Source organism: Mytilus trossulus, chromosome 3 (assembly GCF_036588685.1).
Source record: "Mytilus trossulus isolate FHL-02 chromosome 3, PNRI_Mtr1.1.1.hap1, whole genome shotgun sequence".
NCBI lineage: Eukaryota > Metazoa > Mollusca > Bivalvia > Mytilida > Mytilidae > Mytilus > Mytilus trossulus.
In genome coordinates this window covers 49,452,549-50,029,264 of record NC_086375.1, presented here as the reverse complement: position 1 = coordinate 50,029,264, position 576,716 = coordinate 49,452,549, and the positions used below count along the sequence as shown (strand labels likewise).

The window sequence follows — 576,716 nt, the reverse complement described above, 5'->3', positions numbered from 1 at the left end:
TTGGCCAGAATTTTAATAAATGGCAGATTTGACATAAATTGTAAAAATTCTAATGACGAATCTTTGTTAATAACGTTATGTCGAACAAGTACCAATGAAAATGAAGAAAAGTTGTGTTTTGTGCGATTTCTCTTAAAAGAAGGAGCGTATGTGCACCAAAAAGACAATTTTGGAAGAACAGCTCTATATTATGCTAAAAGAAATGGACTTCGGAAAATATCACAAGAACTTGTGTAGCTTATATGACATATCTAAAAAAGGCACGTAGGACCTATTCCTTGATATTTTGATTATAAAGACTAATTAATGCAACATTGAACTAATCGTTTACATGGAAATTGAAATTATCTAATACGTTTGAATGTGTTTCTATTGATTGAAAAAAATGCGCATAGAACTAAATGAACTGATCAAACGACCAAAAGAAAACAACCTTGTCTGCTGTAACATGATTATATCGTTTATTTTTAATTATTTTATATGTAAATGATTACATAAATTACATATGAAAACAATGAATTATCTATGAGTTCTATCAAAACTTATTGCGTTTATCTACTTCGAAGGGAGGACAGTTGTATTTGTTAGCCCAGTTTTCACAACATCCTGTTTATTGAAACTTTCATCTTGGATATCATTTGTGACCAATCACTTTCAGTTATTGGTTTCAGTTAAATGTATAAGGCAATTATATTGATTTTAAATGCCGTTTATCTTATAACTTGTTTAATGCTCCTTTCTGTATACCCAATAAGGCAGATAGAACTTTGGTTTGCTGTAACTTGTTTATAAGTAGATCGATTTGACCGAGTCTACGAGCTTTGAGAGTAAAATATACCACGAGAGTAGCACTAATTAAGTTGCTATTTAATAGGGAAATTCCTTATAATATCTCTTATTAATTTGCCGTTTCCTATAATAAGATTTAAAATGAAGTGCATAAAGAGTAAGCATCAATAATAAAAACTGAGGAGCACATATATCAAAAGATGCAACGTTATGTTCTAATTCGCCAGACTTAAACGAACATAAATTATTTATACAATAAAATCTCAACACATGTATCAGAAATGAGCTCTCCTTGTGAGGGTAGCATACTAATTTTATTAACGAATGTATAATAAATTTATCAAATCAAACAGCTCGCTTCAAAAGCCATTCAAGCACACTACTGCTTATTCTCATTATTGAGACACTACAAAACAGTCATACTGGCTCAGTCACAGTCAGCCATCCATAATAAATGCAAAATATATACACCTATACACCAATCTACAAAACAAGAAATACAAGTTAAATAAATCATAGAAACTAAATTACTACTTTCAACATGAAAAATAATATATAGTCTTGTTGATAGTTGTAGGGGGGGGGAGGTAATACAGGCAATGCAGTAGTACGGCGTATGCTATCCAGCGTAAGGCAGAACTTCGAATAATGACATTATAAATTCCATTTAATTTATATCAAACAACAAGCACGAGAGACACGGGCCAAAATCATACGATACCTAGAATACCTGTTTTAAGTCGCAATGCGACAAAATATTGTCCAATGGAATATATTGTAAACATTACAGGTATTCTAAAAACACGTGTTGATGTAAACAATAAACAAACACACGTGTTTTACCAAAACAAATACATGTGCTCCCGTACTATTAATAAATATATTTATGTTCTAATTCGCCAGACTTAAACGAACATAAATTATTTATACAATAAAAACTCAACACATGTATCAGAAATGAGCTCGCCTTGTGAGGGTAGCATACTTTCGAAAGTGACAAAGAAAGAAAAAAGGGGGGTCATATGCCAAGGTTTTTAGAAACTGTTTAATAATGTTTTCCTGAACATACCAATCTTTTGCAGTTTAGAAGCCCATCTTCCATGTTTCTTGAATAACCTGTCATTTATACCAGCAGATGCTGCAGCCGTCGCACCACCTGCTCTCAAACTGTGTAGACCAAAATTAGATTTTTCTAGACCTAATGACCCAAGAGCGTCTAACAACAACTCTCTCGCCCTTGTATAAGATAGAGGAGCATTTCCCCTTAAAGCATAAGTGTTGGTTTTCTTACGAAAAGATACTGCTCTAAAAATGAATTCATTAGAATCGATTGCTATGTTAGCTTGTAATAAATATGTGTGTAACATAGATACCGGACATGTTATAGAACTAGTCTTCGCAATCAGTACTCTACTACATTCTCTGTGTTGATCAGTCTTACTTTTTTCGATAAATAAAGACACATAAGTAGAATAAAACTGTATATCTGATCTTTTCAAATTAACAAGTTCGGAAAATCTTAAAAATCCTGCATAACTTGTAAGACACATACAAGCGATTCTTCTATGATTTAAAGTGCTGAATTTGTTACCGTATTTTTGTACAATCTGGTACAGAATTTCAGGTGTAATAGGCTCCTTCTGTTTAACAATGTAGTGCCCGATTGACCTATGAACTCCCTCTTTAATAGAGGTGCATAAAAAAGAATTACAAGGATCGGCAAAACCGGCTAGTTTATGTGACCAACTAATTGCATAGAAAGCTCCTTCAACAATAGATGCAGATTTATGTTTTTTACATAAATGAATCAGGTATAACGAAACATCGTAGTCTGATGCTGGTAAAGAGTTAATATTAAACGAATTACACCATCTACAGAAATTATTAAAGGCGTACCTGTACTTCTTTCGCGTATTTTCAGCTCTGGATTGTAGACAAAACTCAGGAAGACACTTTGCTAAATTTTGTTAGTGCTGGTGTTGTGTAAGAGTGTCCGATGACCACCTACCAACGCTGAAAATATCTGAAAAATGTAAAAATTCAAACAAATAGTAAATAAAAAAGTCTATACATGGCAAATGCATTTCATAAATAATCATTTCTGACCTTGCTCTGTACTATAGCCTTGTCAGCTTTCTTAAAAAGACCTCGCTATCTTTCTATAGCCTTGTCAACGTGTTTCATGTGTATATCACAGAAAAACAAAAACAGTTATTTACATATTGTCCTTAGCCTAACTGCTAAAACATCAGAATTAAATTTCTTTGAGCCAAAAATGGAATTCTTGTTGTTCCCTTGAAGGAATATGCATTGCTCACTTGAAAATTCAATGACTTCCAATACATAATGACGAAATTCCATGTTTTTTCTAAATAATAAAGTCCAAAACGATGAGGACGGCCATTTTGGTACTATCAGGGTACCTTCTACTTTACAGAGTATTAAATGGTTTATACTTTTAAAAACTAAATCAATTGGAGGTACTATCCAATTATTTTCATTTTTCCAAATTTGTGTAAAAGCATCAATAGCTTCACTCCCGGGATTCCAAAATTTTGAATTAAATCGCTTCAATTTTGTATTAGCAAAATTTGCAAATCTATCAACGGTATAAGGACCCCATAGATTATCCATGAATTCGAAAAACTCTGGCGATGTTTGCCAGTCATCTATATCGATCATTTTAGACAAAAAATCAGCTCTACTATTTTCTGATCTAGGTACCCATATTGGTTGTACAGTGACTCGTTCATTCGAACAAAATTTAAAAATGTCATATGCGAAACACTGTAAATGCATTTTTGTGCTACCTCTATTGATTATTTTTACACAGTTTTGATTATCTGTGTGCCATTTAACAGTACTATTTTTTAAAACAGATTTAAATGAATACAAAGCTAATTGAATAGCCCTTAGTTCTCGCCAAGTTGAACTCATGGTTTTCTCATATTCGCTCCATGTGGAATGAAAAACTTTTTCATTCACTTCTACAGTAAAAGCACCTGCGGCTACATTACTAGCATCTGAATACACCACTATGTTCGGTAAGGTGTCATTTACAAATTTCTTCTGATTAAGATTTGTCAAACTGTCTGACCAAAATCTCAACTCTGCTAATACACACTCAGTATAAGCAATATCTAAAATACTATCCCATGACTTTCTGTTCTCAATTGCAAAATATAAATGCCTCTTCATCAGGCTCGTGACATTTCCGATAACTGGGGACATAGAAATAATTCTGCCTGTGAACTGTGCTAACTGACGAGCACTTATAATGGGAATTTTTTTCAAAATATCGTCAAGCGATTCTTTTGCATCATTTAATCTACGTTCGGACACTGCTAAACTAAAGTTTACCGAATCCCAAATTAATTCGAGCCATTCCAAGCGTTGAACTGGATCAAAGATAGATTTTTGTTCATTTATCAAAAACCCAGCTAATTCTAATGAGGACTTTATGAATTCAGATATATTTTGACATTCTGAATAACCTTCTGACATACCTAAACCATCATCTAGATAAAGCACTATTTCTACACCATTTTCACGCCAGTATTTAACCATAGGTCGTAAAATTTTGTAAAAATGTAAGGCGCTGAACTTAAACCAAAAGCTAAAACTGAAAAACAATAAAACTTTCCGTTCCAAGAGAAACCTAAATATGTTTGTTGCTCTTTGCAGATATCCAAATGAAAATATCCAGATCTTAAATCAAATTTTATCAGGTATATATCTTTCTTAAAAAATTGCTGAGCGACTTTCCAATCTTCGAATTTTATTTTATTTTTCAAGATGTATACATTTAATTCAGATAGATCCAATATCAATCTCTTTTTCCCTGACTTTTGAATGGCAACACTCAATGGACTTACTACAAAAGGCTGTAATGGTACTTCGTGTACGCATCCGTTATTCGAAAGTTCGAGAACAGCTTCGTTTACAAAATCAGTATTATCAACTGCAGATTTATTATTGCGGAATTTCATAGGGGGTGGTAAACTCACAAAAGGAATCATATACCCTGATTTTATAGTATCAATAATAAATTTGCTTGCTCCAATGTGCTCCAAAAATGCTACATTTTTTGATAAACTACTTTTGACGCCTTTGGCCAATTTTGAAAAATCAACTTTATCAAAATACTTAACGTGTTCTAAAAGTATATTCATGTGCCATGCAACAAATACTCATCTACTAAATTAAGATACTTATCTTTTATCTTATGTGGCTGGGTTGTTTCTTGTAAATTGCTTGTTGCTTCTATTGGGACAGTTTGTCCTCCAGTGACCAAACTGGTGGCATTCATAGCACATGTCATAGGAAGTCGCCTCACGGCGACTGTTCCTCCGAAAGGGCTGGTTGTATACTGTTGATGAGACATATCTGTAGAATTAGTAGGAGGTCTGGAAACAGTAGCTAAAGGCTTAGTGTAAGGTTTTGTACGACTCTTCTTCTCCTTGATGGCTTTGAGTGCTCTGCTTTCAGCTTGACGTTGTCTTTTCTCATCATCGGAATCTGATGCTATTTCGTCACTCTCGTACTCACGAACTGTGGTCCAACCAGCGGGAGATTTATCGGCTATTCTGATGAGCTTATTACGTTTGTTTAACTTTAAGATAAGTCCGGAAATTAAATTGATAGAAACGAAATCTTCCTGCGAAAGACGTTTTTGCAGCTTGTGTAGGTCAGAAAGGACTTCAGAATTGAAAGTAAACTGGATTTGGTTACCTTCACTCTTTAGTTTCACCGAAGCTTCCTTCTTCAACTTGGTGGCTAGGGAGTCGTTGCCCGTCACTAACTCGTTCTTCAGTGCTGAAATTTTGGAATCAAAGTACGACGTAAACAGTTGAAATGTGCCGTCACTTATCTGCGGCTGTTGTGCTCTTTGTTGGTTTGCTGTCGACGGTACTTGTATTGGCAAACTAGAAGGTGCAGCTTCTCTGTTAAGAACGGAAGGAGTTGAGGACTCGTGTAGTAACAATTCGTCTTCGTCTTCGGAACGGTGGTCTGTCATAGTGTTAATACAGGCAATGCAGTAGTACGGCGTATGCTATCCAGCGTAAAGCAGAACTTCGAATAATGACATTATAAATTCCATTTAATTTATATCAAACAACAAGCACGAGAGACACGGGCCAAAATCATACGATACCTAGAATACCTGTTTTTAAGTCGCAATGCGACAAAACATTGTCCAATGGAATATATTGTAAACATTACAGGTATTCTAAAAACACGTGTTGATTGGACAATAAACAAACACACGTGTTTTACCAAAACAAATACATGTGCTCCCGTACTATTAATAAATATATTTATTACGTACTTGGCACACTTATTTGGAATTTTGGGTCCTCAATGCTCTTCAACTTTGTACTTGTTTGGCTTTTTAACTCTTTTGATATGAGCGTCATTGATGAGACTTATGAAGAAAAAACGCGCGTCTAGCGTATAAATTATAATCCTGGTACCTTTGATAACTTTTTTATAACAGATTTGCAGGATTGTTAAGACCAGAAATAATCGGAGACCTTAATCCAAATGCAATTTTCGAAACAACTCTCCGTTGTGAATATAAATCCACTGATAGAGTATGTTTGTTTAACGTAAACAGAACAATGACGGGTCTGGACCTGCTTTGCAAGATGTTATTAATTGAGTTAATATTGACACAGAAGCATAATTAATCATTTTCCTTCATTGATACCAAGAGAAGAGTTTGACAAAAAAAATGCCTTTGCGCATTAATGTTGTAAACTATCGACAACAGGAAGTGACACATTGTAGATGTATAAAGCGATTTCTTACTATAACTCAAAATCATCACGCTACAGACTAAATATCACAACGTTCCCTGCAATAGGAACCAAAACAAATTTCCGTAACAAATAAGTGTTGACAAATTAAAATTATTGACATACATGAAGTGGGTCCCTAAATACCCACGTTTTACGGTCTCAGCAAGTAAAAAATCATTTTATATTCATTTCTTTACAAAATTTCTGCTCTTAAAAAGAACACAAATGATTAAGGTTCATCATAACAAATGGACAAATATGGCCGTATTTTCACCTCCAAAACTACTCTGTGTACAGAATTACCTGTGCTGTTTGGAAAGTTTTAATGCCTAGCATCCAAATGTTTGGCTTTGAGCGTTCAAATGTTTGGCTTTGAGCGTTCCTGATGAAGGTAAATCCAGAAAAGCGCTTCGGACGCAAGAAATTAATAACGTGTTGTTTTCAATATTTTACATCACTGGGTCGATACCTCTGCTGGAGGACTATCAGTCCCCGAGGGTATCATCAGCTCAGTAGTCAGTATTTCGGTACTGACATGATTAAACAAACTTTACTAAAATTGTCCGTTTTTAAATTTATAAATTAAGAAACTAAGGTTTCATCTCCCTCAGGCAAAGTTGGCTTTAGATGAATTTGGCTATTTATTTTAGGTATTTTTGACATACAGCTCTTCAATGGTTTCGGTACTTATACATCTTCGGATTTCAAATGTTTGGCTTTGAGCGTTCCTGATTAAGGTAAATCCAGAAAGGCGCTTCGGACGCAAGAAATTAATAACGTGTTGTTTTCAATATCCACTAGATATGTAAAAGTTAAATGCATTTTGTGTTTAAGAATGATAAAATCTTTCTTAGTTTTTGATTGGCATTTTTTTTCCTTTCTTCACAAGATGCAAAAATAAACAAACACCTGCATTACTTTGATACTGTCTACTCACGGACTCAGATAAACTCTTTAACTCACCTATACACTGTGTCTAAACCACACCGGCAGAATTTGATCGGACTCGATGGTATCTAACGTCTGGCACAATGACGGAACATCAATAGACAGAAGAAAGATAGGTTTCTCCTTATTTTCTTATTTTTTTTTATGATATCGAAGAATATATATACATTTACAACTATTTTCTATTGTGAGATGCAATATTTTCTACAACCGTTCTATATTAACAGAGAAATAAGTCAAAATGCATGTCAAAATGACGAATTGAGTGAACCTTGCCTCGAAATTGTTTAATTTCTCTTTAAATTGTTCACATTGTACGGAAAGAAAGGTACGGGAAGATAGATATTGACACGGAGATTGCAAATTTAGTTATTATGAGCATCTCAATAATTGTAACTCTGTGTATGGAACGAAAAAAATGGGTCATGTCAAAATGGAACTGGCCGGTTTCGTCAATGTATACAACCCGGTTTCGTCATAGATTTCAAAATGCATAACCCGGTTTGGTCAAATAAAAAAAATCATAATCGCATTACATTATAATTGATTATTTAATTGCAGAGTTCAAAAGGAGTTTTGTGGGTTGTTCGAAAACAAGTTCGTTCACCGGACAGCGGCTTATTATTTATATGAGTCTCAGATTCAAATAAATAATAAGCAAATTCCTACTCTTATAGAACTCAAATATTTTAATTTTACTTTGAATTCCGAACTTTTTTAACAGCACATTGAGATTAAAGCTCTTTAAATATGCGTTTTCTATATGAGTTATGGGAAAATATGTTGAACATGTTTAAACTTGAAATTAAAGTTTACGGTCTTAAAAATCGAAACACACAATTGATATTTGATTTTCTCGCACAAAAGAATGGACACCTTTATAAGTAATCTAATCATTCCATGTATGTAATCTTTTCTACCATCGTTAAAAATAAATCTTCTTAAGGATAAACGTTGATGATAAGACAAATGTATATGCATGCATAATCGACATAGAATGTAGGATTACAACTACCATGCATTAAAATAAAATTTATTTATCACTAATTGTAACTATACTGCTATGTATAAATTAGTATAATAGTCTCAGGTCATCGATAAAATTCAATAATAATTATTTTGTTAACATTATTAAAAAAAACGAGTCTGTACTGTCGCCATTGTGTTATGATGATCGTACACTGACGTTGGTCAATATATTTTGACAATATATACGGACAGACGGATTCAGTTTATTTCAAAGTGGGCGTATTTCGAACAACTTGTACATACCGCCGAGCGTAGCGAGTCGGACAATATTTTGATTATTTTTTGCTTTACAAAATCGTTAAATACAGGAATCAATATAGTTTTGGCAACCGAAGGTGGGGTCGGGGTGTGCAACCTATACGTCATCGAGATTCGCCACTTATCTTATAAAGTGTATAACGAATTAAAATATTGTAAGAAATGAGAAAACAGGGACACCCGGGAAATCGGATTGTGTGAGTTGGATTATGTTTATTATAATAAATGCCGAATATCAAGTTCTTTTTATCGATTTCTATACATTTTTCTTAAATATATATAAAACTTATATAGGAAAATGATAAGGCAGACAAATATACAAATAAATCAACTTGACCGATATTCTAATAAAACTTATTGACCTTTAATAACGATTTTTTTTTCATTTCTTTGCGTTTTTACACGCCCATCCCAATTTTGACAGGACGTATTATTGTATACACCCGTCTGTCGTATCGTCCTTCCATCCGTCCGTTCCTTCATCTATCAGTCATTCGGTCGTACCGTCCGTCCGTCTAGCTCTGTATGGGTACGTCGTAGTTACCAATTCTGGCTTTTTAACAACGGGAGTGAAGGCGCCGTCGATTTATTGACGTTTCGCGAGAGCAGATTTAAAGCTCTCTACACTAGTTGCGCGTACAATAGTGTCTTCTAGGTGTAATACCACCATTGATTTTTCCCTATTAGTCTTTGTTAAATTGACACTTTTAAAAAAATTGTACAGTATTTACCTTTATTTCAACCAAAGAAATACTTTGCATGTGTAAAGTTTAATCCTTTCCAGTGATACAGTGAAAATTTCACACTACATTTCATTGATTGCATATAAGAAAATAATCATCACCGGAAGTTAACAACCCAATTTTTACACTTGTATTTACTGGTTACTTGCTTTGGTAACTATGTAACCTTAACGTTCCAGAATATTTTATAAGATGGTCAAATAAAAAAAGAATGATGCATTCAGACATCCAACATACATATTTACGACTCAGAAAAATTTAAGTGCATTGAAATGCAGGGTTAATTTTCTACAACTGTCAAATTCAAGGGAATATTTTTTTAGGCCTACTTTCGTATGCAACCGGATGTGGCGTACCATGATTTGGTGGTATTACACCTTCTAGATGGTTCCAATTTACTATTGTGGACACAAAGAATGAATTTGAATGTTGCGGTGTTTTACTAGTAGGAATGTCAAAACACCTGGTATTGTTCCTCACTTGTTTTTCAACAATGTTTGTGGCTTGATAGCTGTCAAACTTTTTAGCTGTGATGTTTCGTCTTGGTCTTGCTGATTTGAGGAAGTCGTCTGGATCAATAGCAGGTACCAGCCCCTCAACCACCTTGTACATAAATATAAGCTTTTGGCTCGTGCGTCTCAATTGTAATTCCTGTAGTTTTAATTTTGTAAGCATGTTTGTTATGCAGCCATCTTCTCTAGTTCTATAATCGCCTGTTATAAAGCGTGCTGCTTGTCTTTGTATTCTTTCTAGCTTGTTTGAGTCTGCAATACTGTAGGGGGCCCATACTGTTGCTGCATATTCCATTGTGGATCTTTCTAAGGAAATGTAAGCAGTTTTATTACATTCCTGTGGGCAGTATCGTAAATTTCTTCTGAGGAAGCCTAGTGTTGAGTTAGCCTTTTTGGCAACGTTAGTTATATGCGTGCTCCACTTCAGGTCTTCTGATATCTGCACTCCTAGGTATGGGTTGCTCTGAACTTGTTGGAGTATGTGGCCGTTGGGTGTATAGAATCTCTGGCTTTTGTTCTTTATGCTTAGTATGTAGCATTTCTTTGCGTTAAATCGCATACCCCATTTATTTGCCCAATCTTCTAGGCTAGCTAGGACTTCTTGTAGCAGTTTGTGATCTTTCTCTGTTTTGATGGTTCTGTATAATAGACAGTCATCGGCGAACAGCCGTACTGATGCTATCCGTCTATCTTTCTGTCCAGCGTAAACATGTCGCACCGTAACTTGAGAACAGCTTATCTAGTCTTCATGAAACTTAACAAAGTTATTTCTTGAAATGGTCAAACGATTTGTAAACCTTTTAGTGAAAATCAAATTAAATCTTTTTGAGTTACAGAACTTTGTAAGTAAAACAGGAGTGTGTTTTTTTTAACATGTCGCGCCATATCTCAAAATGGTTAATCATTATTGCATCAAACTTTACACACTTCTTAGTAATATAAATCTTAACTTCTGCATACTTTAAGGTGATGTTTTAAATTTTGTTTTTTAAGCGTTAATTAGGTTTTCTTTGTAAAAAAAAAAAGGGGGGGGGTCACATACTGCGATGTATCTCAAAACCTATATAAAAAAAATATTATAATGTTAATGTTAAAAGAATAATTAGATATCAGTGTTTGCTATTGAGTATTTATTATCCATTTAAAATTAGTTTGAAGATCAGTGAAATAACGGATACGACTTTCATTAGGAAAATGTGTAGTACTATAATTACCTATGTAAATAAATGTAAACACGCCAAGTTTACTTTATAATACATATATATTTAAATTCTTTCGAAAGACAATGTTCAGATCCGTGTTAACGTTGCTTTTCATAAATTGTTGGTTTTAAAAAAATATAAAAAACCGGGTGATATATATAGACGAAACCTGGGTGTTGTGTAGTAAACAACAATGACGAAACCGGTGTATTTTTATTTGACATGACCCATTTCTTTCGTTCCATACACATAAATACAAGTATTGAGATGCTCATAATGACTAGTTTTGCAATCTCTGTGTCAGTATCTATCTTCCCGTACCTTTCTTTCCGTACAATGTGAACAATTTAAAGAGAAATTAAACAATTTCGAGTCAAGGTTCACTCAATTCGTCATTTTGACATGCATTTTGACTTATTTCTCCGTTAATATAGAACGGTTGTAGATAATATTGCATCTCACAATAGAAAATAGTTGTATATGTATATATATTCTTCGATCTCATTAAAAAAATAAGAAAATAAGGAGAAACCTATCTTTCTTCTGTCTATTGATGTTCCGTCATTGTGCCGGACGTTAGATACCATCGAGTCCGATCAAATTCTGCCGGTGTGGTTTAGACACAGTGCTATAGTTGTGAAGATACCTGGTGTCCATGTCAATTAAGGACAATGAAAACAATACAAACCGGTTTTTTACCTATGGGAGCATTTCATAGTTGTACCACAACTTAGTCGATTTTTACACCTTTTGCATGAAGGAAAAAAATGCCAATCAAAATCCAAAAGAGATTTTATCTTTCTGAAACACAAAATTCATTTAACTTTATTATACATGTATCTAGTGGATGCTAGGCATTATAACATTTCCAACTTTACAGGTAAGTCGGTACTCAGAGCAATTTTTGGTATGTAAATACAGCCATATTTGTCCGTTTGTTATGATGAACCTTAAGCACAGCCAATTTCTAAAAATAGAACATCATGCCAAAAAAGCGTTGCACTCAGGTATTTTGATATTTCAATTTATTTTTTAAATAGTAAAAAGCATTATTGATATTGACCTGAAATGATTTCGAGGTAAGGAACTATATTAGTTCATCTTATTGCCTTTAAAAGTGAATGAAATCTATACTATTTATTCAGGTATAAAAGGACTCAACATGACAAAATGTGAAACAATTCTATCGAGAAAAACAACTACCTGATTTATAAAATATTTAACGAAAACAATTATGACAAACAACAACTAACGTCAACTATTCAATCACAAGCCCCTAACATGGGAAGCTTACCAAGCAAAATGGGGGTGAGGGAATTTCAACATATACTATAAAATCCGAAAAAAGTATCCTGTCATGCTGTGTATTAGCTAAATCTAAATAATTTTTGAACTCATAGGATCATTATTTCAAATAGATCGAACCTGAAATGTGTGGTTCTTTGAATAAAATCCTCGTGCTAATGAGAATATCTCGGTTTTTTATAAGAATTCTTCAGATGCAGCCCAACTTTCAAACATATTTTTTTCTATGATATGATTTTAGTTAATTTGTAAGTATTATGTGGCACGAAATCAATCATCGAAAAATTTACTTCTCTTGTATAGATTACGTTCAATGTAATATTTAACGTTACTATAGAAACGGGCATACATTGTAGAGAAAGAGTGAAAATACATCATAAGAAGGAGTGTAATAAACTTTTTAAAACGCTCCTCTAAGAAAAGACTTATATAATACAACACTAATGAAGCATTAAACGTTTTTTCACACAAGAGATATACAAGCCATTGAGAGTTGTAAATGACGTGTGTAGGTTATTGCCTCATAAGTGGGAGTAAACGGTTTTACATAACTAATTCAGAAAGCTTATTTGCACACAAGACACAAACTAAAATACAAAAAAAATTATAGTTTGCACTTGTCGTTGATATGTTATTGCCACATAGGTGGGAGTAAATATTTTTGCATAACTAATTCAAAAAGTTCATTACCACACAAGACACACACATACAAAGATACAAAAATAAATTTAAGTCCTGAAATGTCGTAAATAGGTCATTGCCTCATTATAAAGAGTAAATATTGTTTCAAAAGGAAAATATCATTGCAATCAGAGTTGATGGACACACACAAATATATAACCCAGGAAATCAGCAATTGTAATTTGATAGACATGAAGTAAAATATTATAAAACTTAAGAGTTTGACTGTACCTTCGGTATCTTTCGCCCCTCATTTGAATGCAAAACTGGCGTTGAAATGTGACAGATGCGGGTTGTTTGAGATTAAGATTATGTCATTTGATAGAGGAGTGTCCGTTATGAATTTTCCTTAGAGTTCGGTTTATTGTTAGTTTACTTTGGTACAAAACATGCTATCTGTCCTTTTACAAATGTTCAAGTTAAACATTAGTTAATTACTATTTCCTTAAAAAAAAACTATTTGTTATAGAATTTAAAACACCTTGTGGGCATATTGCAGTAAGTTATATGCAATTCCTGTGCTTTTTTGTTTGAGACAGAAATCCTACTGTTACCTATCTTTAATACTGAACACGAAGTTCTAACAAGAAATTAAATGAAAGTTGATGACTCATGACTTGGTTGCTCATATTTATCCCTTTGATTCTACTCAATTTACTTCTAGTGTAAATTGGTAAAAAATGTTAACTAAACATAACTATACCAAGAGAACATATTTTTTATTTCAAAAGGTCATATGGTCTAAACAACTCAAACTACTTACCAATGTGTTATAAAAACATATTACATATTTATCCACTGCAATTTAGTCAGGACGGTTCAGCCAGTTCGCTTTCAATCATTTCATTAACATTATACTAAGTTGGCAAAAGTGCTGAATTGACTGCAAGCGAACAATCTTAAGCACAAAAGCCTAAAAGGATCATTCAAAATTCAAAATTCAAAATATATAATTCTTAATTCTTATTTCAAAAAGGAAAATAGTAAGGGCGTTTCTATATCCTTATGAGACGGGCTTTAAATATATTCTTCTCAATTGAAATGAAAATAATTGGGATTTATCTAAATAAACGTTACCTCTAATTCGCTACATAGATGAGTCACTTAGCAATTGTCGACTTAAGTTATCCAAATCTATACCAATGAGTCTAAGATAAAGATACTCTAGGGAACAGTGAAGTCAGAACATTCAGAAACTGACATCAAAGTTCGGTCGACATCAAACACTTTATGAAAATGTGATGGTTTCAGTTTGTTCCACAGTGAAAGTTCCTTTTGAGTGGAACAACTTTCAAATTTGATTGCACATTGAATATATATATATATACGATACGATAGTATATAGGGCTTGTGTTTCCTTAAAGAGGGTTGCTACTTGCAAGGACGCTGTGTTACCAAGGTATCAAATGGTCAGATTGATTGTATTCTTGTGAAGTTTTTACGGACCCTTTGCCTTGTTTAAATGGGTTCGTGTTGTTTACAAACTTTATAACATAGCTTTAAGTAGTATATTAAACTGCAATACTTATTGACTTTCATAAGAACGGGGGAGGCTAAATGAATAATGTAAGATTTTTGAATTTTGAATAATGAATTATGAATTTTGAATAATGAATTATGAATTTAGAATTTTGAATGATTCTTCTCGGCTTTTTTTATAAAAGAGTGTTGAGATCACCGCAGTGGATAAGTCAGCAAATTTACTGAAAAACTAAAAATGACTGAATGATTCATTAACATGACTTTTCAAATGAGTTCACCATCAAAACGACCGTTTCATTGACTGGAATATAAAAACAGAATGAAATGATTTATATTTTACAATTGCGATAATGTCAATTAAACTTAAAACATTCTAAGCCAAGCAGCATTTAAAAATATTCAAGTCCAGATTAAGAAAAAAATTTAAGACGCGTTTTCTTACCTGATTTCATTTCTAGCTCAGATTTAACCAATCAAACCAAGGTTTCATTGTAAATTTGAAATGGTCTATTCGAAATGAAACATGTTCCCTAGAATAACCTTAAAAGATAGCAAGACAACGACTTATGTAAAATTTCGAATTCTTACTTTACTTCAATATCAACGAACATGTTATAAATTCCATATTCTGTTCATTTTTCCGACATAGAAGATTTCAGATATTTCCCGCATTGTTTTGTTTTTAAGTTTTATAGAAAAAAACTGTAAAGGTTTTGATTTTTTGTGATTTTTATCTATTACTTAACTTGACCATCACATGTTGGATTACATTTAGTCACGAGGATCTAAATTATACTTTTTCTTATATTGTGTATGGTATTGAATGAAACACGAGACAAACTGTTATAAAGAACTTATTATATCCGGTTTGTTGTTAATGAAATTGAGAACAAAATATGTCTCTGTTTACATTATCATCAGCCTGAATAATCTATTGCGTCAGTCCATGAAATGTAGGATTTTCTAGTTTAAAATATCATTATAGAAGTGATCCTATAATAATCTTGCACAGAGAAGATGTTTGGATTATTGAATTTGAAACAGCTTCCTCTTACAGGTGCAACGACAACATTGGTGATGTAGGTATTTTATCACGCCCGAGTTTCACGAGTTATGTAGTGTTATCAAGAAATTTTGGTCTTTTAAAAACTCATCAATTTAGCTATACAATTTTGTTACTTCAATGATCTCTTATAACAAGTAAGTATGCAAGCAGTGATGTATTGATGACACGTGAAAAAAATTAAAATAAGCAAATTGTCAAAACAGTTAAATTAAAGTTGAACAAAAAAAGAGCTGTTCAGAAATATGTGTTAACAAGTATTGATCTTTTATCTTATAAAAGAACAGGAAAGAAGTAAACAAAAACAGAAAGCTATTTGTCTTAAAAGTCATGTAGAAAGTGTTAATAAACAGCATGCTATATATCACAGTCATTCCTATAAAAGGGATGACGGGAACTAAGAATTTGTTATTGTAATATTGTGCTAGCAAAGACAATGTCGCTTTTCAAATATCTTCAAGGGAAAATAAAGAACTCTACATGGCGCCACGCGGCCCGAAAGCGAAAAGAGAGCAGAAATCAAATCGAAGTGTTTAATGCTATTGCAGAAGGATATATTATGCTGGCCAGAATTTTAATAAACGAAAACTTTGACATTAATTGTAAAAATTCTTCTTGTGAATCTTTGTTGATAACCTTATGTCGAACAAATACTAATGAAAATGAAGAAAAGTTGTGTTTCGTACAATTTCTCTTAAAAGAAGGAGCGTCTGTGCACCCAAAGGACAAGTTTGGCAGAACAGCTCTATATTATGCTAAAAGAAATGGACTTCGGAAGATATCACAAGAACTTGTGTCATGATATATCACAAATAGACACGTATGACCGTGCATGCATATTGATTCAGGGATATGGTGTGTCTGCAGACTACTAAAGGCAACTTTAAGATATGGTTGACCATGAATAAGTCGGGAAGCTTAGACACTGTAGTGCGTCTGTTGTAGGGAACAATGCGTTTAGAAAAAGTTGAAATGTTCAATGAAGAAAACTTTTTCTACTGCTATATCATTACAAATATGTTGTTAATCATTTTGCTTTTAAGTAAATAATTGCATAAATAAAATGTAAAAACAATGAATTGTCTTCATATTCTATAATACCTCTTTCCAAACGACCCACTTTAAAAGGACCATAGTTAACTAGTAAGCTCTTTTAGTAATTTCTTTTAGAAGAACCAATCATAGATGCATGAAATGCACGCATGCATCGATGGCGTACTTACTGTGTACTGATCACACAAAGTTGGGACACCAATGGTCAACTATAGCATGTTTCATATAGCAGAAATAATGGTTATAAACTGTCCGGTGTCCAAAAACTGTGATCTGTTTATTTTATTTACTTTTTAACAAATATATATAGATTGAACGGATGGAAAATTTGTTTGTTGTAATTTTCTATGATTTGGTAGATTGACTTATGTCAATCATTTGTGTTGCTCCACTCCTGTAAATATATTTGATAAAGTTTTGAATACATAGGGAAACACCTTAAAATTTGTCTTACTTTTAGTTTTGTGTTTTTCTGAGCTCTTTCATAAAAAAAAACCACGAAGTATTGACACAAATAGATCAAATAAGTCGACTCGAACGCTATTAACTATATATCAAGTTGTATTTTGCAAACCAAACACATCAAAAATGAAAACACTGAGGAGCAAATTAATATTTAAATTCACGTGTATTACACATACACAGTACTGTTTAGGTTGAACATACAAAAATGCATTATATTGAAAAGAAACCAGATTAATGAGTTTATTAGATTGATTTCAGAATAAGGAGTTGTAAAAACATTTTGGTGAGAAAACTTTTCACAAAAGTTCCACTGACGTAGATTAAACAAATACAGATCACATTTCTGAAGTTCCGGAAAAAAACATTTAAGAAAAAAAATTATTGTGGTTATTAACATTGATTTAAAGCAACACCGGAACACACCCCCAATTAAAGGTGCACACGTGTTGTACGTAGGAAAAATGTATAGCTTTAAATGTAATAACCTCATCATGAGAACGGTGTGAGTACTAGAGTTATGAGTACCTCTAGTTATTTGAAGAAAAAACAAACACACAGCAATACGCACAGTCAAATGTGGTTTAAAAGGAGTCCGAGTCATATGTCAGAATAGGTAACAAAAGCAACTAAAAATATGACTATGATACATACATTGACAAAGGACTGACTACTGGCAGTAACTGACATGTCAGCTCAAGACCTCAATTTAACTGAAAAAAGTAACGTCTTCCACATCTACATATGAATATCAGGCACAATCCCTCATAAAAAGAACATAACCCGTATTGGTATTAATTAAAGCTTTTTCCAAATACTTCAATGAAATGCAAATGGCTTGATTTTTCATTGAAACAATAAACAGTGAAATTTTGTTCATTTAGGATATTATTGATGAAATTCGGTAGTTTGAATGTCCTGAATTCCGTCACCGTCTATAGCAATTTTATTGCAGAATAAGCTTAATAAAATTGTATTGCCTATACCGATTTGGAAATGCACATTTGTAAGTTCGTTATCAGTCAAATATTAGTTTAAAATAAATATATAACAATTAATGTATTATTCAATTTGCAGAAAACTGTTCTCAGGTTCACCGGTTTGGATTTGTATATGTGCTAATCCTGTTCTTGTCCCTAGTTGATGAAATTTGATACGCAATTTGGGCATTTGGACAACATTATAAATCTTGTGTAGGAACTATTTGAATTTTGTTCCACATAAAAGTGTCAGCATATGTTTTAAGTGAAGGTGAGGAACATAAGAAATATTACATCGGTAAAAAACAGTTTATAATCCATATTTTACCCCAATAGCATCATGACGAAGTCGGAACACGTGGTCGACAGAACTAATGCTTGGCAAACGCAATGATTAAAACACACTTACACTTAAACATATTACACAAGGAATGGTAAATTAATATAGTGACTATATATTATTTCTTTCTAACATTATTCATATTATCTGTATATTTGTTTTTTTTCAATTCCTTGCAAACATGGTCTTCATGTTTTTGAGTTGTCTTTATACATAATATTTAGCTCATTTTTACCTACGACTTTGTTATTTGTACTATGAAGCCGAGTGTCCTTAGTTAAACAAACATATTTCATTGTTTGTTAACACCTTGCACACCAAACTGACAGAATGATTAAGAACGAGAAAAACACTCGATAAAATGTAGTGATCATGTCACGTATTCTCACATATGAAGTACACAAGCTAAAATACGAAAACAACTTACGACATTCCAAGGAAAGGTTATTGCAATATCAGTAACATTACTATTAAATGAGGGGGAAAAACTTGACAACCAGATAATATGATTAGTCATTAAATTCTGGGGATATAAATCAGGCCTAAATTTCGAGACAGATTGGACAAAATAAACACACAAAAAGCAAATATGTTTAATTGTTAATAAGTGCATGTTAGATTACAGTACATAACTAGAAATGCCCTATTGGTGTTATAAGTGTCCTCGTTTTACCAGAATAATTGATTGTAATACGGCGTACTTATTTCTTAATTGATGTTTTGAAAAATCGTGTATGTGTTTTTATTATCATTTTGTGGGAGCAATTCTGTAACCTGTTTATTATCAACCTGTTCTTAGTTCTTATTGCATGTGGTACTTGGGAAATCTGAATTCAAAGTTCTGAAAAAGCTCTGTGTTATACAAATTTTCTTCTCTTTGAATAAGGTATGGTTACTCTGTGGATCGCATCTAAAACCTTTGAATTTCCTATGTACACATGCGTAAATCTCGTTAATGGGATGACCACCTGATTGTCTGGGTGTGGGATGACAATTTTGAAAATTTATTATCTGGTCTAGAAAGAATTCAACATGATAACTTTGACCGGATAAAAAAGATGTACATAGGTAATACTAGTTATCAAAGGTACCAGGATTATAATTTAGTACGCCAGACGCGCGTTTCGTCTACATAAGACTCATCAGTGACGCTCATATCAAAATATTTTTAAAGCCAAACAATCACAAAGTTACAGAACATTGAGGATCAAAATTCCAAAAATGTGTGCCATATACGTCTAAGGTAATATATGCCTGGGATAAGAAAATCCTTAGTTTTTCGTAATAAAGTTTTAAATCATATTCCTGACACTACCTCTCCCACATGATTACTCAGAGATTATGCTTACAAACAATGGAATGAACTTAAAGTTTCTTATTAAAGTTTAAGTTAAGTTTTGTGAACGCCATCCTCACCCTTTAGACATATCAGTATTAAATACTTTATATGTGATAATGTTGGTTTAGAAATCATAATCACGTCCTTTTTTTTCGATTGTGACTTCCTTGAATTTTTCTTTTTCTATTGTACTTTTTATTTGATAAAAAGAGGTACAAGTTACATTGACTTTAATTTTAAAGTATTGAGTGATTTGCTTCTATCGGTAATTGTCTTTTTGATCTCTTCTCCTTGCAATCTGTTGCAATCATGATGTTTCATAATGTGTTGTTTGGTATGATTAATAAAGATACAATTACCACGCTACTATTATGTAACGCCAAAACTAGGAATACCACTCAAAAAATTGATTTAAGCAAGTGTAACACACAGGTTGTTACTAGTGCAGGACTGGTTGCGGAACACTCGATATCATTCTGATTGTATACAAATCTTTATTGTTCTATGTAGTGTTTTTGCTACCGTCTTACTTCGGCCATTCAGTTTGTTTTGTTTTGTCGGTTTTCTGTTTCCCTTAATATATTCCCATCTTTTCCAGAGCTATTATAAATAAACACAAAGCAGACACACATTTACATTCCAAGTAAATTAAATAAAACCATATATATACAGAGTATTTCTCAGCTACTTTGCACAATGTTTCGTTTCATTAGCGTAATTCAAATCTTTCAATTACTCAAATATGGATTTTCCAGATTTGGATATATGTTGACTTTTAATGTATTATTTATATTCAAGAAGCAGTAATGTAGAAAATTATTTTTTATAGATATAGGAAGATATGGTATGAGTGACAATGTTTTTATAAAAGTTAACCATTATAGGTCAATGTACAGTCTTAAACACGGAGCCTTGGCTCACACCGAACAACAAGCTATAAAGGGCCCCAAAATTACTGGTGTAAAACCATTCAAACGGGGTAACTCAACGTCGAATCTATTTAAAAAAAAACTAGAAACGAGAAACACGTATTAATTACATAAACAAACGACAACTACTGTACATCAGGTGCAAATTGAATGTTGAATAGTGCATAAAACACAAATGCGTGTATATAACATGCACTTACCAAGATTAAAATGTAAGAGTGTGTTGTTTAATACGACTGTTGCCGTTCTGTTTCAGACATTTTTTTTCTGATTCTCGTGATAACTTGAAATGTTGTTCAATATTGACTTCACTCATTTCGGATTTAGTAAATCAATAATGTGACTCTTTGTATAAAATACTTAATTAATATTACATTAAAATATAAAAGACTGGATTGCACTTGTTTCTCAAAATATTTCCCTGAGACATTCAATACTTAAGTTTTAAGCTCTAACCACTTTATATGTATAACAGTAAATAGACGGATTTAGGAATTACATTTACTAAATAAAAAGGAATTAAATAGCATTTACTTCCTGATACATTCAGATAATACAAGTAATTCCTCAAACTGCCCAGTTATTACTAGTAATGATTGATTTTAAAATAAAATTTTACACCTATTAACTAACTGCTAAAACAATGTTATAACATGGTCAGCTGATCAAAAGTTAGAATAATACTGATCGGAGGATCAATGAGTACTATTAACAAGTGATCATCCTAAATATAACTTTTTGTTATAGGGTCGTTTGCTACGATATATACAAAATCTGAGTTATGATATTGTTGAATCTTTAATGAAAATGATAAAGTGAATTGTATTTCGCTTTTTGCATCCAATATGGTGTTTAAAATTGGGTAAACAAAAGAAACATGACTGATGAGTTATTAACTTACAAGTGAGTAATGGGACCTCATCGAATCCGTATTCATGTCACCTTCAATTTAACTCCTAAGTTGGACATGGTTTACGTATGCATTCAGCTTTTAAAGAAGTATAACGTCAATATTAAAAGAAAAGCAAAAGGGATGAACTAATTGGTTTACTGCAGCTGGTTCCATCCACAAAAAAAAGAAAAAAAGATCCTTCTTATAATGGTAAAAACGACGAAAAGCATAGTTTGTAACCTACAAATAGAAAAATCCAATTGCACGTGGTATCTATCTATTTATGTTAATATTTATGTTTATATCTGTTTATGTGACTGTCGGCAGTCTTTGGAGGGCATCTCGATGGTTGAGTGTCAGTCTGCCTAAGAATCAGGCAGTGGTGAAAACATTACCAAAAAAAACCACCCGATTAGACATTGATTTGAGTTCATAATATGTAGTAATGCACAAAAATAATATTCATTTCCATTTTCTGTTTTGGTAATAGAAGATACAATTTTGTTGAAATGCACTAACAAAATCAACGAATAAGGGGAGATAACTCTGTAATTTGCAATCACTCTAACCAATTGTCTAACCAATTTATTTGATATTACCAGACACACACATACGAAAGACTAATAATTTCCTCTTTAAACTGTATTAAACATGATTGTGGAAAACGGGTGACGAGAAAGACAAAAGTTTTTCAAATTGTTCAATGTAAATTGTATTGACGTCTAAACACTACAAAAATACAACAGAAATGTCATAAAAACACTTGCTAACTTTGGAAAAGATTGTAATCATCTCATGTTTTTTGTTTCTTTCTTCATTTTCAAAAAAAATCTTGTAATCAGCTAATCATAGTGATTAGCTGTTCCATTTGCACTACACTGCACACTGCTGAGAGTTTGAATTAACCAGTTTTTGTGCTCGACCAGTAAAGTTGAGCACACATTGTACGCCACTAGTCTCGACAGTACTTCACTGAACTTAACTGTACTCGACAAGGTATTGACTTTACCTAAGGTGTAGTCTGAAATTGTCTCGACCTGCCTCTACTTTTCTCGACTAAGTCTCAACAAGTCTGGACCTGTCTGAATTAGTCTGGACCTTTAAATTTAGTCTTCACTGGTGTAAATTAGCCAATTTTACTAAATTGCAAAATTTCAGTTCATTTGGTAGTGTTTGGTTTATTGCTGTGAAATAAAAGAATTTTATTAATATGTATTTGTTTTTTTATTAAATTCAGATGGGCATCTTTAATTATTTTTTATAACTTTTTCAAATCAACTGGGATTTTCATCAAACTTCCCAGTAACCTTACTAATATATTGATCTTACTGAACCACAGGTCGTTATGTAGTTTATTGTATTGATGTCAAATCTAAGGATTAAATTAATCTTGTTAAAAAAAAGCAAGAATTTGCAGTTCGGACTATATACAGATAGTACACTTTATTTATTTTGTAACTTTTTCAAATCAACTTGGATTTTCATCAAACTATACAGTAACCTTGGTAATACATCGATCTTACTGAATCTCAGGTTGTTAAGTTGTTTGGTGTATTGCTGTCATATTTTAGAATCAAATTAATCTAGGTAAAAAAGCTAGGATTTGCTGTTCGTACAAAATTCAGATAGTCGAACACTTTAGTTTTTTTCATAATTTTTTCAAATCAACTTCAATTTTTATCTAGCTATACATTAAAAGAGGAACGAAAGATACCAGAAGGACAGTCAAACTCATAAATCGAAAAAAAAATGACAACGCCATGGCGAAATATGGAAAGGACAAACAGACAAACAATAGTAAAAATGACACAGCATTTAAAACCAAAGAAAAACCAATACGAACCCCACCAAAAACTAGGGGTGAACAAACTATACATTAAACTTGCAGTTCGGACAAAATTAAGAAAGTACATTTTAAATTTTTTAATAAATTTTTCAAATCAACTTGGATTTTTACAAACTATACAGTAACCTTGGTAATATACTGATCTTACTGAATCACAGGTTGTTAAGTTGTTTGGTGTATTGCTGTCAAATTTAAGGATTGAATAAATCTTGGTAAAAAAGCTAGAATTTGCAGTTCGTACAAAATTTCAGATAGTACACTTTATAGTTTGTACTAAATTCAGAAAAATGTTTAACCCAACAAGCCACACCTATACTTAAATCTTAATAAGGTTCTTCTTGTTTGACAATTTTTTATTTTTTTTAACTAATTCTCCTAAATTCCTTGAAAAAAAGTAAAAACTACACAAGGTTATGGTTACATACAATTTTTTTAATGAGGTGATACTGGTCAACACTATCACTGTGCAATTAACCTCATATTAGAAATATCTCTTTTATTATAATTTAGAAATGTATCAAAAAGGGATCAAACATTAAAGAAATTATCAAAATAGTTGTTGATAAGTGGTGATGTATAAAGCAATACCTCCAGCTTGGGACACAATTATTTAAGAGAGCACACCCACTAGAGCGTTTTAAATTCCAAATAACATTCATTAAAAATTGCAGCATCCTGTTAAACTGAAATCGCAATTAAAATTAACTTTTACTTTAACTTTGGAACACATTTCCCTTTTTAAAAGGTTATCAAGGATTGTTATGAAAGTTCATGATATTAAATTCTTTTTTTAATAAAAAGATTTTTAAGATTTCATAACTTTTTCAAATCAGCTTTGATTTTCATTAACCTTTCAGCTATCTTTATTATATATTAATAAGACACACAAAAACAGGTTGTTTTGTATATTGATGTATTGCTGTCAAATTTAATGACCTAGTAAAAAGGTAAAAAAAAGGCTAAAATTTTCAGTTTTGACAAGTTCAGATAGATACCTGATAATTTAGATATTTAAATTTTACAGCAATAAATCAAATAACCAAATAACTTGTTTTGTAAGATAAATATATAATAAAGATAGCTGTAGATTTGGATGAAAATCCAATTTGATTTGGATGAAAATCCAAGTTGATTTGAAATAATTTAAAGTACTACCTGAATTTTGTTTGAACTTCAAATTTTAGCCTTTGTTTCCTAGATTACTTTAATCCTTAAATTTGACAGCAATACCCCAGACAACATAACAATCTGGTATTCAGTAAGATCAATATTTTACCAAGGTTACTGTATTGTTTGATGACAATCCAAGTTGATTTGAAACAGTTATAGAAAAAAATAAAGTGTACTATCTGAATTTGTCCGAACTGCAAATCTTAGAATTGTTTACCTTGATCAATTTATTTCTTCAATTCAACAGCAACACACCAAACTAAATAACGATCTGTGATTCAGTAAGATCAATATATTAAGCTGATTTGAAAAAATGATGAAAAAAACTAAAAGTGTACTATCTGAATTTTGTCCGAACTGAAAATCCTCTCTTTTTTTACGTAGATTAATTTAATTCTTCAATTTGATAGCAATACACTCAACTACATAACAACCTGATATTCTATAAGATCGTTATTAACTGAGATAGCTACATAATGTGATGAAAATCTGCTAATTATAGTGATTAGCTGTTCCATTTGCATTACACTACAAACTGATGAGAGTCTGAATTGACCAGTTTTAGTGCTCGACCAGTAAAGTCGAGCACACACTTTACTCGACTAGTCTCGACATTGTCTCGACAGTACTTAACTGTACTTCACTGTACTCGACCAGGTCTCAACTTTACTTAATACGTCTGATTCAGTACTTAATGATCTTGGTGTAGTTTAAAATGGTCTCGACCAAGACTAGACTGAGTCTCGACATGCCTCGACTAGTCTCGACCTGTCTATATCAGTCTGGACCTTCACATTTAGTCTTCACTGATGTAAATCAGCCTATCTAACAAAATTGAATTAAGATCTTTCAAGATTCCAATTTATTAAATATTTATAGCAGATTAAAAGTTTTGTTTGAAAATGAAGCAACAAAATAAAAACATGAGATGTTTACAATCTTTTTCAAAGTAAGCAAGTGTTTCCTTGACATTTCTGTTGTATTTCAAATAATCTATACAAGCTATTTCGTTGTATTAAATCAGTCTGTTTTAAAAGCTGTAGTTAAAGGGGGATGGCATGTGCACCTTTGGCGTTGTTAAACCTAAGCTCCTACCATGTCCCTTTCTTGAATCCAGACTACTGCAGTATTAGGTGAGGTAATCAAGTTGTGTCGTATACACACCTCTCCATTTATCTATGTGATTAATGATGTAAATAAATACAGTAGAATAGTTATCAAAGGTACCAGGATTATAATTTAGTACGCCAGACGCGCGTTTCGTCTACATAAGACTCATCAGTGACGCTCATATCAGAATATTTATAAAGCCAAACAAGTACAAAGTTGAAGAGCACTGAGAAAACACACGTTAAATTTCAACCCAGAAATCACGAAACCTACCAAAAAATAACAATATCTGTCTGTTTCTGTCTGTTTACAAATCAGACAGGGTGCTTAGTAAAGATAAATGTTCTCGGCTTCTTATGCGACACTATAACTATGTCAATAACCACTTCACATCATTAAAAATGTACATTTATTTTATACTGTATTGGTATTAATTTTTTTACAGGAAAGATGTGGTAACTTCTATATGACATGTAAAGTACAATTTAGTTGTAGTTATAAGCTCAAGTTCGGAGTATTTGAAATCTCTTAAAAAATTAATATGAAAATGTGATCAAAATCAATTTGTATAAGTTTAACGTTATATTCATGAAGAATGTCAGCTTTATCGCAAAAGTCTGGCAAAAGAAGTCGTGGTTAAACTTGTCAAAGAAATTTAACTCATGTCATAAGTCAACTTGATCTCTTTGATATGCAAACTATGACTGAGGTTCCAATTTTATTATGAATTGTCAACATTATTTAACCAAATCTGGCATAATCGAATGTCTTTCGTAAAAATAGAATGGCGAAGTTGCGTTTAAAATTCTAATAAACCAAGAAAAACATTCTTATTATTATTTGTGAAATGCTACAAAATTCGACACCATTTTCAGTAGTTCTTGTAATGACTTTGTTCACATATTACATATGTATACCCAATAAAATATTTCAAAAAGTGTAGGGGTGATTGTCTCCCCTAAACTCACTGCAACAACGTGTGATCTATGAATTTATCAAAAAATTACATAGTATCAAGTTATTCAAACCGTCTTGTATGAGAAAGGATTTGTATAGGCACTGTCTATTCCCTTTGTTTAAAAGTACATTTGAAATTTGAACAATAAAATATTTTGAGTTGATTTGGATTGAATTGAATTGAATTCAATTAATCTTCTCTCAATGGTTTTCTCATATGTTGATTTATATCATTGTCCTTCATGTTGCATAAGATTTTTTGCGAGTTATTAAAAATTATAAAACAAACATTTTCTAGTTTCAATTCTCAAACAATTCTCAACCAAAAGAGTGTGCAGTTTGTAGGTCCTCGAGTAATCCATACAATTAATACACCTTTACTTTCGTATTCGGTTTAAAACAAACAAAAATCCATATATTAATTAGCTCTTAAGATTAACAACAAAATCAGTGAATACATTTAATCGCTGCAACAATCAGCAAATCTATGTAATTACCAAATTAATAAGTAATTTCAGGTATTTATTTAATTGTTTAGTAATTTTGTTCAATTTTATATTTCACCTTCTTATTGTTACATATATACAAAATGACAAATGCAGTTTATGTTTTTCTGTGTAAATTTTGAGTGATCAGTCGGTTCGGTTCAGTACAATTTTCCTGATGAGATTTAGCTAAGGTATGTAATCCACAAATTAAAGTTTGGACTGGTCGTCGTTGACTTATTGCCTTACGTTACTAGTTTACTGTTCCCAAGATTTCAAATCTATATTATTACCTCGGTTATATAAATGACTTTTTTTCTGTTTTATATAATTGGCTGATCTTAATCTTAGCAAATATTTGAAAATATCTGCCTGAGTAGTGTATTTCAATGCCTTCTCAAACTTTGAAACTGGAAACCCGTTTGTTTTTAATTAATTTTGGGTTGTTTTTCTTTGTGTGATCTGTGTTCTTTAGAAGATTAGAGTAACTAGTTTTTTCGCCATATTGTTGTTTACATCATTTCCTTAATTCTTTATAGGATAGTTGATAATTAAGAATCACACCACATTTCTTTTTTATCTATATAAAACATTCCAGGTAAAGATCAAACTTTCAAGAACCGAAATACATGTAGCACATGAAGTCTTTATTAAAATCATATGAGGTGGTTTTAAGCTAACATTTAATCTAAATTAAAAGTTACAGAAATAAATATTGAATAGTATGTTATGTTCACTGCTTGAAAACTTGGTTCAATCCAGCATTTAATACATAACAAAATGCTTGTACTAAGTCAGAAATACGACAGTTGTTATCCATTCGTTTGATGTTTGAGCTTTCGATTTTGCCATTTGACTTTCCGTTTTGAATTATCTTCGAAGTTCAGTATTTTGTGATTTTACTTTTAAACATTTTTCATTAATTTTTGGATTTTTCATTCAAGTTTCCTTCATGTTTGCTAGATTTTATCCGTGCATGTTTTCATAACACGAAGAAATAATTAAATGAAGACATATCATTGTTTGATAATCACACATGACAGTAATGTTCGAATTGTATCCTTAGCGTTAGTTGTTAAATAATGAGAATGCAGGGAACCAAAGTTTTTTTTTGATGTGGTGCGAATGTGAACTTTGGCCAACTATAATGATAGGTAATGAATCTGCCTCCTAGTCGATTTTTCCCGTTTCCGTTTATACGAAATACTCAAATTATACAAAGTCAATGATAATGTAAATACATAACAGTGTGAATGATCAGTGTCTTAAACTTAAATCTTGACCTTTTTAACATTCTATCGAAAGCTTTATTCGCACTACGGGTCTCACTAATATTTTATTTCCTTTACACATAAAAGGTTTTACATTCTTGGATGGAGAGTTGTCTCATTGGCACTCACACTACATCTTCCTTTATCTATTTGTAGTTTCGCTTTGCTCTCAAACGCAATGTTCATAATGAATATTTGGATTTTGGTCTTCTGATTTAAACTCAACATTTTTTTTAATTTCTTAAACTTATAAAAGACAACACAGAGCGCTGGCTAGACTAAATTGTTTTCGATTAACCTTGCTTCAATTGACAAAATATATATGTATCTACTTTTTTACAAAGTCTTGAGTATTTTTTCTTGTCACTTCCTGTTACAATGTTTTACAACATTATAAGTACAAATGTGAAACAGAAGTAGCTTTTAACATGAAAATCGTTATGACGTACAACTTTACGTTTAGTACAAACAATATATTAGGTAATGAAAATGCTGGCACAAAGACACAAATTTGTTTAGAGTTGTAGATCAATATTTCAATAAAAAGTAGAAAAATATTTGAACTCTTATGAGGAGAAAAGATATACACCCTTCTGAAAGACAAAGCATCTTGTACGTATCTTTAATTCCCCGTTGATAAATTGATAATATCCTGTCAATCAATAACCCAAGGTTTCAGTGACATTTATCCCAGGATTCTTGTTATTCGAGATACCCATGCAATTGGTTAGTCTGCTTCATGTCTTAATCTTCTCTCGATATAAACAAACAAGGACGATTTCAATCTAGATTCTATGACAAATGTGATGAATTCAAATTCCAATCATTTGCATTTAATTTTTTAATAGAGACATAGAGGCATAGTTCTTATTACGTTTAATATAATTGATACATATTTACTCTTGAATTACTTCTTCAACTATATCAATCATTAGAACGAATAAAAAACGACTGTCACATCCCTTATTAAAATTGACACTCCATACTTTTGTTGGTTACCATCACGAATTGGTAGACGATATAATTTGAATGTGCACAACTCACTTGCGACATGTTTTCGAAGTCTTAAATCTTTACATACTAGAATACACGTGTTATGTAATCTTACATATTAAGCCAGGAATAGACCCATTCTACGATTACCAAAGGAAAGAAAAGTATGATCAAAATAGAAAGGAATCAGTAATTTATAAAGGAACTATAAAAAGATAGTTTAACATAGAGAGAAATACACACAAACAGACGAAGTTAATTTCAGACTGAATTGGTGATAATTGATAAATGATTTGTCGTAAACATTTTATCCTCAGTTAGCAAGGTCGTATTTCACAGGTTTTTTTTCACGTTGACGTCAATACTATTTTCACAACAAGTATCTTCATGAACGCTTGCTGTTTCTTATATATATATTTTATGTATTGTCCTTCAACTTAGGTATTTTTGAAAATGATAGCGATTTTTCAAACATTATGAAGAAAAGTGCAAAATGAAAATGTCCAGTACGAGGGCATGATATCCACTGCCAATTGGTCAGCACAAACACTTTTTACATTAATATCCACAGCTAGATTGCTTAACACCAACAATACCATTGATAGCTACAGCTAGATTGTTAAACACATTTCAATAAAATGATATCCATAGCAAGATTGTTCAACACCTACCAATTTATTGATATCCACAGCTAGAGTTATCAACACACACAACTACATTGATATCTTCAGATAAATGGTTCAACGCCAATTTTAACATGTAATTACACTGCTAGACTGTTCACCATATACCACGTTATTGATATCACAAATATATTGTTCAAACCCAATTGTTACATTGATATATAAATCTAGATTGTTCAACACCAACAAATACCTGTTTATCCGCAGCTAGATTTTTCAACATCAATTTATACATGGATATTTACAATTGATTGTTTAATATACTCCAGAATATTGATATCGTGGCTAGATTATTAAACAACCATTAATACATTTATATCCACAACTAGAGTGTTCAATATTCACCACTATTGAGAAAATTCTTGATTATTGAACGAAAACGTATCATCAAGATAACGGTAAGTGTTGTTGAATTTATCAATTAAATGCAATTTCGACGGGTCTTTACTGAGTTTATTCATAAACTGTGATTCGTAACAGTACAAAAACAAGTCTGCTATTAAAGGAGCACAATTAGTGTCCATGGGGATACCTACAACCTGTCGATAAACTTTGTTGCCGAAACGTACGTTAATATTATCAAGGAGAAAATTAACAGCTTCAATCATCTCATCACACCTCCAGTAAGTATATCTAGCATATTTACCTTTCTCATTGGAGAAGAAGGCTTTGAATGAGTTGCAGCAAATATATCTATTTAATCAAACAGGAAAACTTTTGTTTAATAAGATAGTGTGGAAGTGTAGTGTAAAGAGTAGAAAAATCAAAATTATTAACATAATCAAAAGGACCATCAAAAGCCCGTAATTTATCTAAAACATCCAAAGAATTTTTTACACTCCAAAAATGGTTTATACCACAATGTTCATATATTTTATTACAATAGTTTATGATAAGCTCTTTAGTAGTAGTTAATGAACTAGTTAAGAGCACTGACAGATTAGTTATAGAACACTTACTAGAAGCCGAGATGAAACGATATTTAAATGTTTTTTTGTGTAGTATAGGTAGCCAATACATAGTAGGGACCTTCAAATGATCAGAAGAAGCCTCAAGTGGTTGTAATATGCTTGTTTACTATATTACTCTCTGTGAAGCGGATGGACTTAAATGTAGATAAATTTAAAATTTCATTCTTAAGAACGTTCGTGTAGTATTTTCGTCATACTTCAACCACATTGTTGGCTGCTTTGTCGGCCGGTACAAACACAAACCGCTTTATAAGTATTTGAAGTTTATTTCTTATTCTGGAAATAGGTGTTTAATGTACTCTATTATATACTTCTAAATTATTTTCAAAATGTGATATTCTCTAATCTACCACATTCATACATTTATTTAAATAGAGATTTTTTTATCAGATTTTTCCTGTTTACACCATTTTTTACAAAATGAAGATAGAGCATCTTTGGTGACTTTACGACACTCTTTCCAAATCTATTTTAGATGGAGGACGATATTTTGGTCCTTTTTTCAAAAAGTGTTTAACCTCTCTGTCCTGGACGATATTGAGGTTCCTTGTAATAACATGGCCATAGGGAACATATCTAAACTTCGACGATTCACAGTTTCAAGTTAAGGGAGTATTACTATCTATATTCACGTTTGATGTAACCGACGTATAATTAAGAATTAAACTTCTGCTGGTTTTTTTGTAGGTGTATGAAATTATAGGTGGTTCTATATTATCAAAATAGGGAAGTATAAAGTTTTGAACGGTAGAGTCATTAAATATACTAGATAAGTTGATAAAATCTATACCTCTGCTAATATATTTAATTTCAAAAAATGACGTTTATGATCTTCGGGTTTGTCGATATGTGGGAACAGCCTATGGTGGCAAAATACTGTAATTATACAAGATATTCATACGGTGGGCTGAAGAATGAAATGGTGTCACACTCTTTGAAATATCGTGTAATTTACTTATGGTATTTGATTCAGGTTACATAATAATTGATGCCTATCATTATTTTTAAAAATAGATAGGAGATTACCAAGTGTATATATATTTATACGATGTTTAACTCGTTGATTTCGATTGATACGTTTCCCATGAGACCTATTATTTCGTTGTTTGTATCAATAATGTTCATGATATCAATAAAGGAAGTAGTAGATATGTTCCCTTGTCCAAGTATATTGTCATTTAGACCCAGGGGATAAGCTGTTTGAAGTTGTTTAATTCTAGACAGTTCGATAATATTACGGAAATCTTCAAATTGTTTATGCGACTCCCCTTGTTTCTGGACCGATTCGAGCGGTTGAAATCTAATAAATTTAATATTGTGGTTGTGTTTACCTAAATGTTGATAAATTATGCTTTTGAATTTCTTAGGTTTTCGGAAGCGGTATAGATGTTCCTGTGTTCGTTTAACAAACTCCCGTCCTGTTTGTCCTACATATTGTATACCACACTTGGGCTTAGTTCATGTAACCAGATAAATGAGGCTTTTGGTTTTTCATGTAATGTCACAGGAAAAGGAAAGCGAAAAAGATCTCCCGTTCACTGTTGACATTATAGTATTATCAGAAGATAATCTAGAACAGGTTTATCATTTTCTGGCATTGCATGGTAATATTTGTGGATATCCACGTGCATTTTTATTTGATAATCTGGCTGCAGCAGCATTGCCACATTTAACACAATTATAAAAACTGCTGAATTTAGATTGGGTATTTCGATTGACGGCGGTTGAATTTATATTTGGGATAAGGTTTTTATAGCACGTGAATATCCTTGAGGGATTTGAGTTGAGTGTTTTCTTACCATTTCGTAAAATCATGATTATTTAAAGGGTTATCAGAAGATAAAATGAAGCCGAAAGTCATAACATTGAATTCAGAGTTACAGTAACGGAATATATATAAACAATTTATAAAACAGTCGAAGAATTCTTATAAAAACTATATTGAACAGCCCGACAAACAATGTTGTATATAACAAGACAGACATGAAACGCATATAGGTCCGAGAAAACAGTTATGATGTAGTGAATTTATCTATAACAGAAAACAACAGAATTTTTTTTAACAAAAATAAGCACGTGCTCGATTAAAAAAATATTTTTAAAGTGTAGTGTATCTATTTAGGGACACAACATCCTAATTTATGACCTTTTCAAACTGGACCAGATTACTAATTTATCTTAACATAAAGTTACTGTAAACTGTTTAGGCATGTAATTTCCATTCCATATGACTATACTATGCATAAAATATAAGGAAATAAAATTGAAAGGTGTATGAATCAAATGTAAAACACTGTCCACATTAGGGACTATATTCGAAAGAAGGACGATAACTGTGTCCCGGACCTATTAAAAGGCTAATACAAGAAAATATAAGAACACTTAGTAAAGCCATAGAAGGGGGCAGGAAAAAAATACAGTATAAGAAATAGAAAATTAATTATGATAATTGAAAAAGCTCTCTCACAAGCAAAAAACCCTTAACTGTAAAAATATAAGGGCATACACTACAGGCACGGTTTAAATGTTTTTGTTTTCTTTCAAAATACAAATTCCCATTATATAGGATGTTCTGACTGTATGAAGCAATAAATATTTCTTTATTTATTAATGGGTCATCCGATAAACTGAAATTTTCTAATTTTTACCATAATGTTTCCTTTTTCAACAAGACAAACGATTGTGACTAATTAACTTTTCAAGATACCAGGATTAAAATTTTGAATGAGAACAGTTCTATCATAGTTTCACACAATTCTTTATGTTGATAACATGACTTTAACCTGCATGAATATGTTATAGTGATTTGATTTTTTTTCTGCAAAAAAATATTTAGGGTTGGGGCGACAAAATGAATAAGCCGCCTTGACGTCGTTCTGCTGAGTATGGACTAACTCGGGACACCCTGTTTTTAGATGGTGAATGATAAAATCTTCATTTAAAGAATATTTACAAACAACATTGTAGATTGATATGCATGAGATATCAAAGCAAGTGAATGCGTTTTTCAGTGAAACGGGGTCGTGGTACAAAGATACGACTTCATTAAAATTAGAGGTAAAAAAGATGTGTTGATACTTTTTATGCAACTTTCGTTTGAATGATGAAAAAAAAAGGTTTCGGTAGATATAACTCCTCGACATACTCATATTTTAACAACAATCAATAGGTCAAACGATAAGATATCATCAAGTACGGGTCACTGAAGGATCTTCAGCAATGAGTGAAACCAATATCGTTAATAGCTATATAAAGTCGAACCTGATATACTGTGGATTTATTTATTTTCGTAGGCATCAATTTTTGTTGATTGCTGAAAAATTACCTTTTCGTTGATAATAGATTTCTTGGTTTTGCCAATCTCTGTAGACTAAGCCTATTGAAAGTATGTTATTCGTTCAACATTTTAAATCGTAGTTTACCGTCACCCACGAAACCGACGAAACTTGGTATCCGACCAATAATAATGAATCCACAGTAGTAAAAATGTAAAAAAAATCTAACCACAGACATAATACTTGACCATATGGAAAACGAAAAACAAATTACAAACAACTGGCGAAAAATATTTGATTGCACGCCACTTACAAGAGTCATATATATACTGCGACTTGGTTGAACGTGTTTGTTAGCAACCAACTCTCAAACTTACCGGGTGGAGTCAAGGCCCATTAAAATATCGGTTAATTCAGTTAAAAAAAGCTTTGGTAATCAAAAAGGTGTATACTTCTTCCTCACTCCCCATACGCACACTTTAAACCAAATTAAAATTCAAAAGTGGGTTAAGTGCTTTATTTACCGAAATGTAAAGGGTAAACCATGTATCATATGGATAAATCACCATCACTGTACATCTCAATATAAACCAACACAACAGCTTTTGGTTTGAATTGAATGATTGTGCTTTAACAATCAAATACCTTACACACCAGAAAGTACCAAATGGTGTTTCCATATGGAATGATTGAATGGACATTTAGTAATAATATAATATCTATAACAAATCAGTCAAACAACTCGTGTTCATACTAGGAATTACACTAGTAGATTCGTTTGTTGTTGTTATTGACAATGAGTTGTGTATCCTTAATATTACATACCAGTCATTTCTATTGAAACGGAAGTGGTTTTACATGATAATTCATTAACCCTCAGCAAGAAAACTATGAACCCCTGTTTATTAAGGTCCGATAAGAAATCACTGACACGAGCGTGTTTAGAAATCACAATGTTAGAGCAAATGACCACTTTAGATGAACTATTGAGCCTACTCAGCCTCCGAGGTCTAATGCATTAGTCAGAATGCATAATGTTATGTATTAAATTGATTATTATTGTTAAAATCTTAGCTTAGCTAATATTTTTCAAGGTCGTGTTTCGAATGTTTTATTACACATCGATATTAATGTCATTTTATAAAAAGTTATCATTATAATAAAAAAAAAGGTGTCACATTTATTATTTTGTTCATAGATGGTTAAAATTACTTTCCATTTACCTATACGTGAATTGGTAAAAATCAAATAAATACCAGTAGTTATAAATTATAAACTAGAGCTGAAAAGCATTGCACCATCATTTACATTAAGTGCATACGATACAAAAAATATCTCTTGTTGAATTTTCCTTCATATATAAACACGTAAAGAGATATTTTGACACTGTTTTTTTTTGTTTTGGAAAAGTGTGTTTTTATAGAACTTTAAAATGCAATCTCTACGCAATAAAGAACACTATGAATCATAAAATCAACGAAAATCAGATAAAAACCGCTTTCTTACCGATACATATACATATAGAAAAGACGTAGGCGAATGATACCAGATGAACGTCTGAATTATAAAAGAGAGCTGAAAATGTTATGGCACAAAATGGCGAACAATAACAAAAATACAAACAATAGTATAGAAAACACAACACAGAAAACCAAATATGTTTTTTTCTTCAATTTTGTGAAATATTCTCAAGTACGTAGTCGATAGCAAAAGACAAATAGTTCTATTGTTTAAACAGAAACAGAAAAACCCTGATTTGGTAATGATTTAATGATATAATATCAAATACAAATTTACTGATGATAGAAGGTAAACAGTCTTCGTTTGTCAAAATTGCATACCCCTCAGTAGATTGTATACCAAAAAATGTAAAATCACAAAACAACTGAACTCTGAGAAATACAAAACTTAAAGTTCCTATTCCAATGGAAAAATAAAATGATAAAACACATCAAACGAATGGAAAACAACTGTCATATTCCTGACTTGGTACAGGCATTTCAAATGTAGAAAACATGATAGATTGAACCTGGTTTTTAAGTGCTTTTAAAACATCTTTATTGTATGACATTCGTGCCACATTCATTCGTTCGTTTTTCTTATCAAAATCTTAAAAATATTCGAGCGTCACTGATAAGATGTTTGTACTCGAAACACGAGTATGACACAAATACAAAATGTCCATCCTAGTAAATTGTGATGAGTTTATCTACTACTACTCAAATGTATGTGTACACTCGATCTGTGTAAACCCCATTCGTACCTTCCGAATGTTTTCTTTTGTATATTTTATTTGTATTGTTTATTTTTGGAACTAACAATTAAGCAAAACGGAAAACAGCTTAAATGCTTATTCTAATCATATAACAACTACTCTCTTGATTAAAGATCCTTATATTTCATGAAATTGTTATCAGCCAAATATTATTATTTTTTTTTTTCAAAAATTATAAACATCGTCATTAAAGGGGCACTAGCTGTCAAATTCATGGTCACCAATTTGACTCAAATTCTCACATTTGATTAATAACAATGTAAAACATTTATCCAATCTATCAAACGTTTAAAATAAACAGTTTACGGAGCATGGGGTAGATAATATGTACGTTCGTTTCGTGTGTATTAAAATCCAGATGCCATCTAATTAACTATCGATTTGACCTCAGATGACCATATAAGCGATTTAAACACAAATAAAGATATGAATGGGTTAAACCAGCACGTGCAATTGGATTTTTATAGGTCTGTTTGATTTGAATCTATAGATTAAAAATATAAGTTTCTTATTGTTTTTAACCGTAAAAGAATGATTTATGTGGATCGAATTAGTAATCAAATGATTTACCGTAGTTTCACTTTCATTGTTGACATTTTGTTTCTTTAAATAACCAGTTCACGTACAATGCATGCGTTGTCAGTCTCTAGCTAGGGGTTAAATTGAAGTTCACATGAATACCGGTTAGAATGATGATGACGTATTCACTTGCAAGTGAATCAGTAAAAAATTATGTATAATCGCTTATTTCAACAAAGTTAAAGCAAATTGATTGCTAAAAGCAAATTATTATTTCATTATTCCAATTCAATTAATGATTAATCTAAAAAAATCATACTTTATTTTTTTTATATATATCGTAGCTAGTGCTCCTTTAACATCATAAAACGAATTTGAAATGGCTGTTTCATGTTACGAGATTACTGTAACTATACACAGAGGAGAATTTGACACCATTGCGATTGTTGCTTGTCGGTAGTAAATGTCACTGTCAGCACCACTGGTTGTTACATGGTGACCACATTTATTTAGATCGTGGTGGCTAAAAATCGATGACCTTTGATAGAAAACTAACAATCCTTAAGATCGGATAAGAACACCCCTCACTATCAGAGCTAGTATTCCATATGGATGGACTAGTTAATCCACTCAGCCGCCGAAACCTTTTTCTCAAACTCAAACATTCGAATATGCGGCCATGTTAAAATAACGGAGAAAAATCAAACAAACCTTACACCTCAGTGCAGCATGTTTTTAGAAGCAATTATTTAGATGGAAGAACAAGAATAATCACTAGTTGTTGTTCCATTTACATATAACATATAACTCATAGTTGGCTAAAATCACTTTCCATCCAAGGAACGATACACCTTCATGGCGTAATATTCATTATTTTTTTTATTATTTTATATTTATAATTGAATTTTTTAAACGTTTTATGTTTCAAAACTTTTAATATGTTTTCGAAATAAAACAAGACTTTCAATAAAGAAGGCAATATTTTCAACCTGCTTTTGTGAAATTTTCCAAATGTAAAGATCAAACACATTTAAATTCTATTAAATGATACTATTGATAGTAAAACATCTTTAAATAGACAAAATAACTTGCCAATATAATACACACAGCAACCATTCTACCGCTGTTTTTTCGTACAATTTCGAAAGCATCATTAAAAATGTACATAGTAAACTGCAAAAAAAAACGGAAATAAAGGATCATGTACTAATTATTTAGCTATAAATAGAAAACCTTTTTTGCAAACGCTTAAAATAAAAATTCATCAAAATAATCTAGTTACATTATCAATAATTTTGAGCCTCACGAAATACCATAGTAGTCAGTTTCTCGTGAGGATGATATATAATGTTTTAATTTACAAACTGTTAAGAAATTGTTTGGAATTTTGGGTCATCAATACATTTTATCTTTTTTTATTTTTATTTCTTTGCTATGTTGGCAAAAGAGTCACTGATGAGTCTTATGTAGACGATACACGCATTTGGCGTATCACACTATAAGCTTGGTACCTTTAATAACTATTAGCTTGTCGTAATGTTCTATTGTATTGTTTATTTGTGTGTTCGTCCATTTATTTGTGTTGTAGTCCTGTCATGTAATGATGTAGTTTTATTGTTATGTTTAACATTGCCTTTTAAGCGGGAGGTTTGACTAGTCACAAAACCAGGTTCAACCCACAATTTTTTTTTCTTAAGATATCCTGTACTAAGTCAGGAGAAAGGCAGTTGTTATCTTATAGTACGTTTCCGTGTTGTTATCGTATAGTTCCTTGTATATTGCAATTTAGTGTTTCTGTTGTGTCGTTGTTCTCCTTTTATATTTGATGTATTTCCCTCAATTCTAGTTTGTAATACGGTTTTTTTTTCAATCGATTCATGAATTTCGATTAGCGGTATACTACTGTTGCCTTTATTTATATATTTTCAAATCAGCTTTGAATAGGGTAACAACACAGTAACTGATGCATTGTAAAATTTAGATGGATGCCTTGCAGATGTTTTTCGTCTATAGTAAAGGATAATGAACTCTGCGTGGACAAAACACTATGAATTACATATACTAAAAAGTTGCCTAAACATAATGCTAGATCTGAAAATCATAATTAGTAGTCCGTGCTATGCAAGTATGACAACGTTTCTATCAGACAATCCCAGTCTCAACACGACTTCAATGATGACTTATAAATACTTCATCTAAAATTTAGCCCATAAATATTGGAACTGCAAATTTGCAGAAACATACATTGTATTTCTATCCTCATGGCAGGTATATATTTATATATTGAGCAATGACATATTTTATATCTAGGAACCTGCATAGTTCTGCAGTCTTTAAAAGAAGGATGTGATGTGCTAATAAGCTTGTCATTACCAGCCTTAATAAGTCTAGACTGACTTTAAATATTTTCTAATCAACAAGTCCATATTTTTCGTCTATAGTTATATCACCATTTTAACATTTCAATTACTTACTTAATCTATCAGATAGGGAAGGGATATTGTAAGTGTAATTTTTCATTTTCGAGGGAAAATGTTTTTCCAATCAAAACACTAACTGATGATAATCTATCAGCATAGTTCTTTATAAAGTTTGGACATACATTCAAACGTGGTCAATGACATTTTTTTTTTGGGCGATAGGAATGATGACTTTTAATGAATAATAAAACCAAATATTTAAAATAATTCCTGAGTAACATTTACATTATTTTCACAGCAAAGTATATGAGGAAAATAAAGAACTGTAGCATATTAAAGAAACATTTAAAACTCATATGGTGTATTTTCGTAAACACAAATTTGACATTACTCAAGAAGCAGAAATACATGTATATGTTACGTGTCTCGTTTTAATTATTGAAAGCGCATTTATAGAACTGCCTTCTAATATCTTAATTTGTAAAACTATTTATTCTTTTCACACAAAAGTTGTTTATTACATGTAGCAATCTTAGCTTATAACCACTGACTATTTTGCACTGCCTGTTGCCCGAAGTTAAAAGCTCCATAACTAATTTGTGTTATGCAGATATAAACTATACTTAAAGTTTCACGCATATTTAAGGTAGCACAGTACAAAGATTTGTGTACTTCCAATCACCAACCTTTAAAAAGCTGTACCTTTCTTATGAATGCATAGAAAATAATAAAAGAGGTATATATAGATAGATGAAAGATTAATCTATTAAATGGTTGCAATACTTTTTTTATGCAATCATTATGTAATCAATTATTATGCAATTAGTGGCAAAATCTTGGTCAGATCACTTGAATGAATTTAGCTCTATCATCTCTTTAACTATACAGAAAACTTTAACGAAATCTTAATCAACATATCATGGGTTTCAAAAGGGTGTCTCAAATTGTCCTAATGATATTCCACTCTCTCATAAATCTCTGATTAGTGTAAACATCATAACCACATACAGAAGATAGTGTTTGATTACGTGTAAAATTTGTTCTATATATTTTATCTGAAATCTGAGACACTCTTTTGTAGATAATGGCCATAGGAAAAACATATAATAAAATCAACCCTCTAGGGATACCTATGCAGAAGCTAATTTCATTTGAAAGTGGAAATTTGGTGAAAAATATTTTAAACACGGTTAACATTATATACGGTTACATAATTATTGCATAATACTAACATTGCATTTATTTGAAAGAATAATCTGTTAGCTATTCAAAACCACCACTTTTATAAATTTTCAAGCATTATTAAAAAAGTTACAGCATTTTAAAACTTGGGTGTTGGAGTTATAAAATCTTTGTATTGTGCTACATTAAACGTATTTATCGTTCATAGCTACTGGTGATTTATAAAATTTCGTGGGTACCAATTTTCGTGAATTGCAGAAAACTGTCCTAGTCGTGGATATGTGATTTCTTGGTTTTGCCAAAGTCTGCATACAACCTAATAGAAAAAAGTTTATTCGTTGTACATTTAAATTCGTTGTTCACCTCTACCAATGAAAACCACGAAAATTGGTATCAAACAAATTATAATGAATTCACAGTATTCTAAAGAGAAAATAGGAAGACAAATTGAGGCGCAATTAAAGGATTGTTAATGTAAATATCCATATAACTTCTTGTGTTTTCTCGTAAAGTTCAATTGTAGATTTTTTTTCCGAAATGTGTTAACATATTAAATTAATGAACAAATAAACTGAAGGTCGGCAATGAAGCTTTGACCACTGTATATATTCACCTTGAAACATGAAGGATGTGTTAATTGTAATTCATTACTACTTAGTATAAAAGGAAGACTCTCAAATTGTTTCATTTTGAAAAAAAGATCTACTGACAAAATGCCTTTATTAAAGTATTTCCGCAAAAAAATGAGATCTTCAAAAAAGAATAATGGATCGAGGAATCGGGCGGAAAGTTTGCAGCATCAAGACATCTTTAATGCAATTGCAGAGGGATGTTTCATGCTGGCAAAAATATTGATAAATCATGGATATGATATTAATTCGATAAGTTGTTATGGAGAATCATTACTTACTACATTGTGTCGAACATCAACTTGTGAAAATGAAGAAAACCTGGTTTTTGCGCGTTTTCTGTTGAATGAAGGAGCCTGTGTTCTTTATAAAGACAAATTTGGAAGAACTGCATTGTATTATGCTGAACGAAATGGATTACAGAAGATTACAAAAGAAATAAAGTATGCTTTACAAAACAGTTGTATCAATAAAAATATTATACTTAATATTGAAAAAAAGGAGCGTAGGTTTTCAAAAGATGTTTTAAAAGAAAATTATGCTATTGGAGAAACATCGTGCAAAAAATAAAACAATTTGATCAGAAACCAGTAACGTTGAACATAAATGAATTTAAAAATTGTACAAACTATTATTTCGTATTAAATTATTAATATTCAAAACTGTATATGTTCTTCTTACAAACAAATAATAAGGTAAATTTGAAATGTAGGCTATGGGCTTTAGTATATTTCATATTCATTGGCACTGACTTAACTCATTATAGGCATCACTCATAGCGATGATAGTTTTTGAAATATAAAGATAGAGTGACGTGATGTGATTGCCAATTAGACAAATATCCACTTTTAAGCATGTTTTACTAAAAGTATAAACAACAATCAGGATCAAAATTCTTAAATCCGAATGGAATGTGACAACAAACGTATTTATACATCCTGGAATTTTTAGTATTTAGGTTTTCGCTCATCAAATATATCTTCACATAAGCAGTAGTCAATCGTAGCTGTAAATGACAGTTTTTGTTTATGATCAATGTGTGTTATACTTCAATTAATTCATTTATGTAACTGATTTTATTTATTCTGAAATGTAAAAAGATACAAGAAGATGTGTTATGAGTGACAATGAGACAACTCTCCATCCAAGTCACAAATTTATAAAAGCAAACCTTTATAGGTAAGAGTACAATCTTCATCACGGATCCTTGGCTCACATAGAAAAATATAAAATCACAAAAATACTGAACTCCGAGGAAATAAAACGGAAAGTCCCTAATCAAATGGCAAAATATAATGATAAAACACATCAAACGAATGGCACGACAGTCGCATCAAATTCCATTATATTGACAAATATACGTGAACAAAATGTCACAAATAGGGGCACAGCAACAACACAAACCCAACCAAACACTGGAATGATTCCAAGAGCTGCTCCACATGTGACACAGCCTGAAATGCGAAAATGTAAAATGAATTAGTCTTTAACTGGATAAATATCGTTACCTTCACATTTGAATACGTGTCCATTTCAGAATAACAGACACGAATAGTATTTTTCTAATCTTTCCCTTTAGGGCAGCATATATTTAGTAGTAATTGTTTAGAAAGAAGAACAAGAAAGTATTTTTGTTAATCACAAGTTGCTTTCCATTTATATAATTCACATATAACATTGAATTCATGTTTGCCTAAAATTACTTTCCGTTTCACTTTTCCATTCCAAAGCAACTAATCAAAAGGAAAAGTTACCAATCACAGCGAGGTTGACGTATGATGGTGTAAACAATATTCTATGATCAATTACCTAGAGCTTATGATATAGAAAAGACCTTTCTATCAATTTTATATAATATTTGACACAAAGCCAATTTTGATATGCATTATCAAACTATAAATGGAACAATACACGTGCACTTTCGTGGCGTACTGAAGGGATGTTTTTGTTTGAAATATGTTTGCTTCAATCGTTTTTCAACTGATTTTTATAGCTCTTATGTTGTACTGGTATACCAATGTCCCAGATTAGGGGGAGGGTTGGGACCTCGCTAACTTGACAGTCTCATGAAATTCCGTTATATTTACAATGATGCGTGAACTAAACAGACATAATAAATAAAATAGTCAAAATATTGGTACAGCAGTCATCATCTTTTAACAATTTGAAAAGGAACAATTTAACAGAACACCAAAAAACATCTATCTACAAACACATTAATTGATTCGCGTGTCTGACGTCAGAAAATGATATACGTCACATAAATTTGTCATTTAATGTATATACAAACAATTTAAGTATGTAAGAATTAATTTAAGAAATAGAGCCGAGATTTAAAATAGTCAAAAAGTTATATAGAATTTACAAGAATTCAAAAAATAGTTCATTCTACGCGATTGAATAATTTTGACGTTTGTGGTTCAACGTATTTTCTAATTCATTATAGAAATATATCATAATGACATATAATAGAACAACATCATATTGACGGGATCTTTTAAAGTACAGAGTCATGTTATAAGAACCAAAGAAACACAAACAATGGCATAAACAAAACACCTCAGCAAAAAATAAAAGATAATAAAAACACATTGACGGGATGTTTAAGTACCGAGCCACGTTAAATGGATATCACATAAAACAATCCAATATTATATGTCAGGATTCAGTGTATAATACAATGGAAAGCAATATTGCAATACAATAACAACACATTTTTGTTCGCATAAAGTTAGGGTGCCAGCATGTCATCCTTTTATTCAAAATAGAAATACGTAACAAAAATTTCAGTAGTTTTGATACCTTATGCTGACTTGTACAACAAATTATTTAACCGCTTTAACCAAAACTGACCATATGTGCACTTTAATTTGTAAATCTATATGGCTGCATTATAAGTTTTTTTTAATGTTGCAATGGATTTAAATATCCATGCATGTCTTCTTCTTCTTTAGTGTGTACACTCCACATATTAAAGAAGAAGAAGACATGCATGGATATTTTATTGTAATTGAACGTGTTTGCATTGGATTAACTATGTTACTTCCGGAGAATATTCTAACGAAAATTGTATAGTGTCCGGATACGTACGGTATGGTAAAACTATCAACATGTATGAATGAATAAAATGAAAATTAAGGAAGAGACAGGTAAAAAACAGGGAACGAAGCAACGTCGACAATGATATTGATATCCTATGATATAAGAATATTGTTCCGATGCGTTGGATGACCTTTCTATCCGCCTTCTAATAAAAAAAATCCCTTCTTTTCCTTTGTGATAGCTCTAAGTGATTGATTGTATTACCATTGTTTTGTGTTTATAAGAATATATAAAATAAAAAAAGGAATTTTGTATAATAACTTGTAGAATCTAGCGAGTAAAGAAATTTGGTATCCGGGAAAAAACAATGCGGATGTTGTTTACGTATTTTAATTAAAGCTCAAGCCTGAAAAACTCTTAAACACGAATATCTTTCATAAGCAGACCTGTCATCAGGTCTGGTCAATTGCAGACTTGTCCACAGGTCTGGTCAGGAGCAGACCTGTCCACAGGTCTGGTCTGGGACAGACCTGTCCTCAGGACTGGTCAAACGCAGACTTGTCCACAGGTCTGGTCTGCAGCAGTCTTAAAATAGCAGACCGTAGCTCTGGTCCACCAACGACGAACTTAACTTGCTTGTCTGCCTGAAAATTATCAAGTTATCTTAGAAAGCAATCAACAAATTAACATTTTGTCAAGGTTATGACCGCACCCATCTGTATGTAGTGACTTTGAATTATTCTCATCATGACAAAAAAAAATGTTGTCTTTTGAGCAAATTATTAATCCTTCTTAATAAAACTTCGAATACCTCGAATATTTTGTAAATATCATTTTTATTGTCAAGGCTGCACCATTTCTAATCAAAATCCTAGTATTTCCGAAATCTACCATCAATATTGATAATGTAACTAGATTATATCGAGTATAAGCCAACACAGCAAGAAACATTTGAAGCAACGCAAGAGAAATGTTTAAAACAGAAGTACATCAAAAAATAAGATACCAAATAAACAATTTAACTAAATGTAACTTTAAATGCTTGAGACTAAAATGCAGGCAAAAGTAAAAATCAAGTCTATTATTTTTGTCACATACCTCCTTCATAATAACATGATATTACCCAGTTGCATTTCTATAAATAATGTAATGACTGTATAATTTGGAAGTACACGAAATGCCATAGTAGTCAATTACTCATGAGTTTCATATTATGTTTTAATTCTCTAACTGTTAATAAACTGGGTTTTTTGGAATTTTAGGTCATCAATGATCTTCATCTTCACCTCAATGTCACGGATTAGTCTTGTGTAGACGATACACGTGTCTGGCGTATCAAAACTATAATCTTGGTACCTTTAATCACTATAAGCTTGTCGTAATATTATATTGTATTGTTTATTTGTGTATTTCTCTGTTTAGTGTTATATATAACATTGCCTTTAAAGCGAGGGGTTAGGCTAGCCACAAAAATAGGTTCAACCCACCATTTCTTTCTTAAAATGTCCTGTACCATGTCAGAAAAATGGCAATTGTTATCTTATAATTTATAGTCCATTTATTTGTATTGTAGTCCTGTCATGTAATGATGTAATTGTATTGTTATATTTAACATTGCCATTAAAGCGGGAGGTTTGACTAGCCACAACACCAGGCTCAACGCACAATTGTTGTTCTTAAGATGTCCTGTACTAAGTCAGAAGAATTGCAACTGATATCTTTTAGTACGTTTCCTTGTTGTTAGCGTATCGTTCCTTGTTTATTGCAATTTAGTGTTTCTGTTGTGTCGTTGTTCTCCTCTAATATTTTTTCTAAGTAAACCATAACTAAATTGGCATAGGTAGGCGCAACTTTTGTTCCCATTGCAGTTCCTTTAATTTGTTTGTAGTATTCACCATCGAAATAAAAAATATTTCCCTCAAGGATGATTTTCAGAGCTTTTACAATGAATTCCGTATCGAATCTGCCGTCGACAATTTGTTGGTTTATTTCAACCGCACACGTATAAAAATTACGGTTTTTATCCAACGCAATCATATGTTTGAACGTTGTTTTCAGTTTAGACATGTTTATATATCTATATTGAGCAATGACTTCATTTTTCTAGGAACTTTCGTAGTTCTGCAGTCTTTACAGAAGCATATGATGTGCTAATAAGCTTGTCATTGCCAGCCTAAATAAGTCTAGACTCACTATAAATATTTTCTAATCAACAAGTCAAATCTTTTTTCATCGCTAGTTTTATCACCATTTTAACATTATAATCACTCACTCACTTAATCTTTTGGTGAGGTAATGAACTTTTTCAGTGAAATTTGTCTTTCTCCACTGATAATGATTATTAAATACAAAACACTAACTGATGATAAACCTCTATGAAGAGGTTGGACTTAAAGTTCAAACGTGGTCAATATCTTTTTTTTTGTGGGCAATAGGAATAATGACTTTTTAATGAAAAATAAAACCAAATATTTCAAATATTCCTGTGTAACATTTACATTATTTTTCACAGCAAAGTATATGAGGAAAAAGAAAGAACCGGACGATATCAAGGAATCGCTTCAAATTCATATTGTGTATTATCGTGTAACAAAATATGACATTAGAAGTCGAAATACATTTATATATGTTACATGTCTCGTTTGTATTTTTGAAGGCACATTGAACGAACTGCATTCTAATATTTCCTTTTAAAATATTTTTTTTCTTCATACAAAAGTTGTTTTATTACATGTATCATCTTCATAACAACTGACTATATTGCACTGCCTATTGCCCAAGGAAAAAAGCTCCATAACTCATTTTTGTTATGAAGATATAAACTGTTTTTAAAGTTTAACGCCTACTAGTATTTAAATGTATGTCTAGTTCAAAGCTACTGGGGATTCATTTATTTTCGTGGTTACCATTTTCGTGGATTGTAGCAAATTTTCCTTTTCGGGAATATTTGAGATTCTGGTATTGCCAAAGTCTGCATACAACCTAATAAAAAAGATATTCATTCGTTGCACATTTAAATTTGTTGTTCACCCCTTACAATGAAAACCACGAAAATTAGTATAATGAATGCACAATAGTCTAAACAGAAAAAAGGAAAACAAACTGAGGAGAAAATTTAAGGATTGTTGAAGTATTTATCCATATAACTTCTTGTGTTGTCTCGTTGATTAAGTTCAACTGTAGATTTTTTTTCCGAAGTGTGTTAACATATTAATTAATGAACAAATAAACTGAAGGTCGGCAATGAAGCTTTGACCACTGTATATATTCACCTTGAAACATGTAGGATGTGTTAATTGTAATTCATTACTACTTAGTATAAAAGGAAGACTCTCAAATTGTTTCATTTTGAAAAAAAAACTACTGACAAAATGCCTTTACTAAAGTATTTTCGCAAGAAAATGAGAGCTTCAAAAAAGAATAAAGGATCGAGGAATCGGGCGGAAAGTTTGCAGCATCAAGACATATTTAATGCAATTGCGGAGGGATGTTTCATGCTGGCAAAAATATTGATAAATCATGGATTTGATATTAATTCGATAAGTTGTTATGGAGAATCATTACTTACTACATTGTGTCGAACATCTACTTGTGAAAATGAAGAAAACCTTGCATTTGCGCGTTTTCTGCTGTATGAAGGAGCTTGTGTTCTTTATAAAGACAAATTTGGAAGAACTGCATTATATTATGCTGAGCGAAATGGATTACAAAAGATTACAAAGGAAATAAAGCATTCTTTCCAAAACAGTTGTGTAAGGAAAAATATTATACTAAATAATGAAACAAAAAAGCGTTCATTTCCTACAAAGAGTGATTCGAAAGAACTGTCCTAATTTAGGCTGTAGAAAAAAAAATCGTGCAAAGAAATTAAACAATTTAATTAGAAACTAGTGATGTCGGTCACAAATGTACTTGATAATTGTAAGATGAATAGTAAACAATGATAGCATATAAGATGAATAAAATATTACTGAACTGAAGATGTACTGCTTTCAATCAATCAAAGAGATAAATTTGATATACAAGCTTAATTTTCAAAAGGCATTGAGCACTCATAACGATAATAATTTTAAGAATATAAAATATAGTGATTGCCAATGAGACATATATCCTATTGTAGGCATGTTATACTATAAATATCACGACAATTAGGAGTATAAGTATTAAAGTTGCGGGGTATCTAATATTCTCTGAATTAAGTATTGAGGTTTTCGACCATCGAATATATGATATCAGCCAATAGACTTTTTTTATATTACCGGCTTTTGACTCCGGATTATATAGTTTTTCGTCAGGTAACATTTTCTTTAGTAGGTCATCTTGCTTGTACATGGTCAAAGAAGAGCCAAGTACAGAAGTAAAATGAAGCTTTTAATCAGTACAATATTTTGGGGAAATTCACTGCTTCACATTTTCTTTACACGACAAAATAATCGGAAAACAGTAAACTCTCCCCACAAATTATACCGATTATATGTTTGAAATTTACATATTTTGATTGCTCTTGCTTGACCGAGTACTAGGGTGTCTTACCCCCCCCCCCCTCCCCCCCCCCCCCCCCCCCCAAAAAAAAGGATAACATGTCGAATAATAATGTCAATCGCCGGAGTCAAAAGTCGGTAATACGAAAATAGCATATTAGAAATAGTTAATTCAAGTCGAGTTTGTAACTGTATATATGTATATCTAACTATAAATTTATGATATGGTAATAAGTTGGCCATGAAAACTCTAATCGAAGACACGACATGCAATAAAGTCAAAAATAAGGCTACAGCCGTCAACATTGTTCTAGGATGATAACACTATTATACCGATAACACTATTATACCGATAACACTATAGATTACATATCATGAAATGTTAAACGACCATACTGCTATATCAGCAAATTAAAATAAGTGGTTGTGTTATGGTAGGGTAAAGGCGTGAAAACTTAAAGACGGAGACCCAATCAAACCATCCCGATCTATGCAGGGTTAAAATGACAACTTCTACATATTTCGCCTGAAAATTTGTTCATACACAGTTTGATGCTGTTGATCAAACATCTTTTTTATTGTGTTGTACAGTGTGTTCTAGTGCTGTGCTGTTGTGCAAATGTTCCATGTCAGTGGAATGTTAGGCGCCCGCTAACATAATAAGCCCGGTCACATTGTGTGCGTCTATTTCAAGTCATGAATTTCTGTCCAAAGTAAGTAATTGATAAGTTGGTTCGTTATTTGTTGCATACATGTATCATATAGTTTTTTTCCATTTAGTGCTTAATACAATAATCATACCGTTCGTTTTCTCATTTAAATTGTTTTCATTTGTCTTTTTCGATCTTCAGTTTGGGTTTTGGTCATTGTTGAAGGTTTAAGTCGTTCTGAGACTTATAGTTGCCTACTTCTACATTCTGTGACATTTTGTTCAGAGTTGTCTCATTTTAAATAATACCGCATCTTTTTTCTTTTTATGCCTTTATCATAAGCGTATTAAAGTCAATTTAATTTTGATTTCGAACGCTTTAATATTCGATTACCTCCTATTTGTTTGTTCAAGCCTTCATCTTCATCTTCATTTATACTGTTTTTCAATAATGTTATTCATTGCTGTAATCAACAAACTTATTGTGAATATCAGAATTACGATCCATATGTCACCTCTATCAAACAACATAAGTTCCTTCACCTTTCTGGTATACGCGGGGAAAGTGATAAATTGAAACCAACGCATTTAATTAAAAGAGTGAAGGTAAAAATATCTTCATTTGAGATATGTAACTTTAAAAATATTAATTGCATTTGCATTATTGTTGAACTGCATTTTTTGATACACGGAAATTTTAACACAATACTTTAAATCAGCTGTTCAGATAGATTTTTATACCTCTAAATAAACTCATCGTAGATACAAGGACTAAAATTTGTATATACGCCAGACGCGCGTTTCGTCTACAAAAAGACTCATCAGTGACGCTCGAATCCAAAAAAGTTGAAAAGGCCAAATAAAGTACGAAGTTGAAGAGCTTTAAGGACCAAAATTCCTAAAAGTGTTGCCTAATACAGCTAAGGTAATCTATGGGTGTGGTAAAAAAAGCCTTAGTATGTCAAGAAATTCAAAATTTTGTAAACAGTAAATTTATAAATATAACCATATCAATGACAATTCATGTCAGCACAAAGAGTGCAGACTACTGGACTTGTGATACACTCGGGGAAAGAAATCTCCACCAGCAGTGACATCGACCCAGTGATTGTAAATAAATTCATCACAGATATCAGGACTAAAATTTGTATATACGCCAGACTTGCGTTTCGTCTACAAAAGACTCATCAGTGACGCTCGAATCCAAAAAAGTTGAAAAGGCCAAATAAAGTGCAAAGTTGAAGAGCTTTAAGGACCAAAATTCCTAAAAGTGACTTTCCGTATAAATTTTCCTGAGATATTTCAAATTTTGAAACATTTTAAACTGTATGTATCCCCAGTGCTTCATTGTATGTTATTATAGGCATTTGTTTGTTCAACATAGGTTATTCCAACACATAATTAATTATTGATTGCTTAATGTCTAGTGGCAAATGTGTCATGCGTATTTAAAAAGAAAAAATCGACATAAACATTGCATTTAAAAAGATTTGTAAAGTTTAAATCATCGTTTAATAGTAAGTACATTCTATTGTTCTTATATTATCCGGTGATGCCTATATGTCTTTGTAAAAAATGTATGTCTATGAGGGTATTGCACGACCGGCTTCCCTTCTATAATTGTGCATTCTTTTTATTTTTTACATAACACAGAAATAAGGAAACATAAGAAAGTTTATAATAGCCTTTATAAAGTCATTTCATTTTCTTTCATCAGAATGATTAACAGCAATGGAGACAGGAGCAGACATGCGGGAATGTACGATTTGAAATTTGAAGACCTATATACATAATATGGCATTCATCAGAGAGAGAAAAAAAACTACATTTAATAAAGAACCATTTAACCATTAGTTTCGTACAAGTACCAAAACATTAAAGATGGATGCTTATAATGAGCTCATGTTAGAACTAGAGTGTCCTCTTGAATTACCACTGTATATGTAGCAAGACTCATCATATGCGAGACTGAATTGAGGAAAGAGCCAGGAAACTGACATTCAACGAAGCATTCCAAAGAAAAGATTTTTTTTATTTAAACTTTAATGGGCCATAAAATAATCAAGGGGCATGAAAATGATCGAGATTTTTGTCACAAACTTCAAATGTTTGTATGATTTTTTATTTTTTTTTATTATATACTAGTATATATTAAAACAATGGTTATGATAAATAAAAGAAATTCCAGTTATGATTAAAAATTAGGTATACGAGACATTGTTTTGTGTGCATTGTCTAACATAGTAACATATTAATTACACCATGTTTTAAGCATTACCAAATTACCAAATATTAACAGTATTGAAGATTCTAATCTTGTTTGATATATGTATAAATTGTGCGGTAAAATATCAGCCTCGAACCACAGTGTGAATCTCTCTGATATCGAGTGCGTATTCTTTGTTTTAGACAAAAAGACAGTCACAATCAAAATCCAGAAGTAAACAAAGAATTACAAAACAAAAGAGCATTTACAACAACACTTTGGAAAATACATAAAAAGAACCAACATGAACTCCATTAAAAACCGGGAGTGAATTCGGGAGCTTCTAAAGGGTAAAATCCGATAAACGGCGTGTCTTGCTTCATTTCTGTGGTTTTAGACTTATACCTCGAATTCGACATAAGTGGTTATCTAAGTACCATAATCTATATCTCGAGACAATTTTAATTATGAAAATATCGATTTCCCCACATTTGTAGCAATATATCAACTTTACCTGCATATGGGATATGCATTTCTCAATTCATTCGGAATTCAATAACAGCTTGTAGCTGCTACTCAGAATTTGTAAAAGGCCATCCGTGTCTAAGTAGACAGTTGATTAATCAGTATATATCAAGGAATGTTTCGTCTTTTTTCTCACAAAGGTTCATCGGAAGATATATACCAAGACCTAGTTGATAGATATTACTTATCGATTTCACTTTTAATACAAGATGGTCTTGAAGTATACATTTTATGTACTCACATTGTTTATCATCTTAATAACGAGTTATAGTCTTGGTTTATTTGTCTTTGTGTATTATTTCTTTTATTTTACTATCTAGTTCATTGAACGTGGCTCGGAACTTATATATCACGTTTCGTCCCCGAGGGTATCACCAGCCCAGTAGTCAGCACTTCGGTGTTGACATGAATATCAATTATGTGGTCATTTTTATGAATTTCCTGTTTACAAAACTTAGAATTTTTTGAAAAACTAAGGATTTTCTTGTCCCAGGAATAGATTACCTTAGCTGTATTTTGCACAACTGTTTGAAATTTTGGATCATCAATGCTGTTCAACTTTGTACTTGTTTGGCTTTATAACTATTTTGATATGAGCGTCACTGATGAGTCTTATGTAGACGAAACGCGCGTCTGGCATACTAAATTATAATCCTGGTACTTTTGATAACTATATATATCCCGTCATTGTAGTTTTGTGCTGTGGTAAAGTTTTGTATTCCTGTATTTCGTTTTTACTAAAACGCTCTGTCTATATTCCTTTTTATTTTTTGTTGTTGATATTTTTGTTTGTTTTTATAGTGATAAGGATTATAACACAATGTTGACTGCTGTATTCTTGTTTTTGAAATTTTTGCCTATTATATATGTCTGTTTGTTTTGTACACACATAGTAATCAGTATAATGGAATTCAAAGCAACTATCATACAAGAGAGAGGTTTAGCCATCTATAAAACCAGGTTTAATTTCCCATGTTCAAAAGAAGGAAAGTACCAAGTCAGGAATATGAAAGTGACTTTTTATTCTTTTAAGTGGTTGAGTTTTTGATTTCGCCATTTGATTATGATCTTTCCGTTTAGAAATTTCTTTGGATGTCAAGTATTTTTTACTTTCTGCTACTTGGGCTTTGTAAAACGTCACCAGTGGATGGGCAGAAGGGTTGTGTCAAAGCACGTATCGTTTGTTTAAAAAAAAAAAAAAAAAAAGAAGATACATATACCTTCTAGATAGATATTCTGTATCAACTTCACAAATAACACATGGTGGTATTGAGGTAGTGTGATTTATTTTTATTCTATGTTAATTAATAACCGTTCCATGTTAAGTCAATTTTTGGTAACACCATTTTGATGGAGTATGGAACTTATGCATCACGCCAATGATTTCTTGTGATGTGGTCATTTTTGATTCTGTGTCTTGTCTATATTCCATTTTGTTTTTCTTTGTTGACATATTTGTCACAAGTTTGTTTTTATAGTGATTATAACACAATTTTGACTGCTGTTCCCATATTTGTTGAAATTTTATATATAATGTCTGGGTTTTTTTGTTCGCGCGTCATTGTCAATATAATGGTATTTGATGCGACTGTTATACAAGTGAGAGATTAAGCTAGCTTTAAAATCAGGTGTAATCCGCCATTTTCTACATAAGCAAAATGCATGTAGGAAGTCAGAATATTGACTATTGTTTTTCTTTCGTATCGTTTGTTTGAGCTTTTCATTTTTGCCATTATTAAGGGAATTCCGATTCAAATTTTCTTTGGAGTTCGGTCATTTTTTTTATTTCACTTTTTTTTTTAACAATGTTCTGATTACAAGTAACGACTTCACTAGTCGGTTTATATATGAACGTTAAACAAGCACAGAACCAATCAGATATTTTCAACGTGATTTTAAATAAGATACGGCCATTTTGATAGATAGGCTAAAAGAAATATTGAGACTGTTAGAAGTTATATATGCATATCCCAATAACGTCGTGATAATGTTACGACAAGCCTCATATAAAGAAAAACATCATTGCACGATTATATACAAATAAAATTGTAATATTGTAATTTAAATGGTTGTAAACGCGTTGATCGTGAGCACATTTAAACATTTAGCGCGGGCTCGTACATAATGTGCTTCAGTCAACACTTTTGGATACAAAAAAATAAGCTTCTAAATCCATAATATACACATAGCATTGGTTACATTGGTTTCAATTATCATAAAATTTGTATAGGTTGATGTCTAGTATTGTCTATATTAATGAAGTATGTGACGGGAGGGTTTTTATTAGGCTCCTAGTTTTCCTCCCGTTTCCTGAAAGTCCTATGAATACAAGACATAGCATTTCGTACCTGCATGTTAACAAATTAAGATATAATGTTAACTGTAATTGCAACGAAATTTATAAAAGCAACACACTACTCCGTAAAGTTGTATAAAAGTGTTAAGACTTAACCGCTCTTTTTGTTTCAATTATCAGAAACACGCCAGCTGTTATTTCCAAAACAAGGGCGACAATCGATAAAGCAAACCCGTATTCCAACGCATAGTCAGTGATTGGTGTATCTTTATAATATTTGTCCCACTGTGTACCAAATACTATGCATCCTATGAGATATAAAATACCTAAAAGAGAAAAGAGAAATGATGCACATCTTTATTCAAAACCAATTTTATTAAAATAAAGAACTAGATTTCTAATTATGAGATCATGTGGAGTATAAACAACACCAGAGTTCTATATTTGAATTAGATAGGTTTATCTTATATTGTCTATCTGAAACTAGCTAAACTGACATTTCGTGTCAATATAGAATCATTTTCATAGCAACGTAGACAACCGAAATTGTTGTTTTTAAGAAATTTACGCAGGATAACCAAAATATTCAAATTGATATGGTTTGCATGGTTAAGCGATTGACATGGTTCAGTAAAGAGTCTCGCAATTCGCCATGGTTTTGGTGGCATTTGTCATGGTTTAGATCCATAAATTATGAAATTAATCAAATTATTATTAAAATACATATTTGTGGCACCTGAATATTGATAGTTTGTTTGAAGGCGATTGTAAAAAATTTAAATGGCACAATTAACTAATTGACCAAAGAGGGGAAAAGTTCGTTGACCACATTTGGTGGGCGTAAACGGCAAATCGTACATTCATATATTTCTGTACCCCGCGTAACGCATTGTGGGGTCGATGGAAATGTCGGGCGTCCATCCGTCTATAAGTTCATCCGTCCGGTCTCACGTTTACAATTCTTGCCGGATTTTTTTTATCAAACTAATATTTTAATATCAATTTGTTTTAGTAATATATAGTTGGCGTTACTTCGTAAAACAGTGCCAATCATTGATTTGTATTGTCTATTTATTTCGGTTAGCGAAGCCATTAGAAGGAAATTTCAAACGATTCCACCAAAGCAATATGTAGTGCTGAATATCAATTTGAAAATATGAAAAATTATAAAACATTTTTTTAAAGTTTGAAAATAAATGATTTACTATTCATTTTGAGGTAAGGTTTGGTAACTTTTATATTTTGACCCCGTGAGTGAAATTATTCTTTTATGTAGTCGTTTTTCTGTTAATATTTCTTTTTTTTTGTTTGTTTAATTCTTATGAAATCTATAAATTTCATTTATGAAAGCTGTGTAATGAACATAAAGTCGATTATTATGAAAAGGAGATAATAGATAAATAAAATAGAAAAACAGAGGATATGGGGTATCCATGATCTATGACACAAAATCAGTTCATGCACAGCAAATTAAAAACACAAAAAGTAAAGAAACGATGATTTTTTATCTTTTTTTTGCTGTTTTCCATTTCAAAACCACATTGAGGCCTTCAACAACAAAGGAGCTCTCATCTCAACATAAGTATAAGACACCTCCCCTCTAGCACTTACATTCAGATAATAAAATAATAATCAACTTTATGTTTAGAGTATTTTTTAGCGTTTTTGTTCTTGGTGTTCAAGTGTGTGTGTTTGTTTGGTTTTTGTGTGTGCTTAGTTCATTATACGTACCAGTTACAATACTGACGATTCCAGCAGCAAGTCCTATCTGTCCATTAGTTTTGCAACTATTTATAAACAAGAAAAGAATCAAGAGGAAAAATGATATCAGTATACCAGAGAAGCCGAATGATACCATTGCTTGAGTAGCTGCATACCAGTCTGGAAACAAAATTATTATTTATATCAAGAATTTCATTACGAAAAAGGTATCATTCTTTTCTTTTTGATCAATAATTATGTTTTGCTTGGGCACAACTCTCTACAAGTTCGTTGCTAAATACCGACAACATAACAAATGATTTTATTCTACAATTTAGTTTTCTCGTTTTTTTCAGCGTAAAGAGATTTCATGTATGCATCTTTAGTGTGACATATTTCTATATTAAAGATCCATAGAGGATTCATAAATATGTATTATAGATCTGCGTGCGTGGTTTGTACTCTTTGTTTTCTATCATACTTACGAAAATCAGTAAATATTTTGAGAAAAAAAATGTCTACTAGTATTTACATATAGTATATCAACTTCCATTTTCAATAAACAAGATCTCAGTTTTTACCATTTTTTTCTATATTAATGACTAGAACTGGTTATTGGTCTTACCTGTTGCTGTTCCATCAAGCTGTTGACATGCTGTAATTTGATCAGCATCGCTACATATCCGCCATAATCCATAATATTGCGCAGAGGAAGTTGCAATGTTGGTAGCGCTACCCCATCCTGTTGTTGTAAAGGAGACGCAGGCAAAAACTAAGGCAACCGCAAGAAAACACAAAGCCAACTTCATCCATAATGACGCCGATTTAAAATCCTCAATAACTGTCATTTCTTACAGACCTTTTCTACTTATTCGGAGTTTGTAAAGCCAACAGTATTTAATAACGGTTACCACAACAAACTTTTAAGAAACATCATAAAATGACAAGGAGTATGTAAAAGAAACTGATAAGATTTACTACATACAATATTTTAATTCTCCTAAACCATAATAGTAAATATCTGAGTAAACAAGGTATGTCTTTATTGGTTATATATAAGTAAATGTAAATATCTTTAAGATACAGTTTATCTATTATAAACGACAGGATCTTTTTCAAAGGGCGCAACGTGCTCTTTTTAAATCCTTATAAAAATAAAGTTTATTAAAATGAGAAAGAAAACACAGGATTCAAATTTGCCATGCTACCGATATGCAAAGATAAACATTTCGTGTATAGTGAGGATTTAGGAATTATTGTCTATACCTACCTCTTGCAACGAAAACCCAATTGAACAAAAACAAATTTGAAAACGAATCCTGTGTTTAGTCGATTTTAAGCATGGGTAAGGTTCAATTTAAGTCCATGGGCATTTTTTTCACATACTTGTCAACTGTTATACTTGCCGTCAAATAAAAAACTGATGAAAATGAAATACTTCAGTATGAATGTATTACATCGCTTTCATTACGTTTCGATCGTTTTAGCTTTGCATGGCATCAACAAATAAACTACAGATTGGGTACAAACTGGAAAGGATTATATGATATTATTTGATTATATGATATTATTTGAATTTATGACAAGAAAAAACAAAGAACGTCAATTATTGCATACTTTTATAGGAGTGTATTTTCATTTGAGACTTTCAAAATTATACATTGGTAAATTGTAATGTTGTAGGTATAATGATGGAAAATTGTATGTTGGAAATGAAAAATAAAATAAAGTAAACTTAGATAAATAAATTAAAAATAAATAAAATTGAATTATATTGCATTGCTAAAGCTCCAAGACAATGTAGGTGATGTAAGATTAAGTTATAAATAGTTCCGTCTTTTTGTAAATATTATAGTTAATCTAATTTCTAGAGTTCTTTTGATCATAGCTATTAATATGACGTTGAGATATAAATTAAATAAACTGTCATCTTTTAAAAGAATAAAAATGTTTGTAATTTGCCGTAGGAAAATAACCCTTAAAGTGTTTCCATTAGCACATACTTACAGCTTCTCGTCCAATCAAATTACTTGAATTTGCCTTCTAATTTTCATATTACATACTTTTCCCGTGTACTAAGTAACTACGCATGAATTACCACAAGGGTAAGATTTCATTGTATTGTAATCAATATATAAGAACAAAAATTGCTACTGGCTATTTTGAAATAAATTCTGTGTTCCAAATTTAACTAATTATGTTCTAATTCGTAACCTCAACCGTACATAAAACATTTATCAATATAATACAAAACTCGCACTCTAATTTTTATAGTATATACCTTTCTATACAATAACCGAGACTTGTTCACTTAATAATTCTGTAAAGTAAGTAAATATTTTGATAATCCTTTAATTGCTTTTACGTAACTAAATAAAATACATGTCAATCATATAAATATAACATAAACAGAGAATAGTTGACCAATAAAAAGTAACTTCATAATTGACGCTTAAATTTCATTGGTGAATAAAATAATTCCAATCAGCACGTGATGTTGGGGTTAAAAAGGGAACACCGCAAACTCCCAACATCACAGATCACATATCACACTTTAATGTAGATTGCTGTTTGGAATAAATAATTGAAACATCATTGTATTTTATTCACCAGGTATGTAAATTGTTAAGGTATATTATTTTCAAATGAATTTTAAAGTAAGAAATTATCTTCTGATTTAATAACTTAGATATTTAAAACTTAACTTAAATTTATAAAAGATTTTCATTAACAGAAATAAGTTAAAACAAAGTTTACTATTTAGATCACAGATCACATATTACACTTCAATGTAGATAGCTGTTTGGAATAAATAATTGAAACATCATTGTATTTTATTCACCAGCGCCAGGCCTCGAAAGTGCAAGTGTCCGAGATAAGGGACACGACAGAAGAAGGTATAACCTAGACCAGACTGAGCTAGAGTATCCCCCAGATTCTCCGAAAGAGGCGAGAATCCCCGTATACACAAGCGAGTCACAGTAGTCCACAGTGAAAGACGGCAGTCCCCCGACATTCAAGTGTTATGAACGTTTTGGAGGGAAAGGGGAGACAACCCGACAGTGCAGCGATTCTTCTCCCTTTTCCTGCATTACATAGGTCTCAAAGTAAACAGATTGTCCATTGTAATTGGATAACCAGTGGCGGATTCAGAGGGGGGCGGATATTTTTGTAAAATAATTAGTCAGACTAGATTTCGTGAACTTTGCCATTTCACGTGTATTTAATTTTTATACGACAATTCTTTACTTATAAAGATAATTCGCTGGTTTTTACTGATTGTCAAAGTCATGAGATTTGCTATTGTGGAGTTGACCAGTGCGTTGAAAAAACGTCACTCAGTCATTTTGAAATTCAAATATCAGTAACACATTGCTTAGGCTGAAGATATCATGACAATTATGAAACCTTCAAAGCGACACAGGATTGAGCAAGAACATACTTACTTCTATTTCACTATTCCACCAAACAGAAAGTAAAAAAAAATGTTCTACCATATTATTCACCTACGAAAACATGTTTAACCCCAAATGCACCAGCCCATTTTATAAAATATCAAAGTTGAATAATGATCCCCAGTCATTATTTATATTCTCTAGAAAGATTTCTAGTCTCGGGTAAGAACCATTTGATTTGAGGTGTAGTCTGAGATATTTGAGAGGGAAAAAAATTGACTCTGATTCTTGCCTTAAACAAAACTCAGGCCGTATCTGGATTGAAAACAATAGTCTTGTGCAATTTTTGGCTTTTAGAAACTAAAATTTCCCAAAAAAATATTTAGCATTAAACGAACATGATGAATTACAAGAGTGCACACACTGAAATGTCTCGCCTTCTTTACTAATCCTTGATACTATCTTGATAGACCTAAATATAAAGATTTATTACAACTGTCACATAAACTCAACATTAACCAAGAAAAGGAAACATTGATCAATCAACCATGAAAATGAGGTCAAGGTCAGATGAACCATGCCAGGCAGACATGTACAGCTAACAATTCTTCAATACAACAAATATAGTTGACTTATTGCTTATTAATAAAGAAAAACCGACCAAAACACACAAACACTTAAAACTTAGCAATGGACCGTGAAAATGAGGTCAAAGTCAAATAAAACCAGCGTAACCGAATAAAGATCATAAAATATGTCCATACACCAAATATAGTTGACCTAATGCATAAAGTATTAGAAAAATAGACCAAAACTAAAAAACTTAACTTTGACCACTGAACCATAAAAAATGAGGTCAAGGTCAGATGACACCTGTCAGCTAGACATGTACACCTTACAATTATTCCATACAACAATTATAGTAGACCTATTGCATATAGTATAAGAAAAACAGACCAAAACACAAAAACTTAACTATAACCACTGAACCATGAAAATGAGGTCAAGGTCAAATGACACCTGTCAGCTAGACATGTACACCTTACAATGATTCCATACACCAATTATAGTAGACCTATTGCATATAGTATAAGAAAAACAGACCAAAACACAAAAACTAAACTATAACCACTGAACCATGAAAATGAGGTCAAGGTCAAATGACACCTGCCAGTTGGACATGTACACCTTACAGTCCTTCCATACACCGAATATACAAGACCTATTGCTTATAGTATCTGAGATATGGACTTGACCACGAAACATTAACCTTGTTCACTGATCCATAAAATGAGGTCGAGGTCAAGTGAAAACTGTCTGACAGGCATAAGGACCTTGCAAGGTACGCACATACCAAATATAGTTATCCAATTACTTATAATAAGAGAGAATTTAACATTACAAAAAATCTTTACTTTTTTTTCAAGTGGTCACTGAACCATGAAAATGAGGTCAAGGAAATTGGACATGTGACTGATTGAAAGTTCGTAACATGAGGCATCTTTATACAAAGTATGAAGCATCCAGGTCTTCTACCTTCTAAAATATAAAGCTTTTAAGAAGTGAGCTAACACCGCCGCAGCCGCCGCCGCATCACTATCTCTATATCGAGCTTTCTACAACAACAGTTGCAGGCTCGACAAAAACGGGCGTAATTTTTTTTTTTGTGGCCGGGGTTTGCATGTCTGACCGGAATATCTGTTTCGCCGGACTTATATATTGAATACTTTTTTCAAGACCAGACTGTAACCTGCCTGCTGGGTGCGGCCTTTATGTCTCCATTTGTCGACCGTCATTCATAAATTCGTTGTCATTTCAGACTCTTTCGTAGCCTTTGAATGATTTGGAACCCCTTACTTCCCTTAGTTTTGTTGGGTGAAACATATCAACAAAACATTTGTATAAAAACTGTTTGTTGGTCTTTTTAACTCGTAACGGTCGTATTGTAAATTTCATCGAATAGTCCGGCGTATATCTTGTTTACAACAAGAAATCTGTGAGGTTTGATAACTTAACTTGCAACAAACCGGCGAGAATTTCCATGTCTATTTTTTACTGACAAGTCCCACATCAAATATATCAGTACATAGCTTGGGATCCATACTATCATTACATGATAGACAATTAATAGGGAGAAATACAGCATCAAAATTGTCCAACCCTTACACTTTACAGCAACTTAAAAATATACATGCCCCACGCCAGGAACCGTTTAAATAGTACATATTACACCTATTTTATGGTTATTAAGCCCCAAAAATGTCCAAATTTTTTTTAGCCTCGCTCCGATCGGCAAAAATTAAAAACTTCGCCCCCTTCCAAAATCCGCCCCTGATAACCAAATTTATACTACAATAAATATTGCTAGGACAATTTAAGGAAATTAAAAAAAGTAGTGTTTTATTTTGCTGGCATTAGTTTGGCCTTTTATAAACCTACTGAGACGTAGAGAGTCAACTTAGGTGTGCTATGATTCTATAAACGAGTTTCACATATTTATGCTGTATGTATATGCTCCAGACCATATAAGTATGGTCATGACCATATGTATGGAACGCGCAAAGCACATTAATAGATAATCACAGTTTATCGGCGACAATGATAGATTATCGGTCGACCATTATAGATGTACGGCGTAAAGTATACTTTACGGTCGACCATCATAGATGGTCTAATTAATGCGACTCGCGCGCAGACAATGATAGTTACTAATTTGATAATGCATTTACAGACGACAAGGTGAATTGTTTCGACAATGATAGTTAACCTCGACCAAGTGAATAAAAAATTAATACAAGTTGTGAATTCGATAATTTTAGATAAAACCGGAAATGCTAGCCAATTGTATTATCGATTTTGATTGGTGGTCAACTATTTTCTTTGTATTAACTATGATGGTAAAGTGTATCGGACTATTCATGCAACAGAATGGACACAAGAGGAACATATTTTCCAATTTTCAATCCACGAATATTGAAGCTTCTTGAAGAATAAATTGTAAAATTTAAAAGTTCCACACATAAATATATGGGTATATACTCATATGGTCGGGGTAATTGACACTCTGTTACAGTTTACTTTTGATACTTCTAAACTCTTCATGTGGTATGACCGTTCATCAAAAAGACGCTATCATATAGGTAATTTTATTATTATATTATTATATAAAGATAAGCTAAATAACGCATAGGTCCATATAAAAGGCCTCGAAATGGCAACCGAAAACATTCGAACTAGAAAAATTAAAGTCCTTGGTTATGTTCAAAATAATGAACGAAAAAGAAATATGATATACAGCAACATACGGCAATCCCTGGACTGCTGACTCGATCCTGACTTTGGGGGACGACCAATTGATAATCCCGGGGGGGGGGGGGAATTTTCTCAAGTTTTCCTTCAGACATAGCCCTTTTTGGGGGGATCAATGTTTATTATTTTTTTGTTTTTTTCTTTATTGATTTCCCTTCTGTATTCTGTTCAATAAGTGTTGCTTTCATATTGTAATCTAGTAATTTTGTAATGAACTTGATCATGAATAAATAAAAAAAAACAGCAGCCAAAGACTTAACTATGTGAATTCCATTTTTGCTTTATGATGCACATTGGTCTTTTGATGTTTTCCCTCAAAACTTAGCTTGCACTCAATATTTACATTTTACTTTGAGACCAAAATATTGTAATAAAATTATTAAAACAAACCTTGTATTTTCAGATTGTGAAAGGGTCTTGGGAACACTCAGAAGGCATTATTTTGCGTCATTTGTTCTATAGCTTCTTGGGGCTTCAGTGGCTCCAAAAACTTTCAAAAATGATTTTTACTCGCTCCACTCGGTCAAAAATGTCTGCCAATACTTTTGAAAGAGGCTAGTTACAACCAAACTTTAATACTATGTATGCATGCAATGCAGTTGGGAATATTATATAAAAGATTCATTTCTGTAGAGGAGGGGGATTAATTCTGATTAAATGGTACATATTGACTTGACTATTATTATACAAGTATTATTTATAATAAACAAATCATTTCAAAATTGTAAGTTTTCGAATATCATAAATACAGTTGTGAAAATGAATAACTTCTTGCTTTAATGAAAATGAAAAATATTGCTTCAATAGTGCAGAAAATGAATAATCTGTCCTCTTAGATTACAAAAATAAATAACCGATCAAAATCAAATCCTCCTGCCCCCCTCCCCCTCGAATATCAAATGGTCGTCCCCTTGCGGATAGCAAATTATAAATAGAATAACGTAATAATTTACAAAATTATAAAATTATAAACATAAAAAAGTTATGTAAAAATATGCGTATACTGCGTTGGTTAAATCTCATGTAGATGTAGATGTACATTGCCATTTAATATTAGCTTTGGGGAAGGTATGTTCCTATATCTGTTCATCAGTTCTGCTGCTGCTGCTATCATAACGATGTTGAGATGTGTTTGTTGCCTTTATTTCTATGAGTGTAAACACCCCACCTGCTATTTCGAAGAGTATCGCAATTATTGCGAGATAAAATCCATATTCTAAAGGAAATTTAATCCATTCTGTGTCTTCATAGTACTTGTTCTTTTTAGTGGCAAATACTATGCATCCAATAAGATACATTATCCCTGAAAGAAAAACAAATATTAAAATACAAAAAATACAAAAAAAACATTATTTTTTTGCACGTAAAGTCTATTTCTAACGACGGAAGTAGACGCCAAAACACACATTCGGCTAAATACGATGTAGACGCCGAATGCAATGCACGAAATGATGAAGTCCTATCAGTTTGAAATGTTTCACAGTTGTAAACAAGCGTCAAAATTGTTAAAAGAATAAACACTTGAAATCTGTCAGTGTATATTTGCGTCCATTCATTTTTCGTTTTGAAATATTCAAAGCAAAAAACAAGAAAACGAAAGTGTTTTTCATTTAATATTTCTTAAAAACAAAAATGAAAAACAAAAATGTTTTTGTTTTTCATTTTTGATTTCTCGAAAACCAAAAACGGAAAAAGGAAGTGTTTTCATTTTTCGTTTTTGATTTTTCAAAAACCAAAATGACCGAACTTATTAAGCTTTACGAGTTTGTTCATTGCACTTTGACCATAATCAGTTAAGGACTTGCGTGTAGTGCGAACTTCCGTCAGTAGAAATAATATTAAACTAAATGTAAGCTTTGAATTAAGTTGAGCGATAAGTGATTCAGAAACAAGAGGTTAGGTTTTTTTTAGAAGACACATGTTGTTATAGAGTAGATAGACCAAATAATCAAATTTTCAATATATTATGCCTTGTCGATAAGAATTAATAAAGGAGAAGAACGTAAAAACTACTCTGGTATTACAAGATTTTATGGATAAGATCAAGTACACATAAAATAAGTGAAATTTCAAAAAAAAGTTGAAATATTAAAGAAAATGTTTATAAAAGCTTGAACTCAAACATGCCAAGCTTACAGTAATATATTTTAGGTGATAACTTTTTTTGTAATCCGTTAGGTACCAATAAATCTTATATGTGAGCTAGTTGCATGTTTAACTGTTACATGTAAAACAACGAAATCACACCCTTGCAAACTTATTTCTTATTTCAGAGCTGAATTATTAAGTTTTTATTACTGTTCTAATTCCTGTGTTACGTGGCCATTAACTTGTTTTCTCTATACTTACCAGTAATAATACAAATGATTCCGGCTATAGTCCCAATTTCGGAATTCTTCTTATATTTTTCGAAGAACAAGTACAGTATAAACAGGAACATGGAAACTAGTATACCAGAAGATCCAAATACCGCCATTGCTTGAACAACAGCAAACCATTCTGTAAATATATTGTGAAAACAAAATCTAATAAAACAGAAACAATTTAAAGGAGTAGGTCCAGTAAGACCCTTTTTTTGCCCCAAAATCTAGCAGATTTACAAGACTGTTAAAATGTGAACTTATAGGTTTTTTTTATTTGAAAGTTGAATGCTTCTGCTGCATAAATATGGGCTATTTACGCGCGTCTGGCGTACTAAATTATAATCCTGGTATCTTTGAATACAATGCACATATTTCGGGTACTAGCATCATTAAGTCATGCTTAATTACTGAAATCTCGACAATTTTAGCATTTTAGTAAAATTTTAGACCCAACGTGCCCCTTTTTTATCAGAATAAATGTTATCCTTTATCTTACTGATTAGATATTGTATTCTAATCAACCAATGTTATGTAATATTCATCAAAATTGAAATGTGTTACTGATAACAGGTTAGAAATAGTATTTTTTGCGTCAAAATAAGCAATTTTGAGCCAAAATCCAAAGAGACCCATCACTGTGGCAACGGAACATTTGAAAACACATTTCTTTTATCACACTCCTTGCAGTGTGTAACGGAAAAAAATATCTCTTCATGCAAGAAATAGATATAAACAGGTCATTTAACTTTAAGAGAATACAAATCTCATTAAACATTAACACTGTAAAATATATTGCTACACCTTACTGAGAGCAACTTGCAATACTAACCATTGGCTGTCCCATCGAGTATGAAGCATGCTTGTACTCTATCATCGCTTTTAATTTCACATCTTCGCCACAAGCCAAAGTACACTCCACCCTTAGTTCCCTTGATGTTCATACTGGCCCATCTTGTTGTGGTAAATGATATTCCGCCTGTAATTAAGGCAGTCAGAAAACAGCAAAATGCAAGTTTGGCCCATATAGAAGACGATGCAAAATCTTCCTTCAAAGTCATTTTTGGAGACGGGATTATGTAGTGGAATTGAGACTGAAAGTATATAATAATCTAATAACGTTATAATAAAATCACAATATAAAAATAAGGAGATTTGTGGAATAATTGTCAATGAGACAGGTATCCACCTGAGTTCAAATGACGAGGATTTACGCAATTGAAGGTTACCGTACGGCCTTCAACAATGCGAAAAAAAACTATATTGTATTGTCTGTTATAAAAGGCATCGACATTATAAAATGTGAAACAATTTAAACGAGTAAAAAAAACTAATTTATAACAATACAATTTACAAAAAAACATGAACCAACAACAACCACTGACTTGCAGACTCCTGATTTCGGACAGGCACAACAATTGTGTGGCTAACATAGGACAGTGTAGTATCAAATTAAACACCATAAGAACAAACTGTAAAAATCGGTAGAAAATCCCTAACTTTATAGGTTAGTATGAATTAAAAAAAAAATTACAGTCTGCTCTTGTCCATATGAAGAAACATCAAAGTTCGTGTTTATCGTATTATAGTAAACTTTAAAAGTCTATATGTAATGTTTCCTTAGTATATGGTATTAACGTTTTTGTATGTCAAGATACTTTTACCTGTAACTTGATAACTGGACCCAAACTATACCAAAACGTGTGGCTCAATGTTTCTATTGCATTTCACATTTTATTTCAACAATCAACACCAATAAGGTTATTGCCTATAGAGATTTCATCTATATATATATAACTCTTATGAAAAAAGTCAAAACTCCCAACTCACATTATAATTTACAGTTTATAACAAAAAAATGAAAACGTAAATTGTCTTAATGTACTTACATTTTGTAGCGATATATGAAGAACAAAATTTAAAACTGTTCCTCTCTTTCTTTTAAAAACGAGTTATCTGAACTATTTATTTCATAAACACAGGCTTCCTCCCTGCAGAACGGAAGAGGAACTGACACAGGAAAGCTCCTTAATTTGCAGTGTTGGAATCATCTTAAATTTATATTACATTCTATAACTACTTTCCTTTACGTTACATTTTAAGGAAGCGATAACAAACAAGGGAGAGGTTGCAATCCAATCTTAAGTTACTTCGTCTTAAAACCTTTATCTTGAAAAACCAATTTCCGATACAATAAAAATAATATATTGAGACTTATACTTGTTGGGATATACAAGTACCCGACCACTTTCACTCTGTGTCGTATTGTATTGTATATTTGTATCCATCTTATTAGTTAATCCATTTTCAACTGATTTTCATAGTTCTTTCTTATGTTGTACAGTTACAACACTGTCCCAGGTTTGGGATGGGTTGTGATCCCGCTAACATGTTAAACCCCGCAACATTCTGTATGTATATGCCTGTCTCAAGTTGTGGTCTAGAGAGTTGATTCATTGGCAATCATACCACATCTTCCTTTTTTTTATATTTTTGTATTGTAAAAGGAATATTATAGACTAGCACATCAGGCTATATTCAGGTTTAAAAAAATATTCTCTTTTTTTTATTCTTATTTTAAAGAGAAAACTAGTATTTAAATCATCAGCATGGTCGATCAACGTTAAGTTTGTTTCCGATTAAATTTATTTTTAGGCCCACGGTAATAATAAAGGTAATATCTATTTTTAAATAAAAATAAATTTAGATTGTGAAATGTGTACAATTTCAAAAGAACACAGGTAAGGTATATTAACGACTAAAAGACAAAATAAGAAAGAACACAGAGGAAGGTAACTATTATAGCGTTATTCTAATGTTGTTAATTTCCTGGCACTAAATGACAATTCCCCTTCAAACGACTCGTAATATCGATTTTTGAATATGATTTATTTGTTATGATCAACAAACATTTATATTTGTAAATAATAACGATTTTAATGATATCAGAGCACAGAAACAGTGCAGTGTATGTCACAGGTAAGAAAGCTTAGAAGTAGAGCTGCTGTAGAATTAACACCAATGAGACAACAACTCAACAAACTACAAAGTTATGCATGGTCCAGTTCATCTTCGCTAGGCTAGGGTTACGCTAGTCCTGCATACGGAGTTTATATATCTTCCAATTCTTATGATATTCCCGTGCTTGTATTTCCTATTATTACTTCCTTGAAAGAGGACTGCTACTCACAAGGAAACCAAAGTTCCAAATGGTGCAGTTGAAATCATCCCTTTGTAAATTCTACGGACGCCATCACGAGTTGGTTGACCGTTATGGAATAACCGTTTCATAGATGATATCGGATATGTTCAAGGCCTTATGTGACTTATGTCGTAAGTGCAATCGTATACCCTTTCCCTTTTCACGAATGTGACCTACCAAAGTAGACTATTTACCGGATTTGTAATAACATAAGCAACACGACGGGTGCCACATGAGAAGCAGGATCTGCTTACCCTTCCGGAGCATCTGATATCACCCCCAGTTGATGGTGGGGTTTGTGTTGCTTAGTTGCTTAGTCTTTGGATTTCTATGTTGTGTCTTCTGTACTATTTTTTGTCTGTTTGTCTTTTTATTTTTAGCCATGGCATTGTCAGTTTATTTTCTATCTATGAGATTGACTCTTCCGCTGGTATCTTTCGTCCCTCTTTAACGAGGAAGGGAATGCATCGTAACCTTGACTAGCGAAGATGGGTCCGGTCGGTCAGTATTTATAAAATGTATAAATCTAACAGCAATTAGACAAAATTCACGATGAAAGTATATTGATTGGCGCTTGCTTACTGTCCAGTGGCATCTATAATCTGCATTTTCAGAACGAAAACAAATCAAAGAATAATACAACATTAAGGCTTTTAGAAATAAGTCGACCTGGGTGAAGGTTTTGAAATTTGAAATGCCATTGAAAAAAAGGGGTATGTTAGAAAGAGAAAAAAATATACCTTGCAACATAATATATAAAAAAAATTCACGTATTTTATCTCGCCAATGACGTGAATGGCTATGTCATCATCGATATACACAAAAGGACTTTGCAGAAAGTTGTTGTAATAGTTTACACATAGAGCGTGAGACTTTACCAACACGGACCGCGTTTATAGAGCGCGATGCTCTGTCTACACGGACCGTACAAAGAGCGAAAGGCTCTACATTCATGGACCGTAAAAAGAGCGCAAGACTCTACCTACATGTACCACACAGAGAGCGCGAGACTATACCTACATGTACCGCACAGAGAGTGCAAGACTCTACCTACATGGACCGTTTAAAGAGCACGCGACTATACATACATGGACCGCACAGAGAGCGCGAGACTCTACCTACACGGACCGTACAAAAAACACGAGACTCTATCTACACGGACCTTTATTGAAAGAAAGTGTATAAAGATAACTATGTTTAATCACAATATGTGCTTTATCTCTTAATCTAATTATTGTATGTGTCATTATAATCAGCTCCATATGATATTAATTAAGTTGTTCAAAGAAATCGAATAGCAATTATACTAAATGTTTTAAAACTAAAAAAAAGATAAATATTTTATGTAATTGCTCTATCAAACATTTTAATCCAATTTGCTTTACACGTGCATCTATTTATAGTGCCTCCTTTTATATAAAAAGAGTATCTTGGAGAATTCTCACAATTTTTATAAGCATGTATTAGTAATAACTAATTTAAGAGGTAGAATATTCTTTTCAAAATTACTACAGATTTATGTGTTTGGGGTTGGGCTTAAAGGGTAACCGTTTAGGTAAAAGGAATTCGCGTCCACTTTCAAGGGTGTGACGTCACTAATAGTGTCTACCTCGGAAGGAAGCCTGGTCCAGTGTTTAAGCCCGAATATGGCGTCGGCGTCCGAGTCACATGGTCCAACTAAAATTCGCGAAAAGACCGAATTAAGGGTCGACTATGGCGTCCGCGTTTAATCCCAGATATGGCGTCGGTGTCCGCGCCCAGGTCCAAATTTGTCTTTGGCGTCCATCGTCCGAGTTTAGGGCTCGTAGAACGCATAAAACACTACGGACCCCTGTATTTGAAGAGCTGTTCTGTGCGCATCTGGATTTACTTCGGTTGATTGTTCTCGTAGTTGTAAAGATAAATTAACTGTCAAGTGCAGTGCTGGTTTTACTGTCGACCTGCAGCGATGTTTGTCTGAACAATATTAAACATGTTTGGTTAATGTGAAACGAGATCTGCTTCGTTGTATATATATATCATGTCTCAGTGAGACTGCAATAGTAGTCTCACGGTCAAAAATCAACGTAACGATCATTCCTTATAAAACGGCCCTAGCACTTTTTTTATACGACCGCAAAAAAAAAAAATTGGGATCTATAATTGTATGATGTTGTCGTCGTTGTCTGCGTCGTCGTCCGAAGACACATTGGTTTCGGGACAATAACTTTAGTTTTATACTAAGTGCGTTGATTTCTAAGATTTTTTTTAGAAGGTTTACTACCGCAAAAGGAAGCCGGTTGGGAATACCCGGATTGTTTTTAGGGGATTTATCAAATTTCGAAGAAAATTAATCTTCCCTGAATTGCACAGTATTGCGCAATAGTTTTTTAATATCTTTGACCTCATTTGTTTTGTGTCAGAAACCTATAGAATGTCAAAAATTTGATCACAATCCAAATTCAGACAGTATCAAGCTTAAATAGTGTGTCCATAAATCTCATTACATCTATGATGAGTCCAAATTTTCCCCAACGGTTCAGGGTGCGACCTCTGCGGTAGTGTCAAGCTGTGCTCAGCGAAGCATTTTATTTTCATTTGTTTCAGAAACTGACTCAGTAAAAAGCATTTCTCAAGTACACGTCTTTTGTCTGCATAGAAACAATTTAAAATGACAGAAAAGCCGGGCTTCATCTAAAAAATGACCAACTGAGTTTCACATTCAGTAGAATCCAAATATCCAGTAAAGAACATATGTTATCACATAGATCACAAAAAGTGGTGGTTGACAGTCACACATCAAATAGTTGTCCTGTATTATCAGGCGTTCCCCAAGGCTCTGTTCTCGGGCCATGTCTGTTCTTAATCTACATTAATGACATGCCAGACAACCTCAAAAGTAATGTTCGCCTCTTTGCAGATGACACTATTGTGTATCTAACAATCTCATCATTAGATGACTGTCACACCCTTCAATCAGACCTACATAAATTGGAACAATGGGAGCAAGAATGGCTTATGTCCTTTAACCCAGACAAATGTGAAATCATCCACATAACAAGAAAACATAAACCAATCATCTATAAATACACACTACATAATCATATTTTAAAATCAACAAACAAAGCAAAATATCTTGGCGTTTCCATCACAAACGATCTGACATGGAATTCTCATATAAATGACATCACGAACAAAGCAAATGCATCACTGAGATTTATTAAAAGAAACGTCAAAACTAACAGCATAAAAACAAAAGAACTGGCTTACAAAACATACGTAAGACCAAAAATTGAATACTGTAGTGTCGTCTGGGACCCCTGGCAGAAACAACAAATACATAAAATTGAAATGGTACAGAGAAGAGCTGCCAGGTATACACTCAACCAATACAGCTATCAAAGCAGTGTAACAGCCATGCTTGAACATCTAAGATGGCCAACATTACAACAAAGAAGAAATCTTGCATCCGTCACCATGCTATATAAAATTCAACACCAATTAGTCTCCATCCCAGTAAATACATACCTAATACCATCCAAAGAACATAAATTTATACAGCCATTCTCTCCCACAAACTATCATTTATATTCATTTTTTCCTAGAACAATAACTGTTGTGGAATTCCCTAACATACCAAGTAGCCTATAGCCCAGACTCAGAAGCTTTTAAGTCTGGTGCAAAACCACATATGTATTGCTAAATCAAACCATGTTTTTACTATAATCTATATACAAAAATTTAAAAAAAAAAAAAAGTTTTTTCTTGAAATTATTGTAAATATGTTTAGTTTTAATTTGTTTCCCTAGTATGTGCCTTCTTGTAATCTTCAACGTATTGAAGTTAAGAAGTATTATGTAGATGTAGATGAACATCGTACATATAGTGATCTATAGTCAGTAATTTGTAACGGTAGACATTTCTCTGCAGTTTCTACTTTCAATTTTTGCTTTTAAATAAATCAAAGAAAATTATCGAAAAAGTCAATTTTTCGGGTTGTTCATACCCGCGTTTAGCTTGTAGGTCTTTAGCAAAACCATTGAATTTCAAAATACCCGCCAAAATGTCACCCTAGAAAAATACCGTATGTGAACAGCAACAAATGGAAGTTTTTAACAACCTTCACTGGCTAAACAGACCTTGCATGGTCGGCCAAATGTGTGAACAGGTAATCATTATGTATAATATATATTCATTTTTGACATTGCCTGTATGAGTTGTATGTCCCGTTCACGATAAGCCGACCCTCGTAGGTGTCGTAATAGTCCGAGATTACTCTGACGTCCGACAGCTGTTTAGCCAGACAAGCTGGGCCCCCCAGCTTGTCTGGCTAAACAGCCGTCGGACGTGAGAGTCATCTCGGACTAGTGTCGTAATAAAGCTCATTTCACCCCTAGCAGTATGTCAGGAATCGATCGTAAACCACTAAAGGTGCACATAATATCTGAGGGAGGTATCATCTTGTGACACAGTCGGAGATTACTCTGACGTCCAACGTCTGTTTTGCCAGTCCCCTGCAGCTTGTGTGGCAAAACAGCCGTTGGACGTCAGAGTAATCTCTAGTCCAAATAATTATCACGTTTGGCAAGGCTATTTTAATTTTTTTTCTGGGACGCCTGCGTCCCAGAAAAAAAGTAAAATAGCCTTGCCAGACGTCATAATTATTTGGACTAAGTAATCTCTGACTACTTGTGACACAGGCACTTATTTTAAAATATATAGCAAAAGTAGATCTGGCCATGGATAGAAAACAAGTGCATGTGTTGTGTGATGCATTTTCTTACTACAGGGGCAGATCCAGCCATTTTACAAAGGGGGGGGGGGGTTCCAACTATGTGTCCCAATTCAAAGGCATTGATCGGGGAAAAAAAGAGGGGTCCCAACAAACAAATTGAATTTAAACATCTGTCCTATAATGTTCTTCTCATAATCTTCATGTTTTGATATTTCCCTTGACATGTATGCATGTTTTTAACAACACAGAAAATAAGAATTAACAGTATTTATATTTAGTGTTTTTATAAATTTAGAAACACGTCAGAGGGAATTCTCCAGTTTTGATAACAAACAAGAGTTGTCTGAACTCCGATCGATAAATCTGTGTCTGTTAATATAAAATAGTTGAAGTGGAGTTTTCTTATATGTCGATCACCGTTATGAAACTGATATTTGATATTGTACTTCCATAAAGAAACGGAAGTCATTTAATTAACATTTAATATACGTCCTTGCTACAAATCACAGGTCTAGGGTTGTTTTTAGGTAATCATGCGCATGCATATAGTTTTCCTGACTTCAAGAGGTATCAGATTGAATGGTTGCTCTAGATTCCCAACTCCATTGATTATTTTAAAACTCACGAGATCCTTTATGTCTGTATGCTATTGAGGGTTACTGTTGTTGCATGATTTAAAATCATATGCATTATTGAAAATAAAATGAATGTAGTCCACAATGAAAAGGTGTAACTAGAAAACCCCTTCAGCCAAAATGGAGTATTTGCACCTGTCCTAAGTCAGGAATCTGATGTACAGTAATTGTCGTTTGTTTATGTAATATATATGTGTTTCTCGTTTCTCCTTTTGTTTATATAGATTAGACCGTTGGTTTTCCCGTTTGAATGGTTTTACACTAGTAATTTTGGGGCCCTTTATAGCTTGTTGTTCGGTGGGAGCCAAGGCTCTGTGTTGAAGGCCGTACTTTAACCTATAATGGTTTACTTTTTAAATTGTTACTTGGATGGAGGTTTGTCTCATTGGCACTCACACCACATCTTCCTATATCTACCGGTATCTTCCATATTAAAAATTTATCGCTTCGAGTTGTCTCCCTTCCGTAAATAACTTCCGTCAATCGACATTACCTAGAGAAAAAATAACTTGTTCTGTCCATAGACGTTGTATTATATTAAAACCGATCACAATTTAAACAGAGGAATGTGTATGGAAAGGAGTCTGACATGCCCACTGACTCAAAGAAAATTAAATATTTAAAGAGATCGGAATGGGGTTCCACCTAGAATTAACGTCGGAAAATAGTTGATAAGGGACAAAGTCACCTTCTCTCACTCTCAGTGACTGCTGGAATTGATAGTACAAAAGTAAAACATAATAAGTACATTGTTCATACTCTTGTATTGAGGATTGGCTATTTTTAAAGTTGAATAACTATTCAGATTATGTTAATTACATTTTACACGTGCAGTTGAATTTTTTTGGAAAAAAATAAATACATGTATCAATGAAAACTATCGCATTCGTATCCCTCAGAGCAATCTGCTCTTTGATTATATTGTTTTTGTGACTCCTTCTTTATGTTCTTTGTCGTGGGAATGTGTCAGATTTTAAAAAAAATAGCCTATGAAGAGTCGGTCATCTGCAAGAGGAATAACGGTGAAAAATCTTGACAAATATCCTTAATGTTAATTTTTTGTAGACTCCCTTTAAATGGAGATGAGTCACCAAATATAACTTTTTTTTGTAATTATCAAGATATTTCTGCAATACTGTCTCCTTGTCATTCACTTACCTAAGAATTTAGTATTACGATCGAGCAACTGACAATCTCTTAATCTAAATATGATCAATAATACTGGAAGTGACTTATGTTGGGTCATCAAATGTTATGAATCTATACACAATGCTTATAACCTCAAAATAAGATCAAGCGTGAATTTTGGTGGCGTCACTTTAACCATTCTAGAGTTGTGTTCCTTTACAAATGGAAAAATTCAGCTATTTTGTTTCTGTTCTTTAGTTAGCCTCAAACAAATGTTATGAAACTTATACACAATGCTATTACCAAAAAATACATATCAAATTTTAATTATGGTGGAGTCACTTTTACTTTATAAATGGAAAAATTACTTTAATAATTTTTCATTTCCATTCTCAAACTATACTAAGCTTGGCTCAAACAAATGTTATAAAACTGATACACAATATGTATTGCCACAAAACTCAGATCAGTATATATATGGACCATCATTTGCTATTGGGCTCCGTTTCCTATAACTATAGAAAAGTGATAAAATGTGAATTACTGTAAGAAAAGTTGTAACTACATCTAAAGATGCCATTATTTTTATCAACATACAAGTGTATGCTACTCCTCCCTAGAAAAAAAATTGAAATATACGAATTTCAAAGATTCTACAACCGTATTTTTGTGTCGTTTCTCGAGTTACTTTTTGCTTCCGAAGAGCATAACGCTGACTGATTTATAGATAATCGTCACCGGCAAATTCGTAACTTTTGCTTTCAAATAACAAAGAACATCGACCAATAAGAATAGTGAGAAGAAAATGCCGAGAACTATAAGTATTTATGTAGCAGATGTTAGAACAGTGGCGTGATTTTTGTGTCCGATTTCGTAACGCAATTTTTAGATGATGTAATCTGCTTTGTTGTAATAGAATTCTTAAAAACAATATGCAAATATGAACTCTCGCGAGATGTTCGAACAGGTAAATCCGAGATGATTTACATTCTTGTTTTGATCTTCGTAATAATTAAGTAAGAACATGACGTTGTCGTTATGCGTTACATTTCACACGAAACAGAAGTCCAGTTATTTATTAAAATTGTTTTTGTCCTTAAGTTCTAATCATTTCCGGTCACACGTGAAACATGTGACTAACATGTGATCACACCATTACAGCCGGACATACGATATACAAGTTCTAAACATTGTTTTTGTTTCCAATGGGAAGTTAGCAAACATAATCTGTAGACTTGTTTCGACTTGTTTAAAAAAGGAAAATACAATTTTCAAAGAGATTGTGCCGGGGGTCTATTATTTGTCCTATGTGCATAATGTTACATACGATCTTGTGTGAAAATAAATGCCCAATGACTTGACAAAATCGATTTCAGATTTGACCGACGTTTAAACACACTTCGTTTCCCAATAACGATGTAAAGGGTCCTTGGAAAATTCAATCGAAATTACGTCTCTTATCATGGTGCGGATGTTCGTTGGATTGATTTTGCTTCAGCAGTAAATATTACTGGATATTTTAGGTGAATAAAGATAATTAAATGAAAAATGCATGTTAATATACCGTTACACTTGGAATGTACAAAGTTGGTATCTTGTCAAAAATTTTTTTTTTTTTTTTTTATTCATGTTCTGCAAACACTTATCAGAAACGCAATAAACTTGTCAAAGGAGACTTTTACCATGCATGACTTGAAAGGAATTACTTTATTGATTTTAGCCCACTAAAGTAGGTTAAAATGTGGAAACCATGTAGATGGTGTACAGGTCACAAATATCACATGGTGCCTATTTTAAAGATTTTAATTCCAAGTTAAAAGTTTTGTTCTTTACTGGATTTAAAGAATTTTACATTGCCAATGATTTGGAATAAATTGTATATAACTGGAATTTCAAAACCAAATATAAATACATTTTTTGGCTTAAACATCAAGATACAACGATTGTGGTATCCTGTATCAATGAAGAAAAAGTGGAAATTTCTGAATAAATTGTACTGATTGTTTTCAAAACAAGCACATATTTAGGAGTTTTATAATACTGTTACATTAAAGATAGATTTTAAGAAAAAGTATACTGTTCAGATTATTTTAAGCAGATTTTGCAATAAAATAAAACTTAAAAAATGCTTTTGGTTTCTTATGGTTTCCTGTCGTGTTAAAAAAAACCTTTAATTTAACATTGAAAATACATTTTTTAGTATTAACATGAAGCAAGTAACACTAGTAATAGTGTTCATTTATGTCTTTTGAAATATATTGTGCCAAATAAAGAAAATAAAGATTGGTTTCCTGTGTGGTTTCCTGTCACGTAAACGGTGAATCAAAATGTATTAATTTTTTCTTGAAAAACTCAATTGATCCATTTATACTATTCTAACACCAACACAACCCACAGAATAAAAGTTAAAGTTTTAGAATTTATAAAAAAGGATACCAAAAGAAACCAAAGGCCGAATACCAAATTATGGTCCATATACTTGGATAGGCATGATAGGATCGATCACTTTAACCTTCTTCAGTTATGTCCCTTTATAACTTTATATGATATACAATCAGTGGCATTATCTATGTCCCATGGACTAATTCCCCATTTATTTTATCAAAATTTTAGGCAACTCCTGCACAATGCTAAGACAAAAACTAGCAGACAGAGTTTGAAATTTGGGTAGTAAGTCACATGCCTGGCTAGAGTTGTGCCCTTTTATAACTTAAAAACTGCAATTTTTTGTTTCAACCCACTTGAGCTTAAGTTTTCCTCATCCAAATTTTATGAAACTCATACAAAATGGCAAGAGCCACATTAAAGACAAATCCTTCTATTCAGATCTACCAATAATATCTTCTTTATATTTTATTTTTACTTTAGGTTAGGTAAAAGCTTCAAAATAAGCAAATAAAAAAATGGGGTCACCGACCTCGTTTTCGATTTAGAACGCCGTCTTTTTCATGGAATTTGGAAATCGAGACCTCTAGTCAATAGCAGTGTAATATTTTTTTTAAAAGTTAGTTTCCTATAAAACTTGTTTGATCTGTTAACCAAGTTGTTAATACAAACTATTTTAATAATATTACCAATTTCTGAGGGGAAAATAATAGCGAAAAGTTGCTATAATAATTTTCCCGCCTTTATTTATTGTGAAATAACTATAAAAGAATGATGTTTAAAAAAAATTGACCAATAATTTCTCGATGAGTATTTAACAGAATATGCGTTGTTTATTCCTAAATAAAATCATGAAATAAAAAGATGGGGTCACCGGAATGGAAAAAAAGATATTTCTACAAAAGGGTTAACAATTTGAAATGGCGGGAATACATTGCGCCAATTCTAAAATAACGTCGAAAGCCGTTCTGCCGGTTTTGGGCGTTATTCCTATACAAATTACGGACAACACAGTTCTCTTTATTTGCTGTTATGTTGTTTGTTTGTTTTCAACTACTATTAATGCATATTAATTTACACGTGATAGTACTTAGTTTTCAGTCAGTTTCACAGACATGCAAAGAATTGGAAACGGATTAATATAAGTTGCAAAACTTGTTTCCCAATCCAATATAAATAAATATGTTTAACAGACGCGTAATATAAATGCGGTGGTTGGAAAAAAATGCGTTGAACAAATGTACACGTGAATGGATTATGCTTCTATGAACAACATTTCTATTCAGGTTATTTATAGTGCTGATGGGTTGAACAGAGAATTCTTCTTAAAATAGTGAATACATTTGTTATATAATTTCATAGTTCAGTCAAAATATATCTGAAAGACAAGACAGACCTTTGCTTTCGATATCATGAATTCTAAATTCGCGGTTAAGAATGTTGTTCCTTTTTATTTTGATGATAATAACTTAAAATCAATAGAAATCTAAAACCCCTAACAATAAAGATCGACGAGCCGATATTGCAAATATGAGGAAGATCGGACTTAAAAATACCACTTCCAAATGTAGTTTTAAAAAGATCGATTTTTTATGAACCGGGGGCCTGGTTTTCGAAAGTATCATAAGATATGTCTGTCCTAAGACATATTTTATGATCATCTTATGACTATCATATGATATATGTCATAGGATGTAAATCAAAGCTGTCTTAAGAGAGTCATAGCTATGATGCTCTTATGACTGTCATAAGTGACCATTATTTTCTATTATTGCGCACCCCATTGAACCTTTCCATAGATTCACCTGCAAGTTACCTGTCCATTTAAACTTTTGTAAGTTCTATTGTCCCATCTAACAAATACAACAGGTATTGTTCTCTGTATAGTTTATTCACTCAGACCTTTAAATTTCTTCTAACTGAAATCTATCACTCATTGATTAATCTACCTGAGTAAAAAGTTTATCTGCTTAATTGATGGAAATAACATGTTGACTATTAATATTAAAACTGTATATGAGTTTGAATGTTTTATATTCAAACTGTTGAATGTAAACACTGATTCAAACATTTAATAAAAGTTGATTTCTGAAAAAAATCAACATTATTCCTATTTCCAAAAAAAACTTGATAAAAAAACCCTGAAAATGCAATGAAATGGTGATTTTTATATATGAAGGCCTTCTTAAAAGTATTCTATATCTAAACATAAACTTAAAAATGCAAATTTCCATACGAACAATTTTTTTTTTTTTTAAACAAACTTTTTATGGTTAAATTGTTATCTATTTTGAACAAATTGAAAAAAATATAATAAATGTTTAATAAACACGAAATCACAGGCATTTTTTTTTTATGTGAAACATGTAATTTCTATCAGTTTAGCAGATAAACTTTTTACTCTGGTAGATTAATCAATGAGTGATAGATTTCTCTTAGAATAAATTTAAAGGTCCTGGTGAATAAACTATACAGAGAACAATACCTGTTGTATTTGTTAGATGGGACAATAGAACTTACAAAAGTTTAAATGGACAGGTAACTTGCAGGTGAATCTATGGGAAGGTTCAATAGGGTGTGCAATAATTTCAATAATGTTTAAAAAGTATTAAATGTAAGAATGAAAATGAAAAGTATGAACATATCAGTTATTACTATTCTAATATTTACGAATATTTCATTTTTTTCATTATAATGAACATGAAATTTTATACAAAAAGGAATTGAAGTTGATAATTTGTTTGAATTGAGTTTGTTACATATAATTAATCTATAACTTCGCTGTTGTGTATCATCATACTTGCATTGCTAATTAACTGTGAATACTTTTTAGACTCGATACATCTAGTACCCGCTTAACGAAATTCCCGTGCACATACTTAAATATATATACTATTAAATATACTAGGGACGAAATAATATGTATATCAAATTAATCAATTGTACAAAACCATAAGTTAGAAAAGATTTCCAAATTGTATGTCACAGGAGATTCAAATTTTAATTCATGTAGTAATAAAACCTTTACTATTAAGCTAACCGAGAAACACAACAAATATTTTTATTGCAATCAAAATTAAATTATGCCAAAAAAGTCATGAAAAGTAATTAAATTTTTAGTTGACAATCATAAGACCATCATAAGTCATGTCGAGAGGGGTCTTAAGTTTACGACAACAGTTATGACAAATCGTAACTTAGAACACTTTCGAAAACATATCTTACGACTATGACATGTCATAAGATCATCATAAGACATGTTTTAGTCATAAGATACTTTCGAAAACCAGGCCTCGGGTTCTGTTCAATATCCTAGTGGCTACGTAGTGCTACATATATTTTGATCTTATGAACGAGTAGCTAGGCTAGCTGCAATTAATATCTATGCTGCTACATATCAAAAGTCATAAATCTACGTAGCCCTATGTAGCCGCTACGATATTGAACGCAACCCTGATCTTTGTTTAAGTTTAAACGCTAAGATAAATCGATCTACAATTCAAAATATTTTATGTATATAAATAAATATGCGCATCATCCATGGTCAGTTTAATATATTCTTATAAATAAGTCAGTGATTTCAGAGGTTCATCCGTATACTAGTACTCAAATGATTTGACAGAAAATGAAGATAAAAAAAATGTACACGTCGAATTATACGACGTTTTTTTGCGTCATTTTTCTGAAATATAAAGATATGATAGCAAATAATACAAATTTCCACAAGAGACCAATTGACACAGACACTATTTATAATAGGTCACCGTACGGTCTTCAACAATGAGCAAATCTCATAATGCATATAAAGCTATAAAAGGTCCAGAAATGACAAATGAAAAACAATTCAAACGAGAAAATAACGGCTTAATTTATGAAAAAAATAAAATAAATGAAAAACAAATATGTAACACTTTAACGGCAACTACTTTTAAAATTACAAGCTCCTGACCTTAGTCAGGACCCGTTTCAGTGCTCGACTGATACCGTTACTTATTCGTTCCGTATCCGCTTAATATACGTGTGTTAATCGGTGCACATTTTAAAAACTATCTTTTCGATTGTATTTATTCATTATTATTATTTTTATTATTTTCTGTAAATTCCTCATCTTCAAACAAAATGACCGTTATAAGTAAAATTATTCTGACATTTCTTTGTTTTTTAAAGGACTTATGACATATTAATCAAAAAGAATTATTAATAAAAGCAGAAGCACATCTAATGAACCAATGTATACTAAATTTAAACGCACAAGTTCTACAAAAGATCGTAAATGAGAGATGCTCTTAAAAGATCAATTCAATTTCGTGCAAGTGTTAACGGGGTCTATTTAACATACTATTGTTTTGATCATTCATCCATAGGCATCTATCATATCGAAATATTCGGTCATGTTGCTAGAAACTAAGTCTAAGTATACTCATACAGTTGTCATACCGTGATTATGAATGGAACCTAGTCCGACCTCTTTTTCTCAAATCAACTATTGATTTTTTATGCCCCACCTACGATAGTAGAGGGGCATTATGTTTTTGGTCTGTGTGTCCGTTCGTCCGTCCCTCTGTCCCGCTTCTGGTTAAAGTTTTTGGTCAAGATAGTTTTTGATGAAGCTGATGTCCAATCAACTTGTAACTTAGTACACTTGTTGCTTATGATATGATCTTTCTAATTTTATGACCAAATTTGACTTTTGGCCCCAATTTCAAAGTCCACTGAATATAGAAAATGAAAGTGCAAGTTTCGGGTTAAAGTTTTTGGTCAAGGTAGTTTTGTGATGAAGCTGAAGTCCAATCAACTTGAAACTTAGTACATATGTTGCTTATGACATGATATTTCTAATTTTTATGCCAAATTAGATTATTTACCCATTGAACATGTAAAATGATAGTGTTAGTTGGACATCCGTGACACATTCTTGTTTCATATGCATTCCTCTTTGATTCTTCATTCCGACAAGTTTTAAACACAGGCAGGATTATGTTGTTTTTTATATAAAAATTGCGCACCTAGTACATAGATATAAAATTTGGCAAATCGGATCATACTCGGGAGTGGTCAAATACAAAAACCTACAATGTTAGAAGCGTAAATGTTAACTTCTCCAAATGGACTTTATTTTACACGTATGCATCGTTGGGTTACTGATTATCAGAAATCTAAATTCATGTAAAAATGTTATCGCCTTACACATTCAAAATACGTATGTGCATTTTGCCATATCAATATAGGTACGTAAGGTTTCTAATTCTATAGATACATTGAATTTTGATGACATGATTGATGATTTTCGTACTTTCTTAATGATTTGTGGAAATATAAATACAATTCAAAACCTAGACTACCAAAGAGATTGTCACTATAGATAAGTCCATACACGTAGCAAATTATGGAAATTAGTTTTATATTATAATATGATTGGCCCATCCCGAAATCCTGGACTTGAAAAAAACGAAATTGAAATAAAGTAAAGTTCAAAAAGATTTCCGGATACTGAAATCCCGAGCTTAAAAACACCCGATCCCGGAGGTCTGATAAAGGTCCTATCCCCCCCCATCTTGTTGTCGAGTATCCAGATTTTTGTTTCGTTTCTTGACAGTTGGTAGTTTGCTGTATAGTTGACTCTCTTTTTATTCATATATTTCATCATTTGCTGTTTTGTTGTTTGTTTCAGATACATTTAATTCACATAATTAATTTAAATATATCCAATTCTAGAACATGTCTATTATATAAAAACAATTTTCATTTTCTTCTCGGAAAATCTACTTATCAAAACGTTTGTCACTCTCTCCGTCGGCTCAAAGAGGAATAACTCTCATTAACGTTTCGAGTTCGCGGAAACCACGACGTCATAAAACACTGACGGCATAGTACTGTTGCGCTTGTATATGCGCATAAACAATAGAGGGATTTGTCTTTAAGCAACCAGTAAGAATTTGGGTTGTGATTTTTTACCTTTCTAGAGATATGCCCTTTTAAACTTGGAAAATTGCAAAGCTTGATTAAGGACAGTCATGTTCATAGACACATTCTGTCTATTATTTTGTTCAATTGTTTTGAAATCCTGCATGTGCAGTTCCTTGGTGGAGAGACTGCAGTTTTTAAAATTGGATGACAACCCCTTATGTGTTTAAAGAGAAGACTGAGGACATAATTTGTTGTTCTGTTATAAAAAATGAACCATATAAAAAAGAAGATGTGGTATGATTGCCAACGAGACAACTATCCACAAAAGACCAAAATGACACAAACATTAACAACTATAGGTCACCGTACAGTCTTCAACATTGAGCAAATCCCATACCGCATAGTCATGTTGGTTTTTCTGCATTGAAAAAAGATACAATTTTGCTTTATAGCCCTTTTTTTTTAACTTCACCAAACAAATGCCAACATCTTGACAATTTATTTTACCATTTGTATAATCCAAATTTTCATTTACTTCTGTAAGTGTAAATCAAATCATTTAAGCATTATGGTCAACTGCCATTATACATTTTATATGATCCTTCTATTACAACTTCAGAAGAAAATCTTTTATTCCCTAAAACATGTGCTATTGATCTTTTAAACATGGTCATAAGCTTTTTCGTCTTTCCTTAAAAGGCTATTTTAAATAAAAAAAAATTTTTAGGATAGAAGATTTTTTCTGACCTTGCATACAGTTCATCAGTATATTAGAATTAAGTATGGCCAGTCGCATCAAAACAGACACTGGAAAGAAGTATGGGCTGCTGTCAGGACAAAAACCTGGTTTGTATTTCATTTAAACTTTGGCTAAAAATATGAAGTTCTTATTGCAGAGGCATAATCTTTGGTTTCTGTTTAAATACAAGAAAGCTATTACCGGTAAACCAAAAGTTCTTATGGGTGAAGTTTAAGTTATTTTTTTCTAAATAAGAAATGACGCAAGTTTGTTGACAGAAAGTTCTGTTTTACAGATAATGATCGATATATTCCAATTCTCTCCTAGCTGGCCTCTTTTCATATAGAATGTGTCTACCAAAATCAACCTAAATCATCAATGCAGGTGCTACGACGTACATGCAGTTCAAAACAATATAACTTTTTCTCAATTTAAGGTCATGCACCTCTCTTATTTTACTCTGGTTAATAAGTAACATTTTCAAAAGAGGTTTGACTTAAAACTTTAATTACTAAAAACAAAAAATATGTCATTCATTGATCAAAACATATGGAAGGTTACTTAGACTCTTTTACCTCAGGAATAGATAACCTTAGCTGTATTTGGCACTACTTTTAGGAATTTTTGGTTCTCAATGCTCTTCAACATGTTCAACTTCGTATTTTATTTGGCATTTTAAACATCTTTTGATTCAAGCACCACTGATGAATCTTTTGTAGACGAAATTAAAGGGAATCAAGCAAGTCACATTCATTACACATATAAAACAGGAGACGCTGAACATGTGCAGCAGGTCTCTTCTTTTTCCCTCGATTTGTGTATATAACCTTGATTTGTCCATTCAAATTTTCGAGATTTAACGATAGGTGAACTACTTTCGACTTGATTTTGTGTCCTTGAAAGTCAGATTTGTCTGATGGAATGATTGTATAATGCGTTCATTGTGTGTGTTGTGGTGTTTGTGCTTGTCTCTTTTGCTCCCAACCTCGCCACTGAAAAGCAGCTTGCTGTGAAAACAAGACTGAGTGCGCGAGTGTTTCCCGCCAATTAAAGCCTATCATGTAATAAGACCAATGTGACCAGATATATCCCTCTCGAGGGGGTATATGTAAACTGGTCCAAACAATTCAATCCTGATGCCTGGTAACATAGCCCCCGCTATGGGATAAACAGCTGTAATGCATTATTGATGACCTATTAAAATTTAAAGACTATAGGGAAGTCAATCCTAACAGAATATTTGGGTAGATGTAACTCGTAAGCTCAGTTACAGCAATCGTCTAAGGAATGGGACATCCTGACAGAAAACCCCTATCAGTCACGTAAGAGAAAGAGCTTAGGTTTTATGTTTCAGAAACAGAAACGAAGAATTTGAAAATATTCGTTACTGCCCAACATGCCAGTAGCGTACACAGCAGAAGGTGAATAAGTTACAGACGTAAACAGAGAAGATGCGCGTCTGGCGTAAATATAAAATTTTATCCTGGTATCTATGATGAGTTTATTTACAGGGAATTTAATTAAAAACAGTTTTTATGACCCCACTGAACAGGAGGGGTCTATTAGTTTTATCCTTGTCTGTCTATCCCAAAGTTGGTTTCCGTTCTCTAACATTAGTTTGCCTCAACCAAATACTATGAAAGTTGTACCCAATGCTTATCACCACATAACACATAAAACAGATCAAGTTTGAATTTTAATGATGACACTATTGTACCCTTCTAGAGTTGTGCTCCTTAACAAATGGAAATTGCTCAGTTTTTCCTATCCTTTGTCCAACTTAAGTATGCCTCAACCATATGTTCTGAAACTGATACACAATGCTATATATAAAGCTAAGTACTGCAAAATACAGATAAATTTTGAATTTTGATGGCTTAGCTTTTACTGTCTAGAGTTATGCATCAATCTTTACAAATTGAAAAATTGCTGAATTTTGTTGTTTCCATTCTCTAACCAAAGTTGCCTCAACAGTCATGACAGTATGTTATGAAACTTGCACACAATACTTAGCACAAATATTTTATGAAATAGTATCACTCAAAGTCATAGCCTCTGATAAGCTGTGAATTTGCATGATTACACAATGAAACCAATCAAAAGTCTTAATTCATATTTCATTTTAAGCATTCTAAAATCCTATTCATGCATAGAGAACCATATATACATGTCAGAACTACATGTTCTCCACCCTTCTATTAATGAGTAATTAACTCTAGGTTGTAAGTTATTGTTTCGTTAATTTCATGTGTCTGACACGTTTTTTTAATTACCTTCATCAGGGATGCTTTATTTGAAAGCCAATGATGTAGAACTGAAACATTTGAAGAGCCATATGACCTCACATGTTAAAAAAGTTTATGCATTTTCAGGTAAAATTTGTAAAGTCACTTGTTAACTGTATCCCTCTACTGACATGGAATCTTGAATTATATCGTGTAAGTACTGACAAATTGATTCATTAATTAATAAGAGTCAACATCTTCCTAGGTTTATACCTTTAAATTTAGGATGACTGATACCTGAAATATATATATACACAGTACATTAGTAACTGATCAGTTAATTAGATTGTAGATTCAGTTTGTCTTTGTAGTGTCATTAACAGAATCAAAGACTCATGTGACAATTCAAGGATTCATTGCCAATGTTGAATCTAAATTGACATATGTTAACAACAGCAAAGAATCTATAGAGACCCGTTATGTATTCCCTATTGATGACATGTCAGCTGTGTATAAGTTTGAAGCAGATATTAATGGCAGACACATTGTAGCAGAATGTCAGGAAAAGCAACAGGTAAGATTAAAAAAATGTGAATGTTTAATCGAGTACTCTCTGACAGGGGAGTGTCAAATAATCACCTAATCGCAACTTCTTTTACCAATATAATCACATAATTGATAATCATGAATTATTTTTTTACAAAATAATCAAATAATCAAAAATACAGTCCTAGACTATATAATTATCATAAATAACTTGCTCTAGTAATCACATGATCACTTTAAAAAGTGCAAGGTCTGTATTGAATTTGATGATGTCAAAAGGGTTCAAAGAAGTCTTTTATTAAATTTAAGTAAGTATGACAGTACTAGTGTCATAATATTTCATGACCACCATTGAATTCAATCTAATAATGATATTAGGTTTAAAGGGAAAAGACAAAAAGACAGACAACAGCATGGCCAAAGAAAAAAAAGAACATAGACAAACCACACATATTAATTTGGGAACAGACTTCTGGCTTTTTAAAAACCACCCCTATTCCTGTATGTTTTGGGGCAAAAATCCCTACCATTCATAAATATTTCATAGGATAAAATATATAACATATTGAAATATTTTCCCAGCTATCAGAAATACAATCTATGTAATTGAATTATTCTTATTATTTATAAACAAAAATATTACACAGTTTTACAAACATCTTAACAGAAAATTTATATTTAAACCAAATTGATATAGATCTATAGAGATTTCTACTCATTTCTCTTAATTTTACCTCTGCAAACTTATACACAATGTTCTTACCACAAACCATAGATCAAGTTTGAATTTGGATGGTGTCACTTTTACATTTCTAGAGTTATGCCCCTTTTTAAATGGAAGAATTCTTCGTTTCTGTTCTCTAACTTTAGTTTGCCTTTAATACTGTGTGTAGAATTTTGAATTTGGGTGGCCTCACTTTTATTGTTCTGGAGTTATGTTCCTTTATAATGATATAAGCAAGTGGGCCATATATGCAAATCAAATGAGATGTGTTCATGTAATGAGTTTTGATATTTTATACTATTATGCTGCTGAAAATAAAAAAAAATAGCTCATATTGCGTATTGTATTAAATGTAAAAAGAAACTGCCACAGAAAAATCATGAGGTATTGTATAATTAAAATTGTTATCAGCTTATGAAATGTTATGATTAATTAAGACATTACATACAATATTTTTTTTTTTAGGCTAAGATAACCTTTGAAGAAGCTACATCTACTGGTCAAGCTGCGTTCTTCCTATCGGAGAGTAAATATGCTGGAGATATTTTTGTGTGTAAGCTTGGTAACTTGGATGCAGGGGAAACTGCTGTATTGACCATGGCATATGTTGTAGAGTTAACTGTTCAACCAAATGGGAATCTGAATTTTGTCTTGTCATATGTTTTGAATACTAGATATTCATCAGGTCAGTCTATACCAACTCAAAATAATTTATATACTATTTTTCTTAACCAATGTAAATAAGATGATGGCGATAATAACACTGACGTTAACAAAATTAATTTTCACTGCACATTAATCGTTACACTTAATAATACACAAAAAAATTCATTTGAATGATAAAAGAGTTTTTGCAGTTTATTATACCCCCGCTTTACCCCCCGCGGTATACTGTTTTACCTCTGTCTGTCCGTCAGTCAGTCCGTCTGTCCCATGAATATTTTTTGTAGCATTTTTCTCAGGAACTACAATACAAGGATTTCTGAAATTTGGATTCAGGGTTTATCCAAGTCAGCTATACCGTGTGATGCATTTTTAGATTGATTACTTGACAACTTCCTGTTTACCGAACACTTGTATCATTTTACACATGATAGCCAAGTTGAAAATTTTCGTCACATTTTTCTCAGGAACTACAATACAAGGATTTCTGAAATTTGGTATCAGGATTTATATAAGTCAGCTATACCGTGTGATGCGTTTTCAGATTCATCACTCGACAACTTCCTGTTTACCGAACACTTGCATATTTCTACACTGTTAATATTATCCACTTGCAGTTGGGGTATCATCAGTGAGCAGTAGCTCGCAGTTTCACTTGTTTTTTTTAAAATAGCAAATTTCATTGAGTACATATTTTTGCGTTAACTAACAAATATATTCATGTACCAGGCCTATTCAAAGACACAATTATACAATTAATGTGTGATAGAGGTAATGAGTGTGGAAAAATATAAATTCCCTATCTTCAATTCTAAAGAACTATATGGATTAAACAACTAATGGAATTTATTGGTGTATAAATTGGACCAATTAAGTCAATCACAAACATTTGTTTGAGAGTGTATTGGTCGAGTTTATACACCAATAAGTTCCTTTAAAAAGACATTTAATTCTATAACATCTTTTAGGCATAAGGGAACAAAAGGAAAATTCACAGGTCTGCAATTTCAGTGTAATAATATTCTTGTATTCTTGTAAAGTATTGTTCCCTCATCCTTATCAAAAATTATCAGTTTAAAGACACATATAAATGGTACTGAGTATTTGTCTGAAAAGAATGGTATCAACTTGTGTTAAAACTTAGTGACCCAGTATTTAATTATTATAAATGATGTTTAGCTCACCTGGCTTAGTTACAGCAACAATTAAAAGACTGAAGTTTAGACAATGAAGTTAAGACTTAAGCTACATATCTATAAAGATTGCAAAATAGCATGTGCCACCATTTTGCACTTCTGTATTGTTTAAGTTTGAATTTACTTCCACAAATTTCAAATAATGCATTTAACAAATAGCTTTTATTATTTTCTTTTAATAGCTGGAGATGCAGGAGATACACGGAACTCAATAAAACCTGTTAAGTTAGGATTCACTGCATCAGTAAAGGGTCATCACAAGATCAAATCTGTTAGCACTTATAGAGATGATTTACAGTTACAGATATCTGATGATAAACATTCAGCAGAGGTAGGCATACACAGATATCTGATGATAAACATTCAGCAGAGGTAGGCATATACAGATATCTGATGATAAACATTCAGCAGAGGTAGACATACACAGATATATGATGATAAACATTCAGCAGAGGTAGACATACACAGATATCTGATGATAAACATTCAGCAGAGGTAGGCATATACAGATATCTGATGATAAACATTCCGCAGAGGTAGGCATAGACAGATATCTGATGATAAACATTCGGCAGAGGTAGGCATATACAGATATCGGATGATAAACATTCAGCAGAGGTAGGCATAGATTTGATATCTGATAATAAACATTCAGCAGAGGTAGGCATTATACAGATATATGATGATAAACATTCAGCAGAGGTAGGCATACAAAGATATCTGATGATAAACATTCAGCAGAGGTAGGATTATACAGATATCTGATGATAAACATTCAGCAGAGGTAGGCATATACAGATATCTGATGATAAACATTCAGCAGAGGTAGACATAGACAGATATCTGATGATAAACATTCAGCAGAGGTAGGCATATACAGATATCTGATGATAAACATTCAGCAGAGGTAGGCATACACAGATATCTGATAGACATTCCACAGAGGTAGGCATACACAGATATCTGATGATAGACATTCAACAAAGAGGTAGGCATATATGGATATCTGATGATAAACATTCAGCAGAGGTAGGCATAGACTTGTGAGATGTTGCTTTTTGTTTAGCTTTGAGTGAAGTTGTTACCACAAAACACAGATCAATTTTAAATTTTTAGGGGCATCACTATTACCATTCTAGAGTTATGCCCCTTTACAAATGAAAAAAAAATGCTGGATTTATCTTTCTCAGTGATGCTCCTAACTCCACTCTGAAGTAACTGTATTATACTTGAAGCCCCCTCTGACACATGCATAGCGTTATTTTGAAATGCATAAGTTCAGCATGGCAGCACGGTCCTCTTATGCAAGTAAATACTCCAATAAAAGACAAAGGTCAATTATCTACCAAAAGAGCAAATATTTACAAATAACAAACCCTGACCCTATGAACATTATAATCATATCGACACCTCAAAAGCTTACAAAACCTGTAAACAGACTTATTAAGAAGGGATATAGTTACGATACTGTTGTCAGGTCATTAAAGACTGATTCACTTATAAGGTCTTTGCACATTACACATTACATATTTTTTTTTTTTTAAACAGTAACTGTTGTTAGCATGACATGGGCTATGTTCTTCTCACATATTTTATGAAAGTATGATACTAAACCCCTACTATGAGTACAGACAAACTGGTACATCCAGGAAAGTTTTAAGGCATGGCAGGAACAAGATATATAAAAGTTATACGAGGTCTACGTTTCAGAAAATTAAAAACTTACCTGGATTTTTATGTCCATTTTTTTTTCAGTCTGCAGAAGATAGCAAAATAAACAAACACCCGAGTTTCATTTGATACGGTCAACTCAGTTACACAGTTTAAACCTGTTAAATCACCTATTGTTTACAGGTGTCTATTGTCCATCTATTGTCCATTTAAATCAATACTACTCATAACATTGATTATATGAGGGGAGCTTCTCAATCGTTTTCACTACTTAGTTAATTTTTGCACCTTCTGCAGGAACAAAAAAAAATGGATAGCAAAATCTAGCAAAATTTATAATTATCTGAAACATAAAATGCATTTAAAATTTATATATCTAGTTCCTGCCATCCCTTAAAACTGTTGCAGGTGTATCATAAGGTTAGTCTGTACTCAGAGTAAAATTTGGGGTGTAAATACGGCCATCTTAGCCAAAAGGTTATGATGAACCTTAATAATGAGCAAAGTCCATACTAATTAATGTACAAAAAATAAACGAAAAACAAATATGTAACACAGCAATCATTGACTCATGATGTCATTATCTTAAAGATTCTTAATTGATAAACAACTTGGTTAAAATGCATGTATTAAATATTTCAGATAAAGTTAAAAGACATAGTTAGTCAATACAGAGATTTGGAGTTTTCTGTGTCATATGATGATGTTTCTAAGCCAGAAGCAATATTAGAAGTTGGTGATCGTAATAAAGGTAAGAAAATAATCACAACTTTGGAATTAATGTTATTGTATGCAAAAAATAATTATACAGATATTTCTGGAATTGTGAATATCACTGATGTCCAAGGAAGGTATACAATTTTTTGTGACAACCCATTTTTGTCGAGCCTTCGACTTTTGTCGAAAAAGTGAGACTAAGCGATCCTACATTCCGTCGTCGGCGGCGGCGTACACAAATATTCACTCTGTGGTTAAAGTTTTTGAAATTTTAATAACTTTCTTAAACTATACTGGATTACTTCCAAACGTGGACAGAAGCTTGTTTATGATCATAAGATAGTATCCAGAAGTAAATTTTGTAAAAATAAAATTCCATTTTTTCCGTATTTTACTTATAGATGGACTTAGTTTTTCTGCAGGGAAACATTATATTCACTCTGTGGTTAAAGTTTTTGAAATTTTAATAACTTTCTTAAACTATACTGGATTACTTCCAAACCTGGACAGAAGCTTGTTTATGATCACAAGATAGTATCCAAATGTTAATTTTGTAAATATAAAATTCCATTTTTTCCCTATTTTACTTATAAATGGACTTAGTTTTTCTGAGGGGAAACATTACATTCACTCTGTGGTTCAAGTTTTTAAAATTTTGATAACTTTCTTAAACTATCCTGGTTTGTACCAAACTTAGACAGAAGCTAATTTATGATCAAAAGATAATATGCATAAGGAAAAATAAATCCATTTTTTCCGTATTTTACTTTTAAATGGACTTAGATTTTCTGCCAGGAAATAACATGTTCACTCTGTGGTTAAATTTAAAAAAAAACAAACTTTCTTTTGCTACTTTTAATTTGTACCAAACTTAGACAGAAGCTTGTTTAAGATCATAAGCTAGTATTTAGAAGGAAATTTTTATAATATTTTGTACCTGTGTATCTGTATTTTACTTATAAATGGACTAAGTTTTCTTCCAGTTAACATTACATACAGTCTGCAGTTAAAGTTTTTAAACATTTATTAGATTCATAAACTATCCTGGATTTTGACTAAACTTGGACAGAAGCTACTTAAAATCAAAAGATAGTATCAAGAGGAATATTTTTATTGATTTTTTCCTCATTTTGTTGAGCCTGTGAATTTCAGAAAAAGTAGGCGAGACACTGGGTTCCGCGGAACCCTTACACATTTTATGTTGAGTCTATTATGGAATGTGTATGTTATGCACAAAGTTTGAGTTTGAAGCTGTAGAAAACTGAAAAAAATACACATCAATTTAACTCTTAGATTGATACCAATAGTCCTGCTTTTTACTGCATCAAGCAAAATACATTGTGTAGAATTCCTGTTCTGACCTGTTGCTGTGTCTAGTGTTCAGTAAAGCTCAAGTTTAAAATTGTACTAAGTAAATAAGAGATTAAAGGCCTTCTATTACCATCAGTTCTGAACAATATTTTACTTGTACAAGTGAAGGTATGATAAGGTCATTTTAGGCCACAGGAAAATCCAAAAGTATTGCATATACCTTCAATAGGAAAACTAACTATTATAGTCAATTAGAATTAGAGTCTAGTGCAACTGCACAAGCAGGGTTGAACTCACAGCTTCAGTGTTGACTGACTAGTGATTACAGAAGTAGAACTTCTGTAAGACCACTTGGTCACTGAGGCGTAGAAAAACAATACAAAAAAGTACTATATAGCATCAAGGTCAAAAATACAAGACACAATAACAATGTGGTATAATAACAACTATCAATTAAGCCTATGATTAGAAAGAAAACTTAATTGACAACTCTTGCATCGTCTTTTTTGTAGTCTTGTTTCTCTGCAAATTACAAAAACAAGTACAAAGGTGTCTCAGATGAAGGATTCTATTATTTTGTACTATGAAACATAATCCTAGAGTTAAACCCTCATTGCACTGTAAACACACACATACACACATTGTATTGAGGCAGAATAATAATTATAACTTTAAGGATTGTTTTCTAGTTATGTCATTGTTTTTCAGATGGATTATTAAAAGAAGATGTTTTGGTGCTGAATTTTATACCTGATTTGAAGAATCATTGTAGAAATGTTAAAAGGGAATTTATTTTTGTTATGGACAGATCAGGTAATACTGCTGCAACCAATATTTTGGTGGTATAATGATATAACATTGTCAGTGCTGTTGTCAACCTTAGACATTTGGTTTCCAGACAATAACCTGAGTATAAGAGTTATGAATCTCCATCAAATTTTACTACAAGATTAAATACAACAAAAGAAAGTTTGGGTTTGGTTTTTGGGGTTATAGTCCTAATTCTGTTTAAGAATCAGAGGCAAAGAAACTCTGATTTTCATGTTTCAACAGCAAGCATTTTTCTTTTTTCAGGGAGAATAACTTGTCTTTAATTGTAGAGATCCACAAGATTACATACCTCATAAGGAAAGTTTAGGATTGATTTTGGATGTTGTAGCCCAATTCATTTCAGTATTATAGGCAAAAAGTTGTGGATTTTTATGTTTCTGAATTATAACTTGAGTATAAGTCTATTGATTTGTATGACATTGTACCACAAGGTTCCATACCATGAACGGAAAGTTGGGATTGATTTTAAGGGTATTGGCCCCAACCATTTTGGAAACAGGGTGCCAAAACAGTAGTTTGCAAATACTTTCTATTAGATTGTCTATTGACATTTTTCTATATGTTTAATTCAAAGTCTTAAATACTTTGGATTCTTTAGTATGCTGAATCTAAACATGTATTCAAATTTTGGATTTGGTCTAATTTTTTTAAATCAGGGCCACATTGAAGTCCAAAAAGTCCACAATTAAACTTGAGTTTGATTTCATCATTGTTGATATTGTTATAATTTCTACATTTACATATACAGGTAGTATGGATGGAGATAGAATGGAGAAATCTAAAGCAGCTTTACTCCTTTTCTTGAAGAGTTTACCTGTTGGATGTCTTTTCAATATTGTGTCATTTGGAAGTAGTTACAGTTTCTTATTTGACAAGTAGGTATTGAACTACCTGTATTATGTATGATGTTAAATCGTTCATAGAACATTACAAATTAATTTGAGATAGGGTATTGCCTTCTCCACCTAAACACCTATCATACCTGCCAACTTTTCAAAATGCCCATGGGGGTTTTACATGGGCAATAACTCTCATAGTCCTAAAAAACCTTGAAGAGGCCTTCAAATGTATTTTAATGTTTTTGGTTTTTTTTGGCTTCTTCATACTTTTACAAGCCTTAAACCATTGTTAATCAGTTGTTTTGTTTAAAATTGTGGACACAATTGCTCTTTCAAAATTTCCATTTGGGAGCCTTCAAGGGGGAAATCCCCCGCAAATAGTGACAGTTGGAAGGTATGACCTATAAGAGTGAAATCTGCTTCAAAGGTTTGTATCAGCTATAAATGATAAGTTGTAAAATATGTGCACATTCAATATTTTCTGGAGTAGTTTAGCAAATTATGCATTTTTGAAATGATGGATTCATTAATATTTGTTGGATACAAATTTTCAGCAGTATATATGTCATTAGATGGAATGGCGACATGATCAACATTGTAAGCTATTGACATACAAATTTCTCCTTATATCTATTGAGATTCTTTTTAGCAATACTTAAAAACAAATTTGGAAAATCAGCATATATTTAATCCATGGCAATTTTTATGCCCCACCTATGATAGAAGAGGGGCGTTATGTTTACTGGTCTGTCCGTCTGTTCGTCCGTCTGTCCCGCTTCAGGTTAAAGTTTTTGGTCAAGGTAGTTTTTGATGAAGTTGAAGTCCAATCAACTTCAAACTTAGTACACATGTTCCCTATGATATGATCTTTCTAATTTTAATGCCAAATTAGAGTTTTTATCCCCATGTCATGGTCTACTGAACATAGAAAATGGTAGTGTGAGTGGGGCATTCGTGTACTGAGGACACATTCTTGTTTTAATAATTGATGAGTCACCAAAATGTTCATTTTATGTTTTTCAGAAGTCAACAATATAATGAGGAAAGTCTTGGTGCTGCAAAACATCATCAAAATGAAATGATGGCCAACATGGGTGGAACAGATATTCTATCTCCATTATCAGCAATCTATAGCATGGAGAATAATAAAGACTATCCAAGACAGGTATTTTGAAAGAAATAGGAACAATTAAAAAAAAATAAAAAAAATGCCTCAATTTTTACAGTTCTAGATTGCTAGTTATTTCTATACCATCTTAATAATTCTTCAAAGAATACATATGTTGTCAAGACAAAAACTAATGCATAAGTTAATATAAATTAATTACTGTGGACTCATTTATTTTCTGGAGTATCAATTTTTGTGGATTGAGGCAAAAAACAAATTGCATCTTCGTGAATATTTTCGATTTCAAGTTAAATAATTTCTGTTTCAGATTTTCCTGTTGACAGATGGTGAAGTTGGTAATACTGAAGCTGTTGTAAATTTAGTTGGACAAAATTCTCATAATTCAAGGTGGGATATAGTCAGACAACTTAATAAAAATTTTGTGACAAGTGGTATGCTTTATATTGCTTCATATTTATATGATTAGTTATGATTTCACAACACAAAGTATGTTTGCTTGTTATTCTATGAACTAGCAATCCTTGAAAGCAATTACAATATTCAAAATTAATAGAAAAAAAATTGTGACATTTGCCTAACAAATTGTAATAGTTTTAAAATTTAGTTTTAAGTATTCTCATGCAGAAGTTTATTTCACAGCTTAATGAAAAGCAAGAATTCAGATATCAGAGAGATTTCATGAAATGTTTTAGTGGGACTTATAATCTTTTCAAATGTAAGTGAAGTAGATCAATAATAGTTGATGTGATATTATACCTACAGTTACTGATCGTTACTGTTTGAGTAGGACATAGGCTCATCAGTTGCAATGTTGTTTACTTAATAAAATACCAATGTAGGTAGTTTTTAGTTGTTTATAATAGTTACAATTATGAACAATGGAAAATAACTTCAATTTTAAATATTACCTTAAATGTGTTCACATTGCAGAAGTAAATCAATCTTTACCGACAGTGCTAGCAAGCACTTTGATTTTTGTGAGGATTCAGGCTTTGGTAATAGAACTGTGCATAATATTTTAAATTCCTGTCATCCCTTTTAATGGAAATTCTACTTCTATATTTGTATAACCATAAACAAGGTATTGTACTTGTATTAATAGATGAGTTTATTCCATTTATTACAGAGTATTTACATTTGGAGTTGGCCATGGAGCTTCTACAAGTCTGATAAAAAATGTAGCTAAAGCTGGTGCTGGAAGAGCAACATTTATCAAAGACGAAAAAGACAACATGAAAGCCAAGGTTTGAATATTGTCAAAATCTTGTCTTGAGTCTGTACTGAAACAGAGATCAGAAAGATAGTCCAGTCAATCTAGCATAAATTTTACCCTAACCTGAAAGTAATTGCAACAGAAGATTTTTAAGTGTGAATCTTAAGCATTATACACAAAATATACACAAAAAAAGTCCCATAAAATTTTACTTGAGGAAGACTAAAAAATCAACACCATTTAAAATTCCTACGGAGATTTGCATTGAAAATGGAGTTAAATCTTGCAATAAAGGCAGAAATATCAATAAAAATTGATAAAAAATTATAACTTTACCCATTCTATTCATCAGAATGTATTGATTCTTTTTTTCTGGTCTGTGCGTCCGTTCATCTGTTAGTCTGTTCATCTGTTTGTCCGTTCGTCCGTCCGTCTGTCCCACTTCAGGTTAAAGTTTTTGGTCAAGGTAGTTTTTGATGAAGTTGAAGTCCAATCGACTTCAAACTTGGTACACATGTTCCCTATGATATGATCTTTCTAATAGTAATGCCAAATTAGAGTTTTTACCCCAATGTCACGGTCCACTGAACATGCAAAATGATAGTGTGAGTGGGGCATTCGTGTACTGGGGACACATTCTTGTTTTAGCAGCCTTTAGGGCATAACAATCAACTCTAAAGATGTTTAATATCTGTTATCAAGCTATAATCTAGATTTCATAATTCATTACATGTAGTTGACAATTTATTGAATTTTTCAACATGTCAAGGTAATGAATCTCAAATTTAATCATGCTGAAAAAAATAAAATATACAAAAACCAGATTTTCACATTATTTTTTGAAAATGGTCACAAAGCTTCAAATTTGTAATTTCTTAAAAGAAATGCTCAAAAAAAATTAAAACTACCCATAACACTTAGGTTTTGTACATTTCATGGGCAGAAGATTATATAACTTAGTGTAATGAAAATTGATAGGGTATGTTAACTTGGTGTTTTAGGACCCTCATATTCATGGCCGACCATCTATGACTTAGTATTACATGGTGCTTTATGGTCCTAAATTATGGAGCCTGTAAGCCCTAATTATACACGGTACACGGTAGCCCTAATATGTATGGAGTCCATAAGCCCTGGTGCATATAAGCCTGATTGCCCATAAGCCCAGTTGCCCATAAGCCCGGTTGCCCATAAGCCCAGAAACTCTGGTGCCCATAAGCCTGGTTGCCCAGTTGCCCATAAACTCTGTATCCATAAGCCCAGAAACTCTGGTGCCCATAAGCCCACAAGCCCATACTGCAAGAGAAGGTATATAAGGGAGTGATAATTGTGAAACAGCAGAGCTGACGAGAGAACGAGATTAGAATATTGCCAATGTTACTTAGTGTGCTATATCTGTATATACTGTATATTCTGTTATTACATTATTACTGTGTATTGTGTTTTTACGATACTTGAATACACTGTTGAACTTTACACAACGACTTCGTGTTTATTTTAGTAAGTTAGAGAAAAGGTCCAAGCAACACAAGAATCCCTCATTTATATACGCAAAAGGATCTTCTCGGGTCACGAACTACCCGTCGACAACACCACCGGGAAGGTCCCCCGAATTTTTGCGTTACATTGGTGGCAGCGGTGGGATTTATTTATTTTTGTGTTGAATAAGGATAATTCTTTATTGGATTTAAATCAGGATTTTCACGTTGTGCTAGGATGGAAACCCCTAGAAATAGGATATACACTCGGGCACATATGCCTTCTGAGGTAAGACAGACACACTTTTATACCGATAATGGAGTCTATGATAGTCGCTCTCCATATGACTCCGGAATTGAAAATTCCACGGTATGTGGGACTCCTCAGCCAAAGCACCTAGGAAAATATACAGGCTTCCAAACGAATGCCGGATTATTTTCACAAGAGGAGCAATTTGGTCTGAGTACTGAGGTTCCGGGATACGAGGAGGAAAATATAGAAGAGAATAAACAAAATTGGGGAAAATTTTGGTTAATTTGGTTAACTTTACTCTCTGTCTGTACTGGCTTAGTAGCAATAGCCTGGAAATATTTTCCGTGTAACAAAGTAGTTAAAAAGTCACAGGAGTATGTGATGACCGGATTACTAGGAATCATAGCTTTTGTGCTAGTAACGACCGTATTGAAAATTTTAATACATTTTTGTAAGACCCCGCGTGAACAGGATGTTATAGTGTCGCCAGGGCGTGAACAGGGAGGAAAACGATCTAAACAGTCAACGTTTCTCAGTAACAATAATATACGGAGCATGACAAACCCTAATCAAGAATGTGGGTATGTCGATGCACCGAATAGCCCTTACTATGCACCGAATAATTCTATGTCCAGTTACTCAGGAAAAATGCCAGTTAGCCAAAAGTCCACGTTGAATAGCCCAGTTAATATGGGACATGAAAACCAGGACAAATTGGAACACAGGCAAATTCCAGAACGCAATGGACACGATAATAATATGAATGTAGCTAGCTTTGATGCTTTTAGTGGATCAGATAATGCTAGAGATTTTGTTTCTGTTGAACCAAACAATAGACCGGGAACCGAGTTCACGAATGTAGGGGCACAAAGTAAAGAGATGGGAAGATTTTCAGCACGTCCCTCCGAATATCCGGTACGGCGTACGTTCTTGGGGTCAAATTCAGACGTATGGTCGGAATTTCTCCAATATTTTGAAAATATTCGGGAGTTAAATTTGTGGGACGATGAGAAAGCAAGACGAGTATTGCTTAGTACGTTAAGGGGCCAAGCGGAAACCTACGCTTACGGGCTGCCTTTGATAATTCAGAGAAATTATCAACGTTTAGCTGAGAAACTGAACGATAGATTCGGGCATGCTGCAATAAAAGAGAGATATATTGCTGATGCTAAACTACGGAGGAGGCAACCAGGAGAATCCCTCCGAGATTTTGGTCAAGCTATTGAAGACTTGTATAGGCGGGCTTATCCAAACAATCCTGACATAGTTGAAGAAAACGCTATGAAGTCATTTTTAGACAGATGCGGCCAAAACGAAGAATTTTGTTTAAATATAAAACGCACTAGACCTAGAACTTTACAAGATGCTGTTTTATCGGCTGTGCAAGAAGAATGTTTACGGTTAGGTGAACAAGATTTATTTCAAGATGCCAAACCCGCAAATCGTTTAATCTTTGGAATAGACGGCGAAAATGATGGTGGCGAAATAAATGACGAGAACGATTTTGAAATTCCCTTTTCGTCAGGGGAGAGTTATCAACCTCAAAATGATTATAGGAGTGAAACCTATAGAGGGAGAGGATCCAAGTCGAAAAATAATTCTCGACGAAATAATCGCGGGAGAGGAAATTCTAATTATTCTAACCCAGCACGATCAAGAGGAGGCCGGGGTTTTAACCGGTCAAATGACTCCTCTGATCCGTTAAACTAAAACGGACCGGTACCTTTGGCCAGGTACCGGTCACACCAACGCGGCCTCACGCGAAAAATTATGCAAGGAAATTTGGAATTAAAAATCAGAAAGACGGAAGAAAAAGAAATGATAAAACTAAACAAAATTCAAAAATTCAAGTATCTAAAGAAACTAATCCTTGCAACTTAAAGCAGACGCCTCAAGAGGCGAAAAATTTTGACGATGTCACAACGGCCAAGAATCTAGAGCACCCTAATTCTCATGGAGCTCTAGTTCGTGTTTACGGTGTTGCTAACATGATGGTTAAAGGTCATATAGAGAGTGTTCCTATCAATTGGAAAATTGACACTGGAGCTAAACGGACTTTCATTACGGAACATGTTTTTAATTCAATTATTGAAAAACCGCAACTAAGTCCAGTTGACGCTAACTATATAGCCGCTGATGGACATAGTTTGAAATGTAAAGGAGAAGCTGTCATGTTGGTAATTTTCAATGATCATGTTTTTGAACACAAGATCATTGTAGGAGGAGTAAAATATAACTTACTCGGGGAGGACTTCATTCTTAAAAACCGGTGTACGTGGGACCCGGATGAATCAAGTTTTATTATTAAAGGAAGAAGATTTCCATTAGACGGAAATGATGGTAAAAGTGGATCCGGCAGAGTGGTGGCCTTACAAACGATACTGGTACCTGCAGGACACGAGGCTATTGTAAAATCCAGCGTTGTAAATAAGTTAGATTCACCCTGTAAGCAAAATTTCCTTGGGATATTGACACCGGAAAAATTGTTTATGGAAAAGTTTGGTTTAGCTATCGCTAGGACACTAGTAGATTCTAACCAATCTGTAATATTTACACGAGTTTTTAACCCCGGATCGTCTGATGTTACAATTTATCAAAATACGCACATGGCACTGTTTACGCCTATAGATAAGGTAGGACCAGTCTTGGACCTAAATGTTGATGTTCCGATTTGCAGAGTGTCCGAAATAAGCAAAGACACTTATTTATTACCTGAATACCTTACTGATGTTTACGAACGTGGTTGTGTTGGCCTCACGGAGGAACAGCAACAGAAATTTAAAGTATTTCTTTGTAAAATGCAGGAGTGTTTTGCTAAACCTGGGGAGGTAGGACGAACTAATTTAGGCTCACATTCTATCAAGCTGAACGATGAAAAGCCGGTGAGAGAGCCTCCCAGACGGATTCCTCTCTATAAAAGACAAGCAGTTGAGGATGAAATCAACAAACTAGAGGCACAAGGACTTATTGAAAAATCAATTAGCCCTTGGTCATCGCAAATTGTAATGGTTCAAAAGAAAGACCAGTCCTGGAGAATGTGTGTGGACTTCAGAAAATTGAATGAAAAGACCGTAAAAGACGCCTACCCCTTAACTAGAATTGATGAAAACCTCGACACCTTAAGTGGAGCCGAATGGTTTACATCCTTAGATTTAAATATGGCGTATCACCAGGTTCCATTAGAAGATGGGGATAAAGAGAAAACCGCGTTTGCAACACCAAGAGGGGGTCTATATCAATTTGTGACTATGCCGTTCGGTCTTTGTAATGCGGCCGGAACGTTCGAGCGAATTATTGAGAAAGCGTTGAGTGGACTACAATGGCATATTGCTGTTTTGTACCTAGACGACATTGTAGTTTTTGGAAAAACGTTTGACGAGCATTTTGATAATTTAGAAAAAGTACTCGACAAACTAATGTTAGCCGGATTAAAATTGAAACCCAAAAAGTGCACTTTTCTTCAGAAAGAAATCACATTTTTAGGTCACGTGGTATCAAAATCCGGGGTGAGCACAGATCCGGCCAAATTAGATGCGGTAAATAAAATACCGGCTCCAACAACAATTACAGAGGTACGAAGTTTCCTCGGCCTGACCTCGTACTACCGTAAGTTTGTAAGAAGTTATTCGAAAATTGCAAAACCTCTGTTTGATCTCACTAAGAAGGGACATTGCTGGAAGTGGACAACGGATTGTGAATCAGCGTTTTAAGAGCTTAAAAAACGGTTGACTTCAGCACCTATATTAGCATACCCGCAAGTAAATGGAGCTGAATTCATACTGGATACTGACGCCAGTAATTTTGCTATTGGCGCGGTATTGTCACAAGTACAAGACGGAATGGAGAGAGTTATTGCCTACGGAAGTAGATCGTTAGATAAACCGGAACGCAATTATTGTGTGACCAGGAGAGAAATGCTAGCCGTAGTATTTTTTACCCGACATTTTAAACATTACTTATTGGGTAGACGTTTTACTTTGCGCACCGATCATGGATCGCTTACATGGTTACAAAATTTCAAAGAACCAGATGGGCAGATTCATCGTTGGATCCAACAGTTGAGTCAATTCCACATGAAGATTGTCCATAGACCTGGTGTCCGTCATGGTAATGCTGACGCTTTATCTCGCATTATCACGTCGACATCCGATATTTGCAAACAATGCAAAATGCCCTGGGATTATGAATACCAGGGACCTGAAGAAGTGGAAATAATTGATATGCAGGAAGGAAAAGGAGTAAAATTGATGAATAAAACTTTGGAAGGTCAGTCTGTAGGTGGAGTTACTAATAAAAGTCCAGAAAGACCCACAATGTCATTAAATAATTTTGGAGACATAGATGGGCAACTAGATTGTAGTATTCCGGGAGAAATACCTATTGTAAGAAGGGGGAGAAGGCCCAATCGGCCTCCGCCAGCTAGACGAAAACCAACCCCAAAAATAGCATTGGACATAACATCTATGAGACAGCAACAAGAAGAGGATGATATAATGGGGGAAATTTTAAAACTTAAAATTGAAAATGCGGAAAAACCTTCAACAACGGAAATAAGTAGTAAGAGCAAAGAATTTAAATTTTGGATATCAAGATGGGAGTTGTTGGAAGTTAAAAATGATGTCCTGTGTTTGTATTGGGTTGAAAAGAACAACTGTGCAAAATGGCGTGTGTGCGCACCAAAGTCCGCGATTAGTGGTATACTTTGGTACTTACATGACGCTAGAACCTCGGGTCATTTAGGGATAAAGAAAACAGTTGAGCGAGCCCATATATGTCCGTTTTATTGGTGGATTATGCAAAGATCGGTGAAAGAATATGTTCATAACTGTGAAATATGCGAAGAGCGGAAAAATCCAGCGCACAAAAAGAGGCATGCTCTAAAAACACACTTAGTCGGTGCTCCATTCGAGAGAATAGCTACGGATATCGCTGGCCCGTTTCCATTGTCTGACAACAAAAACCGTTATGTGCTCGTAGTAGGGGACTATTTTACTAAGCTTACAGAAGCATACCCGATGCCAGATATGCAGGCGGAAACAGTTGCTGACATTATTTTTAGAGCATGGGTTAAAAGATACGGCTGTCCTATTGAATTACACTCTGACCAAGGCAGACAATACGAAAGTACCCTTTTTCAAAACATGTGCGAATTACTTGAAATAAAGAAAACCAGAACAACTCCATTGCATCCTCGTTCTGTTTGGATGATAGAACGTATGAACCGAACGATTCAGGACATATTATCAAAGTACATCAAGTCCCACCAGAGAGATTGGGATCAACACTTAGATTTTCTGACCATGGCCTATAATTCAACACCTCATGAAAGTACAGGTTTAACACCACACCGTTTGGTATACGGACAGGAAATGAAATTTCCCTTGGATATTATTTCTGAAAGAATTGAGCAAGACGAACCCCAGTCTGAGTTTGCATCTAATTACGCCAATAAATTAGAAGAAAGGCTGCGGGAGGCACATGAAATAGCGAGAGAGCATTTAAAAGTGTCATCCGAACGACAAAAATTTCAATACGACGGGAATGTTAAAGAAAAAATATATTCTGACGGACAGTTAGTGTGGAGAAATCAAAAACAAAATATTCCAGGAAAGAAAGCCAAGATTTGTAGGAATTGGACCGGGCCGTGGGTGGTTATAAAAAAATTAAGCGACGTTTTGTACAGAATTCAACATGCTAAAAATTCACCCCCTGTTGTGGTTCATGGAGACAATTTAAAACCGTATCGGGGATCAAAGAAACTTAAATGGTTTAAACAAGGAGTAATTAATGAAAATGTGACAGTAAGTTTTCCAGATCTCGATAATTTCCTGTAATCGGAAGATTCTGAAAAGGACAGTGAAAATGCGGAAGAATTTGCCAATGACCTACCTACAGAGTTGGATGAAAGTATTATTCCGAACCACCAAAAAAAAAGATAAACGCATTGACAATTTACCAGCTGTTTCAAAGAGTCCACAAAAGCCCGAAAAAGAAGCCCAGAGGAAAAGCCCGGAGGCCCGAAAAACAGAAGCCCAGTTTCCACATCTGAAATTTATTAGCATCTCACCAGATGTCGCGCCTGCGCAAGAAAATCAAAACAGTCGGGAAGATAAACAGTACACCACGAGAAAAGGACGCCAAATTAAAGTACCAGAAAAGTTTAAAGATTTTATTGCTACAACGTCAAGTGCAAAAACATTTCAAATTTAACTTTTGTAAACTATGAACATTTGTGATTTTTCTTTTGATTTTTGTTGTCTCTAAATTTGTTATAAATATTTTTTATTATGCTTTCACAATTGATACATGTATTTCTTTGTTAAGTAGGTGAGTGAGAGTTAGTTGTGCTAAACCTGGTGCGTATTGTTGAATTTCTGTCCATAATGTGCTTGTTAAATTTAAAGGGTGCTAAAGAACTTTATCATTCAAGACCAATCAGTCAATTCATGTTATCATGGTCATTACTATCCATTCACTCGTTTGAATTTTTTTTTGTTTAATCATGTATGTTGATATTTTGTTTTTGCAGTCTAGTACATTTTTGGTATTATGACTTTGTTTTATAAGTATTTACATGTATGCCTGAATTATTTTTTTTAACATGTTTTTGTTATTATAATTATACTGAACAGTGGAAGTTCAGTTTTTCAAAAGGGGAGGGCTATGTAATGAAAATTGATAGGGTATGTTAACTTGGTGTTTTAGGACCCTCATATTCAGGGCCGACCATCTATGACTTAGTATTACATGGTGCTTTATGGTCCTAAATTATGGAGCCTGTAAGCCCTAATTATACACGGTACACGGTAGCCCTAATATGTATGGAGTCCATAAGCCCTGGTGCATATAAGCCTGATTGCCCATAAGCCCAGTTGCCCATAAGCCCGGTTGCCCATAAGCCCAGAAACTCTGGTGCCCATAAGCCTGGTTGCCCAGTTGCCCATAAACTCTGTATCCATAAGCCCAGAAACTCTGGTGCCCATAAGCCCACAAGCCCATACTGCAAGAGAAGGTATATAAGGGAGTGATAATTGTGAAACAGCAGAGCTGACGAGAGAACGAGATTAGAATATTGCCAATGTTACTTAGTGTGCTATATCTGTATATACTGTATATTCTGTTATTACATTATTACTGTGTATTGTGTTTTTACGATACTTGAATACACTGTTGAACTTTACACAACGACTTCGTGTTTATTTTAGTAAGTTAGAGAAAAGGTCCAAGCAACACAAGAATCCCTCATTTATATACGCAAAAGGATCTTCTCGGGTCACGAACTACCCGTCGACAACACCACCGGGAAGGTCCCCCGAGTTTTTGCGTTACATTAGTCAAATACAAACTTATAACCCCATCATAGTATCATACTTAACATAAATTTCAAGATAATCAACCAACAACTGACCAAAAAGACTATTTTTTGAGGAGTTATCTCCCCTTCCAATGTTAATTTCCATAGGATATTTATAATGCTGATTTTGAGTTTTCCTGAATTTATTTAGGGCATTATGCTATAGGAAAGAACTAAAACAATTTCTGTAGCAATTAGTTTGAGGTTAAATCTTAGTTCGACTGGACTAAGAGTAGATGATTTTGATTTTTATAATTTCCTGTTGATTTATAGTGTTCACTTTAAAAAAAAAAACAAGAATTTTATTTCATTGAAAATGTGACTTTCATTATATTGTAAATTCAGAAATTATTGTAATGGGAATAATCCAACTGGATTAGTATCACAATAATAACATTCTGATGTCCAATACTCACACAATTGTATGCAGATTTTCCTAAAATCACAAAAATTAATCTTGCATTTTTGTTTTTTCTCAAAAAATCAGAAGTAATAAATGCACACAATAACTTCTGAATTTACAATATTGTATATTATCAATAATGAGGGTTAATTCAGAATAGCACTTCTGACCCTAAGAAATTTATATAGTGTTGCTTTCATTTTATAGGTGATAAGAGCTTTAGAGTTTTCAATGGAAGACAGTTTGGCAGATATTATTTTGGAATGGAATCTTCCTAAAGGATGCACAGCTACAAACATCCCTTCACAACAACCTAATGTATTTAATGGAGATAGACTTTCCATTTTTGCTCTTCTTCAGAATACAAATAAAGCGGTAATTATCATTGACTAATCAGTAAAAAAATATTTTAACATTTGTTGTTTGTTTAAAAGTATTTAACAAGACAAGACAAACTAAACTTCTGTAATATTCTATCAAATATAATTATCCCCTCTTTGTTCTTTTGTTTCAAATCAGTTTTTGTTGAGCCTTTGACTTTAGTAAAAAAAGAGAGACATAGCGATCCTACATTCTGTCGACATCTTTGTCGGCGGTGTCCACAAATATTCCCTCTGTGGTTGAAGTTTTTGAAATTTTAATTACTTTCTTTAACTATCCTATATTTGTACCAAACTTGAACAGAAGCTTTTTTCTAATCATAAGATAGTATCAAGTTTTTTAACATTTATTAGATTCATAAACTATCCTGGATTTTTACCAAACTTAAACAGAATCAAATAATAGTATTGAGAGAAATATTTTTCCTCTATTCTTCCTTTTTATTGTTGAGTTTGCAATAACAGCAAAAGTAGGCGAGACACTGGGTTCTGCGGAACCATTTGAAATTTTTGTATTGAACCACTGGGTAATGTGAACTTTCGCCTAAATCAATGTTCATTTGTGATTTTGTCCAGTGATTTCAACTTCATCAGTGGTTTTCTTTAGTATATTTTAGTGTAAGCAAAGTCTATTATGTATTTCTTTAAATTATTTATGAAATGTTTGTGCATTTAGAACTATTCCAATTGAATATCAAAAGTATGTGACATTTATTCTGCTAATGATACAACTAGCTTAACTATAAATGAGAAGCTAGCAGGTGAAAATATTTTCTGTTTTAAAAGAGAAATACCAAGTTCAATCTTAGTTCATGATTGTTTTTAACTTATATAGCAATCAACTTCTGATAATATATCAGTAATGTTTTATTTTGGAATTTCTGTTTTGCTGCTTACTTGTATTACTTTGAAGACTTATATAAAAAATGTTTTTTACCTTTAAGGATGTTTGCTTGTCATGTTTTGGAGTTTTTGTCAGATTTTCTAAATCCTCTGTTTTTATCCATTTCAATGTCTTAAAAAAATTTGCCCATGAACCCCCATATTTTTTTTTATAAATCTTTTCAATGTATAATTATAAGCAATTTGTAAAAGTTTTATAAATTTTTATTTATTTTTTGAAAGTTTTTGAGAACTTTAACTGGTCAATGATAAAGCTATGAAAATTTAAGAGAGCACATTTTCCCGCCAAAATTTCAATGGCTAATATCTCAAAAACAAGCACATTGACCCCTATTTTTTTTTGCTTTTTTGATTCTTCATTTAATCCCCTATCAATATATACTAGTTTTATGGAAAGTTATTTATTATGAAACTGAGCAGCAGACATCCTTAATATCCATATTTATGTAAAACATAATGGTCCTAATTTTGCAATTTAATTACCATTAATTACCAGTACCAGTATCACATATGATAGCTAATTTTGTATCAACTTTCTGCATTTCTTTTAAGAAATCTGTTGAAGGGTCAGTAACTCTGAAAGGTTTTATTTCGGGAAAACTACTTGCTCATACTATGGATATCAAAGCATCATCTTATATACATCCAGATTTGCCTATTCATCGTGTGGCTGCGAAACACCAAATTAAAGAACTAGAAAACGGTCCATTATCAGGTAATAATCTACAGAAATATTTCAATTCTTTTTAACTGACTTTTGTCATTGTTTTTTGCAGATATCGAAATTGTGTGTTTTCTGGATCATAAATAAAAGATAACGTTTCTTGGACCTGTTTTCTGTCCTTCGGTTGGGTTGTTGTCTCTTTGACATTCTCCATTTTCATTCTCAATTTTTGTGTAAAATAGAGAATGGAAATGGGGAATGTGTCAAAGAGACAACAACCTGACCATAGAAAAAAAATGTTTGAAGTTTAATGGTTTTAGGGTAAAATATTTGGAAAATAATTTGATTGGATTTTTGTCTTTGATTATTGGGGAAAAATATTAAATGTGTGTTATTGAAAGATTTTATTATTTTTATAGACGACACTAAAGAGAAGATCATCATGATAAGTACAGCAGCCAAAATTATATCCAGATTCACAGCCTTTGTGGGAGTTGATGTGCAAACGAAACTACCAGTTACTAATGTAAGTAAATTCAAAACTTCATTTGATTACATTGAACAAAATATTGTGTTATCTCAATGACAAATTATTTGTATATTATGTTTGGTTTGTATGCCCCTACCACTTAATGTCCTTGTACATGTTGTATATCATTCCAACATTCTGTCCTGCTGAAAGCTTATACTTGTCATACTTTTTAATTTTTTTCCAAAACATTTCCTCCACTACTGAGCCAACTATCATGGCTGTTATGGCCTCAAAAATTAACACAGGTCTCAAAGCAAGCTGTGTTATCTTTAAAACTGTTCCAGAAAGCTAAAATCTGATAGTTGCAAAAATGTTCACAATTTTAAGATCATTAGGAACACATCGGCTATCATCTTTGAAATGGAAATTTTGTACATCTGTGAGGGGGATAGGACCTTTATCAGAACTCCAGGATCTGAGATTTTTAAGCTCGGGATTTCGGATACCTTTTCAGAATTTTGGAATTCTTTTTTTCGAATTTCGGGACCTCACGATTTGGGTGTGTTTAAACCCGGGATTTCGGGATTAGGACCCCACATACCCCTCATCAGTGTATATGAAGGCTTGCAGATAGTCTAAGTTTTGTAAAGAAAAAATCCAGCCATAACCCAGAAGCCCATTTCATGTTTTTAAAATTCCAGTTGAATCATGTGTGCAAGATATGTCCGTATAAAGGCTATCTTTCTTTCCTTATTGATGATGATGATGAACAAAACAAAAATTTTGTCTATAGTTTCATATAACGGGTATGTTAGCATAAGATATAAATCTGAACTTTTGTTTTTTTCTTTTTTTTTAGAAAAAGAGTCAAATAGGTAAGTTTTTACTTGGATATATTTTTTATTGTTGTTAGTAGAAAAAACAAAATACTACGTTCTTTTTAGAAATCAATTATGATTTTGATGTCAAAAGCTTTTCATAAAATATATATATATTTTGTATTCTAGTTATCCATTAGTTGTGTGTACCTACAGACAATTTAGTCATCATCAAGATTGTAATATTAAGTAGTTTGAAATATACATTTGCATGGTTTGATTATCATTAAAAAAATACAATATATAAAAATACCTGAAATTTGTTTATGAGTTTACAAATGTCTGCATTAGAAAAAATTGCACTTGTAAACTTTAGTACTTTTGCTGCATGTTGATTATAAGAAATAAAGACATTTATTTAAAAAAAAAATTACCCACTAGATCTACTTAAAAAAAAAAAAATACTGAACTTAGAGAAAAATCAATTCGGAAAGTCCATAATCACATGGCAAAATCAAATAACAAAACGCATCAAAAACGAATGGATAAGAACTGTCATATTCCTGACTTGGAACAGGCATTTTCAAATGTAGAAAATGGTGGATTAAACCTGGTTTTATAGCTCTAACCCTCTCACTTTAATGACAGTCATATCAAATTCCGTTATATTTACATTGATGCGTTAAATAAACAATAAAATAGTCAAAATATGAGTACATCAGTCATCATCGTATAACAATTTTAAAAGAAACAATTTAACAGAACACAAAAACATCTACTATCTACGAATACATTGATCGATTTGATTGTCTGACGTCAGAAATATTTTATACGTCACATTCTAACATGATGTCCTTCAAACGCTTTGAGTACACACCCGTGGTAAAATTTGAATATATTGCATGGGCTGTTCCGATCGTACTCCCACGTCATATGCTTTTTTATGAATGAGTTTCGCGACGTCATAAAACGATGACGTTAGAATATGAGCATTTTCACGGGAAAATACATGCTTTTAAATCCGAAAATCATCACAACATGTAAACGTAAACAAACGATGCTAAAATGTGTAATAAGCCACATTTGTTGAAACATTTAAGACATATAAGTAAATTGTCATTTAAATTAATTAAAAACTATCTTTACACGTTATTTTAAATAGTTTAAGCATGTCGCTAATTCAGTTTGCTCCTTTCTTTTACGTCAATTTAATAGTGCGTTAATTTATTGGAATGGAAAATATTTGCCTCCACCTAGAGCGCTTCGATCCAGAAGAATTGCCGTATTTGACCTATTAGAATCGAAATAATTCATGGGGGCTTGAATATATCTAGATTTTACCACGGGTTGTCCCTGTATGTCGATATTTTACCCCTCGCTATCGCTCAGGGTAAAATATTTGTCATAAAGGGCCAACCCGTGTTAAAATCATGATATATTCAAGCCCCCATGAATTATTTCTGAATTAATTTGTCGTTCAATGTGCATACAAATAATTTTAAAATTTACATAGGCAATGTTAGCATACAGGGTTAAAAAATCAAAATTGTGTCAAAAATAACTGTTTTCTCAGTTGTCACTTACAAGAAACATTTCTCTATTGTAACTACATGTAGGTGTTATACCATTTATATGTATATTAATTTTTCTTATAGTTCCTACAAAATTATTCATCAAGACCTTAACAGGAAAGGTAATCACTGTACACATTGACAGTAGTAGCACAATTTTGGATTTAAAGCATGCCATTCAGAACAAAGAAGGTATCCCACCTATTCAACAAAATCTCATACAAGGTGGCACTGGACGACAATTGGCAAATGATTGCACTATGGATGATTATGGTAAGTAAGTTTGTGCATGTAGCAAATGGCACTTTCAATGAATATGGTAAGTTTGTGCATGCAACAAATGACACTTTCAATGAATATGGTAAGTAAGTGTGTGTAGCAAATGGCACTTTCAATGAATATGGTAAGTAAGTGTGTGCAACAAATGACACTTTCAATGAATATGGTAAGTTTGTGCATGCAACAAATGACACTTTCAATGAATATGGTAAGTTTGTGCATGCAACAAATGACACTTTCAATGAATATGGTAAGTTTGTGCATGCAACAAATGACACTTTCAATGAATATGGTAAGTTTGTGCATGTAAATGGCACTTTCAATTAATATGGTAAGTTTGTGCATGTAGCAAATGGCACTTTCAATGATTATGGTAAGTAAGTTTATGCATGTAGCAAATGGCACTTTTAATGAATATGGTAAGTTTGTGCATGACAATAGCAAATGGCACTTTCAATGAATATGGTAAGTTTGTGCATGTAGCAAATGGCACTTTCAATGATTATGGTAAGTAAGTTTATGCATGTAGCAAATGGCACTTTCAATGAATATGGTAAGTTTGTGCATGTAGCAAACGGCACTTTTAATGAATATGGTAAGTTTGTGCATGTAGCAAATGGCACTTTCAATGAATATGGTAAGTTTGTGCATGACAATAGCAAATGGCACTTTCAATGAATATGGTAAGTTTGTGCATGTAGCAAATGGCACTTTCAATGATTATGGTAAGTAAGTTTATGCATGTAGCAAATGGCACTTTTAATGAATATGGTAAGTTTGTGCATGACAATAGCAAATGGCACTTTCAATGAATATGGTAAGTTTGTGCATGTAGCAAATGGCACTTTCAATGAATATGGTAAGTTTGTGCATGTAGCAAATGGCACTTTCAATGATTATGGTAAGTTTGTGCATGTAGCAAATGGCACTTTTAATGAATATGGTAAGTTTGTGCATGTAGCAAATGGCACTTTCAATGAATATGGTAAGTTTGTGCATGTAGCAAATGGCACTTTCAATGAATATGGTAAGTTTGTGCATGACAATAGCAAATGGCACTTTCAATGAATATGGTAAGTTTGTGCATGTAGCAAATGGCACTTTCAATGAATATGGTAAGTTTATGCATGTAGCAAATGGCACTTTCAATTAATATGGTAAGTTTGTGCATGTAGCAAACGGCACTTTTAATGAATATGGTAAGTTTGTGCATGTAGCAAATGGCACTTTCAATGAATATGGTAAGTTTGTGCATGACAATAGCAAATGGCACTTTCAATGAATATGGTAAGTTTGTGCATGTAGCAAATGGCACTTTCAATGAATATGGTAAGTTTATGCATGTAGCAAATGGCACTTTCAATGAATATGGTAAGTTTGTGCATGTAGCAAACGGCACTTTTAATGAATATGGTAAGTTTGTGCATGTAGCAAATGGCACTTTCAATGAATATGGTAAGTTTGTGCATGTAGCAAATGGCACTTTCAATGAATATGGTAAGTAAGTGTGTGCAGCAAATGGCACTTTCAATGAATATGGTAAGTTTGTGTGTGCAGCAAATGGCACTTTCAATGAATATGGTAAGTAAGTTTGTGCATGTAGCAAATGGCACTTTCAATGAATATGGTAAGTTTGTGCATGTAGCAAATGGCACTTTCAATGAATATGGTAAGTAAGTGTGTGCAGCAAATGGCACTTTCAATGAATATGGTAAGTAAGTGTGTGCAGCAAATGGCACTTTCAATGAATATGGTAAGTTAGTGTGTGCAGCAAATGACACTTTTAATGAATATGGTAAGTTAGTGTGTGCAGCAAATGGCACTTTTGATTATTGTTTATCAGTGTGCATATGTGTGTATCAAATTTGAGGTGTGCTTGAAAGTATTTGTGCAGATTAACTATATATATACATAATAGAACAGAATAGAATATTTTTATTTACCAAATTAGGGCCCCAGGAGGGCATATCATACAGACAATATTATTATAAACAATAACATATGCAATACACACACAATAAAAGATATGTAACAAGTGTTATAAAAATAATAAAATAAAATAATATAACACAGAAAATACACTCAACAAAATAGTAGCAATGTATTATTATTGAATGAATACTATGTTGAAATTGACTCAAGTGCACCCGGTAAGTGTATTTTCACTTTGAAAAGACAAACATGAGGCATTAGTAGTTTGTGCGGAGAAATGTCAATATAAAAAATACAAAAAGAACCCAATAAAAAAAAACAATTAGGCACTCCCACATTTGACTATGAGGTATACTGCAAATAACAAAGTATATTTAATAAAGGATATTTAATATGACTTATCTGCAGAAAGCACAAAGAGTTGGTGCTTGAAGGGGAGTCCCTACTTGTACTTATAATGCAGATGAGTCAAGCTCCTAAATTACTACAATACATGCAGCAAACTACCTACCTATGATTAAAATCACTTTAGCTGGTAGAATAAGTTTTCCTCATTACCAGATAATGTAAGCTTACAAATTTTTAACAAAATGAAAATTATGGCTGAAACTATTGTCATTTAAAAGCTCTTTGTAGAGTTGGAATTTGAACCAAATGCCTTAAAATTGATATTGTTAAGAACTTCATGAATGAGATTCATCAAGTAAATGGTTTTGAATTCATATATGTAGATATCTCATCTTAAAAAATAAGGATTGGCAAAGACAGAAATTTGAAATAATATTGAATGTATGTTTATGGAAATATTCTTTATAATGCACAAAGGTGTCAGTATTCACCTCAGAAACTAACAAAACCTTTGAATAGACTTATTAAGAAGGGATATAGTTACAATACTGTTGTCAGGTCATTAAAGATTGCATATTTTGGCGTTAATATTGATTCACTTATAGGGTCTTTGCATCGGAACTAAACACATTTATTCAAAAACCAGTTGTTGGCATGACACGGGTTATGTTCTTCTCATATTTGTTATGATGGTATGATACTAAACCCCTAACAAGAAGGATTGTGTCTGATGTTCATATGATGAAATCATAATCTTTCAGTCAGTTTTATTGAAGTCTGGAGCTGGCATGTTTGTTAACTGCTAGTAGTCTGTTGTTATTTATGTATTATTGTCATTTTGTTTATTTTCTTTGGTTGCATCTTCTGACATCAGACTCAGACTTCTCTTGAACTGAATTTTAATGTGCGTATTGTTATGCGTTTACTTTTCTACATTGGCTAGAGGTATAGGGGGAGGGTTGAGATCTCACAAACATGTTTAACCCCGCCGCATTTTTGTGCCTGTCCCAAGTCCGAGTCCTCTGGCCTTTGTTAGTCTTGTATTATTTTAATTTTGGTTTCTTGTGTACAATTTGGAAATTAGTATGGCGTTCATTATTACTCAACTAGTATATATTTGTTTAGGGGCCAGCTGAAGGACGCCTCTGGGTGCGGGAATTTCTCGCTACATTGAAGACCTGTTGGTGACCTTCTGCTGTTGTTTTTTCTTTGGTTGGGTTGTTAATTGTCTCTTTGACACATTCCCAATTTCCATTCTCAATTTTATTTGTAGGTATTACAGATGATGATACACTTCACTTGGTACTAAGACTCAGAGGAGGGGGATGTAGTCCAGAACAATGGATACAGATGGGTTCAGAAAAATATGGTATGACATTTTAGCTTACCTGGCCTTAAAGTCCATGTGAGCTTTTGTCATCACTTGGTGTCCGTAGAAATAGAAATGCTAAACTGACTGTATATATTATTTGTATAAAGCTTTATATTTCAGAAGTAACAAGTATGGACACAGACGCAAATTGTCAGTGGGGTTAAAGGTCGTTACAAATGTATTGAAAGCTAGACTGGAAATGTGTATTAACAAATTGAGTTGATGTGTACATGTCTTCATTCAAATGCATTGACTGATAAAAAAGGTGGCTTCAACTTCCACCCCTCTCTATGAATTAGTTGTTTGAGTGTTTGAATATGGAGTTTGTTAATAAATAAATAGCTGCACTCTAAGCGCATGATATGTCTTGATTCCTTTAAAGGTTGAACTATTTTGTTTTGTACAATTATTAGTCTATTTGTTTTCTCATTTCATTTGTTTTTAAATGTCATTTTAAGGTCTTTTATAGCTGACTGTGCTGTATGAGCTTTTGTCATTGTTGAAGGCTATTTGGGAACCTGTAGTGGTTAATCGTGTTTTAAATTTTGGAATGTAGCTGAAGTCAACAGACATAGACAATTCACCCAAGTTTTATAAAATGATGTGGAAGTGTTTGTGTGAATAATTAAGATGGGAAATAAGGAAAGTGTCAAAGTGACAACAACCCAACCATAGAGTAGACAACAGCTGAAGACCTGCAATGGGTTTTCAATGTAGCCAGAAACTCCTGCACTTATAGGTGTCCAAAAACTATAAAATCACTTATTTTTATTTAGCATATATAAAAATTCATAACACAGAAATGTATAATCTGAAATTTATTACAATCAAAAGGGACCTTAGGTCAATAGTGTAAACAATTCCCCAAAGTTTAATTTAAGGTGATGGATGCATTTTTGTGTTATTGTTCAAAATTGGAAAATTCTCTCTTTTTTAAGGATAAAATCTCTCTTCATAACATGGAAATGAAAATTCTAAAATTTATAAAATCGATGTGGATCTAATGTCAATAGATATAAACATTTCAACAAAGTTTCTTGAGAGTAGGGGGAAGTGTTTTCTAGTTATTGTCTGAAGTGTGGATGATGGACTGATAGACAACAGTATACTATAATATGTTGTGTGTGAGGCATTGGTATAATAAAATGGTTTTGAATGAATAATGATTAGAAACTGTTTAATGCAGTTATTGAGGGAACGACAGTGAAGAAATTGCTGAGATCAATGCGTTTGAATCCCAAGAATTCAATTTTTGTTGAAATGAAACAAAGTTCAATTTTTGGCCCTTTGGATCTTAATGTAGACCAATTTGAAAACAGCACAATCCTGTGCAATTGAATATTCCTGGCTATTGGCAATACTGTGCAATTGAAAATTTCTTGCTATTGCGCAATATTGTGCAATTAAGATATTTCTTGCTATTGTGCAATACTGTGCAATTAAAAATTTCTTGATATTGCACAATACTGTGCAATTGGAGATTTCTTGCTAGTGTGCAATACTGTGCAATTGAACATTTCTTGCTATTGAACAATACTGTGCAATTTAAGATTTCTTGCTATTGCAGAATACTGCAAAATTGAAAATTTCTTGCTATTGCACAATACTTAGTATAATAATTTTTGACCCGATTTGGTCCAACTTGAAAACTGGGCCCATAATCAAAAATCTAAGTACATGTTAAGACTCACCATATCAAAGAACCCCAAGAATTCAATTTTTATTAAAATCAAGCTTATTTTAATTTTGGACCCTTTGGACTTTAATGTAGACCAATTAGAAAACAGGACCTAAAATTAAGAATTTGGACATGGTTAGATTTGGCATATCAAAGAAGCACAATACCGTAATTCATTTTTTGATGAAATCAAACAAAGTTTAATTTTGGCCCCTTATTCCTTGGGACCAAAACTCCAAAATTAATCCAAACGTTCCTTTTGTGGTCATAAACCTTTATAGATTTCTATTAACTTATACTAAAGTTATTGTTCAAAAACCAAGAAAAATGCTTATTTGGGGCCTGTTTTTGGCCCCTAAATCCTACACTGTTGGAATTAAAATTACCAAAATCTATCCCAACCCTCCTTCTGTGGCCATAGACCTTCTGTTTACCAATACTTAAGTTATAGAGCAAAAACCAAGAACAATTCTAATTTGGCCCCTTATTCCTAAACTGTTGAGACCAAAATACCCCAAATCAATCCCACCCTTCCTTTCATGGTCATAAATCTTGTGTCTAAATTTCATATATTTTTATTTTACTTTTACTGAAGTTAGAGTGCGAAAACCGAATGTCTTTGGATGAAAACAATGATGCCAACGTGATACCAATGTACAACCAAAAAGTTTTCAATTTTTGCGGTTGTATAAAAATGATCTCAAATCAAATTTTTAATGGAGTTTGCAACAGTAATTATTCAACTACTCATTTTAATACATCATAAAGTATTAAAGTGTAAATGTCATACAGTCATGGTGATGATGCCTCCGCTAGCATATAACGTTATAAAGGTACATAAATCAAGAACTGTTAAAGTGAAGCTGCTAAAAATTGAACTTAAACCGAGTTTAGAGGTCCCGGTAATAAGCATTGTATACACATTTCACTAAATTTAGTTAAGACAAATTTGAGAAATTTTTCCATTTGTGAAAGGGGATAACCCTAGAATGATAATCAAAGTGCTTGTAATCACTGAATGGCTATTAAAGACTGTTTAAATTTATCAGTTGGTAGTAAAGTGAATTTTGCATTGTATATTGTATATATAGCATTATTTTAAGTCGATTCAACTTCTATTCTGGACAGAGAAAGATAACTCCAATTTTCAAAGAAGATTTCATAAAGCAATGGTTCTAGGTAATATTAATTCAACAACCATTCTGGACAAAGAAAGATAACTCCAATTTATTGTCTTGAATCTACAAAAATGTTTATTTTGGTCCCTCAATTCCTCTACTGTTAGCCCCATAACCCAAATAATAGACCTCAAACTTCTACTTATGGTATGAAATATTATGGTACAGTTTCAGAACAATTGAAATACTTATACACAACTTTTTGTACTGACACAAGATTAATGTGTGTATTGGGCACCTTTGGAACCCTTATTCATAAACCTTAGGGACTATATATATATAACCGCCCCAAAACAATCCCAAGCTTCCTTTTATGATTATAAATATTATGTTATAATTTAATGGCTTCCTTTTTACTTATACTGAAGTTATTATCTGGAAACCATCCGTCTTGGGAAGACGATGACAGGATACCTACATGTATTTCAACTGCAAAAATTTCTGTGGTTGTATAAAAATTTCAAATATGTACAATGAAATATAGTTTTAGAAATTGATAAACCTAGATAGGCCTTATAATTTTTTCCCCACATAGTTGAAGGACCATTTACACTCAGGACCGAGCCATAAGTAGACAGTACAGTCTACAGATGTATTAAAACAACTTAGCATCATATTGCTAGTAGTGGGAGTAGCATTCTTGGGTAAATTTGTTCTTTTTTTTTTATAATATGTTTGGTTCAAATCAAAATTGAATGCTTTTATCTCCCTAATACTTACATTGTAAATAGAGGTGGTACTACTTTGACAAATCCTTGTACAAATCTTTATTTCACAAAGAATGAATTGCATAACAATGAACTGAGCTCAAAGCAAAGTACTTTAATAATACACTTAGACAAAGAGCTAAATCCAGTGATGTACTTTGTACTACAGGTCCTTCATTAACATCCATTGACTAAAACCATATCTCAACAACATTCCATACTACATGGTTGGATTTGGAAGTCCTGAAAAAGACATGATTTTTTTTAACATATTTTAAGTATATATACACAGGTTAAAACTTTCTTGTTGTATAATCATTCCGTATCTATATATATATAGCTAGAAACTATCAATTTGCTTAATGCACATATTGATAATCATATATGTTGAGTGTACCTCTGTTGGAAATAAGAACACACAAACCTCCACCTAGTTTTAGTCAATGGACAAAACATTTATAACTATAAAATATTATAGATCTAAGACTTGTCAGTGTCTATTTACCATTGCCACTGAATCAGTGATATATGTATTGTACACATAATTATATACATGCAAGACTAAAATTATAAAGTACATACATGTTTGTATATAAGACTAAAACTGACATTTAGTCTTTACAACATCTTCATTCCCAAAGTCATTTTCAAATCTGACTTCATGGTGAAATAAGATTCCATATCTACAACCAATTAAAAGGAAAAATCCCTCTGATAGACTAGCATTTAAATCCGATTTCTAAAATGGAAGCTAGGACACCTTGGAACTTAGAACTAAAAAATATCGAACAATATATCTGATATATTTCAAATGCATGTACACTTGTACATGAAATAATATAAATCTCTAAAATTCACCATATTGTTCCCTATTTCATCTTCTGTTAGATACTGTATATCCAGTGGCGGATCCAGAAATTTTCTTAAGTGGGGGTCCACTGACTGACCTAAGAGGGGGCTTGCTCAAGTTATGATTCAGTGATTCCCTACATGTATATAAGCAACCAAATTTTTTCCCAAAAAGCAGCCCCCCCCCCCTAAATTCGCCTCTGATATCAACCTCTAGATGTCTTTCAATTACATTCAGTTTAGTGTGGGTTGATCTTTGATTGTTGTACATGTTACAACCAGATTCCCAGCAGGGAGCAACTTTGTAAGACCACAGAGGTTCAAGCTTCGATTTTGAAATAAGGAGGAAAATGTAACCTTTTCAATTTATAAAACAGGCTCAACAACATTTCTATACATATATAAACATATTCTAAGTTGTGGACACACCTTCATTAAATATTCTACTTCAATTAGTGGAGGAGATCAAATTTTTTGGGTCTATAAATTGTCCTTGATATTGAGGTTATTTTGACACAGCAAAATATAAAGAAAATGTAAACTATGATCTGGAAATTGACTTCGTTTTAACAAAATAAGCCCACTTAAACTGAACTTTAAATGCAAAAGACCTCTAAATGGCTAACAGATATTGCTATATAAAAGAATAGTCCATGATTATACATGTACATGACATTAAAGAATTCATGAAATTTACACTGATTCTGTCAGTTGAATGGACTAGAATGAGATAAGTTATATACATGATAGACATAAAGGTTTTTTCAAACAGTTGTGTTGTAAATTAAATTAGTTGTATTTTATGGTTGATATATTTATGTATATACATGTATGTAAATCATTGGCTCTTCAACCAATGATATTTTACAATATCGATTATTTGTTTATTTTTCTATTGTTGGTATTTTTCAGCATACTAAAAATGTTTTAACACAACACGAGCGCAAGCTTGATAGGGTGTCCTCACACAGGGTTTTCGCTGGCGGTCGCCATTTTCCCAATTAGCGAAAAAATAATACTTGTGGCGATAAAAATTTGTCATTTGCTAAAGAATTTGGCGAAAGAAATATATAGAAAGATTTATTTTCCTCCTTGTTTATTTACTTTTTTTTGGAGTTTCTCCGACTTTAACTTACCACACATACTCGGAATTCACCTTGAATGACCTCATTAAGATTTTGACAGAAAATCAATTATCAGCTGATTGCAATTTACAGCTATCGACAACAAAGGACTAATTAATAAAGGTGTTGATTGAATTGTTTGACAAAATGATATGTTGAATGGCTTCCACTAAATGTCACATACAGGAGTTATTTACCACTTTTCGACTCGCGTGTTTTAAGAACTCTTTTGACGTCTCCTCTCCATGTAAAGATAGTTTAGAAAAGAAAGCTGTTATCATGACAATAAATGTTAAAGGGCAGAGATGCAACTAATCGTCGGACCCGTCGGACCTAAGGGGCAGAATTTATGCAGGTCCAGCAAAACTCGTAGCTGTGCAGGACCTGATGGCCGGCAATATTTAAGTCCGCTTGGGTCCCCCAAAACTGAAATCCCCGTCAGCCCCGGCAGAGTATTTTGTTTATAAAATTGCGATCATCTTTAATAAAAGTAAATGTCCTGTTCCCCCGCATTTTCTAACTCCGGGAACCAGTATTTCCGCTCAGTAATAGTCTTTTGTACCTTTTCCATCTCGCCCCAAACAATTCTCCGTATTTCCGTCATGTTTTTTGTTTTAGAAATTCGCTCTCTAGAAAGGAGGTCTATTAAGCATTAAGTTGATAAGTTCAGGAAATATGTCATGGCTGATAAAACTACAATTGTTATGAATCACAGGTTATTTTAAAATAAAAATAATATCAACAAAATCAAAATTAACGTTTGTTCAATAGCATAATTTCATTTGATTTTCGAGTGAAAATATGGGTCTAGAATGCATTTTGGCGTCACAATTTCAAATGACATAGGATAACATATGATCGGTCCATATACATGTATGACGGTAGAAATGGGGTATCTTATTGAAGTATTCTTGCCAAATGAAGATTAAACAGTAATTCTTAGACATGACCATAAAAGAGGGGGGATAGGACCTTTATCGGGACTCCAGGATCGGGTGTTTTTAAGCTCGGGATTATCCCCCCTCATAAAATGTACACTTTTTTCCAGAAGATTAAAAAATCAGCTGAATTTGACAAATCACACTATTTGTTTTCCAAAAATAACCGTAATTGGATGGGGGTTGTGTGTATTCACATTATTTGAACAATTCTCCTTGGGCGGAGAAAAAAAAAGATCCGTGTTTCAGGTAACCCGACCAACCCTGGTTTTTAGCCCCGACCTTAACTTTTATATTGGATCTTTCAAAAAAAAAAAAAAAATTATCAACCGACCCTGTTTTTGACACGGGCTTCTGATTAATGACATCATATATTTTCTCTCTTGCTTCCTCTTGCAGAGAAAGCCAGTAAAACATTTTATTAATGTCAAAAGGTATTCCCAACAGGTTAAAATCCAAGAAATTTGCACAGCAGGTGCTTCAAAAACATTGCAAATGGCCCAAGACCACAATTAATGACCCCACTGTTCGTTGTTCATGAATGTAGTTCCTTTTAATTAGTCATTAGAGTGTATTTTTCCTGAATTTTTTTTCTTTCCCTTCCCCACTCATTTCTTAGATTTTATTGGGTGGAAATGAAAGATCAGAGGTGAAATAATTTTTTGGATGTTGTATTTAAACTGATTTTGATATGGAATGAGTGATTAGGCCAAGTGCAAAAAGGTCATATTTACAGTTTTCGGAACATCTCTTGACTTGTCCATAGGGGTATGGATGTATATTGGCTAAATTTGTAAAAGTGATTGCTTCAATCTTTCTGAATTTTGGATATATTTTTGGACTAGTGCTATACATAAGACACACAAAAAATTTGACAAAAGTGCATGGTGCAATTTTTTTAATGATACAAAATGTTCAAAAGAAATGATAGAGAAATTAATTGTGGTCTGTGGCCAAATGGCACACTTCAGGTTTTTGAAACTAATTAAGGATCCGGACTTGGAAAAAACATGATAAATACTCAATAACTCAAATATGAAATTTTGAATCATCACCAAAAAGTACAGATCATGTGACCATCATAAGAAACAACTATATAAAGTTTCATGAAATTTGGATAAGTCGTTCTTAAGTTACGGTGCCACATGTTTACGCTGGACAGACAGACGGACACCTGACATTTGTATACCTTTATACGTCCCGTCTTTGACGGACGTATAAAAAGCAGTACTAAGCGTGCATGTTACGCTAGAAACATATTCAAAGAATAAAGTTTTATAACTTCTTAATGTCATATCCAATATTTATCAAAACCTAAAGGGGAGTTACATGTATCTTACTTCCTATATTACCGGATAAGTTCTAACATTACACAACTTTTTCATCCAGTTGAAGCTATCTGGGGGCCGTTGAAACAATTCACCATGCACAAAACTTTTTAATGAAAACCCTTTTAATTTACCGTAAATACTTAAAACAAAATAATTTTTACTTCAATTTAATTTCGAAAAAAGTGGATCATACTATATTAAAGTTTCTTGATAATCGCTTTCTAAAGTTTTTCCTCCCTCAGCTCTCTACTGAAAAACGCTCTATTTTCAGCCGCATGACCCAAACAGGAAGTTTTACATGTGACTGGTTTTGCAAGATTGGACTAAATAGCAATAAGGTGTATTTTCTGGGATTGTTGAAAACTTGCATATTCATCACTATCTGATTTTATGGGTATAACAATCCAGACAGACAAATAGCAATAAGGTGTTTAGGAAAACATGACCTAAAGCCTCCTTCATATAAGTCAAAAACTTGGGAACTCATACTGAATGGTCAAATGTGTTCAATATGAAAATTGCAGTTAAGATGGTAAAATCACAATCACTGAAGCGTGACTGGAGCGGGCCCCCTCCTAGGTCAGTCAGTGGGCCCCCACATATGAAAATTCCTGGATCCGTCACTGGGAAATGACGGGGAAGGGGCAAATTAACATTCAAGCAGAGCAAATGCTGTTTAAATTAGTATGCGGGTTTTAAATATAGAGTGAAAGTGGAGTCATCTTTTTAAACTTAAGTTAAATATAACTTATGTAGACTTACCTTCTAATTCAATAAAAAAAAAAAAAACCACACACGACTCAGAACTATGTCTAATTCACTTGGACTACTAATATGCAAACCTAAAAACAAAAAGAAATATATCATAAAATAGTGATTGAAAAATTCATAACACTTTGAAATGATAATCCAGACAAGTGTTACACGGGGAGAATGTTTGTTTGCAAATAATAATGTCACGTGATCGCGCACTGACCTCGCATGTTGCATCGCCCTTACAATTCACCAATACATAACCATTTTCATGCAAACATGCAACGTGAATGTGATTGGTTATCAAATAATACAAAAATAATGCATGAACCGTTGAAGAAAAACTTATTTCATCAAATAGATGGATTTTCACTTTCGACACGAATAGGTCGAGTTGACATTTCTGTCATCGGAGATAGTATTGAGATAAATGGGATAAAACGGACCGTCAAAAAGGTCTAGAGAAGCACATCAGTAGAACCTTAACATGAATAAGTAATACTTACAAAAAATTCTCTAATTGATAAACTATATGACTAAAATTTCACGAAAATAACAATAAATTATTTTGTTCTTCGTGATGAAACTGCTTAAATTGGCGCGAAAAAATATTCTTACTCCTACTGCTTCACGTAAAAAAAAATGTATAGAATTGAATTCGACTACAGTTCAGCATAAAAAAAACGTGAATATGCAAAAGTCTGATAATATGTTAATGAAAAAGTGTGTATAAATTTTCGTAAACGAAGTTACCTGTATACTTCACCAAGAACTACATTTGAGCGCAAAGATCGTATGTGTGATTCGGCTTATGTAACAATCGTCAATCGGAACTACTCGGCTATTCACTTCGTGCAACCAGAAAGGCCGAGTAGTTCCGATTGGTAACAAAGTACAACATGATTAATGGAATTTTTTGCGTTGCTATTAAATCATTGAAACCACGTGATTGAGGCCATCTATTTTTATTGCGGGTTCCACATATCTAAATCGGAATTATAGATAAAATGGAATTTTGTGAGCAGAATCAAAACAGAAATGATGAACACTGCAACATTTCCATCAAAATAAAAATAGGATGGAGGATCTGTGTATTCGCATTATTTGTAAAACCTGTGAAGCGTGTGCTTTACATCGAGGCTTATTATGCTAAGCATCGACGCCACAGTACTTCAACCAATCAGACAATGTTTATTTGGGGAATTCTATCTAATTTTACTCAGATTTTGGAATATTTTAATCGAAATTATAGAAAAATGGAACATTGTTAGTACATATAAAATAGAAAAAGATGAATACTTTTAGCTGGAGAAAATTTGGATGGGGGTTCTGTGTATTCACATTATTTGCACAACTCTCCTTACTGATGCCATATTTTGGAATTTCCGTGACCTAAATGGTTCGCGAAAATTAATATTTTTATATATAGTATAGTAAAAAGACAAGGGAGTTCATACCTGGTATACAGATGACTTACTAAGTGCCCATTTGGCATATATTCGTTGTCCTTTGGTCATTTTTGTGTCCATTAGGCAGCGTTCACTTGACCTCAACTTCTTTTCTTGGAACTGTGATTAAGATTAATGTTTCAGAAATAAGTTCCCTTTCTTTAATAGATACTATAAGCAGTTGGTTCATTTTTTTTGGTATATTGAATGGTTAGATAGTGTACATGTCTGACAGCTTTTTTCTTACCTTTATAACCTTATATGGTTTATTTGGTTGATTTTAAGTTTTGTGGTTTAGTCTGTTTCCACATACTTATTACAAACCCTATGATAGTTTTCCATAGATTCACCTGCAAGTTACCTGTCCATTTAAACTTTTGTAAGTTCTATTGTCCCATCTAACAAATACAACAGCTATTGTTCTCTGTATAGTTATACCCCCGCTTTAAAAAAGGGGGGTATACTGTTTTACCTCTGTCTGTCAGTCTGTCAGTCCGTCCCATGAAACTTTCGTCACATTTTTCTCAGGAACTACACATCCACCCTTTCTGTAATTTGGTATCAACATTTATATATGTCAGCCATACCGTGTGATGCGTTTACAGATTCATCATTCATAGACTTCCTGTTTACCGAACACTTGTATGATTTTACACATGATAGCCAAGTTGAAAATTTTCGTCACATTTTTCTCAGGAACTACATGACAAGGATTTCTGAAATTTTGTTTCAGTGTTTATCTAAGTCAGCTATACCGTGTGATGTGTTTTCAGATTGATCACTTGACAACTTCCTGTTTACCGAACACTTGTATGATTTTACACTTGATAGCCAAGTTGAAAATTTTCGTCACATTTTTCTCAGGAACTACAATACAAGGATTTCTGAAATTTGGTTTCAGGGTTTATATAAGTCAACTATACCGTGTGATGCGTTTTCAGATTGATCACTTGACAACTTCCTGTTTACCGAACACTTGTATGATTTTACACATGATAGCCAAGTTGAAAATTTTCGTCACATTTTTCTCAGGAACTACAATACAAGGATTTCTCAAATTTGGTTTCAGGATTTATTTAAGTCAGCTATACCGTGTGATGCGTTTTCAGATTCATCACTTGACAACTTCCTGTTTACCGAACACTTGCATATTTTTACACTATTAATATTATCCACTTGCGGCGGGGGTATCATCAGTGAGCAGTAGCTCACAGTTTCACTTGTTTATTCACCGGGACCTTTAACTTTCTTCCAAGAGAAATATATCACTCATTGATTAATTTACCTGAACAAAAAATTGACCTGTCAATGATGAAAAAATACTTATACCAATACTAAGTAAGGACTCACAAAACTGCATGTGGCGTTGTATTTATTCAATACCAATAACTTGGTTTTAATGTGTTCAATATTAATACTTATTCAAAAATTAAAAGTTGATTGCTGATCAAATATTCAATATTTTTGTGTGTTTGATAAATAAAAATTTGAAAATATTATTATTTTTGAATTAAGCAATATTCTATAAATGAACAACAACAACAACATGCAAATTCATTGGAAAATACTAAAAAATGTGTCTGAAATTAACTTTCTTATTTTTAAACCAGATTTTATATTGAACAGATTGAAAATATATTAAAGGGAAAATTCACGATTTTTTACTTATGGTTTAAATATGTTCATTATGACATAATATATATATTCACAAAGTTTTATCGCTATATGTGCAGTAATAAAGGAGAAATTCAATATTTAATGAAAAAATATTAACTACTTCCTGTAGGTCGTGACGTTTTCTCCTGGTTTTTGCATGCCGGGATTTAAAAAACAATCATTAAAAGTCTTGGTTTTTAATCATATTTTAACGTAATCGTAAGCGCGCCGATGACTTATGCTTTATCCAATAACCATCCGATAATAAGAAGATAAAACGCACATACGTTCAATTGTACATATTCATGAGATAAATTTTCTATGTTAAACGTATATATTCGAATTATTTTTGTAGACAACACAAAAAGTTATAAATTGATTTTTAATTAATGTATTTTCGGACTGATAAGGTGAACAAAGTAAAGTACAATAATCTGTAAAGACAATATGTTGGTGTACTCTTATTGACCTTTTACTATCTCTGCTATGACTTGGTTGATACGATGTGTGTATTCACGGTTCTGTAGCAATACTCGTAGATGGCTTGTTGAAAGGTAAATTGTTATTTGCACTTCGGTAATAACCACGCCTCTCGGGCACACCTTGCCAGGTGTGACTGTCTATTCGGATCAGTGAATTATAAGACAAGGGGAGCATCCAATACACATATTTAAAATATATATTCAAGTTGGTGACAAATAAAAATTGATCGCCGTGGAATTATTTAATTATGTTTGGTGCTTTTATTTATTTGAATTCAAATAAGTTAATTTACTAAGAAATACACAATTTTTGGTTAAAGACGGGAAACTTAATTAATATGTCCAATTGAAATGATTTACACCTTTTGTCCTTGATTGATGTCTAATAAAAAGGAGAACTTAGAAATTATAAATAGCTTTACCAAAGTATTTTTATTTGTCTTTATTAGGCAAATAAATGAATGAGAACACTTAGATTTAGACTTTTTAAAAGCCACGTACAAATTAATAACTGGAACTCACTGAAGATAACTCTACCGAAGCGGAATATAATATGAACGAATAAAGAAAAAATACTTTTGTACTTGAGAAGTCTTAAAACATTGACAGCAAATTTAAGGTCTTCTTGGAATGGAATCGAAAAATTACGAATAGATATTCTTTATCAAGTGTGAAAAACGTCAACCAAATTTAATCATAATCGGGGACGTCCTTATTAGTGTAGTCTTCGTCTCACAACGTATACTACTTAATAACTATTTGACCAAAGATGTTTAAAAACAAAAGACAACGAATTTAATGTCATCTTTCCCTATTTTTGAATGTAATTATAAGTCTCTTCAACTGGCAAGAATACCCCTAAAGCGGACAAATATCTGACAAGCAGTTTATTCTTTAAATTTGCTGTCATTGAATATCAAGAAAGAAAATAAATCCCGAAAATGATTTGAAACTTTAATACTCAATAGCTTTCCTAGAAAATATTCACATCCCTCGGGGATTATTAGTGTACGTCCAGTTGCATATGTCGGAACAGTTGTGGTGATGACGAATTTCTTTCTTTATTCGAGAACAATCTAATTGATATATAAATCTGTGATTTTACTATGTTCATAACTTCGATGAACCAAAGCAAGTTATAGATCGACCTGTATTTAAATCAAATTGGTCATCTTCTTCTTCTTTTGGTATACAATAGTCTATATATTGAATAAATACAATATTGCATACAGGTTATGTGAATTTATCGAAGTATTTCAATAAAAAAGAAGATAATTTTTTGGTCAGGTAAATTAATCAATGAGTGATATATTTCTCCTAGAAGAAATTTAAAGGTCCCAGTGAATAAACTATACAGAGAACAATAGCTGTTGTATTTGTTAGATGGGACAATAGAACTTACAAAAATTTAAATGGACAGGTAACTTGCAGGTGAATCTATGGAAAATTATCATAGGGTTGGCAATAAGCAATAAGTCATCTATATTTGGTGTATGTGTCTGTCTGGCAGGTATATGATCTTGACCTTATTGTTATGGTTCACTGGTCAATGTTAAGCTAAGTCTTTAATCTTATTTCTCTGATCTATTATTGCCAAGCCTATCATAGTTTTCCACAGATTCACCTGCAAGTTACCTGTCGATTTAAACTTTTGTAAGTTCTATCAGTGCTTATATTGAACAGATTGAATATATATTATTGATATTGAATAAATACATCATCATATGCAGTTTTATAATGACTTATTTGTACATACATTTCCAGCATTGTCAGTTCATTTTTTGCTCAGGTAAATTAATCAATGAGTGATATATTTCTCCTAGAAGAAATTTAAAGGTCCCATTGAATAAACTAAACAGAGAACAAAACCTGTTATATCTGTTAGATGGGACAATAGAACTTACAAAAGTTTAAATCGACAGGTAACTTGCAGGTGAATCTGTGGAAAACTATGATAGTCTTCGCAATAAGCATTTTATGCATGGAAAGAATTCTTTTCAGTTTTTTCTTCATTTTTGAACTCTGTTGACATGAAATTTCAGATTGGTAGAAGTTTCCTGTGGTCTTGAACTTCTATTTTAATACAATTTTGGAATGCTACACATTATGAATGGAACTATAGATGTTGTTTATACAAATATATGGTCCAAAGGAGGGTAAATTAAAATTAATTGGTAAATTTTCATTCCTGCACACTACCACTAGAGTTGTCTAGACCTTATTTTTTCTGTAAAAAAAATTCAAATCATGAACTATAGTATTTTCAACTCTGAATAAATTTATCAAATTAGAATCCTTCTTTATTTAACTCCATCAAGTAGTTTGAAAATCATGAAATTAAATCGTCATGTAGTGGACTAGAATCGGCTAAATGCAAAATAAAGTTAATATATGCAAATATAAGTTGGTTTACAGTATATGCCTCTTTTGTAGAGAACCAAGTGAAAATAACTGTAATTCAACTTCTTGATTTTCTAATTTAGGTGATATAATGATGAATTTAGTAGAGCTGCAGCAGTTTGATGGACAATGGAAGTATTCAGAGGATTTAGTGAAGTTCTTAGGAACAAATGAAGAAAAAATAAAGAAATTTAATAGTTTCAAAAGTTACAAGGTATTTCCTTCTATAAGATGTTAAAACTTAGTTAATTGTAAGAATTAATATAGATGTTGTTCAAATGTGAAAATCTTTCTCTATTTATTCCCCTGCTGCAGTAGATGGGGTAGCAAGTTTTAACCTGTCAACTGTATGTCAGTCCTTGCCAAAGTTAGTTTTCTTTCTCTAACTTTGATTTGTCTCAACTAAATATTATGAAACTTATAAGCAATGCTTATTACAATGTATCATAAAACTCAGATCAAGTTTGAATTTTGATGGGATAAATTTAACTGTTCTGGAGTTATAACGTTATTTGCAAGAAGGGACATCATCTGTGTCCCATTTATTTTGCCCCTGCAGTAGCGGACAGGGCATTAGGTTTACCCTTAACCAACAGTACGTGCCAAAGTTGGTTTCCATTCTCCAACTTTAGTTTACCTCAACCAAATGTTATTAAACTTATACACAATGCTTAAAACCAAAATATTCAGATCAAGTTATATTTTGGTGGTGTCACTTCAACCATTCTAGAGTTATGCTCCTTTACAAATGGAAAAATCGGAATCTTGTATCTGTACTAAAAATATCAATGATGTACATGTAATTGTTAAAAGTATTTTTTTTTTAAATTGGAGTTACCTTCCTTTGTCCATAATTGGAGTTGAATTAACTTCAACCATGCAATGTTCACTGAAAGAAAAACAATCTTTATCCCTTCAGAGCTTACAAGTACTTTATTTAATGTTCTTCATTTTGTTCATTTATTTTGTTCATTTATTACTTTATATGATATTCAAATTATCATATTATCCATTCGGTCATTATCATTTATTGTAAATGCGTTTGTGCCAATAAAATTTTGTCTATTGTCTATGATATGCAAGCGGGGGCATCATCTGTGTCCCATGGACACATTCCCCATTTATTTTTTTTATATTTTTTCATTCTTATCAATAATTAATTTTTGTACAATGAATTGTTGACTGTCTATAATATTATAAGTTTTTGTCTTTTACTGTTTCAGTCAGATGTTTGGTGCACAGCCTATGATAAATGTCTATAATTTTATGTCTTTTACTGTTTCAGTTGGATGTTTGGTGCACAGCCCATGATAAATGTCTATACGTTTTTGTCTTTTACTGTTTCAGTTGGATGTTTGGTGCACAGCCCATGATAAATGTCTATACGTTTTTGTCTTTTACTGTTTCAGTTGGATGTTTGGTGCACAGCCCATGATAAATGTCTATAATTTTATGTCTTTTACTGTTTCAGTTGGATGTTTGGTGCACAGCCCATGATAAATGTCTATACGTTTTTGTCTTTTACTGTTTCAGTTTGATGTTTGGTGCACAGCCCATGATAAATGTCTATAATTTTATGTCTTTTACTGTTTCAGTTGGATGTTTGGTGCACAGCCCATGATAAATGTCTATAATTTTATGTCTTTTACTGTTTCAGTTGGATGTTTGGTGCACAGCCCATGATAAATGTCTATAATGTTATATCTTTTACTGTTTCAGTTGGATGTTTGGTGCACAGCCCATGATAAATGTCTATAATGTTATATCTTTTACTGTTTCAGTTGGATGTTTGGTGCACAGCCCATGATAAATGTCTCTAATTTTATGTCTTTTACTGTTTTAGTTTGATGTTTGGTGCACAGCCCATGTTAAATGTCTATAATTTTATGTCTTTTACTGTTTCAGTTTGATGTTCGGTGCACAGCCCATGATAAATGTCAAAAATTTTATGTCTTTTACTGTTTTAGTTTGATGTTTGGTGCACAGCCCATGATAAATGTCTATAATTTTATGTCTTTTACTGTTTCAGTTGGATGTTTGGTGCACAACCCATGTTAAATGTCTATAATTTTATGTCTTTTACTGTTTTAGTTTGATGTTTGGTGCACAACCCATGTTAAATGTCTATAATTTTATGTCTTTTACTGTTTCAGTTTGATGTTTGGTGCACAACCCATGTTAAATGTCTATAATTTTATGTCTTTTACTGTTTCAGTTTGATGTTTGGTGCACAACCCATGTTAAATGTCTATAATTTTATGTCTTTTACTGTTTTAGTTTGATGTTTGGTGCACAGCCCATGATAAATGTCTATAATTTTATGTCTTTTACTGTTTTAGTTTGATGTTTGGTGCACAGCCCATGATAAATGTCTATAATTTTATGTCTTTTACAGTTTCAGTTTGATGTTTGGTGCACAGCCCATGATAAATGTCTATAATTTTATGTCTTTTACTGTTTTAGTTTGATGTTTGGTGCACAGCCCATGATAAATGTCTCTAATTTTATGTCTTTTACTGTTTCAGTTTGATGTTTGGTGCACAGCCCATGATAAATGTCTATAATTTTATGTCTTTTACTGTTTTAGTCTGATGTTTGGTGCACAACCCATGATAAATGTCTATAATTTTATGTCTTTTACTGTTTTAGTCTGATGTTTGGTGCACAACCCATGATAAATGTCTATAATTTTATGTCTTTTACAGTTTCAGTTTGATGTTTGGTGCACAGCCCATGATAAATGTCTATAATTTTATGTCTTTTACTGTTTTAGTTTGATGTTTGGTGCACAGCCCATGATAAATGTCTATAATTTTATGTCTTTTACTGTTTCAGTTGGATGTTTGGTGCACAACCCATGTTAAATGTCTATAATTTTATGTCTTTTACTGTTTCAGTCTGATGTTTGGTGCACAACCCATGTTAAATGTCTATAATTTTATGTCTTTTACTGTTTTAGTTTGTTGTTTGGTGCACAGCCTATGATAAATGTCTATAATTTTATGTCTTTTACAGTTTCAGTTTGATGTTTGGTGCACAGCCCATGATAAATGTCTATAATTTTATGTCTTTTACTGTTTTATTTTGATGTTTGGTGCACAACCCATGTTAAATGTCTATAATTTTATGTCTTTTACTGTTTCAGTTTGATGTTTGGTGCACAGCCTATGATAAATGTCTATAATTTTATGTCTTTTACTGTTTTATTTTGATGTTTGGTGCACAACCCATGTTAAATGTCTATAATTTTATGTCTTTTACTGTTTCAGTTTGATGTTTGGTGCACAGCCTATGATAAATGTCTATAATTTTATGTCTTTTACTGTTTCAGTTTGATGTTTGGTGCACAGCCCATGATAAATGTCTATAATTTTATGTCTTTTACTGTTTTAGTTTGATGTTTGGTGCACAACCCATGTTAAATGTCTATAATTTTATGTCTTTTACTGTTTTAGTTTGATGTTTGGTGCACAGCCTATGATAAATGTCTATAATTTTATGTCTTTTACAGTTTCAGTTTGATGTTTGGTGCACAGCCCATGATAAATGTCTATAATTTTATGTCTTTTACTGTTTTAGTTTGATGTTTGGTGCACAACCCATGTTAAATGTCTATAATTTTATGTCTTTTACTGTTTTAGTTGGATGTTTGGTGCACAGCCCATGTTAAATGTCTATAATTTTATGTCTTTTACTGTTTTAGTTTGATGTTTGGTGCACAGCCCATGATAAATGTCTATAATTTTATGTCTTTTACTGTTTTAGTCTGATGTTTGGTGCACAACCCATGATAAATGTCTATAATTTTATGTCTTTTACTGTTTCAGTTGGATGTTTGGTGCACAGCCCATGATAAATGTCTATAATTTTATGTCTTTTACTGTTTTATTTTGTTGTTTGGTGCACAGCCTATGATAAATGTCTATAATTTTATGTCTTTTACAGTTTCAGTTTGATGTTTGGTGCACAGCCCATGATAAATGTCTATAATTTTATGTCTTTTACAGTTTCAGTTTGATGTTTGTTGCACAGCCTATGATAAATGTCTATAATTTTATGTCTCTTACTGTTTTAGTCTGATGTTTGGTGCACAGCCCATGATAAATGTCTATAATTTTATGTCTTTTACTGTTTTAGTTTGATGTTTGGTGCACAGCCTATGTTAAATGTCTATAATTTTATGTCTTTTACTGTTTCAGTTTGATGTTTGGTGCACAGCCCATGATAAATGTCTATAATTTTATGTCTTTTACTGTTTTAGTTTGATGTTTGGTGCACAGCCTATGTTAAATGTCTATAATTTTATGTCTTTTACTGTTTTAGTTTGATGTTTGGTGCACAACCCATGTTAAATGTCTATAATTTTATGTCTTTTACTGTTTCAGTTTGATGTTTGGTGCACAGCCCATGATAAATGTCTATAATTTTATGTCTTTTACTGTTTTAGTTTGATGTTTGGTGCACAGCCTATGTTAAATGTCTATAATTTTATGTCTTTTACTGTTTCAGTTTGATGTTTGGTGCACAGCCCATGATAAATGTCTATAATTTTATGTCTTTTACTGTTTCAGTTTGATGTTTGGTGCACAGCCCATGATAAATGTCTATAATTTTATGTCTTTTACTGTTTTAGTCTGATGTTTGGTGCACAACCCATGTTAAATGTCTATAATTTTATGTCTTTTACTGTTTTAGTTTGATGTTTGGTGCACAACCCATGTTAAATGTCTATAATTTTATGTCTTTTACTGTTTTAGTCTGATGTTTGGTGCACAGCCCATGATAAATGTCTATAATTTTATGTCTTTTACTGTTTTAGTCTGATGTTTGGTGCACAACCCATGTTAAATGTCTATAATTTTATGTCTTTTACTGTTTTAGTTTGATGTTTGGTGCACAACCCATGTTAAATGTCTATAATTTTATGTCTTTTACTGTTTTAGTTTGTTGTTTGGTGCACAGCCCATGATAAATGTCTATAATTTTATGTCTTTTACTGTTTCAGTTTGATGTTTGGTGCACAGCCTATGTTAAATGTCTATAAATTTTTGTCTTTTTAGTTTGATGTTTGGTGCACAGCCTATGTAATAGTGTTCCTACAGAAATATCTTGAGAAACATGCTGATGAATTGAAGTTAATTGTGAGCAAAGCTTTGAGTTGGCTAGAGTCACAGAACTTGTCAGAACAGGGTGTGATCAAATTATTAAATGATATCAGGGATCAATATATGCCTATTATGTACTAACAGACAGTCTATGTTGATATAATGAACACAATTATTAACCTAAACATGCTAACCTACACATCTGTGCATGTAAATATCATATATTGTCAAGTATTGATAATGGTAGATATTTTGTAGTTGTGATCTGTGTGACAACATTTAGCATAGTTAAAACATCAGTTGATATTTTGCCTGATGTGTGTAAATATCACATATTGTCAAGTATTAATAATGGTAGATATTTTGTTGTTGTGATCTGTGTGACAACATTTAGCATGGTTGACATCAGTTGATAGTTCGTCTGATACTTGTAAGGCCAGGATTTTTTAATTTGTTGGTTTACGGATCCACTGACCCGATTTTGCATATTTCCAGAATAAAAATAAAATCGACTTTTCAGGCTTTTTTATTCTGGCCGACCCTAACAAATGCATTATCTGTGAAAAATAATTAAAATATCCTTCTTTTTTTTTTTAAATAAAATGCACTAATCACTAACAAAAGTGATGACACTTACTGTTGTGAAAAAATGAAACTTTCAGTTTACGTTTCTAAAAATAGACAAATCAATTATTAATTGTGACGAAAACTGTGTTAAAAACCAATTACACAATCAGTTTGTTTCCCTTATATTTCACCAGTCCGTAAGATGCATGTTCTCATAGAAATACACTTGTCCAAATGTGGACAGGTGGAAGTTCAAGACATCAAGTTAAAGTACTGAATTTTTAACAAATCATTTGATATTTTCTTGTTTCATAGGTAATAAAAAAATATCGTCCATTTGGATAAAAAATGGGAATGCATGACAATAGATTATTTAACCTGATATTCTTGTTTTTCCAGTGGACGAGTCTATTATGTTTTTGACACGTATGTTGAAACTTATTTTCGTACGATGTTTTTACATTTTTATTCTTTATCAGTTTACATGCTTATTATTATTTACCAAGTTTTGATTAAGATCTACTGAAATGAATCTGTTTTTCTTGTTTGTGATATGATGATTTAATTTCGTCTTTGTCCATGTACCCCCCCCCCCCCCCCCCCCTGTTTTTACAGGAAATTATTAGACAATGTCATGCGATGTTTACAGCTGAGCAATAATATTTCATCGAACTAAAATTTAAGAATGATGGCAAAATAGTATGACAAACGTATTATTAGAAAGGTGAAATGTATTTTTTTTTTGCATATCAGTTTTCTGTCTTGAAAGATCTTTTTTTTTCTCTTTTTTTCCCAACCGACCGCCCGACTTTTTCATGGAGAAAATCTGTAAACCATCAAATTAAAAAACCGTGGCCAAAATATCATAAATTATATTGTCAATAGATATAGGAAGATGTGGTGTGAGTGCCAATGAGACAACTCTCCATCCAAACAACAATTCAAAAATTAAACCATTATAGGTTAAAGTACGGCCTTCAACACGGAGCCTTGGCTCACACCGAACAACAAGCTATAAAGGGCCCCAAAATAACTAGTGTAAAACCATTCAAACGGGAAAACCAACGGTCAAATCAATATAAACAAAACGAGAAACGAGAAACACGTATATATTACATAAACAAACGACAACTACTGTACATCAGATTCCTGACTTAGGACAGGTGCAAACATTTGCAGCGGGATTAAACGTTTTAATGGGCCCAAACCTTCTCCCTTTTTCTGAAACAATAGCATAACATCACAACATATAAAAACATACGATAAAATATCAATTGGCAGACTTAACTCAATCAAAAAACGTATGATTACACAATGAACGAATAAATTTGATCTGCGATATCTGAATACAAATGCACAGTTAATTAAATATTAGAGACAAACATTCATGACCAAAAGGCTAACAAACAAATTCAAACACACTGAGAAATATTTAACCAATCAATGTTCACTTTAGAAAAAAACCGTTTTTTTATAATCTTGAAGTTTATACAAATGTTGTAAGAATAAGTGAAAAATTGAAGATATTACAAATAATCAAAGCTGGTATACAGCAAAGATCCATATAAATAAAAAATGACAAAAAAGCATTATAAACAGTATCAACAGGTCGAATTAACAAGAAAATACGATTTGAGAGTACTCGCAGTTACTGACAGCTAGTTAAAAGCCAAAACCAATTAATAGTAAAAAATCATGCATCAGAGACTAAAATCGACTAAAAGTATTGATAATGGTAGATATTTTGTAGTGGTGATCTGTGTTTCAACATTTAGCATAGTTAACACCAATTGAGATTTTGCCTGATGCATGTAAATATCATGTATCTGCAATTATTCTGAATGACAATGTGTTACTAGTATCAGTTTGTGAATTACATCCAATATGTCCAATAGATTATAGGACACCATATAAGTTCATTACTAGTATAACTGAGAGTGTCTCTCAATTATACGAATGTGGAATTTCTTGAAATGTTTAAAATGTTATTTTTTTTATTTTTTGAAGAAGTGCAAGGAGAGAGCATTTCAATGTGTGAATTATAGTTTTAGGTCATGTCGCTCAAAGGCACCAAATGAGCTCATCATTTGGCAGTCATTTTTGCTGTTTCTGATAACTTTCACAAAAATTAACTTCTCTGAATCTACTAGACCATAGAACAAGGGGTGATAAGGGCTATTTTTTGCCCTACTCCCAAATTTCCTCATGTCATGTTGTTACTCTTTACCATAGACCTTCTGAAAATGGTAGCATTTTTGGTCCTATCTTGTATATTCTGTTGCCAAGCAACTAGTTGAAAGTAGTTTACAAAGTTTATATAAACTCAAATATCCTAAAATAAAGCTTACCGTAAATCTATTTATATTAGAAGAAAAAAAAAGGTTTGAATTTTGGTGTTTTTGCCTCTTATGTTGAAAGTTAAATTAGAACTTTAAACATAACTTTTCATAAACCACATAAAGGAAACCCCCTTCTGTACCTCTTAATTAAGCAAGCCTGAACTCATACTTCACATGAAGTGATGTCCCCTCTAAAAACTGAACATTAACCATGCCTGTATACATAAACCACATGAAGATAAGTGCCCATTGAACCTTGACTTTAAACAAGCCTGAAAGGCCCCTCTACAACTATATAAAAAACGAGAAACACTTGAACAAAATACAACTACTAAAAATTGGATTCCTGACTTAAACAGGTACAAACAAATGCAGCTTTTAATAGGTACCAACCTTCACCCTTATCTGAAACAATATAGAAAGAATATGCATTGATATTTAGCACTAGATATCAAGCAAACCATCGATAATTTATCAAAATATTTCAGAAGGTCCATCAAACAGCTGTTATTGAGAGATGGCTTAATCAGATTATTCACTTAGAGAGGGAATGGTGATAAAAAAAATTAGAATTGTTATGAAATTTCCAAGTCCCCAAAAAAGGTTGGCAGTTTGTTTTTATTTTCGTAATGGTGTTCTAGAAACATTAAAGATTGTACAATTGCATGTCGTTGGTGCAACATTAAACCCAATTATCAATGCTTTGTTAATAGCTAGCTTTTGAGTGTGTTGTGAAACATCTTATTACTCAATAAGAATTAAACAAGATCGAAATTTTCTAATACTAAGTTTTTAGAAAATTACTCCAACAAACTTGATTTGAGTCAGTTGAGTGGCATTTTTGTTACTTCGGATTTTAGATTATTTTATATTTTTGGATTTTTTAAGCTTTGGGTTTGGTCTTCAATTTTGTTGTATACATAATAATATACCAATTCTTCTAAATAAGCGACAGATTAATAGTACAAAAGACACAACATAGTGAATATTTGAGTTAGGGAAGCAGGAATAATCATTTCACTTTTTTGCTGCAAGATAAGAGGGTACACAACATAAAGGAAAAAAAGTGAATTACAAAAATAACGAACTCCAAGCAGTCCAAGGAAAATTCAAATAGGCAAATGTCTTATCAAATGGTAAAATTATAAACACATCAAACAAATGAATAACATCTGTTTTATTCCTGACTTGAAAAATGGTGACTTTAAACTAGTTTTATAGCTAGCAAACTCTCTCACTTGTAGGGCAGTCACATAAAATTCTATTATATTGAAAACAATTTGAAAAAACCCAGACATATTGGTAAAAATGTCCAAAATAGGGGTACAGCAGTCAGCATTGTGCTATAATCTTAGTAATTATAAAGACCAACAAATATGCTAGCAAGGAAAAATTAAATGACATACAGACAAAAAAAATAAGCAAAAATGAAAAACTAGTATACAAAAAAGACAACATCACATCAACACAGGGCTGTGGGGTGCACAAATGCCTAGCTACGCCAAAGGGATATAACATAAATTGGACTAAACAGCAAAGGTTGATAATTTATAAAGGCCAACAAAAAAAACATATTATAAGACATAATTAAGATGATAAACAAAGTCAGTACCTAGAATCTATACATCAATACCATTATGTATTAGTTTTGAAGTTGGTATCGAATGTCTTGGTATCTTCCTATCAACTTTTTTTATAGAAAAAAGGACGATGTTATTTGATATAATCCTAGTGTATCAACTTTGTCTAACTCATAAATCAAAAATAAACTGACAACGCCATGGCTAAAAATGAAAAGGACAAACAGACAAACAATAGTACACATGACACAACATAGACAACTAAAGAATAAACAACACGAACCCAACCAAAAAAATAGGGGTGATCTCATGTGCTCAGGAAGGGCAAGCAGATCCTGCTGCACATGTGGCACCCGTGTTTCTAATTGTCGCAGGTCGTTCGATTATTTACAGTTGCTTCCTTCTACGTATTTTGACCTTTGATTGAAAGTTGTAGCATTGGCAATTATGTATACCACATCTTTTTCCCCCTTTTTAATCCACTGTTTTATCGATAGCGTATTAAAGGAAATTTGATTATGATTTCGAACGCTTTGGTATTTTGCAACGTAGTATAATTTTGTTCGAGCCTATAGTCAACAAAGTCATATTGGATTTTAGAATTGTGAACCATATTATATCTTTATCAAACCACATAAGGTCCTTCACCTTTTGGTTATACTATAGAAAGTGTTAAATTGAAACCAATGCATTTAATTAAAAGCGTGAAGGTCAAGATATCTTCATTGGCCAAAACAGATATTATTTAGAAAAGTAGCTTTAAATGTACTGTCCTCAACGAGTGCAAAAAGAAAAAATAATTTAGATGATTTCGTTTGCATAAAGACAAACAATAATCCACTGCCTTTGTGATACATAAACAATGTTAACATTACTGCCTTTGTGATACATGAACAATGTTAACATTATAATTAAAATCAGCTTTTCAAAAAGTCTTTTCTCATCTAACTTCCGTAAAAAACAACTTGGGATAAATTTCGCGAATTTCAAAATTTTGATGAAGTATCTATTTATAATATTAAGACCAAAGAAGTCTGACAATATGATACAAAAGGTATTCGTAATATCGTTCTATTCATAAAAGCCACGACAATAAATTTCTCGGAGAAATAAGTTGGTTAATAGGTAAAAGGAATTCTCATTAGTGAACATAAATATGTCACACTGCAACTTTCAGCAACACAAACAGAACAAAATCTTATCATGTAGTCAGAAATAAAAAACCCGACATTCAAAACATGTTCATCAATTTAAACGAGAAAAACTCATGACATGATTTATGACAAAACAGCAGACGAAAATAAAAGAATGAGAGACAGTAAGCAACGACTCATCTAATTTTTGAACAAAGCATTCACTTCAAAAAGTACAACAGAAACAGCATATTTTAAACAAAGCATACACTTTTAAGGACAAAAGACACAACATTCATATCTAAAGTATACACAGTTTCAGATAGAAACTAAAAGCAAATAGCAATAATCATTTTCTCTAAAAGTTACATAGTAATATGTAAACATTCATCTGATTGCGTGTTAAAAACCATTAATAGTTTGACAAAATCATGTCATATATAATACAAACATATAAGTGCATTGTACCGACGGATTGTACGACAATATACGTTTCAATTATTGTTATGTTTTCATTTATCTAAAAAAAAAAGCAATGTTAGAATAACTAAGTAAATAAATATTTAAAGAATTTGTTCTGTTATGTTTTGCCAGAAATTAATAAATCTAATGGCAAACACTGAAAATAGATCGGTGCAAAGATTTGGAGCAGGATCAATGTGCTGGTGACCACTGGAGTTTTTCAAAACATTTCTACAAAGTATATTATTTTTAGAATAAAACCCTGATAATTATAAGTAGAATTCTTACTAGTGCTGTTTTTTCTAAGATATACACTTTGTATCTGCCTCGAAAACCGGCGAGGGAGGAACACAAATTTGTTTCCGCAAATTTGCAGATTTATCATTTATGTGCTGATCTATAGAGTAATTATGAAAATGACATGTTATTTCAGTCATGGTGATCCAAAAGAGGGACGAAAGACACCAGATGGACATTAAAACACATACAACGAAAATAAACTGACAATGACAAGAGAAAAAGACAAAACTGATTAATAATAGTACACAAGACACAACAAATAAAACTAACTTGATACAGATTATAAGCAACACGAACCCAACGAAAACTGGGGATGATATCAGGTGCTCCGAAAGGGTACATGTAAGCAGATTCTGCTCCACATCTGGTAACCGTTGTGTTGCTCATGTTATTACAAACTCGGTAAATAATATAATTCGATAGGTCACATTCGTGAAAAGGGAACGGGATTGTGCTTACGACATAAGGAACATATCCAATATTATATGTTAAACGGATATTCCGTTACGGTGAACCAACTCGTGATGGCGTCCGTTACGATGGGATAGATGATTTTTTCGTAGAGTTGTCACTTGTTTCGTAAATATGTATAATACAATCATCGAACCAAAGTGGTATCAGATCAGATAAAAATCCCAAATGCTGCACATATACAAATGTCTATAAATTTAGTCTAAAGGATTTGCATACTTATATCATAAATATTCTGATAAACAAAATATGTGACAAGGATGACAAGCAACAATTCATTTTCATTTGACGAGGACCAGTTGTTTTATAGAGTTAAGTTTATATAAAGGAATAGTATAGATGCCTATTTAAAATATTGAAACAAATATAACAATTGTATTAGTGCTACACTATATTATTTTTTTCGTCATATACACTTTTATATGATAACATTTTTACACAACTAACAACAATCATTAGAAATATGCTACCATTTATAATTTGTCTTTTTTTGTTAGGTAATGGTGTTCAATCTGTTCAACAACAACAAAAAAACACTATTCCCGCTGTATTTTATATTTCTCCGGAAGATCGCCGAATGCAAGACTGGGTGGAAGCTGATGTGAAAATGGCTTGCAAAATGCGATGCGATCACCTGTTTTTATGTTGGTCAACTTTCCTTCCTTTCTTCGTTTTTCCCGATAGATATTGTCAACATCATAATGATGTTGTCTAAGCAGATTTTCAATTTCCGAAGCGTTTATTTGTTCTGTTAGATTTTTAAATCTAATGGTTGTCATCACTGACGTATCACATTCGTATTGGTCTATATGAATTGTTTGAGGTAAAGTGTTTTCCATTGAAGAACACACTGCTGTATAATCAATTAATTTGCCTCCTGTGGCTTGTTTCATTTCCGGAAAGAGTTCTTTGACCGTACATTTTTGCAATGACAAAGCGTTATGAATTTGATAATCTTTGATATAAGATGGCAGCTTGGATATTTTTATTCTCATCATTATCTCCGCTGTCACATTGTGTTCTCTGATTGTCAACTCTGACGGCAGAGACTTGTTTGTAAATTTGCAAACTGCAATGAGATCACCGGTTTTTAAATTTGTTAAGTCGCCCTTTTCTCTGTACTTTTCTGGATATACTTTTAAAACATCACAGCCGCACGAAGTAAGTGTATCCTTAACTGAATCATTCTTAATTTTAGGAGGAAGTCCATGTATTCTTATCATTATCATTGTTTTTCTTTTTAATGCAGCTAAAATCTTATTAATAGTAGTATACTTTTTTCGTTCGCCGAATTTTACATTCTTTACTAAATTCAGGGGCAAGTCGATGTCTAAAAAAATTAAATCATTTGGTTTCATACTTTGGCTAGCATTTTTTTCTCCGTGTGAGAGCATGTACTTTAAAACTGTATAGTATTCATACTCTTCGGGGATTTGTTCAGCATGTTTTTTCAATATTGTGTCTCTTCCAAAATAAACGGCAATAGCACATGGACTGTAATTCTTTTTATTTTTCATGTTGATAAATGCTTTTCCAAATTCTTCGGAATTATCATTGCACATAAACTTAAAATCTTGAATGATGCAAAAGTGAAGAATAGAATTGTCATTTTCATCTAGATGAGGCCACATGACTATATCTTTGATGGATTTGCTAAAGCTGAATACCTTATCATAATTGCCCAAGTCCGATATGCCATTAAAAAAACTAAGTAGAATGTCAGTTTTGTTTTTATGCTTTTCAGTTTCAGTAACACAAGCACAAAAAGCATCAGTTAGTTCTTTACCTTTTTCGGACAATTTACGAAGATATGTACCAACAGACCAAGCAGATCCTATGTCTTTCATTTCAGCATTGAGTCTTCTAGTAAGTTCAGGTGTTTTAACTGTAATACAAACATCGTTATCCTGTACATTCCACGCGCTTGGTCTCAAAAGATCTGAAACATATTCCCACTGACAATGCATAACACAGTATATTGGATTGATATCCATATATGATATCCAAACTGCTTTCTTTACCCTGTCGTTACTGAACATAAAACGTCCGCTTTTTTCTAAAAGATAGTTGTATTTGTTTTGTAGTTCTATTGCAGCATCCTTTATGTTGTATAGATGATATGCATCAATCTTCATTTGAGCACAAATTATATCGATTGTACGTTCTTGATCCTCTCCCTCTCGGAAAGTATCTTTCATCAACACATACACTAAAGTGACATATAAAACTTTCGTTTCTGGTTTGGAACGAAGCTGGTGAATGTCATGAATTAAAGACTTCGATGGGTTTTTGAAGTATCTGTCCTCTAATGGTAATAATGATCGAATACTGCAAAAAGATTTACACAATTCTGGGAATTGACCTGTTGTTTCAGCTTCGACGATGTCATCAATTACCTTTCTGGGTATCTTTATTTTCTCGCCATCTTGCACATTTTCTAAATCTTCATAATTTGCTTCTAAGTAGTTTCTGCATTCATCTATATTATTATATTGCATGTGGTTCATCAATATTCCTCTCTTGTCATCCTCAGTGAAAGAGTCAATAATTACTTGTTGTCTTTGGGGAAAACCCTCTAGAACTTTCTTTCCGATGGATGTTTTAATTGTAAAAATAATTTTAAAGTTCTCACTTGCATGTAAGTTCGCCTCTGCAAACAGATTTTTAAATGCATCCTCCTCCGTCGGTTTCATATTAATATCAAAAACAAAAAGTTCTTTTTTGTCCTTTTCTACAAAGTAAGACATATTTTCAGCCTCAACAAAATTTGATGTCGTCATAAATATAGCTGCAACACCTTTTGCCTTTAAAGAGGCACATATACTAAGACAGGCCTCTGTTTTTCCACACTTTTCAGTTCCCACCAAAACTACAATATGAAAGGGATCTAGTAATGTGATTCCTTTCTCTACAGCAGTTGTGGCAAAAAAGGTCTTTTCTGATATGTGTTTCTGAATTCGCTTCTCTGTGTGTTCTGAAAGGAAATGCAGAACAAATAAACGGTCATTGTACTTTTTCACTTAAAATTTCATATTTAATCTTTACACGAATCATAGTGGGTTATTTCTGCTGCAATTTTAATGAACTTTAAAACACCCGAAGTAGAGTGAAAACGTGAAATTTTTGTAAGTATCTTACTTTTCTGATCATTTAAACACGTGTTAGATACTTTTGATAAATCTTAAATGTATATAATTACGTAAATGATTTGTATGGCAGGTTTAAATATGACAGAATAACAAAACCTGTGGCAAACAACTAAATACCTATCAGACAATTCTGATTGCTTCAACACCTGGTTTGTTTATATCCATCCGTGCACACTTTAAATGCAGTATCTCGAAATAAATTTGTTTATAATATATGTTACACTCTCAAACGTGTCCATTCCCCAAAATGTGTGTTCGACTTGTTTAAACATGTATTTCAAATCACTAATTCACAATTATGTCCACTTCCTGATGTATCCGATTTTCACCTGGTCTAATTAAAAATAAATCGCAACTTATCAACGACACCTTTCACAAAAATTCTTAAGAGTAAAACTACTCGTAAGTAATGCAGATTTCAGTATAAATTACGATCAATTTTAAACGTATGATTGTTTTGGTTAAAAGAGTTAGGCTGTACTTTCTCCTCGGTGACTTTGGCAAATTAAATGCATTCATAAGTAAAAGATATCCACTACAACGCAAATTTCATTTAATAAATCAAGAGCGTCTTAAGCGTTTTCCTGGAGGTACCTCCATCAGGACGCTAAACCTTATACATGTATATAAACAACTCGAGAACGTACTGTACCAGACGTGAGATAAAAAGAACAGCCAAATCAACTAAGGTCGACAAAACATGAGATAGTTATGATAACTATCAGAGGGATGAATTGTGCTAGAGGTACATATAGAGGGTTGCGATCTCACAAAACATGTTTAACCCCGCCGCATTTTTTTACGTCGGTCCCAAGTCAGGAGTATAGCCTTTGTTAGTCGTGTACGTGTACGAGTCTTTTAGTTTATGTATATGTTTCGGAGTTAAGTGTGATGTCTTTTTTTACCAAACTATTACACATTTTGGTATTGGGCCAGCTGAAGTCCGTCTCCAGTTCGAGGTTTTCTCGCTGCGTTTAAACCCTTTTGGTGGCCTTGATATGTGTTTGCTTTTTGGTTGGGTCGTTGTCTGTTTGACTCATTTCCCAATTCTATATTCAATTGAATTCATTTCAAATTTGGGTTTGAGTCGTTTTATGTCGGGCACCGAATCTGTATAATCCATCGTGTTTTTTTTTTAATTGCTGCAATTGATATATATATATATATATATATATATATATACGCGAAGTGACATGCAATAACATGTAATTGTAGCAAAGATCCATATTGTTAACATTCAAAAGACAGCTATAAATTTCCCTTGATTTATGAAAGATATTTCCTTAAGTTGTGTATAATACATCCAAAGTAATAAATATATTTTTGGGTAGAAATGCCTGTGTTTTTTATATTTACTCGGTTTAATAGTTTAATAAGCTGGAAATAATACGAAAACGTCAGTTATTATGTTAAAAAATGTCAAACATCATAAAACAGTGAAAATTTAAATATTTTTTCAAAAGAACTTTATCAGACTTAAAATACATTTTTCTGACTATACCACAATTATTGAAGACATCATAACAAAAACCTTTATGGTATATACCTGCTATTCATACTAATTTTTGCTTCCTTTATGTGCATAAATAATTCAAGATTACTCACCTATAATTCTTTTCTTCTTGTTTTCGAATTCTGCAATTATAAATATATTTTAGTACATGTAAAACTTTTTTTTGTATTTTCCGTTGCACATATCTAATCTTTACATGAAATATTTTTATAATTCAAAAAGTATTGATCTTAAACATGGCCATTCCTCAAAATGTGTCAACCTCGTTGAAACGTGTCATTTTCACTGAAAAGGTCAAAGAATCCCAAATGGCCAAACAGTGGCCTATTTCGCTACCCGCGTTAATTAAAATTTTCCCTGTTACACGTGTCCAATATTTACTTAAATAATCCCCCGAAGGTGTATATATGACGCCACTGTAAACATTTGTCCCATAAATAATCTCAATGTATAAACATGCTGTTATGACCTTCATTCATTTAAAACCACCAGTTAACACGACTATAACATTACGAAAAGTGACGTCATATAGATAATTTTGGGGAATTTGAACTAAAAAAGCTTAATACACGAATCTTTGGGTGCATGATGACGTCGATAGACTCGTTTAATAGATTTGACACGTTTGAGGGGAGATGCACGTTTATGAGGGTTGCATATACACAAGTGTGTTTACTTGTATATGGGACACCAATGCAGAAGTAGTTTTCGGATATTAACGATGTTGCCAGAATAAAATCTCAAAAAGTATAGATTGTCAGAAAATTCAGAACAAAGGATAATAAAATTAAATGCAACTTTATAATTCACTTAAAATGAAATTATAGCCCAAATATATATATTAAGATATTTAAGCGTCCTGTGGCTTTGGTTACAAATTTCTATATAATTTTTATTTTCAAGGAACACAAATTCTGTACAAAAGTACTGAACTCAGAGGAAATCAATTTTGAAAGTCCATAATCACATGGCATAATCAAATAACAAAACAAAGCAAAAACAAATGGAAAAGAACTGTCATATTCCGGTCTTGGTACAGGCATTTTCAAATGTATAAAATGGTTGACAGAATAAAGGATTTTTTGTTTTTGATACTGACTTTATCACAAGAATATCAGGCTCGCCCTTCGGGCGCACCTAATATTTTACTGCGATTTAATCAGTATCAAAAGTATAGGTCCTGGAATAGTTTATGAATCTGACTATAAAAACTTTTCTTAAACCTTGCAGGTATAAATCTTGGAGAAACTCTGCACTACATTTTAACTAGAAATATAGATATTTCATAGAAAAAAAAGACATGGTTGAAAAGTGTGGATGTACCTTTGTTTATTTTGGGGAAAATCTTATTTTGAGGAGCTCATAAATCTGGATACAAATGTAAACACATTTATCATTTTACTAAACCGTGGTGAAACCTGTGAATAGTTTTGTTAAATTGAAACACAACTAAACATATTGCTATAAATGTACAGTTATAAATGCTCATTGCGTCGATACCGTTTATTTATAATTTAGCGTGCACAACGTCATGCCTTTCTATGATGGATTTGTTTTCAATGTAAACCAAGCTTGCATGTAATCCGATGTATGTTTACTGCTTGACATTTCAATCTAGGTGGGCAAGTTTTTAGTGGTTAACACCGTCACAAATGTGCATATCCAAGGTATATCGTGGGTTTATATCTGTTATATTTGTTTTTTCATTTATTGTATTAGTATAAAATAGGTTGTCAGATTTCTTGTTTTATTGTATCACAATTCTTTATATCAAGGCCTTTCTTAGACAACATTATGGTGTTGAAGTCCATACGATTACAAACACTTCATTAACACTCTGTTGGAAAGTGAAATTATTGACAATCATATCGTATCTGCATAATTTTATACTCATCATGCAAATAATGCAATTTGCAGTACAACTTAAAGGCCGATAGTTTCTCTTTAGCTTAGTAATCGAAATTTAGTTTTCATCTGATCAAGGATATTGCTGATATAAACATACGCTAACGTTTTCAGAAAATTTTTGAAAATAGAGACTGTAAAGAGCCTGTGTCGCTCACCTTGGTCTCTGTGCATATTAGGCAAAGGACACAAAAGGATTCATGACAAAGTTATGTTTTGGTGTTGGTGATGCGTTTGTAGATCTTACTCGACTCAACAATCTCGCTACAATTATCACTATCTATAATGAACTTGGCCCAGAAGTAACAATTGAAAATATTTTGTAAAAATTTACAAAATTTATGAAAAGGAGCCCAGTAGTCAACACTTTGGTGTTGACATGACTATCAATAATGTGGTCTTTTTTACAAATTACCTGGTTACAAAACTATGAATATTTCGAAAAACTAAGGATTTTCTTATCCAAGGCATAGATTACCTTAGCCGTATTAGGCACAACTTTTGGGTTTATTCGAATAGTTTTGCGAATGACAAAATGCCATCAAATTCAATTGAACACATGTTAATAGAAGCAAGAAAGTCTTTATATAAGAATAAGGAGAAAATGTTAAATAACCTGAAAATAATTTTGGTCTTTAAATGGAATCAAATAGTGATAACAACAACAACATATTGAGAAACACTCATTTTACACTTCTTACTAATCACACAGTTTCATTACAAAACAATGTTTACATATTTGTGTTTAATTATTGTAAACTGCATAATTTATAGGAGAAAAAAAACAATCCTTGATACCAGCATTGCAAAACGTTTATGGTTACACCTTTACATTCTATTTGTCGCAAAATTTTACACCTTTGCAGTACGAATAAACTCAACTGTTAACTAAAACTTACTTTGAGCTTGCATTCCGTCCACATTAACACGTAGATTCCACTGACAGGTGAATTGACATCCGATTAGGTTCTTTATCGAATATTCATAATCTCCATCATCAGCCAAGCATACATTATTTATCTTCAATTCAATTGTTGTATGCAAATATTTCTCTTCTGATATTGAAAATTCAAACCGGTCATTTTTGTCCATTGAAATTTTCTCTTTTTTATCGTCGATAAAATTCAACTCCTCAGCTTTCATCAATGCAATACCATACACATCTAATATTATATCCACTGAATCGCCTTCTGTGGCATTATGGTAATGATGATCATGTCTTTTTATAACTTTCAGTGGGGCTAAAAAATATTTCATGCTGCTACTTAAAACAATAGTTTAAGAATGTGATCTCCAAAGTTATTGCATTTCCGTGGTCAAGCTACTACAATTATTTTGATTTTTTTAAATTTGATATTTTGCAATTAAGTTTTAATGTATAAAATAAACACGCGGTATTACTTCGTGTTGTGGAACGTTGTGTACCTATGAATGAAGGGAAATGTGAGTATATATCGATGGAAATTCCAAATATCCAAATAACCCAAAAAGAAATATGTTCAGACAAGCAATTTAGAAGCCCTAAAGTGTTCATTTTACTCCCTTACAAAAATATTCATTCATCAGTTCAAATTTTATACCTAAGCAAATAAAAATTAAATGGTGTAAATGTTGTATAATGTATTTTCTCTAATTCTATGGAAATTTATCTCTTTTCGAACCCATTGTATAAACAAATTTAATCAACGTGTGGTTGCTGTTGATCTCAGAAGATCATTGGTTGATTTTAAGGGTCATGACCTTTTTGGCTGACTGGATGAACCAAAATATGATAACAGGTGTTAATGAAATTGACAACTTCGTGCAATGTGAAAGGCACTCGAAGGGGATTTTCGGTAAACAAAAAAAGAAAATGTCTTTTTAATCATTAGAGAAACAGATTCTTACATAGTTGCTCGTGGATTATCGGATTTATCCAATCTCGATAGTTAAATTATAAATTTTAAAGTACTCGCCGAGGCGGCTCGAACTTTAAAATTGATAATTTAACTATCTCGATTGGATAAATCCGATAATCCACTGGTATCAATGTAAGAATCTTTATGTGTATGGTGCGATGGATAGTTATCTGTTGTGCATATATTGAACGATATATAATGTATAATATAATAATATAACTTCAATGGATTAAATGTATAACGTCTGCAAACACATTTAATTCTGTGCACGTTTAAATTGTGTATCATTTATATGGAAAAGTCAAATCTGTATGGTGTAATGAGTAGGGATGGTGTATGGAGAAATGAAGAACGAGGTATTGTGAATTAGGATAAGTGGATGATTCATAAAGCTTAAAAAATGGTTTATACAAATAGTACTTTGTTAAAAGAATGATATAAAGAAAGTTGCAACTCCTTAATAAGACAAAAACAATCAAAATCAAGGAGTAACAAAGACTCATAAAACCAAAAGACTTTTACGTCAACACTTACATATAATAAATAAGAAACAACACGAACTTCACTAACAACCGGGAGTAAAATCAGGTGCTCCGGAAGGGTAAGAATTTCCTGCACCGTATACGGCACCCGTCGTTTTATTTCTTTGTACCGTTCGGTAGAAATGGTAGGTTATTTTGAGTGAAGAAGCATATCAGATATGATTTCTGACACACTTTTGTCATAATGGCCAATAAGCTCATTTCTTGAGTGATTACCTTAATTTGATTGACTCATAGTCCTGTCTTAGCAACTTTTGAGGAAGCAGTATTCCTCGTTCAACCAAATCAACGTACTTTGAGCTAGCTCTAGAGTAACGTATCAATTGAGACACATATACTCAATATGCTAGTACCGCTGGGATGTTGCTAAACAGAAATGGAAAGTCGACTAAAGGAAAATTAAAAACAACGCGTTTGTCATAAGTGTGAATATTTAACCTACCATCAGTAGTAATTTCGAGAAAAAGGTATAAATATGAAGCAGATGTATCTGTATCGGTAGTATCTTTAATTTTAATTTCACTTGAATATATTAAATTTAAGTGATCACTGAATATAGTAAATGCAAGTGATCATTGAATCTATTAAATGAAAGTGATCACTGAATCTATTATTATTAAGAGACATTACATCATCAATATACCAAAAACAACACATGCTTTTTCTTAGACGAGTCGACGTCTCAACTTTATGAGGTAACTTATAGCTCTGTTAATGAAAATACATGCTCTGACGATACAGAGGTGGTGGATTGACTAAGAAATTTTAAGCTTTAAGTGCTTGACTCGGAACAATTTCTTGTTCATAGGTTTGGAAGAATTATAAATGACAGTTAAATGCAAACATTCGAACCGTATTTTAAATTTTATTCATTTTGATTAATATTTTATTTCATAGGAGGCGCTCTCAAAAATATATTTATTTTTATTTTTATTTTAAGAAAGCAATATTTTATCAGGAACCCGATAAGTCGGGTATCATTTTGGTATTCGATTTTCGTTACCACCGAGCGATACTCGATTATTCGTTGACATCCCTAGTTGAAAGGTATACCTTCTGTAGAAAAATGATGCAAATTGATATACCATTAAACGGAAAACATTCTATACAAGTTTGACTCTTATCAGACTGATATAAATGGAAAGGGGAAATTGTGCAACATGATGTTGTGTTATGCAATAAAAATGGTATATGATGTAAAACTCGATGCAATGACGATTGATGAACATGTGGCATGACGCATCTAGTATGGGTTATAACTATGACGGTAACTTAATAACAATACGAATATCTATAATAATATCTCAAGAGGAACATAAATCAATGTGTTAGCAGTTTCAATATTTTAACTTAGAATAAAACAGGGGAACATTATAATGGGTAAAAGCAGATCATTAGCTACTTACTTGTGAAAAACAGAATAAATGAAACCAATCCTACGAAAAGAAATGAAATTAAAGTAATAATGATTAGAGCAAGTAATATGTATTAAAAACCTATGTGTTTACCTACCAAGATTTCAAAGATTCAAAGTTTTCCCAATACAATGAAGTTATTAGTAATCAAATGGTATGTTCTCAAAAGATAACGATTTAAGAACGGCATACAGACTTTAGTATTTATACGGAAATTTTTTCTATTTTTTCTTTTTTTTTCGTATCGCAGTAAATTAACCGACCACTTTTATAACCTACGATGCATCAACGAATGGAAATTATCACAGGAATTTTTACTTGTTATGAACTACATAATGGATGTCATTAATAGATCCTGGATTGCTAATAATTCTAACGTGAATGCGGATTTTTTTTGTTTGGTTTTCGTGTCTTTGTAGATCTTATTCGTCTGTTTGAGCAACTGTTAATTTTTAGATGCTTGAATGTATGTTTCTTTTAGTTTTTACTATAGTTTAAACTAAAAAAAATCAACCAAGGGTTTCGCCCACATTACATCGTGCATGCTTAGTGGTGTTCTATTACAATGTGAAAGGGCAGGATGTTTCTTCCTTGCCTGCTTCAACTGCCATTAAAGTTTTAATTAAATAGATACAATTTGATACAAATGTCTGGACAATAAAACATTTGTGACTGTTGTAGTAGGACAATGTTGATTATTATTAAACCATATTTTGTTTATGTTAAATGAAATAATGTCGAACGTGTATGAAAATTTACCAGAGAATAGAAACAAGCACAGAGTTATTGTGGCTGTAATACCATTATGACTAGAAGAATCTGTAAAATATAGGGAAAGAAATATTTAAATTATATACGTATTTTTTTAATAAAGCATCTTAAATACATACAGAATGATTCTTGCATTTATTTCATTGATCAATAAAAAAATATAATCTTGATAAATGTTATGACTTGTACTGTCTTTACCGGCTTTTATTCCGAGATACAAAAATAACCCAAAAAAAACCAAAATGACAGCACTAAAATTGTTATTTCAATTGAAAAGACGATAAAAGAAAGTTTGTAATTAAAACCATAACAGTTACTGATATGCATGTGTTCAACAAATCATTAAGACATATATGACAGTAACCGATTCCAAACTATTGAATTATAATTAATAGGTAAAAAGGTCTACTACCTGCGTCAATCAGAGATATGCTATTGATTGATGTACCGTTATTTGTAATGGCTCCTTTTTTCAACCTATAAACAGAGAAGATCAATACTAATCAATAATTTTGAATTAACAGACTAATGATATTTCCCAACACTGTTTATGACAGGTCTTTAACTGTATTCGTTTTCTACCATTGAATAAGAACATATTCACCCATTCTCGCCCAATGTTATCAATATTTTCCTCTCTTTTGTTTTTTGGTATATGGCTTTCCATGCACTTTGGAATGCTATACATTAATGACTTTTCATTGTATGTCAACTATGAAATTGAACTCTAAAAAACTTAACAAACAAAGTGTATAATTCCTATATTTCCAGGGGAAAAGAGCAAAAGAACAACAATATAATAACTGCTGCTAGTTTATTTATTTTAAATTAAATCAGGAGAATAGAACTAGAAATCATTTCAAGTTGAGATTTCAACAAGGTAAATATTATTTAATGGTATAAAGATAGATAGATAGAATCAGTCTATTCCCATCTCCCCTTTTCTCTATTTTTTTAAAAAGGCCAATCGTGCGAGTACAACACGTGTAGATTCAATTTAATCTTTGTGATACCTTAAAATCAATGTCTTTTAAATTAACATTGACTGCTTATAAGAATTTAAAGAAAGTTTTTGAAACAAAATACATTTATCAATTAAAAAGCAAGTATTTGATGTTAAAAAAATTGTAAATTTAATTTCATTGGTGAAGTTTTTATTGATAAATATTGCACAATCATAGAAAAAAAGCTTTACTTAACATTGTGTGCATTTTAAAATGAAGGAATTTCCACATATTTTATTAAGTGAGAGGTTAAGCTAGCTAGAAAAAGGTTTAAATTCCCCATTTTCTAATTACTTAAATGCCTGTTATAAGTCAGGCATATGACAGTTGTTTTTCGTTCGTTTGAAGTGTTTGAGATTTTCATTTTGCCATTAATTTTACTACAAGACTTTCCAATTTAATTTTTCTTTCAGAGTTCTGTATTTTTGTTGCTTTATTTTTCTTTAGATTAATTGAAATTCAATCTTATTAAAATTAGCTACTTTTTGGCTAGCGGTACAAAAGGTACATAATGGTTTATTTTTTATAAATTGTGACTTAGATTGAGCGTTGTCTCATTGGAATACATACCACATCTTCCTCTATCTATATAATGATTTATATATTTCTTTAAACATATTATCCCATGCTAAGCTTTGTTAGCTATACTTACTGAATAAGCAGACACTGCCTATTATTCTCATATGATGACATGTTGTATTCATCCACACAGTTGTATTCTATTTCAAAAAAAACAAAAGACAAATATCTCAGTTTGTGCTTACTTTTCATGATAGTGTATACAATATCGACACGTAAAACACTACAATTATAGGAAACAACAAAAGAACCCGAAGTCATTAGTAAAAGTGTATTTTAATTTCTATTTTTTTAAGTCTCATTTTTTATCTTACAAGTTCTGCAACAAGTTGTACCTAAAGTAGCCATTTAGAGGGATTTGTAAGTTTCTCGGATATCTTCCTCTAATAAAGCAGAAACAACCTAATCACTTTGTTCACAATGTGATATATTATCAGTCTAAAATAAGATAACTATACAGTTCATCTCATTTTTTGGTCAAATTGTTTCAGGGTATATTTCCAAACTTTATTTAAATCGCTTAAGGATGTTCACCTCTGGGGAGCCACACATTTCTAGAATTTTTGTGTTAATGTGACTGTAAAATAAAAATTGGTGAAGAAAAATAATATAGTGGTGCACTCCTTTTTTTTTGCTACGGCCCTTTAAAAGTCGTCAAATTTGAGCAATTGTTGGCTCTAATTGTGAAGAAAAAAATCACAGTTCCACAATTAAACGTGTATTCATACTGGTAAAATCTTTTCTTATGCCTTTTATGCATTTTGCTCAAAATCTTTACCTAAAAGATTGACTGATCGGTAATAAAATAAGAACAAATTATTATTCAAAAACTACTGATTGGAAAAACAAACTTTTTTCCCAGAGTTAAGTTTGATTATGACATGTTCTATATTCATCTACATTATTAACTTTTATATCATGTTTTGGAAAAATTCAGGAACAATTTTCTTCGAGAATGATACATCAGTAGAATACACCCTTAAATCAAAAGCATGTTAGACTATCTAAGTAATTTTTCAGCATGACCATGATGACTATGATTCTTCAAAATACTAATGCCTTTTCCAACTGTAATTACTGTATCCTAAAAGACAGTCGATTGGGTGTTAAGGTTCCTACACAGCACTTAATGCTCATAGTCGAAAGGGATCCTTTAAAAGGCACCTAACAATCAAACGTCAATTGGTATCTGGTGGAGAGTTGTTTAAATGGCAATAGCATGCCACATCTTCTCATTCTTATATGGTTCTCATAATGAACTTAACCAATATATAAAGTAATATTGTAAAACTGAAGTCAGATCAATTTAACAAAAATGTGTACAAGTTTCTTTCACTATGCTAGAACAAACATTTATAATACTTATTTCAATCACACCAAATGCATGTATATACAATCAAAAGCAAAATTTGAACATGACTAAACTTAAACAAGGCGTAAAACAACCATAAATAGAAAACATTTGTTTGCAAATTTTGATAAAACAGCAACCTATAAGTGAACAGACTTACAAGTTCCCCAAAATGAAAATATATCCAGCTTACAAAAATCAAAATAGTATTCAAAGTGTTCCTGAAACCTTGATATAATTCGGAAATAAAAGAGGGAATAATTCGCACACTGTCAACAGGGACAGTAACAACAGTATGAATGTTGACTGTTATATTACTGTATGTGTCTTTCTATTAACGTTTACCTGGATCAAGCACATGTAACATGTTCCTGCAGGTTTTAACGTAACAAGTACAATCTTCCTGAGATGGAATGCAAAAACAATTGTGCCGTGGTGGTTTGACAAAATCATATCCCTTAGTATAGTCACACCGACACGTCGTGTCACTTTCAGGGTCATTGTCTTCATATACTACTTGTCCATCGCCAGAACATTTTGTCTTCTGTAATGCACAGCCCACTGTTAGATTAGAAACAACATGGAATGGTTGATAATGGTCCCACGGACAAGGTCCATAATGCAGTCCTCCTTGAATTGTTGGTCTGTTGCCTTTAAACATTACAAATCATATTACACATAACAGATAAACACATCTATAATTGTTATTTCCAGAACGAGAGATTAGATAGTTTCTCAAAGCAACTCGAAGTGTTATAAGTGTTCTTATTAAGAAATATTATATATCATGCCATATTCTATTCTCGTTTTTACATGGGTAGGTAATATATTTGTCAATATCGTATACCGAGCGTTTTTAAGGAGTAAAATGTTGACATATTTAGTGCTTCCCATGTTAGAGGCTCCCACAGGGTACCCCCATCAGGTCGCAAGGTCGCTTTTAAATTCGTCGCAAGGTCACGAGGTCGTTTTTAAGGGAAATATACAGGTCGCAGGTCGTTTTTTCCAACATAGAGGTCGAAAGTAGTTTTTATATTAAAAGGATTTTAAGTCATTGATGTGCCCTTGGGTTCGGTTGTTCTTGTTTTGCTTGAGGTCATTCAGTGGCTGTCTGTTAGTGGGAAGTTCGTGTCGTCAGCTCTAGATTAATTTTTTTTAATGATTAATATGTGATGTCTTCCAATCTAATTAAAAACCGATCTCTCATGCTCCCGTTTTCTGATATGTCGCGTGGGAGATCTAACGAAACCCGCTTTGGGGTCCCACGCGACATATCAGAAAACGGGAGCATGAGAGATCGGTTTTTAATTAGATTGGATGTCTTCGTGCCAATAACCCATATCAGTTCTTTTCCATATTTAAACCAAAAATTGGACTGGAACTTTTCGATTTTTCAGAACAGTAGTTTTAACCAAACATTCAGTATTTCACTAATCTAACACAATATTCATGTTGAGCAAGTTCCAGAACTATCATACAGCCACCGGGGATGTAGAGCTGGATTTACCTACTGAGATAATGTGAACACAATCTAAAGACTTATCATGCTGATGTCAAAAAGGAAATGTCTTGCGGACAGGGTGTCCCGCTCGGCGCTTATTTCCATTTTCGATGGAACTCTCCAACTTTTACACAGTTCTTAGTCCATATAATTATAAAAAAAAAGTACGGTACAAATTTTCATTAAGATTTGACTTCAAACTTTTTAGGAAATCATCTTAAAGGCAAAGGTAAACCAAAGTGTAACTGACGAACGAACGGATGGACAAACAGACCGAAAAACAATATTTACCGCAACAATGTTGTCGGGACATAAAACATGAAACTGATCATCAACCCTACTTCGATACATTTGTCTCTTTGGAGCCCACACAGAGACGCTAGTAGCTAGTGCCCTATGCCCTTGTTATCACCATCGCCCATAATATATTTGAAGCAATAACCCAGACCAACTTAAATCTTTTTAAAGGAACAAAAATGATCATTACTTGATAATTTGATACCTATAATATTGATGAATCCAAAACTATATAGAATATTTGTGCGTCTTGTTCAAATTTCAAATAGATTGTTTACTTATATCACAATTAACACGGTGGGTATGGTTGTCCTGCGAGAGAACGTACTGTGCTGGTGATTCGGTCCTGACGGGTGCTGGTGATCAATGAAAAAATGTAAACAAAGACGAAAATGATGATTTTTGACGTTTTCATTCATAAAAAAAGGAAGAAAACAGTTGAGATTTTTCAATTTCGTTTCGTATGGGTTCAAATATAAACCATTAAAAAAAATGACCCTCTAAACTGTTTCAGTAAGCGTAACACAAAAATGCTCATTTTCAGAAAATCTCGAACTGAAAAAATAAAACAAAAATGCTCATAGAGTCTGCTTTCTATACCGCAATCCACACGACAAAACAATTTTGTGAAAAAACATTGCAATTTATTAAAATTTAGCATTTTCTCAATTTATTCATGTCCTGATACTGTGCTGGTGGGTCCTGTCATTGTGCTGGTGGGTCCTGATACGGTGCAGGTGATTTTGGATAAGAAGTTGGTCATATTTGAAACAAATGTTACAAAATCAATAAAATTAGCCAGATAATTGTTGCCACTAGGATCTATGACTCCTATTTTAGCTCTTATGCATCCATTTGGCTGTTTAATATGTGTTTTCAAATGATCTGAACTTGTATTACATAATAACATAAAAGGGCAACATCTTTCGTCAAATATCAGATAACAATATATAGTATCTAAAATAAGTTAAAAATTCCACAATACTATATAATTCATTTTATGTGTCAATTTGTTCGAAAAAAGTCGAAAAGAAGAGACTTTTTTTAATGTCATGATTATATGTCGCTTTCTAGATCTATGCTTAGCATTTATTTCAGATGACATGGACTCCTCACCCTGATGACCCTGCTGCCTTTCATAACTTTATCCGTATACATATATTAATAGATAAACAAAAGGCTGCATGCAACACGTATTTTTGTATTTAAAATGATTCGCTGTAACGAGAATATATGTGGTGAATGGAAACTGTGAGGGTCACAATTTTAAATTGCTTATAAATGTTGCTGGAACCAGTTTCGTTATCTGATCTGAATTTTCTGAAATGTGCAAGGTAGATAGACATTTTGATTTTTTTTACTCGGTAATGAACCATTGTGTTGATCCCATGCTAAACATAACAAAAATCTCTGTACAAAGGTCTGTGAATTTTCTACAAAAATAGTGATTTTTTTTTCACTAAATTCTCTTTTTCTACTTAATACAATAATGAACTATAAATAATACTGCTTTGCAAGAAGTTTCCCCTTGATATATGTACAAAATTATATCTCTATTATTCATTGTCATTTGATAATGCAGTTTGCACATTTCGGAATTGACAGGCCACAGGAGGGGTCATAAACCGTACACGAAAAGATAAAATATTGATATAAGTACTTAATTTGCATCTTTGACCCCCCACCCCGGATTGTTTTTTTAGGAGCCTGGAGTGTCTAAAAATGGTCGATTACAGACAGCCGAGTACGCATTTTACTTTCAAGGCGTGTTATTGTTGATTGTTAAAGTCCTGAAAACGGATAGATGGAAACCTTTGTAATTTGGTTTGTGAGAATAAAGATATATAAACAAAATTGTTTGATATAAATGGCTTTAGATTCAGTTTTTTTAAATATAAATTAAAAATATTAATATAATAATTCTATGAATTCACAATATAAAAAAATGCAGAAAAAAAATGAATGAAGTGAAATATCTTAGTAAGGAGTCATTACTACAGAGATGGTGTTTGACACACAAACTTAAAAGCTTAGTGATATTACCAATATTAAAATAAAAGTGTATTTTAGTTGGGTATTTTTTCCATTTACTCATTTTCAATTATAATCAAGGCACATTTTATTTTTATTCATGAAAAATATTTATATATAGAAAAGAAGGACACATTGTTCACTTCCTCCCCCGTAATTCTTTATCAAAAATATTTATTTTGAAATGACAAAAGCTAAGAAATCTTAATTTTATTAGTGTTCTCTAGGTTATCTCGTCTTCATTCTCTGACATATTCTAGCCTGCCCTTTCATAAAATAGTGATTTGTTTTAGTGTTCTATCGAACTTTCGAAAAAAAAATACCTGATAACCGTTTAGACAAAAAAAAATTGTTGGAAAAATCTTACAGCAAGTGATTCTTAATAGCTATAAGATACATTTATCTTTTACAATACAACTTTTAAATCTTACGGGAAACTATTCCAAGCTTTCACTGTAACCTCGCTCTAACTTATCCCCATCCCTTTATGCAAAACCTTTTACATTTTTATTTTATGGGTTATTGTTGAAGGTCGTACGATGACGTATGGTTATTAACACATACTTCCTTTGGTTTCTTATGGAAATTTGTCCATTGACAACAAACATACCACATCATCTACTTTATATAAGTATTGTATAAATAACAACCGGTATTTTGGTGATGTTGCAAAATGATCGTAATCCCGAAAATCGTAAACATATTTTCTTATCTTAAAAGGAGACAAGAAGGGTTCCATTAACAGGCCAATAAACAAGATTACAGTTAGTTTAAAAATAAAAATAAAAAAATAGGGGTATTTTTTCTCTCATAATAACAGTAAACAGATTCACAACAATGTAAATTTCAAGAAAGCAGACAACAGCTAATATGTCAATAACAGTACAGCATCAATGATCTTGAATATATGCCACTTTTAACTAAAATATAAAAGCACAGAACCAGGACATAGGAGCACAGAACCAGGACCGTTTTTCTTATCACCAGCACAGCGTCAGGACAATTCCGTTTAACGAACTTGCACGACTTTTGCAATATAATATTGTTGTAATATACTTTGCATGGTACTTATGACACATCTGAGAAAAATTAAGCAACAAAACAGTCGTTTTATTGCCGTTCTGATACAATGTAAACAAACCCACCAGCACAGAATCAGGACCCACCAGCACCCGTCAGGACCAAATCACCAGCACAGTACGTTCTCTCGCAGGACAACCATACCCACCGTGATTAAACTACAACATATATATCGATCTGGTAATCAGGTTCACCAATTTTTTTTTCCATTTTGTAGTAGTGGCTGACATTATGTATCCATCATGATTTTGTAACGGGTTCTTATCGCATAGATTTTAATCATTTGTATGTGGTTTCTATCGTAAACACTTTGATTAAAGGAAATAATTCAGTATATGATCTTTTTCAAAATCAAGTTTCATTAAAATCCGAGCACAATAAACTAAAATTTTCGTATTTTGACAGTCATTTATAAAAATAACAGATGATATATTTTTTACACAATAATTCAAAATTGATTAATATCCTACCACAATAAAAAATGTTTCATAGAATGAATAACCTAATACTATGCACATATTTGTACATGTTATGTACAACTGGTAAGATTTTATTGGCGCCCTGTCGATACTTATAAAGTTTTCGTGTTTAGTCAAGGTATTTCTAAAAAGATAAACGACTTTTTTTCTAAAATGTATTTGTCCTTTGTTAATGTTCACAACAAAAATGAGCTGCAAATCTGGATGTTATACAACACAACTTGAAAACATCACGTGCGTCCAAAGTTTAAACTTCATTTATATGTCTTAATCCTCAGAGCCTTTATTGTAACTGGACAACCTCCATGACCTAGAACTAATTATTTGGAATATGCTTACAAATTTTGAAAACGCAATTTTACAACGGTTTGGAAGTAAAGTGCATTCTAGACTGTTGGATAATATTTACTTCAAAAAATCTTATAAATTATCATTTATATAAAGTACCAATGAACTATTTTAATGTCTTCGTCTTAAATATATAAACTTCATCGTATATTTCTCAAAAGTTTGCAATCACTCTGACAATGCACTACTATCAACTTACCTTTTCGTATCAAAATAGGTTTTGATCGACAGATTTCCTCATACTGTAGAGTAAAAATGTTCCAAGCACAATGATACACTGGAGCATTCATTGCATCGCAGCTTTTGTTTTCCCTTGCATGATCTTTCTGCCAGAATTGTAGCAGCGAACAATTGACTTTAAGATCTAATATATTTGTGTCCAAGGTGCTGCATACTTTGGTAAGAATCGAATACTGTAAAAAAAAATATATAAATGCAATCAATGGAACCCAAAATTAATCTTTTCTAGGGCAATACTACATGAGATAATCGTTTTGTTTTTTTAATTAGCTCCCCTTAGCAGTTCTACATTCAATTCCAATAAATAACAGTTCTTATAAATGAATAATTATAATTTAAATATCTCTCAGCGTAGAACCGACATATTTTCGTTAAGGTCATTAAAGTCGTTATTTTACAGCTTGTGACCTGGCACATGGATTCGCGTATGAAGTAGATGTTGCATTTGAACAGGAAGGGTTTGGTAACGACAGGGATGTGTAGTGGCCAGTACCTCGTCCCTTTTCGACCATATGAATACCTGACACAGATTATGGCTGAACAACAGACAATTATTCAAATGAAACTATATTTATTCACAGTACAATAAATGCATGATTAAAAAAAAGTTTGATTAAACCATGAAATTTTCTAAAATACAGAGATGGGTCTGATTACTTTCAATGTAATTGATTAAATTACAATTACTTTGTCATTTGTACGATTAAATTAAATTAATGATTACATCATTTCTGAAAGTGTCTGATTAAATTAATGATTACATTGGCAAAGTAATCATGATTACATCTGATTACAATGAATTAAAAAAAAAAACATTTTGTATGATGTGAATGAATAAACGTTTAATATATAACTATAGCCTTTTTTATAAAGTATTGTGTTTGCTATATCATAAAATGACAACTTAGAACTTCATCTATTTAATAAACCTCAAAGGATCGCTACATACATACATGATCATTGTGACACTGGTTATGACCCATTGCACTTTATCATCATTAATCTCTGAATTATTTTGACTTCAACTGAATATAGCTTTATAAAAGCATTTGCTGTTTGTCTTCTGAAATATTCTTGACTTTAATTTATATTTGTTTCAAGGTGCAGTTAATGGGAATTAAAATATGGATGAAATTGTACCAGTTTAATCAAATTGTAAACAAAATACAAGTGCTAAAAATCATTGCATTTTACATGTCCAGTCCAAATACATTTGCTTATTCTAAACAAGATATTTGTCCAACTTTTAATTAATTTTGTGCTAATTGAATGAATGATCACATGTCTGATTTATCTTTTACCATATTATTGTCCTACAGCTATACTCAGTTGGTAATTGCAATAAAAACAAACCTTAATTGGTTTCCTACCTGTCAATTCAAAACTGACAAAAATCACAACATTAACAAAAGATAATAATTAATAAGGGTAAAAGAAAAGTATTACTTGAATATAACAGTTATTGTCAAATATATATGTACATCTTTAAATTGTGAATATATGTAAAATATCTTTTACTAAGGCCAGAAACATATAATTGTATTATATGTCTCTTCTTAGGCTATTGATGACTTTTCAATACTGTAACAGTTTTTTTTTTGTTTTTTTTTTAACAACATAAACAATAAATAAATAGTTTATTTTTACTGAAGTATACAAACCAATTGTCATGTTTTATATTAAAAAAAAAAAGAAAACCAAACTATCTTATTAAACATGTTCAATATAAATTGAATAAGAATAACAAAAAGTTTCCTTTATTGACCATAAACACAGTTTAAGATTTTTTCATTGTAATCAGAATGTAATCATAAAGTAATCAGGATTACAGGGTATTTTGAAAAATAATTGATTAAATTAAATTACATGTAATCAGATTTTTGGCTGATTAATGATTACAATGATTACTTGAAAAATTGTAATCAATTACAGCTGATTAACGATTACAATTACAATTACCCCATCTCTGCTAAAATAAAGTTCTAAATTAAAGATTAAACTAGTTTAAATTCAAAATGAATAATTAAGTATTTTCAGAGCTCATCTAGAGTAAAGTAAGTTTGATTTGCATAGAGGTGTCTAACTGCACCTGAAGTGGTGGCTAGCTCTGTCCTCAAGTGAGATGATACATCGCGGAGAGGTTTTGTAGGCCTGTACTAGGCAGACTCCGTCTGTATATCAATGAAAATCCTCACTTGTCATTTCTCACGAAAACCTTAAAGTCATTTGAAACCAGTGAGTGGTGAAAAATAATTTTAATCCAATTCTTGAACCAATGCATGTATATATCATAAACTTAGAACTCTGTGCACGATTTTGTCATTTTTTACTCAAATATATCGTATAAGCCTTATTTTTCTCTCTCTGTCTGTTATGATTTAACAAATATGGCTGCTCATTAAATGCCGTTTTTTAAAGCCGAAGTTTACCGATTGTCACCTTATAGTAAACACATAACAAAACGCATGGGTATTGAGCACGTATTTAACATGTACAGTCAGATAATTGTTTATTTTAATGACAGATCCATGCGAACATGTATTGCAATCACCGGATTTTTACGAGTAGGGTTACGCTCAGGTCAGTATGCATACGGAAAATATGTCGGCGAATTGCTTCCTGGAAGCAAGCAATTAAAAATAAGTAAACATCTTCTAAATGTGGACAAATTAAAGAATTTTCCTCAGAAAAAAGTTTATGTACATAAGTTGTATAATAAAAACTATCCATTTAGTTATAAAAACATATGCATGATTTTTTTTTTAATTTGAGGTTTCTTATGACTTTAACAGAAAAGGTGCTAAAGAAAAGTTGAATAAATGAATATTCTTAAACATTTTAGAAATATCAATTTAGATACTAAAACATTTATATAAACAATCCTCACTTTTATTTTAATAGGTTCTAATTAAATTAAACTTAAAATAAACATTTAAATGATTAATATTTGATCTGTAGAAATTAAAGGGAATTAACAAAGTCATATTCATTACACATATAAAACAGGAGACGCTGAACATGTGCAGCAGGTCTCTTCTTTTTCCCTCGATTTGTGTTCATAACCTTGATTTGTCCATTCGACTTTTCGAGATTTGATGATAGGTGAACTACTTTTGACTTGAATTTGCGTCCTTGATAGCTATATTTGTCTGCTGGAATGATTGCATAGTGCTCACATTGTGTGTGTTGTGGTGTCTGTGTTTGTCTCTTTTGCTTCCAACCTCGCCACTAAAAAGCAGCTTGCTGAGAAAACAAGGCTGAGTGTGCAAGTGTTTTCTGCCAATTAAAGCTTCAGTTCTCATGCAATAAGACCAATATGACCAGATATAGAATCCCTTACAAAATCTTCACTACAATACCTTCTCGTCATGACCAAACAAAATTGAATAATTAAAAGAACAATGAATAGACCACTTTCGAGTTAATCCGTCACCCAAAAAAACTCGTCAATTATAGGCGCCTTTATGATTTCATTTACCAGATAGAGGGGGTCACATGTATCCCTGCACTACTTACGTTCGTCAAGCGTCTTAGTGATCGTCATTACGCAGGATAAACTCGAAATAATGGTTGTTCTGTATGTACTTAATAACAATTCCCTAATGACAGCAATGCTAATGGTCAATTTTGAGAATTCAATTTGCCGAATAATTCGTACAATATAGAATTGTAGTTTTCCAACCACTCGCTCAACATTGAAATGGAAGTGACGACGCCCCTTAACGCACAAATGACGTTCACTTAAACCAGAGATTTTGACGGAAATGCATCGAACTCGAAAGTTGTCTATTGAATTAACATCAATTCATTACGGTAAATGCAACAGTAGTATATCGCTGTTAGAAATTCATAAATCGATTGTGAAAAAAAAACAAATCCGGATTACAAACTAAAACTAAGGAAAACACATCAAATATAACAGGAAAACTACGAAACAATATATATAGATACACAATATTAAAATGTAACACACACAGAAAAGAACTATAATATAACAATGGCCATTTGCCTGACTTGATACCGGACATTTTAAGAACAAAATAGTGGGTTGAACCTGGTTTTGTGGCATGCCAAACCTTCCGCTTTAATTGCAATTTTAAATATCACATTGAAACGATAACATTACATTACAGGATTACAATACAAATAAAAAGGGGGGAAATATAGAACAGAGAAACACATGAATAAGAGCTATTTGTTATTTATATATTGAATGTGAGCATATATTACATAATATACTCAACTGAATTAAATAGTACTTGACTTTACTGAAAAAGGGAAGGGTGTGAAAAATAAACGACACAGTTTAGGATGATAATGAGAATGATGATGATGTGCGTTTAACCTATGATGATATTATGTTACGAGGATTTTATAAGGTTGAACAAATATTGCCAATTTTCATTTAGATATAGGAAAGAATTAATTTCCAAGAAACTAATAGTTTTAAGTCTAAATTGCACCCCTCTGAGACTATTGTGGCATGTCACAATAGAATGACAATACCTATTACATAATTTGGTCAGACAGGAGGACCATATTCATCTAAAATTTATGAAAAAATAACTATATATATAAAGTAATCTATTTGTCAAAGTTGCTCACAGTATACTGTTACTGTATATATAAATATATGTTTATATCAGAAAACTATGAAACAAACTTCATATAAAGAAAAATGTTCTTCACACGAATCTTCTCTTTCCTGAACCATGTGTATCACCACATAGTTAGGATATTCAATTTCAGTTTGAGTTTAATGAGTGCTCTGAATCACTTGCTTAATAAACTTGTTTTGTTGAAGGACCCTCGAACTTACAAACATTGAATTTATATATATGATCAGGTTTCTATGTCAATTTTGTAGTGACAAAAAAAAGAGCAAAATGTTCTTAATGGTAGAACGTTGTTTGATTGAGGTAGGATGACTTATATGATAATCAATGAAATGTTTTAAAAAAAATTAAAATCACAGGTATATCAGTTAATATATACTGCAGGTCGAGATATAATGATAGTCCCTTCCATACAAAGTTTTTTCATATAAAGTTACGGTAACGTCTTAATAATATCGTCTGACTTTTCCTTACAATGTTGTCATACACAATGACTGTCACGTGTGATAAAACCACATATATATATATACTTACGAAAATGATAACATAAAGACACTGCATCATCCTCTACATTATTTCTTCTTATTTCTGAAACCACAAAATATAATGCACATGAACTTTCGCAAAATTTAAATGAATAACAAAATCCCTCTATACAACTCCTTTGCGATAGAAGTGAAAATAGTCAATATTGAGGTTTCCTTCATTTTGTCATCAGTACCAACAACAATTACAGCGATTGGACAGTTCTCAAATTTGAAGGCATTGTTTGAAATTTTTTCGAAGCAGCAAAATACCCCAAATCAATGAACGAATTGCTGTTATAAAACCAGGTTAATATATAGTATTGGCCTAAAAAAATCTTTTCCCAATTTGAAATTATATTATTCTTGTTGAAGAGATCGAAATTTTTAAAGAACTCATTTCTTGATATATATTTTTTCTTTAAAACTGAAGCTAATATATACTAGTATTGTGAATTGTACACTGGCTTAATTCATTACACACACGGGTTTAATTCTGTCAACCAAACAGACCTATACCGACTTCAAGTGGTCTCATATGAAGCGTCCATACTACTACATAGTATGCTTAAAAATAACAGCTTCGGGTATTTTCGGAACATTTTCAATTGCGGTGGTTTACGGTCACCCCTTAAAATATAAATATTTGTGTTTCCCAGTAAGGGGACGACCATTTGATATTCTGGGGGGGGCCAGGAGGATTTTGAAAATAAATAACTCAGCCTTGATAATCACAAAAATAAATGGTTTGTTCTGTGGTAGTTTGAAAATAAATAACCTGACTTGCAATGTTTTGAAAATAAATAACTCAGCAGGTCTATAGCTTTTTGGGCCTTCAGCGGTTCCAAAACCCTTCAAAAATTTTTTGGCCTCGCTCCGCTCGGCAAAATATGTTTGACAATACTTTGAAAAGAGGCTAGGTAAAACCAAACTATATTAACTTTTATACTATGTATGTATGCAATATTGCTTTGGAATATAAATGATTCAGTTTGCGAAGAAAATTATAAAGTACTTTTAAATCTAATTATACCAATTGTCTTTTATAATATACTTATTACTATGTATTTGGTCTTTTGTGGATAGTTGTCTCATTGGCAATCATACCACATCTTCTTTTTTATATTTGTGTTTCTTTTGTCCTGTCTCACTGTGTATTATCTTAAAATGTTTGTTTATTATATTGTCCTATTGTACACAAGTATGTGTCTGGGGTTATGAATGAAATCTTGAATCTTAAAATTTCTGCAGGGGATAATGATCTTTTCTGATTAAATGGTACATAATGACTTGCTATACATGTATAACTCATTATTAATTAACAAATATTTTTTTTAAAATGTATGTTTTCGAATATCATAAATATAGTTGTAAAAATGAATAATCGGTCCCTTGCTTTAATGAAAATGAAAAATCTTGCTTCAATAGTGCAGAAAATGAATAATCTGTCCTCTCAGTTTACAAAAATAAATAACCGATCAAAAACAAATCCTCCTGCCCCCCCCCCCCCCCCCCCAGAATATCAAATGGTCGTCCCCTAACTATACAAACAACCAAAAAAATCGTAAACAAGAAAATGCCTACATGTGGCTGCAATAAATTATACACTAGTCGAGACAATAAATTTAGCATACCAGTCCTACTTGTATATATCCGACAACCGCATAATCCAGAAGAGTTTGCTCCGTGTATTGTAAACATACTGGTAATAGGTAAGGGCTTAGATGGAAGCGGCGGATCAAAATCTTAACCAAGAGAAGGGGGCGTATTACTTCAAGAAGTATTAAGGTTTAGTCCACACTCCCGCATAAAACAACTTTTAAAAGATAAATAAAAATGAAATAAAACAAGAGCACGACCATAAGATGTGAGCCGGAAAACACCCCTTCTTCTGGAATAAAACAGTAGATGTCACTCACCAGAAACATGATAAACCACTTGTTAATGTATATGCTCGGCGACCCGTTGAGATGTAACATAAGCACTGGGGTAAAGCTGATGACCGTAACTGCATTCACGGTCATCCCAAGATGTCGGACAAAAAATTAGGTCAGTTTCTGTATTGTCTGTTTAAGTATTTCTATATCATTTTCTTTACAATTCATACATTGAAACGATATAAATTTATAAAAGAATCACTCGGAAATCACTGATTACTTCCGAGAAATTTGCATGAAACGGGAAATTCGATTTGAAAAAATCGCTCAGATGACCGTAAATCACAATCGAGATGACCGTAACAGAATCAGCGATTCATAACAAGGGTGACCGTAATTGCTTTTAAGATGACCGTAATTTGTAAATGATGACCGTAACTTTTAAAGGATGACCCTCAATTCTAAGAAATATCCGTATTTCTATAACTACCTTTTTGTATCAAATGATTAATCGTGTTGGTATACACATATTAATATGAGAGTATTATCCTATAGTTAGAAGAAAATAAGTCGTGCTTCAAATGCAAAGATTGCCATGTGTATCTTTTTTTTTTTTTTTAAAGTAGAGGGTTTAATGTTTAAAATACTTTACAAAATGACATACTACAAAAGCGCGATAAAATGACACCTCACAAGTATAATGAAAAAAATGCGGTGCACAGCCTCCAACTGCTCGACAAAAGATTTTTTTTATTTCTAGGATTCCTTTTAATGACATATAATAAATACACATTTTTAAAAATTTCAATGCATGTAAACCCATTGATATTATATCGTCTTCCATTTTGTTGTGCAAATAAAATAACAGAAATATTTTGAAAATATTATACGTATCACAAGGCGGAACGTTGTCAATTTGTATATATATAGAAATGTTATTCATACAGTCAGGATTCTACTTCTTCAAAATTGTCTCCCCATTACGCCAGTTCATGCTCACAATCGTAGAAATGGTCTGGCCATTGTAGGGATGACGCTCTGCCAATTTTGCTCTTGAAAACTGATAAATTCATCCACATAGTACCATTACGATCGGACGATCGTTATATATCAGTTATATCTTAAGGGCATACGATACAGTTTTGATCCTGTATTTACAAGTTCATGAAAATTTGTATATATGCTATTTTTTACCTGATTAAATCAAATATGTAATAAAAAATATACCTTCATGTGCTACTTTTTGAGTAAAATGAGGTCGAAATATTGTATATTTGCTCGAAATTCAGACTTGTGGCCGTAATTTCTTTTTCGAAAGAAAGACATAACTTTTTTATTATAAAAGATAAAAACAAATTGTTTTTTGTTAAATAATAGGTAATTTCTGTATTTTATAAATATCTTTAAAAATAAGCCACTTTTTTCCAGAAATAACTCATATTTATCAAAATGTTCATGAAGTGAGGAAAAAACGTATTTTTTTACTGCATGTTTTTCACAATTAAAAAAAATCCTCTATTTACAGTTTGATAAAATTTTGGTCACATAATCTCCCTGCAAAATGAAACCAAATGCCGTTTTGCAAAATAGGGGTCCATGAACTCGTTTTCAAATTAAATCAGTTTGAATGATAAAAATCAGTCGAAAGATGCATCTTTTCCCGATATGTCACAGTTTGACGTCGCGAAAATAACAAATTACGTTAGCAACGTCATTACCTTCCCTGTAACTGTATCGTATGCCCTTAAAAGACAAATGTATCTACTAGCTAATGAGCATCAGTTAATGATCTTGTCTGCATTGATTCAACTTAAAGATATTGTCTGTTCGGATGTCCGGTGGAATTTTGGAAAATTCTTAAGCATTTAAATAAATTGTAATTCAATATTTCGTGCCGTGGAAGGGCCGACTAAACATTTTCAGTGGTTGAAGATTATAAACCCTAGTTATCACACACAAGAAAGTCATATTTTTTCGAAGATATCCATTTTCATCATCCAAATTAAAAGACTGACGTCAGGTACTTTTAGAAAAAATAGCTATTCGAACACACCTACTCTGTTTTTGTGATTCATTAGAAAGGTATTTCACTTGACCCATATATTTCATCTTTTAGTACTGTTGTTTTTTGACGTTATAAAATCAACCTGCAGCTTTGATATATAAAAATGATAGAATCTGAAGTGAGATGCTATATCAAATACTCTTGCTTTGTAAGACAAAATATACACCAAACATGCCCTAACATAAAAAGGTGCACTCGACTTTCTCTTTCCGATACAATCGCTACCTGTTTTGGGGATTTTTTTTCATGATTTTGTTACTATATCAAACATTACAGTAAACATTTATCGCTTTCTCGATAAACAAAGAGCTTCGATTCTTTTGTTCTATTTCAAAAGTGTCTCCGCCTGCATATATCAAGACAAATTAAGAATTTAATCTGCTTCCTCTGAAACCATACACATGGGCTCGATTACCTAATATTCGAATGTATTATTAATGTTTTTAATGCTCCCGGATTTATTGACATTAAGTTTTTCTTGTCTGTGCGTACGTTCGTCCGTTTAGAGTTAAATAAAATTGAAACTTAGTACACAATTTACCTATGGTATGATCTTTTTAATTCTAATGCCAAATTACAGTTTTATCCATTTTCACAGTCCACTAAACATAGAAAATGATAGTGTAGATGAGGCATCCGTGTATTAGGGACAAATTCATATTTCTTAAAATTTTCGTCATATCGCTGTCAAATTTTAACGTCATTTTCAATAAATATTTCATTGTTTACGAGAAATATGCAAGTTAACTATCACTGTCATAAATCCAAAATACGGCCAATTATATTATAGTTTAAAAAAAGAAATTTATGAAACATATTTATATCCGCTAACCGAGCCCCAATTGAGATCGACAAACTCAATAAAAAAGCTTTGAATACAATACGGATATTTCTTAAAATTGATGGTCATCCTATAAAAGTTACGGTCGTCCTACATAAATTACAGTCAGTTTTTAGTTACAAATTACGGTCATCTTTTTACCAATCACGGTCATCCTTGTTTTATGTTACGGTCATCTTGAAAATATTTTGATTATGATTTACGGTCATCTTTACGATTTTTTCAAATCGAATTTCCCGTTTCTTGCACATTTCTCGGAAGTAATTAGTGATTTCCGAGTGATTCTTTTATAAATTTACATCGTTTCAATGTATGATTTGTAAAGAAAATGATATAGAAACACTTAAACAGACAATACAGAAACTGACCTAATATTTCGTCCGACATCTTGGGATGACCGTGAATGCAGTTACGGTCATCAGCTTTACCCCAGTGATAAGGCCTGCATGGTTGTACATAGATTTTTACCTTTTTCAATTATCAAACCAAGACCTTTTAACAACTAAACCGAAAGTTACTGATTGTAGGATTGAGATGCAGGAAACATCTCTTTTGATATATGTCAAATTCGAAGGTATAGCGATAAGCGTCAGTTAACCTACAAGAATGTGAACTCGCCGCCATCTTTAACAATGTTCAAAAGAAAGAGGAAGTAAATTGTATGTAAAAAATTGGTATTTTCTTGATGTAATGTTTTCAAAAACTAATAAATTTAAATAATCAAATACTCCATGAACATGTAGAGAGCCGTACGCCTTATTAATAAGATAAAGTGATCTAGTCAAGTAGCTAAGTAAATAAAAGATCAAGGAATCTTTATAGTATATATATAAATATCGTATTTTCCATAGTTTAAAAATAGGCGGATCGATATTGATTGCTTTATGAATGACACACGCATGCTTAATATGTAAACGTGCATAAACTTATAAGTCTAAAATGCTTTAATTTTGTCAACCGATAATCAGGCACCTTAATTTCGTTTTAGATAAAGCAAAAACAGTCAAGTAAACTGTAATTGTTAGTTGTCTTCTCTATAAATTAAATGTATTTTTAGTTTTGTAAATCTAAATGTTTGTTGTTTAATTTTATGAAGCAAAGTTTACTAAATGTCCGAGCTAAATGTAGATTACGTGACAATTAAAGTTGGATTCGTACTAGTTTGTATGACAATCATGACAATGACATATGAACAATTAAAACAACTTCGTAAGTTTACAAAAAGTTATTTAAGTCTCATAATTCTCATAGAAATTGTGCAAATAAATTAAAGAAATCATATAATCCAGTCAAACTAAGGTTTAACTTCAAACTAATTGCTACAGAAAATCTTTTAGTTCTAATCTATAGCATTAAGCCCACGGGGAGGTGTAACTTCCAATTATTGGGTATGCAGGGATGTGCCAAAAATATTGGTTATAATTTTGCGAGATTTTATATAAGAATGACCCTCCTTTTTAATGACATCCTTAAATGCATTTACGTTTGAAAACTGTATATTGATTTGGAGTATAATCTACATATCATATAAATATGCTATTGAGAATCTTACATTATTAATGGTCAATCATTAATTTCACCTTTCAAATAAGTTCCCAAATGAACCCCGGAAATTTGTCTCCTGATTTGATCTTCAATAACATTTTAACGTCATATTTTTAATATTGTATATAAGTATAGGTCATTCTTTCTTAAATATTTATATAACTATAGGTACTAAATTTCAGTGAATGTTATCTTAAAATGGGTACGTTTTTTAAGACAAAAAATGGCACACCCCTACCAAAAATATATCGAAATTTGATGGGGTTATAAGTTGTATATTTGACTTCATTATATAATCTTGCGCTGACATGAAATGTACAAAATCGAAGTGTTATGAGAATATTTATTTTATTTTGCTCTTTTTTTTTAAGTCATAAGAAACGAGTGACTGCTTAAAATAATGTTTATCAAATTCTTCAGCTAATGCATATCATTTATATGTATATTTATATATATATCATAAAATTAGTCTTCTTTGCACGATTTTATCATTTTTTTCGCAAATATATCGTATAATCGTCATTTTTTTCTCTGTCTGTTATGAGGTGAAAAATGGCAGCTACTTATTTATCGTGTTTTGAATTCGTAGTTTACCGATTGTCACTTTATAGTAAACAATCAACAAAGGAGCCTGGATATTGAGCAGGTTTTGAACATGCACAATCAGATAATTGTTTATTTTAATGACAGATCAATACGTATTGCGATCATCGGATTTTTCGGGTAGGGTCACGCTAAGGTCATTTAGCATACTGAAAATATGTCGGCGAATTACTTCCTGGAAGCAAGCGGAGAACAACGACAGAACACTGAGACGCAACACACACAGAAACGGACCAAGCATCAGACAAAATCCCATGAGAATAACACAATCATATAACATCTAAACCAAATACATGAATATGGGATAAACAAATACCGTGCCACGTCTTATCTTAATATCTCAAAAACAAGAGAAAACAAACGACACAACATTAAAATGCAACACACACAGAAACGAACAATAATATAACAATGGCCATCTTCCTAAAGTCATAGTTTTGTATCAAGTGTGTGTGCCTTTTTTGCAGAGTTATCTCCCGTTTCAATGCAAATCTCCATATTTATTTTTATAATCATTATTGATTATTGTTTAGTATTCCTCAAGGTATATTTTGTTGATTTTTTTCTGTGAATATTTGGGGTATAATGCTACTTCAGGGTTATGCTCCAATTTCTGCTAGATTGAATGGACTAATATGGTGAAATACACATGATGACAAACAATTCTGCTAAGTATGAACCTTTTCTGAACAAACCGTCTAAGAGGTGTTGAGTACTACATGGTAATTTTGTTTAGAATACCAGCAATATTTTAAATGTTGTAACGAACGAGTGTTTACCTATTCCGTATGTTTAAACATAAACAGATTTACAATAATTTTGTAAAACAAATATCATAGGTACCAGGATTATAATTTAAAACGCCTTGTCCAGACGCTCGTTTCGTCTACAAAAGACTAATTCGAGCCGCTCATATCAAATTTGTTTAGAGCCGTATTATAGTGTACCTTCTAGTAAATTTTACAAGTTTGTCTTGCTATCTCAGTTAATGCAATAATGGTGGAAGTTGTGAAACACGGCGATGTTCTTGATTTTCACAGTAATTACTAGATATTTTGCGAATACATAGTGAATAAAATTGAGAATGGAAATGGGGAATGTGTGAAAGAGACAACAACCCGACCAAATAAAAAAAACAACAGCAGAAGGTCACCAACAGTTCTTCAATGTAGCGAGAAATTCCCGCACCCGGAGGCGTCCTTCAGCTGGCCCCTAAACAAATATATACTAGTTCAGTGATAATGAACGCCATACTAATTTCCAAATTGTACACAAGAAACTAAAATTAAAATAATACAAGACTAACAAAGGCCAGAGGCTCCTGACTTGGGACAGGCGCAAAAATGCGGTGGGGTTAAACATGTTTGTGAGATCTCAACACTCCCCCTATATCTCTAACCAATGTAGAAAAGTAAACGCATAACAATACGCACATTAAAATTCAGTTCAAGAGAAGTCCGAGTCTGATGTCAGAAGATGTAACCAAAGAAAATAAAAAAAATGACAATAACACATAAATAACAACAGACTACTAGCAGTTAACTGACATGCCAGCTCCAGACCTCAATTAAACTGACTGAAAGATTATGATTTCATCATATGAACATCAGGCACAATCCTTCCCGTTACGGGTTTAGTATCATACCATCATAATATATATGAGAAGAACATAACCCGTGTCATGCCAACAACTGTTTTTAGAATAAATGTGTTTTGTTCCGACGCAAAGACCTTATCAGTGACTCAATATTAACGCCAAAATATGAAATCTTTAATGACTTGACAACAGTATCGTAATTATATCCCTTCTTAATAAGTATATTCAAAGGTTTTGTAAGTTTCTGAGGTGAATACTGACACCTTTGTGCTTTATAAAGAATATTTCCATAAAAAATTGGATGTGAAATACCTGAACGTATAAGAAGTCTGCATGTTGAGCTATATTTACGAATGATGTCTTTATACCGATGATAAAATTTAGTAAATGTTTTGACTAGTTTGTGATATAGAAAACCCTGGTGTAATAATTTTTCAGTAATACATAAATTTCTCTCGTTAAAATCTAAAACATTGTTACATACACGAGCGAATCGTACAAGTTGAGATATATAAACACCGTAAGATGGTGACAAGGGAACGTCACAATCTAACTAGAGGCTCTCAAGAGCCTGTGTCGCTCACCTGTTACTGTATTTACTGATGTGGGTCATCTTGGTTGGTAGGTGGGGTCATTAGACACTTTTTTTAAATAGACACCCTAGTAATGATTGTGGCCAAGTTTGTTTAAATTTGGCCCATAGTTTCAGAAAAGAAGATTTTTGTACAAGTTACAAAAATGACGAAAAGTTGTTCAATATTGACTATAAAGGGCAATAACTCCTAAAGGGATCCTCTAATAATTTTGATCATGTTGACTTATTTGTAGATCTTACTTTGCTGAACAGTATTGGTGTTTACAGTTTATCTCTATCTATAATAGTATTCAAGATAATAACCAAAAACTGCTAAATTTCCTTAAAATTAACAATTTAAGGGCAGCAACCCAACAACTCAGTAGTTGTCCCATTCATCTGAAAATTTGTGAGGGGAAAGATCTTATTCTGATGGACATTTAAATCTTGAAAGATTTGCCCTAAATGTCTTAGTTTCCAAGATATAATTCAAAAACTGCATTTTACCGCTATGTTCTAATTTTAGCCATGTCAGCCATTTTGTTTGGTAGGCGGGGTCATCGGACACATTTTTTAAACTATATACCACAATGATAATTGTGGCCAAGTTTGGTTAAATTTGGCCATGTAGTTTCAGAGAAGAAGATTTTTGTACACGTTACAAAAAATGACGAAAAGTTGTTAAAAATTTACTATAAAGGGCAATAACTCCTTAAGGGGTTGACTGACAATTTTGGTCATGTTGACTTATTTGTAGGTCTTACTTTGCTGAACAGTATTGCTGTTTACAGTTTATCTCTATCTATAATAGTATTCAAGATAATAGCCAAAAACTGCAAAATTTCCTTAAAATAACCAATTCAGGGGCAGCAACCCAACAATAAGTTGTCCCATTCGTCTGAAAATTTCAGGGCAGATAGATCTTGACCTGATCAACAATTTTACCCCATGTCAGATTTGCTCTAAATGTTTTGGTTTCAAAGATATAAGCCAAAATATACATTTTACCCCTGTGTTCTATTTTAAGCCATGGCGTCCATCTTGGTTAGATGGCCAGGTCACCGGACACATTTTTAAAACTAGATACCCCAAGGATGATTGTGGCCAAGTTTGGTTAAATTTGGCCCAGTAGTTTCAGAGGAGAAGATTTTTGTAAAAGTTTACGGACGACGGACGACAGACGACGGACGACGGACGCCAAGTGATGAGAAAAGCTCACTTGACCTTTCAGGTCAGGTGAGCTAAAAACGGATAATTAACGATAGGAAATGAAAAATCATCCCTTTTATCATAAATTTTAGTATTCAGCTTTCCGTTAGTGATATAGATATCAAGATCGAGGAAAGGGCAGTGGTCATTGTTAGTATTAGCTTTATTTAAAGTAAGTTCCAGCAGGATAAATTTCATTAATATACATACTGAAGTTGTCATTATTGAGAGCCAAAATATCATCCAAATATCTAAAAGTATTATTAAATTTGTTTATGAGATGTTGTTTTGATGGGTCTTTGCTTATTTTTGTCATAAATTGTAACTCATAACAATACAAAAAGAGGTCCGCAATAAGTGGTGCACAGTTAGTCCCCATTGGAATTCCGATAATCTGATAATAGTGAATGTCTGCATTTAGTCTGTTAATATTATTTTAATCCTTATATAGTTCGTTTTACAATCTTGAGGAACAGAGGAAGTAAATGTCGAATATAGAAGTGTCCGATGAAGTTACGCCCTGCTTTGAAACGTCATGGATGCCATCGAAGCCAATTCGTACTCCCTTTGTAGAAGGCCTATGCGATATTACAAGCGAGGGTTTTGAAAACAAGCTAGCTATCGATAGCGCGTGTTCGTTTTTGAGACGGACAAAAACCTTTTTTTCAAGTGAAACTTCATCAAACATAATTTCAATTTATAATTACATCTCGTTCAAATTAGAGCAACCAAGAGAAGTTAGTTCAAACATATAATCGTTACAATTTGTTGAGAAAGTTAACTGTTTTCCGATGGTTTTGTCATGTATAAAAAACATTAAAAAAATTAAGTCCCGCCCCAAAAAAAAAATTGTACAGATTGTATGCTTGATTCTTCTTCTTAATCTTACTTGAATGATTACCAGTATGTCCTACTACAAAAAAAAGGCAACCTGTCCAAGGAATATAGACTCTGGAATCAAAAGTCTGTAATATGAAAATAATCTGTAGATAGCATGTCTACAACAAATATCTTGTATATTAAAAAGATAAATGTGAGTGTGATACGTATTTAAGACAGGTAGGTTATAGTAAGGCAAATATAATGCATCATTAAAACTGTTAGAGAAATTTGTTTATCTTATCCATTATACATTTCTAGGAAAATGATCTGTTAAAAGCAACCGCGTGGAGACCGTGTATATTCCATATAAAGTTAGTAGGGGGGGGGGGCTTATCTCAACGCACGATCAGTAGTGGTGTTATGTCCTTTTATAAAACAAATCTGGTACGGAGAAACAGTCTTTAAAAGTTCCAACAGCCAAAATGATGAAAGATTGAAATAAATTCATCAAATACATTCAAAGCTAACAAGCTATTATTGTTGGCATTTATTTTTTTATGACCAATGGAGGTAGTTTTTTTAATGGTAACGATATTAAAGACCTGCTCTCTTTTATAGACTACTAGTCTAAATTTCACACCTTAAGATAGTCGGTAAGATAAATTCGTTACAAAGTGTGCTAGTGACGTAATATAGTATATATGGGTCAGTAAATTCCACATGGACAGGAGATTCGAGCTTTACTCTCACCGCACATGGAATTTACTGACCACATATATGCTGTATTAGGTCGATCACTAGCACCAATGAAACTAAAAATATGTGTTCTGTGGATTCATTAATTTTCATTGGAAACATTTTTTGAAGATTATGTGAAACTTACATGTTCGTGGATATTTAATTTCGTTGTTTTGACATATTATGTATACAAGCCTATAGGAAATTAGTTATTCGTTGAATATTTAATTTCGTGGTTCATCTGTACCCACGAGATCCACGAAAATTGGTAACTAACGAATAATAATGAATCCACACTATATTAATTAACAAGAATTAAAAAACATGTAATTTTAATATCTATTCAGAGCTCCTCAAGTATTGTCAAAAGTTTGGAAGTTAGTTCATTTAAGGTAGCACAGTACAAAGATTTTATAACTCCAACTCCCAAGTTTTAAAATGCTGTAACTTTCTTAATAATGCTTGAAAATTTATAAAAGTGGTAGTTTTGAAAAAACTAACAGATTACTCTTTCAGATTATTGCAATGTTAGTATTATGCAACAATTATGTAACCAATTATAATGTTAACTGTGTCTAAAATATTTTTCACCAAATTTCCATTTCAAATGAAATTAGCTTTTGCATAGGTATCCCTAGAGTGTTGATTTTATTATATGTTGTCCCTATGGCCATTATCTACAAAAGGGTGTCTCAGATTTCAGATAGAATGTATAGAACAAATTTTACACCTAATTAAACATTATCTTCTTTAATGTGGTTAGGATGTTTACACTAATTAGAGATTTATGAGAGAATGGAATACCATAGAGAGAATATGAGACACCCTTTTGAAGCCCATGATGTGTTGATTAAGATTTCGTTAAAATTTTCTGTATAGTTAAAGAGATGATAGAGCTAAATTCATCCAAGTGAACTTACCCAGATTTTGCCATTAATTACATAATAATTGATTACATAATGATTGCATAATAAAAATATTGCATACATTTAAAAGATTAATCTTTTATCTATCTATATATACCTCTTTTATTATTTTCTATGCATTAATAAGAAAGCTACAGCATTTCAAAGGTTAGTGATCGGAAGTAAACAAATCTTTGTATTGTGCTACCTTAAATCATAATGAAAGTCAAGAGAAAATGTTTTCAAAGATCCTGTATTTTTATTTAATAGTATGTTCATTATAAACCTTGACCACAATAATTTGACCTCTATAACATTCTTTTTTATCTACACTGTATTGTAAAATTACATGTGACATACTTCAGAGCAATTAATTACCATACTAACAAGCAAACTTGCAAAACTAATGATATACATAATTGTGTGTTTATTATGTGACAAAGTTTGTCTCATACTAATCCGCTGGAAAATAACATACGAAACAATAACAACAACTTTGTTACTTTACAAAAAGTGATAAAGTGTCATAATTCTCATAGAAGTTGTCAAACTCAAATAAAGAAATCATATGGTGAAATACACATGGTGACAAAAATTCTGCTCAGTGTAAACATTTTCTGGGGCAAACCATCTATATTGAGTTGAGCACTATAGTGTCATTAACTTACTGTGTTACGATTTATATAATAAACAAAAGTGGTTAGTTTGAGAACTCCCAAAAGAGTTAAGAAATCAAATTGATAGTATTGTATTGTCAAGATAATATGGCAAACAATCCTACCATGCATAATCTTGTAAACAAATGATCAATGAGGTACCATGGTGAGACAAATAAAGGAAGCTCATCACTGTTACCAGCAGTAAGTAAAGTTTGTGACAATATTAAAAAAGGTATTGTCTCCTTTCTGACACACCAGGGGTCTCATGTGGAACAAAATCTGGTACCAATCCCAAGAGCCTGAGTTATCCCTTTTTCTTGTTGGGATTCATGTGGATCAGATTTTAATTATCTTTTTTATGTTCTTTTCCACTAATGAGTTTGATCATCCCTTGGTATCTTTTAAACTCTCATATCTTATCTCAGCATAATTTCAAACCTATATCAGTAACACTATAGAGCAAAAACAAAACAACTATAGTTTTAAGTTATCCTTTTTTTTTTTTAATAAATCATATAGTTAGAATCATACTTTGATATGATATTGCTATATTCGTAATACATTTACTAAAGGTTTTGACCTATTTGTTGCATCTATTTTCTTGTTGTTATTACTATTAAGTAATGAAAATAAGTTTATCAAAATCATGTTTATATCATGTTCATATCAAACCAATCTATTTGTTTGTTTGCAATTACAAGAAATAAAGCATATATTATCATGATGTCTTTATCATCAAAAATGAGTATTGGTCAAAGAAAAGCTATTATAAAAAGCTCTTCCTTAAAAAGATACAGGACTTTTGTGTTAGCTCACAGAGTTTACAAAGAAAAAATGAAAGGATGAACAACGCATAGCAGTTTTATATAAACATCAGGGTGAAATGACAAAAACTTTAATCATATTTTTAATGATGACTTTGTGATTGACAAAATATTTTATTTATATAAAAGTCTTAAACTTGTACAATGATACTTTTACATTTACATCTATGATTCATACATTTTTGTATATCAAATATAATGAAATGAGGTATTAATGTTTAAACTTTGAGAGAAACAAAATTATAACCAAATTAATAAATAAATAAAAAATGTGAGAGGTATTGATTAGGACTTTAGAATATGCATAATGGGACTAAATCATCTACAAAAACAATATATATAAAAAAAAAAGTATTCAGATTAATCAATGCTTAAAGATTGAGTTAAATAATTGTACCAATAGCTTATAAAATCCTACATACAAAAAAGTAGATACAGAAAATAAATTACTAGCATTATACAGCAACAGACTGTCCAAGCTAAAACTTTGTTACATTTTTGATTGCATAGCATCTAATATCTGAACAAGTTGTGGTTTGGCTGATCCTAGATGTTCTTTATATTGATCAGAAATCTGTTTCCCTTTCCGTGATGCCGAGGCTCCTAGCAGTGCTCCTAAAGCTGCTCCCCTGTGACAGTTCTCACCTACAATATATATACATCAGTGAATCTTTATTTTACAAAACTAGCTTCTTTTAAATACATTCCAATGGCTATAAAACATATAGCCTCTTTTGTTTTCATATTCTTTCCTTAATAAAGTAGATCATGTGTCTTTTTTTGTGAGCATCTCTAGCTGTCATGTTGCAAAATATCTTTTTTATTTTAAAAATATATTTCCAAGTAGCATAGAGTAGGCAACAAAAATACCTAAAAGGAGTAGGTCCAGTAAGACCCCTTTTTGGCCCCAAAATATAGCAGTTTTACAAAATTGTTAAAATGTAAAATTTTAGTTATTTATTGGACAGAAGAATGCTTCTGCTACATAAATATAGGCTGTTTTTGACAATACAATGCACATATCGGGTAGTAGTACCATTAAGTCATGCTAAATAACTGAAATCTCCACAATTCTAGCATTTAAGTTAAATTTTAGAGGGTTTCGGTGTAAAACGAGAGTGGCCACATTCGTGTTCATCCTTAAAATTGAAATGGAAGTTGTATTTGATGATAATGCATAACATATATAAAGGTTGTGGATGAACACAGATGCGGCCACTTTTAAAAACCATCTGAAGAGTGACATTTTCGGCGTATTTGGTAGATTTTTCATATTTGAGCTTGGATTGGATCGTTTTTAATGACTAAATCAGTGATAATCTTTCACATAAATGAATTGAATCAAATGAAAAAGACACTTAAGTGTTTACAAAGTGGTCAAAATCTTTCGTCAGATGAACCTGAAATTTGAGGCAAAAATGGGTCTTTACCGGACCTACTCCTTTAAAATGAAAAGATAAAGCTTTCCAAAAATGTAGTGATTAAAAGTGTTTTTAAAATGTTCAGAAAGATATCCTTGTAAAATAAAGGGCTGATAATTATACTGAATTAGTTGGGATAATTTGAGGTTTTTTGAGTTTCATGACAATAAGGCCTTTGACTCCACTTTTTTTTTTAAATATTTCAGAAGTTATTATTAAAAAAAATTCTGCCATTGAATTTAAGCCAATTCTATAGTTTAATGTTTTCTTTGATAAGAAAGTTTCTACTTCAAAACTATTTCAAAAGAACCCCAGTTTTGTTACCTTAAATGTGTTTTAATGAAAAAAAAACAAGATCCTTGATCCCAAGTTTTAATATTGAAATTTGAAAGAACATTGACTCAGAAAGCTTTAACAGAAGTTTAGAAAAAATCTATAGATTTAGACATCTAAGCTTTTATTAGTCTCTATAATATGAAATTAAACAGACATAAAAAGTACAATTGTCTGTTCTATGATCGGTTGTTGTCTCTTTGACACATTCCCCATTTCCATTCTCAATTTTAATTGCATTTGGCTATCTATTTATATCAATATTTATGTTTATATTGCTTAGATTACTGTCTGAAGTCTTTAGAGGTCCACTAAACAGGTTATTTGATGGCGTCTAGACAAAAACACACACTAAAAGTTGATACATATTATTGAGCCCATGCCTGGTAAATTGTTGATTTTAGACTTTTTATAATTTGGATATATGTTTTAGTATGTTTTATATCCAATTTGAGAAATTGAGTCAAATCGATGAATATGAGTTTGACAGCCAATGCCCCTTTATGGGTATCTTTTAATTTTAATCTCCTTATTTTTCCACATCTTTTTAACCATCATAAAGCATTGTAAAGAGTTATTTAGGAAAATTCTTTTGAAAACTACCTACCACCACAATTGGCATTGGCTAGCAGCCCTTCATTTGGATGATCTGCAAATTCTAATGCTAGAAACATCATACTACTCAAAGCACCCTCTATGTAGCAGGCTGATCCTAGTCTACCAGTGGCCATCTGGTATATCTGTAAACGTTTCTCTGATCCAAGTGGATATCTGAAGTAAAACATAATCTAGGTCAAATATAGTTAGTTATCTAAGTTACAGATAGATAGTTGCAGTACTATTGGACCATTTAACATTACATATGATCAAACTGTGATTCTATTTGCTTCTTTTATATCTGACTCTCTGAGAGTAAGTTACAGATAAATATTTTCATTCAAAAATAGTTTATTGTTTAATTGTTTAAACTAACAAGAAGTATACTCTCTTGATTTTAATTAATTAAGATACTTGATAACTTGTCATCAAACTTTAGAGCGTGAATATCATACTCAAACTCAGAAATCAACCAATCAAACTATTCAATTTGGTGTTTTTGAGAGTAAATATCATGAAATTTTAACTAAGTAATTGTCAAACACAGTGTCTTGCTCATTTTAGATTTCATGACTTATCCTCAGTCTTCACTTTTGTATATTTTGCATATATTCAGAATGGGTGAAAGATATTTGAGTATAAGTAAACTGCTGTGATTTCATTCAGACTATTATATGAAATATAATTTTTTTGACAGTGTAATAGAAAGCCATGTTTGTCTCCATTTAAAAAAATATTTAGTGTTCTCTATCTACACACATTAGATAAAAATCCACTGTTAAGAATTAGATAAGATTGAACATGAATTCTACAGTATTCAACTAACTCTTTGGCTTTTTCAAGTAACGTTTCCACTGTCTTTCTCTTTGGTGCTCCACCCAGTTTTTTATGGCCAATAAAATTCTTGACTTCCTCAGTCAGATCCTTTCCATTTAATACTCTATGAAGAAGACGTGCATAGATTTCAATATATGGTATCAAAGATTCTTCGGGGTGTGTTAGCTTAATGATATCTATTGTTGCCTTGACACAATCATCCTCTGGTTTGTCTGCATAGTGAACAACCCATGGTACAGCCGGGACTAAAGCACCTATTACAATCAGCTGGGAGTCAGATTGTCCTGATTTACTCTTGAACCTATAAAACAGACATGTAATATTTATAATTTTTCGCTATTTCATGAAATTTTCCTTTGATTTTACTGACTTATAATTTCCATTCTGAGCACAGTCAAGAAAAATGATTTTTTTATGCTTGAAACTAAGGATGACTAAGAAATTTAAAACAATGTTGTCTTGGGTAAAATAGAGATAAACAAATTATCATTAGTCATCTCAGCTCAATTGTTGTTCTAACTTTTGCCATACTGGCTCAAGCAAGATTAATCTTGTTGAAGTGATCCAATGATAATCTACCTAAGTAAATCTTGTTGCTCAGTGTTGAGTTTTCTATTTTATGTTTTGTATATGGTTGTTTGTCTTTTGGTCTTTTGTCCAGTTTTTACTATGACCTTGTCAGATTGCTTTCCACTCATGACTTTAAATTTCCCCTAGTTATCTTTTGCCTCTCTTTTTCAAGCAGTTTTCCAAAAACATCCTTTTAATGAATCTCCCATATTTCTCTATTAATCTATTGCAAATATTCTGCAGGGTGCAGATCCCAGAATTTGAAAAGGAGGAGGGGGAAGAGGGTGGTGAACCTAGCAAGCAAATATTTGAGAAAAAAGTCTATAGATGCATTTATCATAAAGCACAATAAGGGAGGCCTGTATATTCCAGTTACTGGTTAGTTTTACCTGTTTTCAGTCCATTCTAAGAGATCTTCAGCAGTTTTAGGGGGCTGATTCTCTAAAACCCAGTCTTTGAAGAATGATCTGTGAAAAGATTCTGCATAGGTATCATTATGTGTACCAGGTGTGGTCATAAACTTTACATAGTCCTCCAAAACCATGCCCCGCAAATCACGTGATGGTATAATGGTGTTAGGATCTACTCTTGACATAGTCTTCAAACACTCTAACGCTGTCAAACTGTTTAGAGTACTGTCCCCTGCTTTCATACCTGAAAAACATAAACTCATCATAGAAACTTATACCAGGTATTTTAAAAGATGTTGTATGCCAGAAGTATGTAAAACTCATCAGTGCTAAAGGAGCCTATTTCAACTAAATTCAGATTTAAAAGTCATAGCTGTTGACTGGTTTCATCAGTTTGGCAATAACTAACTGACATTGGATGGAGAGTTGTCTCATTGGCACTCACACCACATCTTCCTATATCTATCATTATAAAACTAATATAAATGCTAATGTTTAATCGAATACATTCATTGCTATTAAACATTCAAAAATATGCAGCTCTTTATGTAAGCAAGATAAAAAAAATATATTTTCTTGTAACACAAAGCACAATATAATATCGTCTTAAATTTTCATGCAGCAGTTGACACATTTTCTGTTTTGACTTCATATATACAGGCATACATGTAGATAGTTTAGGGTCCTTCTAAACAAACAATTGACTCATATTAAAATGAGGTATCTTTAGTGGCAAATTCTAGTGGCAAATTAAATATAGATTCAGGAAAAGAATATATATGTTTCTGTCTCAAGTTAGGAGCCTGTAATTCAGTGGTTGTCGTACGCGTTTATTTATGTGTTACATATTTGTTTTTTGTTCATTTTTTGTAAATAAATGAGGCTGTTTGTTTTCTCATTTGAATTGTTTTACATTGTCATTTGGGGGCCTTTCATAGCTGACTATGCGGTATGGGCTTTTCTCATTGTTGAAGGATGTAAAGTGAACTATAGTTGTTAATTTTTGTGTTATTTTAGTTTCTTGTGGAGAGTTGTCTCACTGGCAATCATAACACATCTTCTTTTTAATATGTGTTAAAGTGATTTGCATATAAACACTGCTTTGTAGTTGATAGACAAAGTACTAAGCAGTTTTGATTTTTGTATATCAAATGAGTCAAATTTTTAACCTGGTAGTTTAACAGTCTGACACAATTATTCTGACTACAAGGCCACCAGTCTTTATTTTTTACTCCTTTTTACTCTGCTAAGCCTCCCCCTTTTATGGGAAAAAATTTCTTGATTATACAGGGAGTCACATTAGCATGACTGGAGACACCCCCCTCACCCACCCCAAGGTCAGTTAGTGGGTACCCCTTTTAAAAAGTTCTGGTTTGGCCACTGATAAGTTTGTACAATGTTGTGCTTAATTACAGAATTAAGGATACATTTTTATCTTTATTAAGTAATTAGTAAAAACAAATTTACCTAAGAAGATTTTGACCTTTAACCTGTACTTAATCTTTGACAACTTTGACAGTTGTCAAAACAGATCATTTCCATTGTGTGTGAATAACTTGAATAACTTTCACAACTTTTGATCATTATAATGGTCCTTAAATAATGCAGATAAACTATGACCAAATGTAAAGTATTTATTTGGTACTATTGTGATATTGGTCACCTTTCATTATGTTCATAACAGCTATATTTTTTTTCATGTTTCGATTTTTAAATCCTAATTAAGGTCAAGTATTTAGGTTACCTTGGTAATTATGGATCATTATGTACATACTGATCCCTACCAGTTCATAATGTATGGGTTGTATGTGTATTTATCATATACTTAGCATTAATATGATAGCTTTTGCATATGTGTAACGAACGGAAGTACACAAGCCATAATTTCCCACCAGGCTGATAACCCATATCAGCCCAGTCTGATAACCCATATCAGGGGCGTCTCGTGCAAAACCCCATAACAGTGCTTCTCATGCAAGTTACTTTCGGTGTTTTCGGTATCGTTGTTTACCTTTCCATTGTGACGTCAGATATTTTTTATGATGATGTCAAAATGTACATGAACTTTTGTGGGGATAGTTAAGTACTTGCTAACAAATGCCATTGGCAATTATGGATCATTTTACAGTACAACAAACCTGGAGTAATAATGATCATAAAACTCTTCCAAATTTTCAATGTTTCAAAGTGCCTCTATAGAAAATGTCACCATACATATATATGGAGGTAGTGATGCTTTTGTTGGACAAATATAGTATATTTGATTCATAACTTAACTTCTAAAGTTTTTGACTGTTTTAGTTGTTGCATTTGTTTATTTGCCTTACATAAAAATATTGTCGGAAGTATATGATAAAGCGATTAATACATGGCCTTTTCCATATCAGCCTGGGTATCATCCCTCGACCCATATCAGTGCCTCGACTCCGTCTCGGGCTGATATGGGGGTCTCGGGATGATACCCAGGCTGATATGGAAAAGGCCATCTATTAATCTCTATGTAAATGTACAGATACCTGACGGTCAAGTATTTATGTTACCTTGGTGATAATGGACAGACTGGTCCCTACTAGTCCAGTATTTAAGTTTATTGTGTAGGATCACATGACCAATGACTGGTTTTGTTTTACTTTCCCATCCACTCCTGCCACTTCCTCCTATAAATAGAAATATTTCTTATAAATTACAAATTACATACAATATTGGGTTATTTGGATACCGACCGTGCAAGGGCTGTATAGCCAGTCAGGGTCGTTAAAAACTTCCATTTGTGTTTGTATTTGGACAATATTACACATTAAATACACAAATTTGGTTTAACTATTCAATACCAGAGAAATACTTGAAATGATCAGAACTGTCAATCTAAACTCATAAATGCAACAAGCAAGATATAATATGATGATAAACAATATCAATTGAGTGTTTCTCATTATTCTTATAGATAATTAGACTGTTCTTTTTCCTGTTTAAATGAGCTAAATGTACCTTAGTCATTTTTGGGGCCCTTTTAAGTATAAAACATGCTGTTTGGTGTGAAGGCTGTACTTTGACCTGTAATCACTATAAGGATTTACTTTTACATGTATTGACTTGCATGGGAAGTTGTTTCATTGACACTCAAACCACATTTTCTTGTATCTATTTTCCACAAATTTTCATCTAGAAAATATTTCTAAGAGGGCCATCTCATGATTTTGAAGTTAAAAAAGATTACATACATTTGAACCATAGACTTAGGACAAATCAAAGATTGAAAAAAGTAAGAAAATTGTCTTTGTTAAATCTATCTGTTGACCTTTACAAGGTACATGTAGATGTCTTCTTTGATGTACTCGGTTGTTTTATGTTGTTAAGAATCTGGCTATGTACAATTAACTTACATTGTTGTTAAATAAAAACATTTAGGAGAAACCCTCTTTTTTGTTATACATATAGTCTGCTTCCATTTACATATTTCTAAATAGATCAAGATCATACCAACAGCTGATATGGTAAGTATACTGGATGGGTGCTTTTTTTCTGGTTCCCTGTATCCTGTCAGCCATCCTCCATAACCATCTTTAATATCATCAGGGTTATAGTACCAGTGTACCGGCATAGCCAAGGCATCAGCTATAAACATACCCCATAGGGCCTCTTCTTTAGCTTTTTGTATATTCATTGGAATTGATAATACTTCACTGAAAAGAACATAAAATAAGTTGATCAAGAGGAAAAACTGGTATCAAAAATAGTTATTATCTGGCCTCCAAAAACTTGGGTCTTATATCTGTCTCTTTAATAGTATTTTCCATTTATGAAACATATATTATTGAAGTTGAGTTCTTTTGCTTTTCTAATACTCAGGCATAGATTACCTTAGCTGAATTTGGCAAAACTTTTTGGAATTTTGGTCCTCAATGCTCTTCAACTTCGTACTTTATTTGGCATTTTAAACAATGTTCAACTTTTTGGGATTCGAGCGTCACTGATGAGTCTTTTGTAGACGAAACACGCGTCTAGCGTATATACTAAATTTAGTCCTGGTATCTATGATGAGTTTATTGTCATCTCTTAAAAAATATAGTGATAACATGCATATGTGTATAGCCTGGAATATTTAAATCTTGTCAAATGGCTTATTAATATCATTTATTTTATCTAGTGACAATAAGTTGTCCATGTTGTTGTTTTATTATTACAAGTTTGTGGAGTATATTTTGGATGAAAATATTGTATATGAATTTCTACCTTTTCTGTTCAGTTGTATGCTGATTTCTGACTATTCGTGGTGTCTGTATTACTTGAACTCTACTGAGGAGGACCACTGTAACCAACGACGATACTGTGCTCCTTGTCTTTGCTGTTAGCATTGATTCATTTAAATTGTTTCTAAAACAGTATAATTAAAAAACATTAAGAATAAAAAAAAATCTCAATTATATGAACATATTGTGTGAATTAAACATGTTAAATGCAATGTTTTATTCATTTCAATAATCTTAAACTTGATACATCGTACAAATGTGGATCCGAGATTTTTATAAAAATCCCCCAAAATAGACAAAGTTTGGAGTGGAAAAGGTAAAAATTATAGAAAAAAACATAAATGTATAGCCCCCCCCCCCCCCTCAATCTGCCACTGAGTCATAAATGTACATTATGTACAAATTTGTACATGTACAGGTATTTTCTAAGATTCATTTGTCAAGTCCCAACATTTAAATTTATATTTTCTAAGATTCATTTGTCAAGTCCCAACATTTAAATTTATATTTTCTAAGATTCATTTAACTACTTATATGTACATGTTGTTTCAGAGGAGTGACTATTTGTAAAAATTAACCAATAAAAAATTCAAACATTGCCTTTGGTGTCTTTGGTTAGGCCATGCATATCTAGACCTTTCATCTACTCACTCATGTAACCACACCAGGATCACTGAGTCATAAGTCAGGACAGGGCAGCCTAAAGGCTTTTTTGTTTTGTTTGTTTTCTATAATGCCTTCAATAAAATAGCTCTTCACAATGCCATTTGTACTGTTGTTACAATGTACTCCCCTACAGAAAAGAAAGTTGAGGGCCAGTTGATAACCATGTGGCGGACAGTTGAGGGCTAGCTGTTTTAAGCAAAATAGTTGAGGGCTAGGTGTTGAGCATCTTAGCTCAACTCAAACCTGGCCAAGCACTAAATGTTGGATATATGTCGCTCAACTGGCCCTCAACTGAAGCTGGCCATTAAGTTGAGGAAAAGTTGAGCAATTGATCTTTAATTTTCATATAGTTGAGCAAAAATTGAGCATTCAGACTTTGAAACTTTTGTAGTTGAGGAAAAGTTGAGTGTTTAGACTTTGATTTTTTTCTATAGATGAGCAAAAGTTGAGCAATTAGAAATATGACCAGGTGATATAAATGTTATGTGACATCTGTTTTATCTGTCTTTAGTGCAAATAGACAGGAAGTATTATTATAAATGTACACAAAGTTTGAGGCAAAATTAAGGGAAGCACATGTTTTTATACATTTTTCTGTATTTTAACTTAACTAAATCTTTGACATAAAAAATAAAAAACAAACAGTATTTCTTAAATAATAAGATATATCAAATATTCAAGATTTGTGTAATTAGCAGTTATTATTAGGGATAATTCTCAAAGTGATCACACTGTCACAATACCTTAAACAAAATCAAACATTTAAAATTTGAACAGGGTTTGAGCATGCACATGGCAAGCAAAGATGTCTCCTAGCTATCATGAATAAAATATGAATTTTACAATGAATGTAGATGAAAGAGTTACAAATAACTGTATTGACATTGAAAAGTGCAGTGTATTCTTTTGATGACATGACTCTTGGATTTAGGAAGATTGATGTTTTAACACATATTTCTTGAAACATCTTTTGGTAAGTACATTGGATAAGATTCGATTTCCACCATTTTGAATAAGTGTATAATTATGCTCTTTTAGTTCAAAATAGTAATATTTAAAGTGTTATCTTTATAAAATGATCAGCTTGAAAGAGTGAAGAAAAAATTGAGACAATATATTTATGCATTAATTTATATATTGTCAAAATGTGTAAGACAATTTGTTTAAGAATGTATTACTAATAAAATAAGAAGATTTTTATATAATGAATGTGGTATAAAACTAGAGATCTATTCTAATTTGCTATACAACTTCTAAAAACCAAAGATAAAGCATTCATGTAGTCTGTTGTGAGTTGAGATTTTTCAGCAGTATTTTGGCTATAAAAATACACAATTTTAATTTATTTTTTCTACAATTTTATGTAGTCAAAGACTCATCAATTTGCAATTACCACATAATGCTAATTTTTTAAGGACCTAGCCCTCAATTTTTAATGACCTGAATCTATTAGCCACATAGCCTTCAACTTTTAATGACCTGGTCCTCAACTGTTGGCCAGGTAGCCCTCAACTCTAATTACTCAACTGTTGGCCAGGTAGCCCTCATCAACTCTGATTGCTCAACTGTTGGACACCTAACCCACACCTATGCAATTTTCTCAACATTGCTCAACTTATTTGCATAAAGTTGAGCATTGATAGTTGAGGGCTACCTAATTTGCATGGCAAAAATCCAGCTAGCCCTCAACTGGCCCTGAACTATTTGCTCAACTGATGGCCAGCTAGCCCTCAACTGTTAGCTCAACTGGCGGCCAGTTGAGCAATGCAGTTAGCCTAGTGATCTTTTTTTTCTGTATGGGAGCTAGTATACCAAAGGTAGAAATTTCAATTTGATACATACATGTACATTTGTACATATACATGTACACATTCATATATGAAAATTTACATTTTTGTAAACCTATTAATTTTCAATAAATACATGTAATATGTTACTTTTTTTCATATAAATATATGTTTCTACTGTTTTATTGCAGATCAATCAACTATTTAATTATTATCATGAAGGATTTTAATATTATAAAAATTATTGCCCTTCAAATACATTGTATATATATAAGAGGGGGAAAAGTTGTCATGAATGTCTCCAATACTTAAACATTTCAAAATTTGCCATGGATATAAGTGAATATAATTGTTGTCTCTTGATATGACCAGTTTTAACACTGAGTTATAGTACAGTGTAAGTATAAATAAACATTGTATATCCTTCCAACTGTCGTGTATTTTATCGAAGAATACATGCATGACATAATAGGCTATTATGTAAAATTAGAATTATTTTTAATTATGGAATTTGCTTGATTTCTTGTTATTGAATTTTTAAAATAAATTCCATGTCTATTTTGTACTGAAATGTTCTGTGCTGCACACAACACTTTCTATTACAAAGAAAATAGTATATTTTCAATAGAATGTACTGTGCCGCGCACAACACTAGCTAACCATAATACATTGTATGGAAAGTGTTATTTACCGCTCAAAAGATTATAATACCAAATAAACATGGAATTCATCAAAAATTATAAACACAAGAAATTATGCAAATTCCATAATTAAAAATAATTCCAAGTTCAAATAATAGCCTGTTTACATGTATCTTATTTTCACTTAACATGCTTAAGCAAAGGACTGCCTCAAAAAATATAATTCTAAATCACTTATATAATAGCTTGGTATTGTTTACCTCTATGAAACCTATAGCTAACAAACAGTAAACATGGAATTGGATAGAAGGGTCATATGTTTTTTGAAAGTGCATATAGACCGAAGGTAGCTGCGGAACTGTAGCTCATAGGTCCATTATTTTTTTACTATTTGCAGACTTTGATGTGGGACAAATTTGGTGGATTATATAGGGAATCACTAAAGAATGACTAGGGCATGACACCATCTTTAGGCAGACAATGGGCCCCCTACATGGAATTTCTGGATTCACATTAACATGCTATAATATAGGGTTATTGCATGAATATTAGGGAATATTGTCCCGAGTAGAATTTTATATTGCACGAGCTTGCAATATATGTTCTACAAGGACAATATTCCCCAATATTCATTCAATAACCCGTTTATTGTATAGCAATATAATATTTGAAAGTACAAATTGGTTTAAACTAAGATTTTGTCGTTGATGACGTCATGAAATGTGGAGATCTTATTGCACTAGTGCAATAATATAATTTATTGAACGCTAACTTTTGGTTACTTTCTGTAGGATATATTGTATTGCTATACAATTATATACTGTACATGTAATTTGTAAATGTAACTGACCAGTAGTCATACAAGTCCGTACCTCCATATGCATGCTTTAACTTATTTATATTAGTGATCATGGTAATTATAGTCATTGTTTGTTAGATCAGAGATAAACATGATAAATGGGATGACATACAACTGAGACTACTATAACACAGTGTTATAGTAGTCTCAGCATACAACTACAAAAAATTGAACATTATCACTGATTAGTATTACACTACTTACAAAAAAATGTACGTTAATCGCTAATTTTAAGCCAAATTAATCCAAAGAACTCTTTCTTTTCTGACAAATGTTTTCTCAGAATATCTGAATTACTTTTCAGTAACTGGCCAACCTCATATCATTAGGTTTCAATCCTTACTATCTAGAAAATCACTTCTTCATGAAACCCCTTGTGTAACACAACGTTTCATAACAGTTATATTTACATAAACTGTGAAAACTTATGTAAAATAATTGCCATTTTTTAGAACAAAAGTCCTAATGTTCGCCCATAACTGCATATATATTAAGTATAGTTTTTCATCTTATAGATACACTGATGGGAAAACTGGTTCTTTTAATTTGTAACAAGTGTAAGTACAGAACATGTGATCATATTTTTTACAAAACCAATTAAATTTTATCAAACATGCTAAAAGTTGCAGCTCGTTAAATGTAATTACCTCTATGTGAAAACCGTTCTTACTCTCGCAACACAACATCTCCTCCAGTCCTGTCTGGAGGAATCTCGCCGCGATTTCAACTCATTGTTAAATTTATATAGTTATATAACTTTTTTATATAAATAGAACAAAAACACGTGCTTGTGTTTACTTTTTTAGATTTGGTCATCTTCAAACTGGAGATAAGAATATGACAAATGTGATATTGTTGCAAAAAGACGACGTACAGTCCCGGTCTCAGCCATAAAATTGCGAAACTGCATTTTTAATAGCAATTACCATTTGTTTACATTTACCTTCAACTTTTGAAACCAAGCTGTTACTCAGAATAATGCATTGAGGTCAGCATAACTAAAATAGACAGGGTAAGATCATAATAAAATATTGCACATTTATTTTGAAAATTAAGGATCATCATTAAGGTTCACTTGAATACATGAAAATTAAAATTCAATAATTATCATTGCAAACATTTAAATTATCCCATTTATTGCAAAACGTGGAAGATTCTTTTATTACTGTTTTGGGTGTTGTTTTTTTATAACCAGCCGATACAAGATTTACAAATTATCTATTTCAGTAGTGATTATATAGTATGATTGAAGATAGCTTCAATAGTTTGCTTTTAGTTAAGAAAAAGAAAAATAGTGTCACCGGACCCGTTTTCTTGCTACATACTAAAATAGGTAAATTCCTAACACAAACTATTGTAAAAGTACCTTTATCTGAATTATCTGCCCTTGTAATTGTTTTGCTTTCCCTTATGTGGCTAAGTTGGAAAACAATTAATCAAACAAACGTGTTCTGTTTTTTGGTAAAATACAACCATAAGTATGATAAAACATGTCATTTTCTATATTGAAATAGAAAATTCTTACACATGAATTTCATATTACTCTCAAAATTTGCACATTTTAGACCTTGTTTTCTTTTATTTCTAAATCCAAGATGGAGGAGGACACTCTATCTACCTTAAATGAATATTTTCTGATATTATTATTTTTATCTATGATATGAAATAAGACAGACCTAGAAAAATCTAATTGCACGAGGTCGCTTTATCTATTTATATCTACATTTATGTTTATATCGCTTAAATGGTCATTGGAGGTGTTCGGAGGTCAACTGAATGTTTAATTAGATGCCATGGTCTAGAATAAAATACACACGAAACGAAGCTACATATTATCGAGCCCATAAACTGTAAGCTGCCTATTTCATGAAGACTCTCAATAGTTTGGATAAATGTTTTACATTGTTATAAATCAAATATGAAAATTAGTCTAAGAGTCAAATCGGTGCACAAAAAATTGACAGCTAGTCCCCCTTTAACAGTCCAACATTACTGTTGTTGACGATTGCAGAAATTTAACCTTGTCATATCTTGGTGTAAGCAATATTTCTAATATTTAGAAATGCATTTATCAATGCAAATTACAATTCCCTCGATGATTGGAAAATAATTGGATAAGCTATTAAAATCTTTCCTATTTACAAAAGTAGACAACAAAAGATGAATACTTTAAAAGTAAAGGAAAAAAATAAAATTAAAGTGTCTAGAAGAGAAAAACTCACAATAAGTAGCATGAGATAATAAATAAATGATAAAATAAAAACACAACACAACAATATACTACTGCTGCATAATAAACAAGCCAAAAGTTTCTTAAAACGTAGCTTACAAATATTTTCGACTTGACGATATAGTCTCTATACGGCTACTGGTAAGCAGTGAACCAGGAAATCAAGCTAGATAAAGTATGTATATATATCTACTGTCAAGAAGTGAGCCAGGATGTGGTCATCAATTTTAGTTGTTTTCCAGAATACCTCGAAAACATACTTAAAAAGTGAAATTGTCAGCAATAATTGCAAAATCTACAAAAGGTTATCTAGAAAGAAGTAAAACGGTTGAAATCGTTGATCGACTTCTATATGGAATAAATGGTTTCTGAATGAATAGGTTGACCACTTGTTAACGTGTTTGGCATTTGCAAGATTACTGATTGAGTAAACTCATCGATGGAGAAGTATCAGCAAAAAAAAAATATGTCAAAATTATTGAAATCTTCAACATACTCATCAAAAACTCATGAAATTTACTGTTATTTTTTTTTGTGATTTTTTGAAGGCTTTTGGCAAAGTTTGGCATATTGGTTAACTAAATTTAAATGAAAACAAACACCATTGAGAGAAATCTGTTGAATAGGTTCACTATAGGCATAGCTACCTTTATCGAAGAAAACAACCGGTTGTCATTATAATCATCCTCGACTTTTTGCAATGTTTCAGCTGGTTTACCCCCAAGGATTAGTTCTTGGTAAATTATTGTATATCATATACATTAACGATATTACTGAACAGTTAGCTTCTTTTAGTTGTTTATGTCTTTCACTCCTGAAAAAAACCCCAGAAATACTGATGTTCTCAAATAATTATATACAAGATCTTAATTTTGTTATAAGCAATTAAACAAATGCCGAGTGTGCGATATCATAAGCATCTAAGGGTTACATTTAGAAGTGACGCAAAATAGAACAATCATGTTGAAAATATATCAATTAGTGTTAAAAAGCATCGGAATGCACTGTGAAAACACAAATATTAAATAGGCCAACATAAATTTTGTAAATTATATTAAGTATCACCAAAATTTGAAAATGCAACTGAAGTATAGGACAATTGCGGAAAAAGAATAGCTACAACTTGAGGCTGCACGATTTGTAACAAGATTACCTCTTTTCACATATTCTGTGACCATCTTAAAAGAAGTTTGTTGGGAAACTTTTGAGGAACGAAGAAAAAGAAGAAAACTTCATTGGTTTTATAATTTTCAGAATAATAATGCTCATGACTATGTATGTTGCCTAAAAATCAAAGTACAACACTATATCCCGTGCGAATTGAACAAGATAGTATCTTACCATTTTGTAAGTCGACAATGACTTCCCTATCATTTATCCTCTCGACAATTAAACCTTTCAACAAAATGAACAGCTCGAAATGTAGACACATTATCAGAATTCAAAATGGAACTAAATACACACATGGAAAAAAGTATTGCAACACCTTGATTTTTTAAAAACTTGAAAAATCAACCTCTTTTTTTGGAGGAAATATAGTAAAATATTTGTATAATATTATTGAAACATAGTTTATGATAACATTGGCATTTAAACGAACAAAACATGTTTTAAAAAAAAAAATATATAACCACAATTTTGATAACAAAATGAAGTGTTTTTTGTACAAAAAATGCATTTTACAACTATTGTTGTAGTCGAACATTACAATGTCAGACATTTTAAAATTAATCTTCCGATGACTGTCCACATCATGAGTGATCGTTATACGCCAAAGAATTAGTTCTTTGTGCGCAGCCTCCATTCAAACGGATAACCGCATCACAACGTCTTCTGATTCCTGCCATAAATCGACTAATTTGTTTCTAAGGTAGCAGCAACCATTTATGACGAAAGGCATTGTTTATTTCATGATGTGTTTGAACTGTGGTGTCCTTTCGCGCACTTTACGCCCAATAGTGTCCCATATATGCTCGATATGGTTCAAATCCGGGCTACGATCGGGCAAAGGAAGATAAACCGAATTCTATAGGAACAATGGATCTTCCTCCACGATGCTAATTTTCAACTTTGGTGAGCTCTGCACTACATTGGATACGGAAAACTGTGTGTCTGCTGGTAAGCAAAGGTATCCGAAATGGTCTTATCGCCCGATAACCAGTACCGATGAGTCGATCTCGAACAGTTCTCGTTAAAAGGCTCATGTATACCCACCACTCTCTTTTTAGGATTGTATTGTATGCAATGGGTTTCCTTCTGACCAACCTTCATTATGCCTAATTTTCCCTAGCAAATGGTATAGGGGGTCTTCTTTGTCTCCGAAGGTCTTTAACAACGTTTATTGCCTGATTTTTATTCTCAAAACGACTTATAGTGGAATGGTGATGACCAACAATACATTCAGTTGTTTCAGCGACATCCCTACTTCTCTTATGCTTATAATCTGCCATCTTGCTGCAGTTAAGAGTTGTCGAGCACCTATTACAAGGTGTCAATAACATAACTTCAAAACTTGCTTATTTAAAGTGTTGAAAACAATGAGGATTAAAACACCTGTTTTGCTGCCGTTTACGGGTACAGTAGCTGCATGTGCAGATAAAAACTTATCGAGTCGATATTTATTGATTAAACTGAGGTGATACTTAAATAATATTTAACTAATTCTATTTTACCAAATTATATCACAAAAAAATAAAAAGTGTTTTTTTTAATTTGAATTTGAATTTGGTGTTGCAATACTTTTTTCCAGGTGTATATATCACGACATGCCAAGAAGTCCTAGCTAAAAATTCCGGTGGACCTCCTACGGCACCCATTAGTAGATACAGATTTAATTTCATTAAACAAATTAATTTATGACCTTTATGTACGTCTCGCTAAGAACACGACCATATACCAAATGGTCAATATTAATCATCCATGTAATTTGCTCTATGGGATATTTCCAGAATTTCAAAGGAGGAAATTTCTTAGCATGACATTCGAACTGTGAATCAATCAAAACATTTTTCATAGAAAATTGAATGTAATCTTAACCCAATTTAGATGTGCAGCACCCTTTTTGAATTGTTACTTGTTTTATAGAGCTATTAACATTATAACTGATTCAAGATGTAAATGTGGTTTGGATATTGAGGACATGCGCTATTTTTCTTTGATTGTCCTTTCTATAGGAATGAAAGGGTTATTTTGTTTTTTAAATAGTCTTAGCTTGCTCTGAAAGGCTGCGATCTGGACTTATAACTATTTGGTTTTGGAAAAGAAACGCTTCTCTAAGATCAAAATGTGGAAATTGTTAAACAAGTTTATAATTTTTTTAAAGAGATCAAAACGATTCCTTATAATTTTTATAAAGAGATCAAAACGATTCCTTGTAGTATATAATGTCAACATAGGTAAAACGCGCATCATTATCATCATAATCCTTATCTCTGTCGGTCTTTCTTCGTCCCGTTTCATTTTTTCAGTATAATTTAGTAATATTTATGTTGTTTATATTATATAATTCAGGCTTACATTCAATTTGTATTGATATATTTAGGGGTATTGTGGAGAAGACTTTATAAGTATGTTTTACTTTTGTCTGATAGTTTTGACCTAAATCAAATTAAATATGTTGAAAATAAAAATAAAATTATATGATGTTCGGCCTTAAATAATATTTTACTATTTTTTGGTGTTTTGGGTTATATTTGGAAAAAATATATTAGATAAAAGAATTTTTAAACTGCAAATTCAAAATGATCAGCACCACTAGACCAGTACAGCTTGTAACTATCATCAATCGCGTACTCGCCTAAAACTACAAAAAAATGTATATGGCATCGCATTTTTCAAGAATTTATAGTATGAATAGATATAAGAAATGTGGGATGAGTGCCAATGAGACAGCTCTCTCATTCTAGTCACAATTTGTAAAAGTAAACCATTTTATTTCAAAGAACGGTCCTCAACACGGAGCCTTGGCTCATATCTAACAACAAGCTATAAAGGGTGCCAAAAACTGGAACAGTTTATAAAACTTTTACCTAGAATTTTCATTTAAACGTTGTGCATATATATAGATGCGATAGGTATCAATGTTTACCAAGATAAAGCAGATATTTATTGCGTCTCTTTGACCTTATAGACGACTGGTGATGAGTATGATTGTATTAAAAGAACTGTAAAACCCTTGAGTAAGCATAAAGAAATGTTAACCACGGTAATGTTGGTCAAATCCTACTATCTATAAATTTGGTTTATAATTATTTTCTCATACAATATCATGAACGAAAATATGAAAATGTATCAAAGTTATAATTGTAAAAGTCAATCCTCCAAGTTTATTTAATTGAATTGTCCACATATGCATTTAATATTATTGTACATGGTTTATGTTTATAGATTTTTCTAGTACCAGCTAACAGTAGTTTTATGATAAATAAATGTATAGGTGTCATTGCCCACAAAAGACGAGTTTTGACCAACTTTGGTGTGGTGTTGGCATGAATATCAATTATATTGTCATTTTTATAAATTTCCTGTTACAAAACTTTGAATTTTTCGAAAGACTAATGATTTTCTTATCCCAGGAATAAATAACCTTAGTCGTATTTGGCACAACTTTTTGGAATTTTAGGTACTCAATACTCTTCAACTTTTTACTTGTTTGGCTTTATAACTATTTTGATCTGGGCCTCACTGATGAGTCTTATGTAGACGAAACGCTCGTCTGGCGTATTAAATTATAATCCTGATACCTTTGATAACTGTTTATGATTTTACTAAAACTGTAATATAATATAGGACAGATAATTCATAAATCGATTGAGAAAAAAACAAATCCGGGTTACAAACAAAACCAGAGGGAAACGCATCAAATATAAGAGATGAACTACGACACAACAGAAACACAACATTAAAATGTAACACACACAGAAACGAACTATAATATAACAATGGCCATTTTCCTGACTTGGTACAAGACATTTTAAGAAAAAACTGGTGGGTTGAACAGACACCTTAAACAGCAAAATGTTTCGGATCACAAATTCTACAAAGAAGTCAATTGTATTTACTTCTTGCTTTAATAGACATTTTTACTAACAATGTATCTGACCTTAAACACATGTTCTTTATGGTATTTGACGGATAATTTATAGCTCAGTGTTTCATTTATCCATGTGTTGAGAAAATGAAATGACTGCTTTCATTTTGCAATATCAAAGCTCTTATATTTATCATAAAAAACTTATAATTGTTAATTAGAATGAATATGACTTAAATGTTAACATTGTTTTGTAGTAATCATAAATACGACAATGTATTTTGCCTCTTGTTACACATGTAAATATGTGTCTGCGTGTTATAAAATATATTGTTGTTGTTGTCATTGAGTGCAATCATACAATACATTCACAGGCACTTGTCTCAGAAAAACATTTCATATATAGCTGTCATATAAAGGTATATATGAATTTTTTTCTGAGACAAGTGCCTGAGCATATATTCTTATGATTATTCCTATTTTCATATTGTGCTCGCGCAAGTATAGTTTTTGTTTGCCAAACACCACAAGATACAATTAATGAATATTCAGGCCTTTTAAAATTGAAATTACCATTTCAACGATATGATCTTGCATGTACATTTTATATTGCATATCTTAACCGATAACTTGTGGTCTAATAATAACCCTTATTTAAGATGGTAACCGATTAAAATACGATCTTGACTCTTTTTAACTATACGACAAGAAGAATGTGTTTTTCTTCTTTATTTTTATTTTTTTGTTCTGAAAATATCAGTTGTATATCTGTAAAACACCATTTTTCAATGGTACATATCCTTTTCAATTGACAATATTTATGTTTATTGTCTTGAATTCGGCAAAATTAAATTTAAAAAAATGCATGTTGATGCTTAAAATTAGTGGTATGATTCACAATTTCCCTTTTATGAATTTTATATGTAAATAAGCACTAGAAAAATCTAGTGTAAACCAGACATTATCTACGTAGTATATTTAACAGGAGAGATGCTGATGTTCTTTTTCATATTGTTACCTTCTCAACAGTGAAGAAACACTACGCTATGAAGCTTACTGAAAAGGTAAATTGAATGTTTATGAGTAACCTGCATTATGAACCAATTAAAATTCTTCATTAAATTTTAGCCTTATCGGGCATAAAAAAAATCTCATTCTAATTTGTTATATCTCAAACGTTTCGTTTAGGAGAAGACCAATATTATTATTTTTTCCAGAAATACTTGTATGTGATAATGAATCGATCGAGTTGAACTTCATCGAGTTATCATTATATATCTTCTGTAATGTGTAAACATATATAGTCAATCGCATTGGTTTCCTCTTTAGAAATTTGACCGTTTACAAGAACACAGTGTGGGAACGGAACTGTACGGTTTTCTAATAATTTGGTCTTTCGGGAGACTGTCAAGCGGTGCTCCGACATTCGAAAAATAACAAGTTGCTTGATGGAAACTTTGACGAACTCTTATGTTCCTATATAACGTTTCTGCTTCAAGTTAGCTAAAACATTCTTTATGTAAATATGAATCAATAAAATAATAAGAAAGATATATGCATCGAAACGTTTTCCTTAGAATGGCGGGGCTCCGTGTAAAACGATCAAAATTGTCACACAACAGCGATCAAAAATGTCAAATAAACATCGAAAAATCAATGTTTGCTACCTGGATTTTCACATGTACCTTTTCTGATATATAGTCTTACCTGTCTGAAAGTTTCAAAGCCATTGTCCCAGTAGAAATCCAAATATATTCATTTTCTCCATGTCGGATATTTTTATTGACTGTACAATCGCTCGCAAGTTGACTGTAATATCATTCGGAGCCTTCCTGTACAATCACTTGGAGCTTTTCTTTTCATCGTTTGGCCAACTAGACTACTCCGAAAGGAGGGTAACCTACTTAACCTTCTTATGACTTCACGGTCCAGCTAGCAAGCAAGCTAGTCAGTGCATTTTGCTGTAATAGTTTCTAGTGGCATATGACTAATTATAGCTCTTAAGTAGATAATGCTAAACTTCTTCAGCCACATTCATGATCAGTTTATGTTTTCTATGATACTTTTGTCATCTAAATATTTATTAAAACTACTGCAATCCATTACAATATATGTCTGGTATGATTTTTCTCTCCTTTTTCTGTTACGATTTTTGGAATTGTTTTCGATTTTTCAGTGTTTCAGTAACCTAAATTACACACTCAAAAGTGTTAATGATTTTTGAACGTTTTATTTGAATGGCTGCAGACTGCATTAGCGGATCTGGTATGCGGGGAGAGGGAGTTTTTGGTGGTTGAAGCCTATTTTTTTTTCGATTTTTATGGTGTTCCGTGGTTTGGATCCCCCTTTGTAGAAAGGCGGGATCCGCACCAGGTCTGATATCGTCAATGATAGTATGATGATCCGATTAGTATTCATCTGATTTTTATAGTTTGGTCTTGTGCTGTGATAGTTTTGGGGATAAATGAGCGCACTCAAACATTTTTACCCTTGCCAAATTCTTTATGTACCTGTTTTAAGTCAAGAGCTCGTAGTTCAGTAGTTGTCGTTGGTTCGTGTCTGTCATATATGTTTTTCGTAAATTGTTTTATTATGAATTAGGCCGTCAGTTAAATTCGAAAGGTATTGATTCTTATTTTTCTTTTCGGGACCTTTTATAGCCGACTATAATTGCTTAAATCCATTTATTTTTTAACTTTGACAATCATATCACATGTCCTTATTTTTATGTTGAAAATATAAATGTGGTTTGATAAAATGTTGTTTTCCCTTGTTTCGTTCGTTTGTCGGATGCTATAGTTGGGAATATTAAAAAGTTCCTGAATCGTGACATTGATATAAAAAAAAAATGTTGAAGAATTTTGTGTTTTCTCTGTCTTTCAGATAACAAGTCCTCTCCCATCCTTGATAAAATTTAATTTTACTGGAGCTTTTTCTACCAGTAGCTACATGTATAGCTTGTAATAAACAGACATCTCATTTGTAATTATACCACATCTTCTATTTTAATATCATGTTTATTGACATATACGTGTCTTTTCTTGGGTCAGTGGTTAGCTACCACAATTCCACATTCGAATTCCTTGTTATACCAAATTAAAAAGTGTTGGGTATTTGTAGATACACCATAAGAGAGGCTAAATTTCACGATAAAGCTTTGCTTTGAAATTTAGTTCATCCTATGGTGTATCTACACATATAGCCAATCACTTTTTTATTTGGTAAATGACATGTGTCAAATTTCTCAACTGATATCACAGGAGAGAAAAAAATGTGTTAGAATGTAGTTTCTTGCTAAAAGTGTGAGGCATCTAACATACACCACTTGACCATTTTCAATCTTCTGGTAAACCAATCAGAGGGTCGATATGGAACTGTGGTGTATGTGTCGATTCCCTCACACTTTTTCAAACAAACTATGGTACATATCAAGTTACAATATCCCAATCCTGTGCTGAAAAATTCTTTGTTGTATTGTTCAAATATGTATTCATTATTTTTCTAAAATTGCTGGTGAATAATATATTAAGTAAAATTCAAAATATGCCAATTAACTTTCCAGAGAATCTTTTCAGTATATATAAATATTTATTTTGTACGAGGATTATTTTCATTTTTATTTAAGATTAGATTCTTAACATATTTTGTACTGTCCTTTTCTTTTTGTCTTGTATACTTATTCAGTGGTTGTTTGTTTATGTGTTACATATTTGTTTTCGTTCATTTTTTGTACATAAATAAGCCGTTACTTTTCCGAAGTCGTTTTCCATTGTTATTTCGGGACATTTTAAAGATGACTATGCGGTATGGGCTTTATTCATTGTTAACGACCGTACGGTGACCTATAGTTGGTAATTTCTGTGTCATTTTGGTCTCTTGTGGAAAGTTGTCTCTTTGGCAATCATACCACATCTCCCTTTTTTGTATGTAGTGTACACGTTTTGTTTTTGTCTCTGATATAGTCACCTTAAAAGGGTTTCTTGATAGAATCTTAATTGTCAAAATGTCTGGTTTTGTGCTTATTTTCACTTCAAATACCATAGATGAACAAACAGGACAGCACTAAACAACCAATGCAATGCATATGCAATGTATTTAATAAATTTGGTCAAGCAATTCTACAGGAAAGCTCCAAGTGATTTACAGGAAGGCTCCGAGTGATATTACAGTCAACTTGCGAGCGATTGTACAGTCAATAAAAATATCCGACATGGAGAAAATGAATATATTTGGATTTCTACTGGGACAATGGCTTTGAAACTTTCAGACAGGTAAGACTATATATCAGAAAAGGTACATGTGAAAATCCAGGTAGCAAACAATGATTTTTCGATGTTTATTTGACATTTTTGATCGCTGTTGTGTGACAATTTTGATCGTTTTACACGGATCTCCACCATTCTAAGGAAAACGTTTTGATGCATATATCTTTCTTATTATTTTATTGGTTCATATTTACATAAAGAATGTATTAGCTATCAAAACTTGAAGCAGAAACGTTATATAGGAACATGAGAGTTCGTCAAAGTTTCCATCAAGCAACTTGTTATTTTTCGAATGTCGGAGCACCGCTTGACAGTCTCCCGAATGACCAAAATATTAGAAAACCGTACAGTTCCGTTCCCACACTGTGAAGAAACAATCAACAAATACTAGTACTGTAAATTTGACTAACAACTGTAACCTATAATGGTCTACCTTTACAAGTTGTGACTTGGTTGGAAAGTCAAACCTAATGTCTTCTTATATTTTGTTAAGTCATTTGATGAAGTGTTTTGTTTTCAACGGATTTTGTTTAAACAATACTTTGGAATATTGAGTGGTCATGTGGGCCGTGAAGGAATTAATATATTCATTATAATTACTTTATCTATTTTATCGTATTATATTAAATTATTTCCTCTGATACAGATTGAGTATTATTTTATGTATCTTTTTATTATTCAAAAATGTGCAATGAATTTCAGTCCATTATTTTCCGTTTAATCTAAATAATTTGAAATTCTTTTGAATTTTATAAAGGAAAACGTTTCTAAACCTTCATCTCAACCACGTGTTCCAAATGGCGGCTATGGTTGGATCGTTGTCTTTGGAGGATTTATAGTTTATATGGTATTCTGTGGATTCAACTCAGCTATTGGTTTAGTATATATTGAAATAACTGAAAAATGGGGTGTTGCAAAAGGAAATCTACAATGGATAGGATCACTGCAAATAGGAATTGCCTTTTTAATAGGTAAGTTCAGTATAAAATCTTCAAAAATCAATGCATCTTCAATAATAGATGATTTATTTTAAATGTCCTAATAATTGACAATCATACTTCTTCCAAGTGTTTTTATATAGCAGGAAACAGCGATCTCCGTGTCGATAAAGAAATTTATTTTTGAATAAATGTTGTTATATTCATTTCAATTGAAACTCAGGAAAAAATAAGAATTTCAAATGTTAAGATTAACGAATTATGTAAAATAAAATATGAAGAGAGATTTGAAGAGACAGGTATGGGAGTAGAAGAGGGGCGAAGGATACCAGAGGGATAGTCGAACTCATAGATTGGAAATAAACTGACAACGCCGTTGCTATATATAAAGACAAACAGACAAATAATAGTACAAAAGAAAAAAATATAGAAAACTAAAGATTAAGCAACACGAACCCCACCAAAAATGGGGATGGTCTTAGGTGCTACGGAAGGGTAAACCGAGCATGCTCAACATGTGAAACCCGTCGTGACGGTGTTGTTTATGTTATTACAAATCTGGTAAAAAGTCTAATTCGGTAGATCACAATCTTGAAATGGGCAGGGTCTTGTGGTTATGTCATAAGAAATCGCGCAAACTTCAATTTGAAAAAAGTGTGTTTTGATCAGATGTTTCCATCTTAAGCTATTCAATGATCTACCGTCATTCGAATCCAAAATGAATGAAAACTTAAATTGTTGATAAAGGGGTATTATGGGTAAAAGGAACATTGATATAACATGTAGGCCAGTTTTAAGTTGGTAGATGAAATACTGACAAAAAAGAAAAGAAATTGGGATATAAAAAATAGATGCCACAGTTTCATCGCCAAAGATCAGTGAAATATCACAATAGTATATACATAATAAAACTTGAAGCTCTTGAAATTAGATATGAGCCAATTCTGTGTGTCTCACGATATATAATTTAAATAACTGGAAATATCTTGGCAACATAACGATAAAGTTTTAAAAAATGTTTTCCATGGATAGAAGTTTGAGTACCAGTTAATGTAAAAAGTTCTGGTATTATACAATGTCAAATGACCATGATCATGGACTGACGCGTGTTGTCAAATGAAAAAGTTAAAGTTCTTGCGATTCGAACACAATGTAGAATTTAACAGATGAACCTTTATAAGTTATATAGATATAGAAAGATCTAGTATGAGTTCTAATGAGACAACTCTTCATCCAAGTAACAATTTATTAAAGTAAACCGTTATAGGTCATGGAACGGCTTTCAACACGGAGCACTGGTTCTCACCGAACAGCAAGCTATAAATTACTAGTGTAAAACCATTCAGACGTGAAAACCAACGGTCTAATCTATATAAAAACATGAAATATACCTGCCTTTTATTCAATATAAAAAATTTATATAAAACTGTTGCATAGTCACTACAAATAGATCCTCAAATACTGTGTTTGTCAAAATATTCTGATTCTCATTTTTTTTATTGAAAAAACTCGTTTTAGATACCAGGCTAATGTTTAGATGTAAAACTTTTACACATTTTCACATCTATATACATGTATAATTATGCTGAGGTAGTTTGAACAAAAGATGTTGGACATACCAATCAAATGAGACTACAACAGAACGAAACCTATAACCTAAAGACATTTAGAGAGAAACATATATACTGTATTCAACAATACACAGGCGTCTATGCAAAGCTCTCAATCGCCTCAGCCTATACATTTGTTTCATAAAATGTAAAATATATATTAATAACCAATGGTGTCAATGGTTTGACACCAAAAAAACAAACAAAAGGGAAGACATAAGAAACCCTTTGTCCCTGGCAAAGTCAGACTGGGGCAAGTGTATTTGACCACACAGATTGGTGATGTGTTATGTTATGACGTAATGATACAGGCATAGAGAAGGTTAATGATTATCATATATTGATACTGAATATTTTAACGAACTTTATTTCCTCTGTTGTAGATCAAAAACTTTTTTTAGTTTTTAAAACTAGGAATTTTGAATGGCCAGATTTAAATTATTGGTAAGACATTTACAGAGTGAATGTTTTAACTGTCATAGGAAAGTCACGGTTAATTAAGTCAAATATTTCAGAAGTGTTATTGAGGGTAGAAACATTTAATCTTTGACATTACTGTGTGTATAAAATTGAAACAAAAACCTTACGTCACGCGGGAGGAGGTAGTCCTTTTACGCAGTACACATGTCAAATTCAGATATTCATCTTACAGCTTTTATTTTTTTATCTTTACATAAAGATAATTCATTCAAATTAAAACCTGCGATCTCATGTACTTTATGTAAAATATTTTTCGTTGTTTTCAACAGCAATGGCAACTTTTTGAATATTTACAAAAGACGTGAGAAATTTGAATAAATGTTTTTATAACTTATCAAAACGAAATATCATTACTATGATTTACTATAACAGTGACTCTCCTAGATCAGTTTGTAAAATCTTTTACCATCTGAATAATACCTTTCGACGACGAGTTTTTTCTCTTCGTTTTTCCCCGATCTTTTTACTTAATTGAATCATACCTATTTGTTAGTAAATCACAAATAAAAAATGGGATTTTGGTGTGCTATCAAAGCATGTAACCCGCAAAATATTCAATATGTAATTTTTTGATGAAATTGTTGAAATACGGAGTGATTTGATGCGTTGGCTTGTGTGTGTATGATTTTTGTCGATGACATAATATGTAAATATTAGGTCAAAGTTGACCGTTTCGTTGTTACAATAAACTCATCATAGATACCAGGACTAAAATTTGAATACACGCCAGACGCGCGTTTCGTCTTTCTCCCATTTTATTTTTTGATTGAAACTAACGATCCTAATCGCAAGTACAACTGCTAATTATGCAAACAACAATCCATCCAAATAATCACTGGTATTTATAGAAAGAAAGGGGAATTTACAAATGTAATCAAAAACTTTATTAACTGTTGCTGATATTTCAAATACTGAAATCATACTAAAATGTATGATGCAACGATATAATGCTTCGCAAATTTAATCTACATAAGTTCAGGGTGTTGAATAACTTAAGATATATATCTCGATCAAGATTTGTTTTATAGACCTCGAAGAAATTCCAGCCAAAGTCATATGCATTAAATAAGTTTTGTTTTGTGACTAATTGTTGGAATAAATAATAAGAGTTTTCAAATTTTTCGTTGGTGGGTTGATGCAATTTTTAGATCTTTTGTTAAACCTGGAGTTTCCAGCTACTTCAATGAGAAGTATTGAACAGTGCCGTTCGATTTGAGGAAACATAAAAATTACATTATTATATATGAAAACACTATTATATTCCCCATTTCTAACATTGTTAGTTTTACATCAAAACCCAAGGACATATATACTTCTGTAAAAAGGACATTTAAATAAAAGAATAAATACAAATAATGTTTATAGCTGATAATGCGGTTTTGGCTTTGCTCTTTGTTGAATAACATATGGTGACCAATATTTGTTAATTTATGTGTCATTTGGTCTCTTGTAAAATGCTGTCTTATTGGCAATCATATCTCCTTTTTTTATACAATTAAGCCAATACTAAATATTACTTAGAATAGTACGTACTGGTTGCAATTCACGTGCATATGAAACGAAGGAAAGTACATTTCGGATTTTAATAATACCATTGTATTTTTATATTGGTATATATTTTAATATACTTCAAAACGATCATAACATGAGCGCTATAACCAAGTTTAAGAGCATATAAAACAACAAGAAGATCTGAATACAAAAGGCAAATCCGTCTTTCGTCAAGATTTGCTTGGGTGAGTTTCAATTTTATAGTTACAGTACTAAACACATGGTGTTGGCTAATTTAAAAAAAGCAATAGTATAGGAAATTGCTGTTCAATAGTCATAAATCAATTTAGCGAAAACAAATCCGGGTTACCAATGAAAACGAGGAAAACACATCAATAATAAAAGGAAAACAACAGAGCCAAAAAAATAATACTGTACTGCAACAAAAACAAACGCCAACATACATAAAACCGTATGCCGGCGATATCTGTGCGCAAATCAATAGTTTCTAAAAAAAATAAGGTACACAAGAAACACTCGACAAAAAACTATGAAAAACTGGAACCTGCCGAAAAGACAAGAAAAATCAATAAAGCATTGAAAAGAAGAGAATACAAAACGTATGAAATATATTTTTAGGGCCACTTGTATCATCTGTTTCAAATTCAATCAGCGCTAGACGGATAGTAATAGTAGGTGGATGTCTGCAGTTTGTTGGATACCTCCTGAGTGCCTTTGTTAGTTCAGTTAACCTTCTCTATGTAACTCTGGGAATTGTTGTAGGTAAGCCATTTGTTTTCCAACAAATACTTTAATAGAGTCTCATTTCTTTAAAACATTTGATACAAAACACAAAAAAATAGTGACATCAATTTATGAAAGAGCAACTATAAAAGGAGTTATAAGAAATTGTTAAAAACAAGCATTAAAAATACATTAAAATTACATATACATGTAGTTTATATCTTAACAGCAAACACCATAATACCGAAGTAATTACGATTATAAAAGAGGGACGAAAGAAACCAAAGGGACAGTCAAACTCATAAATCTAAAACAAACTGACAACGCCATGGCTAAAAATGAAAAAAGACAAACAGAAAAACAATAGTACACATGACACAACATAGAAAACTAAAGAATAAACAACACGAAACCCATTAAAAACTAGGGGTGATCTCAGGTGCTATAAAATACAATTTATATTAAAAATTACTTCATGGTAGGTTTTGGCTATGAAATGGAAAACTCTATCGACATGAAACATATATTAAGATGTACTCATTGCACAAATTACTAAAGCTACTCTCTACATTACATAAACTGTAAAAAAAAAAAAAAAAAAAAAAAAAAGATCGTTGACAAAACTGAAAATTCGGGGACTTCTAACGACAAATATTTTTCATCTTCAATCATACACTTATTTATTTTTTTCTACAATTAAAGCAAAACCTTTCATTTACACCTATTATACCTTCATATTTGACAGTTTCAATTATAATTGGAGAAACATCTGTCATACAATGTATTAATAAAGAGGTATTCTATTGAATGTTTGCGATTAAAAGTTGATTTACTCCAAAAAGTACTTATATTTTTTGGGAGTTCTTTTGACAGAATTTTGTTTCTACAGAACTTTTTTTTGACTTTTTTTCATTTTTTTCTCACATGTTGCACGTTTTATACTTTTTTTTTGCCAATGGGAACATGAGAAGTTGAATATGAGAGAAGTAAATAGATAACGTTTTCCTACTACTGTTTGGCTCACCTCACTCAGACTAAAGTTTGTTCGTCAGTGTAAATTATGACATAAACATTGTCCTGTTAATGAATAATTGTGTTTCTGCAGGAATTGGTAACGGTTTAGCATTAACGTGTACACTGCTGATACTGAATGAGTTTTTTGACACCAAATTACCTTTAGCTACTGGTATTGTAATATCCGGAGGCGGAATTGGAAATATAATATTTTCACCTCTAGTTGACCTCTGTCTCAAGAACTACGGATACCAAGGAACTCTTATGATATCTGCTGCAATTGCATTACATGTACAGATAACAGCAGTAACGTTTTCTCAAAGGCGACCAACACAAGGTATGTTAACAACAATCGAAACACTCATGATTAATAAATAAAAACAATTAGAAATTGAAATACAGATAGTGAATGTAACACATCCCATGTCCTTAGATGTAATACATCTTTAGACTCCTTACAAACTCAAGCTTATTAGACAATAATCGAAACAAGGTAATAAAATTGAGAATCGAAATGGGGAATGTGTCAAAGAGCCCGAACATAGATCAGAAAACATAAATCTCTCAACTCTTAACAGCATTTTATCATTATAAACTGAGTTTTAAGGAAATAATTAGGAGATTACAGTGTAGTGTATGAAAATGTGCATGTTTACGTCATATGTACAAGGCGAAAGAATAAATTAACCAAACAAAATTCAATATACCTACAAATTTCCACTATAATTCTGTTGGTTCTTTTTGTTCGATTTACGAAATTCGAACACCGGTGCATATCTGTCGCCTTAATATACACGTTAAGTGTTATCCATTACAGGTTGAAATAAATGTAAAATAATTTTCGAACAACAATGCGTAGAGTACTAGACCCGATGCCCGTAACTAAAAAGTGTTTTTCAGACAAATAAATCTGTAAAGAGTTGTAAATACAAAACACATTTAAAGATATATATTTTTCTTTTTGCAACAGGTCAAATATTAAGCTTGAGTAAACAAATATCAAATATGATGGATTTTGACCTTCTAAAGACTCCAGCGTTTACTTGTAGTATTATTTCAAACATCTTGTCCTCAATGGGGTTTTATGTACCGTTTGCATTCCTTCCGAACTCCGCAGCTCATTATGGAATTGATGATATCAGTATTCCATGGCTTATATCAATAATTGGTTGTTCTTCGTCATTAGGCAGACCATTCTTTGGCTGGATGGCTGTAACGTTCTATAGACAAAAGATATTGCTATATTCATTCGTGCTAACTGGCTGTGGTTTATCTATTTTGATGATGCAGATTTGGAGAAAGTTTTATTTGCTTGCAATTGCATGTGCCTTATTTGGAATAACCTCAGGTAATTATGTTGTAATATATTTAGAGTATTATGTTAATGTATTACGTTATCAAGTTAATGTTAGACAATATGGTGTTTGCTTTATTTTTGGAAAACATAAGTGTTTAAAAGTAAGAATTCCTTAAAAGCGTTTGCTATAAATTATTTTGACTAGCAATTAAAAACTTCAATAAACATGCCATTACACTTAACATTTATTCCTTTTCGTTAGGCAAACAAGATAATGCTAGTATAAACATAGCCTTTTTTACAAACTAGTTTGTGCATTTATTCTAGAGTCTTGTTGGGTCTTTTTGATGTATCATACTTCATTTGAAAGCAAACTTAGTGTTCTAGAACTCATTCGTCATATGTTCTCCATTTGATCATCATTTTATATTGTTAATGTTTCATTGCGTACATCCGTGTACGTGCTCCAGTTCTATGAGTTTGATACAGGACAGTGTAGGAATCCGTGTAACCTTGCCCTCTTTTCTGAGTTACGAAAACTGCTCAGCAGACCGTGTGCACAACTGCAAGGAACATTCAGCGGACACACTGTCCAAAGGAACAATTCGTGGCTAACCACAGCGTGAGTTACATTTAAAACATTACAAATCATGTCTTTACATCAGCGATGAATTGTTTTAATATATTTTCCTATGTTATAAAGAAACTATGAACATTATACCGGTCAAACTGTTCGTATCTTCGATTACACAATTTGATTCAGACAGAACCTGACGTGTGCAAGAATATTCATCCATTTATTTTTATAAAGAAAATTAACAGCTTTATATATCTACGAACTGTTTATTTGTATTTTAATGGACTTTAATTATCTTTGAACACATATTTGTAAAATTGTATTTATATTTGTATTTTCATTTTTTTCACCATTTGGATTGGTAGTAAAATAAAAGTCAGATCCTGATTGATTTATCCTTACTTAAACCCAATCTTGGTAACACTCACTGGACCGGCCAGTACAGTGAAAAAAACTACCATTTGCCTGTTGTTGTTCTTGGATAACGTACGCCACTCTACGACAGTCATCAGACCAATATAACGTAGTTTCAACGACAACGTTTTGTGCTAGTAAATTGACGACAACCTGTCTTTACATATCCAGACAAGGAACAACAACGTAGCAACGTACATAACTTTACCCTGATAGTGGATTACATATCTTGTGTGTAATAGGCAGCAACCCAAATAACGTTGAGTCAATATTGATTCCAGTCACGTGGGACAACAAGAAGAGATATAGCCCATAGAGGGAGATGTCTCTGAACTATAAGAAAATCCGTCTAATACAACTCATTCAGATGAAAATCCCGAGACTAGACGTGTACGTGACCTCACGGTAAAAGGAAAAGTATCTTTCACTGAGAAACGTGACAAGTTCTGTCAGGAACAAGAGGCTCATTGTCAGACATTGAATCCCAACAGCCCAGGACAAACTTGTTTAAGCCTGTAATGACAATCGTCGGCTCACAGATGAATACCTAGACTTTCTGAAAAGGACCAGAACATTGGAGATTCAAAAAGAAATAGATGCATGTAAACTCTGTTTGGATTTTCTTCCAAAGTGGAACTGGTTATGGTAAAACTACACGAGCATCGCCTTGCCCTAACAAAGGCTAAATTCACCAAAACAAAAACATCTAAGGGTAAGAACACCTCTCATAGCGGAAGCTCAAACGTCTCCGATATGTCAAGCCAGGCACGGAGGAAGCGTGCCAAAGAAGAGGCTGCTAGGTCAAAAATAGCCTTTGCTGAAAAACATGCCTTGATCATTCAACAGGAGGCATTATTAGAGGAACAGGCTCTGTTCAGACAAACTAAAATCAAAGCCGAAATGGAGCAACACGCCATTCAAGCAGAACAAGAAGCCTTACTTAAAAAAGTTCAAATGGAACAAGAGGCTGCACAAAGAAAAGTTCAAATGTAACAAGAGGCTGCACAGAGAAAAGTTCAATTGGAACAAGAAGCTGCACAAAGGAAAGGTCAAATGGAACAATAAGCAGCACAACGGAAGATAAACTAGAACAGGAGGCCATTCGCAGAAAGGATCAACTAGAACAAGAGGCTGGGAAAAGGCTGAACTCAAGGCCAATTTGAACCTCCTCAAAGCACACAGAGAAGCTAAAGCCACAGAAGCCGAGACTCGTATCCTGGAATACGATGGCAGCCAAGAATTTAGCGATCTCCCTGACGAAACTGAAAACCCTCTCCAGCGTGTGCAAGATTTCGTCAATTAGCATCATGTACCAACTGCTATGAGGGAAGTAACAGGACCTCAAAAGATAATACAAATTCCTGTAAAGAATGAGGTGAGACATGAAGCACTAGCGTTCGTGCCATCTTTGGCACTGAACTTGCCGTCACATACATCTTCTGGCTTGCCTTCTAATAAGAGGTCACCGGAGGTTACCTTAATCCCAGATCTGTGAATAGTAACCGGCATACCAAAACTAGGCCTTTCAGATGAGATCCCTGCTGAACACCAACACAGGATGCTAAAGAAGAGATCCTGTTGCATACCCGCAACAAATCGATCCTACGTCGGAGATAACTAGATTTCTTCTACGCAAAGACCTATTGTTCTCCCGGTTAAAAACTTTAATGACCGGATAGAATCCTTCTCTACATGCAAATCTAGCTTTACAAGTTTCGGACTCGGAACAAATAAACTTACTGATTAAGTGGCTACGGCCAGAGTCTGGTAAACATGCCATGAGTATAAGGGCATCAAATGCTAACAACCCTACAAGAGGCCTACAGAGGTTATGGAAAAGAATGGATGAACTATATGGTGATCCAGTTATATTGGAGGCCTCTATCAATAAACTGATAAATTTTCCAACCTTGACAAATAAGGACAACGCACGTCTCTATGAACTTTCTGATATTCTATCAGAAATATAAATAGAATATCACAAGGAAAATTCCAAGCTGGGATGTTTGCTTACTTATTTCGACTCTTTGTCCAGGATAATTCCTATTGTGGAAAAACTGCCATACGGACTCCAAGAAAAGTGAATAACTAGGGCTTCTAGATACAAGTCTAAATATGAAGTTGACTTTCCACCTTTCACAGAATTATCTGCCTTCATCCGGGAAATCAGTAAAATTAAGAACGATCCTGTGTTCGTTTTTGGTTACAGAGTCACACCAAGTTCAAAAGGTGCTGCGCCTAGGTTCATACCTCAGCCTGGGACAAAAACCAACGTTCTTAAGACAGCGGTTGAACAACGATCTTGAGAGACTGCACAGCAACAAAATATGTGCATAATACTCAATACCGAACATTCGTTAAATGAATGTCGCGGGTTCAGAGCTAAAACTATAGAGGAACGCAAGGAACTGTTGAGGCAAAACAATCTTTGTTACAAATGCTGTGATTCGACTATGCACATAAGTCGTGATTGCAACGCGAGTATCAGTCTCATTGCAGAAGTAAACTACACACCACCGCATTACACACAAATCGAGTGTACCAACCAAAAGGTGCACCGCCTTCACCGCATAGATCAGTCAATGGCGGGGGGCAACTTGAGATAGCTGAAACCAAGCTAACCTCTGTTAGTTCAACTTGCAAAGATTTCTCCAAAGATGGCAACAGTAGTTAAACGTGTGTCAAGATACTTCCTGTGAATGTCTTTCAGGACAAAGGAATTCGCATTTTATGCAATTATTGACGACCAAAGCAACCGGTCTCTCGTGGCTCGTGAATTTTTCAGGCTATTCAATGTACAAGCAGAAACTAAAGACTATATGTTATCCACATGCTCCGGCAGCAATGTTACTTCTGGTAAACGAGGAAACGGCATTGCCGTGAAGTCTGTACAAGACAATACTAGATTCAATCTACCTGAACTGTGATTGAATTCGATAACATTCCCAATAATCGGAACGAAATTGCTACACCTGATGATATATTGCTATTTCAACACTAGCAAGAACTACAAAAACATATTCTCCCGATCGAAAATGCAAAATCTTATTGCTCATTTGTAGACATCTTATAGAGGCACATCATGTCCTTGATCAACGTCTAGAACACCAAAGGCTCCATTTGCGCAAAAGTTAAACATGGGTTGGATTATCGTTGGAGAAATACGCTCCGATAAGCAACATGTTCACCTTGAACTCACTACAAAGGAAACAAATCTAACTTGCAATGTTGTGAAACCTCATACACAATAATTACCTGAGTGTAATAAAACCAACACATATGAAATTCAAACTGATTCGTTTAAACATTATCCCCGTTTACATGGGCAACCGGAAACGAAATCAGCGACTTCAAGTTTGAATAAGCCGAAAAGTTCACGTCGGAAGCAACGCCACCAAAAGTGAATGCCGACAAAGAAAAGTACATCCGAAAACATTCTATTCCCAAGGAAAGCTTCAGTTTGCTTTTGGATACGCAAGGACAAGAAGAAAGTAGAATAGACAATTCCAACAGAGAAAAGGAACATGGCACCGGATGGTCTACTGTATGCCGTAAATGTAAAGGAAAGCGTCTGTCTCGTAAGACGTCCTCGTTGGATCGCATATCCGTGTCGAATGAAGATTCTATCATAAAAACTACAGCCATGAAGTTGGATCTTAGATCGCCGCGATCTCGTCGAAAATGCCTCCCTGTCTAGGATAGAAGCTGTGAAATAAAGGCAACAGTAGTATACCGCTGTTCAAACTCATAAATTCATGGACAAAAAACAAAGTCGGGGTAACAAACTAAAACCGAGGGAAACGCATTAAATATAAGAGGAGCACAACGACACAACACTAAAATGTAACACACACAAAAACGGACCAAGCATCAGACAAAATCCCACGAGAATAACAAATATAACATCAAAACCAAATACATGAATTTGGGATAGACAAGTACCGTGACACGTCTTATCGCAATGTGAATTTACACTCAAAAACGCTCAGAGAAAACAAACGACTCAACGTTAAAATGTAACACACACAGAAACGAACAATAATATAACAATGGCCATATTCCTGACTTGGTACAGGACAATTTAAAAGGAAAAAATGGTGGGTTGAACCTGGTTTTGTGGCATGCCAAACCTCGTACTTTAATGGCAATGTTAAGTATAACATTGAAATGACAACATAATATTACAGGACTACAATACAAATAAGTAGGAGAACGTATTAGACAAAGAAACACATGATAAATAGATAACAAAAAACATCAAGTCTAAAATTTAATACGCCATAAACGCGCCTTGTCAACACAAGACTTACCATGGCAGTGACGCCTAGATATAAAAGATCGAAAGTGAAAATTACCCATCCTCCCGTTTTGACTACTTCAAATCGGAACTTTGGACTGTTGTTTTTTATATTTAACATTTTATTTGCTTTTTGATAATGGAATAGTGATGTCAGATAGACCTCAGACGGGGAGTGTTCGTTACTCATTCGTCATTTGTTCTCTATTGGGTAATACCTCGTAATGAGTTACTCAAGTCGAGTGCACCCTAAAATTAAGAAAATGTTATAGAAAATCCACAGCCTTTATCCTTGTACTCTCAGACTTGGATATTTGTTGACTGATAGATATAGGATTATTGCATGCCATGCTAGCACTGGTTTCCCTTAAACAAAGTTTATTATTGTAGTCATTGGTTAAAACAAATATAAATATGAACCAAATCAAGTTCACCTTTTAGAGTGCACTCGACTTTAGTGACTCAGCACGAGGTGTTTTGGAATTTACAGGTTTCTTAGAACTTTTTATAAAAAATAGCACATCATAGAAAAGCTGGTGAGTAGTCTATGTTTCAAATTTTATAACAAAAATCTCTGTATTAAAGGCTGTGGATTTTCTATAAAAACCTTGGTTTATTTGACACAAAGTCCTCTTTTTCTATTAAATGCAATGAAACAGTAAATGATAATGCTTTGCATCAAGTTACCCCTTGGTATATGTACAAAATGGCCTATCTCCATTATTCATTATATCAGTAGTTTTGATACTATTGAAGTTCGTACTAAAATGGCTACAGAAGGGGTCATAAACCTTAAATGCTTCACAAAGACCGACAGACAGGTTTGTAAGTAACACATTTGTCCAAACTCCAAAATATAATTCTAACTATATACTATGCTGAACTTGTCTTTTACTATTTCAGGAGGCACTGTGTGTTTGTCAACAAGTATATTACCTGATATAGTACTACCCCAATCACTTTGTAATAGTGTTGGTATAACGCTACTTTTTCAAGGGCTCGGTACTATCATTGGCACACCTGTTGCAGGTATGGTCATTAATAAATATAACTGACATTTTCTTATTACGCATGTTTGAATTTATTTGTCAAAACATTGTCTCTATTTGAAAATATGGAAAACCATACACCGATGATTTTCAATGAAAATCTAATCGTTAGCTTATCGTAAGTACGTGACACTTAAGAAAACTATATATTCCTTACTCTTGGAGATCCAGCGTTACATGGAAATATGTCTTCGTAAATTTTTCATAAATCAGATATTTAAACTCTGTGGACAGTTAACATTCACATTCTGCGTAAATATTTTCAATCAAATGTTGAAGAAGTTCGAAAAGTAAGGATCTGACTGGAATATCATCATAAAACATTCACTCTCTAAAATGACGATATGAAATATCAGATCAAAGAAAAAAAAAGATACTTCATTAAAATTGATCACGTTTAACGCGGGAAATTTGAATATGAAGATACTTGAATACCTATAACATTTCGAGAGAACAATTGAAAAAAAATGAGAAAATAAAGGCAATTTACAGACTGAGTGTTTATAATAACAAAGGAGTTTATTTCAGATAGGCCTATTGAGGTCTTGTGAAATGTTCAGTTTTAAAAATATTTAGATAAAATAAAGAAAGATATCTTGATTTTAGCAAAACTTTGTTTTAAATGGTAAACGACATCTATCTTTTTGCTTTTTGCAGGAGGACTGATAGAAATTGTTAGGAATGATGGTATAATTTACATGTATGGCGGCATAACGTTCCTCTGTGCTGCTATGATCATGATTCCAGTAATTTATATAACTACCTCAGAAAAACATAGACAAAAATTTCATCAAAAAGTTCTTGTTACTATTGAATCTGGTTTACCAGATATCATTATTCACGTCGATAGACAGCATTCCATAACTGACACAGAATGGGTTGTAAATATTTGAGTATGGAAGTAAAATGAGTCAATATAATACTTCCATGGTGTGAGCAAGCAAAGATTACAAAGAAAGAATCTGATTTTCGTATTCAAAATGTTTTCTTAATTTTTTGACAAAACTTGTCGCCGTAATTTTGAGGCTAGAAAGTGTCGAACTCTATACAAATCATATGATTGCATAATTCAAGTGTTGTTGTTAGTTCTATAACAGCAACTTACTAAAATTTTTTTTTATCTTATTTAGCTTTTATATTTTGTAAAAAAAAACGTTTTTGAGGAACAATTCTGTGTTATTTCTAACCCATTGTCTCTTCTATAGATGATTAATTCGAGCATATACGATAACAATCATCCTACATACTTTGACTAAATTGTTGAATCAGATCGCCTGTACTTACTACACATATTATCATAGATACCAGGATTAAAATTTCCTACCCAGAAAAAGTCGCATATACAAAATATCAGCAAAAATGAAAGATAATACAAACACATTGACGGGATGTTTAAGTATCGAGCTTCGTTAAATGGATATCTCATATAACAATTCAACAGTAAAAGTAATATTAATAATAGTACAAAGACAAATGAAAGAACAATATACCACGTTGTTAAAATGATAAACAACATCAGTACACCGAATCTATACATCAAGACCATCATGTATTATTTGTGAAGTTGATACGGAATATTTATCAACAAGGTCTTGGTACCTTCCGATGAACTTTTTTTAGAGACGTTCTTTGGCATACCCCTGGTTCACCAACTTTCTACTCAGACACTGATGACGTTTTACAAAGTTGAGTTAGAGCTAAAAGCTCTTGAATATCGAATAAGTTTGGGAATACATATCCCATATGCAGGTGAAGTTGTTATATTGCTACTAAGGTGGGGGAAATTTATAATTTCAAAATGTAAATCGTCTCGTTTGTCATAAATTCTGGTACAAAGATGACTGTGTAAGTCAAATTCGAGATATAAGTCTGAAAATGAGGTAGAGGAAGGACGTGTCTGTTGATTCTTTAATTTTTAGTTCTGGGGGATATATTAATGGAACCCAATCAGAAAAGATCGGATCGTTTATGGAAAGAATATCATCTATATATCTGAAAGTGAAATTAAATAATCTGGCTTCTTTGATCCTCTTGTTTTTGAAGTGTCTGAAGGAACTCCGATTCATATGAAAATAAGAAGAGGCGCGAAGTTTGTTCCCATAGGGATGCCGACAATTTGTTGAAAAAGTCTACCTCCAAACTCAACAAATATCGATAAGAAACTCAAACATACTGACCACTTGTTCTTCTGTGTAGCATGTTTTATCTTTTTGTTTGTCATTATTAACGAAATATGCCTTATCATATCCCAAAGTAATAAATTTATAGCGTATGCTACCATTTTTATGTTGAAAGGCATTGTGGATTATATCTTTTAGGCGATTTTTTAATTTTATATGGGGAATGGTGGTATACACGGTTGACAAATCAAAAGTTTTGATAGAATTTATTTCAGAAAAAGACCGAGATTTAAAATTGACTAGAAGTTCTTTAGAATTTTTAAGATTCCACATATGGTCAATACCACCAAGCGAGTAAACAGTTTCACAGTATTTCAGAAGACCCTCTTTCACTGCGGACTGACATTTGGTCAATCTAATGGACAATACTTTAGTGGAACATGAATATGAGCCAGCAATATACCGCTGTTTGTACGGAATTTTATAAAGCTTTGGTATCCAATACAAACACGGTAAGTCCTCCGAGTTGGTGTTCAATGTAATATTTATTGAAGCCGTGAAGGACTTATGATTTGCTAGACTCTCATCTTTGTCAAATGATATGTCTTTGTATGTGGTATTACCCGAGTGCTCATTTATACCTAATTCTTTTACAAGACATTCGTAGTAATACGATTTACATACAAAGACAATATCATTTGAAGCTTTGTCCGCAGGAACAACAACATACTTATCATAAAGAGATGATAGACATTTCATGGCCTCTTTCTCTCTGAAAACGGACTTTGGTCGATTGTTCACTCAGTTTTTTAACTTGTGAATGTTAATGCGACGTTTTATCAGAGACCATATAGTTTTAGCCCATTCTGAAAAGTGTCCAGTTCAACTTCTTCTCGCTTAGCTCTGGCGTAGTCCTCAATGGAATCCATATAATTATTTTGAAATTATGGTTCCATTTGATGTGTTGGGGTTCTCTAAAATTAGGCCCATGAGAAATCACCTTTCGGAGATTTCATGTTGAATTATGTTTAGATCCCCAGTTATAACATGACTAGAGGGGCTGTAATTGTAAGGCGATTGGGAACAGTCACATGTCGAATGTTTTATTTTAGGTATCGTAAGTCAAAGTCCTGAAATGCTACTGTTGTTTAAATTTATATAACTAACTAGAGCCTTCACTTCATACATTGAGTAATGATAATGAATATAAATAATGTATAAAATTGAGAATGGAAATGGGGAATGTGTCAAAGAGACAACAACCCGACCAAATAAAAAACAACAGCAGAAGGTCACCAACAGGTCTTCAATGTAGCGAGAAATTCCCGCACCCGCAGATATTAAATTAATATTTTATTATATGTCTATTGGACAACTGCTTACAAGGTTAAATTCAAATCGTAATTAAAACCAAATAGACAATGTCATGTCAAAATGGAATAACACAAGATCAATTAAATTGAGAATGGAAATGGGAAATGTGTCAAAGAGACAACAACCCGACCATAAAGTAGACAACAGCAGAAGGTCACCAACACAATCAGTATGCATAAAACTACTAGTGATTATACAGAAAAATTTAAACTGAGCAAGGCATTCATTAACAAAAACAAGTACATTCAATATGCACTATCACATATATTATAATCTGCAGTTTAAAAACTATTTGTAACTAAAACATTACAAATGAGTGATAACGTTTCTTCAGTGTAAATACCAGCTAGTGACCGGTTTGTAAATATCAAGGTGACTTACTTTTTACCTCTCAATTGGTTTCGACTACGATTTTGGCTAAATTAAGTGGAACAAATAAATTGGTGTCAAAGAGTTGGATGAAAGGTTTGATGAAAGTACCTGGTTCAACTTTGCAAAGTAATATTGCAAGGCAAACATATGAAAGGTCTTTCTTTTTTTATCCCATCATTTCTCCCTTTTAACGACAATTTCATATGTATTATTATTAATATTAATAAACCTTTTCTATAATCCAACTAGTTTGTTTCAAAATTACTGCACCTGTTCGCTTTAAGTAATGTTACTTGTTAAACTTAAAAACTACAATGCAAGGTTTTTTAACACACGGTACTTTTGTTTCAACAATAGATTGCAATGTATTGTACGCATGTATTTGTTGGGTCATCCTGTGCAAACAGGTATTTCCATCTTTAAATGAGATTTTTTTTTATCATTTTTAATCATATTCTAATATGGCAATTTGATAAACAGTAAAATACCGAAAATACCAAAATTCCAAGGAAATTCATAGCGGGAAGTCCTTAATCAAATGAATGTATAACAACTATCATATTCCTGACTTGATGCAGACATTTTCTTATAAAGAAAATGGTGCAGACGCCACGGTCTAAGCGAAAATTGCTGTTTCTGTTAAATTGCAAGCTTTCCCATAATGTGATTGGTTGTGGGATATCTTAAATAAAGACAATAGTAGTTACCGCTGTTCAATAGTCATGAATTAATTTAACTGAATTAAAACCAAGCCACAAACCAAAAGCGAATGAAACACATCAATTGTAACTTATATGGGGCAAATAATGAAAAATGTCTTCCCCTTTTATAAGATTAAATAAAATTGTTGATACATGTATGAATACGAGAAAAGAAGTAAGGCTGTGCATGGGTTTTTTGCTGGTTTTTTCATATTTTCTTTTAGCAAGGTACGTTATTATTGTTTGTAATGTATGAGTCCTTAATACCTTTTATAATTACTTTAAAACATTGGACAGTGGTGTCAAATCCCAAAAAAAAGAACAAGCAGTGCACACCTGTTTCAATTGGCCTTACTCAATAATTAATCAATACGAGCACACGAACAACCATAACAGGGGCGTAGCTGCCGTTAGGCAATTTAGTGTCGTGCGTTCACATATTTTTTTCACAAATTTTTTTGTTGTTGAAAAAAGATAATAAACAACTTTATCTGTAGATGAAAGTCTGTGAATTTGTCAAAACTCTTACATTATCGATGCCATGTGTAGACTAGTCTCTCGTCATTAGTGAATGAAATATTGGATAGAATTGAATGTGTATACGATTTTACCATATAGAAACTATACACTAGAACTTTGGTTCAGATCATTTCACTCCTATCAACAAAAACTTGAATGAACCTCAACTAAGACACATGAGTTTTTTAATTAGTTATTGTTAGTTTTCAACTAGCTTTCCACTTTGTCTTCACCTGACTTGCCAATGTTGGTCGTCCGTTTGGCTGTGCAGGATGTATAAATACGCAGTTACGTCTGGTCAGAATTGGGACATTAAATCTGGTGCCTAGTTTTAGAGAGAATGCAACTCTTTGAGGAGTTCGTAGTTGATCTACTGCAAGACAAAATTTCTGCTCCTTTCCAATAATCCCTCATTTTCCAATAAATGGCATTTTAAATTTCCAGACCTGGCTTCGTCCTGGACGACACCGTGACTATTACAGGACCTATCACTAAGTTGTATGTATTTTAAAACAAATAAAATTCAACGGTCTTGAACTTACATAAATATTTGACACTGGATGTTAAAAAAATCAATCAACTGGCTTCCAGTAATTTTGAGTACTCTCAGATCTGCGTGTAATGGCCACAATTATTCAAAATTCCTAAGTAAGTATGGATTTTACAGTAGAGGATATAAGAAATACGAATTTCTTGAATTTTGTTAGGCATCGACTATGTCTGTATGTGTTTGTGTGGCTAGGGATCGATATGATAATACCAAACAGGGTATACTGCTTAATTAAAGGGATACGCTGATCTACGCTGGGCAATGCATATTGTAATTATCTTTTTTATATTACGAATTGTACTGCATTATTTTAAAATCTTCACCAGTCAGTTGTTATGGTACATTATTTATAATTCTTCGAACTTTTCATCATGTATATCATAATCAACATGATTAAATAACCAGTAAATTTAATGTTTTTGTACATAAAATTTTGCAGCTAAAACGCTGAAAAATGTTAAACCGTCCGGGGGGGTTCGCCCCCTGAACCCCTACCAGGGCAGAGACCTGCTGGGGGCCTTAAGCGGCATCAGATACCTGCCGAGTGGTGCCTACAGTTGACTGGAATGGAGATTAGTATGACAAATCCTGAATTTTTGCTTATGGATAAAATGTATACAAATTGAATGGAACTGTAATTTTTATCGTTTAAATGGAAATATTTATTATTCTTTTGTAAATAAGATAAGATATAGTTGGATACATGATGTTTGTTTAGCCTTAGCTGAAAGAAGTAGAGAAAGAGGTAAATCAGTATGTAGGGGTAGGGACATAAAATTATCCATGTTTCTTTAAGTAATGGGGACATACATGTATTAGTTATAGTCAAGGTTTCTACAATAATCCAGTATTGCATTGATGGTGTCATTGCATTGATGGTGTCATAACAATTCTTTATAGCTTTGTGTCACATTATAGGGAAAACGGTAGTATAACATTTTCCCAGCATTAGGTTGGCCTTTTGTGTACCCAAGACAGGTGAAGGAAGTCAACTTAGGAGCGCTGTGATTGGATGTAAGGGTACAATATATATATTATTTTTTTTTTATAGCTGATGTTTATCATTTGAAAATCTATTTCAAGGTATCCCCCTTTTCTTCATAAAATAATTTGAACCAAAACCATGCAAACGCAAAACAAAAAGCAAAAAACACCAAAAAATTGTTTTCCAGACATAACTCGTAACAAAACAAGCTTCGTCTATCAGAGGTAAGCATACGATGTAATGGGTTTGAAACCCTTATATACTACCCATTTTGCAAAGTTTCCTCAGAGAAGGTATTGGCAAAAATCTGGTTGGTTATATACGTATAGTATACGTTTGCGGCTTGTGGCGTTTTTCTTGTTTTTTGAAGTTGTGCTCTACATAGATTAAAATCTAATATTCCCTAAAAATCTAAAACACCGACTCAATCATAAAATGAGTCTTTGTCAGGGCTTTTTCGTAATATCAAACACAAATTTTGCAAAAATTCGATATAGTACACCCTTTTCATTGAATAATCTATACATTTAAGTGTGCACTGCATGCTATGATTTCAAACCACAGTCTAGAGCTGTTGGGAACATCGCCCTGAACGGAACGGAATTAAACCCGTACGTTCGATGTGGCGTAAGGCTTAAATCTTAGCTACTAGTGGTCCTTTTTCTGTCTTGTTTAGGATGAACGATAGAAGGGGGGTGTTAATAATAACATTTAAAAAAATGAGCTTTATATTCATCCCATTTACATTTTATTTAACGTGTGTGTGTCCCACGTCAGGTACGTTGTCGTGAAAGGTCGTTTATCATATCTAAATGGTTATGCCCCCCCCCCTTTTTTTCTCATTGACAAGGACCTCTCATCTCCTTTTATTCACGCAGTACTTAATTTTCCATGTGCACTAACTGCTGACAAAAATATCATATAAATCGGATAGACTAAGCACTGCGAGTGTTTCTTTCCATCAAGTGTAGTGGATTGATTTGATTGTTTTTGCTTAACGTCCAGTGGCAAATATTCCATGCAAATTAAAGCCATTGTGTTAGAAATTCACCTCAAGTCTACTTAAACATTAGCTTTTATTTGTATTTTTGTGAGAGAAGGAGAGAAAAAACACGAATGATATAGAATTGCAGACACGCACTTGCTTCAAATGCGTTTTCTAAAATAAAACCACTATGCAATCTTAAGCATTGATGACTTTTTCGACTTAAGTTAAAACATAGTGGCATTTATTTGATAGCCAAATTATCTGATCCCGACTTGACTGTGATGGAAAAAAGAAACATATTACATAGTAGGGCACACTGGTCCCCGAAAAGTGGATAGTATAAGAACAGGTACTTCCGATTTGGGCAACAAGGCAAACACATCATACTTTCAAATATTTATTTCATTATTCACGTGAAACTTCCGTCACGGGTTCTACCGTCATCCTGTAACGTGGAGCCTTTCAATTTGTATCAATTCATTTCTCGCTACATTGAAGACCTGTTGGTGACCTTCTGCTGTTGTTTTTTTATTTGGTCGGGTTGTTGTCTCTTTGACACATTCCCCATTTCCATTCTCAATGTTATTGCCCATTGTCTTTACTTTTGCACAAAGTAACAGCTACTCGTAGGAACTACATTTTGTCTAAAATGTGTACTAAAAGTTTTCTGCAGACACATACAAATAAGCAAAAACTAAGCGAAGAGGAAAATGACCAAAACAGAAAAGAAAAATACTCCGTCACGGCTTTCTGGATAATTCTTTTTTCATATCAACAATAGTCAGACTATTTTTTGGAAACTCCACCACTTGCACGTTGACAGAAGTGAATATTTTAACACTGAGATTCTCCTAAAATAATACAACAAACAAAAAAACAGAGAATTTCATACCGTTCAGTTTTGAGTTGTTGGTTTGATTGATCTATACACTGCACCTCCTATGATTGATATGACTGTTTTATGTGTCAACAACGTTGTTGCTCATTTACTAAACAATGAAAGTATTTCGCCTTTTATAGCTGATGTTTATCATTTGAAAATCTATTTCAAGGTATCCCCCTTTTCTTCATAAAATAATTTGAACCAAAACCATGCAAACGCAAAACAAAAAGCAAAAAACACCAAAAAATTGTTTTCCAGACATAACTCGTAACAAAACAAGCTTCGTCTATCAGAGGTAAGCATACGATGTAATGGGTTTGAAACCCTTATATACTACCCATTTTGCAAAGTTTCCTCAGAGAAGGTATTGGCAAAAATCTGGTTGGTTATATACGTATAGTATACGTTTGCGGCTTGTGGCGTTTTTCTTGTTTTTTGAAGTTGTGCTCTACATAGATTAAAATCTAATATTCCCTAAAAATCTAAAACACCGACTCAATCATAAAATGAGTCTTTGTCAGGGCTTTTTCGTAATATCAAACACAAATTTTGCAAAAATTCGATATAGTACACCCTTTTCATTGAATAATCTATACATTTAAGTGTGCACTGCATGCTATGATTTCAAACCACAGTCTAGAGCTGTTGGGAACATCGCCCTGAACGGAACGGAATTAAACCCGTACGTTCGATGTGGCGTAAGGCTTAAATCTTAGCTACTAGTGGTCCTTTTTCTGTCTTGTTTAGGATGAACGATAGAAGGGGGGTGTTAATAATAACATTTAAAAAATGAGCTTTATAATCATCCCATTTACATTTTATTTAACGTGTGTGTGTCCCACGTCAGGTACGTTGTCGTGAAAGGTCGTTTATCATATCTAAATGGTTATGCCCCCCCCCCCTTTTTTTCTCATTGACAAGGACCTCTCATCTCCTTTTATTCACGCAGTACTTAATTTTCCATGTGCACTAACTGCTGACAAAAATATCATATAAATCGGATAGACTAAGCACTGCGAGTGTTTCTTTCCATCAAGTGTAGTGGATTGATTTGATTGTTTTTGCTTAACGTCTAGTGGCAAATATTCCATGCAAATTAAAGCCATTGTGTTAGAAATTCACCTCAAGTCTACTTAAACATTAGCTTTTATTTGTATTTTTGTGAGAGAAGGAGAGAAAAAACACGAATGATATAGAATTGCAGACACGCACTTGCTTCAAATGCGTTTTCTAAAATAAAACCACTATGCAATCTTAAGCATTGATGACTTTTTCGACTTAAGTTAAAACATAGTGGCATTTATTTGATAGCCAAATTATCTGATCCCGACTTGACTGTGATGGAAAAAAGAAACATATTACATAGTAGGGCACACTGGTCCCCGAAAAGTGGATAGTATAAGAACAGGTACTTCCGATTTGGGCAACAAGGCAAACACATCATACTTTCAAATATTTATTTCATTATTCACGTGAAACTTCCGTCACGGGTTCTACCGTCATCCTGTAACGTGGAGCCTTTCAATTTGTATCAATTCATTTCTCGCTACATTGAAGACCTGTTGGTGACCTTCTGCTGTTGTTTTTTTATTTGGTCGGGTTGTTGTCTCTTTGACACATTCCCCATTTCCATTCTCAATGTTATTGCCCATTGTCTTTACTTTTGCACAAAGTAACAGCTACTCGTAGGAACTACATTTTGTCTAAAATGTGTACTAAAAGTTTTCTGCAGACACATACAAATAAGCAAAAACTAAGCGAAGAGGAAAATGACCAAAACAGAAAAGAAAAATACTCCGTCACGGCTTTCTGGATAATTCTTTTTTCATATCAACAATAGTCAGACTATTTTTTGGAAACTCCACCACTTGCACGTTGACAGAAGTGAATATTTTAACACTGAGATTCTCCTAAAATAATACAACAAACAAAAAAACAGAGAATTTCATACCGTTCAGTTTTGAGTTGTTGGTTTGATTGATCTATACACTGCACCTCCTATGATTGATATGACTGTTTTATGTGTCAACAACGTTGTTGCTCATTTACTAAACAATGAAAGTATTTCGCCTTTTATAGCTGATGTTTATCATTTGAAAATCTATTTCAAGGTATCCCCCTTTTCTTCATAAAATAATTTGAACCAAAACCATGCAAACGCAAAACAAAAAGCAAAAAACACCAAAAAATTGTTTTCCAGACATAACTCGTAACAAAACAAGCTTCGTCTATCAGAGGTAAGCATACGATGTAATGGGTTTGAAACCCTTATATACTACCCATTTTGCAAAGTTTCCTCAGAGAAGGTATTGGCAAAAATCTGGTTGGTTATATACGTATAGTATACGTTTGCGGCTTGTGGCGTTTTTCTTGTTTTTTGAAGTTGTGCTCTACATAGATTAAAATCTAATATTCCCTAAAAATCTAAAACACCGACTCAATCATAAAATGAGTCTTTGTCAGGGCTTTTTCGTAATATCAAACACAAATTTTGCAAAAATTCGATATAGTACACCCTTTTCATTGAATAATCTATACATTTAAGTGTGCACTGCATGCTATGATTTCAAACCACAGTCTAGAGCTGTTGGGAACATCGCCCTGAACGGAACGGAATTAAACCCGTACGTTCGATGTGGCGTAAGGCTTAAATCTTAGCTACTAGTGGTCCTTTTTCTGTCTTGTTTAGGATGAACGATAGAAGGGGGGTGTTAATAATAACATTTAAAAAAATGAGCTTTATAATCATCCCATTTACATTTTATTTAACGTGTGTGTGTCCCACGTCAGGTACGTTGTCGTGAAAGGTCGTTTATCATATCTAAATGGTTATGCCCCCCCCCCTTTTTTTCTCATTGACAAGGACCTCTCATCTCCTTTTATTCACGCAGTACTTAATTTTCCATGTGCACTAACTGCTGACAAAAATATCATATAAATCGGATAGACTAAGCACTGCGAGTGTTTCTTTCCATCAAGTGTAGTGGATTGATTTGATTGTTTTTGCTTAACGTCCAGTGGCAAATATTCCATGCAAATTAAAGCCATTGTGTTAGAAATTCACCTCAAGTCTACTTAAACATTAGCTTTTATTTGTATTTTTGTGAGAGAAGGAGAGAAAAAACACGAATGATATAGAATTGCAGACACGCACTTGCTTCAAATGCGTTTTCTAAAATAAAACCACTATGCAATCTTAAGCATTGATGACTTTTTCGACTTAAGTTAAAACATAGTGGCATTTATTTGATAGCCAAATTATCTGATCCCGACTTGACTGTGATGGAAAAAAGAAACATATTACATAGTAGGGCACACTGGTCCCCGAAAAGTGGATAGTATAAGAACAGGTACTTCCGATTTGGGCAACAAGGCAAACACATCATACTTTCAAATATTTATTTCATTATTCACGTGAAACTTCCGTCACGGGTTCTACCGTCATCCTGTAACGTGGAGCCTTTCAATTTGTATCAATTCATTTCTCGCTACATTGAAGACCTGTTGGTGACCTTCTGCTGTTGTTTTTTTATTTGGTCGGGTTGTTGTCTCTTTGACACATTCCCCATTTCCATTCTCAATGTTATTGCCCATTGTCTTTACTTTTGCACAAAGTAACAGCTACTCGTAGGAACTACATTTTGTCTAAAATGTGTACTAAAAGTTTTCTGCAGACACATACAAATAAGCAAAAACTAAGCGAAGAGGAAAATGACCAAAACAGAAAAGAAAAATACTCCGTCACGGCTTTCTGGATAATTCTTTTTTCATATCAACAATAGTCAGACTATTTTTTGGAAACTCCACCACTTGCACGTTGACAGAAGTGAATATTTTAATACTGAGATTCTCCTAAAATAATACAACAAACAAAAAAACAGAGAATTTCATACCGTTCAGTTTTGAGTTGTTGGTTTGATTGATCTATACACTGCACCTCCTATGATTGATATGACTGTTTTATGTGTCAACAACGTTGTTGCTCATTTACTAAACAATGAAAGTATTTCGCCTTTTATAGCTGATGTTTATCATTTGAAAATCTATTTCAAGGTATCCCCCTTTTCTTCATAAAATAATTTGAACCAAAACCATGCAAACGCAAAACAAAAAGCAAAAAACACCAAAAAATTGTTTTCCAGACATAACTCGTAACAAAACAAGCTTCGTCTATCAGAGGTAAGCATACGATGTAATGGGTTTGAAACCCTTATATACTACCCATTTTGCAAAGTTTCCTCAGAGAAGGTATTGGCAAAAATCTGGTTGGTTATATACGTATAGTATACGTTTGCGGCTTGTGGCGTTTTTCTTGTTTTTTGAAGTTGTGCTCTACATAGATTAAAATCTAATATTCCCTAAAAATCTAAAACACCGACTCAATCATAAAATGAGTCTTTGTCAGGGCTTTTTCGTAATATCAAACACAAATTTTGCAAAAATTCGATATAGTACACCCTTTTCATTGAATAATCTATACATTTAAGTGTGCACTGCATGCTATGATTTCAAACCACAGTCTAGAGCTGTTGGGAACATCGCCCTGAACGGAACGGAATTAAACCCGTACGTTCGATGTGGCGTAAGGCTTAAATCTTAGCTACTAGTGGTCCTTTTTCTGTCTTGTTTAGGATGAACGATAGAAGGGGGGTGTTAATAATAACATTTAAAAAAATGAGCTTTATAATCATCCCATTTACATTTTATTTAACGTGTGTGTGTCCCACGTCAGGTACGTTGTCGTGAAAGGTCGTTTATCATATCTAAATGGTTATGCCCCCCCTTTTTTTCTCATTGACAAGGACCTCTCATCTCCTTTTATTCACGCAGGAATTAATTTTCCATGTGCACTAACTGCTGACAAAAATATCATATAAATCGGATAGACTAAGCACTGCGAGTGTTTCTTTCCATCAAGTGTAGTGGATTGATTTGATTGTTTTTGCTTAACGTCCAGTGGCAAATATTCCATGCAAATTAAAGCCATTGTGTTAGAAATTCACCTCAAGTCTACTTAAACATTAGCTTTTATTTGTATTTTTGTGAGAGAAGGAGAGAAAAAACACGAATGATATAGAATTGCAGACACGCACTTGCTTCAAATGCGTTTTCTAAAATAAAACCACTATGCAATCTTAAGCATTGATGACTTTTTCGACTTAAGTTAAAACATAGTGGCATTTATTTGATAGCCAAATTATCTGATCCCGACTTGACTGTGATGGAAAAAAGAAACATATTACATAGTAGGGCACACTGGTCCCCGAAAAGTGGATAGTATAAGAACAGGTACTTCCGATTTGGGCAACAAGGCAAACACATCATACTTTCAAATATTTATTTCATTATTCACGTGAAACTTCCGTCACGGGTTCTACCGTCATCCTGTAACGTGGAGCCTTTCAATTTGTATCAATTCATTTCTCGCTACATTGAAGACCTGTTGGTGACCTTCTGCTGTTGTTTTTTTATTTGGTCGGGTTGTTGTCTCTTTGACACATTCCCCATTTCCATTCTCAATGTTATTGCCCATTGTCTTTACTTTTGCACAAAGTAACAGCTACTCGTAGGAACTACATTTTGTCTAAAATGTGTACTAAAAGTTTTCTGCAGACACATACAAATACTAAAGTAAGCAAAAACTAAGCGAAGAGGAAAATGACCAAAACAGAAAAGAAAAATACTCCGTCACGGCTTTCTGGATAATTCTTTTTTCATATCAACAATAGTCAGACTATTTTTTGGAAACTCCACCACTTGCACGTTGACAGAAGTGAATATTTTAACACTGAGATTCTCCTAAAATAATACAACAAACAAAAAAACAGAGAATTTCATACCGTTCAGTTTTGAGTTGTTGGTTTGATTGATCTATACACTGCACCTCCTATGATTGATATGACTGTTTTATGTGTCAACAACGTTGTTGCTCATTTACTAAACAATGAAAGTATTTCGCCTTTTATAGCTGATGTTTATCATTTGAAAATCTATTTCAAGGTATCCCCCTTTTCTTCATAAAATAATTTGAACCAAAACCATGCAAACGCAAAACAAAAAGCAAAAAACACCAAAAAATTGTTTTCCAGACATAACTCGTAACAAAACAAGCTTCGTCTATCAGAGGTAAGCATACGATGTAATGGGTTTGAAACCCTTATATACTACCCATTTTGCAAAGTTTCCTCAGAGAAGGTATTGGCAAAAATCTGGTTGGTTATATACGTATAGTATACGTTTGCGGCTTGTGGCGTTTTTCTTGTTTTTTGAAGTTGTGCTCTACATAGATTAAAATCTAATATTCCCTAAAAATCTAAAACACCGACTCAATCATAAAATGAGTCTTTGTCAGGGCTTTTTCGTAATATCAAACACAAATTTTGCAAAAATTCGATATAGTACACCCTTTTCATTGAATAATCTATACATTTAAGTGTGCACTGCATGCTATGATTTCAAACCACAGTCTAGAGCTGTTGGGAACATCGCCCTGAACGGAACGGAATTAAACCCGTACGTTCGATGTGGCGTAAGGCTTAAATCTTAGCTACTAGTGGTCCTTTTTCTGTCTTGTTTAGGATGAACGATAGAAGGGGGGTGTTAATAATAACATTTAAAAAAATGAGCTTTATAATCATCCCATTTACATTTTATTTAACGTGTGTGTGTCCCACGTCAGGTACGTTGTCGTGAAAGGTCGTTTATCATATCTAAATGGTTATGCCCCCCCTTTTTTTCTCATTGACAAGGACCTCTCATCTCCTTTTATTCACGCAGGAATTAATTTTCCATGTGCACTAACTGCTGACAAAAATATCATATAAATCGGATAGACTAAGCACTGCGAGTGTTTCTTTCCATCAAGTGTAGTGGATTGATTTGATTGTTTTTGCTTAACGTCCAGTGGCAAATATTCCATGCAAATTAAAGCCATTGTGTTAGAAATTCACCTCAAGTCTACTTAAACATTAGCTTTTGTTTGTATTTTTGTGAGAGAAGGAGAGAAAAAACACGAATGATATAGAATTGCAGACACGCACTTGCTTCAAATGCGTTTTCTAAAATAAAACCACTATGCAATCTTAAGCATTGATGACTTTTTCGACTTAAGTTAAAACATAGTGGCATTTATTTGATAGCCAAATTATCTGATCCCGACTTGACTGTGATGGAAAAAAGAAACATATTACATAGTAGGGCACACTGGTCCCCGAAAAGTGGATAGTATAAGAACAGGTACTTCCGATTTGGGCAACAAGGCAAACACATCATACTTTCAAATATTTATTTCATTATTCACGTGAAACTTCCGTCACGGGTTCTACCGTCATCCTGTAACGTGGAGCCTTTCAATTTGTATCAATTCATTTCTCGCTACATTGAAGACCTGTTGGTGACCTTCTGCTGTTGTTTTTTTATTTGGTCGGGTTGTTGTCTCTTTGACACATTCCCCATTTCCATTCTCAATGTTATTGCCCATTGTCTTTACTTTTGCACAAAGTAACAGCTACTCGTAGGAACTACATTTTGTCTAAAATGTGTACTAAAAGTTTTCTGCAGACACATACAAATAAGCAAAAACTAAGCGAAGAGGAAAATGACCAAAACAGAAAAGAAAAATACTCCGTCACGGCTTTCTGGATAATTCTTTTTTCATATCAACAATAGTCAGACTATTTTTTGGAAACTCCACCACTTGCACGTTGACAGAAGTGAATATTTTAACACTGAGATTCTCCTAAAATAATACAACAAACAAAAAAACAGAGAATTTCATACCGTTCAGTTTTGAGTTGTTGGTTTGATTGATCTATACACTGCACCTCCTATGATTGATATGACTGTTTTATGTGTCAACAACGTTGTTGCTCATTTACTAAACAATGAAAGTATTTCGCCTTTTATAGCTGATGTTTATCATTTGAAAATCTATTTCAAGGTATCCCCCTTTTCTTCATAAAATAATTTGAACCAAAACCATGCAAACGCAAAACAAAAAGCAAAAAACACCAAAAAATTGTTTTCCAGACATAACTCGTAACAAAACAAGCTTCGTCTATCAGAGGTAAGCATACGATGTAATGGGTTTGAAACCCTTATATACTACCCATTTTGCAAAGTTTCCTCAGAGAAGGTATTGGCAAAAATCTGGTTGGTTATATACGTATAGTATACGTTTGCGGCTTGTGGCGTTTTTCTTGTTTTTTGAAGTTGTGCTCTACATAGATTAAAATCTAATATTCCCTAAAAATCTAAAACACCGACTCAATCATAAAATGAGTCTTTGTCAGGGCTTTTTCGTAATATCAAACACAAATTTTGCAAAAATTCGATATAGTACACCCTTTTCATTGAATAATCTATACATTTAAGTGTGCACTGCATGCTATGATTTCAAACCACAGTCTAGAGCTGTTGGGAACATCGCCCTGAACGGAACGGAATTAAACCCGTACGTTCGATGTGGCGTAAGGCTTAAATCTTAGCTACTAGTGGTCCTTTTTCTGTCTTGTTTAGGATGAACGATAGAAGGGGGGTGTTAATAATAACATTTAAAAAAATGAGCTTTATAATCATCCCATTTACATTTTATTTAACGTGTGTGTGTCCCACGTCAGGTACGTTGTCGTGAAAGGTCGTTTATCATATCTAAATGGTTATGCCCCCCCCCCTTTTTTTCTCATTGACAAGGACCTCTCATCTCCTTTTATTCACGCAGTACTTAATTTTCCATGTGCACTAACTGCTGACAAAAATATCATATAAATCGGATAGACTAAGCACTGCGAGTGTTTCTTTCCATCAAGTGTAGTGGATTGATTTGATTGTTTTTGCTTAACGTCCAGTGGCAAATATTCCATGCAAATTAAAGCCATTGTGTTAGAAATTCACCTCAAGTCTACTTAAACATTAGCTTTTATTTGTATTTTTGTGAGAGAAGGAGAGAAAAAACACGAATGATATAGAATTGCAGACACGCACTTGCTTCAAATGCGTTTTCTAAAATAAAACCACTATGCAATCTTAAGCATTGATGACTTTTTCGACTTAAGTTAAAACATAGTGGCATTTATTTGATAGCCAAATTATCTGATCCCGACTTGACTGTGATGGAAAAAAGAAACATATTACATAGTAGGGCACACTGGTCCCCGAAAAGTGGATAGTATAAGAACAGGTACTTCCGATTTGGGCAACAAGGCAAACACATCATACTTTCAAATATTTATTTCATTATTCACGTGAAACTTCCGTCACGGGTTCTACCGTCATCCTGTAACGTGGAGCCTTTCAATTTGTATCAATTCATTTCTCGCTACATTGAAGACCTGTTGGTGACCTTCTGCTGTTGTTTTTTTATTTGGTCGGGTTGTTGTCTCTTTGACACATTCCCCATTTCCATTCTCAATGTTATTGCCCATTGTCTTTACTTTTGCACAAAGTAACAGCTACTCGTAGGAACTACATTTTGTCTAAAATGTGTACTAAAAGTTTTCTGCAGACACATACAAATAAGCAAAAACTAAGCGAAGAGGAAAATGACCAAAACAGAAAAGAAAAATACTCCGTCACGGCTTTCTGGATAATTCTTTTTTCATATCAACAATAGTCAGACTATTTTTTGGAAACTCCACCACTTGCACGTTGACAGAAGTGAATATTTTAACACTGAGATTCTCCTAAAATAATACAACAAACAAAAAAACAGAGAATTTCATACCGTTCAGTTTTGAGTTGTTGGTTTGATTGATCTATACACTGCACCTCCTATGATTGATATGACTGTTTTATGTGTCAACAACGTTGTTGCTCATTTACTAAACAATGAAAGTATTTCGCCTTTTATAGCTGATGTTTATCATTTGAAAATCTATTTCAAGGTATCCCCCTTTTCTTCATAAAATAATTTGAACCAAAACCATGCAAACGCAAAACAAAAAGCAAAAAACACCAAAAAATTGTTTTCCAGACATAACTCGTAACAAAACAAGCTTCGTCTATCAGAGGTAAGCATACGATGTAATGGGTTTGAAACCCTTATATACTACCCATTTTGCAAAGTTTCCTCAGAGAAGGTATTGGCAAAAATCTGGTTGGTTATATACGTATAGTATACGTTTGCGGCTTGTGGCGTTTTTCTTGTTTTTTGAAGTTGTGCTCTACATAGATTAAAATCTAATATTCCCTAAAAATCTAAAACACCGACTCAATCATAAAATGAGTCTTTGTCAGGGCTTTTTCGTAATATCAAACACAAATTTTGCAAAAATTCGATATAGTACACCCTTTTCATTGAATAATCTATACATTTAAGTGTGCACTGCATGCTATGATTTCAAACCACAGTCTAGAGCTGTTGGGAACATCGCCCTGAACGGAACGGAATTAAACCCGTACATTCGATGTGGCGTAAGGCTTAAATCTTAGCTACTAGTGGTCCTTTTTCTGTCTTGTTTAGGATGAACGATAGAAGGGGGGTGTTAATAATAACATTTAAAAAAATGAGCTTTATAATCATCCCATTTACATTTTATTTAACGTGTGTGTGTCCCACGTCAGGTACGTTGTCGTGAAAGGTCGTTTATCATATCTAAATGGTTATGCCCCCCCCTTTTTTTCTCATTGACAAGGACCTCTCATCTCCTTTTATTCACGCAGTACTTAATTTTCCATGTGCACTAACTGCTGACAAAAATATCATATAAATCGGATAGACTAAGCACTGCGAGTGTTTCTTTCCATCAAGTGTAGTGGATTGATTTGATTGTTTTTGCTTAACGTCCAGTGGCAAATATTCCATGCAAATTAAAGCCATTGTGTTAGAAATTCACCTCAAGTCTACTTAAACATTAGCTTTTATTTGTATTTTTGTGAGAGAAGGAGAGAAAAAACACGAATGATATAGAATTGCAGACACGCACTTGCTTCAAATGCGTTTTCTAAAATAAAACCACTATGCAATCTTAAGCATTGATGACTTTTTCGACTTAAGTTAAAACATAGTGGCATTTATTTGATAGCCAAATTATCTGATCCCGACTTGACTGTGATGGAAAAAAGAAACATATTACATAGTAGGGCACACTGGTCCCCGAAAAGTGGATAGTATAAGAACAGGTACTTCCGATTTGGGCAACAAGGCAAACACATCATACTTTCAAATATTTATTTCATTATTCACGTGAAACTTCCGTCACGGGTTCTACCGTCATCCTGTAACGTGGAGCCTTTCAATTTGTATCAATTCATTTCTCGCTACATTGAAGACCTGTTGGTGACCTTCTGCTGTTGTTTTTTTATTTGGTCGGGTTGTTGTCTCTTTGACACATTCCCCATTTCCATTCTCAATGTTATTGCCCATTGTCTTTACTTTTGCACAAAGTAACAGCTACTCGTAGGAACTACATTTTGTCTAAAATGTGTACTAAAAGTTTTCTGCAGACACATACAAATAAGCAAAAACTAAGCGAAGAGGAAAATGACCAAAACAGAAAAGAAAAATACTCCGTCACGGCTTTCTGGATAATTCTTTTTTCATATCAACAATAGTCAGACTATTTTTTGGAAACTCCACCACTTGCACGTTGACAGAAGTGAATATTTTAACACTGAGATTCTCCTAAAATAATACAACAAACAAAAAAACAGAGAATTTCATACCGTTCAGTTTTGAGTTGTTGGTTTGATTGATCTATACACTGCACCTCCTATGATTGATATGACTGTTTTATGTGTCAACAACGTTGTTGCTCATTTACTAAACAATGAAAGTATTTCGCCTTTTATAGCTGATGTTTATCATTTGAAAATCTATTTCAAGGTATCCCCCTTTTCTTCATAAAATAATTTGAACCAAAACCATGCAAACGCAAAACAAAAAGCAAAAAACACCAAAAAATTGTTTTCCAGACATAACTCGTAACAAAACAAGCTTCGTCTATCAGAGGTAAGCATACGATGTAATGGGTTTGAAACCCTTATATACTACCCATTTTGCAAAGTTTCCTCAGAGAAGGTATTGGCAAAAATCTGGTTGGTTATATACGTATAGTATACGTTTGCGGCTTGTGGCGTTTTTCTTGTTTTTTGAAGTTGTGCTCTACATAGATTAAAATCTAATATTCCCTAAAAATCTAAAACACCGACTCAATCATAAAATGAGTCTTTGTCAGGGCTTTTTCGTAATATCAAACACAAATTTTGCAAAAATTCGATATAGTACACCCTTTTCATTGAATAATCTATACATTTAAGTGTGCACTGCATGCTATGATTTCAAACCACAGTCTAGAGCTGTTGGGAACATCGCCCTGAACGGAACGGAATTAAACCCGTACATTCGATGTGGCGTAAGGCTTAAATCTTAGCTACTAGTGGTCCTTTTTCTGTCTTGTTTAGGATGAACGATAGAAGGGGGGTGTTAATAATAACATTTAAAAAAATGAGCTTTATAATCATCCCATTTACATTTTATTTAACGTGTGTGTGTCCCACGTCAGGTACGTTGTCGTGAAAGGTCGTTTATCATATCTAAATGGTTATGCCCCCCCCTTTTTTTCTCATTGACAAGGACCTCTCATCTCCTTTTATTCACGCAGTACTTAATTTTCCATGTGCACTAACTGCTGACAAAAATATCATATAAATCGGATAGACTAAGCACTGCGAGTGTTTCTTTCCATCAAGTGTAGTGGATTGATTTGATTGTTTTTGCTTAACGTCCAGTGGCAAATATTCCATGCAAATTAAAGCCATTGTGTTAGAAATTCACCTCAAGTCTACTTAAACATTAGCTTTTATTTGTATTTTTGTGAGAGAAGGAGAGAAAAAACACGAATGATATAGAATTGCAGACACGCACTTGCTTCAAATGCGTTTTCTAAAATAAAACCACTATGCAATCTTAAGCATTGATGACTTTTTCGACTTAAGTTAAAACATAGTGGCATTTATTTGATAGCCAAATTATCTGATCCCGACTTGACTGTGATGGAAAAAAGAAACATATTACATAGTAGGGCACACTGGTCCCCGAAAAGTGGATAGTATAAGAACAGGTACTTCCGATTTGGGCAACAAGGCAAACACATCATACTTTCAAATATTTATTTCATTATTCACGTGAAACTTCCGTCACGGGTTCTACCGTCATCCTGTAACGTGGAGCCTTTCAATTTGTATCAATTCATTTCTCGCTACATTGAAGACCTGTTGGTGACCTTCTGCTGTTGTTTTTTTATTTGGTCGGGTTGTTGTCTCTTTGACACATTCCCCATTTCCATTCTCAATGTTATTGCCCATTGTCTTTACTTTTGCACAAAGTAACAGCTACTCGTAGGAACTACATTTTGTCTAAAATGTGTACTAAAAGTTTTCTGCAGACACATACAAATAAGCAAAAACTAAGCGAAGAGGAAAATGACCAAAACAGAAAAGAAAAATACTCCGTCACGGCTTTCTGGATAATTCTTTTTTCATATCAACAATAGTCAGACTATTTTTTGGAAACTCCACCACTTGCACGTTGACAGAAGTGAATATTTTAACACTGAGATTCTCCTAAAATAATACAACAAACAAAAAAACAGAGAATTTCATACCGTTCAGTTTTGAGTTGTTGGTTTGATTGATCTATACACTGCACCTCCTATGATTGATATGACTGTTTTATGTGTCAACAACGTTGTTGCTCATTTACTAAACAATGAAAGTATTTCGCCTTTTATAGCTGATGTTTATCATTTGAAAATCTATTTCAAGGTATCCCCCTTTTCTTCATAAAATAATTTGAACCAAAACCATGCAAACGCAAAACAAAAAGCAAAAAACACCAAAAAATTGTTTTCCAGACATAACTCGTAACAAAACAAGCTTCGTCTATCAGAGGTAAGCATACGATGTAATGGGTTTGAAACCCTTATATACTACCCATTTTGCAAAGTTTCCTCAGAGAAGGTATTGGCAAAAATCTGGTTGGTTATATACGTATAGTATACGTTTGCGGCTTGTGGCGTTTTTCTTGTTTTTTGAAGTTGTGCTCTACATAGATTAAAATCTAATATTCCCTAAAAATCTAAAACACCGACTCAATCATAAAATGAGTCTTTGTCAGGGCTTTTTCGTAATATCAAACACAAATTTTGCAAAAATTCGATATAGTACACCCTTTTCATTGAATAATCTATACATTTAAGTGTGCACTGCATGCTATGATTTCAAACCACAGTCTAGAGCTGTTGGGAACATCGCCCTGAACGGAACGGAATTAAACCCGTACGTTCGATGTGGCGTAAGGCTTAAATCTTAGCTACTAGTGGTCCTTTTTCTGTCTTGTTTAGGATGAACGATAGAAGGGGGGTGTTAATAATAACATTTAAAAAAATGAGCTTTATAATCATCCCATTTACATTTTATTTAACGTGTGTGTGTCCCACGTCAGGTACGTTGTCGTGAAAGGTCGTTTATCATATCTAAATGGTTATGCCCCCCCCCCCCTTTTTTTCTCATTGACAAGGACCTCTCATCTCCTTTTATTCACGCAGTACTTAATTTTCCATGTGCACTAACTGCTGACAAAAATATCATATAAATCGGATAGACTAAGCACTGCGAGTGTTTCTTTCCATCAAGTGTAGTGGATTGATTTGATTGTTTTTGCTTAACGTCCAGTGGCAAATATTCCATGCAAATTAAAGCCATTGTGTTAGAAATTCACCTCAAGTCTACTTAAACATTAGCTTTTATTTGTATTTTTGTGAGAGGAGGAGAGAAAAAACACGAATGATATAGAATTGCAGACACGCACTTGCTTCAAATGCGTTTTCTAAAATAAAACCACTATGCAATCTTAAGCATTGATGACTTTTTCGACTTAAGTTAAAACATAGTGGCATTTATTTGATAGCCAAATTATCTGATCCCGACTTGACTGTGATGGAAAAAAGAAACATATTACATAGTAGGGCACACTGGTCCCCGAAAAGTGGATAGTATAAGAACAGGTACTTCCGATTTGGGCAACAAGGCAAACACATCATACTTTCAAATATTTATTTCATTATTCACGTGAAACTTCCGTCACGGGTTCTACCGTCATCCTGTAACGTGGAGCCTTTCAATTTGTATCAATTCATTTCTCGCTACATTGAAGACCTGTTGGTGACCTTCTGCTGTTGTTTTTTTATTTGGTCGGGTTGTTGTCTCTTTGACACATTCCCCATTTCCATTCTCAATGTTATTGCCCATTGTCTTTACTTTTGCACAAAGTAACAGCTACTCGTAGGAACTACATTTTGTCTAAAATGTGTACTAAAAGTTTTCTGCAGACACATACAAATAAGCAAAAACTAAGCGAAGAGGAAAATGACCAAAACAGAAAAGAAAAATACTCCGTCACGGCTTTCTGGATAATTCTTTTTTCATATCAACAATAGTCAGACTATTTTTTGGAAACTCCACCACTTGCACGTTGACAGAAGTGAATATTTTAACACTGAGATTCTCCTAAAATAATACAACAAACAAAAAAACAGAGAATTTCATACCGTTCAGTTTTGAGTTGTTGGTTTGATTGATCTATACACTGCACCTCCTATGATTGATATGACTGTTTTATGTGTCAACAACGTTGTTGCTCATTTACTAAACAATGAAAGTATTTCGCCTTTTATAGCTGATGTTTATCATTTGAAAATCTATTTCAAGGTATCCCCCTTTTCTTCATAAAATAATTTGAACCAAAACCATGCAAACGCAAAACAAAAAGCAAAAAACACCAAAAAATTGTTTTCCAGACATAACTCGTAACAAAACAAGCTTCGTCTATCAGAGGTAAGCATACGATGTAATGGGTTTGAAACCCTTATATACTACCCATTTTGCAAAGTTTCCTCAGAGAAGGTATTGGCAAAAATCTGGTTGGTTATATACGTATAGTATACGTTTGCGGCTTGTGGCGTTTTTCTTGTTTTTTGAAGTTGTGCTCTACATAGATTAAAATCTAATATTCCCTAAAAATCTAAAACACCGACTCAATCATAAAATGAGTCTTTGTCAGGGCTTTTTCGTAATATCAAACACAAATTTTGCAAAAATTCGATATAGTACACCCTTTTCATTGAATAATCTATACATTTAAGTGTGCACTGCATGCTATGATTTCAAACCACAGTCTATAGCTGTTGGGAACATCGCCCTGAACGGAACGGAATTAAACCCGTACGTTCGATGTGGCGTAAGGCTTAAATCTTAGCTACTAGTGGTCCTTTTTCTGTCTTGTTTAGGATGAACGATAGAAGGGGGGTGTTAATAATAACATTTAAAAAAATGAGCTTTATAATCATCCCATTTACATTTTATTTAACGTGTGTGTGTCCCACGTCAGGTACGTTGTCGTGAAAGGTCGTTTATCATATCTAAATGGTTATGCCCCCCCCCCCCTTTTTTTCTCATTGACAAGGACCTCTCATCTCCTTTTATTCACGCAGTACTTAATTTTCCATGTGCACTAACTGCTGACAAAAATATCATATAAATCGGATAGACTAAGCACTGCGAGTGTTTCTTTCCATCAAGTGTAGTGGATTGATTTGATTGTTTTTGCTTAACGTCCAGTGGCAAATATTCCATGCAAATTAAAGCCATTGTGTTAGAAATTCACCTCAAGTCTACTTAAACATTAGCTTTTATTTGTATTTTTGTGAGAGAAGGAGAGAAAAAACACGAATGATATAGAATTGCAGACACGCACTTGCTTCAAATGCGTTTTCTAAAATAAAACCACTATGCAATCTTAAGCATTGATGACTTTTTCGACTTAAGTTAAAACATAGTGGCATTTATTTGATAGCCAAATTATCTGATCCCGACTTGACTGCGATGGAAAAAAGAAACATATTACATAGTAGGGCACACTGGTCCCCGAAAAGTGGATAGTATAAGAACAGGTACTTCCGATTTGGGCAACAAGGCAAACACATCATACTTTCAAATATTTATTTCATTATTCACGTGAAACTTCCGTCACGGGTTCTACCGTCATCCTGTAACGTGGAGCCTTTCAATTTGTATCAATTCATTTCTCGCTACATTGAAGACCTGTTGGTGACCTTCTGCTGTTGTTTTTTTATTTGGTCGGGTTGTTGTCTCTTTGACACATTCCCCATTTCCATTCTCAATGTTATTGCCCATTGTCTTTACTTTTGCACAAAGTAACAGCTACTCGTAGGAACTACATTTTGTCTAAAATGTGTACTAAAAGTTTTCTGCAGACACATACAAATAAGCAAAAACTAAGCGAAGAGGAAAATGACCAAAACAGAAAAGAAAAATACTCCGTCACGGCTTTCTGGATAATTCTTTTTTCATATCAACAATAGTCAGACTATTTTTTGGAAACTCCACCACTTGCACGTTGACAGAAGTGAATATTTTAACACTGAGATTCTCCTAAAATAATACAACAAACAAAAAAACAGAGAATTTCATACCGTTCAGTTTTGAGTTGTTGGTTTGATTGATCTATACACTGCACCTCCTATGATTGATATGACTGTTTTATGTGTCAACAACGTTGTTGCTCATTTACTAAACAATGAAAGTATTTCGCCTTTTATAGCTGATGTTTATCATTTGAAAATCTATTTCAAGGTATCCCCCTTTTCTTCATAAAATAATTTGAACCAAAACCATGCAAACGCAAAACAAAAAGCAAAAAACACCAAAAAATTGTTTTCCAGACATAACTCGTAACAAAACAAGCTTCGTCTATCAGAGGTAAGCATACGATGTAATGGGTTTGAAACCCTTATATACTACCCATTTTGCAAAGTTTCCTCAGAGAAGGTATTGGCAAAAATCTGGTTGGTTATATACGTATAGTATACGTTTGCGGCTTGTGGCGTTTTTCTTGTTTTTTGAAGTTGTGCTCTACATAGATTAAAATCTAATATTCCCTAAAAATCTAAAACACCGACTCAATCATAAAATGAGTCTTTGTCAGGGCTTTTTCGTAATATCAAACACAAATTTTGCAAAAATTCGATATAGTACACCCTTTTCATTGAATAATCTATACATTTAAGTGTGCACTGCATGCTATGATTTCAAACCACAGTCTAGAGCTGTTGGGAACATCGCCCTGAACGGAACGGAATTAAACCCGTACGTTCGATGTGGCGTAAGGCTTAAATCTTAGCTACTAGTGGTCCTTTTTCTGTCTTGTTTAGGATGAACGATAGAAGGGGGGTGTTAATAATAACATTTAAAAAAATGAGCTTTATAATCATCCCATTTACATTTTATTTAACGTGTGTGTGTCCCACGTCAGGTACGTTGTCGTGAAAGGTCGTTTATCATATCTAAATGGTTATGCCCCCCCCTTTTTTTCTCATTGACAAGGACCTCTCATCTCCTTTTATTCACGCAGTACTTAATTTTCCATGTGCACTAACTGCTGACAAAAATATCATATAAATCGGATAGACTAAGCACTGCGAGTGTTTCTTTCCATCAAGTGTAGTGGATTGATTTGATTGTTTTTGCTTAACGTCCAGTGGCAAATATTCCATGCAAATTAAAGCCATTGTGTTAGAAATTCACCTCAAGTCTACTTAAACATTAGCTTTTATTTGTATTTTTGTGAGAGAAGGAGAGAAAAAACACGAATGATATAGAATTGCAGACACGCACTTGCTTCAAATGCGTTTTCTAAAATAAAACCACTATGCAATCTTAAGCATTGATGACTTTTTCGACTTAAGTTAAAACATAGTGGCATTTATTTGATAGCCAAATTATCTGATCCCGACTTGACTGTGATGGAAAAAAGAAACATATTACATAGTAGGGCACACTGGTCCCCGAAAAGTGGATAGTATAAGAACAGGTACTTCCGATTTGGGCAACAAGGCAAACACATCATACTTTCAAATATTTATTTCATTATTCACGTGAAACTTCCGTCACGGGTTTTGCCGTCATCCTGTAACGTGGAGCCTTTCAATTTGTATCAATTCATTTCTCGCTACATTGAAGACCTGTTGGTGACCTTCTGCTGTTGTTTTTTTATTTGGTCGGGTTGTTGTCTCTTTGACACATTCCCCATTTCCATTCTCAATGTTATTGCCCATTGTCTTTACTTTTGCACAAAGTAACAGCTACTCGTAGGAACTACATTTTGTCTAAAATGTGTACTAAAAGTTTTCTGCAGACACATACAAATAAGCAAAAACTAAGCGAAGAGGAAAATGACCAAAACAGAAAAGAAAAATACTCCGTCACGGCTTTCTGGATAATTCTTTTTTCATATCAACAATAGTCAGACTATTTTTTGGAAACTCCACCACTTGCACGTTGACAGAAGTGAATATTTTAACACTGAGATTCTCCTAAAATAATACAACAAACAAAAAAACAGAGAATTTCATACCGTTCAGTTTTGAGTTGTTGGTTTGATTGATCTATACACTGCACCTCCTATGATTGATATGACTGTTTTATGTGTCAACAACGTTGTTGCTCATTTACTAAACAATGAAAGTATTTCGCCTTTTATAGCTGATGTTTATCATTTGAAAATCTATTTCAAGGTATCCCCCTTTTCTTCATAAAATAATTTGAACCAAAACCATGCAAACGCAAAACAAAAAGCAAAAAACACCAAAAAATTGTTTTCCAGACATAACTCGTAACAAAACAAGCTTCGTCTATCAGAGGTAAGCATACGATGTAATGGGTTTGAAACCCTTATATACTACCCATTTTGCAAAGTTTCCTCAGAGAAGGTATTGGCAAAAATCTGGTTGGTTATATACGTATAGTATACGTTTGCGGCTTGTGGCGTTTTTCTTGTTTTTTGAAGTTGTGCTCTACATAGATTAAAATCTAATATTCCCTAAAAATCTAAAACACCGACTCAATCATAAAATGAGTCTTTGTCAGGGCTTTTTCGTAATATCAAACACAAATTTTGCAAAAATTCGATATAGTACACCCTTTTCATTGAATAATCTATACATTTAAGTGTGCACTGCATGCTATGATTTCAAACCACAGTCTAGAGCTGTTGGGAACATCGCCCTGAACGGAACGGAATTAAACCCGTACGTTCGATGTGGCGTAAGGCTTAAATCTTAGCTACTAGTGGTCCTTTTTCTGTCTTGTTTAGGATGAACGATAGAAGGGGGTGTTAATAATAACATTTAAAAAAATGAGCTTTATAATCATCCCATTTACATTTTATTTAACGTGTGTGTGTCCCACGTCAGGTACGTTGTCGTGAAAGGTCGTTTATCATATCTAAATGGTTATGCCCCCCCCCTTTTTTTCTCATTGACAAGGACCTCTCATCTCCTTTTATTCACGCAGTACTTAATTTTCCATGTGCACTAACTGCTGACAAAAATATCATATAAATCGGATAGACTAAGCACTGCGAGTGTTTCTTTCCATCAAGTGTAGTGGATTGATTTGATTGTTTTTGCTTAACGTCCAGTGGCAAATATTCCATGCAAATTAAAGCCATTGTGTTAGAAATTCACCTCAAGTCTACTTAAACATTAGCTTTTATTTGTATTTTTGTGAGAGAAGGAGAGAAAAAACACGAATGATATAGAATTGCAGACACGCACTTGCTTCAAATGCGTTTTCTAAAATAAAACCACTATGCAATCTTAAGCATTGATGACTTTTTCGACTTAAGTTAAAACATAGTGGCATTTATTTGATAGCCAAATTATCTGATCCCGACTTGACTGTGATGGAAAAAAGAAACATATTACATAGTAGGGCACACTGGTCCCCGAAAAGTGGATAGTATAAGAACAGGTACTTCCGATTTGGGCAACAAGGCAAACACATCATACTTTCAAATATTTATTTCATTATTCACGTGAAACTTCCGTCACGGGTTCTACCGTCATCCTGTAACGTGGAGCCTCTCAATTTGTATCAATTCATTTCTCGCTACATTGAAGACCTGTTGGTGACCTTCTGCTGTTGTTTTTTTATTTGGTCGGGTTGTTGTCTCTTTGACACATTCCCCATTTCCATTCTCAATGTTATTGCCCATTGTCTTTACTTTTGCACAAAGTAACAGCTACTCGTAGGAACTACATTTTGTCTAAAATGTGTACTAAAAGTTTTCTGCAGACACATACAAATAAGCAAAAACTAAGCGAAGAGGAAAATGACCAAAACAGAAAAGAAAAATACTCCGTCACGGCTTTCTGGATAATTCTTTTTTCATATCAACAATAGTCAGACTATTTTTTGGAAACTCCACCACTTGCACGTTGACAGAAGTGAATATTTTAACACTGAGATTCTCCTAAAATAATACAACAAACAAAAAAACAGAGAATTTCATACCGTTCAGTTTTGAGTTGTTGGTTTGATTGATCTATACACTGCACCTCCTATGATTGATATGACTGTTTTATGTGTCAACAACGTTGTTGCTCATTTACTAAACAATGAAAGTATTTCGCCTTTTATAGCTGATGTTTATCATTTGAAAATCTATTTCAAGGTATCCCCCTTTTCTTCATAAAATAATTTGAACCAAAACCATGCAAACGCAAAACAAAAAGCAAAAAACACCAAAAAATTGTTTTCCAGACATAACTCGTAACAAAACAAGCTTCGTCTATCAGAGGTAAGCATACGATGTAATGGGTTTGAAACCCTTATATACTACCCATTTTGCAAAGTTTCCTCAGAGAAGGTATTGGCAAAAATCTGGTTGGTTATATACGTATAGTATACGTTTGCGGCTTGTGGCGTTTTTCTTGTTTTTTGAAGTTGTGCTCTACATAGATTAAAATCTAATATTCCCTAAAAATCTAAAACACCGACTCAATCATAAAATGAGTCTTTGTCAGGGCTTTTTCGTAATATCAAACACAAATTTTGCAAAAATTCGATATAGTACACCCTTTTCATTGAATAATCTATACATTTAAGTGTGCACTGCATGCTATGATTTCAAACCACAGTCTAGAGCTGTTGGGAACATCGCCCTGAACGGAACGGAATTAAACCCGTACGTTCGATGTGGCGTAAGGCTTAAATCTTAGCTACTAGTGGTCCTTTTTCTGTCTTGTTTAGGATGAACGATAGAAGGGGGGTGTTAATAATAACATTTAAAAAAATGAGCTTTATAATCATCCCATTTACATTTTATTTAACGTGTGTGTGTCCCACGTCAGGTACGTTGTCGTGAAAGGTCGTTTATCATATCTAAATGGTTATGCCCCCCCCCCCTTTTTTTCTCATTGACAAGGACCTCTCATCTCCTTTTATTCACGCAGTACTTAATTTTCCATGTGCACTAACTGCTGACAAAAATATCATATAAATCGGATAGACTAAGCACTGCGAGTGTTTCTTTCCATCAAGTGTAGTGGATTGATTTGATTGTTTTTGCTTAACGTCCAGTGGCAAATATTCCATGCAAATTAAAGCCATTGTGTTAGAAATTCACCTCAAGTCTACTTAAACATTAGCTTTTATTTGTATTTTTGTGAGAGAAGGAGAGAAAAAACACGAATGATATAGAATTGCAGACACGCACTTGCTTCAAATGCGTTTTCTAAAATAAAACCACTATGCAATCTTAAGCATTGATGACTTTTTCGACTTAAGTTAAAACATAGTGGCATTTATTTGATAGCCAAATTATCTGATCCCGACTTGACTGTGATGGAAAAAAGAAACATATTACATAGTAGGGCACACTGGTCCCCGAAAAGTGGATAGTATAAGAACAGGTACTTCCGATTTGGGCAACAAGGCAAACACATCATACTTTCAAATATTTATTTCATTATTCACGTGAAACTTCCGTCACGGGTTCTACCGTCATCCTGTAACGTGGAGCCTTTCAATTTGTATCAATTCATTTCTCGCTACATTGAAGACCTGTTGGTGACCTTCTGCTGTTGTTTTTTTATTTGGTCGGGTTGTTGTCTCTTTGACACATTCCCCATTTCCATTCTCAATGTTATTGCCCATTGTCTTTACTTTTGCACAAAGTAACAGCTACTCGTAGGAACTACATTTTGTCTAAAATGTGTACTAAAAGTTTTCTGCAGACACATACAAATAAGCAAAAACTAAGCGAAGAGGAAAATGACCAAAACAGAAAAGAAAAATACTCCGTCACGGCTTTCTGGATAATTCTTTTTTCATATCAACAATAGTCAGACTATTTTTTGGAAACTCCACCACTTGCACGTTGACAGAAGTGAATATTTTAACACTGAGATTCTCCTAAAATAATACAACAAACAAAAAAACAGAGAATTTCATACCGTTCAGTTTTGAGTTGTTGGTTTGATTGATCTATACACTGCACCTCCTATGATTGATATGACTGTTTTATGTGTCAACAACGTTGTTGCTCATTTACTAAACAATGAAAGTATTTCGCCTTTTATAGCTGATGTTTATCATTTGAAAATCTATTTCAAGGTATCCCCCTTTTCTTCATAAAATAATTTGAACCAAAACCATGCAAACGCAAAACAAAAAGCAAAAAACACCAAAAAATTGTTTTCCAGACATAACTCGTAACAAAACAAGCTTCGTCTATCAGAGGTAAGCATACGATGTAATGGGTTTGAAACCCTTATATACTACCCATTTTGCAAAGTTTCCTCAGAGAAGGTATTGGCAAAAATCTGGTTGGTTATATACGTATAGTATACGTTTGCGGCTTGTGGCGTTTTTCTTGTTTTTTGAAGTTGTGCTCTACATAGATTAAAATCTAATATTCCCTAAAAATCTAAAACACCGACTCAATCATAAAATGAGTCTTTGTCAGGGCTTTTTCGTAATATCAAACACAAATTTTGCAAAAATTCGATATAGTACACCCTTTTCATTGAATAATCTATACATTTAAGTGTGCACTGCATGCTATGATTTCAAACCACAGTCTAGAGCTGTTGGGAACATCGCCCTGAACGGAACGGAATTAAACCCGTACGTTCGATGTGGCGTAAGGCTTAAATCTTAGCTACTAGTGGTCCTTTTTCTGTCTTGTTTAGGATGAACGATAGAAGGGGGGTGTTAATAATAACATTTAAAAAAATGAGCTTTATAATCATCCCATTTACATTTTATTTAACGTGTGTGTGTCCCACGTCAGGTACGTTGTCGTGAAAGGTCGTTTATCATATCTAAATGGTTATGCCCCCCCCCCCCCTTTTTTTCTCATTGACAAGGACCTCTCATCTCCTTTTATTCACGCAGTACTTAATTTTCCATGTGCACTAACTGCTGACAAAAATATCATATAAATCGGATAGACTAAGCACTGCGAGTGTTTCTTTCCATCAAGTGTAGTGGATTGATTTGATTGTTTTTGCTTAACGTCCAGTGGCAAATATTCCATGCAAATTAAAGCCATTGTGTTAGAAATTCACCTCAAGTCTACTTAAACATTAGCTTTTATTTGTATTTTTGTGAGAGAAGGAGAGAAAAAACACGAATGATATAGAATTGCAGACACGCACTTGCTTCAAATGCGTTTTCTAAAATAAAACCACTATGCAATCTTAAGCATTGATGACTTTTTCGACTTAAGTTAAAACATAGTGGCATTTATTTGATAGCCAAATTATCTGATCCCGACTTGACTGTGATGGAAAAAAGAAACATATTACATAGTAGGGCACACTGGTCCCCGAAAAGTGGATAGTATAAGAACAGGTACTTCCGATTTGGGCAACAAGGCAAACACATCATACTTTCAAATATTTATTTCATTATTCACGTGAAACTTCCGTCACGGGTTCTACCGTCATCCTGTAACGTGGAGCCTTTCAATTTGTATCAATTCATTTCTCGCTACATTGAAGACCTGTTGGTGACCTTCTGCTGTTGTTTTTTTATTTGGTCGGGTTGTTGTCTCTTTGACACATTCCCCATTTCCATTCTCAATGTTATTGCCCATTGTCTTTACTTTTGCACAAAGTAACAGCTACTCGTAGGAACTACATTTTGTCTAAAATGTGTACTAAAAGTTTTCTGCAGACACATACAAATAAGCAAAAACTAAGCGAAGAGGAAAATGACCAAAACAGAAAAGAAAAATACTCCGTCACGGCTTTCTGGATAATTCTTTTTTCATATCAACAATAGTCAGACTATTTTTTGGAAACTCCACCACTTGCACGTTGACAGAAGTGAATATTTTAACACTGAGATTCTCCTAAAATAATACAACAAACAAAAAAACAGAGAATTTCATACCGTTCAGTTTTGAGTTGTTGGTTTGATTGATCTATACACTGCACCTCCTATGATTGATATGACTGTTTTATGTGTCAACAACGTTGTTGCTCATTTACTAAACAATGAAAGTATTTCGCCTTTTATAGCTGATGTTTATCATTTGAAAATCTATTTCAAGGTATCCCCCTTTTCTTCATAAAATAATTTGAACCAAAACCATGCAAACGCAAAACAAAAAGCAAAAAACACCAAAAAATTGTTTTCCAGACATAACTCGTAACAAAACAAGCTTCGTCTATCAGAGGTAAGCATACGATGTAATGGGTTTGAAACCCTTATATACTACCCATTTTGCAAAGTTTCCTCAGAGAAGGTATTGGCAAAAATCTGGTTGGTTATATACGTATAGTATACGTTTGCGGCTTGTGGCGTTTTTCTTGTTTTTTGAAGTTGTGCTCTACATAGATTAAAATCTAATATTCCCTAAAAATCTAAAACACCGACTCAATCATAAAATGAGTCTTTGTCAGGGCTTTTTCGTAATATCAAACACAAATTTTGCAAAAATTCGATATAGTACACCCTTTTCATTGAATAATCTATACATTTAAGTGTGCACTGCATGCTATGATTTCAAACCACAGTCTAGAGCTGTTGGGAACATCGCCCTGAACGGAACGGAATTAAACCCGTACGTTCGATGTGGCGTAAGGCTTAAATCTTAGCTACTAGTGGTCCTTTTTCTGTCTTTTTTAGGATGAACGATAGAAGGGGGGTGTTAATAATAACATTTAAAAAAATGAGCTTTATAATCATCCCATTTACATTTTATTTAACGTGTGTGTGTCCCACGTCAGGTACGTTGTCGTGAAAGGTCGTTTATCATATCTAAATGGTTATGCCCCCCCCCTTTTTTTCTCATTGACAAGGACCTCTCATCTCCTTTTATTCACGCAGTACTTAATTTTCCATGTGCACTAACTGCTGACAAAAATATCATATAAATCGGATAGACTAAGCACTGCGAGTGTTTCTTTCCATCAAGTGTAGTGGATTGATTTGATTGTTTTTGCTTAACGTCCAGTGGCAAATATTCCATGCAAATTAAAGCCATTGTGTTAGAAATTCACCTCAAGTCTACTTAAACATTAGCTTTTATTTGTATTTTTGTGAGAGAAGGAGAGAAAAAACACGAATGATATAGAATTGCAGACACGCACTTGCTTCAAATGCGTTTTCTAAAATAAAACCACTATGCAATCTTAAGCATTGATGACTTTTTCGACTTAAGTTAAAACATAGTGGCATTTATTTGATAGCCAAATTATCTGATCCCGACTTGACTGTGATGGAAAAAAGAAACATATTACATAGTAGGGCACACTGGTCCCCGAAAAGTGGATAGTATAAGAACAGGTACTTCCGATTTGGGCAACAAGGCAAACACATCATACTTTCAAATATTTATTTCATTATTCACGTGAAACTTCCGTCACGGGTTCTACCGTCATCCTGTAACGTGGAGCCTTTCAATTTGTATCAATTCATTTCTCGCTACATTGAAGACCTGTTGGTGACCTTCTGCTGTTGTTTTTTTATTTGGTCGGGTTGTTGTCTCTTTGACACATTCCCCATTTCCATTCTCAATGTTATTGCCCATTGTCTTTACTTTTGCACAAAGTAACAGCTACTCGTAGGAACTACATTTTGTCTAAAATGTGTACTAAAAGTTTTCTGCAGACACATACAAATAAGCAAAAACTAAGCGAAGAGGAAAATGACCAAAACAGAAAAGAAAAATACTCCGTCACGGCTTTCTGGATAATTCTTTTTTCATATCAACAATAGTCAGACTATTTTTTGGAAACTCCACCACTTGCACGTTGACAGAAGTGAATATTTTAACACTGAGATTCTCCTAAAATAATACAACAAACAAAAAAACAGAGAATTTCATACCGTTCAGTTTTGAGTTGTTGGTTTGATTGATCTATACACTGCACCTCCTATGATTGATATGACTGTTTTATGTGTCAACAACGTTGTTGCTCATTTACTAAACAATGAAAGTATTTCGCCTTTTATAGCTGATGTTTATCATTTGAAAATCTATTTCAAGGTATCCCCCTTTTCTTCATAAAATAATTTGAACCAAAACCATGCAAACGCAAAACAAAAAGCAAAAAACACCAAAAAATTGTTTTCCAGACATAACTCGTAACAAAACAAGCTTCGTCTATCAGAGGTAAGCATACGATGTAATGGGTTTGAAACCCTTATATACTACCCATTTTGCAAAGTTTCCTCAGAGAAGGTATTGGCAAAAATCTGGTTGGTTATATACGTATAGTATACGTTTGCGGCTTGTGGCGTTTTTCTTGTTTTTTGAAGTTGTGCTCTACATAGATTAAAATCTAATATTCCCTAAAAATCTAAAACACCGACTCAATCATAAAATGAGTCTTTGTCAGGGCTTTTTCGTAATATCAAACACAAATTTTGCAAAAATTCGATATAGTACACCCTTTTCATTGAATAATCTATACATTTAAGTGTGCACTGCATGCTATGATTTCAAACCACAGTCTAGAGCTGTTGGGAACATCGCCCTGAACGGAACGGAATTAAACCCGTACGTTCGATGTGGCGTAAGGCTTAAATCTTAGCTACTAGTGGTCCTTTTTCTGTCTTGTTTAGGATGAACGATAGAAGGGGGGTGTTAATAATAACATTTAAAAAAATGAGCTTTATAATCATCCCATTTACATTTTATTTAACGTGTGTGTGTCCCACGTCAGGTACGTTGTCGTGAAAGGTCGTTTATCATATCTAAATGGTTATGCCCCCCCCCCCTTTTTTTCTCATTGACAAGGACCTCTCATCTCCTTTTATTCACGCAGTACTTAATTTTCCATGTGCACTAACTGCTGACAAAAATATCATATAAATCGGATAGACTAAGCACTGCGAGTGTTTCTTTCCATCAAGTGTAGTGGATTGATTTGATTGTTTTTGCTTAACGTCCAGTGGCAAATATTCCATGCAAATTAAAGCCATTGTGTTAGAAATTCACCTCAAGTCTACTTAAACATTAGCTTTTATTTGTATTTTTGTGAGAGAAGGAGAGAAAAAACACGAATGATATAGAATTGCAGACACGCACTTGCTTCAAATGCGTTTTCTAAAATAAAACCACTATGCAATCTTAAGCATTGATGACTTTTTCGACTTAAGTTAAAACATAGTGGCATTTATTTGATAGCCAAATTATCTGATCCCGACTTGACTGTGATGGAAAAAAGAAACATATTACATAGTAGGGCACACTGGTCCCCGAAAAGTGGATAGTATAAGAACAGGTACTTCCGATTTGGGCAACAAGGCAAACACATCATACTTTCAAATATTTATTTCATTATTCACGTGAAACTTCCGTCACGGGTTCTACCGTCATCCTGTAACGTGGAGCCTTTCAATTTGTATCAATTCATTTCTCGCTACATTGAAGACCTGTTGGTGACCTTCTGCTGTTGTTTTTTTATTTGGTCGGGTTGTTGTCTCTTTGACACATTCCCCATTTCCATTCTCAATGTTATTGCCCATTGTCTTTACTTTTGCACAAAGTAACAGCTACTCGTAGGAACTACATTTTGTCTAAAATGTGTACTAAAAGTTTTCTGCAGACACATACAAATAAGCAAAAACTAAGCGAAGAGGAAAATGACCAAAACAGAAAAGAAAAATACTCCGTCACGGCTTTCTGGATAATTCTTTTTTCATATCAACAATAGTCAGACTATTTTTTGGAAACTCCACCACTTGCACGTTGACAGAAGTGAATATTTTAACACTGAGATTCTCCTAAAATAATACAACAAACAAAAAAACAGAGAATTTCATACCGTTCAGTTTTGAGTTGTTGGTTTGATTGATCTATACACTGCACCTCCTATGATTGATATGACTGTTTTATGTGTCAACAACGTTGTTGCTCATTTACTAAACAATGAAAGTATTTCGCCTTTTATAGCTGATGTTTATCATTTGAAAATCTATTTCAAGGTATCCCCCTTTTCTTCATAAAATAATTTGAACCAAAACCATGCAAACGCAAAACAAAAAGCAAAAAACACCAAAAAATTGTTTTCCAGACATAACTCGTAACAAAACAAGCTTCGTCTATCAGAGGTAAGCATACGATGTAATGGGTTTGAAACCCTTATATACTACCCATTTTGCAAAGTTTCCTCAGAGAAGGTATTGGCAAAAATCTGGTTGGTTATATACGTATAGTATACGTTTGCGGCTTGTGGCGTTTTTCTTGTTTTTTGAAGTTGTGCTCTACATAGATTAAAATCTAATATTCCCTAAAAATCTAAAACACCGACTCAATCATAAAATGAGTCTTTGTCAGGGCTTTTTCGTAATATCAAACACAAATTTTGCAAAAATTCGATATAGTACACCCTTTTCATTGAATAATCTATACATTTAAGTGTGCACTGCATGCTATGATTTCAAACCACAGTCTAGAGCTGTTGGGAACATCGCCCTGAACGGAACGGAATTAAACCCGTACGTTCGATGTGGCGTAAGGCTTAAATCTTAGCTACTAGTGGTCCTTTTTCTGTCTTTTTTAGGATGAACGATAGAAGGGGGGTGTTAATAATAACATTTAAAAAAATGAGCTTTATAATCATCCCATTTACATTTTATTTAACGTGTGTGTGTCCCACGTCAGGTACGTTGTCGTGAAAGGTCGTTTATCATATCTAAATGGTTATGCCCCCCCCCCCTTTTTTTCTCATTGACAAGGACCTCTCATCTCCTTTTATTCACGCAGTACTTAATTTTCCATGTGCACTAACTGCTGACAAAAATATCATATAAATCGGATAGACTAAGCACTGCGAGTGTTTCTTTCCATCAAGTGTAGTGGATTGATTTGATTGTTTTTGCTTAACGTCCAGTGGCAAATATTCCATGCAAATTAAAGCCATTGTGTTAGAAATTCACCTCAAGTCTACTTAAACATTAGCTTTTATTTGTATTTTTGTGAGAGAAGGAGAGAAAAAACACGAATGATATAGAATTGCAGACACGCACTTGCTTCAAATGCGTTTTCTAAAATAAAACCACTATGCAATCTTAAGCATTGATGACTTTTTCGACTTAAGTTAAAACATAGTGGCATTTATTTGATAGCCAAATTATCTGATCCCGACTTGACTGTGATGGAAAAAAGAAACATATTACATAGTAGGGCACACTGGTCCCCGAAAAGTGGATAGTATAAGAACAGGTACTTCCGATTTGGGCAACAAGGCAAACACATCATACTTTCAAATATTTATTTCATTATTCACGTGAAACTTCCGTCACGGGTTCTACCGTCATCCTGTAACGTGGAGCCTTTCAATTTGTATCAATTCATTTCTCGCTACATTGAAGACCTGTTGGTGACCTTCTGCTGTTGTTTTTTTATTTGGTCGGGTTGTTGTCTCTTTGACACATTCCCCATTTCCATTCTCAATGTTATTGCCCATTGTCTTTACTTTTGCACAAAGTAACAGCTACTCGTAGGAACTACATTTTGTCTAAAATGTGTACTAAAAGTTTTCTGCAGACACATACAAATAAGCAAAAACTAAGCGAAGAGGAAAATGACCAAAACAGAAAAGAAAAATACTCCGTCACGGCTTTCTGGATAATTCTTTTTTCATATCAACAATAGTCAGACTATGTTTTGGAAACTCCACCACTTGCACGTTGACAGAAGTGAATATTTTAACACTGAGATTCTCCTAAAATAATACAACAAACAAAAAAACAGAGAATTTCATACCGTTCAGTTTTGAGTTGTTGGTTTGATTGATCTATACACTGCACCTCCTATGATTGATATGACTGTTTTATGTGTCAACAACGTTGTTGCTCATTTACTAAACAATGAAAGTATTTCGCCTTTTATAGCTGATGTTTATCATTTGAAAATCTATTTCAAGGTATCCCCCTTTTCTTCATAAAATAATTTGAACCAAAACCATGCAAACGCAAAACAAAAAGCAAAAAACACCAAAAAATTGTTTTCCAGACATAACTCGTAACAAAACAAGCTTCGTCTATCAGAGGTAAGCATACGATGTAATGGGTTTGAAACCCTTATATACTACCCATTTTGCAAAGTTTCCTCAGAGAAGGTATTGGCAAAAATCTGGTTGGTTATATACGTATAGTATACGTTTGCGGCTTGTGGCGTTTTTCTTGTTTTTTGAAGTTGTGCTCTACATAGATTAAAATCTAATATTCCCTAAAAATCTAAAACACCGACTCAATCATAAAATGAGTCTTTGTCAGGGCTTTTTCGTAATATCAAACACAAATTTTGCAAAAATTCGATATAGTACACCCTTTTCATTGAATAATCTATACATTTAAGTGTGCACTGCATGCTATGATTTCAAACCACAGTCTAGAGCTGTTGGGAACATCGCCCTGAACGGAACGGAATTAAACCCGTACGTTCGATGTGGCGTAAGGCTTAAATCTTAGCTACTAGTGGTCCTTTTTCTGTCTTGTTTAGGATGAACGATAGAAGGGGGGTGTTAATAATAACATTTAAAAAAATGAGCTTTATAATCATCCCATTTACATTTTATTTAACGTGTGTGTGTCCCACGTCAGGTACGTTGTCGTGAAAGGTCGTTTATCATATCTAAATGGTTATGCCCCCCCCCCTTTTTTTCTCATTGACAAGGACCTCTCATCTCCTTTTATTCACGCAGTACTTAATTTTCCATGTGCACTAACTGCTGACAAAAATATCATATAAATCGGATAGACTAAGCACTGCGAGTGTTTCTTTCCATCAAGTGTAGTGGATTGATTTGATTGTTTTTGCTTAACGTCCAGTGGCAAATATTCCATGCAAATTAAAGCCATTGTGTTAGAAATTCACCTCAAGTCTACTTAAACATTAGCTTTTATTTGTATTTTTGTGAGAGAAGGAGAGAAAAAACACGAATGATATAGAATTGCAGACACGCACTTGCTTCAAATGCGTTTTCTAAAATAAAACCACTATGCAATCTTAAGCATTGATGACTTTTTCGACTTAAGTTAAAACATAGTGGCATTTATTTGATAGCCAAATTATCTGATCCCGACTTGACTGTGATGGAAAAAAGAAACATATTACATAGTAGGGCACACTGGTCCCCGAAAAGTGGATAGTATAAGAACAGGTACTTCCGATTTGGGCAACAAGGCAAACACATCATACTTTCAAATATTTATTTCATTATTCACGTGAAACTTCCGTCACGGGTTCTACCGTCATCCTGTAACGTGGAGCCTTTCAATTTGTATCAATTCATTTCTCGCTACATTGAAGACCTGTTGGTGACCTTCTGCTGTTGTTTTTTTATTTGGTCGGGTTGTTGTCTCTTTGACACATTCCCCATTTCCATTCTCAATGTTATTGCCCATTGTCTTTACTTTTGCACAAAGTAACAGCTACTCGTAGGAACTACATTTTGTCTAAAATGTGTACTAAAAGTTTTCTGCAGACACATACAAATAAGCAAAACTAAGCGAAGAGGAAAATGACCAAAACAGAAAAGAAAAATACTCCGTCACGGCTTTCTGGATAATTCTTTTTTCATATCAACAATAGTCAGACTATTTTTTGGAAACTCCACCACTTGCACGTTGACAGAAGTGAATATTTTAACACTGAGATTCTCCTAAAATAATACAACAAACAAAAAAACAGAGAATTTCATACCGTTCAGTTTTGAGTTGTTGGTTTGATTGATCTATACACTGCACCTCCTATGATTGATATGACTGTTTTATGTGTCAACAACGTTGTTGCTCATTTACTAAACAATGAAAGTATTTCGCCTTTTATAGCTGATGTTTATCATTTGAAAATCTATTTCAAGGTATCCCCCTTTTCTTCATAAAATAATTTGAACCAAAACCATGCAAACGCAAAACAAAAAGCAAAAAACACCAAAAAATTGTTTTCCAGACATAACTCGTAACAAAACAAGCTTCGTCTATCAGAGGTAAGCATACGATGTAATGGGTTTGAAACCCTTATATACTACCCATTTTGCAAAGTTTCCTCAGAGAAGGTATTGGCAAAAATCTGGTTGGTTATATACGTATAGTATACGTTTGCGGCTTGTGGCGTTTTTCTTGTTTTTTGAAGTTGTGCTCTACATAGATTAAAATCTAATATTCCCTAAAAATCTAAAACACCGACTCAATCATAAAATGAGTCTTTGTCAGGGCTTTTTCGTAATATCAAACACAAATTTTGCAAAAATTCGATATAGTACACCCTTTTCATTGAATAATCTATACATTTAAGTTTGCACTGCATGCTATGATTTCAAACCACAGTCTAGAGCTGTTGGGAACATCGCCCTGAACGGAACGGAATTAAACCCGTACGTTCGATGTGGCGTAAGGCTTAAATCTTAGCTACTAGTGGTCCTTTTTCTGTCTTGTTTAGGATGAACGATAGAAGGGGGGTGTTAATAATAACATTTAAAAAAATGAGCTTTATAATCATCCCATTTACATTTTATTTAACGTGTGTGTGTCCCACGTCAGGTACGTTGTCGTGAAAGGTCGTTTATCATATCTAAATGGTTATGCCCCCCCCTTTTTTTCTCATTGACAAGGACCTCTCATCTCCTTTTATTCACGCAGTACTTAATTTTCCATGTGCACTAACTGCTGACAAAAATATCATATAAATCGGATAGACTAAGCACTGCGAGTGTTTCTTTCCATCAAGTGTAGTGGATTGATTTGATTGTTTTTGCTTAACGTCCAGTGGCAAATATTCCATGCAAATTAAAGCCATTGTGTTAGAAATTCACCTCAAGTCTACTTAAACATTAGCTTTTATTTGTATTTTTGTGAGAGAAGGAGAGAAAAAACACGAATGATATAGAATTGCAGACACGCACTTGCTTCAAATGCGTTTTCTAAAATAAAACCACTATGCAATCTTAAGCATTGATGACTTTTTCGACTTAAGTTAAAACATAGTGGCATTTATTTGATAGCCAAATTATCTGATCCCGACTTGACTGTGATGGAAAAAAGAAACATATTACATAGTAGGGCACACTGGTCCCCGAAAAGTGGATAGTATAAGAACAGGTACTTCCGATTTGGGCAACAAGGCAAACACATCATACTTTCAAATATTTATTTCATTATTCACGTGAAACTTCCGTCACGGGTTCTACCGTCATCCTGTAACGTGGAGCCTTTCAATTTGTATCAATTCATTTCTCGCTACATTGAAGACCTGTTGGTGACCTTCTGCTGTTGTTTTTTTATTTGGTCGGGTTGTTGTCTCTTTGACACATTCCCCATTTCCATTCTCAATGTTATTGCCCATTGTCTTTACTTTTGCACAAAGTAACAGCTACTCGTAGGAACTACATTTTGTCTAAAATGTGTACTAAAAGTTTTCTGCAGACACATACAAATAAGCAAAAACTAAGCGAAGAGGAAAATGACCAAAACAGAAAAGAAAAATACTCCGTCACGGCTTTCTGGATAATTCTTTTTTCATATCAACAATAGTCAGACTATTTTTTGGAAACTCCACCACTTGCACGTTGACAGAAGTGAATATTTTAACACTGAGATTCTCCTAAAATAATACAACAAACAAAAAAACAGAGAATTTCATACCGTTCAGTTTTGAGTTGTTGGTTTGATTGATCTATACACTGCACCTCCTATGATTGATATGACTGTTTTATGTGTCAACAACGTTGTTGCTCATTTACTAAACAATGAAAGTATTTTGCCTTTTATAGCTGATGTTTATCATTTGAAAATCTATTTCAAGGTATCCCCCTTTTCTTCATAAAATAATTTGAACCAAAACCATGCAAACGCAAAACAAAAAGCAAAAAACACCAAAAAATTGTTTTCCAGACATAACTCGTAACAAAACAAGCTTCGTCTATCAGAGGTAAGCATACGATGTAATGGGTTTGAAACCCTTATATACTACCCATTTTGCAAAGTTTCCTCAGAGAAGGTATTGGCAAAAATCTGGTTGGTTATATACGTATAGTATACGTTTGCGGCTTGTGGCGTTTTTCTTGTTTTTTGAAGTTGTGCTCTACATAGATTAAAATCTAATATTCCCTAAAAATCTAAAACACCGACTCAATCATAAAATGAGTCTTTGTCAGGGCTTTTTCGTAATATCAAACACAAATTTTGCAAAAATTCGATATAGTACACCCTTTTCATTGAATAATCTATACATTTAAGTGTGCACTGCATGCTATGATTTCAAACCACAGTCTAGAGCTGTTGGGAACATCGCCCTGAACGGAACGGAATTAAACCCGTACGTTCGATGTGGCGTAAGGCTTAAATCTTAGCTACTAGTGGTCCTTTTTCTGTCTTGTTAAGGATGAACGATAGAAGGGGGGTGTTAATAATAACATTTAAAAAAATGAGCTTTATAATCATCCCATTTACATTTTATTTAACGTGTGTGTGTCCCACGTCAGGTACGTTGTCGTGAAAGGTCGTTTATCATATCTAAATGGTTATGCCCCCCCCCCCCTTTTTTTCTCATTGACAAGGACCTCTCATCTCCTTTTATTCACGCAGTACTTAATTTTCCATGTGCACTAACTGCTGACAAAAATATCATATAAATCGGATAGACTAAGCACTGCGAGTGTTTCTTTCCATCAAGTGTAGTGGATTGATTTGATTGTTTTTGCTTAACGTCCAGTGGCAAATATTCCATGCAAATTAAAGCCATTGTGTTAGAAATTCACCTCAAGTCTACTTAAACATTAGCTTTTATTTGTATTTTTGTGAGAGAAGGAGAGAAAAAACACGAATGATATAGAATTGCAGACACGCACTTGCTTCAAATGCGTTTTCTAAAATAAAACCACTATGCAATCTTAAGCATTGATGACTTTTTCGACTTAAGTTAAAACATAGTGGCATTTATTTGATAGCCAAATTATCTGATCCCGACTTGACTGTGATGGAAAAAAGAAACATATTACATAGTAGGGCACACTGGTCCCCGAAAAGTGGATAGTATAAGAACAGGTACTTCCGATTTGGGCAACAAGGCAAACACATCATACTTTCAAATATTTATTTCATTATTCACGTGAAACTTCCGTCACGGGTTCTACCGTCATCCTGTAACGTGGAGCCTTTCAATTTGTATCAATTCATTTCTCGCTACATTGAAGACCTGTTGGTGACCTTCTGCTGTTGTTTTTTTATTTGGTCGGGTTGTTGTCTCTTTGACACATTCCCCATTTCCATTCTCAATGTTATTGCCCATTGTCTTTACTTTTGCACAAAGTAACAGCTACTCGTAGGAACTACATTTTGTCTAAAATGTGTACTAAAAGTTTTCTGCAGACACATACAAATAAGCAAAAACTAAGCGAAGAGGAAAATGACCAAAACAGAAAAGAAAAATACTCCGTCACGGCTTTCTGGATAATTCTTTTTTCATATCAACAATAGTCAGACTATTTTTTGGAAACTCCACCACTTGCACGTTGACAGAAGTGAATATTTTAACACTGAGATTCTCCTAAAATAATACAACAAACAAAAAAACAGAGAATTTCATACCGTTCAGTTTTGAGTTGTTGGTTTGATTGATCTATACACTGCACCTCCTATGATTGATATGACTGTTTTATGTGTCAACAACGTTGTTGCTCATTTACTAAACAATGAAAGTATTTCGCCTTTTATAGCTGATGTTTATCATTTGAAAATCTATTTCAAGGTATCCCCCTTTTCTTCATAAAATAATTTGAACCAAAACCATGCAAACGCAAAACAAAAAGCAAAAAACACCAAAAAATTGTTTTCCAGACATAACTCGTAACAAAACAAGCTTCGTCTATCAGAGGTAAGCATACGATGTAATGGGTTTGAAACCCTTATATACTACCCATTTTGCAAAGTTTCCTCAGAGAAGGTATTGGCAAAAATCTGGTTGGTTATATACGTATAGTATACGTTTGCGGCTTGTGGCGTTTTTCTTGTTTTTTGAAGTTGTGCTCTACATAGATTAAAATCTAATATTCCCTAAAAATCTAAAACACCGACTCAATCATAAAATGAGTCTTTGTCAGGGCTTTTTCGTAATATCAAACACAAATTTTGCAAAAATTCGATATAGTACACCCTTTTCATTGAATAATCTATACATTTAAGTGTGCACTGCATGCTATGATTTCAAACCACAGTCTAGAGCTGTTGGGAACATCGCCCTGAACGGAACGGAATTAAACCCGTACGTTCGATGTGGCGTAAGGCTTAAATCTTAGCTACTAGTGGTCCTTTTTCTGTCTTGTTTAGGATGAACGATAGAAGGGGGGTGTTAATAATAACATTTAAAAAAATGAGCTTTATAATCATCCCATTTACATTTTATTTAACGTGTGTGTGTCCCACGTCAGGTACGTTGTCGTGAAAGGTCGTTTATCATATCTAAATGGTTATGCCCCCCCCCCCTTTTTTTCTCATTGACAAGGACCTCTCATCTCCTTTTATTCACGCAGTACTTAATTTTCCATGTGCACTAACTGCTGACAAAAATATCATATAAATCGGATAGACTAAGCACTGCGAGTGTTTCTTTCCATCAAGTGTAGTGGATTGATTTGATTGTTTTTGCTTAACGTCCAGTGGCAAATATTCCATGCAAATTAAAGCCATTGTGTTAGAAATTCACCTCAAGTCTACTTAAACATTAGCTTTTATTTGTATTTTTGTGAGAGAAGGAGAGAAAAAACACGAATGATATAGAATTGCAGACACGCACTTGCTTCAAATGCGTTTTCTAAAATAAAACCACTATGCAATCTTAAGCATTGATGACTTTTTCGACTTAAGTTAAAACATAGTGGCATTTATTTGATAGCCAAATTATCTGATCCCGACTTGACTGTGATGGAAAAAAGAAACATATTACATAGTAGGGCACACTGGTCCCCGAAAAGTGGATAGTATAAGAACAGGTACTTCCGATTTGGGCAACAAGGCAAACACATCATACTTTCAAATATTTATTTCATTATTCACGTGAAACTTCCGTCACGGGTTCTACCGTCATCCTGTAACGTGGAGCCTTTCAATTTGTATCAATTCATTTCTCGCTACATTGAAGACCTGTTGGTGACCTTCTGCTGTTGTTTTTTTATTTGGTCGGGTTGTTGTCTCTTTGACACATTCCCCATTTCCATTCTCAATGTTATTGCCCATTGTCTTTACTTTTGCACAAAGTAACAGCTACTCGCAGGAACTACATTTTGTCTAAAATGTGTACTAAAAGTTTTCTGCAGACACATACAAATAAGCAAAAACTAAGCGAAGAGGAAAATGACCAAAACAGAAAAGAAAAATACTCCGTCACGGCTTTCTGGATAATTCTTTTTTCATATCAACAATAGTCAGACTATTTTTTGGAAACTCCACCACTTGCACGTTGACAGAAGTGAATATTTTAACACTGAGATTCTCCTAAAATAATACAACAAACAAAAAAACAGAGAATTTCATACCGTTCAGTTTTGAGTTGTTGGTTTGATTGATCTATACACTGCACCTCCTATGATTGATATGACTGTTTTATGTGTCAACAACGTTGTTGCTCATTTACTAAACAATGAAAGTATTTCGCCTTTTATAGCTGATGTTTATCATTTGAAAATCTATTTCAAGGTATCCCCCTTTTCTTCATAAAATAATTTGAACCAAAACCATGCAAACGCAAAACAAAAAGCAAAAAACACCAAAAAATTGTTTTCCAGACATAACTCGTAACAAAACAAGCTTCGTCTATCAGAGGTAAGCATACGATGTAATGGGTTTGAAACCCTTATATACTACCCATTTTGCAAAGTTTCCTCAGAGAAGGTATTGGCAAAAATCTGGTTGGTTATATACGTATAGTATACGTTTGCGGCTTGTGGCGTTTTTCTTGTTTTTTGAAGTTGTGCTCTACATAGATTAAAATCTAATATTCCCTAAAAATCTAAAACACCGACTCAATCATAAAATGAGTCTTTGTCAGGGCTTTTTCGTAATATCAAACACAAATTTTGCAAAAATTCGATATAGTACACCCTTTTCATTGAATAATCTATACATTTAAGTGTGCACTGCATGCTATGATTTCAAACCACAGTCTAGAGCTGTTGGGAACATCGCCCTGAACGGAACGGAATTAAACCCGTACGTTCGATGTGGCGTAAGGCTTAAATCTTAGCTACTAGTGGTCCTTTTTCTGTCTTGTTTAGGATGAACGATAGAAGGGGGGTGTTAATAATAACATTTAAAAAAATGAGCTTTATAATCATCCCATTTACATTTTATTTAACGTGTGTGTGTCCCACGTCAGGTACGTTGTCGTGAAAGGTCGTTTATCATATCTAAATGGTTATGCCCCCCCCCCCTTTTTTTTCTCATTGACAAGGACCTCTCATCTCCTTTTATTCACGCAGTACTTAATTTTCCATGTGCACTAACTGCTGACAAAAATATCATATAAATCGGATAGACTAAGCACTGCGAGTGTTTCTTTCCATCAAGTGTAGTGGATTGATTTGATTGTTTTTGCTTAACGTCCAGTGGCAAATATTCCATGCAAATTAAAGCCATTGTGTTAGAAATTCACCTCAAGTCTACTTAAACATTAGCTTTTATTTGTATTTTTGTGAGAGAAGGAGAGAAAAAACACGAATGATATAGAATTGCAGACACGCACTTGCTTCAAATGCGTTTTCTAAAATAAAACCACTATGCAATCTTAAGCATTGATGACTTTTTCGACTTAAGTTAAAACATAGTGGCATTTATTTGATAGCCACATTATCTGATCCCGACTTGACTGTGATGGAAAAAAGAAACATATTACATAGTAGGGCACACTGGTCCCCGAAAAGTGGATAGTATAAGAACAGGTACTTCCGATTTGGGCAACAAGGCAAACACATCATACTTTCAAATATTTATTTCATTATTCACGTGAAACTTCCGTCACGGGTTCTACCGTCATCCTGTAACGTGGAGCCTTTCAATTTGTATCAATTCATTTCTCGCTACATTGAAGACCTGTTGGTGACCTTCTGCTGTTGTTTTTTTATTTGGTCGGGTTGTTGTCTCTTTGACACATTCCCCATTTCCATTCTCAATGTTATTGCCCATTGTCTTTACTTTTGCACAAAGTAACAGCTACTCGTAGGAACTACATTTTGTCTAAAATGTGTACTAAAAGTTTTCTGCAGACACATACAAATAAGCAAAAACTAAGCGAAGAGGAAAATGACCAAAACAGAAAAGAAAAATACTCCGTCACGGCTTTCTGGATAATTCTTTTTTCATATCAACAATAGTCAGACTATTTTTTGGAAACTCCACCACTTGCACGTTGACAGAAGTGAATATTTTAACACTGAGATTCTCCTAAAATAATACAACAAACAAAAAAACAGAGAATTTCATACCGTTCAGTTTTGAGTTGTTGGTTTGATTGATCTATACACTGCACCTCCTATGATTGATATGACTGTTTTATGTGTCAACAACGTTGTTGCTCATTTACTAAACAATGAAAGTATTTCGCCTTTTATAGCTGATGTTTATCATTTGAAAATCTATTTCAAGGTATCCCCCTTTTCTTCATAAAATAATTTGAACCAAAACCATGCAAACGCAAAACAAAAAGCAAAAAACACCAAAAAATTGTTTTCCAGACATAACTCGTAACAAAACAAGCTTCGTCTATCAGAGGTAAGCATACGATGTAATGGGTTTGAAACCCTTATATACTACCCATTTTGCAAAGTTTCCTCAGAGAAGGTATTGGCAAAAATCTGGTTGGTTATATACGTATAGTATACGTTTGCGGCTTGTGGCGTTTTTCTTGTTTTTTGAAGTTGTGCTCTACATAGATTAAAATCTAATATTCCCTAAAAATCTAAAACACCGACTCAATCATAAAATGAGTCTTTGTCAGGGCTTTTTCGTAATATCAAACACAAATTTTGCAAAAATTCGATATAGTACACCCTTTTCATTGAATAATCTATACATTTAAGTGTGCACTGCATGCTATGATTTCAAACCACAGTCTAGAGCTGTTGGGAACATCGCCCTGAACGGAACGGAATTAAACCCGTACGTTCGATGTGGCGTAAGGCTTAAATCTTAGCTACTAGTGGTCCTTTTTCTGTCTTGTTTAGGATGAACGATAGAAGGGGGGTGTTAATAATAACATTTAAAAAAATGAGCTTTATAATCATCCCATTTACATTTTATTTAACGTGTGTGTGTCCCACGTCAGGTACGTTGTCGTGAAAGGTCGTTTATCATATCTAAATGGTTATGCCCCCCCCCCCCTTTTTTTCTCATTGACAAGGACCTCTCATCTCCTTTTATTCACGCAGTACTTAATTTTCCATGTGCACTAACTGCTGACAAAAATATCATATAAATCGGATAGACTAAGCACTGCGAGTGTTTCTTTCCATCAAGTGTAGTGGATTGATTTGATTGTTTTTGCTTAACGTCCAGTGGCAAATATTCCATGCAAATTAAAGCCATTGTGTTAGAAATTCACCTCAAGTCTACTTAAACATTAGCTTTTATTTGTATTTTTGTGAGAGAAGGAGAGAAAAAACACGAATGATATAGAATTGCAGACACGCACTTGCTTCAAATGCGTTTTCTAAAATAAAACCACTATGCAATCTTAAGCATTGATGACTTTTTCGACTTAAGTTAAAACATAGTGGCATTTATTTGATAGCCAAATTATCTGATCCCGACTTGACTGTGATGGAAAAAAGAAACATATTACATAGTAGGGCACACTGGTCCCCGAAAAGTGGATAGTATAAGAACAGGTACTTCCGATTTGGGCAACAAGGCAAACACATCATACTTTCAAATATTTATTTCATTATTCACGTGAAACTTCCGTCACGGGTTCTACCGTCATCCTGTAACGTGGAGCCTTTCAATTTGTATCAATTCATTTCTCGCTACATTGAAGACCTGTTGGTGACCTTCTGCTGTTGTTTTTTTATTTGGTCGGGTTGTTGTCTCTTTGACACATTCCCCATTTCCATTCTCAATGTTATTGCCCATTGTCTTTACTTTTGCACAAAGTAACAGCTACTCGTAGGAACTACATTTTGTCTAAAATGTGTACTAAAAGTTTTCTGCAGACACATACAAATAAGCAAAAACTAAGCGAAGAGGAAAATGACCAAAACAGAAAAGAAAAATACTCCGTCACGGCTTTCTGGATAATTCTTTTTTCATATCAACAATAGTCAGACTATTTTTTGGAAACTCCACCACTTGCACGTTGACAGAAGTGAATATTTTAACACTGAGATTCTCCTAAAATAATACAACAAACAAAAAAACAGAGAATTTCATACCGTTCAGTTTTGAGTTGTTGGTTTGATTGATCTATACACTGCACCTCCTATGATTGATATGACTGTTTTATGTGTCAACAACGTTGTTGCTCATTTACTAAACAATGAAAGTATTTCGCCTTTTATAGCTGATGTTTATCATTTGAAAATCTATTTCAAGGTATCCCCCTTTTCTTCATAAAATAATTTGAACCAAAACCATGCAAACGCAAAACAAAAAGCAAAAAACACCAAAAAATTGTTTTCCAGACATAACTCGTAACAAAACAAGCTTCGTCTATCAGAGGTAAGCATACGATGTAATGGGTTTGAAACCCTTATATACTACCCATTTTGCAAAGTTTCCTCAGAGAAGGTATTGGTAAAAATCTGGTTGGTTATATACGTATAGTATACGTTTGCGGCTTGTGGCGTTTTTCTTGTTTTTTGAAGTTGTGCTCTACATAGATTAAAATCTAATATTCCCTAAAAATCTAAAACACCGACTCAATCATAAAATGAGTCTTTGTCAGGGCTTTTTCGTAATATCAAACACAAATTTTGCAAAAATTCGATATAGTACACCCTTTTCATTGAATAATCTATACATTTAAGTGTGCACTGCATGCTATGATTTCAAACCACAGTCTAGAGCTGTTGGGAACATCGCCCTGAACGGAACGGAATTAAACCCGTACGTTCGATGTGGCGTAAGGCTTAAATCTTAGCTACTAGTAGTCCTTTTTCTGTCTTGTTTAGGATGAACGATAGAAGGGGGGTGTTAATAATAACATTTAAAAAAATGAGCTTTATAATCATCCCATTTACATTTTATTTAACGTGTGTGTGTCCCACGTCAGGTACGTTGTCGTGAAAGGTCGTTTATCATATCTAAATGGTTATGCCCCCCCCTTTTTTTCTCATTGACAAGGACCTCTCATCTCCTTTTATTCACGCAGTACTTAATTTTCCATGTGCACTAACTGCTGACAAAAATATCATATAAATCGGATAGACTAAGCACTGCGAGTGTTTCTTTCCATCAAGTGTAGTGGATTGATTTGATTGTTTTTGCTTAACGTCCAGTGGCAAATATTCCATGCAAATTAAAGCCATTGTGTTAGAAATTCACCTCAAGTCTACTTAAACATTAGCTTTTATTTGTATTTTTGTGAGAGAAGGAGAGAAAAAACACGAATGATATAGAATTGCAGACACGCACTTGCTTCAAATGCGTTTTCTAAAATAAAACCACTATGCAATCTTAAGCATTGATGACTTTTTCGACTTAAGTTAAAACATAGTGGCATTTATTTGATAGCCAAATTATCTGATCCCGACTTGACTGTGATGGAAAAAAGAAACATATTACATAGTAGGGCACACTGGTCCCCGAAAAGTGGATAGTATAAGAACAGGTACTTCCGATTTGGGCAACAAGGCAAACACATCATACTTTCAAATATTTATTTCATTATTCACGTGAAACTTCCGTCACGGGTTCTACCGTCATCCTGTAACGTGGAGCCTTTCAATTTGTATCAATTCATTTCTCGCTACATTGAAGACCTGTTGGTGACCTTCTGCTGTTGTTTTTTTATTTGGTCGGGTTGTTGTCTCTTTGACACATTCCCCATTTCCATTCTCAATGTTATTGCCCATTGTCTTTACTTTTGCACAAAGTAACAGCTACTCGTAGGAACTACATTTTGTCTAAAATGTGTACTAAAAGCTTTCTGCAGACACATACAAATAAGCAAAAACTAAGCGAAGAGGAAAATGACCAAAACAGAAAAGAAAAATACTCCGTCACGGCTTTCTGGATAATTCTTTTTTCATATCAACAATAGTCAGACTATTTTTTGGAAACTCCACCACTTGCACGTTGACAGAAGTGAATATTTTAACACTGAGATTCTCCTAAAATAATACAACAAACAAAAAAACAGAGAATTTCATACCGTTCAGTTTTGAGTTGTTGGTTTGATTGATCTATACACTGCACCTCCTATGATTGATATGACTGTTTTATGTGTCAACAACGTTGTTGCTCATTTACTAAACAATGAAAGTATTTCGCCTTTTATAGCTGATGTTTATCATTTGAAAATCTATTTCAAGGTATCCCCCTTTTCTTCATAAAATAATTTGAACCAAAACCATGCAAACGCAAAACAAAAAGCAAAAAACACCAAAAAATTGTTTTCCAGACATAACTCGTAACAAAACAAGCTTCGTCTATCAGAGGTAAGCATACGATGTAATGGGTTTGAAACCCTTATATACTACCCATTTTGCAAAGTTTCCTCAGAGAAGGTATTGGCAAAAATCTGGTTGGTTATATACGTATAGTATACGTTTGCGGCTTGTGGCGTTTTTCTTGTTTTTTGAAGTTGTGCTCTACATAGATTAAAATCTAATATTCCCTAAAAATCTAAAACACCGACTCAATCATAAAATGAGTCTTTGTCAGGGCTTTTTCGTAATATCAAACACAAATTTTGCAAAAATTCGATATAGTACACCCTTTTCATTGAATAATCTATACATTTAAGTGTGCACTGCATGCTATGATTTCAAACCACAGTCTAGAGCTGTTGGGAACATCGCCCTGAACGGAACGGAATTAAACCCGTACGTTCGATGTGGCGTAAGGCTTAAATCTTAGCTACTAGTAGTCCTTTTTCTGTCTTGTTTAGGATGAACGATAGAAGGGGGGTGTTAATAATAACATTTAAAAAAATGAGCTTTATAATCATCCCATTTACATTTTATTTAACGTGTGTGTGTCCCACGTCAGATACGTTGTCGTGAAAGGTCGTTTATCATATCTAAATGGTTATGCCCCCCCCCCCCCCCCCCATTTTTTTCTCATTGACAAGGACCTCTCATCTCCTTTTATTCACGCAGTACTTAATTTTCCATGTGCACTAACTGCTGACAAAAATATCATATAAATCGGATAGACTAAGCACTGCGAGTGTTTCTTTCCATCAAGTGTAGTGGATTGATTTGATTGTTTTTGCTTAACGTCCAGTGGCAAATATTCCATGCAAATTAAAGCCATTGTGTTAGAAATTCACCTCAAGTCTACTTAAACATTAGCTTTTATTTGTATTTTTGTGAGAGAAGGAGAGAAAAAACACGAATGATATAGAATTGCAGACACGCACTTGCTTCAAATGCGTTTTCTAAAATAAAACCACTATGCAATCTTAAGCATTGATGACTTTTTCGACTTAAGTTAAAACATAGTGGCATTTATTTGATAGCCAAATTATCTGATCCCGACTTGACTGTGATGGAAAAAAGAAACATATTACATAGTAGGGCACACTGGTCCCCGAAAAGTGGATAGTATAAGAACAGGTACTTCCGATTTGGGCAACAAGGCAAACACATCATACTTTCAAATATTTATTTCATTATTCACGTGAAACTTCCGTCACGGGTTCTACCGTCATCCTGTAACGTGGAGCCTTTCAATTTGTATCAATTCATTTCTCGCTACATTGAAGACCTGTTGGTGACCTTCTGCTGTTGTTTTTTTTATTTGGTCGGGTTGTTGTCTCTTTGACACATTCCCCATTTCCATTCTCAATGTTATTGCCCATTGTCTTTACTTTTGCACAAAGTAACAGCTACTCGTAGGAACTACATTTTGTCTAAAATGTGTACTAAAAGTTTTCTGCAGACACATACAAATAAGCAAAAACTAAGCGAAGAGGAAAATGACCAAAACAGAAAAGAAAAATACTCCGTCACGGCTTTCTGGATAATTCTTTTTTCATATCAACAATAGTCAGACTATTTTTTGGAAACTCCACCACTTGCACGTTGACAGAAGTGAATATTTTAACACTGAGATTCTCCTAAAATAATACAACAAACAAAAAAACAGAGAATTTCATACCGTTCAGTTTTGAGTTGTTGGTTTGATTGATCTATACACTGCACCTCCTATGATTGATATGACTGTTTTATGTGTCAACAACGTTGTTGCTCATTTACTAAACAATGAAAGTATTTCGCCTTTTATAGCTGATGTTTATCATTTGAAAATCTATTTCAAGGTATCCCCCTTTTCTTCATAAAATAATTTGAACCAAAACCATGCAAACGCAAAACAAAAAGCAAAAAACACCAAAAAATTGTTTTCCAGACATAACTCGTAACAAAACAAGCTTCGTCTATCAGAGGTAAGCATACGATGTAATGGGTTTGAAACCCTTATATACTACCCATTTTGCAAAGTTTCCTCAGAGAAGGTATTGGCAAAAATCTGGTTGGTTATATACGTATAGTATACGTTTGCGGCTTGTGGCGTTTTTCTTGTTTTTTGAAGTTGTGCTCTACATAGATTAAAATCTAATATTCCCTAAAAATCTAAAACACCGACTCAATCATAAAATGAGTCTTTGTCAGGGCTTTTTCGTAATATCAAACACAAATTTTGCAAAAATTCGATATAGTACACCCTTTTCATTGAATAATCTATACATTTAAGTGTGCACTGCATGCTATGATTTCAAACCACAGTCTAGAGCTGTTGGGAACATCGCCCTGAACGGAACGGAATTAAACCCGTACGTTCGATGTGGCGTAAGGCTTAAATCTTAGCTACTAGTAGTCCTTTTTCTGTCTTGTTTAGGATGAACGATAGAAGGGGGGTGTTAATAATAACATTTAAAAAAATGAGCTTTATAATCATCCCATTTACATTTTATTTAACGTGTGTGTGTCCCACGTCAGGTACGTTGTCGTGAAAGGTCGTTTATCATATCTAAATGGTTATGCTCCCCCCTTTTTTTCTCATTGACAAGGACCTCTCATCTCCTTTTATTCACGCAGTACTTAATTTTCCATGTGCACTAACTGCTGACAAAAATATCATATAAATCGGATAGACTAAGCACTGCGAGTGTTTCTTTCCATCAAGTGTAGTGGATTGATTTGATTGTTTTTGCTTAACGTCCAGTGGCAAATATTCCATGCAAATTAAAGCCATTGTGTTAGAAATTCACCTCAAGTCTACTTAAACATTAGCTTTTATTTGTATTTTTGTGAGAGAAGGAGAGAAAAAACACGAATGATATAGAATTGCAGACACGCACTTGCTTCAAATGCGTTTTCTAAAATAAAACCACTATGCAATCTTAAGCATTGATGACTTTTTCGACTTAAGTTAAAACATAGTGGCATTTATTTGATAGCCAAATTATCTGATCCCGACTTGACTGTGATGGAAAAAAGAAACATATTACATAGTAGGGCACACTGGTCCCCGAAAAGTGGATAGTATAAGAACAGGTACTTCCGATTTGGGCAACAAGGCAAACACATCATACTTTCAAATATTTATTTCATTATTCACGTGAAACTTCCGTCACGGGTTCTACCGTCATCCTGTAACGTGGAGCCTTTCAATTTGTATCAATTCATTTCTCGCTACATTGAAGACCTGTTGGTGACCTTCTGCTGTTGTTTTTTTATTTGGTCGGGTTGTTGTCTCTTTGACACATTCCCCATTTCCATTCTCAATGTTATTGCCCATTGTCTTTACTTTTGCACAAAGTAACAGCTACTCGTAGGAACTACATTTTGTCTAAAATGTGTACTAAAAGTTTTCTGCAGACACATACAAATAAGCAAAAACTAAGCGAAGAGGAAAATGACCAAAACAGAAAAGAAAAATACTCCGTCACGGCTTTCTGGATAATTCTTTTTTCATATCAACAATAGTCAGACTATTTTTTGGAAACTCCACCACTTGCACGTTGACAGAAGTGAATATTTTAACACTGAGATTCTCCTAAAATAATACAACAAACAAAAAAACAGAGAATTTCATACCGTTCAGTTTTGAGTTGTTGGTTTGATTGATCTATACACTGCACCTCCTATGATTGATATGACTGTTTTATGTGTCAACAACGTTGTTGCTCATTTACTAAACAATGAAAGTATTTCGCCTTTTATAGCTGATGTTTATCATTTGAAAATCTATTTCAAGGTATCCCCCTTTTCTTCATAAAATAATTTGAACCAAAACCATGCAAACGCAAAACAAAAAGCAAAAAACACCAAAAAATTGTTTTCCAGACATAACTCGTAACAAAACAAGCTTCGTCTATCAGAGGTAAGCATACGATGTAATGGGTTTGAAACCCTTATATACTACCCATTTTGCAAAGTTTCCTCAGAGAAGGTATTGGCAAAAATCTGGTTGGTTATATACGTATAGTATACGTTTGCGGCTTGTGGCGTTTTTCTTGTTTTTTGAAGTTGTGCTCTACATAGATTAAAATCTAATATTCCCTAAAAATCTAAAACACCGACTCAATCATAAAATGAGTCTTTGTCAGGGCTTTTTCGTAATATCAAACACAAATTTTGCAAAAATTCGATATAGTACACCCTTTTCATTGAATAATCTATACATTTAAGTGTGCACTGCATGCTATGATTTCAAACCACAGTCTAGAGCTGTTGGGAACATCGCCCTGAACGGAACGGAATTAAACCCGTACGTTCGATGTGGCGTAAGGCTTAAATCTTAGCTACTAGTAGTCCTTTTTCTGTCTTGTTTATGATGAACGATAGAAGGGGGGTGTTAATAATAACATTTTAAAAAATGAGCTTTATAATCATCCCATTTACATTTTATTTAACGTGTGTGTGTCCCACGTCAGGTACGTTGTCGTGAAAGGTCGTTTATCATATCTAAATGGTTATGCCCCCCCCCTTTTTTTCTCATTGACAAGGACCTCTCATCTCCTTTTATTCACGCAGTACTTAATTTTCCATGTGCACTAACTGCTGACAAAAATATCATATAAATCGGATAGACTAAGCACTGCGAGTGTTTCTTTCCATCAAGTGTAGTGGATTGATTTGATTGTTTTTGCTTAACGTCCAGTGGCAAATATTCCATGCAAATTAAAGCCATTGTGTTAGAAATTCACCTCAAGTCTACTTAAACATTAGCTTTTATTTGTATTCTTGTGAGAGAAGGAGAGAAAAAACACGAATGATATAGAATTGCAGACACGCACTTGCTTCAAATGCGTTTTCTAAAATAAAACCACTATGCAATCTTAAGCATTGATGACTTTTTCGACTTAAGTTAAAACATAGTGGCATTTATTTGATAGCCAAATTATCTGATCCCGACTTGACTGTGATGGAAAAAAGAAACATATTACATAGTAGGGCACACTGGTCCCCGAAAAGTGGATAGTATAAGAACAGGTACTTCCGATTTGGGCAACAAGGCAAACACATCATACTTTCAAATATTTATTTCATTATTCACGTGAAACTTCCGTCACGGGTTCTACCGTCATCCTGTAACGTGGAGCCTTTCAATTTGTATCAATTCATTTCTCGCTACATTGAAGACCTGTTGGTGACCTTCTGCTGTTGTTTTTTTATTTGGTCGGGTTGTTGTCTCTTTGACACATTCCCCATTTCCATTCTCAATGTTATTGCCCATTGTCTTTACTTTTGCACAAAGTAACAGCTACTCGTAGGAACTACATTTTGTCTAAAATGTGTACTAAAAGTTTTCTGCAGACACATACAAATAAGCAAAAACTAAGCGAAGAGGAAAATGACCAAAACAGAAAAGAAAAATACTCCGTCACGGCTTTCTGGATAATTATTTTTTCATATCAACAATAGTCAGACTATTTTTTGGAAACTCCACCACTTGCACGTTGACAGAAGTGAATATTTTAACACTGAGATTCTCCTAAAATAATACAACAAACAAAAAAACAGAGAATTTCATACCGTTCAGTTTTGAGTTGTTGGTTTGATTGATCTATACACTGCACCTCCTATGATTGATATGACTGTTTTATGTGTCAACAACGTTGTTGCTCATTTACTAAACAATGAAAGTATTTCGCCTTTTATAGCTGATGTTTATCATTTGAAAATCTATTTCAAGGTATCCCCCTTTTTTTCATAAAATAATTTGAACCAAAACCATGCAAACGCAAAACAAAAAGCAAAAAACACCAAAAAATTGTTTTCCAGACATAACTCGTAACAAAACAAGCTTCGTCTATCAGAGGTAAGCATACGATGTAATGGGTTTGAAACCCTTATATACTACCCATTTTGCAAAGTTTCCTCAGAGAAGGTATTGGCAAAAATCTGGTTGGTTATATACGTATAGTATACGTTTGCGGCTTGTGGCGTTTTTCTTGTTTTTTGAAGTTGTGCTCTACATAGATTAAAATCTAATATTCCCTAAAAATCTAAAACACCGACTCAATCATAAAATGAGTCTTTGTCAGGGCTTTTTCGTAATATCAAACACAAATTTTGCAAAAATTCGATATAGTACACCCTTTTCATTGAATAATCTATACATTTAAGTGTGCACTGCATGCTATGATTTCAAACCACAGTCTAGAGCTGTTGGGAACATCGCCCTGAACGGAACGGAATTAAACCCGTACGTTCGATGTGGCGTAAGGCTTAAATCTTAGCTACTAGTAGTCCTTTTTCTGTCTTGTTTAGGATGAACGATAGAAGGGGGGTGTTAATAATAACATTTTAAAAAATGAGCTATATAATCATCCCATTTACATTTTATTTAACGTGTGTGTGTCCCACGTCAGGTACGTTGTCGTGAAAGGTCGTTTATCATATCTAAATGGTTATGCCCCCCCTTTTTTTCTCATTGACAAGGACCTCTCATCTCCTTTTATTCACGCAGTACTTAATTTTACATGTGCACTAACTGCTGACAAAAATATCATATAAATCGGATAGACTAAGCACTGCGAGTGTTTCTTTCCATCAAGTGTAGTGGATTGATTTGATTGTTTTTGCTTAACGTCCAGTGGCAAATATTCCATGCAAATTAAAGCCATTGTGTTAGAAATTCACCTCAAGTCTACTTAAACATTAGCTTTTATTTGTATTTTTGTGAGAGAAGGAGAGAAAAAACACGAATGATATAGAATTGCAGACACGCACTTGCTTCAAATGCGTTTTCTAAAATAAAACCACTATGCAATCTTAAGCATTGATGACTTTTTCGACTTAAGTTAAAACATAGTGGCATTTATTTGATAGCCAAATTATCTGATCCCGACTTGACTGTGATGGAAAAAAGAAACATATTACATAGTAGGGCACACTGGTCCCCGAAAAGTGGATAGTATAAGAACAGGTACTTCCGATTTGGGCAACAAGGCAAACACATCATACTTTCAAATATTTATTTCATTATTCACGTGAAACTTCCGTCACGGGTTCTACCGTCATCCTGTAACGTGGAGCCTTTCAATTTGTATCAATTCATTTCTCGCTACATTGAAGACCTGTTGGTGACCTTCTGCTGTTGTTTTTTTATTTGGTCGGGTTGTTGTCTCTTTGACACATTCCCCATTTCCATTCTCAATGTTATTGCCCATTGTCTTTACTTTTGCACAAAGTAACAGCTACTCGTAGGAACTACATTTTGTCTAAAATGTGTACTAAAAGTTTTCTGCAGACACATACAAATAAGCAAAAACTAAGCGAAGAGGAAAATGACCAAAACAGAAAAGAAAAATACTCCGTCACGGCTTTCTGGATAATTCTTTTTTCATATCAACAATAGTCAGACTATTTTTTGGAAACTCCACCACTTGCACGTTGACAGAAGTGAATATTTTAACACTGAGATTCTCCTAAAATAATACAACAAACAAAAAAACAGAGAATTTCATACCGTTCAGTTTTGAGTTGTTGGTTTGATTGATCTATACACTGCACCTCCTATGATTGATATGACTGTTTTATGTGTCAACAACGTTGTTGCTCATTTACTAAACAATGAAAGTATTTCGCCTTTTATAGCTGATGTTTATCATTTGAAAATCTATTTCAAGGTATCCCCCTTTTCTTCATAAAATAATTTGAACCAAAACCATGCAAACGCAAAACAAAAAGCAAAAAACACCAAAAAATTGTTTTCCAGACATAACTCGTAACAAAACAAGCTTCGTCTATCAGAGGTAAGCATACGATGTAATGGGTTTGAAACCCTTATATACTACCCATTTTGCAAAGTTTCCTCAGAGAAGGTATTGGCAAAAATCTGGTTGGTTATATACGTATAGTATACGTTTGCGGCTTGTGGCGTTTTTCTTGTTTTTTGAAGTTGTGCTCTACATAGATTAAAATCTAATATTCCCTAAATATCTAAAACACCGACTCAATCATAAAATGAGTCTTTGTCAGGGCTTTTTCGTAATATCAAACACAAATTTTGCAAAAATTCGATATAGTACACCCTTTTCATTGAATAATCTATACATTTAAGTGTGCACTGCATGCTATGATTTCAAACCACAGTCTAGAGCTGTTGGGAACATCGCCCTGAACGGAACGGAATTAAACCCGTACGTTCGATGTGGCGTAAGGCTTAAATCTTAGCTACTAGTAGTCCTTTTTCTGTCTTGTTTAGGATGAACGATAGAAGGGGGGTGTTAATAATAACATTTAAAAAAATGAGCTTTATAATCATCCCATTTACATTTTATTTAACGTGTGTGTGTCCCACGTCAGGTACGTTGTCGTGAAAGGTCGTTTATCATATCTAAATGGTTATGCCCCCCCCCTTTTTTTTCTCATTGACAAGGACCTCTCATCTCCTTTTATTCACGCAGTACTTAATTTTCCATGTGCACTAACTGCTGACAAAAATATCATATAAATCGGATAGACTAAGCACTGCGAGTGTTTCTTTCCATCAAGTGTAGTGGATTGATTTGATTGTTTTTGCTTAACGTCCAGTGGCAAATATTCCATGCAAATTAAAGCCATTGTGTTAGAAATTCACCTCAAGTCTACTTAAACATTAGCTTTTATTTGTATTTTTGTGAGAGAAGGAGAGAAAAAACACGAATGATATAGAATTGCAGACACGCACTTGCTTCAAATGCGTTTTCTAAAATAAAACCACTATGCAATCTTAAGCATTGATGACTTTTTCGACTTAAGTTAAAACATAGTGGCATTTATTTGATAGCCAAATTATCTGATCCCGACTTGACTGTGATGGAAAAAAGAAACATATTACATAGTAGGGCACACTGGTCCCCGAAAAGTGGATAGTATAAGAACAGGTACTTCCGATTTGGGCAACAAGGCAAACACATCATACTTTCAAATATTTATTTCATTATTCACGTGAAACTTCCGTCACGGGTTCTACCGTCATCCTGTAACGTGGAGCCTTTCAATTTGTATCAATTCATTTCTCGCTACATTGAAGACCTGTTGGTGACCTTCTGCTGTTGTTTTTTTATTTGGTCGGGTTGTTGTCTCTTTGACACATTCCCCATTTCCATTCTCAATGTTATTGCCCATTGTCTTTACTTTTGCACAAAGTAACAGCTACTCGTTGGAACTACATTTTGTCTAAAATGTGTACTAAAAGTTTTCTGCAGACACATACAAATAAGCAAAAACTAAGCGAAGAGGAAAATGACCAAAACAGAAAAGAAAAATACTCCGTCACGGCTTTCTGGATAATTCTTTTTTCATATCAACAATAGTCAGACTATTTTTTGGAAACTCCACCACTTGCACGTTGACAGAAGTGAATATTTTAACACTGAGATTCTCCTAAAATAATACAACAAACAAAAAAACAGAGAATTTCATACCGTTCAGTTTTGAGTTGTTGGTTTGATTGATCTATACACTGCACCTCCTATGATTGATATGACTGTTTTATGTGTCAACAACGTTGTTGCTCATTTACTAAACAATGAAAGTATTTCGCCTTTTATAGCTGATGTTTATCATTTGAAAATCTATTTCAAGGTATCCCCCTTTTTTTCATAAAATAATTTGAACCAAAACCATGCAAACGCAAAACAAAACGCAAAAAACACCAAAAAATTGTTTTCCAGACATAACTCGTAACAAAACAAGCTTCGTCTATCAGAGGTAAGCATACGATGTAATGGGTTTGAAACCCTTATATACTACCCATTTTGCAAAGTTTCCTCAGAGAAGGTATTGGCAAAAATCTGGTTGGTTATATACGTATAGTATACGTTTGCGGCTTGTGGCGTTTTTCTTGTTTTTTGAAGTTGTGCTCTACATAGATTAAAATCTAATATTCCCTAAAAATCTAAAACACCGACTCAATCATAAAATGAGTCTTTGTCAGGGCTTTTTCGTAATATCAAACACAAATTTTGCAAAAATTCGATATAGTACACCCTTTTCATTGAATAATCTATACATTTAAGTGTGCACTGCATGCTATGATTTCAAACCACAGTCTAGAGCTGTTGGGAACATCGCCCTGAACGGAACGGAATTAAACCCGTACGTTCGATGTGGCGTAAGGCTTAAATCTTAGCTACTAGTAGTCCTTATTCTGTCTTGTTTAGGATGAACGATAGAAGGGGGGTGTTAATAATAACATTTAAAAAAAAATGAGCTTTATAATCATCCCATTTACATTTTATTTAACGTGTGTGTGTCCCACGTCAGGTACGTTGTCGTGAAAGGTCGTTTATCATATCTAAATGGTTATGCCCCCCCCCCCCTTTTTTTCTCATTGACAAGGACCTCTCATCTCCTTTTATTCACGCAGTACTTAATTTTCCATGTGCACTAACTGCTGACAAAAATATCATATAAATCGGATAGACTAAGCACTGCGAGTGTTTCTTTCCATCAAGTGTAGTGGATTGATTTGATTGTTTTTGCTTAACGTCCAGTGGCAAATATTCCATGCAAATTAAAGCCATTGTGTTAGAAATTCACCTCAAGTCTACTTAAACATTAGCTTTTATTTGTATTTTTGTGAGAGAAGGAGAGAAAAAACACGAATGATATAGAATTACAGACACGCACTTGCTTCAAATGCGTTTTCTAAAATAAAACCACTATGCAATCTTAAGCATTGATGACTTTTTCGACTTAAGTTAAAACATAGTGGCATTTATTTGATAGCCAAATTATCTGATCCCGACTTGACTGTGATGGAAAAAAGAAACATATTACATAGTAGGGCACACTGGTCCCCGAAAAGTGGATAGTATAAGAACAGGTACTTCCGATTTGGGCAACAAGGCAAACACATCATACTTTCAAATATTTATTTCATTATTCACGTGAAACTTCCGTCACGGGTTCTACCGTCATCCTGTAACGTGGAGCCTTTCAATTTGTATCAATTCATTTCTCGCTACATTGAAGACCTGTTGGTGACCTTCTGCTGTTGTTTTTTAATTTGGTCGGGTTGTTGTCTCTTTGACACATTCCCCATTTCCATTCTCAATGTTATTGCCCATTGTCTTTACTTTTGCACAAAGTAACAGCTACTCGTAGGAACTACATTTTGTCTAAAATGTGTACTAAAAGTTTTCTGCAGACACATACAAATAAGCAAAAACTAAGCGAAGAGGAAAATGACCAAAACAGAAAAGAAAAATACTCCGTCACGGCTTTCTGGATAATTCTTTTTTCATATCAACAATAGTCAGACTATTTTTTGGAAACTCCACCACTTGCACGTTGACAGAAGTGAATATTTTAACACTGAGATTCTCCTAAAATAATACAACAAACAAAAAAACAGAGAATTTCATACCGTTCAGTTTTGAGTTGTTGGTTTGATTGATCTATACACTGCACCTCCTATGATTGATATGACTGTTTTATGTGTCAACAACGTTGTTGCTCATTTACTAAACAATGAAAGTATTTCGCCTTTTATAGCTGATGTTTATCATTTGAAAATCTATTTCAAGGTATCCCCCTTTTCTTCATAAAATAATTTGAACCAAAACCATGCAAACGCAAAACAAAAAGCAAAAAACACCAAAAAATTGTTTTCCAGACATAACTCGTAACAAAACAAGCTTCGTCTATCAGAGGTAAGCATACGATGTAATGGGTTTGAAACCCTTATATACTACCCATTTTGCAAAGTTTCCTCAGAGAAGGTATTGGCAAAAATCTGGTTGGTTATATACGTATAGTATACGTTTGCGGCTTGTGGCGTTTTTCTTGTTTTTTGAAGTTGTGCTCTACATAGATTAAAATCTAATATTCCCTAAAAATCTAAAACACCGACTCAATCATAAAATGAGTCTTTGTCAGGGCTTTTTCGTAATATCAAACACAAATTTTGCAAAAATTCGATATAGTACACCCTTTTCATTGAATAATCTATACATTTAAGTGTGCACTGCATGCTATGATTTCAAACCACAGTCTAGAGCTGTTGGGAACATCGCCCTGAACGGAACGGAATTAAACCCGTACGTTCGATGTGGCGTAAGGCTTAAATCGTAGCTACTAGTAGTCCTTTTTCTGTCTTGTTTAGGATGAACGATAGAAGGGGGGTGTTAATAATAACATTTAAAAAAATGAGCTTTATAATCATCCCATTTACATTTTATTTAACGTGTGTGTGTCCCACGTCAGGTACGTTGTCGTGAAAGGTCGTTTATCATATCTAAATGGTTATGCCCCCCCCTTTTTTTTCTCATTGACAAGGACCTCTCATCTCCTTTTATTCACGCAGTACTTAATTTTCCATGTGCACTAACTGCTGACAAAAATATCATATAAATCGGATAGACTAAGCACTGCGAGTGTTTCTTTCCATCAAGTGTAGTGGATTGATTTGATTGTTTTTGCTTAACGTCCAGTGGCAAATATTCCATGCAAATTAAAGCCATTGTGTTAGAAATTCACCTCAAGTCTACTTAAACATTAGCTTTTATTTGTATTTTTGTGAGAGAAGGAGAGAAAAAACACGAATGATATAGAATTGCAGACACGCACTTGCTTCAAATGCGTTTTCTAAAATAAAACCACTATGCAATCTTAAGCATTGATGACTTTTTCGACTTAAGTTAAAACATAGTGGCATTTATTTGATAGCCAAATTATCTGATCCCGACTTGACTGTGATGGAAAAAAGAAACATATTACATAGTAGGGCACACTGGTCCCCGAAAAGTGGATAGTATAAGAACAGGTACTTCCGATTTGGGCAACAAGGCAAACACATCATACTTTCAAATATTTATTTCATTATTCACGTGAAACTTCCGTCACGGGTTCTACCGTCATCCTGTAACGTGGAGCCTTTCAATTTGTATCAATTCATTTCTCGCTACATTGAAGACCTGTTGGTGACCTTCTGCTGTTGTTTTTTTATTTGGTCGGGTTGTTGTCTCTTTGACACATTCCCCATTTCCATTCTCAATGTTATTGCCCATTGTCTTTACTTTTGCACAAAGTAACAGCTACTCGTTGGAACTACATTTTGTCTAAAATGTGTACTAAAAGTTTTCTGCAGACACATACAAATAAGCAAAAACTAAGCGAAGAGGAAAATGACCAAAACAGAAAAGAAAAATACTCCGTCACGGCTTTCTGGATAATTCTTTTTTCATATCAACAATAGTCAGACTATTTTTTGGAAACTCCACCACTTGCACGTTGACAGAAGTGAATATTTTAACACTGAGATTCTCCTAAAATAATACAACAAACAAAAAAACAGAGAATTTCATACCGTTCAGTTTTGAGTTGTTGGTTTGATTGATCTATACACTGCACCTCCTATGATTGATATGACTGTTTTATGTGTCAACAACGTTGTTGCTCATTTACTAAACAATGAAAGTATTTCGCCTTTTATAGCTGATGTTTATCATTTGAAAATCTATTTCAAGGTATCCCCCTTTTTTTCATAAAATAATTTGAACCAAAACCATGCAAACGCAAAACAAAACGCAAAAAACACCAAAAAATTGTTTTCCAGACATAACTCGTAACAAAACAAGCTTCGTCTATCAGAGGTAAGCATACGATGTAATGGGTTTGAAACCCTTATATACTACCCATTTTGCAAAGTTTCCTCAGAGAAGGTATTGGCAAAAATCTGGTTGGTTATATACGTATAGTATACGTTTGCGGCTTGTGGCGTTTTTCTTGTTTTTTGAAGTTGTGCTCTACATAGATTAAAATCTAATATTCCCTAAAAATCTAAAACACCGACTCAATCATAAAATGAGTCTTTGTCAGGGCTTTTTCGTAATATCAAACACAAATTTCGCAAAAATTCGATATAGTACACCCTTTTCATTGAATAATCTATACATTTAAGTGTGCACTGCATGCTATGATTTCAAACCACAGTCTAGAGCTGTTGGGAACATCGCCCTGAACGGAACGGAATTAAACCCGTACGTTCGATGTGGCGTAAGGCTTAAATCTTAGCTACTAGTAGTCCTTATTCTGTCTTGTTTAGGATGAACGATAGAAGGGGGGTGTTAATAATAACATTTAAAAAAAAATGAGCTTTATAATCATCCCATTTACATTTTATTTAACGTGTGTGTGTCCCACGTCAGGTACGTTGTCGTGAAAGGTCGTTTATCATATCTAAATGGTTATGCCCCCCCCCTTTTTTTCTCATTGACAAGGACCTCTCATCTCCTTTTATTCACGCAGTACTTAATTTTCCATGTGCACTAACTGCTGACAAAAATATCATATAAATCGGATAGACTAAGCACTGCGAGTGTTTCTTTCCATCAAGTGTAGTGGATTGATTTGATTGTTTTTGCTTAACGTCCAGTGGCAAATATTCCATGCAAATTAAAGCCATTGTGTTAGAAATTCACCTCAAGTCTACTTAAACATTAGCTTTTATTTGTATTTTTGTGAGAGAAGGAGAGAAAAAACACGAATGATATAGAATTACAGACACGCACTTGCTTCAAATGCGTTTTCTAAAATAAAACCACTATGCAATCTTAAGCATTGATGACTTTTTCGACTTAAGTTAAAACATAGTGGCATTTATTTGATAGCCAAATTATCTGATCCCGACTTGACTGTGATGGAAAAAAGAAACATATTACATAGTAGGGCACACTGGTCCCCGAAAAGTGGATAGTATAAGAACAGGTACTTCCGATTTGGGCAACAAGGCAAACACATCATACTTTCAAATATTTATTTCATTATTCACGTGAAACTTCCGTCACGGGTTCTACCGTCATCCTGTAACGTGGAGCCTTTCAATTTGTATCAATTCATTTCTCGCTACATTGAAGACCTGTTGGTGACCTTCTGCTGTTGTTTTTTAATTTGGTCGGGTTGTTGTCTCTTTGACACATTCCCCATTTCCATTCTCAATGTTATTGCCCATTGTCTTTACTTTTGCACAAAGTAACAGCTACTCGTAGGAACTACATTTTGTCTAAAATGTGTACTAAAAGTTTTCTGCAGACACATACAAATAAGCAAAAACTAAGCGAAGAGGAAAATGACCAAAACAGAAAAGAAAAATACTCCGTCACGGCTTTCTGGATAATTCTTTTTTCATATCAACAATAGTCAGACTATTTTTTGGAAACTCCACCACTTGCACGTTGACAGAAGTGAATATTTTAACACTGAGATTCTCCTAAAATAATACAACAAACAAAAAAACAGAGAATTTCATACCGTTCAGTTTTGAGTTGTTGGTTTGATTGATCTATACACTGCACCTCCTATGATTGATATGACTGTTTTATGTGTCAACAACGTTGTTGCTCATTTACTAAACAATGAAAGTATTTCGCCTTTTATAGCTGATGTTTATCATTTGAAAATCTATTTCAAGGTATCCCCCTTTTCTTCATAAAATAATTTGAACCAAAACCATGCAAACGCAAAACAAAAAGCAAAAAACACCAAAAAATTGTTTTCCAGACATAACTCGTAACAAAACAAGCTTCGTCTATCAGAGGTAAGCATACGATGTAATGGGTTTGAAACCCTTATATACTACCCATTTTGCAAAGTTTCCTCAGAGAAGGTATTGGCAAAAATCTGGTTGGTTATATACGTATAGTATACGTTTGCGGCTTGTGGCGTTTTTCTTGTTTTTTGAAGTTGTGCTCTACATAGATTAAAATCTAATATTCCCTAAAAATCTAAAACACCGACTCAATCATAAAATGAGTCTTTGTCAGGGCTTTTTCGTAATATCAAACACAAATTTTGCAAAAATTCGATATAGTACACCCTTTTCATTGAATAATCTATACATTTAAGTGTGCACTGCATGCTATGATTTCAAACCACAGTCTAGAGCTGTTGGGAACATCGCCCTGAACGGAACGGAATTAAACCCGTACGTTCGATGTGGCGTAAGGCTTAAATCTTAGCTACTAGTAGTCCTTTTTCTGTCTTGTTTAGGATGAACGATAGAAGGGGGGTGTTAATAATAACATTTAAAAAAATGAGCTTTATAATCATCCCATTTACATTTTATTTAACGTGTGTGTGTCCCACGTCAGGTACGTTGTCGTGAAAGGTCGTTTATCATATCTAAATGGTTATGCCCCCCCCCTTTTTTTCTCATTGACAAGGACCTCTCATCTCCTTTTATTCACGCAGTACTTAATTTTCCATGTGCACTAACTGCTGACAAAAATATCATATAAATCGGATAGACTAAGCACTGCGAGTGTTTCTTTCCATCAAGTGTAGTGGATTGATTTGATTGTTTTTGCTTAACGTCCAGTGGCAAATATTCCATGCAAATTAAAGCCATTGTGTTAGAAATTCACCTCAAGTCTACTTAAACATTAGCTTTTATTTGTATTTTTGTGAGAGAAGGAGAGAAAAAACACGAATGATATAGAATTGCAGACACGCACTTGCTTCAAATGCGTTTTCTAAAATAAAACCACTATGCAATCTTAAGCATTGATGACTTTTTCGACTTAAGTTAAAACATGGTGGCATTTATTTGATAGCCAAATTATCTGATCCCGACTTGACTGTGATGGAAAAAAGAAACATATTACATAGTAGGGCACACTGGTCCCCGAAAAGTGGATAGTATAAGAACAGGTACTTCCGATTTGGGCAACAAGGCAAACACATCATACTTTCAAATATTTATTTCATTATTCACGTGAAACTTCCGTCACGGGTTCTACCGTCATCCTGTAACGTGGAGCCTTTCAATTTGTATCAATTCATTTCTCGCTACATTGAAGACCTGTTGGTGACCTTCTGCTGTTGTTTTTTTATTTGGTCGGGTTGTTGTCTCTTTGACACATTCCCCATTTCCATTCTCAATGTTATTGCCCATTGTCTTTACTTTTGCACAAAGTAACAGCTACTCGTAGGAACTACATTTTGTCTAAAATGTGTACTAAAAGTTTTCTGCAGACACATACAAATAAGCAAAAACTAAGCGAAGAGGAAAATGACCAAAACAGAAAAGAAAAATACTCCGTCACGGCTTTCTGGAAAATTCTTTTTTCATATCAACAATAGTCAGACTATTTTTTGGAAACTCCACCACTTGCACGTTGACAGAAGTGAATATTTTAACACTGAGATTCTCCTAAAATAATACAACAAACAAAAAAACAGAGAATTTCATACCGTTCAGTTTTGAGTTGTTGGTTTGATTGATCTATACACTGCACCTCCTATGATTGATATGACTGTTTTATGTGTCAACAACGTTGTTGCTCATTTACTAAACAATGAAAGTATTTCGCCTTTTATAGCTGATGTTTATCATTTTGAAAATCTATTTCAAGGTATCCCCCTTTTCTTCATAAAATAATTTGAACCAAAACCATGCAAACGCAAAACAAAAAGCAAAAAACACCAAAAAATTGTTTTCCAGACATAACTCGTAACAAAACAAGCTTCGTCTATCAGAGGTAAGCATACGATGTAATGGGTTTGAAACCCTTATATACTACCCATTTTGCAAAGTTTCCTCAGAGAAGGTATTGGCAAAAATCTGGTTGGTTATATACGTATAGTATACGTTTGCGGCTTGTGGCGTTTTTCTTGTTTTTTGAAGTTGTGCTCTACATAGATTAAAATCTAATATTCCCTAAAAATCTAAAACACCGACTCAATCATAAAATGAGTCTTTGTCAGGGCTTTTTCGTAATATCAAACACAAATTTTGCAAAAATTCGATATAGTACACCCTTTTCATTGAATAATCTATACATTTAAGTGTGCACTGCATGCTATGATTTCAAACCACAGTCTAGAGCTGTTGGGAACATCGCCCTGAACGGAACGGAATTAAACCCGTACGTTCGATGTGGCGTAAGGCTTAAATCTTAGCTACTAGTAGTCCTTTTTCTGTCTTGTTTAGGATGAACGATAGAAGGGGGGTGTTAATAATAACATTTAAAAAAATGAGCTTTATAATCATCCCATTTACATTTTATTTAACGTGTGTGTGTCCCACGTCAGGTACGTTGTCGTGAAAGGTCGTTTATCATATCTAAATGGTTATGCCCCCCCCCCCTTTTTTTCTCATTGACAAGGACCTCTCATCTCCTTTTATTCACGCAGTACTTAATTTTCCATGTGCACTAACTGCTGACAAAAATATCATATAAATCGGATAGACTAAGCACCGCGAGTGTTTCTTTCCATCAAGTGTAGTGGATTGATTTGATTGTTTTTGCTTAACGTCCAGTGGCAAATATTCCATGCAAATTAAAGCCATTGTGTTAGAAATTCACCTCAAGTCTACTTAAACATTAGCTTTTATTTGTATTTTTGTGAGAGAAGGAGAGAAAAAACACGAATGATATAGAATTGCAGACACGCACTTGCTTCAAATGCGTTTTCTAAAATAAAACCACTATGCAATCTTAAGCATTGATGACTTTTTCGACTTAAGTTAAAACATAGTGGCATTTATTTGATAGCCAAATTATCTGATCCCGACTTGACTGTGATGGAAAAAAGAAACATATTACATAGTAGGGCACACTGGTCCCCGAAAAGTGGATAGTATAAGAACAGGTACTTCCGATTTGGGCAACAAGGCAAACACATCATACTTTCAAATATTTATTTCATTATTCACGTGAAACTTCCGTCACGGGTTCTACCGTCATCCTGTAACGTGGAGCCTTTCAATTTGTATCAATTCATTTCTCGCTACATTGAAGACCTGTTGGTGACCTTCTGCTGTTGTTTTTTTATTTGGTCGGGTTGTTGTCTCTTTGACACATTCCCCATTTCCATTCTCAATGTTATTGCCCATTGTCTTTACTTTTGCACAAAGTAACAGCTACTCGTAGGAACTACATTTTGTCTAAAATGTGTACTAAAAGTTTTCTGCAGACACATACAAATAAGCAAAAACTAAGCGAAGAGGAAAATGACCAAAACAGAAAAGAAAAATACTCCGTCACGGCTTTCTGGAAAATTCTTTTTTCATATCAACAATAGTCAGACTATTTTTTGGAAACTCCACCACTTGCACGTTGACAGAAGTGAATATTTTAACACTGAGATTCTCCTAAAATAATACAACAAACAAAAAAACAGAGAATTTCATACCGTTCAGTTTTGAGTTGTTGGTTTGATTGATCTATACACTGCACCTCCTATGATTGATATGACTGTTTTATGTGTCAACAACGTTGTTGCTCATTTACTAAACAATGAAAGTATTTCGCCTTTTATAGCTGATGTTTATCATTTGAAAATCTATTTCAAGGTATCCCCCTTTTCTTCATAAAATAATTTGAACCAAAACCATGCAAACGCAAAACAAAAAGCAAAAAACACAAAAAAAATGTTTTCCAGACATAACTCGTAACAAAACAAGCTTCGTCTATCAGAGGTAAGCATACGATGTAATGGGTTTGAAACCCTTATATACTACCCATTTTGCAAAGTTTCCTCAGAGAAGGTATTGGCAAAAATCTGGTTGGTTATATACGTATAGTATACGTTTGCGGCTTGTGGCGTTTTTCTTGTTTTTTGAAGTTGTGCTCTACATAGATTAAAATCTAATATTCCCTAAAAATCTAAAACACCGACTCAATCATAAAATGAGTCTTTGTCAGGGCTTTTTCGTAATATCAAACACAAATTTTGCAAAAATTCGATATAGTACACCCTTTTCATTGAATAATCTATACATTTAAGTGTGCACTGCATGCTATGATTTCAAAACCACAGTCTAGAGCTGTTGGGAACATCGCCCTGAACGGAACGGAATTAAACCCGTACGTTCGATGTGGCGTAAGGCTTAAATCTTAGCTACTAGTAGTCCTTTTTCTGTCTTGTTTAGGATGAACGATAGAAGGGGGGTGTTAATAATAACATTTAAAAAAATGAGCTTTATAATCATCCCATTTACATTTTATTTAACGTGTGTGTGTCCCACGTCAGGTACGTTGTCGTGAAAGGTCGTTTATCATATCTAAATGGTTATGCCCCCCCCCCTTTTTTTCTCATTGACAAGGACCTCTCATCTCCTTTTATTCACGCAGTACTTAATTTTCCATGTGCACTAACTGCTGACAAAAATATCATATAAATCGGATAGACTAAGCACTGCGAGTGTTTCTTTCCATCAAGTGTAGTGGATTGATTTGATTGTTTTTGCTTAACGTCCAGTGGCAAATATTCCATGCAAATTAAAGCCATTGTGTTAGAAATTCACCTCAAGTCTACTTAAACATTAGCTTTTATTTGTATTTTTGTGAGAGAAGGAGAGAAAAAACACGAATGATATAGAATTGCAGACACGCACTTGCTTCAAATGCGTTTTCTAAAATAAAACCACTATGCAATCTTAAGCATTGATGACTTTTTCGACTTAAGTTAAAACATAGTGGCATTTATTTGATAGCCAAATTATCTGATCCCGACTTGACTGTGATGGAAAAAAGAAACATATTACATAGTAGGGCACACTGGTCCCCGAAAAGTGGATAGTATAAGAACAGGTACTTCCGATTTGGGCAACAAGGCAAACACATCATACTTTCAAATATTTATTTCATTATTCACGTGAAACTTCCGTCACGGGTTCTACCGTCATCCTGTAACGTGGAGCCTTTCAATTTGTATCAATTCATTTCTCGCTACATTGAAGACCTGTTGGTGACCTTCTGCTGTTGTTTTTTTATTTGGTCGGGTTGTTGTCTCTTTGACACATTCCCCATTTCCATTCTCAATGTTATTGCCCATTGTCTTTACTTTTGCACAAAGTAACAGCTACTCGTAGGAACTACATTTTGTCTAAAATGTGTACTAAAAGTTTTCTGCAGACACATACAAATAAGCAAAAACTAAGCGAAGAGGAAAATGACCAAAACAGAAAAGAAAAATACTCCGTCACGGCTTTCTGGATAATTCTTTTTTCATATCAACAATAGTCAGACTATTTTTTGGAAACTCCACCACTTGCACGTTGACAGAAGTGAATATTTTAACACTGAGATTCTCCTAAAATAATACAACAAACAAAAAAACAGAGAATTTCATACCGTTCAGTTTTGAGTTGTTGGTTTGATTGATCTATACACTGCACCTCCTATGATTGATATGACTGTTTTATGTGTCAATAACGTTGTTGCTCATTTACTAAACAATGAAAGTATTTCGCCTTTTATAGCTGATGTTTATCATTTGAAAATCTATTTCAAGGTATCCCCCTTTTCTTCATAAAATAATTTGAACCAAAACCATGCAAACGCAAAACAAAAAGCAAAAAACACCAAAAAATTGTTTTCCAGACATAACTCGTAACAAAACAAGCTTCGTCTATCAGAGGTAAGCATACGATGTAATGGGTTTGAAACCCTTATATACTACCCATTTTGCAAAGTTTCCTCAGAGAAGGTATTGGCAAAAATCTGGTTGGTTATATACGTATAGTATACGTTTGCGGCTTGTGGCGTTTTTCTTGTTTTTTGAAGTTGTGCTCTACATAGATAAAATCTAATATTCCCTAAAAATCTAAAACACCGACTCAATCATAAAATGAGTCTTTGTCAGGGCTTTTTCGTAATATCAAACACAAATTTTGCAAAAATTCGATATAGTACACCCTTTTCATTGAATAATCTATACATTTTAGTGTGCACTGCATGCTATGATTTCAAAACCACAGTCTAGAGCTGTTGGGAACATCGCCCTGAACGGAACGGAATTAAACCCGTACGTTCGATGTGGCGTAAGGCTTAAATCTTAGCTACTAGTAGTCCTTTTTCTGTCTTGTTTAGGATGAACGATAGAAGGGGGGTGTTAATAATAACATTTAAAAAAATGAGCTTTATAATCATCCCATTTACATTTTATTTAACGTGTGTGTGTCCCACGTCAGGTACGTTGTCGTGAAAGGTCGTTTATCATATCTAAATGGTTATGCCCCCCCTTTTTTTCTCATTGACAAGGACCTCTCATCTCCTTTTATTCACGCAGTACTTAATTTTCCATGTGCACTAACTGCTGACAAAAATATCATATAAATCGGATAGACTAAGCACTGCGAGTGTTTCTTTCCATCAAGTGTAGTGGATTGATTTGATTGTTTTTGCTTAACGTCCAGTGGCAAATATTCCATGCAAATTAAAGCCATTGTGTTAGAAATTCACCTCAAGTCTACTTAAACATTAGCTTTTATTTGTATTTTTGTGAGAGAAGGAGAGAAAAAACACGAATGATATAGAATTGCAGACACGCACTTGCTTCAAATGTGTTTTCTAAAATAAAACCACTATGCAATCTTAAGCATTGATGACTTTTTCGACTGAAGTTAAAACATAGTGGCATTTATTTGATAGCCAAATTATCTGATCCCGACTTGACTGTGATGGAAAAAAGAAACATATTACATGGTAGGGCACACTGGTCCCCGAAAAGTGGATAGTATAAGAACAGGTACTTCCGATTTGGGCAACAAGGCAAACACATCATACTTTCAAATATTTATTTCATTATTCACGTGAAACTTCCGTCACGGGTTCTACCGTCATCCTGTAACGTGGAGCCTTTCAATTTGTATCAATTCATTTCTCGCTACATTGAAGACCTGTTGGTGACCTTCTGCTGTTGTTTTTTTATTTGGTCGGGTTGTTGTCTCTTTGACACATTCCCCATTTCCATTCTCAATGTTATTGCCCATTGTCTTTACTTTTGCACAAAGTAACAGCTACTCGTAGGAACTACATTTTGTCTAAAATGTGTACTAAAAGTTTTCTGCAGACACATACAAATAAGCAAAAACTAAGCGAAGAGGAAAATGACCAAAACAGAAAAGAAAAATACTCCGTCACGGCTTTCTGGATAATTCTTTTTTCATATCAACAATAGTCAGACTATTTTTTGGAAACTCCACCACTTGCACGTTGACAGAAGTGAATATTTTAACACTGAGATTCTCCTAAAATAATACAACAAACAAAAAAACAGAGAATTTCATACCGTTCAGTTTTGAGTTGTTGGTTTGATTGATCTATACACTGCACCTCCTATGATTGATATGACTGTTTTATGTGTCAACAACGTTGTTGCTCATTTACTAAACAATGAAAGTATTTCGCCTTTTATAGCTGATGTTTATCATTTGAAAATCTATTTCAAGGTATCCCCCTTTTCTTCATAAAATAATTTGAACCAAAACCATGCAAACGCAAAACAAAAAGCAAAAAACACCAAAAAATTGTTTTCCAGACATAACTCGTAACAAAACAAGCTTCGTCTATCAGAGGTAAGCATACGATGTAATGGGTTTGAAACCCTTATATACTACCCATTTTGCAAAGTTTCCTCAGAGAAGGTATTGGCAAAAATCTGGTTGGTTATATACGTATAGTATACGTTTGCGGCTTGTGGCGTTTTTCTTGTTTTTTGAAGTTGTGCTCTACATAGATTAAAATCTAATATTCCCTAAAAATCTAAAACACCGACTCAATCATAAAATGAGTCTTTGTCAGGGCTTTTTCGTAATATCAAACACAAATTTTGCAAAAATTCGATATAGTACACCCTTTTCATTGAATAATCTATACATTTAAGTGTGCACTGCATGCTATGATTTCAAACCACAGTCTAGAGCTGTTGGGAACATCGCCCTGAACGGAACGGAATTAAACCCGTACGTTCGATGTGGCGTAAGGCTTAAATCTTAGCTACTAGTAGTCCTTTTTCTGTCTTGTTTAGGATGAACGATAGAAGGGGGGTGTTAATAATAACATTTAAAAAAATGAGCTTTATAATCATCCCATTTACATTTTATTTAACGTGTGTGTGTCCCACGTCAGGTACGTTGTCGTGAAAGGTCGTTTATCATATCTAAATGGTTATGCCCCCCCCCTTTTTTTTCTCATTGACAAGGACCTCTCATCTCCTTTTATTCACGCAGTACTTAATTTTCCATGTGCACTAACTGCTGACAAAAATATCATATAAATCGGATAGACTAAGCACTGCGAGTGTTTCTTTCCATCAAGTGTAGTGGATTGATTTGATTGTTTTTGCTTAACGTCCAGTGGCAAATATTCCATGCAAATTAAAGCCATTGTGTTAGAAATTCACCTCAAGTCTACTTAAACATTAGCTTTTATTTGTATTTTTGTGAGAGAAGGAGAGAAAAAACACGAATGATATAGAATTGCAGACACGCACTTGCTTCAAATGCGTTTTCTAAAATAAAACCACTATGCAATCTTAAGCATTGATGACTTTTTCGACTTAAGTTAAAACATAGTGGCATTTATTTGATAGCCAAATTATCTGATCCCGACTTGACTGTGATGGAAAAAAGAAACATATTACATAGTAGGGCACACTGGTCCCCGAAAAGTGGATAGTATAAGAACAGGTACTTCCGATTTGGGCAACAAGGCAAACACATCATACTTTCAAATATTTATTTCATTATTCACGTGAAACTTCCGTCACGGGTTCTACCGTCATCCTGTAACGTGGAGCCTTTCAATTTGTATCAATTCATTTCTCGCTACATTGAAGACCTGTTGGTGACCTTCTGCTGTTGTTTTTTTATTTGGTCGGGTTGTTGTCTCTTTGACACATTCCCCATTTCCATTCTCAATGTTATTGCCCATTGTCTTTACTTTTGCACAAAGTAACAGCTACTCGTAGGAACTACATTTTGTCTAAAATGTGTACTAAAAGTTTTCTGCAGACACATACAAATAAGCAAAAACTAAGCGAAGAGGAAAATGACCAAAACAGAAAAGAAAAATACTCCGTCACGGCTTTCTGGATAATTCTTTTTTCATATCAACAATAGTCAGACTATTTTTTGGAAACTCCACCACTTGCACGTTGACAGAAGTGAATATGTGAATATTTTAACACTGAGATTCTCCTAAAATAATACAACAAACAAAAAAACAGAGAATTTCATATCGTTCAGTTTTGAGTTGTTGGTTTGATTGATCTATACACTGCACCTCCTATGATTGATATGACTGTTTTATGTGTCAACAACGTTGTTGCTCATTTACTAAACAATGAAAGTATTTCGCCTTTTATAGCTGATGTTTATCATTTGAAAATCTATTTCAAGGTATCCCCCTTTTCTTCATAAAATAATTTGAACCAAAACCATGCAAACGCAAAACAAAAAGCAAAAAACACCAAAAAATTGTTTTCCAGACATAACTCGTAACAAAACAAGCTTCGTCTATCAGAGGTAAGCATACGATGTAATGGGTTTGAAACCCTTATATACTACCCATTTTGCAAAGTTTCCTCAGAGAAGGTATTGGCAAAAATCTGGTTGGTTATATACGTATAGTATACGTTTGCGGCCTGTGGCGTTTTTCTTGTTTTTTGAAGTTGTGCTCTACATAGATTAAAATCTAATATTCCCTAAAAATCTAAAACACCGACTCAATCATAAAATGAGTCTTTGTCAGGGCTTTTTCGTAATATCAAACACAAATTTTGCAAAAATTCGATATAGTACACCCTTTTCATTGAATAATCTATACATTTAAGTGTGCACTGCATGCTATGATTTCAAACCACAGTCTAAAGCTGTTGGGAACATCGCCCTGAACGGAACGGAATTACACCCGTACGTTCGATGTGGCGTAAGGCTTAAATCTTAGCTACTAGTAGTCCTTTTTCTGTCTTGTTTATGATGAACGATAGAAGGGGGGTGTTAATAATAACATTTAAAAAAATGAGCTTTATAATCATCCCATTTACATTTTATTTAACGTGTGTGTGTCCCACGGCAGGTACGTTGTCGTGAAAGGTCGTTTATCATATCTAAATGGTTATGCCCCCCCCTTTTTTTCTCATTGACAAGGACCTCTCATCTCCTTTTATTCACGCAGTACTTAATTTTCCATGTGCACTAACTGCTGACAAAAATATCATATAAATCGGATAGACTAAGCACTGCGAGTGTTTCTTTCCATCAAGTGTAGTGGATTGATTTGATTGTTTTTGCTTAACGTCCAGTGGCAAATATTCCATGCAAATTAAAGCCATTGTGTTAGAAATTCACCTCAAGTCTACTTAAACATTAGCTTTTATTTGTATTTTTGTGAGAGAAGGAGAGAAAAAACACGAATGATATAGAATTGCAGACACGCACTTGCTTCAAATGCGTTTTCTAAAATAAAACCACTATGCAATCTTAAGCATTGATGACTTTTTCGACTTAAGTTAAAACATAGTGGCATTTATTTGATAGCCAAATTATCTGATCCCGACTTGACTGTGATGGAAAAAAGAAACATATTACATAGTAGGGCACACTGGTCCCCGAAAAGTGGATAGTATAAGAACAGGTACTTCCGATTTGGGCAACAAGGCAAACACATCATACTTTCAAATATTTATTTCATTATTCACGTGAAACTTCCGTCACGGGTTCTACCGTCATCCTGTAACGTGGAGCCTTTCAATTTGTATCAATTCATTTCTCGCTACATTGAAGACCTGTTGGTGACCTTCTGCTGTTGTTTTTTTATTTGGTCGGGTTGTTGTCTCTTTGACACATTCCCCATTTCCATTCTCAATGTTATTGCCCATTGTCTTTACTTTTGCACAAAGTAACAGCTACTCGTAGGAACTACATTTTGTCTAAAATGTGTACTAAAAGTTTTCTGCAGACACATACAAATAAGCAAAAACTAAGCGAAGAGGAAAATGACCAAAACAGAAAAGAAAAATACTCCGTCACGGCTTTCTGGATAATTCTTTTTTCATATCAACAATAGTCAGACTATTTTTTGGAAACTCCACCACTTGCACGTTGACAGAAGTGAATATGTGAATATTTTAACACTGAGATTCTCCTAAAATAATACAACAAACAAAAAAACAGAGAATTTCATATCGTTCAGTTTTGAGTTGTTGGTTTGATTGATCTATACACTGCACCTCCTATGATTGATATGACTGTTTTATGTGTCAACAACGTTGTTGCTCATTTACTAAACAATGAAAGTATTTCGCCTTTTATAGCTGATGTTTATCATTTGAAAATCTATTTCAAGGTATCCCCCTTTTCTTCATAAAATAATTTGAACCAAAACCATGCAAACGCAAAACAAAAAGCAAAAAACACCAAAAAATTGTTTTCCAGACATAACTCGTAACAAAACAAGCTTCGTCTATCAGAGGTAAGCATACGATGTAATGGGTTTGAAACCCTTATATACTACCCATTTTGCAAAGTTTCCTCAGAGAAGGTATTGGCAAAAATCTGGTTGGTTATATACGTATAGTATACGTTTGCGGCCTGTGGCGTTTTTCTTGTTTTTTGAAGTTGTGCTCTACATAGATTAAAATCTAATATTCCCTAAAAATCTAAAACACCGACTCAATCATAAAATGAGTCTTTGTCAGGGCTTTTTCGTAATATCAAACACAAATTTTGCAAAAATTCGATATAGTACACCCTTTTCATTGAATAATCTATACATTTAAGTGTGCACTGCATGCTATGATTTCAAACCACAGTCTAGAGCTGTTGGGAACATCGCCCTGAACGGAACGGAATTAAACCCGTACGTTCGATGTGGCGTAAGGCTTAAATCTTAGCTACTAGTAGTCCTTTTTCTGTCTTGTTTAGGATGAACGATAGAAGGGGGGTGTTAATAATAACATTTAAAAAAATGAGCTTTATAATCATCCCATTTACATTTTATTTAACGTGTGTGTGTCCCACGTCAGGTACGTTGTCGTGAAAGGTCGTTTATCATATCTAAATGGTTATGCCCCCCCCCTTTTTTTCTCATTGACAAGGACCTCTCATCTCCTTTTATTCACGCAGTACTTAATTTTCCATGTGCACTAACTGCTGACAAAAATATCATATAAATCGGATAGACTAAGCACTGCGAGTGTTTCTTTCCATCAAGTGTAGTGGATTGATTTGATTGTTTTTGCTTAACGTCCAGTGGCAAATATTCCATGCAAATTAAAGCCATTGTGTTAGAAATTCACCTCAAGTCTACTTAAACATTAGCTTTTATTTGTATTTTTGTGAGAGAAGGAGAGAAAAAACACGAATGATATAGAATTGCAGACACGCACTTGCTTCAAATGCGTTTTCTAAAATAAAACCACTATGCAATCTTAAGCATTGATGACTTTTTCGACTTAAGTTAAAACATAGTGGCATTTATTTGATAGCCAAATTATCTGATCCCGACTTGACTGTGATGGAAAAAAGAAACATATTACATAGTAGGGCACACTGGTCCCCGAAAAGTGGATAGTATAAGAACAGGTACTTCCGATTTGGGCAACAAGGCAAACACATCATACTTTCAAATATTTATTTCATTATTCACGTGAAACTTCCGTCACGGGTTCTACCGTCATCCTGTAACGTGGAGCCTTTCAATTTGTATCAATTCATTTCTCGCTACATTGAAGACCTGTTGGTGACCTTCTGCTGTTGTTTTTTTATTTGGTCGGGTTGTTGTCTCTTTGACACATTCCCCATTTCCATTCTCAATGTTATTGCCCATTGTCTTTACTTTTGCACAAAGTAACAGCTACTCGTAGGAACTACATTTTGTCTAAAATGTGTACTAAAAGTTTTCTGCAGACACATACAAATAAGCAAAAACTAAGCGAAGAGGAAAATGACCAAAACAGAAAAGAAAAATACTCCGTCACGGCTTTCTGGATAATTCTTTTTTCATATCAACAATAGTCAGACTATTTTTTGGAAACTCCACCACTTGCACGTTGACAGAAGTGAATATTTTAACACTGAGATTCTCCTAAAATAATACAACAAACAAAAAAACAGAGAATTTCATACCGTTCAGTTTTGAGTTGTTGGTTTGATTGATCTATACACTGCACCTCCTATGATTGATATGACTGTTTTATGTGTCAACAACGTTGTTGCTCATTTACTAAACAATGAAAGTATTTCGCCTTTTATAGCTGATGTTTATCATTTGAAAATCTATTTCAAGGTATCCCCCTTTTCTTCATAAAATAATTTGAACCAAAACCATGCAAACGCAAAACAAAAAGCAAAAAACACCAAAAAATTGTTTTCCAGACATAACTCGTAACAAAACAAGCTTCGTCTTTCAGAGGTAAGCATACGATGTAATGGGTTTGAAACCCTTATATACTACCCATTTTGCAAAGTTTCCTCAGAGAAGGTATTGGCAAAAATCTGGTTGGTTATATACGTGTAGTATACGTTTGCGGCTTGTGGCGTTTTTCTTGTTTTTTGAAGTTGTGCTCTACATAGATTAAAATCTAATATTCCCTAAAAATCTAAAACACCGACTCAATCATAAAATGAGTCTTTGTCAGGGCTTTTTCGTAATATCAAACACAAATTTTGCAAAAATTCGATATAGTACACCCTTTTCATTGAATAATCTATACATTTAAGTGTGCACTGCATGCTATGATTTCAAACCACAGTCTAGAGCTGTTGGGAACATCGCCCTGAACGGAACGGAATTAAACCCGTACGTTCGATGTGGCGTAAGGCTTAAATCTTAGCTACTAGTAGTCCTTTTTCTGTCTTGTTTAGGATGAACGATAGAAGGGGGGTGTTAATAATAACATTTAAAAAAATGAGCTTTATAATCATCCCATTTACATTTTATTTAACGTGTGTGTGTCCCACGTCAGGTACGTTGTCGTGAAAGGTCGTTTATCATATCTAAATGGTTATGCCCCCCCCCCTTTTTTTCTCATTGACAAGGACCTCTCATCTCCTTTTATTCACGCAGTACTTAATTTTCCATGTGCACTAACTGCTGACAAAAATATCATATAAATCGGATAGACTAAGCACTGCGGGTGTTTCTTTCCATCAAGTGTAGTGGATTGATTTGATTGTTTTTGCTTAACGTCCAGTGGCAAATATTCCATGCAAATTAAAGCCATTGTGTTAGAAATTCACCTCAAGTCTACTTAAACATTAGCTTTTATTTGTATTTTTGTGAGAGAAGGAGAGAAAAAACACGAATGATATAGAATTGCAGACACGCACTTGCTTCAAATGCGTTTTCTAAAATAAAACCACTATGCAATCTTAAGCATTGATGACTTTTTCGACTTAAGTTAAAACATAGTGGCATTTATTTGATAGCCAAATTATCTGATCCCGACTTGACTGTGATGGAAAAAAGAAACATATTACATAGTAGGGCACACTGGTCCCCGAAAAGTGGATAGTATAAGAACAGGTACTTCCGATTTGGGCAACAAGGCAAACACATCATACTTTCAAATATTTATTTCATTATTCACGTGAAACTTCCGTCACGGGTTCTACCGTCATCCTGTAACGTGGAGCCTTTCAATTTGTATCAATTCATTTCTCGCTACATTGAAGACCTGTTGGTGACCTTCTGCTGTTGTTTTTTTATTTGGTCGGGTTGTTGTCTCTTTGACACATTCCCCATTTCCATTCTCAATGTTATTGCCCATTGTCTTTACTTTTGCACAAAGTAACAGCTACTCGTAGGAACTACATTTTGTCTAAAATGTGTACTAAAAGTTTTCTGCAGACACATACAAATAAGCAAAAACTAAGCGAAGAGGAAAATGACCAAAACAGAAAAGAAAAATACTCCGTCACGGCTTTCTGGATAATTCTTTTTTCATATCAACAATAGTCAGACTATTTTTTGGAAACTCCACCACTTGCACGTTGACAGAAGTGAATATGTGAATATTTTAACACTGAGATTCTCCTAAAATAATACAACAAAAAAAAAAACAGAGAATTTCATATCGTTCAGTTTTTAGTTGTTGGTTTGATTGATCTATACACTGCACCTCCTATGATTGATATGACTGTTTTATGTGTCAACAACGTTGTTGCTCATTTACTAAACAATGAAAGTATTTCGCCTTTTATAGCTGATGTTTATCATTTGAAAATCTATTTCAAGGTATCCCCCTTTTCTTCATAAAATAATTTGAACCAAAACCATGCAAACGCAAAACAAAAAGCAAAAAACACCAAAAAATTGTTTTCCAGACATAACTCGTAACAAAACAAGCTTCGTCTATCAGAGGTAAGCATACGATGTAATGGGTTTGAAACCCTTATATACTACCCATTTTGCAAAGTTTCCTCAGAGAAGGTATTGGCAAAAATCTGGTTGGTTATATACGTATAGTATACGTTTGCGGCCTGTGGCGTTTTTCTTGTTTTTTGAAGTTGTGCTCTACATAGATTAAAATCTAATATTCCCTAAAAATCTAAAACACCGACTCAATCATAAAATGAGTCTTTGTCAGGGCTTTTTCGTAATATCAAACACAAATTTTGCAAAAATTCGATATAGTACACCCTTTTCATTGAATAATCTATACATTTAAGTGTGCACTGCATGCTATGATTTCAAAACACAGTCTAGAGCTGTTGGGAACATCGCCCTGAACGGAACGGAATTAAACCCGTACGTTCGATGTGGCGTAAGGCTTAAATCTTAGCTACTAGTAGTCCTTTTTCTGTCTTGTTTAGGATGAACGATAGAAGGGGGGTGTTAATAATAACATTTAAAAAAATGAGCTTTATAATCATCCCATTTACATTTTATTTAACGTGTGTGTGTCCCACGTCAGGTACGTTGTCGTGAAAGGTCGTTTATCATATCTAAATGGTTATGCCCCCCCCCCTTTTTTTCTCATTGACAAGGACCTCTCATCTCCTTTTATTCACGCAGTACTTAATTTTCCATGTGCACTAACTGCTGACAAAAATATCATATAAATCGGATAGACTAAGCACTGCGAGTGTTTCTTTCCATCAAGTGTAGTGGATTGATTTGATTGTTTTTGCTTAACGTCCAGTGGCAAATATTCCATGCAAATTAAAGCCATTGTGTTAGAAATTCACCTCAAGTCTACTTAAACATTAGCTTTTATTTGTATTTTTGTGAGAGAAGGAGAGAAAAAACACGAATGATATAGAATTGCAGACACGCACTTGCTTCAAATGCGTTTTCTAAAATAAAACCACTATGCAATCTTAAGCATTGATGACTTTTTCGACTTAAGTTAAAACATAGTGGCATTTATTTGATAGCCAAATTATCTGATCCCGACTTGACTGTGATGGAAAAAAGAAACATATTACATAGTAGGGCACACTGGTCCCCGAAAAGTGGATAGTATAAGAACAGGTACTTCCGATTTGGGCAACAAGGCAAACACATCATACTTTCAAATATTTATTTCATTATTCACGTGAAACTTCCGTCACGGGTTCTACCGTCATCCTGTAACGTGGAGCCTTTCAATTTGTATCAATTCATTTCTCGCTACATTGAAGACCTGTTGGTGACCTTCTGCTGTTGTTTTTTTATTTGGTCGGGTTGTTGTCTCTTTGACACATTCCCCATTTCCATTCTCAATGTTATTGCCCATTGTCTTTACTTTTGCACAAAGTAACAGCTACTCGTAGGAACTACATTTTGTCTAAAATGTGTACTAAAAGTTTTCTGCAGACACATACAAATAAGCAAAAACTAAGCGAAGAGGAAAATGACCAAAACAGAAAAGAAAAATACTCCGTCACGGCTTTCTGGATAATTCTTTTTTCATATCAACAATAGTCAGACTATTTTTTGGAAACTCCACCACTTGCACGTTGACAGAAGTGAATATTTTAACACTGAGATTCTCCTAAAATAATACAACAAACAAAAAAACAGAGAATTTCATACCGTTCAGTTTTGAGTTGTTGGTTTGATTGATCTATACACTGCACCTCCTATGATTGATATGACTGTTTTATGTGTCAACAACGTTGTTGCTCATTTACTAAACAATGAAAGTATTTCGCCTTTTATAGCTGATGTTTATCATTTGAAAATCTATTTCAAGGTATCCCCCTTTTCTTCATAAAATAATTTGAACCAAAACCATGCAAACGCAAAACAAAAAGCAAAAAACACCAAAAAATTGTTTTCCAGACATAACTCGTAACAAAACAAGCTTCGTCTATCAGAGGTAAGCATACGATGTAATGGGTTTGAAACCCTTATATACTACCCATTTTGCAAAGTTTCCTCAGAGAAGGTATTGGCAAAAATCTGGTTGGTTATATACGTATAGTATACGTTTGCGGCTTGTGGCGTTTTTCTTGTTTTTTGAAGTTGTGCTCTACATAGATTAAAATCTAATATTCCCTAAAAATCTAAAACACCGACTCAATCATAAAATGAGTCTTTATCAGGGCTTTTTCGTAATATCAAACACAAATTTTGCAAAAATTCGATATAGTACACCCTTTTCATTGAATAATCTATACATTTAAGTGTGCACTGCATGCTATGATTTCAAACCATAGTCTAGAGCTGTTGGGAACATCGCCCTGAACGGAACGGAATTAAACCCGTACGTTCGATGTGGCGTAAGGTTTAAATCTTAGCTACTAGTAGTCCTTTTTCTGTCTTGTTTAGGATGAACGATAGAAGGGGGGTGTTAATAATAACATTTATTAGGATTATCGCCCCTGATACCAAGGTCTCTCGTGGTGAGAACTCTCATATAAATATTGAATTTTTATGCTAAAAAAACAACAAAATGTCTAAAGACTGGGAAAATGAATGGGAAAGTGACATAGGCAGCAGACAATCAATGCAAACCAACCCATATTACGATGATAAACACTTAAAACCGAGTCGAAATGTATCTGACTCGACAGAAAACGTAAACAATATGGCGCCAACATATGCAAAAGTAACTGCTGGTAACCTTACAAACAATACAGATACAAACGAAACAAAAACAAATGATACAAACGGTGTCAAACCTATATTTATCAAAGAAACAGACGTTTTTGGAGCCTCAAACCCACCCAAAGAACTTTGGCTCACCCACTTAGAAATATTCAGAGGAATGTCAATGTCAATAAAAAGAGAACATATAAAAGGAATTCAGAGAATAGGAAGAATGTGGAGGTTATATTTAGACGCAGAAGAAGACAGGCTTAAACTCCTAAGTGAAGGAGTAGTCCTCAGAGGAAAGACCATCCCCCTCCTTCCACATAACCCCAACAACCCCAACTATAAAAGCAATTTAAAAAAAGTTAGAGTAAAGAATGTGCCATTATCTGCAGATGATGGACAGATACAAAGAGAATTAGAGAAGAGAAATATCAAAGTTATATCCATAAACAGAGACAGATTAAGAGTAGATAATCAAATGACAGATTGTGAAACAGGAGACAGAGTGGTTTTCTGTGAGAAATTTGAGGAACAACTGCCAAAAACTATGCAATTTGGAAAATATCTTGCTAGAGTCTCACACTTTGGTCAAATAGACATAAACACTCATTTCATCTGCAGTAAATGCCTCCAACATGGCCACTTTACAAGTGACTGTCCCAATGAATGGATGTGTAGAGGCTGCAACAAGTCAGGTCACAAATTAATAAACTGTCCAACATTTTTTGAAAATATGAGACAAAAAGAAACAAAAGACCAACAAGAGAAGGAAAATCAAATAACAGAACCTGACAACATAATGCAAGAAACAACACAAAAAGAACACATAGAAGATATCACACATCAACACAATCAAGAAGTGGACAAAACAGATGGATGTACAGATCTTTCAATTCAATTAAGTGCTAATTTGGAACAGAACATAACAGTTACCACAGATGACAAACAAAATCTTACCCCAGAGAAGAAAAAAGAAAGAAAAAAGAAAAACATACCAGAGAAAAATGAAAGCCTTTCGCATAGTGCAGTCTCAAAAACCAACAATTCGGGTAAACAAACAAGTCAGAAACAATTGGACATAAACAGATTTACCACCCCAAATAGAAGACAAGAAAATCTAAAAGGAAGAACACCACCAACTCCACCAAGCCAAGACAAAGAAAACAAGGCTGCAAAGACTTAATCGAAAACTTTAATTATATCTTTTATCTTAATACAAAAAAACAAAAAAATGATGTCATTGTATATAATGTATATAATCTTTTCCATACTTAGTTTTCCTTTATTACAAAAGAGTGATAACACAAATGAAATCTATATGTCATACATTCAGTATCAACATAAAATCAAATGCTATCTGAAGTATTCAACAGTGATGATGATACTAGTACATTTGTATTTTATCAACAAACTTACTTGTAAGAAATGTATAAAATCAAATACATTTTCAAAAATGGGCTTTCCCAATTCTATTTTTAGTAACAATTCAAACTTTATTAACAACAGATATAATGCAACAAGATCGCAACAAAAAATATTAAAAGAAAAGATAACAACAGTAATACTTACATTATCTGTTCTGACAAGCACCGACTGTCAAATCTTATCTAATAAACCTAAAAATAAATCAATAAAATTAAATAAAGTAATACATATTTACATAAATAAAATTTCATATTATTCGTACATGATGATACTGTTTGTAAATAGATTTTTTCAGATACACAAACACAAGTTACGTAATACAGCAAGGAAATCATGTAGTAAACGAATGACTTTGTGTTATAGAACTTGTTATATTACAATAACGCAATGTAAAGACTTACAGCTATATATACATTGGTTAATATGTAATTTGTTGTATACTATTTGTTACGAGAACACAACAGAGATACCAAAAGACTGTCTAACAACGTACAGGTATTCTCTGTTTTTATCATACATGTGTTACAGTTTGTATGTTACCATCATTGTATGCGCATGGTTTGCATGCTTGCGCTACTGTCATGTACTCGTATTTCTTTATTGTATACATTGTATAATATGTAAACACCTTATAACATGCATAAGATCAGAAAACATCTTAAAGCTTATATTTAAAGTTAGAACAAACATGCCAAACGATCACATACGGCTAGCGGAAACTTTAACTAAACTAGGCACTTTTGGGATAAAAGCTAATATAATAAAAAATAAAAAATTGAAAGTCCCAGAAAAATATATTTATATAAACAACAACTGTTTATGTGTGAAGACAAAACAATGCCTATTTTTATCTTCACTTTTTAAAATTAAAAGTGCACTTAAAAAAGAAAGAATGCACAAACCACCTATGATTAGAATCAAAATAATAAACAACTTTGAAATTTTAATGAATGGTACTAAAAGTAACCCAACAGTTTTAAACAACTTTACCACCAGGCTGTCACGTGTTACACCTTTAGAATTTATCAACAAAGAAAGTAGTTACGAGTCAGTCAAGCGTACTTTAAATAAAATAAATAACAAATTTAAAATCAATCAATATGATAAAAGACATCCATATATGTACGCTAAATGTTAAAGGACTCAGAGATAAAGAGAAAAGGACAAGATTTTATCAATGGATAAAAAATCAAAAAAGTCTTATAACTTTTATACAAGAGAGTCACTATGATGCAAATCTTGAAAAAAAATTATATACTGAAACTAGTAACGTTATCTATTTTAGTCATGGTACAACCCAAAGTAGAGGGGTAGCCATTATAATTGATAATAAGTTAGAATGTAAAGTAATTAATGAAAACAAAGACAAAGACGGTAGAATACTAATGTTAAATATAGAAATAGAAAACATAATTTATTCGCTCATTAACATATATGCACCAAACATAGAAACGGAAAGAAACAAGTTCTTTAAAAATCTGTCTGATTTCATAAGTAATTATGCAATTGGAACAGTAATACTAGGCGGCGACATGAACGATGCATTGTCAAACTTAGATAGAAAACTTACTAATGGAAAACGAAAAAATATAAAACCAGTAAACAGTTTAAAATCTTTAATTAAAACACACAATCTAATCGATATATGGAGATATTTAAATCCGAAAAAAGTACAGTTTACCTGGAAAAGACAAAACTTCAGTCAAGCAAGTCGAATTGATTACTTTTTAATTAATAAAGATTTTGTGCTCAATACAAAATCAAGCGATATAAGACCCGCATTAATAAAAAGCACAGACCACCAAGGCGTATCTCTTAAATTACAAAGCGTAACGGCCGAAAGTAAAGGTCCAGGATACTGGAAATTAAATAATTCTATTTTAGAAGAAAATGAATATTGTAAAGAAATAGAGACAATAATTGCAAAATATAAAACTATCATGCAAGACACAACTACGGATGTGCATCTTCTTTGGGACGCGATTAAACTTGATATTAAATTATTTACAATAAATTATTGCAAAAGTAGAGCTTACAATAAAAATAACGAAATAAAGCAAATGGAAAAAAAATTAACACTCTTAACTGAAAAATACCAAAAAAATGAAAATAATGATATTTTGCAAAAAATAAATCAAATTGAAAATCAGCTAGAAACACATTATGAATATAAAGCTAAGGGCGCCCAATTAAGGTCTAAACAAGATTGGGTAGAAAAAGGCGAAAAAAATACAGCTTACTTTTTAGGCCTAGAAAAAAATAAACAAACAAAAAAAACAATAATAAAACTAAAAGACGACCAAGGAAATATTGTTACAGATCAAAGTGAAATACTTCAAATTGAAAAGAAATTTTACGAAAAACTATATTCAAAAGAAAACGAAAACATAGCCCAATCATGGGAATATATTAACAGTACTGAAGTAAAAAATAAACTATCAAAAAATGAAAGTCAGACGTGCGATGGATATGTTACAATAGATGAACTAACACTAGCAGTAAACAATTTAAAACCCAATAAAAGCCCAGGTAAAGATGGTATCTCAACAAATTTCTATAAAAAGTTTTGGCAATCATTAGGTCCAATCCTTGTTAACATCTTTAATACAAGTTACGACAGGCAAAAGCTACCATTTTCTCAAAGACAAAGTATTCTTAATCTTATATACAAAAAGAATGATCCACTAGATCTTTCAAATTATAGGCCAATCTCCTTATTAAACTCGGACTATAAAATACTATCTTACACATTAGCTCAAAGAATAAAAAATGTACTAAATTTAATAATAAATGCAGACCAAACAGGATATATAAAAAAACGATATATTGGCTTCAATCTCAGACAAATACAAGACATCTTAGATTACGCCGACAAATTTAATGTTGAAGGTGCAATTTTGTTTCTAGACTTTTCAAAAGCATTTGATACTTTAAAATGGACCTTTATGTACCAAACTCTCGAACATTTCGGCTTTAATAGTTCATTTATTAACTGGATCAAGACGTTATATTCTGATATAAATAGCTCAGTGTTCAATAATGGATGGATTTCTGCACCAATTAGTCTAAAAAGGGGGGTGCGTCAAGGATGCCCCTGCTCTTCCATGATCTTCGTGATCGCAGTTGAAATTATGGCATGTAAATTAAGGAATGATTATAACATTAAAGGTTTTGAAATCAAACTTGACCATTCAAAACATAATTTAAAAATTTCCCAGTTAGCAGATGATACCACTCTTTTTCTTAAATCAAAAAATGAAATTATAGCAGCATTAAACGTTATTGAAATATTTGGCACATTTTCTGGTCTTATATTAAATAAAAACAAAACGGAAGGAATTTGGATAGGAAAACTAAAAAATTGTAAAGATAAGGTAGATAATATAAAATTCACAGATAAACCCGTTAAAGTGTTGGGATTGTATTTCGGCACAAATAAAGCAGAATGCGCCAAACTAAATTGGGAAAATAAGTTTGAAAAAGCAAAAAAACTCATGAAATCTTGGGAAAAAAGACATCTTACGATCATCGGTAAAATTCTTATTATCAAATCACTTATCATCCCACAATTTACATACTTAGCAAGTATGACAGTCATAAATAAAATGTATAGCGACAATCTAGAAAAAGAAATTTTTAATTTCATCTGGAACGGTAAACAAGATAAATTAAAAAGGTCAACTCTCATAGCAGATTACAATACGGGAGGACTTAATATGATAGATATCGACAGCTACTTCAACACACTTAAAATTAAATGGGTATCAAGACTAATGGAGTCAAAACATGAAAATTGGTCAATTATTCCGAGATTCTTTTTTGATAAATACGGGAAAAACTTCCTTATCTTCAAAATGAATTTAGAACTTAAAAATTTAAAACCACTTAAAATAGCAACTGAACTACCAGAATTTTATCTGGATATTGTAAAATGTTGGATACGGAAAGGTGGAGGTCAAACTAAATCACCCACTAACTTTAGAGAAATACGCAAAGAAATTATATGGGGTAATAAAAACATAAAAATAAAAAATAAACCATTATTGATGCTCAATTGGATCGGAAGCAATATAATCTATATAAATGAAATTATTGACGAAAACGGCCAAATCAACGAAAAGACAATACTGCGTAAGTTAGAAATAAAACACAACTGGATAGCCGAACTATCAATATTAAAAAAAGCTATTCCAAAATGTTGGATAGATATCCTGAAAACAAATAAATCTGTCAAAACCCGCGTTAATATCAACGAAAAAATAATCAGAATGAATGAAACAGAAATAAATTTAGCAGATCTAGATAACAAAACCGTATATCAATATTTTTTAAAAAACAAAATAACTCCAAACATTGGATTAATAAAATGGCAAAAATTATTAGGCGTAAAACCATTACAAATTAAACACTCCTTATCATTTACAAACAAAGAAATATACACAAACAAACTTAAAGTATATAAATGGAAATTATTTAGCTTTATCATATATTTAGTACAAAATACAGCTATTTTGTATATCTAATAAAGGTTCTTTTTTCCAGTCTGTATCACCTACCCTGTATCGCATACCCCGTATCGCATGGCTAAACCCGTATCGCACACCCCGTATCGCATGGTAAAACCCGTATCGCATACCTTTTTTTTTTTTAAACTTAAGTCAGTTCTTTTGGGTTTTTTTTGCTTAAGAATTTTTTTTCTATTTAAAAAAAATATAAAAAAAAAATATTAAAAATATTAAAAAAAAAAAGATTTTTTTTCTCTAAAAATAGGTCAATTTTTTGAATGACGTCATTGTTTGGTATGTAACGTCACGAACATCAAGTTTTCATATTGTATGTGACGTCACGAACATCAAGTTTTTACAACATTTTTTTTGGCACACTAAATGCAACTAAAAAAAATACAAAACACTCAATAATACAATAATAAACAAAATATTTTCAAAACAACAGATTGTAAGGTAACCTAGGTGCTTCGTATAAATAATTGAGCAGTTATTTTAAAGCTTTGAAACAAGACAAAAGCAGAACTGAAGGTAACCCAGTGCTATGGATCAGAAAACAGTTCATATAATATAAAACTCTTCTATTGAAATATATGATAAAGCGTATAATACATGGCAAAATCCGTATCACATGCCGTATCACCCTCGACCAATATCATCCCTCGGGCCTAAAGGCCCTCGGGCTGATATTGATGTCTCGGGATGATACGACATATGATACGGATTTTGCCATGTATTATTCTCTATATATATTGCCGAACACAGAAAATCTTTTTAAATGGAAAATATATAATACGTCAGAGTGTACTTTATGCAAATGCACAGACAATTATCAACATTTTTTTATCGACTGTAAATTTTTAAAAGATTTGTGGAATAAAATAACAGAAAAAATGAATATCATAAACTTCTGTAAGAAAATAAACTTAATAGATATAGTCTTTGGATATAAAATAGGAGACCGACATTATAATGACATAAATCTTATTATAACGTTGATAGGTTTCTCAATTTACAAATCATTTTACACGTCGGAGCAAAGAACAAAATCCGCCGACATATACAATATCTTTAAAAAAGAATTTGAATTATATTTTGAAGTTAACAGATGTGTAAAAAAAAGTAAAAGTAATTTAATTCGCAAATTTCAAAAAATTCTTTAAACTGTTAGATTATAAAATATAAAAATCGACACATCAGCGGCCGTAAAGAAAAACCCTTAAATTACACCTATTCTAAAACTTAAATCAAAACACAATAAGGTACAGATTATGAACAAAGATAATAAATTCATATTTCTATAATAATAAACATAAAATATCTCACCTTTTGATAATAATCCAAAAGCGAAAAGATTAACACGTGAAGTATATTATCCCTCAATCACGTCAAGTTACGATTATCTGATCACATTAAGACATCTGCACGATTTTTCTAAACGAGCAATATGTGTCAGGTAGATTGTATTTAATAATGAGAATGTTAAAGTAAGGGTCAAATACGGTACAAAATTACGTAATTATAAATGTGAATGATTTGCAATTATATATATATCTTTATTCTCATAAACCAAAATCCATGGTACAGAGATATTTTAAACATTTATAATATAACATAAAGTCAGAATTAATACAAATGTATGATCTACAACTGGAAAAATATTTCCAGCTACATGTAATATAAAAAACACATTATGCATGTATACAATATTATATAAAAAAATACATTTAACAATGTTTCCCCTAAGAGTCCAGCTGTTTATTAATCATTTTGATAAATTTGCACAAATGATTCAACATATTGATGTTTCTAGTATTCATCAAATCATGAAATTTCAATACGTTTGGTCTATTTAGATAATATGGTTTCAAAATTTTTTCTCTATCATGATTAAATTTCGAACAATTAAAAATATAGTGGAATTCATCCCCAATATCTCCTGAATTACAAAGTTTACAATTTCGATTTTCTCTAGGTATATTTTTCCACCTTCCAGTTTCAATAGGAAGTTTATGACTGAGTATCCTGAATCTACAAAAAGTAATAATATTTTTATCATCTAGTATCTTAAAATAGTTTTCTCTTTCAGCATTATCTTTGAATAGACGATAATTAATAGCTTTTGGCGATTCTAATAAGATAGAGTGCCAATTTTGTTTGAATTGGTCTACAACACAAACTTTAACCTTATTATATAACCATGTATTACTAACAAAGTACTGTGAATTCCAAACATATGACAGTCCACAACTATCTAGAATAGATTTTATATTATTAAGCCATGGAATACTCATCCCATACTTTTTATATGCATATTTATACAAAATAACAGGAAGTTTTTCTTGCTTTCCACACATAAGTTTCGACCAGTAATTTAAAATCCGCAACTTGATATCAATTTCCAAAGGATATCTTCCCAGTTCTCCATAAATCATGAAATCTGGCGTTGACTTCTTTACATTTAACAAAATTTTACAGAATTTAAGGTGGACCCTTTCAATAACAGAAATGTTGCCGACTCCCCAAACTTCACTTCCATACAATAAAATAGGCTTAACAATTTTATCGAAAAGATCGAGTTGGCATTCTATAGATAAATTATGTTTTCGACCTTTGCGGATAACATCGTACATAGCGTGTGTGGCTTTTTCTGCTTGTGCCTTTTTTGCCTTAGAAAAACTTCCTGTTCTAGAAAAAATAACACCAAGGTACGTAAACTCATTTACAATTTCTAAAACAGTATTATTATATTTAAATTCTATATTTGATAATGGTCTACCTTTTGAAAATACTACAATTTTACTTTTATTTACATTAACCTTCAATTTCCAAAGTTCACAATAGTTATACAAAGAGTCAAGCTGCTTTTGTAAGTCATTTTTTGACTCTGCCAAAAGAGCTGTGTCATCTGCATACAGAATCAGAAACAATTTTAAATAGTAGTCTAGCTCATTTTCAATATCATCGGATACTGTTTTTTAACCCTTCTACATCTTGTTCTTTTAAAAAATGTTCAAGATCATTAATATACAGTGAAAATAATAAAGGTGAGAGGCTTTCGCCTTGACGTACACCGACATTACACGGAAAATACTCTGTAAATACACTACCATCAAAAATTCTTGATTTATTGTTACTATACATATTTACAATGGTATCATACATTTTTCCACTGATAAAATTCTCCAGAAGTTTTTGCCATAAACCAGATCGCCAAACTGTGTCAAAGGCTTTAGCAAAGTCTATAAAAGCACAAAAAAGTTTTTTCTTTCGCATCTTCAATAGTTCAAAAAGAATATGTAGGACAAAAAATACTATCTATGGTTGAATAGCCTTTTCTAAATCCTGATTGATTTTCATTTAACAATAAGTAATTTTCCAAAAAAGTGGATAGTCTTGAATTCAAAACTGAAGTAAATAGCTTTCCCATGCAGCTTAGAATTGTGATAGGTCTATAATTTTCTGGGTTTTTTGTATCACCTTTATTTTTATAAAAAGGAATAATGTTACCAACTAACCATGCTTCTGGAATTTTACCAGAATCGAAAACAATATTAAAAAATTGAACATATATAGGCATAAAAATATGACATGTGCTTTTAATATATTCGTTAATAATTTTGTCATCTCCACAAGCCTTTCCATTTTTTAAATCTTTAATACAATTAAATATTTCTTTTTCTGTTATGATACTATTAAGAGTTTCATTGAACTGGTTTGGTACTTGCGAAACAGGGACATCGTCGACTGAATCCGACGAATTCAAGTCTTTGAAGAAATCAAAGAGAACATCGATGGAAATATTTGGACTACGTTTTTCTCTTTTTTCATTTAAAATTTTCCAGAACTCCTTAGAGTTACTGTTTTTTAAATTTTGCATCTTTTTTCTAAAAATCTTTCTATACTCTTGCTTATATTGTATTTTTTTTTTGTATTTGTAATTGACTAACAATCAGTCAGATTATATTATTAATTAAAAAAATGTATGTTTCAAACACAAATTAAACTAACAAATACTAACAAAATTTATTACTACTAACGGTTAACGAGGCCGGGATAAGGTACCGGTATTTGATGTATCAACTAACAAATGTGAAAAACTATCAATAAAACATGAGAACTTTATAAAAAAAAAAATAAAAAAAAATAATAACATTTAAAAAAATGAGCTTTATAATCATCCCATTTACATTTTATTTAACGTGTGTGTGTCCCACGTCAGGTACGTTGTCGTGAAAGGTCGTTTATCATATCTAAATGGTTATGCCCCCCCCCCTTTTTTTCTCATTGACAAGGACCTCTCATCTCCTTTTATTTACGCAGTACTTAATTTTCCATGTGCACTAACTGCTGACAAAAATATCATATAAATCGGATAGACTAAGCACTGCGAGTGTTTCTTTCCATCAAGTGTAGTGGATTGATTTGATTGTTTTTGCTTAACGTCCAGTGGCAAATATTCCATGCAAATTAAAGCCATTGTGTTAGAAATTCACCTCAAGTCTACTTAAACATTAGCTTTTATTTGTATTTTTGTGAGAGAAGGAGAGAAAAAACACGAATGATATAGAATTGCAGACACGCACTTGCTTCAAATGCGTTTTCTAAAATAAAACCACTATGCAATCTTAAGCATTGATGACTTTTTCGACTTAAGTTAAAACATAGTGGCATTTATTTGATAGCCAAATTATCTGATCCCGACTTGACTGTGATGGAAAAAAGAAACATATTACATAGTAGGGCACACTGGTCCCCGAAAAGTGGATAGTATAAGAACAGGTACTTCCGATTTGGGCAACAAGGCAAACACATCATACTTTCAAATATTTATTTCATTATTCACGTGAAACTTCCGTCACGGGTTCTACCGTCATCCTGTAACGTGGAGCCTTTCAATTTGTATCAATTCATTTCTCGCTACATTGAAGACCTGTTGGTGACCTTCTGCTGTTGTTTTTTTATTTGGTCGGGTTGTTGTCTCTTTGACACATTCCCCATTTCCATTCTCAATGTTATTGCCCATTGTCTTTACTTTTGCACAAAGTAACAGCTACTCGTAGGAACTACATTTTGTCTAAATTGTGTACTAAAAGTTTTCTGCAGACACATACAAATAAGCAAAAACTAAGCGAAGAGGAAAATGACCAAAACAGAAAAGAAAAATACTCCGTCACGGCTTTCTGGATAATTCTTTTTTCATATCAACAATAGTCAGACTATTTTTTGGAAACTCCACCACTTGCACGTTGACAGAAGTGAATATTTTAACACTGAGATTCTCCTAAAATAATACAACAAACAAAAAAACAGAGAATTTCATACCGTTCAGTTTTGAGTTGTTGGTTTGATTGATCTATACACTGCACCTCCTATGATTGATATGACTGTTTTATGTGTCAACAACGTTGTTGCTCATTTACTAAACAATGAAAGTATTTCGCCTTTTATAGCTGATGTTTATCATTTGAAAATCTATTTCAAGGTATCCCCCTTTTCTTCATAAAATAATTTGAACCAAAACCATGCAAACGCAAAACAAAAAGCAAAAAACACCAAAAAATTGTTTTCCAGACATAACTCGTAACAAAACAAGCTTCGTCTATCAGAGGTAAGCATACGATGTAATGGGTTTGAAACCGTTATATACTACCCATTTTGCAAAGTTTCCTCAGAGAAGGTATTGGCAAAAATCTGGTTGGTTATATACGTATAGTATACGTTTGCGGCTTGTGGCGTTTTTCTTGTTTTTTGAAGTTGTGCTCTACATAGATTAAAATCTAATATTACCTAAAAATCTAAAACACCGACTCAATCATAAAATGAGTCTTTGTCAGGGCTTTTTCGTAATATCAAACACAAATTTTGCAAAAATTCGATATAGTACACCCTTTTCATTGAATAATCTATACATTTAAGTGTGCACTGCATGCTATGATTTCAAACCACAGTCTAGAGCTGTTGGGAACATCGCCCTGAACGGAACGGAATTAAACCCGTACGTTCGATGTGGCGTAAGGCTTAAATCTTAGCTACTAGTAGTCCTTTTTCTGTCTTGTTTAGGATGAACGATAGAAGGGGGGTGTTAATAATAACATTTAAAAAAATGAGCTTTATAATCATCCCATTTACATTTTATTTAACGTGTGTGTGTCCCACGTCAGGTACGTTGTCGTGAAAGGTCGTTTATCATATCTAAATGGTTATGCCCCCCCTTTTTTTCTCATTGACAAGGACCTCTCATCTCCTTTTATTCACGCAGTACTTAATTTTCCATGTGCACTAACTGCTGACAAAAATATCATATAAATCGGATAGACTAAGCACTGCGAGTGTTTCTTTCCATCAAGTGTAGTGGATTGATTTGATTGTTTTTGCTTAACGTCCAGTGGCAAATATTCCATGCAAATTAAAGCCATTGTGTTAGAAATTCACCTCAAGTCTACTTAAACATTAGCTTTTATTTGTATTTTTGTGAGAGAAGGAGAGAAAAAACACGAATGATATAGAATTGCAGACACGCACTTGCTTCAAATGCGTTTTCTAAAATAAAACCACTATGCAATCTTAAGCATTGATGACTTTTTCGACTTAAGTTAAAACATAGTGGCATTTATTTGATAGCCAAATTATCTGATCCCGACTTGACTGTGATGGAAAAAAGAAACATATTACATAGTAGGGCACACTGGTCCCCGAAAAGTGGATAGTATAAGAACAGGTACTTCCGATTTGGGCAACAAGGCAAACACATCATACTTTCAAATATTTATTTCATTATTCACGTGAAACTTCCGTCACGGGTTCTACCGTCATCCTGTAACGTGGAGCCTTTCAATTTGTATCAATTCATTTCTCGCTACATTGAAGACCTGTTGGTGACCTTCTGCTGTTGTTTTTTTATTTGGTCGGGTTGTTGTCTCTTTGACACATTCCCCATTTCCATTCTCAATGTTATTGCCCATTGTCTTTACTTTTGCACAAAGTAACAGCTACTCGTAGGAACTACATTTTGTCTAAAATGTGTACTAAAAGTTTTCTGCAGACACATACAAATAAGCAAAAACTAAGCGAAGAGGAAAATGACCAAAACAGAAAAGAAAAATACTCCGTCACGGCTTTCTGGATAATTCTTTTTTCATATCAACAATAGTCAGACTATTTTTTGGAAACTCCACCACTTGCACGTTGACAGAAGTGAATATTTTAACACTGAGATTCTCCTAAAATAATACAACAAACAAAAAAACAGAGAATTTCATACCGTTCAGTTTTGAGTTGTTGGTTTGATTGATCTATACACTGCACCTCCTATGATTGATATGACTGTTTTATGTGTCAACAACGTTGTTGCTCATTTACTAAACAATGAAAGTATTTCGCCTTTTATAGCTGATGTTTATCATTTGAAAATCTATTTCAAGGTATCCCCCTTTTCTTCATAAAATAATTTGAACCAAAACCATGCAAACGCAAAACAAAAAGCAAAAAACACCAAAAAATTGTTTTCCAGACATAACTCGTAACAAAACAAGCTTCGTCTATCAGAGGTAAGCATACGATGTAATGGGTTTGAAACCCTTATATACTACCCATTTTGCAAAGTTTCCTCAGAGAAGGTATTGGCAAAAATCTGGTTGGTTATATACGTATAGTATACGTTTGCGGCTTGTGGCGTTTTTCTTGTTTTTTGAAGTTGTGCTCTACATAGATTAAAATCTAATATTCCCTAAAAATCTAAAACACCGACTCAATCATAAAATGAGTCTTTGTCAGGGCTTTTTCGTAATATCAAACACAAATTTTGCAAAAATTCGATATAGTACACCCTTTTCATTGAATAATCTATACATTTAAGTGTGCACTGCATGCTATGATTTCAAACCACAGTCTAGAGCTGTTGGGAACATCGCCCTGAACGGAACGGAATTAAACCCGTACGTTCGATGTGGCGTAAGGCTTAAATCTTAGCTACTAGTAGTCCTTTTTCTGTCTTGTTTAGGACGAACGATAGAAGGGGGGTGTTAATAATAACATTTAAAATAATGAGCTTTATAATCATCCCATTTACATTTTATTTAACGTGTGTGTGTCCCACGTCAGGTACGTTGTCGTGAAAGGTCGTTTATCATATCTAAATGGTTATGCCCCCCCCTTTTTTTTCTCATTGACAAGGACCTCTCATCTCCTTTTATTCACGCAGTACTTAATTTTCCATGTGCACTAACTGCTGACAAAAATATCATATAAATCGGATAGACTAAGCACTGCGAGTGTTTCTTTCCATCAAGTGTAGTGGATTGATTTGATTGTTTTTGCTTAACGTCCAGTGGCAAATATTCCATGCAAATTAAAGCCATTGTGTTAGAAATTCACCTCAAGTCTACTTAAACATTAGCTTTTATTTGTATTTTTGTGAGAGAAGGAGAGAAAAAACACGAATGATATAGAATTGCAGACACGCACTTGCTTCAAATGCGTTTTCTAAAATAAAACCACTATGCAATCTTAAGCATTGATGACTTTTTCGACTTAAGTTAAAACATAGTGGCATTTATTTGATAGCCAAATTATCTGATCCCGACTTGACTGTGATGGAAAAAAGAAACATATTACATAGTAGGGCACACTGGTCCCCGAAAAGTGGATAGTATAAGAACAGGTACTTCCGATTTGGGCAACAAGGCAAACACATCATACTTTCAAATATTTATTTCATTATTCACGTGAAACTTCCGTCACGGGTTCTACCGTCATCCTGTAACGTGGAGCCTTTCAATTTGTATCAATTCATTTCTCGCTACATTGAAGACCTGTTGGTGACCTTCTGCTGTTGTTTTTTTATTTGGTCGGGTTGTTGTCTCTTTGACACATTCCCCATTTCCATTCTCAATGTTATTGCCCATTGTCTTTACTTTTGCACAAAGTAACAGCTACTCGTAGGAACTACATTTTGTCTAAAATGTGTACTAAAAGTTTTCTGCAGACACATACAAATAAGCAAAAACTAAGCGAAGAGGAAAATGACCAAAACAGAAAAGAAAAATACTCCGTCACGGCTTTCTGGATAATTCTTTTTTCATATCAACAATAGTCAGACTATTTTTTGGAAACTCCACCACTTGCACGTTGACAGAAGTGAATATTTTAACACTGAGATTCTCCTAAAATAATACAACAAACAAAAAAACAGAGAATTTCATACCGTTCAGTTTTGAGTTGTTGGTTTGATTGATCTATACACTGCACCTCCTATGATTGATATGACTGTTTTATGTGTCAACAACGTTGTTGCTCATTTACTAAACAATGAAAGTATTTCGCCTTTTATAGCTGATGTTTATCATTTGAAAATCTATTTCAAGGTATCCCCCTTTTCTTCATAAAATAATTTGAACCAAAACCATGCAAACGCAAAACAAAAAGCAAAAAACACCAAAAAATTGTTTTCCAGACATAACTCGTAACAAAACAAGCTTCGTCTATCAGAGGTAAGCATACGATGTAATGGGTTTGAAACCCTTATATACTACCCATTTTGCAAAGTTTCCTCAGAGAAGGTATTGGCAAAAATCTGGTTGGTTATATACGTATAGTATACGTTTGCGGCTTGTGGCGTTTTTCTTGTTTTTTGAAGTTGTGCTCTACATAGATTAAAATCTAATATTCCCTAAAAATCTAAAACACCGACTCAATCATAAAATGAGTCTTTGTCAGGGCTTTTTCGTAATATCAAACACAAATTTTGCAAAAATTCGATATAGTACACCCTTTTCATTGAATAATCTATACATTTAAGTGTGCACTGCATGCTATGATTTCAAACCACAGTCTAGAGCTGTTGGAAACATCGCCCTGAACGGAACGGAATTAAACCCGTACGTTCGATGTGGCGTAAGGCTTAAATCTTAGCTACTAGTAGTCCTTTTTCTGTCTTGTTTAGGATGAACGATAGAAGGGGGGTGTTAATAATAACATTTAAAAAAATGAGCTTTATAATCATCCCATTTACATTTTATTTAACGTGTGTGTGTCCCACGTCAGGTACGTTGTCGTGAAAGGTCGTTTATCATATCTAAATGGTTATGCCCCCCCCTTTTTTTCTCATTGACAAGGACCTCTCATCTCCTTTTATTCACGCAGTACTTAATTTTCCATGTGCACTAACTGCTGACAAAAATATCATATAAATCGGATAGACTAAGCACTGCGAGTGTTTCTTTCCATCAAGTGTAGTGGATTGATTTGATTGTTTTTGCTTAACGTCCAGTGGCAAATATTCCATGCAAATTAAAGCCATTGTGTTAGAAATTCACCTCAAGTCTACTTAAACATTAGCTTTTATTTGTATTTATGGGAGAGAAGGAGAGAAAAAACACGAATGATATAGAATTGCAGACACGCACTTGCTTCAAATGCGTTTTCTAAAATAAAACCACTATGCAATCTTAAGCATTGATGACTTTTTCGACTTAAGTTAAAACATAGTGGCATTTATTTGATAGCCAAATTATCTGATCCCGACTTGACTGTGATGGAAAAAAGAAACATATTACATAGTAGGGCACACTGGTCCCCGAAAAGTGGATAGTATAAGAACAGGTACTTCCGATTTGGGCAACAAGGCAAACACATCATACTTTCAAATATTTATTTCATTATTCACGTGAAACTTCCGTCACGGGTTCTACCGTCATCCTGTAACGTGGAGCCTTTCAATTTGTATCAATTCATTTCTCGCTACATTGAAGACCTGTTGGTGACCTTCTGCTGTTGTTTTTTTATTTGGTCGGGTTGTTGTCTCTTTGACACATTCCCCATTTCCATTCTCAATGTTATTGCCCATTGTCTTTACTTTTGCACAAAGTAACAGCTACTCGTAGGAACTACATTTTGTCTAAAATGTGTACTAAAAGTTTTCTGCAGACACATACAAATAAGCAAAAACTAAGCGAAGAGGAAAATGACCAAAACAGAAAAGAAAAATACTCCGTCACGGCTTTCTGGATAATTCTTTTTTCATATCAACAATAGTCAGACTATTTTTTGGAAACTCCACCACTTGCACGTTGACAGAAGTGAATATTTTAACACTGAGATTCTCCTAAAATAATACAACAAACAAAAAAACAGAGAATTTCATACCGTTCAGTTTTGAGTTGTTGGTTTGATTGATCTATACACTGCACCTCCTATGATTGATATGACTGTTTTATGTGTCAACAACGTTGTTGCTCATTTACTAAACAATGAAAGTATTTCGCCTTTTATAGCTGATGTTTATCATTTGAAAATCTATTTCAAGGTATCCCCCTTTTCTTCATAAAATAATTTGAACCAAAACCATGCAAACGCAAAACAAAAAGCAAAAAACACCAAAAAATTGTTTTCCAGACATAACTCGTAACAAAACAAGCTTCGTCTATCAGAGGTAAGCATACGATGTAATGGGTTTGAAACCCTTATATACTACCCATTTTGCAAAGTTTCCTCAGAGAAGGTATTGGCAAAAATCTGGTTGGTTATATACGTATAGTATACGTTTGCGGCTTGTGGCGTTTTTCTTGTTTTTTGAAGTTGTGCTCTACATAGATTAAAATCTAATATTCCCTAAAAATCTAAAACACCGACTCAATCATAAAATGAGTCTTTGTCAGGGCTTTTTCGTAATATCAAACACAAATTTTGCAAAATTCGATATAGTACACCCTTTTCATTGAATAATCTATACATTTAAGTGTGCACTGCATGCTATGATTTCAAACCACAGTCTAGAGCTGTTGGGAACATCGCCCTGAACGGAACGGAATTAAACCCGTACGTTCGATGTGGCGTAAGGCTTAAATCTTAGCTACTAGTAGTCCTTTTTCTGTCTTGTTTAGGACGAACGATAGAAGGGGGGTGTTAATAATAACATTTAAAATAATGAGCTTTATAATCATCCCATTTACATTTTATTTAACGTGTGTGTGTCCCACGTCAGGTACGTTGTCGTGAAAGGTCGTTTATCATATCTAAATGGTTATGCCCCCCCCCTTTTTTTCTCATTGACAAGGACCTCTCATCTCCTTTTATTCACGCAGTACTTAATTTTCCATGTGCACTAACTGCTGACAAAAATATCATATAAATCGGATAGACTAAGCACTGCGAGTGTTTCTTTCCATCAAGTGTAGTGGATTGATTTGATTGTTTTTGCTTAACGTCCAGTGGCAAATATTCCATGCAAATTAAAGCCATTGTGTTAGAAATTCACCTCAAGTCTACTTAAACATTAGCTTTTATTTGTATTTTTGTGAGAGAAGGAGAGAAAAAACACGAATGATATAGAATTGCAGACACGCACTTGCTTCAAATGTGTTTTCTTAAATAAAACCACTATGCAATCTTAAGCATTGATGACTTTTTCGACTTAAGTTAAAACATAGTGGCATTTATTTGATAGCCAAATTATCTTATCCCGACTTGACTGTGATGGAAAAAAGAAACATATTACATGGTAGGGCACACTGGTCCCCGAAAAGTGGATAGTATAAGAACAGGTACTTCCGATTTGGGCAACAAGGCAAACACATCATACTTTCAAATATTTATTTCATTATTCACGTGAAACTTCCGTCACGGGTTCTACCGTCATCCTGTAACGTGGAGCCTTTCAATTTGTATCAATTCATTTCTCGCTACATTGAAGACCTGTTGGTGACCTTCTGCTGTTGTTTTTTTATTTGGTCGGGTTGTTGTCTCTTTGACACATTCCCCATTTCCATTCTCAATGTTATTGCCCATTGTCTTTACTTTTGCACAAAGTAACAGCTACTCGTAGGAACTACATTTTGTCTAAAATGTGTACTAAAAGTTTTCTGCAGACACATACAAATAAGCAAAAACTAAGCGAAGAGGAAAATGACCAAAACAGAAAAGAAAAATACTCCGTCACGGCTTTCTGGATAATTCTTTTTTCATATCAACAATAGTCAGACTATTTTTTGGAAACTCCACCACTTGCACGTTGACAGAAGTGAATATTTTAACACTGAGATTCTCCTAAAATAATACAACAAACAAAAAAACAGAGAATTTCATACCGTTCAGTTTTGAGTTGTTGGTTTGATTGATCTATACACTGCACCTCCTATGATTGATATGACTGTTTTATGTGTCAACAACGTTGTTGCTCATTTACTAAACAATGAAAGTATTTCGCCTTTTATAGCTGATGTTTATCATTTGAAAATCTATTTCAAGGTATCCCCCTTTTCTTCATAAAATAATTTGAACCAAAACCATGCAAACGCAAAACAAAAAGCAAAAAACACCAAAAAATTGTTTTCCAGACATAACTCGTAACAAAACAAGCTTCGTCTATCAGAGGTAAGCATACGATGTAATGGGTTTGAAACCCTTATATACTACCCATTTTGCAAAGTTTCCTCAGAGAAGGTATTGGCAAAAATCTGGTTGGTTATATACGTATAGTATACGTTTGCGGCTTGTGGCGTTTTTCTTGTTTTTTGAAGTTGTGCTCTACATAGATTAAAATCTAATATTCCCTAAAAATCTAAAACACCGACTCAATCATAAAATGAGTCTTTGTCAGGGCTTTTTCGTAATATCAAACACAAATTTTGCAAAAATTCGATATAGTACACCCTTTTCATTGAATAATCTATACATTTAAGTGTGCACTGCATGCTATGATTTCAAACCACAGTCTAGAGCTGTTGGGAACATCGCCCTGAACGGAACGGAATTAAACCCGTACGTTCGATGTGGCGTAAGGCTTAAATCTTAGCTACTAGTAGTCCTTTTTCTGTCTTGTTTAGGATGAACGATAGAAGGGGGGTGTTAATAATAACATTTAAAAAAATGAGCTTTATAATCATCCCATTTACATTTTATTTAACGTGTGTGTGTCCCACGTCAGGTACGTTGTCGTGAAAGGTCGTTTATCATATCTAAATGGTTATGCCCCCCCTTTTTTTTCTCATTGACAAGGACCTCTCATCTCCTTTTATTCACGCAGTACTTAATTTTCCATGTGCACTAACTGCTGACAAAAATATCATATAAATCGGATAGACTAAGCACTGCGAGTGTTTCTTTCCATCAAGTGTAGTGGATTGATTTGATTGTTTTTGCTTAACGTCCAGTGGCAAATATTCCATGCAAATTAAAGCCATTGTGTTAGAAATTCACCTCAAGTCTACTTAAACATTAGCTTTTATTTGTATTTTTGTGAGAGAAGGAGAGAAAAAACACGAATGATATAGAATTGCAGACACGCACTTGCTTCAAATGTGTTTTCTAAAATAAAACCACTATGCAATCTTAAGCATTGATGACTTTTTCGACTTAAGTTAAAACATAGTGGCATTTATTTGATAGCCAAATTATCTGATCCCGACTTGACTGTGATGGAAAAAAGAAACATATTACATGGTATGGCACACTGGTCCCCGAAAAGTGGATAGTATAAGAACAGGTACTTCCGATTTGGGCAACAAGGCAAACACATAATACTTTCAAATATTTATTTCATTATTCACGTGAAACTTCCGTCACGGGTTCTACCGTCATCCTATAACGTGGAGCCTTTCAATTTGTATCAATTCATTTCTCGCTACATTGAAGACCTGTTGGTGACCTTCTGCTGTTGTTTTTTTATTTGGTCGGGTTGTTGTCTCTTTGACACATTCCCCATTTCCATTCTCAATGTTATTGCCCATTGTCTTTACTTTTGCACAAAGTAACAGCTACTCGTAGGAACTACATTTTGTCTAAAATGTGTACTAAAAGTTTTCTGCAGACACATACAAATAAGCAAAAACTAAGCGAAGAGGAAAATGACCAAAACAGAAAAGAAAAATACTCCGTCACGGCTTTCTGGATAATTCTTTTTTCATATCAACAATAGTCAGACTATTTTTTGGAAACTCCACCACTTGCACGTTGACAGAAGTGAATATTTTAACACTGAGATTCTCCTAAAATAATACAACAAACAAAAAAACAGAGAATTTCATACCGTTCAGTTTTGAGTTGTTGGTTTGATTGATCTATACACTGCACCTCCTATGATTGATATGACTGTTTTATGTGTCAACAACGTTGTTGCTCATTTACTAAACAATGAAAGTATTTCGCCTTTTATAGCTGATGTTTATCATTTGAAAATCTATTTCAAGGCATCCCCCTTTTCTTCATAAAATAATTTGAACCAAAACCATGCAAACGCAAAACAAAAAGCGAAAAACACCAAAAAATTGTTTTCCAGACATAACTCGTAACAAAACAAGCTTCGTCTATCAGAGGTAAGCATACGATGTAATGGGTTTGAAACCCTTATATACTACCCATTTTGCAAAGTTTCCTCAGAGAAGGTATTGGCAAAAATCTGGTTGGTTATATACGTATAGTATACGTTTGCGGCTTGTGGCGTTTTTCTTGTTTTTTGAAGTTGTGCTCTACATAGATTAAAATCTAATATTCCCTAAAAATCTAAAACACCGACTCAATCATAAAATGAGTCTTTGTCAGGGCTTTTTCGTAATATCAAACACAAATTTTGCAAAAATTCGATATAGTACACCCTTTTCATTGAATAATCTATACATTTAAGTGTGCACTGCATGCTATGATTTCAAACCACAGTCTAGAGCTGTTGGGAACATCGCCCTGAACGGAACGGAATTAAACCCGTACGTTCGATGTGGCGTAAGGCTTAAATCTTAGCTACTAGTAGTCCTTTTTCTGTCTTGTTTAGGATGAACGATAGAAGGGGGGTGTTAATAATAACATTTAAAAAAATGAGCTTTATAATCATCCCATTTACATTTTATTTAACGTGTGTGTGTCCCACGTCAGGTACGTTGTCGTGAAAGGTCGTTTATCATATCTAAATGGTTATGCCCCCCCCCCCCCTTTTTTTCTCATTGACAAGGACCTCTCATCTCCTTTTATTCACGCAGTACTTAATTTTCCATGTGCACTAACTGCTGACAAAAATATCATATAAATCGGATAGACTAAGCACTGCGAGTGTTTCTTTCCATCAAGTGTAGTGGATTGATTTGATTGTTTTTGCTTAACGTCCAGTGGCAAATATTCCATGCAAATTAAAGCCATTGTGTTAGAAATTCACCTCAAGTCTACTTAAACATTAGCTTTTATTTGTATTTTTGTGAGAGAAGGAGAGAAAAAACACGAATGATATAGAATTGCAGACACGCACTTGCTTCAAATGTGTTTTCTAAAATAAAACCACTATGCAATCTTAAGCATTGATGACTTTTTCGACTTAAGTTAAAACATAGTGGCATTTATTTGATAGCCAAATTATCTTATCCCGACTTGACTGTGATGGAAAAAAGAAACATATTACATGGTAGGGCACACTGGTCCCCGAAAAGTGGATAGTATAAGAACAGGTACTTCCGATTTGGGCAACAAGGCAAACACATCATACTTTCAAATATTTATTTCATTATTCACGTGAAACTTCCGTCACGGGTTCTACCGTCATCCTGTAACGTGGAGCCTTTCAATTTGTATCAATTCATTTCTCGCTACATTGAAGACCTGTTGGTGACCTTCTGCTGTTGTTTTTTTATTTGGTCGGGTTGTTGTCTCTTTGACACATTCCCCATTTCCATTCTCAATGTTATTGCCCATTGTCTTTACTTTTGCACAAAGTAACAGCTACTCGTAGGAACTACATTTTGTCTAAAATGTGTACTAAAAGTTTTCTGCAGACACATACAAATAAGCAAAAACTAAGCGAAGAGGAAAATGACCAAAACAGAAAAGAAAAATACTCCGTCACGGCTTTCTGGATAATTCTTTTTTCATATCAACAATAGTCAGACTATTTTTTGGAAACTCCACCACTTGCACGTTGACAGAAGTGAATATTTTAACACTGAGATTCTCCTAAAATAATACAACAAACAAAAAAACAGAGAATTTCATACCGTTCAGTTTTGAGTTGTTGGTTTGATTGATCTATACACTGCACCTCCTATGATTGATATGACTGTTTTATGTGTCAACAACGTTGTTGCTCATTTACTAAACAATGAAAGTATTTCGCCTTTTATAGCTGATGTTTATCATTTGAAAATCTATTTCAAGGTATCCCCCTTTTCTTCATAAAATAATTTGAACCAAAACCATGCAAACGCAAAACAAAAAGCAAAAAACACCAAAAAATTGTTTTCCAGACATAACTCGTAACAAAACAAGCTTCGTCTATCAGAGGTAAGCATACGATGTAATGGGTTTGAAACCCTTATATACTACCCATTTTGCAAAGTTTCCTCAGAGAAGGTATTGGCAAAAATCTGGTTGGTTATATACGTATAGTATACGTTTGCGGCTTGTGGCGTTTTTCTTGTTTTTTGAAGTTGTGCTCTACATAGATTAAAATCTAATATTCCCTAAAAATCTAAAACACCGACTCAATCATAAAATGAGTCTTTGTCAGGGCTTTTTCGTAATATCAAACACAAATTTTGCAAAAATTCGATATAGTACACCCTTTTCATTGAATAATCTATACATTTAAGTGTGCACTGCATGCTATGATTTCAAACCACAGTCTAGAGCTGTTGGAAACATCGCCCTGAACGGAACGGAATTAAACCCGTACGTTCGATGTGGCGTAAGGCTTAAATCTTAGCTACTAGTAGTCCTTTTTCTGTCTTGTTTAGGATGAACGATAGAAGGGGGGTGTTAATAATAACATTTAAAAAAATGAGCTTTATAATCATCCCATTTACATTTTATTTAACGTGTGTGTGTCCCACGTCAGGTACGTTGTCGTGAAAGGTCGTTTATCATATCTAAATGGTTATGCCCCCCCCCCTTTTTTTCTCATTGACAAGGACCTCTCATCTCCTTTTATTCACGCAGTACTTAATTTTCCATGTGCACTAACTGCTGACAAAAATATCATATAAATCGGATAGACTAAGCACTGCGAGTGTTTCTTTCCATCAAGTGTAGTGGATTGATTTGATTGTTTGCTTAACGTCCAGTGGCAAATATTCCATGCAAATTAAAGCCATTGTGTTAGAAATTCACCTCAAGTCTACTTAAACATTAGCTTTTATTTGTATTTTTGTGAGAGAAGGAGAGAAAAAACACGAATGATATAGAATTGCAGACACGCACTTGCTTCAAATGTGTTTTCTAAAATAAAACCACTATGCAATCTTAAGCATTGATGACTTTTTCGACTTAAGTTAAAACATAGTGGCATTTATTTGATAGCCAAATTATCTGATCCCGACTTGACTGTGATGGAAAAAAGAAACATATTACATGGTAGGGCACACTGGTCCCCGAAAAGTGGATAGTATAAGAACAGGTACTTCCGATTTGGGCAACAAGGCAAACACATCATACTTTCAAATATTTATTTCATTATTCACGTGAAACTTCCGTCACGGGTTCTACCGTCATCCTATAACGTGGAGCCTTTCAATTTGTATCAATTCATTTCTCGCTACATTGAAGACCTGTTGGTGACCTTCTGCTGTTGTTTTTTTATTTGGTCGGGTTGTTGTCTCTTTGACACATTCCCCATTTCCATTCTCAATGTTATTGCCCATTGTCTTTACTTTTGCACAAAGTAACAGCTACTCGTAGGAACTACATTTTGTCTAAAATGTGTACTAAAAGTTTTCTGCAGACACATACAAATAAGCAAAAACTAAGCGAAGAGGAAAATGACCAAAACAGAAAAGAAAAATACTCCGTCACGGCTTTCTGGATAATTCTTTTTTCATATCAACAATAGTCAGACTATTTTTTGGAAACTCCACCACTTGCACGTTGACAGAAGTGAATATTTTAACACTGAGATTCTCCTAAAATAATACAACAAACAAAAAAACAGAGAATTTCATACCGTTCAGTTTTGAGTTGTTGGTTTGATTGATCTATACACTGCACCTCCTATGATTGATATGACTGTTTTATGTGTCAACAACGTTGTTGCTCATTTACTAAACAATGAAAGTATTTCGCCTTTTATAGCTGATGTTTATCATTTGAAAATCTATTTCAAGGTATCCCCCTTTTCTTCATAAAATAATTTGAACCAAAACCATGCAAACGCAAAACAAAAAGCAAAAAACACCAAAAAATAGTTTTCCAGACATAACTCGTAACAAAACAAGCTTCGTCTATCAGAGGTAAGCATACGATGTAATGGGTTTGAAACCCTTATATACTACCCATTTTGCAAAGTTTCCTCAGAGAATGTATTGGCAAAAATCTGGTTGGTTATATACGTATAGTATACGTTTGCGGCTTGTGGCGTTTTTCTTGTTTTTTGAAGTTGTGCTCTACATAGATTAAAATCTAATATTCCCTAAAAATCTAAAACACCTTCTCAATCATAAAATGAGTCTTTGTCAGGGCTTTTTCGTAATATCAAACACAAATTTTGCAAAAATTCGATATAGTACACCCTTTTCATTGAATAATCTATACATTTAAGTGTGCACTGCATGCTATGATTTCAAACCACAGTCTAGAGCTGTTGGGAACATCGCCCTGAACGGAACGGAAATAAACCCGTACGTTCGATGTGGCGTAAGGCTTAAATCTTAGCTACTAGTAGTCCTTTTTCTGTCTTGTTTAGGATGAACGATAGAAGGGGGGTGTTAATAATAACATTTAAAAAAATGAGCTTTATAATCATCCCATTTACATTTTATTTAACGTGTGTGTGTCCCACGTCAGGTACGTTGTCGTGAAAGGTCGTGTATCATATCTAAATGGTTATGCCCCCCCCCTTTTTTTCTCATTGACAAGGACCTCTCATCTCCTTTTATTCACGCAGTACTTAATTTTCCATGTGCACTAACTGCTGACAAAAATATCATATAAATCGGATAGACTAAGCACTGCGAGTGTTTCTTTCCATCAAGTGTAGTGGATTGATTTGATTGTTTTTGCTTAACGTCCAGTGACAAATATTCCATGCAAATTAAAGCCATTGTGTTAGAAATTCACCTCAAGTCTACTTAAACATTAGCTTTTATTTGTATTTTTGTGAGAGAAGGAGAGAAAAAACACGAATGATATAGAATTGCAGACACGCACTTGCTTCAAATGTGTTTTCTAAAATAAAACCACTATGCAATCTTAAGCATTGATGACTTTTTCGACTTAAGTTAAAACATAGTGGCATTTATTTGATAGCCAAATTATCTGATCCCGACTTGACTGTGATGGAAAAAAGAAACATATTACATGGTAGGGCACACTGGTCCCCGAAAAGTGGATAGTATAAGAACAGGTACTTCCGATTTGGGCAACAAGGCAAACACATCATACTTTCAAATATTTATTTCATTATTCACGTGAAACTTCCGTCACGGGTTCTACCGTCATCCTGTAACGTGGAGCCTTTCAATTTGTATCAATTCATTTCTCGCTACATTGAAGACCTGTTGGTGACCTTCTGCTGTTGTTTTTTTATTTGGTCGGGTTGTTGTCTCTTTGACACATTCCCCATTTCCATTCTCAATGTTATTGCCCATTGTCTTTACTTTTGCACAAAGTAACAGCTACTCGTAGGAACTACATTTTGTCTAAAATGTGTACTAAAAGTTTTCTGCAGACACATACAAATAAGCAAAAACTAAGCGAAGAGGAAAATGACCAAAACAGAAAAGAAAAATACTCCGTCACGGCTTTCTGGATAATTCTTTTTTCATATCAACAATAGTCAGACTATTTTTTGGAAACTCCACCACTTGCACGTTGACAGAAGTGAATATTTTAACACTGAGATTCTCCTAAAATAATACAACAAACAAAAAAACAGAGAATTTCATACCGTTCAGTTTTGAGTTGTTGTTTTGATTGATCTATACACTGCACCTCCTATGATTGATATGACTGTTTTATGTGTCAACAACGTTGTTGCTCATTTACTAAACAATGAAAGTATTTCGCCTTTTATAGCTGATGTTTATCATTTGAAAATCTATTTCAAGGTATCCCCCTTTTCTTCATAAAATAATTTGAACCAAAACCATGCAAACGCAAAACAAAAAGCAAAAAACACCAAAAAATTGTTTTCCAGACATAACTCGTAACAAAACAAGCTTCGTCTATCAGAGGTAAGCATACGATGTAATGGGTTTGAAACCCTTATATACTACCCATTTTGCAAAGTTTCCTCAGAGAAGGTATTGGCAAAAATCTGGTTGGTTATATACGTATAGTATACGTTTGCGGCTTGTGGCGTTTTTCTTGTTTTTTGAAGTTGTGCTCTACATAGATTAAAATCTAATATTCCCTAAAAATCTAAAACACCGACTCAATCATAAAATGAGTCTTTGTCAGGGCTTTTTCGTAATATCAAACACAAATTTTGCAAAAATTCGATATAGTACACCCTTTTCATTGAATAATCTATACATTTAAGTGTGCACTGCATGCTATGATTTCAAACCACAGTCTAGAGCTGTTGGGAACATCGCCCTGAACGGAACGGAATTAAACCCGTACGTTCGATGTGGCGTAAGGCTTAGATCTTAGCTACTAGTAGTCCTTTTTCTGTCTTGTTTAGGATGAACGATAGAAAGGGGGTGTTAATAATAACATTTAAAAACATGAGCTTTATAATCATCCCATTTACATTTTATTTAACGTGTGTGTGTCCCACGTCAGGTACGTTGTCGTGAAAGGTCGTTTATCATATCTAAATGGTTATGCCCCCCCCCCTTTTTTCTCATTGACAAGGACCTCTCATCTCCTTTTATTCACGCAGTACTTAATTTTCCATGTGCACTAACTGCTGACAAAAATATCATATAAATCGGATAGACTAAGCACTGCGAGTGTTTCTTTCCATCAAGTGTAGTGGATTGATTTGATTGTTTTTGCTTAACGTCCAGTGGCAAATATTCCATGCAAATTAAAGCCATTGTGTTAGAAATTCACCTCAAGTCTACTTAAACATTAGCTTTTATTTGTATTTTTGTGAGAGAAGGAGAGAAAAAACACGAATGATATAGAATTGCAGACACGCACTTGCTTCAAATGTGTTTTCTAAAATAAAACCACTATGCAATCTTAAGCATTGATGACTTTTTCGACTTAAGTTAAAACATAGTGGCATTTATTTGATAGCCAAATTATCTGATCCCGACTTGACTGTGATGGAAAAAAGAAACATATTACATGGTAGGGCACACTGGTCCCCGAAAAGTGGATAGTATAAGAACAGGTACTTCCGATTTGGGCAACAAGGCAAACACATCATACTTTCAAATATTTATTTCATTATTCACGTGAAACTTCCGTCACGGGTTCTACCGTCATCCTGTAACGTGGAGCCTTTCAATTTGTATCAATTCATTTCTCGCTACATTGAAGACCTGTTGGTGACCTTCTGCTGTTGTTTTTTTATTTGGTCGGGTTGTTGTCTCTTTGACACATTCCCCATTTCCATTCTCAATGTTATTGCCCATTGTCTTTACTTTTGCACAAAGTAACAGCTACTAGTAGGAACTACATTTTGTCTAAAATGTGTACTAAAAGTTTTCTGCAGACACATACAAATAAGCAAAAACTAAGCGAAGAGGAAAATGACCAAAACAGAAAAGAAAAATACTCCGTCACGGCTTTCTGGATAATTCTTTTTTCATATCAACAATAGTCAGACTATTTATTGGAAACTCCACCACTTGCACGTTGACAGAAGTGAATATTTTAACACTGAGATTCTCCTAAAATAATACAACAAACAAAAAAACAGAGAATTTCATACCGTTCAGTTTTGAGTTGTTGGTTTGATTGATCTATACACTGCACCTCCTATGATTGATATGACTGTTTTATGTGTCAACAACGTTGTTGCTCATTTACTAAACAATGAAAGTATTTCGCCTTTTATAGCTGATGTTTATCATTTGAAAATCTATTTCAAGGTATCCCCCTTTTCTTCATAAAATAATTTGAACCAAAACCATGCAAACGCAAAACAAAAAGCAAAAAACACCAAAAAATTGTTTTCCAGACATAACTCGTAACAAAACAAGCTTCGTCTATCAGAGGTAAGCATACGATGTAATGGGTTTGAAACCCTTATATACTACCCATTTTGCAAAGTTTCCTCAGAGAAGGTATTGGCAAAAATCTGGTTGGTTATATACGTATAGTATACGTTTGCGGCTTGTGGCGTTTTTCTTGTTTTTTGAAGTTGTGCTCTACATAGATTAAAATCTAATATTCCCTAAAAATCTAAAACACCGACTCAATCATAAAATGAGTCTTTGTCAGGGCTTTTTCGTAATATCAAACACAAATTTTGCAAAAATTCGATATAGTACACCCTTTTCATTGAATAATCTATACATTTAAGTGTGCACTGCATGCTATGATTTCAAACCACAGTCTAGAGCTGTTGGGAACATCGCCCTGAACGGAACGGAATTAAACCCGTACGTTCGATGTGGCGTAAGGCTTAAATCTTAGCTACTAGTAGTCCTTTTTCTGTCTTGTTTAGGATGAACGATAGAAGGGGGGTGTTAATAATAACATTTAAAAAAATGAGCTTTATAATCATCCCATTTACATTTTATTTAACGTGTGTGTGTCCCACGTCAGGTACGTTGTCGTGAAAGGTCGTTTATCATATCTAAATGGTTATGCCCCCCCCCCTTTTTTTCTCATTGACAAGGACCTCTCATCTCCTTTTATTCACGCAGTACTTAATTTTCCATGTGCACTAACTGCTGACAAAAATATCATATAAATCGGATAGACTAAGCACTGCGAGTGTTTCTTTCCATCAAGTGTAGTGGATTGATTTGATTGTTTTTGCTTAACGTCCAGTGGCAAATATTCCATGCAAATTAAAGCCATTGTGTTAGAAATTCACCTCAAGTCTACTTAAACATTAGCTTTTATTTGTATTTTTGTGAGAGAAGGAGAGAAAAAACACGAATGATATAGAATTGCAGACACGCACTTGCTTCAAATGTGTTTTCTAAAATAAAACCACTATGCAATCTTAAGCATTGATGACTTTTTCGACTTAAGTTAAAACATAGTGGCATTTATTTGATAGCCAAATTATCTGATCCCGACTTGACTGTGATGGAAAAAAGAAACATATTACATGGTAGGGCACACTGGTCCCCGAAAAGTGGATAGTATAAGAACAGGTACTTCCGATTTGGGCAACAAGGCAAACACATCATACTTTCAAATATTTATTTCATTATTCACGTGAAACTTCCGTCACGGGTTCTACCGTCATCCTGTAACGTGGAGCCTTTCAATTTGTATCAATTCATTTCTCGCTACATTGAAGACCTGTTGGTGACCTTCTGCTGTTGTTTTTTTATTTGGTCGGGTTGTTGTCTCTTTGACACATTCCCCATTTCCATTCTCAATGTTATTGCCCATTGTCTTTACTTTTGCACAAAGTAACAGCTACTCGTAGGAACTACATTTTGTCTAAAATGTGTACTAAAAGTTTTCTGCAGACACATACAAATAAGCAAAAACTAAGCGAAGAGGAAAATGACCAAAACAGAAAAGAAAAATACTCCGTCACGGCTTTCTGGATAATTCTTTTTTCATATCAACAATAGTCAGACTATTTTTTGGAAACTCCACCACTTGCACGTTGACAGAAGTGAATATTTTAACACTGAGATTCTCCTAAAATAATACAACAAACAAAAAAACAGAGAATTTCATACCGTTCAGTTTTGAGTTGTTGGTTTGATTGATCTATACACTGCACCTCCTATGATTGATATGACTGTTTTATGTGTCAACAACGTTGTTGCTCATTTACTAAACAATGAAAGTATTTCGCCTTTTATAGCTGATGTTTATCATTTGAAAATCTATTTCAAGGTATCCCCCTTTTCTTCATAAAATAATTTGAACCAAAACCATGCAAACGCAAAACAAAAAGCAAAAAACACCAAAAAATTGTTTTCCAGACATAACTCGTAACAAAACAAGCTTCGTCTATCAGAGGTAAGCATACGATGTAATGGGTTTGAAACCCTTATATACTACCCATTTTGCAAAGTTTCCTCAGAGATGGTATTGGCAAAAATCTGGTTGGTTATATACGTATAGTATACGTTTGCGGCTTGTGGCGTTTTTCTTGTTTTTTGAAGTTATGCTCTACATAGATTAAAATCTAATATTCCCTAAAAATCTAAAACACCGACTCAATCATAAAATGAGTCTTTGTCAGGGCTTTTTCGTAATATCAAACACAAATTTTGCAAAAATTCGATATAGTACACCCTTTTCATTGAATAATCTATACATTTAAGTGTGCACTGCATGCTATGATTTCAAACCACAGTCTAGAGCTGTTGGGAACATCGCCCTGAACGGAACGGAATTAAACCCGTACGTTCGATGTGGCGTAAGGCTTAAATCTTAGCTACAAGTAGTCCTTTTTCTGTCTTGTTTAGGATGAACGATAGAAGGGGGGTGTTAATAATAACATTTAAAAAAATTAGCTTTATAATCATCCCATTTACATTTTATTTAACGTGTGTGTGTCCCACGTCAGGTACGTTGTCGTGAAAGGTCGTTTATCATATCTAAATGGTTATGCCCCCCCACCCCTTTTTTTCTCATTGACAAGGACCTCTCATCTCCTTTTATTCACGCAGTACTTAATTTTCCATGTGCACTAACTGCTGACAAAAATATCATATAAATCGGATAGACTAAGCACTGCGAGTGTTTCTTTCCATCAAGTGTAGTGGATTGATTTGATTGTTTTTGCTTAACGTCCAGTGGCAAATATTCCATGCAAATTAAAGCCATTGTGTTAGAAATTCACCTCAAGTCTACTTAAACATTAGCTTTTATTTGTATTTTTGTGAGAGAAGGAGAGAAAAAACACGAATGATATAGAATTGCAGACACGCACTTGCTTCAAATGTGTTTTCTAAAATAAAACCACTATGCAATCTTAAGCATTGATGACTTTTTCGACTTAAGTTAAAACATAGTGGCATTTATTTGATAGCCAAATTATCTGATCCCGACTTGACTGTGATGGAAAAAAGAAACATATTACATGGTAGGGCACACTGGTCCCCGAAAAGTGGATAGTATAAGAACAGGTACTTCCGATTTGGGCAACAAGGCAAACACATCATACTTTCAAATATTTATTTCATTATTCACGTGAAACTTCCGTCACGGGTTCTACCGTCATCCTGTAACGTGGAGCCTTTCAATTTGTATCAATTCATTTCTCGCTACATTGAAGACCTGTTGGTGACCTTCTGCTGTTGTTTTTTTATTTGGTCGGGTTGTTGTCTCTTTGACACATTCCCCATTTCCATTCTCAATGTTATTGCCCATTGTCTTTACTTTTGCACAAAGTAACAGCTACTCGTAGGAACTACATTTTGTCTAAAATGTGTATTAAAAGTTTTCTGCAGACACATACAAATAAGCAAAAACTAAGCGAAGAGGAAAATGACCAAAACAGAAAAGAAAAATACTCCGTCACGGCTTTCTGGATAATTCTTTTTTCATATCAACAATAGTCAGACTATTTTTTGGAAACTCCACCACTTGCACGTTGACAGAAGTGAATATTTTAACACTGAGATTCTCCTAAAATAATACAACAAACAAAAAAACAGAGAATTTCATACCGTTCAGTTTTGAGTTGTTGGTTTGATTGATCTATACACTGCACCTCCTATGATTGATATGACTGTTTTATGTGTCAACAACGTTGTTGCTCATTTACTAAACAATGAAAGTATTTCGCCTTTTATAGCTGATGTTTATCATTTGAAAATCTATTTCAAGGTATCCCCCTTTTCTTCATAAAATAATTTGAACCAAAACCATGCAAACGCAAAACAAAAAGCAAAAAACACCAAAAAATTGTTTTCCAGACATAACTCGTAACAAAACAAGCTTCGTCTATCAGAGGTAAGCATACGATGTAATGGGTTTGAAACCCTTATATACTACCCATTTTGCAAAGTTTCCTCAGAGAAGGTATTGGCAAAAATCTGGTTGGTTATATACGTATAGTATACGTTTGCGGCTTGTGGCGTTTTTCTTGTTTTTTGAAGTTGTGCTCTACATAGATTAAAATCTAATATTCCCTAAAAATCTAAAACACCGACTCAATCATAAAATGAGTCTTTGTCAGGGCTTTTTCGTAATATCAAACACAAATTTTGCAAAAATTCGATATAGTACACCCTTTTCATTGAATAATCTATACATTTAAGTGTACACTGCATGCTATGATTTCAAACCACAGTCTAGAGCTGTTGGGAACATCGCCCTGAACGGAACGGAATTAATCCGTACGTTCGATGTGGCGTAAGGCTTAAATCTTAGCTACTAGTAGTCCTTTTTCTGTCTTGTTTAGGATGAACGATAGAAGGGGCGTGTTAATAATAACATTTAAAAAAATGAGCTTTATAATCATCCCATTTACATTTTATTTAACGTGTGTGTGTGTCCCACGTCAGGTACGTTGTCGTGAAAGGTCGTTTATCATATCTAAATGGTTATGCCCCCCCCCCCTTTTTTTCTCATTGACAAGGACCTCTCATCTCCTTTTATTCACGCAGTACTTAATTTTCCATGTGCACTAACTGCTGACAAAAATATCATATAAATCGGATAGACTAAGCACTGCGAGTGTTTCTTTCCATCAAGTGTAGTGGATTGATTTGATTGTTTTTGCTTAACGTCCAGTGGCAAATATTCCATGCAAATTAAAGCCATTGTGTTAGAAATTCACCTCAAGTCTACTTAAACATTAGCTTTTATTTGTATTTTTGTGAGAGAAGGAGAGAAAAAACACGAATGATATAGAATTGCAGACACGCACTTGCTTCAAATGTGTTTTCTAAAATAAAACCACTATGCAATCTTAAGCATTGATGACTTTTTCGACTTAAGTTAAAACATAGTGGCATTTATTTGATAGCCAAATTATCTGATCCCGACTTGACTGTGATGGAAAAAAGAAACATATTACATGGTAGGGCACACTGGTCCCCGAAAAGTGGATAGTATAAGAACAGGTACTTCCGATTTGGGCAACAAGGCAAACACATCATACTTTCAAATATTTATTTCATTATTCACGTGAAACTTCCGTCACGGGTTCTACCGTCATCCTGTAACGTGGAGCCTTTCAATTTGTATCAATTCATTTCTCGCTACATTGAAGACCTGTTGGTGACCTTCTGCTGTTGTTTTTTTATTTGGTCGGGTTGTTGTCTCTTTGACACATTCCCCATTTCCATTCTCAATGTTATTGCCCATTGTCTTTACTTTTGCACAAAGTAACAGCTACTCGTAGGAACTACATTTTGTCTAAAATGTGTATTAAAAGTTTTCTGCAGACACATACAAATAAGCAAAAACTAAGCGAAGAGGAAAATGACCAAAACAGAAAAGAAAAATACTCCGTCACGGCTTTCTGGATAATTCTTTTTTCATATCAACAATAGTCAGACTATTTTTTGGAAACTCCACCACTTGCACGTTGACAGAAGTGAATATTTTAACACTGAGATTCTCCTAAAATAATACAACAAACAAAAAAACAGAGAATTTCATACCGTTCAGTTTTGAGTTGTTGGTTTGATTGATCTATACACTGCACCTCCTATGATTGATATGACTGTTTTATGTGTCAACAACGTTGTTGCTCATTTACTAAACAATGAAAGTATTTCGCCTTTTATAGCTGATGTTTATCATTTGAAAATCTATTTCAAGGTATCCCCCTTTTCTTCATAAAATAATTTGAACCAAAACCATGCAAACGCAAAACAAAAAGCAAAAAACACCAAAAAATTGTTTTCCAGACATAACTCGTAACAAAACAAGCTTCGTCTATCAGAGGTAAGCATACGATGTAATGGGTTTGAAACCCTTATATACTACCCATTTTGCAAAGTTTCCTCAGAGAAGGTATTGGCAAAAATCTGGTTGGTTATATACGTATAGTATACGTTTGCGGCTTGTGGCGTTTTTCTTGTTTTTTGAAGTTGTGCTCTACATAGATTAAAATCTAATATTCCCTAAAAATCTAAAACACCGACTCAATCATAAAATGAGTCTTTGTCAGGGCTTTTTCGTAATATCAAACACAAATTTTGCAAAAATTCGATATAGTACACCCTTTTCATTGAATAATCTATACATTTAAGTGTGCACTGCATGCTATGATTTCAAACCACAGTCTAGAGCTGTTGGCAACATCGCCCTGAACGGAACGGAATTAAACCCGTACGTTCGATGTGGCGTAAGGCTTAAATCTTAGCTACTAGTAGTCCTTTTTCTGTCTTGTTTAGGATGAACGATAGAAGGGGGGTGTTAATAATAACATTTAAAAAAATGAGCTTTATAATCATCCCATTTACATTTTATTTAACGTGTGTGTGTCCCACGTCAGGTACGTTGTCGTGAAAGGTCGTTTATCATATCTAAATGGTTATGCCCCCCCCCTTTTTTTCTCATTGACAAGGACCTCTCATCTCCTTTTATTCACGCAGTACTTAATTTTCCATGTGCACTAACTGCTGACAAAAATATCATATAAATCGGATAGACTAAGCACTGCGAGTGTTTCTTTCCATCAAGTGTAGTGGATTGATTTGATTGTTTTTGCTTAACGTCCAGTGGCAAATATTCCATGCAAATTAAAGCCATTGTGTTAGAAATTCACCTCAAGTCTACTTAAACATTAGCTTTTATTTGTATTTTTGTGAGAGAAGGAGAGAAAAAACACGAATGATATAGAATTGCAGACACGCACTTGCTTCAAATGTGTTTTCTAAAATAAAACCACTATGCAATCTTAAGCATTGATGACTTTTTCGACTTAAGTTAAAACATAGTGGCATTTATTTGATAGCCAAATTATCTGATCCCGACTTGACTGTGATGGAAAAAAGAAACATATTACATGGTAGGGCACACTGGTCCCCGAAAAGTGGATAGTATAAGAACAGGTACTTCCGATTTGGGCAACAAGGCAAACACATCATACTTTCAAATATTTATTTCATTATTCACGTGAAACTTCCGTCACGGGTTCTACCGTCATCCTGTAACGTGGAGCCTTTCAATTTGTATCAATTCATTTCTCGCTACATTGAAGACCTGTTGGTGACCTTCTGCTGTTGTTTTTTTATTTGGTCGGGTTGTTGTCTCTTTGACACATTCCCCATTTCCATTCTCAATGTTATTGCCCATTGTCTTTACTTTTGCACAAAGTAACAGCTACTCGTAGGAACTACATTTTGTCTAAAATGTGTACTAAAAGTTTTCTGCAGACACATACAAATAAGCAAAAACTAAGCGAAGAGGAAAATGACCAAAACAGAAAAGAAAAATACTCCGTCACGGCTTTCTGGATAATTCTTTTTTCATATCAACAATAGTCAGACTATTTTTTGGAAACTCCACCACTTGCACGTTGACAGAAGTGAATATTTTAACACTGAGATTCTCCTAAAATAATACAACAAACAAAAAAACAGAGAATTTCATACCGTTCAGTTTTGAGTTGTTGGTTTGATTGATCTATACACTGCACCTCCTATGATTGATATGACTGTTTTATGTGTCAACAACGTTGTTGCTCATTTACTAAACAATGAAAGTATTTCGCCTTTTATAGCTGATGTTTATCATTTGAAAATCTATTTCAAGGTATCCCCCTTTTCTTCATAAAATAATTTGAACCAAAACCATGCAAACGCAAAACAAAAAGCAAAAAACACCAAAAAATTGTTTTCCAGACATAACTCGTAACAAAACAAGCTTCGTCTATCAGAGGTAAGCATACGATGTAATGGGTTTGAAACCCTTATATACTACCCATTTTGCAAAGTTTCCTCAGAGAAGGTATTGGCAAAAATCTGGTTGGTTATATACGTATAGTATACGTTTGCGGCTTGTGGCGTTTTTCTTGTTTTTTGAAGTTGTGCTCTACATAGATTAAAATCTAATAATCCCTAAAAATCTAAAACACCGACTCAATCATAAAATGAGTCTTTGTCAGGGCTTTTTCGTAATATCAAACACAAATTTTGCAAAAATTCGATATAGTACACCCTTTTCATTGAATAATCTATACATTTAAGTGTGCACTGCATGCTATGATTTCAAACCACAGTCTAAAGCTGTTGGGAACATCGCCCTGAACGGAACGGAATTAAACCCGTACGTTCGATGTGGCGTAAGGCTTAAATCTTAGCTACTAGTAGTCCTTTTTCTGTCTTGTTTAGGATGAACGATAGAAGGGGGGTGTTAATAATAACATTTAAAAAAATGAGCTTTATAATCATCCCATTTACATTTTATTAAACGTGTGTGTGTCCCACGTCAGGTACGTTGTCGTGAAAGGTCGTTTATCATATCTAAATGGTTATGCCCCCCCTTTTTTTTCTCATTGACAAGGACCTCTCATCTCCTTTTATTCACGCAGTACTTAATTTTCCATGTGCACTAACTGCTGACAAAAATATCATATAAATCGGATAGACTAAGCACTGCGAGTGTTTCTTTCCATCAAGTGTAGTGGATTGATTTGATTGTTTTTGCTTAACGTCCAGTGGCAAATATTCCATGCAAATTAAAGCCATTGTGTTAGAAATTCACCTCAAGTCTACTTAAACATTAGCTTTTATTTGTATTTTTGTGAGAGAAGGAGAGAAAAAACACGAATGATATAGAATTGCAGACACGCACTTGCTTCAAATGTGTTTTCTAAAATAAAACCACTATGCAATCTTAAGCATTGATGACTTTTTCGACTTAAGTTAAAACATAGTGGCATTTATTTGATAGCCAAATTATCTGATCCCGACTTGACTGTGATGGAAAAAAGAAACATATTACATGGTAGGGCACACTGGTCCCCGAAAAGTGGATAGTATAAGAACAGGTACTTCCGATTTGGGCAACAAGGCAAACACATCATACTTTCAAATATTTATTTCATTATTCACGTGAAACTTCCGTCACGGGTTCTACCGTCATCCTGTAACGTGGAGCCTTTCAATTTGTATCAATTCATTTCTCGCTACATTGAAGACCTGTTGGTGACCTTCTGCTGTTGTTTTTTTATTTGGTCGGGTTGTTGTCTCTTTGACACATTCCCCATTTCCATTCTCAATGTTATTGCCCATTGTCTTTACTTTTGCACAAAGTAACAGCTACTCGTAGGAACTACATTTTGTCTAAAATGTGTACTAAAAGTTTTCTGCAGACACATACAAATAAGCAAAAACTAAGCGAAGAGGAAAATGACCAAAACAGAAAAGAAAAATACTCCGTCACGGCTTTCTGGATAATTCTTTTTTCATATCAACAATAGTCAGACTATTTTTTGGAAACTCCACCACTTGCACGTTGACAGAAGTGAATATTTTAACACTGAGATTCTCCTAAAATAATACAACAAACAAAAAAACAGAGAATTTCATACCGTTCAGTTTTGAGTTGTTGGTTTGATTGATCTATACACTGCACCTCCTATGATTGATATGACTGTTTTATGTGTCAACAACGTTGTTGCTCATTTACTAAACAATGAAAGTATTTCGCCTTTTATAGCTGATGTTTATCATTTGAAAATCTATTTCAAGGTATCCCCCTTTTCTTCATAAAATAATTTGAACCAAAACCATGCAAACGCAAAACAAAAAGCAAAAAACACCAAAAAATTGTTTTCCAGACATAACTCGTAACAAAACAAGCTTCGTCTATCAGAGGTAAGCATACGATGTAAGGGGTTTGAAACCCTTATATACTACCCATTTTGCAAAGTTTCCTCAGAGAAGGTATTGGCAAAAATCTGGTTGGTTATATACGTATAGTATACGTTTGCGGCTTGTGGCGTTTTTCTTGTTTTTTGAAGTTGTGCTCTACATAGATTAAAATCTAATAATCCCTAAAAATCTAAAACACCGACTCAATCATAAAATGAGTCTTTGTCAGGGCTTTTTCGTAATATCAAACACAAATTTTGCAAAAATTCGATATAGTACACCCTTTTCATTGAATAATCTATACATTTAAGTGTGCACTGCATGCTATGATTTCAAACCACAGTCTAGAGCTGTTGGGAACATCGCCCTGAACGGAACGGAATTAAACCCCTACGTTCGATGTGGCGTAAGGCTTAAATCTTAGCTACTAGTAGTCCTTTTTCTGTCTTGTTTAGGATGAACGATAGAAGGGGGGTGTTAATAATAACATTTAAAAAAATGAGCTTTATAATCATCCCATTTACATTTTATTTAACGTGTGTGTGTCCCACGTCAGGTACGTTGTCGTGAAAGGTCGTTTATCATATCTAAATGGTTATGCCCCCCCCTTTTTTTCTCATTGACAAGGACCTCTCATCTCCTTTTATTCACGCAGTACTTAATTTTCCATGTGCACTAACTGCTGACAAAAATATCATATAAATCGGATAGACTAAGCACTGCGAGTGTTTCTTTCCATCAAGTGTAGTGGATTGATTTGATTGTTTTTGCTTAACGTCCAGTGGCAAATATTCCATGCAAATTAAAGCCATTGTGTTAGAAATTCACCTCAAGTCTACTTAAACATTAGCTTTTATTTGTATTTTTGTGAGAGAAGGAGAGAAAAAACACGAATGATATAGAATTGCAGACACGCACTTGCTTCAAATGTGTTTTCTAAAATAAAACCACTATGCAATCTTAAGCATTGATGACTTTTTCGACTTAAGTTAAAACATAGTGGCATTTATTTGATAGCCAAATTATCTGATCCCGACTTGACTGTGATGGAAAAAAGAAACATATTACATGGTAGGGCACACTGGTCCCCGAAAAGTGGATAGTATAAGAACAGGTACTTCCGATTTGGGCAACAAGGCAAACACATCATACTTTCAAATATTTATTTCATTATTCACGTGAAACTTCCGTCACGGGTTCTACCGTCATCCTGTAACGTGGAGCCTTTCAATTTGTATCAATTCATTTCTCGCTACATTGAAGACCTGTTGGTGACCTTCTGCTGTTGTTTTTTTATTTGGTCGGGTTGTTGTCTCTTTGACACATTCCCCATTTCCATTCTCAATGTTATTGCCCATTGTCTTTACTTTTGCACAAAGTAACAGCTACTCGTAGGAACTACATTTTGTCTAAAATGTGTACTAAAAGTTTTCTGCAGACACATACAAATAAGCAAAAACTAAGCGAAGAGGAAAATGACCAAAACAGAAAAGAAAAATACTCCGTCACGGCTTTCTGGATAATTCTTTTTTCATATCAACAATAGTCAGACTATTTTTTGGAAACTCCACCACTTGCACGTTGACAGAAGTGAATATTTTAACACTGAGATTCTCCTAAAATAATACAACAAACAAAAAAACAGAGAATTTCATACCGTTCAGTTTTGAGTTGTTGGTTTGATTGATCTATACACTGCACCTCCTATGATTGATATGACTGTTTTATGTGTCAACAACGTTGTTGCTCATTTACTAAACAATGAAAGTATTTCGCCTTTTATAGCTGATGTTTATCATTTGAAAATCTATTTCAAGGTATCCCCCTTTTCTTCATAAAATAATTTGAACCAAAACCATGCAAACGCAAAACAAAAAGCAAAAAACACCAAAAAATTGTTTTCCAGACATAACTCGTAACAAAACAAGCTTCGTCTATCAGAGGTAAGCATACGATGTAATGGGTTTGAAACCCTTATATACTACCCATTTTGCAAAGTTTCCTCAGAGAAGGTATTGGCAAAAATCTGGTTGGTTATATACGTATAGTATACGTTTGCGGCTTGTGGCGTTTTTCTTGTTTTTTGAAGTTGTGCTCTACATAGATTAAAATCTAATAATCCCTAAAAATCTAAAACACCGACTCAATCATAAAATGAGTCTTTGTCAGGGCTTTTTCGTAATATCAAACACAAATTTTGCAAAAATTCGATATTGTACACCCTTTTCATTGAATAATCTATACATTTAAGTGTGCACTGCATGCTATGATTTTAAACCACAGTCTAGAGCTGTTGGGAACATCGCCCTGAACGGAACGGAATTAAACCCGTACGTTCGATGTGGCGTAAGGCTTAAATCTTAGCTACTAGTAGTCCTTTTTCTGTCTTGTTTAGGATGAACGATAGAAGGGGGGTGTTAATAATAACATTTAAAAAAATTAGCTTTATAATCATCCCATTTACATTTTATTTAACGTGTGTGTGTCCCACGTCAGGTACGTTGTCGTGAAAGGTCGTTTATCATATCTAAATGGTTATGCCCCCCCCCTTTTTTTCTCATTGACAAGGACCTCTCATCTCCTTTTATTCACGCAGTACTTAATTTTCCATGTGCACTAACTGCTGACAAAAATATCATATAAATCGGATAGACTAAGCACTGCGAGTGTTTCTTTCCATCAAGTGTAGTGGATTGATTTGATTGTTTTTGCTTAACGTCCAGTGGCAAATATTCCATGCAAATTAAAGCCATTGTGTTAGAAATTCACCTCAAGTCTACTTAAACATTAGCTTTTATTTGTATTTTTGTGAGAGAAGGAGAGAAAAAACACGAATGATATAGAATTGCAGACACGCACTTGCTTCAAATGTGTTTTCTAAAATAAAACCACTATGCAATCTTAAGCATTGATGACTTTTTCGACTTAAGTTAAAACATAGTGGCATTTATTTGATAGCCAAATTATATGATCCCGACTTGACTGTGATGGAAAAAAGAAACATATTACATGGTAGGGCACACTGGTCCCCGAAAAGTGGATAGTATAAGAACAGGTACTTCCGATTTGGGCAACAAGGCAAACACATCATACTTTCAAATATTTATTTCATTATTCACGTGAAACTTCCGTCACGGGTTCTACCGTCATCCTGTAACGTGGAGCCTTTCAATTTGTATCAATTCATTTCTCGCTACATTGAAGACCTGTTGGTGACCTTCTGCTGTTGTTTTTTTATTTGGTCGGGTTGTTGTCTCTTTGACACATTTCCCATTTCCATTCTCAATGTTATTGCCCATTGTCTTTACTTTTGCACAAAGTAACAGCTACTCGTAGGAACTACATTTTGTCTTAAATCTGTACTAAAAGTTTTCTGCAGACACATACAAATAAGCAAAAACTAAGCGAAGAGGAAAATGACCAAAACAGAAAAGAAAAATACTCCGTCACGGCTTTCTGGATAATTCTTTTTTCATATCAACAATAGTCAGACTATTTTTTGGAAACTCCACCACTTGCACGTTGACAGAAGTGAATATTTTAACACTGAGATTCTCCTAAAATAATACAACAAACAAAAAAACAGAGAATTTCATACCGTTCAGTTTTGAGTTGTTGGTTTGATTGATCTATACACTGCACCTCCTATGATTGATATGACTGTTTTATGTGTCAACAACGTTGTTGCTCATTTACTAAACAATGAAAGTATTTCGCCTTTTATAGCTGATGTTTATCATTTGAAAATCTATTTCAAGGTATCCCCCTTTTCTTCATAAAATAATTTGAACCAAAACCATGCAAACGCAAAACAAAAAGCAAAAAACACCAAAAAATTGTTTTCCAGACATAACTCGTAACAAAACAAGCTTCGTCTATCAGAGGTAAGCATACGATGTAATGGGTTTGAAACCCTTATATACTACCCATTTTGCAAAGTTTCCTCAGAGAAGGTATTGGCAAAAATCTGGTTGGTTATATACGTATAGTATACGTTTGCGGCTTGTGGCGTTTTTCTTGTTTTTTGAAGTTGTGCTCTACATAGATTAAAATCTAATAATCCCTAAAAATCTAAAACACCGACTCAATCATAAAATGAGTCTTTGTCAGGGCTTTTTCGTAATATCAAACACAAATTTTGCAAAAATTCGATATAGTACACCCTTTTCATTGAATAATCTATACATTTAAGTGTGCACTGCATGCTATGATTTCAAACCACAGACTAGAGCTGTTGGGAACATCGCCCTGAACGGAACGGAATTAAACCCCTACGTTCGATGTGGCGTAAGGCTTAAATCTTAGCTACTAGTAGTCCTTTTTCTGTCTTGTTTAGGATGAACGATAGAAGGGGGGTGTTAATAATAACATTTAAAAAAATTAGCTTTATAATCATCCCATTTACATTTTATTTAACGTGTGTGTGTCCCACGTCAGGTACGTTGTCGTGAAAGGTCGTTTATCATATCTAAATGGTTATGCCCCCCCCCCTTTTTTTCTCATTGACAAGGACCTCTCATCTCCTTTTATTCACGCAGTACTTAATTTTCCATGTGCACTAACTGCTGACAAAAATATCATATAAATCGGATAGACTAAGCACTGCGAGTGTTTCTTTCCATCAAGTGTAGTGGATTGATTTGATTGTTTTTGCTTAACGTCCAGTGGCAAATATTCCATGCAAATTAAAGCCATTGTGTTAGAAATTCACCTCAAGTCTACTTAAACATTAGCTTTTATTTGTATTTTTGTGAGAGAAGGAGAGAAAAAACACGAATGATATAGAATTGCAGACACGCACTTGCTTCAAATGTGTTTTCTAAAATAAAACCACTATGCAATCTTAAGCATTGATGACTTTTTCGACTTAAGTTAAAACATAGTGGCATTTATTTGATAGCCAAATTATCTGATCCCGACTTGACTGTGATGGAAAAAAGAAACATATTACATGGTAGGGCACACTGGTCCCCGAAAAGTGGATAGTATAAGAACAGGTACTTCCGATTTGGGCAACAAGGCAAACACATCATACTTTCAAATATTTATTTCATTATTCACGTGAAACTTCCGTCACGGGTTCTACCGTCATCCTGTAACGTGGAGCCTTTCAATTTGTATCAATTCATTTCTCGCTACATTGAAGACCTGTTGGTGACCTTCTGCTGTTGTTTTTTTATTTGGTCGGGTTGTTGTCTCTTTGACACATTCCCCATTTCCATTCTCAATGTTATTGCCCATTGTCTTTACTTTTGCACAAAGTAACAGCTACTCGTAGGAACTACATTTTGTCTTAAATGTGTACTAAAAGTTTTCTGCAGACACATACAAATAAGCAAAAACTAAGCGAAGAGGAAAATGACCAAAACAGAAAAGAAAAATACTCCGTCACGGCTTTCTGGATAATTCTTTTTTCATATCAACAATAGTCAGACTATTTTTTGGAAACTCCACCACTTGCACGTTGACAGAAGTGAATATTTTAACACTGAGATTCTCCTAAAATAATACAACAAACAAAAAAACAGAGAATTTCATACCGTTCAGTTTTGAGTTGTTGGTTTGATTGATCTATACACTGCACCTCCTATGATTGATATGACTGTTTTATGTGTCAACAACGTTGTTGCTCATTTACTAAACAATGAAAGTATTTCGCCTTTTATAGCTGATGTTTATCATTTGAAAATCTATTTCAAGGTATCCCCCTTTTCTTCATAAAATAATTTGAACCAAAACCATGCAAACGCAAAACAAAAAGCAAAAAACACCAAAAAATTGTTTTCCAGACATAACTCGTAACAAAACAAGCTTCGTCTATCAGAGGTAAGCATACGATGTAATGGGTTTGAAACCCTTATATACTACCCATTTTGCAAAGTTTCCTCAGAGAAGGTATTGGCAAAAATCTGGTTGGTTATATACGTATAGTATACGTTTGCGGCTTGTGGCGTTTTTCTTGTTTTTTGAAGTTGTGCTCTACATAGATTAAAATCTAATAATCCCTAAAAATCTAAAACACCGACTCAATCATAAAATGAGTCTTTGTCAGGGCTTTTTCGTAATATCAAACACAAATTTTGCAAAAATTCGATATAGTACACCCTTTTCATTGAATAATCTATACATTTAAGTGTGCACTGCATGCTATGATTTCAAACCACAGTCTAGAGCTGTTGGGAACATCGCCCTGAACGGAACGGAATTAAACCCGTACGTTCGATGTGGCGTAAGGCTTAAATCTTAGCTACTAGTAGTCCTTTTTCTGTCTTGTTTAGGATGAACGATAGAAGGGGGGTGTTAATAATAACATTTAAAAAAATTAGCTTTATAATCATCCCATTTACATTTTATTTAACGTGTGTGTGTCCCACGTCAGGTACGTTGTCGTGAAAGGTCGTTTATCATATCTAAATGGTTATGCCCCCCCCCCCCTTTTTTTCTCATTGACAAGGACCTCTCATCTCCTTTTATTCACGCAGTACTTAATTTTCCATGTGCACTAACTGCTGACAAAAATATCATATAAATCGGATAGACTAAGCACTGCGAGTGTTTCTTTCCATCAAGTGTAGTGGATTGATTTGATTGTTTTTGCTTAACGTCCAGTGGCAAATATTCCATGCAAATTAAAGCCATTGTGTTAGAAATTCACCTCAAGTCTACTTAAACATTAGCTTTTATTTGTATTTTTGTGAGAGAAGGAGAGAAAAAACACGAATGATATAGAATTGCAGACACGCACTTGCTTCAAATGTGTTTTCTAAAATAAAACCACTATGCAATCTTAAGCATTGATGACTTTTTCGACTTAAGTTAAAACATAGTGGCATTTATTTGATAGCCAAATTATCTGATCCCGACTTGACTGTGATGGAAAAAAGAAACATATTACATGGTAGGGCACACTGGTCCCCGAAAAGTGGATAGTATAAGAACAGGTACTTCCGATTTGGGCAACAAGGCAAACACATCATACTTTCAAATATTTATTTCATTATTCACGTGAAACTTCCGTCACGGGTTCTACCGTCATCCTGTAACGTGGAGCCTTTCAATTTGTATCAATTCATTTCTCGCTACATTGAAGACCTGTTGGTGACCTTCTGCTGTTGTTTTTTTTATTTGGTCGGGTTGTTGTCTCTTTGACACATTCCCCATTTCCATTCTCAATGTTATTGCCCATTGTCTTTACTTTTGCACAAAGTAACAGCTACTCGTAGGAACTACATTTTGTCTAAAATGTGTACTAAAAGTTTTCTGCAGACACATACAAATAAGCAAAAACTAAGCGAAGAGGAAAATGACCAAAACAGAAAAGAAAAATACTCCGTCACGGCTTTCTGGATAATTCTTTTTTCATATCAACAATAGTCAGACTATTTTTTGGAAACTCCACCACTTGCACGTTGACAGAAGTGAATATTTTAACACTGAGATTCTCCTAAAATAAATCAACAAACAAAAAAACAGAGAATTTCATACCGTTCAGTTTTGAGTTGTTGGTTTGATTGATCTATACACTGCACCTCCTATGATTGATATGACTGTTTTATGTGTCAACAACGTTGTTGCTCATTTACTAAACAATGAAAGTATTTCGCCTTTTATAGCTGATGTTTATCATTTGAAAATCTATTTCAAGGTATCCCCCTTTTCTTCATAAAATAATTTGAACCAAAACCATGCAAACGCAAAACAAAAAGCAAAAAACACCAAAAAATTGTTTTCCAGACATAACTCGTAACAAAACAAGCTTCGTCTATCAGAGGTAAGCATACGATGTAATGGGTTTGAAACCCTTATATACTACCCATTTTGCAAAGTTTCCTCAGAGAAGGTATTGGCAAAAATCTGGTTGGTTATATACGTATAGTATACGTTTGCGGCTTGTGGCGTTTTTCTTGTTTTTTGAAGTTGTGCTCTACATAGATTAAAATCTAATAATCCCTAAAAATCTAAAACACCGACTCAATCATAAAATGAGTCTTTGTCAGGGCTTTTTCGTAATATCAAACACAAATTTTGCAAAAATTCGATATAGTACACCCTTTTCATTGAATAATCTATACATTTAAGTGTACACTGCATGCTATGATTTCAAACCACAGTCTAGAGCTGTTGGGAACATCGCCCTGAACGGAACGGAATTAAACCCGTACGTTCGATGTGGCGTAAGGCTTAAATCTTAGCTACTAGTAGTCCTTTTTCTGTCTTGTTTAGGATGAACGATAGAAGGGGCGTGTTAATAATAACATTTAAAAAAATGAGCTTTATAATCATCCCATTTACATTTTATTTAACGTGTGTGTGTGTCCCACGTCAGGTACGTTGTCGTGAAAGGTCGTTTATCATATCTAAATGGTTATGCCCCCCCCCCCCTTTTTTTCTCATTGACAAGGACCTCTCATCTCCTTTTATTCACGCAGTACTTAATTTTCCATGTGCACTAACTGCTGACAAAAATATCATATAAATCGGATAGACTAAGCACTGCGAGTGTTTCTTTCCATCAAGTGTAGTGGATTGATTTGATTGTTTTTGCTTAAAGTCCAGTGGCAAATATTCCATGCAAATTAAAGCCATTGTGTTAGAAATTCACCTCAAGTCTACTTAAACATTAGCTTTTATTTGTATTTTTGTGAGAGAAGGAGAGAAAAAACACGAATGATATAGAATTGCAGACACGCACTTGCTTCAAATGTGTTTTCTAAAATAAAACCACTATGCAATCTTAAGCATTGATGACTTTTTCGACTTAAGTTAAAACATAGTGGCATTTATTTGATAGCCAAATTATCTGATCCCGACTTGACTGTGATGGAAAAAAGAAACATATTACATGGTAGGGCACACTGGTCCCCGAAAAGTGGATAGTATAAGAACAGGTATTCCGATTTGGGCAACAAGGCAAACACATCATACTTTCAAATATTTATTTCATTATTCACGTGAAACTTCCGTCACGGGTTCTACCGTCATCCTGTAACGTGGAGCCTTTCAATTTGTATCAATTCATTTCTCGCTACATTGAAGACCTGTTGGTGACCTTCTGCTGTTGTTTTTTTATTTGGTCGGGTTGTTGTCTCTTTGACACATTCCCCATTTCCATTCTCAATGTTATTGCCCATTGTCTTTACTTTTGCACAAAGTAACAGCTACTCGTAGGAACTACATTTTGTCTAAAATGTGTACTAAAAGTTTTCTGCAGACACATACAAATAAGCAAAAACTAAGCGAAGAGGAAAATGACCAAAACAGAAAAGAAAAATACTCCGTCACGGCTTTCTGGATAATTCTTTTTTCATATCAACAATAGTCAGACTATTTTTTGGAAACTCCACCACTTGCACGTTGACAGAAGTGAATATTTTAACACTGAGATTCTCCTAAAATAATACAACAAACAAAAAAACAGAGAATTTCATACCGTTCAGTTTTGAGTTGTTGGTTTGATTGATCTATACACTGCACCTCCTATGATTGATATGACTGTTTTATGTGTCAACAACGTTGTTGCTCATTTACTAAACAATGAAAGTATTTCGCCTTTTATAGCTGATGTTTATCATTTGAAAATCTATTTCAAGGTATCCCCCTTTTCTTCATAAAATAATTTGAACCAAAACCATGCAAACGCAAAACAAAAAGCAAAAAACACCAAAAAATTGTTTTCCAGACATAACTCGTAACAAAACAAGCTTCGTCTATCAGAGGTAAGCATACGATGTAATGGGTTTGAAACCCTTATATACTACCCATTTTGCAAAGTTTCCTCAGAGAAGGTATTGGCAAAAATCTGGTTGGTTATATACGTATAGTATACGTTTGCGGCTTGTGGCGTTTTTCTTGTTTTTTGAAGTTGTGCTCTACATAGATTAAAATCTAATTTTCCCTAAAAATCTAAAACACCGACTCAATCATAAAATGAGTCTTTGTCAGGGCTTTTTCGTAATATCAAACACAAATTTTGCAAAAATTCGATATAGTACACCCTTTTCATTGAATAATCTATACATTTAAGTGTGCACTGCATGCTATGATTTCAAACCACAGTCTAGAGCTGTTGGGAACATCGCCCTGAACGGAACGGAATTAAACCCGTACGTTCGATGTGGCGTAAGGCTTAAATCTTAGCTACAAGTAGTCCTTTTTCTGTCTTGTTTAGGATGAACGATAGAAGGGGGGTGTTAATAATAACATTTAAAAAAATGAGCTTTATAATCATCCCATTTACATTTTATTTAACGTGTGTGTGTCCCACGTCAGGTACGTTGTCGTGAAAGGTCGTTTATCATATCTAAATGGTTATGCCCCCCCCCCCTTTTTTTCTCATTGACAAGGACCTCTCATCTCCTTTTATTCACGCAGTACTTAATTTTCCATGTGCACTAACTGCTGACAAAAATATCATATAAATCGGATAGACTAAGCACTGCGAGTGTTTCTTTCCATCAAGTGTAGTGGATTGATTTGATTGTTTTTGCTTAACGTCCAGTGGCAAATATTCCATGCAAATTAAAGCCATTGTGTTAGAAATTCACCTCAAGTCTACTTAAACATTAGCTTTTATTTGTATTTTTGTGAGAGAAGGAGAGAAAAAACACGAATGATATAGAATTGCAGACACGCACTTGCTTCAAATGTGTTTTCTAAAATAAAACCACTATGCAATCTTAAGCATTGATGACTTTTTCGACTTAAGTTAAAACATAGTGGCATTTATTTGATAGCCAAATTATCTGATCCCGACTTGACTGTGATGGAAAAAAGAAACATATTACATGGTAGGGCACACTGGTCCCCGAAAAGTGGATAGTATAAGAACAGGTACTTCCGATTTGGGCAACAAGGCAAACACATCATACTTTCAAATATTTATTTCATTATTCACGTGAAACTTCCGTCACGGGTTCTACCGTCATCCTGTAACGTGGAGCCTTTCAATTTGTATCAATTCATTTCTCGCTACATTGAAGACCTGTTGGTGACCTTCTGCTGTTGTTTTTTTATTTGGTCGGGTTGTTGTCTCTTTGACACATTCCCCATTTCCATTCTCAATGTTATTGCCCATTGTCTTTACTTTTGCACAAAGTAACAGCTACTCGTAGGAACTACATTTTGTCTAAAATGTGTACTAAAAGTTTTCTGCAGACACATACAAATAAGCAAAAACTAAGCGAAGAGGAAAATGACCAAAACAGAAAAGAAAAATACTCCGTCACGGCTTTCTGGATAATTCTTTTTTCATATCAACAATAGTCAGACTATTTTTAGGAAACTCCACCACTTGCACGTTGACAGAAGTGAATATTTTAACACTGAGATTCTCCTAAAATAATACAACAAACAAAAAAACAGAGAATTTCATACCGTTCAGTTTTGAGTTGTTGGTTTGATTGATCTATACACTGCACCTCCTATGATTGATATGACTGTTTTATGTGTCAACAACGTTGTTGCTCATTTACTAAACAATGAAAGTATTTCGCCTTTTATAGCTGATGTTTATCATTTGAAAATCTATTTCAAGGTATCCCCCTTTTCTTCATAAAATAATTTGAACCAAAACCATGCAAACGCAAAACAAAAAGCAAAAAACACAAAAAAATTGTTTTCCAGACATAACTCGTAACAAAACAAGCTTCGTCTATCAGAGGTAAGCATACGATGTAATGGGTTTGAAACCCTTATATACTACCCATTTTGCAAAGTTTCCTCAGAGAAGGTATTGGCAAAAATCTGGTTGGTTATATACGTATAGTATACGTTTGCGGCTTGTGGCGTTTTTCTTGTTTTTTGAAGTTGTGCTCTACATAGATTAAAATCTAATAATCCCTAAAAATCTAAAACACCGACTCAATCATAAAATGAGTCTTTGTCAGGGCTTTTTCGTAATATCAAACACAAATTTTGCAAAAATTCGATATAGTACACCCTTTTCATTGAATAATCTATACATTTAAGTGTGCACTGCATGCTATGATTTCAAACCACAGTCTAGAGCTGTTGGGAACATCGCCCTGAACGGAACGGAATTAAACCCGTACGTTCGATGTGGCGTAAGGCTTAAATCTTAGCTACTAGTAGTCCTTTTTCTGTCTTGTTTAGGATGAACGATAGAAGGGGGGTGTTAATAATAACATTTAAAAAAATGAGCTTTAAATCATCCCATTTACATTTTATTAAACGTGTGTGTGTCCCACGTCAGGAACGTTGTCGTGAAAGGTCGTTTATCATATCTAAATGGTTATGCCCCCCCCCTTTTTTTCTCATTGACAAGGACCTCTCATCTCCTTTTATTCACGCAGTACTTAATTTTCCATGTGCACTAACTGCTGACAAAAATATCATATAAATCGGATAGACTAAGCACTGCGAGTGTTTCTTTCCATCAAGTGTAGTGGATTGATTTGATTGTTTTTGCTTAACGTCCAGTGGCAAATATTCCATGCAAATTAAAGCCATTGTGTTAGAAATTCACCTCAAGTCTACTTAAACATTAGCTTTTATTTGTATTTTTGTGAGAGAAGGAGAGAAAAAACACGAATGATATAGAATTACAGACACGCACTTGCTTCAAATGTGTTTTCTAAAATAAAACCACTATGCAATCTTAAGCATTGATGACTTTTTCGACTTAAGTTAAAACATAGTGGCATTTATTTGATAGCCAAATTATCTGATCCCGACTTGACTGTGATGGAAAAAAGAAACATATTACATGGTAGGGCACACTGGTCCCCGAAAAGTGGATAGTATAAGAACAGGTACTTCCGATTTGGGCAACAAGGCAAACACATCATACTTTCAAATATTTATTTCATTATTCACGTGAAACTTCCGTCACGGGTTCTACCGTCATCCTGTAACGTGGAGCCTTTCAATTTGTATCAATTCATTTCTCGCTACATTGAAGACCTGTTGGTGACCTTCTGCTGTTGTTTTATTTATTTGGTCGGGTTGTTGTCTCTTTGAAACATTCCCCATTTCCATTCTCAATGTTATTGCCCATTGTCTTTACTTTTGCACAAAGTAACAGCTACTCGTAGGAACTACATTTTGTCTAAAATGTGTACTAAAAGTTTTCTGCAGACACATACAAATAAGCAAAAACTAAGCGAAGAGGAAAATGACCAAAACAGAAAAGAAAAATACTCCGTCACGGCTTTCTGGATAATTCTTTTTTCATATCAACAATAGTCAGACTATTTTTTGGAAACTCCACCACTTGCACGTTGACAGAAGTGAATATTTTAACACTGAGATTCTCCTAAAATAATACAACAAACAAAAAAACTGAGAATTTCATACCGTTCAGTTTTGAGTTGTTGGTTTGATTGATCTATACACTGCACCTCCTATGATTGATATGACTGTTTTATGTGTCAACAACGTTGTTGCTCATTTACTAAACAATGAAAGTATTTCGCCTTTTATAGCTGATGTTTATCATTTGAAAATCTATTTCAAGGTATCCCCCTTTTCTTCATAAAATAATTTGAACCAAAACCATGCAAACGCAAAACAAAAAGCAAAAAACACCAAAAAATTGTTTTCCAGACATAACTCGTAACAAAACAAGCTTCGTCTATCAGAGGTAAGCATACGATGTAATGGGTTTGAAACCCTTATATACTACCCATTTTGCAAAGTTTCCTCAGAGAAGGTATTGGCAAAAATCTGGTTGGTTATATACGTATAGTATACGTTTGCGGCTTGTGGCGTTTTTCTTGTTTTTTGAAGTTGTGCTCTACATAGATTAAAATCTAATTTTCCCTAAAAATCTAAAACACCGACTCAATCATAAAATGAGTCTTTGTCAGGGCTTTTTCGTAATATCAAACACAAATTTTGCAAAAATTCGATATAGTACACCCTTTTCATTGAATAATCTATACATTTAAGTGTGCACTGCATGCTATGATTTCAAACCACAGTCTAGAGCTGTTGGGAACATCGCCTTGAACGGAACGGAATTAAACCCGTACGTTCGATGTGGCGTAAGGCTTAAATCTTAGCTACAAGTAGTCCTTTTTCTGTCTTGTTTAGGATGAACGATAGAAGGGGGGTGTTAATAATAACATTTAAAAAAATGAGCTTTATAATCATCCCATTTACATTTTATTTAACGTGTGTGTGTCCCACGTCAGGTACGTTGTCGTGAAAGGTCGTTTATCATATCTAAATGGTTATGCCCCCCCCCCCCTTTTTTTCTCATTGACAAGGACCTCTCATCTCCTTTTATTCACGCAGTACTTAATTTTCCATGTGCACTAACTGCTGACAAAAATATCATATAAATCGGATAGACTAAGCACTGCGAGTGTTTCTTTCCATCAAGTGTAGTGGATTGATTTGATTGTTTTTGCTTAACGTCCAGTGGCAAATATTCCATGCAAATTAAAGCCATTGTGTTAGAAATTCACCTCAAGTCTACTTAAACATTAGCTTTTATTTGTATTTTTGTGAGAGAAGGAGAGAAAAAACACGAATGATATAGAATTGCAGACACGCACTTGCTTCAAATGTGTTTTCTAAAATAAAACCACTATGCAATCTTAAGCATTGATGACTTTTTCGACTTAAGTTAAAACATAGTGGCATTTATTTGATAGCCAAATTATCTGATCCCGACTTGACTGTGATGGAAAAAAGAAACATATTACATGGTAGGGCACACTGGTCCCCGAAAAGTGGATAGTATAAGAACAGGTACTTCCGATTTGGGCAACAAGGCAAACACATCATACTTTCAAATATTTATTTCATTATTCACGTGAAACTTCCGTCACGGGTTCTACCGTCATCCTGTAACGTGGAGCCTTTCAATTTGTATCAATTCATTTCTCGCTACATTGAAGACCTGTTGGTGACCTTCTGCTGTTGTTTTTTTATTTGGTCGGGTTGTTGTCTCTTTGACACATTCCCCATTTCCATTCTCAATGTTATTGCCCATTGTCTTTACTTTTGCACAAAGTAACAGATACTCGTAGGAACTACATTTTGTCTAAAATGTGTACTAAAAAGTTTCTGCAGACACATACAAATAAGCAAAAACTAAGCGAAGAGGAAAATGACCAAAACAGAAAAGAAAAATACTCCGTCACGGCTTTCTGGATAATTCTTTTTTCATATCAACAATAGTCAGACTATTTTTTGGAAACTCCACCACTTGCACGTTGACAGAAGTGAATATTTTAACACTGAGATTCTCCTAAAATAATACAACAAACAAAAAAACAGAGAATTTCATACCGTTCAGTTTTGAGTTGTTGGTTTGATTGATCTATACACTGCACCTCCTATGATTGATATGACTGTTTTATGTGTCAACAACGTTGTTGCTCATTTACTAAACAATGAAAGTATTTCGCCTTTTATAGCTGATGTTTATCATTTGAAAATCTATTTCAAGGTATCCCCCTTTTCTTCATAAAATAATTTGAACCAAAACCATGCAAACGCAAAACAAAAAGCAAAAAACACCAAAAAATTGTTTTCCAGACATAACTCGTAACAAAACAAGCTTCGTCTATCAGAGGTAAGCATACGATGTAATGGGTTTGAAACCCTTATATACTACCCATTTTGCAAAGTTTCCTCAGAGAAGGTATTGGCAAAAATCTGGTTGGTTATATACGTTTAGTATACGTTTGCGGCTTGTGGCGTTTTTCTTGTTTTTTGAAGTTGTGCTCTACATAGATTAAAATCTAATTTTCCCTAAAAATCTAAAACACCGACTCAATCATAAAATGAGTCTTTGTCAGGGCTTTTTCGTAATATCAAACACAAATTTTGCAAAAATTCGATATAGTACACCCTTTTCATTGAATAATCTATACATTTAAGTGTGCACTGCATGCTATGATTTCAAACCACAGTCTAGAGCTGTTGGGAACATCGCCCTGAACGGAACGGAATTAAACCCGTACGTTCGATGTGGCGTAAGGCTTAAATCTTAGCTACTAGTAGTCCTTTTTCTGTCTTGTTTAGGATGAACGATAGAAGGGGGGTGTTAATAATAACATTTAAAAAAATTAGCTTTATAATCATCCCATTTACATTTTATTTAACGTGTGTGTGTCCCACGTCAGGTACGTTGTCGTGAAAGGTCGTTTATCATATCTAAATGGTTATGCCCCCCCTTTTTTTCTCATTGACAAGGACCTCTCATCTCCTTTTATTCACGCAGTACTTAATTTTCCATGTGCACTAACTGCTGACAAAAATATCATATAAATCGGATAGACTAAGCACTGCGAGTGTTTCTTTCCATCAAGTGTAGTGGATTGATTTGATTGTTTTTGCTTAACGTCCAGTGGCAAATATTCCATGCAAATTAAAGCCATTGTGTTAGAAATTCACCTCAAGTCTACTTAAACATTAGCTTTTATTTGTATTTTTGTGAGAGAAATCGAAGGAGAGAAAAAACACGAATGATATAGAATTGCAGACACGCACTTGCTTCAAATGTGTTTTCTAAAATAAAACCACTATGCAATCTTAAGCATTGATGACTTTTTCGACTTAAGTTAAAACATAGTGGCATTTATTTGATAGCCAAATTATCTCATCCCGACTTGACTGTGATGGAAAAAAGAAACATATTACATGGTAGGGCACACTGGTCCCCGAAAAGTGGATAGTATAAGAACAGGTACTTCCGATTTGGGCAACAAGGCAAACACATCATACTTTCAAATATTTATTTCATTATTCACGTGAAACTTCCGTCACGGGTTCTACCGTCATCCTGTAACGTGGAGCCTTTCAATTTGTATCAATTCATTTCTCGCTACATTGAAGACCTGTTGGTGACCTTCTGCTGTTGTTTTTTTATTTGGTCGGGTTGTTGTCTCTTTGACACATTCCCCATTTCCATTCTCAATGTTATTGCCCATTGTCTTTACTTTTGCACAAAGTAACAGCTACTCGTAGGAACTACATTTTGTCTAAAATGTGTACTAAAAGTTTTCTGCAGACACATACAAATAAGCAAAAACTAAGCGAAGAGGAAAATGACCAAAACAGAAAAGAAAAATACTCCGTCACGGCTTTCTGGATAATTCTTTTTTCATATCAACAATAGTCAGACTATTTTTTGGAAACTCCACCACTTGCACGTTGACAGAAGTGAATATTTTAACACTGAGATTCTCCTAAAATAATACAACAAACAAAAAAACAGAGAATTTCATACCGTTCAGTTTTGAGTTGTTGGTTTGATTGATCTATACACTGCACCTCCTATGATTGATATGACTGTTTTATGTGTCAACAACGTTGTTGCTCATTTACTAAACAATGAAAGTATTTCGCCTTTTATAGCTGATGTTTATCATTTGAAAATCTATTTCAAGGTATCCCCCTTTTCTTCATAAAATAATTTGAACCAAAACCATGCAAACGCAAAACAAAAAGCAAAAAACACAAAAAAATTGTTTTCCAGACATAACTCGTAACAAAACAAGCTTCGTCTATCAGAGGTAAGCATACGATGTAATGGGTTTGAAACCCTTATATACTACCCATTTTGCAAAGTTTCCTCAGAGAAGGTATTGGCAAAAATCTGGTTGGTTATATACGTATAGTATACGTTTGCGGCTTGTGGCGTTTTTCTTGTTTTTTGAAGTTGTGCTCTACATAGATTAAAATCTAATAATCCCTAAAAATCTAAAACACCGACTCAATCATAAAATGAGTCTTTGTCAGGGCTTTTTCGTAATATCAAACACAAATTTTGCAAAAATTCGATATAGTACACCCTTTACATTGAATAATCTATACATTTAAGTGTGCACTGCATGCTATGATTTTAAACCACAGTCTAGAGCTGTTGGGAACATCGCCCTGAACGGAAGGGAATTAAACCCGTACGTTCGATGTGGCGTAAGGCTTAAATCTTAGCTACTACTAGTCCTTTTTCTGTCTTGTTTAGGATGAACGATAGAAGGGGGTGTTAATAATAACATTTAAAAAAAATAGCTTTATAATCATCCCATTTACATTTTATTTAACGTGTGTGTGTCCCACGTCAGGTACGTTGTCGTGAAAGGTCGTTTATCATATCTAAATGGTTATGCCCCCCCCCCCTTTTTTTCTCATTGACAAGGACCTCTCATCTCCTTTTATTCACGCAGTACTTAATTTTCCATGTGCACTAACTGCTGACAAAAATATCATATAAATCGGATAGACTAAGCACTGCGAGTGTTTCTTTCCATCAAGTGTAGTGGATTGATTTGATTGTTTTTGCTTAACGTCCAGTGGCAAATATTCCATGCAAATTAAAGCCATTGTGTTAGAAATTCACCTCAAGTCTACTTAAACATTAGCTTTTATTTGTATTTTTGTGAGAGAAGGAGAGAAAAAACACGAATGATATAGAATTGCAGACACGCACTTGCTTCAAATGTGTTTTCTAAAATAAAACCACTATGCAATCTTAAGCATTGATGACTTTTTCGACTTAAGTTAAAACATAGTGGCATTTATTTGATAGCCAAATTATCTGATCCCGACTTGACTGTGATGGAAAAAAGAAACATATTACATGGTAGGGCACACTGGTCCCCGAAAAGTGGATAGTATAAGAACAGGTACTTCCGATTTGGGCAACAAGGCAAACACATCATACTTTCAAATATTTATTTCATTATTCACGTGAAACTTCCGTCACGGGTTCTACCGTCATCCTGTAACGTGGAGCCTTTCAATTTGTATCAATTCATTTCTCGCTACATTGAAGACCTGTTGGTGACCTTCTGCTGTTGTTTTTTTATTTGGTCGGGTTGTTGTCTCTTTGACACATTCCCCATTTCCATTCTCAATGTTATTGCCCATTGTCTTTACTTTTGCACAAAGTAACAGCTACTCGTAGGAACTACATTTTGTCTAAAATGTGTACTAAAAGTTTTCTGCAGACACATACAAATAAGCAAAAACTAAGCGAAGAGGAAAATGACCAAAACAGAAAAGAAAAATACTCCGTCACGGCTTTCTGGATAATTCTTTTTTCATATCAACAATAGTCAGACTATTTTTTGGAAACTCCACCACTTGCACGTTGACAGAAGTGAATATTTTAACACTGAGATTCTCCTAAAATAAATCAACAAACAAAAAAACAGAGAATTTCATACCGTTCAGTTTTGAGTTGTTGGTTTGATTGATCTATACACTGCACCTCCTATGATTGATATGACTGTTTTATGTGTCAACAACGTTGTTGCTCATTTACTAAACAATGAAAGTATTTCGCCTTTTATAGCTGATGTTTATCATTTGAAAATCTATTTCAAGGTATCCCCCTTTTCTTCATAAAATAATTTGAACCAAAACCATGCAAACGCAAAACAAAAAGCAAAAAACACCAAAAATCTATTTCAAGGTATCCCCCTTTTCTTCATAAAATAATTTGAACCAAAACCATGCAAACGCAAAACAAAAAGCAAAAAACACCAAAAAATTGTTTTCCAGACATAACTCGTAACAAAACAAGCTTCGTCTATCAGAGGTAAGCATACGATGTAATGGGTTTGAAACCCTTATATACTACCCATTTTGCAAAGTTTCCTCAGAGAAGGTATTGGCAAAAATCTGGTTGGTTATATACGTATAATATACGTTTGCGGCTTGTGGCGTTTTTCTTGTTTTTTGAAGTTGTGCTCTACATAGATTAAAATCTAATAATCCCTAAAAATCTAAAACACCGACTCAATCATAAAATGAGTCTTTGTCAGGGCTTTTTCGTAATATCAAACACAAATTTTGCAAAAATTCGATATAGTACACCCTTTTCATTGAATAATCTATACATTTAAGTGTGCACTGCATGCTATGATTTCAAACCACAGTCTAGAGCTGTTGGGAACATCGCCCTGAACGGAACGGAATTAAACCCGTACGTTCGATGTGGCGTAAGGCTTAAATCTTAGCTACTAGTAGTCCTTTTTTTGTCTTGTTTAGGATGAACGATAGAAGGGTGGTGTTAATAATAACATTTAAAAAAATGAGCATTATAATCATCCCTTTTACATTTTATTTAACGTGTGTGTGTCCCACGTCAGGTACGTTGTCGTGAAAGGTCGTTTATCATATCTAAATGGTTATGCCCCCCCCCCCCCTTTTTTTCTCATTGACAAGGACCTCTCATCTCCTTTTATTCATGCAGTACTTAATTTTCCATGTGCACTAACTGCTGACAAAAATATCATATAAATCGGATAGACTAAGCACTGCGAGTGTTTCTTTCCATCAAGTGTAGTGGATTGATTTGATTGTTTTTGCTTAACGTCCAGTGGCAAATATTCCATGCAAATTAAAGCCATTGTGTTAGAAATTCACCTCAAGTCTACTTAAACATTAGCTTTTATTTGTATTTTTGTGAGAGAAGGAGAGAAAAAACACGAATGATATAGAATTGCAGACACGCACTTGCTTCAAGTGTGTTTTCTTAAATAAAACCACTATGCAATCTTAAGCATTGATGACTTTTTCGACTTAAGTTAAAACATAGTGGCATTTATTTGATAGCCAAATTATCTTATCCCGACTTGACTGTGATGGAAAAAAGAAACATATTACATGGTAGGGCACACTGGTCCCCGAAAAGTGGATAGTATAAGAACAGGTACTTCCGATTTGGGCAACAAGGCAAACACATCATACTTTCAAATATTTATTTCATTATTCACGTGAAACTTCCGTCACGGGTTCTACCGTCATCCTGTAACGTGGAGCCTTTCAATTTGTATCAATTCATTTCTCGCTACATTGAAGACCTGTTGGTGACCTTCTGCTGTTGTTTTTTTATTTGGTCGGGTTGTTGTCTCTTTGACACATTCCCCATTTCCATTCTCAATTTTATTGCCCATTGTCTTTACTTTTGCACAAAGTAACAGCTACTCATAGGAACGACATTTTGTCTAAAATGTGTACTAAAAGTTTTCTGCAGACACATACAAATAAGCAAAAACTAAACGAAGAGGAAAATGACCAAAACAGAAAAGAAAAATACTCCGTCACGGCTTTCTGGATTAATTCTTTTTTCATATCAACAATAGTCAGACTATTTTTTTGAAACTCCACCACTTGCACGTTGACAGAAGTGAATATTTTAACACTGAGATTCTCCTAAAATAATACAACAAACAAAAAAACAGCGAATTTCATACCGTTCAGTTTTGAGTTGTTGGTTTGATTGATCTATCAATGCACCTCCTATGATTGATATGACTGTTTTATGTGTCAACAACGTTGTTGCTCATTTACTAAACAATGAAAGTATTTCGCCTTTTATAGCTGATGTTTATCATTTGAAAATCTATTTCAAGGTATCCCCCTTTTCTTCATAAAATAATTTGAACCAAAACAATGCAAACGCAAAACAAAAAGCAAAAAACACCAAAAAAATGGTTTTCCAGACATAACTCGTAACAAAACAAGCTTCGTCTATCAGAGGTAAGCATACGATGTAATGGGTTTGAAACCCTTATATACTACCCATTTTGCAAAGTTTCCTCAGAGAAGGTATTGGCAAAAATCTGGTTGGTTATATACGTATAGTATACGTTAGCGGCTTGTGGCGTTTTTCTTGTTTTTTGAAGTTGTGCTCTACATAGATTAAAATCTAATAATCCCTAAAAATCTAAAACACCAACTCAATCATAAAATGAGTCTTTGTCAGGGCTTTTTCGTAATAACAAACACAAATTTTGCAATAATTCGATATAGTACACCCTTTTCATTGAATAATCTATACATTTAAGTGTGCACTGCATGCGATGATTTCAAACCACAGTCTAGAGTTGTTGGGAACATCACCCTGAACGGGACGGCATTTAACCCGTACGTTCGATGTGGCGTAAGGCTTAAATCTTAGCTACTAGTAGTCCTTTTTCTGTCCTGTTTAGGACGAACGATAGAAGGGGGTGTTAATAATAACATTTAAAAAAATTAGCTTTATAATCATCCCATTTACATTTTATTTAACGTGTGTGTGTCCCACGTCAGGTACGTTGTCGTGAAAGGTCGTTTATCATATATAAATGGTTATCCCCCCCCTTTTTTTTCTCATTGACAAGGACCTCTCATCTACTTTTATTCACGCAGTACTTAATTTTCCATGTGCACTAACTGCTGACAAAAATATCATATAAATCGGATAGACTAAGCACTGCGAGTGTTTCTTTCCATCAAGTGTAGTGGATTGATTTGATTGTTTTTGCTTAACGTCCAGTGGCAAATATTACATGCAAATTAAAGCCATTGTGTTAGAAATTCACCTCAAGTCTACTTAAACATTAGCTTTTATTTGTATTTTTGTGAGAGAAGGAGAGAAAAAACACGAATGATATAGAATTGCAGACACGCACTTGCTTCAAATGTGTTTTCTAAATTAAACCACTATGCAATCTTAAGCATTGATGACTATTTCGACTTAAAGTTAAAACATAGTGGCATTTATTTGATAGCCAAATTATCTGATCCCGACTTGACTGTGATGGAAAAAAGAAAAATATTACATGGTAGATCACACTGGTCTCCGAAAAGTGGATAGTATAAGAACAGGTACTTCCGATTTGGGCAACAAGGCAAACATTGGACCCATCATATTTTCATATATCTATTTCATCATTCACGAGAAACTTCCGTCACGGGTTCTACAGTCACACTGTGACGTGGAGCCTTTCAATTTGTATCAATTCATTACCCATTGTCTTTCACTTTTGCACAAAATTACAGCTACTCGTAGGAACTACATTTTGTCTAAAATATGTACTTCTTTCTTGTATGTTCTTTGTGACCGGACCCGAAATAATCTATATACCTTCTTAGTGGTTACAAGCGAAACAAAACACAAAGGAATTAACGCACACACAATTTTGAAAAATTAGCGCAGCTCTACCTGCGTTAGTCTTACTAGTTTTCTGCAGACACATACAAATAAGCAAAAACTAAACGAAGAGGAAAATGATCAAACAGAAAAGAAAAGAAAAACTCCGTCACGGCTTTCTGGATTAATTCTTTTTTCATATCAATAAAAGTCAGACTATTTTTTTTGAAACTCCACCACTTGCACGTGGACAGAAGTGAATATTTTAACACTGAGATTCTCCTAAAATAATACAACAAACAAACAAAAACAGCAAATTTCATACCATTCAGTCGTGTGTTGTTGGCTTGCTGTTTGATTTATGTATACACTGCATCTCCTATGATTCATATATGACTGTTGTATGTGTCAACAAGTTGTTGCTTTATATTTACTAAACAATGAAGGTATTTCGCATTTTATAGATTTGAAAAATCTATTTCATGGTATCCCCACTTTTCCTCATAAAATGATTTATACCAAAACAATGCAAAAGCAAAACAAAAAGCAAAAACACCAAAAAATTGTTTTCCAGACATAACTCGTAACAAAACAAGCTTTGTCTTTCAGAGGTAAGTATACGATGTAATGGGGTGAAACCCTTATATTGTACACATGCTTTATTTGATTGCATTTTGATTAATTTTACTCAGCTTATATCGCCTTTTTCACTCTTTTTGTTAGGTTGCTTCCTTGATGACGTTTGCTGATCTGCCGATCATTTCGGAGAAGAAGAAGAGTTACAAAACATTAATATAAAGCAGAATTTAAGATTTCATAATTTTGATTTTTGTATTTAATTGCATTTTAAACGCCATAGTCGAAAAACGCTTTCCTATCTTGATTGTTTCTATTTACAGCGAATGACCTTGAGGTTATTCCGGTGTATTGATATCGCCTTATTTTTTTCTTTTGTTGTAAGTATATAGGCGACCATTGTAAACATGAGATCGAATCCATCATTTGTGCCTAGTGATTGTTGGACAAACACATATACACAAATAACCAACTTTTTCAACAAAGACTTGAAACTATACTTATTTATCAAATGCATTTAATTTTTGTTATTAAAATACTTCATATAATATAATATATAATTTTTAGAGAACAGAAAGTACAAACTATCAAATATCAAATTAAAACGAGGACTCGTCTTGATTAGATTACAACCTCTGGATAACCTAACTCCATCAGTTCTTCAACCAAAAAAGGAGGTCCGGTGACTTCATTGTACCAGTGGTATACGTAAGCCTCCCACTCCAGGATAACTTGTGGGTTTGTATCCAACATTCTGGTATAATGTCCCATCGCTATAGGTCTTTCTCCATTACCTTCTACAAAATCTCCAGGGCATGCCTCTCTTGGTGGAGGATGCAACATTAGCATAAATTCTTTGCCTTAACAAAAATATAAAAAAAAATCTACATCTTCTTTTCAAATTTGAAAAATTCTACCTAGAAAATGTAAGTTGGTGTTTTTGTCATAATCTGATATAGCAAGGACAACTTAGATAATTTGAAATTAATAATTTGTCAACGTATATCAAGTTGTGAACTTCCTCTGGAAACTAAGTTATGAATGAAACGCTATAGTACGTCCTCCATCTGGAACCAAAAAAAATGTGTGCCTACAGAACAGACAATGTAATATTTATTTTCACTGTTAATAATATTCCAAAATATTTCTTACATTTAATTCAGTTTTATAAATGCATTTCTATTCAATGACACCTTGTTACCTTTGTATTTGGCAGAGTTTTATTTATTGAAACACCAGTTCACCTTGTAATATTATCTAGTGTTGTTCAAAGTGATTATTACACGTATTGCCATAAAAATATCGGATTGTAGAAAAAGCTGAGGAAACTTAACCTAACTAGGGAATCGGAGTTGATGAATCCATTCCAATGTGATGGTTTCATGTAGAGTGTCACCATTTTTAAGTATTTGTGTGTACATGTACATTCTTGTAATATACTATAATCAAGTATCTCACCATTTACATGTTTTACATTAAAACTGCATTTCTTAATAATGTTTAGACGAACAGGAATATGTTTTGTCCAATCCACAGATAATTACCATCTTAGCTATCGGACATAACTACATATGACTCAGCATGGTAGTATTACCAACATAAGTTTTGCGGTTGTCCAAGCTGTTACGACAATGATTCTATTTGTTAATAGTAATATAGTTCCAGCTGAACTATAGACTTAATCTAAATTCATGCATCGTGCAACTTACCCATAAACATAGTGTACGATTTCCCACTGACGATTTGAATCCTGGGATACAATTCTCTCTGTCTTGACTTTCGTAACATTTTCTTGATATGATTTCCTTGGCTCTCCTTTATCATGACGAATGGGTCTCCCCTTTTCGCCGGGTGACAAATTAAAAATACCTTTAGATATTTGACATGTTCGATAAGATATGACGACTCTGGAAATCTTTCTGATTGATTTTCCGAAATATTCGATGATTGATATTTTAAATATATTTTCATGCCACGCAGACTGTTGGCATAATATCGAAGGAAATGTGGAATGTTGAATGCTTCACCATCATGTTCCCGATCTAACTGTAAATTCTCCAATCCTTTTTGGATCCGTCTATCTATATCACTGAGAATCAAATGGCCGAATCTTATCGGTTTTGATTTTGGATGAAATGGACTCTCAACATAGTCGGTAGTAGAGCAATTCAATCGTCTCCTTGGTCTGATTAATCTAATTGTTTGTTTTTTCTGTTCAATTGATTTTTCATCGTTGCCGCCGTTTGAAATTTCTGATTTAGGTACAAGCACATCCTTTGTCTTTGTCGTTTTGCACGATGACAGTTGATTTCCCATATCTTTACCATTGCTCGGTTCAACAACAAAAGAAACGTTGCCGAGTTGATTCGGCAACGTGACTGTTTTGACTGTGACGTATCATGGTATTATCTAATCTGTCGACAGCGTACGACTCACTTGAAGTCTTCAATCAAGTATTGAACTATTAAGGATTCAACAAGTATTGTAACATAAATTGGATTTTTTCCTTTGATGTTTTTATGAAATAATTTGCTTAAAAAGTGTGGTGAGGGAAAATCATGGTATATTATATGCAAATTAATGTTGTACCATACTTTGCGGCTAATTAAATATGCAACTCAACTAAAAATCAAAGGAAAAAAGGCGGAGCTTCAGCCATGGTATAACATACCGGGGTATTCATGTTCATGTTATTCCATGGCTGAAGCTCCACTTTTTTTTTTTTTAAATGTATCCGCCTCTTAAATATTTAGGAAACTTTTAAACGTACTAAAAGGCCAAGATCTTCATTTATTTTCATTTCATAATAATTACATTAGATGTAAGTTTCATTATAATACGTTATTCTGATTGGCTAACATGTTATTCCGTAAACAATTGCATCAGACAATAACATTTATCATGCATGATGACACGAGGTCCCACAAAAAAGTGCACCGGTGAATTAAATAAAATTGGATAAAAATCGTGTTTTCATGATTTTAGCTAAAAAAATGTAATTATAAGTATTGAATACTTCTTTTTGAAACTTTATAGGGTTGTAAAAGCATTGACCGTGCGTACATTTTTAGAATGAAGCGCTTCGATCGATCCGCGCTTCATACAAAATGTACTTCGGTCAACGCTTTTACCACCCAATAAATTTACAAAAAGAAGCATTCAATTCTTAAACAAAAGCAAGTACTATATATACCATGGTTTTTACGAGTTAACCTATTTAAACAAACGAATCCGAAGGATGAGTTTGTTTAAATATGGTAATGAGTAAGACACATGGTATATAAAATTTGTAATATAAATAAAATGATTGACAGCTTCAAGACCTTCAACTAATGATTGGAAATTGATCACGTTACAGTTTTATCCAATGAAATGGAAGCTCGCGCAAGTCACTTTTGCGCCTCGTGTATGATCTTCTGTGTCTTTCATATAATTGAACCCCTGAATTTGCAAAAAGGAAAGAAAATGTCAGATTTTCCCGATTTCATTTAGTTTTGCGCCCCGTGTATGGTTGTTTGCGCAAGTACTTTCATAATGTCATCAGACTCACAGGGACTCGGTTAGCAGATTAAAATTTTGTAAATCAATGGTTTTTAATTTATTTTTTATTATTTCCTGTCTATTTGCATTACTATTTTAACGTATTTAAAGTTGCCATAACTGTACATTGCTAGAAAACAAAGAAATAGTGATGGCAACTTTAAATACGTTAATATAGTAATGCAAATAGACAGGAAATAATAAAAAATAAATTAAAAACATTGATTTACAAAATTTAAATCTGCTAACCGAGTCCCTGTGATCAGACTGAGGTTAACGAAAATATCGGATTCCAGCGTCGGACAAGGATTAAATAATTACTCTAATGACGGTAAGAATTGTTTTTTTTTGTTTTCAAGTATCATACAAATTAATCATATTTTACAGAATTTTCATCTCATTGAAAAATGTATATTTATACATTTCTAGTTTTCGTACAAACTGCTTTCTTCCGTTATTTTATTAATTCGATTATTAGATTATTTTTTAAAACACAATTTTAATGATAAAACGCTGTATTTAAACAGTTTAGTTTAAACATATTTATTTAGAGTGGATTGGGAAACAAGTTTTGCAACTTATATTAATCCCTCTCCACTTTGCGGGTGCGATTGCTGCCTTGTAGCGGCATTAGCCTACTCTTTTTCGAAATCTACAAGGGTATCTTTAACGTGCAAGAGATATGGCTCTCTCTTAACACACAGTAGCGGATCCAGGGAGCGTAGATAGTGTACGATCCCCCTAATTGATCGCACAGATATTTGTAGCCGATATTCATTCCTTTTTCTATAGGTACCCCCTTTTTTAAATCGAATTTAATTGGATCTTCGCAAAGAAAATGATAGTTTCACATTTCATTTTTTTTCACAACTTAAAGAAGAAACATTTAGTTGTTGTTTCCAAAATTAGGGGAATTCGTAACAATCCTATATAGTTTGAAAAAGGTTTCTTGAGATTGGGGTACACATAATTTATTGTAACATAAATTGGATTTTTTCGTTTGATGTTTTTATGGAACAATTTGCTTAAAAAGTGTGGTGAGGGAAAACCATGGTATATTATATGCAAATTAATGATGTACCATACTTTGCTAATTAAATATGCAACTCAACTAGAATTCAAAGGAAAAAAGGCGGAGCTTCAGCCATGGTATATAATATTCATGTTCACGTTATTCCATGGCTGAAGCTCCACCTTTTTTTTATTGAATGTATCCGCCTCTTAAATATTTAGGAAAATATAAAACATTTGCGCCCTCCCTAACTTGAAATCCTGGATCCGCCCCTGAAGATTGCTTGTAAATCTTAAAAGATAATATGCAAATTCAGAATGTGATTAGTTTGAAGGTTATTTATAAAAGTTGTCCGTTTTCTCTCCAACTAAAAAGTACCAGAAGGTGCATTAATTGGATTTCTTTTATCCCTCGTGTAAATATATTATTCATACTGCATCGATGGTTGTTCTTCTTTTCTTTTCTATTTTGCTGCAGTTCTCTTTATCCTTACAGTATAAAGAGACAAGGAACAATACATTTTTTCAACTTGTTGACGTATTTGTAGGTCTTATTCTACTGATCAGACATCTTTTTTAAAGTTTCTATTTCTCGTTATAGCTTGCAGAGAAAAAAATGTAAAAAATATCATGAGAGGCAAAAACGCCATAAAAGAGTCGACTGAGAATCCCACCATAGTGGCATGTTTGTAGCAAGACACTGATAATTTTTTCTTGTTATTTTCTTTACTGGATTATAGTTTTAAAAATAAAAGGCAAAGATGAAAAATTCCGAAAAATCATGACTTAAGGGCAATAACTTAAATGCCGAGACAGTCGAAGACTCTGGTCATACTAATTTATAATTCTTGACTCGTTGTTGACAAATAGATATATCCCCTGTAGTTTTTGTAATTTTGATGGTATATTGCAAATGTTGAAATTAAAATATTTAATTTGATATCTAGCTGGAAAAAATGCATCTCATTCAGCTAATAAACTATGACGGAAAGTACTCTATGGAAATTAGATATACCAATGCATATACAACATCCTACCAAATACCATGGACTAATTATAAGTGGTTCTCATTAAACTAACCTTTTTATATAGATTATACCGTTGGTTTTCCAGTTTGAATGATTTTACACAAATATTGTTTATGGCTTTCTGTTTGGTGTGAGCCAATGCTCAGTGTTGAAGGCCATACCTTGACCTTTAATGGTTAACTTTTATAAATTGTGACTTGGATAGAGAGTTGTATCATTACTAGACATTAGCACTCATACCACATCTTCCTATATCTATTACCAAACTGTAAATTGTAAACTATATAGCTATGTAAAAGTTTCAAAGTCAATGAACCATGATGAGAGGGGAATACAATCTACATGGAAATGAGATTTGCAAATGCCACTTCAAATGCCTACTAAATATCATTGACTTTACATTAGCTGTTCATTTTAAACTGATCAATTCACAAGTTTTAACATGTGAATAATGAAAAATATTCAGTCAATGAACCATGACTGAGGGGGGCCAGACAATCACCATGGGAATGAGATGTGCTAATACATATGCATACCAAATATCATTGACCCACCAATAACAATTTCCTTCAAACTGATCTTATCACAAACTATAATGTAAACTAAGCTAAAGTTTTAGAGACAATAGACCAAGACGAAGAGAGCTTGGAAAATACTCTCCATGTAGATGATATGTATCAATGCTTATACATCTGCATATCAAATACAGTGGAGTTAGTTGACCTACTAAGATGGTCCTTCTTAAACTGACCTGATCATAAACTCATGTTAACTAAGCAAAAGTTTAAAAGTCAATAGACCATGAAGGTACAAGGCCAAATGATCTATATGGAAATTAGATGTGCCAATGCATATACAACTGCATACCAAATATAATTGATCTAGTGAGTCCTAGATCTTGACATTGACCTAACTTAAAACACACATTGAAAAAAACATTTTTGACGCCACAGACACTGCTGTTGGAAACATCACATATAAGACTCGCTTTTAAGACATCTTTGATGCATGAAAATAAAACTGATAGGATCCACCACTGTTCTGAAAAACCGAAGCTTAATCTTTATTCATATTTTAAAAAAACACAAAGGAGGATAGGTCAGCTTGGTATAAATAAATATTACTATTAAAATCACAGGTCAATCTTTTCTCATATTTATAAATCATACAAAATATATACAAAACAGTTATAATGTTTACTGCATACAACTAAAGACTGGATTTTATAGTTTAACAAAAAATTATAACAGTAGAATAAAACTGAGATTTAATAAATAATAACAAAATATAAAAAAAACTAATTCCATTATTTCTACATCACATTCTTGGATATATTCCTCTTCGATTATACGATATCTAATAAATCATAACTAAAGGCTCTAAAGAGCCTGTGTCGCTCATCTTGGTCTATGTGAGTATTAAACAAAGGAAGCAGATGAATTCATGACAAAATTGTGTTTTGGTGATGGTGATGTGTTTGTACATCTTACTTTACTGAACATTCTTGCTGCTTACAATTATCGCTATCTATAATGAACTTGGCCCAGTAGTTTCAGTGGAAAATGCTGGTAAAAATTTACAAATTTTATGAAAATTGTTAAAAATTGACTTTAAAGGGCAATAACTCCTAAAGGGGTCAACTGACCATTTGAGTAATGTTGACTTATTTGTAGATCTTACTTTGCTGAACATTTTTGCTGTTTAACGTTTATCCCTATCTAAAATAATATTCAAGATAATAACCAAAAACAGCAAAATTTCCTTAAAATTACCAATTCAGGGGCCGCAACCTAACAAAGGGTTGTCTGATTCATCTGAAAATTTCAGGGCATAGATCTTGACCTGTTTATCAATTTTACCCACTGTCCGATTTCCTCCAAATGCTTTGGTTTTTGAGGTATAAGCCAAAAACTGCATTTTACCCCTATGTTCTATTTTAGCCGTGGCGGCCATCTTGGTTAATGGCCTGGTCACCTGACATATTTTTTAAACAAGATACCCCAATGATGATTGTGGCCAAGTTTGAATTGATTTAGCCCAGTAGTTTCAGAGAAGGTTTTTGTAAAAGATTACTAAGATTTACGAAAAATGGTTAAAAATTGACTATAAAGGGCAATAACTCCTAAAGGGGTCAACTGACCATTTTGGTCATGTTGACTTATTTGTAAATCTGACTTTGCTGAACATTATTGCTATTTACAGTTTATCTCTATCTATAATAATATTCAAGATAATAACCAAAATCAGCAAAATTTCCTTAAAATTACTAATTCAGGGGCAGCAACCAAACAACAAGTTGTCTGATTCATCTGAAAATTACAGGGCAGATAGATCTTGATCAGATTTGCTCTAAATGCTTTGGTTTTTGAGTTATAAGCCAAAAACTGCATTTTACTCCTATGTTCTATTTTTTGCTATGGCGGCCATCTTGGTTGGTTGGCCGGGTCAAAAAACACAAATTTTAATCTAGATACATCAATGATGATTGTGGCCAAGTTTGGTTTAATTTGGCCCAGTAGTTTCAGAGGAGAAGATTTTTGTAAAAGTTAACAACAACAGACGCCGGACGCCAAGTGATGAGAAAAGCTCACTTGGCCTTTCAGGCCAGGTGAGCTTAAAATGCTGAGTCAAGAAAAATGTAAATGGAATTTTTGGTAAAGGCTATCAGTATATTTATGACTGATAAGACCTATCAAAATACTAAGTTTTGTAGACAATGCTTGGATAGCGCTCCATAGCAACTCTCATCTTTTAATTTAAATAATAATACTAAGCACTTTATATTGTAACTGAATAATTCCAGTTGATATCCAGCAATATCCAATCCTTAGTGTTATGAAATCCATAATTTCATGCAAATTTTCTAATCTTGGAGGAATAATAGGTCAAACAATCCTTAATATTTGCAAGATAAAAACTGAAATAAAAAAAATCTCACAAAATTTAATATTAATTTAAATATTTAGATCAAAAGATAGACAAATTGTAAAAAGACTGTAATATGTAGGTGAATTGCTAATGATAGTTATACATACAATCAAAATATAACTCAATATCTTCAAAAAAGTGCAGACAACAGAGAAGAAATATCATATTTTCATAAAATTATTTGAATTCAATGGCAATCATAATTAGGTAAAAGAAAATTCAACTAATTTAAAAATGGAATTCTTGTGAACTTTGCCAATACTTGTACAAAATCTATAAACTAATCTTAGCAAAAAATACAAACAGAAGGCCATAAAAGATTTTTCAAGTTTCTAATATGTATTTTTTTCAGTAACAACAGACATTTTTTAATACATCAGACGGAAAATATATGCTTAGCTCTGAAACTACACAATGTTAAAATAATTGTGATTAAGTTGGCTTTAAGGGACTCTGTGGATTTAGAGGAGATTTATTTTTTATCAATTTTAAATAATGAGTATGAAAACTATGGATATACAACAGATGCAAAAATAGCTTACACTTGTCATTTAAGATTTGGATAGGAAACATTAAAACAGCATTTAGGTAACAATTAACAATTGCGTAACATGGTAGCAGACATAGAAATGAAATTTAAAATTAAAGAGTATGACCTATACTAATTGGTTGTGGTGTGCATCTGATATTTGTTATTTAAGATCCTTGTTGACTTTTCTATTGAATGAAGAGAATTCATTTCTCTTAATTAATTTCTTTTGCCAATTAAAATACTTAGAATTCTTTTCTAAACATTGACATGGCATGTATTGAAAGGTAAGGGAGACCACTAAAAATGTGTAAAAAAAAAGAGAGAAAAAATTGATACTATTATAGCTTACTGGAAAACAATTGTATTATGCAATCTTCAGAATTCATAAAAATTTAAAATAAAGTTATCTCCCTTTGCATATCAGTGTCTAATTCACATATTCTGGACTTGTTTATCATTGGCAATGAATACAAGTGGCGTCATCAATGATATTTGAGAAAACCATTGTATCTTTGAAATCTTATGCTATATCATATCCTAAACAAGCAAATGTAAAGATTTGCATAATAAAAATGCCATGGCAGATAATGTATAAATGAGTATAATGTTGCTAAGTCCTTCCTTTCTTCTGAATATATTTTGAGGTCACATGATCATCCATTTCAAACTGGACATGACTCTCTCTGAAAAGAAAAATAATTGTATTACAGGTATGAAGGAGTTTCATATGATGTCACCCGATTGTCACCAATTCTGAAATAGAATCAAAATTAATCAAAGCATCTGCATACAAGATATGAAGTTTCTGTTGATTCTTTTTTTCAAATATGAAATATCATACATGGAGGTAAAGAAGCCAAACTTAGCATCCCTACTTTTGTAAGCAAATAAATTTAACAGCACTGAAACCATGAAATAATGTCAAGGACACTAGACAAGTGTCATAGCATAAGATATGAAATATCCTATTGCTTCTTCCTTTTCAAATATAAATCATTATCAATAATTATACAAAGAGCAAACACCACCACTGCTTGATAAGCATCCAATGTCTTGTACTTTGTGACATGAGTCAAAGGTATGCAGGACAATAAATCACCATGACTACCCTGGCAATGAGACTAAACACAAGTCTAGTTACCTTCAATTATTGAATAAACATCCAGGGTTTCTGAAAAAATGGACTTAAACTTAAAAACTTCACCATATCTAAAATCAATATTTTAGATGACAAATTGTTATTGCTAGTACCTGGTAGACCAATGCCATAATTTATATGAAAACTTAAGAGTGACTGAGTCACATGTCTAAAATCAGTATTTTAGATGACAAGCTAGTTATTGCTAGTACCTGGTAGACCAATGCCATAATTTATATGAAAACTTAAGAGTGACTGAGTCACGTGTAACAAGTTACATCTAAATATCATTTACTGTTTTCAGAACTTTTTAATTTTTAATTTGGTTATGAAAAATCTTACTTCCAACATCTGTCACAATATAGGTCCAGGTCACAGCCATGGCAACGCATTGAAGCATCTTCTGTACACATCACACAATATGGCAACTCATCATCATCATCAACATCACTATTGTTTTCCTCCACCTCAAAGAATAACAGAAAAGTTATAGTATAGCATGCTCGCATGTAGTATGAAAACAAATTTCTGTAAGATATGATTTGTAGTAAGTTCTTAGAAAATGTTTTACACATTAATATCATTATGCTTCCTACATATTATTTTTAAAGGAAATATGTTTACACATTTTTATGCAATCGCTAAATAAGTCAAAATAACTCATACATGTATACTTTTTTGTGAAAATATTTTAATTTAAATATTCTTTTTTCGTCTTTACTTGTTATTCTCAAGGTAAAGCAATCCAAGGAACACCCACCAATGTGTTATATCAAATTTTACCTGTTGTCTTTTTGGCTCTGTATTCAGTACTTTCTTAGATTTCTTGTCGTCTTTCTTTGATTTTTCTTTACTTTTCTTTGAATCCTTTGAAGATGTTTTATTTTTTTCTTCCTTCAAAGAGCTTGTCTCTGAAGTGTTTACCCCATCCTTAGCTGCTGCTTCATCTAATTTGTTTTCTTCTAATATCTGAAAAAAATAATTTATCCATGAAAACTATATACCTTTAAAAGAATCAGCTTTTAAATAAGTCTGAAGAGGTTTTTTGAGACATAGCCATAAAATTAATTGTGCCTTAAATCTGTAAGTAAGTGCTAAGAAAAGGGTATAACGTGATTTATTCTTTTTAGTAATTTTACATTTAATGACTGAACTGTGCCATTATCCACAATTTTGTATCTGTCATAATTTGCCATGAATTTCTATCTATTCCCCTCTCAATTTCAATTTACAAACATGGGTAGATTTTTTATACTGAATAATAGGATCCTTCAATATTCTGTTTATTTTCTACTCAATATAGCATTTAGCAAAATAATAAGGCAATACTGTTTATAATTTTTTTTTATAAAAAGCCTATATTGTCATTATAAAAAGCCTATATTGTCATTATGGTACACTGTCATAGTTCACTAACATAGTAAGGCTAAGAAAATTCCTTTTATGTATAACCTTTTGAACAGCTTTCAATTTTAAAACTTTTTTACTTGAAGAACATACTCATAAGCTTTTTCAGTGCTTTTGTATCCAGCAAATTATAAATGCATTGTGAAATTCTAATTTTTTAAAACATGCAATCAATTAATTAATGTGTGTACCTACTTGTTTTATGAGATTCATAGTCAATGTTTCTTCATTCTCATTATCACTATCAGATATTTCATCGGCACTTTTTTCATCAGTATCTGTTAAAGAAAGAACTTATTTCCTTTAATCACTCTAACTATAAATCTGGTATATGATTTATAAATGTTTAATATGAATAAAAGGTAGATATTTTTTAAGTCACACAAAACAGTTCAATCTATAGAAAACAGATGAAAGACATTTTCATCAGAACGCAGCAGGGGACATATATATTCTTACACTGCAACAAGTGTATTACGATATTTCTCCACTCGAGACAGTTAAATAATAAAATTTAACTGTCGAGAGTGTAGAAATATCGTAATACACAAGTTATAGTGTCGGAATCTGTTTCTCTAATGCTTTTTATCGTTCTTTTTCAAAGATTTTTAGAAAATTATGCTCTTTATATGCGACGTCATCAGGCAAGGTCGCCTTTTTTCATGACGTCACAATAGAAAAATTGAGAAGAAAACAAAACATTTTGACGTCATAATCAAATTTCGACTAATCATTTGCCGAGAACAGATTTTTCACTAGTGAGGAGAAATATTTTTCTCATGCCGGTCAGGAAATGTGAAAATAGCACAAAAATTAGAGAAAGTGCTCTCTAATTTTAATATTTTGACTTCTTTTTAATTCTCCAATTGAAAGTATACCTGCTGCAACACTTTTGACAACACTACACTTCCATTATTATAAGCAGTATTCCTGATAGTCTTGAGACCAATTTGGGTTCAGGATTGACCTAAACTTTTAAAACCAAACAGTAAAACCTAAAAGTCAGATCTTTCAAACAAGAACTGTGGTTCCAAACACATGTGTTGAAGTGCTTGTAATTCAGGTGGTAACCATTATTCAATATATGATACAAACAACAGTAAAGGTAAAATAATGTCTTCCTTATTGTTAGTCATCCAGGGCCAAATAATTTATAAACATTTAGATTTTAGAGTCAAACATTGATTATGCTATCAACTGCCTTATGAGCTTGTTGTCTCAAATGTACACTCAGAAGTCTACAAATTATGTTTGTGATTTTTGTGATAAAAAATCTCAAATGAGAATTTGAATTATGGCTCATAATTAATTTTTGTACCTTTATTCACATCCTCTTTCTTTTTATTTTTCACTTCCTGTAGTCTTTTCATGATATCTTTGTCTTTCTGTAGATCTTCTAATGCTTTATGTGCATCTACATCTAACTCTTTTGATGCCTCTGCTATCAACCTCTGCATTTCTTCTAATGGAATCTCATCATTTGTTCGTGTGTCTGTTGTTTGTGTGTTATCTATATTCTTTGTATATGGCACTGTTTCTTGTGAGTCTTCCCTGTTCAGATTGTTACTTGGTTTTTTAGATTCTCCATTACTTGGTTTGTCAGATTCTGTAAAAGAAATAAAAACATTATGTAAGAAAGTATAAACAAGTTGAGCTATTGCACACATATGAGAGGGGATAGGGGAGGGGTTAAAAACACGAAAATCCTGGGGTCCCAAATTTCAAAGACATCCCAAAATTCAAAAAGAGAATTCCAGGATCCCAAAAAGGTCAATCCTAAAATCCTGAGCTTAAAAACACCCAATCCTGGAGTCCCAATAAAGGTTCTATCTTCCCTTATATGATACCTCACATTCTAATTGTTCAGTAAAAACTAAGTTGAAGAGCAATTGATGTGGAAATGTATCAGTATAGCATGCTTACAAGAATGTTGGTACTAAATTTCAGGGGCCTCTGATTCATAGATCCAGAGAAAAATGTGACTAAAATCTCATAAATTGTAATACTTATTGTATTTAGTAAACAGGATGTTGATTAGCAATGCATGTGAAAATGCATCACTTAGTAAAGCATGCAGCCTAGTAACAAATTTCAAGAAGCTCTGTACTTCCTGACAAAATAAGATGGATGGACAGGGGTTATAAAGTTTTCCTCTCCAATGGAAGTACTATTATTAAGAAAAAAACACTGTTTTGAACTTTTGATCTTTAAGGTAACACGATACAGAATGACGTTACGCCACGAGTTATCGTTCCTGACGTTATCGAATAACGTTCACATATTCAAGCCAATGCATCAGGTTTTGCAATCACAAAGTGATACAATTATAACAAAAATTATTGGGTTTTAAGGTGACATTTTTATAGTAACTTTTTCTGAATACTTGATGGAGTAAAGGAAAATAGTTCCGGAACGGAATCGATTATTTACTGTACGGAGTTTGACGAATGTCCTGACAACCTGACAATGTTCTGACAGAAATGAAAATGCTAAATACTTTTTTTTTTTTATTATTGGAAGGATTAACTTGAAATTTGGAACCAAGCAAGATGAGAACTTATATTTTAATAAATAAAAGGAAAAAATGAAAAACATATTTATAAGAGTTAGAAAACTTGCCCTGACCAAATTAACTTTGAAACTTCTTATATGATCTTATATCCTGACAGCAATGAACCAGCGATTTTGTTTTATTATTAACAGGATAGACAAACTCAATACCATGGCAGATTAAAACATTTAATACAATAATACAAGGGAAAAAAAAGAAAACTTGACCTGACCATCTACATCTTTCCCGTGACTAATGTCCTGACCGATGTAAATTGTTTATAACTTTTTTTTCTTTGAAGGATCGACTTCAAATTTGATGTCAAGGAAGATTCTGACATAAAATATAGAGATATAAGAATCGGATCATTTAAAAAGTGTTAATTAAAGAGTTAGAAAACTTGACCTTACCAACTTCGCCTCTGCCCAGACTTATGGCCTGACCGATGAAGAAAATGTTAATAACTTTTTTTGTTATTGCTCATTGTTAATCTTTAAAAATGAATTACTTTACTTTTAAATATTCTGTTTCTTTAAAATTTAAGCATCTGACCGATTTAATTACATATAATAGACTAAGTTTTATCACAAGTCTTTATTGTTGGTATATGTTTGCAATAAATACTTTTGAAAGTAGAAATCTAATCTATAGAAACTTAGGATGATGTGTAAAAAACACGGGGAATTGTTGGTACATCTTTTAATTCGTGTTAAAATGGTCGTCAAAAACACAACTCGGGCAAAATGGAAAAAGGAAATTTATCTGGATGAGAATACGGATAGAATTAGGCGATAATGCACAATACAAGCAGACTTTGCAACTCATACACAATAGTTTGTTTGTATGGAATTTTAAGAAAGTGGTTTACTCGGTTATTTTGCCGAATATCTTTCTCTATGTTCCAGTATAAAAAGTCTTCGAAATTCATTGTTCTGCACAGAGTAAATCCGATATAGTTTCGGAAATATTTTGAAAATAAAGTGCTAGATTTGTAATCATATAGACAAAGTCTACACGGGATAGACAGAAACATCGGAATGAAGCCTGAAAAAGTTGACGTAGGCACACAATATCACACACCTATACCCCCCCTCCAAAAAAAAAAAAAATTTGACCCCCAAAAAATTACCCTCATTTCAAGTAAAAGAGCCCTAAATTTTTATAAAAAAGCAAAAAAACACCCCAAAAAACACCAAATTTTCTTACTCCCAAAAAAATTTTTTTTTTACTTTGGAAAAAAACGTTATTAAAAACACCCAAAAAACAACAAAAAAATTCCAAAAAAAAATAAATAAAAAAACTGGGAGAACTGACAGAGAAAGAATTCTGTGGGATTTAAGAGAAAAATAAAAAAATCAATTTTTACTTTAAAAAATGAAACAACCTACAGCTCCTAATTTATATCCAGAATTACCTATAGAAGATGGACAAAACTATAGATTACAAAAAATTTCAGAAATAGAAAATTCTTTAAAAAATGAAAGAGACAAAAGAAATTCTTTATATAAAAAATATAAAAGAGGAGTAAACTTTACAGATGGAATAGATACAACTTTAATTTCAGCATCAGTTATTTCTGCAGGTATAGGTATTGCTATTCCTATTTTATTACCATTACAGATTACAGCAGTCGCATGCGGTAGTGTTGGGGGTGTAATAAAATTAATAAGAAGAAAGCTTACTTCAAAAGCTAAAAAACATTATGAAATAAAAACTTTAGCAGAGTGTAAATTAAATAGTATTAAAGATTTAATTTCTAGATCTTTAACTGACAATAAAATAAGTGAAGAAGAATTTAAACTTATTTTAGAAGAACTAGAAAAATTTAATGAGATGAAAAAAAATTTAAAAATGGCAAATTTAAAAACTTCAAAAAGTTTACCAGAAGATGAAAGAAGAAAAATTATAGAAGAAACAGAAAATAGAGTAAGAAATGAAATAAAAAAAAAAATGGAAAATCTATAATTTTTATAAACAAAATAACTTTAGTTGAAAATCACCACTATGTGAACGTGGGAAATCCACCAAACTATGAATCAATTTTTAATTAAATAAATGGATGAAGAAACAAAAGAAAAATTAGTAAAAAATGTAAAAATAATGTTAAATAAAAAATTTAATTATTTTTATCTTAAGTTGTTTTTAACAGGTTCTTTTTATTGTTTATTATCTAATATTTTAGATGAATAAAATGGCTGAAGGAGGTTATGAGTTTGATAATGATTATGATAAAGAAGAAGAAGAAACGTCTGTTCAAAATGATGAAGAGTTTCAAAAGTATATAAATAAAGAAATTGAAGTAACAAGAGATTTATCAGAAAATGATGCTAAAATTCGTAAAAAAGAAACTACAAAAAAAATGATTAAACAATTTTATAAAAAAAATGGTGAAACTACACGTAATGAAGTAGGTTTTTTTGTTAGGGAAGATCATAATGAAAGACAAATCTTATATGTAAAAGATGAAAAAGGTAATGATATTGCATTAACATATTACCAAAAAGGAGTATTAAAGTTTTATAAATTTAGCACTCTTCAAAGAGAATACGGTGTTAATTTTGTCAGGGATGTTTTAGGTGTAGATGATTATAAAATATCTGATAATTTAAGAGAAGCTAGAGCAGATTTTCAAGATTTTCAAAGAACGATAAAATCACCAATTCGTGAACTCGATAATATAGAAATTCCATTACAAGAAATATCTACACAAGAAGAAGGACAAGAATTATTAGAAACAGCAAGTAATGCAGAAACATATGTGAAAGAAATAGAAACTTCATTTATTGAACAAGGAACATCTTTAGTAGATAATGAAACACAAACAGAAATGACAAAAAGAGAGATGGATGGAATAATCAGTGCAATGACATCAGTAAAGGAAGAGATTGCAAATGAATTAGCAAAACTGAATGAAACAAATAACCAGTTGCTTCGCAGGGCGCAGCATTATACGACCGCAGATGTAGAACCCTGAACAGATGGGACAAGTATGGACACAACTTTTAAGTTTGATACAGCTTTAAATGTGGATTGTGATTAAATAGTTGACACAACATAGGTTTATGTCACATTATGATTTTGGACCCTTTGGACCTTAGTGTAGACCAACTTGAAAACTGGGCCAATAATTAAAAATCTAAGTACATTTTTAGATTCAGCATATCAAAGAACCCCAAGGATTCAATTTTTGTCAAAATCAAACAAAGTTTAATTTTGGACCCTTTGGGCCCAAAATTTCTAAACTGTTGGGACCAAAACTCCCAAAATCAATACCAACCTTCCTTTTATGGTCATAAACCTTGTGTTTAAATTTCATAGATTTCTATTCACTTATACTAAAGTTATAATGTACTGATTTCAATTCAAATTTCTAATGAAGTTTGTAACAATAACTGCTCATTTAAATACATCATAAAATATTAAAATGTTACAAAAAGTGCTTGTTATCACTGAATGGTAAAGATTGTTTTAATTTATCAGTTGGTAGTAAAAATGAAAATACATTGTATATTGTATAAAACAATGATTAAAGTTGATTCAACTACTATTCTATACAAAGAAAGATAACTCCAATTGAAAAAAATAATTGCTATTGCACAATACTCTGCAATTAGATATTTCTTGCTATTGTGCAATACTGTGCAATTGAAAATTTCTTGCTATTCCACAATACTTAATGTGATAATTTTGAATCTTGATTTGGACCAACTTGAAAACTGGGCCCATAATCAAAAATCTAAGTACATGTTTAGATAAAGCATATCAAAGAAGCCCAAGAATTTAATTTTTGTTAAAATCAAACTAAGTTTAATTTTGGACCCTTTGGACTTTAATGTAGACCAATTTGAAAACAGGACCAAAAATGAAGAATCTACATACACAGTTAGATTTGGCATATCAAAGAACCCCATTTATTCAATTTTTGATGAAATCAAACAAAGTTTAATTTTGGACCCCGATTTGGACCAACTTGAAAACTGGGCCAACATTAAAAAATCTAAGTACATTTTTAAATTCAGCATATCAAAGAACCCAACCGATTCAATTTTTGTCAAAATCAAACTAAGTTTTATTTTGGACCCTTTGGACCTTAATGTAGATTAATTTGAAAACGGGACCTAAAATTAAGAATCTACATACACAGTTAGATTCGACATATCAAAGAATTTCAATTATTCAATTTTTGATAAAATCAAACAAAGTTTAATTTTGGACCCTTTGGGCCCCTTATTCCTAAACTGTTGGGACCAAAACTCCCAAAATCAATACTAACCTTCCTTTTATGGTCATAAACCTTGTGTTTAAATTTCATAGATTTCTATTTACTTATACTAAAGTTATGGTGCGAAAACCAAGAAAAATGATTATTTGGGTCCCTTTTTGGTCCCTAATTCCTAAACTGTTGGGACCTAAACTCCCAAAATCCATACCAACCTTCCTTTTGTGGTCATAAACATTGTGTATAAATTTCATTGATTTCTATTCACTTACACTAAAGTAATTGTGCGAAAACCAAGAATAATGCTTATTTGGGCCCTTTTTTGGCCCCTTATTCCTAAACTGTTGGAATCAAAACTCCCAAAATCAATACCAACCTTTCTTTTGTGGTCAAAAACCTTGTGTCAAAATTTCATAGATTTCTATTAACTTAAACTAAAGTTATAGTGCGAAAACAAAGAAAATGCTTATTTGGGCCCTTTTTGGCCCTTAATTCTTAAAATATTGGGACCAAAACTCCCAAAATCAATACCAACCTTCCTTTTGTGGTCATAAACCTTGTGTTAAAATTTCATAGATTTCTATTCACTTTTACTAAAGTTAGAGTGCGAAAACTAAAAGTATTCGGACGACGACGACGACGACGACGACGACGACGACGACGACGACGACGACGACGACGCCAACGTGATAGCAATATACGACGAAATTTTTTTCAAAATTTGCGGTCGTATAAAAACTTAGCAAAAGAAAATGCCAAATTAAAACAAGCTAAAGAAGACAATTTAAAATTTCAAATAAAAAGAATAAGTAGTCGAATGAGAGAGTTGGAATCTGAGAGAAGTGCAAGAATAGAAGTAATTAATATTAATAGAGAAAAACTACGTAGTCAATTAGATAGATTTAAACAAACAATACATAAAATTTTAAACGAAGACAGAACATTAGGTGAAAGAATAAGAACATTATTCAGAGAACAAGGAATAACAATAGTTAGTGTTTTAACTGCTTTTGGAATGATTATTGGTGTTATTGTTGAAGCATTTACTGGTTCTCCTTCTCCTTCTCCTTCTCCTCCATCAAAAGGTGGTGGTGTACAAGACTGGATAAAAAAACAATTAAAAAATCTTGGAAAATTATTATCTTTTCTTGCAGGAAAATTAGCAACTGCATTACCAGGTATTATAGGTTCTATTGTTTCTTGGTTATTGTCTGCAACTAAAGACGTAGTAAATTGGTTTGCAAACAACTTATGGGCATTGCTTATTTTAGTTGTTAGTTTATTGTTTACTGCTGCTAGAGATTATTTGAAAAAATAAAGTGCTGTAAATCCTATTACAATACTTACAAATATTATTGCTTGTTTATTATCTTCATGATCTTCATGTTCAATTTTTTTTATTGGATCTATTTTTGGTTCTTTAGGCTTTTCAGGTTTTATAGGTTCTTGTGGTTTTACAGGTTCTTTTGGTTTAAAATCAACATGATCAAAATTTTTATTATTTAAATCATCATTTAACCCAAGTGTTTGATTTTCTGTTGCAATTATAATTTTATTATTATAACCAACAATACTTCCAATTTGTAAAACCATATCACTGGGAGACATATATAAACCAAGACCATAAGCATAATCAACTTTACTTCTTGCATATTTTAAAACATTTTCATAATTCGATATCTGGGTGGGTAAATCGATAGGACTATTTATTACATTTTGTACATTTGCTAAGAATTGTTTTTGTGCATCAAATCCTGTTCCTACTTTTAAAATTTCTGTTTTTGTTTGTGATTGTGCACCTAACAAAGCCCATACATAAATTTTAATACTTTCATTAATACGTTCAACACCAGATTGTGTAAATCCATTCCCATTATCTAAAATAAAAGTAGTCCAAGCCATACTTATATCTTTTTCATGATAAATTGTATCATGAATATTAAAGAATGGACCATCCTTTTTATGATTTTGTCTATATTCTCCACTTGGTTTATAATATTGCTCAAAACTTCCTAATCCTTGACATGATGATTCTAGTTTTTGTCTCCAATCTGTATTTGGAGAAATATTAAACTCATCACATAATTTTTGATATACAGCTTTGTCATATGAGTTCTTATAATAACAGAAAGAAGAATCTGTTGGTAAAGGTGATTTAAGTTCTTTTAAAATTCTTGCAATGCAATAATATAAATGAAACATATAAAAAGACTTTGTAAGATTTGAAGTATTTTGTATATGATCATTATAAGAAACACCACATCCTGTACTTGCACACCAAACTGCAAAATTTAACTGACATTGCCACCAATCAAATGAAGAATGAATCCAGGCATTCCATGGTTCGTTAGTGTGTATTGATGGGTTTTGATAGTTTTGAAATAAATCAGGAAAAGCTGTTTTAAAGTTCTCTTTTTGATTTACAAATATCGTTTGATTTACAAGATTTGTTTTTAATTGATGATCTTTTTCAGAATATTTAATACCTGGATTATATGAAACATTAGGATTATATTTAAATTCTTTTGTTATCATTTTTTTATATTAAAAATGTTTCATACTATTTCAAATATTGATAATACAATAAACTTAGAACAATACATAAATAACAGAAATGGAAATAAACGTATTGGTTTGAAATTTATAAGATACAGCATAGGTTGGTATAATGTTTATCATGGGTTTATAACAAAAACCGGAGAGGAACAGCAAAGGATTATGAATGGTTATTATAGTTTTCAACAAATAGTGGATGAATTTCAAAAAGAAAATATTGTATTATCCGTAAATGAAGCAAATGGTATCGCTTCATTAAACACTACTACTGAGTTAAAGATAAGTAAGGGTTTGGGAAATATGTTAGGATTTAATAATAAACGTAAATTCGAACCTAATGAATTACATTATGGAAACAAATTTGTGGATTTTGCTATCCATAAATCATTATATATCCATTTGGAACAAGTTAGCACTTCTCATAATTATCTTGATGGTAAGCCAAGTACATTATTGGCTGTTATTCCAGTCGAGAATAAAGAGTTTGGTGAAGTTATAACAGCGAGATTTGAGCATCCGGAATATAAGTGTTTAGTAAATGATGTTATAACAGAATTGAAATTAGAAATAAGAGATGAAAATAATAACAAGATAATTAATCATTTACCAATTAATTGTGTTTTAGAAGTTATATAATTTATTTAATAAAATGAGCATACTTGGTGTCAAAAAAAAAAACGTAGATACATCGGAAATAAAAAAGGAAATATTAAATATGAAGAGTGAGCTTCAAACAATGGATACTAAGGATAGAGATTTACGCCGGAGTGTCGCTGCCCTAACCATCAGAGTTTTAAATGTTGAAAATATAGTTAGTAATATTAAAAATAAACCAGACAAAAAATTAATAAGTATAAATGCTGGAATTGATGGTTCAATACATGCAAGACAAAAGTTTAATTTTGGTGATGGTGGTGGTGGTTATTATGTAATGAACTTTCCAGGTCAAATATTGGGTATTAGTTTAGTAAGTTTAAGAACAAACTCAGATAATATAGATGTTATGATAACTGTTAATAATTATAAGACATATAGTTACGGAATAAGTTTAAGTAATGGTGACACACACAGTTATCATAACTTTAATATACCTTTTGAAGTTAAGGCTGGAGATATAATAGGGTTTGTTAGTGAGAGTGATAATTCTACATGTATCAATACTCTAGTATCAGTGGTAATTGAATTATTTTTATAACAAATTTAATCCTTAAAAATGTCGGCATACGGAAACAAATTAAATCCTTACAGAAAAATAAGAGAACCCCGTGGGGTGAAAGGTATTCGTCAAAGTGTATCAATAACAAATAATCCTTCAACTATTGATCAAAATCAACAGCTATTAGTGAGATTCCCCAATCTAAGCAATAATGATGTTATTGTTCCTGGAACAACCAGATTGGCATTTGAAATAGAACTCACATCTACAGACGACAATGCAACTATATATCAAAACATAGGAAGAACAATAGTTAAAAAAACAACAATTCGTATAAGTGGAAATGAAATTATGTCAATTGATGATAGTGATATTTATCATTGTTATGTTGATTTATGGAAATCTACATCTGAACGTTTAAATATGGCATACCAAGGAATTGGTGAAACAAACATGTTAAAACACAGAGTTGGCGCGGATGATAAAGCATCAAACATAGGGGATGAAGCAATTGCAACTGCATATGGTGCAAGATTTTGTATCCCACTTGATTTTGAACTATTAGAAACTCATATGCCTTTTTATCAAGCAGGTCTTGGTGATAGACTTGAATATGAACTTACATTTAATAATTATAGCAATGTTATTAAATCAACAGATACATCTGCAAGTTATACAATCAAAAACATTTGTTTAGAATTTGATATGGTTACTGATGCAGAATTAGCAAGACAGATAAGACAACAAGTTAATGGTAAGATGGTTATTTTGTACGATAGAATACTAAGACATAGAAAAATAACCAAAAACAAATCTGATACATTGTGGAATATAAATTTAAATGTTCCAGCTAGAAGTATGAAAGGAATTCTAATGTTGTTCGAAGATCCTGAAAGAACAAGTACCGAAACTTATTATAATCCTAACATAACAAAAGTAGAAATGACAATAGAAGGTGTTCCAAATCAACTATACAGTCAAGGAATGAAAGCATATCAACAATGGGATGAAATAAATAAATTCTTTGCTTTAAATTCAAAAAGAAATAAAACAACAGAAGAAGTTTTAAAGGATTTAAATTTATCCTATACAACATTAGAAAAATATCTTACAACTAATTATGCATTATGGTTAGATTTACGTTCAACAGATGACAACTCATTACACGGTTCAGGTAGAAGAATTGAAAATGCTTCTGAAGGTATTACTATCCAAATAACTAAAACAGCAGGAGCAAATAAATTAATAAATGTTTATCTGTTTGTTATACAAGATGCACAAATTAATTTTGAAGATGGAAGATTTAAAGAAGTTAATTACTAGCGGTTCCCCTTAAAAAATGGAAACAAACGAGCGGAGCGAGATACACTCCGATTCCCTTTATGAATTACCAAAATATCCCCATTGTGCTATTATATGTGGACAAACAGGATGTGGAAAAACAGAGTTTGTTCTTGATTTATTAGAAGGAGAATATAGTGGAGTTTTCAAATATATAGTCATACTTTGTCCAACCATCCAATGGAACAAAGCATACAAAAATCGTGAATGGATTGGTGATGTTAGAAAACCAAAAACAAAAAATCTAATAATTGTTAATCCTATTGTTGAAGTGAGAGAAGCGAACGGTTCCCTTAGTGAAGAAGAGAAGCTACAAGAACTACTAAGAATGTTCTTTAAAAAATATGCTGGTCATCCAACATTATATATCATTGATGACTGCAGTGCAACAAAAGAACTAACAAAGAAAAAAGATATGCTGTCCGAGCTTGCATTTTCAGGAAGACATGCGGAACAATCAGTGTGGGTCATTTCACAGAGATACAACTCTGTTTTAAAAGATCTAAGAGAACAAACAAAATGGTTATGCATGTTCTACACAAAAGATAGAGATAGTTTTGATAATTGTCTAAGAGAAAATGATGTTATTCCTACTTTGGAAGAAAGACAAAGAATAAAGGAAGAACTTAAAAAAAAGAAACATCGTAAATTAATATTAAAGACAGATCAACCTACTGATTATTGGTTACTTAATTGATTTTTTTAGCAATTCTCAAGTAATGCTTAAGTAATACTTAAGTAATGCTTAAGTAATGCTTAAGTAATTCTTAAGTAATTTAACCAAAATAAGTAATTCTTAAGTAATTTAACCAAAATAAGCAAAATAATGCTTAAGTAATTTAACCAAAATAAGCAATAAAAAAAAGCAATGCTGTTGGAAATACTAACAATTGCAACAAACACTGCAGTCTTATCATTGGTTGGATATGTTGTATTTATTTTTTTTAAAGTTAAAAATAAATTATATCCGTTTTTTGAAACGTATAAAATGAATGCTGAAGAATTATTAAGCGAGCAAATTGTGGAAAACATAAATATTGATGATGAAGCGAGCGAAGTGAACGGTTCCCTTCAAGAAAAAAAACGCGAAAGATTATCATCCGTTGTTGCTGGTGGGAGTAGTAAACAATATCTGGGTAAAGAATTACAACTGTCAGATATTGATAAAATGACAACAGAACAAATAAACAAACTATACTGTAAATATGAAGCAAAATTGGGAGCTAGTATGACCAAGACATTAGGAAACTCTTTTATAAATTTATATGTCATGGGTGTATCAAAGTTTTTCAAAGTTGTTAATCCACCAATTTTAATACAAGACTTAGAGGAAGATCCTTTTATCAATAATGCTTTAACTAATACATGTTGTGAACTGTACTATAGATATGGAATGTATCTTGCTCCTTTTACTGCAATATTAACAACAGCAAGACATATCGAACCACTCGCTTCGCTCGATTTCCAAAAAAAAGATGAAAAAAATGACATAAAAAATGATGAATGAAAATCCTGAACAAAAAGAAAACAAAGAAGAAAAAAAAGAAGTATTTAAAAAACCCAAACCAAAAGACCCAAAAAGAGTAGCTGCTGGTAAGAAAGGTGCAGAAGTAAGAATAAGAAATGCAGAATTGAGAAAAAAAGAAGTGGAAAAATTAAAAAAAGAAAATTCAAAAATCAAACAAATAACAAAAGATTCTGATACAGAAACAGATTATGAATCAAACGAACATATCCCTTCTGTCGAAAAACACTCCAGTTCCCTAGTTGATTACAAATTTGTACTTTTTTCTATAAGTATTGTTGGATTGGGATTGTTTTTTTACAACCAAAGTAAGAAACCAGAAAGAATGATTAAAGAAATAACAAAACCAGAAAAACAAAAGAAAGAAATTGATCCTTTTGAATTTAATTAAATTTAGTACATTAAAATGACAACTCAAAAAGACGGAAAACAAATAGCAAATATGTTATATCATGCTGGAGTGGAAACATTGTTAACAGTTGGATATGCAGAAATAGGTAAAAAGGTATTAAGGAGGCCAGCACCAAAAGTGGATTTTAATATGAATGATGTTGTAATGTTATCCATTGATATATTACTTGCGATAGCAACAAAAGATATGTTGATTAAGCAAGGTATTATACCTGCTGATATTATGAAGTAATTTTTGTTTTTATAAAATGGCAAGTGCTTTAACAATGATGCTTGGTGGGGCAATAACAAATGCTTTTGCATTTTCAGGGAGTAATTATTTATTTTCACATATGGGTAGTAATGCAAATGAAGAGAAAATAAGACATGATAAAGCTATAGAAAAATTAGAAAAAGCACAATCAGAATGGAATAAAAAAAGAATACAAAGATTAGATTTTATAAATGAACAATTACAAAAGGAACATCATGCGGTTCAGACTTTTGATGATGTTGACCAAGCAATGAAACTATACTATCGTGTCACGAATAAAAAATTAACTTCATTATCACCTAAACCTACATTAAGTGATTTTTATACTCCATCAGAATACCAGAAAAATAGAGAGATTGCATTTGTTGTTGGTGGTATGGTATTAACTGGTTTTATTGTTTGGAAATTAAAATAAAAAATAAATACAATTTACGTTTGTATGAAAAATTGGAAAAATAAGAAAAAATTGATAAAAATTAGAGTCCCTAATTTCTGTACTTTTCCTGGTACAAACAGCAAAATTGCAGAAAAAAGTATGTACTATTCCTGTACTTTTTCTGTTTTTAGGGGTATAGAGAAATAATAAAATAAAATAAAAAATTAAATTTCAGGACATGGTTTTTCAAAAACATATTCATAAACTTTATCTGGTCTAATAAAAGCATCCCAACCAGGAGGAAACTTAGATAACTTTTTACCATCAAACTTTTCCATTACTTCCATTTGTTTTGGAGTCAAAGGACATTCTCCATCATCTCTTAAACAACATATCTGATAATCTGATAACATTATTCTTCCTAATATAACTTTAGCGTCAGGATCATCTTTCTCAGTATAAGCTTCAATCATTTTTTAGTCTTTTATTTTTTAAAATAAAAATTTAAATTATATATTTTTTAACATCCATAAGGAAAACTTCTAATTAAATTTTCATTTTCACAATATACCATTCTTTTATCAAACATATAATCATAAGCTTTAACTTGTTTAACTGTTTTAAGTTGATGATCTTTTCCTATTTTTATATTATTATATTGAACAGTTTCATATTTTTCATTTTCATCAGTAACTATTTTTATTTTTTTATCTAATGTAATCTTTTTTTCTACTTCAGCATTTAATCTAAAACCTTTACAACAGCTAACTAGTTTTTCTGTATCTAGTTTCATAGAATAATCTTTTGGACCAGCAGATATAAATTGTTTTATATGATTAGCGTTATGTTTTGAAACAATTTCATCTGTTAAATCTCCTAATTTATTTCCCATCATACTTTCTATTTTTTTACAAGCTTCAGAACCATCATCATTATAAATACAAGAATCTGTATCCATGTATAAAACTCTTTCTTGAAGAATATCCAATAGTTCGTATAATTTTAATCTAGCATGTGCTGTTGTAAACAAAGCTATATAAACATTTACACTTGGATTAGGTTTAGAGTATTCTTCTTTATTTTTATATTCTGTTAAAACAATATCTTCATCTAATATCATAGTACTTATATCTTTATATTTTTCATTAAATACTATTTTAGTTATATGTTCTAAAGTAAAACAATATTCTTTTTGTGTAAAATTATCTCTCATACCAAAATGTCCCCATAAATTATTTAAACATATTTTAGCTATAAATCTTAATCCTGAATTGTACTTAACTTTGTCAATATCTAGATCATAAGCAGTATTATCTATAATGTATTGTATTTTTGTTTTACATTCTTTATCGTTTTTACAATCATTTTTACAATATTTAGGATCACATTTGCATCCTGAAGCTTCTTGTTTATATTTCATAAACGTATCTACATAAAGTTTAAATATATCTGTAGATGTTTTTTCAAAATGTTCTAGTTCATATATTTTTTGTAATTCATAACCTTTTTCTATTGCTTTATCTATTTCTATTGTAGACCATGTACCTACTATAACTCTTTCCTCATCAGAATGTATACATTTTTCATTTTTAATATTTTTACATTCTTTACATCTTTTTATTTCATGTATTTTATCATGTTTATTTAAAGTAGGATCATCTATGTGTTTACATTTAAAAGATATTTTATTCATACATGTTCTACATAATCCAAAAAGTAATTTATGTGTATTATCACTAGTTAATTGTTTATAAGGTAAAACAGGGTGATACAATCCTTTAGGTGGTAATATTTTACATTTCATTATTCCGAAATAATTATTTTTTATATAATCATCTACAGATATTTCTGTAGATGTAATAGGATGTCCTATAGGATATTTACAATATTTATTTACTGATGGATACAGAGAACAAAAATCTACATATCTACCTTTTAAATCAGAAAGATTATTGTATAATTGAATAGTTTCTGTTCTTCCTCCATAAAATGCATCTCTTTTATCAATAGGTTTTAAATGTGGATCAACTTCAGGATATTTTTGTTGATCAAACTCACATTCCCATATTGTATGAATTTTTACATTTGGTTTTAGATAATCTTCAATAGTTTTAAGTCTTTCTTTAGTTTGGTCATATAACTCTTTCATAGTTTTTTTATTTCTATCTTTTTTACATATTTCTTCAGGACTATAACATTTTGTGCATCCATGCCAATAACATCCAAAAAATTCATAAACATTACGCATTTTATTTTCTCTATCATAATAATAACCATCGACTTTATAACATTTATTATTAATGAATAATTTCTTTTCACCTCCCCTTTTAGCATGTTGAATCATTATATTATATTCTAAAGAAATATACTCTAACCATTGTATTGATTTTTGTGAATGTACTTCTTTAATTGTCATCTTTTTGTGAATTCCAATTGTTTCATTTGTCAACATTAATGTTTTAAATATTTTTGTACAACATTGAGCAATTGTAATATATTGAAATGGATCGATACAATTATTGGTTATATTTAAAAATAATTTTCTATATAAGGTACAACCTTTGGCAAGAATTAAAACATCCGATAGACAATAATAAAATATTTCTTTATAGAATTTAAATTCTTTTTCTTTAACTTTATTATACCATTCATCAAATAATTCTTTATTTTTAATTGTCATAGTATTATAACCAAAATATTCTTTATTAGGATAAATTCCCTTATATTTTTGATTCTCTGTTGTATTAAAATAATGTGGAAAATAACCTTTGTTACCCACAAATCCAAATGTTTTTGGGAAAGCAGCTAATCCACATAATGTAAAATTTATAGAATCTATGAATCTTAAATTTATTCCTTTAATAAATATAGCTGTTAATTTTAGTCCAGAAGAAATTATGTTATGTTCAATTTAATTTTTTACAATGTATCCTAAAATCGGTTGCATATCATAACCTTTTCCATAATGTGAAATAAAAGTGTAGTCTTTAAATTTATCTCTTATGAAATATTTACAAAAGTTGTCTATTACAGAATTTGTTTCATATTTAATTTTTTCTACATCACTAAAACAATCATCTATGTCTAATTCTAACAAGTTTAAATTATCAATATTGAAATCACATTTAAATACTTTTACATAGTTATTTTTAAAACAATAAATATTTTCTAAATCGTAAGCTATACAAAAATTCATTATATGTATTCCTGTTTCTTGATTTGCTTCAAAATCAAAATATATATATTTATTATTTTTTACTTGTTTTGGTACTGATGGTTTCATATAACATAAGTGTTCTTCATTACTTTCTGTGTATTTTTCATAACATATTAAACATATTTTTTCTCCACATTTGTGATTTTTACCTGTATATGTTTTGTTACATTTATCACAAATATGTTGTTTTCTGATAGTTGTTACTGTATTATCTTTGCATGTATGTTGTTCAGTATAACCAATTAAACATACTTTACAAAACCTACGTTTAGCTAAAAATCCTGTTATATTTGTTATAGTGTCAAAGTGTTCATCATGATAATATAAATATATTTGTTCATTATATTCTTCATTACCATCATATACAATATATTCTGTACTATTTGATGTAAAAACAATTATCCTAATATTAAGATAATTTTCAAAAGCTTTTAAATCTTCCAAATCATTTCCTTCTTCTTTTATTTCTACTCCTGATTGTTCATGCAAATCTTCAGCTAATCTTTTTTGTAATGGTCTACTTTCATTGATATGTTTTAATTGAGAATCTGTAAAATCTTTTAATAACTTATTTGAAGCTAAAGAAGTTACAATTGCCCTTGATAAACATATTGTATCATCATTTTTTATTTTGATAATACTTCTTTTATTTATGACATCTAATATTTTCAAAGCTTTACCTTTTCCTCTTTTATTGGGTATAATAGTAACTTCAAAAATAACTTCTTCTAAATTTAATTCTTCAGCACTATTTAATAATCTTTCCATTTGATCCATGAATAACTTTTTAACTGTATTATATGTTCTTATAGGCCAGCTTTTATGTTTAGTAATTATGATTTCATGAATAGGTACTATTTTAATTCTTCCATTAGGGTAATCTTTTATGGAATAGTCTACCATGTGGTCAAAAGCATTTGTAAATGTTTCTTGTTTTTCATCCTTTAGACTAATTTTATAATTAAATACATAAATACTTGCTTTATGTTTATATTCTTTTGTCAAAACAAGTTTATATGAATCTCCTCGCTTGGATAAAATTTTATCCTTTTTTGCCTCCATTTTTTAAGAAAACATTTTAGTTACTTAAAAATGTCTAAAACAAATCTATCAAATAAATTAGCAGATGAATTACATCATAGAGTTATAAAATCTTTTCATAAAAGACGTGTTTATGTTAATTCAATAGATCAAACATGGGCAGTTGATTTGATAGATATACAACAATATTCAAAACAAAATAAACACTATAAATATTTATTAGCAGTTATAGATGTTTTTAGTAAATATGGTTGGTTGATTCCATTGAAAAATAAAACAGGAGTAGCAGTGAGTGAAGCATTTAAAACATTATTTAAAGAAAGAAAACCAATATATATTTGGTCAGATAAAGGATCCGAATTTTATAATCGACAAGTAAAAGAATTGTTAAAAGATAATAACATAAAGTTATATTCAACTGAGAATGAAGAAAAATCCAGTGTAGTGGAACGATGGATAGGAACAATGAAACAACATATGTATAAATACTTTACTGCTAATGAAACTTTTAAATATTATGATATATTAGATAAATTAGTTAAAAATTATAATAATACAGTACATTCTTCAATTAAAATGACACCTGTTCAAGCAAGTAAATTAAAAAATGAATTAACAGTGTATAAAAATTTATATCCAGAAAAAGAAGAGAAAATTAAAAAACCTAAATTCAAAGTCGGAGATAGAGTAAGAATAACAAAAAAGAAGGGTAAATTTGAAAAGGGTTATACTACTCGTTGGACTAAAGAAATATTTGTAATTGAAAAAGTTTTAAATACAATTCCTTTTACTTATAAAATAATTGATTTAAAAGGCGAAGAAATAACAGGTTCTTTCTATGAACAAGAATTACAAATGACTAAGTTTTAAATCTTTATTATAACACTCATTTGTAAAAGTATTTGCAAAATTACACATTATCATTCATGTACATATAACAGTCACTCAGGTATGTAGAAATACAAAATCCATTATCAGTTAATTGTTGGTTGTTAATTAGGTTTCTAGTCAACACGGATTCATCAATAGTTCATACATCATGAATCACCTTTTGTTCGGCGGACATGCATGTCCGCTAAGAGATATAGTAACAGTCTGATCAATATTTCATCAATAGTTCATACATCATGAATCACCTTTTGTTCGGCTTGAAAAAGTTTTAAATACAATTCCTTTTACTTATAAAATAATTGATTTTACAAAATAAACACTATAAAATATATTAATAATCTCTTATCAATGTTGTTCTTTCGCGCTCTAGCTGGAGCGCGGGGTTGAAAGGTCACTGAGAAGATTGTGTTTCAACATGTATTATTGGTTGATTTTGAGTGCTCCAATACTGCCTAATCTCCTCACTATATGAAAACATTGCTTTCAATTCTTTTCTCATGGAATAGACTTCAATGAAAGGTAGTCCAACAGTAGAAAACCTTGGCATGTATGGTCTCAGCAAACGTGATATCTCCCTCAGTTTACGGGAATATGAAGATGAGACTCCGATATTCTGTTTCAACCAATCATCCCATTTTTGCTGTTGCAGTCCACTTTCCTTTTCTTTCGCATAGAGTTCAAAGGTGACATCTAAAAGGTGACCATACTGCAGATTGAAACACATGCTAGTAGCCTCTTGTCTTTGAATTTGTCTATATCCTTCTAGCAGCTTTACAACGGCGATGTTTGGGGTCGTTATGTCACTTGCAGAAAAGAAAAAGACTTCTTTTCTTACAGTTTTGGTTACATCTATCTCTTTTGTTTTCAAGTACTGGTGAAGGTCTTCCGGTGTCATCATCTTTCGTTTTTTTGCTTGCTCTCCATACAAAGATAACAGCTTTCTTTTTGGAAGAGGAGGAAACTTAGGTAGTTTTTTACTTTCCGCGGGTCCTCCTGTGTGTATTCTATTTACAATATCAGCACAGGTTGTATAGTAAGACAAATTTTCATCAAGAATGGAAAGTTGATCTCTACTCCATTCACTTTGCCGATCCATATCTTCAGAAAGAATTAAACTAACAGCCTGCTCTGAATAATCCAACAGGTTTTGATGTACTGCTTGTGATTCACTAATTTCCTGTTCTAATTCTAGTGCAGTAGGACTACCTAACAATTCTTCTTCTTGAGAGGAAGATATACTGTCCGACATGAAAAACCACAACACACTAAAAAGCACACACGTCTTCTCACCACTGTTAATTTGAAACGAAAGACCGCACCAGTCTGCTATATGTTTACATGTGATGACAACATTGTCTAGGCAACATGTAAACATACTCTTGACAACCATGTAAATATTTCCAATGATCGATTTAGTTTATAACACTTCACAAATGTAAAAAGCAATTGAAGTTGTAGTCGTATTGATCCGTTTTATTACTAGACTATATTGATAAAATTAATTAAAAATCAAGGTTGGGGCGCACTGGGGAAATTATTTTTTCTCTTAAATCCCACAGAATTCTTTCTCTGTCAGTTCTCCCAGTTTTTTTATTTATTTTTTTTTGGAATTTTTTTGTTGTTTTTTGGGTGTTTTTAATAACGTTTTTTTCCAAAGTAAAAAAAAAATTTTTTTGGGAGTAAGAAAATTTGGTGTTTTTTGGGGTGTTTTTTTGCTTTTTTATAAAAATTTAGGGCTCTTTTACTTGAAATGAGGGTAATTTTTTGGGGGTCAAATTTTTTTTTTTTTTGGAGGGGGGGTATAGGTGTGTGATATTGTGTGTAGGCTGAGAAATACATGGGAACTTGATTCGGCAACAATAAAATGAAAAAGCAGGTCCCGTTACAGTCTGACTAAAGCCATCCCCAAGTTGCCACTTGCGCATATAAATGCAAGTTGATAGTCGGGACTGGCTATAGTCAGACTGGTTTCGTTACAAATTTTTCTCTCCAAATTTACAATCAAACGACTGACTAATTATTATTCAAACGGATAAAAAGAGACTGAAATAGCAAGATCTTGAAATCCTTAAGATTTTATTTTCGTGTTAACTACGCTTGCATGGGTATTTGGTGGTAGTGTGTTTTTTGTTGTATGATTTGAGGTGGAAATAATGTACATGTACAAGTTCGGAGACAACACGACTGAAAGAGAATTAACATAGTTGCCTTTTTAGGCCCTGAGGGAAATATTGCCCACATACTTAGGGCGCAACCATTTGATTTTCGGGGGGGGGGGGGGGGGGGGGGCTATAGATTTTTTTCTGGACAAACTTTTGTTCCGCGAAAGACAATCTATTTTTTTGGCGACAAGACGAAAACTTTTCTCAGGGTCAAAAACAAATTATTTTTTTCTCCAAAAACTGGAAACAAAAAAATCCATAAATATATGATATAAAAAAAATTCATATACATGTATGTAATTTTGTAATACTATAGTATAAAATGTATTAGCATGAGCTTTAGAAACAAGATGGAAGGCGAGACTCGCCGAGCTTTCCACTTATTTCGTAGCGAGTGCAAAAACCTTTTATAATTCTGACAATGTCTATTGCGCATAAAAGTTTTATATTTTCTTGATATCCTACAATTTACTCCCTAAGGCCTAGGGTGAATAGGGATAAATAAAATATGGTCACTTGGTCTTCTTCCGACCGGCAGTAAAATGCTTCCAAAGTGAGGCGTCCATTTGGCTGTGCGGGATGTATTATTTATTGTTAACTGCGTCTTGAACATGCATAAAATATTTGCCACTGGACGTAAAAATACCAGCAATCAATCCTACAATTCAAAATCGCCACTTGAAACTAATATAGAGCACACAACATCATATTGTTTCATCCGTGTAAATTCGACCGTCATTCCCACACTTGATAGTCTTTTTGCTTCAGGTTTAATTTTTGTACCTGTTTTTTAAAGGTGCGCATATCGTCTGTATTTTCTTATTTTTTTTGTTCATGACAGGTTGCTTGCATAGGCATTTTGATAAATTATAATGGCCCGCAGAGTACAGACTCCGGGTAACATCTCCTACATGTGGAATTTCAAGCTTGAGTTGTTATGTTTCGCAGTTTGTTTTACTAATAAAAAATGCATATATGATCTCAAGATTTGTTTTATAAAATAATTTTCCACAAATGACAGACTGTTGCACAAATAGTGAAATTTTGCATACAGTTTGCAATTTTTGTCCGACATGCTGAGCAAGCAACTCACACGTTTACACCACGCAAAGTACACTATACTAACGTACAAATGTACGTAGCAAGTCAAGAATATAAGTTTTGAATTTTTCTTTGAGTTTTGTTATTTTATTTATCATGCATGAACTATTTGCCACTGAACGTTAACAACAATCAAAAACAGAGCAATTATATCACTGTTAACTGAATCAAATTTTTAAAGTACTATTTTTCTGCATGGATGAAGCAATGACACCACCATTGTCATAAAGGATGGAGTTAAAAACTCAGTAATTGAAATGAATCACACGTAAAACATTTCAAATTATTTTAACTCGAATTTTACAAAAATATGTAGTATGCTCGTTAGGTGTAAAAATCAGACGAGATTAATGTTAAATGCATGCATGTTAGTGAAATTTCTATGTGCAGGACGAAATAAATTATATCGGTATAATCTCCTATCACTAGGAAATTTACGGAAACCTGACAGGGGAAACGAAAATAAAATAAACACCCTTCAGATCCCGACACATTTTGTTTTTTTCCATTTCTCATATGTCTGAGGAGAATAACGTTACATTCCGTATTCAATAACGTCACACGTTTTCGGTCAAATTCTAAGGGTATCAATCAATTTTGAAGCCATTTATCTCAAAAACAAGGATGGTGACATATGATTTTCTATACATGTATGAATTCAGTTTGTAATTCTGAATATTATGTTAGTTTTTTGTTGTTCTCCGTATATAAGAACATAGCCATCCATTGGAAAATCTAAAAAGGTTAGCCGAAAAACAGGCATTTCCCCTATATACCTAAGTAAATTTGTCGCCCAAATCGACGTTTTCCAACGAAAATACCAAGAAAACAAAAATGGTGACCCCCATTTTTTATTACATATTTCGATGTAACTCGGTGCAAAGAACGCGTATGCAAAAAAGTTTTGAAATCGGGAGATATGCCATTCGGTATCGTGTTACCTTAATCAAAGAATCTCAAGTGTGCTGTAAGTTATAAATAAACTTATCATAGATACCAGCATTAAAAATATACTTTACATCATTATTTAAGACAAACATGTATGTCGTCTTGATGCATTTTCCTTTTATTTCTTATAAGGATGAAATTTTTCTTATCTATCTTAAGTCCTGACTTTTAATATGATTTGAGACCAAAACATAATAACAACAACATAAATATTCTCTATACCTGGATTTCCTCTCAGACCAGCTAGTCTATTTTCAATGTCCTTAACAGGGTCAGGTCTATGTGAATCTATTTCTATTTCATCTCCAATTTCATCCAATAAGTCATTAATTTGATCCTGCTGTGTTCTTCTGTCTGGAGCATGGTATGCCTAAAGAAAAAGAAAATTATTTTGTTTTTTGAAGATGACAAAGCCAGATATATTATATGATGCATCATGATTATCTCCTCTTTCTCAAAAATTGTTTTGTTTTGGAAAAGTTATGGCAGTTTTATTAAAATGTTTAAAAGAACATATTGTTGTTCAATGTATATTTATTTAATTGCCCTGAATACATGCTTTATTTTGCAATTCCATGTTTGTTTTTGGTTGCTGTCTGTTCTCTATATAGTATGGGTTTTGCTCATTGTTGAAAGTTGTTTAGTGCTATATTGTTTGTTAACAGCCTCTTCCATTGGTCTCTAGTGGATAATGGTACATTACACCACTTGTCCTTATTTCTATAAGTCGCTGATACAACTATGTTTTTTGCATGTTCTGATTTCATCATTACTAATTACATAAATAAGTTAGGTAAAAAAAATACTGCATTTTCTCCAGAATGGCATGCATTTTATCATTATTTAAATAACTTTCTGCATGTAATGACAGTATCCTCTGTTTCAACCTTTGCAAATTTAGTGAACATAATGGAGACCACTGTAATAAGGTCTAACTATTCTTAAATTATCTTACTGTTTTTTTAGAAACTGCTGCTGTGGCTGCATTTTCTCCTTTTAACTTTGAAAGTCTTTCTTCTATATTTTTTTGCGATGGACTGTTTTTTTCTGAAATAAAGATTTTTATTTAGATGAGTTAATTACATTAAAGAAGGACCATTATTTAAATATGTTTGAAACTTGCAATCATTTTTAAGCAATATTTGTCCTATCAAAATAAAACTAATGCATGTTTCCAAATTGAACATTTTTTTCAATTGTGCGTTTGCAATTCAATTGAAATAATTTCAGCATATTATTTGAACTATATTAACACTTCTGCAAAATTCTTTCTCTTTAGAGTTATTTCATAAACTGTTAAATACCTTTTTGTATTCTATCTTCCTTTAACTTATCTAATCTCTCCTGTATTTCCCTCTCAGGTTTTGCCAGGTGTTTATATTCTGGTTTGCCAGCTGGTTTTGTATGATGTGGATTACTACCATGACTGCCTCCACCCTTTTCTCTCTCTTCTAATGCTGCCACACGCCTAATCAAAAATCAATATAAAATCTTGAAAAGTCTACTCAATATAACAAAAAATATTTGTAAATTGTATGATGAAATACAGATTTTAACCAAGGCAAAATTCAACTAGAGGCTCTAAAGAGCCTGTGTCGCTCACCTTGGTATATGTTAATTAAACAAAGAAAGCAGACAGTTCATGACAAAATTGTGTTTAGGTGATTGTGATGTGTTTGTACATCTTACTTTACTGAACATTCTTGCTGCTTACAATTATCTCTATCTATAATGAACTTGTCCGTGTAGTTTCAGTAGAAAATGTTAGTAAAAATTTACAAGTTTTATGAAAATTGTTAAAAATTGCTTATAAAGGACAATAACTTTAGGGGGTCAATTGACCATTTTGGTCATTTTGACTTATTTTGAGTTTTAAATTGCTGTACATTATTGCTGTTTACAGTTTATCTCTATCTATAATAATATTCAAGATAATAACCCAAAACAGCAAAATTTCCTTAAAATTACCAATTTAGGGGCAGCACCCTAACAACGAGTTGTCCCATTCATCTTCAAATTTCAGGGCAGATAGATCTTGACCAGATAAACAATTTTACCCCTTGTCAGATTTGCTCACAATGCTTTGATTTTTGAGTAATAACCAAAAACTGCAACTAAAAACTGCATTTAACCTCCAAGTTCTATTTTTAGCCGTGGCGGCCATCTCCCTTGGTTGGCAGGGTAAAAAAACACAAACTTTAAACTAGATACATCAATGATGATTGTGGCCAAGTTTGGATTAATTTGGCCCAGTAGTTTTAGAGGAGAAGAATTTTGTAAAAGATCATGGATATTTACGAAAAATGGTTAAAAATTGACTATAAAGGGCAATAACTCCTAAAGGGATCAACTGACCATTTTGATCATGGTGACCTATTTGTAAATCTTACTTTGCTGAACATTATTGCTGTTTACAGTTTATCTCCATCTATAATAATATTCAAGATAATAACCAAAAACAGTAAAATTTCCTTAAAATTACCAATTTAGGGGCAGCAACCCAACAATGGGTTGTCTGATTCATCTGAAAATTTCAGGGCAGATAGATCTTGACCTGATAAACAATTTTACCCCATATCAGATCTGCTCTAAATGCTTTGGTTTTTGAGTTATAAGCCAAAAACTGCGTTTTACACCTATGTTCTATTTTTAGCCATGGCAGCCATCTTGGATGGTTGGCGGGGTAAAAAAACACAGACTTTAAACTAGATACATCAATGATGATTGTGGCCAAGTTTGGTTTAATTTGGCCCAGTAGTTGCAGAGGAGAAGATTTTTGTAAAAGTTAACGACGACGGACGACAGACGACGGACAACGACAGACGACGGGCGACGGAGGACGGACGCCAAGTGATGAGAAAAGCTCACTTGGCCTTTTAGGCCAGGTGAGCTAAAAACTTATGTGAAATTGTTCTGTTTATTTCTAATCCTCTTACAAAAACCTCAATACAGAAATTATAGATATTTTGATTGAAACTACAGTGTAATCTGCCTAATCCAAAACTTGAGTATTCAAACGCTCACCCAGTGTGTTGAATTACACAGGTTACACAGTATAAGTTTATAATTTTAATTTTTTTATTTTTTATTGAAGGCTTAAAACTATGAATTATAAGGTTTAAAATTCATTAAAGGATTTACTGGTATATATCAACAATGTTCCAAAATAATGAAAAATAGCAGTTATCTCCCCTTAACTAAAATTGATTTTTTAACTTTTGATGAATACTGGAATATGTAGTATTGAGCATTGTTAAAAATTAGAGAACAAGACCCTTCAAAAAAATTCTTAAATACTCGGATTAGTCTCCAGTTGACACAAAGAAACATTAAATAACTCTGAAGCCTCATAGAAATGTTTTACATGTATTGAAATGTCATTCTGCCACTGTATCCCTTGCTTAAAAAAAATCTTTAAATGCTATTTTCAAGTTCATGCTGATTTTGACTTTTTTCTTAAGACCTTGTTTGATGGTGTGCTTTTTATTTTTTATAATTTCTAATGAATCATTGATGATGATTAAAATATATTTTTTTGTATGAAAGTGTTTAAAAGATTGAACATTATCAATATAGCATAACCAGTATTTTACTCAGTTACTAAAACTCACTTTTTGTATGCCTGAGGAGGAGAATATCTTCCAGAATCATCCTGGGGTTTTATTTTTCTACAAAATAATAAGAATTTTTACAAAAAATGTTTAAACAATACTCTTTTCTTCTTATTGTGAATGTAAAGATGGGAAGGATTTTGGGATAAAATGGAGTAATTCTGTTTTACACATATCTTGAAAAAAGAGTGCCAAAAATTTTAGTGTCGTTTAATATATATTTAAAAAAAAAAAAGAGTATAAAACAGAAAGGAGATGTCGGACAGATATGAAAAGTAGTCAAATGTTACAACTCATCACATCAATGTGTTCATGAAGTCATTCTGTTCATTAGGACCTGAGAAAAGTGTTACAAAAATATTTGTTGTGCAGACGAACAAAGGGATGGAGGGATGAACAGATAGATCAGGTAAATTCAATATACTATATTCAAAAACTTGTATAGTGACAGTATAATTGTTTTAGATCTATTGCATGTGTTTCTAAAAGGAAATAACTTTTAGGAAAGCAATACTTCAGTATAGAATTTTGACAAATTGATAATTATTTAAATATACATTGTGTAGAATGTTACAAGTGAAATAAAAACCAATTTTTTTTTTCTGAAAATATTAGAATAAAACAAAAACTTGTGTTCATAGGACACAATGTCTCATTCACATTATTACACTTCCAAGTTTTTGTGAACTTCAAATTCTGATCATGAGGCATCCCTAGTTCAGTCCTTAACAAGCATATGTACTAAATTTCCAGTTCCCATTCATGTGACTACAACTTTAAATATGGTTGACTTTAAATACTTTAAAAGTTACCACATATTTCACTTTGAACTAACTACATGTACTACCTTAACAAAACTCAAATTAAATGAAAGTAGCACAAACCCTGTTAAGATGTTGAAACACTTATTGCACACATGGTGTTTTTCATTCTTCAGTTTGGGGACAGCTATCTTCTTGTTTAGACAGGAATTACAGAAGGCAAATCCACAATTTTTACAGCCATGCTGAAATTTAAACAATGTAAAACTAATTCAATGTAAAACTTTTTTACTGGCAATAACTTAAAGATATTAAACTATTCTCATATAGGTTATAATGTTATATTTGTTATTCTCGTCGTGTTTTGTCTGATGATTTGTCAGTTTCTGTGTGTGTTGCGTTTCGGTGTTGTGTTGTTGTTCTCCTCTTATATTTAATGCGTTTCGCTCGGTTTTGGTTTGTTACCCCGATTTTGTTTTTTGTCCATGGATTTATGAGTTTTGAACAGCGGTATACTACTGTTGCCTTTATATATAAAATTATTTTCATATATGTTATATAATAAACTACTCTCATATATGTTATTAGGCTTCATAAATTGCTTTGAACCTGTTAAATCATTTAAACCCTAAGCATTTTAAGCACCTGACCTAAGTCAGGAGCCTGTTATTCAGTGGTTGTTGTTGTGGTTCATAGGTGTTTTTTTTCTTTTTTTCTTGTATTTACTTTAGATTGTAGCATTGTTTGATTTGTTTTACACTAGTCATTTTGGGGGCCTTGATAGCTTGCAGTTCTAAGGATGAACCTAGGCTCTGTGGTGAAGGCCATTCTATTACATATAATAACTTTTATACATCATATTCATATTGATGATATGTATCCAATAAAGCTTAGCAACAAGGGACATAATCACACTAAATGGAATATAGTTTCATCAGAGACATATAATACAATTGTATTATATGTCTCTGGTTTCATGAATGTTGATTATCACAAAAATATATGGACTCAATCAATTTCTCAATATGTTCACTAAACAGAATTTTGGGTGATGATGCATTATGATATGTTAATATCTATATTCAATGTCAATCTTAAGTGTAATTGTTGTCATGTCTGTCCTATGCAATTCTCACCCTATTTTGAGAAAGTGTCATTTAGTGATCTATTGAGTTACAATGTACATGAATTCAATTTCATCTTTCTTTTTATTTTTGATTGTTTTATGCTACATGTATGCCGAATCAAATAAAGTTTTCTATGTCCACATCTGACTAACCAAATGCTGAAATGATTTTGAATGGGTGCCAATTTGACTTGATCCTGTATTTATGTCAACGTATAGATTTGATACAAAACTTTTAAAATTAAGTCATGAAGTCTTTAAATCTACTTGTTGGCAACTAGGTCTATGCAGGGGGCGTAAGAGTATACATGTAGAATGAATCTTTTTGCACATCATGTTCATTCATGATATGTTTCGATTTCTTCTGATGTTTTGTACGATGATTGAAAGCATGCTTAGCATGAGACTCACAACAAAATATCATGGCTGAGGCGGGAGATTTCCCTTTTAGAAGGTTTCAGAGGTTGGCAGGTAATTGTAAAATGAATCAAATGTCAAAATGGAATTGTATGTGTTTTTTGTTACCTCTTTTTTAAATAAACTGAAAGAAGTTCCACATCCATAACACGACATTCTGAGTTTCTGTGTATTTGACTCAATGGGGTTTGTATATAATCTACATGACAGTGAATATCATATTTGTAAAACAGAGAAAACAAACATCTCAATAATCACATGAAATTTCGTCAAATAATAACAGAAGGGCGACAACTCTATCGTAAACTCTAAAATTAGATAGCGTACCGGTACAGCAAGCAATTAGTTCCGACAACACAAAAATACTACGTATGACCACGGATTTGTGTATATATGAGGATATATATTGAGATATATAAAAATCCTTGATCTGGCGGTCACAATACTTACACTTCATGAATTGATTCTGAAAATACCACAAATATTTAAACTTTGAAAAAAAAAAATATAAAAATAAGCATTTTTTTTATTATTTATAATGATTTTGATTGATGTCGCAAGTGTGTCAAAATATTAAAATGATAAATATCAAGCCCCCCCCCTCTTAAAAACAGAGACATATAATACAAATTCGATGCATTATATATATCTGTTAAAAGTATCTGTCAGTTTTTTTTTTATTCAATTTGTATTGATTATCATATGATATATACATATAAAAAAAACACATTCACATGTGTTATTTCTAGTTTGTTGAAATTTTTAAAACAAATATGAGAAGATAGCTCTTAAAGTGAGCTTTCAAAGAAAAAACAAAAATTGGGTCAGGGGACTCGTTTTCATGCTACAATACAAAATAAAAGATAAAAAGAAAATTTATCTGAGTTATTTCCCCTTAAATGACAAAGTTGAAAAATGTAACTTACAAAAAATATTCTGTTTTTGAAAAATGAAAAAAAACAGTTGTCAAATTTTTATATTTACGTGAAAAGTCTTACAATGCATGACTTTTCTCTCCTTTGCACATTTCATTAACGATCTAGACCTATTGCTTTCTGCTATTTTACCTGATCAGGCTGTGGAAGACACCTCGTCCTGAATGTGCATGAAATATTTGCCACTGGACGTTAAGCAACCAACACTCAATCAATGCGGAAGACACCCGATCGATCTTGTGCATACTGTCAACACATAACGATATTAACCATTCAAAATAAATTTCAGTAAAAAGCCGTACAACTGTCAGTTTATCGTATATTTCGCCATGATTTAGATTTTTTATTAGGTATGAAACTGATGTTCTTGCTATTGTTGTCAGTGTCTTGAACTTTCTAAAACTGACACAATCAAAATGTTTTTGTTTTTGAATTGCAACATATGTTTTCCTATAGACTAGTATATTCATTATCCTTGTGATTTTGTCTCTGGAAGATAGCTACCTAATTGGTATTATTACCACATCTCAAATATTCTGATATTCGTACGTATCTTCTCAATGCGATTAATGGCTTGTTGTTTGTTTTACGTCAAGTGACAAATATTTCATAATAGCCAGGACAAGAACACAATACTGAGTAATTACAATAAAGGTAGTGCCGTCAGGGATGAAGGGCGAGAATTTTGAAATGCCATTTGAAAATAGGAACATATTAGAATATATGCGTTTCAGTTTGTTTTTTTATCATAAAAGAAACCAGAAATGTACGCATTACTCATGAAAATGCTAATTTTAGGTTTTGTTATGAGATTATAAGGTACAAATATCAATAATATCATGCACTGTAATTGGTTCTTTTTATATTGTTTTCTTCAGTATAAATATTGACTTTGTAATCAATAAATCAAAACCCATCTAAGTATATCATTATGCATCTGCACAGCCCTATAATTCAACGATGTTTTTTAACTGACGCGTAATCTCATATTGGATGTTTTGCGTTTACAGAAACTTATTGAGTTTTTGTCTTTATGTTAATAGACACATAATGTTTTGTTGACTTCATTATCCACACGGAAACTTGTCTCAGAAAAAAATATTTTAACCCTACTTTCAAAAATAGAGGATATATGAGCATCCTCGATCAGAACTTGCGGCCATCCGATGTTCAGTTCTTCAGTACTTTGATTATTGTTTGTTCTGGTTGTCACAGTGCTGTTATACCACTGTCTGATGTAAGCAGGAGTATTGGACGGCCGCATTCGTATTTATCACTGCATGCCACATTATGGATGTGAATCAAAGGTCTGAAGTCACGAGCCTCAGTGCACTTCAATAGTTGTCGTTTGAGGCTGCACATCATTTTTTTAATATATTGTTTATTGTTTTGTAAATATTCATGCTGTCAAACTCGTCTGGATTGTTTTACTTTAAAGTTTGTCATTGTATAGAACCTTTAACAATCAAAAGACTTCCCCTACCGATAATATACTGTTTCTCAATATATAGTCGAAATTCTAACATATCATATATACTGTCCACTTCTAAAAAATAATGTTATGTCAGGTTAATTCAACTAAGTCCTTATCTCCAAAAAAAACACGTTTTGACTCCGAATATTGCAAAGAAATGAGAAGAAAAATATATTCTTCGATTGCTTATACAAAAAAGTTATAAATTGTGAATGGATACCCTATACCCTTTGTTTTCTTTAAAAGAATCAATAGCATTTTTTTTAAAACAGACACGTACGTTTTATGTCCGAAGTGAACTATATTTTTGCGAATCTTTCAGAAGAACGTGGAACATAATTCTAAATACACGTACTGACTTGTTGCGTTGGGAGAGATGTCTCATGTGGTTAATTACGATACTTAATCTCAAAGAATGAATACAAAACCTGGCATATATTGATTTAAACAAAGTCGTATGATACCTAAATGTATCAGTTATCTGATTTAACCTTTATTTTCATTGGTAGCAACTATATTAATTTGATTGTTACAAAACAAAACTAGAGGCCCTAAAGAGCCTGTGTCGCTCATCTTGGTCTATGTGAATATTAAACAAAGGACGCAGATGGATTCATGACAACTTTGTGTTTTTGTGATGGTAATGTGTTTGTACATCTTACTTTACTGTACATTCTTGCTGTTAACAATTATCTCTATTTATAATGAACTTGGCCCAGTAGTTTTAGTGGAAAATGTTAGTAAAAATTTACAAATTTTATGAAAATTGTTAAAAGTTGACTATAAAGGACAATTCCTCCTTAGGGGGGCAATTGACCATTTTGGTCATGTTGACTTATTTTAAGGTATCACTTTGCTGTACATTATTGCTGTTTACAGTTTTTCTCTTTCTATAATAGTATTCAAAATAATAACCAAAAACGACAAAATTTCCTCAAAATTACCAATTCAGTGGCAGCAACCTAACAACAGGTTATCCGATCCATCTGAAAATTTCAAGGAGGATAGATTTTCACCTGATAAACAATTTTCCTAAGCCAGATTTGCTCTAAATGCTTTAGTTTTTGAGTTATAAGCCAAAAAATTCATTTTACACCTATGTTCTATTTTTAGCCATGGCGGCCATCTTGGTTGGATTGCCGGGACATCTGACACATTTTTAAAAAAAGATACCCCATAGATGATTGTGGCCAAGTTTGGTTTAGTTTATCCCAGTAGTTTTAGAGGAGAAGAATTTTGTAAAAGATTACTAAGATTTACGAAAAATGGTTAAAAATTGACTATAAAGGGCAATAACTCCTAAAGGGGTCAACTGACCATATTGGTCATGTTGACTTATTTGTAAATCTTACTTTGCTGAACATTATTGCTGTTTACAGTTTATCTCTATCTATTATGATATTCAAGATAACCAAAAACAGCAAAATTTCCTTAAAATTACCAAATCAGGGGCAGCAACCCAACAATGGGTTGTCCGATTCATTTGAAAATTTGATGATAAACAATTTTACCCCCATGTCAGATTTGCTTTAAATGCTTTGGTTTTTGAGTTATAAGCCAAAAACTGCATTTTACCCTATGTTCTATTTTGATGATTGTGGCCAAGTTTGGTTTAATTTGGCCCAGTACGGTTTCAGAGGAGAAGATTTTTGTAAAAGTTACGACGACGACGACGACGGACGACGGACGACGGACGTCAAGTGATGAGAAAAGCTCACTTGGCCCTTCGGATCAGGTGAGCTAAAAAAGGGTTATACGTTTCTGGTTGTTTTTAGTTTTTTTGCTATTTGGTTTATGTTTGTATGGGGAAAATAAAATATACGTGACTGCTGTTTATACTTCGATTTAGGGCGTATTTCTTTTTTGTTGAAGTTAATTTTGAATAAAGAAAAGTATCTAATCAGCCATGCACTCTCATTTCTTGGATACTAAACCACGCCGCTATTTGTGAAATACCGTATCTCTAAAATATACAATTATAAGATAAGTTTATTTATATCGTTGTTTTACAAATGATATGATATTCATTTGAAAGACAATTAATTGTGAAGGACATAAGTATATACAATGCTTTCTACAAGATCCATATGTTGATACAGATATAAGCATGATACAGCAAATGTCAACCTTAATGTCTTGTGGGTTAATGACCTCCCTCACTCACATAAACATGCAAGTTGTTATAACTATCATTCCTCAAATCCTGTTATTGCGTGTATTAATGATCTCTTTAAGTTGAAAACTCTCAGTATCTTTTATCGTCTCATTATTATAATTTGTCTTAATATGTATCCATAGTTTCACCTTTCGATATTTACTGCTTATTTTGCTAATAAGCCTATATATATTTAAAAAGATGTGATATGAGACAACTCTCCCTCCAAGTCACAATTTGTATAGAGGTAAACCATTATAGGTCAAAGTGCAGCCTAAGCACGGAGCCTGGCTCACACCGAACACGACAAGCTATAAAAGACCCCCAAAACGACTAGGGTTAAACCATTCAAACGTGAAAACAAACGGTTCAATTTATATAAAAAACGAAAAACAATATAAGTTATGAACCACATCAATTAGTGACAACAAACGACAACTACTGAATATCAGCTATTATGGCTGGAGTATGAGAAAAATACATATAGTATATAGAATTGTTATTTCGATGATATTTAATTTATTGGATAATGTTGGGTTCTGTCTGTTATATCTATGTTTTCATATGCATTCTGTTTCTCATTAATCGGCCAGGGTTTTTTTTTTTTTTAATTTTTGATGCAATGATAAACAATTTTACATATAATATGTTGGATGTAAAATAACGGGGACTATTATACTATATTATTAGTATACTTAGTACCAGTAGAGACATGGTACCAGAAAATTATATAATACTGTGTCTTATAATATGCTTCTTCTTAGCCCGTTCAATGTATTCAAATAATGGATATTAAACTATTTAACTTGAATGAAACATCTTCTTTCTTAAAAGCAAGGCTTTATATATAATACAGTAGTAAGATGCCTTACTATGTATACATGTATTAGGCATTGGCTATTTGTCGGTTCTGATAAAAAAATATCATAATTAAAGCCTGTAAAATAGCCCTTTTGTATAGAAAAAAACTATTTTACCGTCACCAGCAATACAGTGAATTTGTTATTTGCAGGTTCTTTGTAAAGAGTGAAATTGAATACAATGTACTTACATTTGAAAAATACCGTATGAAAATCTGCACTGACAACATAAAAGAATCAAAAGTTATTACTAATATACCAGTAGTCGAATATAAAGAAAAAAACTGTCAGCATGGTCAGTAAAAGTGTAAATAACAATTCAAACAAATTATAACAATTTTAAGAGAGAAAAAAATAAAAGTATTGAGGATGGGATCCATTTTATATTACAATGAAATAATATCTAAAAATTCAGTCATATTTTCTATTTTTCCAGCAATGGCAACAACATCACTATATTTATTGCTGTTTTTAAAATTAATGTGTTACCTTTCGATTTCACCTCTGATGTGTACCGATTATCAGGTTATCTGCATGATGATATCGTAAAATATCAGCTCCGAGACATAATATGAAGCTTTTTGTCGAGTGAGCGTAGCGAACGAGATCAAAAAGCCTTCATATTATGTCAAGCAGCTGATATTTTACAATATCAATATGCAGATAATCTGATAATCGATTTATCGGGCTATATTTGTGTGTTTCGGAAGTGTTTTCTTTGTTTCACCAGCACTCAAAAGATGACTTGATAAGTTCGGGTCAAAGTTATTAACGTCGGTTCAAACATTATGACGTCGCTGATAAGTCCGGGTCAAAGTTATTAAGGCCGGGTCAACGTATTTGACGTCACAAAGATATGATACGGAATAATATTAAGAGCTGAACAGAGTGATATAGACAGTGGGACGACCGATAAATAATAATATCAGTATACTTTTCTATTATTTTCTAGCTATATAGATGGATTAAAAATTTATTTAACAATATATTAAGTGACATACAACTTCGCTGGAGAATCTCTTTCCGCCACGCAAAATTTCACGTTACTGTTTACCTGTTTAACAGCTGATTGTTGATTGATAGTACACGTGGGACTGTTATTGTAATCCGCGGTTAATTGATTTGACATTTCTGATTGGTGGAAAAAGTTGCACACTTGAATACTCCATGATGTGATTGCCACACACGAAAATTAGATGTTGCGGAGAAAGTACAGATTCGTGGTACTCCTATGTGCCCTGTGGATACTAGGCTTACTAGTTTTTGTATTGAAGGGCTCAGGGAATCAGGTACAGCAAATTTTAAAAGTTTTCTTTCTGTTTTTACTTAAAACACAACAGTCAAAAGTTTATTAAATTCTTATCCAGGTGTTCTCTTCACATTAGAGATAACATTGAAAGTTTTAAATACTAAGGAGTGAAACTATTTCTTGTACACGTAGATATAAACCTACTACAACAAAAGAAAACCAAAAATTCTGCAGAATCTGCACGTTTTATGATAATTGGCTATATATGTACGTTGCCACAGTAAATTAACTTGTAAATTGCAGATTCCATCTGAATTTTGACATCACAAAGTCTTTAACCAGAACTGTTTCAAACCTAAAAATAAAGAAAGATATTTTCAATGACTAAATAAATCATAAATATCTGTAAATAAATTTTGTCATATTATATGATATCTTACAAAAAAACATATAAACAGTCATTCATGTTGACAGTTTAATTATGTCAAGAAATTAACGTTGTTTACAGTTTTAAATATTTAAACAATTATTCTTTTTGTATGAGCGCTTGTATGTTCTTGTACACTATATAGCTTCAGCACTTATTTGACTTTCAAAGAAAAAGTATGTCTGACTATTGTCAGATATGTCAACTCTTCACATGCCTGGTAGAATTTTTGCTAGCATGCATACATATATTTTATTTGTACATGTAAACTAAAAACAAAATGTATTTCTTTATTATAAGGAATATTCTTTGAAATAAGCCTGTTTTATCTTCTTGCTTGCGATGAAAGTCTCAAAGTCCACTTAAAGCCATATTTCATTCTTTTGTCATTGTTAGCACATATAAGTTCAGTCTGCGGTTAGAGTTTTTATTACAATTGCAATTAATTACCCAGCTGTCATACCTTGGAATTTAATGAAACTTGGGACGAACGCTTCTTCGTAATACTGATTGAGTTAAATCATTTGAAACAGTATATATTTTAAAATATATTGTTTATAGTGAATTTACTGATTTATGGACAGTCTTCTGTTTTAAGGATAAAGATTCAAATATTCATTGATTTTTTTTAAAACTTGAATTGAATCTTGTTCATAATCAAGAGATTTCAGGTTGAACATAAAATGTAAATTGTTTGATATTGCCTAGTAACCCCTACATGTCATGCATGTACAAAAAACGTATCTACCTTAAGATATTTGACACAAAGTGACAAATGATTTCCTTTTTTGTTAAAAAATTGTCCTGGCTCTCCCTTGGCACCATATGCGAGTATGGTATTGAGGAAACCATGATTGTTTGTCGGAAGGGGACAATAAATGACTGACCTGAGTTAAAGAGAGGGACACTCTTGTAGATTACGAAAAAGAGCAGGCTAATGCTGCTTCAAGGCACCCCCTACATCCGCAAAGTTGAAAAGTATTAATATAAGTTGCAATAACTTATTTCACAATTCACTATAAATAAATATGTTTAAACTATTTAATTGTATTTGAGGAACTTATTTAATTTTCCATAGTTTAGTCATGTTTTTTCAGCAAAACTATATGTTTAATATACCGGTAAGACTTCCATTTTTGTGTAATCAATTGTAGCTCATGCATGTACATGTAGTTTACATGATTCAATGGTATAAGTTGAGTTTTGGCCCTGTCCCTTTGAAATGATTCTATGACTTTTTAGTATTTGAAACTGTTTAGCAAGTTTGGTCAGTTTAAAGAGAACACTGAATATTATAAATCATGGTATTTGGTATGTAATTGCAATAGTATTGGAATTTCTCACTTCCACTGAGATTATTTGGTCAAGCACCTTCAATCATGGTTTATTGATACATTTTGTATGTTAAAGTATTGTCATATTCATGTATATCAACATTTCAATTTTGTGATTACCATGAGAATAGCATTATTATACAGACACTGGCATATTAAAGATACATTCTGTGCAACCCAACCATTTAGATCTTTGATCCATTGTCAATGATAACTATTTCTCACTGTAACTGGCTATAAAAAAGAAGATGTGGTATGATTGCCAATAAACAACTCTCCACAAGAGACCAAAATGACACAGAAATTAACAACTATAGGTCACCGTACTGCCTGCAAAAATGAGCAAAGCCCATACCGCATAGTCGGCTATAAAAAGCCCCGATAAGACAATGTAAAACAATTCAACTGAGAAAACTAACGGCCTTATTTATGTAGAAAAATGAACGAAAAACAAATATGTAACACATAAACAAACGACAACCACTGAATTACAGACTCCTGACTTGGGACAGGCACATACATGTAATAAATAATGTGGCGGGGTTAAATATGTAAGCGGGATCCCAACCCTTCCCTAACCTGGAACAGTGGTATAGCAGTATAGTTTAAGATGTAGCGATAGCAATGTCTAGACTGAAGCATCCAGTATAGTTGCTATCACAGTACTTTTTTATCCTATTTGTTATCATATAAACTGGATAACATATTTAAAGACTTGTATGAGCAGTTGATTGACGGTCTTTTTCTTGACACTCTAGCTTTGGTCATTCATTTTAATTTTACTACTTATTAATTTTGACAGTAAATATATGTATGTTCAATATGTTTCATTTGTATGCTGTTGGGTTAATTTTGTTAATGACTTTTTAATGCAAATAAGACCAAAAACATTTAATAAGCGTTTGACTCAACAGTTTAAGATAGAAAAAAAAAGAATTACAAGATACAAAGTTATTCAAAAAAGGTTAATTTGATATGTCACAAAACAAAAATACACTGATTTGTATTCTAAATACAGTGATACATGCATATATATATATCTATTCTAAGATGGCTATGTACAAAAAAGGTGTAACAGTTGATCTACTTTCAAGCAATTTTTTTAATTGTGTATAATTTAGTTTGTACCTTCTCCATCCAAAATCCTCTGCATCCCTGTTCTTCTTTGTGATATGCTTTAATGGAGGTCGTGTCTAGTTTGATAAAGTTGATTGTGCTTCAAGTAAAGTTAAGATTAAGGATGAACCAGAAAGATTTTTTTTGTATTGCTACCATCAGAATGGTGTCAGAGGCGGATTTAGGGGGAGGCCCAGGGGGCCATGGCCCCCCTGTTGAGAAAAAAGTTCATCATATAGGGAATCACTGAAGTGTGACGGGAGCAGGACAAACCATGACATAAAAGCATTTTTGATTCAATTGAAAAGAAAGTTATTGGCAAAAATGGTGTGAGAATAACCCTTTACCTGGAATTTATGTTAAGGACATGTTTAATGTTGTACATGTAGGACATCATGAATTTATGATACTGTGTTTAAAGTGGGGAGGACGCTTTCAATCTTGCAACTGCTGTCAACTCGTGACTCGTCTCATTTTTTATTTGATTACCTAGAGATCTGACTTTGTAAGAATTTATCAAGCACAGAATCTTTTATAGAATGAATGATTACCTATAAGTTTTCTGTACATGTTTAAAAGTCACATTGACATCTTTATTTATGATAGATGTTAAAATAGGTATAGAGCAAACTTTTTCTTTACTGGGTTAATCATGTAAATAAAGTCAACAGGTTATACCATATTCATGATGTAGTACACCATTTCACAAATAACTATTGTTTACAATATGCATTTATAAATGCTGAGCACATAAGTAATAAGTATTGCCATTGGTGTGCACCTTCATCTTTCCTAATATAAATGACAGCTCCAGAGCACATCTGTACAAATATCACAGATTGAGACTGTTATAGAACTGAATAAAACATATATAAAGAATGACATTACTGCACACAACCCATAATGCTTAAAAGTCTTTGAAAAACTTAGTCTAAGGCTGGCAATCTAACTCTGTGTGATGAAAGTTTTTAGAGAAAACTGTATGATTTAAATTCATGCTTTACATGATAATTATATGTTGTTGATCATCATAATACCAAAGATTCATAGAACAAAATATATATAAGCACTTCACAGAAAACATAAAACTTCAGCAACACAAACCCCTCTAAACCAGTAAGGTACAAAAAATGTATATCTATGTCATTTAAAAGCAACATACATGTAGAAACCCAGCAAAAACCAGTTAAATATATCCATGTCATTATTATGTATTCCACCTGAACATTCAATTCTCTTTAATTCATGTAGTTTATCAATTTTTATGAGAATTAGAATTAGCCTTTTGTGGAATAAATGGGATGTGGTGTACTAACTCATAAAAAAAAATATATGCCTTTCGAGACAGACATTTCCTGTTACCATGTAAAAAAAAACCCAACCAAAACAAAGAATATCTTGATGAAACCACTTCCCCATTTTGAATAATTAAGGATTTATTTAAATTATAGGTAATACATATTGGAATAATTCCACCGAATATATGATATATGATATATATTCATATATAAATTACAGATTGATTGGCTTTGTCAGTATTTTGTACAATTTTAATTTATGTAGGTATACCCTCTGGTTATCTGAAATCTTTTTAACCTGTTGTAATATTGTATAATGGGGAGGGAGCTTATCGAAGCCTGGTATCAAACCCAGAAGATAAAAATAGGAACATTTGTGTAACTAGTAATGTTTATACTAACAGCTAATATTTGCAGCTCAGTGTCAATAGTGGTATGGCAATGTTGCTGTTTTGTCCAGAGACCGTTGGTTTCCAAAAAATAAACTTTAGTACAAGTGTATGGACCTCTATGAAATTGTACCACAAGGTCCCATATCTCAGAGGAAAGTTGGGATTAATTTTTGGCGTTATTGTCCTAATTACTGTTTAAGAACTCTGGGTTAGAAAGACAAAAAGCAAACATTTTTGGGAATTTGAGTTCAAGTGTATTGATTTGTATGAAATGGTATTGCAAAATCTCCATCCATGTAGGGGTGTCAGAGATTTGCAACATGTTACACCCTCGTGCATACTTCTTCAAAATGCATTGTTCGTAAAGAGAAACTAGTAGTTACACGTTTGAAGTGTTTCTGTATTATGAATTAAGTACACATCAATACTTGTATACATTTTATTTAAACTCTCAACTGCTTTGAAGCCAAAATAATTTTCAAATGTACACACTTATGTATTATATTTATTTTATAAATCATTTTATAAAAGTGCTTGAAGGAATTTATTGTGTAAATTGAAATACACTTTACATAATCCAACAATTTATTTCTTGTGAATCATTTTGTAATTGAAAGATTTTCCTAAGGGTACAAGAATAATATATAAATGTCAGACACAAGTATATTAAAAAATGGAATTTGTCAAACTCTGTTGGAGAGTTGTCTCATTGGCATTAAAACAACATCTTTAATTTCCATTTTATTAAAAAAACTGCATAACTTTCTTTTGTATTTCAACCTCTGAGTTTGTCTTATTGATTAGTATTGACATGACTTACAATTTTCAGACATTTAATCTTAAGAAAACTGTCTTAATTGCTATGAGGAGACTAGATATTATCACTTATTATTTTCCAAGAATGATCAATATAAACCTTTGACAAGAATCATAAAATAAGCTCCAACGTCTCCAAAACACCTGAGATATTTATATATATATATATATCTTTATTAGCCTCCCTAAGGAGAGATAGTGATATCAATACAATATTATAGCATAACACAATATATACAAATTTGAATCGAAAAAAAATAAAAAAAATAAATACATAAATGAAAAATAAAAAATAGTAATAATAATAATTGAAACTACTTTCAACTTAATTCACATTATAAATTCGGATTGGGAAGGGAAAAAAAAAACAAAAAAACAAAAAAAAACACACACAAAACTTTGAACTTAATTCATATTGTCAATTAGGAATGAGAAAATGTTTTGCAAAATCTGTAAACATATTTGACACATAAAAATTGAAAACGTTTTTTCTGCTCACAGTCTAGTTCAAATTCGGTTTCGCATGAGAGCAAAATGTAACAGAAATCTTCGTCATTTAAGGATCCAAGAAAGGCACTGAAAGTTATTGGATTTAAGCATAGAAGCTCGCACCAGAATTCATCCCGAATGTCGGATAAATAGTCACATGACGAAATTGCGTGAATACACGGGTCGGTGAAAAGTTTACCACATTTATCGCATAAAATACTATCACTGTTTGTATTGTGGACCAAACAACACAGGGATACTATGTAATTTGCCTGTTTACGCAAATACGGAAAGTCTAATGCAACTGTCCATGCAGGATGAGGCTGAAATACTTTATGTATCTTCTTGAAAATGTTAAAGTCACTATCTATATTTATACGTTGTTGCCATTCGTTAAGTTCATATTCAAAAATAGATCTGTGAACTATTCGCTTCCATATACGCTGGGACGGAAAATTTCCGCTATCCATAAACTTTGTTAAATAGTCTGATAAATGGTATTTGTAGAGTATATCCACACAGTCCTTTGAAAAATCCGATGCACAGTTAGTGTACTCTTGATTGAAGTACTTGAGTTCAAAAAGTTTACGTACGAGAATACGAAATGAAATCGCTCTTTGTGGTAAATTACAAATTCGTCCGAAGAACAGTAACTTTCGTTCATTAATAAAACTGTCTAGGTTTAACCAACCAATGAGAGAAAGGCACATATCAGTTCTTGTCCGTCTAGGTAATCCTTGAATGAACTTGCAAACATAGTGATGCGTCCGTTCTAACATAAGTGTTTCTGTTTTAGACAGCTTGCCCCAGATCTCGCATCCGTAAAGAGCTTTTGGGTAGCATACTTGGCGAATAATGTTTGCACATACTATAGGGTTGAGAACAGCAGGGTGAATACCAGAGCGAATCACAGACGCAGTGGTTGCTCTTAATGTTCGACACGCTTTCAGTGTACGATCCATTGTTTTCATTGAAGTGTCTAGTGAAATGCCAACATGTGTTGCACTTTTAACTGATAGAATAGGTTGGTTGTATAAGAATATATCTGGACCTGTTAGTTTTTTGCCGAATTGAAGCAGTTTGCTTTTCGTGGGTGAAAAGGAGAAGCTCCATGATTCGCTGTATTGTTCACAAATTGATACCATTTTCTGAACGGATTCGTGATTTGTGGCAATGAGAGAAATGTCATCTGCCTGGACGGGAGAACTACTATTAATGTCATATAAGAATGCTCCTTTGTTGCTAGATTCAAGTTCATTAATCAAATCGTTAATAAAGATCAGATATAATTTTGCAGACAACGCACTACCTTGGCGCACACCACGGTTTAGTTTAAACCATTTCGAAAGTTTTCCACCAGACAGAATAGCACTTGATAAATCTGTGTACATGTTATCTAATAGTAGCCATAATTTTCCGGTCGCACCATATTCAAAGAGTTTAATACGTAATCCATCAGGAGGTACTGTGTCAAATGCTTTAGTGCTGTCTAATAAAACAACTATAACTGTTCCGTTCTTTTTTATATGATGAATAGTTACTTCATTAAGATTGAATGAAGCGTTTAAACTAGACAAGAGTTTTTGGTAAGCTACCTGTTGGACATTCGGGAAGTCAGTACGCAATAAGGTAAGTAGCAAGTCGACCATCTTCTCGAAGATCTTTGTGACACTCGGCACTAACGAGATGCCTCTGTATGAGTTTGTATCTGTTTTTGGCTTGTTTCCACCTTTATAAAGAAGTATTATCATACTCTTTCTCCAGTCGTTCGGAATGTACACACATTTGATACACAAGTTGAAGAGGTGATGTAAGTGTTTTATAAGTAATTTACTGCCATGCCGTATGTGCTCATTAAACAAGCCGTCGTGGCCACACGCTTTGTTGTTCTTTAGTTTTGAACAAATTTCATTGACATCTGATAATTTAAATGTAATGTTCTTCTGATCTCGGTTGACAATTTTGCGAATAGATGACACTTTTTCGGTAATTTCAGTTTCACGCTTCGGGTCGGTATATGTCGACGGAGAAAATACGTTTTGGAAATGAGATAGCCAGATATCGTTGATCTTTTTAGGATCGGTATAAGTCACACCATCTTTCACTAACGCACTACAAGCGCTTGATTTCTTTTTTCGATTATTTATGATTGTCCAAATCGTTTTCTGATCGATATCAAGGTTACTTTCGATAGTTTTTGCTAAATTACTTTCATATTCGTCAAATGCTTCTCTCAAAGCTGTACGAAATTCTCGTTTTGAAGACTTGTATTTTTGAAAAAACTCACAGTTTGTATCATGACAGTGACAATTGTTTATCCATTCATTCCGAATACTACGCATCGAATCTCGTAAAACTGTAAGGTTTGGATTCCAATACGGTTTTGAGTGGCGATTGAACTTTTTATACGGTAAAGTGTCTTTTTCGGCTTTCTTTATAGCATTGACTATGCAAGAATAGTACGATTCAATCACATCAGGTGTGGCTGTATTTGGAAATTTTACCGTCCATAGATTTGTTGATACTGCAAAAGTGTAATCCTCTATAGAGTTAGTACGTCGTGCGCGTTCCCAAGATACAGTTGGGTCACTAGTCTCTTGTGGATGATGGAGATGAGATTCCGTTTCTAAGGTACATAATATTGGGTGATGATCGGACGTGCTAAATGAATGATTGTCAATAACCTTAGCTTGTTTAACTTGTTGCAATTTTTTTTTATTTATAATAGTTGCATCATCATCAACTTGCATTAGATATGAAATCAAAGAGCAAAGGTTCATTTAATTAATAAAGTATGATTGATATATACATTTATAGAAAGGTAGTTCAGCTTTGGTTCTGTTTTTTTTTGCATAACAAAAGTTTATATATCTTCTATGTATGGGTAGCATTTTATATAGATTGGATGTGATAATTACAGTTTGAAGTGGGTCTCATTGCGTGACGTGGAAATGCTGATTTATTTTGTAAGCATGACACGTGAAAAAATGAGAATTGCTTACGTACAAAGTGTAAGCGGGATACATTAATCTGTCAAAACAGTAAGCGGGATATGGGATCAGAACCCCCCAATGAGACCCCCTTTGAAGAAATGTTGATACCAACTTGTCCCATTTGATATACTCATAAAAAGGTCTTTTGGTGGTTTGTTATGTGTTTCCCCGACCACATTTCCTTTCTTGTGGCTTTTACTGGAACTAAGCAATTTTCCACAAATTGTCTCTAGTTAAGATTTTGTTTGAAACAGTATTTTTTTGTATAAATTATTCTGTTAAGGTGAAGAATAATGTTCTACTGTACTAAATCATTTGGTAATTTTCAAAGTGACTCATTAGAAAATCTCTAATAACAATGATAAACGTAATATTTTTGATCATCTTATGCAATATATACATTATAACAAACAGATGAAATAGATATACATTATAACAAACAGATGAAATAGAAGGAAAAAATTACTGTTATGATCAATTTATTGTAGGTTTATGGATATTCTCCATAAACATGATAAATGTCAGTATTAAATATCAATTATAATAATAAATGTTGATGTAAAGTGTTATAACAACAAAAAATGTCAGGTTATTTAACCATAGAACTATTTCAGCAGTGTTTTAGCAAAGAAGGGTATATTTGATGAATTGTTGGATATTTTTTTGTTGTGATTTAATTGTTATATGTTTGTTTTAAGCTGACAAGTTAAATAAATGTTCAATGAAAACTCCTTCATTCTTCTTTAAAGGTAACAGTAAATCACAATTGAAATGATGTTGTCTAATTTATTTAAACATTTAAAAAGACTTATGTATATATGTAAGCAACAACTGTTTGATAGTGGGTTGAAAATACTAGTTATGTTATGGTCAATAAATAGGTACATGCCAATTTTATACATGTACCAAAAATTAACCTTCTTATATATAGAGAAGAAGCCTTCAACAATGTGCAAAGCCCATACCGCATAGTCAGCTAAAAAAGGTCCCGAAATGACAATGTAAAACAATTTAAACGAGAAAACTAATGGCCTAATTTATGTACAAAAATTTAATAAAAAACAATTATGTAAAACATAAACAAAAGACCATGAATTACAGGCTTCTGACTTGGGACAGGCACATACATACAGAATGTGGCGGGGTTAAACATGTTTTGTTTATAATTTCACACTCTGGATGAGATGATCAGTATACATATACATGTACTAAACTACTCTTTGATGCTAGGTTTCAGAAGAAATTTTCGTTGTTATAAAAAAATGAAAATTGGAATATTAGCATTATAGAGGTCAGCTGCAACCATGTGAGTGAATATTTGAGTCAATCCTTGCATATGTATGTATGTGTGCCTGTCTGTCTAACTAACTGTCTAAAATTTGAATGCTTTGAAAAATATTTGGGATGCTTGATGTCAGGTACATTTTGTACATCCCTTCTTATTAATATATATATGTGGGTTTTTTTTAAAGCTAAACTTATGAATTGAAACATCACAACTTTAATATCTAAACCAAGTTGAGAATTTTGTAATTTTCAAGGGTTCTTAAAACTACTTTCAAATCAATTTTCTTTTGTTATATGGATAAGTAATTAAATGAGTAAAGATAATTTCCTGTGCAAGTTAATATAGTTAACAGCTTTTCAAGGACATTTATGCATTACATAATACGCTAGGTTTTTGTAATATGATGCCAGCAACTGAGCTGGAATTGATGAAGATGATTTTTAATTTCTTTTTTGTTGTAATTCAAATTCTGTCTTGATAGAATCATAACACAATTTGCAAAAACTACTTTATAAAATTATTCCTTGTGGAGAATCTGTTTCCACTAATTAAAGCAGATCATTCTTAATAATTCTCTTAAGTTAAGTTTATTTTTAGTTTAGTTCTTAGACTTTCATTCCAGACATTATCAATAACACTTATCCCCTAGTATTGAGCTAACATATGTTTTAAAGAACTGATTCCTTAATATTATGCTCTGCTTCTAAAAAAGGGAACCACTTGATGTTAAGCAGCCAACAATCAATTTAAAAGAGTGAGAGGAGTCTGATGTATCTCTGTTAATTGCCGCAGATATCTTCTGCACATGATTCTTTCTAAATAAGCTGAATTTTAACTTTTTCATTATATGAAGGTCACTACAGGTTATATACATGTTGTTTTCATCGGTTCTCTTTCTAATTTACTACTGTAAAGCTGGTTTAAATTTCACGATTTTCATTTAATAAGGTGTAAAAAATATTTTGACGGTTATTATTTTTGCGAATGCTAAACTTTTATCAACACCTTTGCATGTCCACTTAAATTTGCAGAATTTATTTGGGCGATTTTGTTCTATTTGCAAATCCTCAATATATGATATGATTTCTCTTGATAGAAAGTTTTGAGGCCATGATTTTTAATAATGATATTTATTCCAACAGCTAAGCACATATCTGGAGAATATGGTGTCATGGGTGATCCATCCAATATCCTTATAAGCACATTTATTTAGACTATAGTGCAACCTTACATTACATAATATTACAACAAACTAAAGTACATGATTTACATACCAGCCAGCCTTCAAAGACTGATGATGCACTGCTATTAAACTCATTCACAATAATAAAACATGCACTAAAAAGAAACATAAAAAAGTTAACAATTTCTACGGACTTTGTTAAAATTCAAATAGAAATTAATTGTTCTCACATATTTGTCATATCAATTATATAATTCAAGACATATTTACTGTTATACATTTGTTAGTAACAAAAGTAATTCGTCATCAGTTAACAATGATAAGTTGATACATGTGTGCTAGTTCAGTTAAAGTCAGTAAAAAATGTGTTTGTATATACAAATATGTAACCTCCAAATAAATGACCAAATAAATGAAATAATAGTTGGCAGTAGAGGATTATTGCAAACTTAAAGTTTTATATATAGAGAATAAGAGAAAATACTGTATAGTCAGTTCAAGTTTTATATGGAGAGCTTTATATAGAGAATAAACTGTTATTGGTTCTCATTAGCTAATCAATAACTAGTATTGAGGGGGGAAGGGGGGCTACAATCATGCTTCTGTGATTCCCTTTAAAATCAACCAAATTTTTCCCACGAAAAGATGGGTTTAGGCCGGGGGTTACTGACTATTCTTTCGGGTATAACTGTGCCAACAGCACTTGCAAAATAATACCCTGTTCTAAACAGAAAACAGTGAATAACACCTGGTTCTAAACAGAAATATTGAAAAACATACCCTGTCCTAGACACTCTCAGAAAATGTATACCCTGTTCCAGACATGCTCTAGACCGTATAAAATAGATGCTGTTCTAGACGACTTGGGTTCTAGACTATACCTTAAAAAGTTAAATAAGCAATCCTGTTCTAGACAAATACTTTGTTAAAGAAAAAGACCCTGTTCTAACCAGCTGGACATGAAAAGTTGACCCTGTTCTAACCAGCAGGGCATGAAAAAGGAATCCTGTTTTGCGGCACACTTGTACCATCAAAAATATAGGAAGTAACTTGCCTGGGGGTTTAGGCCACCCAGGGCCGCCTGAATCCAACTAGTGTTCTTATATAGATTGTTCTTTTGATAGAAGCACTGTAACTGATTTAAAAGTAATGTTTATCTCTTACATGTATAAGGTTGTTAATTATAAGTACAGAAACTTTGTTAAGAACACTGTACATTTTTGACAGGTTCTAATGATCTTTCTATTACAGACATTGTCATAATATATCATCCTAATTATGTTTTGAATTTTAATTTGGTACTATAAATTTTATCTGGAGTAAGTAATTATGTTATATTGATGACTTTCTGATCCTACTTGCATGTAAATTTTGCTACAAGATCTGTCTCACAGACTAACATGTAAGCATTACATCTTCTTAAAGTTTGTACCCTTTGAATATTTATTAGACAATCATATGAAGAAAATGTATCATATATATTGGGGCCTTATCAGTAAGCTTGTTGTTCTACTCCGAACCCGTAATGATTCAATTTTTATGTCCTAGCATAACTAAACTTTTTAAGTTAAATTTGTATTATTTAACATTTTGTTCTAAAACGATTTCAAAATTCACTGCAACAAAATCTCACTAAATTTTGTGCAATGATCATAACTATGTCACAAACACTTTTTTATTTTGATGGTTTAATGTTGTGAAAGGGTTAACTATACCTACATTTGATTGATCTTCTTTCACACAAAGTGTACGTAATTGGGTTATAATTTAGACTTTGATGTAATTTGTACACAATTAGAACTTGATGAACTGCATTTTTGACAGAAATTGATATGTATTAATTAGGTAAGGTAAATGCCTTTTGCATTTTTTATTCTAATTACAATCAACTTGTAGCTTTGACAAATTATTAGGTTTTAAGAAAATATAACAGGATTATTAACATTCAATTGTAGGGAAATAAAACTGTCTATACTCAGACAAATAAATACTGGTTTTTCATGACAAAAATGTAATCACTTGTATAAAGCTTCAAATGTCAGACTGGTAAAGAGCTGGATTACCCATGTCTTGTAGTTATCGGTCGATAAAAAATATTCTGTTCGGCATACTAAGGTATATGTCTATTGTCCTTGACCTCATTTTCATGATTCAAGGATGTCAGAAAAAGATAACTCTTCATGCCTATTGTGAAATAACCTTTGTTTTTGAAAACATCTCCAAAAACATCAGAATATAATATAAGAAAAGTATTATGCAGTCAATCTTGTTAGTACTGAAGTACTATACATGTATTAAAATACTGAGCTGATAATTCCCCTGTTGAAATAACAGTCCTGTCCACTCTCAGTCTACCAGCAGTGGTAACAACATTTACACTGCAAGAAAATAAATATTATACTCGATTGTAATGAATAACGGAACATTGTAAAATGAGATTGTTCACATGTTTAATTTGACAGTAACACTTGTATCAGTATGTTTGTAGATGTAACATATATGTATTGACATAAAAGGGTAAAACACTTTGACATTTTTGTGTAAGAAAAGTCATGTCAGATTAAAATCAACAACTTTTATCAATGTAGTTTATATGTTATTTCCCACATCTGATGAACAATCAGATCTTCAATTGTTTTTGTTTAACAAAGCTAGGGGAAAACACATTAAGCCAAGATTCTTTTATCCTTTCAAACTTATTTCATTGGCAGATCCAGAAATTTTCAATAAAGTGTGTGTGTGGGGGAGGGGGTTATTGACTACCCAAAGAGGGGGACTGCTCCAGACTTGCTTTAGTGATTCCCAACTCGCTGTGTAAGACCAATTGTTGGCGGTTGGCTGTTATATGCCCTTTAGTTGGGTTGTTGTTCATTTGACACATTCCACATTTCCATTCTCAATTTATTTTCTCACTAATTGGTACACAGCAGCCAAAAGTATCGAACAAGAAAAGGGGGAGGGAGGCAGGGCCATATTACACCTGCTTGCGTTCCTGTACCACTTATTTTATGTATTTATTATAAAAGTTAATACCTACAGCCCATACCAGTAAAGAGGGGCAGGCAAAAGACTCAGAACCCCACCTGAGTTTGGCTACATTTCATGTTTTTTTATTTAAGAAGCCATATTTCCATAAAAGATTAATGGTCACCATCACTACAAGAAGGGATTGAGGGCAAAGGGGTTAAACCACATGGCCACAATTACCTCTAACTTGATTTGATGATCACACCTGCCTCCTAACATTGATGCAATGACTAAACTAGAACATACAGGGATTAAATGCAACAAGTTCTAAAATTTTCAAAGTATTAAAGGAAGAGAGAAATCATGAATTTACTAAGGTCATCAGTATTAGTAAAAATGTCAGTATAACTGATGTAAATGCCAACAGTAAAACTAAAAGTGGCTGTTTTAGCAAAAGTTATATATGAATTGCTTATCCTCGTGTGTATTTCTTTGTAATTGGTAAAGGTACAATCTTCAATGTATTGTGTACTATGTTCATCAGTGGTGAATACCTTTAACATAGTCTTGGTTTTATTTATATTTCAGGATTCATATACAGGAGGAGTACCCAGGGATGTTGTTGAGTTTGTAGAAAAAGTCCCTCATGATTCAGAAATCCATGAACCACCAGAACCGAAGATCTCAAATGATAAAGTACCAGCTTTTTTGGAAAAGTTAAAACCAGTAAAAATAATAAAAGCAAAAATACAGCCACTACCTGATGGACCTAATGATGTTTCATGGCGTGACTTTGATGAATTAACTTACGTTGATAAAACACGATGTAATGTTGGAGAGGACTGCTATGCCAAAAATAAATATAATCAATTAGCCAGTGATAATTTAAAAAGTAACCGAGGTGTTATAGATACTCGACACACAAAGTAAGTCCAAATATTTAATAAAAACAAAATTCTCTTAATATTATCAATAGTATAGTATAACTTTTAAAATGGAAATAACACTTTTTACAAATTTCGAGTATCTGAAGCTCTTTAGATTTACGGTACCTACATCAGAAAATATTGAAATTCAGAGATGTATTAATACTTTTGTAATTGAGAAGGTATTAATTCTATGACCTTAACTGAAGGGACCGAAAAAACTTACTTCTTACACTCATTCATGGGACACAATCAACCCAAGTTTTATGTATGTGTTTTTTTCTTGGTTTTACTCATAAGCATGGATAACATTATAGAAATGTCATGCCTGCAACATGGGTTGGCAAACTAGAAATTTTGCCCACATAATCTAATCTAGCTACATGTAGCTATAGTCTGAAATGCATGTTTCTGTTTGAAATAGATAAAAAGAAAATCAGACCTGATTAAACTAAATTGATATTTCAGAAAGATGCTTAAAAACAGATAGTCTGTCTCTTATTTGCTTCAATTGTCCATGCTAAATCCTGTAGGGTATAAAAATTTCAAAAGACATCCAAATTGATATGTCAGTGAGATGTTTAAAAACAGATATTCAGTCTCCTGATTGCTTTGTTTGTCCATGCTAAATCGTGAAATGTAAAAAACAAAACAGAAAATGTACATCTTGATTAGTGTTATGGGGGGCCTGATGTGGGGGGTCTCATCATGATTCACAGAAAATAAATTCCCATGGTCACGGATCACAAAAATATTTAAAAAAATATTTGTAGAAAAATGGATCACGATAGCGAAAATGCGCTGATCACTAAGAACAAAAATAACCCATTAGGCCCCTCTGTTATAGAATCTTTTTTTGTAACACCCACTAATTCTGATGTTTTAATAGTTAGTGGATTTTATTTATTTCTAAAGGTTGACAGTTGCATCAGCAAGTATTTGATTATAAAAGTATAAATATGTAGTTTCCCTAAAGACAATCATTATATCAAATACATGATACAAGATTTATAGTATTAGAATCACGTTTTTGTCTCATGTACTTAAATGCAAAAACATAAATTAGTAAAATAGAATCAGGTAATAAGTCCTCACTAACTATTTTTGAAGCAAAATTGAGTTCAATTAACAATATATTATGTAAGTGAATAATTTAAAAGATTTTTATAATTAGTAAAACGAAGGAAGTCTGGATTTTAAGGAAATCAATGTAACTAAAAGTATTCAAGTTTGAATTCTTATGCAGTATTAATGAAACAAGAAATGTCATTTGGATGAAGTCATACATTTTGAGAGAGTTAAATGTATGTTTTTCCTGCAATACATTATTTGGTAGGATAATGACTTAAGCAATTACATTAAAATGATTAAAACTGTAATAACACTTATTTTGCGCCAGGTCCTGCTTTCTCAGGCAGTCAGTGTTAATAGTTAGGTAGATTCTGTCTGTATATCTTCATCTTTGCCGAAATGTTGAATATGTGTATGAATGAAAGAGAAATTTTACATTTTCTACTATGATTTCAACTTAAAAAATCTGAAGATATGTCTGACCAAATGACTTTTTGTCTTACATTTTGTCGGTCAGACAGAGATTTGGACACACTGAACAATGTGGTGTTATTAACCTACAATGCTATATATTTTTGTGAAGTTCATACTTCACATTCTATATGATAAATGCTTGGTCAAAGTTGGAGACAACAGAGAAAATGCTAGTTCTACCAAAATCTTAACAATATGATCCAGAATCACCCGGTTTTATTATTTCATCAGAATAATTTTTTGGGGGCATGGACTTGTTCTTGCTTTAGTTGTTTAATGTAACTTCTTTTAAACCCCTTATACTTGTATAACTATTTATTTAAACTTTTCTAAATTTTTGCCATGTACCATATGGTATATTGCTCTTTGTGCACATCCTATGTTATTCTTTTTAATACTATTTATTTTAGGGGTTAACTCTATCAAAGAATGGATTTAACCATTACTTTTGATTATAAGGGACCCATATTGTATTAGAAACTTCTTATATACAATTAGATTTTAAATAACTATGAGGTAAATGGATTTCTTTTGTATGCTGAGTTATCTTGTTCCCAGTACAGTACTTCTATTTTATTTTTTTCTCCTTTTTCAGATGTCGAGGCAAGCCATATCGCTCAGATCTTCCGTCCACAAGTGTAATTATAACATTCCATAATGAGGCCAGGTCAGCTTTATTACGAACTGTGATAAGGTTAGTATTTCATCCCATTAGGGATATAATTAGATAATTGCAGTATTTTTGCAGAGAAAAAAACAAAATTATCTTTTCATTAAGTTTTTGCTTTACTATAAAATGAAAGATTAAAGAAAATTGTCTAGTAATGTTTGTTGGATATCTTGATTCACGAAACTTAGTTGATCTGCTATTAAGATAGTGACTTAATTATGTACAATAGATTTTATTGTGGTGTTTAATGTGTTAATATAAAAAATGATTATCCCAAAGGTAATAATGATAATTTCCAAAGGTATTGTAAAAATCAGGTAATATCCATTAGTTTACTATGAAAGGTCTTTATGTAACTATGTAGTAGGAAGTTTTATTATCATGAACTATATTAATCAATTTAATCAGCTAAGATGTCTTAATAAATGTGTTACAATTTGAAACATTTCTTGTAGGAGGAATATTTTAGAATACATACTTTGAAAAGGTTGAGGGAATATTTTTTGTATAAATTATTTTCTTCAGTTCTTGTTTTTTTTCCCCCAGTGCAATGCTCTTGGAGATTGTGGTTATGGTCTTAGTCTGTCAGTCTGTCATTCTGTCCAAAACTTGGCTTGATATATATAATGATTCATAAAATTTTTGCTTTTCTTATGATAGTTTATAATCCTACCTTTCTGTCACAAGTCAAATGCCAGTTTGGTTTATAATAATTGGTGCTTTGTTTTAGTGTTTTCCAAAGAAGTCCAGAGACTCTGATAGATGAAATCATTCTAGTAGATGACTTCAGTGATGATCGTATGTATAATTATATAAGTCTTGTTTTGTATAAGAGATAAAGCGATGCTCTATTTATGTTTAAACAAATTAAATGATTAACTCAAAACTCTTATTTAGGAAATTTCATTTAGGGCTAAATTGTAAATAATGCTACTTACTGGGGTAATGTAATACTTTAAACCAACAAGTTACGCAAGATAATTTATTTTTGCGACTTATCCAAGTTGAGTAATGCTAATATATATGATGAAGAGGGGAAAGTAAACACTGAAATATGTGCCATTCTTGTATCTTGATGTAGACTTGAAAGAGAATTTATTTATGTTGATTTTATGTATTGCAGCAACCGATGGGTTAGAACTAGCTTTAATAAAGAAAGTGAAGATAATAAGAATGGAGAAAAGACAAGGTTTAATCAGATCAAGGGTCAAAGGTGCAAATGCAGCTATAGGTCCAGTATTGACCTTTCTAGACAGTCACTGTGAATGTAATGACCATTGGTTGGAACCTTTACTGGACAGAGTAGCTGGGGTATGTTTATATTTTTGGAAGTTTTTCAACATGTTTAAAAAAAGGAGATGTGGTTTGATTGCTTATGAGACAATTATCCACCAAAATTCAAAAGATTGTGGATGCAAGCAATTATAGGCAACCATTTGGCCTTCAAAAATGAGGAAAACAATACCTTTTGGTGGATTAAAAAAAAACACACAAAAAAAACATAAAATATATGAAACAATCCAATAGAGAAAACTACCAGTCTTAATTTACGAAAAATCAAATATGATAGATGGCAACAACTGAGTTGAAAGTCCAGTTGATTGGTTTACATAACACATTGAAATTGTATTGAATTTTTGAACACATTGTAATTGTATTGAATTATATTTCAGGATAGAAAGCGAGTTGTTAGTCCCATTATAGACGTGATCAATATGGACAACTTTGATTATATTGGTGCATCTGCTGATTTAAAGGGAGGTTTGTATATTATAGGAAAACTTTTAGTCACTTTGAAGATTTAGATAAATCCCCCCCCCCCCCCAAAAAAAAATTAAGGGGGATAATAATTCATCCTTGTCTGTCCATCAATTTTGTTAGCTCATGATTAACGGTTTAATAAAAACTTCATGGAAAAGGTAGAAACAACTTATGAAGTTTTGTATGAGAAAAAATGATTTCCATTGGGTGTCTTGAAAAGAACATAATGCTTACTTTTTAAAGATAATTTGGAGTAAGGGATATTGTGTTGTGTGATTTCTAATAGTATTTTATTTTTGTATAATTTTTCATTTGATACTTGGGTAAAACAGTACTGATCATCCATTCAAAGGTTCACAAATTAATTGACAGAATATATCAAAATTTATGGATATGCTGTACAAAAACAATGCTACAATGTATCAATTTTTATACGACCGCAAATTTTGAAAAAAATTTCGTCGTATATTGCTATCACGTTGGCGTCGTCGTCGTCGTCCGAATACTTTTAGTTTTCGCACTCTAACTTTAGTAAAAGTAAATAGAAATCTATGAAATTTTAACACAAGGTTTATGACCATAAAAGGAAGGCTGGTATTGATTTTGGGAGTTTTGGTCCCAACATTTTAGGAATTAGGGGCCAAAAAGGGCCCAAATAAGCATTTTCTTGGTTTTCGCACTATAACTTTAGTTTAAGTTAATAGAAATCTATGAAATTTTGACACAAGGTTTATGACCACAAAAGAAAGGTTGGGATTGATTTTGGGAGTTTTGGTTTCAACAGTTTAGGAATTAGGGGCCAAAAAAGGGCCCAAATAAGCATTATTCTTGGTTTTCGCACCATAGCGTTAGTATAAGTAAATAGAAATCTATGAAATTTATACACAAGGTTTATGACTATTAAAGGAAGGTTGGTATTGATTTTGGGAGTTTTGGTCCCAACAGTTAAGGAAAAAGGGGCCCAAAGGGTCCAAAATTAAATTTTGTTTGATTTCATCAAAATTGAATAATTGGGGTTCTTTAATATGCCGAATCTAACTGTGTATGTAGATTCTTAATTTTTGTCCCTTTTTCAAATTGGTCTACATTAAGGTCCAAAGGGTCCAAAATTAAACTTAGTTTGATTTTAACAAAAATTGAAACCTTTGGGTTCTTTGATATGCTGAACCTAAAAATGTACTTAGATTTTTGATTATTGGCCCAGTTTTCAAGTTGGCCCAAATCGAGGTCCAAAATTAAACATTGTTTGATTTCATCAAAAATTGAATAATTGGGGTTCTTTGATATGCCAAATCTAACTGTGTATGTTGATTCTTAATTTTTGGTCCAGTTTTAAAATTGGTCTAAATTAAAGTGCAAAGGGTCCAAAATTAAACTAAGTTTGATTTTAACAAAAATTAAATTCTTGGGCCTCTTTGATATGCTGAATCTAAACATGTACTTAGATTTTTGATTATGGGCCCAGTTTTCAAGTTGGTCCAAATTAGGATCTAAAATTATTATATTAAGTATTGTGCAATAGCAAGTCTTTTCAATTGCACAGTATTGTGCAATGGCAAGAAATATCTAATTTCACAATATTGTGAAATAGCAAATTTTTTTTTAATTAAGAGTTATCTTTCTTTGTCCAGTATAGTAAGCAAGAAATATCTGCAAGAATTTTTTTTAATTGGAGTTATCTTTCTTTGTCCAGAATCAACTTAAATCTTTGTTTTATACAATATACAATGTATATTCACTTTTTACTACCAACTGATAAATTTAAATAATCTTTACCATTCAGTGATAACAAGCAGTTTTTTACATCTTAATATTTTATGATGTATTTAAATGAGTAGTATTTGTTGCAAACTCCATTAGAATATTTTAATTGAAATTAGTTTTGGAATAAGGGAAAGGGGGATGTGATTAAAAAATTGGGTTCAATTTTTCTCATTTGAAATTTCATAAATAAAAAGAAAATTTCTTCAAACATTTTTTTGAGAGGATTAATATTCAACAGCATAGTGAATTGCTCTAAGAGAAAAAAAAAATTTTAAGTTCATTTGAATACATTCATTCTGTGTCAGAAACCTATGCTGTGTCAACTATTTAATCACAATCCAAATTTAGAGCGGAATCCAGCTTGAATGTTGTGTCCATACTTGCCCCAACCGTTCAGTGTTCAACCTCTGCGATCGTATAAAGCTACGCCCTGGGGAGCATCTGGTTTATTTTTGTGAAACCTTTCACCTCACAATGTTGGTAAACAATCAAAATGTTGCAAAAATATCTGTATTTAAAGTAATAAAAAGTCAATGCATTTATGTTTGACATTTGATCGTGTCCATTCCTATACATGTATTTATTTGTAGAATATCTAGTTTTTACAATGTTCTAATTGTTATCTCTTTTAGGTTTTGATTGGAATTTAGTATTTAAATGGGATTATATGACGCCAGAAGAAAGAAATAAAAGAGTGAATAATCCAATAGGTCCAATCAAGTAAGTAGCACATGATGAGGTGAATGAGGGAAAAATCTGGAGAGATGCATCTGTGCTAAGGAAGCATTTCATTTTATATAATTTAGACCTCTCTTACTTAAAGCATTTGTAAGAATGCATATTTTGGGATTCAATCAAAATATCTAAGGTAAAACGTAATGCCATGACTGTTGATGAGAATACCAACAGGGAGCAGTAACACTTTAATAGAAACAAGGACTCTTATATCTTATCATGACCATACCTTAAATCCACAAAAGAAAAGGGACCATATGTCTGCAAACAAAAGGTGTCTCTGTTATGTAGTGAACTACTTTGATCTTATTTCTAACACACAACTGTCACTAGTCAAAAGGCAAAACATATCCACAATCATTAATGAAATATCTAATTCAAATTTTGAAAAGTTCTTTTATCATTAAACACATTTTTTTCTTCCATCAACTTCTGAATAGCAAAAACAAACTCAAACAAAAATTAACCAAATGCATTAGCTGAACATAGATGCTATCAAAGGTAAATGAATTGGAAAAATAGACAATAGTCTTCTAATTTTGAAGTTTGATTGAATTCATTTATAATGTTTAATCATGATTATTTCTGTTCCATTACAGAACACCAATAATAGCTGGTGGATTGTTTACCATTGAGAAAAGTTGGTTTAATGAATTAGGGAAATATGATATGAAGATGGACGTCTGGGGAGGAGAAAATTTAGGTAAAATTCTAACCACTGATTGTTATAAATATGTTTTTTCCTAATTAGTGAAACACATCAAAGTTATAACAAAAGGAGTAACATTCACACACTAAATCTAAAAAACTGATAACTTAAAAAATAAAAATAGAATTTGATGTTTCATATCATGAAAAAATCTTAAACAAATAAACTTAGATCGATATATATTGTGAAGTAATTTTTATGAAAGGGACTTAATTACCTTTTTTTAGTGAGTATCTTTGATGAAGAAAAATATTTGTTTTTAAACATTTTAACACTGGAGGTAAATATCTGTAAAAGTGCTAGAATTTCATATTCTTGGGAACAAAAATTACATGCATAAATGCATAATTTACCCCTTGCTCTTTGATCAAAAAGTCATTTGTTACACAGATGCAGTCTTGAAAAGTTTATTCAATGAGCTGAAAAGAATATTTGTTAAATTACTGTATTTAGTGTAAAGTGCATAAATAAAATTTCAAAAATGGTTATAACTTGAAAGAGAGGTAATATATATTTCGACAAAAGCCATTGAATGTTGGTTATTGTATTTTGAAACTTATACAGATTGCTGTCAGAATTTCATTCAATTGTTTTATTTTTTTATAGAAATATCGTTCCGAGTATGGCAGTGTCATGGACAGTTAGAGATAATACCTTGTAGTAGAGTGGGACATGTATTCCGTAAACAACATCCATATACATTCCCTGGAGGAAGTGGTAATGTGTTTGCAAGGTCAGTTAAGTTGCAGGATAAATATAAAGGCTTTAGTATACTAGAAATCTTTATTTTTTTTTACTAATATTGAATCAAATACAGCATATATACTACAATTTTACATATACCACCAGCCAATAGTCTAAGAATGAATTTGATAATGGCTACATTAAAAAATGGAACCAAAGTAAATCGTTGATGTGTGATTTTTGTATGAAATAATTCTGTATAACAAGTATTATTTTTTTACATGTATCCTGTTTTCTTTTGTACCTGTATATTCTTTTTATTACTAAATTTTGAAAAACTCATGATTGAGATTTTTCCTGTTTTGTGATTATCAATCTAAGCAAAGCATAAATTAAGGCATTTGTCATGCTCAAAAAGTAAGAGTTGTTTCAGAAAAGTTAAATTTTGGGTTGTTAAAACCCCAAAAGATTTATATATAATGGGTTTTCAAGCTTAATTTAGCAAGCAAGTACCAAGATTTCTTTATGACATAAACATGGTTTCTGGATTGAGAATAGTTTTTATGCGACCACAAAATTTGAATTTTTTTTCGTCGTATATTGCTATCACGTTTGCGTCGTTGTCGTCGTCCGAATACTTTTAGTTTTTCGCAGTCTAACTTTAGTAAAAGTGAATAGATATCTATGAAATTTAAACACAAGGTTTATGACCACAAAAGGAAGGTTGGTATTGATTTTGGGAGTTTTGGTCCCAACATTTTAGGAATTAGGGGCCAAAAAGGGCCCAAATAAGCATTTTCTTGGTTTTCGCACTATAACTTTAGTTTAAGTTAATAGAAATCTATGAAATTTTGACACAAGGTTTATGACCACAAAAGAAAGGTGGGGATTGATTTTGGGAGTTTTGATTTCAACAGTTTAGGAAGTAGGGGCCAAAAAAGGGCCCAAATAAGCATTATTCTTGGTTTTCGCACAATAACTTTAGTTCAAGTAAATAGAAATCAATGAAATTTAAACACAATGTTTATGACCACAAAAGGAAGGTTGGTATTGATTGTGGGAGTTTCGGGTCCCAACAGTTTAGGAATAAGGGGCCCAAAGGGTCTAAAATTAAACTTTGTTTGATTTCATCAAAATTGAATAATTGGTGTTCTTTGATATGCCGATTCTAATTGTGTATGTAGATTCTTAATTTGTGGTCCCGTTTTCAAATTGGTCTACATTAAGGTCCAAAGGGTCCAAAATTAAACTTAGTTTGATTTTGACAAAAAAATGAATCGATTGGGTTCTTTGATATGCTGAATCTTAAAATGTACTTAGATTCTTGATTATTGGCCCAGTCAGTTTTCAAGTTGGTCCAAATCGGGGTCCAAAATTAAACTTTGTTTGATTTCATCAAAAATTGAATATATGGTGTTCTTTGATATGCCAAATCTAACTGTGTATGTAGATCCTTCATTTTTGGTCCTGTTTTCAAATTGGTCTACATTAAAGTCCAAAGGGTCCAAATTTAAACTTATATTAATTTTAAATCTTGGGGTTCTTTGATATGCTGAATCCAAACATGTACTTAGATTTTTGATTATGGGCCCAGTTTTCAAGTTGGTCCAAATCAGGATCTAAAATAATATATTAAGAATTGTGCAATAGCAAGTCTTTTCAATTGCACAGTATTGCGCAATGGCAAGAAATATCTAATTGCACAATATTGTGCAATAGCAAGAATTTTTTTTATTGGAGTTATCTTTCTTTGTCCAGAATCAACTTAAATCTTTGTTATATACAATATACAATGTATATTCACTTTTTACTACCAACTGATAAATTAAAATAATCTTTACCATTCAGTGATAACAAGCAGTTTTTTTACATCTTAATATTTTATGATGTATTTAAATGAGTAGTTATTGTTGCAAACTCTATTAGAAATTTTAATTGAGATTAGTTTTGGAATAAGGGAAAAGGGATGTGTTTAAAAAAATTGGGTTCAATTTTTCTCATTTGAAATTTCATAAATAAAAAGAAAATTTCTTCAAACATTTTTTTGAGAGGATTAATATTCAACAGCATAGTGAATTGCTCTAAGAGAAAACAAAAAAAATTAAGTTCATTAGAACACATTCATTCTGTGTCAGAAACCTATGCTGTGTCAACTATTTAATCACAATCCAAATTTAGAGCTGAATCCAGCTTGAATGTTGTGTCCATACTTGCCCCAACCGTTCAGGGTTCAACCTCTGCGGTCGTATAAAGCTACGCCCTGCGGAGCATCTGGTTCTACTTTAAATGCACATTTTCAGTTTCTAAGTAATCACCATAATAAGAATGGCTTAAAAGTGAAAATTGCTAATTCATTAATGTCAATCAAGCATTGTGATTTGATAGACATAACATCTGTAAATGTCATAATGATTTGACAGGTTTTATTGTCAGCTGTTCAGCTGTGAATTTGATGTATGACTGCACTATTTTGATATTGAGATTTTGCGGAAGGTAGTTGTCTAATATGCCTCAAAATGTATTTATAAAATATCTTTATCTGTTTCTCTAGAGATGGGGCAATTATAGAGTAATAGGGAATTTATTGATGTGGGCATATATAAAGTAATAAGGAAGTTAAAACTTTAAAGGAAGGGGTCCTAAATTTATGCATGCATGCCCTATAATGCATTAGCTTTCTTTGGAAATACATGGCTTACAGCAATGTTTAGCAGGAAGACAGTACTTATCAAAGTTTAAGTATTTTTGAAATTATATTTTAGATGTTGGGGAAACTGGACTAACCTCAGTTTGGTTAGTAACATCAGCAAGGTTTTATTTGTCACAACAGATTCTGGTTTTACTTTAATGTTTTCTTTGTTATTTTACTTTCCACATGAGGAAAAATTGGTGATTTCATTACTGCTTATTTAAAATTATTTTTTTATTATTAGCCCTTCATCTTTTGTTGCTTTTAGGGATGTCAGCATTTTTAAATACCAAGTATAATTCATTAAGCTTTCCAGCTGATTAGGGAGAGGATGTCACTAATGTTGTTATAATTTGTTTCCAATCCCTTTTGCTACTTTTGCAAATAAAATATGTTTTTTACTAAACTTAAACTTATTAAGATGAATCCAAATTCCAGCTGATTTCCCACAAACCTTAAATATTGGTGATACAGAGGCAGACCATATCATTTAAGCTTTATTATGGGATTAGAACATCTTGCCATACATTGAAAGCAAAATTTTGCGTAATATGGCTTATTTTTAGTGTCAAAACTTTCAGATTTTACTATTAAATAGAATTCATATTCTTTAGCAAGAGCATGAGGATAGTGTTATTTCTATAGGTAATCAATGGAAAGCAAGAAAATTTGATGCTCTCAATATTATTTTAACCAAAGAAAAACTAAAGATCAAGTGAACTACATTTTGATTTGATAAAATAAATAATCAACATTCAATAATAAACATAGTAGGATTTATTGTTTTGCACTCGTGGGCAAATTTTAAAATTCTTACTCTAAAGATTTATCTATTTTGTTAATTAATTTGTATGTGCAGATGTATTTTATTATACTTATAGAATCTTATTACTATGTTTGAGTATTGTAATTGATACATTGTTTTGTATTCTAAATATTAAATATATTTTGTCATATTTTACAGAAATACAAGAAGAGCTGCTGAAGTTTGGATGGATGATTATAAAGAATTTTATTTTGCTGCTGTGCCTTCTGCTAAAATGGTGCCATTTGGAGAGTAAGTTAAATAGAAAAGATTCAATACATGATTATGAAAAGATTGGCAGTGTATGACACTAAATTGAAGCCTGTCAGAAAGAAAAAAAATGTGGAAAAAATAGGGGGGGGTTCAAACATATACTAAATCTACTAAGAATATTATAATTCAGTTTTTGGCAATTTTCTCTTTCACACAATTACAATCAGTTTAATTAGGAAAAAAAACTAAGTCTTGTGATTGGACAGTTTGTAATATGAAGATGCGTAAATTGTGTAGGTAGATATGGATAAATACAGAGTTCTATTATTATATTTCAGCATATCAGAGAGAGTAGAGTTGAAAGAAAGATTACAATGCAAACCTTTTAAATGGTACCTAGAAAATGTTTATCCTGAACTCAAGTAAGTACAAGCTTACAATAAGGCTAGTTTAAATAACCCTTTTTTATGAATAAAATTTGAAAGTTAACCACCAAGTTAACCACTTTTGTTGAAGATTTACATAACAAAGATGCATTAATGATAAAGAGATAATTTTTAAATCTTAGCAAAGTTCAATTTCTATGTTTAAAATTAATAGTTTTAAGATAAATTTGGTTTTGCTGGTTGTTGAAGGTCACATGATGACCTGAAGTTCAAGTTGCTGACCTTTTACATCATTTGGTCACTTGTGCAGAGTTGTCTCATTGGTAAAAACACAACATCTTCTTAATATTTTTATGTAAACAAATTGTTTTATTTTTAATCTTAGTGAATTTTACAAAATCAGGTATTCAAAATTAATATTTATTTTAGTGTATTCCACATTGTTGTATTAGTGTCTAACCTTATAAGAGTAAAGCCCTCATTCCAGATATTTATTGTTGTAGACGTCAGAACATATCTATTGTAAATGTATTCATTTGTTAGATAGTTCAGACATAGACATCCACTTAATGTGCTGTAAAAATGTATCATTGTATGTATTTTGAAATTTTTATTCTACATCTACATCTTGTATGTTTAGTTTTAATTTGTTTGATCAATAATTGTATGCATTTGAATATAGCTATATAGAAATTTACATGTTGTCATTTTCAGATTTAATAAAATAATTCTGTGTTAATGTAAGTCATATTCAGGTGTTTTAGTGAGCATGTGAAAGGATTAGAATTTATAATATAACATTACTATTACAGAGTTCCAGGTGGAGGAGATTTAGCCTTTGGAAGTATCAGTCAAGATAAAATGTGTGTAGATACACTTGGCCATTTTGCAGATGGAACTCTGGGTATTTTCCCTTGTCATTTTGCTGGTGGAAATCAAGTAAGTAGTGGTAAACACAATTTCTAGGTGCTTTAAATGCACCAAATTTGTAAAATGTTTGTTTCATCATCCAAAATATTGCTTGATTTAAACCTGAAACATAAATTTCATTAAAATCCAATTATACATAAAAGCATGGAAAAGGGCTACACTGGAAGAAGGCCTGCAAAAGCAAAAATTATTTGACCATAAAAGCAAGCAAACTCACCAGCTTCAACAGATCAATAATGTGGTCCGTCTGGTGTACTGTCCAGTATTTAGTGTAATTTCTGTCATTGTTTTAATTGTATTATTGTATTGACTTAGAACATTATGAAACTGTATATTTTATAGGAATTTTCCATGAGTAAAGATGGCCAGATTCGTCACTTAGATTTATGTGTTACAGTAGTTGGAACTGACCCTGGTACACCTATAAAGTTATTCCAGTGTCAAGAAGGCAGAACTATACAGGTTTGCTACCTCTTATTTATATCATTTCAAACATAATCATTATACTGACTCACAGCTATAATGTTTATAAATGTTCTTATTTTCAGGGCTGAAACAGTTGCCTTAGAGACACTTTACACAAATAAAAGCAGCCAAATGTGATTAATAAAGAAAACTGTGAACCATATGTAACTTTCCTTTTTCTTTACACTAGTATTTTTGTGCCAATACTTTTGTAAACATTACTGATGATGATGAATAACATTGCTCTCTAATGGTCAGGGTTTGCATAGTCTTAACTGGGTTTTCACAGGCTGTGCAACACGTTTCAGAAATGGGTTAAACTGAGAAATACAGAGATAAAATAAAAGTATAAATACATTTTCTTGTTTTTCAGTATTGGAAGAGGAGTCATGATGATAGCATGTTAGAACACATAGAGACCAAGTTATGTTTAGACAGTCAAGAAGTTCAAACAAAAGGACTTGTTCTTAATCCTTGTAATTCAAGATCCATGACACAGCAATGGAAGTTTCAGCTTAGCAAGAGAACATGATGAAAACCAAAATTAGATTGTTATTTATCACAGAACTCTAGTATTTAAGAAGGTTTTAACAAAGACTTATTCTACAAAAATTATATACCAAAGTAAACCTTTACATGATGTAAGTCAGATTGAAAATTGTGTCTGTAGATAGAATGCATAATGCAGGGATTAAATCTGACATCTTTTGGAATATCCTAATGGCTGCAAGTTAACAGGTAATAGTTATTAGGATAACAGATTTTTTTTTAAACTTTAGATTCTTCAAGAATTAAACGAAATATTTTGACGAAGTGTTGAACATCCCACTCCAGAATTGAAAAAAGACAATCATTTTGTTTAAGTGTTTGCAAATTTAAAATAAAAAACATATCACACTGACTTGTAACACATCAACAAATCCAAAATGGCATTTTCCCTTTTAATGCTTAGATTTGAATCTTTCTGAATTGTTTCTAATCTTTCAAGAGATGTGCAATGCTTGTCAATAAACACCAGGGAACTCCGTCTTTAGTTGATTCCCAGGGTTATGCTTGTTATTTGTTAATAATGATGATATCAAATTATCCAACAGAAACAATGACGATGAGTTTTAGTAAATAAATATTTTATAAGACTCTGTAAACTAATCTACAGTTATCAGTAAACTTGATGCCATCCATGTGATACATTTTTTACCTACTTACATTGAAGGAAGTTATTTGAATTTTCTAACAGAGACCGGTTACCAATGACACAATTTTTTTATGTTTTTTTTTGTTTGTTTTTAAATATATACATTCCATTAAGTTTCTTTTTTAGAAGGTCCAACTGCTTTAAAAACCTTTTATGACCTTAGCTTTAAGCTGTTTTTTTTTCTTTAATATATGTCACTCCTGCAATTTGTGCTTAATAAAACATTCTTAGAGCAACTGGTCGTAAATTATAGTGAAATTTGTGTATTAATTGATTTGGAAGGGGTGTCTTATATAATGATACTTTGAATTCAAAAAACTTTGCAGTTATTTTATCCCTTGTAAAAAAAAATATTTGAATTCCAAATTTCCAATAGGGTAAAGTCTTGTAGATTCTTTTAGGTTTATGTAATGTCAGTTTGTTTTAGTCCTTTATCAACATATGTCTGCCAATAGGGCAGTTTTAAGTTTCTGAGGAAATCTTTTACTATTTGTCCAATCATCTGACAATGGTTTGCAAAGTTTTTTAAGTGAAATATTATAGAATAAAACCTATAAAGTATTTAAAGGTTAATTAAAATTGCCTAAAAAATGTAAAATCTGTTCATCATTATTTTAAATTCTTCAGAAATATTTTTCTAGAATTTTGATAGAAAATAACGAACTTGAATTGTCAATGTACTTAAATGTTATATACCCTATACTTAATGGTTATAATTGTCTTTAATTTATTTAAGGTGTAATGTATAATAAATATGTGATTTAGTATTGTTACTTTCAACAGATTCAATGATTTATTTAAAACAGCATTAAAAAACAGCTTTAATTCAATATGCATGCTTCTGACATTTAAGTTTTAAAAGTTCTTTCATAAGTTTGTATTCGTCATTTTTTGTTTGTTTAAATGTTTAGTATTCTTGCATATAGTTACATTGGCATAACAATGAATATGCTATTTTTATTCTCTGCTGATTTAAAATGATAATTTTTTTATAGATATTCACTGCTGAATGAACCCACTTTTGGGTGATTATTGCTCCTGTCAAGTGAACATGATCTCCTTCCAACCATAGCCAAGTTCATGCTAAAACAAGCCTGCTCTATAGGTTCATAGAATCTGCTTTATAGGTTCATAGAATAACAAATGTGGATCTTTGTCATAAACTAATATGTCTTCCAGTGTGAGACAATCTTTATTTCTTTTTTGTGTGTCATTCATTATTAAAAAACCAATGCATGCCTTAAAATGTTGACACAAAATTATATGTTTGCTCAAATTAGTGATAACCCACCTCTTATTAGTTTGTATCTATTTTTCTAGCGTTTTGTCTTGTTTATATGTCTATATTATTCATAGTATTTGTATCAAAAAATCAATTGTTAAAATCAAATCTAGTCCTTTTTATACAGGATTTTCATCTATTGTAGTTAATTTATCAAATTTGTGTTCTTGTAAATAATTTAAATATTTGAATTTATTGTAGACTGTATAAGAGAATAAGAACCTTTAAAAATCATATAACTTTTGAATATATGATTTATTAGGCAGTATGACAGGTCTGTACAAATAAACAAATGTAAAACTGTTAGTCCAGTGTCATTTGATTCTAAATTGATTTCCACTTTCTCAAATTTTGTAAGTTCTATGTTACTGCTGTTTTTCAAAGCAGGTTGTTTACTATAAATATATTTTTATTTGGAAAAGCTTTTTACCACATATAAGACATCGAAAAAACAAAGGTGTAATATTTTTTTTTTTAATTGATGTGTATTACCTAGGATATAGTATCAAAAGGTGCTAGACGTTACTGCCAAAATCTTTTTTTTTAAATGGAGTATAATTTTTTAACATTTAACTTTGAAATGTTTAAAACATAAATAAATGATAATAAATACATGTATCAGATTCATTCTCTTGGACACAGATAGATTTTAATCATCAATCATAACATTATCATACTCTGAGCTTTCTCATTGTCCTCACATTTTCAATGGCGTCCATATAGAATGGCAGTTATGAAGGGAAAAGATAGGTAAGGATGATAGTATTCAAAAAATGGCTTTTATTTAAGTAAGACATATCATGTTTAGGATGTATAAAGCTGAAATGTTTTAAAATTTAGTGTTATACAGTAAGAAAATTCATATGTGATTGTAAAGGACACCATACATTAATATACTTATTATATTTGTAAAAAAAAAAAATTAGAAAAAAAAAATCAAATAATGATTAAAAAAGCTGATTTCATTAAAATGTGAAATTAACATGCTAAGGCCTATACCGTGTGATACATATACTTTTGAATTTGTTATATTTTTAATTATTTGAAATATTGTAATCGTAAGGGGTTATTAAACCAGCTGCACACATCCTAATAATATGTGATGACATTTATCATAGTATTGTAAATTTTGTCGATACACAATAATGAAAGTGCAGTGCAGGTTATTATTGTCCATGACAAATCCACAAAATGTAGAATAGATATATTATATATTTTTCGGAAAAACATAGAAAAATTCATTATATAGGGTTGAGGGTGTTATTCATTTGTTCATCAATATCAGAGTTTTAATATTGTTCATATTTAATTGTTTATTGAATAAACTAATTTATTTTAAGATTTTATTTTGTTATTTTACTTTTTAACTTGGTCTCAATAATGACATAAACATGAAATTATTATACAGAGCTCAGTTCTTAATATGGTCAGTATTATTATTTTTGCCCCTGATTTGTAGAGGGCTTATTATAGGTTTACCCTGATCTGTCTGTAAGTCCCAAAATTAATTGCTATGCTTAAGTTTCCCATGACCAAATGTTGTAAAACTGAAACATAAAGCTTATTACCACAAAACACAGATTAAGTTAGAATTTGGGTGGCATCACATTAATATTTCTGGATTCCCTTTAAAAAGTGGCATCATCATCTGTGTCCCATGGAACATTCTTCTCTTTTTCACAGTATTGTAGAGAAGCAAAGTAATAATAAGGTTCTGTTGAATCCTCCTTCAAACGTGAAATGTCTTGTGATCTTTAAAAGGAATGCAGTCAAATATGTTGTGGTATTTCTTTGTCAGATTTATGTTCCTTTTATGCAATTAAATATTTAGTTCACATGTAGAACATGATGATGCCCTGAATATCTGGTTATCTGGAGTCTAGGCTGAGTCCATGAAATAAATCTCTTCTGTAAACCAATATATAACTTACAGCAGTAAAAATTACAAGTTTCTGTCTAGGGACAGGCACATCCAGAAATTTCTAGGGTTTAAAATGTTAAGTTCTCAACCCTACGTTTGAACCCCTGGCCTCACAGTCATAAAACTTTCAAGCATGATTTTTGTACTCATACTCGAAAACATCTAATCAAATTGCTGGATTTCATGTTTCGAGCATGATTTTTGTGCTCAGAGCACTGAGCAAAGTTTTATGCCTTCAAGGCCTGATCTTGGAAAATTGTGTTACTGCACAACAGACCACCCAAAAATCAGTTAAATGAAGTGTTTTGAACCACTTTTATATCAATGTTGTAACCAGAGAGCATGATTCTCTTTACATATTCACAATGTCTCCTCAACTCCTCAAGGACCTCTGTGCATGTGATTCTAGACAGTGCTCTAACCCATTGCCAAAGAATTCCATGCCTAGTTCAACTGCTTACAACTTGGTAAGTATCTACTACTCAAGAGTAACAATTCTGTCACAACACATACCTTGGAAAGATATCCTCTCGGTGTGCTCTTCAGTTGGGCACCAAATGGAGCCAGAGAGCATGATTTTCATTACAAAATCTCTTCTGTGACTCTAACCGAGAACTTCTGAGTTTCATGACTCAGCTGTAAGTGCTTATTAAGCTTTATTTAAGAAATATTTGATGCAAGCTATACTTAATTGTAGTTTTAAAACGGGTAGACATTATATTCATGTTATTGTTGCCTGAGCGATAGCAAGGGCTAAAATAACATGAATATAATGCCTACCCATGTTAAAACTACAATAAATTCTAGCTTGCATCAATTATTTCGATTCTGATTAGGAAAATTAGGTAATTTCTATGTCTGATGTGTATAAGATTAAAGCAATTGTATAGGCTCTTCCATGAACCTCCCTTTTTAGCTCACCTGGCCCAAAGGGCCAAGTGAGCTTTGCTTATTAATCACTTAGCTTCCGTCGTTAGCTTTTACAAAAATCTTCTCCTCTAAAACTACTGGGCCATATTTAACCAAACTTGGCCACAATCATCATTGGGGTATCTAGTTTAAAAAAAGTGTCTAGTGACCCCGCCAACCAACCAAGATGGCCGCCATGGCTAAAAATAGAACATAGGGGTAAAATGCAGTTTTTGGCTTATTACTCGAAAAACCAAAGCATTTAGAGAAAATCTGACATGGGTTAAAATTGTTTATCAGGTCAAGATCTATCTGCCGAGAAATGTTCAGATGAATCTGACAACCTGTTGTTGGGTGGCTGTCCCTAAATTGGTAATTTTAAGGAAATTTTACTGGTTTTGGTTATTATCTTGAATATTATTATAGATAGAGATAAACTGTAAACAGCAATAATGTTCAGCAAAGTAAGATTTACAAATAAGTCAACATGACTGATATGGTCAATTGACCCCTTTAGGAGTTATTGCCCTTTATAGTCCATTTTTAACCATTTTACGTAAATCTTAGTAATCTTTTACAAAAATCTTCTCCTCTGAAACTACTGGGCCAGATTAATCCAAACTTGGCAACAATCATCTTTGGGGTATTTAGTTTAGAAAATGTGTCTGGTAACCCGTCAACCAACCAAGATGGCCGCCATGGCTAAAAATAGAACATAGAGGGTAAAATACAGATTTTGGCTTATAACTCAAAACCCAAAGCATTTAGAGCAAACCAGACATGGGGTAAAAAAAATTATCAGGTCAAGATCTATCTGCCCTGTAATTTTCAGATGAATCGGACATTCTGTTGTCAGGTTGCTGTCCCTGAATTGGTAATTTTAAGGAAATTTTGCTGTTTTTGGTTATTATCTTGAATATTTCTTATAGATAGAGATAAACTGTAAACTGAAATAATGTTCAGCAAAGTAAGATTTACAAATAAGTCAACTTGACCGAAATGATCAGTTGACTCCTTTAGGAGTTATTGCCCTTTATATTCAATTTTTAACCATTTTTCGTAAATTTTAGTAATTTTTTACAAAAATCTTCTCCTCTGAAACTACTGAGCCAAATTAATCCAAACTTGGCCAGAATTATCTTTGGGGTATCTAGTTTAAATAATGTGTCTGGTGACCCAGCCTTTCAACCAAGATGGCTGACATGGCTTAAAATAGAGCATAGGGGTAAAATGCAGTTTTTGGCTTATAACTCAAAAACCAAAGCATTTAGAGCAAATCTGACGTGGGTAAAATTGTTTCTCAGGTCAAGATCTATCTGCCTAGAAATTTACTGCCTCGGAATTGGTAATTTTAAGGAAATTTAACTGTTTTTGGTAATTATCTTGAATATTGTTATAATTTTTATTTTCAATTCAATTATAGATAGAGATAAACTGTCACTGCAATAATGTTCAGCAAAGTAAGATTTACAAATAAGTCAACATGACTGAAATGGTCAATTGACCCCCTAAGGAGTTATTGTTCTTTATAATCAATTTTTAACAATTTTCATAAAATTTGTAAATTTTTACCAACATTTTCCACTGAAACTACCGGGCCAAGTTCATTATAGATAGTGATAACTGTAAGCAGCAAGAATGTTCAGTAAAGTAAGATGTACAAACACATCAATATCACTAAAACACAATTTTGTCATGTCGAATCCATCTGCTTCTTTTGTTGAATATTCACATAAACCAAGGTGAGCGACACAGGCTCTTTAGAGCCTCTAGTTTAATTGTAAAGAAGCAAATGGCTGGCACTGTGATTTTTTCGAAGGGGGAGTTTGGAAATTTGAACAGCCAGCATGTGCGGTTGTTATTCTAGGTCAAATATGTCTATTTCTGAATTCAACACATTACAGTCATAATAAATGTATTAGTAACAACATGTGCATCATTTACGAGTTTGGACGTGTTTTAAGTTAATGAATTATTGCATTTAGAGCATGAGTTTATTCATAAAGCGAAAGAAGCATGTCATATTAGAATAAGAAGTATTTCCCACAGCTCTATCACTTACAACTGGCTAAGCATCCTACATTCAAGGGAAGCAATCCCATTGAAATGTAATATGATAGTAACTAAAACAGTTCTCATTTGATTGATGGTTTTGGTCAGATATACTGTTCCCAGGTTTAGTATTGCTCAAATTTTAGTTTGTAAGAAGTCTAAAGTGAATATCTGCCAACATTCAAAATCTAAATTGGATATATTTAGCACTTTAATATGTTATAATAATGAAGAAGAAATAAGTGAAGTACTGAGCTACTACATGTTAATGATACCCCCGCCCAAATATTTTGGTACACAAGAAGTTGTTGAGTGATGAATCTGAAAACTCACCACACAGTATTGTATAACTTACTAATATAAACCCTGAAACCAAATTCCAGAAACCATAACTTGTATTGAGAAAGATGCAAAGAAATATTTTCAAATGGAAAATTGTTGAATTTTCATTTCAGTTCTCTTAACAAGTTTTCATCAACCCAATGTTATGAAACTTATACACAATAATCATAACCACAAAATGCAGATCAAATACAAATTTGAGTAGCATTCTTTGTACCACTAGAGTAATGTCCCTTTAAAACATTGCATGCAAGCAGGGGCATCATCTGCATCAAATTGACACATTCTCCATTTATTATTTTTCCAAACAGTGAGGTGTGATGCACTTCCAGACATAATGTTGGTCATGTAGTGAAATCAAATAAGCTTAAAAGAATTGTTCACAAAACAATATTTATTACAAAATGTCACATAATTCAGATCTGTGTAGAATATAACCATCACAATATAACAACAAATAGAAAATAATTATACATCAATAACAATAGTAAGCCTTAAAACACACAAGCTTAGGACGGCATATATATTGTAATAAATAAAGCTTGTGGTCAAAATGTTTATAAAAATTAAACTGGTTTACTTATTAGCAAATAAATATTTTGATAACTTTATTAACGGGTTTTGACTTTTAATACCTCAACTGGTAAAAAAAAATACATGTGTAAATAACTAGGTCTTTTTTACACAAAATGACTGTGACCACTCACTAAAGCTCTTAAAAGGTGCAAATGCCATATTTCTATGCTTACATGTAATTGTTTGGTTCCACTAGTAATTTTGAAAGGTTTTGATAATTTCCGGTCTTCCCTTATTGAATTTCAGAGTTAAGAGGTTTTATTAATTTAGTATAAAGGGAACTGTACACATTATGATGTTTTTTATAATTGACCTTTTACTTGTACATAAAAACTTGTAATTGAAAGATGCAAAAAGATAAAGTGTTGCCATTTTGGTTTACATAATTACAGAAGAAACAAAAAATGCCCATACAGAATTATTTTTATGCAAAAATGCAGATTGATCTAAGATTCCTGTAAAACACAGGACCAAAAGTCAACTTTTAAAATAAAGAGTAGTAATTTAATCTCATGAACAACTTTTTAAAGCTTTTAATTCAGAAATAAATATGATGTTTTTATTCACACCCCGTGTAATTTCTGAATTTACACTTAATTGGAAACAGCTGAGAAGGATATCTGTTTTACAGTACAACGTTTTCTTATAAAAATTTAAAGAATAAAAAAAATTGAAAGGATATACACCGATAAAACAAATATATCTGAAGCAAAAATTCAAAACAAATAAACCTTAAACAAAAAATAAGGTAGATGGTTTTGAGTATATTTTTAGCTAGGGAGTGCAAAACAAGGTAAGTTAAAATATAAATAAAAGTTATCTGAACTCAATATTTGTTTTATTTAGCAATGAGATATATCTCCTAACATATCACAGATAAAATCAATCAATAAATAATAAAATTAAAAACGGCTGAATCTTAAGCAGATATTGGTCAAAGCAACAAAAAATGAGAGTACATTTACAAAAATTTTGTTTCTTGCACAATTACTGTTGTGACGTCTGATGAATAAAAATAAAATAGTAGTAATATTAGAAAATATACCCAATCAAATAGCAAATAAAAAAAGTAAAAGTAAGTCTAATCGCTAAGTAGATACTTCTGATATGATTTGTTAAAATTAAAAGCTTGACTCTAAAAATAGTTTATTTGCTCTATATATACCCCTTAAAAAAGTTCAGGACTATTTATTAATCTTTCCCATTAAAGACATGTTTGCAAATCTTCCATAGCAGCCATGGACTCAAAAATGTCACAGAGAAAAATCTTTGTGACAGACCAGTTACAATTAATATTGATCTTAATTATTAATCAAAGCGCTAGTGAGCACTGAGGGGTAAGGTCAAGATTGCTTTCATATCAGGTGTTGCTTCTAGGTACTGTACTTTTGCTCGAAGCCCTTGGTAAAATGTCAAAATGAAAATGGCTCTCAACTTTTTTTGTCATGTATGAATTACAGTAATATCAATCTGTGTACTTTTATAAATATTTAAACATTAAACACTGACTGCATTCAGAAAACTACCTACTATGGCACAAGCTTATCAGTATGAAATAAGAATTTCACCGCTATAAACTTAAAGGAAATGTGAATGCATATTTAGTTATCAATATGAAAACCAAAAAATATGGTATGATTGCAAAAGTCAACCATAAACCAAAGTTAAAACGATGTAGATATAATTATAAGCAATAATAGATCACAATACAGCCTTCAACATTGAAGAAAAACCCATACAACCGAAATATTCACAAAAATTGTCCTACATTATCTGTAAAACATGTGCAAGTCCAGTTATCAAAATCAAGTTTAACATAATTGATTGCACTCAAATTATACATGTAACACTGGTTAAGGAATAAGTACCTTTTACTGTCATTTGATATGTTTTGAAATAACATTATTGATGCTTCAGAATTGTTAACTTAACATGCTTAAGACATACACCAATAATATAACAGTCATATCTTTAGTAAATAGTTATCAAAGGTACCAGGATTATAATTTAATACGCCATTACATTTTTGTCTTATGTACTCTTAGTCTGTCACTTATTTATCAACGTCTAGATTTGTGTAATGAAATGAACTCAGTGGTAGAGGGGCCAATACTGAATTTCTTTCAACTTTGAACCAAATATTTTGCATACAGAAACAGCATATTATCATTAATAAACGAAAAAGGTAAAATTTCTTTAAAAAAGAAAAATATAATAAAGACTTAACTTGTACATAATTTTGAGCATGTACATTTCAAAGTTCAATATATTTTCAACTGTATTTAAGTACATTTTGAGTAAGCTTTTCTTCTCTTCTAGTTTTAGATTTCCCCATAATATCCTATCAATATTTGACTCATTTTATCAGATAGATTCAACTGGTCCTTTTAACTGAAAGTGACAGACAAAATTACCTAATGAGTGATGTAAATTACATGTAAATCAAAGAATGCAGAGCTTAAGTATGTACTCTTTACTTTAAAGTAACCTTTACCCTCATAATGTAAGAAATATTCTAAAAAGTATTGCCTCTAAGCAATAAAAAAATTCCTAAGACACCTGTTCCTAACCAGTATTGTAAACAGAATGAAGATTTTTACCTGAAAATTAGAGTGATTGTTATGGCAAAACTATAATAACTGACAGTATTTGTAGTGGCAGTTCAGGAAAATATAATAAACAAGTAATATTCTTGTGTTTTTTTGCACAGAGATTTCTATACTGCGGAAAATACAAACGGTTGACAACTCAAGTACAGTAATAAATAAATTCAAAATTCTGCTAGAATTTTGGAAATTAGTTCTCAATTATGTGGCCTGAACATTGACAAATTATTGGTTTATAGTGGTTTTGATATAAGGCCAAAAAACATATAATTAGTTTTGTAGTCACCATGTAACCATTGACATGAACAGGGTTTAGAACATTTTTGTGAATATCATTGCAGGTTGTAACAAAATAAAAAGTAACTGGAATGATAATATTTTTAAGTAGGGCCTTTGTTTATACTTGTTGTTTTTTTCGTTCCACTCATGATCAAGGTGTTATAGGTTTGTTTTTTCCTAGTTCATTTATTTGGTGCTTAATAAAACATACAAAATGGTATTAATTGTGATTCATATTCTGATGTATTTATAAAGAATACTACCTAGTCAAGGCTTTCACATCAAATTGTTCTCTGTTGTCAATCAAAATAAATCAAAATAATGATAAAATGTGGGGGTGTAAAGGACAACTTCCTTACATATATTTTTTAATCCGATCTGTCTTTTAAAACTTATATATCATAAGCAAAAGAACCTTCAAAGGATCTACAGCTCTTCACAAAAAATCTGAAGAGTAAAAATACTCAAAAGTCATATACATTACAGTATAACTTACTATTAATTATAATCCTAAGATTTTTGAGAAAAGAGCCTTTTTTCTAAATCAATAAAACTACAAGAATAAATTCCTCAGTTATATCAAATTTCCTAATAGTTGCATTATCTATCTTCAAAAATCAATTGGGGTCACATTTGGGTGTATAAATATAAAAACATAAATCTCATTTAAAATCACAGTGTTGGAATGCTTATAGGTTCTGATGAGAAAATAGGGTATCCAAGTGGTGGGTCAGCAGATTGTACGGTCAGATTTCTGAGAATTGTGGGATGTGCTTGTATACTGTAACGCTCCTCGTCATCATTGGTCAGGTATAACAGTTCCAGACTTAGATTGGCCCACTGCCCCTTGACTACTTCTGGATTCATTCTCCCAATGTGTGCCATCACTGGCTGTAGGGAAAGAACTCGACTGTTATAGGTTCCCTACAAAAGATTAGAATACTATAAAACTGAATTGCCTAACATCCAAATCTACATTAATGACAATGATTGTGACAAAGATATGCATTTTGCCACTGCACATTTCCCTTTCTAGTTTTTAAAATTCATGTGGGAACCTGAAAACAAAAAGAATGATATAATCATGGATTAAAGTTGTTACTGAGCTTCAAGCAATAAGTATTGCTATTTTCTCATTATCTAAACAAGATAAATGTACTTCTAAATTGTGCTTTTGTCATGATATTTTTGTTTAAATACTGAAGGGAAAAAAAGTCCAGCATCTATTCATATATCAATAAACAAATTAAAATAAGTAAAGACAACAATAATGCATGTGCACTGGACAGATTTCTCAGTCTTGTTGCTTTTATATTTAAGCTTTACTATCTGTGTTTGCTTTACTGTTTTTATTCCTCTTCATAAATGTATTCATCATATAAGACTCTTTCATTTTCTTTAATTAAATTTCATTTGTTTATTATAATTTTTACTAAAAAATTACATTTATCTTCAATTATTACAAACATTTTTTTTTAACTTTCAATTACTACTTGATTAAATTCTTTTATCTTAAATTGTTGCAATCAATTTCTTGTAGCTTCAATTATAACTTGAATAATTTCTTTCATCTTTAATTATAACTTGATTGATGTCTTTCATCTTCAATTATTACTTAATTAATTTCTTTCATATCTAATCATGAATTGATTAAACCCTTTCATCTTTACTAACCAATTAAATGTTTTGTTTTCAAATCTTTTTATGTTACCTTGAAAAAGTAACAAAGTGAGAAGAATTAATCACAAACACAAGCCAAACCAAAGCTAACTTTAATTTTGAGTAAATTGTAAAGATATATATACAGGACCAAAATTTGGATAAGTCATTCAAACCATTGAACAGTTCCTCCTAACCAACATACTACCAAAGCAATAATGGAATACTCTACTGTCCTAGACTATGCTCAGCAGCTCAAGACCTTACTCACAGCACATGACCAAGCAGCTACTCAACTAAATTTATTAGAGAGTAAAATCTTGCAACTAGACCACTACCTGTTTACAGCAAACATCAATGGAAGTCATGGCTATAGAAATTATCTTCTTATTGAAAAGTCTACAACACTTGGTATCCGTAAGATGTACAACCAGTACAGAGAGAAGAAATGGAACCAAGTCCAAGAGTTATCTACCCTTATCATGAAGTCTGCCAACTCAACACCTTCATCTCCTGATAGCACACCAGAGGGTTCACCAAGACATACACAACCAGACAATGACACTACTGTACAGTCACTCATAGAAGATTTCTGTGTATTCTCCAGAGACTGTTAATTTATTTGTGAATTGTTATCACTGTATCATAACATAGTGCTTTGTAGTGTGAATTATTAATTCTTTGTTATCTAATATAAATAAATATAAATAATATTTTATTGTTTTTTACCGTTCTAATTTTATAAGTCTGTGAAAATAAGAGAAACAAAATTAGAATCTGCATTGCTGTCTATAAAGCAAAATATCCCTATCACTGTATAAATGAGAAATTGAACAGTGTGTCACTAATATCATCTAAAGCTTTCTGTCAAATGGTCACAGAAAAATTGTATTCACATCAAACACAATGACAAGATACTTAAAATAGTAAAAATGGCGCTACAATATGACTAACAACACATAATGACTAACAATGCTAACAATACTGTCAAGTATGCCCCTTTTTTATCCCTAATTCATAAAAATTAAGGCTGCAACCTCCTAAATCTCAACCCTCCTTTTGAGGTATGGAACCTTGTGGAACAATTTCATACAGATCAATTACACAAGTTATTGTATAGAAACCTAATGGCCAGTATTGAACCCAATGTATTACTTTCAACTATAAATTTAACAATCAATTAAAACCCATGTCCCTACCACTAAAACAAACATGGGGCATAATTACTTTCCTTCTTAATACCTAGCATTTGGATGAGTTTATGTCCAATTCAAGAGAAACTTTTGTGAAAGTCAGCAGCAGTAGTATTCTGTAATCAGGGGAAAAAATCAAAATAAGTGACTAGCAGCATAATCCCTTTTGTAGCTTTTAAAAGAAGTAACCACACACAAATAGCCTCTATACCTGTGCTTTATTATGGCCCATTGAGAATAACTGTTTCCTTGATGACAATACAGCAGCCTTCCAATCATCATCCTTTTCCAGTCCAATGTACCAGTCTTTGTCATACTCCTCAAAGTATTCCTGGGTCTCCTCTGGAGTGTTTGCTTCACCTATCAGTATCTGATCCAGCATCAACTTAAAACCATACCTGTAATAATGTATACAAACTAAGTGCTAATCAAAAGAAATTAATGCCGAAGTTGAAAGTGAAAGTACATGTTATTAAATTCTTTGGCAATTTAACCTTTTCTGGACCCTTTAAAAAAAAAAATAACCACTTGTTGCTGTGATTGCCATTAATCTCAATAGTTAATTGACTTAGTTAAGAGATTACTACCTTTATCTCCCTCTGGATAAATCTAATGTGCTAACAGGTGTTAAAGAAATTGACATCTTTTTAATTTTAAATTGTAGAAATTAAGAATGTGAAGGCACTCAGTCTCAGAGGGGTTTTTCGTTTATCAAAAATAAAATTCATTACAGATTCATTAGATAAGCAGATTTTTAAATTACCTGTATGCTCTAAGAACTAAGTTATGCAACTGCTTGTCTTCGGACAACCAATCTAACATGGCATTCCAAGGTAAATCACCATTATAATACTTGTATAGCTGACTAGCACTTTTTACACTTCCTAAAATGTACAAGTACAAGGTAAATAATTTAATCTAAATCTGTCAACAGACTGGATAATTACCATAGATAATTGTTTTGTGCAGCAGTGTTTTTTCATATCTGTCTATATATTGGTGATTTATTACTTCTTGCTTTATGTACAATGTATAGTAGGATAGGATTTAATATAAGCTTATATTTACTTCACTCCAAAAAATGATTCCTTAGATATGTACAATAATATTACATACACCATAATGTATATGTAATCAATCACTATCTACCAGGACTGGTACAATTAATCTTATAATGTCTCATGTTAAAAGATCTAGCATCATCTAACATCATCGATAATTCATAAACATGAGGTTTTTTTTGTAGAAATGACTTAAAAAACCCTCATCAGGAAGGTCATTAATTGGTCACTTGTAAAGGTAGCTGCTTAAATCTATTTTTTATCCGTATGTAGATTTTAAAAAAATGAACAGACAGATACATTTACTGGTAGAAAATGTAATTAATCTCAGGTAAAATTTAAAATACTAAAAATCTACCATTTCTTCATAGTTTTACAGTACCTTATTTTCTTTGTTCCTATTGTTCAAAATTCAAAAAAATATGTATGCATTGAAAAAAACCAACTACATGGATTAATTAACATACCATTTGATTCAAAAATTGAATAACAAGCCATGATAAGCTGTGAGTAACAATTAAGTAGAGCCTCATCCCCGGTAACTTCTCCTAGTACTTGTTGTGTTGATAGTCCAGTGTTTGACCAGTCTAATGTACCCAATACATGTTTGTACCAGTCTCGTGGAAATTTACTTAAGTACCGAGACAGCTGTGAATATTCTAATGGCAGTTCTCTCCACCTGGATGGTAAACTTATTTGAGTGGAATGTGAGCATTTAAAGTCAGGTGACCCTGCTAGATTAGTGACAGGTTTATAAATTGTGTTTCCATAAGAAAACTGGTTCTTTTTTATTGGAGCCTTTGATGTATTGTTGACAGGTTTTGATCTTTGGTTAATATCCATAGCTGGTAACCCAAAGTCAAGGTCATCTAACATCTCATCAAGGACGTCAATATCATTATCCGATTTCATTGGTTTATTTGATACTATTGACTTTTTTATTTCTTTTTTTGGTGGTTTCTTATCATTGAATATACCATCTTCAGAAAATATACTGTCAGTAAAACTATTGAGTGAAGACCATGATGACTTCCTTTTTACCGACCTTGAAGATGGTGGACGGACAGTTGTTCTGTTATCTTTATCTATCACAACTTCCACGGTTGTTTTATGAACTGCTGGCAAGTTTCCTTTCCTTGTATTTTCTGTATTTGTTACATTATTGGAATGCCTTAAGTTTCCATTGAGACCATTGGAAAAATTATTATTAGATTCCTTTTTGAATTCTGTCAATTCTACCTTTTCGACAGGTTTTTGTCTAGACTTAGTCAGACTCTCATCACCCTTTTTCTTTCCTTCCTTTAATTTCATCTGATTAACATGTCTTATTAGAACCCATACTAAAGCTTTGATGAAAGAGTTCATGACAATATCATAATTAGCTGGATAATCTATAATTCCTGTCAAAACATTTCTAGCATCAGAATATGCCTCTACATTAGCAGAATCCATTGGTGTTAATGTGTGCATTGGATACTCATTGATATAACCAATGCAAGAAGCATCTTCCTTTTCAAAAGCTGATTCAAATATTTCATCTATCCTTGCTGCTTCAGCAGTATGACAAGATGTTTCCTGCAATTCCAATCCTTTAATATTCAAAGAACAGAATCCATAACCTCTCTCAAGAACCATAACCCATACAAGTCTGTCTTGAAATCTGACAAGGTAATGGAAACCTGGTACTGGTTCACCTATAAAACAAGCAAATATGTAAACTCCAACTAAAGTGTAAAATCAAAGGATATCTCATTATATTTCGTATATAAAAATAACAGAAAATTAATCTCAATAATGTATGTGTATGTGTTTCATTTAAATTTGGTGATTAATTGGTAGTACTTTTATAAACACCTCTTCTTTAGTTGAAATATGTACCTATGGTGTTTGTACAAAATCGTATTCATGATTTTCTCTTCTTTTTTTTTAAAGGTAATCTGACCATTTGGAAAAAATAGGAATCTTTGCAAACTTTTTTGTATTCAGCAAAACTTGCTTTTACATTTTTTCTTTCTTTTCCTTTTTAAACATTTTTTAAATACTGAAACACTTTTTTTCTTCAAAATGAATTTAACAATTCATGTACATTATATTCGAAAAATTTATATATGAAACCCAATTTTGATTGTGATATTGATATCATTATGTAGATTTGTTTGTTCTAAAAAGCCTTTATATGAGGTATCTTCCAGTATCTAACCTATAAGAGAGGAAAAAATCACACAACTGTTTCAAACATATTTTTTATAGTTTTTGTCAATTATAACATTATATTGAAACCTACCAAGGCTACCATCTGCAAATGCTGCCCTTAAAGTTTGTGATAACTTTGGAGCCACTTGCATATAAAACATAGTATCTGGATTACTGTTAGCCGATGCTCCTACTGCCTCAGGCCAGAACTTGTTTGGACGTGGAAATCCAATGAAGAACAAAGGCAGGGTAAAGAGTGAAAGCAGTGGTGCAGAAAGAACAGTGGCTGCTCCAATGATTCCCAGTACCACAGGGAAAAACAATATTGATAGGACAAATATTGGAATTGTTGACTTCCTCCTCTGTTTCTTGTCTGATACAGATGTGACCAGAAGAGTAAAGGCAAAGTATAACTTGTAGATGAACTGGAAAAATCTGTCTCTAGAAAGTCCAATAAGAAGTGACAGTATTGGTACTCCATAACTTATAACTGTGGTATTGTTTGGAATGGCGACCAGTATTATGTGTACAATTGAGAGTTCTAGCAGGCTACTAACTGTTCCCTGCCAAATCTGCAAGATAAAATAGATACATGTATTTTTGGAATTTCAGCTATTTTGGAGTGGATCTTTTAAATGTAAATTTAGATTTCAATCATGCATTTTTTATTGAAATTTCCGACAACAGCAAGATGAATCAATGCAATTCTGTATAGGTTGAAGTAGAACATTACTATCATTTTACAAAACACATGATTTTATTATTACATTGTATGTTTTTAAGAAGGGGACATAACTCCAATTTTCAAACAATTTTTTTAATCTAATTTGAACAAAGTTTGAATTAATAATAAGCATGATAAGATACTTTATGCCAAAAAAAACACACTACAATTAAAGGTGACCACAACTTGCTGATAGTGCCTAAATTTTGTTTTCTATGCTAAAGTTGGACATAAAAATACAAGATGAGCTATTAAATTCAACACACTAGCAAAAAGCTTTCAATAACAAGAAAATCATATTATCAATATAACTGAAAGACATGACTGTGTTCGTTGATTATATCTTTCTATTCACTTACCCATCTGAATACTCTAACGGTACCAAATGTGTACCATACAGCTATTGTAGTGTCCATTCCTGTTGTCAGAGACACAGAATCTGGATCTGTACTGGTGATGAGGATTGATATATAAGCCAGCATCAGGAAAGGACTCACTGCAAAGCAGTTGGGATTTTATATAAATATTTATTATCAGAACAAAAATCTACAATGCCTTGATTCCTTGAAAACAAGAATGTGTCCCCAATACACAGATGCCCCACTCACACTATCATAATTTTCATGTTCAGTGGACCGTGAAATTAGGGTTAAAACTCCAATTTGGCATGAAAATTATAAAGATTATATTATATGGAACATGTGTACTTAGTTTCAAGTTGATAGGAGTTAAAATTCATCAAAAACTATGTACCGTGACCAAAAACTTTAACCTGACGCCGGACAGACGGACAAAAGAACAAACAGACGAACGGATGCACAGACAAGAAAACATAATGCCCCTCTACTATTGTAGGTGGGGCATAAAATGATAAAAAGTCAACTTCAAATAAATAAAAAAAATTGTTTGTTTTTTTACTTTTGATAATACTGTCTTCTTTTATATAATACCTATATGTGTTAATTGTATAAGAAAATTAATCTAAGATAATAAAGTTATTCAGTATACTTTTTTGTAATCATTATGCACCATGGTAAAATGACTACAGCTCTATATATAAAGTATATCTTATCTACATGTACATCTTTCCATAGCTTCCTTGATGTAATGAAATTAATTTGAAATAAGGTTTTGTTGATAAGTTACTGAATGGCTGTAAGATCTTACCCCAGTTTACTATAAATCTCCTTATTACACCTAGTATTCTTAGTCTCCGCCTTCTTTTGTCATATGATCTTCCTCTACTATTTGGATAAATACACGGTAAGTTTCTCCACAATCCAAAAAAAATATAAACATTCTGTAAGTCTCTAAATATTTTCTCTGCTACACAACATCCAATTATAACATAACCGATTGTTTTCCATGCATTTGAATCTATAGAACCGGCAGTGCCTGTGTTAGAATTTAACATTCCTGACATGACTCCTACTATAACTATCATGACAAAATGGTAAAGACATTGTAATAATCCAAATTTCCATAAAAACCCATATTTGGATGTCTGACTCGTGACATCCATTGAACTGGTACCCGATGTCACTTTATTCCTAAACAGTAAGTAATGATAAATGTTATTGGCTGCTGCACCAAGGTCAAGGCTAAGTAAGTATCCCATCAAAGCACATATAACAACTGTTGCTATACTTTTCTTTATAAAGTAGGCAGCAAGAAATACTGTAAATGAAATCGCCATCAAGACAAGTAATCTGAAAAATAAATTAAGTTGAATAAGTTTAGACTTCTTTTTTTTATTTGTCTTTATTACATGTATTGTAAAAGGTGTCTCTTAAAAACGTTATAATTTCAGATTTATCTTACCTCCTATACATTTCTAAGAACGTGATTGGTTAAAAGCTTCCTCGTGGAAACCCTGTATATTTAATATTAGGTTAGTTGTGAGGCGGGGCTTATTTCATACACGGTTAGTAGTGGAGTTATGTCCCTTTATATTCCATATAAGGTAATTAAGAGGTGGGGCTTATTTCATTCACGGTTAGTAGTGGTATTACATCCCTTTAGAAAAACAAAACAATACTGAGAAAAAATCTTAAACGTTTCAACAGACGAAGAAAGTAATGATAAAGTGAAATAAATTCATAAAACACTTTTAAATCTAACGAGTTGTCATTGTTGGCATTTGTTTTTTGTAGGACTAAAGGAAGTAGTTTCTTAATCATGTTAATGCTAACTGTATTGAAGACTTGCTCATTTTGATAGGTCACTAGACTAAATTTTACATGTTAAGATAGTCGGTAAGACCAATTCGTAACATAGTGTGCTAGTGATGTAATACGGTATATTTGAGCTCTCACCCATATGGAATTTACTTACCCCATATATAATGTATTAGGTCACTAGCACACTATGTAACTAATATTGTACATACCTGATATCAGAGGACACAGGAGATCCTCCTAACATAAATACATGAATCTGTTCAAATAACCAGAGAATGAAAGCATCTAAGGGAGGTAACAAGCCTGTTATCCAAGCAAGAGGTAAACAGGCAAATACTATGTGAAGTGCTTGGTCAGCTGTATTGAAAACTGTTGAGTAATACCTGCATTTGAAAAAAATATATTTTAATTTAACACTAAATGTACATGTAATATGTAGATAAATCTCTATCATCTATTCACTGCTATTTCAATCATGCCTACATGTACTTAAATTTGGTAAAACTTAATACATGTACTATATTTTAACGAATATGTTACATTTCATATGATTTCATTGTGCATGCCATATGTATATGTAATTCAGGGTTGCAATTTGCATGTCTTATAAATGTGTAATTTTTTTATTTAGCTAACTGGATTCTCACAGGTTTCTTGTGTTATGATGTTTATGATGAATAATAATATGATGTGTAACTGTGTCAAGACAGTATTGCATTGCATTCTTGATACATTTGTTTGTACATTGTATGTTGTGTAGTCAGAAAACCAATTTTCATATGCATTGTAATTGTATCATAAATTTTCATATTTGTCAAACTTAAGATTGGATAAAATCTGCAAACAATATGTCTTTTTCTTTTCTTTTTTTTTTATATAATTGCAGTTTTTGTCCAAAATACATGTAGATGCTACTTGCATGTATTTCAATGTATTAATCTATATAATTTTTATTTATCTTATACATACATTTGTATATGTGAAAATAAAATGACATACTTATACATACCTATTCATAAGATAAATTGAAACACAAATGAGAACATACAGTGACCTCATTAGTGGAGCTATTTCCCAGCTATCTTGTGTTTTGTAAGTATTAGGTTCTGGTGGTGACCCTACAGATAAGGAGTACTGAGCTATGCATAATGTCAACCAACCAAATATGTACAATACTACTGTTGCCCCAGTGTTGTGACTGTAAAGTGAATTCAGTGTCATTGGCAGTAAGTACATAAAGGTCAACCCACACACAAATCCTGACAATACTGCATGGATAACAATATTAAACTTGAATCTCTTTTTTGGTACAACAAATTCCAAAGTTTCAACACCACAGCAGGAGAAGAAGTCGATTTCATCTTCCTCTGCTAAAAGATTTTTCTTCGTAGGATATGGAAGGTCTGATGAGTTTTGAGCTTGAACTATTGTTGATGTCAACTGCACAATCAACACACACGTAAAAATCAAACTTCCAGTTATAATACTGCCTACATAATCATCTATGGTTTTAAGTTCTACTAATAATGTGAATATACCTCCAATAAGAAAGGGAAACAGAAATAATAGCAGCTGTTGGAAATATACATAAACAGGTGCTTCATATCCAAGTCTTAATTTAGGTCCTCCAAGCAGTGTCTGAGGAAATCTTTTAGAAAGGAATTCTCGTTTATATTCGTTCAGAAGGGGAATTCCAGTTCCCATTGTGAATTTTCTTAAACCATGAAATTATTTCAACAACTGAATATTGTGTCTTTAATCATCCTTTCTCAAACTCCATTGTTGATTATTACATTTGTTTGTATTTTCACCTGAAAGACAGAAAAATAATAAAATTGTAAAACAATAGTTACATGTACATCATTGTAAAAAAAAAGTACAAATTGTAGACATTTATCTAGTAATTTGTTAATACATGTAGGTAGTTTTTTAAGACTGAAATTATATACTCTCATTATGAACAGAATGACAATGATTTTATAAGACTTCACAGATTATGCACAGAAAAAAAATATTAGAAATGTAGTGTTAGCACACAATGCCAAATACATGATATTTTCAGGAAACAACTCACTAATGCTTTTCTTCTGTACTATTGTTTCATATCATAAATTAAAAATTTAATATCTTTTTAATCATTAGATTGTTTATTCCATTGCACTACAATGTATATAATTATTTTAGGTTTAGTTTGAGGTAAAATGTAATAGATAGTCTATGTTTTCAATGGTACGTAATCACCAAATCTCAGCGGAATACTGTATAACCAAAAAAAGAAAGTATTTTACCCTAATTCGAGTATCAATTTATAGTGTTTACATTATTTACATGTGAAGGACTACTCCTGTGAAAGCAATTATAATGATAATTAGATCTATCTTTTTGTTATATATTTTTAACTGAAAATTAATTTGTTATTGTTTTGATGACCTCTGACAAATCACAATAAGGTTATTTTGACAAATCACAGAAAATTTTAACCTATTTGAAGTTAACGGTAGCCGAAAAATTACCTTTTGAAGCCTGACGGCAAATGGCATTATAACCCACATAAAGACTGCATTTGAACAATTGGGTGCAAACCTGTAGAGTGTGAAAGAACACATTGGGGGCAATTTAAATGTGTAGGGTGCAAACGTGGAAGGGGAGTGACCAGACCAATTACCAATTGAGAGGGCAATATTGACCATTTATTAGGTTTTCTCCCAACCTGTTTGTTGACAGTTGTGTAAGAACCTTATTTATCTATCTTTAGTCTTAGCACCTGACATGTTGAAAGTGTTGTGATATTAAAAATCTTCAACATCTACAAAATCATTAATTTCACAAGTCTGTACCTTAATTGTGGGGTTTTCATTGTTGTGGCACGATATTTTGTGATGTTGATTTTCCTTAGAAACAAACTTCAGAAATATAGACACAACAACGATTGAACGTTGTTGAACGAAGGATAAACGGGTGTATATGGGTTCTAATTATTTCAATTTTACTTTCAAAAACAATCACTAATTAAATTAGAGTGTACAAATGCTCAATATACTTATGTCAAAACATTGGCATCGAAAAAAATTCCTCTCCAAAAATTGTAACACTAAAATAAATGACGGAACGGATAGTACGCATCCGTACTGTGAAGGGGGAATAACTGCGATGTTGAGTAAAAACATAAAGCAATACGTGTACCCAAACTATTTACAGGTCAGCAACAAAATGTTTGCTTTTAATAGATATTAAAAAAACTTACTATTAAAGATCTACAACAATTTTATAGCACCTGTATTGAATATTTACTTGGATGCATTGTTGGTTTTAAAGTCATCAAACTATGTATAAAGTAAAAACACAAAAATACTGAACTCCAAGGAAAATTCAACCAGATGCTTCGCAGGGCGTAGCTTTATACGACCGCAGAGGTTGAACCCTGAACGGTTGGGGCAAGTATGGACACAACATTCAAGCTGGATTCAGCTCTAAATTTGGATTGTGATTAAATAGTTGACACAGCATAGGTTTCTGACACAGAATGAATGTGTTCTAATGAACTTAAAATTTTTGTTTTCTCTTAGAGCAATTCACTATGCTGTTCAATATTAATCCTCTCAAAAAAATGTTTGAAGAAATTTTCTATTTATTTATGAAATTTCAAATGAGAAAAATTGAACCCAATTTTTTAATCACATCCCCCTTTCCCTTATTCCAAAACTAATCTCAATTAAAATATTCTAATGGAGTTTGCAACAATAACTACTCATTTAAATACATCATAAAATATTAAGATGTAAAAAAACTGCTTGTTATCACTGAATGGTAAAGATTATTTAAATTTATCAGTTAGTAGTAAAAAGTGAATATACATTGTATATTGTATATAACAAAGATTTAAGTTGATTCTGGACAAAGAAAGATAACTCCAATTAAAAAGAAATCTTGCAATAAGATATTTCTAGCTTACTATTTTGGACAAAGAAAGATGACTCTAATTAAAAAAAAATTTGCTATTTCACAATAGTGTGAAATTAGATATTTCTTGCCATTGCACAATACTGTGCAATTGAAAAGACTTGCTATTCCACAATACTTAATATAATAATTTTAGATCCTGATTTGGACCAACTTGAAAACTGGGCCCATAATCAAAAATCTAAGTACATGTTTAGATTCAGCATATCAAAGAGGCCCAAGAATTTAATTTTTGTTAAAATCAAACTTAGTTTAATTTTGGACTCTTTGGACCTTAATGTAGGCCAATTTGAAAACGGGACCAAAAATGAAGAATCTACATACACAGTTAGATTTGGCATATCAAAGAACCCCATTTATTCAATTTTTGATGAAATCAAAAAAGTTTAATTTTGGACCCCGATTTGGGCCAACTTGAAAACTGGGCCAATAATAAAAAATCTAAGTTCATTTTAAGATTCAGCATATTAAAGAACCCCAAGGATTCAATTTTTGTTAAAATCAAACTAAGTTTAATTTTGGACCCTTTGGACCTTAATGTAGACCAATTTGAAAACGGGACCAAAAGTTAAGAATCTACATACACAGTTAGATTCGGCATATCAAAGAACCCCAATTATTCAATTTTAATGAAATCAAACAAAGTTTAATTTTGGACCCTTTGGGCCCCTTTTTCCTAAACTGTTGGGACCAAAACTCCCAAAATCAATACCAACTTTCCTTTTATGGTCATTAACCTTGTGTTTAAATTTCATAGATTTCTATTTACTTATACTAACGTTATGGTGCCAAAACCAAGAAAAATGCTTATTTGGGTCCCTTTTTAGGCCCTAATTCCTAAACTGTTGAGACCTAAACTCCCAAAATCAATACCAATCTTCCTTTTGTGGTCATAAACATTATGTTTAAATTTCATTGATTTCTATTTACTTAAACTAAAGTTATTGTGCGAAAACCCAGAATAATGCTTATTTGGGCCCTTTTTTGGCCCCTAATTCCTAAACTGTTGAAACCAAAACTCTCAAAATCAATCCCAACCTTTCTTTTGTGGTCATCAACCTTGTGTCAAAATTTCATAGATTTCTATTAACTTAAACTAAAGTTATAGTGCGAAAACCAAGAAAATGCTTATTTGGGCCCTTTTTGGACCCTAATTCCTAAAATGTTGCGACCAAAACTCCCAAAATCAATACCAATCTTCCTTTTATGGTCATAAACCTTGTGTTAAAATTTCATAGATTTCTAATTCACTTTTACTAAAGTTAGAGTGCGAAAACTAAAAGTATTCGGACGACGACGACGACGACGACGACGACGACGACGCCAACGTGATAGCAATATACGACGAAATTTTTTTCAAAATTTGCGGTCGTATAAAAAGGAAAGTCCAAAATCAAAAGTCCAAAACAAATCAATTGAATGGATAACAACTGTCATATTCCTGACTTGGTACAGACATTTTCTAATGTAGAAAATGGTGGATTGAACCTGGTTTTATAGCTGGCTACATAGCCACAAACTATCTATGTAGATCATGTTATTAAAGTCTCTCACAAGTCATCCAAAAGTTGGATCTTTAATTTAGTTGTAAATGAGAAAAGTGTATACAGTTTCCGTTGTATTCTGCATTTCAAGAGTTGATTTGTTTACTTTTGTAAGTGTGAGTTCGTGGTCTAGTGGTTAAGACCGATGGCTACAGTGCTGAAGGTCCCGAGTTCGATTCTCACTTGGGGTGCTAAAAAATATCAGTATATTAGAAGGGTCACACACACATCTCTGGTACCCAGACCGGAGTTTAAACTAGAATGGGTACGTTGGGGGCCTCGGTTGGTCAAAGTGTCCCTACTTTGACCTGGAGATCAATCTTCTGATATCTCTCTCGTTTGTCTGTTTCCACCGAGTGGCCCGGTGGTTCTCTCCGAGTACTTCGGCTTCCTCCACCACAATAACAGACTTCCCGGTGTCCTAGCACTCCCTTTGTGTCGAATTGGGTGGGGATTGATTTTCCTTGTAAAAATAATTGTCGTATAAATATACGTTAGTGACACATCTTCATTAATCCCGTTAGGGAGTGTACATGGATGCCACTGTACCCTCGCAGCTTTCGAGGGGTTCTTCGTATATCGGAGGCATTTACCAGTACATACATACTATTTTAAAATAACTTTGAGTTTTCTTCATTTTTCCATCTTTCATACTTCATATCATGTTTCCTGAATGCCTTTATTAATATGAATTGTCTCTTCTGATTGTCACAATCATACAGAATTTATTTTTTAATGTAATATTTTAATAGGAGCCGTGTAATATTTTAAGGTGTATAGGCTATCAGGATAGTATCAAAGTCTGCACAACTCATGTTGGACATTTAACCTAGATTTCATGTACATCATTAAAGTATATTGACCTCTTAGCTGTTTCTTTTTTGTTTTTGTGTTATGTTACCATCCTAACATATCATTTTTTACATTTTAAGTAAGTGTTTTAGATATTGTATTTAATCAATAGGCAAAATGTATTTGTTGTATGGAACCATTTCAGATGGACATGTCTGGATGACAGGTAATTTATGACCATGACCTCATTTTTAGGATACATTTAACAATGTCAAGTTTGGGTGGTTTGGTCAGTTTATAGGTCAACAATTTTTGGTGTACAGAACTATAGTATTTAGGTGTCCTTGGTGGTTTGATAGGGTTTGTCAGACCTTAACCTGATCACAAGAAGTTAGATTTTATGGGACTTTTTTCCATGTATATTTGGGGTATAATGCTAAAGATTAAAACTTTAAAATCTTCTGTTGCAATTACTTTCAGGTTAGGGTCAAAGTTATGCTAGATTGGCTGGACTAATATATTCTTTTGAGTTTTGACATTTTTATAAGCTATTTGTTAATTGTTACTTTTCCATCAATTATTAGACAAAATATAAGTTTGACAGTTGTTAACTGGTTAATAAAGATAAAATAATTATTCAAAATTGGCAATATTTCAGCAGAATACAGATGGAAAGGGGTTAGATACTGACATCTCAGGTTATTTGATGACAACTTGGGTTCATTTAAATATCTCAGATCAGTTCTCATTTGTGAAATAAGAACTTGCAGGTTCTATATAAGTTTCAAATAAGTTAAAGCTCTTTTGAACTACTGGTATCAAAGGAGATATATATATTTCCAATTCTGTATTTATAAATTGGGACCAATAGTTTTTTATGTATCCTGCAATAACCATTTTAGAATTGAATGCTTCTTTTTGTAAATTTATTGGGGTGTAAAAGCGTTGACCGAAGTACATTTTGTATGAAGCGCGGAAGCGCTTCATACTAAAAATGTGCGCACGGTCAACGCTTTTACAACCCTATAAAGTAACAAAAAGAAGCATTCAATACTTATAATTACATTTCTTAGCTATGATCATGAAAACACGAATTTTAACAATTTTGTATATTATTCACCTGTGCACTTTATTGTGGGACCACGTGCTATCATGAATGAAAAGTTTTATTGAGTGATGCAATTGTTTACGGAATAACAAGTGATGTGTCGTTAGCCAATCAAAATAAAGTATTATAATGAAACATACATCTAATGTAATTATTTAGTGGTGGATGCAGAAATTTTCATAAGTAGGGGTCTGCTCTAGTCAAGCTTCAGTGATTCCCTATATAATCAACCATTTTTTTCAAAGTAAATCTGCCTCTGCCATTATATTCAGAAGACACCAAACAAGTGTTGCATGGGTAACTCTGTGCTAATTTTTTTGTGTGAATGAGTTTCCAAAAAGTTTATAAATACTTTTTTCAATGTCATCTAATACCCATTCTATAATACATTTGTTCTCACCAGATTTGGATAAATGTTCCATGACAAGCACTGTAAGATAAAATGTTTGAAACAACTGATATTTTTTTCAAAGGGGTTTTCTTTACCGGTAATTGTTTTGACCTTTCAGCTGCCATAGCGCCATGCTCTTCTCTTAATTACGAAGAGAATAACAGAAGATATTATTTACTGATTTCAGACTTACTAAGATAAGCCATGGAGACTCTATGACTAGTATGAAGTCAGACAGTCAACTACTGTGGATTCATTCTTTTTTGTGGGTATCAATTTTAGCGGATCAAGGAAAATTTACATGTCCATGGGTATTTGATTTCATGATTTTGCAAAATTCTGCTTAAAATTGCATAGAAAACATGCCATTCATTGAACATTTAATTTCTTGGGCCACCTTTGTCTATGAAATCCATGAAAATTGATATCCAACGAATAATAATGAATCCAAAGTATAAGATTAACCATGGTATTTAACCACAATGTCAAACTGAATATTCTACTGCACTCAGTGAGGATGTTTCTGTGCTGTTTAATTATTAACTTCACTTGGATTTTATGTTTATTTACAAAAAGTCTTTTATATATAAAAATAAATATCATGTAGCTGTCCTTGTCAAAACTGCCATTAAAGTTTCTAGTTTTGAAGGAAAATTGCGACCCTCAAATTTATTCATGTCTACTTCTTGAAATTCACATCCCACAAATGACCACTTTTCATCTTTTGTCACAATCCTGGATTTATTTTCTTTCGGACAAGACTGTATGAACACCTTGGTTCCAGTTGAAGGACCACTTTTAATTGCTAAAGCCCTATAAATGAATAAAAAGTTGAATTAAATAGAATAAAACAAAAAACTTGACATCATTATTTCAAACAGTTTTAATTAAAAATGTTAACACATGGTGTGTATTATATCAATGATTGACATGTTGATGGAGTCAAACTCAGTATAATGTATCAGAGCACATATGTCATTATACTTTCATTCACATAAGACTCATGAAATATCCTGGAAAATATTGTGTTATTTCATTATTTTTGCTTGGTTGCTGTCTCATTGATATACTTTCTGCATTCCATTTATTCATATTTAATTATATATCATATAACATACTATTTCATATTTGTCTTCAATTCAATTCAATTCGGAAAATTCAACTTTAGTCTTTGTTTAACCATTCAGATGCCACTCTTAATTATCACAAGCAGATAATCAAAGATAAATGATTCAATCAAATCTGTATCAAAACATCTATGAAAAAACTAGCTGACAAAGATGCAGATGTAATTTTTCGAGGCAGATGAAAGTTATTGCAATTTTACAAAAGCTAAATAAATCCAATAGGTTTTGAAATCACAGGTTGGACCTAGATTGGAATTATACTAATTAAACTTGCATAAATATAATTTCAACTACATATATACCAATGCTTAAGAGCTCTGGACGAAATGTCACTCAATTTATTTAGCTACAAGTAATGCATTTTTCATTTGAAAATGCATATATATGTAGGTAGTTTAAAATATTTTATATTTCTTTTTAATGTTTAACTTACTTGTTATGATTAGGTGATGCCATGACCAATGCTGATGCTGTTGCTGAAGATTCTAAGTCCGACACACCAAGAGCACCAGTAGTATTTAACATGTGCCATCCCATGAGACGGGACAAATTTTGTGAAACACTTATCTGATGCTGTGATATCTATGGAATATAAAATATATAACTACTTTAGTCATATCACTACAAAAGTAAGACAAATCCCTACTAGCTATATTATTTTTTGAATGAAGACAGTTGAATTTTGGTATAATCTACCTTATCTAGTCCTTAATTATAATAATTTATAATCTGTATTTTTCAGTACATTCTATGAAAATTTTATTGTTTAGTGATTTGTCAGTTTTAATTCACAGTGCATGATATGAATTAGAATAATCACAAAGATTTTTGGGAAGATTATTTTACTTATTCAAGTGACATTCTTTTAGACAACAATATCTATGCTGACAAAGATTGAATGGTTCAACACTTGATTTTTTTGTGTGAATATTTACTATTAAATATCGTCTAAATCATACTGCACATCAGCTGTTATTAATATTCTACAAATACCTTTTTCATATTTCTATTTTTCATTTTTTTTGCATCTCTCATTACTATTTTGTATATAGTGTTTAATAATATATTATGACTGTCTTTTTCTTTATTATTTCTTATCCTTATTATATGTTTACATCAAAATTTTACTTAAAACAAGAATTAGTTCTAATGGATTTCTAGTATGTTACAATCCCTTTACTATAACAGTAACTACTTACTTGCCACAAAATAAAGTCTTCTAATTCTTTTTCTTCATAGGACAAAATTAATACTCGTCCCTCTCTCGTTATTACTTTGATTTTATCTACATAAATGTGTACCATAAAACTGTGCCATATTCTGAAATAAATCACAATAATTTTTCTTTTATCAAATACATGTGTATGTGTAAACTGTTCCACATTCTGAAAATAAACATCTTTCAGCCATCATACATTCTACAGGTAAATACTTTTCTTTTTACTTAAATAATGTTTTTATAATGTACAGTCTACAATCACGTCAATATACTTCGTAAGTAATACAAAAAGGTGCATACATTTTATTGATTGAATTTTTCATTATTTAACTTTGTTTAGCAAGTTTCAAATCATCAAGAATCATTGGCTATATGCTATATGATAGCCTTAAAGTAAGAACAATGTACTTAATTTCGAATTCCAATAGATATATAGGTCTTGCTTAGAAGACAAAGCTTACCTGAGATCATATCCCTGTGAAGTGATGAGTACCCTACAACTAGATTCTAGACTAGAGTTGACACAATTCCAGTGGTTAGCTAACTGTGGATCTGACAGAGTAATAGCATATCTGTCTAATACTCCCATTGTTCTGAGAAAAAACGATAATTAATTGTGTCATCTAAACATGTTAATAACCTAGTAATTTAATATACATATACCAAAAGTTTTTCAAATAAGTTATCCTTAATCACATTGAAATTTGCATACAGTCAATCATATTACAGTGAAACCTGGGTAAACCGAACCTTGATAAAACCGAATTTCAGTTTAAACCGAACAGTTTTCAAAGTCCCACAAAATTTCCCTATCAATTAACATTAATCTAACCTGAAAAATCCGAACCCTGTCAACACCGAATTCCGAACGCTTTTTGAAGGCTCGTTAGTAAATTTGTATATAAAAATTACCTGTCAAAATCGATCGATAGCAATCAAAACAATAGAATATAATAAGTATTTGCATGATTTAATAAAACAAACACAGGATGACAGAGTATCCCCGAGGGTATTTTAGGTTAATGAACTTGTGATTTGTTATTACACACTAATTAGCATGTCTGTGTCCATTATAAAGTAATTTTTTTTTTGTAAAGAAACGTTCAACTGGTCAGCTACCCCAATTGCCGATAATGACAAGAAAGGAACTTTCCCTCAGATCAATTAAATACACCTTACTCAAATAATTACGGCCACAAAACCGTAACTGCCATTCTGTAGCTAAACTGTTTAATTAAATAATAATTTTAAAGTCTTTCACTGGATTAGAAGTCGTGCAACACAACGAGGTCAATGGATTTCGATTGCTGGATTCCCTTTAGAGGCCCTATAGATTTGATTCGTATGCTCCCGAAGAATTTCGTTAGCTATTTAGCAACGATAAAGTCCGAGAATAAACTGGACCCCTGCTGCTGTTTCACTCTTATCGTTTGCCGAAGTAACAATCAGCTGGTGACCAGTTTAGTCCGAGAACTTGTGTGTACAATGACGTTCCCGATTCAATTCTAAATCGTCATTCGACAATGACTGTGAATCTGAATTGGTCAGTGATTTAACGGATGATAAAATAATTATAAAAGCAAAATCGCTCCAGGTCGGACATTTCACAACGAGGAGCGTGATTGACGGAGTGGCGTTTGATTTTTAAACAACAATGTAGCAATACGTCTATCTTCATCTTCTTTTTTTTTTACATTTACATCTAAATCAACACAAAAATAAAGCTGTCGTCTGTTATGTCACCTATTATCCCTTGTCAGTAAATACCAAAATTACTGTGGTGTCGACTTCCGTTTACCTCAACAATCCGAACACCTGTGAAAACCGAACAAAACGCAAAGTCCCGTTGGTGTTCGGTTTGGACAGGTTTCACTGTACATTCAATAACTGGTATTTTAAGACAGAGCTTGTCTTAATAAGCGAAATACAAAAAAAATGTTATTTTGCTTGCCAAATATGTAAGAAAGTTGTCTTACAAATATGGCAAAGCAGGCAGTTGCATACACCAAAATGACAAAAATTGCTTATCTAAAGTTTGAAAAAGTACTAAATATATTTATTTTAGTTTTCTTTGTAGACTTTGATGACTCAGAATGAGAGTTAGACACATTGTATGGACACTTGTCTTTCATTGAAGAAAGCATAATCTTATACAAATTAAGAACTCCTGAAATATGATCATACCAAATAAAGATTTTAGCTTAGATTAGTTTCACAAAGGCTCTAATATTTCTGTAATCAAACTATACATGACACTTACTTTTGTCTTAAAACATGATGTTTTGTCTGCTTAATAACTTGTTCCAGTAAAGACTCACTAAAACAGAAAATCTACATTTCAAGTATTTGAGTAAATAATAATTATCAAGAAATACTGATAACTAGAGTACGAACAAAGAAAACAAATTCCAAAGCAAACTGAAAACAACCTGAAATTTATAAATATTTCATGCTGTACAAACATTTAATTTTTGTCAATAAAACCAGGGGCAGGTCCAGGTAAGGGCGTCATGGGCGTACGCCCCCCCTTTAAAAAAAAAAGTATTGTTATAATCTGCTAGTATTGTATTGAATAATGGCAATTTATCATATTCATTAATTAACACATACTCTGATTTCTTTTTATACTGATTCCCCAATCTGATGGGTCATCATCAACCGTAAAATTTCGTTTCTCGGAGTCCGGCGTGTTCGACTATGCGATTAGTATCCATTGTTGTTGATGTGATAAAGAATTTGCCAAAGATGTTGATGTCCAAAAAAAACACGTCAAAAGACCTTAAAATTGTATCAAGGTGTCTTGGACACCTTTTTTTAACTTAACCTTAACTGATGTAAGGGCATGCTCGACTTTATTTCCAAACATCATGAAAGTTCTCTTCTTACTTGCTTTGACGAGCGTCACGTCAAGCTCCACCGAAAGAGCTAACTCATCCCTTAAGTTGATCAAGAATGATTTGAGAAGCACCATGAAGGAGGATCGCCTAAATGCTCTGCTTCTTTTATATGTTCACAGAGACATTGAACTTGATTTTGATAAAATTATTAACGATAACGCCATGGGAAATCCACGTAAAATGGTTCAAATGAATCCACTCTAGTAATTGAAAATGAGAGTCTGTCAGTATTTTTCTGTGTTCATTTTAGGTTTTGCGTCAAGGTACATGTATACTAGAAATATGTATATTTCCACATTAAAGCAATACTCAGAACGAAAGAACTTTATACTTCAGTGTTTATTTGTCTTGTATCATGTGTGTCGTTCAACGAAACCCAAACTTAATCAAATCAAAGTGATGGATATCACTCATGGAAAGATTAGAACAGTAGTTTGAATTATTTCATACTAAGGTATGGTGGGGAAAAATGAACATTTATAAAGCTATATTGCTGAAAATTGCATTTACAGCAGCAGCTGGTCTTTAGAAAGAAACTTGCTTTTCCAGTATGAGGATAAATGAGCTCAAATTAAATAATATGGGTCTCTAAATTTGCACAATTTTATTTAAACTGCTGTTTATATCTAATCAAAATTATGTTGCCGAATGTGAACATGTTTCAAAAAAACAAAAAAATGCAAAAATTCTTCTAGTAAATGTTACCAACTATCCTTGTAAGACATAAATTTAGACCAACAGCTAAAAGCTTTAAAGTGCCAACAAAAATAATCTAAAAATGTTGTTTTGGGGCATTTTGTAAGTTGTAACAGAGGTTATATGGCATTGAAAATTAAAAGTTTTAGAGTGCCTTTTGATCAAATTTTAAAGTATTTTTCAACACAGGGCATTTTCAATTTTATTTTTCAACGTAAACCAATTAAAAAACTTATTTTATTGAAATGTGGATTCTTTCTTGATTGCAAAAATATATATTTACTTCTAATAAAAATTCAAATGACTAAAATAGACATAATGATTGATTGAAAATAAACTAATAAACAATGGTTTGTTATAATTAAAAGTTTATAAATTTTTTTAAGCACATACATTAGAACCATAGGGAACTATATTTTAGTGTGAATACCATAAGTAACAGTAGGTAACCTGTCCTGTTGTTAGGGAGGGTGGTGCCTAAGTAAAGATTTAGAACAAGTTCTAATCTTTCCAAAAAAGGGGGAATACTTCATAATTTGATGCTAAATTGTTGAAATTCAGGAGCTTCTGAGCTTCACCATGGACCCTCAACCGTAATCACGCCTCTCGTTCATAAAATCCTGGCCTAGGAATTGAAATGTTAAGTAACTCCTTATACCCTTGAGTTTGGAATTTCTCGTTATTGGTCTACTGCTGTTAAGATCCATCCAATCATTTTAATATACCATAGACAATTAATGGATAGAACTCGGCATAAAAAATGTCACACCCTGACACTTTAACTATAAAATATACATGCTCCAAGTCAGGAACCGTTACATTAGTACAATTCTCTATTATTTTATGTTTTTAAGCCAAAAAAAGGTCCAAAATTTTTTTAATCTATTATCTGAAATTAGAAAATTATCAAGCTATTCTATTTTATTATTCTGGTCAAGCTAAATTTAAGTCTACTTACTTGTCAGCCATTTCCAGCAGATCTTGTCGACACATGGCCAAAGGTCCAGCCATTCTCCGTTTCTTACTCACACCAATCATTGCTGTGACAGGATGTGGAGGTGGGTAATGAATGTTTTTATAATGTAACTCTCTCAGCAGTTGATGTAGTGAATGTTCTAACACATGGTTATGATCAAGTTTAGGTGGGGCTGGAGGTGGCTGTAAATGAAAACCATGATGAAGTTGAAAAACGTCTAAAGACCAAGTTATGTTAATACTGGAATTTCAATAGACTTACTGGTACAATAACTAATAATAGGAACAAGTTTTTTCAATTCTGACATAATGCATGTTTTTATTTCTCTTCAAAATGGTACAAATTTAATTAGGCAGCTATGATTATACTAAGGTAAAATCATTGTAACCTAGACATGGTTTTAACAATATCCCTTTAGAGAAGGTAATAGATAATAGGTTTAACAAAACGTGTCAGGCAATAAGTCCATTATGATTCATAAAAGTTCATATTTTCTATGTTGAAAAACAAATGCCTCCTGTCTGATGCCCTCTGGATGCCTTTCTGGTTATTTGTGTCTATGGGTTGTTTTCAAAATGAGATACCCAGCATCTTTTTTTTTTATTCTGATTTATTTGTTTAACATTTGATAAAACAGCATTTAATAATCACCCTTTTGTTTTTATCTTTCCCTGTTGAGTGACAGAGTATAATTGACAACTGTATTCCTGGAAACACCTGAAAGTAAACATATTTACATTTTTATGCTTTCATGTCATCAAAATATATCATAAGTTTAACACAAAATTCTATAACTTGTGAATATAAATTTCAATAAAGGAACTAAGCTCCAAGGTCCCAAGCTTTGCACATATTTCATCTACTGGTATACAAGGTACAAGAGTAATGCAATGTAATAAAAAAACAAAATAACACTTATATAAAAAATATATTAAAGAAATGAAGGCTCAGAGCAAAAACAATGCAATTTCCGATAACTCTTTAAAATTATTTTATTAGCACTTATTTTCAATAGTTTCATATATAAAAAAATTGCATCAAGTATAATAACATCATTTTTTCAAAAATTGGTTTTTAGTTTTCCAGCCATATTCTCAAGATTGGTTCATGCTCTCAACTAACACTAAATGCACTGAACCCAAATTGTAACGGAAGGCTAGCAAGTTACAAACAACTCACATTTGTGATAATTTGGTTCCCTACAACAAGATGAGGTACTGATGAGTTGGTTTGAACTGCTTCTCTTGCTAACTACAAATACAAACATACATAAATATTATTTACCATACGTAAGTGAAGGTTCAACAGTAAAAAAAAATGCTTGATACAAACTTTGATGCAGTGCTTTTTAATAGAAGGGTCAAATCTTTTTGTACTAATGAATCACATATCAGTATAAAATGTATTGCTTACTTGTAAATCCTGATTGAAAACAGAAAAAACATATTATTCACTGTTTGTTGATTACAATTGTAAAATTACCAGCATGTTTTCATTAAAGGCTTCCTTAGGCCGTTTTTATTAAATAAGTTGGTTTACGGATCCGCCGACCCGAATTTTCGCTAATTCAAATAAAAATAAACGCATATTTGTCCTTAAAAATTATTTCCGCCGACCTCATATTTATCGATTTACTAAGAAAATTTTATACAGAATGTTTGTGTTTACGTTTCGTATTCTGTTTCCTATTACTGCACTAAAAAATCATAAACCAGTGCACCGGAAACGTGACTGGTTAGCTTTCCCTGACTCCCAAAATCGAAAACAAGTCGCCTTGTTCTTGACGATACCAGTCGCATCCGTCATCGGACATTTTCAATTTTTAACAAGTTGATGAAACATCATTTTTTTATTGATAATTTAAGAAATTAAGACATAAACGGTTCATTATCTTAAGAAAAGAGGCTGAAGCATTGTATTTGCAGTGTGTAGCAGTTTATTTGATAAAAAATACAACTCATCACCTCGAACATTTTTGCAAGTTACGGTGCTTGTCACTGGAAAACGTACATCAACCTAAATTTCGACGGCAAAATAAGTTTGTTACTTCATAAAAGTTGCCTCTAGTAAATGTTTAATCCATTTATTGCATTAAAAACGTCATGTTCCTTTCCAAATAACTTGTTAAACATCGTTTATTTTTGTAAATTTTCTTGCATTCGTCCGCCATTTACCGATTTCTAAACTACGGATCTGAACCGGACCAGCTAAGACCGAAATCCGTACTTTTACAATAATTATTATGGACGCACGGACGAAACAGCTGACAGACGAATATTGACCACAATGGAAAAATTATGTATGTCACATGCATTAAGAGACTTTTAGTTATCTAATTGATTGGTGTCTATAATTCCCTATATTTTTTTATGGATTGAATTTGTTTCAAACTTGATTAAAGTTGCTTAACTCTGAGACTATCACACTAGCTAATATCAATATATTATGGACCAGGTTAATAACTTATATATTTTTTTATGAGAAACACTGAATTTCATACTTAAGATAGTTTTGAATTAAATTGTAATTGATATATTATAATTTCTTTACATTTTTCAAAATAAAAAAAAAAAAATTTAGTGCTAGATATTAAATATTTAGTTGGAAGTTTCTCACAAGAACCTAAGTAAACTTTTAATTTGAAATGTTACTTTAATTGTATACTCAGATATGAATTGAACAATATAAAAAGAACATTATTTACATATGACCCTTTATACTATATAGTAAAATCCAAACATTGTAGGGCACCACACGAATGAGCACTTCTCTTTCAAATCTCACCACTTCTCCCTATCAGTTTCAAAAAGAGAAGTCACTTCTCCCTATAATTCTGAAGAAGTGTTAGCCCTACAGATATTCGTAAACCAATTAAAAAAAAAAAAAACTGGAAAGATCTAGTTTAAATTAATTTTTTTCCCTCCTCCTACCCTAAGTTTTTTGGGCTGATGTCCGTAAACCAACTTATTAAATAAAAACGGCCTTAATAGTTAACAACGTGCTATTGTGTCAAGCACAATATCAAGACTATTTTTCATATTTAAAATTGCTGTTTTGGTCGCTAGAAATTTTTTCCAGAGACCATGAGATGAAACAAAACAAAATCTCAAACTTGTGTATACATTATTCAATATGCAGTTGTCAATAAAATAATCATGAACAAATTTTACTTACTCTTACAATCAACACATTATTTTACTTCAATAGATGTTTTTGAAACCTAATACAGAATTTTACATAAGGGCTATTCCATTTAAACATAGCTCAACCCCAAGGAAGGCACCTGAAATTTCAAGGTACCCCCCATAGAAGTGACATTTTTCAAGTTCGGCAATGGTAGAGAAGTGTTTTTTTCTGTTCCACCACCACCAATAGAAGTGGGGTTTTTTTTACATGCAGACACCTCCTACAGAAGCAATTTTTTTCTTTATAATTTACTACCACCAACAGAAGCAAATTTAAAATTCTTTATTTTTTTTTTTGGTAAAGGCAAAATTGGAGGGTATCAAAATTAATTTAATTTTGAGATGAGAAAGGTTTTTTTTTCAACAATCACTGTCAGAAACCTTTTACTGGGTATATCATGTTGTTTTGTTATATATACTGTATGTTCCTATGTTTCTGGGATGTGGAATGGCATAATACACTGTCTGAATTGTGTGAAAGTAAAGGGTACAAGTTCACTATATTATTATTTTTTTCAGAGGAAAGGAAAAAGTTTCAAGATTCTTTAGAACGTTTTGTATCATTAAAAAAATTGCACAATGCACTTTTGTCAAATTTGTTGTGTGTGTAATGTATAGTACTAGTCCAAATATATATCCAAAATTCAGAAAGATTGAAGCAATCACTTTTACAAATTTAGCCAATACACATCCATACCCCTATGGACTAGTCAAGAGATGTTCCGAAAAACTGTAAATACTACCTTTTTGCACTTGGCCTAATCACTCATTCCATATCAAAATCAGTTTAAATACAACATCCAAAAAATTATTTCATGTCTCTTCTTTCATTTCCACCCAAAATAATCTAAGAAATGAGTGAGGAAGGGAAAGAAAAAAAAATAAGGAAAAATACACTCTATTTAAAAGGAACTATATTCGTGAACAACGAAAAGCGGGGTCATTAATTGTGGTCTTGGGCCTATTAGGGGCTTAAAACTTGACCAATTCTAATAAAACTTGGCATGATTTAAGCTTAGTGTATTGTAAAACAGTTTCCAAAGTTTCAAAGCCATATGATTCCAAATCAAAAAAATGTGGCATTTTTTATATCTGAACTTTGGGTGCTGAATTGTGGCGTTGAATTAGGAAAATTTCAACTATCAAATTTGAGCTTCTAAAAAACAAAAAATACCAAAACTTACACTTTTTGATGTCTCTATGTATAAGTTATTATCTATTAAAAGCAACAGATAGCATACTTCCATGTATCAGACTTATAAAAAATGCCCAGAAGTCAATTGTATATGAGCATGTGCCAAAAAAAAGAGGTTTTCAAATGAAGTGAGGCCTTATATGAAATGTAATATTTTTCACTTACCACAATTTTCTAAAGTTGTTAAGTTATCAAACAAACTTTAACATGCTATAAATGTACTTTTAATGGAAATATAAGTTTTAAAAAGCATAACACATGTGGATAAAATGGTCTTCAGTAATGTCAAGCTTAAACTAGAGGCTCTCAAGAGCCTGTGTCGCTCACCTGTTACTGTATTTACTGATGCCGGTCATCTTGGTTGGTAGGTGGGGTCATTAGACACTTTTTTTAAATAGATACCATAGTGATGATTGTGGCCATGTTTAGTTTAATATGGCCCATAGTTTTAGAAAAGAAGATTTTTGTACAAGTTACAAAAATGACGAAAATTTGTTCAAAATTGACTATAAAGGGCAATAACTCCTTAAGGGATACTCTTACAATTTTTATCATGTTGACTTATTTGTAGATCCTACTTTGCTGAACAAAATTGCTGTTTACAGTTTATCTCTATCTATAATAGTATTCAAGATAATAACCAAAAACTGCAAAATTTCCTTAAAATTATCAATTTTAGGGCAGCAACCCAATAACGAGTTGTCAGATTCATCTGAAAATTTGTGAGGGGATAGATCTTATTCTAATGGACATTTAAATCTTGAAAGATTTGGCCTAAATGTCTTAGTTTTAAAGATATAAATCAAAAACTGCATTTTACCACTATGTTCTAATTTTAGCCATGTCGGCCATTTTGTTTGGTAGGCGGTGTCATTGGACACATTTTTCAAACTATATACCGCAATGATAATTATCGCCAAGTTTGGTTTAATTTGGCCATGTAGTTTCAGAGAAGAAGATTTTTGTACAAGTTACAAAAACTGACGAAATTTTTTTAAAAATTGACTATAAAGGGCAATTACTCCTTAAGGGGTTGACTGACAATTTTGGTCATGTTGACTTATTAGTAGGTTTTACTTTGCTGAACATTATTGCTGTTTACAGTTTATCTCTATCTATAATAGTATTCAAGATAATAACCAAAAACTGCAAAATTTCCTTAAAATAACCAATTCAGGGGCAGCAACCTAGCAACGAGTTGTCCGATTCATCTGAAAATTCTAGGGCAGATAGATCTTGACCTGATTAACAATTTTACCCCATGTCAGATTTGCTCTAAATGTTTTGGTTTCAAAGATATAAGCCAAAATATACATTTTACCCCTGTGTTCTATTTTTAGCCATGGCGGCCATCTTGGTTGGATGGCCAGGTCACCGGACACATTTTTTAAACTAGATACCCCAAGGATGATTGTGGCCAAGTTTGGTAAAATTTGGCCCAGTAGTTTCAGAGGAGAAGATTTTTGTAAAAGTTTACGGACGACGGACGCAGGACGACGGACGCCAAGTGATGAGAAAAGCTCACTTGACCTTTCAGGTCAGATGAGCTAAAAAACAGGTTGTCAATTTAGGCCGTTCCTCACATTAGCATATTAAAAAGCATATAAATGATATGGGAGATGGAGATATGCTTCTTTTTGCTCAAATCTTTGCTTAGATATGATAAAACATGGAGCCTGGGTGTAACAAGACTGTCACTTTCAACTATATATGTAGACAGTATGGTCTGATGCAAAGTTTATTAACTTTACTGTTTAAAACCTGAATGAAATTTCAGCCTCAAAAGGCCAATATTTTAACCACTAGCTATCCAACAGAAGAAAATAAAGGTAGTCTGTGAAATAGAAAAGGTTAAACAACTAGTAATAAGTGTTTTTGGTATAGATACAGTGCAATTTGTTTAAAGGAATACCATTTTTATGTACACAGAACTTCATATTTCACCTGTTGCATACTGACCGTTAGACTTAAGACTATTAAAACAGCACATTTTGCACTCTTTTTATGTTTTAATTTACTTTTTTTTGTGTTGAGAGTTCACAAATGAGTAAAACAACTCAAACAAATACCACAAACACATATAGATATCAGGAAAAACCTAGCAGAGAGAAAGTAAGCATGCTGTTTTTGCAAAAATATTGAAAAAAAGGAAAAAAGCTACACTTTGGGCATATAAGCTGAAAAGTGACAATTTAACAAAATTTCTATCAAATAAAAGTGAAAATCATTTATTCTCATGTAGTTTGAAAAATTAATACCAATAGATCATTCAGAGAAGTTGTCAAAGTAAAATATCAAAATTTGCTGAAATACACTTCTTAGGCCACAGACCACAATTAATTTCTCTATCAGTTCTTTAAAATGTTTTGTATCATTAAAAAAATTGCACAATGCACTTTTGTCAATTTGTTTGTGTGTGTAATGTATAGTACTAGTCCAAATATATATCCAAAATTCAGAAAGATTGAAGCAATCACTTTTACAAATTTAGCCAATACACATCCATACCCCTATGGACTAGTCAAGAGATGTTCCGAAAACTGTAAATACTACCTTTTTGCACTTGGCCTAATCACTCATTCCATATCAAAATCAGTTTAAATACACATCCAAAAAATTATTTCATGTCTCTTCTTTCATTTCCACCCAAAATAATCTAAGAAATGAGTGAGGAAGGGAAAGAAAAAAAATTAAGGAAAAATACACTCTATTTAAAAGGAACTATATTCGTGAACAACGAAAAGCGGGGTCATTAATTGTGGTCTTGGGCCCTCTTAGACTTCAATCCCGGTTGCAAATGCGCTTTAAACTAAACCTGGATTCCTGCGTATACACATGGTTCAAAGCGGTAAACTGATTCGGATGTCAGATGTTTTGGTTTGGCTGAAATTGTCAAACAAACGCCAAAAAAAAAACACAAATGATTCTCTCACCATTCATAAAACAGCCCCCCAGAGAAGCATTTTCATTCAAGCTAACAATATCCATGTAGAGATGCACTTTTTATTAATACACACACCTGGATAGAAGCAATTTATTTCAGACAACAGCCAGGGAAAGATTTTTTTTCTTTGCCGTCCGTGGGTATGAGCTATGTTTAAATGGAATAGCCCTTACATATATACATTCATTTTGAAGATTAAGTAATCATTCTTATACCTGAGAAAATATTTCTTTACAAAAGAGAACATTTTGTGCTGCCTGTAGTTTCTGCTGCCAGTAAGTTCCTGTGTGTACTGTACCAAGTTCTGATGGTAATCTCATTATAGCACTGGTTAGATCCATTTTCTCTGAAACACAGTAAGATGACATGTTAGACAAAATGATTTTATTTCAATTGTTTATACAAAGTGGTTCTAGTTAAACTGACATAAACATAATCTTGATTTTCAACAGAAATACAATAACTATTAACTCCATTCTACAGCATGCAAGACAATTTTTTTTAACTTTTTTTTTATTATACATGAATGACAAACTATTTGCGTGAAATACCTTAATTCATAAGTAACAAATAATATTGAATTATCTGGTAAAAAGGTGACTTCCACCTTCTTGTAGATAAACAAATGTCTAATCTAATGGAGGGCACATGAGTAGATCATTTGTAATGAGAACCTTTGACTCTCCATTATCCATGTTGCTAGTAAAATTTGTATATATTGGACAGTTACATGTACCTTGTATTTCTTGTAATATTCTGACATAAGCCTGAATGCAAGAAGACCTTTCTCCTGAATCCATATGATGTGAAATTTTGGATATTACTGTCAATAAATGTAATATACCTTCTATGACTTGTTAACTGCATCCAAAACTGTCTGTATTAAAGCCCTTTAACCATAAACTTAACATTTACCTGGAACAGATTTGACTTCCACCTGTATATATGCCACACCCCTCAGATCATTAGGAATAACAACCTCTAAACCTCCCTTAGTGGCAGATCCTTCAGGTTCGGTAGATGTACTAGTGGTGGTCTTTAAAACTTCAAAGGTTCCTCCCTGCCAAAACCTTGAACCAGCTGGGAAATTATAAATTTATGTATCATATTTTAGTATGTTATTTTATACGGTTACCAAAATCAATTCATATAAAAATTTTGAGTAAACATAACCTGACCTTTTTTTGATTTCACAATCAAAACTTTCAAATTAATTTTAATTTTAATTGATTATCAGTACATTTGACTCTATCTGTCAGAATGCAAATACCATATCAATTCAATATAAGTACTACAATCTACTTCTATCTACTAAGATAATAAGTTTTGTTAAGAAAGAAAAAAGTTACAATTTTTATAAAATAATTATGTACAACACATTTTTTTACCTGTTTTATAACTTAGATCTCCTAGAATTGTATTTCCCACTTTTTTAAGTCTCCAGTTTTGTCTTAGCTTGAGCAGCTCTATATGAAAATCATTATGTTTAGATGTGCCTTCTGCCTGTGATTTTTTTAATCTTTCAGCACTACTCATTAAAATATTCGCTGATGTAGTTAGTGCCTGAAAATAAATACAAATTATTATTATGTTTCCAAATCTTCTCAATTTAATATTTATACATAGACTAAAACACAATACCTCAAAATTATTCCAACAATAATTGATCGATTGATTTTGATGTTTCCATGTTCTAATTTAACTGTGTTCTCCTAAATATTTTAAACTTGTGACAAAAAAATGGTGCCATTCATAAAAAGAAATTAACTGTGAAGACGTGACTTATAGCTACCCCGATATCAGACATCTGACAAAAAAGTTCATGCTTAATGAGCATAATAAAATTCAAAGTATCCTAAAACAAGATGTTAAAGCCCTGCAGATTTGAAATCTACTAACATGATACAACTCAATAAAATAAAATCAGATATTAAAAGTAAAATCAAAGAGCAGAATGCTCTGAGGGATACGATTGCCATAGTTTTCATTGACACATGTATAGCAGTTCTGCCAAATTTTCATTAAACAAATGCATGAGATTTGGCCAAAATTCAAAAGATCAAAGAGGAAAGAAATAGATCCAAGAATACTGTTGCAAAAAAAGCATGAACATGCGCGAGTCTCAAGCATTTTTGGCCGGTAACCCTGGTACAGCTGGATAGTATTATTCTCTAAACTAATTCAACTGCACATGCAAAATGTAACAATCTGAATAGTCACTCAACTTAAAGAATAGCCAATCCCCGTTACAAGTGCATGAGCCATGTACTTATTGTGTTTTTATCGAATTATAGTTATCCTGTACGTACGTACCATTGTAAACTCGTACCATTAAAAAAAAACTTGTACCAATGCAAACTCGTACCATTGCTAACTCGTACCAACTTATTTAAATGCATTTAAATGGTGTTAAATGATGAATATACATGATATACGTTACTTTCACCCAAAACCTCTTAAGTCTGTAAAATGTATATAATTTGAAAGTACAATGACCAATTTGTAGCTTATGTTCCTTGTATATTGGATAGAAAATACTGTGGCAGATGTAGATAATTAAGGTATATACAGTTTCACCCTAAGAAAATTTTTCATGAATAATTAAATCTTAGCAGTTAGTCAAAATGATTGCCAAAATTATTTTTACTGTCTATAAATAAATGTTACAATGAAATTTAACTGATTCCTGTTAAGGGGGTCCGCATTTTCCCCGCAAAAAAAGCACATGGCTTTCAACAATTGTAAACATAGCATTCAATTTGTGATCATGGATTACAGCTTTAATTAACTTAAATTGGATATATACATATTCAACATGTTCAATTTTAATAAGGTACAGTTAAAGCAATGTTTTAACTTTCCTCTGGATTAAGTTCTACAGTGGCGGATCCAGAACTTTTCCTAAGGGGGAGCCCGCTGACTGACCTAAGAGGGGGCCCGCTCCAGTCATGCTTCAATGATTCCCTTTATTATCAACCAAATTTTTTCCACAAAAAAAGGGGGGCTGGATCCGCCTATGTTCTAGTTTGAAAGATCAGTTAAAACATTAATGCTTTAAAACATTCTTTATTTTTGTCTAAGTTTTCATTTAACTCCTGTGTAAAATTCAAGTAATTCAACTTTATTTCTATTAAGTTTACAAACAGAAACCCATAAAACATCATATTTTTTATATATTTTTCTGAATGTTACGACTTCCCCGGCATTAGTACAAGTTAACTTTTTTGGTTCCAATGCCGTGGTACAAGTTAACTTGCTTCCGTATCTTATCACCGTAATTCTAGGAGGAACCCTAAACTGGACCCCTATTGTGTTCACTTATCGCTACACTGACCTTCGGTGCAAAGCTATATATAGAACGGCGGACCAGTTTAGGAGGAACCCCATTTCTTACTCTTTAATTATTGAAGTTTCTTTGGGTCAGAGGGCATGACTCCTTTCCGTACACACTCCTCTGTTTACATGGAGATCGTTCTTAATATAATACGACATTTACCGGCATTAACGAGTTAATTCTTCTTGACGAAATACTTCGAAAAGGGAGACAACTCGAAACGATAACATGGAAGATTCCATTTCTGCTGAAGGGGTGTTATAGGTAATTTTTACGATGAAACATTTATTTTAATTTAAATTATGCATGTGATTTAAAATTATGCAACAACAATAGCCCTCCATATGCAGACAGACATAGAAAGAATCCCATGAGTTTCAAATTAATCAATGAAGCGGGGAATCACTCAATCTGATACCCCTTGAAATCAGGAAAACTACACGCATGTGGGGTCTCACTAATTAGCGACAAAAAGCGTCAAGAAGCGACAAGAAGAAAAATAATAAGTGACAAAAAGCAACAAGAAGCTATTTAGCGACAAGAATACATTTTGTTATCACATACATTAAAATATTTTTTAGGATTATATTGAAAGATGAAGAAATAAAAAAAATTCGATGAAGAGATTGTGTACTTTTTATTATCATATTGATAGATGTAGAAATTAAACATGTGTAAGAGCAAAGGAAATGTAAACTCTATAAAATGAAAATAAAAACAAAGATTTGTCACCTTCCTTTTGAAGGATTTAATAAAACAAAAACATGAAATATTATTTCCTTCCTAATGTACAATTAATTTTTCCTGATAGGACCAACATTAGCTGTGGCTTCACTCTAAGGTAATACACAATTAAGAGCAACAAATCAGATTAACTAGGTGCGTGTCCTGTTTTATTGCAACAATAACATCCATTAACACCTTCATCAATTACACGCACCAGAATATAAAATTATTGTACCGAATAGTGAACACCTGTTGAAAACTCAAGATTGTCATCAGTTTCCTTTAATCTTCAATCTATATGCATAAACATGATAAATATCTTTAAATGAGACAATACACTAAATAAAATGATGAAAAATATTCACATTTTAATTATGTTTTCCTCTTGTTTGATTTCAGTTCTTAATTTGTATTTCACAATTTGTGTATGTATTTTCTGGACAATTATGCACAAATAATGCATTTTGCAAGTTAATTAAATATTGTACAAAAATGGTTTTAAAAACAAATAAAAAGACAAAATTTACTTCCTGTGATACCTTATAAAATATCATGTAAATAAATGTAGCAACTGAATTAGATTTATAAGTTTCATTTTTCCCCCTATCAAAATTAACTTTCCTGTCGTTGAAATTGTTTTCTTTTGCATATTTTTTTAATATTTATTTCGAATAAGTAATATAAATAAAAAAATGTTTTCTTGTCGCTAAATAGTTTCTTGTTGCTTATATTATTCTTCTTGTTGCTTCTTGACGCTTTTTGTCTCTACAATTCTTTTTGTCTCTAATTAGTGAGACCACGCATGGACATTAATACATAAACAAACCGTGACTTGCGATTTGGAACAAGAACGTTTATTAAATGATATGATGAATGGTTCTCCATTTCTTTATGAGAGTACAGTATCAAATATCAGTTTCATAACAGTAAAATATAGAAATACTCCACTTCAGTTCTTGTGACAGAAATAGAATTATCGATCGGCTTTCAGAGAACTCTCGCAAGTTATCAAAATTTGGGAATTCCCTCTGACGTGTTTCTAAATTTATAAAAACACTAAATATAAATACTGTTTAATTCTGATTTTCCGTATTGTTAAAAACACGCATATAAGTCAAGGAAAATATCACACATGAAGATTATGAGTAAAACATTACAGGAAAGTTGTTTATGTTCAATTGTTTTGCTTGTTTTCACCTTTTAAAGCAAGACAATCATAAGAATCTGAGATGTTGCCGAATGTTTAGAATAAAACGAATGACGTGAGGGAGTGTGTCATAGGGTCAATGGTAAAAGTCTACAGATTGCTTGACAGCAATCGTATCCCAAAAAATCTAGATTTGTCAGAACAAGTCTTTTACCTGTTTTTTAGAAGCTAATTGTAAGGCAGTCTTTGGATCTGGGGCTGGTTGAGATACTTGATCTAACACCATATAATTCTTTCTCTTGGCAATGTTTAAAACATCCAGCAGGACACTCATCTCTGTCAGGGAAGCCCTTTAATACAAATAAATCAGTCAAACTATCTACAAGTCAAAACAAATATGTAAACATTGAAATTCTTTCAAGTGACAGGTCATGAGAAAAAGAAAACCATTATTTTGTACATTTTCATCATGAAATTATATAACACATAGCATGCATACATGTGACTAAATATTTTGAGGACAGATAGACAGTATACCCTCCTTTTGGAGATCAGGTATGATGAATGAAAAGAATCACAGTATTAAAGATCCTGTTTGAAAATTAATAATACATGTATAAACAATTATGATTTAATAAAATTAAATTTTAAAAAAAATTAATTTAAATATAACAAAGGTTAAAAAAATGTTATCAAAAAATGACTTTCCAAGGATCCTGGGATCCTCAGTTATTAGTACACTAAGATGCTGTTATAGATCTCATAATGACATTGCAAGCAACTTAGGACAGTATTTAATACATTGAATCTTCTTAATATCATTCTGAAGAAGAAAAATTGTCTATGAATTATACAAACGTGCAGGAAAACAAGAAAGAAAGAAATTGAGCATATTTCCCATCAATAGGTTCAATTTAGAACTTTAATGTCAATTACTGGTATATACATTGTACTGTACTTGTTTATAACTTTTAAAGTTTTACTTGAGTTTATTTCTAACTGAATCCCATGGCCATAATGATGGTTGAAATGTTGTCGCTTTTTCTTCTTCTGATTCTTTTTCTCCTTCTGATGTGGGTTTTCCCTTTTCTTCACATTCATCTTTATAAAAATCTATTTTGTTGGCTAACTTGGCCAAATTCTCTGACATAGACAGTTGTCTGTAACAAAAAAAGTCAGATTAAATAATTCAATGGCAAGAAACCAAAAACATGCACATTACATAGATGAAACTTACATTTAAAGAACAGATAAATGAAAAATGAACAAATTGAGGCAGGATTAATCATTTATGTGAATCCAAGCGGTCAGTCTGCTCCAGAAGCAATGAAGCAGGCAATCGTTCTGGACAGGCAAATATCCACTTTTTGATATGAAAGGAACTCTGATGTCCCATGGCCCAAGCTTGTCTAGCAAAATAGTCATTGGATGTCAGATTTATCTCGGACTAATATGGGGACAAAGTAGATGATAGAAAAAAAAATTAAAAAAAAAAAAATCTGGGGTCGTGGGATGTCAGAGGTTGTCCCATATCAAAAAGTGGATATTTGCCCGTCCAAAATAGATGCGCTACTTCGTTGCTTCTGATGCCAACGGACGGCCTTGGAATTATATAAATTGGGTTCCTATTTGTTCATTTTTTCATTTATATCTTCATTTATGTAAGTTTCACCTACCTGCCACCCTAATTTCTCACATTTAGACAGTTTCACAGTGATCCACCGAATCTGGCATTTTGACTTTCATTTTGAAAGATTGTCATGTGATCACGAGAAAAAAATAAGGCACAATGGACAATGAGTCATAATGTATGCATATAGATGACCCTAGGTCAATATGAATATATAATCTAACACCTCGCTCATTTACGATACAAGCAATGTAAATATCCAAAAGCTTCTGAATGTCATCGTGGTTGGCACTAAATGCTTAATACCGATCTCCTGTAAAGGAGGTAAATATTTGTGGTTGGCTACTTAATGTTTAATACCGATCTCCTGTAAGGAGTTGAAAAAAAATAAAAATATTTGCATATTTGAGTCTTGAGGTCTTGTAACTTGACATCCATTTAAAATAAAAGTAAAAATGTCTGATTCGATGGGTCACTGTCAGTCAGGGGTACTACTTGTACAAGTGTATTTTATTTACTTGAAGAAGAAAAAAAAATTAATTCACATATAAGTAAATTTTTAGGATACTTATACAAGTGATTTTTTTTTACTTGTATAGGTAAAAAAAAAAATGGCTGAGTTATGTCCCTTGACTCCCTTCCGTTCCGCATTCAGATTTTTTTACTTATATACATGTAGGTAAAAAAATCATCCTTTCTTCTTTTCTTGAATTCTGAAGATTTCTTTGCTCTAATATAATTTTTAATTGTGTACCCTTTGCAGATGTCTTTACTAATCATTCAAGTGTAATTTCATGGACAATGAAAGTCCCATTTGTCTGTTATCTTCTTAACACTGTTCATTTACAAGCCCCAAAGGAGCAATTTTTGATTGCCTTGCGCAAATATACAAGATCTTTTCTCAATCAGTTTCTTTGATGAATTAATGAGATGAAACATTGAACTTTAAGGAAAAAATTTTAGCAAACCTGGGAAAAATTATTAAAGGCATGATTTTACATCTCAAAACTTGAGGATTTTTGTGGGATTGTAAGAAAAATTTACTTGTATAAGTAAATTTTTCAGAAAATTAAGGGGAGATTATTCAAACATTATTTATTTACTTATATGTGTATATTTTTTTTCACTTATTTAAGTAAATAAAATACACTTGTACAAGTAGTACTCCTGACTGACTGTGAAAACTGTCAAAATATGAGAAAATAAAAGGATGCAGGTAGGTGAAACTTACATAAATGAAGAGATAAATGAAAAATGAACAAATAGATACCCACTTTATATAATTCCAAGGTTGTCCGTTGGCACCAAAAGCAATGAAGCAGCCTTTTATTTTTAGTCTGAGATAATCTCTGATTATTTATTTTGGACGGGCAAATATTCACTTTTTGATATGGGACGAGTTCCGACGTCTCATGGCCCAAGCTTTTCTGGCAAAACAGCCGTTGGACGTCAGAGTAATCTCTTTTTCTTCAATCTCTAACTAAGATAATGCCTGACCCATTTTATCATCTACATCACCGATCACATGCAACTCACAGTGCTCTGCTTTGCATATTTCAAAGGAAAACACCTGCTTGGACTTAGAGTGGGACATATTCTTTGTACTCTATCTATGGCTTTCATAATCATATCTACGTCTAATAGTTTATGCTATAACATAAAACACTTAAAACAGTAAATTATTCATCATGTAATAATATTTTTTAAATATGAAAATAATAGAGCTTCTGACACAGGGCTTCTTTATTGATAAGTATTCTTACGGGGCATAAACCTCTTGAATATCTTGTCCATCGCCTTCTACTCGGACCTCTTGTATTTGGCTTTCTAAGACTGCTTCAACACAAACGGGGACTGGTGTAGTCATATTTTGTCAAAAAGACAAATTCAATTATTGTAATCTGGTACCCTAAATTTATGAAAATAATCAAACCAGTGCAAATCTAATATTAGTATGAATGCGGACAAACATTCACTTTCCGGAAGAAAAAAATCCACACTATTTCTGTTTTTACCTTTTCCAGTAAATATTTATTTATATTTTAACTTGTTTGACTTTTCACTTAGGATACTTATTATGCTCTTGCATATCGATTAATTTTATGAACATGTTTAGTTTAAACATCAATTTTACATTATTTTAAATGTATAAGTGTGTAAATAGTAAAGTTGCACTTGATTATCTTTGTCAGAGACCACACGTCTCTTTCTGTCTTTGTCAATTATTTAAAGGGGCACTAGCTGTCTATTCATGTTCACCGATTTTAATCTAATTCTAATATTTGATTTATAGCAATGTAAAACATGTATCCAAACTATTAAAAGTCCAAAATAAACAATAAACAGCGGCGAGCCGATGATAATTGGCATGCAAATAAGTAGCGTCTGTTCGTGCGTATTTTAGTCATTTTAGTCTAGACGCCATCTAATTAACCTAAAGTCATCCATGACCATATAAACGATGTAAATATAAATATAGATATAAATAGATTAAGCAAACTTGTGCTGTTGGATTTTTTTTCTATGTCTATTTAATTTTATATTATAGATGAAAAATAAATATTTATCATCGTTATGTCCTTATAAGAATGATTTTTTTGTGGATCGAATCAGTCAATCAAATGATAAACCTTTGGTTCACTTTCAATGTTGACATTCTTTTCCTTTAAATAACTTTACTAATATAATTTACGTGTTGTCCATCTCAAGCTAAGGGGTTAGATTGAAGTTCACTGGCATGAATACTAAATCAATGAGGTCGAATTATTCACTTGCAAGTGAATAATTCATAATCAATGATTTTAGTTTATTTTGACAAAATTGAACCATATTGGCTGCTAAAAGGGAATTATTATTTCACTATTTGCATTTCATTAATGATTGAGCAAAACAAATGATACAATACATTTGTGTATATATTTCGTAGTTAGTGCCCCTTTAATAAACAATAAGCAATTCTGTTAATGCAAGATATCTTTGCGTTCATCGGACCATGATTATCTTTTCATACCACGTCCGAGAACACATTTTATGAAAAAGACATTTCAATATTCCGGTACAGTTCTTTTTCAGTAGAAATTAAAAAGATAGAAACGATAGAACAATTCAACCAAAGGTCTTATAATTTCTTGTTTCTTAAATAAAAATGTATGTTAATGAATGATGGTTTTGACCTAGTTCACCTTAGGTTTTTAGTGGTTTTGTGTTGCACAGTCTAGAGCTTTCTGTGTAGTGTTTTGTTGATTGTTCAGTGATTGTCTTTTCGTACTTTCTTGTGCATGATGTCGGTCGTTGTCTGTCAACATGGTCAAGTGAGGTATCTGTTCTTCGGTCAATTTTCCAAGTCGTAAAACTTATGAGATGGAGTTTCAGTTAGACTGTTCAGAAAAGGAATACATGTCAAAAAGTGCAGAATATATGGCAAAAAAATAAAGAGTAGAAAGAAAAAAAGGTTCGAAATAAGACTTGAAGAAAGACTCATAGAGAAGAATGGGGCGATATGATTTTAAAATTCAACGTCAAAACAAGGGACGACATTAAAAAAAAAAATTAACATAGTTTGTTCACTCACAATTTTTTTAAATTATTAAGTTTCGGAAACAAAATTGAGGCTATTAGTTTTATTCATAATTGAAGGCAGACAATGATCTGGCTACAGTTGCTTGATAAAACCAAACTCAGTTAGACTTTTGCCTATTATCGTTGGAAATCGTACAACATCCTTATTTAATAATATTATTCATTAAGATTTCATTTGCCAAGACTTGATAACATAACTACAAATGTTGTTAACTATGTTGCAAAATGTAATTATAACACATCTACGTTAGATCATGATTTTCGTTTCAATAACAAAACTAACCATACATTTAATGCTGCAATCCCATTAGAAATGTTTTTCAATATAGTCATTTAAAACTTTTATAACGGTATTTTTATGTAAAATAGAAATTATATCTAGATTTAAGTATCTTTTAATGATATCCGTGTGTGGGGGTGGAAGGTCATTATTACTGTGGCATTTAATATATATAGTTAAAATCTGTCCATATACGTAAAAAAAAATGAAAGAAAATTGTGACTCTTTTGTGATTGCGTGTATAGATCTCTAATTAATTATACATTCAATTTCTGTGCTGAAATCTACCTCGTTAGTTTAAATGACGGATTATACGGTATTCGGTAAGTCAAAGAAACCCCATGGCGACTCCTATTTCATACGGCCTTCCCTAAGATCAAGTGATTAAGAAAAAGACACTTAATTATAAGTATTGATATTTAGTATCAAAAACTTTTAACATGTGAAATCTTGTCTCTATTTAGTCGACAAGCGTGACTATTCTAATAGGATTTTTTATACAGAAATATATATTTCGCAATATTCATAATTTATAAAACACCTGACTAATGGTGTATTATATTCGTTTTATCTGTGCAGTATAATATTTTTCTTTCGGATTGTTTTCTTGACAATATTGACTTCTGTACTTATATAAAATCAATCATACTGAAGTCAAACACAGATTTTTTTGCCACAAACAATTGACGATTACTTAGTAATAAACAGGATTGAATGCTGTTTGAAATGAATGTAAATAGAAAATCATTTTAAATCTTGAATACACTTCTATTAAGTGTTGCTATAAATGAAGTGACTGAGTTATAAATGTAAAGTTATGTTATATTCACAATCATAGGAAATAATGAACATGGATTATAATATGTTAAATGCTGAACACAAAGTATAGGAAACAAAAACAAGAATTTTCATCGCTTTAAGATATGGAACTGTCAATGACCAAATATTTCAATGCCGTGGCGGACAATAAGAGGATTGATGCAGGACTTAAAGTGTATGAACATAGAATCGATGATTCTAGAAGAAAAGCCATCAATAGGATTTGGAAAACAAAGTTTGAGTTGTTAGATGAACTAGTGTTGCTAAACGTGAAAACACCAGAATGTCATGGTAAAAGACCAGGAACGGGCGAAATTAGGGTAGGCTTGAAAAACATGACTCTTGATGATAAATTATTTAGTTCAAAGCCTGTGTCGTTCGGCTGTAAAAAATCAAAGACTCCTGTAGCCCCGGTGATTGAGGTTAATGGAAAAGAAGCTGTGTGTTATCCAAATCCGGAAGCAAGGCGTGGGAGACATGTTCTGTTAGATAAAAGGACGTCAAGAAGGATAGAATCCGCTAAAGTTCACACTACAGCTTTGTACAACATTGATCGGGACAGAATTCAAAGGGAAAAAACACAAAATGATCTTCGTCGTAGAAACCCCAGAAATTTTTGTCGACCCTTCACTGCCCCACGTTCACAAAAACCTGGTATACCACACAGTAAAAGGCTTCTGAATAGACCAAAGACCTCTGTTGGGTTTCATTCTATTTCTGTAGATATGTTGAAAAAGTAATGAAAACATGTGTGAGGTTGGTAGATTGTATACCTCAAGTTTATTTATTCTGGATATATATTCAAAATCTGAAACAAGGATCCGATTGTTGAAAATGCGGAAAACTCAAATTTTTCCGTGTCGAATTTAGCAAAAATGCAGGTAAATGAATAAAAAAAGAAAATAGTGCAGTGTATATATATTTTGTTGATAGTCAAACATTGAAATAATTCAAAAATGAATATTGTATCTCGAATAGAAATACATTAACTGTCATAAACTACAACGAATGTTGGGTTTTAATGTGCATTATTTTGCTGTTATCTGTTCGCTTCTTTGTGTGATAAATTACTTTTTCGCTTTTCTTTCGATGTTTAGTCAACAAAAATGATAAAAATATAAAACCAGACTTATTCAAAGTTTATCATATTTCTGTACATTTTTAATCCATTTTTTGGAACTATTTTCGTTCGAGATTTAATGTACTTATGGAAAATATTTTCATTACATTTTTATGAAGACATAACGAGTTTGTTATTATAGTTTCTACAATTAAGTTTTAAAAGACACGGCCAATGAACCAAATAACAACTTCAGGATCGAAGCAATTAAACGTGCCTTTTTAAAAGCTTTAATAGAAATAATGTTAGAAGTTCATTTTAATATGACACATATACATATATATATATTAATGTTTAGTATATATATCAGTTTAAATAAATACTCAACATCCTAGTTAATATGAAATATCATAATATTGGTGCTAATATTGTATACAATTTGCTTATTCATTTGTATGGTACATACATCTCATATGCATGAGCGCAGTTTGATTTTGTACTTTAATATTTTAAATAAAGCTTAATATGTGTTTTTTTCGTTATATGAATAATTGGGTAGCATATATTTGATTTAAAAACGAATTATTTGTTAGTTGATGTTGTTGCACACTTTTTTTATTTCGGTGTTGTGATTTGTGGTCTGTCGTTTTTCTGTTGTTTTCAAGTAAATAGCTCATCTAGATCTATACAGTCATGTGAGCTATTGTAATCACTTGGTTCCAGCTTTCCAATTACAACTAATGAATGAATCATGTTCTCCGAACACTGTAATCATATCTTTGAAGATTGTTTTTATTGGTATAAAAATTGATTTTGTTAAGTAAATCAAAACTATACTAAATAGTATTGTTATACACACATGTCACTTTCTCTGACACTAAACCCATTGGATGTTGTTTTTGTTTTTTTAGATATATTTTTCTAATTTTTTGTTCCTGGATTTAAACTAGCTATCTATATCAGCTGGTACTCTCAGATCTGTACTTTGCGTCTTTGTTGTTGTTGTATGAGATGTATAAATACCCTGCCACGTCTGGTCTGTGTTTTTGAAAGATATATTTTTGTTTTCCCCCCTCGATATGATGAATTAAAAGCTGTTCAACTGATTTGTAAAGTTTGTTTTTTATCTTGTTAGGGGAGTGCTACGCGCTTACAAGGCATGTCCAATCCTTCCCCTCACATTCTTTATGTGTCTCTTTCAGTAGTCATCCGGTTGGTCCTCGTTATGTCTTCTTGTTTTCTTAAATTGTTTTGTTTAAAATGCTATTAATTGTCTCCATTGAATTGTTTCATATTTTTCATGTCGTATCCCTTTAGCCGATTATACAGAATGGGTTGTCTCATTGTCGAAAACCATACGATTGCCCTTAATTGATTACTCGTACATCCATTTCATTTGAACTTTGGTAGTTAGTTTTGTCTCGTTGGCAATCATTTCTTGGTTTCGCTCATCTATTTAGACACACATAGCTGAGAGGGTGATAGAGCAGATTATTACCCCGAGAAAACATTGTCAACCGCGGTGATGCTTGAGAGTTGTCTCATTGGCAATCACACCGTATCTTCTCATCTTTACATTGATTATACAATACATCAGGGAAAGAACATTTAAAAAAATGAAAAAAAAAAATGAAAATTGACAGAAGAAGTGAAACAACACATCAAAGATACCAGGAATGAAATTTTGTATTTTCGCCAAACGCGAATTTCGTCCACAGAAGACTAACCAGTGACGCTCGAATAAAAAAAACCTAAAAGTTAAAGAGCATTTAGGACCAAAAATTTCAAAAAGTTTTGCCAAATACAGTTAAGGTTATCTATTCCTGAGGTAGAAACGCCTCATTATTTCAAGCATTCAAAGCTTTGTAAACAGTTAATTTATAATTATGACCATATCCATTTATTCATGTCAATGCAGAAGAGCTGACTAATGGGCTTGTGATACCCTCGGGGAATAAAAACTCCATCGGTAGTGACATCGACCCAGTGGTTGTAAATAAACTCATCATGTAAATACCAGGATTGAAATTTTGTAATTACGCCAGACTCGCGGTTCGTCAACAAAAGACTCATCAGTAACGCTTGAATAAAAAAAGTAAAAAAAGGCCAAATAAAGTACGAAGTTGAAGAGCATTGAGGACCAAAAGTCCTAAAAAGTTTTGCCTAATACCGCTAACGTTGTCTATTCCTGAGGTAGAAAAGCCTCAGTATTTTAAAAATTCAAAGTTTTGTAAACAGATCATTTATAATAATGATCATATCAATGATAATTCATGTCAACACAGACGTGGTGACTACTGGGATGGCGAAATTTTGTATTTGAGCCAGACTCAACAGTGACGCTCGAATAAAAAAAAGTTGTTAAAAGCCAAATATGTAGAAAAGTTTGAAACTAAGTCCATTCAAACTTGACTGTCTTCAATAAAACTATATCACGACATTTGAATCTTTTGGCGTCTGTCGTTTAATAATATGACGAAAACTACCCTATAAGAAACGGAGAATGTGTGAAGACCTAATATGTTAATATGAAACACGTAATAATGTTACCCCTTAAATTGAAACTATATACCCACCTATCCATCTTTTTGATCGAGATCTGGTAAGACTAGTTTGACATTTGATGTACTAGTACATTGACCAGCAAACTATGCATACCTATGCAGCAACACTTTTAAAATCAAGGATATATCTAGGATATCTAGGTGTGCACAAGATAATGAATAAAATTGTCAAAAGAAAAAAAATGAAATAATAATAAAACATAATTGTGTTCGTAGATAGTAGATGTTGTTGTGTCCTGTTAAATTGTTATACGATGATGACTGATGTTCCCATATTTTGACTATTTTATTGATTGTGACTGTTTATTTAACGCATCATGTAAATGTAACGGAATTTGATGAGACTGTTATTAAAGTGAGAGGGTTAGCGCTATAGAACCAGGTTTAATCCACCATTTTCTACATTTGAAAATGCCTGTACCAAGTCAGGAAAATGACAGTTCTTGTCCATTCGTTTTTGATGCGTTTTGTTTTTTGATTTTGCCATGTGATTATGGACTTTCCAAATTGATTTTCCTCTGAGTTCAGTATTTTTGTGATTTTACTTTTTATAGCAACTTTTAATATTTTCTTGACAAGACAGATTTTTGGATATATTTTTTAAGTGATAAAATTGTACGAGATTATAAAATCAGGCATTTAATCTTTTGCATGTTGGCAATTATATAGTTCAAACAACACTAACAATAATTCGAAACCTTTTACAATCGATTTTAGATCACGCATACCTGAAAAAACGCATTGAATATTAAAATTTATCATCTAAAAGTACAATAAATGATATCAATAACCATTTTAGACGTTACAAATAATCTGTTAAGAACACATGAATAATACATCCCGAAGAAGATAAAATTGGTATTGGAGTGACAAAATATGACATTTATGTTTGTGTTCAGTTTAAATGGAAAAAAAACACGATCTGATTAGAATTAGTTCTCTACACCATATATTTTGTTCAATTGTTTTATATAAAGACCACAACATCAAACCAGCCGAATGAAAATGAAGAACGAACTTAAATACATAACATAACGGGACAAAAATTAAGAACAAGCTCATCATGATTTGCAACATAAAAGAGCTGGATGAAATAAGAGGCAAGTCCAAGGGAAAGTAAAAATGATCAAATGATAAAAAGATAAAGGCAACAGTAGTATACCGTTGTTCGATATTCTGTCATATAAAATCGATTCAGAAAAAATCAGGATTACAAACAAATACTGAGGGATACACAAAATATAAGAGGAGAACTACGACACAACAGAAACATAACATTAAAATGTGACACTCGCAGAAACCAACTATAAGATAACATTGTCAATTTTCCTGACTTGGTATAGGACATTTAAAAAAAAATTATGGGTTGAACTTGGTTTAGTGGCATGCAAAGCCTCCCGCTTTTATGGCAATGTTAGATATACAATTAATATGACAACGTTACATAAAAAGACACAAGTTTCATTAATGACATTACAAAAGATGAAAAATATTAAAATATTCCTAAGCGTTTAAACTTCTTGATTATTTACCTTCACTATAGACTCTGCCTTTACTATTCAATGAGCGCACAATAGTGCAAGACACGACAAGGTTTGTTTTTTTTTCTGTTTAATTTTTCGGTTACCCAGGCGCATATATAGATATAACTAAACTGTATGATCGAAAATATAGTAAAAAATGTGGAGATTCTAAATATCGAATATGAAATGTCTCTGATATAGCTGAACTAAAGTGCTCTCTCTTACAACGAGTCTCTACTTCGTTGATTTTTCCTTTCATCTTTTTTTTTTGTTGGCAATGCATTTTAATTCATTAATTTATTTGCATTTGAGAAATTTAAACTAGGTACGTGTGTATAAAGTTTAGTTTGATTTAGGATATTTTATATTTAAGTAAATCATGGATGTATAAAACTTAATAAACGCCTTTGAGTCAATGACATATTGTTATAAGTCAATATATTGTGGAATACTACCTTTTATTTGTATTTGTGAAATATTTTAGTTCACTTAATAAAAGTAGACTAAACTCAAACATGCATCAAGTGCACATTATATTACAAATTCGAATGCCATTTGGAAACTGAAATCATGAGAAACCACATCACCACAAAACTAAAGAAAGGGGAACAAAAATGTAAAATAGTCATGGAAAAGTGTTTTCTAGTAAACAAGTTATTATTGTTATGAATCCAGCTATCCTGTCTGAATTAGTCTTCCACCATATAAAAGAAGAGGCTTTAACCGCCATAATAATCTCTCGGTTTCATGTGAGTGCATATTGTGAAGGCATCAAATATAACTATCCTATGCTGCTCACACATGTCCATGACCTTAGTTTTAGTTAGAAGGGACACATTTCTGTTCTTTGTCATCGACATAGATATAGATTTCTGTCTTTTGATGTTACAGTTCAATTTAAATTACTATAAATCTTTTTAAAAAAATAACAGGTAATCTTAATAATAGTGTTACTGTAATAACTATTTACACCTCTGGGTCAATGCCTCTGTTGGTAGACGTTTCGTCCCCGAGGGTAACACCAGCCCAGTAGTCAGCACTTCGGTATTGACATGAATATCAATTATTTGGACATTTTTATAAATTTCCTGTTTACAAAACTTTGAACTTTTCGAAAAACTAAGGATTTTCTTATCCCATGGATAGATTACCTTTGCCGTATTTGGCATAATTTTTTGGAATTTTGGATCCTCAATGCTCTTTAACTTTGTATTTGTTTGGTTTATAACTATTTTGATATGAGCGTCACTGGTGAGTCTTATGTAGACGAAACGCGCGAATGACGTACTAATTTTTTATTCTGTTACCTTGGATAACTATATATTCAGACGTGCGTTTCGTCTACATAAGACTCATCAGTGACACTAAATCTAAAATAGTTATAAACCAAAACAAAGTTGAAGAGCATTGAGGACCCAACATTACAAAAAAGCTGTGCCAGAACAGAACAGGAATGGGAAACTAGAGGCTTTAAAGAGCCTGTGTCGCTCACCTTAGTATATGTGAATATTAAACAAAAGAAGCAGATGGATTCATAACAAAATTGTGTTTTGGTGATGGTTATGTGTTTGTACATCTTACTTTACTGAACATTACGTACATATTCTTGCTGCTTTCAATTATCTCTATCTATAATGAACTTGGCCCAGTAGTTTCAGTGGAAAATGTTAGTAAAAATTTACTATAAAGGACAATAACTCCTTAGGGGGTCATTGACCATTTCAGTTATGCTGACTTATTTGTAAATCTTACTTTGCTGAACATTATTGCTGTTTACAGGTTATCTCCTATAATAGTATCCAAGATAATAACCCAAAACAGCAAAATTTTCTTAAAATTACCAATTTAGGGCAGCAACCCAACAACGGGGTTTCCGTTTCATCTGAAAATTTAAGGGCAGATAGATCTTGACCTGATGAACAAGTTTACCCCATGTACCCCATTTGCTCTAAATGTTTTGGTTTTTGAGTTATAAGCCAAAAAATGGATTTTACTCCTATGTTCTATTTCTAGCCATGGCGGCCATCTTGGTTGGTTGACCGGGTCATCGTACACATTTTTAAACTAGATACCCAAATGATGACTGGGGCCAAGTTTGGTCAAATTTGGCCCAGTAGTTTCAGAGAAGAAGATTTTTGTAAAAGATAACTAAGATTTACGAAAAATGGTTAAAAATTGACTATAAAGGGCAATAACTCCTAAAGGGGTCAACTGACCATTTTGGTTATTTGACTTATTTGTAAATCTTACTTTGCTGAACATTATTGCTGTTTACAGTTTATCTCTATCTATAACAATATTCAAGATAATAACCAAAAACAGTAAAATTTCCATAGTTTTACCAATTCAGGGGCAGCAACCCAACAACGGGTTCTCCGTTTCATCTGAAAATTTTCAGACAGATAGATCTTGACCTGATGAACAATTTTACTCTATCAGATTTGCACTAAATGCTTTGGTTTTTGAGTTATAAATCTTACTTTGCTGAACATTATTGCTGTTTACAGGTTATCTCCTATAAAAGTATCCAAGATAATAACCCAAAACAGCAAAATTTTCTTAAAATTACCAATTTAGGGCAGTAACCCAACAACGGGGTTTCCGTTTCACCTGAAAATTTAAGGGCAGATAGATCTTGACCTGATGAACAATTTTACCCCATGTACCCCATTTGCTCTCAATGCTTTGGTTTTTGAGTTATAAGCCAAAAAATGCATTTTACTCCTATGTTCTATTTCTAGCCATGGCGGCCATCTTGGTCGGTTGACCGGGTCATCGTACACATTTTTAAACTAGAAACCCAAATGATGACTGGGGCCAAGTTTGGTCAAATTTGGCCCAGTAGTTTCAGAGAAGAAGATTTTTGTAAAAGATAACTAAGATTTACGAAAAATGGTTAAAAATTGACTATAAAGGGCAATAACTCCTAAAGGGGTCAACTGACCATTTTGGTTATATGACTTATTTGTAAATCTTACTTTGCTGAACATTATTGCTGTTTACAGTTTATCTCTATCTATAACAATATTCAAGATAATAACCAAAAACAGTAAAATTTCCATAGTTTTACCAATTCAGGGGCAGCAACCCAACAACGGGTTCTCCGTTTCATCTGAAAATTTTCAGACAGATAGATCTTGACCTGATGAACAATTTTACTCTATCAGATTTGCTCTAAATGCTTTGATTTTTGAGTTATAAGCCAAAAACCGCATTTTACCCCTATGTTCTATTTTTAGCCATGGTGGCCATCTTGGTTGGTTGACTGGGTCATCGGACACATTTTTTAAACTGGATACCCCAATGATGATTGTGGCCAAGTTTGGTAAAATTTGGCCCAATTGTTTCAGAGGAGAAGATTTTTGTAAAAGTTAACGACGACGAATGACGAAGTGATGGGAAAAGCTCACTTGGCCCTTTGGCCAGGTGAGCTAAAAACTAGTGAAAATTTTAACATCAAACGTCGAATATGTACAAGTTCTTTCCGTTTAAGTCAGCAAAATAGAACTTTTAATTGTAATATGCAGTCATGGTCTGAACATTTCTACGACTAAACGAAACTATTTTGAATTCTGTCAAAAATCTATTTAGTGGGAATTTAATGTGACTTAAAATTCATTGTATGTGTTACAAAAATATAAAGGCTCCGTGATGCACCAACAATACAAGTAGTCTATATATGAAATGTTATACTAGTATGTAAGAAGAACCAACGATAAATTGAAAAATAAGAAGTTGTCGTTTGATTTCCAAAACACACTGATTATCTACCTATTAATGCTGTACTATTTACTTTTAAATAAGAATAAAATGTTAAGAAAAACCAAATAAACGTCTTCAAAAAGGCAAGTAATCGGAGTTGATGCAATTTCTTTTAAATATTTACTGGTGATCAAAGTTGGGATAAGTCTAGCCGTTTAAATGTCTTAAAATGTTACAATATTGAGTTAGTTCGCTTCCTTTTTCATTTACATTATATGATATGAATGATTTTAAACAAATAAACTTAGTAATAAAAATGTATACGTAACTGTGTCTGTAGAACAAGTAATTGTTAGGACAAATCTGTTTAAATCTGTCTAAGACACATAATTATGTAACATATTATCGAATTAGTAACATTCATTTCAACCAAAAGTCAACCAAAAGGAATTTTTTAATAAGTTAGTATAAAGTATTATAACTATTCTTAATAATTGAAACGCTTTACGCTCGTTAAAAGAAGCATAATATTCATTTACGTGCTAAGCTAATATGCCTTTCATTTGAAAATGACAACGTTAATGTTATTGTCCTTTTTTGCTCTTGCATTTGAAACCATAGAGTATTAGATCATAAAGCACTGAGTCAATATGTAACAATCATAGAAAGGGTACAGCTGATATATTTACAGATCATACACTTTTCTTGTTATGTTTATAAAGTTTGAGGAGGGTATTTTTTACATCATGATAAATAAAAAGTTCACAATTTGAAAAATAAAGTCACATTCGTCATAGATTGTAATTTAAGTCATCGATATGTTTCTATGAGAAGTAAAGATCAAGATATGAAGCACACCTTCTACATGGTTTCTGTGGTACCATCAATATGACTTGAAGTAAGATTAAAGATACTTTTTTTTATATTTTTACGGGAAAGATAAGAACTATCTAACAAAAATAAGAACATCTCATTTAATTAAGGCAATAGAAGTATACCGCTGTTCAATAGTCATAAATTGATTTAAGTGAAACAAATCCTTGTTACAAACCAAAGCTAATGGAAATACCTCAACCTACGAGGAAACAAGACGGAACAACAGAAACAATGAACTGCTACAAAAACAAACGCCAACATACATGGAAACGGACTATGTAAATACTACTGCCTTATTCCTGACTATGGCAATGTTTCTGTGTGTGTTACATTTTAGTGTTGTGTTTCTGTTGTGTCGTAGTTCTCATCTTATATTTGATGTGTTTCCCTCAGATTTAGTTTGTAACCCGAATTTTCTCAATCGATTTATGAATTTCGAACAACGGTACAGGTGGCACGGTAGTATTTCCTGGCCCATAAGGGATAATGATAGCCTTTTTAGAATTTTCACCACTTTCTAACACTGCAAAAAATTCTAAATTCACAGTTAACTGACGTACTTTCATTTTACTATTCAAAAATGAATTTGAATATGTATCTTGACCGTTTACTTTTTTTGCTATTTTTAAAAACCTAAGGCCACTAGTACTTTAAGGTCTTTTATGGTGCAGTGAATACAAGATTTAAAAAAAATCCTCAAAAAATCATTTTCATCTGTATGTAAAATTATTTCATATTTTTCTACACCTGATTCATCCCTCAGTTTGGGAAAGTATGTTCAGTTGATACTGTATTTTTTTCCAATCACACTGTTTAGATACATTAACCTAAGAAGGGTACACAAAAGAGCAACCTAAATTCTGGAATGCAAATTCTACCGTGCCACCTACATAACTGTTGCCTTTATTTAAAAGTACCAATAAAATGACAACATAACGTCAGAGGAATACAGTGCAAGTAAATGCAAGAAAATTCAGCACAGAGAAACACATAAGTAATTAGTAATTTGCAGTTATCACTTCACATAGGCCGAAGAAGATATATATTGTGCATATTATATTGCCTGGTACCTCTGATATAACATGCAACATTCACATGTTAATATGAATGACACTGGTCATTCATTTTGCAGTGGAATCACTTTAAATTGGCAGACTGTTTTATCATCATGCGTGAACATCATCATGATAATTTATTCGTTTTGACGTGACTGGAAATTCACGTTAAGAGGTTCAAAATAAAAACATGAAAATTTGAATTGATGCAGCATGAATACATATTTAAACAAAAACAAAATCAAATATATTATACACATACATGTGTATGAAGTACGAAAGGGTAGCAGAAAAATAAAACATGGTTCAATTTACAAGAACCTATTATATATCAACCAGATAATGCATACTACTATTTGTCACAGAACTGCGTTCAATGATTAGTAATAAGCAAATCAAATGTATGATAGTGAGCTTTACAAGCACTTAGATGATGAAATCTGAAACAATTCAGAAAAAAATAAGAGAGAGAAAGAAACAGTGCCCTGATAAATGCCAATACATGTTCCCCTGGTTCTGTAACCTGATGAATGCTATCTTTAACTAACATGACAAAATAAGGAATCTGGCGTCTACATTCAGTAAGGCCATGAAACTGATTGCGTTTTGTTGTAAAGGTTTTGTCTTTGCTAGCTAGCTAATCAGGACTAAAGTCGGGATTAAGTTTAACAATGTTTTAATAGGTCACAAACAATGTTCCAATATTGAATTTCGTGTTAACGATTCACCATGCCCTTTTATAAAACTGAATATTAATTATTTTAAGAAGTACAATGTACAAACACAATGTTAAAGATTAGCGTAACTGTTGATTATGTAATAGTTGCCCATTGTTAAGATAAATCAGTTTAAAGAAACTGTTGGGGATACATTATTATGAAAGCAATTACAGGGACTTAGCTAAAACAAGTATTTAAACCATAAGATAATATGTAATACATTTGACTAAGAGTAGACAATTATTATTAAGGTCTTAAAAGAAATGGTCATAATTGCAAAATATTCATGGATGTGCTAACTTCTAACATACCTATAAATATTACTTTCTACATCTTGTGTTAATATATCTTGACACTAGATTTGTTTAATCATAAACAACAAATTACCATGTCCTATATTTGAAGATGCCTGTACCAAGTCGGGATTATGACAGTTGTTGTCCATTCGTTTGATGTGTTTTATCATTTGATTTTGCCATTTGATTCGGGACTTTCCGTTTTGAATTTTCCTCGGAGTTCAGTATCTTGGTGATTTCACTTTTTATGTATCTTGCACAACTAAAAATTCTATATTTCAAATCAAACAAAAATCTTAAAATTTTTAATTGAAATTTAAACATTTTATATTATTTTATACATATTGTGTTTATATATCTTGGTAGTAGATTTGTTTAATCATAAACAACAAATTACCATGTATCTTCCAAAACTAAAAATTCAATATTTCAAATCAAACAAAAATCTTTAAATTTTGAATTGAACTGTGAAAGGAAATCATGATAGGAAAAGCAAGCTATGAACTATCGTTTTAACTGGGAGATTTATGGTTCGTATGCTGGCACTGCCGGAATGTTGTTACATACAAATTGAAAGGTTACCTATGGGATTCTGAAATCGACTCATTTGTCGTAAAATTTTGTTCTCAACTGACCCCCAATGTCAATTTCTAAATGTAAGTCAAAATATGAGTCGCACTAAACTGTATCTGTTGTATTTTTTATTAACAGTTCGATGGGATAGATCAAGGCAATAGTAGGGACCCGCTGTTTTATAGTCATAAATGAATTTGACAAACAAATCCGGGTGTAAAAGAGAGAGAAAAAAAAACTGAGCAACCGAAACACTGAGCTTGCCATTTGATTCGGGACTTTCTATTTAAAGTTCCCTCAGACTTCAGTATTTTTGTGATTTTACTTTCTGCTACAAAAAGGAAGACATTATCTGTATAGCTGAAATTGAAATTACAGAATAATTCTAGCTTCATTTTCATTCTTCATAAGATAGAGACAATTAGTTCCTATGAGAATGCCGATGTTTGTTAAAACATGCGTCCTTCTATAACGTAACAAATAGGTTTTGTCAATAAAAAAAATTAAGCATTCCGAAGATGTCAGTTTCAAAATATTTTGTTTGAATTAAATTGAATTTTAACAAAGTTCAATAGATTCCTCATTAAGACTAGATATTTGCACATAAGTTGTCCCTTATTTTATGAAACAAAGCAGAGTGCCAATTCTTTAATTTGTCTTAGTTTGGATAGGAGAAGGGTAGAAAACCCAAACGCTATTATACACTATGTTCTAGCCTATATTTGCATCACCCACCATATGAATCCACAATTTAGAAAAAAAACGTCAACATCGCAAATAGGACACAATGGATACTTTTTTTCTTAAAATTAAACCACTATATCTAGAAGGGGGTTTCATTTGGGGGAGGGGGTTTCTGGATACAGATCCCGCTTACTATTTTGTCAGATTCCCGTTTCCCGCTTACAATATGTACGTAAGCAATTTTCATTTTTTGTAATTTCCCGTGTCTTTGTAAACTTCATTTCCCGTTTTTACGGCACAATAATTTGACTTACACGTGTCACGCTTACTAAAAATCGGCAATCTCGCTTCACAATTAGACCCCAATGAGACTCACTTGAAGTCTAACACCGCGAAATCATGACGGTAGTGAACTAAAACACAGACACATCTTATCTTTCAACCAATTTGTGATAGCAAATGCAAAACTTATGAAGTGAAGATTTCAGTCGTTTTTTCATCATAACTCTTTGAATGAGTAGTTTTTGTGTCAAGAACTCAATCCCACCAATGAAGTCCGTATTATTTGAACATACACAGGCATAACGTATTGTTTGAGATTCGTAAGCGGCATATAGTTGGTTATATGGTATCATACTACTGGGAGAAACGGAGTTGAAATTAAAGTCAAAATATCTAAAATAGAAATTAAAGAACTTTACAAGATGCCTTGCCTTTTGTCTTTGTGAAGGCTGTAGTTATAGTTGTTGTATTGATTATCATACCGCCTTATCTTTATATCAATAGACAGATTGACTAAAAATTTCGAGTGAAAGATGAGTACATCATAATTATACCATGTAAGAAAAATTTACTAAGGATACCAAGCTTATATTTTGTATGCTCGACATGAGTTTCATTTAAGAAAAAGGCTTTCCAGTTGTCGAGCTCAAATCAAAAACGTTAAAGGCAAAAAAAAATACGAACATAAAAGAGTGAAGACTCAAAATTCCAAAAGTTTTTGACACCCCGTATTTGGCACCACTTTTTGGAATTTTGGATCCTCAATGCTCTTCAACTTTGTACTTGTTTGGGTTTATAAATATTTTTGGTTTGAGCGTCACTGGTGAGTCTTATGTAGACGAAACGCGCGTCTGTCGTACTAAATTATAATCCTGGTACCTTTGATAACTATATACAACTAGGATAATCTATTCCTAGTGTAGACAATTCTTAGTACATGTATTTCTAACAATCAAAAGTTATGTAACCATTACATGGTTTGTGGTAGAGTTAAAATTGCAATTTTAAAAATCAGTATTCAGTGTCAGCTTCAAATTATAACTACATGTAATTTTGTCAATAAATTAATACAATTTATACGATTTTTTTTTTATAATTCATCCATATTCTTAAGATTTAATTTTTATTATGATAATAATTTTTAAGTTCTCTCCCTTACACCGAATCTCTGGTACACTTTGGGAATAATCTTGGTCAGGAATAGTTAACCTTAGATGTGTTTGGCAAACTTATAGGAGTATTTGGTTTTCAATGCTATTCAACTTCTTACTTTATTTGGCCTTTTAACTTTTTTTTTTATTCGAGCGTCAATGGTGAGTCTTTTGTAGACAAAACGCGCGTCTGGTTCAAATTTAACATTTCAATCCTGGTTATTTATGATGAGTTTATGTGTATGCATTTTTTTTTTCTTGGACAAAGTTGTTTGTTTTAAAGGGAGTAAGATTATAACACAATATTCGCCGATGTACCCAATTTTTGAAATTACTCCAGTTTTATCCACCATTTCTACATGAAAAAATGTCTATGCCGAGTCAGGGGTGTGGCAGTTGTTTTCCATTCATTTTTTGTGTTTGAGAAAAAAAAATCACAAATATACTGAAGTCCGAGGAAAATTCAGAACGGACAGTTCCTTATCAAATGATAAAATCAAATGATAAAACTCATAAAACGAATGGACAACAACTGTCATATTCCTGACTTCTGACAGGCATTTTCAAATTTAGAAAATGGTGGATTGAACCTGGTTTTATAGCGCTAAACCTCTCATTTGCACGACAGTCGCACCAAATTCTATTATATTGACACCGATTCGTGAAAAAGTGTCACAAATAGGGGAACAACAAAAACAGAAACCCCACCAAAAAGGGGGTCATTTCAGGTGCTTCAGAAGGGTAAGCATATGAGATTTTGAATTTTACATTTATAAATAAGAGTCTTAAGATGGTTTTTTTTTGCTTTGTCTGCGGGAATATTAACATTTATCTTACCTCCTAGACATTTCTATGAATATGATTGGTTAAAAGCAACCTCGTGGACGCCGTGTATATTCAATATTAGGTTAGTAGGGAGGTGGGGTATATTTCAATACACGGTTAGTTGTGGAGTTACGATTTGGGCACTGTTTGATTATTTAAAAGTATTAAAGTTTTGTTTACTATTGTTGATATCAAGGTTATTGATAATAAATATGTATCGTTTACATTAGTTGTTTAGTGCAGACCAATTGAAGAAGGCTCTAAAAAGTGAGCACTTGAACACTTTAATACAAAAATAAGAAGATGTGTTATGATAGCAAATAAGACATTTAGTTTAAATTCAAGAAATAAAGATAGTCGGTAAGATAAATTCGTTACATAGTGTGCTAGTGACCTAATATGATATATACAGGGTAAATAAATTACATATGGAATTTACTGACCCTGTATATATCATATTATGTCACTTACTCACTATGTAACTAATAATATTTCATGGAGGAATGACGTGATTTTGAAAGATTTATGTCCTTAAAGATGGATGTAGCATATTTATTCATAGATATGAGAAGATGTAGTGCCAACGAGACAACTCTCCATCCAAGTCGCAATTTGTAAAAGTAAAACATAATAGGTCAAAATACGGTCTTCAACACGGCGCCTAGGCTCACACCGAACAGCAAAATACAAAGGGCCCCCAAAATGACTACTGAAAAACAGTTGAAACAGGTAAAACAGCAGTCTTCAACTTTGTACTTGTTTGATTTTCTAACTATTTTGATCTGAGCGTCACTGGTGAGTCTTTATGTAGACGAAACGCGCGTTCGGCGTATTAAATTATAAACCTGATACCTTTGAAAACTATACCACTAGATTGAATTCATCAGTATTTTGAAGTTGTGTTACCTATTTGATGGATGTAGGCTTACGATATTTCGGTTCTTTTGGATAACACATTTCACAGAGAAGTGCTATTGCCAATATTCAGGTCATCAGTAATATTTTGTATCAACTTTACAACTAATACACGATGGTCTTGACATATAGATTTTGAGATTAAGTATTCTTTTATTTGTCTTTTCGTATATTACTGTTTAGTCTGTTTGATGATATCCATTTAAAGTGACTATGATGATGATCCCGTCATTTAGTCATTGTTCTATGATAATTTTTGTATTATTGTCATTTATTTTTTCTTATGTGCTTTGTCTATATGCATTATTTGTTCTTTTATTCAAGTCATATGACGTGCAACGTGGCTCATCCCCGAATATGACTGTTTTGCTGAGGTGTGAATTTGCATAGCTATAAGTTGTGTCTCAGTATTTATTCACTAAGCTTTCGTGTATTAAGTTACGAAAAAGTTTTATTTGTTATTCTGATCGGATATTGTTTTGTGTATTATTGTTCATAGCTGCGATTCTATCTTATATTTTTTATTCGTATGTAAATGTAAAGATGATTAATCACCCATTACATTTGTATGATTCAGTTTAAAGCAAATATGTGCAAAGGCTTTTGGAAGAAAGAACGACATAGTTAGTTGGACTATAACTTACACAAGTATATTCTTATAATTGTTATGAACTACATCAAATTAAATAATTAGCAACCGAATTTTGAATTGTATCCTTTTTTTTTTAAATTTACCTGCGACGTCACTTTTTTGCGTTGATGCATTTGTTAAACTAGAATCCACGGGTATTACGATACACCCAATTATGTACAAACGGTAGTAGTCAGCCGAGAACCAGCTTATGCATTTGGGTGACAGACACACAATTCGTATTTTTAATTTTTTATTAAGCTGTTTTTTTGTGTACTGTCCTTAATTAAATTTAGTAAATAAGTTATTCGTTGTTATTCTGTGGTTATTATTTCGAAATGTACTAGTCTATCATTCATTTGTGTATTACTCGGTCTTGGGTGTTCTTTTATTTATTTGTTCTATATTTCCGTCATGAAATATTGCAATTTTAGTGGTATATTAGGCATTGCTATAAAGAGCGGAGGTTTGGCTAGCCATGAAACCAGGTTCAACACACATTTTTTTCTGACCTAAATGTCCTGTACCATGTCAGGATTATTGCAGTTGTTAACTAAATGTTCGTTCTATGTATGATGCATTGTCAGATTTTGGTTTTTTTTTGGGTTTTTTTTGGCGCTTTAGTGATCTGTTGTTTCGTTGTTTTCATTAAGTTGATGTGTTTCCCTCAAATTTAGTTTGTGGCCCGAATTTGTTTTCTCTCGATTGATTTGTGACTTTTGAATAGCGGTATACTACTGTTGCTATTATTCTGTACTTAAACATCCCGGCATTGTGTTATTGAGCTATTGTAATTTTTTTGTATTCTTGTCTTTCATTTTTATAAATGCGCTTTTATCTTTTTGTGCTTCTTAATTACATATTTGTTTGTTTTGATTAAGATTATGAATAAACACATCTTAGATATCAGGATTAAATTTTATATTAACTCAAGACTGACGTTTCGTCTACAATATACTCATCAGTGATGCTTGAATCCAAAAAAGTTAAAAAGGCCAAATAAAGTACGAAGTTGAAGAGCATTGACGATCAAAATTTCTAAACGTTTAGCCAAATACAGCTAAGGTAATGTATTCCTGAGGTAGAAAAGCCTTAGTATTACAAACTTCAAAAGGTAACAGGTAATTTATAAATATGACCATATCAATGATTATTCATGTCAGCACTGACTACTGGGCTGGTGATACCCTCGATAACACAATGTTGACTATTGAACTCCTATGTTTGACCTTTTTACCTATTATGTTTGTTTGTTTTGTTCACGCATAGTTGTCAATATATTGGAATTTGATGCATTGGAATCTATCATACAAGTGAGAGGTTTAGCTAGCTTTAAACCAGGTTTAAATCATCATTTTCTACATAAGAAAATACCTAAACTAAGTCAGGAATGTGACAGTTGTTATTCGTTTGATGTGTTTGAGGTTTTGATTTTGCAACTTGATTAGGGACATTCCGTTTTAATCTTCTACGGAGTTCGGTATTATTGTGATTGCAAGTTTTTTTTCGACTGCATTCATGTTTTTGTTTTCCGTTATAAAATATCAATTTCACATATGACCAGAATTACATTAGTTATTTAGTGTAGCCTTAATCATGTCCTACTATTCTCATGCTTGTCACCAGAAACACTTTGATGACACCAAGGAATGTGACGTGTCATTTTTTTGTCACTTGTGATGATAGTGTAATACTAGTGTAGGAGAAAGGGATTACCCTTCTAGGACACTTGATTTTATCCTCGTCTTTTATGGTTTTGTTTTATCTTTTTTTCTGTGTACTGATTTGTGGAGTCTATCATTTTATTTTTTGTTTGAACTTGATGTTGTTTGTCTTTCTTTGAATATTTTTCTAAAACACCTTAATATGTTTTAATTCCTTAAAGCAGATACATGAATGGTATTATAGTTTGGAACTAAGTATGTTAGTTGTACTTCCACATGTTTCACCATCGACTTAATGTATATTTTATATATTTATTACATTATATGAAATATAAATGTAAGAAGTAAAAATTAATTATCAAGGTTTACTAGTTATCATTACAAAACTTTAACAAATTGGATATCCATTTAAGTAACAAAAACATTAACACATATATTTACAGCATATGGTTTTATAGTCTTTACGGATAAAGTAGCAACATACTCTCAACTTTCGTAGTATATGCTTGTTGTTCATAATAACTTATCTAAATTGACACATTACACGTTTCTATTTGTAGAGGTCATTGAAAGCAAACATTATTACCCACTTGGTCAAATAATGAAGACGGAGAATATTTCAAATTTAATTATTTTTAAAAGAAAAGATAGGTCAGGTGTTTGATTAATTGTATTAGCTATGTGTGAAATTGATTTATATCTGAAATATCGTCATTTAATCTAACATTGTCCAAAGCAAATCTCACCTAAACCTAATAAGCTTTCACAAATACGTTGAAATAATCGTTAGAAAGTGAATCTAATCAAAACAGTTGTATCTAACATTCAATTCAACTCTTTAAGTTCGAGATCAAATCGAGAGAAAAAAATACATTATTTGGATGAAGACTTGTGCTACTTTGGTATCCTGTCGAGTTAAGTAGAGTAAACGACGATCCTGTTCCTCGTCTTTGGTTGGACTCAAGAGGGACATAAAACAGACATATGAGTGTAAAAGATTTCCGCTTCAGTAAGTGCCATGTTAGTTTATGTTGTGTTTCCGGGTGGTATTCCATTATATTTGTAGTTTATCAATGAATATAACTCGATGATCAAAATACTCACTAAACGAGATTTAAGGTCTTTGTTTTCAAAATTCCAATAGGGAACATACTATATAAGTGTATCAATAAACCAGTTTTTAAAAACGTTTCGGCCATTGGCCTTCTTCAGTTTTTTATTTCTCCTCACAACTACATAGCTGGCATTACATTTTAAAGTAGTCGTCAACAGCTTGCCAACTTGTATAGGCATCTGAAGTTCACACTTTGACTCCAAACCACGATCGAGCTACATCATATAAAAACTAATATAAAAATTTCCTGGTTGTCCCTGTGTGTATTCATAAGTTGTAAACGATGGAACAACTTTCATGTTATCGAATTCAAATTTCTTTATGCTGAAAAAAACTACTATGAATTTGTGGAATACTAGTATGTTTGTGCTTCCTTGATTTCAGTTATTCTTAATCACAAACGTCAGTGATATCATACGGACATAAATGCAATACTAGTACTCATTGAATACGTAATACAAAGTAGGTATTTTTTTGTCAATTTTCAACGGTCTCTTCTGTAACTTGCGCTTTCAGTGAAGTAGTATTTTACATCATTTCCAAACTATATTAATGTGTCTTTTTATGTGGGGGTGGATATACGTCGGCAAGATAGCAACGACATAGGTAAAATAAAAAGAAACAGGAAAGTTGATGTAAATAAAATTGAGAATATAAATTGGAATGGGGAATGTGTCTAAAAGACAACATCCCGACCAAAAAGCAAAAAACAACCAAGTGCCACCAATGGGTCATCAAAACAGTGTAAAAATCCCACATGCGAAAGCGTGTTTCATCTTCATATATAGAAAGGTGTCAAAACATCGTGTCAACCATTTAGTCTTGCTTTTTTTACTATAAAGCAAATTGATGTGGTTCTGTTATTTTAATCTCTATCTTGTTTTCTTTTAATGTGTCGTTGGTTAGCTTCATTGACATTTACCCTTCATTTTAATTGTAACAGATCTGATATGATATCTGTTAATTTGTTTGGTACTTTTTTAAGACCGGGTTTTATTAAAAGGTTTACAGTTGTCATTTGTTCAAATATTATAGGGTTTTTTTTGTCGGATTGTTGTATAATCGGCATAAACACCAAATCTTATTCAAATATATTTCCCTCTTAGTCTCCAGATTGTCTCCAGTTGTTTTCTTGACAAAACTAAAACAGAACTATAAAAAATAACTATGTTCACTCCTAAAATCATTTAGCTTGTCTTTTTTGCAAATTATTTTATGATACAGTAATTATGGTCTCAAATTTGTATTTGACAATTATAAATATATATACGCTTTATTTGTAATCCACTAACACAGTAATGTTAAGATGATTTATAAGGTAGTGTAAATTTATTAAATTTTAATTTACAACCCTGCTGCAAAATAGACCTACACCATAAACATTTCCATTGACGTATATGTAATATAATTAAGGTATATATGCATTTGATATTAGTAATGTCAATATTTGAATGGTGTGGCTTTAAATTTTAATAATGTTCAGGTAACTAACATCTAAGCTTATCTGTAGATGCTTACTATTATATTGAGTCCGATTATATAGGATAAAGCAAGGGAAGTGGCGTAAAAAGGTAAGATATGTATATTTTGAGTAGCTTTTAATTAAAAATTATACAAAACAGATTTTCAAAATGATCTATAAAGTATTTTCTAAGCTTAAGCGTTAAGTATACATAGGCTATAATAGAGATTTGTTTCATTGACACTCATAGTTCGCATCATCTATTTCATATATAAAAGGTAAAAATGTCAAAACTTGAGGTACAGCAGTCGACATCGTGTTTTTATCTTAATCGCTAAAAAACAAACAACTATGCCAAAACAGAGATCAAAATGACATGTAGATAGTCTATAGACAAAGCATATAAGCAATCATGAAAGACACGAACACAAAAGCTGAACATAGCACACTTAAACTATTGAGGGATGTATAAATACCGAGCCACGCCAAATGGATATCAACAAAAATGGATAGTCAATCAGAGTTGTTTTTGACTGATATATTTTTTTTGAACAAAACACGTGATAGAACGATAAGAATTTGTAGATAAAAAAAATAAAGATTTATATGTCTTAAAAACCCATTTACGATTGATAATTTGAACCATAAAACGATGATACACATATGGTGATACAGAATTTGTGAGAAGATTATTGGAGCATTTATACTATTAACTAAAAATTCCAGTTCTAGCTTTAACCAGTCCTTAGGGACACTCTACGTAGTAGTGACAAGAAGAGACTATGATCACGACTTTGTTGTTCAAAGTTGTCTTTGAACGGGTGTGTGTTTTTTTAAATCGAAAACTTGATCGACCAAACTTGGCAGGGCTTCGTACTTATATAAGGGACATTTCTGGAATTTAGATACTGTTGATATTCTAGATTTAACAGAGAAAACATGACAAAAAACTTAATAGCAATAAACCAGTTATTGGTATAACGATGTTCTTCATCATAAAACAAATTCTTTGGTTTTTGAGTTCAGGGTATATCTAAATCAGTAAAATTGTCTGGCGTGCTGACTGTAGCATCATCCGTTAAATCCATATGCAAATTATTAAGTGATAATTTCTGTAAAAGCCTACAAAATAATTTCTTTAAATATTTGTTATAGTTCGTATAATATTAAATGTGCAGACAAAGGCTGACAGTGATGGAAACAAGCCCTAAAGATAGAACAGTAGTTGTTATGGTAGACTTTACACAAACGTGTTCGCTTCTGATCATTACTTTAGGCAACACATTCACCAATTTATGAATTTTGAATGTTAATTATTTTATGTAACACGAATTATATTGGTTTTCATTGTGAGATTATATGTCAAACGATTTATCTTTCAACTACCTCATTAAAAGTTTACTTTTCTGATTGGATTCCATTAAAATATCCCCTAATTCTAGAAATTAAAGAAACAACAGACACGGCTTCCTCTGTCTAATTTTTAGACTTACATCTCGAATTTGACATACACAGTCATCTCAGTACCTGAAAATATGATAATCAAGACAAAGATTTTAATTTTATAGTTAGCAAGCCCCCCCCCCCCCCTACCTCATTAGCTATATACCAATTTCCGTATCAACTTCTCAAATAATACAGTTTCGTCTTGAAGTATAGATTAGATGGGTAGTGATGTTTTTTTTATCGTCTTTATAACGCGTTATACTATTCTTTTATTTGTCTTTGTAATTTTTGTTTTGAGCTTATGTGCTTTGACTATATGCCTTTTTTTTTTAAGTTTCTTTGGTACATATGACGTGGCTCTGTAATTACACACCCTTTCATTGTGTTATTGTGCTAAGGTAAATTTTTGTATTCTTGTCTTTCATTTTTGCTAATGTTGGTAGTCTATACATGTTTGTGCTACATTGCTACATATTTGTTTGTTTTTATAGTAATTATGCTTCTAACACAATGTTGACTGCTGTACTCATATTTTTGCCATTTTTACCTGTTATGTCTGCATTATTTTTGTATTCACACGTCATTGTCAATATATTGGAATTTGATGCGAATACCAAGTGAGAGGTTTAGTAAGCTATTAATAAAAATTCTACATAAGAAAAGGCCTGTACCAAGCCAGGAGTATGACTATTGCTATCCATTCGTTTGATGTGATTTAGCTTTTGATTAGGGACTTTCCATTTTGAATTTTCCTCGGAGTTCAGTATTTTTGTGATTTAACTTTTGTCGAAATGACAACAACTCGACCAAAGAACAGAACATATCCGTAGCCTCAATGCTCCGTCATCTTTTTTTTTCGATTGTGACATCACCGAATACGACTATTCATCGGATGAAGAACTGCTTTCTTCTTCTCCAGAACACCTCAGTTACTACAGGATTTCTGTTTATTTTTCTCAGACTTATTCTTTTTTTTCCTTTCAGCCTTTGGTATATTATCACCATTTTCAACCTTCAACATAATTTTGATAAAAAAAAAAATGTTGTTAATTTGTTATTCGACAGACATCTGTTTTCTGCTCTTTTGTCGTTATGTTGTCTCTTTGACGCATTTCCGATTTCCATTCTCAATATATTTCTACTAATTTTGATTTTTTTGTTCTACACGTACAAGTTTTAAATCAATACATAAAATATTACATTGGGTTTATATTGATCATTAAAGTAAAATCGCCATCGTCTCCAAGTAGTTCCATTCCTTACAGGTGAATATTCAACATTTAGGGGAGGAAGGGGTGGGGTAATACTGTGCCTTTTAAAAGTGTCTGTTGGACTAATTATAATTATGCAGTCAAGGCATATTAACCATTATATATTATCGCACGCAAGTGTCGAATTAAAGAAATGATATTAACTGGAAATGCATCTACTACTTGTTTTACAAAGAACAGTTATTTTGACCTTTTTTCTTTTCTCTTTTTGCGTTTGTATACAAACAAAGAGTTCATATTTGATGTTTATGCAAATCACTTAATGAGTTTGCTTACAACTATGTACGATTTAAAACTCCACTATTGATCATTTATATGCATATAGTTCAAAACTGAAATTCTTTAACCATTTTCGTCCGAATTAGTATTTTATTTTTTATTTTCACATTTATTCGCGGAGAAAATGAACAACTTTGAAGCAATCTATCAATTACCGAAATTATAATTCAATTAATTGGATGCGTTACGTTAACTTGTGGAGGTTATATTTAATTTTAAACATTTTTATGTGTTGGATCCGGAGTTAAGTCTGGCATTCATTTCGCTAAACTAGTATACTAATATATTGTACAAGTGCGGATTTTGTCAAATTGGTGGCCTTTGGCTGATTTTGCTCTCTGTTCGGGTTGTTAACTTGTTTCTTTTAAAAATTCGTGCTCTATTCGACAACGACGTACACTTAATACAGAAAATGTTTTTAAGGAAAATCGTAAAAGCATGAACTGGAAACGGTAGGAGAACATGTGTGTTGTTACCTTGGATACAATAGTACATTTGATAATCCCACTGCATCAGCATCTATTGGAAGATAATGCGCTATCGTGTTTATTTTTAAGAAACTTCAATGTAACACTTATAAGTATATCATTCTCATTTATCCTAACAAAAAACGCTGTTTGTACGTTAACGAACCATTGAATTACCGAAGATAGACTTTTGCATTACAAAATTTCTGACTATATCGTACCGTCATTTTCCAGGTCATTCAAATTGCAAAATGTATCGCCCTATATCCCGATCGACATAATTTTCAGAAAATATATATCTATTGTTAAAGCTGTCAATGTGCTTATGTCCCGAATGTGCATCATAAAATATTTGCCACTGGACGTTACCAAGCAAGAATAAAATCAATAGTTTATTCCATATGTCATATTAATCGTTTAAATAATTCAAAATATGTAGGACCAATTACATCAAATTTACTTCACACGCATAATTTTTGTTAATCAAGTTCTTCATTAATCGTCTGAGAATGAATCGGAAAATGCAATTTTAAATAATTTTGGCAAATCTTATGTATTTAAAAAATGAATGAGATTGACATTCTCGTCTCAAACCGAAATTTTATCGAAAGTATTTGGATTTCTTATGATTTGCAATATCTTTTCACATTTTATTTGTATCCTAAACATGCATCAAAGATTTGCCACTGGACGTTAAAATACTATTGACTTCAGCAGTATTTCGTGGCTGTGAATATATTTTTTTCCTTATTGGATATAACTTATTAAAATGTTGAAGACCTATCATGTTTGTTATTTTAACTACTTGGTATGCAATATCCAGTCATACAACAACGTTCCGACCTTATGAGTAAAATAAATTCAGGCGAATTTGGTCTTCATGGACTTGCTCTTTATGAATTTAACATTGAAATATAGACATTTCGATCTGAGCAGAATTCGAAGCAGAAGTTTAAAGATATCTCCAGTTATATCTATATTCGTTTTCTTTTTTAACATCTAAAAGACATTTATAAGAGGTTTCATTTAGTACGAATGTAATAAATGGTTGCTGATGCTTGAAATTTAAGTGCTCTTTTAGGAATTTTGAGATTGTTAACAAAATTCCCTATCGACATAATTCAAATCTGTTTTATGGTGGAATAAGATGGCTAATCCTTGCTTTCCACTGTGATCTTAGCAAATATATCTTTTTAATGATTTGTTCAACACGCTTCTAAAATAAAATGTCATAAATAATGCAAGTGAATTGAGTTTGAAATTCTCGTTTACAAGCAGATTATCTTACTTGTTTCTCAAAATCAATAAACGGTATAGGTTTACCAAAATTGTTACTTAAAACAGAGAATGAGTGGATATAGTGCTGTATATTCTGAGAAAATGTGTCCTCAAATGGACGAAAATGTGAAGAAAAAATTAACAAGGATATCAAACGAATCGGATATTTTGGGGAAAATGATTGAGCTTTCGGGTAAGTCGTATAGATTAGGAAACATAAATAGTACAGGCCATTGTTTGACCATTTAATGTTTGGCCTCGTAAATTGGATGCATTTATGTATAATTACAGACATTTAACCAAAATTTTCAAACGTTTTTACTATGAAATATATTAAGAAGATGTTTTATGATTGCCAATGTATGTTTTAACCATCACATAGATGTATATGATACCGGTTTTAGGGCATACGAAACGTGTTTTATTAGAAATAAATAGTTACAGAAGAATGCGAAGTATTAGAATCGTTGACTTTTTCGGATAAAAACAAAATGAAATTCTGATTATGAATATACAAAATAAAATAAAACTAACATGCATTGCTTTGTTTTTAGTTCGCTTGGTTTAATTCAACTCTTTACATAAAATATGATTTTAAAATGACTATATACACAATATTCCTTGACGTTAAATCGAGTTATGGTTTCACCCCTACAGCTTCTGAAGATACCTTCACCTTTGTTATAAGGGAACATTTCGTTAAATATGTTACAACATATAAGCAGCAACCCTCTATCTAATTAAATAGCAAAATCCTGACAAGAAATCAAAGAAAACTGTATCAACTAGGAAATGAACATTTCTGGCATCAGAGTCTAAATACCTCTGGAACTAGGCACAGATTTTTACTTTTAGATTAAGATTGATTAAATGATTGCTTGTAGTCTGTTAAACGTCTTGTAGCAAATATTTAACGCATTTTCAGGAAAATAACAAACTTACAATTGATTCGATGAGTTGAATGCTGCAATGTAGGTAGCCCGGTATGAAGGGCTGGAATTAGGATAGCAACTAGAAAGTGAGGGTTCTTTATATATGGAACGAATCACTACCTTGCAACGATGCATCAGACATTGCCGTCATAACAATTTCGAGCACGAAATACTGGATTTGGTGTTTCAAGCACAAACTGTATACTCCGAGTATACCAATTATATAAAGTTGTATGACCGAGGACCTAGACAATTACGTCTCCATTTCGACTGGACGTGCCTGCGAATGTATGCATTTCGCACATTTTTTAAGACGGCCGGCCCATTTGAACAAGCGTATTACTGCTTAACTTGAGAAAATCATAGATGACAATATTTTCATACTCGAGTTAAGTCTTCAGATTAAGAAGGTCATGTTTATTGCCTTCATCATACAATAAGTGTTGGGTCTTGTGTTAAGTAGTCATTCAATAACCACAAATAAACAACCCTTAATAACTAACAAGAGGGATTGATGACTGTATAACTATACCTATAATCCTGAATAATGATCATACCTTATACAGCATTGTTACTTATTGGTACAGTTTAATGGTTTTGTATATGGCATTACAATGGTTTAATACATCAAGATCACACTTCAAAACTTGTACGCTCTTACATCATCCCAATTTCAGTAAAAATTAGGTTTGCACCTGCTCGCAGTAAGAAGTTTGTTATTTTCTGAAAATTCATTTATAGATCAGTGTTGACATTAAATTTTGAGGGTATACGTGGGTAATTTCATGGTGTATTCGGTCAATCTATGTTTTTGATGGAACAAATGTTTCAATAGGGGGATCACTTCTGACCAGTATCAATAAAATACAATACAGTTATCTCCTAAGGTTATGTTTTGTTGTGTTTCATTAAAATTAAGCAACTAATGATTTATAATCTTCTTTTAATTCAATAAGTCTATATAAAAGTGGCATATAATAACGGGAATTATGCATATATCAATGCGACCCACATATGTATATTGATAAATGTTCTTTTTATGCCGCTGTACTCATTTGTTTTGAAAATCTCTTCTCTTATATAATCAATAACTCGGAAACAGGAATTTCAAACTTCTTGCCGAGAATCGATCTTTACTAATATTGCTCCTTTTTAACCATTTTTTTCTTTTTCTTATAAATAAAAAAGTTGTTGTTTAGTCTGTTTTTATATTTAAATTTCCTGTCTACCATACTCATTGCTCGTATAGTTCTTCAGTCCTTCTTTGGTATACGGTTTACCCTTATAAGCGAAACTTGCAAAAAGGATCTGTATTTAAATGAAATTTCTCTGATGAATTTTTCCTACATGTCAGTTTATGTCCAGCTTTAAAAGATAGTATTCCCCAAAACAATGGGCTAGTTTCCGTTGTATATGATTTCGATGCTTCTTTCTTGGCCGTTTACTTTGTTTCTATACCAAGTCAGGAATATGACAGTTGTTATGCATTCGTTTGATGTGTTTGAGCTTTTGATTTTGCCATATTTGACTAGGCATACACTCATCATAGATACCAGGATTGAAATTTAATATTAACGCCAGACGCGCTTTTTGTCTATAAAGACTTATATGACGCTTGAATAAAAAAATGTTAAAAAGGCCAAAAATGTACGAAGTTGCAGAGCAAAAATCCTTAAAAGTTTTGCCTAATACACTAAGGTAATCTATTCCTGAGGTAGAAAAGCCTTAGTATTTCAAAAATTCAAACTTTTGTATATAGGTAATTCATAATTATGAACATACCAATGATACCTCAAGTCAACACAGAAGTGCTGACTACTGGGCTGGTGATACCCTTGGGGAATCAAAACTACACCAGCAGTGGCATCGACCAAGTGGTTGTAAATAAACTTATCATTGATAACAGGATTGAAGTGTTATGCTTACGCCAGACTTCTGCTTTGAGTTTCCCTTGTAGTTCAGTATTTTTGTGATTTTACTTTTTGCTATGGTGGTTTCTTTATAACAAATGTAAATATGGTAAATTTTAAGAAGATGCTTTAATTTTTACTATTGAAGCGAGTAATGAAATTTGATACAAGAAGGGTCAACAAAGTCATTCGAATGTATTTTATTGGCATTCAAAGTATTCAAAAACAATTCATTCAGTTAAATCTTTATTGGATTAAATAGTTCATTTCACTACTGTTCAAAACTAATATATCTACCCAACAATTATAAAATCAACCTAATATAGGTACTTGAGGGACCGATTTATTGTGTTAAAACCAATAACAAGGATGATCTGTCAAATACACTTTGATTAAGGAATAGAATTTTTTTAATAAAACTGGGATATAATAAAGTGAATACGGATTACAAATTTTCATATAAACTGATCACGCATTGCATACGCAAATTCGGGTGTCTTTGGTCCATTAATGATGTTAGAAATAATATTTTAGATTTTGCAATATTCACAGGTGGAATGGGTTGTTCTGGGTCTACAGGACCACAGCCTGGACTCACAGAAAGTCACAAGACTACAGTTAAAAAATCATGGGCCAGTTTTGTCAAGAAGGGAGATTTGACAGACCTAGGAATGCCAATGTTTATAAAGTAAGTTAGGAATGGTATAAATGGGCTATTTCTCATGATAAGAATTATGTAGACATTTTGTAGATTAAACTTTTTTTTTTTTATGAAAGTAGAAACACAATGATGTTTCCATTCGGTAAAATGCAATAAGTTTATAATATTCAACCTGAATAAAGTTAATGGCATCTAATTTTGTAAAATACGTTATTTAGAAATAAAGATACAGCAACCAACTAATGACCACACGTACGTATGGGTCACGTTGGTTAAACGAGCAAACTATTCAGCTTGCGGAAGAAAGAAAATATGAATTCGAATTAAAGTTGAAAGAAGCGTCTACTTTATAAAAAAATAAAAACTATAAACTAAAACAATTAGAATATATAATGTGTTCTAAAGAGTTTTGGTATTAAGATTCATGTTATCAGTGCAGTGACAGGTTATTGCCTTCACAATGGTATCAATTCCAGTAGTTTATAAAATATTTATACCGGTACCATGATACTTGACATTTGATGTCGCTGCCATCAACAATATAATTGATATCACGAATGGAAAACAAATCAGTAGAACACAATAATATATTAGAAGTAAAAGAGAATAATATACATCTTCACGCAATAAACTGGAAATTGAAATGAATTCTGTCTGCTTTCGGATTCGAGCTTAAGACTTATCTGTATTTTATATTTTCAAACGCTCATCAATCAAGGAAGCCATTTATTGGAATAAAAAAACTTTTCTTTTTTTTGAGCCTCACCTCTTTAATATTAGACCTACAAAAATACTCTTCTAATCTAATAATAGCATAATGATTTTAATGTTGATGTTTAGTTCAATTTATGCTACTGATCCTGGTCTTAATTCTGGCTTTGTAGATGTGCAGTCCAATTAGGGCTGAAGTCAAAATTGTGAAAGTTCTTAAACGAATTGTGTTATGTTTTACAATAATTACATTAGATGTAAGTTTCATTATAATACGTTATTCTGATTGGCTAACATGTTATTCCGTAAACAATTGCATCAGACAATAACATTTATCATGCATGATGACACGAGGTCCCACAAAAAAGTGCACAGGTGAATTAAATAAAACTGGATAAAAATCGTGTTTTCACGATTTTAGATAAAACAATGTAATTATAAGTATTGAATACTTCTTTTTGAAACTTTATAGGGTTGTAAAAGCGTTGACCGTGCGTACATTTTTAGAATGAAGCGCTTCCGCGCTTCATACAAAATGTACTTCGGTCAACGCTTTTACCACCCAATAAATTTACAAAAAGAAGCATTCAATTCTTAAATACAAATACTTATAAAATGCAGTCAATGATATCAAATTGTACTAAATAGTTTGCATATCTGCTCAAAGATTTTGTCAACGTTTCAATAAAACCAGCTTGCCATGCACATTAAGATCAATAAATGTCGCTTTTTATCAATTGGTTTGTATTGCTCACTTTACGGTATGAGTATTAGTTTTACTCACTGTTAAAGGCTGTCATAAAGTTGTCTCATTGACAATCATACCACATCTCACAGTTTTCATACTGATAACGGGTTTGGACAATTATCACAAAGGAAGACCTGTTGACGTATTTCTGGAACATTCGCCCTAGTTTTCATATGGTTATCATATGTGTAAATGTATTTCTTTAAAGTTTTCCATTTATTTGATTTGCCAATATTTTGTCGTCTACCGTCGATAAAAAAAATTACAGTTTGAAGAAATCATTGAAAAGTAAAATAATAAAAATTACAAAGAAAACACTAAGAAAAATGCCGACGCAAAATGGCAGGGTCCTTTACAAATGGTAAAATAAAGCTCAAACACATCACTGAAACGAATGGAAACATCTGTCATATTCCTGACTTGGTATAGACATTTCTTTATACCGAAAATGATTGGTTAAACCTGGTTTTATAGCTAGCTAAACCTCTCAATTGTATGACGGTCGCGTAAAATTCCATTATATTGTCTGACAACAATGTGTTTATCAAACCGAAATAATAGGTAATATTATTTTTACTAGATAACATTTTTGTTCGCTTTGGGGATTCCGTATATCGTCAGATTATCGGAATTCCAATGGGGACTAACTGTGCACCACTTATTGCGGACCTCTTTTTGTATTGTTATGAGTTACAATTTATGACAAAAATAAGCAAAGACCCATCAAAACAACATCTGATAAACAAATTTAATAATACTTTTAGATATTTGGATGATATTTTGGCTCTCAATAATGACGACTTCTGTATGTATATTAATGAAATTTATCCTGCTGAACTTACTTTAAATAAAGCTAATACTAATAATGACCACTGCCCTTTCCTTGATCTTGATATCTATATCACTAACGGAAAGCTGAATACTAAAATTTATGATAAAAGGGATGATTTTTCATTTCCTATCGTTAATTATCCGTTTTTAGATGGTGACGTTCCCTTATCACCATCCTACGGTGTTTATATATCTCAACTTGTACGATTCGCTCGTGTTTGTAACAATGTTTTAGATTTTAACGAGAGAAATTTATGTATTACTGAAAAATTATTACACCAGGGTTTTCGATATCACAAACTAGTCAAAACTTTTACTAAATTTTATCATCGGTATAAAGACATCATTCGTAAATATAGCTCAACATGCAGACTTTATATACGTTCAGGTATTTCACATCCAATTTTTTATGGAAATATTCTTTATAAAGCACAAAGGTGTCAGTATTCACCTCAGAAACTTACAAAACCTTTAAATAGACTGATTAAGAAGGGATATAATTACGATACTGTTGTCAAGTAATTAAAGATTGCATATTTTGGCGTTAATATTGAGTCACTGATAAGGTCTTTGCGTCGGAACTAAAGACATTTATTCTAAAAACAGTTGTTGGCATGACACGGGTTTTGTTCTTCTCATATATGTTATGATGGTATGATACTAAACCCCTAACGGGAAGGATTGTGCCTGATGTTCATATGATGAAATCATAATCTTTCAGTCAGTTTAATTGAAGTCTGGAGCTGGCATGTCAGTTAACTGCTAGTAGTCTGTTGTTATTTATGTATTATTGTCATTTTGTTTATTTTCTTTGGTTACATCTTCTGACATCAGACTCGGACTTCTCTTGAACTGAATTTTAATGTGCGTATTGTTATGCGTTTATTTTTCTACATTGGTTAGAGGTATAGGGGGAGGGTTGAGATCTCACAAACATGTTTAACCCCGCCGCATTTTTGCGCCTGTCCCAAGTCAGGAGCCACTGGCCTTTGTTAGTCTTGTATTATTTTTATATTAGTTTCGTGTGTACAATTTGGAAATTAGTATGGCGTTCATTATCACTGAACTAGTATATATTTGTTTAGGGGCCAGCTGAAGGACGCCTCCGGGTGCGGGAATTTCTCGCTACATTGAAGACCTGTTGGTGACCTTCTGCTGTTGTTTTTTTTTTGGTCGGGTTGTTGTCTCTTTGACACATTCCCCATTTCCATTCTCAATTTTATAATATAAACAGCAGTCAATATTGTGTAATTATGATATTTAACTGAAAAAACAAACAAATATGTCATAAAAAAAGGCATGTAGACACTCTATAGACAAAGCACGTGAGCGAAAACGGAAAAAAAATCAAAACAAGAATACAAAAAATACCATGGTACAATAAAACAAAAATGGCGGGATGTATAAAAATCGAGCCACGACAAAAGGATTTTACAAAAAAAAAGACTAAATGGTAAAGGTTTAAAATATACAAAAACAAATAAAAAGAACACTATAACACGCAATTTAATGATGGATTAAATCTGGTTTTACAGCTAGCTTAACCTTTCACTAGCATGACAGTTGAATACAATTCCATTTTATTGACAAATTAGTTTGAGCAAAACAAACAGACACAATAGGCAAAAACGTCAAAAACTGGGGTATTGCGGTCAACATTTTGATATGATCTTAATCACTATAAAAAAATAACTGTTTTGACAAAGAAACACATAATGTCATATATACAAAACAGTTGAAAACACATACGCAAATATAAAAGACAAGAACTCATAAATTGACCATAACACAATAGCGAGATGTATAAGTACCGATCCACGTCATAAGTATATAATAAAAAAATATGGTTAAACAGTAAAGATTAAACATATACAAGGACAAAAAGGGAAACTTTTACTTCAAGACCATCATCAAGTATTATTTGACAAGTTGCTACTGTATAATAACCAACATGGTCTTGGTATCTTTCGATGGATTTATTTAGAAACTGACATAATGCTGGTTCATCATCTCCCTGTTCAGAGACTAGTAACCTTTTAGTTTGAGTAGCAGCTTCAAGCTCTTGAAAACCGAATGAGTTGGGAAATGTATATCCTATATACAAGTGAAGATGGTATACTAGTATTGTGTTGAAAAGTTTTAATTCCCATAAAATCGTCTCGTGTGTAATACATTGTAGTACTGAGACGAAGGGCTTATGATTCTCCAAATTCATTCTTCTTAAATGATATCATGTTGTGCTCTTGTATTTGGGATTACCTGAGTGCTCTTTTATTATTAATTACACCATAGTTGTATAAGATTTAAATAAAATAAAAAACTGAATGTAATATAACTTTAAAATAGTGCATTTTTGTTTTGTTTGATTGTTTTTCTTTCTGTGATGACTTTAGACATTCTCCGCACCCTCTCATAATGCAAAAGTATGAATATACATAGTTCGTTCAAAAAATGGAAGGGGTCCAACCCCCGGAGCCCTCTCCCTGGATCCGCCACTGAAATGAGACGTTCATTTGATGTATTGAATATGTCTTACAGAATAATATTACATTGATCCTTATGCACATACACATTTGCAATATATTTGCAATATATATTTTATTACATTCAACGCTTCTGGGTTTTGTTCATTATTGAAGGCCTTATAATGACCTATACCAGTAGTTAACTTATATATGTCATTTGGGGTCTGGTGGAGAGTTGATCCATTGGCAATTTTACCACATCTTCTTATTTTAATAATTATAACTAATTTTCCTTTTCCTACATCCTTTCAGATTGTTTGAAGAAGCCCCAGAGGTTAAGCCATTGTTTAAATTTGCAGACACAAGTAACGGTAACGAAAATATCAAGTTACGAAATCACGTCAAAGGTGTGTTCGAAGTTGTTGGTGTAGCAGTTGATACGATCGATGATTTGACAAAACTTAATTCGATAGTTGTTGATCTTGGCAGTCGACATTTCCACTACGGAACGAGGAGAGAACATTTACCGGTATGTATTAATTGTTATGGCCTTTAGTATTTCGCGTGTAGCGGACTTCTTTCGAACTCGATTTTATTCTTTTTCTTTATTACCAAGTAACATCAGCAAGCTTTTTCATTCAAAAAAGGATATCAAAATTAAATGTTTATATTCGAACACAACCGAAAACAAAACTCGCACATTGAAACATACAAAAATCTACAAACACAATTAACACTAGACAAAGTCAATTTTCAAAGAAAGAGAATACATATTTGTACACTGAACCTAAAATGATAGTTTGCTAATACCAAGAGATACTATAGGGTTTAAACTAAATCTGCATAGTTAATACCTAGTGCTACTACAAGGGCACCTAAACTAAATTCGCAGATTGATTTTTATACTACATGTATGTCATTGATTTGGCACGTGTATTGTAAAAATAAAAACGTGGTTTAATGAAATATTCCAGGATAAAACTTGATTTTTTTTGGCAAATAATTCAAGTCATATATAATTCTCCTTTAGACGATGCGTGACATAACATCAGAGAAAACAATACCCACAAAAAGGAAAAACAAAAAACAAAACAAATGAAAGTAATTGGAAACAAATAAAAAATAATGGTCCTTTTGGTTGTGTTTTTACCAAACTATGCTCGTCGTATGATTCGAAAGAACCACAGTTTTTTATGTACAGGAGGGTCCATCTTTTGAATGCTTCTGGTTTTTTATCAGACGTGATTTATTAGACAAAAGGAGATGTTGGTATGCATAAAAGAAATCAGCAATCAAACAACACAACAAAAATGGAAGATAAATAACTTGGTGCTTTATCAGATATTCGACAATCAAATTTGATTTAACTACAAACAGTATCTCTGAGATGAGTATTTGTAATATTAATACTTTATTTTTAGGTTGTTGGCAAGTGTTTGATTCACGCCCTATCCGAAGGCCTTGGTGATGAATTTACAGAAGATACAAAAAATGCATGGCTTTCCTTTTACAACTGGTTGGGAGGTTGTTTCGCAAAGGGAGTTTCCACAGAATCTCGGAAGAAATAGTTAACCTCATCTATTCATTTGTCATGTCATATAACTATCATTAAGCAATGCTGACAAAGTATAATTCAATTTTATAAATTGCATTACTGTGTTGAAATATAACTGCTACTTAGAAAGACATTGGTTATAAAATCAAAATAAATAATCATCATCATTATAGTTGAATCTTTGTTCTTCAACGTATCTCGTAATTTCATACTTTTAATTCTCCCTCATGAATTCAAGTTTTCCTTTCGAATTGGAATTTACTATCATGAGCAACACGACGGGTGCCACACGAGGAGCAGGATCCGCTTATTTTTTCAGAGCATCTGAGATCATTAGCATTTGTTGGTGGGGTTCGTTTTGCTGAGTCTTTAGTTTTCTCTGTTGTGCTTAATGTACTATCTGTTTGTCTGTTTTCTTTTTTTTGTTTGTTGCAATGGCGTTGTCACACAGGCACTTGTTTTCCATCCATGGCAAGATCTACTATCCCTATACATTACGTAATATAAAGGGATGGTAAATCTTGCTTGATTGCCTCGAGTCCCGAAAAAAATATCTCTGTTTCCCACTTTTTTGGAAGTGAAGCATTGCATTCATTTTAATCTTTAAGACATCATTACACACATAAGCATATATATTTACTTAGAACTCTGATGGTCAAGAGATGAACTTACGCACACCATATGCAAATAAGACGGCAACTCAAACACATACAAAAAAAAGCATTACATACATTTATCTGTAAACATAATATTTAGATTCCGTGTGATTAAGAAATGTATGTATGATATGGGGTCTACCCTTACAAATTTTGACCCATAGACATCTGTCTTCTGTCTGTTTTAACACAGTTAAGACGAGACTAGTTCTATAATATAAGACTTCGAAGGTTCATATCGTTTACATTCAATGTTGTTTTTATGGGATATTTTGATAGTAAAAAACAAAATCGTTCATATCATTTACATTCAACTTTTGTTATCGGATATTTTTTTTCACTATCAATGTTGACCGTTCATATCATTTACATTAAACGTTTTTTTTCGATTTTTTTACTATCAATGTTGACCGTTCGTATCATTTACATACAACGTTTATTGTCGGATATTTTTTTTTACTATCAATGTTGAACCGTCATTTATCATTTAGAGTTTAAAAAAATCTATAAAAAAAACGTTGAATGTAAATGATATGAACCTTCGAGGTTTGATATTATAGAACTAAGACGAAACCAAACGAGATTTTATTAATTGTAATGGATAAGCAGACATTCTCTACATTTTTTCTGCAGAATAATTGTCTTTGTCGATAGGTAGAAGACTGCATACTAGTATTTATTTACAGACCTAAAAACTCGTTTTTAAAAATACACTACATGATTAGTTTCATACTTTCAGTTGTGCATTCAAATACTATATGTAGTCAGTCGACACACGTTTGTTTTATAAATGGTAAAGATCTTTTTTTTTTTTAAATCATCACGTTACAGTAGTTTACCGAATGTTCTTAATCTTATAAGTCATCACATTTTAATTGTATATATAATTTTCTCATCACCAACATTCACATCCTCGGAGATTTTCTTTTCTCGTTTTTCTCTAAATATGAATACGCTGAAATATAAAATAAAGTTCGTATATGTACGCACAAAAGAATTGTTATCACAAAAAAAAAAATATTAAAACATCTCCGCATAAGAAAATACAAATATAAGCAAAGGTTTAATAAAATGTCGAATACAAGGCCGTAACTACCCTTGAGGCAAGTGAGGCAATTGCCTCACTAAAAAATTTGAAACTGATTTTTTTTTTATACAATGTATAAATATAATAGTCATTAGTTGTTCTGTCTCAAACTTAATTTCTATAACTTGTCATCATTCCATCCTTTTAAACTATTCTTCCTACCCTATATCTCAGCATCTCAACGTGTGCTGTTTCCCCGATTACATTAACCTACGGTAGTAACGATAATCATCATGGATCTCTTGTTCAAAACAGGGTCTTGCAGAAAGAGCAAACTAGTTTTTTGGTGAACAGAGTCTGAGTATTGCATATGACTTCATTGGAGCAATCCAAAAACGATATGTAGAGACAAATCAAGTACTGGTCTTCGGAAGGGGGCAATCCTGTCTGTGTATTCATTTCTCCGTTTCACCAACTTTTGACGTATCAAGTACTGGGCATTGCAAGGGGCAGTCCTGTATGCTTATTCATGTCACTAACTTTAATCTTTCTCTTTACAGATAAATAAAATATAAATAATGCAAGGATTAATTTGTATCCATGTTTCGTATAACCTTAAAAATTGAAAGAATAACCCATATTTCAATTTCATATTATTGAGGAATGGTACATCCTAAGGATATTGTCTTTACTTATTCGGGACTACGGAACTTTTCTTTTCTTTGTATTCGGGGTTTCTGAATCGGACACCCCAACCCCTAAATTTATAGATTCTGGAACTGAAATACCACCTGAACTATTTCCAGAAATAATTTGAAATTACGGACTTACATGTAAACGTCAAAAACTCCATTCCAATTCCCCTGTACCCATATCATATATACTTACTCTATAAATAGAGTCATATACATGTATCTTATCTCATTCTATCCCTAGTTTGTCTATATTTTCTGTCAGCATAAAAGTGAATTTAATATTTTGTAACTGCGACTTTATGATGGTGCTTACAAAGAAGCTTAATTCCCCTTTGCAAAGAAAACTGTTACTACCGATGCTGCTACCAAATTGCTGATGGAGAATGAATTGGAAGAAGACACAATTTGATCACTGTGTTGATGATATTGTACTACTTTTAGAAACAGACTGCCCTGAAATGACTGAAAACTTGGAAAAGAGCATGCATGATTGGCGAGAGATTGTGCGTCTTGCCATGCTTCATGTTCAACGCGATAAGAATACCAGCAAACCAAATTATGGTTCTGAAACGATTTGACTGAAACGGCCATAGAAAAATTTGGCAAACTCTACTGAATCGATGTTTGTTCTATGTTCTGGCAGCAGACTAAAATCAGTGATATTTGGATGATTATCTTACATATAAATTGAAATAAATTTGTTAAAAATTTGTTGTTAGTAAAAGTCTTAAAATATGAAAAAATTATATAAAAAGTGTCCAAATTCAAAACATTATCAAACTCTCTAAAAATGCCTAGAATGCAGGATTTTGCACCATTCATTTAGAACCTCCAAAAAAAAAAATTTCGCCTCGCTTCGCTCGGCTCAACTATTTTGCCTCACTAAAATAAGATACCTAGTTACGGCCTTGGAATAATTTGATTAAAAGTATATACTTATACAGACAAGATGATTGTACGGGATCAGCTATCTAAAGTTTAATGATATTTTATGTAGATTCATCGTTTTAGCATTTCTAGAGCAAGTGTGATATGATACTGATTCGAAATTTGTGATTCAAAATTGAAACATTGAAGAAAAAAATATAGATACCTTATCAAACAAAGGGCGATGAAATGGTAGACACCAAATATAGCCATAGCTATTCCTCTGTAAATAGCAACTGTTTCTCCGTAAATAAAGTTAGCCAACACCGAACCCAACAAAGCAGATGTAGACTCAATGGCTGTCAAACCTCCAAACATTGCACCTGTAAAAATAGCACATATATTAAAGATGTAATAGACTGATATTGAGCATCAGAGTGAAACGACTACCGGGAAAACCATCAACGTGTGCTTGATTTTTATTGCAGTAGTTAAAGTTGCAAAACACTTTTTTTTTGCTTGAAAGAAATTTTAGATAGGATTTCCTTGCACAAAAAACGTGTTTCTCAAACTAAGTACTTTATTTAACACACAAAATTATTAGCCTATTATCTTTGATGAGGTTTTTAGTTACAGTAATCGTCGTTAGTTCTAAGGACTAAGTGCTGCTCGATACCAAATTCTTCGAAATCAAAAATTATATTGAACGTTAATTGTCGGCCAACTGACTGGGTGCCGTTTATATGTTTTTTTATGTTACAGATATTTCTTGACAGTAAGGACCGTGTCATTGACTTGGTGTGAAATCTTAATATCATACCTTGTTCACCTCTGGCTGTGATTGCTGACAACAAAGACCGTATCATAGGCTTAGGGTAGTGTGACATAATTCCAACAACAGGAGCTAGGAATACAAAAGCACAACGGTTTAAACACAGCATATTACTAGTATGCAATGTCTATTATATACAGATTTTTATCTATAGTCTTTGGTCAGTTTATTCCTTTTACGTTTGTGCTATTCCGGTGAACAATAGTCTTCGTCAGCTTTCCTATGAAAATGAAAACTACCTAGTAGATATCTTTTGCTTCGGTTAAATGTGGATTATGTCTTTTTCAACCATTGAAATCTCATTTTGCACCGAAGTAACTTAATTTTAGGAATAGTTTTACTTTGATTATACTAAACCCTTGATTTCGAGGTTCTCCGAGCAATCACTTAATCTCCTTGGTTGTAACATGGACACAAAAGGTGTTTATCGTAGTCATGTTAGGATACGCATTGTCTAAATAACGGTCAGAGAAAAGTCATAGGTTTTTAATCACACAAAAAAATAAAGTACCATCAAGACTTTAGTGACATGTTCTTTTGCAATTACGGAAAGTTTAGGTTTCTTACAGAAAACCATCAAGACGTAATGTTACCGTAAATGTTTAATCTAGGTTGACAAGGATTCGAAGTCGTCAAATTCAATCTATTCAAGGTTTTACTTGGAACATAAGAACGGTTAGGTGTGGGTAGAAATTTGTCCTCTTAATAAACCAACGACGGACCAATTAACCAGAAATTGAAAGGAATCCGTATCGTATACACTTTCCTATTCCTACGAGTTGTGGCTGTGTTTTTTTCCACTTTGCACAGTCAGACGGGCGACATGAACAGCAAACACAAATTGTATCTGTTAGATCGGGAAAATCCCAGTAACATAAATTAATGACGAGAAATTAAAAAAGAACTGAAGTTTACTATATTAAAGTTCAAACTGAAATTATAGTTTAGATGACCGCGGCTAATGAACCGCTGTTCTAACTGCAAAATTGTTATACTTAGTTCAACCAGTAGAACATGACTGAGTCGTATAGCAATGAAACAATAACATTTGGGTAAAAATGATTATTGGAACTCTTAAAAAAATAAACATTTGCATTAATATACTAGTAAACAATTTTGTTTTACTGTGAAAAAGAACTTCCATACATATATTTAGTTTTAAAATATATTCTTCAAGATATCTTAAATAATAATGCAATGTGTCTGAACTTACTTAAAAATACCATGATATCGTTAACTGCAGTTGACATCAGGGTGTAGTAACCAATTGCTGATAGAGTGCCTACAAACAACATTTGCCGTTCAGACATACATTTCCGTAGAAGACGAACAAGTCCTAAGCCAATGATTAATTCTGACACAGATCTTGCAGCTCCAAACCAACCAATCAAAACAGAACTCCAACAGTATGGAGAATTAAGTAAATAAAATATCTGGACGTTATTTCTTCCAATAGTTGGCATAACAGACAATGCAAATGAAGCAGCAAGAATGATATATTTCCAACGAGAAGGACCTTTGTGTATGTAGAAGTTAATAGAATTTCTAAAATATTGTATTTGTGAGACGCTTTGAAAATTTTTCTTCGTCTGAACGGTTTCTGGTAAGAAGATTATCAATATCAAAGTCAGAATGGCAACTGATAAACATGCAACTACAGAATATAAAAATCCTGCGTATTTAATTAAGTATCCTGAAGTTATGTTAGCTGTCGTCACGCCTATGCCAAGGGTCATTTCAACCAGAACAATACCAAATGTTCTAGTCTTGCCATATTTCGTCAAATCTGCGGTGAACGACAGAGCAGCAGAGATAAAACCGACAGAAGTACCGGCTATACCATCCACAAAAAACGGAATCACTAAATAATAAATGTTCAATTCTAACTGTACTGAAATAGCTAGAAAAGAACATTTGAAAATAAGTCCTAGAATTGGAATGATAAGTGCAACTCTTCGTCCAATTTTATCACTCCATGAACCAACTAAGATTGTCATGATTAGCGCTGGGAAAGCGCTTGCTATGTGACCATACGCATTCCACTGTGCTGTCTCTCTTTGTATTTCCTGTTGAAGGAGGTATTGGCTTGTTGATTTATTAACTGTACATGGTGCATCACGTGATAGTGAGTCTGTAATGTTTCTTTCTCGCTGAACAGCATAGTAAGCATATTGAGTTTCCACTACGACTGAACATACAGTGGAATACATGAACAATGCGATCATAACGTAAAGTAAATAATGTTGACGTGTCATTTTTGACGGAGGAAGAGATTCAATTTTTTCTTCATTTGATGCCATGTTGATATATCAGTTTTCCCTGAAAAAAAATGAGAAAACATTTCTCCAAGTGGTATGGTCAGTTTTTCTAGAAAATCAGTTCAAAACAAAAGTCTTAGCTTTATATTGTCCTCAAAGTACACATACATAGTCCGTATATTAGTGCTGGTGTTGTTTAATGTTAAAGCTTGCTACAGTGTATCAAAATTGTCCTTACCAGTAATTTATATCGCTAAACACATTTTGATTTTTGAGTATAAAAGAAACATATCCAATCCCATTTCACCCATCCCCCGGAATAACCAATTAATTAAGGGACGTATAAAATGTCCCCTCTCACACGTTCTCTGTTTGAAGTGTACGAGTTCTTGCATATTCGGTGCCCAGATGCAAGACTTAATTCAGTCTGTCCTATCCAACTTATCATCGTAGTCATGCATAGAAAAACATTTTAACAGCACTAAAACATTGCGTCCATGGTGCACTGTTTTATACATATTCTTTATAAAGAGGTAACGAAAAATATACACCTAAGATCAACAAATAAAAAAGAGCATAAAATGTAATCGGACTACCAGTGGGTACATAGCCGAAAATAAATTGTATTCATAACTAGTACTAAGTGCACTGGCCTCTGCGCAAACTTACTGTACACAACTGCAACGATGCAGTTGCAGATTTTGGAATGTTGAAGTTATCATCATCGAGCGGAACAACAGACATTATAAAAAAACACTGTTTCACGTTTGTCTTTGTTACGTTAAAGATTAAAAAAGTGTTTTCCCATTTTAAAGAGATTTTTCTAAACAAAAGCAAGGATTGGAACATATTTGTTTATACATTCAAGTATTCAGTATAAAATCCTTGACCCGGAAAGTATGCTAGTTTTAGAGCTTCTTAGCATTAGAATATAGCCATTGAAAATAAAAATGAAAAGGATTTATTTTCCCAATATAATATCTTCGAGAATTGTCGCCAAAATTGACATTTACTTACAAACATTGCAACATAACAAGAATGCTGACCCCATAATGGCTTTTTTTTTCGTATTCTGATGTCATTAACAGAATGTACCAACCGTCTCTAGATCAGATATGGATTGAGTTCATAATTGTCTTTAAAAATATACTAGTCATTTACTTTCTTTCCGTTAAAACATTTTGAAATGATATTTATCAAAGATATTGAAAAATACAAAAAATATGTAGTAAACAACATTTTTATATCACGCTTGGAATAAAATTTGTCACTTTGTTATATTTTGCAATCTGACTTTAGTTTTGTAAAAACGATAAATTTTGAAAATTTGATTTCTATCAGATACTGATCATAGTGTTAAACCATTTTGACCTACGTCTAAATCCCCTCCCCCTGCCCTTATTATTTTTGCTTATGCTTGTAATTTATTAAATTGGATTGCATATTGACTTTACATCCGCAAATTGATACAAAATAAATAAATAAAATGCATTTATAAACATACCAATATTTCGCTGAGCAAGATTGACTGAAATCTAAGGTTGAAAGTATATATATATATATAGTTGCATATCGCCGATAAAAACAGTGCACACTTAGAGAGTCAAATATGTAGTACTTCAAGAATGTTCTAATTTATGACACGGGAATTTTCATTGTGAAAAACTGTAAAACTTGTGTAACGTAAAGATTCCAGTAACAGGGAAGAAACCAGATCGCTAAATTAGAACGGCAATGATACTTGTAATAAGCAAACCTGACGACAGGAGAACTCCATGGACGAACGATAAAAAAAAAAAAGATCATTATTGATTATTTCTTAACATTTTTAACATATAGTTAATTTTTCGCACTATTGGAATGTGCAAAGAATATGTACCTTCATGAATTCTTTTTGGAGATGTTTAGTTTGAAATTTTTTCTCATATATAAGCACAAACTTTTATTTTTCTATACCTTTCACCCGTTTTTTTGTTGTTGTAAACAATCAACAATCAATTGTCCTTTTTGTGTTTTCCTTCAATAATTGCTGCATTCGAAATGTTTGTGAAATCATACATATATATTGCCGGTAATAAAAAGTCGTCGATACCTTTCTTGACAATGCAAATGGATATAGAAAAATTCTGCCGTTGATCTGGGTTTTTTTTCCCATATCGATACAACATTCTTGAAGTAGTACTGAGATAGTCGATTTCAAAAGTTGAAAAGGGGGTCCAAGTACTCATTTTAGCTAGACAAAAGAAAACCTATGTTTTTAATGCTTAAGATCCCATTCCCTGCATTTTTTTTCCTGCCGTACATGAAAAAAAGTTCTATGAATACATTGCTATATTAGAATTTATTGGGAATATAAAATTAAACAGTCTTTATTTGCCCATGTCCGTAATCCTTTGTATTTGGGTGTACTTTCGACGAGACGATACCATTTTGCCACGTTAGTGATTTCTGCGAATTTTTATCATTAGCAACGTTGCGAAACTAGCGCTTTTTTGTGCAAAATTATGGTTTGGTTGAGATTTTACGATTCTGTAAACATTGAAAAGTGAAAATTCGTGCAAACAATGGTGACTTTCAGGAAATTATAATATTATTGTTTATATCATTTTTTGAATCTGTAAATAAAATCCTTCAAGCAACATCCGAAATTTACCTCCCTTATCACAGTCACAATAGGCATAACGTCATAGTTATCGCAAAGGATTATAGTACACTGGCAACGTCTTGCAAACTCAAAGGCAGTGTATAATTTGTGTTTGCTTCTTCTCAGACATATAGTAATGGATTTCCTACTGGATCAAGTCCATCGTTTCTTGACTAGAATTGGACACAGAACAGATCTTGGTAATACTACACTGTCGACTATACTCGATGCATCCTACTCAGACTTTAATCTGGAATCGAAGCTAACAGCAGACGACTACATCGAATATACGGCGACAGCGTTAGGACTATCAACAGCTGCTTTCATGACTGTACTGTGTTTTAGATATATTTTGGACAAGTTGCCGAAAGCCAACAGTAAGTATTTTTTGTTGTTTATATAGAAAATTATTTTTGCCATTAGACGCGACGCTTTTCAAGGCATAAATGAAAATATGTTTTTATCTTAAAAAAATGTTTTGTATATTTTATTTAATAGATTTTTTTTTAAATATATAAAAAGAAAAGAGAAATATATCAACTGAATAAGGTATGCACTTGCATGATTGGGTCAGGTTATACTGTTATAAATTGTTCAATTTGTTGATTTTCTAGTTCCAGAAATTGAAGACGAGCCGACTGAAGAAAAAAATACAGATCAAAATCTTTCAATGGTATGTATCATACTTAGGATTATAAGCATAAATTCGTTAATTTTAAAAAGAGGGTTAATTTGACGGATGTCTGACATTTAGAAACTAAACTTATCAAGATAATTCAGTTGTAAAATAAAACACATAATAACTATATTGAAAGTATGGCTCTAAAATTACCACAGCAGTCATAGAACTTGTGGACATGTCTTACATCCCCATGGCCTCTAATCCGTATATGGGTTTTCAGGAAAATTGAAATTGATGCGGATGGATTTAAAAAAAAAGTACTTCAGAACAACCAATGGCACGTGTGAGTCGAATTTAGGGAACCATAAAACATATAAGTTAACTATTGCGGAGAGTATTTTTATTGGAATAATATTGGCGTTGTATGGTGTAACAAGAATTCAATCTTTACAAACTAGTAGTTTTTTTACTCTAAACTGTAAACGTGTTTTATTTTATAATAATTTTGTGATCTATTATGTATGAGAAGTGAAAACCGAGCTAACATTTTATAGGTATTCAACTTTTCGACTCAAAATTAAACTGGATTTGAATTTGAAAAAAAGCATTCGAGAAAACTTCCTTGTATTTTACCATTTTTATGCATTTTTTGCAGATACAAGAACCAAAACCTGAACGGCCAACACTTAAAGTAATAAAGATTTTAAATCTGTCGGGCAACGAACTTAGAAATTTTGAGAATGAAGCTGAACTTACAAGTTTTTACTGTTGGCGTGAGAGTTTACCTCCTCCACTGGTCCCAGACGAGATAGAGTCTGATGGCTCCGGTGAAATAGAGGAAGAACCAGAAGAGCCGACAAATTATACAAGAAACCATGAACCGATTAACTATACAAGAAACGAAGATACGACAAACTATACAAGAAACGATGAACCGACAAACTACACAAGAAGCGAAGAACCCACAAACTATACAAGAAGTGATGTTGTTCAAGATGATCCTACTTTTGACAAACTTTACCGTCAACATTCTTATTTACCTCCATTCGTTAAAAATCATGCTGCTATAGAAAGATACACCGAAACATTGCTTGCTGGGCTTGAAAGAGATAAAGATAATCTGGCAATTCAATATACACCAGACTCGTTAACATTCAACAAGTTGACACGGCTGTTACATAATGATGTGGTACCATTTGACATTTCACCAGAGAGCGTTACAGAAGTTGTTGTCAGAAATAAACGTCTTGGAAACGAGGAATTGTTGGATATTCTTTGCAGAATTTATGATCTGTGCATATCAAATAAGGTATGTACGATCTTCATGGAAATCTATAAACATGAACACATTATGCTAATTAGGTGTTCAACAACAAACCTATCAACAATGACATAAGAAACGTTTTGAATACATTTTAATTCTACAAATTTTACAGTTTTACTTAAAAATTCCTTCTAAAAAGTAGAACGATGATGGGTTTAGCTACTATTTTTTTAAGATCCTTTGTGGTTCCATTACCCAACGATCTCGGATGTAAGATGTTTGCTTATAGTGTCCCTGCATAAGATTTATACAAAAAAATCACTATAACTTAGTAAAGTGATCTATGTCGGAGTCATTAGTTTAGTATAAAAATGGTCACAGTGGTATGTTGTCTTTTTCCAAATAAAAGAAAACAAAATATGTTAATTTTAATCGGCAATTTGAAACAGACGAACAAATCCACTAAATATATCAGAATTGAAAAAATCATTGAAAAAAATTGATCACATACTTTTGTATCTTCTAGATAGCAGAATGGTCTCTGCATTACAGAAAAAGCGTCCAACCATACTTCAGAAACAGACATTACAGAAAGTAAGTATAGTTTATTTACATTTCATCTGATCACGACAATATGTTAATGAGGGATAAAACTATTATCAATGTGATAAATAAGATTTTGCAATTCTCAAGCGATAAAATATCTGCTTGTATATTGATTTTATGTATTGTTAAATTTTGTCTCTTTATAAAATTAAAAAATGTTTCTTTAATTTCAGACAATTTCAAACTCGCCCCGTCAATGATCTGCTTCAAGACATCCAGAATTATTACAGCAACCAAAATCAAAGTTAGTAGAAATCTACAGCTTCCGTAGAGCAAGATGGCTGATGGACTTAATTTTCGCAATTTTATGTAGACATTTATATATCAATAAAATTTTCTACATTGCTAATGTTTTGTTTTGTTCAGGTGGCATATGCATCAAGTAACTCAAAATAGTATCTTCTTTCCTTATACAAGCCGCCTTTTGGTATTATACACATCTAAATTAGTTTGCAGTTGCAAGACATATCCACAAAATTGAACGGAACCCTTCATATTAGATTTGACACCAAGAATATATTGTTTTACAGAGCTGCCAACAGAAAGGACATAAATAGATCGCAATCCGAAACAAAACAAAAATATTTGATTGTTATCATATAGTTTTCATAAAATAAATGAGTAAAACATTTTGACTTTTCTATTTATACTGGATATGCGTGAAATAATTGCCACTGTACTATAAGCAATACACAGATAGTCGGTCAATACTAACGGCTGAAATTTCCAGTTTTCATTCAAGATGGTAAAAATACTAACGTTTTTCCTAGCATCTCTCTAGGCTACATTTCACGAAGACTGGACAATTAGGAAGACAAAGCCAATGTTTATATTTTCTGATGCCCTGATAATTTATTAACGAATTCTAAAACTTTACTGCCATCCGTACATACTGGAGAAAATTGACGAGAAATTAATTTGACAGTATGGTCAACATAATGATAGATTATTGATGAATAAGGAACCTGCCATTCATCTTTGATTCATCATTCACAAATTGATTGAAAAAATGTTCCTGTATTTTATTATAGAAATATTCTGTATAGCGACCATTATGCTAGACTAGAGATGTAGGTTTTTTGGTTAGTTTTTGTCAATCATAGCTTTTTAAAGTCAGTCTATATATTTTTCATGTTTCTCAAGATTTTAATACATATAATTAATTTTGTAGAGTGAGTGCTCGTGTAGTACTTTTGATTTATTTGGTTGATAACGACAGATAAACTATATACGAGTTTATATGTTAGGACAACGTGAACGTACTATTTAATCTGTAGGGTTCACAAAATGATAACTTGCATCTCTTTTATTTATATCAATTTTATCAATTTTCAAAATTAATCCTTGTGAAAATCCTTTTTTTTTTTATTTCTTTTGACGCCGTAAATCTGAATGTCGAACTAGCAGTTAAAACGACCGATTGGATATTTGATACTGAAAAACAAACTATCCTCTGCTTACTTTCATTCATATTTTATCCTGGTTATATTGTGTTTATACTGTCATGACAACATAATTTCTGTACGTTAAATAAAACAAATTTCGTTATCCAATGCGCTTTTCAGAATTAATATGTCAAAGCATTTCAAAATTTGTAGTGGACTTTTACTGATGCTAGATAAGACCACACATACAATTTTTTTTTGGTTTGCCAAAAGGTAGAGACATTGGGTAGGTAGGTTGACATTTTCTTTTATTTCGGCAAAGAGAAATTGAAGTGTCAGATGTTCTTTATATAATAGTCTTCATGTCTTTCTGTTAAGATTTTGTTTGTTTAAATCAAGACAGTAAAAGATGTATAGCAGGCAACTATTTTCTTGGTAGGAAGGATAAGGGCGAACAACCATGTTCTTTTTTAGAAAAAGTAGCCAAGAAAACCTTCATCCATTCGATCTAGAATACAAAATGGTAAAAAAAAAAATCTATAATAATCTATTTTTTTCGCAACAAGTAGAAAACAATTTTTTTCTTTTCAATTTTACCATTACATTGGCAGCTGAGGGTGAAACAAACATTTTTTTTTCTCAGAATGAAAAACAAATTATTTTTTTCTCCAAAAACTGGAAACAAACTTTTTTTCCAAAAAAAACCATAGCCCACCCCGAAAATCAAATGGTTGCTGTCTTAGTCTGGAAGCTCCCAGCGACGACAAAGCAACAAACTAGTTTCTGGTGAGGTAATGAAGCAACTTCATTTCAAGATATTTTAACTTGAAAAATTACCTCATTAAAACTATATGAAAATCTGTTTGAGGTCATCATATAAATAGATATAGGAAGATGTGGTGTGAGTGCCAATGAGACAACTCTCCATCCAAATAACAATTTAAAAATTAAACCATTATAGGTTAAAGTACGGCCTTCAACACGGAGCCTTGGCTCACACCGAACAACAAGCTATAAAGGGCCCCAAAATTACTAGTGTAAAACCATTCAAACGGGAAAACCAACGGTCTGATCTATATAAACAAAACGAGAAACACTATTTATTGATAGTTTAACAAGAGGCTGTCACAACGACAGTAAACCGGATTTACTAACATTTATTTGTGTCCTGGCAATATCACAAGAACCATTACTGATGAATGGTGAAAGTGAAAATTGTCAATATCATATTTGACCTCTATTTTGTCATCAGTATCAACATATTAAAATTTGAAAAGCTTAGATTGAATGATTCATGAGTAAATGCAACAACGTGAATGGAAACACCATTTTACAATCTTTCAAGAACCATAACTCCTGAACGGTAAAAGTCAAAATCGTCATTATTGAACTTGACCTCTATTTTGTCATCAGTAACAACACATAAACATTTCAAAAGCTTTGTTTGAATGGTTCATGAGAAAATGCACGAACACGACTGGAAACACCATTTTTCAATCTTTCAAGAACCATAACTCCTGAACGGTAAAAGTCAAAATGGTCATTATTGAACCTGACCTCCATTTTGTAATCAGTAACAACATATTAAAATTTGGGAAGCTTTGGTAGAACAGTGCATGCGTAAATGCACGGACACGACTGGAAACTCCATTTTTCAATCTTTCAAGAACCATAACTCCTGAACGGTAAAAGTCAAAATCGTCATTATTGAACTTGACCTCCATTTTGTCATCAGTAACAACATATTAAAATTTGGGAAGCTTTGGTAGAAAAGTTCATGCGTAAATGCACGGACACGACTGGAAACACCATTTTTCAATCTTTCAAGAACCATAACTCCTGAACGGTAAAAGTCAAAATCGTCATTATTGAACTTGACCTCTATTTTGTCATCAGTAACAACACATAAACATTTCAAAAGCTTTGTTTGAATGGTTCATGAGAAAATGCACGAACACGACTGGAAACACCATTTTTCAATCTTTCAAGAACCATAACTCCTGAACGGTAAAAGTCAAAATGGTCATTATTGAACCTGACCTCCATTTTGTAATCAGTAACAACATATTAAAATTTGGGAAGCTTTGGTAGAACAGTGCATGCGTAAATGCACGGACACGACTGGAAACTCCATTTTTCAATCTTTCAAGAACCATAACTCCTGAACGGTAAAAGTCAAAATCGTCATTATTGAACTTGACCTCCATTTTGTCATCAGTAACAACATATTAAAATTTGGGAAGCTTTGGTAGAAAAGTTCATGCGTAAATGCACGGACACGACTGGAAACACCATTTTTCAATCTTTCAAGAACCATAACTCCTGAACGGTAAAAGTCAAAATCGCCATTATTGAACTTGACCTTCATTTAGTTGTCAGTAACAACATATTAAAATTTTAAAAGCTTTGGTTGAATGGTTCATGAGTTAATGCACGGACAAAATTTGATTGCCGCCCACCCGGTCGCCGTACATCCCCAAATCAATAACCGACATTTTTGTCACAAAAATCCGGTTATTAAAAGGCAAAGATTTAGATTTAACAAACTACCTATTTCTTCAGACTGTTGTCTCATTTCCATTAATCATATTCTTTCTTTTGGTTTGCAAATGATGAATACCTTCCGTCTTTAATGGTGTCGAAAATCAGAAGAATACATCCCAATGTCTGGAGAGAATTTTTCAGAAACAATTTCTTATGATAAAAAAGTGCCTCATTGTACTTCATTTATGATAAAATGTGGCTTTGAAATAGTAGAAATGTTTCAATTGCCCTGTTCAATCTAAATTTCCTTAGTCAAGTTTTCCTGTATTTTATGATGTATTGTGTCTTTGCAAAGGTGTCATGATACATGTATATAGCTTTTCTTACACAACTAATGACATTATTTTCAAAATGGTTGTTTTAGCACGATAATCATTATAATATAAATAACTTCTTACTGAAAACAATTTGTTTATAAATTAGCCTGGTTCAATGAATCTCAAAGAATACTGGGATTTTTTCCCCTGCTGCATGATGTGGCCAGTTCTTCCTAACAAAAACATTCTAGTGTCTGTCAAGATGAAGAACATCAATGAAAGGTGCTTTCCCATTGACAATTAGATGGTAACATAAGCTTATAAAACACAGTATCTGTGATATACAAATGTATATATAAACATTTGAGAAATCTGGTGTAGTTCATAATTCAAATTTGAATCTTTCAATGCTGCATTGATTTTTATACGACCGCAAAATTTGAAAAAAATTTCGTTGTATATTGCTATCACGTTGGCGTCGTCGTCGTCCGGATACTTTTAGTTTTCGCACTCTAACTTTAGTAAACGTGAATAGAAATCTATGAAATTTTGATACAAGGTTTATGACCACAAAAGAAAGGTTGTGATTGATTTTGGGAGTTTTGGTTTCATCAGTTTAGGAATTAGGGGCCAAAAAAGGGCCCAAATAAGCATTATTCTTGGTTTTTGCACAATAACTTTAGTTAAAGTAAAAAGAAATCAATGCAATTTAAACACAATGTTTATGACCACAAAAGGAAGGTTGGTATTGATTCGGGAGTTTATGTCCCAACAGTTTAGGAATTAGGGGCCAAAAAAGGGACCCAAATAAGCATTTTTCTTGGTTTTCGCCCCATAACGTTAGTATAAGGAAATAGAAATCTATGAAATTTAAACACAAGGTTTATGACCATAAAAGGAAGGTTGGTATTGATTTTGGGAGTTTTGGTCCCAACAGAATAAGGGGCCCAAAGGGGCCAAAATTAAACTTTGTTTGATTTCATCAAAATTGAATAATTGGGGTTCTTTGATATGCCGAATCTAACTGTGTATGTAGATTCTTAACTTTTGGTCCCGTTTTCAAATTGGTCTACATTAAGGTCCAAAGGGTCCAAAATTAAACTTAGTTTGATTTTGACAAAAAATGAATGGGTTGGGTTCTTTGATATGCTGAATCTAAAAATGTACTTAGATTCTTGATTATTGGCCCAGTTTTCAAGTTGGTCCAAAATTAAACTTTGTTTGATTTCATCAAAAATTGAATAAATGGGGTTCTTTGATATGCCAAATCTAACTGTGTATGTAGATTCTTCATTTTTGGTCCTGTTTTCAAATTGGTCTACATTGAAGTCCAAAGGGTCCAAAATTAAACTTTAGTTTGATTTTAACAAAAATTGAAATCTTGGGGTTCTTTGATATGCTGAATCCAAACATGTACTTAGATTTTTGATTATGGGCCCAGTTTTCAAGTTGGTCCAAATCAGGATCTAAAATTATTATATTAAGTATTGTGCAATAGCAAGTCTTTTCAATTGCACAGTATTGTGCAATGTCAAGAAAAATCTAATTGCACAATATTGTGAAATAGCAAATTTTTTAATAGCAAGAATTTTTTTTAATTGGAGTTATCTTTCTTTGTCCAGAATCAACTTAAATCTTTGTTCTATACAATATACAATGTATATTCACTTTTAACTACCAACTGATAAATTAAAATAATCTTTACCTTTCAGTGATAACAAGCAGTTTTTTTTACATCTTAATATTTTATGATGTATTTAAATGAGTAGTTATTGTTGCAAACTCCATTAGAAATTTTAATTGAGATTAGTTTTGGAATAAGGGAAAGGGGGATGTGATTAAAAAAAAAGATTCAATTTTTCTCATTTAAAATTTCATAAATAAAAAGAAAATTTCTTCAAACATTTTTTTGAGAGGATTAATATTCAACAGCATAGTGAATTGCTCTAAGAGAAAATAAAAATTTTAAGTTCATTAGAACACATTCATTCTGTGTCAGAAACCTATGCTGTGTCAACTATTTAATCACAATCCAAATTTAGAGCTGAATCCACCTTGAATGTTGTGTCCATTCTTGCCCCAACCGTTCAGGGTTCAACCTCTGTGGTCGTATAAAGCTACGCCCTGCAGAGCATCTGGTTAGAAAATGCAATTCTTTTATTTGAAAAATATGCTATTCCTTTGCTGCTTATGATTTTTGGATGAAAAAAAAAACTGAGATAGGGGATCATCAGGCAGGTTCTTTGAGTGATGAGTTGGAGGTAGGTGTGAGGAATGTGTTCCCCAAAGTACGGTAGGTTCTCTGGTGCAGTAAGTGTCAATTTTGATAATTTTTTGTCCTATTCCTTGACCTGGAAGACACAGGAATGCTGATAGATGCATCTCACTGCATCCCAGTGAACACCTAACCCTGAAAAATTCTTCAGAACTAGTTTTCATAGGTAAAGGAAGTCGTAGTCCTAAGAGAGAACCACCAACCTTTGGTAGGAAAACTGACAATCCTAGTCAATTAAGACATGTTTATGAGGGATTCAAACTCACATCTTCAGTTTAGACAAACTATTTCGACTACTTAGACCAGTCACCACCCTGCCATCAAGGCCCCTTATTTTGAGGGAAATTGCATAAATTTTGAGACACATATCATACTTGACTTCTTAAAAGTATGGAGAGCCATTGATACGACTTGCCCTGGTAAGTTTAAATAAATAACTAAACATTATTTGTAATTGATCTATTAAATGACAAGGAAGACTTTTTTTGTCTTTTCACATTTATTAAAACAATTATATATTTTTATAGAAGAACATGTCATAAAGTTTTTCACAATAAAGCTATTCAAATATAATTCTAAAATATCTAAATGACTTTTAGCAGCTAATCTATATGATAAATTATGATTTAATTCATTTAGGATTTACAAGTGATTAAAGTATATATGGTCTTATCACAACCTAGACCTGCAAAGTGTTAGAATTTAATCTATAAATCCTGGATGAGAATGTTTGAATACCTTGTAAATTACTCTTGTAACATTATGGTTATTAAATACATCAGAAATTTTATCAGATAGATGGAAGAGGGAGAAACATTTACAGATAGATAAAAGAAGGAAAAACATTTATGGATTAATGGCACAATCAACAGCAATATACAATATCCTTACTTCACAAAAGTCATAAACAATTACAATAGAAAACCTCACAGTCTATAATGAAAACAAAATATTATGTATAACAGTTTAAGTAAACATGAAAATATTTTGTACATCTCACTAAATAATTTTAATGATTTGTTCAATACATCTCATAGCATGATACAGTAGCATTCAATCTTGCAATAATCAAGTCATGCTGCCCAATCTTACAAAACAGCTCTTTTCCAACTAGTTGATAGTGATAACATCACTTCGGCACTATGATCTAGTTTGGCACAGACGATTTCTTTATTTCTCCCGTTTATATGCCCCTCAGTCTTTTGCATCTCCAACACCGTCAGGATTAATTGCAAACATTGCTTCCCCTTCAGGTAAGCAGGGTGAGTCATATATTTTACATATTCTGGTTTCTCCTCTACCTTTCCTCAAATATAATCTGAAAGTAACAAAACAAAAGCTTTTTAAAACATCTTTTCCTTTTTGGTACAATTTCAAAATCAGGCATAATATTCTTTAGCTACTTGGATATTCAAACATATAAATATCTATTTCTATAAACTAGTTGTACTAATGCATTCAGGTACATTATAACAGTATCTAGTTAAAATAAATATTTTGATGTTCTAATTTTTCAATACTTCTGTTTAACCATGTCTAAACAACCCTTGAATCATTAAGATGTACATTTATAACTAAATAACAACACATAATGATATCATAAGACTGATACTGTACATAACTTAATGATATAAGAAATATATAAATAAATGCAACATGGGTCTAAATATAAAACCATGCTGTAAATCCTACCTTGTTGTAGAAGCATGGGCAATGATGTTTCCTCCAATAGGCTTCTTTGGATCTGCAGCAAACATGGCTGCTGCTCCATCTACCTGTGCTACAACTTGATTGGTGATCACCACTGCTACTCCATACTGAAAGAAATATTGATAACAACATATGTATAATTAATGTCCTGCTAACTTTCAGGAATTTTATACTTATTGCACTATTATCATTTAGATTGCCATTAATATGAGAAGAGATAAAGGGTCATACTTTGAATACCTCAGTATGGTCAATATATTTTATTGCAACTGGTTAGTTCTAAATCTATGAGGATTTAAAAAATTTGATGAAATCAACATTGATCTGTGGAGACAGTTTGACTCATGTGACACAATAATTTTAATTTTGTCAAACAAGAAATGCACATCTCTGAAATCGTGCCAAAGCTGAGTACATTTTCATCATACCTCAGAAATCTAGACACGAAATATTATCAAAGAGCTGTGTACATTTTCATCACAATCTGAAGCAGTATGTAACAGAACTGGTATTGCAAAAGTTGTTAATGATCAATGTTAGATAACTCTAGACCTCATCAACATAAGCAGACTGAAGGTGAAACAGTGCTAGAAATGATTGTGAATGGACTGATTACTGAAGCATACATAAGGGTCTGGAATTTTTTTTTTCTAACAGAGTTCTAATCATCAGATTGAAACAAATAATTCATTACGTAATACATGTAATTCTTTATTTAAAAGAATATTGAATATTACATTCTTTTTTCTATCATGCAAAAAAATTGTATCAAACAAGGAATTCCAGACAGTTTGAGAGAATTTCAGACAAGTTATCTGGTTAAAATTTTCTCTACAGCAACGACACTTACCTCATCAGCTAATCTCAACAACATTCTCAGAAATCTGGCTAAATGCATTTGTCTAGCTGCTAATTCTCCTCGACCTGAATAATCTGTTCTGTAGAGAGAGGTAGCACTGTCTACTATCAACAAAGCATACCTGTAATTGTATATACATATTGTAAATTGATTGTTATTGTATACTAATAAATGTAAAGAAAGATCTTCCACAAAAATTAGAATTTTACTGAAAAAAGGTAAAATCATTCCATTCTTCTTACATCTTTTAACTGTTATTATCTGCAATTTGTTGATTAAATTTTCAAATATTTGAGAGTCATTTTTTTCTTCTTCACTGTATTCTATTGTCCATCCACAAGCATTTGCCTACATAGTATAGCTTATTATGTTGTTTTTCAAATGGTTCTAAACCTCTGGAGAAAAATTGCAACACAGCAGAACTACAATCCAACCACAAGAACAGCTGTAAGGTGATAGAATGGGGAGAAAACTAGACATTAAAATAACATATTACTTAAACAGACATTATTTGTATACTACACAAGAACATCTTTTTTACACCTGTAGTATGTACAGTAGTTGGCTCATCACATGGTATAAATGGATGAATGTTGTCAACCAATCATACGTAGCTTGTCGGAGCCAAGAGATAATTGTGTTAGTTTTTGCACTGTTTTAAATTAAGTGTAGTCATGTTTATTAACCTTACCTAGATTCTGACATCATTGCAGCAGCCTGTACCAACAGCTGGGTTTGGTGATCACTATTGTAGGCTCTAGCATAAGCTACATTGTCTAAAACATCACTTCCAGATAAACCATACCTAAAAGTACAATCATCAACCATTAAAATATCTATAAACTAAATATGTATATATGGTGATAGGGAATGGCAGGTACTCAAATTAATTGTGAGGTCACCCTTATTTGTTTTTGTTTGATGTTGCCTACCCATGCCTTGCAGGGTAGGTAGAGTGTTTTATTTTTGCCAACATCAAAAGTTACATGTTTTAGACAAGAAAAGGATGTTAGGGCAGAAAAAAATAAAATTGAACCAATTTGTCATATTTTTTTCTAGGTAGGCTGCTTTTTAGGTCGATAGGTAATGGAACATCAGTCAGATAATCTAAATTAAAAAAATAATTGCCCTTAGTGGTGTCAGACATTATCTTTACAATTTTGTATGAATGATAAATAAAACAAAAAAATATATTATAGGTGTTGGGGTCATAAAAAGTACCTCCAATGCTTCAAAAACATGTTAACCAAGCCACATTTTTGCGCCTGTCCCAAGTTAGGAGCCTCTGGCCTTTGTAAGTCTTGTATGATTTTTAATTGTAGTTTCTTGTGTATAATTTGATGTTTAGTATGACTTCCATTATCATTGAACTAGTATACATATTTGTTTAGGGGATGAAGGACGCCTCCGGGAGTGGGAGTTTCTCCCTGTATTGAAGACCCAATGGTGGCCTTCTGCAGTTGTCTGCTCTATGGACGGGTTGTTGTCTCTTTGACACATTCCCCATTTCCATTCTCAATTTTATTTAAATTCTGAAACAACCATGAACTGAGAATCTTGATGAAAACCCTTATAAGGCATTTTATCTGAAAAAGTTAACATTATAATGAACAAGAGTATTCAGTTTCAATTTGAGGAAAACACTAAGTACAAAACCACAACCTAATACTGAAACTTGAAAAGGAAAGGACAGATAGGAGGAACAGAAAACATAATACCTCATTCTATTGTTGGTGCATTATAAACTGAGACTTTTTACCACTAGGTCTACACCTTACCTTTCAGCAACAGCTAACAATCTTTCTGGTCTAAATGTTCCCTCAGAATCAATGTATAAAGCTTTTCCTTCACCTCCACCCATATCTATAGGAAGCTACAATGAAAATGAAATACTGTGGATTCATTTATTTTCGTGGGTATCAATTTTCGTGGATTGAGTAAAACTTACTTTTTCGTGGATATTTGATTTCGTGGTTTTGCAAATCTCTGTACACAAAGCCTACAGAAAATTTGGTTATTCTTTAAACATCTAAAGTCATGGTTAGCCTGTACCCACGAAACACACGAAAATTGTTATTCAACGAATTATAATGAAACAACAGTATAACAGTCCTGCCAAATTTGAAACTCCCATATCCCTACTGCTAGTTATTTGTTGATACAATAGTCTTACTCTAAAACTCACTTTAAATAATATTATTTATAATAAATATCATATATCAACGTCATAGAGAAATGATGTAAATTTGACTTAAACAGAATCAGTAGTTTTAGATTAAGAGTGGATCTTACACAGGAATTCTCAGCTCTTGATTCCTGCCAAGAACTTAACATCATCTGAGGAATATACAACTACTAGGTACAAATGTAGCAAGTAAATTATGAAATTGTAAGATTGACAGTACCAATATAACAATCATAGCTTTTAAAAAGCATGCCTTTTCTCAGCAACTACAAATATTTGTAATTGCCTAAATCTCAAGCATTTGATATAGCTATAGAGAATGATTCAAGAATTGGAATGATAGCAGAAAATTTCAAAATAAACTTCTCTAATTATCATCTTAACATAAAAACATCTCATATTTCAAAAATAGAAAATGACAAATATATACTAAACTCTTCAGTACTTTTAAAAATTCTGATGTTCAAAATCTTAAGCATAATAAAAACTCCAAAGATCACTAGAAAGAAAGGGAAAAACAGTTGTGAAATGACTCTCAACAAGACTGATTTCATACAGACATTTTTAGAAGAAAAAAAATAGACTTATACACAACATTTTTCTTAACATTTGACTTAAATATTCTCACCTGACAGGTGACTGCCAATGTGTGGGTCAGCTGTGTTTTACCTGTCCTAAACTCTCCAAATATTTCTGTAATTGACCCAGTCTCTATGCCACCTAGAAAAACAAGATAACTTTATTTTGTAACATTTGTAAATTATAATCACTTTATACATTGTATAATTAATCTATTCTTGATTTGGATTCAGCTACTTTGAAATTAGCATTATAATTTTATCATCATCTAGGATGAAAAAGGTACAATTCTCAACTTATTCACATATAAACAAGACTTGAAAAGCCCTATAAATTGACCTGTATTTCTCTACAGGCCAAATATAGCTGGCATAATCATTATAATAACTTTCTAATTTGACTAAAACTAATTTGATACTAATTGCAGACCCCAAGAAAAATAAAGACATACAACTGCTTTCATATGTACATGCAATACATACAACAAAGTTGATCCATTATTCATAATAACTGAGAAATTGATGTAAACACTGATAAATGAACCAAGAAAATGAGGTCCATGTTAGGCAAGTCTTAATATAGTATTCCTACTCAGGGCTCACCCTTGAAATTGAAGTAGTAGACTAATTTATAATTATAGGTGGCTGTAACATGCGTTAGGTTCGCCGAACGCCCACCAATGGTGCTTTACGGCAGGGGGTCTGGGGGCCGCTCAAAGCCCCCCAGAAGCTCTGGCATAAATAGAGCAAAATCCTGCATTCTCGCAATCTCCTGGCACCTCATTCATCTTTCAAATGACCATTTTTTAAGTTTGAAATTAAAGAAAGAAAAAAAACATCTCAAAGAAATTTCATCTTTTTTAAATTTCATTTGCTTTTAAAGGAGTTTTATTTATATAACCGATTTGTTAGAAATCTTGATAGATTTATTTTGCATAACTACGTGCATTTGTAAACAAATGACCCCCTTTTAAATTCTCCAAAGACTGTTACACGTATTTAAATCATACAACTATTTCTCAAGCATTGACAGAAAATTGATATATCCTCTGATTTTCCCTTTTTTGTAAACTGTTCAATAAGTCGGATACATAAATCATTTGGAAATGTTATTTATTTGTGGTCAGGTCGACAATATTCTACTTTCGTTTTTGATTCTCAGAACACCACGTGGGCTTTGAAAAATTAACTTCAAAAGATACTGTTTTCCAGATTCTGAACAACTTGATCTACTACACTTTCTTTTATTCGACTGATATTATTCCATAACATAAAATTGTCATCCTATCTGATTGTCTTCACTTTCTAAAAGCCAAAAACAACGAGTTAATGACCATCGGAACATCTCTATTGTTATCCTTCAATGACCACCGGAATGTATCTCGTGTTATCTTTGAAAAGAAATGATGCATTCTGACTTTAAATAGACAACCAATCAGTGACCTGAATTCATGTGAACTATATTTAGCCGAAGGTAAACACTGACTTTTTATCCTTGTTTATCGTGACCTCGACTTTGAAACAATACGTCTCTCGGCTGCCCGTTAACATTTGAAAAAGATATTTTTTTCTTTTCAAATTTATATTTTTGTCAGTGAAGTAGGCGGCACTTGAAGCCCCCGTAAACAGCGGAAATCCGCCGTCTACCGGCTACTTTGGAAAGCCCTGCCTACTAAACATAGTAATTGTCACAAAAACTGAGCCAAGGGGGAAAAAGTTGATCACTGGATCATAAAGAGGTTAAGCGACTCCTCTCATAAGCTGGAGTTATATCAATACAAAAACTTGTATGATATTGTTATTGTCAATTTACCTTGCAATAGTTTATCCAACTCTTTAGAACCAGTTGTGATTTGAATAATTTCTGATCTTTTCTGATGAAATTCTGTTGCTGTTGTGAAACCCATAGGTACCAGTTTAGCAGCTTCTGCCTTAAAAAATGTAATTAATACATGTATCAGTGTATTTTGTTATTTGTATCATAGCCAATAGCATATATTCATTTAACATTATTCAGAATAAAAAATATTGCATATTCAGAACAAATTTCAACTAAATTAAGGTTAATGCATTTAGTACTCATTTATTCATCTAGGAACCAATTATAATGATTATATGAATTTACTCGTCTTTCTATCTATCCTTTTGTCCAAGGAATTTGATTGTTAAAGTTTACCTCTTAGATACAAGAACTAATTCGTTTTAATCTAATTAAGAAACTCCAGAACTACGAGTATTACTGAATCATGAGTGACTTCAAATAAAGGAACAATAAAACATAAAATACTGAGAAGATGGTATTGGCACAAACATTTTGGAGCTGGGAACATAACTATTTTTTTGGCAATAACTTCTTTGAGGACATCACAGTTCTGTTTTGAACTGGCCACATTTTTATCTCAAATAACAAGACTATATAATGTTTACATTAACAAAATGTAAAAATAAAATTAACATAATTTGTAATGATTGAAGCATTTTACTAAACATCCATGAATTGTTGCAATTTCAGACACCTAATCTATTAAAACCCCACCAATATCTTATCAGCTTTGGCTTCACTGATTCCTTTGATTGCTAAGAGACTTTTCTTTGGTGCATATGCCACTGCCTCTACTGTGAAGTAACCAGCTTCTTCTAGTTTCTTTATATCTGATGCACCAATACCATTTGCCTGTTATTAAAATACATATATATTTGCACATATTGAATCAGAAGATTTGTAATCGGCCTAGCCAAGATCAGATGTGCATTTCATAGTGGGTCTATGTTATAGGCTTGTAAAGACAAGAAGATAATGTTTACATAAGTAATACATGTTTGAACTGAAGGAGACAATGTAGGGCTTCACAATGAATATCAAATATCATGTATAGGTGTTACCGTTTTTAAATAAAACACTAAAATACACGCTGAAAATGGGAAAAATTTCACGTTATGTTGTTTCATTTAAAATTTCGCTGTTTTCAACAATTGATAGTTAATAAGTGAAATTAATTTGAACTACATTATTGGTTCACTGTTATAGACAATTTATTCATCTTTCTTTTACTGGTTGTTGCAACAAAAAATCTCCAGTGGTTACAAAGTTATGATCAAAAGTTGAATACTATGCGTTCGTTATATAATTTTGTACTTTTGTTTTTAGCTTGCTCAGTGTAGTGATATAAGAGAAAAATGAATCAAATTTATGCTGTTATGTGTTTTGTTTTCTCTTTTAGTATATACTTTATCAAAAACTACCTCGTTTATCAAAATTGCAGTACCCTAGCTGCAGATATATGCCATCAAAGTTGGATATACAAATAAAGTGAAAAATTGTCTTGTCCGTAGACATGCATTCCCTAGTAAACTGGAAGTATAATAACATTAATGTTGCATTGCTAAGTTCCTGTTCTTTTGTAGATATGAAAACACTACTAACATTTTTTTCTATCATCTATTAATAGAGGAAAAATTTTAAAAATATGTCAGAATGTCTTGTCCGTAGACACATGTCTTGTCCGTAGACATGTCTTTTTATCAATATTGCTAGGCTGTATGGGTCTAAATTATACCTATGTGTTGTTTAAACTTAAACATATCTTACTTTTAATAAATAAATGGTAATTTAAGTGTTCTCAATTTTTGTAAAATTACTTTACAGGAGTGGCAGATCATCAGTCATAAAAAGCATACCTTATTTTACTTCAATATTGTTTATTCCAGTTGCTGCATACCTTAAAAGGTTAACTAAATCAAATTAAGGAAAAGTATTTCTCTCTCTCTTACTTTATCTTTTGTATTTCCGTATTAACAGCAGATGAGGAAGTGTCTACGGACAAGACACTTGTACATAACAAGTATTAAATTCAATTATTTGTCTGCTATGGAACTTAAATCTTATTTTTAGGTGAAGAAAGTTATCTATTCAAATTTTTAGGTGAAGAAAGTTATCTATTCAAATTTTTAGGTGAAGAAAGTTATCTATTCAACATTAATATAGTCACAATTCATTCCAACAGATTTTTTTTTTAACTGAAATTGTCTTGTCCGTAGACATTACCACAATATATTTTAGCCAATTTCCTCAAGTTCAGCCTAATTTGATAGGTAACATTTATGTTATTTTTTCAAGAGAACACATTCAACTATGTCAAAATTGAGTTATAATAAAAGTTTGATTGTTGTAAACAGTCAGATATATGGATTTCACTTAAAAAAATGTGTCTTCATTTTGGCTCAATCAATAAATTTTTGAGATGTGTAAAGAATTATGGGTACATTTTTATATTTTTCAAAATTTTAAAAACACAATTTAAAATTTAATTGGTAACTTTTAATCTTAACTTTAACAATCATCTTTGAAAGCATTAATTGAATATCAATAAAATGTCTTGTCCGTAGACATTATCAAAATGTATTTGTTTCCATTTTCCTCCCAGTCAAGCTAAGTTTGATAGATAAACCTGATAAAATGTATGTTTTTTTTTCAAGAGAACACTTTCAGCTATATCAGAATTAGGTTTTAATAATGCATTTAATTAAATATAAATACAATGTCTTGTCCGTAGACAAAATATATAAATTGTATTGCTATGTTTGATTGTTTATTGTAAGAATATGCATCAAGTTATTTTAAGGTTCAATACACCAAAAGAAAGGTTTTTTTTGGAAGTTTTGTTATTAATAGATAAGTTTAGATACAGTTTTATCAGATAAGATAAATAATCAAAGAAAGCTACTGTTGCTTGAAATATCTGTGAGTTAAACATGTTCTTGTCATTTTTTTTTCAATTCAAATGTTTGATATTCAATAATTCTAAACATATTTTGTTGTCTTTGTCATTGACCAAAAATCTGACACTGGTGACCATGTCTTGAAGGCAACCATTAAAGAGAATTATACAGTTTTTAAACACCATTTATTTCATAAAAATATAAAATATTTCTAACAAAAACTGCATGTATTATATAAATGCTTCCAGTGTTAGCCTAACGATGGCAATTTTTCATAATTTAAACCATTTTTGAACCAAAATACCAAAAGAGTTTTGTCCTGAGGTGATACTCATTTTTGACTTCATGTGAAACACAAAATGCTCATCTGATCTTGGCTAGGCCGATTATGTTTGTGAACTTTTTAACTTAATACCTGTTAATTGACATCCTGTATTAGTACTGTCATCTAAAACTTTGAATTAAAGCATTATTGGAAAAAGAATACCTTTAAAACATCTGTCAGATTTACATTTAGTCTTTACTGTCCAAACTACATTTTCTTAATTCAGTATGAACAAACTGTAATTAGGGTTCATTACAATGTTTACTGTGTATGTCAAAGTGTTTCCTTCAATACATGCCCACATATTTTTTATGAAAAAATTCATACCTCTAATTGCTTTAAGGGCAATGGTCCAAAGGTTTCTTCAGTTTCTTCTGCTTGTGCTGAGGCTTGTTGACGAGATTGTTGCATTGCCATGTTAAAGATGAAGAATGATAAAGATCCTGTTCAAAAAGACAAAGCTATTTTATGAAATTAATTAATTTAAAGTAAAACATTCATGAAGTTAATATAAGTTATAGTAATGGGAAATCAGACAAAAAACCATCGTTAATAATGGCAAAATCAAAAATAATACAAAATAGAACTTAAATTGATTTCTAACAAAGATTCATAATATAAATGTGGGCATTTCACTTCTATCAATACCATTCGCTAAAACAAATCTTTTTTTTTGTTTCCAATCGGCATATATCCATTCATTTTGCTGATTATGGACCTACAAAAACAACAATACTTTATTTTAAGACTTTATGGATTACACAGTTAGCTATAAAACTAATCTTTCCTGAGGCCCTCACGCTGCCGCCCTCACCATAGAAAGGCATATACAAAAATGCAAACATATAAATGGCATAAATTAGTATAAAAGTAAAGTACAATGTATAATGATAATATTCAATACAACTTGATAAAAAAAAATGATATGAAAAAGTAAATATGGTGAAGTTATCATAAAATTTCATATACGGTAAATCCTACAAAAAATGTGAGATTGCTTTCAATGCAATTTTTTGATATAAAATACTTTTAAAACAGACCTAATTAATATATTCCTGTAAAAAATGACTGGCACTGAAAATAAAGTATTTTGAGTTATTGAAAATTCAACACTTTAGGAAGACAGCTGATCCCAGGTTTGATGTTGTGCGGGTACCTCCTGTGAATGCCCTTGTTTCAATTGTTATTGTTCCTTCAAAGTGTTTTGTTGTAGGTGATGTTATTTGACGTCATTTGTGCATTTGCTGGGTATAAAATATACACATGTCATGATCAGTACATTGTACATATAGGCTGAGGTAAGGAATGAATATTAGAAATTTTATAGGTTGATAAATTTCATATGTCTTGGACTGCTTTGATAACTGTTTTTAAAGATAAAATTAATCTACTTCTTATGATAGGGTTGAATCTGTACATAAGAATAAAGACAGGTGTTTGAAAAATGTCAAGCAGTAACAAGTTCTTCTACTTCTTTATAATTCAGCACTCCATCAACATACTGATGATAACGTGCCAGGCACTGATTTTACTATGCCGCGCGTGCGTGGGATCTAATTCTTATTTACAGTGAATAATATACAAAAATAAAAATTTCAACATAATTTCTTTTTCTTCTGTTTTTGTACTATACTATTACATTTTGGTTAAAACTATATAAATTGTAGAATTTATTTAAATGTTTAGATGTTTATTGAGAACAGGTATTGGAACCTGTTCTCTGAAACTTTCTAGAGTAGTGCATTGGACTGCAGCTACTGGGAGAAGGTTCCATTGTAAGATTGATCTTGGGTAGAATGAGTACTTGTATGAGTCTTTAGTGGTTTGTATGGGTCTGAAAGAATGTATATATGTAAATGCTGTCGTGTTTTTGTATCTGATTATGTGAGGTATGTTGGGTAAATGGCTACAAGATGATAATTTTGTAGAAAATGGTGATGCTCAAGTGTTGCCAAATTTAGTGTTTGCAGCATTTCAGTGACTGACAGGCCTCTACAATAACTTTTTTTTCAACTTGTCCTGTAGGACAAGTACATACCAAAATTTACTTGTCCGAATGAAATTGTTACTTGTCCAAAAAATTTCTATTAAAACTATTCTTTGTACATTTTTAGTTGATTAAAGGAACAAAATGAATTTAAACTTTATAACAAAATTTGATGTACTTCTTTCGAAATACTTTTCAAAAATATGAGTCAAGTACAACTGCGAAACTAGTCATGTCACAGGAATTATGTTCTAGTTTTCATTAATGCCAGTCTCATCAGACTCTAAAACATGAGACACCATCTGATAGGCCTGTACACTCATTAGATTTGTATTCTGTTTGGGTTTTTTTAAGTTGAAAAAAGTTTATTCAAATGCAATCAATAAAAAGAAGAAGATAAGCCATGATAAGGTCTGATTGCCAATGAGACAACTCTCTGCAAGAGACCAAATGACACACAAATTAACAACTATATATGGGTCACCATATTGCAAGTATTGTTTTTTTTTCTACTTATGATCAAATATGATTTTGTGAATTTTTATGGTAAATGAAAAAAATATGTTTGTGAAAAAATTAAGGGTATGTATTTATTATAAGGAACATAATAAGGTAGCAAAATGAGGTACTGATTTGTCTTGGTCCTGAAATGTCTCATGCCTTGTCAAACTGTCTATCAATCATGTCTACTACAATGTCTCCTACAGTGCAAAACTGTCTATTAAACTTGGAGCTGAATCTTTGGAGGTGACAAACTGTTCTGTAAAGTTACCTTATCTACAAAGCGCATGATGGATTCGGATCAGTAAGACTGGTTTCCCAGAATAGTATACCTTTTAATTACCTGTTAAAAAGTACCTGACAAAGAACCAGTTAAAAATTATCGATTGCAAGTAAACATGTTGAAGAAAAAGGTTTTGCATTTGAATAAACAGAATACAGAAACATGTCAAATTAATATTTACTTTCTTGTTACTTTGTTTATAATTACTTTGTTCATTAAAGTTGGGTTAGATTTATTTCCTGCAGAATAATTGTACTTGTCCAGACGGACAATCTTGATACAGCTTTTACTTGTCCGACCTTTTTCCCTCTGGTACCTGACAATCGGACAAGCGTTATTGTCGAGGCCTGGACTGAGCTAGTGTTAGGCCAAAAAAAAAATATATGTCTGTTTCCTGCTTTCAAGGCAAATAAATCAGGGTTGGTAGGTTGGTATTTTTTTTTTTTTTTTATTATTTTTGCACTTTGTCAGATTTGCAGTCGGTTAAATGTCATGTTTGGTGAGGGTTCTATACCCCAAAATGATTTAATCTTTTTAAAGAAGCTTTAATTGAATAATCCTTGCAGTGCTGAAATTTTTTAAACCTTAGTTGTAGCACATTTGTGCTGGGAGCAGCCATTTTGTTTGTTTAGGCATAATAAAATACGAACCTTTTCTGGACCTGAAACTATTTTTTTCCGGAATTGAATAAAAAGATCTAGGGTCAGGGGGTTTGAGTCAGGGTCGGTCGGGAAATTAAACAGGAAACAGACCTATATTTTTTTTGGCCTTATGGTATCTGTTACATGTGTACCTTGCGCTGGACCATCTCAAGTTGGTGTGTTTGTGATTTAGTATGTGGGTCCCAGATGCAGCTGCTGTATTCTAGCTTTGGTCTTACTAGTGCAATGTATGCTTTTTCTTTAACTGTTTTTGAATTACATGTAACCTTTAAATTTCTTTTAATGAAGTTCAGCATTTGTGTGGCTGCAGCTGTGATATTGTTTACATGTTTGTTCCATTTTAGATCAGTTTGTATAGTTATTCCCAGATACATGTATTGTGGATGTTTCATTTTGCAGTACATGTGTACATGTTGGTGGAGAGTATAGTCAAATTTTAATTGTTTTTTTTTTGTTGTTATCTGAAGGACTGAACACTTGTCTAGATGGAATGACACGAGCCAGTCATTCTCCCATTTTGCTGCTGATATGAGGTCTTCTTGCAGTTTTTAAGTGTCTTCCTTGTTTCGCATTGTTTAATAAATTTGCAAATAATCTGAGAGTACTGTGTTTGATGTATTCATTTAATAATCAGTTATATATAAAAAGAACAGGATCAGACCCAAAACTGTACCTCGGGGCTCTGACCAATAACAAAGTAGTTGTTTTTCAAAATGTGTTTTAAACAAGAGAAGAAATAATCCATCACAAATTCACCCGGTTACATTTTTTGATAAATAGTGTGACAAGGGAGATAAATCTATCAGTTGTTTTGATCTTAACTTTTTTTTTAACAGTTTTTAAATAGTGCAGACCAATATTTTTGGTAATTCTTGCAATTCTTTCTTTTCCCTTTTAACTAAGAGAATGTTACTAATTTCGAAAAATTATATATTCAACATATCATGCGTATGTTTGTGTGATACCCAAATCTGAAAATAAAGTGCCACTCACTGAAAATTTACTGGCTGTACACTTAATGCAACACGCTTCTTCTTGTCTAGTTAATCTTTAAATTCAAACGTGATATCTTAAAAACGGTCGAAGTTAAATTCTCTGTGTTTTAGTTAAACTATTAAGTCATTTGTAAAAGTTCTCCACCAATGTTTACAAATCCAAATCAGACGTCCCGCCACAATAGTACGTCATTTCCTCTTTCTTTATAACTAACTACCAAAAATACAGTATAGACCAAAACGGCTGGTAGATTTGTCTCCCTTGTCACAATATTTATTTTAAAAAACTAAGTCACCACAATGAGAAAAAACGAGTTTTTGACTTGCACACGAACTTGTTGGTTCAAAAGGCAACATCGATCATGAAACGCAAGTGACCGCAAATGATACTTCTATATTCACAGTAAAAGAGGGACGAAAGATACCAAAGGGACAGTCAAACTCATAAATCGAAAATAAACTAACAACGCCATGGCTAAAAACGAAAAAGACAAACAGACAAACAATAGTACACATGACACAACATAGAAAACTAAAGAATAAGCAACACGAACCCAACCAAAAACAAAAGGTGTTGTAAGAGAACGTTAAGGTTGTATCGCCGGGGAGTATAAATTAAAATGATAGAATCAATTTGTTCATATTATATACTTGTGTTTTCTCTATGGTCGGGTTGTTGTCTCTTTGACACATTCCCCATTTCCATTCTCAATTTTATTTGTCAAAACGGAGTATATATTGACATATATTCAAAAATATCATGAAAATGAGATTTTATCACGATTTTTTTCAGGCTACAGGTTGTGACAAAATGACCCATTTTTTATCACAGGATTAAACAGGAAAAAAATCTCTCTATATATGTGATAAGAAGCTTAACTGAGTTATAGCTAGAATTGTGAAATAAGATACGAGAAGATAGTTTTAAGGAAATGCTTTGGTGATATTAAAAGAAAAGATTGGGTCACCGTGCGGTTTCCCCCACAGTTAAAATACAAAATAGCACATTCTATGTAGATTCCTTCAGAGGATGAACTATTTCAGCGTTATCTCCCCTTAAAATGCTAATTTAAAAACATAAAAAAATCAAGCAAACTGAAATAATCTGCACTTGTAAAAGTATTAATAAGTATAAGTTTTAAGCTTACAAATTTGTTCTTTTGAATGGAAATTAAAAGTATTTTTCTGCATTCCTGCATCAAATTTTGCTAGCTTGATTGGAAATCTACTCCTTAGATTCTCTGTTTTTTACAATCCAGAATTTCCTTAATAATATTATGAAAGAAATCACTACTAGCTACTTGGGGACAGAATCCTGGCCATAAATGGTTGATTTATCAATATACATTATATTTTTACATATGCATGTTTACTGCCGACGTGCCACTTGACTATATAACGCTTTATAGTCGAGTGGCACGTGAATACTGACGGTAAACCTGCATATTTAGAGGGGGGAAAAATGGTATATTGGTATTGTGTATATATGTCTCTGATTATGTCTCTGATTATATACATAAGGTGATATATATTGAAAATCGAGGATTTATGATAATAAGGGGATAGAATATGCGGAAGGGGACAGACCAGTTCCACAATTTCGTTATCACGAATATACGTACCATATAACCAATTATACAATTCGTTATAATCGGATTTTAATTCGTTATCACAGATTATAAAAAATTGTGATGACAATCTTGTATAGCGATTTCCACCAATTCGTTATCACAGATTATAAAAAATTGTGATGACAATCTTGTATAGCGATTTCCACCAATTCGTTATCACAAATTTAATCTGTTATAACGAATTTATACAATTCGTGATTTCGAATTCAAATTATATTTACTGGTATGTCCTTAATGGGTTTCCGTAGCAGAGGGCTTATTTGATTGTGAAAAAAAATACTTTGTTACATAGGAAGAAAAAAGCAGATGTTGTATGCTTGCCAATAAGATAACTATCAAGTACAGTCCAAATAACATGGATTTGCACAATTACAGGTCAACATATCGGAGCGTAACCTATACCGTTATAGTGGTCTTAACGGGAGATAAATATAATAACACGAATCTAAAGTATCGTATTCTGTGTTGTATCTTCCAGCTAATAAACCAATCGAATGCCGCCTTTTATAAATTGCAATGGTTTTTAAACACTCGATACTCATAAAGCACATTTATTCTCCTAGTGTCTGCACTTGCTAAGCAACCTATCTAGCCAAACGTTTGCTTCCCGGCTGTGGTCATGTTGCAACACGTAACTCACGTATGGAGAACTTAAAATTCAAAGCCGTTTTATATCTTAGCATTATTATGCCGGTTATAATGGTGAATATTACTCTACATTATTGATATATGTTGATAAAACTGTATTGTATTGCAATATATATTCAGAGAATACTCGTAATTGCCGTAAAGAAAGTGGGAACACATCGAATATAGAACAAGTAAATATGATTTTTTTTTTCTTTTGAATTGTGTTCCAGTTAGTCCTGTCTGAGCTTTTTTATAGCTTAGTTTCTATTTGGAGTATGTTTTGCATGTTGTTGAAGGCTATATATATAGCGTGATCTGTAGTTATTTACATGTCCTCATATATCCTTGCCCCTTGGTCTATATTGGATTTTTGTCTCATTTAATATTGAAAATCACAATAAACATCCTTATTTCAATAATACTCATAAACAAATATAGATTTATCTACAACGCTTATATATTTAAAAAAAAAAAAAAGAACAGCTGATTGTTGAGATAGAGTTGATTTCCAGTACATTAAAGGTTCAACTTCACCAGACGGCTCATAATTTGATCTATTGTATAGTTTTTATTATTTCCGTGACTTCCGGATATTGTTATAACATAAAGTTCCAAGGATTGTGGACGGTATAGATAACACTACACGAGTACGAGGAAGGATATGAGATGATCAAATGAGCCTAAATCGACCAACTATATTTCACATTTAAACCACAAAAACTTACATCCACGATGTCAAGCAAGATATAAACTGAAAAGAACCGGATTTCAAGAATTGTTTTGAGTGTTTACCCTTAAGTATGTTCTCCGTTTACCCAACGCCTTTGTGCCGAAACCAATGTAACATAACTTTATATTTAAATTGCCCCAAATATGGTAAAATCAGCTTGACCAATATGAAATTCAACTTGAAGATCAACTCATATTAACCATACGTTTACAGCCGATTGCATGCATTGAGTGTCTAGGTAACGGAAATATATTCGCTTAGCTTGCTTGATAACCGAATCGTGAGGTCAAGCAATCTAATTAAAAACCGATCTCTCATGCTCCCGTTTTCTGATATGTCGCGTGGGACATATCAGAAAACGGGAGCATGAGAGATCGGTTTTTAATTAGATTGGAGGTCAAGCTAACTGAATAAATTACCTTTAGCTACACACTCAATGCAATCGGCTGTAGTAAGGCTGTTTGGCCTGCATAATATGTTTTTCCATTTGGACCGCAGTGTTTCTAACTCCTGTTATACGAACTGGCCATATATATACAGGACAGCCATATTGATTGTTTGATTATTTGGTAAAAGTGTTACAAACTTTCTGATTCTAAATTGGCTCTATATTGATTCTTGGTCAGCCCTATTGAGACCCGATCCTGCAGCCCTAGGGACCAATACAGTTAGTAACACTATAGAATTACACTCTTGCCCTGAAACCGAAATTTTTCAAATGTGACCTCATTGAGGTACCGTGTTCATTTAATCAACATTATTCGACTGGATGGTGGAAAGAACTAATGTTCAATGTCCAGTGATCATATTTTAGGTCAAATAATATGAAGCCAACATCTAATTTGTAAAAAGCCTGCGTATCTATATTCCAAATTCCAATTTAAATAAGGCAAAAAGGTCTCAAACAAAATGAACCCCATTTGTTCGATGTCTGCTAAGAAAAGGCAACGGTTAGGAACATGGGTAATTTTCATAAAGTTTCAAATTAGCTTGAGGATGAAATCAACGATACAGAACCTCACTAAAGTATTATTCACAAAACCAATAAAGTCATTTATTACAGATTAATGTTTTGAGAACACTTTGGTGCAAATTGTAAGAAATAAGTTGACGTGTTTCACTTAAAGATATAAGTTTCTCGTGTTATACTGTTGAAACAGTGCAGTTTGATTATTTTAAAATAATCGATCCTCAATATACCTTATCAGTTTCAACTGTAGATAACAAACTAATATCTTCATAAGGCTTCACTGGATCTAGATTTCTGCCAAGTCAAGATAAGAACAATAGAAGTTAGACATGAAGTTCACACTTCTCATTTTAATAATTGCACTTTTATGTGGTAAGTTTTTAATCAAGTATTAACTAGCTTTCAGTAACTACAAGTATACTTTTTGTTTTATTTGTATTGTCTTTAGTACTTGGTACCAACCATAAAAATAATTTCATTTTTTTTTAGTTTGTTCTTATTCTACGCCGTTACACCATTGTCCCAGGTATTGGGTTGTTTTAGCCAGAGCGCATACAATAATGTTGAAGTCAACCACGTTCTTTATGAACAGTACATGTGTATGTCCCCAGCCAACAACCGGTTATCCAGTGGTTATCTTTTGTGATCTTTTGTTGCTGTCAGACACGTTGGTTTTAAGTTTATTGTATTATACACCAGTTCGTTTGTTGTCATTTTTCATTGTTCATCCCTGTACCTCTTTGTAGCTCACTATACGCTTAATGCGTTTTGCCCGTTGTGGAAGGAAATGCCGTGGCCAGATTTTTCATCGATGGTTATTTATATTTTTTCTCATTCCTCATGCCATGCACATTTTGTTATCACCGTAAAGGTAACCATTCGGCTTTCGTGATAGTTTTTTTTTTCTTTTATCGGAACTTATTAAATAAATATAAAAGCAGTTTTGTGGAAATTTGATATTTAGTTCTACTTTGTGCAGAAAAATGTACTGCATGAAACACGCCGACCATACAAGAAGGCAGGCAGATTTGTTAGCATCTGATCAAACTTTAATCTTGTTATTTGTTCCAGGTATAGGACATGCTTATCCCGATAGAAGGGGTATATGTTTAACATTTTGTGGTACATTCAGTAAACATACATGTCCTCAGGGGTACGAGTGTCGGAGTAATGGATGTGGACACGAATGCTACAGACCAATGAATTTTCAAGCTCCAGCAAGTAAGTATATAGTATTCTGTATCTATCGAAACATTAAAGCAAACATAACATATATACATACATTGTAATATGAACAACTCGTCTAAACATTGTATTATGTATATATTTCAGATTAAAGACACCCCTGCTTTATTCGTTTAATGTGTTTGAGACTTTGATTTTGGCATTTGTTTAAGGACTTTCCGTTTTGACTTTTCCTCGGAGTTCAGTACTTTTGTATTTTTGTATTTTTTTTTACACCATTTGCGAGTATGATCTTGAGAAACGATGATAGTCCATCGGAAGGGGACGATAAATGGCTGACCCGTGTTAAGAGAGAGCCACATCTCTTGCAAGTAAAATACACCTTTGTAGATTTAAAAAAAAAAAAAAAGAAGGCTGATGCCGCTACAAGGCAGCATTCGCATCTGCAAAGTGCAAGGGGATTTAAATACGTCGCAATAACTTGCTTTCCAAATCCATTATTAATAAATATGTTTAAACTAAGGACACCTAAAACAAAGACATAAAATCTTCGATCTTAAATAAACACATCTTAAGTGCGTACATCGACAAACTATTTATCATGTACTTGAATCCGGAAGGTGTTTTCTTCCGATCTGCATTATCTCGAATCCCCTTTGTAACAAGTAAACAAGGGTTTTTCTTACAACACATAAGGATGTACGACAGAAATATGTCAATTGGCGTTTGACATCAGGTCAGACGTCAAATAGTACCACAGCATGCGAATTCCTTGTGTGCGGTTAGAGCAAGTGAACCTACAAATATAACATAGAAATAAAAAGATATGATAGGATTGCCAACAAGACAGTAGATAGATATAGGAAGATGTGGTGTGAGTGCCAATGAGACAACTCTCCATCCAAATAACAATTTAAAAATTAAACCATTATAGGTTAAAGTACGGCCTTCAACACGGAGCCTTGGCTCACACCGAACAACAAGCTATAAAGGGCCCCAAAATTACTAGTGTAAAACCATTCAAACGGGAAAAGCTCTAGTTTCTAGAGAGCACAGACAGGACTACCTACTGGTTGATAAATCACTTTTTTTAAGATATCATCGTTTTACTAAATTCATTTGTAAAATAAAAAAAAAATTCTTTCATCTTATCAAAACAATAAGCCTGTAAACTAGATGTGGTGGCCGATTAATTGGCTCATCCAAAAAATATATGAAAACCCTTAATCAAAGAAGAATGTGATCAGAAAAAGAGTTCATCAGCACTTAAATTAATGCCGATTCCATCGAGTGTGTAGGCAAAGGTATATCTTTAGTTAGCTTGCTTGTTAGATGAATCGTGAAGTCATTATAAGGTCAGGTAAACTACCCGCCTTTAAAACTAAATTAGGCCGGCAGATAACCAATCTATATATATGTCTGTAAAACTGAGCTACTTCTAAAGGAGCGTAACGGTATGTTACCTTATAATGACTTCACGGATCAGCTAGCAAGCAAGCTATCCAATGATATTACATTTGCCTACATACTCAATTGAATCGGCTGTAAAACCTTTCTAAATATAGCGACTACTCTGAAATATGCAAGGTCATCAATGTTCATTGCGAGAGAAATCAAATATAATCTGATTAAAAGACAGATCCTATACAGATTTACAAACTTGGATACAGGATATTTATTTTAATCCGATTGAGTCAAATATACTATGGGCGTTCTTCTTCAATGATTATTCTTCGAATTTGAAACAGTTGGGTCATTGACCTAATAACCAACTTAATGTATTGCCCATTAGTACAAAGCTTAATATATTACCTTAATGCAAAGCTTTATGTATTACCTTAATACAAAGCTAATGGATTTCCTAAATACAAAGCTTAATGTATAGCCTGAATATCAAGCTTACTGTATTGCCTGAATATCAAGCTAAACTGTATTGCCTTAATATCAAGCTTACTGTATTGCCTGAATATCAAGCTTACTGTATTGCCTTAATATCAAGCTAAAACATTGAATTCGGGTTAAGAATAAGAATAAGAATATTTAAAATTCCAATCAAGGGCCCTTGATGGGTAGATGATATCATGACATGTATACACACAAAACAACAAATTATGTTGCCTTAATATCATGCTGCCTAGCTAATCATGTCTTACTTAAGTTATTTTTATAAACTTTTATATCCTCAAAATAGAACTATTAGCGAGTTTGTTATGTAATATTTTAAATGAATCTCTTCACAGATTGTATTGCACCATCATGTGAAGGTCAAAGTCACTGTCCTGTAGGATATAAAGTGGATAGTAATGGTTGTGATACTTGTGACTGTGATTGGTCTGCTATGAAGGATTACTCTCAACTTGGATAGTAAAATAAAAGAATCTTCAATATTCAAATGAATTGTTCTTCTTAAAATAACATGTTTTCCTTAGCAGTTTTTGATGAGAGTTCATTTATATATACACGTATGTGTAAAGCATAGACTTTATATTCTTGTATTTCATCATGCTCGCAGTACTGATGTGATGTGACATTTGAAAACCATCCTACTGTTGTAGAATAGAGTTGGGAAAACACGTGTCACTGTGACCACAGACAGTTCAGAAATATTAATGTATATAAATCCCAAAACTAGAGCGTATGTGGAAGATGTTTACAAGACGCACAAAACATAAGTTTTGGAACCAGAAAGTAAAATAAAGTAGAACCAATTTCTTTTGGATAATACCTATAGAAATTTGAATAAACAAATTAAATTATACAACATATCCTGAACATTGAATCGTTTTATAGCCACTTATGCATTGGCGGATATTGCAGGCATTCTTGATATTAAATACAGAGGGACGAAAATTGATATATGATGGGTTTTTTTTCTTTGATTCGTTTCACCTGTATACACAACTGTTTTTCCTGCATATGGTGTTGCAAAATAAATCTATTCATTCTCGTTCTACTTTATGTCAGGTTATATATTTGTTTAGCTATGATATTTATTATCACAGCCCCCCCCCCCCCCCTCGAAAAAAACCAAAACAATTGTTCGTTCAATAATATCAAAATCTCTCAACAGTTAAGCGATAGGTGCAAGAATGAATAAAAGGTGATGTGAGGTAAACAGCAACGAGGTCAGCAACACAACTACTAGAGTCAACCAAATAATTTTATCAACATCAAATTCACTTGTAAGTGAGAACAAAAATTAAGATGCATTGAATTGATGACAATCTGCGAACAGGTTTCTAACCTCAAACGACAGATTAAAACTTGTACTTTAATGACTCAATTCTACCGTAAGCAATATTCTAACTTGATCGAATCAGAAAAATATAATATGTCTCTGATCGAATGTTATGAAATATGACATGAATTTGCTAATCGTTCAATTAATATATCATGATGTGATACCGTCAATTTAAATGAAAACCAAATGAAAAGTACTCTGCTGATGAAGTCAATACAATGTTGGTCTTTTCCTGTACATTATAAAAATAATGAATAAAAGAATAATTTCTATATATCAATATATGCATTAAGGCATTTTAACGACAAACAACAAAAGTTAAGTCATGAAATTGAATTTTATATAAAAATAAATAACAAATTTTCAATATCAACATTCTATCACAGTCATAATATAAATGAGTAAGAAAACAGCGAGACATTTTTAGAGTGACCTCTGTGTCACACAATGAATATTCATTAACCACAAATATATATACTTTAATTATTCCGATCGTCTTAGAATTTGTTGCAATGCTATTATTTGATGTTTATAAAATATACAAAGTGGGTTTTTTTCTTTCTGGCAATTTTGTCTTTAATGCAGAATGTATTAAATTTAAAGCCTAGTTTTTATTTTTAATATTTTTCGCGTTAGTTGTGTTTTGTTCTTTTGTCTATCTTAAAAGAGAGGCGAAAGATACCAGAGGGACAGCCAAACTCATAAATCAAAAATAAACTGACAACGCAATGGTAAAAAATTAAATAGACAAACAGCCATGGCACAGCATCGAAAACTAATAAAAGAATACGCAACACCAACCCTACCAAAACTCGTAATGTATTTGATTTTTAACAACAGCTGTTTTAGTCATATTATACGGATCTATACCTATCATTTCCATTTTTATGATATGGGTGATATTAATACTAAAATTCTACATGTGTGTATGAAATATTTCCACTAAAATTTAAGCAATCAACATTCAATTACTCATTATCTAATTGACCTTCTACTG

At 32.6% G+C, this 576,716-nt stretch overlaps 19 protein-coding genes and 1 pseudogene across 23 annotated transcripts in view; 8 read left to right on the top strand and 12 right to left on the bottom strand.

Moving 5' to 3' along the window:
• LOC134710853 (ankyrin repeat domain-containing protein 34A-like) overlaps positions 1-237 on the top strand; it is a 363-nt gene extending 126 nt beyond the window's left edge. The window contains exon 1 of the mRNA XM_063571258.1: positions 1-237. This exon is cut by the window's left edge and continues 126 nt beyond it. Within this exon, the coding sequence (XP_063427328.1) occupies positions 1-237 (237 nt within the window).
• An 827-nt stretch (positions 238-1,064) lies between these two features.
• Positions 1,065-5,806, bottom strand: LOC134710852 (CAP-Gly domain-containing linker protein 1-like; annotated as a pseudogene).
• A 48,729-nt stretch (positions 5,807-54,535) lies between these two features.
• Positions 54,536-57,459, bottom strand: LOC134709506 (uncharacterized). Its single transcript, XM_063569668.1, has 3 exons — positions 57,120-57,459; positions 56,525-56,674; positions 54,536-55,119 (listed from the first exon to the last, which is right to left on the bottom strand). Exons 1-3 carry the CDS (start codon positions 57,340-57,342, stop codon positions 54,938-54,940), a joined length of 555 nt encoding a protein of 184 aa, XP_063425738.1. The 5' UTR covers positions 57,343-57,459; the 3' UTR covers positions 54,536-54,937.
• Positions 57,460-63,027: 5,568 nt separating this feature from the next.
• On the bottom strand, positions 63,028-67,563 carry LOC134711747 (peripheral myelin protein 22-like). The gene is made up of 4 exons (XM_063572584.1): positions 67,448-67,563; positions 66,391-66,652; positions 65,548-65,697; positions 63,028-64,501 (listed from the first exon to the last, which is right to left on the bottom strand). Exons 2-4 carry the CDS (start codon positions 66,617-66,619, stop codon positions 64,275-64,277), a joined length of 606 nt encoding a protein of 201 aa, XP_063428654.1. The 5' UTR covers positions 66,620-66,652; positions 67,448-67,563; the 3' UTR covers positions 63,028-64,274.
• A 715-nt stretch (positions 67,564-68,278) lies between these two features.
• Positions 68,279-110,258, top strand: LOC134710851 (von Willebrand factor A domain-containing protein 5A-like). The gene is made up of 16 exons (XM_063571257.1): positions 68,279-68,350; positions 84,257-84,375; positions 86,865-87,067; positions 88,229-88,448; positions 89,805-89,953; positions 91,936-92,044; positions 94,030-94,134; positions 94,901-95,027; positions 96,015-96,156; positions 96,428-96,507; positions 97,247-97,364; positions 107,029-107,196; positions 108,657-108,819; positions 109,188-109,294; positions 110,100-110,115; positions 110,248-110,258. The coding sequence occupies exons 2-16, from the start codon at positions 84,312-84,314 to the stop codon at positions 110,256-110,258; spliced, it is 1,782 nt and encodes a 593-aa protein (XP_063427327.1). The 5' UTR covers positions 68,279-68,350; positions 84,257-84,311.
• Positions 110,259-111,715: 1,457 nt separating this feature from the next.
• Positions 111,716-135,493, top strand: LOC134711745 (uncharacterized). Its single transcript, XM_063572583.1, has 4 exons — positions 111,716-111,902; positions 115,462-115,557; positions 130,188-130,318; positions 135,165-135,493. The coding sequence occupies exons 1-4, from the start codon at positions 111,890-111,892 to the stop codon at positions 135,348-135,350; spliced, it is 426 nt and encodes a 141-aa protein (XP_063428653.1). The 5' UTR covers positions 111,716-111,889; the 3' UTR covers positions 135,351-135,493.
• A 6,958-nt stretch (positions 135,494-142,451) lies between these two features.
• On the bottom strand, positions 142,452-172,733 carry LOC134711743 (uncharacterized). The gene is made up of 11 exons (XM_063572580.1): positions 172,690-172,733; positions 167,315-167,368; positions 162,124-162,337; positions 156,534-156,839; positions 154,911-154,977; positions 153,667-153,731; positions 153,243-153,302; positions 152,475-152,504; positions 149,528-149,869; positions 146,816-146,845; positions 142,452-145,035 (listed from the first exon to the last, which is right to left on the bottom strand). Exons 2-11 carry the CDS (start codon positions 167,342-167,344, stop codon positions 142,598-142,600), a joined length of 3,582 nt encoding a protein of 1,193 aa, XP_063428650.1. The 5' UTR covers positions 167,345-167,368; positions 172,690-172,733; the 3' UTR covers positions 142,452-142,597.
• LOC134711744 (uncharacterized) lies at positions 169,293-574,871 on the top strand. 3 transcript variants are annotated; one of them, XM_063572582.1, is made up of 3 exons: positions 169,293-169,353; positions 572,365-572,514; positions 574,719-574,871. In XM_063572582.1, the coding sequence occupies exons 1-3, from the start codon at positions 169,335-169,337 to the stop codon at positions 574,841-574,843; spliced, it is 294 nt and encodes a 97-aa protein (XP_063428652.1). In that variant the 5' UTR covers positions 169,293-169,334; the 3' UTR covers positions 574,844-574,871. The 3 variants fall into 3 exon arrangements, 2 of the variants coding, with proteins under 2 accessions (XP_063428652.1, XP_063428651.1); XR_010106228.1 differs by lacking the exon at positions 169,293-169,353 and adding an exon at positions 569,624-569,784; XM_063572581.1 differs by lacking the exon at positions 169,293-169,353 and adding an exon at positions 571,509-571,665.
• On the bottom strand, positions 180,338-194,758 carry LOC134711742 (uncharacterized). 2 transcript variants are annotated; one of them, XM_063572579.1, is made up of 8 exons: positions 194,151-194,496; positions 189,965-190,105; positions 189,212-189,414; positions 188,272-188,388; positions 185,711-185,975; positions 184,741-185,052; positions 183,925-184,088; positions 180,338-182,208 (listed from the first exon to the last, which is right to left on the bottom strand). In XM_063572579.1, exons 2-8 carry the CDS (start codon positions 190,084-190,086, stop codon positions 182,054-182,056), a joined length of 1,338 nt encoding a protein of 445 aa, XP_063428649.1. In that variant the 5' UTR covers positions 190,087-190,105; positions 194,151-194,496; the 3' UTR covers positions 180,338-182,053. The 2 variants fall into 2 exon arrangements, with proteins under 2 accessions (XP_063428649.1, XP_063428648.1); XM_063572578.1 differs by lacking the exon at positions 194,151-194,496 and adding an exon at positions 194,582-194,758 and having other exon boundaries at positions 180,339-182,208.
• On the top strand, positions 206,303-220,388 carry LOC134709494 (monocarboxylate transporter 4-like). The gene is made up of 6 exons (XM_063569653.1): positions 206,303-206,429; positions 210,617-210,760; positions 211,827-212,072; positions 212,706-213,083; positions 219,224-219,349; positions 220,027-220,388. The coding sequence occupies exons 1-6, from the start codon at positions 206,303-206,305 to the stop codon at positions 220,260-220,262; spliced, it is 1,257 nt and encodes a 418-aa protein (XP_063425723.1). The 3' UTR covers positions 220,263-220,388.
• On the bottom strand, positions 369,317-371,089 carry LOC134709505 (uncharacterized). The gene is made up of 2 exons (XM_063569667.1): positions 370,430-371,089; positions 369,317-369,580 (listed from the first exon to the last, which is right to left on the bottom strand). Exons 1-2 carry the CDS (start codon positions 371,034-371,036, stop codon positions 369,342-369,344), a joined length of 846 nt encoding a protein of 281 aa, XP_063425737.1. The 5' UTR covers positions 371,037-371,089; the 3' UTR covers positions 369,317-369,341.
• On the bottom strand, positions 377,446-410,260 carry LOC134711740 (abscission/NoCut checkpoint regulator-like). Its single transcript, XM_063572576.1, has 11 exons — positions 410,076-410,260; positions 408,548-408,669; positions 407,664-407,720; positions 405,357-405,520; positions 405,008-405,099; positions 404,275-404,422; positions 381,623-381,910; positions 380,500-380,582; positions 379,681-379,866; positions 379,240-379,364; positions 377,446-378,442 (listed from the first exon to the last, which is right to left on the bottom strand). The coding sequence occupies exons 1-11, from the start codon at positions 410,121-410,123 to the stop codon at positions 378,370-378,372; spliced, it is 1,386 nt and encodes a 461-aa protein (XP_063428646.1). The 5' UTR covers positions 410,124-410,260; the 3' UTR covers positions 377,446-378,369.
• Positions 399,811-401,580, bottom strand: LOC134711741 (uncharacterized). The gene is made up of 2 exons (XM_063572577.1): positions 400,087-401,580; positions 399,811-399,998 (listed from the first exon to the last, which is right to left on the bottom strand). The coding sequence occupies exon 1, from the start codon at positions 401,229-401,231 to the stop codon at positions 400,233-400,235; it is 999 nt and encodes a 332-aa protein (XP_063428647.1). The 5' UTR covers positions 401,232-401,580; the 3' UTR covers positions 399,811-399,998; positions 400,087-400,232.
• LOC134711739 (polypeptide N-acetylgalactosaminyltransferase-like) lies at positions 416,462-449,041 on the top strand. The gene is made up of 14 exons (XM_063572575.1): positions 416,462-416,680; positions 431,532-431,869; positions 434,010-434,108; positions 434,815-434,882; positions 435,208-435,395; positions 435,758-435,845; positions 438,242-438,329; positions 438,944-439,047; positions 439,660-439,786; positions 443,391-443,483; positions 443,783-443,866; positions 444,643-444,769; positions 445,103-445,222; positions 445,599-449,041. Exons 1-14 carry the CDS (start codon positions 416,588-416,590, stop codon positions 445,755-445,757), a joined length of 1,776 nt encoding a protein of 591 aa, XP_063428645.1. The 5' UTR covers positions 416,462-416,587; the 3' UTR covers positions 445,758-449,041.
• LOC134711738 (pecanex-like protein 4) lies at positions 456,798-468,499 on the bottom strand. Its single transcript, XM_063572574.1, has 10 exons — positions 468,438-468,499; positions 466,407-467,208; positions 465,607-465,780; positions 464,385-464,926; positions 463,577-463,713; positions 462,585-463,065; positions 460,768-461,994; positions 460,003-460,123; positions 459,451-459,637; positions 456,798-457,311 (listed from the first exon to the last, which is right to left on the bottom strand). The coding sequence occupies exons 2-10, from the start codon at positions 467,099-467,101 to the stop codon at positions 457,060-457,062; spliced, it is 3,816 nt and encodes a 1,271-aa protein (XP_063428644.1). The 5' UTR covers positions 467,102-467,208; positions 468,438-468,499; the 3' UTR covers positions 456,798-457,059.
• LOC134711736 (mediator of RNA polymerase II transcription subunit 17-like) lies at positions 473,742-496,163 on the bottom strand. The gene is made up of 14 exons (XM_063572573.1): positions 496,032-496,163; positions 493,622-493,798; positions 492,853-492,988; positions 488,820-488,994; positions 488,347-488,511; positions 487,647-487,777; positions 481,287-481,358; positions 480,759-480,824; positions 480,090-480,289; positions 477,799-477,855; positions 476,000-476,131; positions 475,519-475,639; positions 474,753-474,901; positions 473,742-474,005 (listed from the first exon to the last, which is right to left on the bottom strand). The coding sequence occupies exons 1-14, from the start codon at positions 496,133-496,135 to the stop codon at positions 473,792-473,794; spliced, it is 1,899 nt and encodes a 632-aa protein (XP_063428643.1). The 5' UTR covers positions 496,136-496,163; the 3' UTR covers positions 473,742-473,791.
• LOC134709504 (uncharacterized) lies at positions 518,242-534,768 on the top strand. 2 transcript variants are annotated; one of them, XM_063569666.1, is made up of 4 exons: positions 518,242-518,475; positions 528,178-528,313; positions 533,354-533,570; positions 534,463-534,768. In XM_063569666.1, the coding sequence occupies exons 1-4, from the start codon at positions 518,451-518,453 to the stop codon at positions 534,607-534,609; spliced, it is 525 nt and encodes a 174-aa protein (XP_063425736.1). In that variant the 5' UTR covers positions 518,242-518,450; the 3' UTR covers positions 534,610-534,768. The 2 variants fall into 2 exon arrangements, with proteins under 2 accessions (XP_063425736.1, XP_063425735.1); XM_063569665.1 differs by lacking the exon at positions 518,242-518,475 and adding an exon at positions 524,810-524,976.
• On the bottom strand, positions 536,117-540,973 carry LOC134709477 (lysosomal proton-coupled steroid conjugate and bile acid symporter SLC46A3-like). The gene is made up of 4 exons (XM_063569635.1): positions 539,887-540,973; positions 538,662-538,745; positions 538,068-538,224; positions 536,117-536,207 (listed from the first exon to the last, which is right to left on the bottom strand). Exons 1-4 carry the CDS (start codon positions 540,971-540,973, stop codon positions 536,117-536,119), a joined length of 1,419 nt encoding a protein of 472 aa, XP_063425705.1.
• On the top strand, positions 543,633-546,370 carry LOC134709503 (uncharacterized). Its single transcript, XM_063569664.1, has 5 exons — positions 543,633-543,952; positions 544,190-544,248; positions 544,853-545,506; positions 545,988-546,055; positions 546,241-546,370. The coding sequence occupies exons 1-5, from the start codon at positions 543,712-543,714 to the stop codon at positions 546,314-546,316; spliced, it is 1,098 nt and encodes a 365-aa protein (XP_063425734.1). The 5' UTR covers positions 543,633-543,711; the 3' UTR covers positions 546,317-546,370.
• On the bottom strand, positions 553,053-567,546 carry LOC134711735 (DNA repair protein RAD51 homolog 1). The gene is made up of 10 exons (XM_063572572.1): positions 567,331-567,546; positions 563,232-563,347; positions 560,397-560,534; positions 559,674-559,791; positions 557,911-558,002; positions 556,876-556,970; positions 555,789-555,902; positions 555,089-555,218; positions 554,221-554,345; positions 553,053-553,846 (listed from the first exon to the last, which is right to left on the bottom strand). Exons 2-10 carry the CDS (start codon positions 563,319-563,321, stop codon positions 553,723-553,725), a joined length of 1,026 nt encoding a protein of 341 aa, XP_063428642.1. The 5' UTR covers positions 563,322-563,347; positions 567,331-567,546; the 3' UTR covers positions 553,053-553,722.
• Positions 574,872-576,716: the final 1,845 nt, after the last annotated feature.

Coding starts and splice junctions, on each gene's coding strand:
- LOC134709506 (XM_063569668.1), bottom strand. CDS start 57,342: ATGACAGTTATTGAGGATTTTAAATCGGCGTCATTATGGATGAAGTTG. Junction 56,675..57,119: donor GCTTGATGGAACAGCAACAG/GTAAGACCAATA, acceptor TTTTGTTTCCAG/ACTGGTATGCAGCTACTCAA. Junction 55,120..56,524: donor AATCGTCAGTATTGTAACTG/GTACGTATAATG, acceptor TTTCTCTTTTAG/GTATTTTATATCTCATAGGA.
- LOC134711747 (XM_063572584.1), bottom strand. CDS start 66,619: ATGACTTTGAAGGAAGATTTTGCATCGTCTTCTATATGGGCCAAACTT. Junction 65,698..66,390: donor ACTCGATGGGACAGCCAATG/GTTAGTATTGCA, acceptor ATATATTTACAG/AATGGTTTGCTGTTGTTCAA. Junction 64,502..65,547: donor AATCATTTGTATTATTACTG/GTAAGTATAGAG, acceptor TTTTTCTTTCAG/GGATAATGTATCTTATTGGA.
- LOC134710851 (XM_063571257.1), top strand. CDS start 84,312: ATGGCCAGTCGCATCAAAACAGACACTGGAAAGAAGTATGGGCTGCTG. Junction 94,135..94,900: donor TTTTGTTATGGACAGATCAG/GTAATACTGCTG, acceptor TTACATATACAG/GTAGTATGGATGGAGATAGA. Junction 107,197..108,656: donor TTCAGAATACAAATAAAGCG/GTAATTATCATT, acceptor ATTTCTTTTAAG/AAATCTGTTGAAGGGTCAGT.
- LOC134711745 (XM_063572583.1), top strand. Junction 115,558..130,187: donor GATGGGTTCAGAAAAATATG/GTATGACATTTT, acceptor TTTCTAATTTAG/GTGATATAATGATGAATTTA. Junction 130,319..135,164: donor ATAGTTTCAAAAGTTACAAG/GTATTTCCTTCT, acceptor TTGTCTTTTTAG/TTTGATGTTTGGTGCACAGC.
- LOC134711743 (XM_063572580.1), bottom strand. CDS start 167,344: ATGATGCAGTGTCTTTATGTTATCATTTTC. Junction 149,870..152,474: donor ATTTATTCTGTTTTTCACAA/GTAAGTAGCTAA, acceptor AATATTTTTTAG/CCCCACTGAAAGTTATAAAA. Junction 146,846..149,527: donor GGACGGAATGCAAGCTCAAA/GTAAGTTTTAGT, acceptor TTATAATTGCAG/AATTCGAAAACAAGAAGAAA.
- LOC134711742 (XM_063572578.1), bottom strand. CDS start 190,086: ATGCTAACAGCAAAGACAAGGAGCACAGTATCGTCGTTGGTTACAGTG. Junction 189,415..189,964: donor CATACAACTGAACAGAAAAG/GTAGAAATTCAT, acceptor TGTTCTTTTCAG/TGAAGTATTATCAATTCCAA. Junction 184,089..184,740: donor TTACTTGAAAAAGCCAAAGA/GTTAGTTGAATA, acceptor GTTTTACTTCAG/ATATCCACTTGGATCAGAGA.
- LOC134709494 (XM_063569653.1), top strand. CDS start 206,303: ATGGTATTCTGTGGATTCAACTCAGCTATTGGTTTAGTATATATTGAA. Junction 206,430..210,616: donor AGGAATTGCCTTTTTAATAG/GTAAGTTCAGTA, acceptor ATATATTTTTAG/GGCCACTTGTATCATCTGTT. Junction 213,084..219,223: donor CTTATTTGGAATAACCTCAG/GTAATTATGTTG, acceptor TTACTATTTCAG/GAGGCACTGTGTGTTTGTCA.
- LOC134709505 (XM_063569667.1), bottom strand. CDS start 371,036: ATGGGAAATCAACTGTCATCGTGCAAAACGACAAAGACAAAGGATGTG. Junction 369,581..370,429: donor ATCGTACACTATGTTTATGG/GTAAGTTGCACG, acceptor ATTTTTGTTAAG/GCAAAGAATTTATGCTAATG.
- LOC134711741 (XM_063572577.1), bottom strand. CDS start 401,231: ATGGTTGTCAAGAGTATGTTTACATGTTGCCTAGACAATGTTGTCATC.
- LOC134711740 (XM_063572576.1), bottom strand. CDS start 410,123: ATGTCGTGTTATGGATGTGGAACTTCTTTCAGTTTATTTAAAAAAGAG. Junction 405,521..407,663: donor CCTCCTCAGGCATACAAAAA/GTGAGTTTTAGT, acceptor ATTTTTGATTAG/GCGTGTGGCAGCATTAGAAG. Junction 405,100..405,356: donor GGAAGATAGAATACAAAAAG/GTATTTAACAGT, acceptor TCTTTATTTCAG/AAAAAAACAGTCCATCGCAA.
- LOC134711739 (XM_063572575.1), top strand. CDS start 416,588: ATGTTGCGGAGAAAGTACAGATTCGTGGTACTCCTATGTGCCCTGTGG. Junction 431,870..434,009: donor ATAGATACTCGACACACAAA/GTAAGTCCAAAT, acceptor CTCCTTTTTCAG/ATGTCGAGGCAAGCCATATC. Junction 444,770..445,102: donor ATTTTGCTGGTGGAAATCAA/GTAAGTAGTGGT, acceptor TATATTTTATAG/GAATTTTCCATGAGTAAAGA.
- LOC134711738 (XM_063572574.1), bottom strand. CDS start 467,101: ATGGGAACTGGAATTCCCCTTCTGAACGAATATAAACGAGAATTCCTT. Junction 465,781..466,406: donor TCAATTTATCTTATGAATAG/GTATGTATAAGT, acceptor TTTCAAATGCAG/GTATTACTCAACAGTTTTCA. Junction 463,714..464,384: donor GAGATTTATAGTAAACTGGG/GTAAGATCTTAC, acceptor ACTGCTTTGCAG/TGAGTCCTTTCCTGATGCTG.
- LOC134711736 (XM_063572573.1), bottom strand. CDS start 496,135: ATGACTACACCAGTCCCCGTTTGTGTTGAAGCAGTCTTAGAAAGCCAA. Junction 481,359..487,646: donor GTAAAGAAATATTTTCTCAG/GTATAAGAATGA, acceptor TTGTATTTGTAG/TTAGCAAGAGAAGCAGTTCA. Junction 475,640..475,999: donor TCACAGGGATATGATCTCAG/GTAAGCTTTGTC, acceptor GATTTATTTCAG/AATATGGCACAGTTTTATGG.
- LOC134709504 (XM_063569665.1), top strand. CDS start 524,853: ATGAGTGGATATAGTGCTGTATATTCTGAGAAAATGTGTCCTCAAATG. Junction 524,977..528,177: donor GAAAATGATTGAGCTTTCGG/GTAAGTCGTATA, acceptor CAATATTCACAG/GTGGAATGGGTTGTTCTGGG. Junction 528,314..533,353: donor GGAATGCCAATGTTTATAAA/GTAAGTTAGGAA, acceptor ACATCCTTTCAG/ATTGTTTGAAGAAGCCCCAG.
- LOC134709477 (XM_063569635.1), bottom strand. CDS start 540,973: ATGGCATCAAATGAAGAAAAAATTGAATCTCTTCCTCCGTCAAAAATG. Junction 538,746..539,886: donor CGATATCATGGTATTTTTAA/GTAAGTTCAGAC, acceptor TTGTATTCCTAG/CTCCTGTTGTTGGAATTATG. Junction 538,225..538,661: donor CACAGCCAGAGGTGAACAAG/GTATGATATTAA, acceptor CTATTTTTACAG/GTGCAATGTTTGGAGGTTTG.
- LOC134709503 (XM_063569664.1), top strand. CDS start 543,712: ATGGATTTCCTACTGGATCAAGTCCATCGTTTCTTGACTAGAATTGGA. Junction 543,953..544,189: donor CAAGTTGCCGAAAGCCAACA/GTAAGTATTTTT, acceptor TTGATTTTCTAG/TTCCAGAAATTGAAGACGAG. Junction 544,249..544,852: donor CAGATCAAAATCTTTCAATG/GTATGTATCATA, acceptor CATTTTTTGCAG/ATACAAGAACCAAAACCTGA.
- LOC134711735 (XM_063572572.1), bottom strand. CDS start 563,321: ATGGCAATGCAACAATCTCGTCAACAAGCCTCAGCACAAGCAGAAGAA. Junction 560,535..563,231: donor TGCCCTTAAAGCAATTAGAG/GTATGAATTTTT, acceptor TTTTAATAACAG/GCAAATGGTATTGGTGCATC. Junction 553,847..554,220: donor GCCCATGCTTCTACAACAAG/GTAGGATTTACA, acceptor TGTTACTTTCAG/ATTATATTTGAGGAAAGGTA.
- LOC134711744 (XM_063572581.1), top strand. CDS start 571,623: ATGAAGTTCACACTTCTCATTTTAATAATTGCACTTTTATGTG. Junction 571,666..572,364: donor AATAATTGCACTTTTATGTG/GTAAGTTTTTAA, acceptor TATTTGTTCCAG/GTATAGGACATGCTTATCCC. Junction 572,515..574,718: donor GAATTTTCAAGCTCCAGCAA/GTAAGTATATAG, acceptor ATCTCTTCACAG/ATTGTATTGCACCATCATGT.